At 40.0% G+C, this 560700-nt stretch overlaps 2 protein-coding genes, 5 long non-coding RNA genes and 1 pseudogene across 17 annotated transcripts; 3 read left to right on the forward strand and 5 right to left on the reverse strand.

The window, feature by feature from the left end:
- Positions 1-25010: 25010 nt before the first annotated feature.
- Positions 25011-101366, reverse strand: LOC129052183 (uncharacterized). Of its 2 annotated transcripts, none has more exons than XR_008517073.2 (4): positions 100880-101366; positions 98263-99386; positions 84707-84883; positions 25011-26412 (listed from the first exon to the last, which is right to left on the reverse strand). It is a non-coding gene; the product is annotated as an uncharacterized LOC129052183 (long non-coding RNA). The 2 variants fall into 2 exon arrangements; XR_008517072.2 differs by lacking the exon at positions 25011-26412 and adding an exon at positions 84026-84268.
- On the forward strand, positions 100045-347626 carry SPTLC3 (serine palmitoyltransferase long chain base subunit 3). Of its 10 annotated transcripts, none has more exons than XM_054542014.2 (19): positions 100045-100508; positions 101480-101601; positions 102208-103137; positions 113327-113384; positions 115853-115969; positions 171974-172137; positions 172873-172988; positions 173117-173298; positions 212780-212965; positions 237109-237263; positions 239185-239333; positions 257059-257183; positions 259468-259561; positions 282170-282275; positions 289585-289804; positions 298687-298813; positions 332547-332682; positions 338593-338722; positions 343342-347626. In XM_054542014.2, the coding sequence occupies exons 8-19, from the start codon at positions 173182-173184 to the stop codon at positions 343453-343455; spliced, it is 1659 nt and encodes a 552-aa protein (XP_054397989.1). In that variant the 5' UTR covers positions 100045-100508; positions 101480-101601; positions 102208-103137; positions 113327-113384; positions 115853-115969; positions 171974-172137; positions 172873-172988; positions 173117-173181; the 3' UTR covers positions 343456-347626. The 10 variants fall into 10 exon arrangements, 9 of the variants coding, with proteins under 9 accessions (XP_054397989.1, XP_054397991.1, XP_054397993.1 ...); XM_054542016.2 differs by having other exon boundaries at positions 100068-100508; positions 101480-101624; XM_054542015.2 differs by having other exon boundaries at positions 100069-100508; positions 102208-102364.
- Positions 132843-134551, reverse strand: LOC129052181 (uncharacterized). Its single transcript, XR_008517070.2, has 2 exons — positions 134194-134551; positions 132843-133402 (listed from the first exon to the last, which is right to left on the reverse strand). It is a non-coding gene; the product is annotated as an uncharacterized LOC129052181 (long non-coding RNA).
- On the reverse strand, positions 238428-239148 carry LOC103888745 (centrosomal AT-AC splicing factor-like; annotated as a pseudogene).
- Positions 300444-330161, reverse strand: LOC129052182 (uncharacterized). The gene is made up of 5 exons (XR_008517071.2): positions 329761-330161; positions 307925-308026; positions 303321-303482; positions 302306-302540; positions 300444-301827 (listed from the first exon to the last, which is right to left on the reverse strand). It is a non-coding gene; the product is annotated as an uncharacterized LOC129052182 (long non-coding RNA).
- A 58429-nt stretch (positions 347627-406055) lies between the features above and the next one.
- ISM1 (isthmin 1) lies at positions 406056-486633 on the forward strand. The gene is made up of 6 exons (XM_024239197.3): positions 406056-406694; positions 456218-456457; positions 465585-465849; positions 474515-474658; positions 478361-478450; positions 484934-486633. Exons 1-6 carry the CDS (start codon positions 406557-406559, stop codon positions 485449-485451), a joined length of 1395 nt encoding a protein of 464 aa, XP_024094965.1. The 5' UTR covers positions 406056-406556; the 3' UTR covers positions 485452-486633.
- LOC112130376 (uncharacterized) lies at positions 423104-425372 on the reverse strand. The gene is made up of 3 exons (XR_002912652.3): positions 425138-425372; positions 424669-424789; positions 423104-423793 (listed from the first exon to the last, which is right to left on the reverse strand). It is a non-coding gene; the product is annotated as an uncharacterized LOC112130376 (long non-coding RNA).
- A 25103-nt stretch (positions 486634-511736) lies between the features above and the next one.
- Positions 511737-517667, forward strand: LOC129052184 (uncharacterized). Its single transcript, XR_008517074.2, has 4 exons — positions 511737-512103; positions 513936-514046; positions 516248-516384; positions 517198-517667. It is a non-coding gene; the product is annotated as an uncharacterized LOC129052184 (long non-coding RNA).
- The last annotated feature ends 43033 nt before the right edge of the window (positions 517668-560700 follow it).

The raw sequence follows: 560700 nt of genomic DNA on the forward strand, positions 1-560700 counted from the left end.
TTATAAAAGCAAGTCCCCACTTTCCTTCTGGTACAGAAAGAAAGAGTATTTCAAGATTAAGGGTTCTCGCTCTCTCTCTCTCATATTTTTAAAAGTAATGTATGAGACAGGAATACAGTCCTTCCTTGGCAGGGACAGCTAGTGACAGCCATGTGTTTCATCAGGGCAGAGAACTCCCCAGTTCCCCAGGCATGTTCTTCACATTGTTCCTAACTGTTGTTCATTTTTGTGCTGTATCTTCCAGTTTACAATCTGCCAGACTCCATGGCAAAATCTGCCTTCACTCCTGCCAAAAATGATCATTTTCTCCTTCCTTGCTTCCCAATTGACTTTCCTATTCATTCCTGATGTCACTTGAAAACTTAGCCGCCCTCCCTCATCTATGAGTCTTAAGTTCAACCTCCTACTGCTATGATTTTTTTTCAGCATCTGGGTTGCTTAACTTACTGCTGCCATGGGGGATACAGATGTGCAGCAGATGCCAGGCTAAGTGGAAAGAGTGTGTCAAATGGAAAATGTATTCAGGTTGCCATATGGACGGTAGAATGTTGGTTTTTTTCCAGACCTCTGGCTCTGGAACTTTGCAGAAAGTTAAGATTTTTTGAACATCTTATTGAAGCATAACATACAAGCAGAAAAAAAATATGCATATATCACAAATGTGATATATATCATATATGATATATATCATAGCTTGATGAATTTTCAGTCTAAGCACATGTGTGTAACCACTATCCAAACCAAGTAAAAAAACATGACTAGAGCTCTATTTACCCACCACTGTCATTCCCCCAAGGATAAGCACTATTCTGACTTCTTAACAAAATACTTTCCTTCATCAGTATATTTCCTTCATCAGAATATTTGATATTCCCTGGCTCCAGGACTCCAGGGAATATCAAACTCCACACACACCCAAGTCCTGCAGTCAGCTTTGCAGAACACACCTATACAAAAGTTGACCTTCTGTACACATGGGGTTGGCATCCCAGGAATAGCATATTTTTATCTGCATTTATTTGAAAAAAAAATCTATTGTATAAGTCGACCCATGCAGTTCAAATCTGTGTTGTTCAAGGATAAACTGTAAATTTGTTTTTGAATTTTGTATGAATAAATTCTCCATGATATATTCTGTTCTGTCTGGCTTGTTTCACTGAATATTATGTTTGTAAGATATAGTCATACTGCTGCATGTCATAATTGTTCATGTTTTCTCATTGCTGCATGTAGTTCTATTGTATAAATATGCCACTATCCATTTCATCGTTAAAAAACATTTGGAATATCTCCAGAGTGAGGCTTTTAAGAAAAGCTGTGCTATGAAGATTCTTGTGCATGTCTTATATTGCATACATGTGTTCTCTTGGGTACATACCTAGAAGTAGAATTGCTGGATTATAGGGTATCCATATACTAAACTTTAGTAAACTACCAGTTTCCAAAATGGTTAGGCCATTTTATTCTCCCACCATCATAGGATGAGAGTTTCAGATGCTCTGTGTCTTCGTCAACACCTGGTATTGTCTATGGTGTTTTGATTTTGCTTTATCTTCTTATTTGTTTTTTGGCATTCTAGTGGATGTGTAATTGTACCTCGTTATGGTTTTATATGGCATTTTCCAAATGATGAATGAAGTTGAGCACATTTTACACATATTTATTGGCCATTTGTTTATCCCTTTCTAAAAGTGCCTATTAAAGTGTTTCATATATTTTTAAACTTTTTAATACTGTATTTTAAAAGTTTTTTATTAATTAAAAGACTTAAGTTTTTATGTAAGACTAGAATTGGAGAGTTGGTCACACTTTAATGGACTTTTCTATCACTTGTCCTGATTTTATAATAACTATAAATGTCTCCAGTTATCCCTAATGGCATCTCAAATTGTCAGAAATTTCTCCAAGCAATTTAATTTTATTCAAATGTGCACTCTATAGCACTTTTAGAAACCATGGATGGATATTCAGAAACCTAGTTTTTGTTATTTTATTTTACTGAATAGCTCTGTGACCACAGGCAAAGATTTCATTCTTCTTTAGTCTTAGTATCCTCATCTGAAAAATGAAAAGGCTGAATTTGAGATCGTCCATTTCTAATATTCTATAACATACTAATAAGTACGTTACTTGGAAGGGCGAGGAACAGGGTAAAAGAGATACTATGAAACTTAAAGAATTCCCATAAGCTTGGTAACCCTTGCTCTTGAATGAAAAATCTGTAAAACATTCTAAACCTCAATTTCAAAATTTCTTCCATCTTCTTTCATGTCTTAAATTTCACCCAAATTGTGTTTTCCATGCTAGGAGAAATATTGTATCAAAGCTCTAGTTACCCTTCTCATCTTCAAAATTTTTTTCTTTACTGCAAAGAGTAACTGGATCAGCATTGCCACTCCCCTCAAAATAAAGCAGCTCATTATGGTTTGGTTTTGTTTTGGGGTGTGTGTGTGTGTGTGTGTGTGTGTGTGTGTGTGTGTGTGCCTGAAATGGAGGGAAAGAAAAAAAAAAACACTTACCTTCCATGATCTAACCATAGAACCCTGGACTAGCCTACTGCATGTATCCTACTTTCTATATACTTTTGCTTCCTTAAACAGATCCTTCTAAGCACTCAAAAGTAAAATGGGTGTCACCAACCTGAAATCCACATTTTCTCTCTCCCCTTCCTCAATAGTGGCTTAACTTCAGCTGCCTGATGGTGAACTGTTGTGTCCCCACCTTAACTGCAAGATTTTACAAAATAGTATTTAAACAGTCTTTACAACTTCAGTGAAATGAAAGATTTCATATAACAAGACACAAAATGCCACAAGCGTAGGGGAAATGATTAATAAATCAGACAATGTTTAAAAGAAGAAGCATGTTCATCAAAAGACACCATCAGAGAAAGAAAAGGCAAAGCATAGAGGGGAAAGGATATTTGATACATGGATAACCAACAAAGGACTTGTGGCTAGATTATTGTTTTCTAAAACCTTACAAATCAGTGAGAAAAGATAGACAACCCAATAGAGAATAAGCAGTACCTGTGAACAAACACTTTAAAAAGAAGATAAATAAACATAAACAGACACCATCCTCGGTAGTAATCAGGGAAATGCATATTAATACCTCCGTGAGATGCTAGATATGGACACCAGACTCATCATTACTTAAACATACAAAAATATTGAATGTTGGAGAGGGTATGGAACAATGTAAATTCTTATACTTGCTAGTGGGAGTGTAAATTGGGACATCTACATTTTTACAGGCAGTAAGACAGAGTCTAAGAGAATTAAAGATACATACAATCTGTGTGTGACTCAGTAATTGTACTACTAACGCATAGCCTACAGAATTGCATACATATGTGCATCAAGATACATGTACTAATTTATAAGTGCATCATTCACAAGAGCAAAAAGCAAGAAACAATCTAAATATCAATCAATGGTATGAGGTTTAGATAAATTATTATATATTCATCCAGTAGAATACTGTAAGTAATGAAAATGAATGACTACAGCTATACAGAACGAGATGAATGAACCTTCAAAACACCAGTCAATAAAGGAAACCAAATGCAAAACAATACATACCATTTGATTCAATCAACATAAAGTTCAACAAAAGGCAAAACTTTCGGGCATAGTGTCTCATGCCTGTAATTCCAGCACTTTGGAAGGCCGAGGCAGGCAGATAACCTTAGGTCAGGAGTTCAGTCTGAGACCAGCCTGGCCAACATGGTAAAACCTCATCTCTACTAAAAATACAAAAATTAGCCAGGCGTAGTGGCAAGTTCCTGCAATCCCAGCTACTCGAGACGCTAAGGCAAGAGAATCTCTTGTAGCCCGGCATAGTGGCAGGTGCCTGTAATCCCAGCTACTCGAGAGGCTGAGGCAGGAGAATCTCTTGAATTCGGGAGGCAGAGGTAGCAGTGAGCTGAGATTGCACCACTGTACTCCAGCCTGGGCAACAGAGCAAGACTCTGTCAAAAAAAAAAACAAAGGCAAAATTAAACTATATTATTTGTGGATTATTAAAAATATAAAGAAAGCATATAAATGATTGCTTTAACCCTAGAATAGAGGTTATCTCTAGGGGAAGGAAGAAAAGAGATGTGTACTCACAGTTTCTGGTTTGCTGATAGCATTCTGATTCTTGATGTGGTGGTAGTTCACAGACGTAACCTTCATAACAAATTCTTACACAATATAATGATGTTTTAGGAACTTTTTGATATATGTTTATCTCACAATATAAAAATAAAATAATGTGTGTCAGTACCTGGCACATAGTAAATGCTCAATACATAATCAATTATTATCATAAATATATAATAATTGTATTTTTAAAGTACTTTGCATTTTACAAAGTGTTTTTCATGAGAAACAGGCATTGTTATTATTCCTGTTTCACAGATGAAAAACTAAGCCTTATTTCTGCCACAACCCAGCTAACCAGGAAGGAACACAGCTGGAAGCACAGCTCTGGTCTGCTGCTTTCAAATCCCATCTCTCTTCTAGGCTCTCCTACCTGCCATGTTATTTAACCAAGGAAAATGAGTCAACAGCCTGATAGCCAAAATCTCATTCATAACAGTGTTTGTTTAGCTGTGTGACTTGAGTCAAATGTCCGTGTGTGTGTGTGTGTGTGTGTAAGCCTTGGTTTTCCCTTGGGTCAAAGGTGTATGCAGGCTTCCTATTTGCTACAGAACCCAAGGTGACAGAAACAAACACATGTTGTCAGGTATAAAATGCTAAACATACTCAGTGAGTGCTGCTTTGATGTGCTTTTATCTATACTTTGAGCCTGAGCTTATTTTAATACTCAATGTAAAACCAACATTGATGTTAACAGTTTCTCACTCTTCCTCCCAATGCTCCCACCTATCCACCACCAAAAGAAATAAATAATAAGGAGCCTGGTCTAATTGATGAGTTGAACATCAGGACCAATTATAACCAGCCTGCACAGGACCAACACAGCCAAGTGTAACTGTAAACAATAGAAAGCATACATCTTTTCCTCACTAAAAGTTGATAAAAAGCATTTTCCCATTACATCCGTTGGAGGGACTGTGCACAAACTGGGAAATTAAGCTTATTTTCAGGCTGTTTTAACCGAAAACAATCTCTAGGCCTATCTCACATGTCTTCTGACAGGAGGGCATCCACTGGGAAGATTACGTCTGTTATCAAGGCGAGCAATGAACTTTCCATTTACATTAGACTTTTATAATCTGATGAAAGAAAGATACATTTATCTAGTCTTTTAAAAAGGAAAAGGAAACCCTACAAATCTGTCCATTATACCTGCCGAGAATCTAAAGTGAGGTCAAGACAAAAGCAGATTACTTTTGATAGTGTTAATAAGAGTTTATTGCAAGGCCTGTGAGCCAGATCTCCCTCTGTGGATTTCTGAATGGCTTTAGGAGCTGGGCTATTCTGAGAGTAATGAGAAAGAGACTTATCTCACACTAGAGGAAATTCAAAGATCCCCATGGCTTCAGAAGCCTTATTGATGCACTTTAGCAAAACTGAAAGCTAGGGTGGTTACTATCACAAATTCATGTACAATATTAGGGATATAAAAAACCCTAAGAGGCATAGGCATGCAGTTCCCAATATGGTATATTAATAACAGCACCCCATAAAACCCTAATGGGACTGTGGCTGTTTCTATGACTAAATTTCATTTTGAGGCAGTATTAGCAGTAGTAGTATTAGTAAGTTAGGGTTATTGGTTTTCAGTATCAGACACTGACTCTAATTTAGATAATACGGAATATATTGGAAAACTATTGAGGGCTCAAAGAATTAGTGAGTGGTTGGGTTTTGGAAGAAGTGGAAGCCAAGAGAGTGACAGAGAACAGGATGCAGGCAGCAAAGCAACAGTCTCCTTGTCTATTGCAATAAGAAAACCCTAGACAGGTAGGGTACCATCTTTATTATGTATGACCTATAGTCACTGTGTTCTTGGGTGACTGGATCAAGGTGTGAAGTTCTAGGAAAGATCATCTGATTGGCTAAGCTCAGATCATAGGTAACCTCCCTTCCCACAAAATAAACTTATATAGGGGACAAAAACAGATGGAATATGACCCATTTCAGCTTCAGCAGTGGGCATGGAGTACCTGAAAATTTCTCTGCCACCAAGGCTACACAAGACGTCTCACTGAAAGTTCACTAAAACCTTGATTTTGTGTCTGACTCAAATCCTCAGATAAAAATATCTTGAAAAAGACCTTGATTGCTGTTCCTGGAAGAGACACACTAACTGTCCCTATGTCTGTCCCTCAGTTCCCAGTCTCACATTCTTCACTAAATATAAACATACTTTATTTTTACTCTTAGATAATGAATGCTTTGAGGGCACAGCATGCATCTTCATAAGAAGCCCAGAAGATGCTTGGCTTGTGAATGTTTTCTCTGAATTGCTGGTGAGTGGAAACAGTGGGTCCCCACTGGACTTTTGCCAGGCACTGCTTCAGAAGGCTTCCCCAGACTGATGAAAGGATGCACATGGATGGCCCAGGGCCCAGCCCGTGGTTGGGATCATGGGTTGTTTAGTGTTAAAATCCAGTTTTTATGCACTGGAGCATGAAGGAAAGATGGATCATTTAACCCCCTCAACCCCTCTTCGTCCCCTCAGCTCGTGACTCCATCCACCACCATCAAGATTGAGAGCACTACATAATGATGGGAGTGCCTGAAGCCACATCTAAGGGTTTGCATTAGGCTTCATCCTCTTTGTACTCCTGTCCCATTATCATCATCATCATCATCATCATCATGAAATGGTTTTCTTCTTCTTAAAGACATGCAGCAAGCTCTCAATTAATGTCCACTATGAACAACATTCTATGCCAGATACTAGGCTAAGCATTTTAACATGAATTATCCAATTTAATCCTCACAATGACTACATTAGGCAAGAACTCCTACCATTTGTGACTGGTTTGACAGATGAGCCCAGCTTTTTCTTGTTTTTCACTATCTGCTTTTTTGGAGAGGTATGGCAGAGTGAGATTAGAAAGTGCAAATTCAGGAGCCAGTCAGCTTGAGTTCAAATCTCACTCCCAGTGCTTACTCTCTCTGTGACCTTGGATCAGATACTTAACTTCTCTGTGCTTCAGTTTGTTCTTCTATAAATGGAGATAGTAATAGTTCACACTTTATAACAGTATGTGTTAAATGAGCAAAAGCACTCAGAAAATGCCCAGTGTATTACAAGTATTCAATAAATGTTTAGAGTGGCGATGTCAACCTTCCTCACATCTACTTAATGCCACACCTCATGCCCCAGTCTCCCCTACCCTGAAAAGACTCCGATGGCCTGTAACTGCAACACAGTTCTGGCCAGTAGAGACCAAAATGGGTTTGTGAAGTAGCCCATCTCATCAGGAAGGCCCGTATTCACTTTCATCTTCACAAAAAGCACAAGGAAATCACTTAGGATGTTTCAGATGTCCTCTCCCTCATATTACAGTATTTTTGTTCATTCTCCCTCGTCAGCACCTGTCTAGAGAATGGCTATTTTTGATTACAGATTTGATGGCTTAAGCTTGCTTTATTTACTTTTTATTATACATTTGACTGCTTAGGATTTTTTGTTCTTAATTTCAGACATTTATATCTCATTTTCTTTATGAGAAAATCTAGGAATTATAGGTTTAATGCCATGGTAAGTAATATTAAAATAAATGGCAAGGCATGAATTGGTAAATTAAAACATCTAATAATTGGATTGGAGAAATATAAAAACTCTGGATTTAGTGAACCAGCACCAGTCTAATTTAAATGTCTAATTAAAAGTTATTTGGAGGCACAGCACACACAAACTGCATTGCTGTCTTCAATGACTGGGAATGAAGCTTGGTAACCAGAAGAAAAATTGGAATTGCAGGAGGAAATGGGAACGGAGTATAATACTTAATCAGAGTACTCCATTTTGATCAAGGCATGTCTGACTCTACATTCCATTACCACTTCATTAAAAAATATGCTGTCCCTGGTGCTCAAACTGGTGTTACTTGTTTAACAGCAGAGCAACCAAGCTTCAAGCCAGAAAAGGAAGTAGCAATGCCCCAGATGGAGGCAGGAGCTTTTGTTAGCTAAAGCACTATTTATCCAAAGTTGCTGGAGAGCTATGGAAGAAGAAAAAGAAGAAGCTTTGTGATTAGGCAAGTCTAGATTAGAAGTGATTTTGCAAGAACAAGCCTGCCAGTCTGCAAACTGATTCATACAGAGGGCTATTCATAGCAGAGGGCTATTTAACACATTGTCAAATATGACATTCTAGAAATATAGCATGATCATTTGTACAAATAGCTAATGAACAGTGACACATTTAGATTGCCTACATAGAGGTGGCAGAGTACATGCAGCTAGGCAAAAAGAACTCCATCATCATATAGCAAAAACAGAAAATGTCCAAAATAAAACCCTAAAATTAGATTTGTCTCTAGAGACTTACCAATTCTGGCACTACCAATTTGTCACTGCTATCTTTATCTCTCTGTTTTATTGTCTATAATATGGGATAACAACTGTGTCTACTTTTTGGCCTTGTGTGAAAATTAAATTGATATCAAGTAGGTTAAGATGTATAATGCAATTAGGACAGTAACCAAGAAAGAACTAAGTCCTTAATAAACATATATCGCTATAAGTATTGGTAATATATCAATGACAGGTATTTTTCCCAACTAACAGCATGTGAACTATAAGCATTTGTATAAATATTACCAAAGCAAAACCTAAATGCTAAGCTGAACTTTTATTTACAGTGTTAGTTACATGATGCTTTTCTTTCTGTAGAATGGACAATAGAGTTTCTTCCTCTAAAGATGTTTCCCATTTTTAAGAGGTCAAAAGTTGGCTCCATTTTTTCAAAAACCTCTTACTTTTTTTTTCCTTCCACTCTTAATGTCCTCAATTTAGTTCATTCATTCATTTATTCCTTTATTTTAAAAATCTCCTATATCGAGCCCCCTTAATAAACTAGGCACTGTGGTAGACTAGGTTTCTAAAAGAAGCCAATCAAGGAACTTGAAGGTTCTCTATCATTAATAACAAAAGCTACCGTAAACACACAACCTATAGTACATTTGTACATTAGCAAACACCCACCCAATCCCCACATACACACATTAAACAGGTTTTCATTATTATCCCATGTTACAGGTGAGGAAATTGAGGCTTAAAAGGGGAGGATCTGCCTTAGGCACTCTGCCATAAGGGCTGGGCAATGACTAATCTGTACTCACCCCTCACTGTTGAGGAGCCCACGTTTACCAAGGGGCTGACCTATTCCCACCTCCCCTTTATCAGGACTATGTAAAGAAAACAATTCGGGACAATTTAGGGGCTAATATCTCCTAGTGAAATACAAAGTTCCATCTTCTCCCCACTTCCTGCAGACACTGTCAATAGAGCATGAACTAAGAAAAATCTCTGCAGTCAAAATGCAGTGAGCACAGCAGATGAATTACCTCTTATCTTTAGTTCTGCTTCCCTTCCTAGTGAATAAATGAGTAAATCAATGTATCCCTAGGTCATACGCACCTCCTTTTACTCCAAGCAAGTGTTTGTGTTTTGTTTTGTTAAAAAAAACAAAAAAAACAAAAAAAACAAAAAAAACTAAGCCACCTAAAGCCTTTTTCACAATTTACCATCTAACAAAACACAGCAGTGGTAATTAAAACAATCTGGGGCTAGGGAAAGATGGAAGGGAAATCTGTCACCACTGAGACTATCAAGGAGAAAAAAAGAGTCCTGGGGAGCGAAGCAGAAACATTGACAATTTGTTAGATCTAACCCCAGAGTGACGCACAGTGAAAGGATGAGGCAGAGATTGTTGCTACAGGAAATGTCAGCTTTATGTGAGAAGCCCGTGGAAGAACACTGAATAGGTACTCATAGTTTTCATCTTCTGCCAAGTCCAGGAAAGGACTGGGTTTTCTTTGTACAAATGGGAATTAACTCTCTGTCTTTATTTTCATGGACTAGGTTTGGAAAGGAATAACCATTCTAGTATACTCACCCTGTGTCACCTTAAAGTCAAGTGTTAAAGAGAAAGTCAACCCATATCCTAACTTTAAATTATTTTAAGTTTTGGTTTAACTTAATTTTAAGAATGCTGTCTTTCAAGTTCACAGTTAGTTTCCTTATTCTTGTTCTGAGATAGTTCACCAAACTCCCCACCCCACTGGCTGAATTTACTCAGACCTCTCTCCAGGGTGAAATTATTCAGTAGCTTTCAGCCTCCAACCTGTACCTGCTAGAGTAAAACCAGCAAGAACAACCCTGAAAAACTTCTGACCCCCACTCTTGTTCTTCTGAATCTATTTTATAGGAAAAGTTTTCCTACTGGAGGTTTTGAGTACTCTACATCTTACATAGTTGCTGTCTTAAGGGGAAACTATTTGCCAGAAATTTGTGAATTCTCACACAGTAAGAAAAATAATCATTGGATTTGGAACAATTTTGCTAACCTCATTTCTCTTACTATGTTTGTTGGTTAAAGGACATTGATTGGATAATATAATAACAATAGCAACATCAACAATGATAATCACAAACTCACGTGTGATCATGTTCTTTATGGTAAATGTTATCATTATTTTAGTCTTCAAAGCAACTCTATAAAGTAAGGGTAATTGTTATCCCTACTCTACAAACAGGAAAACACTCACATTAGTTAGAAATGATTGATCTACATCAATGTTAAAAAAAAAAAAAAAAAAAACAAAGCTTTGTTATTGCTGCCTCCCAAAAATGTGAATCATTTAATTTACCATAACAAAATATAAGAATAACATGATATGTAGGTTTCTTCATATCAACCAGAGATTTCTCAGGGGTTTTACATTATTTAGAAATTTTTGGTTTTTAGCTAGTGTGTCAGATAAGAGTGGAACAATAAATTACAATTTTCTATATTATGTTTGTCTAGATTCATTTTGAATTGCCTTTAAAAAACAATTCTAGTCCCCCCAAAACTTATCAACAACAACATTAATATGTAGAAGTTGAAGAACAGAAAATATTAAGGGATGGAGATGGAAGAATATACATTCAAGAAGTAAAAGAAGTAATCCCTCAGGGAGTGAGGGGAGTGAGATTACATAAGCTTTTTTCCCTAAACTGTTCCCAAATTGTTTGTTATAAAGAGAAAAACTACAGAAAAATGCAGGGGTGTGTTATCTTCTCGAAGGAATTATATCTGCTTCTGAGATGAGGAGTTTATACCTATAAGGACTAGAATCTGGAGTAAGAAGCACCTCTTCGATCCCTGCTTCCTCTCCTTCACGTTCTCACTGGTAATTTGGAAGCAATCCTTTGTTACCATTGGCATTACCCAAACTTTAGCTATTCATTCCAGCACCAAGGTGAGAGACGCATCCAAAGAACACCAGGCAGTGCTGGGCAGAACAACATTGAAACGTTTATTGCAGAGAGAGGGGGCCCAGCCAGAGAGAGTGAGAATAATCCAAGGAGGAAGAGACAAATCATGAAACAGAGAGAAAACAATAAAAACCAGGCACATAATGAGGCAAGAGCAAAAGGCTGGGGACACAACTGTGGAATAAGAGCAGTTCAGGAGCAAATTTTGCAATTATGAGAGTCCAGTCACCAACTGGGCTTGGGTGTCCTTGAACATATCATAGTCTTTGACCAAAGGAGCAAGAAATTCTAACATCTTTACCATCACCCTCATTTCTCAAAGGGGATTAACCTGACCTCTCCGTTGATCGTTATTTCAGGAAACCAGGCTCTAAGCGGTAAATCTCTGAAAACATTTTGTGCTCATAGAAAGAATGAAAAGGAAGTGTTTGTAAGTAGTAAGAGTTGTAGTAATAATGGAAACAATTGCAACAGTAATGATGATAGTAATAATAGTTGTAATAATTATAAAAATTACATTTAATGAGAGCTTACTATGTGCTTTCGCTGTGTTGCATGCTTATTTTAGATAATTCACTTCATTTTCACAACTCTGCTTCACTCATTTTGCAGAAGAAGAAAGTAAGGCTCAGAGGTAAGTTATTTGTTGAAAGACATAGAATTAGCAGGGGCTGGAGCCAAGATTGGAATCAAAGTCTGTCTGAATATGGAGCTTAAGTTAACTTATATATCCAGAAAGATGGATTAGACATACTGTTCTGTATTTCTTCTCTACGTAAACTAAAAATCCTGGATGTGACATATAAAACAAACAAAGGAGAACTCTGAAAGGTGAATAAAATAAGGCAGATAAACTAGGGGACTTAGAATCCCTGGAACAATGCGGTGGTGTGTTCTCTGGACTTGGATCTGAAAAAGGAAGCAAACTGAAACTGTTAATGGACATAGAAAACAAGCAAACACAGCATTTTTCACTAGCCAAAGGATCAGGAAGGGGAATCTTAGAAAGAAAGAAAATTCCTAGACAATAATTATACTATTATAGCCAAAGAACCAAGAACAAACTGTAAACCCACTCATGGCAGTAAGTATATTAAATGTAAATTGTCCAAATATACCAATTAAAAGACAAGGATGGGAAGAGTGGATTCAAAATGTAACTCAACTATATACTGTCTACAAAAAAAAAAAAACACAGTTCAAATATAACAATATAGGTAGGTTAAAAGTAAAATAATGAGAAAGATATATTATATAAATATTAATTAAAAGAATACAAGAATGTCTATATTAATATCAGATAACATTATGTAATAGAAGAGTCAACCTGCCAAGAAGACATAGGAATCTTAATGTGTATGCATCAAGCAAAAGAATTGCAAAATATGTGAAGCATAAACTGATAGAACTGAAAGGAAACATAGATGTCCCATGATTATAGTTGGAGACTTCAACATCCCTCTCTCAACAATTGATATTTCTGTTCTAGAGAGAAAATCAGCAAGGATGTAGAAAACCTCAACACCACCATTAAACAGCAGGATCTAATTGACATTTATAGAACAACTCACTCAACATAGATAAAATTCTGGACCATAAAACACAGTTGAGCACATTTGAAAGAAATAAAATCACACAGAATAGATTCTTATACCTTAAGGAATCAAATACACATTGATAACAAAAAGATAAGAATATCTTCAAATATCTGGAAACTAAACAACACACTTCTAAATAATTCAAGAATTGGAGAGAAACTCTCAAAGGAAATTTAAAAATACATTGAACTAAATAAAGAAATGGAACATATCAAAATCTATGGGCTATTTCTAAGGCAGTTCTGAGAGAGAAATTTATAGCACTAAATGTATATATTCAAAAAGATGAAAAAGTCTCAAACTAATAACCTGAGCCACATTAATACACTAGAAAAAGATAACAAAATAAATCCAACATAAGCAGAAGAAAGTAGTTAATAAAGATTAGAGCAGAAAACAATGGAATTGAATTGAAAACAGAGAAACAATACAGGAAGGTGAACGAAACAAAGAGCAGGTTATTTGAAAAGATCAATAAAATTGCCAAACTTCTATCAGGACTATATCAGGGTTCTCCAGAGAGACAGAACAAGTAGGATATATGGAGGAGGATTTGTTAAGGGGAAGTGGCTCATATGATCACAGAGGCAGAGAAGTTTTCCAATAGGCTGACTGTAAGCTGGAGAACCAGAAAAGCTGGTTGCATGGCTCAGTCCAAGTCCGAAACCTCAGAACCAAAGAAGCTGATAGTGCAACCTCCAGTCAGGCCCAAGAGCCCCTGAGAGGTCACTGGTAAAAGTCTCAGAGTCAAAACCTGAAGACGTAGAGTCTGATGTCCAAAGGCAGAAGTAGGAAAAGCCTTCTCTCTGGAAAGGAGAGAGAAGGCAGAGGGAGCAAATCCGCATTCTCTGCCTGTCTGTTCCAAATGGGCCCTCAGCTAATTGGATGGTGCCTGACCATGTTGAGGGTGAGTTTGTTTCTCTCAATCCACTGACCCAAAGATCAATGTCTACCAAAAACACTTGTACAGACACATGAAAAATAGTGCCTCATCAGCCATGTAGGCATCCCTCAGTCCAGTCAAATTGACACCTGAAATTAACCATCACAAAAACTGAAAAGAAAAAGAGAAGACACAAGTATATCAGAAATAACACAGGGAATATGAATACAACCCAATTCTTTGAAAAAAAAACTATTACAAATAACTAAATATAAACTGATAATTTGGATAGCCCTGTAACTGTTAAGTTAGCTAAATTCATAATTTTTAAAACTTTCAAAAAATAAATTTCCAGGCTCAGAAAGATATTTTCACTTTAACAATTCTACCAAATCATTAATGAACAAATAGCATCAATTTTACATAATCTCTTCCAGAAAAAGATTTTAAGTGAGTTTAACAAGGCCACAGAACAAAAGATAAATAGACAAAAATCTATTGTACTTCTGTACACTACCAATAAGCACATGGACACTGACATATGTAATACCATTTCAATTTCTCAAAAATGAAACATATAAGTATAAATCTAGCAACACATGTAAGGAACTCATTTTCTGTAAACTCTAAAATACTGGTTAAATACAACAAATAACTATAAAATGGTGATGCATACAATGTATTGGGTGAGTCAACACAGTAAAGATGCCAGTTCTCTCCAAACTGGTGTACATCTTTAACACAATTACTATTAAAATCCAAGCAAAAATTTTGTAGATATAGACAAGATAATTCTAATATCCACATGGAAATGTAAAATAACTAGAAATAGCTTAAACAATTTTTAAAAAGAAGAATATAGTGCAAGGAGTCAGTTTTCCTAATTTCAGGACGTATACACACACCCACACTAATCAACACTGTGTAGTATTGGTAAAGGGATAGACACATATGCCAATGGAACAGAACAGAGAACCCGAAAATAGAACCACACAAGCATGTTCAATTGATTTTTTGACGAAGATACAAAAGTTATTCAATTACTCAATGGAGGAAAGACAGCCTTTTAAACAAATGGTGATGGAGTAAATGGACACACATAGGCAAGAAAAAGTAAACAAGTATGCCCCTTAAAAACCCACACAAGACAAGGATGCCATCTCTCACAACTCATGGTCAGCATAGTATTGGAATTTCAGCCATGGCAATCAGGCAAGAGTGAGAAATAAAGGGTATCCAAATAGGAAGAGATGAAGTCAAACTATCCTTGTTTGCAGATGACATGATCCTATATCTAGAAGATCCCATTGTCTTAGCCCAAAACATTCTTAAGCTGATAAACAACTTCAGCACCTAAGTATCATGATATAAAATTAGTGGACAAAAATCACTAACATTTCTATACACCAACAACAGGCCAACCAATAGCCAAATCATGAGTAAACTCCTATTCACAATTGCCACAAAAAGAGTAAAATACCTAGGAATATAACTGAAAAGGGAGGTGAAAGATCTCTACAAGGAGAAGTACAAACCGCTGCTCAAATAAATCAGAGATGAAACAAACAAATGGAAAAACATTTCATGCTCATGGATAGGAAGACTCATTATCATTAAAATGTCCATATGGCCCAAAGCAATTTATAGATTCAACACTATTCCCATTAAACAACCATTTACATTATTCTCAGAACTACAGAAAACTATTTTAAAAGGTATGTGGAGCCAAAAAAAGGCCTGGATAGGCAAGGCAATCCCAAACAAAAAGAAGAAAGCTGAAGGCATCATTCTACCCCACTTTAAACTATACTGCAAGGCTACAGTAACCAAAACAGCATGGTACTTCTGCAAGAACAGACACATAGATCAATGGAACAGAATAGAGGACCAGAAATAAGACAGTACATCTACAACCATCTCATCTTTGAGAAACCTGACAAAAACAAACAATAGGGAAATTATTCTCTCTTCAATAAATGGTGTTAGGAATAAATGGCTAGCCATATGCAGAAAATTGAAAGTGAACCCTTTCCTTATACCACATACCAAAATTAAATCATGATGGATTAAAGACTTAAATGTAAAACCCCAAATTATAAAATCCTTGGAAGACAACCTAGGCAATACCATTCAGGACGTAGGTATGAGCAAAGATTTCATGGCAAAGACACCCAAGGTAATTGGAATAAAAAACAAAAATTGACAAGTGGGATCTAATTAAACTAAAGACTCTCTGCACAGTAAAAGAAACTATCAACAGAGTAAACAGACAACCTCCAGGATAGAAGGAAAATTTTCCAAACAATGTATCTGGAAAAGGTCTAATATCCAGCATCTATAAGGAATGTAAACAAAGTTACAAGGAAAAAAAAAACATTAAAATGTGGGCAGGACATGAAGAGACACTTCTCAAAAGAAGACATACATGTTGCCAACAAGCATGAAGAAAAGCTCAGCATCACTGATCATTAGAGAAATGCAAGTCAAAACCACAATGAGATACCATCTCATACCAGTCAGAATGTCTATTATTAAAAAGTCAAAAAATAACAGATGCTAGCAATGTTGTAAAGAAAAAGGAATGCTTATACACTGTTGGTGGAAGTGTAAATTAGTTCAACCACTGTCAAAGACAGTATGGTGATTCCTCAATGACCTGAAGACAGAAATACCATTTGACCTAGCAGTCCCATTACTGGGCATATACTCAAAGTAATATAAACCATTCTATTATAAAGACACATGCATACATATGTTCATTGTAGCACTGTTCACAACAACAAAGACATGGAATCAACCTAAATGCCCAAAAATTATAGACTGGATAAAGAAAATATGGTACATGGACACCATGGAATACAATGCAGCCATAAAAAGAATGAGATTATGTCCTTTGCAGCCACATAGATGGAGCTGGAAGCCATTATCCTTAGCAAACTAATGCAGAACAGAAAACCCAATCTCACATGTTCTTATTAAGTGGGAGCTAAATATTGGACACACAGAGGGGTAACAACACACACGGGGGCCTCTGAGAAGGTGGAGGGTGGAAGGAGAGAGAAGATCAGGAAAAATAACTAATGGGCACTATGCTTAATACTTGGGTGATTAAATAATCTGCATAACAAAACCCATGACACGTTTCCCTATGTAGCAAACTTGCACACGTACCCCTGAATTTAAAATAAAAGTTTAAAAACAAAAAATAAATTAAAAATTTATGAAACAAAAAAAGAACAAATAAAAAAATAAAACCTGGCACATGTTTCACACTATGTACAAAAAGTAACTCAAAATATGTCATGAGTTTAAATGCAAAACATAAAAAGGTAAAACTTTAGAAAAAAATAAAATAAAATATTTCCAATCTAGAACTAGGCAAAAAGTTCTTACAATTAACATCACAAGCATAATCAATAAAAGGAAAACTTGACAAATCAGACTTTATCAAAATTAAAAACTGCTGATCTGTAAAAGACTGTAAGATAAAAAGAGAAGCTATAGATTATTAGAAGAAAATATTTTCAATTCACATATCTGGCAAATAACTTTTATCTAAAATGTATACAGAATGCATAAAACTCAGCAGACAAAAAGTTAGATAATTAGGACAAGACATAAAGAGATATTTTACTGAGGAAGATTTGTAGATGGTAAATAAGCACATATAAAGATGGTCAATATATTAGCCATTGGGGAAATACAAACTAAAGCCTCAATAAGATATTACCATACACTATCAGAATGATTTTTTGTTCTTTTTTTGTTTAAGTGACAATGAGAGGTGAAGCCGGCTGGGCTTCTGGGTCGGGTGGGGACTTGGACAACTTTTGTGTCTAGCCAAAGGATTGTAAATGCACCAATCAGCACTCTGTGTCTAGCTAAAGGATTGTAAACACACCAATCAGCACTCTGTAAAAACACACCAATCAGCACTCTGTGTCTAGCTAAAGGTTTGTAAACGCACCAATCAGCACTCTGTAAAAACGGACCAATCAGCACCCTGTAAAACGGACCAATCGGCTATCTGTAAAATGGACCAATCAGCTCTCTTTAAAATGGACCAATCAGCAGGATGTGGGTGGGGCCAAATAAGGGAATAAAAGCTGGCCAGGCGACTGGCTGGAGTGCTCTTCCACACTGTGGAAGGTTTGTTGTTTTCCTCTTTGCAGTAAATCTTGTTGCTGCTCACTCTTTGGGTCTGCTCCGCCTTTATGAGCTGTAACACTGACGGGGAAGGTCTGCAGCTTCACTCCTGAAGTCAGCGAGACCACGGACCCACCAGAAGGGAGAAACTCCGACACGTCTGAATATCAGAAGGAACAAACTCCGGACACACCATCTTTAAGAATTGTAACACTCACTGCAAGGGTCCGCAGCTTCATTCTTGAAGTCAGCGAGATCAAGAACCCACCAACTCCAGACACACCACCACCACATGCTGACGAAGATATGAGGAAACTGGATCACTCATACATTGTTTATGAGTATGTAAAATAGTACAACCACACTGGAAAACAGTTGTTGATGTCTTTAAAAACCAGATATGCAATTACCATATAACCGTGCAATTCTTCTCCTGGACATTTATTGCACAGAAATGAAAATGTGTTTACACAAAAACCTCAAAGTGGATGTTGATAGGAGCTTTATTCATAACAGACAAAACATGGAAACAGCTCAGATGTCCTCCAATGGGTCAATGGTGAAACAAACTGTGCTACATGTGCATAATTATTGTTACTCTCTAATAAAAGGGAGAAGGCTACTGATGCACACAGCAACCTGAATGAAGCTCCAGAGAGTTACACTGAGTAAAAAAAAGCCAATCCCAAAAGTTGCATATGGTGTGATTCTATTTACTTGACATACCTGAAGTTACATAATTCTAGAGACGGAAAACAGAATAACCATTGCCCAGAGTTAACGGAGTGGTGATACAGGAGAGAAGTGGGTGTGTCTATGTAAGGGCACACAGGAGGGAGCCTTTAGTGATGGAAATACCCTATATCTAAACTGTATCAATGTCAATATCTTGTAATTTTTTACAAGATGTTGTAAAATTCAATTTCATTGTAAGATACATATGCTTCCACACTAATCTCAGAGTAAAAGGTTTAATTAATTAATTAATTAATTTTTTTGAGACGGAGTCTCAGTCTGTTGCCCAGGCTGAAGTGCAGTGGCAGAATCCCGGCTCACTGCAAGCTCTGCCTCCCAGGTTCACGCCATTCTCCTGCCTCAGCCTCCAGAGTAGCTGGGGCTACAGGTGCCCCCCACCACACCCGGCTAATTTTTTATATTTTTAGTAGAGATGGGGTTTCACCTTGTTAGCCAAGATGGTCTTGATCTCCTGACCTCGTGATCTGCCTGCCTCAGCCTCTCAAAGTGCTGGGATTACAGGCGTGAGCCACCGCACCTGGCCAAAAGTTTAATTTTTTTAAGTCAAACACAGGCTTGTTGGTCACAGCTAGTCTTAGAAATGTACATGCTCAGTTCCACCACACGCTGTAGGGGGAAGATGTGCCTCTGTAGGCTTACTTGGCATAGGAAACAGATGTTCCACCATCTGTACAGAGATCATCCTTCAGGCTGCCTACACTCTAGTATTTCTTCCAGACCCAGAAGGTTTTGACTCACGACTGTATTTTGATCTTTCACTCACCCTAAATGTACATACAAATTCTAAGTCATATATACATACATACAAATGCTAAATCATCGTAATTCCTATTTTCCACTCAAATAAAGTTTTAAATCAGGAGTATGACACTGCCAAACACTGAGTGACTATAGCAGCGCATATGCCACAACAGCCACAACAGATGGCTTAGATGTCATGGTTTCTATCCCCAAGTTCTTCCGCCTAGTAAACCTATTAGTAAGCATGTTACAAAGAAGTATTATGGAATCGGGAGAAAAAGAAAGCAGGTTTTGTTGGCTAATGAGATCTCAGAGAATGAAAAAATAGCATTCCACAAGGGTACATATGAGGTCCAATATTACAGCATCTAGATCCAAGGATTAAGAATCCTTTGTGGACGTTTTGTTGCTTTGTTTTTGTTTTGGTTTGTTTGGTTTGGTTTGGTTTGATTTGGTTTTGTTTGAAGGCCACAAACGCTTTTGAGAATCCAGTGAAAGTTCTGGACCCATTTCCACCCTCCAAAAAAAATACACACATACACATTTTTCAGTTGATTGAAGCTATATAATCACTGCTGGAACCATTTTCTCTGACCTGTTTTAGAGAAATGCTCATTCAAGATATGATAATGTTCAAATGTCCAGATAACAAATATCAAACACATCTCTAAAATCCTTGAGCTGGTGGTAGCCAGATTTGTTCCCAGGATCTTTGGAGACTGTTATCAATTATAAACATCTCCACGTTATTGCATTGTTTTCTTCCCATATTCAAAGTGCTGATTTTCCTTACCCGTTCAGGTCCACTGAACACGCAGACTTAGTAAATGATGTCTTGTCAATGCCATGCATTAATCGGCTATTGCCATGCATTAATCGGCTATTGCCACAATAATGCTGTATAATCAACCATCTCAAAACTGGGTGTCTTACAACAACTAGCATTTCCCAAGTCTGCAGGTCTGTATCTGGGGTGGCTTTGGCTGGGCTCAGCAGGCAGTTCTGCTTTAAGCTAAACATCAGGTAGACTTATCATGGCTTGGGTTTGGGCATGATCCAAGTGTCTCTTGTATCCTTGGGCCAAAGGCTGCTTAGAGAAGGTTCTAATAGTAAATGTCAGACTAGTGAAAGACAAACCAAGCCACGCAGACCCAGTTAAAGTTTCCACTTGCATCACATCTGTTAACGTTGCATTGGCCAAAGCCAAGTCATATGACTGAACCCAGCATCAATGAAGTGGCCAAAAATGCCCACAGTGGAATAGGAGAGTGGATGTTTGCTGAGCACTAATATAATACTTCACAAATCACAAACAACTTTCTAGTATTACCCAAGGCTCTCATGATGCCAGGTGCTCTAGTGAAATTTCACCATACTCAAATGACTAAAACAAGAGATCAAAAAATATAATTACAGATGAGAACATTTTGTATGACTCAACTATGTTTTAGAGCAGGGCTTCTTAACCTTGGCACTATTAACGTTTAGGATACTTCTTTGTTTCTGGGAGTAAGGTGGTGGAGGGGGTGGCTGTGTGGTCCATTGAAGAATAGTTAGCCACATTCCTGGCATCTACCTACTAGATGCCAATAGTTCTCTCAAGTGATACTAACCAAAAATGTCTTCAGGCATTGCCAAATGATCCCTGGGGGTCAAAATTGTCAGTGTTTGAGAACCACAATTTAAGAAAAATAGTCAACATCCGAGATACAATAAACATTGTCAACTGCCAAATAGAAAACATCAGTAATAAAATATATATTCTTGGTATCAGTACAAATAAGTTTGCATTCAAATAAAATTGACCAGGTATTTTTATGTGGTAGGCATTGGCAAATCCTTCTTAAATCCTTATTAACTACTCTGCCAGGTGGGTAGCATTATTTCATGGTATCAATATTGAAAACAAGCTATAGTTAAATGAATTGTTCAAAGCCACAAAGATAAAAAGAGTAAAACTCGGATTTGAAATTTGATGTCTTCAACTTAAAATCCGCTTTGAGTAATAACACATGCTCTTATAGCATTTATAAAGGCTCCTGTTTATTATAATCATTTCCACTCTGTTTATTGGGTGTCCCTTTTCTATAAAGATGTGTGAGAACCAAAGAGTTCATAGAAAATAAGCCAATGTTTTATGTAATAAATAATTTAACATTTTATGTAATATTATGTAATATAATAATTAATTATAAAAAGTTCATAGAAAATAAGCCAAAGTTTTATGTAATATTTTAATTGAGTGTTCTTTATTACTGACATCACAAACACTAAATGATAAATTATTTATAAGGTCTTCAACCACTAAGAATAGTAGTTACATCATATGTACATTATAAAGAGTATTTGTTTTCTTATCAACTAAACCCGCGATCATCATCATCATTAAAAGCATAATTTTAAAGTGGAAATAGTACCAATTTACCTTTTTTAGCTGATTTATAGAAGGCATCTCAAAATCAAAACTTCTACTCATGTGATTCTCATTGTTTGGAATATAACCTCTGGGGAGCTGTAGAACTATCTTCGATGTCTAAATTTTTGGCACAACTCACTTTGAATTTATACAACTCACTTCAAATCCGTAAGTGGATTATCGGATAATCCTTCACAATATACTCTCGGTCAGACAACATCTCACTGCTCCAACAACCCCTGCCTTAGTTGAGGCTACACTCTTCTTTCTCCTAGACAATTACAGTAGACCTAACTAATCTCCTTCCACCTTTGCTTGCTACAGACTATTCCCCGTGCAGCAGCCAGAGTGAGCTTTTGTAAATATAAATCAGGAAATGTTCATCACACTCCTACTTAGAGCATTCCAATGGGTTCCCACCACATTTAGAATAAAACTCAAATTCCTTTCCAAAGTTTGAAAGACCTAATAAGCTGGTCAACAGTAACGTTTCTGCACTCATTCAGAGCTTTTTTCCCCTTCATTCAGTGTTCTGCAGCCACTCTGACCCTGCTATTCCTCAGGTACAAGCAGACTCCCAACTCAGGCCATCTATTCTTGCCATTTCACTGGCCATTCATCTAGTATGCTCTTTCCACGATCTGTTTTTAGGTTCTGCTCAAGGTTCTTACCTTACCTTGTTTTCTCTGCAAAGCCTTTCCTGACCTTTGTGAAGAAGCATCTCCCAACTCTACCCACCCCCTCACTTTGTTCTTTTATAGCACCTCTTACTAACTGGCATCATATTGCACATGTTTTCTGCTCTTTTATTTATTAACTGTCTTTCCTATTAGAAGGTAAGCCTTATATAGGCAGGAACTATGTTTTGTTCATTATTCTATCTCCAGGACCTAGCAGCATACCTGGTATGTCGTAGGTCTTCGATAAGTATTTGGTGAGTAAATGATGAATGAAAGCTAAATATTAGCTGGAGACTCACAGTATTTTGAAATTGAGGTAAGGTTTTCTTAAGTGTCTCTGCCACCCTACCACTACCATCCCCTACACACCTATAGATTCCAGAACCCTTCCCAAGTCTTCTGAGATTCTCTAAAGCTCTATGTTTTCAAGGCATCTCTAGTTCTGACTGCCTGATTTCTTAGTTTGTGAATCATCTTGTCATCCTCTCCATGCCGTCTTTGCCTCACACAGAAAAATAACCTTCTCATATAAGGCAACTTGTGTTTTTGGTAAACTTTACCAAAGACTTATAGACAATCTAAGGTAGGTTTATACTGAGACATTGTAAAGAAAACCTTTAGAATAAACAGGAAACATCTTCTTCTTATGAAGACTTTAGCTTCCACCCTATAGAAGACATCACTCCTGGGTTCTCCTAAGCCCACAGCAAACTCCTGGTTCCCGCTTTACCCCACCCCCCACACCCATCCTCTCCAGAGTTAAAACAAATTTCTCTCTTCACCTCACACAGAGCAATTCAGTCTTCTCTTTTATTGCCTTTGATCTTTCTGTCATCATGCTTCAGGGTCTCTCTCTTCCCATTCCAAGAAGCTCTTCAAGACATTTTTTCAAACAAGTTTCTTCTCTATAAAAGAATGTCTGATGTCAACTGTCAAAATGATAGACCTATTGCTTCTGTGACTATCAGAGGCTCTAATATTCCACATGGCCACCAAATATTGCCATCTGAATAAATATAATATCTCACCGTTCTTCATTCTTCTTTTTCACATGTGTATATATATACAAACACCCACACATACACACACATGCACATATATATGTTATTGTGATTCATAAAAGAAAAATAATCAGAAAGCATCACTCAACTCACATGAACTCACAGTAAGTGTTGGTCATGGAGTATTTTGTCAATTAATCAGTTCTAAAAGATCAATTTTAATCAGGCAGATATCTATAAGACTTCCTGATGTTAAAAGCAGTTTTCTCATCTTTGAAAAGACTAATAACTTACTGCCTGTACAGTATCTATTTTCTCAAATAGAACCTGAAAATTAAGAATGGAAAGGGACAAAGATAGCCATCCTTGTAGATTCTTTTTATGCTTGTCCAATATTTTCACCTCTGAAATCCCTACGGGGATGAAGAAAATATAGGGACTGTTTGTTTACCTAAATGACATGGGCATATTGTTAATGAATAAAGTTATATGCAGATCAATATTTAGTGTTTCATCTAAAAATAAGAATATGTTTATATTATCATTTGCTTGTGAGACATAAGGTCTTGCTTACCTTGCCTACTGCCTGGTAGTACAGGGATACCTAAAACTACAGGAGTCGCAGTTATGGTGGTGGTGGGAGGGCTAATGCCTAACATTACCTTGCACCTAAATTGCTCCAGCATGATTGTCACCCAGGCCATCCTGCATTCTTTGCTCTATTCTAAATAGTTGAGGGCCTCTCACTGTTTGCTGTTGCATCCGCCATACTATGTTGGATCTTTGGGAAGAGTTGACAGTCATTCCCACATCTTCTAAAGCACTGTTTCCAGTATCTCCCATATTCTGAAATATTCTATTGAGACATATCACTCATTACTTGCCAGTAAATTCAATTGTCTAATAAGCATCTTAGATCCCAAGGCCAAGCATGTCATGCCAATGAAATCTCCCCTCCTTCTAGTATGACACAGTATCCCTAATAAGTAAAAGAGGGTAAGACCAATTCTGAATACCTGAATTCAATAGTCTTAACCTCTGGTTTGTAGCTTCAGACACTGACTACGGCCAACTCCACTCACTGCTTAGGTTCACCAATGAGGAAAAGGGCCACTGACTGATTGATCTTTATGACTATACACGACACTTTTCAGGCTGGGAAATGTAGTTCCCCTGAGCTGTTATCCCCCTATGGATCAACAGCCTATCCTTTTCTACCTGAGTTGAACAAAATCTGAGCCCAGGGTTCAGGTGGTCAACTAGTCATTTCAAATTTTCCTGCAACGTCTTCTAGGACCCTATGCATCCATCTGGCCCAAGTGTGAAAGAATAATCCTCCTGGTATATGCTTGCCAATTAAGGACCTTCAGAAAGAAGACACTAAAACAGGAGTGGAAGCTTCAGGGATTTATTGAGGTAAAAACTGTGAAATATAAAAGGGTGAGAGAGAGCCTTTGGACTATTATGCAGGCCTGATGCCATGAATGGAGAAGGGAAAGAAAGAAGGATAACACAGAAAGAGGCTACAACTGTGATGCAGCTCTGAGAAAGTCTTAGCCACCCCAGTGGGGAGTTCCAATGCAAAGAATGGCTGTAGGGGAGTCTCTCAATAAGTAGTAAAGCCCAGACCCTAGTCCCTCCATGGCATGTAGACAATGACTGGAGGCAGCTTGGGAACAGTGTGCTCTCAGCTCAGATGCTGCAGCAGATCTTGAAGGCGCTACAGTAGGCTGTCAGCTATTTTCCTTCCTTTCAGCAGTTTTTTCTTGTAGAGATATCTGAGCAATGTACATTCATGGTTGTCCCAGTAGGCAACATAGCACTCTATAATCTTGGTTGTGGCCTAATTCTGAGGCGAGGGATAATCGTGCTGATGACATAATATAGGGTCTGTCAGACACCAAGGCCAAGTAGCCAACAAGATTCCCCATGCCTTAAAGATCCAGCAAATTAACCTAAATTCTAGGTTCATCTTAAACAACATAATTTAATTATCTTTTGGCCAGGTAGGGAGCATCTTAGCCTGGACCAATGCACCACCTGCATCTGCATCAGCACCAGTGGGGAGGTGGAACATTCAGTGCCCCATACATGGGAGCAAGAAGGATTGTCTAGAGCTCTCAGCAACCTGGAACCCGTCCTCTGGGCTGGTGTTGGGCTTTCTGAGCCTCTTTGTTGGGAGAGGGCCTCAGGTGTTACTCATGGCTCCCATTTTCTTATTTACATCATAACCATAGTCCAGTATCTCCTATAGCAATACTAGAGACTAGCCTCATGATCTTACAGATTAAAATGATATGGGTTCCTGACTGAGAGGGTAATTATGCAAAGCATCTGTCCCTGTGATAAGGGGTGAGCTGAGATATAATGTTTAATTCTATTGATTCCCTGTGGGCTGGCCCCTCAGAAAAGGTAATAACCTCTGTAGGGCTCCATGAAAATTGTCCGCTTAAGGCAATTAATCCTGGAAAGGACTGAGGTAGAACACTTGGTCTTGATGTAGAGCAATTAACTATTGTCACATAGCTTCAGCCACAAGATTTGGACCCTAGCCCTCTGATGGTGTCAGTGGAAGGGATCCATGCACCCCACCACCCACTGGCTGGAGACCTAATCCCGAAATCTGACAACTGACCTGTCAGAATCCTTGTCTGCTGTCCCACAGAATAATGGGGGATCCCACAGGCACTAACCTGTTATGTCTCTATGAGTTTCTCTCCCAATAAGTGTTTTTCCAGATCGCCTGTTGTGTTTTCTATCAGGTCATTCACCCTTGGTTGCTATGCAGCTTCCCCCTACACATAAATAAACCAGCGTATGGCACATGAGAAATCCACAAAAGTGGTAGACCATTGTGGAAAAGGAGTAGTGGGTTGATCTGAACAGAGGTAAAAAAAAGATTTCTCAATGTGTATATTTGATGTTTGAACGATAAGGATATGCCATCTATTTTTTAAAAATATATATAATTAAAAGGAGAAAAGGTTAAATCAATAACTGCTGCTAAACAATTATTAAAGTAAATAATTTAAATAAATGTCATACCGTTTTCTGCTCCAAATTTCTTAGCATGGATTTGAAAAGGACATTAACAACCACAAAAATAAAACATACCATGTGCAACAAGACAACCATCCCAACAGTGAAAGAGCATCGCAATGGCGAAGGAGTGGTGCGTATGTTTTCTTAAATAACACATTAGGATGCAATTTTCACTGAACCTGAAAAAGTTTTTAAACTCAGAGAGAAAAATTAACTAAAAGAAAGAAAAAGTTCTACTGCTTGAGAGTGCCAGAAACCTAAACATCACACACATGGTTCCCCCTGTTGGAGGTTAGGAAGCTGCAATTCACATTCTTCCTCCTAGCACTTTACAGCCTAATTGGAGAGACAGGCAACTAACAGAGTAAGTAAAATGCAGCGGGATATACATGAAAAACAATTCCTGATAGATTGTTGATATATGTGTGAAAGGGAAAACAAAAAAATCTCTAGAAAAATGTGTCCAAAACTATCTTGTCTACTTCCAGCTAGAGAAAGTTTTCTTAAACAAAGCGAAAGAGTAATGACCATAGAGGGAACAGCTAATCAATTGGATAACGTTAAAAATAAGAACTTCTGTTCACCAAAAGACACAATTAAAAGAGTAAGAAAGTAAGCTACACAGTGGGAAACTATATTTTCATTACATGTACCTGACAAATCACTCCTACAAATTAATAAGAATAAAAAAGATGCTCCAATAGAAAAATGAGCAAAAGACTTCAACTGGTATTTACAAAACAGGACAACTATATGACCAATAAACATTTGCAAAGCACAAAAAGGAAATGATAACCACAGTGAGACACCACTATACAACCACCAGAATGACTCACTACTGGCAATGCCCATTGTTGACAATAATGGGAAACAATTATAATCTACGTACACTGTCAGAGAGAGCAAATTAGTAAGATCATTTCGGAAATTTGGGGTAATATATACTTGAAGCCAGATGTGTGCCTACTGCACATTTCCCAAATATGTACCCAAGAGAAATGAGTGTATATTTTCACCAAAAGGCGGGAATAAAAATGTTCAGAGCACTATTATTTGCAAAAACCAAAATCCAGAAACAACACAAATGTCTAAGCACAGGAGAATGAATGAACACATAGTACTTTACTCATACAATGGAATACTATGCAATAATGAAAATAAAAGAGCTACAGCTACACGCAACATAGACAAAATTCACAGACATACTATTGAGTAAGAGAAATCAGAAATCAAAGTATTTACAGTGCCCAATTCCATTTGTACGAAATTCTAAAGCAGACAAATGTAACTATAATATTAAAAGTCAAGATTGATGATTATCTTTGGGAAAGAGGAATTGTATGGATTGGAAGAAAGCCTTAAGAGGTCTTCCGAGGCCTGGTTATGTTCAGCTTCTTGGCCTGAGTGGTGATCCTACGGGTAGCTTCACTTCAGGATAAGTAAGCCATGCACTATGAGTTATGCACTTTTCTGCATGAATGCTACATTTAAATGAGAGAGTTTGAAAGCAAATAAAGTGTAATGAGTGCTTCGATAGATTTTACTGAGGACACACGTGGGAGGAAAACCTGACACTGATTTAGATGATTGGGGAAAAGTTCCTGGACAGCTACACTGAATCCTGGAAAACAGATAGGAGTGAGCTTTGTCGATTGCAGTAAAGAGTACTCCAAGAAAAAAAGAAAAAAAAGCTGGAGGTGAGAGAGACTGTAGTGCCTTCCAGGTACTGTAGCTATTTCCAGGTACTGCAGCCCTGAAACACAGGGCTTTGGCATTATGAGACAGGAGTAAGAAGAGAAGAGATGGGAGGGCTAAGGGAGTTGAGATTATAAAGGGCCTCCTAAGCCTTGTTAGGAAGTTTGGGTTTGCTCTTTGAGCAATCAAGAGTTGGTGTTGAATAGGGTGAAATATGATTAGATTTGCATGTAAAGTCATCAGTGTAGCTATAATAGAGTATTGAGGATAGAGATGAGAGCTTCTGGAAAAAAATCTAAGCTAAAGGAAATAAAATCAGAGAGATAGAAAGGAGTGGAGGCTAATAAGGGCATATTTTACAGTAGGTTTTGGTATATGATTGACTATGTGGCATATTCCATGTTTTAGCCTGAGGTAGATGGATAGGTCTAGAACAATTTCCATATTTTAGCCTGTGCCATCTTCTGAGAGGAGAACACAGAGGGACAAACGTTTTGGGTGAAAATATGGGGTTAATGGACTAGCTATAACTGGTACTTCTGCATGTTAACACCGCAGTGAGATTCTAAACACCCCAAACAGACCCTTATTCTTTATTGCACTTTTCTAAATCTCTTAGCAGTTTTTATAAGTCATTTCATTTCAGTCCCTCAATAGGCTCTAACATGGTCAGCCAGGCATTATTGTTCCACAGACAATGCCTTCAGCTTGCAGACTTGTGCAGCCATTTAGAGTTGGCAAGCCATGAGGCAGGACATGGAAGGGTGAAGTTGAAGCTCTACTATTATTCCTTCAGGGCCACATTGAGGAACCCCAGGGAAAGCCACTCTTCAACACCATACTTCTCACTCTGTGGTTCTTGCCTGCATCAACATAAAGGTCAACCAAAGCAATGCATTTTATCATGTTCAAAATATATAAAGAAAAAAAAAACTCAAGAAGGCTTTATTATTGTTGCATCTGAGAAGCATCTGTAACTTATAGAAAACCCCAAAAGAACCACCAGTCAACTTCCTGGACTAACCCAGCTCTTGCTCGCTCTCCTCTCTAGTTGTCTAAGCTAATCTGAGATGATCCTTGGCCCTAGCTTGCGGAGCTGTGCTAATTTTCGTGGCTACTGAGACCCAGTTCATTGATTTTCCATGAGGGTAGCTGTGTTCAGACAGGTAGGTGGTGTGGCTATTTGTCTAACAGCATTAAAACAAACTGATTGACAGCTTCATCTCTTTGCCATGGATACCCACATGCCAAGTATTGTCAAACACTGGGGACACTTTGGCATCTCATGCTTGATGTCTCCCATTAACCCACAGATACAGATTAAGGTGATGAATTTCATGTCAACTCATTTTATTTATCACCTCTAAGATGGGCTGTTAAAGAACCACAGTGGTCAAATTGCTCATATATCTGCCACGAGCCAAATAGTCACGAAAACTCCGCAAAGACCTGACATTTGAACATTTTCTTTCCAGAGAAGAAATAGCTGAACAATGCCATGTCTCTGAGTTTAATACAAAATCAAATTTAAAACTAAACATTTTTCTACTAATAAACAGAAAATAATATATTAAGTGGGAAACGTTAATATCATCGGACTATTTGTTTACTGGGTGATGGTGTGGAATGAGAGAAGAGGTATAATTATGAGTCATTTTGTCTAAAAGAAAATTCAAAAGGAATAAGATTCGAAGACTTAAATGGAAAATTAAAATGTCTAAGTGCAGACATCAAAGCCTTAGGAAGCTTACTATCTATGAACACGTCCTCCAAAACAAATAATTCAAGGCTTGCTGCCAAAATCCATGCTATTTCTACATTTCCACTCGTTGTTTGAATAGACATATGGTACATGGGTGAACCTAAGGGAATTAATTTTGTATCATCTGTCACCCATAAACTTATAGTAGAAACAAAATTAGAAGGCTGGAAATGGTTTCATCTGAGACTCGGCAATTGATAACTGGATCATTGCACAGTGGATCATGGCAGAAGACTTGAGGCAGGACATGGAAAGAGACTGTCACCAAGAAGCCATTGATCAGAAGGTGGATGTACCCAAGGGAGAGGCATTAGATTCCAAAGAGTCATTTAACTCCCCACTTTCATTTGAAGATGTCCAAGCACAGAATGTACCTCTACATCACTGTCTAGCTGGAAATGGTCCTGCTTATTATCTAGCCTCATCCCTTCATTTTACAGATGAAGCATCTAAGGACTGAGACACTGAGAAATGGAGTCAAGGTCATATAGCCATTCAGGGGGCTGTGCTATGGATAGAATTCAGGGCACCTTGAGTTTGTGTTTGCCAATCTTTCTAGTACCTGTGCCTTATGCATTACAGTCACTGACCCCATAAATCTTTATTGAACATCATGTGTGATTAAGGTGCTGTGCTAGATGCCATGAGAATGATTTAACACTGCCTGTCCTCATTTGGATCAAATAAATTAACTGGTCTTTACCAACCAGTGTGTGGTCCACTGGGAATTTAACATCACTGAGACTTATTCATTCATGGCATTCCTCTCCAAAGATGACACTTCTCTAAATGCACAAACACGTTTGGGTGAGTTTCCCTTCCATGACACAGATCTGTACCTTCTAGGATACAAAGTGGGCAAAGTTTATCTGCACTGGCACCTCCTATTTGATAAAAACACAACAGGCCAGCTCTCTTTTCATTTGGGGAAACAGAGCTGCTTCCTAGCAGGCTTCATGAGGTCATGATGTTCTAGAGTGTTTATTGCCAAAGAAATTTTTCTAACCTCAATACTCATGCTTGGCCATATTTATGTAGCAGCATCCCAACCCTTGGGCCATACTGCTTCCGCCTACCTATAAAGAGGACATGAAGGAATGTGTGAAACAAACACTGGGTCAAGGGTAAAACTTGAAAGAGCACAGTAAGCCTGATCACCCTGACATATCACAGCTATTAAATCCTTCTATTACACTATTAAATATTTAGGGAATCTTGTCATTACATTGTTAAATATGCTTCTATTTTTTTAAGCACTGCCCTCTCCTTTTAAATGCAAATACCTCTGAAAGGATTAATATACCAAACTTTTAATTTAGATTGTTAGAATTTGCTTCTCCTCAACAGGAGGGAGCAGTGAATTAAGGACCAAGGACACCCATGGCAGGGATGGAGTAATCACTGTGATAACCTCAGACGTGTCTAATTCTGTAAAACTAGGATTTGGATCTCAAGGAACAGCAATTCTGTTCTGAGAAACTGGTTCTGTGCAGCCTTCTCTGGGGGTGGTAATAACCATAATCATCATAATCATTAAAGCAACTGATATTTATTGGGGGCTTATTATGTTCCAGACACTTAGCTGACAGCATGATACTATTGAGGCCACAGACAGGTTCCTTTGAGAATCTTAAATCTTCACTTATGACCCCTGCCAGCCTGCCAAATGATTATGAGCAGATCTTAGTATACACCTCTTTCTTTTACTTGTAGACCAGGAGTACTCATTTTCTCCTTTGTGGGATTACCAAGATAAAATATATTCATTGTAAATATTGGTTACTCATTTAGCTGGTATGAGGTTATGCCTGGACAAGAAATACCATTTTCCTTGACTATCACAATTCAAGCATGGATCTTAGAGCCAAACTGCTCAGGTTAGAATCCTGGCTGTGTGTCCTCAGCTTCCCCATCTGTAAATTGGGGTGTAAAATGCCACTGCATAAGGTTTTCATGACAATTAAATGAATTAACATATGTAAAGTGGCTGGCACACAGTATCTGCAGCCTAAGGGCTAGCTCTTATTATTACATTATCATTATGCCAAAATATTGACTATGTAGAGTCTTGGCGTAATGAAGGATGCAGAGCTGTGGACAGAGAGGATGTCTTTGCTCTCAGGCTTCAGTAAAGATCTTCCCCTTAGTCAATGAGACTTTTCAAGCCAAATGGCCTCAATTGTCTATCAACCACACGGTGGATCCAGGAACCCCCCTGCAAGGCTGTCCAGGACCTCTCCAAAATGTACAACACAGCCACTTTCTCTTCAAGGCTTTGCCAGTTTTCAGAAGCATTTCTGGGAGGGCAACTACAGACCCTCCTCACTATTTTTCCCTGCTCTCATTCATGAACAAAGGAAAATGCTTTTCTAGTCTAAAGATGGAAGAAAGATCTGGTCATCTGTATTTTTCTTAACTGCAAGTGTTTAATTTTTCCTAGGAGTCTAGGGTTTAGGACACAAAAGCCTGGGAGATCTGCAGGCTATTTCTGGTTTCCAGGCCCTGACTTAGGCATCCCTCCTCTGAAGCAACTGCCACCCGTATGACGGGGGGAAATTCAGTGAAAAAAGAAAAAAAGAAAGGTGAATATCTCCATACATTATTCTACCCTACTTAAACAAGAGGCTGTTTCTTAAATATGTAATTGCGAATATCAGCATCTCAGTAGAAGGTCAGGTTCCCACTGCTTGTTCAGTCCTGAGAGCCCCTGAACACTGCCCTCTTGCCACTGCTGTCTTTTATTCTGTGTCCAGCATTGGACCCTGAAGTCTGTCCAGAATAGGAAATCAGAGTCCGGTGTGTTGCAGGTGCTGAGGGGACACGTGCATCCGTTTCCATCCCTGGTAAGTGCCTGGTAAGTTTCTGCAGACCTGGGAATCCCACTTCTCAAATTGGCCCCCGACTGCTCAGCCACATTATCAATCCCTCCTGCTACCACCAGCAAACGAGGACGGGGAATGATTCCAGCTATGAACTGGACTCCTGGCAGGTTTGAATTCTAGGAAGGTCTGGTTGCTGCTGACTCCAACTTTGGTAGAAGTCAAGAGACCATTCCTTGCTTCAGCCAAGAAACAGAGTTCAAGTAAACCTGAAGCCCCACCCTTTATTCCCTGTTGAGACACTCCCTCTATCTGATGTGTGTGTGTGTGTGTGTGCGTGTGTGTGTGTGTGTGTGTGTGTGTTACAGGTCTGAGTCTGATGTTGAAGGTTGAAATCCACAGAACATCTGGCTGCTGGGGAGGGAGGACGGCTAGAAGGTGAGGAAGGACAAGAACAAACTGGAAACTCACAAACGTGAGCTGGAGACCACAGAAATGGACTGAAACCAACCTCAGTTCTCGTTTCTTCTGACCTTGGTCAGCTTCCTAAGACAAAGGAAGGACAGGGAATGGATCTGAAGGGACAAAGGGAAATCACTGGGCTTCTTAAATCGGTTAATTCTTTTTAGGAATCATCAGATATAAATGACTGAAGGGTACATAGTGGCCGGAGCAGCAAAGCTGCAGAAATATCTGAAGCTGTCACCGCAGCAAAGAGCAGGAGGTAAGGATACAGTCCAGTCTGACATAACCACCCCCATCCTCAGCAGTATTGCAAGATACCTTACAATGCAGAAAAAGGCTAGGGCCATATCTAAATTTTAGGTAGAAATTGATGATGGATGTTTCCCGCAAGCTGACATAAACATTATTACTCTTTTGCTCTAACGCTTTGGAAGCCACAGGGAGATTGCAGCATAAAACAAGTTTTAGGCTCTTGAGTCATCTGCCAATCTCCTGGCAGATATCTTTACATCTCAGAGCTGCCCCAAAGCAGTAGCATTATTTTTATGTATGCACATATAAAGAGACATAAAAATAACACCAACATAAAAATAGTGCCGTGGCCCCTCAGCCATGTGGCTCATCTTTGGGGTTATTCTAACCATGCTGTTCATCCGCATTGACTCACGCTTCAGAGAGACTATCTGGAAAAGGAGTGGGCAGAGCAGACTGAGATCCTTAGACTTTACAGAGTGGCTGTGACCCACCCAGAAAGTAAGCCATTTCCCTCAAATAAATTGAGTGCTGTAAAAGAGAAAGAAAATAACCCTTCCAGACCCATGAAGGCAAGTGGGGATTATAGCAGAGAATAAAACAAAACAGAAAAGCACATCAAGGGCTAATGTGCGTGCGCGTGTGTATATGTGTGAGTGTGTGTGTGTATATATACACACACACACTCACACATATACACACGTATATATATACACACATACACACACGCATATATATACACACATACACACACGCACACACACGCATACATAGAGAGACAGTGAGAGAGAGAGGAAAGAAAAAGATACAATATGATAAACGCTAAGAAAAAAGAGGAAGTACAGTAGTGCTGGGGTATAGGGACCACTAATTCAGCCTTGGAGAAATATATGTATATATATGTATATATATTCATGAATATATATATATATGTTCCTGAAATATAATAGGCTGAAACATATATATAAGCCTGCAACATAACGGGCTTTCAATAAATATTTGCTGAATTTTTCATTTTTGTTGTTATATACACTAAGTATAAAATAGAGTGCTAAACTGAAAATTCTCAGGCGTCAAACCCTCAGAGTGGGAAAAGCCTGTTGCCTGCAGTCCCTGAGCAAGAATCCAGGTAGAGTTGGCCTGGTAAGTTTTGCCTAGCACTTTCCTAGAGACAGCTGATGGAAATAAATGGTGACCTTTCCCAGACAACGTTGCCATATGAGATGACTATATGGTGACCTTTCCCCAACAACATAGCCATATAAGATGACTAGAAACGTGCTAGGCCCCTGCCACAGATCAGGGTCCATCCAATCCAGAGCTATGTCCTGCTATGATGACAGTGCATTGTTCCTGGAAGAATATGAAAGCCTCTGCCACATTGATTTCACCCTGTGACAGTGATCACTCTGAGCTGCAGGTGCTCAATGTTTGGTTGGAACAACATGTCACTTTTCGTATTTCTCTTTCTGTCTCCTGTGCAAACCTTTTTTTCTTTATGGAAATCAGGCCTGGACTGAGAATAAAGGAAGACTGACTTTTCATTCTACATCTATCCTTTTTTTTAAGTTGTTTTAAAACTTTTTCCTGTGAGTTGTATAATATTTTCAACTAAAAAATGAGTTTAAAAGACCAAAAATCTACATGTTGCTTTCCACCAGTCTTCCTACCAATATTATTAGCAAGCGCTAGACCCAAGCACGAGTTGTAGCTGGCTGGGAAGATTTGCTTTGATTCCACCCTCTGACTCAATCCCATTTTTGCTACAAAGTAGGGCAACGAGATATAGCAGCAGGACTGTCCTCCTTTGCTCCATTTATTCCAGTGCTGCATGACTGTGAGTTTCTTTAACTGCAGAAGGCCTAGTACACAGGACACAGCTCTCTGTGGCCCCTCTGTGGTGTTATTCTCTGACCCCCTGTCCGAGGTTGGGTAAGAGGAATGGATACGAAAGGCTAAACATATTTGGCCTGTGCTTTCAACACCTGTGTAGTAATCCTCTTACCCAATATATTGAGTAGACAGAAGCAAAATGATAGTCAATTATAATATGACAGCCTATTCTTTTATCAGATCCAGAATTCTCACAGCTTTCTATTTCAACTGACATTTGTTCGTCTTTAAATAAAGACCTTGTGCAAGCTTTATGAATATTTTTAATTAATAGATGCCTTCATCAAACACAAGAATAATTAACTATTAAACTCACCAGAGAGCCCCCTAAAATTAGACTGATTATCTGGACCATAATTTGCTTTTTCAACACTGCAGGGCACCCCCAGGGCTCCAAATGCTTCAGTAACTCCCCCACATGCATTTGCTCAGGGCGTCTGAATCCTGCTCTGCTCCCTCCCATCTAGAAGTGCACCTTCCTTTCTCCTTGCTTGTGGCTTGTCTGCTTATTTGACCTCTCTCTCTCTCCAAAAATTGTAATGAACACAGCTCTCTTCTCTACTTTGGTGCTCAGCTGCAACCTCTGCATGGAGAGCAATTATGGAGTAGAAGGAAGCAGGATGGATCATTTGGAGTTGGTCACAAGAAGCCAGAAGAGAAAGTGGAGAAACAAAAAGTGAAGGAAAGTGAAGGCAAACGTTCTCTCCAGCTGGCAAAAATATTTTAGGAAAATTAGCCCTGATTTAGACTGTGTGAAGGCAGGTCTTGCCTTTCATTACAAAAATCAAGGCCATCTTCTGAGAGTCAAATCAATTGAAGTTGGTTCTTCTTGAAATAAAGACCTTATGCAGGCTCATTTTTATATAAATATTTTTAATTAATAGATGCCTGCATCAAACACAAGAAGAATTAAGCATTAACACTCACCAGAGACTCTGAAATTAGATTGATTATCTGCATCTTAATTTGCTTTTTCGACATTACTAATTTATTTTTAATAGGTCTGTAATTTAGCTTTATCTATTTCTTATTCTGCTTGGCAGACTCAAGTGCCTGCAGCTCACCAGTCAGCCTCTATAACCTTTAGGTACTGCTGTCAGCACAGTATATTAATTTTTAAATTATCCAGCCAGTGTGAGGAAGAACATCAATTAATTTCCATATGGGAATCAAGCTAACATCTCTTTCCCCTCCCCAGTAATGGTGAAATTTAAATGAAGGAGAGGGCCAACTGCAAGGGTAATCTAGATAAAGATAGGAAATTCTCACTCTTATATTATAGAATCTGCTGCCCTTGAAATGCCTTCCATTTGAATCAGTGCCTTAAAATCATTATTGTAGTGAAAATAAATGTTCCTTTGTTGGTACCTGTTATCCATAGAGTAACTCATGGAACAGCAGGGAATGGAGGGCAGGGACTTTAATATTGTGTTCATGGAAATATCCCAGGCACCTAGAACGATGTCTAGATGCAGTAGGCATCCAATAAATACTTGTTACAATACATTTACAAAAACACTGGATTGTGTATCTAGCAAACACTGCTGATGCTCTCTGAAGCAGAAACAAACTTGGTTCATAACATGTAAAATGGAGACAGTAGACATGGGATGGTTTTCAGCAACAAGCAAGGACAAGCAAAATCAGACAAAAGAGAATCACCTAAATTGCCATGACAAATGAATGAAAAGCAGAGAATGTTTACTTCTTTGCAAGGGATCATTTAGAGCCATCATTTGTTTACAAGGACATGATAGATAGGTAGGTAGATAGATAGATAGATGGATAACACATTGAATGAGGTGAGCAGAGATTTGATATGACTTATTTGGAGAGAGTAATTGTGAGAGTCTATGGTAGGCAAACCACATATAAGCAATTGGCTTAATTCTGACCCTGAAATTTAGACAGGGCATTGATAAACAGGTGGCCTCCAGAGGGGCGGATGAAAATGGGAGGGTATATGGAGAAAGGCTGCAGTATCTGGCAATGTTTAGTGTAAAGGAAAGATCTAAAGGGCCAATGGCATCTGTATTGAACAAGAGCGAAGAACTGGATCAATGAAAACCGATATTTAGTCCAGCATAAAAATATTTAAAACAAATGAAAGTGACCCAAGGCTGCCATTCCAGCATAGACTCTCAATGCTTCTCATCTGCACTGCTGGATTAGCCTCTTTCTTGGCCTTCCTACCTTCTGACTCCCTGATCCCAATCCATCCCAGTCCATCCCTGCCACTACTGTCAGCCTGGTATTTCTAAAGCACGACATCCAGTGCATCCCATCCAAGCTCAAAATCTCTTCAGTGGCTTCCAACTTCTTGTGTTGAACCAGATTCAAATTTCTGAGTCAGGCTTTGAAGGATAGCTGCAGTAGGGCCTCAATTTACCTTTCCAGGGATCCTCCACATACCACACATGCACATCTTTCCCCCAGCTAAGCCAAAGGAACTCACTTTTCTTCAAACCAACATTATGACCCCTGCAAACATCAGCCCTGTGTTTCATGTGTAATCTCTCTGTGTGTCTTGCTCCCTGAGCATCTCAGGTTGTCAAAAATCTCTCCACTTTTTAAAGGACCTTTTCCATTTGTTTCCATTTCTGATGAGATGAACACTTTATTAGTCAAAAAAAATTTACCAGAATTTCTCTCTGAAAGGAAGCTCCCTTTGTTTTTGGAAAACCCCTCAGAAACCTCATGGGGTCAGAAGCAAGAGCAGAAAAGCAGAATCCCAAATCAAAAAGTGGAATGATTGAGTGTCTGTGCGTGGAAAAAAAGGTAAACAACAGAGTTATTTATGCAGGGTAAATTAGAACTGTAAGATTTGCATGCTGAAATCACAGCTGCTATGTGGCCCTTAGATTGGAGTATGAATAGAGAGGGCAGTTGCATTAATCCAGATGAATATCATGAAGGCACAGCCATGCGCATGCTAGTAGAGAGGGTGAGAAATGGTCAGGTTGAAGGCATTTATTAGACAGATCCATCAGGTTCACTGATGATCATATGCGGGGAGGGGATGAATTATGGCTAAACACCTCAAACTCTGTCTTGAGAAATGGGGTGGTTGGTTGTTAGAGCCAAAACTGAGATCAGCAACAATGGGCTTGGGGGAGGTGGAAATCAAACATTCCATTTTGGATGGTTGTCTCAGATGTCTGTGAAACATCTACATGGAAACATGAAATAGGCAATTGGATAAGTAAGATAAAAGTCTAAAGGAAAGATCTAGTTTAGATAAACACAATTAGGAGCTATTATTATAAGACTGTATGTAAAATTATAAAAATGGATTAGATGACATAGGGAAGGGAAGAAGAGAAAGAAAAAAGATTCTAGCTCAGTTCTTAGTCTTTAGAAATCCTAGAATTGGGGTTGAGTGAAAGCAAAGGAATCTTTAATGGGGACACAGGAAATGTCGCCCAAAAGGAAGTAGGCATTCAGGAGGCGTAACGTCCACAGACAGGAAAATGGGAGACTCTCCCAGGAGAAGTGAGTGCTAACCATCTCAAGTATTACCAAGAAACCAAATAGCATGTGAACATAAAGTCAGACTTACCTCAATAAAGCTTCTAATTTACTTAAATATTTTTGAAAGCACGAGGAGATTGAATGCTGAATTTCGAGGGCAGGACTTAGCCTTTGATAGGAGTATGAACTCTTCTTCCAAAATGATAAGAGAGACAAGAAGATGGATACACTTAGAGATCCATAAGTCTCCACAGAGCATGATGTCCCTGCAAGCAGCAGCTCTCTGAGATAGGAAGCAGTTAGTGATCTCATCGCCACATGAGTGCAACACCTGCAGTCCCCTTGACTCTGAACTCCAGCAACAGTACATTGGCATGCCCTTCATGGCAGCAATTTTTGAATTTCTCTACAAGAATGTGCATTCCTTGAGGGAATAAACAGCGCTTCTCTGCATTTTGTGCAGCACCTAACATTGTATTTAGCTTGGAAGTCTTTAATTTGTGCTTTCCACCTGAGATCCTGATTTTTTTTGAAACATTGCTGAAAAGTTCCTAGCATTATCAATATGTTATAAAAGATAGAAGAACCTGACCCAGAAATTAGTAAAATCACAAATGAGTTAGTCTATAAATATATTACTTTTCTAATTTAATTAGTAAAATCACAAATGAGTTAGTCTATAAATATGTTACTTTTCTAATTTAAGGTGAAAATCCTCACACAAGCTAAAGAAAAATTAAAGGGATTAGTTACACAAGGGATGGGGCTATTTGATAGTGGAGTAGGGATTGGTTAAGAGAAAAGCTGAAAGCTGATCTCAGTCTTTCCTCTGAACTGAAGATTATAAGAGGAGCATGCCAGAAACCAAAGCCATAGTGTTTGCAGAAAATGTACTTTAAAATAATTTACTCCAGGGCTTGAAATGGAAATGCTCATTTGCAATACAAGGATCTGGAGTTCCAGGAGTGGTTTGTGTCAGATGATGTTGCATTTATATCTCATGCAGAGTAACTTACTATGGCCTTTCATTCAGAGCATATTACCCAGTTTACAGTGTTAAGAGTGGCAAAGTAATCTTGGGATTTATAGGAGAGTCTTATCCAAAATAAATGAGGCCAGAGGTAAGAGGAAGACTTAGCAAGAAGGCTAGAAAGAACTAAAAAAAGGGAGAGATCAAGCAAGCAAGTCTAAGCTATTTTAACAAAGTCTTGAATAATGTAGAAGGATGTGGCAGTCAGACCAAGTAGGACGGGGCACCAAAGACATTTGAGAAGTGACCAAGAGGTTACTTCAGTTTCTGACCACAAATCTCACACTTTGTGTTTTCCCTGCAAGGTAACTTGCAATTCCTTAACTCATCACTTAAAAAAAAAAAAAAGGTCATCTGAGCCCTCACTTTCTCCATCCAGAAAAGTCTCTTTTGCCATGGTTCCCTCAGTTCTTAACAATGGAGGTTTCAGATAATGCTTTCGGTTTTCCAGTGCGCTAGGGACCACTAATGCCTGCTCTGCCAGATGAGTTTGCAGGCTCTGTGGAACACGGGAGCCATCTAAATTATCCCTCTTGGAAGAGGTCACAGAATTCACAGAAAATACTTGGAATATTAGAATCCAGAAACTTCCTTCCAGAATACACAAAGCCCTAGTCCAACTCACTCATTTTTCAAAGGAGAAAAATTGAGATATTATGTGAGTTGCACAGCTAGCTATGTGCAAAACCAAGACAAGAATGAGTAATCCAGCATATGCCATGGATCCATTTCTCACCCTGAGCCTCAACTTCTCCATTGGTAAGTAGAGATAATGATGATCATTTTGCTGGGTGGTAGGGAACAAAATAATTGATGTATGTAAAATACCTACCACAGTGATTGGCTTGATTGACACGTAGCAGAAGTTCAAACAACTGGTCTCTTCTCTTTCTCCCTTTCTTGTACCCACAACACAATGCATTACTTAATGCTATGAGAAACAACAGATTAAAGAAAACACAAACCTTTTGCCAGTTTCAAGAACACCTAGAGAAGGAAATTTTCAGGGTCCACTACATCTCAAATCAGTATGTTTCTGTATTTTCTATCCACAGTTAGACTGTTAAATAGCTTAGAAGTGCTTTATGTTGCTTCTTAAATATGCTTCACCTTTCCTAGCATCTTCTCTCACAGCTGTGATACCCTAGGAGGCTCAGGAGGCATGGGATAAGAGCTTGTGTCTCTCAGGCTTTCAGCAACACCCTCAGTGTGACCTATTCTCTCTACAGCAAGAGAGGAAAGGTTGTTCCTCTTCAGATGACAACTGAATTTGCTTCTCTCTGCAGCTCCTCAGGATATAGAAGAATGAATGTTCAGTGGCAATCAGCAGCCCATATAGACCCACTAGAAACTTAGATATTTCTATATGGTCAATTGAAATAGCAGTAAAGTGAGATATGTTTTCTATCTATACATTTTGGCAGAAAAAAATGAAGAAAAGAGAAGTGGATGGGCAAGAACTAGGAAAATGGGGATCCTGAAATACACACAAGGTACAGAAAATCAATTTTGTCTCTCTCCACCTAATCAGTCCTTTCACATCTTGAATAGATAGTTCCCAAAATGTTAACTGTCACGTTAGCTTCCCTCTAAATCCTGGCTACTACCATCCTATCTTTTTTAATCCTGAAAAATATAAAAGAATTAATATTCCAGAGAAAAAATATTAATAATTGCTTATATAGTTTAATTCTGGTTAAGCTTGTTTTCTATGAGGAATCACAAAAGTTCCACTGCAAGGATCCAAGCACACACATAAAAAACCTCTAAGAGACAAAAGTTAAAATCTCTCATTTCAGCTGAGTTGTAATTCAAAAAAAAAAAAAGAAGAAGGAGAAGAAGAAAAGAAGGTTTTACAAAGATTATTTAAGTTTCACGGAAGGCATTTTGGCATCAGGTATGTCTGGTTTTCATCTAACTTGAAAAAGCCTTCGATTTCAAAAATGAAACTATGCAAATGATTAGTTAGTCATTTTGTGTAAATGCTTTAGGTTTTAGATGTTACTGTGGAAAATAAAGTAAAATAAAACAGCTTTAGTACAGCCCCAGTAAGCTTAGTCCATGGACAGCACATTAAATCCTGAATTAAACACTCCACCAAACTCTTCCTAATGAGCCATCCAAGTCTCTGATGTATATAATATACCTTTTTAAAAATGCATGAATACATATTCCACCCAGAGTTTTGGATGGCTCCTTTGGGTTATTTAAGTTTCAAAGGAGTCCATCAGTATCCCAGGTATAACGTTCTGTGAATGCCTTAAAAATGAAAATTCAGAAATTAGAAGCTCAAAATACCTTGAAGGGGAGCAATGTATTAGGAAAAAAAAATCAGGCCATTCAAAGGCAAGGTTGATGAGGCATCTGCCTCCCAGAATTTCCTATCTTTGTCAGTTTGGGTCACAACCCTTAAAACAGCTGTAACTGTGTTCCTTCCAATCTAATTATACAACCCTTGGATTGCTTTGTTTATAATTAGAATCCAATAACCTCCCCTGACTCTTGTCTGTGCTGCTGTTACATGGCTACTCTTGGATGCTAGCATGCAATTGTAGAGACTGAGCAAGGAGGGATAGGCTGCTCAAAGCACTAGGATGGAGTCCCCACAGGCTATTCTTCAAAGAATGTGAAGGTTGGTGCATCCCAGCCTAAGGAAGTTGGTGAGTCCAGAAAGGAAATACTTGTGGGTAGAGAAGAGCGAACAAATCACAAAAGGGGCTTACAGACAAGAAGCAGATGTCATCTTTCTTCCAGGGAGGCACAAGAAATAAACAGTGGATGACTTAGCAAGCAAGATGACTCAGGAGGGAGGAGAGGGCATGTGGGAGAAGGAAGGAACAAGTAGGGGTAGATCAGCATTAGCTAGGCAACTTCATTGTGCCTATGAATTCATTTAGCCTCATTGCAACTCTGACAGATAGATGGGATTAGTTTTATTCTACAGAGGAGGTAACTGCATTTCAGAGAGATTTGGAAATCTCCATGAAATCACACAGCTAACAAGGGATAGAGCCAGAACTCACCCCCAGGACAAGATGACTCCAAAGCCTGTAGGCTGTGCTTCTGCTGTCTAGTGAAGGATATATACTGAAACTGATTCCAGGGACTGTGGAAATGGGAAGGGGTGTCTGGAGGAACCTAGAAGTACTATCCCAAAATCTGTCCAACACAATCTGACTGCCCACCTGCAGTGTGTTTCCTCAAGTGTAAAAATATAAATCCCACTTCCTAGGGTTGTGGTAAGGATTTAAAAGTTAGCATATGCAATGCACATGGCACATATACCTGGCACATTGAAAGTATCCAATGAGTGGGAGCTGTTTGTTTTTATGTTGCTTGCCTAATGATTCATTTTACCACATCCGCTTGTAGAGAGATTTATGTTATGGTTCCATAGCTGTCTGTACATACGAGCAAGTATTTGATAGTGTTTCAAGATTCTATAAATCCTACTCAGAATTTTTTCCAGTAGTAGGGAAATAAGTGATGATGAGCTAAGTGTGACTTGAACAGATCAAGCTGGGGAGAACATTGTGGATCATGACCTAAGTTTAACAAAGTAAGACCTGGAAAGCTAGTTAATTCCAAAGGTTGAAGTCTAACATAGAAACACATTTGTCATTGCTGTGTAATTTAGATCTTTAAATAACGATAAAAAGTAAATCTCAACTTTCATACAAGAACAAAGGAAGGAATAGCTCATTGAATCTGATGATGCCCCCATTTAGTACAAGTGGACTTGGTGGCTTGGAAGAGTCAGCTGACCTGTCCCATATGTCAGAACCAAGTCTAGACTTCCCACATCTAGTATCTGGATGCATTGTTCATTCAACTATGCCAGAGTCCTAGCACTGTTGATGGTCATGCTAAAACACATCTAGACCTGACACATTCTCCTTGTAGTCAATGATGCAGTAAGATGATGCAGATTTTTCATGGCATCAGTCAGTGGACCAGATGGTCAGTCAAAAACGACATGCCCAGCCTCCAGAATCATCATTTCCAAAATTACGTGGATACAGATTGGCAAAGAAGCTAAACACTTATCATATCCTCTTAGAACTCGTGCTCCCACAAGTACAGAAGAAAAGTTAAGAGGTGACTTCCTGCCACAGCATAATTCCTGGGTGGAGAGATGATGGGAGGAGTGGGGAGAGTGGTCACACATCTTTTGTCAATTGCAAGCCTGATCCCTGCTAGGATGCAAACCCCTACAGAATGAACCTCTGTGAACTCCACTCATTCCCCCTTTTACTTCCCCTCAATTTTTCTCCACTCTTTTTCAAGACTCTTCCCCTCTCTCTAAAGAAGATGTTTTATTTGCAACAACATGGATGGAACTAGAGATCACTATGGTAAGTGAAATAAGCCAGGCACAGAAAGACAAAACATCCCATTGTCTCATTTATTTGTGAAATCTAAAAATCAAAACAATTATATTCATGGAGATAGAGAGTAAAAGAATGGTTACTAGAGGCTGGGAAGTGTAGTGGGGGTATGGGGTAAAGGTGGGGATGGTTAATGAGTATTAAAAACAGAAAGAAGTAAGACCTATTATTTGATAGCACAACAGTGTGACTACAGTCAGTAATAACTTAATTATACATTTTAAAATAACTAAAAGAGTACAATTAGATTGTAATGTGAAGTATAAATGCTTGAGGGGATGGATACCCCATTCTCCATGGTGTGATTATTACACATTGCATGCCTGTATCAAAACATCTCATGTACCCCCAAAATATATACACCTACTATGTACCCACAAAAATTAAAAATTAAAAAAAAGATTTTAGGTTAAGGTTTAAAGATAAGAAGGAAAGTAAAAAGGAAGTCTTCTATGTTTATTTGTTTTTTCAAATCCTAAGCCTGGACAAAGGCTAGGTACCATTTCTTCAAGTTACACTCACTATCTCAGATAGTCCCAGCAATAAGGGGTGGGCTTTTCATGCATCTCAGAGGTATGCAGTTATCCAACCACTGTGTGCTGGCACTGCAATGGGTATAATGGGTAACAAGAGAAGGCCAAGACATAGTCACAGCCAGGTTGGGAGAAAAGGAAAAGTAGCTCTGAAGGTTTTTCTTGTAAAGCTGATCTGATCTAATTATAAAATTCTGACACAAAGAAGCCCAGGCTACAAGTGCTATACTAAAAAAAAAATAGTGGGGAAGGGGTTAGGGGTTCTTTCCTTTAAATGCATTCCCTAATGTCAATGGAATTAGTTGAAATTCCTAATAACTGCAGATATCAACCTCTTTCCCCAGAGACTGTGCTTTTCATTTGGGCTTATGTCTCTGTTGGCCCTGCCTTGCCCTTCTAGGCTGTAAGGTGCTTTATGAAGCTCTTGGTACTAGCCTAACCAGAATGGTTCCCTGGGTTCTGAGAAGTCCTGCCCCAAGTGTCCCCCTGATGCTTGAAATCCTATTAGGGAGGATGGAGAAATGTTACACACAAATGTCCTCATGAGTGGCAGTCCAGTTACTTCAATCCATACAGTCCAAATGACAGAGAGAAAAGATACCTGCCAGATGCAGAGTTTTAAGGAAATCACAGAAAGTCAGTATGTGGGAGAAAGATACAAAAGGAGAGGGCAGAGCCATTCAGAGAAACGTCATCTCGTGGCTAAGGTGACCCTTGACTTTCCTCAGGATGCTGACTATTTCTCCCACCTGCTTTGCCTATCCAGATTTTGTTCTGGGTGAAACTGACTTACCCATTTCCTCCAATTGGATCATCTCAGCCACAATCCCAGCACCAGCCTCCACTACGAGAGTGGGAATGGGTAGGTCTTTAGAAAAAAGTGAACTCAGGCTGAGTTGTTTGTCAGTCTTCTTGGCTTTGTTGTTTGTGTGGTCTCAGCTTTAATTTGGATTGAGTTTTCTTTCTCTTTCTCTTTTGGGCATAAGGCTTTCTGCCCAAAATGAAGTGTTTGGAAGCACATCCCAGCCTGTTCTGAATTATAAAAGATTGAGTTAATTAACCTTCCCCCAGTTGATTACTTTCAACCTTTTTGTTGGCACATTGGGAAAATGTATTAGCAGTTACTAATTAAAGGTATTGAATATACCTTTATACTTCTTCAGATTCTTGGACTCCTGAGCTAAGTTGATTAAGAAGAAAGGGGAAAAGTTTATGTTGGATTTATCTTTGAAAATAGCTAGAAGAGACTACAAATAAACCAAGAAAAGGGAAGTTGTGACCTTATTTTTAACCTCTTTGTCCCTGTAGTTTTGGGACTATTTTTAAGAATAGTAGCTAATGATTTTTAAGTGCTTATCACACACAAGAACCATAATAAAAGCTTGCATGTAACATCTCATTTAAATTTCTCTATTCTCTGAGATAGATATGAATTCCAGTCCCATATTACAGATGAGTAAATTAGTTTAGAAGTCAAGCAAATTGCCCAAGATCACAAAGTTAGTACATGCCAGAGGCATAATGTAATGTTGCTGGTTTGTCTCCAAAGACAACGCATTTAATCTCAACAGTGTTGACATAAATGATGATGTAATCATAGTTTTTGGAGTTGGAAACCTAAATGCCTGGTTGTAATTTCAAAGTTCATCATATTTTCTTATAATTCCTTTCTGCATTGGTTATTTAGTGTTGCATAACAAATTATCCCAAACATTTATTATCCCACACAGCTGCAGCGCTCAGGAATCCAGGAGCAGCTCAGCTGGGTGGGTCTGGTTCAGGGTCCCCATGAGGTTGAAGTCAAGCTGGTAGCCAGGGCTGCAGGCATCTTTAGGCTCCACTGTAGCTGGAGTATCTGCTTCCAGGCTCACTCATGCAGTTGTTGACAGGTGTCAGCTCTTCACTGACTTTTGGCCAGAGACTCAAATTCTTCACCATGTGGGCCTCACCATAGGCAGCCTGAATGTCCTCATGACATGATAGCTGCATTCTCCCAGATCAAGTGACCCAAGAGGTATAAAGGTCATGATGGAAGCTGAAGTTCTTTACAGCTTAATCTCAGCAAGAGTTAAGCCATCCATTGTCATATTCCATGGGCCACACAGATCAATCCTGGTACAATGTGGGAGGAGGAGGAGACTAAAGAAGGGTGTGAGTACCAGAGGTACCAGAGGTGGGACTCAGTGGGGACCATCTTGGAGGCTGGCTCCCGTGCTTGCTTTACTACACTGCTCTGTCAGCATAGAATGCTTTTATTAATCTTGTCCATCTGCCTTACTATGATTACTTGTTTACAGATTGTCTTAGCTTGGGACCTTCCAAAAAGGAGATATGAAGCACGCACTCAGGGAATTTATTTTGAAAAGTGATTTCAGGTAACAGGAGTAGAGGACTGGGAAAAATAAAATATGAGAGGAGGGAAAGTCATCCAAGAGGTAATTATTGAGCTGGGCAACTGGGCTTCATCAACTGGGGATGGAGTCCTCTGGGAGTCTGTGTAAAGCATGCCTAGAATTATCCACCTAAAAACAGAAGAGTATGTATTTGTCCAAAAGATCCTGTCCCCCAGTGATCAAGGGTGGGCTCAGGGAGTAGTGACAATGAGGCAGACAGCAAGAGATGTGGCGTGTTGCAAGTGTACTTGGGATGTGTTTGAATGTAGCATGTGTCCACAGCAATGACCAGAGCAAAAAGTTGGGATGGGACAATGTACATGTCTAATACATATGCATTAATCCCAATTAAGGCTAGAGACAAGGCCTCATTTATTTTTGTACCTTAGTGCATAAACTGGAACCTAGTAGCTGGCAAATCTCTGCCATCCCATGTAATCAGTCTGGAGGCCCTTAATTTATTCAACACATATGTACTGTGCACATGCTATGAGATAGACGCCATGCAATGCACTGATAGTCCTGTTGGAGCAATTTACAAAAATATTTAATAACCAGTATTACACAGATCATAAAATGCACACCAGCCCTTCCCAGGCAGTAGGGTTACCCTGGAATATGCTTTCTTAATACAAATCTGGAAACAGTTGAATAATGAGCCATAAACTTCATTCTTACTGTGTGTCAAAGAGATAGTTCTGTTTGGATTTGGGGATGGAGTATGAAGAAAGGAGATGTTTTAGGGTGACTTCAAGAGAGTGGAGTGAGAATGATCATTGAATAAAGAAGGAAAAGACATTTCCATGGTGGGAGGAAGGATGGGGAGAAAATGCACATGAAAGCACAGATCAACCATGTAAAAATGAATGGACCTCCCTTTATGTAGCTGAGAGTCAAGCAGGGAAACAAATATTAAATTAAAAAGTGTCAGAATCACCAAGTATCAATGTAAAGAAGTGCAAGGTATTAAAAAAAACATATAAAAGTAGGGTATTGGGGGCCATATTAAAAATGTAAACTTCAGCCTAAGGAGTCATAGAAAGAAAAGCTTTATTCTTTGCTACAGTCTGGATGCTGAGCTTCTGGAAGAGCTGCTCAGAAATATTTATTGATCAAATAAATAAATAGAACCTAAACTGCTCACCTTAAAAAGAGGAAACTGGCCAGGCGCCGTGTCTCACGCCTGTAATCCCAGCACTTTGAGAGGCTGAGGCAGGCGCATCACCTGAGGTCAGGAGTTCAAGACCAGCCTGGCCAACATGGTGAAACCTTGTCTCTACTAAAATACAAAAATTAGCCGGGCATGATGGCAGGTGCCTATAATCCCAGCTACTCAGGAAGCTGAGACGGGAGAATCGCTTGAACCTGGGAGATGGTGGTTGTGGTGAGCCGAGATCACATCACTCCAGCCGGGGCGGCTGAGTGAGACTCTGTCTCAAAAAACAAACAAACAAAAAAAAGAGGAAACTACATCTTGGACTTTCGTTCTGATTCAGGAAGTTGCCAGACACTGTCACTGCCACCCACCCTAGCCAAAAAAGCAAAAAGAGTAAGCTCTAAATCATTTTACAACCCATTAGAGAGCTGACGACACTGAGAAACCTAAATGAAATAAAATCTAGAAATTAACAAACACTTCCAAGAAGAGAAGACACTCAAGATTGCTGTGTCCCCAGCAGAGTGGTAGGAAGAAAAGGACTTCTCTATAGACAGAAACCTGAACTACAAGAAACGCTAAAAGACATGTTACCGGCTGAAGGAAAGTATTAGACAGAAACTCAGATTAATAGTAATGAACGAGGAGTACCAAAAAGGGTAAACATAAAATACTTTTAAATTATCTGTATTATATTATAGTAAATTTATTTAAAAGACTATTGACCAAAACAAAAAATTTAATAAAAATATACTGTAGGGTTTATAGCACATAATGGTAAAATAAATGACAACAAGTGCATAAAGGCTAGAAGAGAAGCAAATTTAGTGGTACTCTTACAAATCATTACAGGCATGGGAAGGCATATAACTGTGACAATTAAAATTTTTTTTTATTACACAGAACAACTATTTATAAATTATGTAAATATGTGTAGCTAAGAAAAATAAGAAGACTAGATAAAATGGAATAGTGGGGGGAAAAAAACTTCATTTATCCAAAAGATGACAGGAAATGAGAAGCAAAGCAAAAAACAAAAAAGGTAAGAGAATAAAAATGAATATCAAGGAAATAGACATAAACTCAACAACAATAATAATTACATTAAATTTAAGTGGGAAGAAAAGACCATTGAAAGGCAGAGACTGACAAAACAAAAAGCAAGATCCAACTATTTAATATTTGTTGTCTTAGAGAATCCTCTAAATATAAAGACACAAACAGATTGAAAATATAAGGTCAGAAAAGGATCTAACAAGTAAACTGAAAGCAAAGGAAAGCTGGCTATAATATCAGATAAAGTAAATTTTAAAGCAGAAAGTATCACAAGAGATAAGAAGGGACATTTCACAATGATGAAAGAAGAAATTCATCTAGAAGACATAATCCTAAATTATGCATCAAATAACAGGTCTTCAAAATACATTAGTTTATTAAGCAAAAACTAACACAACTGAAGGAAGAAATAGTCAAATCTACAATCCTAATCAGAGATCTAGGCGAAAAGATTTACAAGGCATATATGTGATAAAGGACTTATATAAAAAACATATCAAAATCTCTTACAACTCAATAAGAAAACAGAAAAAAAATCCAATTTAAGATATGCACAAAAGACTTAAATAGACACATCATAAAGGAAGATACAACAATGCCCAATAAACACATGAAAAGATTCTCACCACCATTACTCATCAGGGAAATGAAAATTAAAAACACAGTGAGATGTCACTCTACACCTCCTGGAAGAGCTAAAATCCAGAAGACAAGGATGTGAAGGAACTGAAACTCTAATAAATTGTTGATTGGAGGTAATATATCATAACCAGTTTGGAAAACAATTTGCCTTATAACCCAATAATACCATTTTCAGGTATTTACCAAGGAGGAAAGAAAACATCTGCTGAAAACAAAGCAGCTTTATTCACAGTAGCCAGAATCTGGAAACAACCCAAATGTTTATCACCAGGTAAACATGTAAACAAATTGTGGATGTTCATGCAATGGAATGCTAGTCAGCAATAAAAAGAACAAACTACTGAGACACACAACATGAATGAATCTCAAAAAACATCACATTGATCAAAAGAATACAAATGCAAAGAGATTGCACTGTGTGATTCCATTTATAGGAAACTCAAGAATGGGCAAACTAAGCTAGTGATAGAAATTAAAAAACAGTTGCCTCTAGAGTGGGGGAGGTAGAATTGCTAGAAAGGGGAATGAGGGGATTTGCTGGAGTGATAGAAAATGGTCAATAGCTTGTTGGGGATGGTGGTCATGAATGTGGAACATTGTCAAAATTCATCAAACAGTAAGAATAGTAAAATTTCTTCATTTTACTTTATGGTATGCAAATCATACCTCAGACCAAAAATAGAAAAATTCAAACAAAATTAAGGAGCTTGAAAGTCTTTAAGTTAATCAAATATTGCTTCAATAATGTTGATATGGTTTGGCTGTGTCCCCACCTAAATCTCAACTTGAATTGTGTCTCCCAGAATTCCCACATGTTGTGGGAGGCAGCCAGGGGGAGGTAATTGAATCATGGGGGCCGGTCTTTCCCATGCTATTCTCTTGATAGTGAATAAATCTCATGAGATCTAATGGGTTTATCAGGGGTTTCCACTTTTCCATCTCTCTCATTTTCTCTTGCCGCTACCATGTAAAAAGTGCCTTTCACCTCCTGCCATGATTCTGAGGCCTCCCCAGCCATATGGAACTGTAAGTCCAATTAAACCTCTTTTTCTTCCCAGTCTCAGGTATGTCTTTATCAGCAACATGAAAATGAACTAATACAAATGTCAAGTACCAAACAACCCCAAAACTCAGTGGTTTACAACAGCAAACATTTCCTTCCTGCTCACAAGTGGGCAGGTTGACCAGTAGTACTTGGGGACTCATCTTATCTGGAGGTTACAGCAGCCACCCAGGGCAAGTTCTTCTCATGGCACTGGCAAAAGCAGAAGAGAAATAAGCAGTGACAGCCCTTAGAGCCTCAGCTTGTAACTAGCAACCTGTCATATCCACCTTCCATTGGCCAAAGCAAGCCAACTGACCAAGGCCAAAGCCAATAGACCAGAAAAGATACCTTACCCCCAGTGAACAATGGCAAGAGTGGACAGGGAGGAAAAACTCAGGACATACAATACAATCTCATTAATCCAAATTAGTGTGAGAGGTGAAACAGAAACCAGGTCTCTGGACAACAAGCCCAGTGCCTCTGCATCAGGCCACGCTGTCTCCACATTGTCTGGAAGCCAACAAGCTGGACTCCAGCTGTGTTCCAGGGGAAAGCTCCAGCACATCTTCCCACTCCCTGACAGAGAAGGGTGATGAGCCCAGAATACCACAGTGCTCTATACAGATATAAGATAGAAAGCCTCACTTTGGTTTTCCTAATGTTTGTTCCCCACACAGTCTAGAGGCTGACTCTGGGGAGCAACGGAGCTCACCCCTTGCATTGGGAGAAGAAACATTTGTTAATGGAAAGAAATGCAATACAGCCATCTAATGGATCCCAGATATCATAGGCCTGCCTACTGCTTCCCTGGGAACATTTGAAGTAAATCACAACACAAAGGGACATTGTGTTTTCACCTGGGTAGTTTCAATTTGAGCATAGATAGGCACCCTCAAGGGTGGGGAGCAGCAGGTGCATGAGTTCTGTCACTGGATGTGGTTAATGGCTTGCAGCAGGTGCTTTTCACCTTTTGGGGGATAAATATTGAGCCCACCCCCAGCTTAAACAGCCAAGGAGATTAGATGTAATTCTGTTCCAAGAAATGGGTAGTAACTAAGGCCAATTTTTGCCCACCTACAGAGGGAAAGACTGTGATGGTCATTTCTGCTGTACGTACTTATATAAATCAACCAGAAATTCCAGCCTCTCTGTTCCTTTTGCTCATGTCAAACCATTTTCTCCTTGTGAACACAATGTAAGCATAGCAAAGGCCTCCAGGGTCAAAGTCCCTTCCCAAAAAATTATGGTCTGACCCTGGCAAGTGACCTGAGCTTCCTCAAGTTCTCCTGACTTGAGACACTTGTCCACATTCCAGTCAACTGAAGAAGTAATGTGATCTCATTCACTCTTCCAACAATCAACAATTGCTCACCTGCCAGGTGTCAGGAACTCTGCTGAGCTCTGGGGACAAAGATGTAAATGAGAAAACCATGGTCCCTTCCTTCCCAGAGCTTGTACACAAGGAGACAAGACCGACAGAGACTAAACAGCTCCGGTGTGGTAGGAGTTAAGAAGCTGAACTGCACAGGTGTCTTCTGAGCCTCCTGAGCCACCTTAAGGACTCACATTATCCCTAAGGCAGAGGGGAGTCATTTAAGAAGCAGCAGTGTGCGGCCACCGGCTAAGGCTGCAGTATTTTTTCCAAGAACCGCTGTGTATCAAAATGACGCTGCAGCTTTCACAGCCCTCAGGGAGCTTCATCTCGCTCTGCAGGGTTTCAAGCTGGAGAGCCTTCAGATGCACTTAAATTTTTACAAATGCAGTAAGTGGTGAAGTTGAGGGTGGATGCATTCTCTCTGGCCACACCCCACAGAGATTGGAAACAGCCTTTAGAGGTCTCAGGAGCATCTGACTGAGGGGGGCAGTGGTCCCGGAGACCACAGACAGGCCCCTCTTACACTCTCACACCTCTCAAAGACTGAGAAGAAAAAAAACACCCTCACATTGTGATGCAGTGTCTTCCTTGCCAGGCCAGGTGTTTCTTGAAAAATCACCAGAGGGATTCTTGGTTAACACACAGGCTCTACACTCAGCCCGCTGTGTGGCATTGGGAAAATGACTTAAATCTTCATCTCCTTTTCTGTTTTCCATTAAATGAGTAAAGCAAACTTGAAAGTCTACAGCCTCTCTGACATTCATGAACTATCATGGGAACTCTGGTAATACAAAATAAAATAAAATAAAAATGAACTTTGCTTGGAAAATGTAGCTGGAAAAATATCTTATAGTTTCAATCAGTTATTCCACAGAAGCCTTTTCTATATAATAGCTTAGGACCAGGACCACACAAAAATAGTCAGCAACAGTGGTATGTTTTTTTGGGGGGTGGAGGGAGGTAGGAGAGTTAGGGTTTGTCCCTTGCCTAGAATGTTATATTTAGAAGAAACTATTATTAGCCAAAATTTGGTAGTTGGAATTATATTTGTAAACCAACACACACAATTCAGGCATGTTTCATTTAGCTCCCTAAGTATGAACAGGATTGCCCGGGTCAGGTATGGAAAGTGATTTATGGTAATGTGTGCAGAGAACGAGGAGGCAGGTGGTATTGGAGCCTCAGAGGGGCTTAGGAGCTTGACACCAAACCAGTGGAATTGATTAAGGGAGATTTCATTTCCTCTGACTGTGTGGGAACTCTATCAGAGAGGGCATTTGGGGAAATGATTCTTATAATTTGTTCCCAGAGTAACCTGGAGTAACAGTTTTGCCTTGCAGCTGAAACAGCCCTTCAGGGAAAGGCCCATCATGCCAAGACAGTGTCAGAATTTTCCTCCAAGCCGGCTCTGCTCATTCCTCAGGCTGGGAGCGAGGTCTACACCAAAGTGTGGGATGGGTCAGGGGCTCGGGCTCCTTGGCCCCCATTTCCCACCCTCAGCACTCTGCATATCAGCAACATGGGAAAAGCACCAGAGGTGATTAATTACATCTGCCAAGAGTTGATCCAGAATAAAGGACCATATCCTTACTTCTATTTAAAGGCTCCAGGCCAGCCTCGCCTCTGGGTTTATGCACAGGGTTTTACTCTGATGTCAGAGGACCTGAATGTCAGTACACACACGTGTGCATGCACGCATACATACTCTCCATTAGCATCTGAATTCTCCTCTTCTCTTTCTTCTTCTACCAAATATTAGTCAGCTTCTGTTACATTCTGGACACTTGATCTGGTAGTCAAGGTATCAGTTTGGAGATGGTGTTTGAAATGGGTGTAAACAAGCTCTCAGTGGGAAGTGACCTGGATAAGGAGAAGAGGGTGTGAGCATTTGAAGTTCTCTCAGTTGAGGGGGGAATCAATGGGAACCTTGTGGAATCATTAGCGGAAATCCCAAAGGCGCTCAGGACTGGGTCACTAATCATTTCATATCTGGGATCAAAGATTCAGAGTCTTTATCTTTCTTCATCTGCCTTTGTTTTTAAACCAAGTAGAGAGAATGGGGGGACAACTTACTCTATGACAAAAGGAGAAAATGTTTTTCTGTAAAAGAAATGTGTTATTTCTTGAATGGTCAGCAAGATTATACACAGTGGCCTCCTCCTGTCCAGGGGAAAAGCCAACCAGCCTCAGGCCTTACCATGTGTAGAAGGCGGAACAGCAGTCCTTCAAAGATGACCACATCCTAATCCCTAGAACCTGTGACTATGTCGCTTTACACAGGTAGAGACTTTGAAGATGTGATAAAGTCAAGCATCTTGAGAACAGAAGATTCCTCTGGGTTATCTGGGTGGACTCAATATCATCACAAGAGTATTCATAAGGAGGCAAGAGGGGTAAGAGTCAGAAGAGGAGAAGGCTGTGTCACAATGGAAGAAGAGGTGCACAGAGCCAGACGGAGGAGATGCTAAGAGGCCATGAGCCAAGGAATCTAGGTGACTTCTGGAAGCTGGAAAAGGCAAGGCAACAGATTCTCCCTTAGAGCCTCTAGGTGGAATTCAGCCCTTCAGCATTTTGATTTTAGACTTCTGACCTCCAGACTGTAAATGAAATTTTTGTCTTAAGCCACTGTATTTGTGATAATTAGAACATTAATAGGAAAATGATAGAAACTGATAAGAAACTAAGACACTATGTTACTATAAGACCATTCGGCTTCCAGCTACCAGCCTCTGCTTTGCTTTCTGAGACCACCTGTGCCTGTGGCATCCCAGAAGTGCTTGGAGAGTGACTGTCACCACCTCCTCCCAAGGGCTATCAAACAATGACTGATGGGAGCTGGCGAATACAAATCCCAGCTCCTTTGCCCTTGGGTGGAATAACTTTGCAGTGTGGGTTCTACACAAGCTCTCTAAGTTCACCAGCGGGATTAAGTTCCAGGTGCCCCGTGGCAGCGGGGTTGGTTAGCCTGGTTACCAGCTGCCTTCCCTTCCCTGTCTCAGTTTCCCAGTGCCCTCCAGGTGCCTCCTGGGATCATCTTCCAAATATACTACTTGTACTTGAATCCTTGTCTCATGGTCTGCTTCTCAGGGAACTCTAAGTTGGAATATGACCAGAGCCCTACTCTCCTTAGCTGGAATCACTCACTTGAGTCAAGTGACTCAAGCAAGAACCGCTAGACAGGCACAGCATGGAACATAAAACCCAGATAGATAGACAAGTGGCCTTAAACCAAAGAGTGTTCAGTCCTGTGGCAGCCTCCTGTCCAAGCTGCTCCCATCTGGTTTCTCTCAGTCTCCACCTGCCTTACGTTCTGTGAGCTTCCCAATGAACCACTTTCTCTTAAGTTACCCAAAGTTAATTCCTGTAACCAACTTTGCAATCAAAAAACCTTATCAGACAGAGAATTATGGAAGGAGTGAAGGGAGAAGATACACTTTTGGAAAAACAGAATGGAAACTGTGCCCCAAAAGTAGAAGACACATAATCAGACTTAATACCAAGGAGACTTGGATAAACATCGGCTTTCAGTGTTTCTCAAATGGAAGACTCCAAGGCATCAATTCTTCCCTTTCTCTGCCAGTGTCAGCCCCTCCCTCAGGAAGGACAATATCTAGGTGAGGCCACATGATTTTTCTATGAGGATTGACTGAACATGGGATTTTGGTCATTTAAACCTTGGGTGAATTATTTAATGAGCAGAAATGCAGGTGCCCAGGAGACCTTCTCTTTCTATTATGCAATGAGTGGAGGTGATGGGAACCCCTTTTTCTGTTGTTTTGGGTAGACCCATGATAGACTGAGCTCATGATATGTAGGGCTTGATCCTTGGTATCAGAAAAAAATAATGGGGGAGAGAAGCACAGCTGTTAAGATCAAGAAACCTGTACAAGACTCATTCCTTAGTTTATGGACAACAATGAAATATGTTGAAATAATGCAAATGACACTTAGATTCTAGAGACCTGATTTCTAGTTCGGCTAGTAACTGTAACCTTTGGCAAGCAACTTCACCTCTCTGTAGTCTCCATTTTCTTCAACTGTCAAGTGATTGGACAATGTGATTACTCCATGGCCTTATGACTATAGAAGAACATCATTTTGGGGTGATCCAGTGCCAGCAAACCTATCATGGCCAACTGTTATGGTCACAAAATTAAGTAAGCATATTTCCTCCAATGGCCTGCATGGTTGCTTCTTCATCATACCCAGCCTCCAGTAACCTGGGAATTTAAAACTAGGAATCTAATTATTTTCTTTCAACATGAAATAGAGGTTGAAGAAATGGAGGTAGGTACAGCTCTAAGCTTAATTTCAATTCCGAATAACATAGACCAGTGTTGTAGGTGAATGTATCAGCTTTGAAAGAGAAAAAAAGCTTAAAAAATCTTATTCTTCATTAGGTATAAAATGAAAATGTCTGTATTCCCTCCAGAATGCAAGGGCATTTGGCTTCTAAAGCTGCTTTAAAAGAAATATGTTCATTTTGGAGACACATAAGCTAACTACTTTCCATAAAATTGCTACTTCTTAGGACTCTAGCTAAAACCTGTAATCTGCTGAACCAATTCAGTTAGCAAACATTTTGAGCACTTGCTATACCCCAGACACAGTCAAGTAGTGGAATACAAAGCTATATAATATTTAAAGTTCTTTCCTTATCTTGGGAATATACGTTCTAAGATCTCCAATGGATGCCAGAAACCGTGAATAATATTGCACCCTATAGATCATATAATTTTTTCCTACACATACATACTTTTAATAAAGTTTAATTTATAAATTAGGCAGAGCAAGAGATTAACAACAATAACTAATAATAAAATAAAACAATTGTAACAATATACTGTAATAAAAGTTATGTGAATGTGGTCTCCAGGATCTCTTTCAAAATATCTTATTATACTATACTGCACATAAATAAAATCATAGAAAATAAAACCATGAAGAAGGAGGTACTAGTGTAATCTCTTTTATCTGAAAACTCACATCTATTTATTTAGTCCACAACTACATTCTGGGAACTTATTATGTCCTAGAAACAAATAAAACAGAATGAAAAAGGCACAGTCTCTGCCTTCAGGTGGCTCCCATGCCAGTGGCCAAAAGGTTTAAGAATAATGGGATATTCTTATATTTTAGAGAGACAGATGTATATGCACAAGATTCTGGTCTAAATTCCTGCATAATTTTACTTTTATTTTCATTTACATTTCACCAAAATGAAGAACATTGATATCAATTTCTCCTTCCCAAATGACAGTACTTCTTGTGTTCAAATTCCATTTAAGTCCCGGCAAGGTTCAAAAAATTATTTTGTGATCTATGTAATTTTAGATTTGATGGAGCAATACTTGTATGTGATTTGTTAACTCCTCATCTCCCATTTACTAGCTGTGCAACATCTAGCAAGTTACCTCACTTCTCTGTGCTTCCTTTTTACACCTATTTCACATTGAGGTAAGGAGTTGTTACAATAACTAAGTGAGTTAATTTATGCAAAGCACTTAAAACAGAGCCTGCTGGATACATCCCAAGTTTACAACAAAGGTTAAATATTATTTTTGAATGTTTGAATCCCAGACATTCAACCAAAATGGGCAGTAAACTAATTTCTAAGGACTACATGTCTATTGACTATGAAACTTTCTGTATTAATTATCCATTGCTACGTAACAAGCCACCCCAAAACTTTGTGGCTTAAAACAATAATCATTGATTACTTCATGATTTCTGTGAGACAGAAATTTAGGAGCAGCTCAGCTGGGCAGTTCTGCCTTAAGGTCTCTCACGACATTGCAGTCAGGTGGTGACTGAGACTGGGGTCATCTCAAACAGGTGTGGGCTGGAGCAACTCGCCCTGTCTCCATGCAGTCCCAACACAAGGCCTGACAAGCATGGGAGTTGCAGGTAGCCAGACTTCTTACACAGTGGTTCAGAGCTCCCAAGTCTCATGGACAGATAAAGAGAGAGAGAAAGAGAAAGTAAAAGCTATATCACTTTTGAGAATCAAGCCTCAGAAGTCACATAGCATCACTTCCACCATAATCTGTTGTGGTAACAAGCCCTCACCCGATCCCTACCCAGATTCAAGAGAAGGGAATGTCATTCCACCTTTCAGTGGGAGGAGTGGTTGTCACATTATAGGAAGAGCATGTAAGATGGGAGAGAGATGATAGGTAGATAGGTAATAGATCAATAGAGAGAGAGAGAGAGAGATGGATGATAGAACTTTATTAGCTTTATTGACGTATAATTGACAAATAAAAAATATACACTTAAAATATACAACTTGATGTTTTGAAAAGTGGATGCATTGCAAAATGATAACCACATCATATCTATCACCTCATATAGTTAACATTTTCTTTTCTTTTTCTCCTTTTTGTGGTGAAAACACTTAAGACTTACAGTCTTTGCAAATTTCAAGTATACAATACAGTATTGCTATCGTCACCATGCTGTACATTTGATCTTCGGAACATATTCATCTAGAATAACTGAAATGCTGTACCCTTTGACCAGCATCATCCTGTTTACCTCTCCCTCCCAGCCCCTGGCAACCATTAGTCTATTCTCTACTTCTATAAATTTGACTTTTTGAGATTCCACATATAAATGAGGTCATGTGGTATTTGTCTTTCTGGGCCTGGCTTACTTTACCTGGTATAACGTCCTCCAGTTTCACCCATGTTTTTGCAAATAGCACAATTTCCTTCTTCATAAGGCTGAATAATATTTCATAGTGTATGTATACATACACAACATTTTCTTTATAAATTCATCTATCAATAGACACTTAGGCTGATTCCTTTGCTTGGCTATTGTGAATAATCCTGCAATGATATGGGAATGTAGATGTTGCTTTGACATACTGATTTCCTTTCCTATGGATGTATACCCAGAAGTGGGATTGCTGGACCTTATGGCAGTTTGTCTTTAATTTTTTAAGAAATCTCCACATTGTTTTCCATAATGGCTATAGCAGTTGACATTCCCACCAAGAGTGTACAAGGGTTGCCTTTTCTGCACATCTTCACCAACACCTGTTATCTTATAGCTTTTTGATAATAGTCATCCTAACAGGTATGAAGTGGCAAATCATTGTGTTTCTGATTTGCATTTTCCTGATGATTTGTGATGTTGAGCACTTTTTTTATATTGTTGTTGACCATTAGTACAGCTTCTTTCGAGAAATGTCTTCTCAGGTTTTGGTCCTTTTTTTTTGAAATGGTGTCTTGCTCTGTCACCCAGGCTGGAGTGCAGTGGCATGATCTTGGCTCACTATAACCTCCGCCTCCTGGGTTCAAGCAATTCTCCTACCTCAGCCTCCTGCGTAGCTGGGATTACAGATTCCTGCCACCATGCCCAGCTAATTTTTGTATTTTAGTAGAGACGGGTTTTCACCATGTTGGCCAGGCTGCTCTCGAACTCCAGACTTCAGGTGATCCACCTGCCTCAACCTCCCAAAGTGCAGGGATTACAGGAGTGAGCCACCACGCCTAGCCTCTTGGTCCATTTTTTTAAATTAGGTTTTCTTTTTTTTTAGACAGACATCAACTCCGATGATGAAAAATTAACAGGAGATCTATGAAACTCAGCACCAAGCTGTCCTCCACAACCTACCAAAGCCGGGGGTTGGAAGAAGGGACAAATGTCAGCTGCAACAGGTGTCCTGGTGAAGCCCCTGATACCTGGGCATGGGGCACCTTCATCTGCGCTGCCCTGAGGAACTGTGAGCTGTTGGAGATGCCAGCAAGCTTGGCCGTGTGCTATGGTGAACATGAATGTGTACCGGACCCTTAGCAAGGCAGGCATGGCCCTGATTTCACAGTACTAGGGAATCAGTCTGTGACAATGGTCACTGTTTCCTTCTGGGTGAGTCTTAATACATCTAATGGCCAAAATGCAGGTGCCAGGAGCAAGAGAGCTTTGTTTTGTTTGTTGATGTATACCCTGATGGGCCTAGATAAGTTACTGGCCCATAATGTGCCCTCAATAAATATTTGTTGAATGAATGAATACTTCAAAGTCCCAATATAAACCATTGGTCCTTACAAGGGGCTTTCCTCTTCTCCTCCCTATGTGTGAAGAAAGAAGGATCTACTTTCACAGCTTGCAATAATGATAAGGGTCATTTAAAGACTTCTTTAAAAATAACTCATTTGAAAAAAAAAAAAAATCAAGACTCAATTGGCAGCTTGTCCCTCAGAGCAGAGCAATCAAGTTAGGGCTGCCCTCTGTGGCTGCAGAGGGACTCCCTTCAATCCAGAGCCACCAGAGCAATGGAAAACAAACAGGATAATTGAATGCCTGGCCCAGGCTTCATTGCAGTGTTTGGTCTCTGCCGAGCCACCAAGGAGAACTCTGAAGGCCAATTTGCAGGTTGATGCTTGGTGTCAGGTGTGGGGCTTTTCTGCCAGGAATGAAACTCAGCAATAATTTGGGGCCTGACTCAGGACCTGATTCTGATCCTATCTTGCTTCTCTGCCTCCTAAGAAGTCTGCCCTGTGCAGGGGACCTGAGGAGAATCCTGCTAATGAGCCCAGTGCCATTTTGGGGGCTTTGTGTTCTTTATTGCAAGGTCACCAAGTGGTACTCTATATTCCAGAGCCCAGCCACAGCACCATGAAAAACAGCCAGAGAAGAAGGCCATTGGTTCTTGCAGGGCGAACCGCAAGACCACCAAGCATCCAAATATGGAAGAGGAATAAAATGAATCCTGCCGTTGGTGGCACATATAGCCAGGCCTGATGTTGTCAGGTTAAAGTCAGGCCATGTGCCATATAATGTCAACCAAACATTTCCAGCACCAGGTGCAGCACCTTCAGCACCTGGTTGACCTCATATTCATATCCAGGTGCACGAACACACATCTACAGACAGACAGGGGAACACTATGCTCACTCAAAGCTGAGATGTTTGTGTCAGCCCTGAGCAAGTGAGCTGAGGGTAGCTATAATCAGACCACTGGGACTTATCTCAGGAGTTTTCAAGGCAACGCCTTGACCTTTTTTAAAAATTTTTTTTCTTTTTTTTTTTTTAAATAGAGACAAGTTCTCTCTATGTTACCAATGCTGGTCTCAAACTCTTGGGCTCAAATGCTCCTCCTGCCTTGGCCTCCCAAAGTCCTGAGATTACAAGTGTGGGTCAACACACCTGGCCTGCCTTTACCTTTTTAAAAAAAGCAGAAGACATTTTGCTACATGCAAATAAATAAATAAAAGCAGAGTAAGAACTGGGAAACCAGCCCGATGTCCTAAGCCATGTGAAAATTCTATTTTCACACAGTGAATTCAAGTCTTTCAGAGAAGTAGAACATTACAGAAAGATCTCTACAACTCATATGATACCTCCTCAGCTTTAATAAAGTACCTAAGGAATGTACTACATGGTGCTGATTTCTTCTTAGTTTATTGCAAAAACTCCACATCCAAATTATTTGAGGAGAATGAACTTTTTTAGTGTTTGTCTTAAGGGACAAGATCACTTGAGGGAAATCTGAAATGTCAGATTTGTTCAAGCAATATATACTTGAGGCTGGGCGCAGTGGCTCACGCCCGTAATCCCAACATTTTGGAGGGGTCAAAGGGGTAAGATCCCTTGAACCCAGTCATTCAAGCCCAGCCTGGGCAACAACATAGTAAGACCCTGACTCTACAAAATAATACAAAAATTAGCTGGGTGTGGTAGTGCGCACCTGTAGTCCCAGCTACTTGGGAGGCTGAGGTGAGAGGATCACTTGAGTCCAGAAGGAAGAAGTTGAGCCTAGATCATGCCACTGCACTCCAGCCTGGGTGACAGAGTGAGACCCTGTCTCAGAAAAAAAAGATATATATATATTTGATTTGGGCACATTATTGAATTTAGGGATGAATATAGATATTTTGGATGCTAAGAATTCATACCTTAGAGGAAAAAAAGAAAGAAACTAACTGAAACCCAATGGTGAAAGGGCAGCCTACCCTGCCCCCTCCACCTTTCAATGACTAGGAACAAATCTCTTTCTCTCTCTTTAACAAAAAAAAAAAAAAAAAAAAAACTTATGGAGTCAGGAGTACAAGGGCAATTTTATTACATGGATACCTTGCATAGTGGTAAAGTCTGAGATTTTAGTGTACCCATTACCCAAATAATGTACATTGTATTGTGCTCAACAGGTAATTTCTCATCCCTCACCTCTCTCCCTCCCACCCTCCCACTTTTTCAAGTCTCCAGTGTCTATCATTCCACTCTCTACATCCATATGTATATGTTATTTAGCTCCCACTTATAAGTTAGAACATGTGATATTTGATTTTCTGTTTCTGAGTTATTTCAGAAAAATACGGCCTCCAGTTTCATCTATGTTGCTGGAAAAGACATGATTTCATCCTTTTTTATGGCCACATAGTATGTCATGGTGTATAGGTACCAAATTCTCTTTATCTAATCATCCATTGATGGACATTTGATTCCATGATTTTTGCTATTGTAAACAGTGCTGTGATAATCATATGAGTGCAGGTGTCTTTATATAAAGCTTTCTTTTCCTTTGGGTCGATGCCCAGTATTGAGATTGCTGGATCCAATGGCAAGTCTATTTTTAGCTCTTTGCAAATCTCTTTCTCTTAATGCTTTCATACCTCAGTGGCTTCCAAACTCTGTGAATAGTGGAATACTTTTTTCAAACGAAAGTTTACATAGAGCCCCAAATACAAAGAAGTTCAAGGAGAGTGGCCGTGGGAAGCAGATGAGGACTTACGAGGCTGCATGTATCCCAGCTCCTTTCTGCTGTCACCCCCAAAACCCCTCACACATATCCTGGATACTCCATGGAACATAGTTTTAGTGTCTCTGCACAAATACACAAAAGTAATCTCGGTGGAGGGAAAAAACATTTTTTAAGTTAGTTTTACACTTTTTTTTTCAAACTTATTTTTAAAAAATAGCAATATGCCTTTCCTAAATTTAGTGTCCATTAGGAAAGAAACAGTCTAAATTTTAAGTGTATATGTGAATTTCACAGGGAGTCAGACTTAATATTCTTAAAACCAACATCTCTGGGGAAAGCATAAGCCATGGTAAGAGGTATATTTGAGGATCCATAGGTAGCTCATGATAGATAGTGATAATCATTCTTTCTATTTTGGACACCACGTTGTGTTGACCTTTATCCAGGAGGTAAATGGGTGGATGGAAAAATCTATAGAGTCATTTAAGTTTGAAAGAGGAAAGAAACTTCAAGTTGCAGCTTCCCTATTTGGTATTAGTAGACAGGATAGGTAATTTTTTGAGTGTCAACTTGACTGAGTCATGGGATACCCAGATAACAGGTTAAGAATTATTTTCCATTGTGTCTGCGAAGTTATTTCCAGAAGAGATTGGCATTCAAATTGGTGGGCTGAGTAAAGCAGACTGCCCTCTCCAGTGTGGGTAGGCTTTTTCTATTCCATTAAGGGCCTGAATGGAACAAAAAGGCAGGGGAAGATTGAACTCACTCTCTCTCAGCCTGATTGCTTGAGATAGAACTTGGTCTTTCCCTGCCCTTAACTCTCTGGTTCCCGGGCCTTCGGAATGGAACTGGAACCTACATCATTGGCTCTCTGGTTCTCGGATCTATAAATGACCACCAGCTTTCCTGAGCCTCCAGCTATCAGACAGCAGATGTGAAACTTTCCAACTCCATAATTGCATAAGTCAATATCATATATATATATATATATATATATATATATAGTCATATGCTACTTAATGACGTTTTGGTCAATGACAAGCCACATTTACAACAGTGGTCCCATAAGATTATAATGGAACTGAAAAATTTCTATCACCTAATAACGTCAGAGCCATTCTAACATCATAGCATAACGCATTACTCATTTGTGATGATACTGATGTAAACAAATGTACTGTGCTGCCAGTCATACAAAAATCTAGCACATGCAATTATTTACACTACATAATACTTGATTGTGATGATAAATGACTGTTATTAGTTTAGGTATTTATTAAACTATACTTGTGCTGTTATTTTAGAGTGTACGCCTTCCATTTATTTTTTAAAAAGGTAACTATAAAACAGCCTCAGGCATGTCCTTCAGAAGATATTCCAGAAGAAGGCATTGTCATCATAAGAAATGACAACTCCGTGAGTAGTATTGCCCCTGAAGACCTTCCAGCAGGACAAAATGAGGAGGTAAAAGACAGTGATATTGGTGATTCTGATCCTGTGTAGGCCTAGGCTAATGTACAGATGTGTGCCATAGGTTTTAACAAAGAGTTTAATAAATAAATAATTAATCAGTTAAAGCTCACTTTGGGAGGCCGAGATGGGTGGATCACTTGAGGTCAGGAGTTCAAGACCAGCCTCGTCAACATGGTGAAAGTCTGTCTCTACTAAAAATACAAAATTAGCTGGGCGTGTTTGTGCATGCCTGTAGTCCCAGTTACTCGGAAGGCTGGCTGAGGCATGAGAATCATTTGAACCCAGGAGGCAGAAGTTACAGTGAGCCGAGATTGCACCACTGCACTCCAGCCTGGGTGACAGAGCAAGACTCTGTCTCAGAAAAAATAAATAAATAAGTAAATAAATAAATAAAGTTTATTGAATAAGGATATAAAGAAGATATTTGTGTATAGTTATACGATATCTTTGTGTTTTAAGCTAATGTTATTATAAAATATTCAAAAAGTTTAAAAAAAAGTTTGAAAAGTAAAAAGTTACAGTAAGTTAAAGTTAATTTATTATTGAATAAAAGTTTAATATATTTAATGTGTCCTAAAGTTTATAGCACATAGTAATGTCTTAGGACTTCTCATACACTCACCACTTATTCACTGACTCATCCGGAGCAACTTATAGTCCTGCGAGCTCCATTCGTGGTAAGTGCCCTACACAGGTGACCATTTTTTTTTTTTTTTTTTTTTTTTAGACAGAGTTTAACTCTTGTTGCCCAGGCTGGAGTGCAACGGCACAATCTTGGCTCACCACAACCTCTACCTCCCAGGTTCAAGCGATTCTCCTGCCTCAGCCTCCCTAGTAGCTGAAATTACAGGCATGCACCACCACGCCTGGTTAATTTTGTATTTTTAGTAGAGACGGGGTTTCTCCATGTTGGTCAGGCTGGTCTCGAACTCCTGATCTCAGGTGGCTGCCTGCCTCGGCCTTCCAAAGCGCTGGGATTATAGGCGTGAGCCACCGCGCCTGGCCAGGTGCATCATTTTTCATCTTTTGTAGTATATCTTTTTATCTTTTCCCGAACTCTCTCGACGATTAGATATGTTTAGATACGCACACACTTAGCATTGTGTTACAATTGCCTACAGTATTCAGTATAGTAACATGACATACAGGTTTGTATCCTAGGAGCAATAGACTATGCCATATAGCCTAAGTGTGTAGTAGGCTGCACCATGTAGGTTTGTGTAAGGGCACTCTATGGTGTTCACACAACAACAAAACTGCCTAATAATGCCTTTATCAGAATGTATCAACATCATTAAATGACACATGACTGTATAGACATCGTATTTGTTCTGTTTCCCTATAGAACCCTAATACAGTAGATAAGACGAAGAAGGTCAGGAAAATTGGGGGATGAGTCAAAGTACAGGAACTAGTTAGAGATACTAGAGGAGACTGATCAAATCAGACCCACAAAGTTATCAGTTAAGACCCCTTCTGACTACAAGCCCCCAAATGTGGAGATGGAGTCTTATGCATTCTTAAATCCCCAGGAATCAGTGCAGGGCGGCTGCATTTCTTGAAAGATCAGTATTCCTAACTTGATTCATGTAGAACTCACATAGGATTAACTCTGACACAGTGCAGCTGTTGTGTTTTGTTTTCTCTCTCAAAGGGGTGCACAGTGTGGCAATCACTTTGTTCATATTTTTGAATTTCTTGTAAGTAAAATGAATTCAGGGCACTTCATTAACTTTCTTAGCAGAGGAAGTCAATATGGTTACCTGTAAGTAATTAGTCAACCTGGAGAACAGTTCACGGCTGATTGACCAGCAAGTGAAAGATTTAACATAATGGGCAAAAAGAGTACTAGGGCTGCAGTCCTGGGGGCCTGGGCTCAGATTTCACCTCTGTCACTCACTCTGTCTCTCAGTACAGATCCTAACCACATACCTCCACTGCTCTGAGCTTAAGTTTCCTCACCTACAAAATTCAAGGCTGGGAGAATAATATTTATGTCATGAGCTTATAAGGGTTTTTTGAGAAATAAATTTAAAGTATATATAAAACTGGCCCGGCGCAGTGGCTCATGCGTGTAATCCCAGCACTCTGGGAGGCCGAGGCACGCAGATCACAAGGTCAGGAGTTCGAGACCAGCCTGGCAAACATGATGAAACCCCGTCTCCACCAAAAAATTTAAAAAATTAGCTGGGTAGGGAGGCGCGTGCCTGTAATCCCAGCTACCCGCGAGGCTGAGACAGGAGAATCGGTTGAACCTGGGAGGCAGAGGTTGCAGTGAGCCGAGATCATGCCATTGCACTCCAGCCTGGGCGACAGGGTGAGACTCCATCTCAAAAAAATAAAATAAAATAAAATAAAATAAACAAACAACAACAAAAAATATATATATATGTAAAACTTTCTTACATAGAGCCTAGAACATACTAGGAGCTCAACAAATTATACCTATCATAACTAATTAAAAATAAAGAGTATTTTTCCCTCATTAACCAGTAGTGGGAATAAATGATAACGAAGAGTAAAGAAGAGATAAGACCAAGAAAGACCAAGTAAAATGAAGCAGCAAGCTAAGATCCTTTAAAGGAGAGCCCTCCTTGTCAAAAAGATGCCTCCCACATGACTCCATGGCTGTAGCGGGCATGTGCCATATATGTGACTACCCAGCTTGTTTGAAGTGGCCTTTCTATTTTTTGGATAATTTCTCCTCTTTCAAGTCTGCCGCCCTTAGGTAGGAGCTATAATCATTTATTTGCTTGTAATTATGGCATGGACATGTGACCTCAACCCCATTCCATCACATATTCCCAACTTGGACTTGGAAGAGAAAGCAGTTGCCATGGGGAACCCATTCTCTGCTGAGGGTGAATAATTGTGGCAGAGAGAATGCCTGCTTCAGAGAAAACAGTAGCTGAGACAGCACTCCACAGAGAGTAAAACCTGTAGGGTTGGTGCCTGATGGTGGCAGCACTTTGGACTCTCTTAGGGCAGCCATTGGTGTCATTTGACCATCATTCCAGACTGCATAGGCTCCATGCCTAATTCCCTTACATTCTATAATGCTATAAGCTATTTGGTATCTTGGAATAAGTGTATTTTATTATTTAACTGGTAGAGTGGATTCTGCTATTTGAAACCAAGAATGCCGCCAACTACTTTCACTCAAGACCACCATTACATCGCAGCCCAGAAAGGAGTGCTAACTAAATATTTGGCCAGTAGATGAGAGTTCATAAAAATGAATTACCGAAAACAAAGAAAGAGTTTAATAGGTTCAGAAAACTGGGACTTAAAGGTTATGATGCATTATAAAAATTTTCCATTTTGGAAAATGGTTAATGCAAAAATTTAGAAGTCATGAAAGACTTTGTGGTTAATGCGAAAATTTAGGAGAAGTCATGAAAGACTTTGTGCTTTCCGTTTTACATGCATTCTGTCTTCAAATCAACTTCAGTTATATAGAACTGGATGACTCAAGTACCACCAACTTGTTGTTTTTAGTCACAACACATGCACCAGGTGCTATTGTCATAGGCAGGAGGGCACTAGCAACCATCTGTAGTCTATACTCTAACCCAGAAGATAAAGATGTAAACAGTGTGGGGGTGGGAAAGAATTTTCTCATTGCCTATAAGCATATCAGAATGAAATAATTAATTTATTTCTGCCCATTAATCATTGTGGTTTAAAAATAACCAGTCATTAATGTCTTCATTATTTTTATTCAACAAATATTTATTTATTCTAGGACTACCAAATACCTGATACTATGCTAGAAATAATTAGAAATAATTAGAAATAATTAACAGTTAATAATATATCACCTGCTATTGGTTTGATTAAATTCAACTCAGAGTGTTCTCTCTGAAATTGCTTAACGGAAATCCAACTTGGGTGTTACTAAAGTCTTCTAGCTCCTTAAGGCTTTGGTAAGATTGACTCAAATCTCTGTGCATGTTCTGGAAAGTTACAAATCCTCACCCAACCAAAAAAATTGTAAATTCTGTTTCCCTCTGGCTTCTACCTTTAACCTTGTGTGAATTATACACTTTCCATTATATACTTTGGGACTTTTTTTTTTAGCCAAAAGTGAAACTCATAGTTTTCCCCTGACTGCCACCTCCACTACCAAAGAATCTCATTTACATAAGACCTTTATATGTATAGCGATTTGGGGAGAGAGGGATGTTTATATTACAGCAATGCAAATAACTTTGAAATGAATATTTGCCATCTGAGCTTCAAAATCCTTCTATTCTCTTGCAATAAGGCTCAGCCAGCCCATCACCTCTATTTCTCTTTCCCTTCTTTTTGTCCCTGTGTCCTCTAATTCTCATATATATTTTATATAGCAAAATAGCTAAGAAATCAGGCCTTGGAACCAGGCCTCTGGGGTATGGATTCCAGCTCTATCCATTACAATTCATGTGCCCTTGGGCAAGGTACTTTAGACCTGCGGGCCACATTTTCCGTGTCTGTGAAATAGGAATCACCCTAGTTCACAAGTGATTTGTAAAGTGAGTTAACATATATAATGTTTTTTAAAGTGAGTTAATACACATATGTAGCCCCTAGCACATATGAGTGCATGCAAGCATTAGGACTTTCATTATTGTTAATATGGAGGGTTCAATTATCTTCTTTATTGGTGCTATCACATGGACTAACCCATCTCACATTCCGGCCTGAAAAATGTTTGTAACTAATTTTTCTTCCCTAAGAGGAGTTTTCTTTCCATTTGCTAAGGTACTATCTGTTATTGGCCTGTGTGTAAGGGCTCAATTAGTAGTCCACCCAAGTACTTGGTTTTGAAGGCAGATGGCCTGAGTTGAAGCCTGGTACCACTCCCTATGACCTCCGCCTTGCCCCTTAAGCAACTTATCATTCCTGATGCTTCAGTTTCTTCATCTATAAAAAGGGGAATGATAATATCACCTATTCCAAAGCATTGTTTTGAAGATTAAATAAGTTAATACTTTGAGAAAGTAAAAATTAGCTTGAACTGAGAAAGTAAAAATGTCTGGCCATTCGTCAGGCTTGGATAACAGACAAAAGATAAAAACAGCTGCAAAGTTAACAGCTAATGATATTTCTTGCAAGGACACACTGCTGTTGTAAAGTGTCATAAAACCCTCTTCGTTGGGTGTGACCTCTGCTTTCTTATTTACTGAGAAACTTTGTTCTTCAAAGTCATAGACTATCAGAAATATGATGTTGAAATCACATCAGTATGCATGAAACATCTCACTCTTGGATTGCTTGGTTGCTTGGTTTGGGCTTCAGTTTTTTTAAACACACATTTATTATCCCACTGTTTCTGTAGGTCAGAAGTCTGTGTGGGCTCACTTGGCTCTTCTGCTAAGGGTCTCATAATGTTAAAATCAGAGTATTGGCCAGGCTGCATTCTTTTCTGGAGGCTCTGGGGAAGAATGTTTCCAAGATCATTCAGGTTGTTGCCCAAATTCAGTTCCTTGCAGTTGTAGGACTAGGGTCCCATTTCCTTGCTGGCTGTGAGCCTACTGGTCTCTGCTCTTGGAGATTTCCCATAAAAACATCCCCCTCTTACCTGGAAGATTTCAGCGACTTTAACATTAAAAAAAAAAAAAAAAGCAGCCCAGAGTTAACAACTCATGTGCAGACCTTCAAACAAGAGGTTTCTGGTTACAATATTTTACATCTACCTTAACTTTGGTATTTCAAAGTAATTAACAGGACCTTAACAGGACCAACCCTGGGTCTACTTTGTGTCCAGACATAATGTTGATCCATTAAATATGGCACTGCTTTGCTTTGAGCCCATCAGAATACTACTTCAGTTAAATCTTGCCTAAAACTCCACCTTTCTCCAAAATCCTATAATAACTTCATTGTTTCCTTTATTTGATAAGATACCCCACACTTCCTCTGATGTGTGCTCTCCCTCATTGCAATGAATCAGCAACCCAACTTAGTGGGACTAGGAGCTTGTCCCTGGTGGTCTTAGACTGATTGAGCTGGAAGAACTTAAATTGCTTTGAACAGAGGCTGCCAAGTGGTAATACTCAATTTAATCTTCTCTATAACAACAAATACAATGATAATAACTATTACTAGTAGTATAAACGCTGTGGGTAAATACAAATAAAAGGACAATGATGCTGTGCCAAGGATGGAAGCTGCAGATAAGGCAGTTGGAGAAAACAAACAAACCACCATGTACTGTGTCTACAGAAATCCCTCAAACAGCAAAGATTTTCCCAAGGCAAATTTCCACTTCAGAAACCTCACTCGGTGTCATGTGACAATACCCTCGGTGCTGGTGGAAGAGGTTCGGTCCTTTGAAATGCTTTTTCAGCATGCAACATGGTTTTATGTTAACACTTCTGGACTATGAGTTGGAAAAACGAAGCCACAGTAAGACTTTAAAATGGATTTAAAATCAGCCCCAAGATTAGGTAGAAAGACAAATTAATCTTAGAACTGTCTCTCACCCTTTCTTACTGAAAATGTGATTTTAAAAATATTTTTAGTAACAATTATTGATAATCTTAGCATAATGTAAAAGGCCCTGGGCTTTGGGGGATATTTTAAAAACATGCCAGAAGTTGCTCAGAGCATCCTCCCTCCCCATCTTTCTGGCCCATTTAGGTCGTATCTCTCTCATTTGGACAGTTAATCTTCAGTGTTTTCCAAACACTCAGTTTACAATGATTGGGTCAATGTCTCACAATGTTTGGCATCTTAATAGACTCTTAATAAATATCTGTTTGAATAAATGAGTGGAATCTGATATGTGCTTCAAACAGAATGCTACCCCCTAGAAATGTAAGTATGAGAGAAAATGCTGACCTGGAAATTATAAAAGGCAACCAGACAGCAGTGTAAAAGTCGTTCAGACATAAGTGGACAAGACCTGCCCTAGGGCCACAGAACAACAAAATGTTTCTTATTGTTTGTCTGGTTTTTGTTTTGTTTTGTTTTTGCTGTTGTTGTTGTTTGTTAACTCAGTGCAGACAGAGCAATTCAGCTCACTTTAATTGGCTAAGTTGATCACTCTGTTAGTTTTCAGGTCAACTATCCTGCCTTCCTTAACTTTATGGGTATCTACTAGTAAATGCTTGATGGATGAATTTCCATAGTGTGTTCGGTTTGCTTTCAACCAAGCTCTATTCAGACTTATATGTATGTACACTTCTAATATTCAATTTTTAATCTTCTTAAGCTAACAAATAACTATTATTCACAGCAAATACTTAAGCAAATGTCTGATTCACCAGTATGCTATTTAGTCTTTGCTGTTGATGTTTGATCATTTATTTAAGGGGGAAACATTTAGGATATAACAAAATACACAAAGAACAGTACAGTGAACACCCAACTTACGTAATAAAACAACAATCCTATTGAAAATCTCCATCTCTGATTACAGACCCATCTATCCCGAGAGGTATCAATAATATTTAATTTGGGGATTATTGTTTCCATATATTTTTCAAAAACATTTGTAATTATCCATTTAAAAGTATATACAGTTTGTTTGCTTATTTTAGTCTAAGTATAACTGGTATAATAATTTATTTCCTCCCCCAAAAAATGTTTAATCAATAATATCACTTTGAGGTTTATCCCTCATGATATGTGTAACTCCTATACAGTATTCTATTATATGACATTATCTGAATATACCAACAGTTTATTCCCTCTTAAATGAGTAAGTTGTTTTCTTTTTCTTTTTTTTTTTTTTTTTTTTTTGCTATTGTAAACAGTAATGTTATGAGAATTCTTATACAGGCCTTCTAGGGGCTATGTGCAAGTTTTCTATGGTACACAGTTAAAAAGGATAATAAAGATACTATTACAGTTACTACAACAACTACTACTAGTGATAACAAAGCTAACTTTTATTAGCCTATTTGTTTTAAAGTTATTAACTCTTTTAATCATAAGATTTCTATGAAGTAGATACAATTATTAACTCCAATTTACCAATAAGGAAAACATTTTGGGGAATTATTAGTTGTAGAATGAACATTTTCTTTTTTTTTTTTTTTTCTTTTTTGAAACAGAGTTTTGCTCTTGTTGCCCAGGCTGAAGTGCAATGGTGCTATCTTGGCTCACTGCAACGTCCACCTCCTGGGTTCAAACAATTCTCCTGTCTCAGCCTCCCGAGTAGCTGGGATTGAATGAACATTTTCTATCTTATAGAAATATTACCAAATTGTTTTCCTGGCTTCTTACAAAAATGTATATTTCCATCAGGAATATATACAAGTTCCTGTTGCTCTACATTCTCACAAAAAACTTAGTATTGGCAGACTTAAAATTTGTCTTCAAATGTGTACATAGAGATAGATGTAAAGAGATACAGTCTCTGACTGTTTGAAACATAGATCAAGAAAGACTAAGGAGGTAGATTCAGATTGACATAGGAACAAATCAAAAGAAGGCAAGCCTATGGGAGGAAACTGGAATATTTCACCCCCAGATATACTTTTTTAGCATATTTCAAGATGGATACTCAGAGGGGCTGCAAAACACAGGAATATCTTGAAATGCTGTCTTTTTGGGGCAGAGTTTTACATCTGGAAAGGGAATCTGCACTAATGAAGTGAACAGCAGATACAAACAGGTTTTCTCTGAGGCCCTCCTTGTCTCCTTGTCCCAACCTAGGAACAATTAGCTCACAGAAAAAAGAGACTAAAAGTCTGAAATGTTTAAGGGTCTGCCAGAGAAACTTCTACCACAGGCTCCCATCTATTCTTTCTGAGGGCAGCTCTGAGATTTGTCATCTCCATAGCAAAGCAGCCATGGCTTCCTCCCTTACTCTCATCCCACCTCCCTCCCAAGAAACAACAAGTCTCTACTCTTTCTGTAAGCTTCCAATGTAACCTCCAAACTCAGCCATCTGGCTCTTCTTTGAATCTCATACTTTGTGTCTGGCCCCTGTGTCAATATGCACTTTAATATATTTGTGTTCCACTTTTTCCTATTAATCTGTCTATTGTTAATCTGTCAGTTTGTTTTGTAGATGCAATTTATCAAGCCTGAAGAAGGAGAAGGAAAAAAATTTCTCCTCACCCCTACATTATTTCAAGAATTAGGAAAGGTGGGCAAAGTAGTTAGGAGTTGAAAACTCAACAAAAACACCTTATCTGAAGCTTGACACCTAATTGATAGTCTTAAACATGCCTGTCCAAGCAATAGAGTCATACACATGCTAATTCTTCATTTTCCCCGCACTCATTCAGCTGTCAAAGACTACAGGGGGATATCTGAATTAAAGATCAGAGAATAGAAAATTCCTTTATCTCTAACTCTCAATTCTTCCCTACTTTTAACATTATGACTTTTCAATAGATGCTGTGTCCCTAAGCACCTCTACTCTCTCCTTTCTGTTATGAATAATTCAAATAGTACAGAGCAAATCAATAACACTCTTTTAAACCTAAAGTTATCACTTTTCACCAGCATTCATTCATTTTCTTTTGTTTCCTCTAGGAGAAAGAAACGTTTGTTATGTATGCTTGATCGATGGGCAAACATTCCCAAACTATGAACACAAAGAGATTAAAGGCCTTAGTACAAATCAGACAACTACACCCCCCGCAAAAAAAGTATATAACTTACTAGGCCATTAGAAGCACTCATTTTCACTAGTTCATTAGCATTAACCCTCTAAGACCAAAGGAACCTTAAGGTAGCACTAACTGGAAAATCTCCAGAGTGTGGGAAGTAGGCTTCTCACTGTAGCTACTATAGATTCCTTCTCATCAAACGGCCTTCTGTATTCAGCATATTGTAGAAATGTGGGTACTTTTGCAGGAAAGGTATGAAAACATGCTGGACCTGATCAAAGGGTAAGACTTGTTTTACTAAAAAATAAATTCAGGCCATGAAATGTTAAGATAGGCTCTAACAACCAAATAAACTATGTTCTACTCATGCATCCTATGTTTTTCTGGCAAACTCCTTTACACACTGAAAGACTTGAAGATACTCTCACCTATGTAAAACACTACACCTTAATTCTCAAGGAGAGAATTTTAGGGCTCTGGAAATTCTGGGTTCCTATTAGAGTTGATTTAAAAATTGTTACTGTCTATGAACCACCTCCTCTGATCTTACAACCCCAGAAAAAAGCATTGCAGGAGCAACAACAACAGCAACAGAATTTCCCTTCTTTCATTTCTCAGTCCCATTCCATTTTGTTATCACCTGAATTCCTAAAATACCAACCAGGATCACCAGTGGAAAATACTGAGAATATTCAGCATCTCTTTCTGGCACTCCAATTTCAAAGACAAGCCCTCGTTCGGTGTCACTGTTACTGATAAAACCACTTCAGCTCAGGGATGGAAGAATGCCTTGTTACTTCCTCTTCCTGAAGCAAAGTAAACACGTTTCATGGTAGATCCTTGGTTATTGAAAAGGTTTGCAAGCTACTTAATGATCACAAACCAGCTCTTATTCTTTCATAAGGTGGGCAGAATTTTCCACTGTAATTTTCAAACAAAAAAACAAATACTAGTAATTTTAAAAGAAATTTCTCCCCATTTGATTCTTGATCAAACCATGATGTAATTATTCTCCATTAGAAAATTGATTCTTAAGCCTTTTAAATTACCCCATGACTTACTCACAGCTATAACTTGTGATTCCAAGAATACTACCAAAGCCTGGCAGAGACACAACAAAAAAAGAGAATTTTAGACCAATATCCTTGATGAACATTGATGCAAAAATCCTCATTAAAATACTGGCAAGCTGAATCCAGCAACACATCAAAAAGCTTATCCACCATGATCAAGTGGGCTTCATCCCTGGGATGCAAGGCTGGTTCAATATACGAAAATCAATAAACATAATCCAGCATATAAACAGAACCAAAGACAAAAACCACATGATTACCTCAATAGATGCAGAAAAGGCCTTTGACAAAATTCAACAACACTTCATGCTAAAAACTCTCAATAAATTAGGTATTGATGGGACATATCTCAAAATACTCAACAACTTCTAAAGAATATTCCAATTAGTGGTAGTTGAATTCTTTCTCAGAAGACAATGTCTTTTAAAATACTTTAGTGTGAGATTAAGATATCAGGAGGTATGTTGTTTTGCAAATGTGTTTATCCGGAGACAGATGTCTAGAGGAGCCATCTAGAGCTTGTCTCGGTTTTTGTTTTTGTTTTGTTTTGTTTTGTTTTGTTTTGTTTTGATTTGAGATGGAGTCTCACTCTTGTCACCCAGGCTGGAGTGCAATGGCACGATCTCGACTCACTCAACCTCCACCTCCCGGGTTCAAACTATTCTCCTGCCTCAGCCTCCTAAGTAGCTGAGATTACAGGCATGCACCACCATGCTGGGCTAATTTTTGTACTTTTTTAGTAGAGACAGAGTTTCACAATGTTGGTCAGACTGGTCTCAAACTCCTGACCTCAAGTGATCCACCCGCCTTAGCCTCCCAAAGTGCTGGGATTACAGGCGTGAGCCACTGTGCGTGACCTTGTCTTGTTTTTAAAGTGTTTGTGAGGGGTGGGAGATGTCCAGAGAAAGACCAAGGTTTGGGGGGTGGGAAGGAATGCAGAGTGACAAAAGGAAGGGAGAGAAAGCAAGGAGGAGAAAGAACAATGGAAAGAACAGAAAAAAAGTAGACTGCATTTCATCACAGCTCCCCCTGATTAATAGATATGATAAGAAACTGATAATTCGCCGTAAGGAAGCATACAGTTTTCATTTCTTTAGGACATTTGAGATCTATTTCTTTGGAACTACACTAAACTCCAGAATATCGGTATAAATACATCAGTATCAGAAAAAGCTGCTGCACCCAAAAATGCTAACTAAATAATGATTTAATTTTAGAAAAAGAACTAACTATGCACACACACACACACACACACACACACACACATCTACCAAAATAAACCAAGACCGCTCTTGATCCTCAACTCTCTTCTGTGTGGTCCATTGGCTGTAGGATATGGTCGTTGTAAGAACAAGCTACTGGATTTCAGGTACAACTGTTAAATGAGATAATACATCCACAATTATCAGGAGCTGACAATGGGAAATTGATATTATTGGCCATTGGTGGATTACTCCAGAAACAGACCTGAGATAAGAATTTAAAAGGGGTATTTAGCTTATTGGGGTAATAAAGGAAACACCAGGAAGAGGAGTGGGGAAGAAGAACAGGGAGAACATCATCAATAAAGAATGCCTTGTCAAACTGGCTGTCACAGAGCCTGCCTGGGGAAAGTCTGGGGACAAGTACAAAACACACTCCTCAGAATTAGATTATCTAAGGGTGGATGGAGCTAGGGAATGCATACACTAAGTTCTATAAGTCATTGGTTGAGGGCTGCTTGGAGGAGGGGAGGAGGTGCATTATATCCCAGTCATCTCCAATTGGCAAAAGAGGCTTCAATGGCTACAGAAAGCCTCAGGCAAAGCAATTCAGATACTGGCAGGGGAACGTGGGCCCTGGGCCCCATGAACTGTGGCTGCAAGGGCAAAGGGGTACAGGAGCATGACACCATCTGCTGACTACTCATGCAGGAACTCAACACTGCTGAGTATAAGGAAAGAATTACCCCACATTCCACAGAGCACCTGACTGAAACATTGTGTGGGTCATCTCTTTCAAAGGCAGGCTATTAAGCCCCAGAAGTTGGAGGACAATTTAATTTGATGTGACCAACTCAGCTTGCTTTCCACTCTCTAGCAAGATGCCCAAAGAGAACATGATGAAGTTCCACTCAAGTTACAGAGTTTGGACGTGCTTTGTCTTTTCATTTCTCAAGATGGATCTAAAGTCATGAAGATGTGTCCTTTGTTCTATAATCCTCATCTCACAGAATCCTCACATCACACTATGTGAGCCAACATCCAATTATAGGATACAGAATTTGGCTGGCCTTTCCCACTGGTTCCTGGGAGGAAATCTCTAAACCCTTGGAATTTCTTGAGTAATAGGTATGTCTGCGTTATTCATGAGGGGTGTATTGGACCACACTGAGTTTGCACTAAAGAGGTGATTCACGGAGGACCCTCAATATCGTTTCAGGATGGGGTATCATGCTGCAAAAAACAACCACATTATTAGAAGGCTGGGGTTTTGAGCCACATAATATCAGTCCAATTTCTTGAGAGAGAATTGGAGCTGAAGATTGAGTGCAACTATGTAGGCAATGATTCAATCAAATATGCCTACATAATGAGACCCTAATAAAAGAAATCTGGACACCCAAGGCTCAAGTGAGCTTCCCTGATTGGTAATTATACATTGATGTGTTAGCGGAGGACAATGAGTCCTGAGGACTTGTAAGTTTCCCACTTGGGACCCTACCAGACATCACTCTGTGCATCTCTTCGTTTGACTATTACTCATTTGTTTCCTTTATAATAAAACTATGATAGTAAGCATAGTGATGTTCTGAGTTCTTAGTTCTAGCAAATTATCAGAAATGGCCAAGGAACTCCCAAGCTTGCAGCTGATGTCTGAAGTGAATTTTGTCTTCTATAGAACTTTGTTCTTCATTTGAAAATTTGACCTAACTTCAGATAGTTACAGTTAGAATTACACTGCATAGCCCAAAATGTTATGCAATTCTTTTAAGATCTTTTGAGTGCTAAAGGGAGCAGAAGTTAACACAGGTCTTCCTTGTTCTAATTACAAGTGCTTTTCACTTCACCTGGCTGAATTTTGGGCTATTTCAGGAAAGGTTCAGGCTAGGTTCAGGGAAAACTCTAGTAAAAGCTGGCTTAAGATGTCCAAGAATATTATGAAGTATGTAGTGTTTCCAAAAAAAAAACAAAATTTGTTTCAATAAATAATTATCTATAAAGACAGCATGCAGATACAATTATGCCTGAAACTGTTCTTAAACTCCTGTAGCCTAAAAGTTAATCTAGAGAACTTTGCTGATATTTCTCTAAAATTAAATATTGAGCCAGCTTGAGTTTTTCCTTATAGCATCACTACCATTATGCTTTGACATTTTCACAGATTCACTGATTTTTGTTTCACTTTCTTTAGCAAAAGAGCATTAAGTACATCCTCTTGCTCACATTAATCTCAAATGTGCAGAAAAATAATATGTTTTTATTTATCTATAATTGAATTCATGCTCATGTGGTCACTTGGCAGCCCTCCAGGACAGAACCCACACTCCATCACAGTGACACCCTCTGGAAGGATCCTCCACTATTTTCCCAACGATTTCTCCTTTCCCTCTCTGAGAAAGGGAGTTAGGTGGGGTGGAAACACTTACGTTTCAGCATGCCATGCCCGAACTCAAGCTCTCTCTCCTTCTGCCTAACAATGCAGTACCATGAAAACTGCTTATATGGGACCACCCCAGATTGGGGTAGGGCATTCTTGGAAGCAGCTGCTTGTCTTGAGACAGGAGACTACCAGGACTCATTTTGTCTCCCAGTCCAAATTGGAAACCTGCCAAAACTGAAACTGCAAGTGGCAGGAAAGCAACCTTTCACTACCGCCAAGACACTACCCTAGTGCCGTGCCATGACAGTTTACAAATGCCATGGCAATGCCCAGAAGTTGCCTCCCATTTCTATGGCAACACCCAGAAGTTACTCCCCATTTTTTAGTGATTTCTGAATAACCTGTCCCTTGCAATTTGCATGTCATTTGTAATTTGTAATTTGCATGTCATTAAAAGTGGGTATAAATACCACTGCCGGCATCCCATGCGGCTAATCTCTGTGCACTGCCTATGCGCTAACCCTGAAATCACAGAGCTGTAATACAGCTGCTTCAATATAGCTCCTTTCTTCCACCACCAGCTCTCTGTTGAATTCTTTTGTGAGTGAAGCCTGCTCTACATCAGTTTTAGAGCAACAATTAGATACTTCTGTCTACTTCCCTCTGTTCTTGCCTAACACCAAGTTGACGATGGCCGTATGCAGAGACAGAGGCTTGCAGAGTCCATCCAGTGTAATGTGGAAGCATGCTGCATACCCAGCTGGATGAGCTTAGGAAAACCTGGCCCCGCCACAAGATCCAACCTCATCTCAGAACAGATCTCAGGCACCTGACCTATTACTCTCTCCATTTCCTTTCCTTCTTTTAACCTTGATATTATGGGCCTAGAAACATGAGTCTTCAAACTTTCCTTTATTCCATATCATATCCTTCTACTCCAGGACATTAACTCTCCTACCTAAGCTTCTTCTTCCTTCACTTGTTTTATCTGTCTCCCATCCTAGTGGCCATAAACAAAAAGAGTATCCTCACTACCTTGGAAAAATATTGATAAGAGTCCTCCAAAGTTAGGAAATACATTCTGGCCGAATAAAACCTGATTTTCAAGAGTCTGGCCTTATGGGAGGGATAAGAGAGACATTATATTTCATGCCAAGAGCTGAATATTACTTTTTTCTCCTTAAATATCTTCTGTAATAATCCTAATCCTAATTTCATCACTCCGTTTTTCTCCTCTGAAACCAAAGAAATAAAAAATAAAACTGCTTTAGAAAGAAAAGGGAAAAGCCACATACACAGAAACATACAACTGAAAAGCATATCCACATAGTTTAAAATATCAATCACACAAGAGAAAAAAATGCATTAATGTAAAATATAAAATGAGTGATTTCAGCCAACAAACCTGCATGTACATAGTACCACACCTGGTAACTAATGAAGTCTAATTCATCAACTCTAGAAGCACTGGGTTAAGGAACTCTGAAAACAAAAGAGAGATAATAATGTCTCGCATTTATGTAGTTATACATAGTTTATAATCTGTAGTCTTTTGTAGTTTATGAGATGCTTTTGAACACTTGCCTTATTTTAACTTCACACGAGCCCTGTGGGATATGTTTTACCATCTTCATTTGGAGGCCTAGAGCAGTTCAATTACTTGTGACCCACATAGAGCTATAATGTGAGAACAAAAAAAACAGTGTATTCTAAACATGTCTTGCTTGTGGTTCTAAAGGTAGAAATGAAATTGGTATTTGGGGCAAACTCTTGTTTTTCCAAAGAGATATTTTTGTCACGTTGTTTCAGTTGTTCAGGTGATAACAAGCACAAGCCCACTCTGTGTGCCCTAGAAACACTCAACAGGGGAAGTAAGCTACATGCCAACTGTGCATGCCTGAAAGAAGTGCCCTACTTAGGAAAACATAAAAGGCCACCATCTTCCCAACTTCTCAGTAGAGTGCTCCCCTTGAAACTATTGTGATGTGCATTGACACTGTGTTTTCTAGACAGGGATCAGAGGCAGGGGTTATAGATTTCCCACTCTGAAGGCCATTAAAAGCTTCAACTCTCAGAGTGGGAAGCAGAGAGTTTCCGAGAGAAGAAACAAGTTCTAGGAAATTCTAGGAAAAGGGTATCCTGGTATTTTACCTTAAGTTTCCCTTTTCTGCATTGAAATCCCCTTGTGTTATCAGGAGTCAGTGAGGTCTGTTGTGTTCAAAAGCTACGTGTTATTTGTTCTTGGGAAATCATCTTTTGTTCAATGCTTTGGGAAAACAGACCAGAGATGATAATTATGAAGTAGAGAAGGGATCACAGACTTCAGGAAGAGATAGAGGGAGGGGACTGAGCTTCAGCCTGGAGCAGGAGATACTGAAGGCACAAGTGGACCCATGGAACCTTCCAGTATTCCTCAGGGTTCCCAGAAACCTGCTATCACCCATATGGGGCTCAGACTTGGGGCCCCTAGACAGTAAAGAAAAGGGGGCAATATTTTTGGATCTGCATCTCCAACAAATCTCATGTCAAATTGTAATCTCCAGTTTTGGAGGTGGGGCCTAATAGGACGTGATTGGATGATGGAGGCAGGGTTCTCATGAATGAGTTAGCACCATCCCCTTGATGCTTTTCTTATGAAAGTGAGTGAGTTACCATGAGATCTGGTTGTTTAAAAGCATGTAGTACCTCTCCCCTTCTCTCTCTTGGCCCTGCTTCTGCCATGTAAAATATCTGCTCCCACTTTGCCTTCCACCACGAGTAAAAGCTCCCTGAGGCTTCCTCAGAAGCAGATGCCACTATGCTTCCTGTATAGTCTGCAGAACTGTGAGCCAGTTAAGCCTCTTTTCTTTATAAATTACCCAGTCTCAGGTATTTCTTTATAACAATGCAAGAACTTACTAATACAGAAAATTGGTACCAAGGAGTAGAGCATTGCTCTAAAGATACCTGAAAGTGTGGAAGCAGCTTTGGAACTGGGTAACCAGCAGAGGTTGGAAGAGTGTGGAGAGCTCAGAAGAAAACAGGAAGATGAGAGAAAGTTTGGAACTTCCTAGAGACTTGTAAAGTTGTTGTGACTACAATGCTAATAGTGATATGAACAATAGAGTCCAGGTTGAGGAGGTCTCAGATGGAGATGAGGAACTTATTGGGAACTGGAGCAAGTCACTTTTGTTATGCATTAGCAAAGAGGTTGGCTACATTGTGCCCCTGCCCTGGGGATCTGTGGAATTTTGAATTGAGAATGAGGATTTAGAATATCTGGTGGAAGAAATTTCTAAGCAGCAAAGTGTTCAAGGTTTGGCCTGGCTGCTTCTAACAACCTATCTCATATGCATGAGCAAAGAAATGACCTAAAACCAGAACTTATATGTTAAAGGCAAGTAAAGACTAAGTTCGGAAAATCTGTGGCCTGGACATGTGGTAGAAAAGAAAAGCCCATTTTTCAGGTGACAAATTCAAGTGGGCTGAATAAATTTGCATAAGAAAAAAGGAGCCACACAGAGTCCCCACGGAGCACTTCCTAGTGGAGCTATGAGAAGAGGGCCACCATCCTCCAGACCCTGGAATGGTAGATCCAGCAGCAGCTTGCACCATGCATCTGGAAAAGGAACAGGCACTCAATGCCAACCCATGAGAGCAGCCACAGGGGCTGAACCCTGCAAAGCCGCAGGGGCGGAACTGCCCAAAGCCTTGAGACCCCTCCCCTTGCACCAGTGTGCCCTGGATGTGAGACATGGAGTTAAGGGAGATTATTTTGGAGCTTTAAGATTTAATGACTGCTCTGCTGGGTTTCAGATGTATGGGGCCTGTAGCCCTTTTCTTTTGGCTGATTTTTCCCTTTGGGAACAGGAGTATACCAATGCCTATACCTTCATTGTATCTTGGAAGTAACTAATTTGTTTTTTATTTTACAGGCTCATAGGCAGAAGTGACTTGCCTTGTCTCAGATGAGACTTTGGACTTTGAAGTTTTGATTTAATGCTGGAATGAGTTAAGACTTTGGGGGACTGTTGAGAAGGGATGATTGTATTTTGCAATGTGAGAAGGACATAAGATTTGGATGGGGCAGGAGGTAGGATTCAATGGTTTGGATCTGTGTCCCCACCAAATCTCATGTCAAATTGTAAACCCTGATGTTGGAGGTGGGGCCTGAGGGAGGCAATTGGAACATGGGGTCAGAGTTCTCATGAATACATTGACATTATCCCCTCAGTGCTGTTCTCATGAGAGTGGGTGAGTTTTCATGAGATCTGGTTGTTTAAAAGTCTATGGCACCTCCCCCTCTCTCTCGGTCCTGCTCCTTCCATGTAAGACAATTCCTCCCGCTTGGCCTTTAACCATGAGTAAAAGCTCCCTGAGGCCTCCTAGAATAAGCTGCTGTGCTTCCGGTACAGTCTGTGGAACTGTGAGCCAATTAAACCTCTTTTCTTCATAAATTATCCAGTCTTGGGTATTTCTGTATAGCAATGCAAGAACTGACTCATACAAGGGGGCTCCTTTAATCAGAGAACCTGGGTTATAACTACAAATAGCAAAAAGGATTCCAGTGTCTGAGTCTGTGTCTCTATCTACCCTTCTTACCTGTGTGCCAAAGAGGCAGGAGGGTGATTCTGAAAATAAAAAGCTCACCGCCAATATTCTATTTTAGTACAAGAAAAGAGATTAATACTATGGATGCAGAGAAAGCAAGAGCTTGGAATCTAGAAACTACTTAGATCCCACCATGCTCTTACCAGCTATGCAATCTCAGATGGGCCACTCAATCCCGCTGACAGTCAATTCTCTCATCTGTGAAATGAGTGTACCAATGCTACTTTATAGGCAGCTTTGTCAGGATTAAATGAGATAATTTAGAAAAAGTACTTAGCAGGGTGACTGGTTGCCTGGCCCTTAATAAGTATTTCATGAGTTTAATTCTGTGCCAAAGATAAAGTATTGTTCACCAGCTAACTGGCCATTGTTCAAATTTTTTTAAGCAAAAAGAAAACTTCAAGCTTATTAGAATTAAAATGCTCTGACCCCTTGTATTTTGGAATTATAAAAGATATTGCTTCTCAAAATAATGGTGGTGAAAGGGGTGGGGGGAACTCTCTGTTTTCTTAGGGCCATCTTCCAGTTCTTATCAGGTGGCATTTGCGTTAGTCTGGTGGTAAATCCGTCCAGGATGCTGAATAAACAACTGCTTGCCTTTTGTTGGATCTTCAATTACATCAGATATGTGACCTGATGTCTGGAAGCCCTGGGCTGCCAAGGACAGAACAGTCTCTGTGAGGTGATTTAAAGGAGGTCTTTGTTCACTGGCCCCCAAATGTCTCTGTCCCATTATTTCTTGCAGTCTGACATGCTCCCTTTAAACCCCAAAGGCTTTCTGTGTTCAAGAGCTCCTTATCTACTGTTATGCAAATGTATCTGGGAAAAAAATAATAATTCTTCATCAGCTAATATTTCAAGGAGAACCATAGCAACAAATGCAAACAATTTCTTGGAAGCTCAGATGTAGGAGAGGTATGTGTAAGATAAGGAAGAAGGGGTTGGGGGAAGAGTGAGTTATCTCTAAAAGGGAGGTAGATGAGAGGGATGGGTTTTAGAAGTAGATAAGCCAGTTTCAGTTTCCCAGGGAGCTAACCTCTAGAGCCATGATTTCTGTTTCCTCATTCGTAAAGCAGGAAAGACAAAACTTACCTTACTAGGGTGGTTTTAAAGATTAAATGAGACAACATGCAGACTGCTTGTTCCTATGCATTCAAAGGAAGTGGTGACCATTAACTCCACCTCCAGGCTGTAGGTTCTGAGGGACTAGGATGCAAGATCCCATCTGCCATTTGCGCACTGTGATCCTGGCCATCACTTGGCTTCCACCTGTGTAAAATGGGAAAAAGGTGCTTTCCTAGTCATTAAAAATGTAATATATGAGGCACAGCTTATTAATTTCTAGGTAGAAAACTATACAATTACTCAAGTCAATTGCATCTCATTGCTATTTTAAAGAAAAGGATAATCAGTTGATATTGGGTGAACAGTTTTAATTTCAAGCAGGATTAGTCAAGATAACAATGTATTTTAGCCAGAAATAAATTTGTCTGTAGTCATTAGAGTTAAAATATTCTTTCTAATAGCTATACAGTGCTGAAAAAGACTGCTGAAGAAATTTGACAAGTAATAAAAAAGAGAATGAAGAAAAAGTGAGAGTGGATTTAAAAGGCTGCTGTTCCCAGTTTTCAGACTGCAGGCTGCCCCCTGCTGAGCTGCCCAGCTGCTCAGTTCATTTCTTAGTGAAGTGCCTTTTTTGGGCTCAGCCACAAGATGTCAGCCTAAGCTTAGCCATTTGTGCATTTTTCTGCACTCCAACCCATTTCTTCCCTTCCATTTCATTTCCTCTTTCGTCTCTGAGCAAATGAATAATCTTTTGGATTGTGGGCACTAGATAAATAACAGTGGAGTAACTTGAGCATTCAAAGGGCCTCTGCTGATAGCAGCTTCCACAAAGTCTGAGGAAGAGCCCCCTTTCCTTCCCATTGCAGTCCCCAAGCCTGGGAGGCCATTGTCCTCTCTCAGGTCAAGTGTATCTATGTGTTGGCGCTTCCTACACAGGGACAAAAAATCCAGGATCTGTTACCCCTAGGAGAGAATGCTGTTAACCTGTCTCCCACGAAGGTGGATAAAGGCGATTTCAGGTTGGTTCAGCAGCCCTGGGAACATTCAAGGGTGAGTACTGCTTTCTCAGCTGCAACCTGTCTTCCCCAATGCATCGGCATTTGAGGACAAGATACCCCACCTGGGTACGAGATGCCTGTAGTACCTCTAAGAATCACGTTCTCACCACATTGGTGAAGGCAAAAAATGGGCAGATTTTCTTTCCCCATGGATTTTTGTAAAGGTGAAAATTTTCCAGACACCCCGCTACACACACCAGCAAATGTACACTTACAACTGACTGGTCAGAAATCAGTCACCTGGCTGTCCCTGAAACCGTCAGCAGTAAGAGGAGTAGGGATGCCATAACTGGTTTAGACTAGTGAGATCCATCTCCTGGGCCTAGGGACGGTCCACCTTCCTTAAGCACATAGCTCTTGCCAGAGATCAATACTCCTGGAGCTGAATTCCAGGGCCTGCAGTGATGACCCAGAATTCAGGACACAGACCTGTCTCCCAGGGGCTCAGTGAACACAGTCACGACTGCCCAGGGAGATTTGCAGTGGGCTAGAGTTTTGCTAAAGAGAGGCCAGGCAACCACCAACTAAACTACCTGCCCTTTACTGGAGGAAGAGGAGGAGGAGGAAAAAGGAATAAATGCTGCTGTGACTGACAGAGCAGGAGCACCGTCATCTCGGACAAACACCGCCACTTTAAGCTGCAGCTCCCCTTCTAGCCTCATGCATTTCAAGGAAATCACTTTTCTTCTAACTATAAGCAGCCAGAAAGAGCAGACAGTAAAACACAGATAAGACAGCTCGGGCACAGAGGAAAGTAGGGGGAAAGTCGCTTGGGTAACTGCCAAAGTTCACCCTCATACAATGGGCCCCAGTAAAACAGTGGGCCTTAATAAGCAGGTGCACTTTCCCTTCAGGTGCACTAAGATATGGAAGCTAAAAGCAGACTCGGGGGCTATGCCTACAGCTACAGAATTATATGAGAACAGACACACAACTCTCCCTCCCAGATAATCACAAAAAAGAGACACAGAAGAAGTCCAAGCCTCTGATAAACTCTCCTACCCTGAATCCTTAAAAACTCTTAGTCTGTAAGAGACTGTGGCTCTGACCTAGCTCGGCCAGCCGCCCCTCTCAGGTTTATTTAAAATAAACTTGTCCCTGTTGACTGTAAAGCCACCCTTCAAGTTTCTCTCCTCTTTCTTTAATTCTTGCAGTGACTATATTGCCTCTGGCATCAAGAGGACTGGGGTCAGTGCAGTAGCTCTGGGGTCTGGGACCTGCTCTGCTCAGACTGTCTGAGAACCCGAGAGCATGGTGCCTCTGCTCTCTGGGTCTGTTTCCTTCACAGAAATGCAGCCTGTTCCAGGATGTACAGCATCAGAATCAGCCTGGGCTATAGGCCTCCTATGGAAACAGGCAGGCTCAGGCCCATGCTTATCTGTCTCTCACTGTGCCATTGAGCCACCAGAGTCATGCAAGCCAGTAATTTCCAACCAAAGGGACTTCTGTGCCCACTTTCTAGAACCTCTCCTTGAGCTGACCTATGGGGACAAAATACACACATGAAAGCAGGACCTCCTGAGGAAGGGAGCCTGGGAGGAACACGAACAATGAGACCATTCCTGTTCATCCTTATAGAATGGGAGACAAGTTGATTTATCATTCATTAGACAGAACTGTGTAATAAAGGTATTTATGTGTGCAAGGCTGTGGTATGCAACAACTCTGGGGGAAGGAGGAAGAGAAAGAAATGAGATGTGGCTTTGGGTTGTGTGTGCGATGCTTTTTCTCAGAGAAATCAATTTTTTGCAGAAAGAAGCATGCTGTCTTTTGGGATGTCGCTGCCCCACGAACAGTCACTACACCCTTGATGCATCCCCTGCGGGGGACTCAGGGCCTCAGGAACACTAAACACCACAGGGGAGCAGGCTTCATCCTGACACACACTGGGAATCAACCCAGCTGTCATTTCCATGGGTGTGGAAGAAAACTAATGACTCAAGGCTTGAATCATAAGTGGTCCAGCTTCCACTGGCAGAGGTAGATAAGTGGGTGAGAAACTCAGATACATTCACAGCAACTGCAGCCTCTGACCGGAATGGGTCGAACCTGCAAGCCACCCTTGGCTTCAGCTTGCTTTTAGTTCACAACTTTGTGCAAAAGAGAAATTAGTAGCAATGTGAAATGTCACAATTTGAAGGAGTCTCTGCCAGGGCTGGACAGTTCAACTTCCTTTTCAACTCACTGCCCCAACATTGTCCTGCTACTTTCAAAGAGGGAAATTCAAGCATAAAGGCTTCGTGAGCCAGGCTGAGAGCTCTGGACGTGGAAGGGGAGGGAAGGGCCAGGTTCTCACTGGGACACATACTGTGGTGTGTAAAAGCATGGACCCTGGACCTGAATAGCCCAAGCCAATGCACTGCATCATTTTTCCTATTTCTGGGACCTCTGGCAAGCTCCCTGGACACTTCTGTAGCTCAGTCTTACCCTTAGTAAATAAGACTAACAGTAGCACCTGCCCTTGAGTTTTTACAAGGTTAAAATCACAAAAGATTCAGAAGAAGGCATGGTATAGTGAGGGCTCAGTAAATGTTTGTTTTATTATTTTTTTATTATGATTTACCAGTTATTCTAATTTTGAGCAAGAGGGTTTCTCTGAGCTCTAATTAGGAGTCTCACCCTACCTCAAAGCAATGCAGGACAGAAGAGCCCCCAAACTGGGGCTTAGCCTCGTTCTTGGCTTCACCCAGGAAAGAATGTAAGGGTAAGCTGGTGGTGTTAGACAGCAACTTTATTGAAGCAGTAGCCTATAACAACAGAGGCACTGCTCCTTGAAGAGGAGGGTTAACCCATAGAACAGTGTGCCCACAGTGGCGTCTTACAGCAACACCACCAGAAACAGACCTGTGGCTAAACAAGTTGTTTCTCACTCATTGAAATAAGGGAAAACACTGTGGAGAACTGTGGTGTCTCTCAGTAAGAGCATGTTAAAAAAGACAGTATAGGATGTGGGACTTAAGTTAGATTCCTGTCTTCATCAGCTCTGGCTGCTATATAACAAAGTACTATAGCCTGGGTGGCTTATAAAAAACGGCAATTTATTTCTCACAGTTCTGAAGTCTGGGAAGTCTAAGATCACAATGCCACCACGGTTGGGGTCCAGGGAGGATCCTTTTTTGAGTTGCAGAATGCCAATTTCTTGCTGTTTCCTCACATGGCAGAAAGAGGGTGAGAGAGTTCTCTGGAGTCCCTATTATAAAAACACTGATCCTATTTGTGAGAGTTCTACCTTCACTCCTCAAACACCTCCCTAGGCCCCAGCTCCTACTGCAGTCACCTTGGGGGTTAGAATTTCAACATATGAATTTGGGGAAATGTAAACATTCAGTGTTTACCAGGGCTTTAGGGGATGTTTTACGGAATCGGACTTTTACTCTGAAGTGGAGGCCATCAGGAAGTGGTGTTAACACTATGATTGAATATCTTTAAAAATGTAATCTACAATTTGGGAGGAAGTAAGGTTAAAGCTGTGATTGGTGAATAAGCCACTGTTACACATATTAGCTGGGAATGAGGAGTGTTTGGTCGTTTGTGTAATTTAGATAAGGTTCACGTTTCTGTCTGCATTCAGACATGACTGGAGTGGTCTTCTTTTTGTCTTGATTCACCAACATCACAGAGTGGCCTTTTCTGATGCTGGTACTCAGTGAAATTGTTATACTCAGTCAGAGAATATTATGACCTAGCTGTGAGTCCCTGTTCTACTCCTAGCAACACCAAGGACTAAGAGTGCTAGACCAGTTCTCAAATATGAAGGGTTGCATCTCTCTTTCTACCCTCTTTTGGCCAAAGCAAACTAGTCAGGCATCAGGATGTAGATCATTGATCCCTACCATTGCTGAGACATTGCTAATCTAATGTTTATCCACAGCTCACTGCCTGCTGGCAAATTAGGGTTTTAATTCACCATCTTGTAGTAGTCCGGACATCTCTTTTCTTCTAAAGCATTTCAAAGTCATGAACTAGCCTAAAAATCATACCTGCCATAATACCTTTATCTTTGGGCAGCTGACATATCTGAGTGAGGGCAATTAAGTTAGCCCACTGGAATTATTTAATTTCTGAGAGAAGCTTATATTTCAAGGCCAAATTTAAGTTTCTGATCACATAAACGGCTTTATAATTTTTAGCTTTTCTTTTTCAGTATGAACCACATAAAATCAAAATAAAATCACATTTATCTTGGCTAGAAGGTTTGCATGATTGTGAATAGTTCCCAAAAGGCTGGAAATTATTGGGTCCTCTTTCATCAGATAAAAAATAAATCAATCAACAAAATAAAATACAAATTAAAATAAAAAAGATGATGCCTGGGTTCACAGTGAAGCAGCAATGGATGCAGACCTTTGAAGGGTAAGGCAGTAATATTTCATAGATGTCACATGACTGTCAATAAAAGAATCTATGTAGGATGAGAAACTGTTAAGTGTAGTAGAGATCCTAGAACTAAGTCAATGGAAGTTTTCATACATTTTGCTGTTGCTGTTATAGATCTTAAACAAGGTCGATGTAGCTTGGCTACTAGAGCAAACAAAAGACTAATATAAGCAGTAGGTCCCTAATGATTCCCACATAATTGGGTCAACACTTACTGAGATTTTTTATAAACAAAAAGTAAAAAGGGATTTGTGAATCTAGAATCTTGGAGAAAATTCTTTTAATAGTTATTGTTTCTGTGTTTATGCTTAAAAAGGAACATACTTCTTTTAACTTGAAAAGTATACGATTACTAAAAGCTAATTCTAGTAATACTTTTTACTAATATAAAATTAACATCAGCTCTCTTCTGGATTTGACAGGTTTGGAAAATTTTTCGTATGTTTTTAAATCCCAAAGTTGAAGGACTCTCGTAACGGTTTTGAAGTATTTAAAATCTGAAGAGTTTCAACAAACCTAATTATTCCTATTTTCCTTTATTTTATAGGGTGAAAGAGCAAAATTATTCTGAATTTTGGAAGGGTAAAAAAAATCATTATAAAAGACAAGATACAAAGTCAAATAATTTCAGGCAACATTATAAATATTTCGTAAGTAACTATTCTAATTAAGAATCAATTAAGAAAAGTAAACATGAAGTTTCTTGAAAACTGATTTAAGTGCATACAAAAGGCACCAAAATTTAACAGAATAATTAAATCACAAAAAGAAACTTCTACAATCTAAGCATAAAATAGGCCAGTCATGTTACATAAAAATGACACTCATTTTTTTCTGCTTTATGTCGTTTTTGTAATAACTTGGAGTAAAAAACATGTATTCAGGCATGCAGAGACAAGTATAAAAATAAGTAATGTTAAAACTTTTACCTATAGCTTTAAAAAACAACTAACTTACCAGTATATTAAATAATACATGCATATCATATTAACTTTGTCCCATGAATAAGCTATTAAAAATTTCTTAAGCATAAAATTATATATTCATATTCATATTCATATTTCTCTATCATACTTTGTGTAATTAAATATTTATATTAATTATCCTTATATTAAATTAAACAAATATCTATTATAAAATATAATATATAATACTTCATATTATAAATATATAAAACATAATTATATTATAAATATATAAAATATATAATTTATGTTATCAATATGAAATATGTGAATTACATTTAAAATATATAATATAATATTTATATTACTTATCATCTTTAATCAAAATAACCAACTTCCTTTTGCAGACACACAAAAAATTAGAGAATAAAAAAGGAATTGTTTTATTATTTTTTCTCTAAGAACATATATTATTTTAACAATTCAAAGGGAGAAAAACTTTTTGCTTCTTTCTTTTCACAGTTAATAATTAAATAAGACTTGCCTACTATAAAATTTGCCCACTGTAAGTGTACAATTCAAATTGACTAAATTTATAGTTGCACAAGCACCACTACAATCCTACCTTAGTACATTTTCATACCCCCCAAAAAAGGTCCTTCACATCCATTTGCAGTCAATCCTGTCTTCCATCCCCAGCTTTAGTTAGGCACAATCATCTGCTTTGTCTCTATAAACTTGCCTTTTCTAGACATTGCATATAAATGGAATTACACAATACATAGGCTATTTTCATCTGGATTCTTTTACTTAGCACAGTGTTTTTAAGGTTCATTCATGTTCTAGTACATATATTAGTTGTGTGCTTTTAATTATGGAACAGTGTTCCATGGTATGGATATACCACATTTATTTAACCATTGGCCAATCGATGGGCATTTCAATTGTTTTCAGTTAGACCTATTAGGAATAACACTGCTAGAAACATTCACAGACATGTCTTTGTATCAACATGAGTTCATTTTTCTCAAGTAGATTCCAAGAAGTGGAATTTCTGGGTTGCATGGTAAATTTAACTTTTTAAGAAACTGCCAAACTTGCTTCCAGTGGAGGTGCACCATTTTAAACTCATACCAGCAATGTGTGGGGATTCCAGTTTCTCTTCATCCTCACCAACACTCGCTACTGTCTTACTATAGACATTGTAGTGGGTATTTAGTAGTATATCATTGCAGTTTTTTTCTATTATATCTGGACCTATGATCCACTTCAGTTAATTTTTTGTGCAGTATAAGACAAGAGTCTTACAGTTTTCATTGCTCTATATACCTGAGCTTGTGGCAATACTAAGATGTCTTAATTACTGGAGCTACATGGCAAATTTTGATAACAAGTATGTAAGTCCTCCAACTTCATTCTTCTTTTCAAATATTCTTTTGAATATTTTAAGGTCTTTACATTTCCATATAAATTTTAGGATCAACTTGTTCATTCTGACAAAAATACCTCCTAAGATAATTACAAGGATTGGTTTGAATTTGTAGATTAATTTGGGGAGAATTGTGATCTTGACAAGAATTAGTCTCTAATCAATGAATATGAAATGTCTTTACACTTATGTATACCTTTTAAATTTCTCTCAGCAATGTTTTATAAATTTCAATGTATAGGTTTTGCAAATGTTTTGCTATGTTTATAACTTTTATTCTTTTTCATGCTATTATAAATGAAATTTTTATTTCATGTTTGATTTATTTATTGCCAGTATATAGAAACATAATTTTGGAGTTTGATTTACTATCCTACAAAGTTGTTAAGCTAATCTATAACTTATAACATTTTCTACAGGATCTTGACATCTGTGAATAAAAACAGTCTTATTTCTTCCTTGGCAAACTGGATGCTTGTATTTTCCTATTTATAATTTATGTTTGCTTTATTTCACTCAGTAAAAAACTCTACTATAATTTTGAATAGAAATGGCAAAAGTGGGTATCTTGGCCTTGTTCACAAACGTAGGGGAAAAGTATCCAGTTCTGTACCATTATGTGTAATGTTATCTGTGAATTTTATATAGGTATTCTTTATTAGAATGATGAAGACTTGCCTTTTTTTACTAGTTTGTTGAAGTTTTATCATTTATGGGTTAGTTTTTTTTCAAATGCTTTTCCTCCATTTATAAAGATAATCATGTGGTTTGTGTTCCTTATTCTAATATGGCATATTGTTTTGATTTTTGAATGTTAAACATACTTTGTAATCCTGAACCAAATCCTATTTGGTGATTGTGTATAATCCTTTTTGTATGTTGTTGCATTCTGTTTGCTAATATTTTCTTAAGGATATTTGAGTTTTTGTCCATGAGATATACTTATCCTTAGTTTTATCTTTGGTATGTCTTTGCATTTGTATCAAGGTTGACACTAGCCTCCTAGAACGAGTTAAAAATTATTCCTTATTCTCCTATTTGTAAAAGAACTTGTGAAGAGTTTATATTACTACTTTAATTATTTGATAGAATTCACCAGAGAAGTTGTGTCCAGACTTTTATCTGTTGGAAAATTTTGACTGCTGCCTCTACTTCCTTGTTTTTTTATACATTTATTCAGATTTTCCAGTTATTCTACAGTCAGCTTTGCTAACTTGTGTCTCTGAAGGAATTTGCCAATTTTATCAAAGTTGCCTATTTTTTGGCATAAAGTCATACATAATATTTTCTTATATTCCTTTCTAATCCTTGTAATGTTTATAGTGTTAGTAGTGATGGCCCCTCTATCATTCTTGATTTTACAAATTTGTGTTTTGTTTTGGTTTGGATTTTTTGGTCAGTTTAGTAAAGCTTTGTCAATTTTGTTGATCTTTTCAAAGAACCAGTTCTGGTTTTGTTAATTTTCTTTATTTTTTGTTCCAAATCCATTAATTTCCGCTCTAATCTATTAATTCCTTGCTTATGCTTGCTTTTGGCTTTAGTTTGCTGTTTGCTTCTAAAATCTTAAGGAGAAAACCTAGGTTATTAATGTAAGACCTTGATTCTTTCCTGACACAGGCATTTAAAACTATTTCTCTAATCTCTTCTTTCACTGCATCACATAAATTTTGATATGAGGTTTTTATTTTTATTGAATTTGAAATATTTTCTTATCCTCTGTTGATTTCTTCTTGAACCGATTAGTTATTTAGAAATGTGTTGATAATTTCAAAATGTTTGTAAATATCCTGGAATTGTTTCTGTTGTTGGATTCTAATTTAATTTTGTAGTTGAAGTACATTGTATGATTTAGATCATTTAAAATTTAGTGTGAATATTTTATGGCTTAGTATGTGGTGTATCTAGGAGATACATGTTACATACGCACATGTACACTTGAAAAAAATTGTACTGTGCAGTCATTGAGTGGACTGTTCCATATATCTTCGTAAAGTCAACTGGGTTTTTAGTGATGTTCAAGTCTTCTATATCTTTGCTAATTTTCAGTCTGGATATTCTAGCAATTATTGAAAATCGGGTATTGAATTCTCCAGCTATAGTTAATATTCTAATGGCACATTTTATTTTAATTCTATCACTGTTTGTCTCATGAATTACCTGACTCTATTATTAGAGATACATACACATTTATAATTGTTTTATCATCTTGATATGTTAAGCTTTCATCATTGAGATGTCCCTGTTCATATCTAATAATATTTTTTATCTTAAAATCTATTTTGATATCTGTAGCCATTGTACCTCTCTTATGGTTACTATTTGCATGATATTTATTTTGTCTTCAATCTGTTTATGTCTTTAAGAAGTGTCTCTTGTAGAAACCATGTAGCCTGAGCATGCTTTTATATACAATTTTGTAGTCTTTGATTTATGACTGGGGTGTTCAGTTTATATTCGTGTGATATGATTGCATGTATGTCTGTCATTTTACTATTTGTTTCCTACATTCCTCCTGTGGTTCTTATTTTTGGTATTTACTGACTGGCTTCTTTGTTGTTAAATATTTCTTAAATAATTTTTAAATTCTGTGTTAATTTTCTTTTTACTATTTTTGTGTTATTTTTTAATGGCTGCTGTAGAGGTTAAAATACAACTGTCATTACAGTCTACTGAAGATTAATGCTATATTAATTAGAGTAAAATATAAACATTTTATTCTAATATATTTCCTCCCTCCTTTGTGCTATTATTGTCATTGAAATACATTATAATTGCAATAATACAATGTATCATTTTTGAGACATTAAGAGAAGGAATTAGAAACATACCTTTTTTTAATCTATCGATACACATCCACATATTAACCATTTTTGATACTCTTCATTTCTTCCTTTGGTTATGGGTTATCATTTAACATAATTTGCCTTCAGCCTGAAAGAATTCCTTTTGTATTTCTTATAAGGCAAGTATGGTTTCAATCAATTCTCTCAGTCTTTCTCTAACAATGTCTAAATTTTGCCTTCATTTTTGAATATTAGTTTTGCTGGGTATACAGTCATTGTTGGGCAAAGTTTCATTTCTTTCAGAACTTAAAATATGCCATTCCATTGCCTTTTGGCCATCATAGTTTCTGATGAGAACTTAGCCATTAAGGTATAGTTTCTCCCCTGTGCATGATGAGGTTTGTTGTATGTTTTCTCCCCTTACTGCTTTAAATATGTTTTTTCTTTATTTTCAGCTTGCAACAGTGTGTCTACAAAACATCTAGATATAAACTGTTTGTATTTATCCTCTTCTTATTTGTTGAAATTCTTGAATATACAGGTTGATTTTGATCAAAATTTGAAAGTTTCTCGTCATTATTCAAATAGTTTTTCTCCTTTATCTCTTCTTTTCTCTCCCACTTCACATATATAGGTTCACTCAATGTTATCCCACAGATTTCTAAAGTTCATTTTTTAAATCAAGCCTATGTAAATTTGTTCCCAAATAAATTTCTTCTAATAGATAAACAACACACAATATCTTAAACAAGCAGAAGAACCACAGAGGCTGGTATTAGGATAGAAAACAAATTGACTCGGGAACAATACAAAGCTGATCAGACAAACAAAAGTACCAGAGAACTTCGTATATAGAAAAATAAACCAAACACAGATGTGCTTCAATAAAATATTAGACCTCAGTTGTACATTAAATTACCACTCAGTCAAAGAAAATTTGGTATCTCAATAGGTAAAATACATATAGAATTTTAGCTTATGTGAGGTTTTTTTGGAGAGACTTCAGGAAGCAGAGCTTTGCTTTGTATTGGATACTATTAGGAAGTGGGGACACCCCATGACTGGTTATCTTGATAAATCTTATACAAAAAAGTAATAGGAGAGTGACCTTAAAGCTATGATTGTTAAACAAATGTCAGTTACTCATATTATGACCAGGAAAGGAAAATGTTGGACCATTTTTGTCATTTGAGCAATTTTTATGTTTTTGTCTGCATTCAGAAAATATTACAGATTGGTCTTATTTTCTCTTGATCCATTATGGTCAGAGAGTGGCCTTGTGTAATGCTCATATCTTTTTTATGTTCAACAGGAGAACTTTACTACCTAGCTGGAGTATTGGGCCAGATCCTGGCAATACCACACCTAACAGTTAACAGTCCAGTTCTCAGATGCCAGGGGCTACTTTCCTCTATTTCAATGTGATGAATCCAGGAATGCAACTCTTAAGGATATGGGCTAGCAGGGCTGCGAGGTGGGCTGGAAGGCTCTCAGGTTCCCACAGGCAAGAGAGGGTCTCAATGGACTGTGTAGGGGTGGGCATCCTGCAGTTGGTGGGATCATACTGGACATTTGTAAGGAAAACCCAGTGTCAGGGGCACCAATGTGAAAAGCATCTCTCTTCAATCTAGAAGAATCCACTGCTTAAGGTGACAGCTGTAGCCAAAAGAGGGCACAGCTCTGAGACCATTAATTTACTGAGCATTTTGATGATTCACTGGTATTACATGGAGTCTCTTCCTCAGGTATAAGCTCAAACCTTACATTTCCGGAAGAGAAAGAAATCACAAGTTGGGTCATTGTGGAGAGACAGTAGGAAATTCCTCCATTTCAATGTAAGGACCAAAGAGGACTCCCAGCTGGAATAACCTCTTTGTGAAACTGTTTGGTGAATGTTTCTGGAGATGGCCATCAAAGCTGAGCTGATGGTTTACTTTCTAAGGACCTTACTCAGGTGGCCACTTTCATTCTCTCTGCATAAATTATTTCTGCTCCCCCCCGCCCCAGGCAACAATAAGAACTGCATCGGCTTTCTTATTAAGAATATGAAAAAATGCTCACCATCACTGGCCATCAGAGAAATGCAAATCAAAACCACAATGAGATACCATCTCACACCAGTTAGAATGGCAATCATTAAAAAGTCAGGAAACAACAGGTGCTGGAGAGGATGTGGAGAAATAGGAACACTTTTACACTGTTGGTGGGACTGTAAACTAGTTCAACCAATGTGGAAGTCAGTGTGGCGATTCCTCAGGGATCCAGAACTAGAAATACCATTTGACCCAGCCATCCCATTACTGGGTATATACCCAAAGGATTATAAATCATGCTGCTATAAAGACACATGCACACGTATGTTTATTGCGGCACTATTCACAATAGCAAAGACTTGGAAACAACACAAATGTCCAATAATGATAGACTGGATTAAGAAAATGTGGCACATATACACCATGGAATACTATGCAGCCATAAAAAATGATGAGTTCATGTCCTTTGTAGGGACATGGATGAAATTGGAAATCATCATTCTCAGTAAACTATCACAAGGACAAAAAAACCAAACACCGCATGTTCTCACTCATAGGTGGGAATTTAACAATGAGAACACATGGACACAGGAAGGAGAACATCGCACTCTGGGGACTGTTGTGGGGTGAGGGGAGGGGGGAGGGATAGCATTAGGAGATATACCTAATGCTAAATGACGAGTTAATGGGTGCAGCACACCAGCATGGCACATGTATACATATGTAACTAACCTTCACATTGTGCACATGTACCCTAAAACTTAAAGTATAATAATAAAATTAAATTTAAAAAAAAAGAGTACTAACAGGAATTTCTAATGTGGAATTTATAACACCACTCAGTTTTGTGTAATTTCCCTTCTAATTATTGATTTCTTTCTTTGTACTTTTTGTGTTTTCTGAAACTTTGATTATTTCATTTTTCTTTTTTTCTGTATTTTTTTAAGTGCCATGCAAGATTTAAATAAAATATAATCTGATAGTTTGTTTAAAATTACCTAGATTTCTCTTGGGATGTTGTTTATATTCTTCTTAGTCTGCTTTTGAGACACTTCATATTCTCTCTTTATAAAGAGCAGATATGTGAGGAATATAATAACAGTAATCATGTGCCCAGAATTTTTTCACTGTAAGACATGTCTGTGATGCTTCAAGGCCTTCTGTTGAAACAATGTCCCAGAGAGTTCATAATGACTAACAGAAATTCTTGCTTTGAAGAATTTCAGATGAAAAAAAATAAAGAAAAAAAAACCCCACTGAAACTCTCTTTGCTCATTTGATAAAAGAACTGGTTGATACCAAAATTAGCTGGGCGTGGTGGTGGGCACCTGTAGTCCCAGCTGCTCAGGAGGCTGAGGCAGGAGAATGGCGTGAACCCAGGAGGTGGAGCTTGCAGTGAGCAGAGATCGCACCACTGCACTCCAGCCTGGGCAGCACAGTGAGACTCCATCTCAAAAAAAAAAAAGAAAAAAGAAAAAAAAAAAACTGGTTGATACCTGTTAGAACCAAGATGGCTGACTTTAACAAGCTTGCTGACATTGCAGCCTGAATTTTCACTGCTTCTTTCACTCTCACTCCTCCCAAATTTGCACATATGACTCATGAGTAGCATGAAGAGACAACTGCACATGCCTGAGGACTTTTCTGACTCTGCTTACCTTCTACAATCACCTGCTAATCCCAGTATCTACCCCATGAATCTTTCTAAATACTGCCTTGGAACCAACACAGGGACATAGATGAGATTGACTCCTCTCTCATCTCATCTAGGGGTTGAATCTCAATGCAAAGCTTTTATTTTCTCAAAAACCCATTGTCATATTATTGGCTTCCAGCACATAGAGCAGTGAGCCCCTATAGGTTGATACCACTGTTTTCCTCCTATGGGCGATGTCATTTGTCTTCATTGGGCTCTACTATCTTCAGAGGTTCATCTTTTGTGGAATTGCTTTCTGATTTTTCAAAGTTCCATGGCATCAATTTCTTCTAGTGGTTAAGAGTGGCCAGCAAGTCACCTTCTCATGAAGCCTGTTTGTACACCCTCCTGTGGACCAGAGCAAACTCTGCCAAGACACCAGTCATGTTTTTGAGGCTTCTCTCCCAAGCAGACTCTGCAACCTCTCTGAAAGAATGTGCAAACTACAGCATGTTAGTGGCAGCCTCACATACTGATCCTAGAGCACCTATATCTTCCTCAGTGTCAACTTCAAAACAACCTTTCTGTGAAGCTTTGTTAGCTCTAATAGGATGCATGTCTCATCGACAAAGTGATTCAGAAAATGCAAGCAGTCGTCTTCATCACAGTCCTATGGACTTCCAGGCTGAGGTGACATGCAGGGCAGGATTGACAGGTAGGCCAAAGTTCTGGGTAGAGAAGGTGGCACCAGGCAAAAGGTTTGGAAATTGAGTGGAGGGCCTAGGACCATTGCAGCCAGGAACTGAGAAAACTGGGGTTGGGACTCGGGGAGAGGGAAGCTGTAGACCATAGACTGTAGTCTGAGCCTGAGACTCAGGGAAGGATGCGGTTGAGAGCATGGAGAGGGTGTCCTTGGGAGAGGACCTAGGAAACAAGCCTCCATGAAAGGGCCCTGGAGCAGGAGCTGGAGCCTAATTGACATACCATCACCCCATCCCTTCATGCCCAGCCTCTCTCTGCTGGGATCTCTCCCTGGCAACCGGCCTTTTATCAATCCCTTCTACCTGGCTGGCAAATCCTGAGCTTCACTCCAGGTGGTCACAATCTGACCCTTGTGACCTCATGCTTCCCCACCCCCATTTGTGATTCCATCACGGGAAGTTCTTCTCCAGTGGCCCCTGATCCAGGGAGACCCACCCTGCAACAGCCCTTGTCTCCCTCCACCCTTGCTTCCTTCTCGCCCATCTTACCACTATCTGCCCAGGGGAGCCAGATTTCCCAAATTTTGAAGAGAAAATAATCGAGGCTCATTTCCAGGACAGAGGGGCGAGCTGGGTCTAAAGAGCCAAGCAGAAAGGCTTCCCAAAATCACTAGGTTGGGAGCAGTCAGAGATGTGTGGCTGCCCCAGCTGTTCTGACTCTGCCCCAGCTTTTGGCTCCACCCCCTTAAATCACCTTCAGAGGTTCCCATGGTGACAGTAAACAAGTCTCCACTGCCTTGCCCATGTGCTGTGTTCACCCCACTCCTGATCTTGTTGGCTGCTCAGGGGCTGACAGCCCAGATGCGCAGCTGTGATGAGCAGAAACAGGGAGGAATGGAGCCCCCAGGTGAGTGGAGTGGCTTGGATTTAGGGAAGAGCAGCCTGGGGATGTGGATATGGATGGAAGAGGCTCTGAGATTTGGGATCTGAACTTGGGGATCAAGGCAGCAGTTCTTCCTTTATAGGAACTTCCTATTAAAACACTTTTTAAAAAAAATTTAAATAAAAATAGGAAAGGGCCTTATAGGAAAGGCCACAGTAGCTCAAAAATTATCAGTATAAGTGAAGGTTTCTGTGTCTGTTTACTTTTCCCATTTTAATAAAATAAAATATCTGACTCACTAGAGAAAATACATAAAATGTGTACTCGAAGCAGAAAGAGAATTAAAGAATCCCAGCATAGCCATCACTCATCTTAAGAAACACAACAGTATTTACCTTAGCCTCCTTCTGTGGGCCACCATCCCCTGCACCAAACAACCACGTCCTCAGTAGCCACTCTCCTGAATTATATGTTCATTAGTCAACTGCCTTTCTTTGTAGCTTGACTTAAACTTTCTGTGCTATTAAACTATATATTGAACAGTTTTGCATGTTGGTAAGTTTTAAATACAGCTTGACACTCTATTATCCTGTGGATCTTGATTTTGTGGTGCCATATCTTGCTCCTGCTGACCCACTTCCTGAATGTCTGTCATTCTCACCTGTGTCTCTCCCTTTCTACTCTTCTTCTAGCCATTGTCATCACTTCCTCAAGCTGTCTAAATTCTGCCCAGCAGTCTGTGAAAATGTTGTGTTGATGACATATGTAAGGACTCTAACTCCCCTCAAACAATCTGCTCACCTCAAAGGTTCACTCCTGTTGTAATAAATGACACATAAGGACACAATTCAACCGGTACCCACCTTGGATACCACTACTTATGTAAACATCAAACGGACACCCTCTTCCCACACACTAATGTATCTTGTATATTTGAAATAAAAGTTAGAGATATACATACAGAGATTTAAAATCTAAAACTGTCCCTTCCCCAGTAAGTCATGTATCCATTAAAAGGATATCTGGAAACCTCCAAAAGGAAGCCAAGCATAGACTACTTGGAAGAACTTGAAGGAGCGAGAGCTGACCCCATCTTTGTACACTGGCAGCACAAGGAGTAAGTGTTACCCTCCCTCATAAGTAAGTGCTACGCTTCCTTATAATTTGCTAGTGCTTAAGATTTTCAGTCCGAAAACTTCTCCAGCTTGGTGATCTCTGTCTACCTGGTAGCTCCATCTAGAGGGTCAAGTAAAAAAAATGAAACCCAATTGTTGGCATTTTTCAAGAGTCATGCAAGTAGTGAGTGGGGTCTTTCGTCTGTCTTTATGCCTTTGTAATTTACTCTTTACATTTACTATTACACTTACCATGATCTGTTGTTTATTCATGTTATTTAAGCCAATGCTTCTAAAGCTAACTGCTTTAGGATCATTTTTGAAATTTCCATTCCTTTTCAAATAAATATTTTTGTAAAAGAATTTTTTTTAAAAAAATTCCTGGAAAAATAAAATGCAAAAGTTACATACATTAGAAGTCAAAAAATGTTTATTAATAAATTTAGCAAGTGTAAAACTATGTTTAAATACATATAATCAGAACAGCTATATAGGAAAAGAAAAGAATTTCAGAAACTGTACTTGGTGTTTGTTGATAGTGTGCACACGGGGGATAAGTGTGGAAAAGAGCAACTCAAGATGTGTTTTTTCCTCTGTTCTCTCAACAGCAACAATCAACACAGAAGACTTCTGTGACCAAATGTGTGCACGTTTCTCTCCATACACCAAGCAAGCAATCTATTCTGCAGCAGACACCAACTGGATGTCCTCCAATTCAATTCAATTCTGACACTGTCTACCTGGAAATGGCCTCAGCAACCACAGGTTGAGAGCTCAGTCCCACAAGAACACCCCCTCCTTCCAACCAGTTGAAACTCCACACCTCCAGAACTTCTCACTGACTGGCTTCGAGTTGGGGTTCCACAGTCCTCTGTTTGAGTTTGATTAATTTGCTAAAGCAGTTCACAGAACACAAGGAAACACTTACTTATGTTGATCAATTTATCACAAAGGATGTTTTAAAGGATCCAAGTGGGGGCCAGGCACAGTGGCTCATGCCTGTAATCCCAGCACCTTGGGAGGCCGAGGCAGGCGGATCACGAGGTCAGGAGATCAAGACCATCCTGGCTAACACGGTGAAACCGTCTCTACTAAAAAAACAAAACAAAACAAAAATTAGCTGGGCATGGTGATGGGCACCTGTAGTCCCAGCTACTTGGGAGGCTGAGGCAGGAGAATGGCGTGAACTCAGGAGGCAGAGCTTGCAGTGAGTGGAGATTGCGCCACTGCACTCCAGCCTGGGCAACAGAGCAAGACTCTGTCCCAAAAAAAAAAAATAAATACATAAAATAAAAAATAAAACATAAAATAAATAAATAAATAAATAAAGGATCCAGATGAAAAGCCAGATGAAGAGATATATAGTGTGAGGCCTGGAAGAGCACAGGAGCTTCTGTCCCTGTGGAGTTGGGGTGTGTCATCCTCCTGGCACATGACAGGTTCTTCTTCAGCTTCCTGTCAGCCTCCACATGTTCAGCTCTCCAGAAGCTCTATACATCCTGTCCTCTCAGGCCTTTTATGAAGACTCCATTGGATAGGTAGGATAACAAACATGTAGAAGTGTTATTAGACCAAAGGGTATGATCTATAATATCTATTATAATGCCAATAGACTGAGTGGGGAAACCCGGCAAGGCCTGTCTATTCAGATTCTTGTTAGCACCTCTGTGCAGCATTCCTTCCTCCAGGGTATGGCAGGACCCTTCTCAAATGAGGATCTTATGGCCCACAATCAGAAAGGCAGGGGAAGATTAGAGGAGGGCAGGGGAAGGTCAGAGAGAGAGATTATATTTTCTGAGGTCTGCTCCTGAGACTTAAAGCATTCCAACATTATAACAGAAGACTATGGGAGTTATGCCAACAACCATGGATGAAAACATGTTTTATATATAATATATTATTATATATAATTATATATAATATATAATTATATATAATTATATATATAATTATATATTATTATATATATTATATATATAATAATATATAATTATATATATAATTATATAATATATATAATTAATAATATATATAATTATATATTATATATTATTATATATAACTATATATTATATATATTTTATATATACTCACAAGAGGTTAATTCAGAAAATTGCTACTGTGGTTGCTACTTTTTGTCCTTTAATAACCAATTTAAAGTAAAATTTTGAATGAAATGGCAATTGATTTTTGAGAAATGTCAGCAATCGCAATGATAATATTTTAGCCATTATCCCAAAGGAAACAAGTGATGTTTTCAAAATGTACTTCAATCCTTCAGTAATAATCAGATAAATAAATTTCCTGTAAAATTATAATTAAAAGCAAATGATATTTTTAATGTTTATGGATAAATAATATTTGTACATATTTATGAGATTCATGTGATATTTTGTTACATGCATGCAATATATAATGGTCAAGACAGGGTATTTAGGGCAACTGCTACCTCGAGTATGTGTCATGTTCTGTGTTTATCATTTGAAATCTTCTTGCTATTTTAAAGACATAATACATTGTTGTTAACTATAATCACTCTACTATGATATTGAACAGTATAATTTATTCCTTTATCTAACTGTATGTTTGTACCCATTAACTAACCTCTGTCCATCTCCCGCACCCTTGCCATACACACTCTTTTCATCTTCTTGTATCTGTTATTCTCTTCTCTACCTCCAGGAGATTAACATTTTTAGCTCCCACATATATGTGATGACTTGTAATATTTGTCTTTCTGTGCCTGGCTTTTTTCACTTATCTTAATGACCTCCAGTTCCATTCATGCTGCTGCAAATGACATGATTTCCTTATTTTTATTCCTGGATATTATTCCATTGTGTGTATACACTGCATTTTTATCCATTGGTTTATTGATGAACACTTAGGTTGATTCCATATCTTTACTATTGTTAGTAGTGCTACAATAAACATGAGAGTGCAGATATCTTTTTGAAGTATTGATTTTATTTTCTTTAGATAAATACCCAGTAGTGGAATTTTTGAATCATATGGTAGTTCTATTTTTTGATTTTACTAATTTATATTCCCACCGGCAGTGTGTAAAAGTTCCCTTTTCTCCACATCTTCACCAGCATCTGTTATTTTTTGTCTTTTTAATAATAGTCATTCTAACTTAGGTAAGAGGATATCTAAATTATCTTTCAATGAAAGGAATGAGGGATACATTAATATTAGGCATCTATCTTCTTTTGACAGAAAAACATCAAAATGTTGTACAAATTTATAAGGATTTGATGATAAATTTTGGCAGATGTCCAATATCAAGACCACCAACCACTTCATTAATAATTGTTATTAAGTCATGGAACTTATCTGCAGAAACTGTATTCTTCCAAGCTTCTAACTGAGGATTTTGCCCTTCAACCTTATCTGCTGTGAAAAGACATGTTGACTTTTTTTGCAAAGCAATATTAAGCTAATTGAAATATCCAAAATACTAGACAAACGAGAAAGACTGGTTGTCCAATTCCATCTTAAAGTCAATATCAAATTGGTTGCTTACCTTGGAAACACTGAGATTGTTCTATAGTTCAATAGTTCTCCACCAAACTTTTCCCCTCAATAACGATGTACTTCCACATACATTAACAGTTGCTTTTAGTCAGCTTTCACATTATTGCCTATAAAAAAATTAAAGTTATTACCCTTATGGAATGATTACATTTTACAATTTCTCTAAGCATAATGTTTAGTTCAACAAGATTTTTTGCTTTTATATATATAACAAAAATTTCTCAATGAAGCAAACATTACATTGATTTATAATCTATCGCAAGCTCCTTAATCTGACTAATTATTTCAGAACATGCCCCTACTGTGCTCAACAATTACATAGTTCCTGTCATTTGTGACTCATCATGTGAATTTGACCTGTTCTGTAACTCTTTCAATAAAGCAAGTCCACTTGCTTTGGCACAGTCAAACTACACTAAAAGTGTTGAAACACTTACTCTCAACAACTGTCTTACTCCTCTCCCAGGACAGTAGTTGAATATTCACCATGCAGCAATGGTCCACAGACCACCACTTGAATTCCACTGAATAGGCATTGTTTTCTCCCCATCAACTGACAGGGGATTCCTAAAAGTGATGTTTAGCTTATTTTCTGTTTGCAAAGTCATACTATGGCACACTACGTTTAGATTCATGCAACAAATTTTTATTAGAACTAGAAATATTTAATAGAATTAAACAATGAGGCCATGTCATTAGATACATGTTAAGTAGTGATCTTCCATGTCCAAAAAGTCTTTTCACACAGTTGTCTTTCTTTGGGTTCCAATCAAGATAAAAGCTTGTGTGTGTGTGTTGTGTGTGTGTGTATGGTGTGTGTGTGTATGTCTGCTTTGTTTGTTTGGAGACAGAGTCTCACACTGTTGCCTGGGCTGGAGTGCAGTGGTACGATCTCGGCTTACTGCAACCTCTGCCTCCCAGGTTCAAGTGATTCTTGCTGCCTCAGGCTCCCAAGTAGCTGGGATTACAGGAGCCTGTAATCCACCACGCCTGGCTAATTTTTTTTTTTTTTTTGTATTTTTAGTAGAGATGGGGTTTCATTATGTTGGCCAGGATGGTCTCGAACTGCTGACCTCATGATTCGCCCACCTCGGCCTACCAAAGTGCTGGGATTACAGGTGTGAGACACTGCGCCCGACCGTGTGTCTGTTTTAAAATATTATTTTGAGCATGTCTTTTCTTGGTGGGGAAACCCAGCAGCAGACGGCTGAGTTCATTAAAGACTCCAATCAAAACATGATATACTCATTGATCCCTCAAAGTTTACTCCCTTTGTTATTTATTTATTACAATTTCTCACATTTTGTTTCTTGCCTTTTTAGTTTAGCTCTTCCTCTAGACCACTCCAAGAGCATAGGCCTTGCTGGCATATACTACTGTCTTTTTTATTAAAAAATATAGAGAGAGATCCTGTTAGATTAGTGTTCAGCAACTACTGCAGGCATGCCATATCTGGCCCTCTACATTTTATGAAAATAACTTACTGGAACACTGCTGTGCCTACTCATTTGTGTACTGTCTACGAAAGCTTTCATGCTACAACTTCCAAGTCCAGTAGTTGACGCAGGAACCATATGACCTGCAAAACCAAGTATATTTACTATCTGACCCTTTACAGAAAGTCATGGACCCCAGAACTGGATGATCCATGACAACTTCCATATTCTAGTTTTTCAAAATCCTTTTCTACTGCCATTCTTGCTAAGGGGAATTTCAGCTGATAGTGGCAAACTAACAAGTAAATGTTTACCATGACCGCAGAGAGCTTCCTAAGGCAAACTTCCACCCCAGAAGCCTCATTTGTGGTTATGGGACATGACCATAGTGCTGGCAGACCCCAGTCACTCAATAGATACAACATTCATTTATTCAAGATTTTCTTTAAAAAATACATTACACTAAAGGAACATGATTTAAAAAAAAAAAAAGAACACTAGAGACTAATATCCCTGAGGAACATAGATGCAAAAATCCTTAACAAAATACTAGCTAACCCAAACAACAACATATCAAAAAGGTAATCTACCATGATTAACTGGGTTTCATACCAGGGATGCAGTGATGGTTCAACATACACAAGCCAATAAATGAGATATACCACATAAACAGAATTAAAAACAAAAATCACATTATTATCTCAATAGACACAGATGTATTTGACAAAATACAGCATCCCTTTATGATTAAAACCCTCAGCAAAATCAGCATAGAAGGGGAATACCTTAATGGAATAAAAGGCATGTAAAACAAACCCTCAACCAACATAATACTGAATGGGGAAAAGTTGAAAGCATTCCCCCTGAGAACTGGAGCAAGACAAGGAGGTCCATTCTCACCACTTCTATTCAGCATAGTACTGGAAGTTCTAGCTGGAGCAATCAGACAAGAGAAGGAAATAAAGGACATCTAAATGGGTAAAAAGGAAGTCAAATTCTCACTGTTTGCTGATTATATGATCATATACCTAGAAAACCCTAAAGGCTCCCCCCAAACTTCCTGGAACTGATGAATGAATTTAGCAAAGTTTCAGGATACAAAATTAATGTACACAAATCCATAGCTCTGCTATACACCATCAGCAACCAAGCTGAGAACCTAATCAAGAACTAAACCTCTTTTACAATAGCTGTAAAAAAATAAATCAATCAATAAAACCTTTAGGAAAATACCCAACCAAGGAGGTGAAAGTATCCACAGAAAAAACTACAAAACACTGCTGAAAGAAATCATAGATGACACAAACAAGTGGAAAAACATCCCATGCTTATGAATGGGCAGAATCAATATTGAGAAAATGACCATACTGGCAATGCAATCTACAAACTCAGTGCAATTCCCATCAAAATACCACCATCATTCTTCACCGAACTAGAAAAAACTATCCTAAATTTTATATGGAAGCAATAAAGAGCTCGCATAGCCAAAGCGAGATTAAGTAAAAAGAACAAATCTGGAGGCATCACATTACCTGATATCAAACTATACTATAAGGCCATAGTCACCAACATACCATGGTACTGATATAAAACTAGGCACATAGACCAATGGAACAGAATAGAGAACCCAGAAGTAAACCCAAATACTTACAGCCAACTGATCTTTAACAAGGTAAACAAAGACATAAAGTGGAGAAAGGACACCCTATTCAACGAATGATGCTGGTATAATTGGCAAGCCACATGTAGGAGAAAGAAACTGGATCATCAGCTCTTGCCTTATACAAAAATCAACCCAAGATGGATCAAGGAGTTAAATCTAAGACCTGAAACTATAATAATTCTAGCAGACGATATCAAAAAAACTCTTCTAGACATTGGCTTAGGCAAGGATTTCATGACCAAGAACCAAAAAGCAAATGCAATATAAACAAAAATAAATAGCTAGGACTTAATTAAACTAAAGAGCTTTTGCACAGCAAAAGGTACAGTCAGCAGAGTGAACAGAAAACTGACAGAGTAGGAAAAAATATTCACAATCAATACATCTGACAAAGGACTAATATCCAGAAACTAAAATTGAACTCAAACAAATTGGCAAGAAAAAAACAAACAATCCCATCAAAAAGTGGGCTAAGGATATGAATAGATAATTCTCAAAAGAAGATATTCAAATGGTCAACAAACATATGAAAAAAATGCTCATCACCACTAATGATCACGGAAATGCAAATCAAACCTACAATGTGACACCACTTCACTCCTGCAAGAATGGCCACAATCAAAAAACAGTAGATGCTGGCATGGATGAAATGAAAAGGGAACACTTCTATACTGCTGGTGCGAATAAAAACTAGTACAATCACTATGGAAAACAGTACGGAGATTTCTTAAGCAACTAAAATCATAACTACCATTTGATCCGGCTATCCCACTACCAGGTATCTACCCAGAAGAAAAGAAGTCATTATATGAAAAATATACTTGCACACACATGTTTGTAGCAGCACAATTCGCAATTGCAAAATTGTGGAACCAACCCAAATGCCCATCAATCAATGAGTAGATAAAGAAACTGTGGTGTATTTATATATGTATATGATGAAATACTACTCAGCCATAAAAACAAATGAATTAATAGCATTTTCAGCAACCTGGAAGAGATTGGAGACTATTATTCTAAGTGAAGTAACTCAGGAATGGAAAACCAAACATCAGATATCCTCACTCATAAGTGGGAGCTAAGCTATGAGGATGCAAAGGCAGAAAAATAATGCAATGGAGTTTGTGAACTCGGGAGAAAATGATGGGAAGGGGATGAAAGATAAAAGACCACAAACTAGGTTCCATGTATACTGCTCAGGAGATGGGTGCATTAAAACCTCACAAATCACCATTAAAGAACTTGCTCATGTAATCCAATACCACCTGTTCCCCAACAACCTGTGGAAATAAAAAAAATTAGTTAAAAATACACCTATTATCGTCATTTCATTTAGTTGAATACAGTTTATTCATATAACTTTGTATTTTAAGCAAGTTATGCAATCAGTGGTAACTTTTTAATAAGTTTATTTATAAACTTGCTTGTTTATAAGTTTATAAGTCTAATATAGGAAATTTATAAAATTGAAGCCATGAGAAATTTTATCCTCTTACTGAACAAACAAAAATACTTCCTGACATTATGTGTATATTGTAAACTGATTTTTTAAAACCAGTTATATCAAAAACTTTTCTCATGTTGAACCCAAAGCCATTACTTCTTAGCTCATAACTCTAGTAACAGAAGCTTACTATGTAAATATGCTTTTAAATGTCCACTAAAAGAAACATGACTTAATTACTTTTTTTTAAGACAGGGTCTCACTCTGTCACTCAGGCTGGAGAATACCTTTCTGCTTCTTTCTTTTCATATTTAACAACTTAATTAGATATGATTCGCATACCATAAAATATACCCTCTGTAAGTATACAATTCAAATTGTTTGGGTAAATTTATAGTTGTGCAAGCACCACCACAATCCCATTTTGGTACATTTTCATAACCCCCCAATAGGTCCTTCACATCCATTTGCAGTCAATCCTGTCTTCCATCCCCAGCCTTAGTTAGACACACTGATCTGCTTTGTCTCTGTAAACCTGCCTTTTCTAGACATTGCATATAAATGCAATTATACAATACATAGGCTATTTTCCTCTAGCTTATTTCATTTAGCACCGTATTTTTGAGGTTCATCCATATTTTAGTACATATGTTAGTAGTGTGCTTTTAATTATGGAACAGTATTCCATGGTATGGATATACCACATTTATTTCACCATTGATGGGTACTTGGATTGCTTCCAGTTAGACCTATTATGAATATCAATTCTAGAAACATTCACAGATGACTTTGTATCGACATGTTTTCATTTTTCTTAAACAGATTCCTGGGTTGCATGGCAAGTTTAACTTTTTAAGAAACTGCCAAACTTATTTCCAGTGCAGCTGCACCATTTAATACTAGCAGCAGCAATGTGTGAGGATTCCAGTTTCTCTGCATCTTCACCAACACTTGCTTCTGTCTGTCTTACTATAGCTGTTTTAGTGGGTATGTAGTAGTATATCACTGGGGTTTCAATCTGAATTGTCTAATGGCTCATAATATTATGATAATGTACACCATTCATAGGCCCATAAGCCATTCTTATATCTTCCTTGGTGAAATATCTACCAAAGACTTTTGAACATTTTTGAATTGGTTTCTTATTGTTGAGTTTTAAGTGTTCTTTATATATTCTGGATTCAGGTCTATTATCCAATATATGATTTGGAAATGCTTTCTTCTTGTCTGTGGATTGTGTTTTTGTTTTCTTGAAAAGAGTTTTTCTTCTTTCTCTTTTCTCTTCTCCCTCACTATGCATATATAGTTTCTATCAGCATTGTCATACAGATTTCTAAAGTTCTGTTCACTTTTTAAAAATCAGAACTATGCAAATTTGTGCCCAAAGAAATCTCTTCTAATAGAAAAGCAACACACAAGACCCTAAACAAGCAGAAGGACCACAGAAGCTAGTGTTAGGACAGAAAATAAATTCACTGAGGGGAAAAAAACAAATTGATCAGACAAACAAAAGTACCAGAGGACCTCATAATTGGGAAAATAAACCAAACACAGATATGCTTCAATAAAATATTGGAGCTTAGTTGTACATTAACTTAGCAACCAGCCAAGGACAATTCGACACCTTAATATGTAAATACACAAGAAATCACAAATGTACACAATCTTACTGAGTCAAGGCTTCCAGCCCAAGACAGTAAAGGTTTCATCTGAATCCTGGTGAACCTACATTTCTGTCAATACCTTACAGGCAAAGACACTAAAGAAAACAATTGTAGCTGAACAAATTGAGCTTAGTGATTTATTAAGATAAAGGAGAACAGACACCATAGAGAATTATGGGCAATATTAATAAGCAAGTATTAGAAAAGACTTATAGGATTTTGGCTTATGTAAAGTTTTTCAGAGATAATTCATAAAGCAAAGTTTTGCTTTGTATTGGATGCTGTTAGGAAGTGGGGACAATTCCATGATTGGTTATCTTGATAAATCTTAAACAAAAAAAGGAATGGGATGGTGAGGCTAAAGCTGTGATTGTTAAACAAATGTCAGTTACTCATATTCTGACCAGGAGAGGAAAATGTTTGGCCATTTTTTGCAGTTTTAGCAGTTTGTATGGTTTGTCTGCATTCAGACGTTATTACAGATTGGTCTTGGTTTTGGTTTTTGTTTTTCATCCACTATAGCCACAGAGGTGCCTTGTCTAGTGCTCTTGTCTTTTTATGTTGAACAGGAGAACTTTACCACCTAGCTCTCAGTACTGGGCCAGATCCACCACACCTAACAGTAACAGCCCAGTTCTCAGATGCCAGGGACTAGTGTCCTCTTTTTCAATGTGATAATCCAGGAATGCCACTTTTAAGGATGTGGGCTAGCAGAACTCTGAGGTGGGATGGAAGGCTCTCAGCTTCCCACAAGTGAGGAGAGAGGGTCTCAATGGACTATGTGGAGGTGGGCATCCTGCAGTTGGTGAGATCACATTGAACATTTGTAAGGAAAACCCAATGTCAGGGCGCCAATGTGAAAAACATCACTCCTCACTCTGGAAGAATCCAGACTGCTTAAGGTGATAGCTGTGGCCAAAAGAGGGCACAGCTCTGAGGTCATTAATTTACCGAGCATTTTGATGATTCACTGGTACTACATTGTAGTCTCTTCCTCAGGTATAAGCCCAAATCTTCCATTTCCAGAAGAGAAAAACATCACAAGTTGGGACATTGTTGAGCGATGACAGGAAACTTTCTCAATTTCAGTGTGAGGGCCAAAGGGGCCCCCAGCTTGAATAACCTCTTTATGGAAGTGTTTGGTGAAGGTTTTTGGAGATGGCCATCAAAGCTGAACTGATGGCTTGTATTCTAAGGACCTTCCTCAGGTGGCCACTTTCATTCTCTCTGCATGAATTCTTTCTGCAGCCCAAGCGACAATGAAAACTGCATAGGCTTTCTTATTAAGAGCGCTAATATGGAATTTCTAATGTGGAATTTGTAAAACCACTGAGTTTTGTGCAATTTCCCTTCTAATTATTAATTTCTTTCTTTTACTTTTTATTTGTCCTGATACTTTAATTATTTCAAGTTTCTTCCTTTTTTTCAATAGTCATTTTTAAGTACCATTCAGGATTTTATTAAAATATTAGTAATCTGATATTCGTTTAAAATTACTTAGATTTCTCTTGAGATGTTATTTATATTCTTCTTAGTCTGCTTAGTAAACACTTCATATCCTCTCTTTAAAGAAAGCAGATATGTCAGAAATATGATAGCAGTAATTACGTGCCCAGAACTTTTTTTTTTTTTTAAGACCTTGCCCTGTCACCCAGGCTGGCATGCAATGGCGCAATCTCAACTCACTTCAACCTCTGCCTCCTGGGTTCAAGTAATTCTTCTGCCTCAGCCACCCGAGTAGCTGGGATTACAGGTACACACCACCATGTCCAGCTAATTTTTTGTATCTTTAGCAGAGGCAGGTTTCACCATGTTGGCCAGGCTGGTCTCGAATGCCTGACCTCATGATCCACCCACCTTGGCCTCCCAAAGTTGTGCCCAGAACTCTTTCACTGTAAGATATGTCTGTGATGCTTCTGGGCCTGCTTTTGAAACCAGTCCCAAAGAGTTCATAATGACTAACAGAAAATCTTGATTTTGCAGAATGGCAGATGAAAAAAAACCAAGTCACTGAAACACTGAAACTCCCTCTGCTTTTGAGGTAAAAGAACTGCCTAACATTGGTTGGGACCAAGATGGCCTACTAGAACAAGCTTGCTGAAACTGCAGCCTGAATTTCCACTGTTTGTTTCCTACTAACTTCTCCCAAATTTGCACATATGACTCATAAGGTAGCATGAAGAGATAACTGCACATGCCTGAGGACTTTTCAGATGATGCTTACCTTCCACCAATCACCTGCTAACCCCAGTATCCACCCAATAAAACTTTTCTAAAACTGCCTTGGAGCCAACACAGGAGACAGATATGCTTGACTCCTGTCTTCTTGGTTGTTGAATTTCAATATAAGGCTTTTATTTTCTCAAAACCCATTGTCCTAGTATTGACTTTTAGTGCATCAGGCAGTGAGCCCCTTTTGCTCCCTAACACTGTTTCCTTCCTACGAGCAATGTCATTTACCTACATTGGGCTCTGCTGTCTTCAAAGGTTCTCCATTTGTACATTCACTTTCTGATTTTTCAAAGTTCCATGGCATCAGTTTCTTCTAATGGTTAAGAGTGCCCAGCAAGACACCTTGTCATGAAGATGTTTTGTACACCATCCTGGGCGCCAGGGTAAATTCTGCCAAGACACCAGCCATGTTTTTCAGGCTTCTCTCTGCAAGCCTCAAAGAATGTGCAAACTACAGCATGTTTTTGGTAGCCTCACATACTGATCCTAGAGCAGTTATGTCCTTCTCACTCCTCATTTTGAAGAAGGTTATCTTCAAAATGACCTTGCTGTGAAGCTCTGTTAGCTCTGATAGGACATATTTCTCATTGACATAGTGATTCAGAAAACGCAAGCAGCATATCCATGACTGTCATCTGGACTTCCAGACCGATGGGACACATAGGGGAGGATTGACAGGTAGGCTAAAAAGGCTGGGTAGAGAAGCTGGTGCCAGGAGAAATTTTTGGAAATTGAGTGGAGGATCTAAAACCCTTGCAGCCAGGAACTAAGAAAACTGGGGTTGGGACATGGGGAGAGGGAAGCTGTAGACTATAGACTGTAGTCAGAGCCTGAGACTCAGGGCAGGATTCAGGTGAGAGTGGAGAGGCTTTCCTTGGGAGAGGACCATGGGAAATAAGTCTCCATGAAAGGGCCTTGGAGCAGGAGCCAGAACCCAATCACCACCCCTTCACCAATCGCCAACCCTTCACCCCATCCCTTCATGCCCAGCCCCTCTCTGCCGGGCTCACTCCCTGGTAACCTGACTTTTATCAACCTCCTCTGCCTGGCTGGCCAATCCCCAGCTCCACTCCATGTGAGTCACAATCTGACCATTGTGACCTAATGCTCCCCCACCCCACTTGTGATTCCATCACCGGAAGTTCTTCTCAAGTGGCCTCTGATCTAGAGAGACACACCAAGCAACAGCCCTTGACTCCCTCCACCCTTGCTTCCCTCTCAACCATCTCACCTCCATCTTTCCAGTGGAGCCAGATGTCCCACCTTCTTGGGAGAAATTGAGGCTCATTTCCAGGACAGAGGGGCAAGCTGGGTCTGAGGAACCAAGCAGAAAAACTTCCCAAAATCACTGGGTGGGGAGGTGTCAGAGACTTACTGCTGCCCCAGCTGTTCTGACTCTACCCCCAGCTTTTGGCCCCACCCTTTTAAAGCACCTTCAGAGGTTCCCATGGTGACAGTAAACAAGTCTCCACTGTCCTGGCCATCTCTGCTGTGTTCACCCTGCTCCTGATCTTTCTGGCTGCTCAGGGACTGACCGCCAAGATGTGAGGCTGTGAAGAGCAGGAACAGGGAGGCCTGGAGCCCCCAGGTGAGTGGAGTGGCTTGGCTTTAGGGAAGAGCAGCCTAGGTATGTGGATATGGATGTAAGAGGCTCTGAATTTGGGATCTGAACTTGGGGATCAAGGCAGCAGTTCTTTCTTTATAGGAACTTCCTATTAAAAAACATTTTTTTTTATTTTTTTAATAAAAATAGGAAAGAGCCTTATAGGAAAGGGCTCATTACTGTAGCCCAGGCTCTCAAAAATGATCAGTATAACTTAAGGTTTCTATGCCTGGTTACTTTTCCTATTTTAGTATAATAAAATAAAATATCTGACTCACTAGAGGAAATGCATAAAATGTGTACTCGAAGTAGAAAGATAATTAATTAAAGAATCCCAGCATAGCCATCATTTTTCTTAAGAAATAGAGCAGTATTTACCTTAGCCTTCTTCTGTGGGCCCCCACCCCCTGTATGAAAAAACCACCTCCTCGGTAACCATTATGCTGAATTTTATGTTTATTTATCAATTGCTATTCTTTGTAGCTTGACTTCAACTTTCTGTACTCTTAAACAATATATTGAATAGTTTTGCATGTCCTTAAATTGTAAATACGACTTTACAGTATATTATTCTCTGGGTCTTTTTCTGCGGTGCCGTATCTTGCTCCCGCTGATGCACCTCCTGAACGTCTGTCATTCTCACCTATGTCTCTCCCTTTCTACCCTTCTTCTAGCCATTGTCATCACTTCCCTGATCTGCCTAAATTCTGCCCAGCAGTCCGTGAAAATGATTTACTGATGACATATGTAAGGACTCTAACTCCCCTCAAGCAATCTGCTCATCTCAAAGGGTAAAACATTGGCTCACTCCTAATGTAATAAATGACACATAAGGTCACAATTCAATGGTACTCTCCTTGGATACTGCTTCTTATGTGAACATCAAACTTACACTTGCTTCCTACACATTAACATATCTTGTATATTTGGAGTAAAAATTAGAGAAGTACATACAGGGATTTAAAATATAAAACTTTTTTTTTAATTACCATTTCAATCTCGTTGCTTGTTATTTCTCTGTTCAGGGTATCTAATTCTTCCTGTTGTAAGATAGGAGGGTTATATCATTCCAAGGAGTTATCCACCTCCTCTAGGTTTTCTAGTTAATGCACATGAAAGTGTTCATTGTAGCCTTGAATGATCTTTTGTATTTCTGTGGTGTTGTAATATCTCCCATTTCATTTCTGATTGAGTTTATTTGGATTTTCTGTCTTCTTGGTTAATTTTGCTAATGTTCAATCAATTTTATTTATCTATTTTATTGATTAAGCTGGTTTCAAGAACCAGCTTAATATTTATCTATTTTATTTATTAAGCTGGTTTCAAGAACAAGCTTTTTGTTTCATTTATCTTTTGTATTTTTTTTTGTTGTTATTTCAATTTCATTTAGTTCCGCACTGATCTTGTTTATTTCCTTTCTTTTGCTGGGTTTGGGTTTGGTTTGTTCTTGTTTCTCCAGTTCTTTGAGGTGTGAACTTAGGTTGTCTGTTTATGCTCTTTCAGATTTTCTGATGTTGGCATTTAGAGCTATGAACTTTCCTCTTAGCACTGCCTTTGCTGTATCCCAGAGGTTTTGATAGGTTGTGTCACTATTTGCATTCAGTTTGAAGAATTTTTTAATTCCCATCTTGATTTCATACTTGACCCAATGATCATTTAGGCGCAGGTTATTTAATTTCCATGTATTTGCATGGTTTTGAAGGTTCCTTTTGGAGTGGATTTCCAGTTTTATTCCACTGTGGTCTGATAGAGTACTTTATATAATTTCAATTCCTTTAAATTTATTGAGGCTCATTTTGTGGCCTATCATATGGTCTATCTTAGAGAAAGTTCCATGTGCTGATGAATACAATGTATATTCTGTGGTTGTTGGGTAGAATTTTCTGTAAATATCTGTTAAGTCCATTTGTTCTAGGGTATAGTTTAAATCCATTGTTTCTTTGTTAACTTTCTGTCTTGATGACCTGTCTAGTGTCGTCAGTGGAGTACTGAAGTCCCCCACTATTATTGTTTTGCTGTCTATTTCATTTGTTAGATCTAGTAGTAATTGTTTTATAAATTTGGGAGCTCCAGTGTTAGGTGCATATATATTTAGGATTGTGATATTTTCCTGTTGAACAGGCCTTTTATCATTATGTAATGTCCCCCTTTGTCTTTCTTAACTGCTTTTGCTTTAAAGTTTCTTTTGTCTGATATAAGAATAGCTACTCTTGCTCGCTTTTGGTCTCCATCTGCATGGAATCTCTTTTTCCACCCCTTTACCTTAAGTTAATGTGAGTCCTTAAGTGTTAGGTGAGTCTCTTGAAGGCAGCAAATAGCTGATGAATTCTTATCCATTCTGCAATTCTGTATCTTTTAAGTGGAGCATTTAGGCCATCTAAATTAAATATTAGTATTGAAATGTCAGATACTATTCCATTCATAGTGCTATTTGTTGTACATATATGCAATTCTCATCAAAATACCACCATCATTCTTCACAGAACTACAAAATAAATTCTAAAATTTATATGGAAGCAAAAAAGAGCCCGCATAACCAAAGCAAGATTAAGCAATCTGGAGGCATCACATTACCTGATTTCAAACCATACTATAAGGCCATAGTCACCAAAATATCATGGTACTGATATAAAGCTAGGCACATAGACCAATGGAAGAGAATAGAGAACCCAGAAATAAACCCAAATACTTACAGCCAACTGATCTTTGACAAAGCAAACAAAGGAATAAAGTGGGGGAAAGGACACCCTATTCAACAAACGGTGCTGGGATAATTGGCAAGCCACATGTAGGAGAATGAAACTGGATCATCATCTCTTACCTTACACAAAAATCAACTCAAGATGGATCAAGGACTTAAATCTAAGATGTGAAACTATAAAAATTCCAGCAGATGACATCAGAAAAACTCTTCTAGATATTGGCTTAGGCAAGGATTTCATGACCAAGAACCAAAAAGCAAACGCAATATAAACAAAGATAAGCAACTGGGACTTGATTAAACTAAAGAGCTTTTGCATAGCAAAAGGAACAATCAGCAGAGTAAACAGAAAACTGACAGAGTGGGAGAAAATCTTCTCAATCAATACATCAGACAAAGGACTAATATCCAGAACCTAAAATGAACTCAAACAAATTAGCAAGAAATAAACAAACAATCCCATCAAAAAGTGGGATAAGAACATGAATTGTCAATTCTCAAAAGAAGACATACAAATGGCCAACAAACATAAAAAATGTTCAACATCACTAATGATCAGGGAAATGCAAATCAAAACCACAAAGTGATACTACTTCACTCCTCCAAGAATGACCATCATCAAAAAATTTAAAAAAAAAAAGATGTTGGCATGGATGCGATGAAAAGGGAACACTTCTACACTGCTTGTGGGAATGTAAACTAGTACAACCACTATGAAAAACAGTATGGAGATTCCTTAAGGAACTAAAATTAGAACTACTATTTGATATAGCTATCCCACTACTGAGTATCTACCCAGAAGAAAAGAAGCCATTATACAAAAAAGATACTTGCTCATGCATGTTTATAACAGCACAATTCACAACTGTAAAAATGTGGGACCAACCCAAATGCCCATCAATCAATGAGTGAATAAAGAAACTGTGGTGTATAGATATGTGTGTATATATATATGTGTGTGTATATATATATATATATATGCTACGGTTTCTGTGGCACATACACACACACAATGGAATACTACTCAGCCATAAAAAGAAATGAATTAATGGTATTTGAAGCAAACTGAAAGAGATTGGAGACTATTATTCTCAGTGAAGTAAGTCAGGAATGGAAAACCAAATATCGCTTTTTCTCACTTATAAGTGGGAGCTAAGCTATGAGGATACAAAGGCATAAGAATGACACAATGGACTTTAGGAACTCAAGGGAAAAAGGTGGGAAGGGGGTGAGGGATAAAAGACTAGTAATTGGGTGCATTGTACACTGCTCTCATGTGATAGGTACACCAAAATCTCAGAAATCACCAATAAAAAACTTACCCATGTAACCAAACATCACCTGTGCCCCAATAACCTACAGAAAAAAAAAATTAAAAAATAATAAATAAAACTGTCTGCTCTTCAGTAAGTTGTGTTTCCATTAAAAGAATATCTAGAAACCACCTAAGGGAAGCAAGCATAGGCCACTTGGAAGAAGTTTCAAGAAGGAGAGCTGACCCCAGCTTTGTACACTGGCAGCACAAGGAGCCCTCAGTAAGTGTTACCCTTCCTTATCATGTGCTAAATGTTTAAGGCTTTCAGTCAGACAGCTTCAAGATTGGTGACCTCTGTCAACCTCATGGCTTTGTATAGAGGGTCAAATGAGAAAAGCAACAACCAGTTGGTGCATTTTTCAAGAGTCATGCAAGTAGTGTTGTCTTTCCTCTCTCTTTAGGCTTTGATGATTCAGTCTTTACATTTACTGTAACACTTATCATGATCTGTTGTTTATTCAAGTTATTTAGGCTGATGCTTCTAAAGCCAACAGTATTAAGGACCACTTTTAAAATTTCCAGTCCTTTTCAAGTAAATATTTTTGTAAAAGAAAAATTTTTAAAAATTACTGGAAAGAGAAAATGCAAAAATTATACATATTAGAAGTCAAAAGTGTTTACTGATAAATTCAGAAAATGTAAAACTAAATTTAAATACATATATCAGAACAGATATATAGAAGGAAAATAATTTCAGAAACTGTACTTGGTGTTTGCTGAATGTGTGCATTGGGGAGTGAGTGTGGAAAAGTGCAACTCAAGCTGTGTTTTTCCTTTCTTCTCTCGACAACAATAATCAACACAGAAGACTTCTGCCACCAAATATGTGCGGGTTTCTCTCCATACCCCAAGCTAGTAATTGATTCTGCAGTGGAAACCACCTGGGTGTCCTCCAATTTAATTTAGTTCTGATACTATCTACCTGGGGATAGCCTCAGAAACCACAGGTTGAGGGCTCAGTCCCACAAGAACACCCCCTTCTTCTAACCAGTTGAAACCCCACACCTCCAGAACTTCTCACTGACTGGCTTCAAGTTGTGGTTCCCACAAACCCCTGTTTGAGTTTGACTAATTTGCTAGAGCAGTTCACAGAACACAAGGAAATACTTACGTTAATCAATGTATAACAAAGGATGTTTTAAAGGATCCAAATGGGCCGGGCGAGGTGGCTCACGCCTGTAATCCCAGCACTTTGAGAGGCCGAGGCGGGCGGATCACGAGGTCAAGAGTTCGAGACCATCCTGGCTAATACGGTGAAACCCCGTCTCTACTAAACATACAAAAAAAAATTAGCCGGGCGTGGTGGTAGGCGCCTGTAGTCCCAGCTACTCAGGAGGCTGAGGCAGTAGAACCGCGTGAACGCGGGAGGCGGAGCTTGCAGTGAGCCGAGATCGTGCCACTGCACTCCAGCCTAGGCGACAGAGCAAGACTCCGTCTCAAAAAACAAAAGGATCCAAATGAAAAATCAGATGAAGAGATATATACTGTGAGGCCTGGAAGAGCACAGGAGTTCCTGTCCCCATGAAGTTGGGGTGCGCCACCCTCCTGACACATGGACAAGTTCTCCTTCACCTGCCTGTCAGCCTCCACATGTTCAGCTCTCCAGAAGCTCTACACACCCTGTCCTTTTAGGTATTTTATGAGGACTCCATTGGATAGGCATGATTGACTTATGTGTAGAAATGTGATTGGATCAAAGGGTATGATCTATAATATCTATTATAATGCTGATAGACTGAGTGGGGAAACCCAGCAAGGCCTGTCTATTCAGATTCTTTTTGGCATCTCCGTGCAGCATTCCTTCCTCCAGGGTGTAGCAAGACCCTTTTTTTTTTTTTTTTTTTTTTTTTTTGAGACGGAGTCTTGCTCTGTCACCCAGGCTGGAGTGCAATGGCACGATCTCAGCTCACTGCAACCTCTACCTCCTGGGTTCACGCCATTCTCCTGCCTCAGCCTCCCGAGTAGCTGGGACTACAGGTGCCCGCCACCACGCCCGGCTAATTTCTTTTTGTATTTTTCAGTAGAGAAGGATCCTTTCTTAAAGGAGGATCTTATGGCCCATAATCAGAGAGGTGGGGGAAGATTGGAGAGGACAGGGAAGGTCAGAAAGAAAGACTATGTTTTCTGAGGCCTGCTCCTGAAACTTAAAACACTCCAACATTACAACAGAAGACTATGAAAGTTATGAGCCAACAACCATGGATAAAAAAGTATGTATATGTATATGTATATATATGTATATCTCACAAGTGGTTAATAGAGAAAATTGCTACTGTTATTGTCACTTTTGTCCTTCAATAACTATATTTGAAGTAAAATTTTGACTGAAATAATAATTGAGTTTTTGAGCCATTTCAGCAATCTCATGACAATAATTTTTTTTAGCCTTAATCCAAAATGAAACAAGTGATGTGTTTTCAAAATGTATCTTCAATCCTTCAGCAAGAATCAGTTACATAATTTTCCTGTACAATTACAATTAAAAATAAATACTTTTAAAACTGTAATTGGTAATTAATATTTAACGTATTTATGGAACAAGTGTGATATTTTATTACATGCATAGAATATGTAATGGTCCAGTCAGGGTCTTTAGGGTAACCATTACCTCAAGTATTTGCGATATTCCATGTTTATCATTTCAAGTCTTCATGTGATTTTTGAAATATGCAATACATTGTTAGCTATAATCACTCTACTCTGCTGTTGAACATTAGAACCTATTCCTTTTATCTAACTGTATGTTTGTGCTCATTAACTAACCTCTGTTCATCTCCCCGCACCCTTGCCACACACACTCTTCTCAGCCTCTGATATCAATCAATCTATTCGCTACTTCCATGAGATTAATTTTTTTAGCTTCCACGTATATGCAATGACATGCAACATTTGTCTTTCTGTGCCTGGCCTATTTCACTTAACATAATGACCTCCAGTTGCATTCATGCTGCTGCAAATGACATGATTTATCTTTTTTATGGCTGAATTATATCCCTTTGTGTATAGACATTACATTTTCTTTATCCATTGGTTTATTGATGAACACTTAGGTTGATTCCATATCTTTGCTATTGTGAATAATGCTGCAATAAACATGGGGGTGCAGATATCTTATTGAAATATTGATTTTATTTCCTTTAGATAAGTACCAAGTAGTGCAATTTCTGCATAATATGGGTAGTTCTACTTTTAGTTTTTACTAATTTATATTCCCAAAAATAGTGTATACAAGTTTTCTTTTCTCTACATCCTCAACAGCATCTGATATTTTCTGTCTTTTTAATAATAGTCATTCTAACTGAGGTTAAGATTATATCTAAATTATCTTTCAATGAAAGGAATGAGATCTAGATACATGAATATTAGTCATGGACCTTCTTTTGACAGAAAAACATCAAAGTGTTGTATAAATTTGTAAGGCTTTTGATGATAAATTTTGGCAGATGTGCAATATCAAGACCACCAACTACTTTATTAATATTTGTCATTAAGTCGTGGAACTTTTCTGCAGAAACAGTATTATTCCAAGCTTCTAACTTGGGATTTTGTTCTTCAACCTCATCAGCCATGGAAAAACATGTTGAATTTTTTCTTTGCAAAGCAATATTAAGACAATTGAAACAACTAAAAATATTAGACAAATGAGAAAGACTGGTTGTCCTATTCCATATTAGGTCAGTATCAAATTGGTTGCTTAACTTGGAAACAGAGTTCATTCCATAGTTCAAATATTCTCCACCAAACCTTTCCCCTCAATGACAATGTACCTACACACACATTAACAGTTGTTTTTAACCAGCTTCCACATTATTGCCTACAAAAAATTTTGAATTAAAATTATTACCATTTATGGGATGCATATGTTTTACTATTTCTGTAATCACAATGTTTAGTTCAACTAGATTTTTTGCTTTTATACAAATAACAAGAATTTCTCAATGAAGAAAACATTACATTAATTTATAACCTATCAAAAGCTTCTAAGTCTGGCTAATTATTCTAGAACATGGCCCTACTGTGCTCAAAAATTACATAGCTCCTTCCATTTGTAACTCACCACATAAATTTGACAACATTTCTCCTGCTCTGTATCCCATTCAATAAAGCAACTCTGTTTGCTGTGACACAGTCAAATTGCACTAAAAGTTTTGAAACACTTGATCTCAACCATTGTATTAATCATATCCCAGGCCAGTAGGTAAATATTCATCATGTATTAGTGGTCCACAGACCACATCAGAGTTCATGCTGGTCCTAGGACAAGAGTCAAGCACACCCTGCTTTCACCAGCTGCTGGTAGCTGTCACTCAGGTAATGCACAGCTGAGCAGAACCCAGTTCTCTCTCTTGCCTAGGTCCCCATCAATACATTAGCTCCGAATGATGCTGTGAATCTCTCTCAATGCAAGGTCATAATCCCAACCCAGATGATTCCAAGATGGTGCTTCTTTCCCCACCGTGATAACCTTTCTGCAACATCCTTGACCATTCTCACCATTATTTCTATTTCCCCTCTTTAAGAACATGTGGGTATATCTGGATCCCATTCATGTCATATGCAAACTGAGGACACCTTGAGGACATTCAGTGTCAAGCCCTCTCTTCTTATGCCTTTATCACTGTGACATTTTCTACTTCCAGGGTCCCGAATGGGAAATAGGTCTTGAAAGGGGTATCAGACACACATCTGACCATGCGTCTCACCATTACATCAGTCTTTGGCCACTGTAGGAGCACCATTGCCCATCGCCATATTAAAAGTGGTCACATGCAGAGTCTTCCTTCCTTAAGAGTCCACACATACAAAAAAGATACTTGCTCACGCATGTTTATAGCAGCACAATTGCAATTTCAAAAATGTGGAACCAACCCAGATGCCCATCAATCAACAAGCAGATAAAGATACTGTTTTATATATATATATATAATGGAATATATATATAATGGAATATATATATATAATGGAATATATATATAATGGAATATATATATATAATGGAATATATATATATAATGGAATATATATATAATGGAATATATATATAATGGAATATATATATATAATGGAATATATATATAATGGAATATATATATAATGGAATATATATATAATGGAATATATATATATAATGGAATATATATATATAATGGAATATATATATATATAATGGAATATATATATATATAATGGAATATATATATATATAATGGAATATATATATATATATAATGGAATATATATATATATATATATAATGGAATACTACTAAGCCATAAAAAGGAATGCATTAATGGCATTCACAGCAAACTGGATGAGATTGGAGACCATTATTCTAAGTGAAGTAACTCAGAAATGGAAAACCAAACATCAGTTATGAGCTCCCACTCATAAATGGGAGTTAAGCTATGAGGATGCAAAGGCATAAGAATGATACAGTGGACTTTGGGGACACGAGGGGAAAGGATGGGACAGGGATGAGGGATAGGAGACTGCAGATTGGAAGACGCATGCACCAAAATCTCACAGATAACCACTAAAGAACTTACTTGTGTAACCAAATACCACCTCTTCCCCAAAAACCTGTGGAAATAAAAAATTTTAAAAAGACATCCATTATTGTCATTTCATTCAATTGAATACCGTTTATACATATAATTTTGTATTTTAAGCAAGTTAGGGAATCAATGGTAACTTATTTATGTTTAGTTGTAAACTTGTTTATAAGTATATAAATCCAATATTGGAAACTTATATTTACTATCTGACCCTTCACAGAAAGTCATGGACCCCTGCACTGGATGGTCCATTACAACTTCCATATTCTAGTTTTTCAAAATCCTTTTCTGCTGCCATTCTTACTAAGGGAAATTTGAGTGGATGGCAGGGAAAAAAAAAAAACAAGTGAATTTTTACCGTGACTGCAGAGATTTTCCTAAGGCAACTTTCCATTCCAGAAACTCTACTTGTGGTCATGGAAAAGGGCCTTTGCTCTGGGAGACCCCAGTCACTCATTGGAAATCCTCCTTCAACAAGCTCCACTTTAGCTCCCCTGGATTTTACAGGCTCAAACAATTAAATCATAGTGTCTCCGACAGTAAGCCAGCTTTTAAAATCAGTCCCGTAACTAATGCTGAGTGGAAAAAGAAGCTGAGCTCAGTAAGTAGTATTTCTCACTCTTTGTTATGAACCATGTGTCCTTTCATTTTTTAATATTAATTATGTATGGCAATTGTTTTCTATATTATAGATTATTGTGAAAGACTCCAGGCTTTTAAGAGAAACATTTGAACATATAGCTGCCAAAAGCACTTTGAGATTAAAGTAGGGCTGGTGGAGATAGAGGTCCCTAAGCTCTCATTAAATGACAGCCTTTCAGAGCATTATCATTCTTCATCTTATGTCTTGGTCTAAGCAGCAGAGTCTCATTACGGGGAAGTTTATAATAGATTAAATTTACAACAGTTACATCAGTGCCTAATATGGTGCTAGGCATATAGTAGACACTCATTAAATGTCTGTTGGATGAATGAGTGGTCTGTGATGGGTGCTTTCCATTGAATCTCAGCCCTCTGGAAACTTTAAATGTAAGAAAAAATACTGCCGTGGGCATTTGGTAATGAGCATCTGGACAGCAGCATGAAAAAGTCCAGACATAAATAAGCAACAAGTTACCACACTTAAAGACCTGCACAGGGGCCACGGAGTGTGGGTCTGGAGGGCTGCAGGGGTTCACAACAAATAATGACTAGCTTCATTAGAGTCTTATTTATGCTCAGTTGGTGACATTAGCTTCAGGTAAACTATCTTGTCTTCTTTAACCCTGTGAGCAGCCCTACTAAGTACTTGCTATGTGAATTTTCTCATGGCTTTTGGTTTTCGCTTATCTTCAATTCCCTAACAAGGATTTAAATAGAATCAAGACATCATTTATAAAACTTCTTGTATGGCAGTCAAAGGGACTTTCCAAGTTAACAAATAACTATTTTTTTCCAAAAAATGCATAAGTAAAAGCTGATTCATGAATTTGCTATTTATCCTTCATTCTTGATATTTGTTGCTTTCTTTTGTTGTGCAATATCTAATATTTACTGAAAGACATGAATGATACAATGAAACATATTTACGTGTTATGCATCTTGAGAAATAAAACATTTTCGATCCATTCGAAGTCCCATGTGGTCTTACCTTTGATTATATAGCTCTTTCTCCCAGCTAGAGATAACAACTACCTTGACTTTGGAGATTATAATTCCTATGTGTCTCTTTATACTTTTCTTTACATATATTCATCCCTTAAAATATATAGTATTGTTTACAAACTTATGATCTTTATGTAACTGGTATAATTTGGATATTCTTTTGCAAATTATTTCATTAATATTACATTTTTGAAGTTTAGCCTTACTGATACATGTGGCTGTTGTATAGTATTTCATTGTATGAATATAACATGATATTTTCATCCATTTCACTTTTGATTAATGTTTAGGTTTTTGCACATTTTTATTCCTATTACAAACAACATTTTTATGAACATTCATATACGAGTCTCTTTGTGGACATTGCAAGAGTTTCTCTAAAGTTGGAAATTAATAATAACAACATTTATACTACTACTACTGATGAAATCTGCAACTTATTAAAAGCTAAAAATGTTACTTCTAAGTATTTTACATATATCAAATCACTTTATCCTTACATCAATGCTATAAGAGAGATAAAATTATTGTCACCGTTTTACAGATATAGAAAACATAAGTGGGCAATTGCTGGATGATATGCAAATTTTCAATTTTACCAAATATAGCAAATAATTCTTCAATGGTTTCAAACAGTTTCCACTCTCATTATTGGTATATAAATATTAATACGTATTCTTGTAGCACTTGATCATGTCAGGTTTTCAAAATTGGGTTTGAAAACAGTTATAAAGATAAATAACATATATTCATGTATTATTTGTGTAAATGCTCAGAAAAGAGAGAAAGACAGAGATATCAAAATAAATTCTTTCTTAGGCATGGTGGAAAAGGAAGGAGCTCACAAAGTCTGGGAGATGAGAACACAGTAAAATGCCCTTAAGAGAGTCCAAAACATTATTAATCACCTGGCACATGCCTGTTCAAGGAGTGAAGGCATACAACTACAAAGTCTTTGTTTTCTCAATGCTTAAGGGGCTACTGAACACACTAACAGGGAAAGTCTGAATGAAAAATCTGAGGATAGAAAATCCCATCACCTCATTCAATGCTTTCCCAGCTTGCACATTATAATTTCTCAGTGAGTGATGTACGTGCTCTGAATACTTTCACGTTTTCCTTTTAGTTGTGGGTCATAAAGGAGCAGTTTTTATCTCCCTTAGTTGGGAAATAGCACAGAGAAAGCTCAGTGCTTTTTTAAAACCTAAAATGTTCACTTTTCTCCAGCATTTATTAATTTTCTTGCATGTCCCATAAAAGGAAAGAATGTTTATTATGCATGCCTGATTGAGGGAGAGATATACTGAAATTACGAAGACAGGAGATTAAGGATCTTTACAACCGTGGTCACATCAAATGAAAATAAAACTTTCCAGCCCATGGAGGCTGTAGGAAATGCCATTTTCCACTAAACAATATTAACACTTGAAGCACATAGGGAACTTAAAGTCCCACCAAATGAAAATTCCAACAGTGCGGGAAGTGGGCTTTATAACACAGGGACAGCTGATTCCCTCCTCATCAAAGAGACCCTCTGTGTTCAGCAGATTTCTGAAACTCTGGCATTTTTGTAAGGGAGTTACGCAAACATGCTTGACTAAGTAAAAGGGTAAGACCGGTTTTGCAAAGAAATAAAAAATCAGGCCATAAAATTTTAAGATATGCTCACAGCAACAAAACTATATTTTAGTCACACACCCTGTTTTTATGAGAAATGCCTTTCCCTACTGAAAACTTAGAGGTACTATCACCTCTATAAACTACTATCCCCTAATCCTCAAAGGGAGAATTTAAGAACTCTGAAAGTTCTGATCCTCTATTGAATTTTATGGAAGAAGCTTTACAAGGCCATGAACCACTCCTTCTGATTCTCTAATTCTGGAGAAAACATCAACAGCAGCAACAAAAGATTCCTTCTTTTGTTTCTCAGTCCCACTGAGTTTGAAAAGGTCTCTGAGTTCTTCAAACATCAATCTGGATTACTTAGTGGACAAAATTTAAAAGATAAATAAATAACTCTTCCTGGCATTTCAGTTATAAAGAGACAGGTTTGGTGTCACTGTTATTGGTTAAGTCCCCTCATCTCAGGGAGGGAATGTATTCTCTTCCTCTTTCCTAAAACAAATAAAACATATTTCATGGTGGATGCTTGGTTATGGAGGGATCAGTTTCCAAGTGATTTAGTGATTATAAGCCAGTCCTTATTCCCCCATGAAACTACTCGGAAGTTGAAGTTTGCCATGATATTCAAATGAAAGAGAAGAAAAAAAAAAGAGTAGCTCATTTAGAAAATGCATTTCCCTTTGTCTATGTCTTAATTAAGCCAGTGTGCCTATTCTCCGTTAGGAGATCTGTGTCTGAGCTCTCCTAAATTACCTGAGATCTTAGACTGTAACATGGGACTCGAAAAGAGACTGTTCCGTTAAAGACTATGCCAACTAACAGAACTTTAGCTCATGATGTATTCAGAAGTCAATGTCTGAAGTCATTATATATTTTAGTTCCAAAAAAATGATTTTGAGAGTCTTACTTTATTCAAGAGTGTGTTTATCCTGTGATAAGTTTCTGGAAGCATCATTTGATACTTGTCTTCTTTTTACATGGAGAGGGAGATTGGGGTCTAGAGATAGATAAAAGAATAGGGAAGGAATGTGAAGTGCTAAAAACAAGGGAGAGAAAAAAACAGAGAGAGAATCAATGAGAAAAACAACAATTGAACGGGTCTTAAAATGTCTTATTCCTCCCTAATAAATTAGCATATATAGGAAATCTCAATTTTTTTAAGGAGCATGAAGGGTAGGGCATGAAGGGTGGATGGCTTAGCTTAGTCCATTTTCTGCTGTTGTAAAAGAGTATCAGACTGTGTAATTTACAAAGAACAGAAGCTTATTTGGCTCATGGTTCTGGAGGCTGGGAAATCCAACATCTAGGGGCTACATAGTGAGGGCCTTCTCACAGCATGGCAGAAGGCAACACATGGTAAGGGACAGAGAGAGAAAAGGGAGACCAAACTGAGATAACTAACCCACTCCTGCAATAGTAAGCATTAACCCATTCATAGGGGCAAAGTTTTCATGATCTAATCACCTCCTAATGGTCCCACCTGTTAATTGCATCACAATATCAGTTAAATTTCAACATGAGTTTTGGAGGGGACATTCAAACCATAGCAGTGGGAAGGAAGGTTTCTGAACCTAAGGAAGCCCACAAGTGAGGCAACAAATCCAAATTCAAGAGTCAAAAATTAAAGCTAATATTGCTGGTTGTTGTCTTAGTTTGGGATCCCCCAGAGGCAGACCCTGATGCAGGGATTTGAGGACAATTAGCGTATCTCTGAGGCAAAGGAAACACAAGTAGGACAGTGAGGAAGTGAGACACAGAAGGGAAATCAACCATAATGATAATAAAATCCAGCCAGCACTGCAGTGACTGGGACTCAGTCCCATCAGAGAATTCTGGGAGTTAGTGCAGAACAGATGCCTCAAAAGTCTTCCCTCTCTGGGGGTAAGAGAGCTGGGATACTCATTGACTGCTGCTTCTAGGGGTATTCATTTTGACACTTTCAGCACTGTCCATGAGCAGGCTCAGCCAGGCTTACTCACCAGAGAAAGCCCCCAGGCACAGTGATAAGGGCATTGGCAGTTGGAATCTATGAGTATATACTGAAGTGAGGGGAGGGAGGGTGGATGGGCACCAGCAGTGTCAGCTACAGTTGTGCAGAGCTAAATATAAAGAAAGGGTTCTCCAACTCCCACTTTGTATCATAACCCACAAAGCAGCTGACTTCCATGTTGCACAAGCTATTTTATAGATACATCACGTCATGTGACAGATTATGAAGCACAATTAATCAGGGGCCAATTGAATTTTAATACTGCCTCCTTTAACGACCTAGCAGGGCACAAAAGCTCTAGAAATACAAAGCTGCAGAGGATGGACGTGTTCTGGCTTTCATTTCTCAAGACAGATTTGCAATGATCAAGAGGCGTCCTGTGAATGCAGTTTACAAAGGACTTAGGCACACAGCATCTCCTTTGTTCTCACCACAAGGCTGCAGGGTGTGCATATGTGAGGATTATTTCACTGGTGAAGAAGCATCCTGAGAGGTTACATAGTTCAACTAATGTCACACCAAGAGGTATGGACTTGACCCACTTTCTTCTTTCTCTTTTCTTCTTCCCACCATACCTTGCTGCATTATAAGACTACTGCCAGTTCAGGGAAGATTTTAGCTAAAGTTAATTTAAGGCCTCCAAGAATATTTGAAACTACGTGCTATATCTAAAAATATATAAAAATGATAAAATATAAAACTTGTGTTTCACTTTCTCACACATTGATAGTTATAATATACAGATACAATAATGACTAAATCTCTAATTTCTGTCATCTGAAGTTGATTCTAGAGCACTTACTACTTGGAGAGTATTAAATATAAAACGAGACTGAACTCTTCCTTATGGCATCATTGCCACTGCATTTGGAGAGTCTTCTAGGTTCACAGATTTTTGACCCACTTTCTTTAGCAAAAGCTCAGGAAGTAAAGTCACACATTTACTCACATTGCACTCAAATGTGTGGAGAAAAGACAGCATCTTTATTTCTCTAAAATGGACTTTTGGCTTCTCATAAGTGCCATCTGCTGGGTTGTATGTGTATGTCCTTGTGAATGTACAAGTAGGTTCAGAGGCATTAGAATTCTCAAACCTTTTGGTTGAAGCCTAACATATTTAAAGGACTGTGCAAATGTCTTAAATATATATCTCCATGATTTTTCACAAAATAAAGACAGGGAGTCAGCACTCAGAGCAAGAAATAGAACATCATCAGCATGGCAAAACCACCACCCTGCTGCCATCTCTCAGTTACTATATCTTAGAGTGGTAGTAATGGACATAATCCAGTCTAGTAACCTAGGTCTGATTTAATATCTTAATCATGCATAAACTATTCATTATGTAAAACACCCAATCTGTCAGACTGTGCCACTCTCTCCCTTCTCTGCCCTCAGCAGGAGAGCATCTGGGCATTTGGACATGGAGGGTGTGGGGCACAAGCATCTCATGGTCACGGAATGGGGGAGGAGCATCTCAGATCTGCATCAGAGTTCATGCTGGTCCTAGGACAAGAGTCAAGCACACCCTGCTTTCACCAGCTGCTGGTAGCTGTCACTCAGGTAATGCACAGCTGAACAGAACCCAGCTCTTTCTCTTGACTGGGCCCCCATCAATACATTAGCTCCGAATGATGCTGTGAATCTCTCTCAGTACAAGTTCCTAATCCTAACCCAGATGATTCCAAGATGGTGCTTCTTTCCCCACCATGATAACCTTTCTGCAACATCCTTGACCATTCTCACCATTATTTCTATTTCCTCTCTTTAAGAATATGTGGGTATATCTGGATCCCATTCATGTCATATGTGAACTAAGGACAGCTTGAGGACATTCAGTGTCAAGTCCTCTCTTCTTATGCCTTTATCACTGTGACATTTTCTACTCCCAGGGTCCCGAATGGGAAATAGGTCTTGAAAGGGGTATCAGACACATGTCTGACCATGCGTCTCACCATTACATCAGTCTTTGGCCACTGTAGGAGCACCATTGCCCATCGCCATATTAAAAGTGGCCACCTGCAGAGTCTTCCTTCCTTAGAGTCCATGCAGAAGCCCAAGGAAACAGGCTGCAGCCCCAGTAATCTGGGGCTACTCTATACCTCTCTGGATGAAATTAACCTGCCACATTCCTGGGGGTAAGAACTTCAAGAACTGACATGTCCACTCCCTCCAACATCTGCCTTCCTTCCTCTTCTGACTTTGATATGTAAGGTGATGATCTTCAGGCTTGGCTCTCATCTGTATTGTATTATAGCCTATCCTATCCCACTGGGCTTTTCTTTCTTCCACTGCATATCCAACCACTCCTCTCTTAGTGGTCCTAGACAGGAGGGGTCTTCTTTGCTGTAGAAGAAAGCCTGTGATCTGAGCCTGTAGGTGCAACTCTTAGTCTGCTCAATGGGGCCTACAGGTACCTTAGAAAATCTTTTCTTTCATAACAGAGGCTGACTCTCAAGATTCTTATTAAAGAACAATTTTGCAAGTCACGTTTTTCTCTTTGGATTTCTGCTATAGCAATTCTAATGTCTCTTCATCCTCCCATCCCCTACCCTCCACTTCACCAATCTTCCCAAGGCAATGGATGCTTCAGGCTGACTATGGAGAAGGCCATATACTTAGAAACAGAAAAGAGAAAAATGTGTGAATATGTCTCAAAATATTAATCCCAACATACACAAATAAAGTAGTAAGTTGCATGAAGAGTAATTTTAGCATTTCCCCCAATATTCCTGCATTTATGCAGAACCACGCATTGTAACTAAATAACTCTAATTTACTAGCTTCAGAAACATTGAGTTAAGAAGATTTTTTTTAAAAAGTCAGCAGACATTCATGTTTATATAATCCTTTACTGTTTAAAGATGTTTTCACATAAATTATCTCATTTGATCCTCACAAAATGAAGTAAGTTTTGCTGTCTTCATTCGGAGGCTGACAAAGGCTAAGCTATTTGCCACCAGCGCATAGTGATATAGTGAGATCAAAAAAGAATCTTTCATTTTGAACATACCTTTCAATGTAAGTCTGAAGGTAAAAACTGAAACTAGGAGTTTGAGCTAGACTCGCAGCTTTGAGAAGAACCTTCTTTGTGAACCACTTTCATCATGAGATGTAAATCAAATAGGAGCCCATTATCCTTTGGGAAACTCTGAACTTTGTCAAAAGTCTCTAGATTCAAATGCATCAGAATGTTCTTAAAATGTGCACGGCATGGTTGTGGATGGTGCATCCTTGCAGAGGTTAATAAAAGGTGCAAAGTGATGTTTTCCTTCCTCTGGCAATAACCAAGGCAAGACTTGGGGGTCTTTCACTCTGGAGAACATTAAAAACTTGGACGGTTTTCGGGACACAAGTGTGAAACCCAGCAGGTCTTCAGTGTTCTAGGAGCTGTGCCTATAGAGAAATCAGAGATAAATGGCAGCTGAGGAATTCTTTTAACAAGGAGAAGCTGGGATTGTATCAACACAAACCTTCTTGGAAGGCCATGGGGGTTTTGCAAAGCTTCAGGGAAGAATGAGCAGTTCTTACCCTGGGGCAAAGGGTGAGAAGTAGGTACAAAGGAACGCAGGGGAGTTTATCAGAATAGGTTGTTTACTCATATCTCCAGAAACCTGGCCTTTAATCATCCACACGCAATTACCCACAAGTGTATTGACTCAAGGCCTTTGTCATTAAATCTATACTGAATAAATGCCTGCAGTGCCAGCTGGTCAGGGCCACAGCTGCTGACTCTTTACAGTACCCTCTTTGGAGTCTGTAGGCAGCCCTGGTCCCCTAGCCCACTCTTTCACTGGATACTTGTGTCTGAGTGCATTTGTTCATCTGTCATTCAGCCAGGGTCTGTGGGTCAGACCTGGCAAATAATTATGGTGTGAAGAAGGGGTCAGAAGGCCCAGCAGCAGTGGCTCACACCTGTAGTCCCAGCATTTTGGGAGGCCAAAGTGGGCAGATCACTTGAGGCCACAAGTTCAAGACCAGCCTGGCCAACATAGTGAAACCCTGTCTCTACTAAAAATACAAAAATTAGCTGGTGAGGTGGTGCATGCCTGTAACCCCAGCTACTCAGGAGGCTGAGGTAGGAGAATTGCTTGAACCTGGGAGGCAGAGTGAGCCAAGATCGTACCACTGCACTCCAGCCTGGGTGATGGGAATCTATCTCAAAAAAAAAAGGAGGGGTCACAGACCTGAAGAAGGAGATAGATGGTGCCTCAGTCTGGAGCATGATGTGTTGAGGGCACAGATGGGCACATGGAACATTCCAGCACTCCTCAGTGTTCTCAGAATACCTGCTGACATCACAGAGGGGTCAGCTTGTAGACCACTGGACAACAAAGGAAAGGTGACCTCTCATGCTGGAAATGGATTGGAAGCAGAATAAGTCATTTTTTCAGTAATTGTCTAGGCCATGTGTATCAGCCAAAAATAAATTTAAATCTGTAGTTAAATATCTTTCTCACAGATATCCTTTAAAATACATTAAAGGATAGCATCATATTCTCCAAAATAATAAGTGGGTTTTTATGTCCTTTTTTCCTGTTCGCAGGCCACCTCTCTTTGCCAGTCTTGACAAATAATTTCTTAGTGAAGCACCTATTTCAGGCTGAGCCACAAGATGTCAGCCTAAGCTTAGTCATTTTGAATTTTCCTGGCCCTTGAAACAACTACATTTTTTCACTGTTATGACCAAGATAAAGTCTGAGAAGCTCACGACCCCTCAGGATTAGGTACAGAGACCACAGCAGTTGCTTGCCGTGGGAGCTCTTCATGCCTGTTCTCAGCCATCTTCAGTGGAGATTTCACAAGATAACCCAAAACTGGCTCCTTTCTGTGACACCACCCAGGGAACTGCATTCCAAGTGTAGGTGTACATGGATCTCCACCGTTGGTCCTTGCTCTCTCTCCTGTCCCGTCCTTTCTCCCCCTCCTCAGTTATGCTCTGGGGCAGGTGAGTAATCCTGCGTGCCTTCGGAGATGTCCATTTGGGAATGAGATCCTACCTTTCCTTTTCCCAGGCACCCCCAGCCTTATGAGGGATTCCCATCCCTCCTCGTGGCCAACCCAGGGCAGGGACTGGACCCAATGGTTTGCAGCCCTTTTTAGAAGGTTGGCATTTAACTCACTTTGTCCTTAGGTTTGGTTCATTATCATCAAGATGGAGCAATGGTGAATGTCCTCCTCAACATCTTTTACATTTTACACTGACAACAGTTATTAGAAAGAACAAAGTTGGACTTGTGGATCAGTGTGCAGTACTAGAGAAGAGAGGAAAACTCTAACCTATTTTGAGTACTTACTTTTTTTCATCTAATTGTCACAAGACAGTGAAGTTGCTATCACCTTCACTTGATAAATGAGGAAAATTTGAGCTCAGAAAGTATTCAGTACTTTCTGTTCAGGGTCTTAGAGTTCAGGGTCTTAGAGTTAGTGAGTGAGACAGAAACACAAGTCTGTCTGATTCTAGAGTCCTCTTTTTTTCTTTCATTCTTTCCTTTTGAAAAAATTCCCTTTACTACTCCTGCATTTGATACAAAGTGGTATCTGGTAAGTGGGCCTGAAAACTTTCTAAATAACTAGTTTTAAATAATCTCTGTGGAAATCTATACAAACAAAAAACTTCCTTGAAAGAGTATAAACTCCCTCTTCCAGTAGGCTACGACAGACTCTCAAATCATCCGTTTCAATCATTTAGAGCTGCCACGTGCCTTTGGTCTCCTGGTTAAAACTACATAGTCGGAATTAGAAATAGAGGTAGCTATTAGTAGCAACAAAGACAGTGAATGTCCAGGACAGAACTGAGCTGCATTTCTAGGTTTGAATGGAACCAGTAATAAAAGTCCAAAATAAATGATCACCTCCACCATTCACTCTTTTATGATGGGTGTAATGTATTATTTTTTCTTTTTAAAAAAAATTATTTTAGGTTCAGGGGTACATGTGCATGTCTGTTATATAGGTAAACTTGTGTCATGGTGGTTTATTGTACAGGTTATTTCTTAACCCAGGTACTAAACCTAGTACCCAAAAGTTATATTTTTCTGCTCCTCTCCCTCCTCCAACCCTTCACCTTCAGGTAGGCCCCAGTGTCTGTTGTTCCCCTCTTTGTATCCATGTGTTCTCATCATTTAGCTCCCTCTTTTACATGAGAACATGCAGAATCTGGTTTTCTATTCCTATTAGTTTGCTAAGGATAATGGCCTCCAGCTCCATCTATGTTCCTGTGAAAGACATGGTCTCATTCTTTTTATGGCTGCATCATATACATACCACATTTTCTTTATCCAGTCTACCATTGAAGGGTATTTAGGTTGATTCCATATCTTGGCTATTGTGAATACTGCTGCAGTGAAATATGCACGCCTGTGTCTTTATAATAGAACAATTTATATTCCTTTGGGTATATACCCAATAATGAGATTGCCTGGCTGAATAGTAGCTCTGGTTTTAGCTCTTTGAGGAATTGCCACACTGCTTTCCACAATGGTTGTACCAATTTACACTTCCACCAACAGTGTATAAGCATTCCCTTTTCTCTGCAACCTCCTCAGCATCTGTTATTTTTTGACTTTTTAATAATAGCCATTTTGCCTAGTGTGAGATGGTATCTCATTGTGGTTTCTTTACTTCAATAGGTTTTTGGGGGACAAGTGGTGTTTGGTTACATAAATAAGTTTCTTCAGTGGTGATTTCTGAGATTTTGGTGCATCCATCATCCAAGCAGTGTACACTGTATCCAATGTGTAGTCTTTTATCCCTCACCCCCTCCCACCCTGTCCCCCAAGTCCCCAAAGTCTGTTGTATCATTCTTATGTGTTTGCATCCTCATAGCTTATCTTCCACTTATGATTGAGAATATCTGATGTTTGGTTTTCCATTCCTGAGTTACTGCACTTAAAATAATGGTTTCCAGTTTCATCCAGGTTGCTGTGAATGCCATTATATTGTTCATTTTTATGTTTGAGTAGTATTCCGTGGTATATAGATAGGTATAGATATAGATATATCACAATTTCTTTATCCAATCATTGATTGATGGGCATTTGGGCTGGTTTTACATTTTTGCAATTGGGAATTGTGCTGCTATAAACATGCATGAGCAAATATCTTTTTCATATAATGACTTATTTTCCTTTGTGTAGATACCCCGTAGTGGGATTGCTGGTTCAAATGGTAATTCTACTCTGTAGTTCTTTAAGGAATATTAACACTGTTTTCCATAGTGTTTGTACTAGTTTACATTCCCACCAGCAGTGTAAAAGTGTTCCTTTTTCACCACATTCACTCTAACATCTATTATTTTTTTATTTTTTTATTATGGCCATTCTTGCAGGAATAAGGTGATATCACATTGTGGTTTTGATTTGCATTTCCCTGATCATTAGTGATATTGAGCATTTTTCATATGTTTGTTGGGCATTTGCGTATCTTCTTCTGAGAATTATCTATTCATGTCCTTAGCCCACTTTTTGATGGGATTGTTTGTTTTATTCTTGCTTATTTGTTTGAGTTCCTTGTAGATTCTGGATATTAGTCCTTTGTGGGATGTATAGATTGGGAAGATTTTCTCGCATTCTGTTGGTTGTCTGTTTACTCTGCTGATTGTTTCTTTTGTTGTGCAGAAGTTTTTTAGTTCAATTAAGTCCAACTATTTATGTTTGTTTTTGTTGCATTTGCTTTGGAGTTCTTGGTCATGGAGTCTTTGAATAAGCCAATATCCAGAAGGGTGTTTCCAATGTTATCTTCTAGAATTTTTATGGTTTAAGGTCTCAGATTTAAGTCTTTCATCCATCTTGAGTTAATTTTTATATACCGTGAGAGATGAGGATCGAGTTTCATTCTTCTACATGTGGCTTGTCAAGTATCTCAGTACCGTTTGTTGACTAGGGTGTCCTTTCCCTACTTCATGTTTATATTTTCTTTGTCAAAGATGAATTGGTTGTAAGTATTTGCCTTTATTTCTGGGTTATCTATTATGTTTCATTGGTCTATGTGCCTATTATACCAGTACCATGCTGTTTTGGTGACTATGGTCTTATAGTATAGTTTGAAGTCAGGTAATGTGATGACTCCAGATTTGTTCTTTTTGCTTAGTCTTGCTTTGGCTATGCAGGCTCCTTTTTGGTGACATGTGAATTTTAGAATTTTTTTTCTAGTTCTGTGAAGAATGATATGGTATTTTGATGGGAATTGCTTGAATTTGTAGATTGCTACTGGCAGTATGGTCATTTTCACAATATTGATTCTATTCATCCATGACCATGGGATATATTTCCATTTGTTTGTGTTATCTATAATTTCTTTCAAAAGTATGTTGTAGTTTTCCTTGTAGAGGTCTTTCACCTCCTTGGTTAGGTATATTCCTAAGTATTTTTTTTTTCTGCAGCTGTTGTAAAAGGGGTTGAGTTCTTCATTTGATTCTCAGCTTGGTCGCTGTCAGTGTATAGAAGAGCTACTGATTTATGTACATTAATTTTGTATCATGAAGCCCGCTGAATTAATTTATCAGTTCTAGGAGCTTTTGGAAGGAGCCTTTAGGGTTTTCCAGGTGTACGATCATATCATCAGCAAACAGTGACAGTTTGATTTCCTCTTTACTGGTTGGATGCCCTTTCTTTCTTTCTCTTGTCTGATTGCTTTTGCTAGGACTTCCAGTAATATGTTGAATTGAAGCGGTGAGAGTGGGCATCCTTGTCTTGTTCGAGTTCTCAGGGGGAATGTTTTCAACTTTTCCCCATTCAGTATTATGTTGGCTGTGAGTCTGTCATAGATGGCTTTTATTACATTAAGGTATTCCCCTTCTATGCCAATTTTGCTGAGGGTTTTAGTCATAGAGCAGTGCTGGATTTTGTCAAATGCTTTTGCTGTGTCTATTGAGATGATCTTGTGATTTTAGTTTTTAATTCTGTTTATGTGGTATATCACATTTATTGGCTGTGTGGCTGTGTATGTTGAACCATCCCTGCATCCCGGGTATGAAACCCACTTGATCATGGTGGATTATCTTTTTTGATATGCTGTTGGATTCGGTTAGCTAGTATTTTGTTAAGGATTCTTGCATCTGTATTCAACAGGTATATTATTCTGTAGTTTTCTTTTTTTGTTATGTTCTTTTAATATAATGTATTTTTTGAAGGAAAACATGAATAAACCAATGTTGTATCTACTGAAGTCATTATTGGTGCTCTCTCTCACTTGCAACCTGCCTTCACCTAAGGTCATATGAAGCTTGTAGGGTTCCCTCCTCAGTTTCCTCCTTCTAGGGTTCCCTATCAGATTCAGATTCACCACTTTCTTTGCACCAAACTTATTTTAATGTTCCCTACAATGTTGAAATAAAATTCATAGATCACATGACCTATCTAGACACAAAATCTTTAAAACCATCAATATATTAAACTATAATACAAATAAAACATAAGACAAATGTCTAATAAAAATAAATATATATAAATTTGCAAATAATCAAGTATGATTAAATTTGAAGATATGATGAAATGATATGAGGGTTGTATCTGTATATATAATGCCACAGCTACAAAGGCAGATGAGTCCAGGTGTGTAGTAGTGGTGACTCAATTACCATAAGTATTGCTGCCTTAATGTTATTTTCTAAAATGGTAAAATAATCTGGATAATATTCCAAACAAAACAAAGTAGAATTTCCCATGATTCACATAATGATTTATTTCTGAAAAATTTAAAGTATATGAAAATTATGCAAAAAAATGCTTTTTTTCATTTGTTATACAGAATTAGATTCCAAACTAGAAAGATTATAAGCAAGCTTTTTATCCTCATGAATGTCTGGGGCCACTGAAAATCTGTGGGGCACTGATCTGTGCATTGGAGGTGTTTAGCATCTTCAGTGCACAGACAGAGCTAAATGGCTCAATGCCAGTAGCACACCCTTCCTAATTAATCAAAATTGCCTTCAAAAGTTTCAAAACTTTATGGGAGGCCATACTCTGCTTCCTGAAAACTTAAATTTTGAGCACACTTGAAAAGGCCCTTCTAGTCAACATTGGTCACAAGTGAGATGCTCCTGGACCAAAGCCATCCTTCTTCCTGGAGCCTGACACCGCTGAGATTTCAGGCCTTAGTTAGGGGCTGGGAGACTTTACCGAGGTTGATAACCAACCCCAACCTAGCCTTCTTAGATGGACCTCATGACCATACCCCATGAAGCACTGGCTGCTTCCCAGAATGTAGCCACCCAGAGGATGTAGGCCCCTTTCCAGTAAAGAAAAAGTTTACCCTTCTCTCTTCCTTAAAGGCATCTTCCCTTCCCCATTATACTCACTCCAGCCACGGACATCACAATCTCTTCAAATTAAGCCAGCAGCTCTCAGAACATGTTCCAAGAAGTTTTGAGGTCCCTGAGACCCTCTCAGAGAGTCTGAGAGATCAAAAATATTGATATTATAGTGTTAGGCATCATTTGCCTTTTTTATTCTTTCAGGATTGTACAGTGGAGTTTTCCAGAGACTACATAATGTGATACCAGGATAGAATGAATGAACACAGAGCAGACCTGAGAATCCAGCTGTCTTCTTTAAGCTATTAAAGAGATTCATAAAACAAACACAAAGCCACTGAGAGATAAAAACCAGTGTGAATATAGCTCCTTGGGATCCTCAGTCACTTTCAACAGTGGCAAGGGGTGCTGAGACCAAAAAGTTTGAGAACCGCTGGTTTAGACTTCCTCAAAAGACAAAAAAGTATTTACTTTCAACAGCTACTGTTTCCACAGACCCACTAGCCCCTGAAGCTGGGAAACTAAGATTCAGAGCTGATTCCTTTCCTACAGTGATGCGAAGAGAGGGGCTGGCAGAGAGAGGGAAAAAAACAAACAAACCAAAAATGGAAACAACAGAGCTCAGACTTTCACCTCAGTAGATGTCCTCGGCTCACATACTTATCAGGCAATGAACATGACAGGCTGGGAGGAGGGTAGGGTGTGTATTTCATTTCCCACACCCAGATAACAGCCATTTAAAAATAAGTGGCCACCACTGGTAATAAACAGCACTCACCATTCCCACTTACAACTCACTCAGCTTATTCATTTCTTCAGTTAAGAGCTATTGAGGGCCTGCTATGAGCAGGGAAGAAATGGGGTGTTATCCTCACCTTCTAACTAGCTTACAGCTAGGAAGGGACCTAAAGGCATAGAGAAAATGAACTCTAATAAAAGTTGAAGGTGAAACGGCCTAACACAAAGGCAAAAATTCAGTTCTATAGGGATTCCGAAGCTTGATTTTTCTGTTTGGAGCAGAGAGCATCATAGCAAGTTACAATTTGAGCCGAGACTCTGGAGAAATAGGCTGCAGAGATTAGAGATAGTAGGGAAGGACTTGATGGTGAAGAATAGCATGAAAAAAGCAGAGAGGCAAGAACTGGGGAGCAGGTTAGGAAATAGCCAGCTATAGCTAGTTTGGCTGGAATGCAGGGTGTGTGGAATTTACATTTTGGAGATTGGGAAATAAAATTAGAGATGTAAGTAAGGATCAGATCACAGAGAAGCTTCACTGTCAGGCTAAGGTTGTGACTAGGAAACCATAAGAAGACTTTGAGCTATTACCTTAACAAGAGCTGTGCCTTAGAACAGTGAGCCCTGGTGTACAGTGTAGGATCAATTAAAGTACGAGAAACTGAAAAAGTATAAAATAAAAGACAGGAAGAAGAACCAGGAAATTACATTTATCATGGGATGCATTATAACAGCAAACATTGGCAAGGGTATAGAACAACTATGACTTTTGTACACCGCTGCTTGGAGTATAAAGTTGAAGAGTCACTTTTCAGCATTTTGGCAATTTCCTGCAATGTTTAACTTGACCTTATGACCCAGCATTTTCACTCCTAGGTGTTTACCCAAAACACAAAAAAACCTAAGTCCACAGAGAAACTTGTACAAATAATATGTCCAGCAACTGTGTTCAAAATATCTAAAAACTGGAAATAACCCAAATGTCCATCAACAAATATTAAATAAATTATAGAATATTCATATAATAGAATATTTAACAATAAAAAGAATGAACTATGATACACCACGACATGGTTGAGTATCAAAAATGTGTTAAGTAAATAAAGAGTATGTGCTCTGTGATTTCACTTACCATGTTTGAAATCTAAATTCAGAGAAAGCTAATCTTTTATAGAAATTATAGAAATCAAATAGTGGCTTCCTGGGGAGAGATGAGAAGGGAAGGGTGGGGACTGGACTGGAAGGAGCATGAGGGAACTCCCTGGAGCAATACAAATGCTTTGCATATTATTTGGGGTAGTAGTACATATATTATACAATTGTCTAAAACTCACAATCTGAACATGTGATACCTGTGCATCTTATTTTGTAATAGTTCTGTCTTAGTTAAAAAAAATTCTAGGTCACTGAAAATGTAGCAGTCACTCACCCTTCCTGAAAATAAAACTTACAAATAAAAACACTTATTTCTATTATCTGTGGAATCAATCAAAATTAATACAATGGCTGAAATAGTGGTTGGAAAAAAGCTTATTAGTGAGCAATAAAAAAAAACTATAGGTGAAAATAAATGTACTTAGATTTTTAAGTCAATTTACTAATTTCTGTAAAAGACAATTAATGTGATAACATTAATATTTAAATTGTGGCCAAAAATTCTGAAAACAGTGGTGAATTTAAAGAAAAGGACATTATTTTAGTCTTGCTGCAGACAAAGCCAATATTACTCTCAAATACCATATTTTTACATTTAAAGTATTTATTGTAGACTCTAGTGAATGTCTTTTTGATTAAGCTCATGGTTCATAAAATTGGCTTTGAAAATAAAACTGATGTGGTTGCACTTATTTCTCACACTGCGAAGTAATATAATGCTCACTGAAACATGTCTTTCTATCTATTGAGTAGATAAAACTCAGGTTTAAAAAAAGGTAGCATATAGCCTTATGCAATTAGCTTAGGAAGCAAAATTAAATTACAATTCATCATCTCTCACTCAGGTAAGCTTTATGTATATACTTAAGATTACCTGTTTGGAAGTCAGCATTGTATGTTATGTTTAAAAACAAGATAAAGATCTGTGGAGTTTATCATTCTAGTCACTTGCTTGGGAAGAAAACATGATTTAAAAGTAGTTGGAGTCCAAGAGGGAAAATATATCCTTGCACCGTGTATAACTCATGTACCTCTCTCTAGAGGGAAAGCTAAGCTGCTACCTGGAGGGTGTTTTCCAGCGATAAGCAAATATGCAGTGATAAGATCTGTGTAGAAATGGGATATTGTGTAGAAAGTTGATTGAGTGGAGAGTGTCATGCAGTGTAATCTCCTGAAATACACTATACTTATTTGGATCTTTCCAGGTTCCCACTTTGGCCACTTAATTCTCTGAACCTCTACTACATGAAGAGACTAGAACTTGATTAGAAATAAATGGAATGACTCTTAATGAGCAAGTGGATGAATAAATTGTGGTAAATCCCTACAAGGGACTATTAGAAAGCGAATGAGTAGAGTTAATTAACTCCATATTGACATTGTGCACTGTTTATGATATATTAAGTAAGAAAAAAAGCAAGATTCAGTATAACGTTCATTATAACAATATATTTTGGCAAAAACAAACCACAAGGACAAAAATTCCAATACAGATCTAAAAACAGTCCAACAAACAAATGTCATACTAGAAGAACTAATAATATTGTTTGGATTTAAGAGGAAAAACGTGACAGATCTCTTTATAATGCACACAGCAACTGCTATAAGGAAACAGCTCAGGAATGCATAGACTATGAAAGAAAAACCAGGAAAGATGAGTTAGCATGGATGGATGGATGGATGGATGGATGCATGGATGGATGGATGGAAACACGAATGGATGGATGGATGGAAGGATGGATACATGAATGAATGAATGGATGAATGGGTGGATGGATGGATGGATGGATGGATGGATGGATGGATGGATGGATGGATGGATAGGCGTAAATGAGGAAAAAATAAAGGGAAGAAGGAAAATTATTTTTCTGCAATAATCCAAAGGCACTGTTCCTTTATTTTCCCAGTATCTTATGCTTTTAATAATAACTCTATTGCTGAAATAACTTTTTTTCCTCTTTATCCTTAGTGTTCTCATATTTCATAATCAGGATCTAGATATGGGTCTTTTCTATTTAAAAAAATTGTTTTCTTTCAGCTCTGAAAAATATTTTTATATTGCTTCTTAGGTAATTTAGAACCTTCAACTCCCCGTGTTCTTTCTTTCTGGCATAACTACTTGCTCACTGTTGTACCTCCTTGATATATCCTTTATGTCTCTTATTATTTCTTTACAACTTTCTGTCTTCTTTTCTTGTTGTTCTACATTTCAAGAATGTCTTCACTTTTTGTCTCTTTTACTTAAAATGATTCTTTCATACACTTGGTTCCATTTTATAGCATCCTGTTCTTGCCTTATGGATACAATAGCTCTGTAAATTGGGATTTCTAAGTTCTCTTCTGTGCCCTGAATTCTCTCTCTCTTTCTCTCTCTCTCTCTCTCTCACACACACACACACAGAGAGAGAAAGAGAGAGAGAGAGATTATAATATCCTAAAACAGGAGACTAGGAGTTGGAACTGTAGTTAGAAAACAAGAGATGTCCATAGATTTCTGGAAGATAGGTAACATATTATTAGGTTGGTGCAAAAGTAATTGCAGTTTCTGCATTACTTTATTACAAAAATCACAGTTACTTTTGCACCAACCTAATAAAAAGTGGTGATGACCAAGGAATAGGTGAGGAAAAAGGAAGAAAATTTCCATCTTAGAATGGATGCTGAGGAATGCGTGTGGCAGAAGAAGCCTACTGACATGGTGAAAATGGGTTGCAGTTCTATTTCCTACATGACTCTAGGTAATTCAGAACTTTCACTATTGTTTATGAGTTCAAATATACAAGGGTATGTAATACATACAGTTTAAAGAATTGGGTGTGTTTCCATCACCCAGTTTTAAAATTACCCATATTTTAGAACCTTCCTTGTATGTCTCTTTCAGATCACATCCCTCTCTCATTCCTGATGTTGATTTGTGTGTGAATCATTTTTCTCTTTCAGTTTTTAAAGGTTTTCCTATCTATGTATCTGTAAATACATATATCAGATATGATTTTTATATAATTTTATATGATATACATTATGTATGCATATAACTTAGTTTTGCTTGGTTTTGAACTTATATAAATAGAATTATGCTATAAGTATTCTTCTAAGACGTTCTTCTGCATTCAACATTGTGTTTTTGAGGTTCATGCATGTTGAGGCATTTAGCTGTTATGTATTTATTCATTTTTCACTGCTGAATTTTATTTCATTGTGTGACTATATTACTAGTTATTGATTCAGTTTACTTTAATCAAAATTAGGTGGTTCTCAACTTGGGGTTAATCTGAATCATGATGTTATGAACATTATTATACACATATTCTATTACATGAGTACTGTACACAATTGTCTCTTGAAATAGATTCTTGCATTACAGAAATGCATAGGTTCTGTACCATACTAGATGCTAAACTGGTTTCCAAAGTTCTTGTACTGTTTATTACATCCCAACCAACAGTGGATGGAAGTTTTAGTTCCCCTACATCTTAATCATTTTCAAACATTTAAAATCTTACCAAAATGGTAGTATACAATGGTGATCGATTTTGGTTTTAATTTTAATTCTTATTACTACAAATACATTTTAGGATTATTTTATATATTTTGAGCCATCTGTATTTTTTTTGGCTGTGAAAATTTTTGTTTATGCCACCTGACTATTTCTTCCCAAGATTTCAAGTTTTGTCTTAAACCACTTATAAAAGAGGCTATCAGTTTGCTCATGATCTTTGATACTCACAAACAGTTATATTTGTTATTTATGAAATTTCTATATGGTCCTCCACATTTCTCAGTTCCCTTAGAGTTACACAGAATCACATGGCTAATTTATGAGGAAAGGCCTGTGATGGGTCACTTCTAAGCCAAAGAATTTACAAGCTGGCACATGACCCTCTCATTCTTGCCATCTGTGCCACAGTGACAAAACAAGCCACAGGGTTCTCAAAAGTACAACTACAAGGCCAGGAAGGCTCTGTTTGCCTGGATCCCTGAGTGATTCTCAGGAGCAGAGCACATACCCACATCCACTCACTCCACACAACTCACACTGGATTTGTACTCTGAGAAATGTGAGGGGTAATTTGTTACTACTGCATAATCTAGTCTAACACTGACTATACTTGCTCTTTTATGAATCAAATTTCCAGGCAGGCAGAAATTTGTTTTGAGCTCTGTATTATATCTCACAGGACCATTTGTCTATTCCAGCATGAACAGCATGCTATCTCAATTAGTATAATAATAATATTTTTCAATTTCAGTAGAAAAAAGTCTCTATAACTTGTTCTGTCTTCAGGGGTGTTTTGTCTATTTTTACCTTTTTATTCTTTTAGATAATTTTAGAATCATCTTTTCAAGCTTCATGCCTAAAAAACCCTACTTAGATTTTGCTTGCAATTGCATTAAATATACAGATCAATTTGGTGAGAATTTACATCTTTGCTATACTGAATCCTTCATTTAGATATGTTGTATATTCTGTACTTTAGATTTTTAAAAAATGTTTTTCAATATATTTTATTTTCCCATAAAGCATTTATACAACTTTTAGTATATCAATCCCAAGTAATTTATATTTTTATGTTTCTTTTTCTAAATGGCATATGTTAAAATTGCTTCATACAATTAATCACTATGGGTTTATGAATATTCAATTAATTTTATATTTTAATTTGTATCCAGCTACCTTATTAATTCTATTATTATTTCTAATATTTAACTAAACTTTCTTTTAGGTGTATAATATAGACAATTGTATCATCTATGAATAATGAAAATTTTATTTTAGCCTTTCAGATATTCATCTTACCTGCTGATCCTCCCAAGATCTCTAGTATCATCATGAAAAGAAATTACTATAGCAGGCATTTTTTCTTGCTATTAATCTTACAAGAAATGCTTTCAATCTACCACCATTAAGTAGGCTATACATTTTGGTAGAGACCCTTTATCAGGTTAAGAAGGTTCCCTTCCTTTGCTAGTTTGCTGAGAGGTTGTTTTGTGTTTTGTTTTCATTAATGAATGGTAAATTTCGTCAGATGATTTTTCTGCATCTATTGAGATGATCAGATATTTTTCTCCTTTAATTTGCTAATGAAATAAATCACATTGATAAGTTATCTAATATCAGACTGAGATAAGCAAACCTGGCAATGATAAATATTATAATTTTTATATTTTCCTGGATTTGGTTCATTAATATCTAGTTGAAGGTTTTCCTATCTGTGCTAGTAAGTAAAATTACCCTGTAATATTCATGTTTTTGTCAGAATTTGGTATCAAAGTTACTTCGTCTCATCCATCAGTAGGATAGCGTTTCTGTTTTTAATATACTCTGGTATAGATTGTATAATACCTGAACTATTTTTCCTGAGAATGTCTAGTAGACCTCACTGAAAATTTGGGGTTAGTGCTTCCACTGAAAATTTGGGGCTAGTGCTTTCTGTGTGGGAAGATTTTTAGCTTCAAATGTAAATCTTTCGAAGTTTCTAGCTATATCCAGGTTTTCCTTTGACAGTGGGTCCAGTTTGGATTACTTGCATTTTCTTGGAAATTACCAATTTCAGCTAAGTTTTCAAATTAATTGGCATATATTATTCTATATTCTATATCAGGCCATTTTTCTTCTATCTGCTGGTTTTCATCAGTGATATCACCTTTCCTTGTGCATTGTGAATTTTTGAACTGTGAGCTACTAATTTTTATTTGAAATTTAATCTCTGGGAATTTTTTAATGTGAGTTTGAATTCGAGGTTTACAAAAGGATATACATTTTCATCTGCCAGGTGCCTAAGGGTATTACCAAATTGCTACCACTTACATTAGAAGATCTAAGTGACATTTTCCAGACTGCACAGGCAGTGTAAAAATGAACTAAAACCCACTTCAGAGCTGGTTTATGATTACATATTTCTAGAAGAGACTTCTTCCCTCCATTCAGCACTGAGGTTAAAAACCACAAGCTTTATTGATGTTCCTTTCTGCACAGAGAGACTTTCTTTCCTAGTTCACCTTACCTCCAGGGGCATAGCCCTTAAGGATCCAAGCATTGTGCAATCTCCTAAGAGACTTTCACTTTGAGTGGGCCCTAAAATTTACCTCCCATACCCTGTATCCAGAGAGCTAATCAAAAGCTCAAGTTCCCCCACGCTTCTTAGAATCCCTTAAGGAAGCTCCAGCTGCAGTGTTTACCTGAATTATAGGATTCTGCTTTCTCTTCTATGTGGAGGCTGCAGCTTGCAGATCCTTTTTTTCCTAATGCCAACTCAATGAAGTACTTATATAATTTTTTTAAAAAAAAATTCCATCCAACATTTTCATTGCTTCAGTTAGAAGAGTTATTTAGTGTATCTAATCTAATCTGGTAAATTGCCCAACCCACTTCTTTCATCCTTATTGAATAAATCAGTGCTGCCAAACAGAACTTTCTGTGATGATAACTGACCAATTCAGAAGCCACCAGCCACATGTGGTAATTGAGCAATTCTTTTATATGACTTTTTCCTTGGCTATGGCATTCTGAATTGTGTAACCAAGCATCTCCTCTCCTCTTTTATATGGAATTCTAAGTTTTACCTCATAGGAACATTATGTGTCAGCACCATCAATGGGTGAATGAAGGTCTATTTCTGCACAGTTATAGAATATAGCCACTAGCCACAAGTGGCTATTTAAATAAATTAAAATTAAGTGAAAATAAAAGTGCACTTTTAAAATCACGAGTCACATTTCAATTGCTCATTTTCTTTTTTGTAAGAGAAGAATTTCTGGATGTGTGGCATCTACCTGGACACATCACAACAAAGGATTTAGCATAGGTTGTGGGATTGCATAAGCCAAAATCAGAAACAGAGCATAGGAAATGGCAGGAGGCATTCCCCAAATGGCTTCATTAGAATAAATCTTATCTCTGTGGCCCTGGCCTTACCTACCAGCCCTAATGGGCCTGCTCTGACTCATACTGGCTTCCTTTCATGCCCAGACCCTTTCATGCCCAGACCTACAAACACTTATACCTGAGCTCTCATCATGGAGTCTCTCCTTGTTATCTCTGGCATCTAATCTCTCCTTGGAACCTCAGGGAATCAACCATTCAGCAGTAGGCCCATTCATAGAGGGTCTCCTCCCAAAGCTGCTGCAACTGAACACACAAAATGTCTATTTCCTTGAGGAACATGGATGAGTGTTTAAACTGCATCTCTTTGTAGAGTTACATTCTGCATAGGATAGGCACAGTTGTATGAAAACAGCCCTGGACTTAGGGTCAGGAGAAACCAGTTCTAACTCCAGCTCTGCCATTAGCCAGTTGCTTATCCAAGTCACATGGCTGTCCTGGGTACAGTTTCTCCAACTGCAAAAGAAGAGTGTTCAAGTCCATCAAAATAGAAATCCCTTTCCTGGAGTCTAAATGGGAAGAATGAGTTACTCAAAATTCACATATATAAACAGGTAGGAGATTGGACAGGTTAAGATTTTCTGTTTCTATGCTGTTGGGTCCTTATAACAGGTAAATCTCATTAGAAGGAAAAGCAACCTCAACTGGTAACTGAGGACTTGATGATGAAAGTGGTATAAATGGGGACTTTGGGGACACAGTCTGGGGTCCATATTACACGATTATTCGTGGTGCACCATAGGACCTTCCTCATTGGCATGGAGAGAAAGGCAGCATTAACCTGGTAGGCCTGGTGGGGATTCCATGGGCCCAGGGTTCCTTCTCTTTTTGTTCCATCCAGAGCTTTTCAACCTGGCCATGAGGGGTGGTAGTTTTGAGACCCCCAGTGTCACTATAGGATGTTTCTTCCATAGGAATCATTATTACTCCTATTTCTCTTAGTTCCTCTGCACTCCGTCCTGAATGACCAGTTTTCTAGTTTAGGGAAAATTAAACACTTATTGTTTCCAAGAGTATTTCTGGGTCATTTCCTGGGATTTTTGTCCTCTCTTTAAGGATAGTATTTTATTTCCCATTAACAGGCATGTCACTTCTATAAATGGAAACTCCTTCCACTTATTGACTGTCTGAAAAATTGGAAACCATAGGATAAACTTATTTTTAAATAACATATCAGTTGTATTTTCAAACAGTAGGCACTAAATTTAAAATTGTGTATTTGTTAGTTGGAAAAAAGTACAATAAACACACCATAGGGTACCCAAAAGTCTAGAAACATAGGTGAAATCATATACATACTATACATTACACAGATGGGGAAATCGAGTTTCGGAGTGGCTAAAAGCTCAGGGTTGGTAGGTAACAGATCAGATCCAGAATTCAAGCCCATATTGGTTTGCCTCCAAAGCTATGTAGCTTGTCCCACATTAGGTGTAAATATCTCAAATCAGAAACAGCCCCCTAACATGTGTATATAAGTTTTCTCATTGGGAGCTTATAAATAACAGTCCAACATACCAACCTATCACCTTGAGAGTGACTGAAGGAAATTGAGATGCTTTCTTTAAATATATTTTACTGTATATATTTGAGGCTTACAAGATGACGTTATGGGATACATATAGATAATATGGTTACTTATTGAAGCAGACTAACATATCTATCATCTCATAGTTATTTTTGTATGTGTGACAAGAGCAGCTAAAATCTACTTATTTAACAAAAATGCCTAATACAATACAATTTTATTAAGTTTAGTTCTCAGGTAGTATATGAGATCTCTAATTTTCTTGTCCTACATAGATGCTTTCAATGCACAATGGGAGAATTAAACTAAGCTTTGGCTACTTCAAGATGTAAAAACAAATTATCTTTTCATTATCTTCTTTTTTTTTTTTTTTTTTTTTCCTGAGATGGAGTCTGGCTCTGTTACCCAGGCTGGAGTGCAATGGTGCAGTCTCAGCTTACTGCAACCTCCACCTCCCAGGTTCAAGCAATTCTCCTGGCTCAGCCTCCGGAGTAGCTGGGATCACAGGTGCTCACCACCACTCCCGGCTAATTTTTGCTTTTTTTTTTTTTTTAGTAGAGACAGGGTTTCACCATGTTGGCCAAGCTGGTCTTGAACTCCTGACCTCAGGTGATCCACCCGCCTCAGCCTCACAAAGTGCTGGAATTACAGGCATGAGCCACCATGCCTAGCCTCTTTTCATTGTCTTTTCTAAAGAATTTTCTGAAAACATTATCTTTTCTAAAGAATTTTCTGAAAACATTTGTTTACCTTTCAAAAGGAAACATTTTCATCCTAAAGCCAATTCTATGTACCATGAACTTGTCTTCATTCTATGACCTTACATGTATGTGTAATGTCCTCTATCAGAGGAAGAAATCGAATCACAGGGTGCAGTCACGTCTAACTCGTTTATCCAATGCGTGGCACAGTCCCCTTAGCAGCTATGATGACATAGCCTTAAGGAATCATCAAATGTTTGGGCTGAGCAAGACCTTATCATAGGCTATTCCAACCTCCCCACTTCACAGATTAGTAGATTGAGGCCCATTTATTCATTTGGCCGTTGCTTACTGTGTGCCTTCAATGGGTGAGACAAAGATGAATTACCTCAAGACATCAAATGACACCCCATGCCAGATTTGGAATAATCATATCAATAGTTGAGACAATGGTGATGAGAATGCTTAGGATTTAAATATAACAGCACACATTTGACATGATTGTATTGATGGCAAGAGGTTTCGTGAATACAAACTCAGTGAGTACAAGGGAAGGAAGCCTGGGGAGTGTCTTTAAACACGAAGATCTGAGGACTTCAGAGAAATATTTCAAAGCTTATATAGCAATGCCGCTTAAGTTGGAGAAACATGACTTGATGGAATAGTTGAGCACTTAACAAAGTATTATCAAGATAAAGGCAAGCTGTGGGGCGGCCTGGTGCCCAAAAGGTACAAGGTGGAGCACATGAGGCTCTCCAGCCTTCAGACATCAAAAAGACACTTCTGCCCTGGGTAGAACCAGTTTCTCCGGACTCATATCTTTCTCTCCTCCATTCTGCTCTGCAAGTGAAATCTAAGGCCACTCTTACCTAAACAGATACCGAATTACAAATGAAATCAGTTGTCCTTGGCAAATCAAGGAGGTTAAGGGGAAAAATAAACTCTGTTCTACATCACCTCCCTGACAAGGCAGCAAGCCCGCAGATAAGAGCAATGGAGAACTGACGAGTGTAATGAAAACTCCCAAGTTTGTTCTAGAAATGACTGGAGGAGACACCACAGGCCCCCATGCTCCCAAGACATCACCAATTCTTCTAAGGGATGCTTGGCCTCTGGGCACGTCTGATTACCCTTCAAGCATAATGTGGTTATAAAGAGCCTAAGATGCTGTTGTATATGCCTCTCGAGTCTCCCCCCATCACCTCTAGAGGTGGACACTTACCAGATAACTCTCCCTTTGGCGTATTTATGGCCTCAAGGAGGCTGGCTTTAAAACTGAAATGTTTCTGACACCTGAGCATCTAGTCCATGGAGATGGGTCCTCTTTGTGTCTAAACTGTATTTGTTCTAAGGACTCAAGTGTATCCACACAGGTTTGGAGGGCATGTGAGGTGGGACCACTAAGACAGATTTAATGGAGATCTGGAAGTCTAAGCCACAACGTTGATTCAAGGATACTGGAGCAGTGTCACACTTAGGGGAGTAACTTCCTTGAAGTAGCCCCTGAGTATGTTTGAGATCAAAGGGTGGATAGAGACTCTCATAGAAGAGCAAATGAAAAGGTAAAATTGCATTATTACACTCTCCAGGACACTTGGAGAGAACAATTAGCCAACAGCATTGGGGTCAGTAGAACCAGGAATTGGCACTCTCAGCACAAATGTCAGCAGCCTCTATATTACAGATCAGCTGATTTCGTGAGGACGTTGGCAGGCTCCAGGCCCAAGGCAGTAGTGGCCATGCCCTAGGATAGTTAGGGATTGATTAGCACAAGGACTCAAAGCAGAGTGACGCCTTTTTCCCTTCTTCACTGGGAAAGAAATGTGCAGTGTGTGTCCTCTTGTGTCCCCTTCGCTAAGACAAGAGGATTTATTTGCAAAATGTATGTAAGAAAGCTGCAGAGACATTCCAAAAAGATTCAGAAGGAATTTGAGAGAGGTTGTCCTTCTTGCAGAGCATTTGGTGCTGGTGCAACCTCTAAAATCCAGGTTAAGCTAAAAACCAAAAGGCCGGGCGCGGTGGCTTATGCCTGTAATCCCAGCACTTTGGGAGGCTGAGGCAGGTGGATCACAAGATCAGGAGATGGAGAACATCTTGGCTAACACAGTGAAACCTCGTCTCTACTTAAAAAAAAAAATACAAAAACTTAGCGGGGTGTGATGGGATGTGCCTGTAGTCCCAGCTACTCAGGAGGCTGAGGCAGGAGAATCGCTTGAACCCGGGAGGCAGAGGTTGCAATGAGCCGAGATCGTGCCACAGCACTCCAGCCTGGGTGACAGAGTCAGACTCTGTCTCAAAAAAAAAAAAAAAAAACCCTGTTTCTTTTTTTTTTATTATTGAATACAATGTCCTTGTGGAATTCAACTACTTGGTGTATTATAAAATATGGTTTCCACCTTTCTAGCTTTCTTGTGGGTCCTCCGGCATCTTCTTTGTGTACTGCCATGAGCATTTCCTCACAAAATAGCACCAGTCAAGATAAGAACAATAACTTCTTTGAATGGAGCAATGTTAGTGGATTCCGAAAATAACATACAGCAATTTCTACTGCACTGAGCCAATTGCCAGGAAGAGGTTCTAGGAGATATAATTTATTCTATCTGCGGCTGTCAAAACACATCTGCTGCCCTTTACACATTTTACTTAAAAGATCACCTCCACGAATACTGCATTCATTACATACTGATGAGGGTTGGCCTTTATGTGACTATAAATATATGTATGTTTGGGTGAATATATGCCACATTTGTATTCTTGTTTATTTTGTTCTACAGCGAGTGTATTTATTCAGGCAGTTTCCAACACAAACAACTGATATACATATGTATAAGACACAGGGGAGTTTAGGTGTAGAATGCCACACCTTCTTGCTCCAATTCAGGACACCGATGGAGTTACCAAAGTAGGGAGGCTCTAAGCCTTACCTAGAGAGAATTAACAACTGATTAGTGTTCATTAGTATCATTCTCACCCATATGCTGTTGAGTAGGAGAGATTGCCTCTTATACTTTCAGATAAAACTGTGTGTGCTGCTTTTGTTCACTGGATGAGATCCTGGGCAAGTAGCTTCACCTCTCTGGGCTCAGTTTTCTGATTCATAAAATAAGAATAAAAATATCTGCTTTTTTCTCCCTCATAGGATGATTGTAATATATCATTACATAAAGTGGAAAATTACAATGCAAAAATATTTCTTTTTTATTACAATTACCCTTTTTTAACAAAAAAGTATCAATTGAAAACTAAATGGAACCCTTAAGAAGAGTCCCTCTCAAAAACTAAATTATTGTAATGCTGAATTCCAAAGTAATTTATTAACAGTCTTTAGGATCAAAGCTGTCTCAATAGCTACAGGCAGTCTATGTGGGATATTTTGTGTCTTCAGGAAGAGGAGCTTTGCTTTTGGGAATCTATCCCATGTTAGTAATAGAAGCAGGGCTGTTGGAGGTACAGTGTTCCCTGAGACCCAAGGCAGAGACCCTCTTTTTCTGTAATCTGGGCTCTTCATAATTCAGGGTGATACACACCATAATTTATTGTTCTATGGTTTGGAGGATAAAGAAGTGAAAATCACATGTCAGAGCTTTCTCATCTGAAGAGTAAACACTGAAAAGGAAGTGCAAGTGGAAAAAAAAATTAATTAACTCATACATTTAATTTGTTTAGAGTGCAGATTTCATGTTCTATGTTTTTTACTAGAATTTAAAATGAAGTTAACCAAGTTTGTTCCCACAGGCACTGGTTTCGCCAGCACATCAAAGATGCCCCTTGGCCCCTTAGCTGATTGCAAGAGGTCTTTCATCACATGAGCTTTTGGCAAGAGAAAAATAAAAATTTTAGGACCTTTACCTGTTATAGATCCCAGGGGCCAGACATCTATCTTCTATTCCTCTAAGTGTTTCCTCTGTTCTCTTTGTGGCTCTGGGAACCAAGAACTCTTGTCTGTCACCATGAAGCAAGTGGTTGCTGGGGATGAGGCTGATGGGAGCCCCACCCCTTCCATGAAGCAAATTGAGCCCGTGTGAACAGGGTTAAGGATGGGGAATGCCAGCAGTCACATCTGGGTGCTAGTTTCTGCCCCACCCCATCCGAAGTAAACAGAGGAAGGGGTGGCAGCATTTTACTAACTGAAAGTGAGGCTCAAGTATTTGTAAATGTCAGAAATCTAAAGATTAACACTTAGGAAAATGTTATACTTACCAAAAAAAACTAAGGATGCTATACAATTCTACTTTTTAAAAAATCAAGCAAAAATAGTTCTCATATGCACCAAAAATAAGCATTGAATAAAATATTCTTCATTGGTTTTATGTTATTTTACTAGTGTTTGGATTGTTCATGAAACCACACAGGTGGAATCATATGTAGACTCTTACATGCATGCCATTTCGTATTAGATGAAATAGTCACATTAGTAACAATTCTATACTTAGAAATTTATGTCACATAATTTTTTTGTCCAATACCCAAGTATAAGTGCTTTGGAAACATCAATGACTTTTAAAAAGTTTTGTTTTTTTTGTTGTTGTTGTTTGTTTGTTTGTTTGTTTTTGAGACGGGGTTTCACTCTTGTTGCCCAAGCTGAAGTGCAATGGCACGATCTCAGCTCACTGCAACCTGTCCCTCCCTGGTTCAAGTGATTCTTCTGTCTCAGCCTCCCAAGTAGCTGGGATTACAGGCACCCGCCACCATGCCCAGCTAATTTTTTGTATTTTTAGTGGAACACAGGGTTTCGCCATGTTAGCCAAGCTGGTCTCGAACTCCTGACCTCAGGTGATCCATCTGTCTCAGCCTTCCAAAGTGCTGGGATTACAGGCGTGAGCCACCATGCACAGCCAAAAGTTTCAACTTTTTAAGATTAAATTTCTCTTCAGAAATTACACAATAACATGTATTCAGGCTCACTGGTACAAAGATATATTAAGAAAAAGTTAATATGTAGATCCTTATTTCCAAGGTAGTCAGACATATTTCTCCATGACTCCACAAATGTGTATCATGTTTTGTAATATTTTTACAAAATGAGTTTGTATTATTTATGTTACTCTTCAACCTTCTCATCTCACTTTAGCAATCATTCATGGGTATTCCTCCAAGTCAGTCTTGAAGATCTAATTATTCCTTATTATACCTGCAAAATGTTTCACTCTATGGATGTACCACAATTTGGCCAATCCTTGCACAGCTGATGGACATTCAGTCTGTGTCCAGGTATATTGTTTTGTTTTGTTTGTAACTGTTTATTTTTATACTACAAACAGTTTTATGACACCTTGCTAAATTTGATACACATATCTTTGAGTCCTGCCACTGTTACTAACATGGGATCGATTTCCAAAAGCAAAATGGTTGGGTAAAAGGGCACATGCGTTCTTAGTTTACCAATTATTGATTGTTTGTTTTCTAAGTGCTGTAGCAATTTATACACTCACCATCTTCTCTTTATGACAGAAACACTCAAATTATTCTAGCTATTTGGAAACCTACAACAGATTATAGTTAAAATATTCTATATTTTAAATAGAAAAGCTTGTACATGCTATTGCAAAGACTTTTTTAAAACTAAAAGTCAACCGACAGCTATCCAAATGACAAAAATGTTAAAGTACAGCAACATTCAAAATTGAGCTTGAGTCATTGCTTATTTTTCCCATCAGATTTTAATTACACTAACAATTTTGTAATAGAACAGATGTAGAAAGGAACCAGCATCCTTTTCTAAATATTTTCCTGATCTTGCTCATATGCATTTGAGTCTTACAGATATGGTTCTAGCATATTACAATTTTTCACTTTTAATTTTTACTAAACATTAATAAGGTAAGTACTTTTCCATTAAAAAGCTGCTTAATGTTTTATGATTTGGATCTATAAACTACTTAATAATTCACCTATTTTTGAATGCCTAGGTTACCTCCTGGTTTAGTAATTAGAGGTAACTGTGGAGTGAAAATATTCATGAATGCAAAATAATTCTTTTTGAAATATTTTCTTTGGATACATTTCCAAAAACAGAATAGTATAAACATGTTAACAGGTGTTGAGACATATTACCAAATTATTTTCCAAATGTGTTGCACCTACTTAGCTAGGCACAAGCAAAGAATTTGGTTTATGAATGGCATTTAAACACCTTTAAACATTCAGAAATCATTATTTTTCATGAGTTTTTTGACACTTTAAAACAATTTTATGCTTCTAGAAACCAGTGGCTATTTTGGGGGAGATAGTGACTAGAAGAGGGAGCAAGTGGGTTTCTAAGGCCCCTGTCATTTTCTGTTTTTGACTGAGGAACTGATTCCTGGGTGTGTTTAGTTCATGAAAACTAGAAGAGCAGGAAACTGAGGATTTGAGCACTTTCTCTATGTATGTTATACTTCCCTGAATGTTCAAGAAATGCACTGCAGGAATTTCTTAGAAATGTCAGTCACATTACTGAAAGACACAGGAACAACCTGGAACATTTTGCCAAGCATCTCTTTGGTCAGAATTAGATTTCTATTTATGCTCATATGTTCATATAAACCATCAAGTATGTTCAAAAGCACCATCTATGTGGATGTTAGAAAATTAACTGCAGTCCAAAGTGATGCAACATCCTTTGTTTTCTAAACTTCAGCAGCAATCTGATTAAGGCATCATTAGGAAAGCAAGATCTATCAACTTGTAGCTTACTGTTTCTCAGAATAAACTCAACTAGAGACAAGGCCTAGAGAGGTTAAATGACTGGTCTAAGATCCACAGCTAACTGGTGGCAGAACTAGAACTAGAACCGGGTCTCAAGGTCACCATCGCCGGACTTTCTTCAATATAACAGATCGCCTTCTCTCCTGTCTGAGACAAGCATCAAAAAATAGACACTAATTAAAGTCTTTCAGTGGCTTCCTATCAGGCTTGGTTTAAGTTCTCCAATTTAGACCTTCCCCAATTTAGTGTTCTCTGTCCTATGTTTTTGTTATTTCCCAACACACACTGTCATCCTTGGGAGAACTAGATACTTTTAGGTTTTGTACCTTTTGCCTTTTTTACTTAAAAGATCCGCCAGTGCTCAGTCTTTGTACATATTACCTCATTTAAAATATCCACACAATAGTCCTATAAAGTAGGTTTTACAGATGAGAACTTTTCTAAGAGCACATAGCTACCACATTTCATCCAGTTCTTTTTAATTTCAAAACCCATGTTCTGAACCACTCTTGCCTGCTGCCTCTGTTCTTCTGTCTATTGCAGCTGTGAGTCTTGACAGTTACACGCAAACTTGTAGACAGTGTCTCCCTCATTTGCTCTTTCTTACAGCCCAGCCCTTTGAGCTAAACATTTTTACTTTCCCCATTTACAGTTGAACAAATGGCGGCTCAGAAAGGTGAAGTGACTTGCTCAAGGTCACACCACGCTTATAGTCTGTACTGTATAATTCCCTGATTCTATATGATATTTCAGTTAATTATCTAAGTATTTACTGAAGACTTACTTGAAGAGCATTAAACTGGATACTCTGGGAATTAAAAAGATTGTTCATGAATTGCTTCCTGTATGTTCATGAATTACTTCCTGTGTGCTCATGAACTGCTTCCTCGTGTGTCTCCTCCACCTAGTGTATGAAACCCTAAACAGAACAGAGCTCATCCCGTATTGCTCATCAGACTCCCACAATGCTTAGTCCAACCTGGGACCCAGAATTAGTAAGTACACATTACTAGACAAATTACCTCCAGAACTTTTTTTGGCTGCCAAGATAATCAGATGCCAATCACCCACCAGACATTCTTATCGTGTAGTTGATTCCAAGGTCATTCATCCCTTGGGTACCATTACTTCCTTTCTTTAAAAAAAAAATACTTTAGAAAAAAGTTTTCATTTAAGCCAGGCTTAGGCAACAAATATGAATTTCAACCTCCAAAAACATGTATAAAAGCACTGTCTGATTTGCCATCCAAAATTCTTTCCTAAGATGATAGTAAACGTACAAGTTCCAGAAAAAAAATACAATGAAATTTAAGGATTAACAATTCAAAAATGCTTTGAAGTCACACTTAAGAATAAAGTTCAATAATACCAAAAGCACAAATGGCAAAAGAAAAATAGATAGGACTTCATCACAAATAAAAACTTTTGTGCTTCAAAGGACACCACCAAGAAAGTAAAACCACAGCCTACAGAATGTGAAATAAATATTTGCAAATCATATATCTCATAAGGGACCTGTATATAAAATCTAGAATGTGTTCTAGTACCTAGAACTCCTACAACTTAATAATAAAAAGACAAATTACCAAAGTTAAAAATGGGCAAAAGATCTAAATAAACATGTCTCCAAATAAGATATGCAAATGACTAATAAGCACATGAAAAGATTCTCAACAGCATTAGCCACCAGGGAAATGCAAACCAAAATCATAATGAGATACCACTTAACACCCATTAGAATGGCTTTAATCAAAAAAGACAGATAATAAATTTTAATGAAGATGTGGAGAAAATGGAACTCTCATACTTTGCAGGTGGGAATACGAAACAGTGCAGCCACTTTGGAGAACAGTCTGGCATTTCCTAAAAATGTCAAACATAAAGTTACCGCATGACCAAAAATGCTATTTCTAGTTGTATACCCAAGAAAATAAAAACATATTTTCACACGAAAACCTGTCGGTATTCCTACTAGCCAAAGGCAGAAACAATCCAGATATTCATCAGTTGATAAATGGATAGACAAAATGTGGTATATTTATACAATGCAGTATTATTTGGCCATAAAAAGGAGTAATGTACAAATACATGCTACAGTGTGGATAAACCTTAAACACATTATGTTAAATGAAATATGCCATTTGCAAAAATACCACATATTCCCTGATTCCATTAAGGTGAAATATCCAGGATAGGCAAAACTATAGAAACAAAGTAGATTAGTGGTTGCTTAGGTAAGGGGAGGTTTGTGTGAGAGGTGGAGAGCAAATGGGGAGTGACTAGTATACTAAAGAGTATAGGAGTCTTTTTAGGGGGTGATAAAAATTTTAAAACTTCATGGAGGCGATGGTTGCACAACTCTGTATATACCAAAACCATCAAATTGTATACTTTAAATGAGTGAATTGTATGGTACGTGAATTATATATCAATAATCCTTTCATTAAAAAGTACAAATAATACAGTTTGAGAAACTTCATAAATATTACAAGAAAATATTTGATGACATATCTTTACATTCAAAACAAGCTAAAGTATAATCAATGCATATCTTACTTGTGATTCACTTCTGTGAGTTTTTCTGTATGTCACATACATGTGATTTCTTCATGATCATCATCACACGAATTGGCAAAAACTAGAAACCAATCACTTGGAAATGAAAGGAGAGAAAGTTGTCAGGTTGCCAGAACTGGAAAAACAGGTTGAATACAGATTTGATATGTTACCAGCTAAAGTTATGTGCATTACTTCACTAATTGGAAGAAAACAATTTTCCATTTGGAAAAGAAGGTGATACGATTCAGTGTATCACCAATATCTTCTGGAAATTTAACACGTAATGGCTGTTGGGCAACTGATAGCCTATTCAAAAGTCAAAACCCAGTTAATATACAACCCTCCTTTTCCCACCACTATGCTGAGTAGAGTGAATTCGTCACTGTGTGTGTGTTGAGAAAAGGGAAACTTACTATGATACCAGTAGTAACAATTTTAAGATTTTATAAAATGAATGTTATCAAGCAATGAGAATAAACAAATTACAATTACACATAAAAATATGGAAAATCTCACAATCATAATATTAAGCAAAAGAAGCCAGATATCATGCATGATTTCATTAATATAAACTCAAAAGGAGGCCAAGCTTACCTATGCTATTAGAAGTCAGGATAGTGGGTATCCTTAGGAAAGCTGGGAGTGGAGAGGGCATCTGGGAACTTCTAGGGCACTAAGAACATTCTGTTTCTTCTTTCAAATGGGGTCTATATTTTCATTTTGTGCCATGTCTGCAAATTATGTAGTTCATCCTGCCCTTACTCTACTCATTTAACACATTGACTGTGTCTGGAATTTAAGAAAACTGTGTTTATAGCAGCTGTGCAAAGTGTCATGAATCACATGTTCAGGGCAGGAAAAAATAGTCAATGTAGTCAAGCCAGTCTGAAGAAAGAAAGAATTCTTATGCACGTACTGAGAAGAAGTGCCCCAGTGCTAGTATCATTCATCTTTGAATCACAGCTTCCTCACCATTCAGAGAGTGGAGAAAAAGGAAAATAAGATGAACTGACCATCTTTTAACCTGAATACCAAGCAGATATAAAACATTATCATCTATGCTTTTCTCTTTCCACTAAGGTGAGGCATAATACATTTGATCACCAATTACTAATTAATCATGATATTTTATCCGTTAATTTTCAAAAAAAAATCCTGGCTGAATCTTTCAATCTTGTGAATATTTTTTATTTTACATGTGCCTACCTTGCCACCAGCATTAGATTGTTGACTGTTAGGCCTCTTAAATACCATACATTCCTTCAAGCAATTGACGTCCATGTCCAATATCTTATAGCCTCTATGGTGGAGGGAGAAAAATGCTGCTTTGAATTTTTGTTGTTGTTTTGATTTTGTTACATTTTTGTGTGTTTTTTGTTTTGTTTTGTTTTGCTTTGCTATTTGCTTTAAATTAAAATCTCCAAAGTTGGCTAGATGCAGTGGCTCAAGCCTGTAATCCCAGCACTTTGTGGGGGCCAAGGCAGGTGGATTGCTTGAGTCTGGGAGTTTGAGATTAGCCTGGGCAACATGGTGAAACCCCTATGTCTACAAACAATACAAATCCAGGTGTGGTGGCATGTGCCTGTGGTCCCAGCTACTCAGGAGGCTGAGGTAAGAGGATCACTTAAGCCTAGGCAGTCGAGGCTGCAGTGAGCCAAGATCATACCACCACACTTCAACCTGGGCAAAAGAGCAAGATCCTGTCCCTAAAAATACCCTCCAAAGTTAACAGTTTGCCTTTTCTTCAAAAGGCTTAAAAAGAGGAGCATAAGGTCTTGTGATACTTTTACTTTTACTTTTAAGACTGTACAGTCCTCAGCAATTTTGGCCTTAAAATGATCCAGAGTAACACATGAGAGGCACAGGGGCTTTCAAGTAAGCTCAATGTTTATTGGAAACCCCAGCTCTACTACCAAATATTTTTTTATCTGTCTTGGAGCTACAACAAAACCATTCTCTAAGCCTCAAGTTTTAATGGGTAAAATGGAAATTTTATTACCTGTTATTGTGAAGATTACTGTGAAGGCTAAATGAAATGTGGAAAAACCCTGAGAAAGTTTCTTGGAATATAAGTCAAAGAGGGGAAGAGAATGGCAGTTTATACAAAGAAATGGCTTATATTGTAAATCACTAAAGTATAATTTTCAAAAAGTAAAAACCTTGACTTTTATGTAAATATAAAATGAACACATTGAAGGTTTTATTCAACTTAATTAATAAACAGCAATATATAAATACTGGATCAAACGAAAATGTGAGAAACAGAAAAATATATATACATGTAGATATATTTATAAAGAGAGACAGGAATGCAGAAATGAACTTTCTAATAGATGCAAAACTAAATATTGTTCTCTAGGGAAATTATTATAACGATGCTTGGGGTTATCTTATCCAAGGAAGATTTTATTCAACTTAATAAACAGCAATATATAAATACTGGATCAAATGAAAATGTGAGAAACAGAAAAATATAGATAGATGTAGATATATTTATAAAGAGAGACAGGAATGCAGAAATGAACTTTCTAATAAATACAAAACTAAATATTGTTTTCTAGGGAAATTATTCTAATGATATTTAGGGTTATCTTATCCAATTGACATAAATCAAATTGTATCTCTACTGGTGAAAAATCATTTGCATTGCTTTCTACAAGAATAATTAGTGTTGCTGTCAGTTTTCTACACATTAACTTCTATCCCTACAGAATTGTAAAACAGTCAACAGAAAGTCAATAAAGAGGTGCAGACTCCTGTAGTATTTGATGATCCTCCAAGAGTTCACTATACTATGTTTTGCCCTCTACTAAAAGGGCACTTGGTAACTTATCTTGCCCATTTCCAAGGCCGGAGCTTTTTTTTTTTTCTTACAAAATGACCTACTGTGTAACACATATGTGTATATGTAGCTGAATGGAGACAATTTGAAATGCAAAGCTCACACATATCCATTTCAAGTGCTATAATAGGACAATACATTTCCTTGCTTTTTTGTGTGTATGCATTTTGTAAAGAAGGATGGATATGTAGGTAGGTGAATTATTGTTGTAGAATATTATTCTTTTCTTTCTTTCTTTTTTTTTTTTTTTTTTTTTGAGACAGAGTCTTGCTCTGTCACCCAGGCTGGAGTGCAGTGGCACGATCTCACCTCACTGCAAGCTCTGCCTCTAGGGTTTACACCATTCTCCTGCCTCAGACTCCCCAGTAGCTGGGACTACAGGCGCCCGCCACCACACCTGGCTAATTTTTTGTATTTTTAGTAGAGACGGGTTTTCACCATGTTAGCCAGGATGGTCTCGATCTCCTGACCTCATGATCCGCCCACCTCAGCCTCCCAAAGTGCTGGGATTACAGGCGTGAGCCACCACGCCTGACCAGAATATTATTCTAATATACTAACTGATGATCAGTCTCTCCTTCACCCCTCATCCTAGCTGTTGAGCTGCTTTATTCTCATTGTACCAGGAGGGGAGAGTTGCAGAGTAAAATGCAGATGCATTTAAAAAAAAAAAAAAAAAAAAAAAAGCTCTTTTGGAGTTTTGAAGTCTTTGGGGTAACACAGAGACACCCATGAGTGACAGCAGCAGGTTTCTGGAGAAAGGGATGTTCTTGAGGGACCAAAAGAGAGATGCTTCCAGGTTGTGAGAAGAGTAATCGGTAAAGAAGTAATGAGCAGAGGCACACGTGGGTGGCAGGGAGGGGCTTGCTCTGCTTCCCACGCAGTTACCCTGAAAGGAGGAAGGTCCCTGGAGAGAGAAAACTGCTGCAGAGGGAGTCTAGGTGGATGGAGCCATAGACAGACTTGCAGGGATCCCTGATCCCTGGTTCCTAGCCTGACGGAAGGAACAGAGCTGAATTGTTCCCTTGCCTTCCCACATGATGCAGGGAAAGCAGAGAGAAAGCCACTAGAGCTTCAGGGTGCAGGAGGAAGAGGAAATGTGAGATGATGCTTAGGAGCATATGTCAATGACCAAAGACATTGTCATGCTTCAAACCTGCTGTTCCCAGAGCAACCTGATTTCATAAATGCTCCTTATAACTGGGCCAATGGACTGAGATTATCTCAACCACCTGGTGGAAAGTGAAAAGCAGGTGGGGTCCTCAAAATTAAAATTAAGTTCTAAGAAAAAGTTATATTTTTTCAACAGCTATGTTGTGACCTGATTTATAGATGCTATATCTATGATTGCTGTGCTTGGAGAGACTCAGCCCCCCAGAAGGCCCAGTGCTTTGCCACCTCTTAGGATCCACACTACTGTACCTCTTTTACTGTCAGTATCAGAAGGGGTCAGCCACAAGCCCTTGGAAGCTTAGAAAATTTGTCCTTCCTAAGACCCCAGAATTGTCTCAGAATTTAACTCTTGAGGCAGGCCACCCTGGAACGGGTTCACTCTTCATGTGTCTATAACCAGGTGAACTTTTTTAACCAGATCGTGTCCAACAGGGGTATAAAAAGATCCAATCGCATTTAGGAGTCCAGATAAATTTCCTAGTAAATCAGGGGACAGGCTACATAAATGTCTCCCACAGAGTCTATGCATTTAAGATGTCTAGGAATAGATGTTAAGCAACAGGACTAAAAGCACTGGATGAATATTTTTCAAGAGCCTCTAATTCTTACCTACCTTGCTGCCTCACTATGGCTGCTACTATATTCCTATGAATGTAAGAAAAGTTACCCTAGGTCAAGGTATAAACCTTCTGTTGCTAAGACAGCTGATGGTCATCAAAACCCACATTCCCCTCTTCCTTCTGGACACAGGGTAGGCGACATTTCCCAGCCTTCCTTGAAGTAAGTCTAGTCACATAACCGAGATACAGCCAGTGGGACTGGGAGAAAGCAGTGTGTGTTGCTTCCAGGCCCAGCCTATAACCTTCCCATAGGCACTGTTCCATGCTCTTTGTCCTTTGCCAAGAAAAGAGTGGTGATCACAGTAGCTTTGGTAGCATGATCTGAGGATAGCAGCACTTTAGACATCAGACTTTGAGTGATATGGTCCCTGCCAATGTCCAGGCCTCTTTTTGGTTTCTTGGGTATAAGTGTGAAGACTGTGAGAGAGATTGAGGGCCACAGTCCTGGCTGTTGACCCCTCTTATGGGAGACTTTCTATCAGCCAGACTTGTAGCATGTGGTCACTGAAACTTTCTTCTTAGGTCCAAGAATGTCATTATGTTGTCAGTAACAATATTCCTGGACAAAGAAGGAAGAGAGATGCTAAAGTTTTGTATCATATGCTTTCTGAAGTTCTCTCCTATAATCCTTATGTTAGCCCTCAGAGGTTGTGATCCTCTTTTATAATGGAAATAAACAAGATTCAGATTAATGTGCCTGATCTTAGCAGAGCCAATTATCCATGACACCCAGCCTCCATGAGTGACTGACATATTACTGAAATGAAATTTGAGGGTGTTTCATTTGATGGAGAACATCCAGCTCACCATCTTTTTATAAGCCAGCTGTTTTTTCCGTCTTCCTTACTTGCAGACAAATTAAAACTGCATGATACATTTCCTGTAGTGAAGCTAAGCCTGAAGTATCCGGACCTGCGTGCACAGGGGCATGGAAAAGAATGTGTTTTAACCATGCCATAAATACCTTATCATACATGACTTTTACAGAAATGTGACAAGAGCAACAAGAAGAAAGAAAGAGGCAACTTTGAAATCTCAATGCTCTTGGATTCATTCTTATCACATACTGGTGGCCTGGCACCCACAGAAAGACCTTGGGGCAGAACAGGCAGACTCTCTGAGGCTGGGTCACTATGCAACGTTTCTAACACTCAAAAGCCACTGCTTCGCCTTTTTCCTTTTCCACACCATTGCCCCTCAGGTCAGTAGGTACATGCCCTCTGCGGTAGGTAATATACTAACAACACAAACCAGCAGTCCACAGATCCTGATTACTCACCCATGCCTGTCACTGGAAGAAGGGTGTGGGAGCACAAGGTAAATACAATTTTCCCTCTTTAGCCACAAAGGATTTAATTCCCCCAAGCCCTCTTGATAGGAAAATTCACAATTATACGACTTGGAACACTAAAGTTCAAACAAGTTTAGATTTGACAAAATTCACTGAATTGTACCTTCGGATTTGTGCATTTCCTCATATGTAAATTCTACCTTAAAAACAACAACAACAAACAACAACAACAAAAAAGCACATGACTACACTCTCACCAGGCTGGTTACAATTTTAAAAAGACTGACTATACCAAGTGTCAGTGAGGATGTGGATCAACTGGGATGTTCATTAGTGGTTGGTGCATAAACTTGTGCAAACACTTGGAAAGCCATGGATCCATGTATTAGTCTGTTCTCACACTGCTACAAAGATATTGCCTGAGACTGGGTAATTTATAAACAAAAGAGGGTTAATTGAATCACAGCTCCACATGGCGGGAGAGGCTTCAGAGAACTTACAATCATGGCAGAAGGTGAAGGGGAAGCAAGACACATCTTACATGGTGGCAGGAAAGAGAGAGAGGGCAGGGGATACTGCCACTTTTAAAACCGTCAGATCTCATGAGAACTCCCTCACTATCAGAAGAACAGCATAGGGAAACTGCCCCCATGACCCAATCTCCTCCCCCCAAGTCCCTCTCTCGACACATGGGGACTACAATTTGAGACCAGATTTGGGTGGGGTCACAGAGCCAAACCATATCAATTGGTATCTTCCAAAGTTGAACAGCTACACACGTTATGTTCCAATGATTCCACTTCTAGGTATGTACCCAAGAGAAATGTATGTCTATGGCTACCAAAGTCTATACTAGAACATTCACAGTAGCAATTGTTTTAATAGCTAAAAACTAGAAACAACCCAAATGTCCACAATAGAATGATTAAATAAATTATAGTATGCTCCTAAAATGGAATACTATGTAACAGTGAGAATGAACAAGTTATTGCTAAGCACTACAAAGTGGAAAACTCTCTCAAACCTAATAATTGAGTGCAAGAAGCCAGACACAAAAGAATATGAACTGAATGACTCTTTTATATAAAACAATGAGGCAGAACTGATCTATGGTGATAGAGCTTAAAGTAGTGGTTTCTTTGTGTGATTAAGGAGTGAAGAGTAGGGCAGGGCCTGAAGAGGGCTTCTGGATGCGAGAAATGTCCTATTTCTTCAGCTGGGTACAGTTCCCATGTGTGCTCACTTTATGAAAATTCATTGAGCTGTGCAATTAGTCTGTGTATCCTTGTCTATGTAAATTAGCCTGCAATTTTTAAAACTGCTAAAAAAAGATTTCAGCTGCTCAACTTGAAAATTAACCTATGAGAGTCTTTAAAAATACACATTTTCTACATTTCTTGGAAGAAAACAACCAGAAGAAAACTCTTAGAGCAATAAACTAAATAATGAGATCCTCTGACTAGCTGCAAATTTTTAATTAGTAGTAACAGATACTGTAGTAGGCAGAGTAATGATCCTCCAAAGATGTCCACACCCTATCTCTGCATCCTGTGAACATGTTACCTTACATAGCAAAAGAGACTTTGCAAGATACTGGTCAAATAATGAAAAATTTCTGTTAGAGGGGAGGAACAACTTCAAGACATCTATTATACAACATGATGAGTATAATTCATAACAATATATTGTATACTTGAAAATTGCTAAAAGGGTGAATTTTAAGTGTTTTCACCACACAAAAAAATAATTATGGAGAGGTAATGCATATGTTAATTAGCGTGATTTGGCCATTCCACAATGTATACATGTATCAAAACCCATCATGCTGCACAACATTAATGTATACAATTTCAGGTTGTTAACTTAAATTAATTACTTTTAAAAGGGACTTTATAGATGTAATTGAAGTTATTCCAAGATTATCCTGGATTTCAGGATGGTCACAATCTATCATATGATTTCTTAAAATCAGAGAACATTTCCTGGCCATAGTCCCATACATATACAGAGATGTATGATGGAAGAAAGGTCACAGAGATTCAGCATTGCTGGCTTTGAAGATGGAGGAAGGGGGCATTAATAAAGGAATGTGGACACCTCTAGCATCTGGAAAAGCCAAGAAAAGAGGTTCTCCCCTACAGCCTTCAAAGAGAAATCAACACTGCTGACACCTTGATTTTAGCCTAGTGAGACCCATGTCAGACTCCTGATCTGCAGAACTCTAATATGATACATTTGTGTTGTTTCAGCAACTAAGTCTGTGATAATTTCTTACAGTAGCAACAGAAAATGAATAAGAATGCTAAGCATTTAATTTCCATTTATCATCCCATGCTAGCTAGAAACATAAAAGGGTTCTTTGTATCAAAGTATTAACTAAAGAGTAAGCTAGTTTTAATTTTTCTACAGATAAAGCACATTTTAAAAGACTTTCTAGAGCCTGTTTCTCATTCAAAATATGTGATGTTTTTATGATATTACAACTCAAAGTTAATGACTTTTCTTCCCCAACTAAATTGTAGACACCCTCTTCTTACATAAATCCCGCAAATCTTTCCTATGGGAGACACAAGAGTGCAGATTTTCTGTCCGTCTCTAGAATTTATGAGGTTTTACCCAAATGAATGTATTACGTTTTTCTATATGATAGCTCTCTCAATCTTCAGAACAGTCTAATATTGATCATTCAAAAGATCCAATTTGATCTCTGATCGATAAGACCTGATGGGCTAATATGGACTTGGTTGCCCTAATTTGGGTTCCCACAAACAGAGTCTGAGACAAGGATTTAGGTGCAAGTAGTTTATTGGGGGGGTATTTTCAGGAAGCATGGATAAGTAAAACCAGGAAGGGAGGAAAACTTAATAATGGGTGTTTTTATAAGAGGGTTACTACTGAGGGCAACAGAGCCACAGTCCCATTGGGATCTCCCCAGAGGCTGTGAACATGCCTCAGAATTGTCCCATAAAGAAGAAAATAACATGGGGTGTTTATGCACCAACTTCTGTCCCTTGTTGGCTGAGGGTTGCTCTCAAGGATGTGAATTTCCCAGCACACCTGGCCCACACTGCAGAAGCAGAGAATACCCCATGGTAAGAGAACCTGCTTGGGCATAGAAACACAGAAAACAGCTGACACCGTGTATCAGGGACCTCCAAGCTAAGTCAAAAGGATATCAATGAGGGACTGACTGTGTCAGTATGATCTATTTCAGGGCAAAGATATGTGATGCTAAATATGTGTTATGCATGGATTTTCCAATCACAACAGTGTGCAAAACCAAAAAGTGTGAAAACTAAAATTAACTTGATCTTGATTAAGAGTTATAATTTCCACCTGATATCAGATAAATTGACATGATCACTTTCTGGGTTTTCTCAGGTAATTTTCGTGACTTATTGGTCAGTTCAAATTTAATATTAACTTACATGCGGCTGGCCTTCTTGGGTCATCACGTTTACAACCTATTCATGGGAAAATCTATGGAAATAAATTGTCTCTACGATGAGAATTCTTCCAGATTGAACTCTTTGGGAAATTTAAGTACTTCCATGTAGACTTATTAGTAGATATTGACATGTCATTAGTCATTTGTAAAAAAATTTATTATATCACAAATTTTAAACATCAAAAAGGCAAATAAAGCATTTTTATTCATTATTTGGCCAATCCAATGAAATCTCCCAAGTAATAACAGATTCTGTCATTTCTTTTCTTGGTGGTTGATGGTTCTCAAGTCAACAGCTGAAGAAGAGGTGTCATGGTGTAAGGAAAACGGCACTCACTTAGACCCAGACGTTCTTGAGTTCATGACCCACTTCTACCACATATTATTCTGTGGCTTTGGAAAAGTCACTTAACCTGTTGAAAATTCAGTTTTGCATGAGCATCACTCTCCATTACATGGGTAAAAATTGAGTCACTGAGAATGAACAGATTTCTGTACACTGAACAATTCTGACAGTTCATTCTGCTCATATCCTCCCATTTTTGCCAACTCTCTATCCCCAAGTTGTTCCAAGAGTGTTTTCACAACACGTTGCCAAGCCTCTGTCCTTCCCTCTCTTGCCTATCCTCATACTGTTATCTCCCTTTTTGGCTGCTTCATTAAGAGAGGAGCTGAGAATCTGGCATCTGGGCAAAACCATTACTTTGGAGAACACCACAAGGCCATTGATAATTTTATCTTTGCCTTTAATGTACTATTGGGAAGATTTATTTCTACCTTTAATAGTAAGATATCCTAAGTAGAAGGCATGTGGGTACTGTTGAGTCTTAGTTCTATGAAAGTGGAGACTGTGTATGTTTTATTCCTTGTGATATCCAAGGACTCAGCAAATACATAGTACTTATTCAAACATTTTCTGAGGTTACTAGTTGATCCAAAATGTATTTATTTGTTCAGAGATGCAATATCTTTCTCAATATTTAGTCTGTGTTTTAGGATTGATCCAAACCTTAAACCTAAACCTACCACTCACTTCAACAGAACTCCTCGCTTATTTTAACTGGAGATGGTATGAAGCAATGAGTCACCACTGACTATACATACCAGCAGTGCCTGATGCCAAATGGTTGGTGTGTTAATATAATTTTGTGCACACAACAATGCACACATTCCAATAGGGTAAGTAAAATAGAAAAGTTTCAAGAGTGAGAGCACGTAGTAGATATTTCTCAGAAATCTATGTGTGATTACCTAACCTTAGCAATTGCAGTTAGGGGAAGGAAAAGGATAAAGCAGAATTCAGCTGTGTTTTAAGATTTATTTTATATATGCCTTTTGTCCCTTGTAAAAAGAAAATTTGAAAAAGAAGAAAAAGAAGAGGAGGGTGGGGGAGGAAAGGGAAAAGGACAAATGTGAAAAGAGGAAAGAGATGGAGAAGAAGAAAAGAAGAAAGAAAAGAGACATCTAATGTTAGAAAAGTTTTATTTCAAAATCTTTATTAAAAAATGCTTTGCACAGGGCAATAGAGCTCAGGGAAAATAACGCCCTCTCTTCAACTTGTCTTTCTAAGTAACATGAGGCAGTTGGGCCAACAATAGTGCTCCCCTCTACCTCTTCATCTCTCCATTTCCTAAATCTTAGAAGAAAATAAACCTACAAAAGTTTAGCCCCCAAATCCCAGTGAAACAGCCATGGAAGGGACAGACCAGTGAAAATCTACTTCTACTTTGATGATAAAGGTTGAGAGAAATGAGATAAAATTTTTGAACTTGAGACACAAACTGGGCTGAACACACTTGATATTAACTCCATCTCTTCCCTTGGCCTCAGGCCTTATCTTATTCCTCCAGCATTCCTTGGGATGGTAAAGGCAGGTACCCTCATATGCAAGTCATGGTTAGGAGAAGCATTAGCATGTCCACCTCCAAAAGCTACATTATTCTGGAGTAGAAATGAACCCTGTCCAAGGGAGCTGAGGTACAGGACATGAGGCTCCGGAAACAGAGGCCATTTCTGTCTTTTTGTTTGTGTATGTGTGTTTGATTGTTTGTTTTTGTCTACTGCACCAGTAAATTGGTCTCTTTTCTTAGAGTCTGATGCTAAAGAAGTCTTGACTCAGGAAAACCACAAGGGTGGACTTGGGAAGACTCAACAGGTTGTAATGACTCTCCAACAAATCATGTCACCATGCCATTTGATGATGATAGGAAGAAACAAAGCTTTGAAGATTCATGCATTGACAGAATAAGAGTTAGTGAGTAAACCAGATATATTTCAGGACTGGGACCCTGCAGTCTTCAACCACCTCACACCTGCATCGGTAACAAACCCAAGCTACAGCATAATTTTCGTTCTACCTCAGCAGATATTTTATAGATGGAAAAACTGAGGCATAAAGTGGGTAAATACCTCCCCCAAGGTCACGAGATAAAGATAACACAGTCACCAAATATTCTGTCTCCTCAACACCTGTCTTACTGGAATTCTTGATGGATTGGTACCCCCTTATTTTAGTACTGATTTTAACATAGGTGGGTTTTGAATATTGGGTTTTTTAAAATCTTTTCAAATCATTTGTAAATTATGGAAATGCATACATCACATGAAACTTACCATTTTAATCATTTTTAAGTGTACAGTTTAGTTTAAGTACATTCACATTGTTGTGCAGTGATCCATCACTATACATTTTTCATCTGCTCCAACTCAAACTCTGTACCCATTAAACAATAACTTCCCTTTGCCTCATCCCTCCAGCCCCTGGCAACCACCTCTGAATGTTATTTTATAGCAAAAAGAAATATTAACTTTTGAGCTTGGTTTACAACCAAAAACCACAATTACATGCAGGAGAGAGGGGGTGGGAAAAAGAGGTTAACTCAGAACTCAGTTACTTAGAAGACTCTGTGAGCATGTTGTGTGTGTGTTTCTTTAAAAGACTCTCCACCTCCCAGCCCGCCTCCTCACACTTTGCCACTGGGTTGTTCAGTCCCCAGGTTCCCTCAGTCCCCAGAAGGAGCCAGCATGGACAATCTCCTTTATAGTTTTGGAAGCAGGTTTGTTGCCATGGAGTTCACATTTTGACTGGAGTTGAGAAGTATAAAGGTAACCATTTGTTTTAGTTTCAACGATCTGGCAAAAAGATAGGCTGTTGCTCTTCTTCTGGAAAAGCCTGATTGGTAAGATTCCTTTAAGGGCTCAGCCCCAAAGAGCTTTATCCCATCCCCTCACAGACTAAAGTACAGCCTGCAGAGACCTCTGAAGGAAAACCTATCCCGGGCTCTGTCACTTCACACCCATGGCTAACCCTGGAGGTGGTGCCGTTTGCAATGGGAAACTTCACAATCACAAGAAACAGAGCAATGGCTCGCAAAGCGGAAACTGCACAAAGAATGGAATAGTGAAAGAAGCCCAGGTAAGAGGCACTCTCCCCTACTCTTCTCTGAATTACCTAAACATTTCAATATTTCTCTGTGAAGATATCTGGGGCTGTCCTAACTTAGAGTTCCTCTTATGAAGTGTTTTTACATGTTTTGACTGTTGATTCTGTTAATAGAAAGTGCTTGGCTACCAAAAAATTTAGGTGTGGATTAAGGAGAAAATGTCTTCTGTATGCAAAAGAGGATACACACAGACTCACACAGCTTTAGGCTCCCTAAAATACAAATGTACCTACTAGACTTTTGTCTCAAGCATTTTACAGGGAGGGAAGAATTATGAAGGTTCCAACTCTTTGCATATATTTTAGTCCAAGAGACCTGCTACAACCGTCATGCTTCAGAAGAAAAAGAGGAAGTGAAAGTACATTTTGCTGACATTATGTGGTGGAGATGGCATTCTTCCCAGGTCCATGAGAAATGCATCTCTGTTTGAAAGGCGAGTTATTATTGGTGTTTAGTAGAGCATTGTTTTAGCTCACTACTTGATTTGAGGCCACAGTATTTCTTTGAAATGTGATGTCACAGACATTCTTTTCCAAAACACTTCAGAAAGCAGGGCTCATTGTGACACACTGCACTCAGAAAACAAAACAGCATCTTTAAAACAAACTTGTATTTTCCAACTTGACACTTTTTTTTTTTTACTCTTATTGCACCGGGATGTTTGCAGAGTGTACTAGGCAGGAGGAACTCGAGGAAAGTAGTCAGCTTGTTTTAAGAGAGAGCCTGGGTCTGTGGGGTCCTTATGTAAGGCAGTTCCCCACTCCCCACAGGACACTCCATGTCACTCTGCTCTGAGCAGCAGGAGTTAGCTCATCTGCCTGAGGAGCAAGCCCAAGTAGTCAAACAGGTAGCCTCCTGTTTGGAAACAGAAGTGGCACAGGGAGCCCCATGCAATCTTCCATCATTTGATCATCCAGAGAGCAAGTATCCACCCACAGGAAAGGCAGATTTTTCTAAGATCACCGGACGGGTGGGTCTGGCTGGGGCCAGTCCTCCACTCAGTGAATTACATTCGTGTGTGCAATCGGAAGAGGCTAAAGGAGCTCTGGAGCCTGAGTTGTGTGTAAACAGGCTGTGGTCCCCAAAAGCATTCCCCTCTTAACAAAAGGCACTGTCCAACCCTGGGAGGTGTCTATCAGAAACCTCAGAACTGGCCTGTCCCACCTGAAGATCTGAAACCTGGAGCAATGTGAAGAGAAGGTGCTCAACTCCTATCAGTTGCATGAAGGAAATTGCAGTAATATCCACCACTTATGCATCACTAAATATCAATTCAGGCCACTACTCAAGATGATCCTTGCCTCTGGAATGCCTGTAACTCACAGGCTATTCACCTACTTACCCTTGTGATTATTCTGACCATGAGGGATCTCATCTGGGAAGAGATTCCTTCTTAACTTTTCTCCCTTTTATTTATTTTATCTTGGTTTCATAATCACATTCGAGGTATGAGATTAGAAACTTAGACAGTTACAACCACTCCTAAGTAAGGATAAAACCCAGGATTCTAAAGGTTCATTATGAAGTGCAGCTGCAAGACTGTAAATATCCTTGGACACTGAGGCTTCCCTAAGAATAGTCAAAAACATCAGGGCTGCTGTTGCCTTCCTGAAGGGCCATCCGGAGCCTCTTGTCTCAGACATATTTAGGTGTCACTAAGCTACAATTGGCTTTCATTGAGAGCCTCAAAATTATGGCTTAAAAAATATTTTTCAGAAAAACAAAATACCCGGCTGAGATCATAGTGTAATAGGGCAAACGTGGCTTATTGTCCGCTCCATGATGGGAACGAAGTTGTCTTTACTCTCATTTTCCTTTGCCACTAGTTTTGATCCTTGAGGCCCTTTAACAAACTAGGCCTAGACCAAAAGCCTTGCCTGTGGATAGAAGCAGTCTGTAAAGGCTTACAGAATCCTAGGCTGCTGGTCTCCCAAACACATTCTGCCTGGCCTAAGGTCTTCTGCTGCAGCATCTAAGATCCTACCAGCCCTTCCAACAATCCTCCCACCCTTTCTCTTCCCACCTATTTGCAACCACACAGCAACACGGTTATCTCTTTTATACATCGGGGACCCTACAAGATTCTGTTGACAAAGTGTTCCCTGGCATAACAAACAATATGAAAATTACTGTTAGGCAGTGCTCTGGAGTCCTCCTTCCCCCTGGTCCAGCGTAGGCTGCCATCCCTGCTCCAGCATGCAGCAGGCTTGCTGCCCCAGTCTCAAGGCTGGCAAGGACCAGAGCCTTTCCATTCTTAGAAACCTTCTAGAGTCCCTTTCTGGAGCTTTTATGGAGCCTGACTATTTTTCCTGTTTTTTTTTTTTTTTCTTTAAACCTTATATGTCCTGAGAATGCAAAAAAACTGGTTTTCATCACTGATTAAGTCCATTTATTTGTTTATTCCCAATATGGCCTCCTACCTTTTACTCCTAAGAGGACACTATTGTACTAGAGGATTTGTTCTCCCTCCTTATGAGCATATCCACACTACAGACAGATGGGTGCTTAATGTCTTAATCTATAAACTTGATATTTCTTATAATTTTTATTGAATTAAAATTTTTCCTAATGAATAGGAATTTCCTATTCCTTACTTAATTCTATATAATTACTTTACAACTATTATCCACATAATTGCTTTTTAATTCCCAGCAATTATTTTTGACCTGGCCATAAATTTTTATTTGGAAAACCAAAACCTAGGAAGGTAGACCTTCTGTCTCCATTGCATTTTCCTGGAAGTAGTTTCTTAAGAGGATAGGGTCTGTATTTTCTTCTCTTAAACTAAACCTGCAGGATGAAAAAAAATCATAAAGTTTTCCTAATCTTCCCTTTCCTGGAAAACAAAAACGTTTGGGGATTAGAGTTACTCTAATTCAAGGTTTATTGAGTTCTTGACCTGAATGTTGTAACATTACCAGATATAGGTAATGAGCCCTAACAGGAGGTTGCTTTTTTTTTTCACCAATATTTATTAAGCATCTGTTATTCTTAGGACCTATAAAGATGAATAAGAAGTTCATAATTTATCTGTTAGGGGAAAGCTTATATCAGCATTAAAATAATCACATCAAAGTTAAATGCTAGTGCAAGGACAAGAGCTGCCATAAAGCAGACATAACTTGAGGACAGATGAGTGGTATGGATACTAGTACTAGAAGTTGCAGAAGATCAAAAATAATAATAAATATCAATGTTCTGTTACGTATCAGGAAGGGCTAAGCACTTCAGGCAGGCATCTCCTGTACCTTCAAAACAGCCCCATGAAGTGGTAGTATACTGTCCATTATACAGATGGGGAAAGATAAATCACTAAGGAACTTCTGAAGAATCACAATCAGCATGGCCAGGATTTGAACCCAAATCCATGTTGCTCTAAAGGCAGTTTCTTTTTCAGTACGTTCTAGGAAATCACAGGTTGGGGTGGTCAGTGACAGCTTCTGAGAGCAGGGAAGACTCAGATTGAACCTTGAGACATTATAATTGCAGAAAAAATAGGGAGCTTATTCCTGAGGGCCAAATGAGGAAAAGACAGGAAAGGAACTCCGGAGATGAATGTAGGAGTTGCTAGTAAAGGGCATAAGAAAGGTCATGAAGCATTCCAGGAAGCTGTGAGGCACAACAGGTCATATGACTTTTGAGAGACTTTTCTCAATTCAGTGAGCCTTCATCGCAGACAGCGAGAAGCAGTGCTGTGGCTGAGGTGGTGCTCAGCAGATGCTGGAAGAAGAGAAAGGATTAAGCCACATTATTATGGAAATCATTTCCAGTTTTAGAACCATTTAAGCTGAACTTCTATTCTCCCCACCTTTCTATATCTTCTTGAAGCCTGCAATATCCTGGTAGAGCTACTCTTCTGCTGTAGTATAAACTTCTTCTAGAGAATAAGAGCAATGACTGATTGATAGTTTAATTGCAAACATTGGTAGCTGCCTGACAGCCGTGGTAAGTACCTGGGTCTGTGGGGCTCACCTAGGCTACCCCCAATTGAAATAGAGGTCAATATTCTCGCCAATTACTAGGAGAATTCATAAACTAAAAGTTTTGGAAATCCCTTTCAACTGCTCTGAATCTTCATCTTAGTCTTGTCTTTGGTGTTCACTTTCTAATGCCTTTGTTTCTTGGCTCCTATTTCCTTAAAACAGTCCCCAATGTGGCAAGGCTTCTCCATGAACTCCTTAAGGAATCCGCATTTTTTCATGAGCTCATCATTTATAAAGCATTCTTGTGTGTCAGGTGCTGCAGTCATTAAGATGAAAATATTCTCCCTCCATTTATAAATAGCTCACAGTATAAATGAGAAAGACAAGCAATTATAGTATTTAATGGTAAGTACTATAGTAAATGTTACAGTTATCTATTCCTATGTAACAGCCAGTCCAAAACCCAATGGCTTGAAACAACGACTATTGGATTGTTCATGATTCAGGCAGGGGCTGCTAGGGATTGCCCTTCCCTGCTCTACGTGGTGTTTGTTGCAGATCAACTTGCCTGAGCATCCAAGATGACCCCATTCACATGTCCCAGACCTTGGTACCAGCTGTTGTCCAAAGCACCTTGTGTCTACTTCACCAAGACACCCTCTGCATGTGGTCTCATTATTCTGCAGAGTAGCCCAGACTTTTTTACAGGATGACTGGCTTCTAAGAGAGTAAAAATAGAAACTACAAGACCTCTTTTATGTCCTAGGGACATTTCTGCTACATTCTGTAGACAAAACCAGTCATAGTCCAGCTGAGATGCAAGGGGAGGAGAAACAGATGCTGCTTTTTTCATGAGAGAAGCTACAAAGTCACACTGAAAAAGGTTGTAAGGGATTGGAGAGATTATTGTGACCATCTTTGGAAATAGTCCACCACAATAGAAATATATGGACCTATGGACCTTGCATGGGAACACAGAAGAATGTGTGTCTGACCTAGGCTGGGAAGACAACTTGCTTCAGAGAGGCATTTGACCCAAGTCTTGAAAGCAGAGTAGCCAGTTGTACAGGCATAGAAAGGCGTTCCAGCAGAGGGAAAGGCTGTTAGAAGGATATAAAATATCAGAGCATTATGCCTTTGGCCAATGAAAGATGAGTTCATGGTAGGGGGTTCAGGATGCTTAATGGAGAGAACCAGGTGGGAAAAGATTGTAAAATGCCTTTGTCTTAGTTTACATTCCCCAAGAAACAGACCCAGAGATAAAGATTTGAGTGCAAGAAATTTATTAGGGAGGTGAACCCAGGAAGCACAGAGGAAAAATAGTGAAGTGAGGCACAGAAGGGAAGGAAGCCAACACACTCATGAACAAGTTACCATTGTTGGCAACTGGGACTGAGACTTGTCAGGGACATCTGGGAGATGGTGTACAACACATCTCAAAGCTGTCTAAATTTAAAAAAAGGGATAAATGTCAACCAATTCCAGTCCATAATCAGCTGAGGGATGCTCAGCACTTGTAGACTTTCCACACATGGACTGAGCACACTCCTATGGCAGAGAAAGCCCTCAAGCTGAGCTACAGGTGCTTGCAGTAGGAAATCACCAGAGTAGAAGAAGGTCTGGATGCACCAAGAGTGTCTTTTATAACCATTTATATGTGCAAGTGACGGAGGTTTGAGAAGGGAATTAGCATGATCAGATACGGTTTCTCCCAAAATGTGTAAGCTTTATTTATGGTGACTCTTAGAGCATGGTTTATGAATTAGCCCTGATCTAATGGGCTAATCATCATACAAGACAGGATTATGCTGTTAAGCAACATAAACAGAGCTTACCCACTGTGTTTGGCAAAGGAGAAAAGGGATATATCAAGGGTAAATATTATTGCCATAATTTGTTCCCTTTGCACTCAAGCAAGATGAAAAACCAGAAACCATGAACAGCTTAGCAAATTTTAACTATATAAAAAAATCTAAAACTTAATATGGCAAGAAGCATCATAAAGGGTAATGCATAAAAATCAATTGGAAAGCATAACTGAAGTAAAAACTCCTTTACAATTTTAGCACCAGAAACATGAAGGACCTGGAAATAGATTTAAATAAAATGAAAATCAATTGGAAGGGAGTATGAAAATGCTACTGAGGGACCTGAAAGGAAACTGAAAATAAATGGAAAGGCATACAACACATGTAGAGGAAGACTCAGGATGAAAAATGCATTAATTCTACCTAAGTTAACCTATCAGTTTCTGTGTGAGTCCAGTAGATAAATAATAATAATAATAATGAGGGTGACTAGATAAATAATAATAATAATGAGGGTGACTAGCACTACCAACTAGTAAATCATGTTGTGCACCAAAAGAATTAGAATGGTTTTCTATTAGTACACGAACAGATAGATAAATATTATAGGTAATTGTTAACCTATCAAAGTATAAGAAAATATCAATTTTAAAATAATATTTACATGGGAAAAGTCTTTATAACTATGATATAATACCCAGGAGCCACAAAATAGGAGGTCAACAATCTGACTACATAAAAATCAAATATTTATTTATGCATGGCAAAAACAAAACAAAAATAACACCGTGAAATAACCAAAAGGCAAATTACAGACCAGGAAAATGTTTACAATTTATATCATAAAATGCAATTTTCTGATTATACAAATAACTTTTAGAAATGAATACAAAAAGAGGCCAAACACCAGAGGGAAAAGAATGGACAAAAGCTATGATGAGGGAAATACAATTTGAAATACAAAAGGTAAGGAAAGGAAGAGAAAGAAGGGAAAAGAAGTCAGGAAAGGGAAGGAAAGGAATATGCTAGAATCAGTTTCCATGAGAAAAGAAAGAAAAGTCCATTTTCTCAGTTTGTGTGCATTAAGTGCAAAGTCAAGTTGAAACTTAGTTTGAATAATCTAGTTATTTTGATCAGTTTAATAATAATAATGGTAAAGCTAATAAATCAATTGTTGATGGGTGCTACATGCCAGGTCCTTCTATGTAATCTGCCTCATTGAATTCTTCTAGCAGTAACGCAAAGTGGATATTATTAGCGACATTCATATAGATGAGGAAACTGACGCTCTGAAAACATAAATAACTTCCCCCAAGGTCACACAGCTAGAACAAAACTGGGACATAAACTCTAGACTATCTACCTTATCCTAACTTCTTACTTCAACAACTGTCCAAGACCCCATGATATTGTCTACTTTCTATGATAATAGGCTTAGAGACCTTTATTTAACAACTGAACATAATACCAGTTGTCTAAGGTATCAATAATATACTTTTAAAAAGAAAGGTGCTTATGCTTTCACTGTGACTACAGATATTGAAAGACATCAAGCTCCAATAGCTAATGCATGTTGGCCTATAGTTAAATCTTTGGGAAGTAATCAAGAACATAATAATTATAATAATCTTTAACGTGTCTTGAGTTCTTCAAAGTGCCAGGCATTCCCAGTGCTTTATGTTCATCATCTCACAACATTCCTATGAGGTATTATTTTTGGACCCATTTTATAGGTGAGGAAACAGAAAGCTTTAGTAACTCAACCAAGGTCACCAACTTATAAGTATCAAAACCAGGTATAGAAACCAAGTTTGTCCAATCCTAGAACCTAAGTTCTTATCCTTTAGTCCACACTTCCCCTGTAAACACAAAATATGTTAGGCGTGGGATTCATACCCATTTCCAGAGAGAAGGGGCCAACAGACACAGCCTTAAAGGGCAGAGTCAATGTAAGTTAAAAGAATGGTGAGTTGTTTTGTTTTCCTGATTTTTCATTCTTAATAAAAATTTTAGCTTATCACAAATGACACCAAACTGTCACATATCTGCGCTTTCAATAGGCAATGTTATTCACTCACAGACATACCACATTAGTGAACCTGTCACCCCCATACCTCACTTTGAACAACTCTAAGCTAAAGAAAATTGACCTCATGTGACTCTGAGTCATGTGGACTCACACTTAGCCCCAGTCGGAGCTCGAGAGATAGTCTGGCTTTCAGGAGCTTTTTTCAAGAGTACATGGCCTCCCTGAATAGAAACTTCACTTAGTACAATATTTTCTGGCAATACTGATATCTTAGACATGATGCAATAGATCAAGCTTGTCGACATGTGGCCTGCAGGCTGCATTTGGCCCAGGACATCTTTGAATGTAGACCAACACAGATTCATAAACTTTCTTAAAACATTATGAGATCTTTTTTGTGATTTTTTTTAGCTCACCAGCTATCATTAGTGTTAGTGTATTTTATGTGTGGCTCAAGACAATTCTTCTTCCAGTGTGGCCCTGGAAAGCCAAAAGATTGAACACTCCTGCAGTAGATGAAAGATAGTTACAAATTATTTGGAGTATTTCCCATTGAGAGGTAGAATCTAATTCTAATCCACTTGAACCTGGGCTAGACCTAATGACTTACTTGACCAAAAATGTGATGGAAGGGACAATCTGGGACTCCTGAGAGTCAGTGACAAGAAGACTTGTGGCTTGAACCCAGTCCTTGTAGAGCGCCCATTCTTGGAATCCAGCCACCATGCTTTAAGGAAGCCCAAGCAGCCCAAGAAGAAGTTCAAGGAGAGAAACCAAGTATCCTTGCTCTGTTTCTAGCTGAGATGCAGTACCAACTTCTAAACTGTGTGAGTGATGTATCTTGGAAGTGAATCCTTCAGCCCCAGGGTGTGTTTGCTCCAATTGATACTGCATGGATCATAGACCAGCTGTCCCTGTTGGGCTCTGCCCAAATTAAAAATTCTTGAGCAAATACATAATTGCTGTTTTAAGTTTGCTGGTGGCTTATTAAGCAGCAATAAAAACTGAATACATGGATATTATATTTCCTTAAAATGACTAGAAAATCATTGTGCAATCTCAGAACCATTTTCAATGCTTGCATTTATATTTACATTTCAAGAGTTTGCTTTGACCATGAATTTGCTATTAATCATTGGCAAAGACACATTTTCATAAGTTATAAATTTCTGTTTTGTTTGGCATAAGGACTGTATGCTTAAGCCCTTAACCAGAGATGAGTGTCCAGCTGTAAAAGCCAAACGCAATGAACCTAAATGTCACCAATGCAAAAGCACACCCATTTGAAAATTGCCAAATCTGAAGTGTAATTATTAACCCTTAGGAGGTCTGTAATTTATTACATTGTCTATGAAGAAAGAGTTGACTCAATAAAGTATGTGTTTTCAGGTGTTTCATTGGCTTAATAAACATATTTAAGTATTTTTAATATCTGCCAATTACAAATTAATTTTATCTATTGGTTAAAGCTTCCTGGAAAAATTTTCTCTCACTGTTGAGGTAAATTGATATTAACCTAATTAATTGCAAGAAGTCAACTATGCTGATTTTGAAATGTACTTAATGTTTTTAGTAAGTATGCCTACCTTTGTCTCAGTTGGCCTGTACTAATGTAGTTTTACTGGAATTCTAAGGTATAACAATCCATAAATTTATGACAGAAAGATCTACTGCCACCATATTAGAAATCTTTTCCAGGTGATTTGGAGTTCAAACTAACTATTTTGAGGGAAAAACACTACAAGCATAGCTCAGAGAAATACTCAAAATTATCCTCCACAATCTACTTCATCTATCTGTCACAGTGCCATCTGAATCCTGCTCTCCTTAAGAGTTTTGACACATTGAAGATCATCTGAGCACAGCGGAGTTTGAGATTGCAAAGCCTAGAGGAGCTAGCAGGGCCTTGTGTAGGACAGTAGGAGATGGTAAGAATGGGTTTAACTGAACAAAGCCTGGTGTTTCCATGAGACAGAACAGGCTCCATCTTGATAGTTTTTCCAACTTTTAAAAGAAGTTGGAAATCCAAATTGAGGAAAGGAGGTCTCATGATTTCTAAGTGTTGACATCTAATTTTTAAAAATTCAAATCCTGTGGATTTAAAGAAAACACTGCTAACAAACACCAATTTGTAACCTCTAAACTGTAGGCAAACAGAGTGTGGGAAATAGGCTAAGAAGTCCTAAGTAGAGTGCTATTTTCTCATTTGTTTAGGAAAAATGGCTCAGAGAATTTGGCTCACCTCGATTTAATTTACTTTATATTTCAAAAAGTGATAGATGAGTCTTCCATCTTCACTTTCCTGAGTTGATATATTAACAATTACCCTAGACTCTGCAGGTTTGAGGAACTCTTATGACCAGCTACATACACTAGATTTCCTTGACTAACCCAAATCTAAAATATTAAGTCCCAAAGTGTTCATCAAAGTGTTAGAGACTTGGTGATATTTATCGACCAAACCACATCTCTCAGATTTCACAGGCAGTGGTACACAAACCTTCGTTAGGTGATGTATTCATGAAGTCTAGTCACCAAGATTGTTCTCCAAATCTGGTCTAACTGGACCTTCAAAGGTTGCCCAAGCAAAAGGCTATGTGCAAGTCTTAATTTTTCTCTTACCTATGGGTTATACACAGCTCTTATTTGTCTGTCTTGTGGTTGTGAGTCTTTTGGAGTTCAAGGATTCCTTTGAGAAGCTGTTATATACTTTCTAATGAAAATTAATATGTCCATAACCATAAAATTTTTTACATAGAGAATGTATGTATTCCCTGACTTCCTCAGATCCCCAGATTATAAACTTTGGCTCTGAAATTTTGTATAAAACTAGGCTATTTCTGCACTTATAATCTAACTAGAAAAAAACAGCAAATCAACTGTTCCAGAGAAGACAGGGTAAAGGATTCACAAATTAATCCACCAAAAAAGAGAAAATCACACATAACACAAAGTGATTCAGGCAGCAAGCCCCATGTGTGTTAGACATTTATTTAAAAATTGGTTTAGAGGGTGGTTGTGGTGGCTCATGCCTATAGTTCTAAAGCTTTGGGAGGACAAGGAAGGAGGGTCAGTTGAGACTAGGAGTTTGAAACCAGTCTGGGAAACATGGCAAGACCCCATTTCTTAAAAAAAAAAAAAAAAAGAAAAGAAAGAAAAGAAAATTAATTAGCTGGACGTGGTGGCATGCATCTGTAGCCTTAGCTATCCCAGGAGGTTGAAGTGGGAGGACCATTTGAGCCCAGTAATTCAAGATTACAGTGAGCTGTGATTGCCCCACTGCACTCCAGCCTAGGCAACAGAGTGAGACCCTTTCTCTATATTTTGTCGTTTATATTAGAAGTTTGCATTTTATTACATGATATATTAATATTTATTTTGCTGTAAAACTATTTTTATATACTCTTTTAAAACTTTGAAGAAAATGGAACTCCGCAGAAAGATGTTTATGTGGTAGCTTTTCACACTCCCGCACCCCTTAGGATGTCCCAGGAAAATGTGAACTCCTTAAGAAGGAATGATAGTAGAAAGACCACTAGCTTTGATATCAGATATAACTGGGTTTGAATCTTGGTTCTGCCACTTACTAATTGGGCCATATTAGGAAGGTAACTTTATGTCTCTGATCCATTCTTTATGAGGCTATGGTAAAGAATAAATGAGATAGCATATGTAAGACTCCCAGTAACTATCAGGCATAGAGTAGATACTCAATAAATGATTATTATCTATTAACATTAGCCTGCAGTCACCTCTTTCTTCTCTACTGCTATTATAAGACTAATCAGTACGATGTCCAGCATATAGTAGATGTTCAATAAATGACAGCCATAAACCCTTGAAATCCTTCATCCCATGATGACTTCTCAATCTTCATTTTACTTGACCTGTCTGCAGCATTAGTGAAAAATAATCACTCTCTCTTTCTTAAAGCACATTCTTCTCTTGACTTCCAGGGTATTACACTCTTGATTTTCCTCTTTATCACTAGCTTTTCCTATGCATTTTCTATTTTTGGTTCCTCCTCCTCTCTTTGACCTTTAAACAATGGAATGACCCAAGGCTTAGTCTATGCCCCTCTATTCTTTTCTAACTGCATATCTCTCATGAAGATCAATCTTGTTTCATCATGTTAAATACAGTAAGACATTCTTCTTCAAAGGGTTAACTTGTTTAAGTTTGCTTGTCCTTTTTTCCCTGCTTTCAAGGCCAGACTCCCTTACTCTCTGTGCTCCCTTGCCCTGGGAAACAACCTTCCTCTCAGTCTTATCTATAGAGCCTACATTCCACATGTGCTACTCACTCTGTAAATCACCTCCCTCCACCACAACAGCCCCCCCCCACCAATCCCCTCCCACCATCCCCACCCCCACCAAAACTGTTTTCTTGCCAGTGTAACTGCATCCCTGCACGTCTCAAGTTAGCCAACTGGGTTCAGTGTAGATTGTGTGGTCCAACTCTAGCCAATGGAGACTGCACACAGCAGTAGGAGCCCAGTGTGTTAGGGATAAATCTGCTGCTTTCCTTGGTTTGATGTGCTCTCATGGTGATCAAACTAACAAGCAGCACCCTTCTGCAGAAGTAAACTTTGCCTTGCTGAGAAATCAACTATCAGAGTGTCATTTCCTTTGCAACTTCAAGCTTTATTTCTAACACATCATGATAGATAGATTAAATAGATGATAGATAGATATAGATAAGTAGATAGATGTATAAAATAGGCATTTCCAACTGACTACTTGATATATAGAGATATGTAAATGTATACGCATAAATAGGCATTTCTGACTGCCTACTTGATCTTTTCACTTGGATAATCAAAAGTCATCTCAAACTTAATATATACCAAACTGCGCTCCTGATGTTTCCTCCTCCCGCTCTCCAAAACTATTTCCCTTACAGTCTTTCCCGTCTCAATAAATGGCAACTCTTTCTTGTGGCTCAAGCCATAAACCTTGGTGCCATTCGTGACTTTTCTCCTTCATTCTATTCTGCATTCTATCTCTCAGTAAAACATGAGCCTACCTTCACAGCACATCTAGAATCTGACCACTTCTCACCTTTCCCTCAGCAACTCCCTGGTCTTAGCCCCCATTAACTCTCACCTAAAATATTGCAGGAGCTCCATCTCTTTTATCTGTGTTCCACTGTCTATTGCTGCATAAGAATGCAGCCTAACATACAGTGGCATAAAACAATGATTTTATTATGCTTGTGGATTCTGCTGGTCAGGAATTCAGAAAAGGCACAGTGAGGACAGCTCTCCCCTGCTCCATGGTGTCTAGGGCCTCAGCTAGGATGACTCAACTGGCTGGGCTGGAGAAGCTGGGCCAGGAGGGTCCACTTTCCAGACTGCCTCCTCGGTGTCACACCTGGCACCTGGGCTGGGAAGACTGAAGGGTGAGACAAGCCAGGACTGTGAACTGGATCAATGCAGCCATAAACAAGCCCACCAGGTTCAAGGGGAGGAGACTAGCCTGTCTCTTAATGGGAAGAGTAGCAAAGAATTCATGAGCTTGTTTTAAAAACCACCATGTCCTGTTTCCACCCTCCCTTCCCCTCTGCCACAATCCACTAGACTTTCTCTATACGGCAGCCAGTGCTGCTGAAATAAAATCCAGAGATGTCATTCTTCTGCCCAAATCCTTCTCATGGCTCCCATTTCACTCACAGCAAAAAACAAAATACTTACCACGACCATAAGGCCCCACAGCCTGGCCAGATCATCTGTGACTCATCTCCTGCTACTTTCCCTGAGCTCGCTCTGTCCCCAGCTGCACAGCCTCTTCACTGTTCCTGGAGCCAGCCATCCATGGCATCCTCCCACCTGCAACATTTGCATTTGCACTCCTCATCCCCCGTCCTGGAACACCCTTTCCCCAGACATCCACAGGGCTCACCCTTCTCCCACTTGAAGTCTTCACTCACATAGCACCTTCTCTGTGGGACTCAGGCTCACATGCTTTCTAAAATTGCAACCCCCCACCCCCGACTTCCTGGCCCCTTTCCTGCTTAGTTGTTCTCTTTAGCATTTAAAAACATCTGCACACGTGCGTGCACACACACACACACAGAGTCACACATATACTTAACACATAAACACACATGCATGCACACATTAATTTATTTCCTATCTGTTGCCTGCCTCCACATTTAGACTGTGAGGTCCACCTGGGCAGGAATTCCTATCTTGTTCACTGCTAAATCTCTAATACCTAGACCAGAGCCTATATGTAATAGGAGCTCAATAATATTTATGGAATGAATAAAGACTATCCATTTTTACAAGTCTGTTCTTTGCAAGAACTCCCATTTAACATGCCTAGATCTCTAAAAGACTAAGAAAGCTCTGCTCATATGATCCACAGACTTCTTTGTAAACTTCAAAGTATATAACTTCTTATTAATTAATTCACAGGTTTCCTAAGCTTTGTTGGACAGCATGGCTACTATTTACCACCACCTTTTTAAAAATCACAAAGTCACTAGATTACTTTGGTGACCAGGTAGCAACATGCTTCTGTATTGCTATCCAGATATGATATACTCCAAGCTTGGAGGTAGGGAGCATGCTTTAAGCAGTGGAACTTTTTGAAGAAAATGAAAATAGAAATGAAATATTATTAATTCATCTTGATCTTTCCTGCTGCATCTTAGCAGGAGATGAAATATGCCTGGATTAGAGGGAAAATGACTAATCTCCCAAGGTGTGTTGGGCTGTCATCAGCTTCTAATAAAATTCTGCATTCTCAGAGTTGAGTGTCCAAGAAAGTAAATGCGATCTGTTTTCCTATGAATGACCCATATATGAGATGACTTTTAAAACTTTTATTTAACAAACTTTTACATTGCATCACATGCTAAGAACTTTACAAATACTAACTCAGTTGACCCTCACAACAACCATGTAAGTTTGATACTGTTACTATCGTCATTTTTTAGATGACTAAACTGAGTCATGCAAAAGTTAACTAAATTTGCCTGAGATAAAACATATAGTTAGCAGTGCAATCTAGTCACAGGACCTGTCTTTTTATCACTAGATGAAATACCCTTTCCTCCACCATTTTATTGTAAACATTTGTATAGAAAACCTTATATAATTCTAAATAAATATTCATATATCTACTACCTAGATTCTACAGTTAGCATTTTGCTATATGTTTACTATGTATCTACCTATCTATCTATCCATCCATATGTTTTATGCATCTCAAACAAAGTTGTAGAATAAATACACCTCACTTCTAAACCCTTCAGCATGCATACCATTAACTTCAATATTTTTCTATAGTTTTTTTTCTTTTGAGGTAAAATTTACATACAATGGAATGCACAAATCTGAAGTATATCATTCAATGAGTTTTGACCTGCATTGGCTTTTGATTACTTTTTTGGAGAAAGTTTCCTAATGTAGTTTTGACTGTGGAAAGATGAACTAAAACTGCTCACTTAAAATTAAAGAGTTTAATCTCTGGAGAAGAGAACTGGCTAATGTGTAAATCATCATCTAATGAAGTAAAGGAAGAGCTCACCAGAAGGCTGTCTTCTAGAGAAATTCCCCTGCTACACACTCATAATTCCACAGCGATCAGGAGCTATTTTCCTTTTTGTCTTTAGTATAATCTCTCTAGCAGGAAAGGAACTTAGTTCAGTAATCTTTACAATTCCACTCCATCCCCTGTCTTCTTGAACACATGAAGAAAGCAAAGACCAGGAATTATAATAGTTTGATGATCCTTAAAATAATGTCTGCTATTGCAAATTTCTTTAGTATCAATTTCAAAATTGATATTGTGAAATTTTATTTGTCTCATGTCACAAGCAAAGGCACTCTTTTCCTATGGCCCAAAATAAGAGCCATATGTAGAAAACTTCCTTTTCTGCATGTCACAGATCACCATGTCAGAGAAAATAATTATAGAGGTAATAACTGCTACCATACATGAGGACATTACTATACGTTCACCCTTTTTTAAATATTGTCAATCCTTACAATAGACTTTCAAATTTCACATATAAGGAACCAATATTTGAAGAAATCAGATGATCACCCACACAACTGGCAGGTAGTGGAAGCAGGATCTTCTGACTCCTAATATCACGTAACCTCACCCTGCAGCCTTATCACCCTAGTAACCTGAATCATTACGTAAAACTTGGAAGCAGGGCTTCATTTTCACACTTCCTGAGCTTGAATTCCAGCTTCATGGTGGTGTGACCTTGCATAAGCAGTTTAATCTCTCTGCACCTCAGTTTCCTCACCTGGTAAATGAGGTTAATAGTAATGCATACCCTATTGGATGGTGGTGAGAAATTAATAAGATAATGCATGCAAAGCCTTAGAACAGTGCAGGCACCAGAGGAAATTCTCTACAAATGTGCACTATTACTAATACTGACCCTTGCAAGAATCTGCCTTTTGTCCCTCTCTGCCCCTTCTTTGGTGAAACAGTGCCAGAATATGACAAGAGGTTGCATATTGGTTGGCCTGCAGAAACCTGTTTTTAAAACTTTTATTTTAGGTCCAGGGGTACATGCGCAGGCCTGTTATATAGGTAAACTTGTGTCACAGGAGTTTGTTGTACTTATTATTTCATCATCCAAGTACTAAGTCCAGCACCCATTAGTTATTTTTCCAGATCTTCTCCCTCCTCCCACCCTCCACCCTCCATTAGGTCCCAGTGTGTGTTGTTCCTCTCTACCTGTCCGTGTGTTCTAGGCATTTAGCTTCCACTTCTGAGAACATATGGTATTTGGTTTTCTCTTCCTGAATTAGTTTGCTAAGGATGATGGCCTCCACCTCCATCCCTGCTCCTGCAAAGGACATACTCTCGTTCTTTTTTATGGCTTCATAGTGTTCCATGGTGTATATGTAACACATTTTCTTTATCCAATTTGTCACTGATAAGGATTTAGGTTGATTCCATGTCTTTGCTGTTGTGAATAGTGCTAAAATGAACATATGTGTGCATGTTTCTTTATGGTAGAACAATTTATATTCCTTTGGGCATGTACCTGGTAATGGAATTGCTGGGTTGAGTGGTAGTTCTGTTTTTAGCTCTTTGAGGAATCACTGCACTGTCATCCACAATGGTTGAACTAATTTACACTCCCACCAACAGTGTGTAAGTGTTCCCGTTTTTTGGAACCTTGCCAGCATCTGTTATTTCTCGACTTTTTGGTAATAGCCGTTCTGACTGGTGTGAGATGGTATGTCATTGTGGTTTTGATTTGCATTTCTCTAATCAGTGATATTGAGGTTTTTTCGTATGCTTTTTGGCCACATGTATGTCTTCTTTTGAGAAGTGTCTGTTCATGTCCTTGGCCTGCAGAAACCTTTAACACACAGTGACAGAAATATACTTGAATAAAACATCAATACATCTTCAAATAAAAACAAACTGAATAGTAGAGTATAATAATATTAAGAAATTAAGGTGAGGTGTGAACAAAGTGCAGTGTTGAAACTCAGATGACCATAGCAGACCCTGCTGGTAGCATGTCCACTTCCGCTCTTGGCGGTTACCATTTCCATGTGCACAGCCTCATCTCCAACGGCCAATTCCCATGCCCTTTTTCTGAGAACTTTCTGAAAAACTGTTACATGTCAGACACTGTTCTAGGAACTGGAGCCTGTTCTTCCCTAGTGGGCACCAGGCCAAAAGCACCGGAGAATCAACACCCCCTAAAAGCAGTGCTCAACCTTTGACTGATTGGAGCTGGATGATAAATACCCCAGCAGCCTCACCCTTCAAGAAAGATAATTCTTAGGTGTGTTCTACACTGTCTCCTGCAGACCCCAGTGGAAGTGAGCTCCAGCTGCCCACACTGGTAACTGCCTTAAGAGCACACCATTCATTGGTTTCCTTCCCTTTTCTGGCTTATCTCTCCTCCTCTAACAGTGCTTCCTGGGATAACCTTCCAAATAAACAGGTTGTATTTGAATCTTTTATAGAGGTTTGCTTCTGGAGAACCCAAAATTAAGACAGTGATTTTTATAAAACACAGCCAATTTTTACCCCTTTAACCTTCAGCATCAACTACAATGATCCTTACGTCTGTACATCCCTTTCATATCTAGGATCTCATTGTACCCTCAGTCATCCAGGAAGTGATCCAATGCTGTGAAGTAGGTAGAACAAATGCTACTGACCTGTTTTAGGATGAGAACATGGGGCTCAGAAAAGTGAGATCAAAACCACATGGATAATAGAGACAGAGCTGGATAATATTATAATGCCAGACATGCCGACTCTACATTCAGGAATGCCTTCCAGGGCTGGGTGCAGCAGACACCTGTCAAGCCCTTATTCAGTGCATACACCTCCTTTCAACTTCCCCTCATAAGAACAGGAAGGAAGGAAAAAAATCAGAGCCTCTGTTCTTCAGTAATTTATTTCAGCACACACACACACACTCAAAAGTGTCAACTTAGTTATTAGACTGCTCATAGGAACAGCTTTGGGAATCAGTCTTACTAAAATTTTAAAAATCCATGCAATTCTAAAAGCCTCAAAGAATAATACTGATTTCTACCTAAGACTTTTATAGCTAGGCAGCAAAGTGATTTTACATGGCATATCAGATAGCAAAATTTTCTACAAATCTCCCTTAAACAATTATTTACTTTTGTCATCACATCTTTATGTTTTATATGATGTATATTTCTTAGAATTACCTTCTTTTGAGTCTTTGACCAGCCTCAGCTCTATTCTTACAAACGTGACATTATGAATGGTAACTTCTAGACCCAGCAAGGGCACACGAGTCAATTCATGCCTTGGTTCCTTTGTTGAGTTTGCCCAAGGCAGAGGCACTGATGACATGGTTGGAACTCTTGGGTTCTTGCAACATGACATGCTTTTCAACCACCTACTCTGATAATTAGTCCTAAGGAAACTTGGCTCCAGAACTTCTTACATATTATAATAATAATGGCAGAACGGATATCAGATCTCAGAGAACCATGTTATGTGATTTTTTTTAAGATCTTAGTAATACATTTCTCAACAGGACCAGAAGTTTCTGTTCACAAAGTGTGAAAGCTCAGGGGGCTGATGTCTGGTGATTCAGTCCAGTGGAATCAGACTTCAGAATTTCGTAGACCTGTAAGTTTTTTTTAAGTGAATTACATTGTACCAAAGTTTTTATTCTGCCATGATTCAAAAGATCTAATAATCCCTTATCTACTATCACTATTGTCATAAATTCACCCTAAAAGATATTATGGACATGATGTCTGATTAAGAGACAGTCCCTAGGAAGATGTCCATATACGTATATACTTGTAAGCATAATATACTTATATGTTACACATATATATATCATTTTTAAATTTTACCATGCATCAGTGAAAATTTTAGTACATGTCTTTAAAGTGTTATAGACTAGTATCTAGGAATTATTAGACTAACCAACAAGTAGATACAAGATAAGAATGGACTATTCTTCTCTACTGGTTTTGCATTTTGTCAAAACCAGGATCAAAGCCAACAATAGTAACTAGCTTCCACTTCCTTTAAAGCTGAATTATTTATGCTTTGTTCTCTCACAAGAGTGTTATATTCAGACCCGGAACACAGCCTCGGGACACTCATATCCTTTACTGCTGATGAAGCTATTTGGCTATTATTTTAAAATAGGAAGCAACAGAGACTCAAACAGGTATAGTCACTTGCCCAAGATCTCAATACGGCCAATCCAGGGCAAGACATGCCTGTGCCCTTTGCCTCTAACACTGTACTCCCTTACACATCACAAAACCAGAAACAAACTCCGTAGGAGCCCTTGACATTAACACTATTTGTCCACCCATGCAAATGATGTGGGGCAGCTGGAGATATCCCACAACTGAAGTACATCTCAGGTTAGTTTGTTAGCTTATGACAGGAGGCGCTAGCCTTTTCTTTAAGAATCCATCCTTTCCCATTGGTTCATTCTTAGCAAGACAACTGAATCACGTCCCTACAGACTGAGTATAGTACTCAGAAATAAAAGTACTCCACATGGTGACCTGAGAAAATGATTCAATGGTTGAATTAAACAAGTCACAGACATCAGTTTGCTTTTGTTAAGTATAATGTCAATCTTAATATTCCAGTCAGATGACTCATGCTTTTCACCTATTCATTTCTTTCAGCTCAGGAGCTATGATGGCTAAAACATGCCTGGTTATACAAAGCTGGTTGATTCAGGAGTACTGGTAGTCAAGACTAGCCTTGCTCTGGGAGAGGTTATTTTTTCCTATATTATATAGCACTTGATGAAAACAATCAGATAATTATAATTATGATCATGGATATTATTAGACTTTTTGGAAGCAAATTAATAAATTGTTGTGGTGTCATTTTCTTAGCGCATTTCTTGTTTGGACACAATATACTTATTTTTCATGGAAGCAAAAGGCTTTCATGAAAAGTAAAATAACGTGCTGCTTTCAGTGCAAACAAAAGATTTCAGCCAGGGAATCTGTATATTTCAACTAAGTGTAATCTGTAAGGATACATTCTGTCTTCAAAGGAAACCAAAAGATGAACCAGGTTATATGGGGTAATAGGCTATGTGCAGCCACACACCAATTCCTAATAAACACACAGAGAAGGGAACAGCCACTGAATCCTTGGCAAGTTTCTCTCTTTCTAGGTCAGAGAGCTTTCTGCTTCTACATGTGGCTGAATAGCAGTCCCTGTTTGGTCTAGCATCAGGGGACAGGAAATTTTGGGTAGGACCTAGGTATAGTAGCTCAGCAAGGAGGTGCAAGAAGAAATTGGTTTATTTTGATTCAAAAAGAAAAACTGTGGTTTGTAATCCAAGTTCAGTCCACTGAGCTCAGCCAAATGACTGTCAGAACCACATTGCATGTGCCTCCAGGAGCCCCACCCTCATAATAACTCATCCATGAGTCACTGGCTGCCCCTACTGTGAAGAAATGCCACAGGGCACACCACACTGTGATGTCAAAACACATCTCTGTTGTTGGTTCATTCCTGTGCAATTTAGGAGACTAGCCTTTTGAATTTTGGTCAGAGACTCGAAATTCCAGAACCAACTAAGTAAGCTGGACTCATCAGATTTTCTTCCACCATGAATATAAAAGAGATTTTAAAATGACTAACCACAAATCACTGTGAACCACTGAATATGGGGGCTCCCTGGTGATCTATTTACCACATCATCTTCCAATGGCCCTTTCAAGAACCATGCCTGATCAGGCTACCATTTGTTTAAACTCATCAGTAGCTTCCTGTGTTAAGATCAAAGCTGCAATCCTTAACACAATTTACCAGCCCTGCATCACCTCCTCAGCCTATTCATTCTTACATTTGTTCCTTCATTCATTAAATATTTATTGGACCCTTGTTACATGTCAAACACTGTTCTAGGAACTGGGGTACTACTAGCAATGGACAAAGTGGATGGAGGTCCTCCTCCTGGAACTGACATTCAGCCATGCCTGCCCCTCACTATCCATGAGCTACCCCTACCGCACACCCTCCTTACCATTCCTCAAGCACTTCCTTCTGCCTGGAAGACTTTTTATTCCTGGTAAACTCCTACTGATTCTTCAGATTTTATTTAAAACTTCATTTTCTTTGGGGAGGACCTTCTCTTTTTCTGAACTAGGTCAGATCCCATCCTATAACCACTCCACAGCACTCTTAATTACTTATAATTTTCCTTTTTCTAAGTATTGTTCATCTGTATTTCCTTCCAGACCAAGGGTTGGCAGCCTTTGATAGATAGTAAATATTTTCAGCTCTGTAAGCCATTCAGTCTCTGTTACAACTACTCAACTCTGCCACTGTAGCAGAAATGCAGCCATAGGCAATACATGAACAAATGGATATAGCTGTGTTTCAATAAAACTTTATTACAAAATTAGGCTGTGGGCCATAATTTGCCAACTTCTGAACAATAGAACTTCCTATGATGATGGAAATGCTCTATAAATGTCCTGTCCAGTAAGGTAGCCACCAACTACATGAGAATATTGAGCACTTGAAATGTGGCTAGTGCAATTGAAGATCTCAATCTCCAAACTTAATTTAATTTTAACTATTGAAATTTAAATATAACTAACGACATATGGCTAGCAACGATTGTATTGAACAGCATAGATCTAAACTGTGAGAGCAGGGCCTCTGTTCCTCTTGCTCATACCATTTCACCTGAACCTAGCATACTAGCTGGCACAGAGTTGGTGCTCAGTATGTAATTTTGGAATGAATGAATGAACAGATGTATAAATATGAAGTAAATTATCAAACTCCTTGTCTCCTTTTCACCACTACTATGGCACTTGGTTAGACTTCTTGCTCTCTAGTCTTAAAAGCTTCTATTTTTGTTCTATTTTGCACATGGTTTCTCTCCGCTAGCCCATGACCTCCATGAGGGTGGGTGCTGTAAGACACTACCCAAGTGATCTTTCCCATGCTCGACACAGGTACATGCACATGGAAGTCAAGCTTTGCACAGTGTTTGCAGCTACTAGTATTCACCTGAGAAGGAAAAAGACTAAGTCCCATAGCTACTCTATTTCTGAATTATGTTCCAGTTTGTCATGTCTTAAAGATCTAACTTTCATGTTTCTTTCGGGCTTTAACCCTGGTATGTGGATTTGAGAGGATCAACTTAGTCCTGTCTTTTCCCGCTTTATAACCTTAGGCAAGTTGCTTAATGTCCTTGTGTCTCTCTTATTACGTGAAGATGATTCTAATTCCATTACAGTGATCCACCACCTACTTCTTTGGAATAGCATGTAAGTAAATAAGAGCATGTCCATAAAAGCTTTTGAGCACCTTAGAGATAAACATTGTTCCCACATGGCATATTATAATTGGTCAAGAAGGTGGTAGTTATTCTCAGAGATATTAAACCAATAGTGAATTGTTTTCTCTGATTTATCAGAATAACTTAATAAAAGCTCTGTGTTCCTCAAGTGAGCCAGCCAGTTATAAACAAGATCAGAATAATGCAGCCATTGCAGGATGGTGAAGGATAGCCACTTAGCTCTAAAGCTGAAGTAAGTCCAATTGACTTAGAGCCTCCACCCTAGCTGTCATTCCAAGTGGGGTCCAGTTTACAAATATTTCTGCCCTGCATTTCTTCTGCAGTTCTGATAAGGGAACATCCCAATGAAAGCACACCTTTCTTTCACAACTACCTGAAAGACAAAGTCTGGCTTACCCTGCTATCAAAGGCGTTCCATTATTCAATTCCAGTGGACTCTATACAGCTTATCACCAAGTATATACCATTCAAGGCCCAGCCAGAGGCCCATGCAAGGCCGTGTTCCCTCATTTCCACCCACCAATGGGTGCCCACACTGGTCCTCCTATCCTGGAAGGTCTTTACCGCCTCTCTTAACTTTCCCAGTCTTGGCTCTCCCTCATTCACTCATTTATTCAGCAGATATTCACTCAACACTCTGCTGGGGACTCAATTTAGACCCTTCCATGCAATCCTGCCTTTTGTGGGAATCCTTCATCCTTTACTCACCAATCCGGCTGCATGTTGCTGAAGCCTTGGCCCTCCTCAGATCATCACTGTTTTGTTGGCTGACTTCTCAGGTGGTGAATGGGAAACTCAAGATGATGGGAAATTAAATTAACCTCTTATGAACTGACCTGATTAATCAATAGAATGAAATGGCTGGAGTAGCTAATATAGGAAAACTTGACCCCTCAAAGTTTCCATATTTGTAACTTATCACTCTCTTTGACTTCTAGGGTCAGTGAAGCCTAACACTTACAAAGGCATGCTCAATGAATCAAGAACTAAGACTTGGGTCTTCTACAGTTAATTTTATACTTAAACTTCCTCAGACCTTGATTTGAATTTTGATCAGACCAGGTGTTTCCTAATACAGACATTTCCTTGAGGAGGTAACTTGGTTCTCAGACTTCTACCAAACCCTTCTAAGCAAAGGTTAGAAAGGAAGGAATTTAACAATATTCTTATAGTATGTATGTATTAAGGTAATACTAGGTGTCATAATACATAAGCCACCAAATCCCAATGGCATAACCCAACAGAAATTTATTTCTATTAATAATAAATTTAATTGGTAGTGATAAGAAGTAGAATTGGGAGGCGGTAAGGACTCTGTTCCCCACATTTCTTCAGAAAACCAGGCTAACAAAGTTCTGGAATCTTTAATGTGTAGCTTCCAAGGTCATCTTGGCCATCAACATTCAGATGGCAACAGGGAAGCGAGGCTTTTATGAGCTAGGCAAAGAAGTAACACACTTTTCTTCTACTCACTTCACATTGCTCAGAACCCAGTCATATGGCCACATTTGTCTTCAAGGGATGTCAGAAATGTAGCCTAGCTGTGAGGAGGAGAGGTAAATGGGTTTGGTGAACAGCCGGTCTTTGTCACACCAGACAATAGTGTTGAAATATTTAAAAGATAATAAGAGATAATGGAAGCTATTATTTTTGCAAGTGATCTTTTATTTTCTGTTCTTTCATTAATGAACAGAAAATATTTATTAAGTGACTTGCCTATTAAAAAATCTTTAAAATATTATTGTTATACAAGGTGGTGAGTGTAATGATGGTGTTATGCAGTGAGAACATCCAGCCTGGAGCTTTTTAGGAAGTGAAGCCAGAGCTGTGTGTTAAGGCAGGCAGAGTGTCTGTATGTGTCTGTATGTGAGGTGGAGGTGAGGGAGAGGTGAAAGGGGAGAACAGTTGGGAAGAAAGAGAAGAAACTGAAGAAATTACTGAAAAGTGATGGTATGAAGAAAGGCTAGGAAGGAATAAAAAGCAGAGTGTGAAGTGAAAGCCATTTGATACTGCATAGGCAATAAATGGAAGGTGGAACATCAGAGATCAGGCAGATTATTGTCTTCTGTACCAAATAACTAAGCTCTATACTGAAAACCAACAATTCCCAAGGAGAGTTTTTGTCATGACATAGGTAGATTCATATGAAAGGTAAAAAAAAATGTATTTGATATATGTGCTGAGTTTCCCAAGTTAAATGTTTTTTCACTTCAGTATTGCTCACAGCACTTAACAAGTTGATTCAATCAGCAAATATTTATCCCACATCATGTGTGAGGCCATGTGCAGACACTGGGGACACAGTGAGGAAAAAGAAAGATATTGCCACTGATTGCTACATCCTAGCTTTTGACATGAAAATCCCCAGCACAGGGCAAACGTACATACTATTTTTTTCAAAACTCCTTTTGTTGATGGCCATCTCTAGGGAGCAGATAAGAGTTAGACCTCCTGATGGTGTCCCATAATTCTTGTGGTCTTTCTTTATTATTTTTAATTATCTTTTCTCCTCTAACTGGAAAATTTATTTTCCAGAAATTATATTTGCAGACAGTGGCTGAAAACATCTATATCTGGGGAAAGATGCCAACACACAGATATAGGAAGTACAGAGACCTTCAATGAAATTTAACCCAATGAGAAACTTTACCATCACCCATAAAATTAAACTACCCCAAATCAAGAACTAAATAGTGTATCATTTGTGTCAGTTCTACATGCAAATACATACTTTTTGTTATTCACCAAAAAAATGCTGTTATAAATGATGGTTGGATGTTAGAGCTAGAGAAAGAGTTGTCTAGCACCTGTAGAGTTGAGGAGTCAAAATCAAATAAAGAGACCACCCAGGGGTGATTGCAGTGGTCCAGGAGAAAGGTGATGGGTATCTATCCTGATGTTCTCAATTCTATCTTGGGGATCTTTCTCTCTATTCACTGCTACTGTGCCTATCCTTCCACTCCTCAACTGTCGAGCCTTTGATCAATTCTTCCCTCATTCATGAAACTTCCCCTGCCTTTTCCAGCCAGTGTTAGCTTCATGTTCCTTCCAGTTCTCACAGCTGTTCCCTGAACATCTCTCTATGTACCATTTGTCAGCTTTCAGTGTTTCTGTGGACATTTCCTGTGTTCTGGCAGAACAATTGGTAAAATGGACACTCAATGAGGCTTGATTTAGTGTTGAACTGGTAAGAAAATAATGACAATAACAAAATATTTCAAATCGATTTGGTGCTGGAGTTTTGACGCTGTCAAAAAAGTAAATTTTACTGTAAGTTGTCTTACATATTAGTAGATTTCAGTGGCCTGAACAATTTGGGTTGACTGAGCAACTAGATTTCTTCTACTCCAGCTATCCTACTTGGTTCTGCTAAATAGGAGCTTTCTTGAAGCTTGGATTTTATCATGTGAAACATTATTTTATTACACAGTCTCCTAATAAACTGCCAACAGGTCAATGATTAATTATACCAGGTGCCTTCCGAAACAAAAATAAAATTATCAGGAAGGTGCTATGTCCATATAAATTTATCAGCCAATAAACTGTCAACTGGTCAATGATTAATTGCACCTGGTGCCTTCCAAAACAAAAATTATCAGGAAGGTGCTGTGTGCAAATAGGTTTATCATACATGACTGTATACATGTAGAATCAAGTGACACACTCTAAAAGAAGCAACTCTCCTATTTGTAAACAAATGATCTGGGCTGAGACTTGAGTTTTATAAAGCATTTCTGAACATTTGTTTTTATAAAATACATGTCATAAAGCTATTGTTAAAATACTCATTTCTTAAAATCTCCAGACAATTTAGAGAAATTAATTCACCCTAATTAAGTAAGGCAAATTAAGTTGTATTATATGCCCTTCCAAGTAAGGTAGAACTGTACTCTCATCATTCTTGTATCATTCCATTTTCATGATCTTTGGTGCTATATCACTTGTATAACTTCAGTCATATCTAATTGACATTCCAAAGTACTTGGAAGAGAAATAAATGGCAGCTTTGAAATCAATCAGACATTCAAATGTTTTAGACTAAAAGCAGAGTTTTCTACTGAGGAAAGAACTGAATTTTAGCAACCATTAGGCGATGATTTAAAAAAAAATACATGCTAGAAGTGCATAACCTACACAGTTGACCCTTGAATAACACAAGTTTGAACTGTTAGGATCTACTTATACACTGATTTTTTTTTCAATAGAAGTTACACTGAGTGTGCCTCTCCTTCCTCCCTTTCCACCTCATCCTCCTCTTTCATCTCTGCCACCCCTGAGATAGCAAGACCAACCTCTTCTCTTCCTCCTCCTCCTCCTCCTCCTCAGCCTACTTAGTGTGAAGTCAGTGAGGATTAAGAACTTTATGATGGTCCACTTCCACTTAATGAATAGAAAATACATGTCCTCTCCCTTATGATTTTCTTAATAACATATTTTTCTCTAGCTTACTTTATAAGGATATAGTATATAATATATATAACATACAAAATATGCGATAATCTGCTATTCATCAGTAAGGCTTCCCATCAACAGCAGGCTATTAGCAGTTAAGTTTTTGAAAAGTTAAAAGTTACACATGGATTTTTGACTGCACAGAAGGTCAGCACCCTTAACCCCCATCTTGTTCAAGGGTCAATGGTACTACCAATCAGATTAGGGCATTCATTAACCAATCAGAGTTGATTTGGGACATAAACAACTGAGATGAGTATATCAGTGTGTACTAGATAGCCATCAGTCCTGCCCCCTCCACTGAGACCCATCCGTTAGTCTCATATTTAGTTTACAATTTTTGTTACTCTGATGGGAACTGACTGATGGATCATTTCCACTGCAAGTAATGGAAGCCTCAAATGTGGGTAGATTAAAATGAGGCTTTCGTTATTCTCTCATAGCAAGTCTAGTATTGGGTAGTCCTTGGCTTTGTTGATTCGGTAACTCAACAATGTAATCGAAAATGAGTATTTTCCGTCTCTTCATTCTGCCATCTTTTGTGCATAAAAAAATGCCTTCCCCTTATGGCCACAGGAAGGTTGCTGTAATTCCAGAAATCCCAATCAGACACAACAATGTCTGGAGAAAAACAGAGACATTTTCCTTTTTTTCCCCAACTATTTTTATTCTTACATAAAGCCTTTCTCAGAAGTCACCCAATGGACCTTCCCTCACTTCCCATTGGCCAAGACTGGTCTTCATGCCCATGTCTAAACCAGTCACTGGCAAGACTACTATGGCTGTCTTGGACTAATTATGCTTTACCCCCCTGAGGCTAGAGAAAGGTCACCTTCAACTGAACATCAAGGCTATTCTTGCAACAAATAAAGAATATGACCATAAGGTAGACAATCAACAGTCTGCATCACATAACAAACCCCACCAGATGATCTGTTTGAAAGGAGAATTTGTGGTCTTGTGAAGCCACACTTGCACTCAAGTCTTAGTGTTATGCTCATGAAACCCAAATTGAGCCCCATTTTTATGTTTCATTTCTTCTGTAATAATGACAGTTGGACCACAAGGCTTATTCAGAGTCTGAGGGAGAAGTGCTCCTATATAACTATGAATGAAGTCTGAATCTCTTACAATCTTTGAAGGCTCATCTCCTACAACAGAACTTTCCTTCAGGTTATCAAGAATAAAATGAGTCTTAGAGATGCAGAAATATTTTGGATGGGTGGATTAATCAGGATAAATAATGCTAACTGCTGCAACAGAAAAGCCGTAAGTCTCACTAGCTTAACAATGAGTTTTATTTGTCAAACATGTAAAGTTCATTGAAGATCCGGAACCACTTTCACCTTGTAGCTTTTCCGTCTGGATCTGGTGGTTTGCAAGATTCAACGGTAGAGGAAGAGAAAGATGGATGAGGCATACCAGCTCATGACTGCCTCAGCCCAGAAGTGACACATGCCATTTCCACTCAGAGTCCACCAGCCAGAATGAGTCACATGGCCTACGATAATTGCAAGAAAGGCTAGGAAATACAGAGAAAATTATGAATATATATATATATATGAATATATATATATTTATTATTAAGTGTGTTCTGTCTGCCGCATGGTGTGTAAAAATCATTTTCACCATTGATATATTATTGGTCTGTAGTTTTCTTTTTCTGTGATGTCTTTGTTTAATTTTGGTCACCAAGGTAAGATAAGGCTCATATAATGCATTCAGAAGTGTTTTTTCCTTCTGAATATTTTAGAAGAATTTGTAAAGAATAGACATTAATTCTTTAAATGTTTTTTCACCAGCAAAAACATCTGGGATTGGGCTTTTTCTGTGGGAAGTTTCAAATTATTAATTCAATGTCTTCATTTTTATGGGTCTATTCAGATTTTCTACTTCTTATTGAGTTGGTTTTTTGTATTTTGTGTCTTTCTTAGAGTGTCCATTTCATCTTAATTCTAATATGTTGACATATAATTATTCATTACATTCCCTTATAATCAGTGTTATTTCTGTAAGGACAGCAGCAATGTCCCTCTTTCTTGATTTTAGCAATGTGGCTGTTTTCTCTTTTTGCTTGATCCATCCAAGCAAAGCTTTGTTAATTTTGTTGATTTATTTGAAGAGCCAACTTATTTCTGTTATCTATTTCATTAATTTCCACTCTAATTTTTGTGATTGTTTTCTGTTTGCTTTAGCTTTAGTTTGTTTTACTTTTTCCATCGTCTTAAATATGGTGATAAGTTATTGATTTAGATCTTTCTTTTTAAAATAGAGGCATTAGAGCTGTAAATGTCCTGTTCAGCACTGCTTTAGCTATATCTAATAAGTTTAGGTATACATGTCTTCATTTTTATTTATCTCAAAGTGTCTTCTAATTTCACTTGATTTCTTCTTTGACTCATTTACTACTTAGGAAAATGTTGTTTAATTTCCACATATTTGTAAATTTTCACATTTTTTCTGTTATTGATTTCTAATTCCATTGTGGTTGGAGAGAACATACTTTGCATAATTTCAAGCTTTTTACATTTATTGAGGCTTATTTTATGACTAGCTGCAGAATGTTCCATATGCGCTTTAGAAAAATGTGTGTTTTGCTGTTTTGGGGAGACGTGTTCTATAGATATCTCTTAAGTCTGGTTGGTTTATACTATTGTTCAAGTCTTCTGTTTTCTTGTTGGTCTTCTGCCTGCTTATTTTATTCATTATTGAAAGTAACATATTAAAGACTCTAATATTATTATGAAATTTTCTACTCTCTTTATTTCTATCAGTTTTTACTTTGCACTTTTTGAGATTTTGATGGTAGATGCATATATGTTTATTATTGTTACATCTTCCTAATGAATTAATCATTTTATTATTATAAAGTATCCATCTCTCCAGCAACAGTTTTGTTTTAAAATCTATTTTGTCTGATACTACTATAGCAATTTCAGCTTTCTTACGGGTGCTGTTTTCATAATATATCTTTTTCCATTCTTTTACTTTTAACTTGTATGCATCTCTGAATTGAAAGTGTATCTACTCTAGACATTTTAGAGTTAGATTTGATTTTGTTTTCATCCAGTTTGACAATCTGTACTTGATTGGATCATTTCATGCATTCACATCTTCTGTTATAATTGAGATAGTTTCATTTATGTATTTTTGCTTTTTGCCTTCTGTATATCTCATGTCCTTTTTGTGTATCCATTCTTAGTTTAGTGCTTTATTCTGTGTTTTAAGTGAATATTTTCTAGTATGATATTTTCATTATTTTAATAATTTTTCACTTTTTTTGAGTTTTCTTAGTTGCTCTAGGGCTTACCATACATATGTTAATGTACCAAAATCAACTGCAAATTTATACAAACTTAAATCCAGTGATATATAGAAATGTTACTTCTATATAGCCTACCTTCCCTTTTATGCTATTACTGTTATAATATGACATCTATATATTTATAAAATCAACAGTACAATCTTATAAATGTTAGGTTGTAAAATTTTATGTCTTTTTTAAGAAGCTGGAAAAGAAAGGATGCCAAATATGTAAGTGTATGCATGTACGTGTGTGTGTGTGTCTGTGTGTGTGTGTATACATATTGAGAAAGAAAGAGTTTGTTACATCATCTTTCTTATCTTCTTATTTAACATTTCTGGTTTTATTCATTAGTTGCTGTGGGCTCTAATTGCCATGTTGTATAATTTCCTTAATTCAATACAGTTTTGCTCACATCCAATTTCTTTGTGCTGTTATTGCATAACATATGTCTATATATGTAAGTTAAACAATGAATTTATACATATTGTTTTATACAATTTCTTTTAAAATTATTTAATAGTAGTAAAGGGAAGGGAAGAAACGTGTATTTATACTTTTTTTTTTTTTTGACGGAGTCTTGCTGTGTCTCCAGGCTGGAGTGCAGTGGCGCAATCTCGGCTCACTGCAACTTCTGCCTCCCGGGTTCAAGCAATTCCCCTGCCTCAGCCTCCCAAGTAGCTGGGACCATAGGCGCAAGCCACCACACCTGGCTAATATTTTCATATTTTAGTAGAGACAGGGTTTCACCATGTTGGCCAAGATGGTCTTGATCTCCTGACCTCGTGATCCACCTGCCCCGGCCTCCCAAAGTGTTAGGATTACAGGCATGAGCTACTTTAATAATTTCATAATCACCTTTGCCTGTGCCCCCTTTTTTTTTGGTTGGATTTGAATTATTGTCTGAAGTCACTTGCTTTCAGTCTGAAGACCTTCCTTTAGTACTTCTTGAAAGGTGGGTCTGCTATTAACAGATTCTTTCAGTTTTTGTTTATCCTGAAATGTCTTTATTTTTGCCTTCATTTTTGAAGGCTAGTTTTGCCAACATCAGATTATTGGTTGACTTCTTAAAATATTTCTGCATTTTGAATATGTCATCCCACTGCCTTTTGGCTTCCATTTTTTCTACTCCGAAGAAAGCTGTTCACCTTATTGGGGTTGATTTTTATGTGATCAATTGTTTGGCTCTTGCTGCTTTTAAGATTTTGTCTTTGTCTCTTAACATTTTTACTATAATATGTCTGATAACAGATCTCTTTGCCTTTATTCAATTGGATATCATTAAGCTTCCATAGGTATGATTAATGTTTTTCATCAAATTTAGGGAGTTTTCAGCTAATATTTATTGAAATGTTTGTTCTGTTCCTTTTTCTCTCCTCTCTTTCTAACACTCATATTGTGCGTATGTTGGTGAACTCAACGGTATCCCACATGTTTCAGAGGCCTTGTTCATTTGTCTTCATTTTTTTCCTCTGGTTTTTTTGTTTGTTTGTATTTTGTATGTATAAATTCTCCTTCGCTATCTTAAAGTTTTCTAATTTTTTGGTCTTCCAGTTTAAATCTGCTATTGAGCCCCTCTAGTAAGTTTTTGTTTCTGTTATTACACTTTTCGATTTCAGAATTCCCACTTGGTTCTTTTTATTGTAATTTCTATTCTTTATAAATATTTTCTATTTGATAAGACATTGTCATCATACCTTCTTTTACTCCTTTAACATGGTTTCCTTTAGTTCTTTATGTATATTTGTAATAGCCACGTGGCTGTATTTACTAAGTCCAACATCTTGGTCCTTCTCATAAGCAATATCTGTTGTTCTTATGTAGATCACATTTTTCTGTTTCTTTACATGACTCATATTTTTGGCTTAAAATTGAAAATTTTAAATAAATTGTAGCAACTCTGAATACTAATCACTGCCCCCCTACCCCCACCAGAGGATTGTCTTTGTTGTGTTTGCTTATTTTTTTAGTGACTTAGATAATCTATTTTCATAAAGTGTATTTACCTCACGGTGTAAAACCTCTAAGGTTGCCCCTTAGAGAGTGCAGACTTCAGCATGTCATTGAAGTGACAGTGGTTTTAGAAAGCTTCTATATGACTGTGCCTTCCCAAATCACTCTGTAAAGGTATCTTCCTCTGTTGGTATCACTCTCAACTGTGAGTCTCCACTCCACTACTTGCTGCCTGATTGCTCTATTGGTTTTGACAGTGCCCCGGGGCATAAATTGCTTCACAATCTGATCCGATTAAATTCATGATCCTTGGTATGTTTAGCCTTTGAGGTTTATTCTGATCTTAAGAGGGCTCTTCATAGCTATCAATTTCCCTGGTTCTCTCTGGCTAAACTACCTACATGAAGATTAGCTTGTTGCTTTTACCGAGCTACCAGTCTCTTCTAAAGTGCTTGCCACCAGAATCTCCACTGTTTTCCAGAGCACCCTTTAATCTTGAACTTCCCTACTCTTTGTACCAAATAAAATAAGTTATCTTGGGGAATGCTCTGGAGCTCTCTCTCCCACTGGGCAAAGCCAATGAATCACTGCTTCAGAGCTAGGGAAAGGATAGTAGCTCTAGGCGGGGAAATACCTTCTGGTTTTCTTGGCTTTCCTCTTCCACCATGGAACCTCTATCCTGCTAGTGTGCTGGAGTAAGGGTAATTGGGGCCCCAGTATTCTCAGCATGCCATGTCTGATACAGAGTCTCTACCCTACGAGTGGGTGTTCATTAGAGGAAGCAAACCCTCAGTCTCTCAGCCACACTTGCACAGAATTTAGCCTCTGCAAAACAAAACTGAGAGTGACAAGAAATGGTGGTAGCTTGCCCCTCTCAAAGAAATACCATAACCCTTGCCTGAAGCAGAGGAGAGGAAGCCTTAACTTCTTGGCCACCTGCTCAAAGTAGAATGTTTCTACTTGATGAACTGGGAGATAAAGGGAGAGAGTAGGTCATGGCTCAATGCCACAAACTCTCAGTGTTCTTTTTTGATATTTAGTGTATTTCCTTCAATAAATATTTCTTCACTTGCTATATGCCATTAAGACAATGTCCAAATACTTAAAAAGTTATATTTTTATAATTTTTACCAGTTATACTTTATGTCTACTGTGAAGATGATCTCTGAAGCTCTTTATGCCACCAGCAGGGAAATTGTCTACCTTCCATAGATTTTTAACCAGGCTTCTATGTTTGAACATCATATAATGTTTAAAGTAAGTCTCTTATTCTATAACACTCACAGTGGTTCTGTTTCCCTACTCAAAACCTAACTGCTACAATGTAGGCAGAGACTTAGTCTTAAACATCAGTATCCTTGGAAGTTTGTGTTCTCCCTCAGAGAAGGATCTATGCCAATCTTGATCGTGATGTGGAAAACCCCAAATACATTCCATTTCAGAAAGGAACATGGCCCCCTCGTTAGCTCCAGTGCTCTAGATTTCCTTTGCCATTTCATCCTCCCTGAGCCAATCTTATCCCCAACCTTCCCGCCCTTGTAGAGCAACTAAGGCCTGAAACCCTCCTCTTCCTCCTCATTCTCACCCTGACTTTTCTTTTCAAGGACTAACCTAGCAGTGTAATGGAATGTGTCATGTTGCATGGGCTGCCTCACTCTGAAAACAAAAGTCTGTTTGTGAATGGATGGTGAATTGGCAACATTAAGTTGGTTTTAGATTTGCTCATCCTTTTGTATCATACCCTAAAGAGCTAGAGCACAAGAAGTGACTGCATCACACATTTTTCAAAGTGCTACGGAGATAGTGTGCGTCCTTGTGGCCAGGACAGTCACATGTGCTCTTCATCCTGTATCCCTCAAGGGGTGGTGTTCCAGGAATTATACTGTCTCTTACCTTTTTCTACAATTATGCTTAATCTATTAAATATTTTTCTAAGCTCCTATATACATTCAGTCTTTATTGCAAAATAAGCAACTCCCCTCACTATTAGTAACCAAAGTCACCACCTTCTCTCTGTCCTCTTCCCTACCACTATACTTCTTTAATAAGTCGTCTCAGCTCCCTGTCCCATTGCCTTCACATTCTCTCTCTCTCTCCTTAAGTCCCTGCTGTCTGATAAAATTGCAGGGATAACAGTTTGATAAAATTACTTACTCAAGTTTTCTTGTGAGAGTCCCCATATACAACGGTCTTGTTGAACTTCAGTATCTCAACTTTGTGTCACTCTTCAGTCTCTCACCTCTTCCTCCCTCTCCCACTTGCTGTCTCCTTAGAGGACCCTCATTCTCCCTCTTCTCTCTAGGTATTGATACATTATATTCTTTTTTCTTGTTTCTTTTTTTTTTTTTTTTTTTTTTTTTTTGAGATGGAGTCTTGCTCTGTCACCCGGACTGGAGTGCAGTGATGCAATCTTGGCTCACTGCAACCTCTGCCTCCCAGGTTCAAGCAATTCCCCCTACCTCAGCCTCCTGAGTAGCTGGGATTACAGGCGCCTGCCACCACGCCCGGCTAATTTTTGTATTTTTTAGTAGAGACAGAGTTTCACCATGTTGGCCAGGCTGGTCTTGAACTCCTGACCCTAGGTGATCCACCTGCCTCGGCCTCCCAAAGTGCTGGGATTACAGGCGTGAGCCACCGCGCCCAGCTGATACATTATATTCTTGATCAATATATCCTAGGTCAATGTATATCCTTGATCTCATATCTTTCTTCGTGAGACTCTCAGTCCCTTTTGCTAGAGTCTGGACAAATCCGGCAAGGAAGCCATATATACCCTTGGTCAATATATATGACCAACAGAAAATATTGTCTTTCTCTTTTTTCTCAAATATGTCTCTAAAAGCAGCATTATCCATTCTAATAGTTTTCATCTATCATCTCTATTCAGAATATTTAACAAAAATCATAACATTTAATGAGTTTTTGTATTGTAGCAGGTAACCTGCATATACAATCTCACTTAATTTTCAAAAATGACCTTTAATGGCCCCACTTAGCACTGGAGACATTTGAGACCTCAAAAAATTAAGTGACTTTCACAAGGTCACACAGGCAGCAAAGGAAGGTCTGACCCCTGAGCAAATCATCTTCATTGTTATGCTTGACCACCCAGCAACACCAGACTCCAGTTCAACCTCCTCAAGAATCACTCCTGATCACCCAGTGTGATGTGGTCCCTTCATTCGCATCACCCTATGACATTCACATTTTGCTCTATATTATGGTCATTTGTGTCCCCACCACACACACACACACACACACACACACACACACACACACCCTACTGCACTATCAATTCCGGGGAAAACATACGGCATTTATTGATTTCATATCTCCTCTAATGTTAGCCTAGGACAGCCAGTAAAAGGGCTACCTATTGAACAGAAGAGTAATTGTCTGTGAAGGGCTCCCTGCATACTCCAGCACCCAGTTTATTTCCAGATATGACAGAAGCACAGGAAGTAAACAAACCCCAGGATGTCACAGCATCCCAAATGACTAGATACTGTAGGCAATGTGGCTCAGGATCTGTTTATTTTTAAGGCTGCGAAAGAAAAGGTAGAACAAGTCAAAGTGTATTACAAATAACAATGCTTATCTGCAGTAATAACAAGTGCTTAATAAATGCAAACTTATTAAGCAAGATTTTATGCTTCATTTACTTTGATAGGATGAAATTTTATATTTCAAAATAACTATCCAACAACAGATTGAGGAATTCCTCCTGGGAGGTGTGACTGACTTCAATTATAAGTAAAAGAATATAGTAAGTGAGTCACTAGCTATCTCTTAAGGAGACCGATACATTTCCAGATAGCTTTTTTCTCTGTGAAAGTATCTCATTTTTCCTCTGCCAAATAAAATTAATTAAGTGACATTAAATTAAAAATGTATCTACTTATATGAGAGGAAAATAGATACTGCTTTGGGCTGATGGACATTGTTGAAATTTTCTCCTTTGTGTTATTACTTTCTTCCAGAAAAAGTCACAGGGGCAAGTAAATTGTTACATATAGGCCCAGTCTGTGCAACAAACTGAGGGTTTTATTTGCATCTAGGTAGACCATCTGTGATGTACAGTGCAGGGTTGCCTCAGAGCCAATTCAAGCAGAAACCGCCTATGGATTTCAAGAGAAAAGCACCACTTGATTTGGTTACATGTGAAGCTCAGAAATGAAGATAGGGCCAGGAAAGGAAGAAGAGAAAACCTGCTGATTGCCATGGGTTGGACTTGAATGTCCTCACATTTTCTGTCTTCATATACACCCACATAACTTAGCCATTCTCTAAGTCAGTCAAAGGGGTTAATTTGTAAGCAGGTTAAATTAAGGTTCTGAGGTCACCCACATTGGGTTCTCTTTATTCACCCTTTTTCTTCTGTGGTACCCGAAAAAGCACTGTATCCACAAATTCTGTCCCAAGCCTACTGCTCTTCCCTCTTTATGATTTATACCTTATCGCATTCACCTTCAACCATGACTTAAACTGTGGCCCGTAGTAATTGACTCAGTCAGGGTCTTTCTTTTCTCCTACATTCCTCAGTGCTCTGGGAATTTATGCAGGCAATCACCACCCCCAAATTAGCATGTTCTGTACAGACTCATGTCTTCTCTCCAAAAAGCAGCCCTCCTTCCAAGTCCTTCTTTCTTCTTATCAACAATACTATACGGCTCCTCACAGATAGTTTTCTTTTTCCTCTTCCTTGACTTCATATCTAATCAGTAAAAGTTCCAACATGTCTTCCTTCATGAGACTCTGAGTCCCCTTTGCTAGAGTCTGGACAAATCCAGCAACGAAGCCAATTTTGTGTCCCTGTGATGCAGAAGGATGTGGGGGGTGGATCTTAACTGGGCCAGGAAGTCACCTGGAATTGTGGAGATCGATGTAGTCTAAACGTCAAGTGCAGAACAGAGCCAACGAAGGGAGCCAAAGGTTTGTACTAAAATAGCATAGCAAGATCAGCCATCCATCAGACCTACATGACTAGGGTAAGGGCATAGTAAGAGGGAGGAGTAGGAATGGGGTCTGTCTTGTTCATCTTTGAATCCCCAGTGCTGAACATGTTGCTTGCTCAGGGAAGGCATGCAACAAATGCCCTATATACAAGCCAAGAGTATAACCTGTCATTTACCTTTTACTCAAGACTGCATATTAACCAATGCTCTTTCATTTTCATTAGCTTATACCATCAAGTAGTGTTTGGGATGACACACTAGACAGGAATATCCACCTATGTTAGTTTGGGGTACCTATAGAGGTAACATGAAATAATAAATAAATAAGGAGGCAAGCCATTTTAATAATATTTTGTGGTGTTTTGACTTAAGAATTCAAATGTTAGATATCACTATAAAAAGGCTTTTAAAATTTCTTTAAGAATAATAATGTAGAGATTTAAAATATTCATCTACCAGACTGATTTGCTTTTCATCTATTTTTGTGGCTTGGGATAAAACTTCCAGTGACTAAATCACAGAGATTCCAAAAATTCTGCTTCTCATATAATGTAGAGGGAATGAAGATAATATGCTCTAGAAAACTGTGTTGATTACAATGACAAAGACTAGGAGAATCGCCAAAACAGTATTTCAAATGTACATGATTTAATATCATAAATCATTCTAAATACATCTAAATACATATATATGTATAAGCTAAATTAGTACATTAAATATTAGTAGAGATCTGACAATTTTTGTAAATCACTAAAAGTTATGTATTCCAAGTATTCAAAACATTTTTTGTGTGTCATCTCATTAAGAAATGGGAAATCTGCAGATTGATTTATATTTATTGAATGAAATAATAAATGAATGAATAAATATTTATTAAGGACTAAAACAATTAAATATTAATATTAGAAATATGTATTTACTAATCAATTGACCAGATGTTGTTTGAGCTACTCTGTGCAAATCAATTAAACAGTCATCAGAATGGTTTGGTGCTAAAACTCTACTTTCTACTGAAAAGTGAAATAAAACAGAAAATTTTTAAAACTTTTTACTATGAAAAATTTCAGACACACAGTAGAGTAGAAAAAAATAATATAATGAACACCTAGATACTCTCCATCCAGATTCAAGAGTTAACGTTTCTCAAAGTTGCTTTATGTTTTTATGCAATTTTGACAAACCACTTTAAAGAGAACTACAGCTATTATAATGCTTTGCCCCTTAATACTTCAGCATGCCTCTACAAAGATTAAAACATTATGTGATGTAACTAAAAATATCGCTATCTCTCCTAATATAATTAATAATTCTTTAATAAGAATTTAATAAGAATAACAGACTTTAACTGACAAAGATCAAAAAAGACAAAGAAGGACATTACATAATGGTAAAGGGATCAGTGCAACAAGAAGAGCTAACTATCCTAAATATATATGCACCCAATACAGAAGCACCCAGATTAAAGCATAAAGCAAGTTCTTTGAGACCTACAAATATATATGGTCCACATTTGGATTTCCACAGTTGCTCAAAATTTGTCTTTCACCTGGTTTTTCACACAAAAATTAAAGAAAGAAAACAGAATTTGATGAAGGAACACACACTGGATTTACTTGTTTCCCATAAGTCCTCTCTTCCACCCTTCTTTTCTTTTATCAGACTTTTTTTAAAGACCAGGACAGTTGTCCTATAGAAAATTCTACGTTCTGGATTATCTGATTGTTTTCACATAAGGTCGTTTACCATGTTCCTTTAGTCTAGTATTTCTTGTAAAATGGAAGTTAAACATAAGAGCTTGACTAAGTTCAGGTTAAATATTTCATAGGTTTGCTGTGTATTAAATATTACACATAACAAGAGTGTAGAGTGGCTGCTTATTCCAACACTTGTGATATAATTTGATCACCTGGTTAAGGTAACGACCCCAAGTTTGTGATTAGGAAGTAAGCTATGGGGGTCATACTTTAGCAACTTGCAAACACTCTGTTCCTCATTGACTCTTCACCCAATGGTTTGAGTTTCTGTTGAGAACTTTTGCTTGAATCAATTATGTTACTATGGCTTGTAAAATAAAGTTGGCATTTTTTATTACCCTCTTCAACGATCAGTTTCTAATTTATTTACAATCTTAAATATGGCCTTTGGAATTCAAAGGGTTGAAAGTTCACAATTTTAAGTATCATAGTATATATGTAACAGGAGAATGCTAACCTTGGATTTTCTTTTGTGTTTTCAGCAAAATGGGAAGCCACATTTTTATGATAAGCTCATTGTTGAATCATTTGAGGAAGCACCCCTTCATGTTATGGTTTTCACTTACATGGGATATGGAATTGGAACCCTGTTTGGCTATCTCAGAGACTTTTTAAGAAACTGGGGAATAGAAAAATGCAACGCAGCTGTGGAACGAAAAGAACAAAAAGTACGTATGCGCACCTCCCTGGATCTTTGTCAATGCCTACTCCTCTCTAAAGTGTTCTCGGAAGTGGTGATGCAGGTGCAGATCCTAGAAAGCATGAGGTGCTCAGGAACTACTCAGGGCAAATTTCATTCATCTCCACCTCCTAAACTCCATTCCCCATGAGTTTATGGACCTGTTTTTACAAACATCTCATGGGCAACTACTATTTGCCACACACCGAACTAAGGCTTTTCCCATACCTTGTAATATTTAATTTTTGTAACAACCCCATGAGATAGATATTAAACTATAATTTTGAAGATAAAAACATCAAAATATAAAAGCGAGTGCTCCTGGGTGGGACTGTACTTTGGTCTTCTAGTTGTAAGTTGCGTATTATTTATGCTCTATCCTGAAAAGGAAAGTGCATTTGAGTGAACTGGGACATTTTTATTCCATCTAAATCTGATTTCTCACCTTTGACACTATTAATATTTTGAACCAATTCTTTGGGCATTGTAAGAATTTTAACAGCATCTGAAAAATATAGCATTAAACTACAAAGCTAAGGACCCTCATGGAGTCCACTGCACCCTCCACTACCTCTACTGGAACAGGCACTGGTATCCACTGCTGAGAGACCCATAGATGGTTCACATCACAGGACTCTGTGGAGACAATCCCCAGTACCAGCCTGGAGCCAGGTAGACTCGGTGGGTGGCTAGACCCAGAAGTGAGACAACAATCACTGCAGTTCAGCTCACAGGAAGCCACATCCATAGGAAAAGGGGGAGAGTAATTCATCAAGGGAACACCCTGAGGGACAAAAGAATCTGAACAACAGTCTTCAGCCCTAGACTTTCCCAAATGAGAAGGAACCAGAAAACCAACCTTGATAATATGACAAAACAAGGCTCTTCAACACCCCCCGAAATATAATACTAGTTCACCAGCAATGGATCCAAACAAAGAAGAAATCCCTGATTTACCTGAAAAAGAATTCAGGAGGTTATTAAGCTAATCAGGGAGAGGCCAGAGAAAGGCAAAGCCCAATGCAAGAAAATCCAAAAAAATGTTACAAGAAGTGAAGGGAGAAATATTCAAGGAAATAAATGGCTTAAAGTAAAAACAATAAAAAATTCAAGAAACTTTGGACACACTTTTAGGAATGCAAAATGCTCTGGAAAGTCTCAACAATAGAATTGAACTAGTAGAAGAAAGAAATTCAGAGCTTAAAGACAAGGTCTTCAAATTAACCCAATTCAACAAAGACAGAGAAAAAAGAATAAGAAAATATGAACAAAGCCTCCAAGAAGTCTGGGATTATGTTAGACAACCAAACCTAAGAATAATCAATGTTCCTGAGGAAGAAGAGAATTCTAAAAGCTTGGAAAACATATTTGGGGGAATAATCGAGGAAAACTTCCCTGGCCTTGCTAGAGAGCTAGACATGCAAATACAAGAAGCACAAAGATCACCCAGGGAATTCATCACCAAAAGATCTTCACCTAGGCACATTGTCATCAGGTTATCCAAAGGAAACCATTTTAAGAGCTGTAAGACAGAAGCACCAGGTAATTTATAAAGGAAAATCTATCACATTAACAGCAAAACCCTGCAAGCTAAGAAAGAATTGGGGCCCTATCTTCAGCCTCCTCGAACAAAACAATTATCAGCCAAGAATTTTGTATACAGCGAAACTAAGCATCATATATGAAGGAAAGATACAGTCATCTTCAGACAAACAAATGCTGAGATAATTCACATCAAGCCACCACTACAAGAACTGATAAAAGGAGCTCTAAATATTGAAACAAATCCTGGAAAACAGAGCTTCTTTAAAGCATAAATCACATGGGACCTATTAAAAAACACACACACAAGTTAAAAAGCAAAAACAAAAAAGAAAAAAACCCAAAGTACACAGACAACAATGAGCATGACGAATGTAATGATACCTCACATTTCAATACTAACATTGAATGTAAATGGCCTAAATGATCCACTTAAAAGATACAGAACCAGAATGGGTAAGAACTCACCAACCAACTATCTGCTGCCTTCAGGAGACTCACTTAACACATAAGGACTCACATAAACTTAAAGTAAAGGGGTGGAAAAAGGACATGTGTCATGCAAATAGACACCAAAAGAGAGCAGGGGTAGCTATTCTAATATCAGACAACTGTAAAGCAATAGTGGTTAAAAGAAACAAAGAGGGACATTATGTAATGGTAAAAGGCCTTGTCCAACAGGAAAATATCACAGTCCTAAATATATATGCACCTAACACTGGAGATCCTAAATTTATAAAGGAATTACTAACAGACCTAAGAAATGAGGTAGACAGCAACACAATAATAGTGAGGGACTTCAGTACTCCACTGACAGCACTAGACAGGTCATCAAGACAGAAAGTCAACAAAGAAACAATGGATTTAAACTATACCTTGGAACAAATGGACTTAACAGATATATACAGAACATTTCATCCAACAACCGCAGAATATACATTCTATTCAACAGCACATGGAACTTTCTCCAAGATAGACCATAAAACCAGACTCAATAAATTTAGGAAAATTGAAATAATATCAAGCACTCTCTCAGGCCACAGTGGAATAAAACTGGAAATCAACTCCAAAAGGAACCTTGAAAACCATGGAAATTAAATAACCTGCTCCTGAATGAGCACTGGGTCAAAAATGAAATCAACATGGAAATTAAAAAATTCTTCGAAGTGAATGACAATAATGACATAACTTATCAAAACCTAAGGCAGTGCTAAGAGAAAGTTCATAGCCCTAAACTCCTACATCAAAATGTCTGAAAGAGCACAAATAGACACTCTAAGGCCACACCTCAAGGAACTAGAGAAACTTGAACAAACCAAACACAAACCCAGCAGAAGAAAGGAAATAACCAGTGTGGCTGGCAAGATGGCCAAATAGGAACAGCTCTGGTCTGCAGCTCCCAGCAAGATCAATGCAGAAGGCATTTGATTTCTGCATTTCCAACCGAGGTATGGGGCTCATCTCACTGGGACTGGTTAGACGGTTGGTGCAGCCCAGAAGGCAAGCCAAAGTAGGGTGCGGCATTGCCTCATTTGGGAAGCGCAAGGGATTGGGGAACTCCCTCCCCTAGCCAAGGGAAGCTGTGAGGGACTGTGCCACAAGGAACAGTGCATTCTGATCCAGATACTACACTTTTCCCACAGTCTTCGCAACCTGCAGACCAGGAGATTCCCTCAGGTGCCTATACCACCAGGGTCCTGGGTTTCAAGCACAAAATTGGGCAGCTGTTTAGGCAGACACCAAGCTAGCTGCAGTTTGTTTGTTTGTTTGTTTTGTTTTGTTTTCACACCCCAGTGGCACCTGGAACACCAGCGAGACAGAACCATTCACTGCCCTGGAAAGGGGGTTGAAGCCAGGAAACCAAGTGGTCTAATTCAGCGGATCCCACCCCCACGGAGCCCAGCAAGCTAAGATCCACTGGCTTGAAATTCTTGCTGCCAGCACAGCACTCTGAAGTCAACCTGGGACACTCGAGCTCAGTAACAGGAGGGGCATCCACCATTACTGAGGCTTGAGTAGGCTGTTTTCCCCTCACAGTGTAAACAAAGCCGTGGGGAAGTTCAAATTGGGTGGAGTCCACCACAGCTCCTCAAAGCCGCTGTAGCCGGGCTGCCACTCTAGATTCCTCCTCTCTGGGCCTGGCATCTCCAGAAAGAAAGGCAGCAGCCCCAGTCAGGGGTTTATAGATGAAACTCCCATCTCCCTGGGACAGAGCACCTGGGGGAAGGGGCAGCTGTGGGTGCAGCTTCAGCAGACTTAAACGTTCCTGCCTGCTGGCTCTGAAGAGAGCAGCATATCTCCCAGCACAGCGCTCGAGCTCTGCTAAAGGACAGACTGGCTCCTCAAGTGGATCCCTGACCCCCGTGCCTCCTGACTGGGAGACATCACCCAGCAGGGGTTGACAGACACCTCATACAGGAGAGCTCCGGCTGGCATCTGGTGGGTGGCCCTCTGGGATGAAGCTTCCAGAGGAAGGAACAGGCAGAATATTTGCTGTTCTGCAGCCTCCGCTGGTGATACCCAGGCAAACAGGGTCTGGAGTGGACTTCCAGCAAACTCCAGCAGACCTTCAGCAGAGGGGCCTGACTGTTAGAAGGAAAACTAACAAAACAGAAAGGAATAGCATCAACATCAACAAAAAGGACGTCCACACAAAAACCCCATTCGAAGGTCACCAACATAGAAGACTAAAGGTCGATAAATCCATGAAGATGAGGAAAAACCAGCACAAAAAAAGGCTGAAAATCAGAATGTCTCTTCTGCTCCAAAGGATCACAACTCTTCGCCAGCAAGGGAACAAAACTGGATGGCGAATGAGATTGACAAATTGACAGAAGTAGGCTTCAGAAGGTGGGAAATAACAAACTCCTCCAAGCTAAAGAAGCATGTTCTAACCCAATGCAAGGAAGCTAAGAACCTTGAAAAAAGGTTAGAGGAATTGCTAACTAGAATAACCAGTTTAGAGAAGAACATAAATGACCTGATGGAGCTGAAAAACACAGCACAAAAACTTCGTGAAGCATACACAAGTATCAATAGCCAAATTGATCAAGCAGAAGAAAGGATATCAGAGATTGAAGATCAACTTAATGAAATAAAGCATGAAAACAAGATTAGGGAAAAAAGAATAAAAAGGAACGAACAAAGCCTCCAAGAAATATGGGACTATGTGAAAAGACCAAACCTACATTTGATTGAGGTACCTGAAAGTGACAAGGAGAATGGAACCAAGTTGGAAAACACTCTTTAGGATATTATCCAGGAGAAAAATGTTTAACCTGATTTGGTATTTAATGAAAACTTCTGGGTAAAAGAAAGTTAAATTGGGATCTAGACGCTGATGAGTAAATTGTAAGGCAAAGGGTGAATCAAGAGGGAAAAGGAATCTCTAAGAAGAGAGAATATGGTGCAAGATGGTCCAGAGGTTAGAGAAAGCATTGTGCATTCAAGGAACCACGGAATTCCAATGACCGAGTGTTGTGAATGAAAGTGGGAGTATGTGGGGAGAAAGACTGCTGAGAAGCAAGCAGGGGCCAGACTATAATGGGTTTTTTTAATAAGCCATGGACATGTATTATAAGAACAATGGGAAAGTATTGAAGGACTTCAGGCAAAGGAATGCATATTTGTAGACAGAAAGATAATTCTCTCTACCCTATGAGAAATGGGTTGTAGGAAGACAACAGAGAGATCAAAAAAGAAATTAAGAGGCTGATGCAGATACACAGGTTTAGAAAAATCTAGGTGAGATGGTTGGCCTAGGACCAAGGTAGTGACAATAGGGGTGGTGACAAGAGAAAAGGCCAGGAGATGTTTAAGAGGTAGAGTTAGAGATGGTTGATTTGACCTAGGAAAATAGGGAGAAGGACAAATCAAAGACCACATCCAGGTTTATGACAGATAGCAGAAGGTGGTGTCATTCACTGAGATGGGTAATAGAGAAGCAAGATCCAGTTGGAGGGAGAAAGTGGTCAACTCATTTTTTGACAAGTTGAGTTTGAAGAACTGGCAGCTAAACTTAAAGGTCTGGACTTCTGGAAAAAGTCTCAGTGGGATACTGTAACATCTTCAGTTTATCTTCAGCATGTCAACAGGAATCAAAGCCAAGGAAGTAGACAAGATCTTCCAGGGTAAGTTCATGGAGAAAAAAGAGAAAGGATGAAAAGAAAGTGAAGAACTTCAGAAAATTTAATAGATTTCAGAGACAGAGTCCCAATTCAAGATGAAAAGCAAAGGGACAAGAAAAAAAGTTAACAGTAGTTTAGAAAAGAGATTATTTGTGCTTGAACGAGGAAAGAGGCAGATGGAAGGAAAAGGAAATTAATTACAGAGAATATTTAGGAGGTATCAATAAGTCTTGGTGGCTAAGTGTACAGAAGATAAGATAGAAGGAGGAAAATGGGGGAATCTCAAGTTCTAGTCTGGGCAGATACGTGGATAGCAACATTACATCCATTACAATGAAATGGTTCTGTTGGCAAAATGATGGCCACAGACAGCTTTGAGGACATAAAGGTTCTTGAGTTATAAAGGATAAAGACACAGTTAAATCAAGCAGGAGACAACTCAGCATGCTTCCAGAGACGCAGGTTTCTCTGGTCCTAGTAGAGCTGATAATGTAACTGGGAAAATGGGATTTGAAGGGGAATTCTCCTTGGGCATTCTCACAGTGATCTCCATGACCCTACCCCCACCAGCTGCACTGTTCTAGAGGCTCTTATCACCAATCTGCCTGCTCCCCAGGTACAAGTAACTAATGCATAATAAATCAGCACATTTCAGAGCACAGGGACAAAGGCTGAATCAAATGTAAATTTCTCAGCTGTGGCATTTCTTGGAAGGCTTAGGCTTCAGATCTATAATCTATTTTCTAACCTTTCAATGTATTTGCTCTATTAAACCAGCAGGTCTAATCTTCTTGTTTATCTAAAGCAATTTCTTACATTTTATCAGGAAAAAAAAAATACCCATGAAAAGTTGTTTCCTAGAAAGCCTACTCTGAGATGGGGGCCTGAATGCAGGAAGGTTATTGGGGTGTGCTCCTGGGATCAGCACCTGTGAGGCAGAGAAGGAAATGGCATGGTTCAGGAGGAAGGGGAGTTGGAGAGGAAAGAGGGGATGGAGTGAATTGAGATGATGCAGACCCAGCAAAGGCCTCAACGAATCCCCACAAGGAGTTCTGGAGATGAGACGGCCTTTCAAGAGTCATCTGAGCTGAGGGAAGGGGGCTAGATCTTTTGACGCCTGCATTGATAGAAGCTGCCACCAGGGATCTTGGTGGAGGAAGATCCCTTCAGACCCAGGCAATCCTCATGGAGTTGTAAGCCTCCAATGCTCCTAGCAACTAGGGGAATGGATGCATCAGTTCTGAATGATGGGCTATGGACATCAAATGGCAGCCTGCACTTCAACACTTGCCCCTGTTGCTACAAGAACTGCTCGAACCGCCCCACAGGAGAAATGCATTGCACTAAATAAATTAATAATTTACCTTTCTTTACAAAATAAATGGTTTCCATCCTATCTGATCTCTGTGAGGTCCAGAGCAATAGTCAATAGACTCATGTAGATAAATGTGCCTTTCACATGGCATACCTTTTATTATTTGTTCAATTTGAGTCCCGTTAGAGACTTACAGCATTTCAGAGTGACAGGTTCTAATTAACTGCAGTCGCTATCTTTCTGATGGGACTTGATCTCCCCATCTATAGACTGACCCTTTAACTTTTTTTTTTTTTTGAGACGGAGTCTCACTCTGTCACCCAAGCAGAGTAATGCAATCTCGGCTCACTGCAAACCTCCACCACCTGGGCTGAAGTGATCCTCCCACCTCAGCTTCCCGAATGGCTGAGACCACAGGCATGTGCCACCATGCATGGATAATTTTTTATGTTTTTGGTAAAGACAGGGTTTTGCCATGTTACCTAGGCTGGTCTCAAACTCCTGACTTCAAGTGATCCATCCACTTTGGCCTCCCAAAGTGCCACCACACCCAACCCATCCTTAATCTTTTTTTTTTTTTTTTTTTTTTTAAGACGAGTCTCACTCTGTCAAACAGGATGGAGTGCAGTGGTGCAATCTCGGCTCACTGCAACCTCCACCTCCCAGGTTCAAGTGATTCTCCTGCCTCAGCCTCTCGAGTAGCTGGGACTACAGGCGTGCAACACCATGCCTGGCTAATTTTTGTATTTTTAGTACAGAAAGGGTTTCACTATGTTGGCCAGGCTGGTCTTGAACTCCTGACCTCATGATCTGCCCGCCTCAGCCTCCCAAAGTGCTGGGATTACAGGCATGAGCCACTGCACCTGGCCCCCTTTAATCTTTTAATACCATCCCCAGTCCTTTACATCTGATAGTATTCTTGCTTTCTGTAAATAAGCTGTCTGATGCACATTTTGAATTCTCTTGCTCAAAACATGAAACATCCTATTTCCAGTGACACTTCATTCTTTTCAGCAGAAATGAGCATTATTCTATTCTAAAAGCTGGTCCCTGGGAGTGCAGAATACACTGCCCCACATGACAAGCCAGCCATGGGCAAAATGACACCAGAAAAGAGAGTACGTTCATGAAGTGATGATGGAAAATAACAATTATGATTTTTTAAAAGATCATAAGTGAATGTTCTTATATCCACCTTTACTCATTTACTCTTCTTTCCTTTTCTTAATCAAATATAAGAATTTATTAATCCAATTTCACTATTTTCTTTTTCTCTATGATGACTTGTCTCATACAGCCTTCCATTCAAATTAACGTGTTGTCCAAACTTATCTCTATTTAATTTCTCCTTCTTTTTATTTCTAGCTCAAATATTCTGAAATTGGTTCCCAAACATAAAGGCTCTGATCATCCTCTTTATCTGAATCACTTGAGTATTAACTGAGAAGAATAGAAAAATCAAAACCTCCTTCCAAGAGAGCACTAAAAAGCTCAAGTTATACTCCACTAACAATCAGTAGATCTTAACAAAAAGGACAAGATGCAAAGTTAATATTTTGCTTAAATGTGACTCTTTAGTTTTGGGCCAAGAATATCTCTTTGTTTTAATAAAAGACAACTTTAGAGTTGAACCACAAATTCTCAAAAGTCCCTAGATAATTTATTTTTGCAACGATGTAACAGTCCAACTTCGCAAAATCCAGAAGAGAATGTCAGCAAATATAATCAATTAATGTCGAGCATCATCAGAGATTAGAAAATACTTCAAGTGCAGCCAGTTCTACAGGTCCGCATTTTTCAAGTCGCTATGGTCCCAATATCAAACGAGTTCTGCAAAATCCGATATAACATGGCACCAATTGTAATTCTGTGTTCATATGAAATCCAGGTAGTTCCTAGCACCCACACAAGTAAACCACAGACATTTCTGGCCCATCTTCAGAGATTTTTACTCCCACCGAAAACAAAGTGGGTTCAGCAAGCTGTAGCTGTAGAAAATTTTAGGACAAATATCTAAATGTTTGCATAAATTATAAATTGTTATTTTGCATCCACATTTTGCATCCTGATACATTAACAGTATTAGCCCAGAGAAACTTTCTTCTGAAGGATGAGGTCCATTAAGGTCACTGGGTATGAGATACAGTCTTGTCCAAAACAGACAGCCCAGGCACTGGTCTTCCTGTTTGGACCTGCGTAGATCCAAACCCAAAGTTTCATTGGGGTATCTCTGGGAACGTAATATATTAATAAGTATGCAGCTTATGGGATAGAAATATTAGACCAGTGGTTTGCAGACTTGGCTACCCATTGGAATCACTGAGAACCTTTAAAAGATACAAATACCTAGGCTTTTCTCACAGATATCCTGATTTAATTGCTTTGTGATGCAGCCTTGGCAGTGGAGATGGGGCAGAGGGGAGGGCTGGTCAAACAAGCTTCCCAAGTGATTCTCATCCGCGTACAAAATTGCAAATCAGTGTTTTAGGGCAATGCTTCTCAAACTTCATCATGCACACAGATTATCTGGGGATCATGTTAAAATGCAGATTCTGCTTCAATAGTTTTGGGTGGGGCCAAGATTCCATAGCTATAAACAAGCTCCCAGGTGAAGCCAATGCTGCTAGTCTGAGACCACATGTTGATCCTTCTGTAACCAAATCCAGATTCATTCTGCTCATCAAACGACACCCAATAAGTTGAGAGACATAGAGTTGGAGCAAGGAAGGTGACCTTATTTCGAAGACCCAGCAAATCAAGAAGATGGTAAACTAATGTCCCAAAGAACCAACCGTCAATGCAAATTTCAGTCTCTATGTTAAGGGCAGAGGGAAGACAAATGGGCTCTGTTCAAGAGGTGACCAAAGACCATGGACATCTGGGCACCAGCAAGGGTCTGTGGAGGTTTGGAGCTTTTTGGACTTGACCAGGTCACAATGCTCCTATAAATCTTTAACAAAACATAGTTGTTTACATATCTTCCCTTTAATCCCAGAGCTAATTTCAAAACACTACATGATTGCTGTTTTTATGTTTTATTTCAGTACTCTAAAATTATCCTAGCCTATGTGCAGGAATGGGTAAAGTCTGCTTAAACAAAAATGGAATTTGCTGTGTTAGTTCTTTCGCTGTTTCACTGTTACATCGCTAGTATCGCCTGAGAGCTTACTAGAACTCTCAGACCCAGCCCAGCATCTTTAGTTCATCATGATCCTCAGGTGATACAGATATACATTAAAGTTTAAGAAGCACTGCTATTCTAAAGGTTCTCAATTTGAAATTCAGCTACCACCTGCCTTCAGGTGCAGGCAGCACCATCCCTTGAAACCTCCAAGTGTCTATCCCCTTTCACATGGACAGCTATCCTACTATCCCTTACAGGAAAGATGGTCTCAGCCTATCTGTACTTTATTATGGTAGACTTTGGCAATTAACGGTTACAGATCAACAGCTGATAATACCAAATCAATGCTTTACAAGCTTGGCTGCACGTTGTAGCTGTTCTGCCCCACACATTCATCATTACTAGCTTTCTGTCTCCAGTACTGCCTCCAATGTCTCTTTTACCACCCCCACAAACTCCACCCTTGGAGCCCACAGTCCCTTGATTTTAAGATCTTTTCATTCTCCTGTTATATCTCAGGTTCTCTTTCCCTTTCTTCTATCCATCTTAAATTCCATGGGCTTTGAAACGACCTCATCTTGATACCCACCCCCATGCTGACTGGTCGCCCTTCAAATTCAGCACCACTAGCCTCAAGATAGCCCTTGGTGCTGCCTGCCAATCACACTGTTACTTGGGGCCTCTAGTCACTGACTGTTCTAAATGGCAACTTTGTACTTTCCCCTTTCCCCTCAAACATGCAACATTTCTTGTACCTCCTGACTTTCAGCTAATAATCTTGCTTCTATCAACTACAGAAAAAAAATAAGCTTTTAAAGAATTAAAATTACTTTTATTTAGCAGTCTTCCTGAGGACTGTAGACTGAAGCCTAGAGCCTCAGAGTAGCCCTTTAGACAAGTCCTATCAGACTGCTCCAATGCAGCATTTCAGTTCACAGTTTATATACAAGTAGTAAAGATTCAGTATACACAAAATCACATCTAAGTTTGGGTGCAAGAGTACATCTGATTATAGTTTACAGAAGCATAACCACTAACCCCATCAGACATTATCTTATGTGTAGGAGAAGGCAAGAGCTAAAGTTATTTATTTATTTATTTATTTATTTATTTATCTGGGGGATTGTCCCACTTTATTTATTTTTTAATTTTTTTTTATTTGTATGAATTTAAGGGGTAAGAATGCAGTTTTGTTACATAGATATATTGTGTAGTGGTAAAGTATGGGCTTTTTGTATTATCACCTGAATAATGTGCATTGTACCCATTAAGTAATTTCTCATTCCCCTACCTCCTCCCACACTCCCACCCTTCCAACTCTCCAGTGTCTCTTATTTTACTCTCTACATCCATGTGTGTGCATTATTTAGCTCCCACTTAGAAGTGAGAACATGTAGTATTTGACTTTCTGTGTCTGAGTTGTTTCACTTAAGATAACAGCCTACAATTGCATCCCTGTTGCTGCAAAAGACATGATTTCATTCTTTTTTGTGGCTGAATAGTATTCCATTGTGTGTGTGTGTGTTTATGCACACACCACATTTGCTTTATCCAATCATCTGTTGATGGACTGTTAGGTTGATTTCACATCTTTGCTGTTTTCAACGGTGCTACAATAAATACACATCTTTCTGATATAATAATTCCTTTTCCTTTGAGTAAATACCCAGTAGTGGGATTGCTGGATCAAATGGTAATTCTATTTTTAGTTCTTTGAGAAATCTCCATACTGTTTTCCATAGAAGTTGTACTAATTTAATTCCCACCAACAGTGTATAAGCATCCTTTTTTCTCCGCAATCTTGCCAACATCTGTTATTGTTTTGGCTTTTTAATAATAGACATTCTGAAGTAATTTATCTTTTGAGGAATACAGTGACTCAGGGAAGAGACATGGGCGGCCATATGCTCTACCTTGTTTTGTCTTCGAAGCACCTTTCTAGAAAGCTGCATATCATCACAGAGTCAGGGGCCTTGTGAAATTATGCAGGCAAGCAGAAATGAGGAAAAAACAGCTTCTAACATTTGTTACTTTGTCTCACACTTCCTATTTCATTGAGAAAATAGAAAAAGGTCAGCACATCCACTCGCCCCCTCCACCACCTACCTGCTAGGTGCTCATATACTTGGCCTTCCACCTGCCACCATGGGGTGACATCCAAAACTGTGGGTTGAGTTTCCCCTCCAAACCTGTTCTTTTCACAATCTCCAGGTAAGTAAATGGCAGCTCCACCAGTCCAGGTGCTCTGGAAAAAACCTCTGAGTCATCTTTGACTCAGCTCTTTCCTTTGTACCCAAAGTCAAATCTGTAGGCCAATACTGTCAGTTCTATGTTCCAAATACACTGTATTTGTTATCAGAATACTTCTTACCATCCCTGCTGCTACAAGCTTTGTCCAAACCACCATGTCCTCTTACCTGAGATGTACCCTGCTTCCACCCTTGAACCCAACAGTCTCTTCTCCACTAACAAGCAATGTGATGTTTAAAATCCTAAGTCAGGTCACAGCACATGTCTGGCCAGAACCCTTTAACATCTTCCCATCTCCTTCCAAGCAGGCTGCAGAAGGCAGCCTCTCTTACGTCTCTAAATTCATCCCTTCTCCTCCTCTTCACTCCCAAGCACTGCTTCGGACACTAGGACCTCCTTGCTCTTCTTCAGGCACTACCCACACGTGCCTGCCTCAGGTAATTTCCACTTACCTAGCCCTCTGCCTGGAATGGCCCTCCCTAGGGTATCCGCATATCTCACTCTTTGACTCAGCTATCACCAAGAAACCAATAGCTTTAAATGCAGCCAGAATCACTGGCCAGCACAATCCCCCATCTCCCCCACCAGGCTTGGATCTAAATATCTTCTGGCTAAAAAGCAAGAAGGGGCGAAAGTTGTCCACAATTTTATCTGGCAGAGCATGTGCCATAGGCTAAGAAGGCAACCCCAAAATACCAAAGGCCGAGAAATATTTTGCTAAATAAGATCACTGGTAAAATCAGATCATAGTCTCCCACAGTGAATACTCAAGACAGACCAACATCTTTTTGTAGATATATATGTACAAGATATATATTTTATTTGTATAATACAGAAACATATATATTTACACACACACATATTACTTGCACAAAGCCAATATGTGAATGAGCAGGTTAAGACAAGCCCGAATGAAAAGCCACTTCTTAAACTAATGTTTTCTTCTTTTTCCTTTTTATTATGGAATTAGTGCACAAAAGCAAGCATTGTTTTAACTTTGTGCGTGCATTTTTTCTGTCTCTTCTGTGCACTTAACTACACTTACGTTCGTGTGTACTTACTCCGTCCTTTATGGGATCACATCATACATCTTGTGTGACTTGTTTTTTTCCCTGTCTTTGAAGATATTTATATGCCAATACAGAACTGCTTCATTCCTTTTAATAGCTGCATGATATTCCATAACATTCCACGATACTCCATATATGGATATACCATAATATACTTATTCCCAGTTTTATTTTAATAAATAATTTGTCCATGATCAGTATATGCATTTATTCTAGGATAATTCCTAGAAGTGGCTTTCTGAGTCCAAGGCATGCACATTTTAACTTCTGAGACGTACTGCCAATTTGCCTTTCAGAAATGCTTGCCTAGATTGACTCCAGTGAACAGTATCTAACAATGCTTGCTTCCTTGCCAGCACTTGGTAGGTTGATGATTATCAACATTTAAAAATTGTTTTGCTAATCTGATGTGTGAACATTATTTATTTTTGTCTTAATTTGCATTTTCCTGATTAATAGTATGACTGCACTTCTTTAAATATACTTTTTAGTTATTTACACTTAACTCTTCTTAGACTGGCAGTTCCTATCCTTTGCTCATAATTTTTTTATTATTATTATTATTATTACTATTATTATTATACTTTAGGCTCTATAGTACATGCGCGCAACGTGCAGGTAAGTTACATATGTATACATGTGCCATGCTGGTGCGCTGCACCCACCAACTCGTCATCTAGCATTAGGTATATCTCCCAATGCTATCCCTCCCCCGTCCCCCCACCTCACAACAGTCCCCGAAGTGTGATGTTCCCCTTCCTGTGTCCATGTGTTCTCATTGTTCAATTCCCACCTATGAGTGAGAACATGCGGTGTTTGGTTTTTTGTTCTTGCGATAGTTTACTGAGAATGATGATTTCCAATTTCATCCATGTCCCTACAAAGGACGTGAACTCATCATTTTTTATGGCTGCATAGTATTCCATGGTGTATATGTGCCATAATTTTATTAAACTTTTTGAAAATTGATTTAGAGGAACTCTTCCTATGTGTTCTTATATCAATAATTTTTCCATTAAATGTATTTTAAATATTTCTCCAATTCCGTTTCTTGGCTCTTAGCTTTATTTGCATTATATTTAGCCGCACATAAATGTTTTAAGTCATACATAGGAAACATTTATGTTTTCATTGTTGTTATTAGTTTTGATGTTAGTTTTCTTTTTTTCTCTTTGGGAAGGGGTGTTAGTCGTGTTTATAAAATGTTCCTATAGTTTCATTCAGAACTTTTGTGATTTGGGGTGTCTATTTTAAACATTTGGTCCATAAATCTATTCATCCATCTAGTTTATTTCTATGTGCTGTGTGAGGTAAAGGACTATTTTTTAATTTTTTTTTTTTTTTTTTTTTTTTTGAGACAGGCTGGAGTGCAGGCTGGAGTCTCCCAGGCTGGAGTGCAGTGGCGTGGTGTCAGCTCACTGCAAACCTTCTCCCCCTGGGTTCAAGTGATTCTGGTGCCTCAGCCACCAGAGTAGCTGGGATTACAGGTGCCCGCCACCACACCCACTTAATTTTTGTATGTTTAGTAGAGACGGAGTTTTCTCCATGTTGACCAGGCTGGTTTTGAACTCCTGGCCTCAAGTGATCCACCCACCTCGGCCTCCCAAAATGCTGGGATTACAGGCATGAGCCACCGCACTTGATAAATTTTTTTAAAAGATATTTCTGATAATTTCCCCAATATCATTAATTAAATAGTTCTTTTCTTTTCTTTTTCTTTTTCTTCTTTTTTTTGATGTAGTCTTGCTCTTTCGCCCAGGCTGGAGTGCAGTGGTGCGATTTTGGCTCACTGCAACCTCTGCCTTCTGGGTTCAAGTGATTCTCCTGCCTCAGCCTTCCGAGTAGCTGGGATTACAGGCATGAGCCACCGCACCTGGCCAATTTTTTTTAAATGATATTTCTAATAATTTCCCCAATATCATTAATTAAATCATTCTTTTTTTTTCTTTTTCCTTTTCTTTTTTTTTTTTTTTTAGACAGAGTCTTGCTCTGTCACCCAGGCTGGAGTACAGTTGCGCGATCTTGTCTCCTAGGTTGGAACGATTCTCCTGCCTCAACCCCGAGTAGCTGAAATTACAGGCATGCGCGCCACCGCGCCCAGCTAATTTTTGTATTTTAGTACAGACGAGATTTCACCGTCTTGGCCAGGCTAGTCTCAACCTCCTGACGTCAAGCGATCTGCCTGTCTCAGCCTCTCCAAGTGCTGGGATTACAGGCCAGGCGTGAGCCACAGAGCACTGCTAAATAGTTCATTTTTAACTCAGTTATATGAAATGTTGACCTGTTTTCCTATTATTTGGGTAACTCTACAAGTTTTTAGATAATTCTTTAAGATTTGCTTTCTGTGTATACTTTAGAATTAGCTTGTGAGGTATAGAATTTGGAAAAAACTGGCCATTTTCATTAAATCTATAGGTTATCTTTGGAAAATTTGATGTCTTCATAGCAGTCTTCCTGTTCAGAAATCTGTCTCTCCATTTCTTTACATATTTCTTATGTTCTTTAGTAACAATTTATAATTTTCTTTATAAAAGTCTTACCATTTTCTCTTACCGGACACAATTTTTTAATCATGACATAATTTGAATATTATCTTTTTCCCATACCATTTTCCAGTTAGCTATTGATAACACATAGCAAAGCAATTGTTATTTTTATATTCTAACCTCAAATGCTACCACCTTAATAAATTCACTCCTTCACAGTGTCTCAGATAGTTGCATTGGAATTTCTTGGAATTTTTCATGGGTGACATGAAAAACTGTACATATATTATCTTTGGGGTTTGTTATTACAATAAACTTATTAATTGTCATATTTAACTCCTCTAAACTTACTTTTTTCTCTACTGAACTTTTTTAAATAAATGTATGTTAATGCCTTTCACAGTGATTGTAAATTTGTTAAGGTTTTTTTTTTTTTTCCTAAAGTATTTCTGTGTAACTATCAGATACATAAAAGTCCTTGGCTCTGATAGTTCTTGGTGGATTTTTCCTTTTATTATGCTTTTTACCTTATATTCTAGTTTACCTTCTATTATTATTTATGTACCTTTTTTTCTTCAATAGCCATCTCTTTCTTTTATCTTCAGCATTTCCAGAAAATGTATGTCTCTTATAAGCAACAAATAGATTGAAATACAAAAAAAGTTGTATTTTAATAATGTATTCTATTAACACTTATTTAAACCATATGAAATTGCTGTTTTGATAGGTTAAAAATAGTCAAACATTGGCAATTCCATATGGTTAAACCTATTATAATACTGATTCCTGCCATATTTATGTTTTACATTCATGTCTTCTTTTGTTTTTATTTTTTATTTTAAACACTTTTCCTTTTATTCTTAGTACAGTTGTTTTTCTTTTAACATATATGCATTTTTTACTTCTCCTTTTTAAAAAACTTCAAGCTTTTTAAGAATTCTAAATATTTATAGTATACAATATGATGCTTTGATATACATATACATTGTGAAATAATTATAACTATCAAGCTAATAACATATCCATCATTTCACATAGTTACTTTTTTCTTCCTTTTTTTGGTGAGAACATTTAAGATCCACTTTCTTATTAAAGTATACAGTATATTATTAACTATAGTCACCATGCTGTACATTAGATCTCCAGAACTTATTCATACTACATAATTGAAACGTTGTACCCTTTGACCAGTATCCCCCTATTTTCACCATGCCCCCAGGCCTGGCAACCACCATTCTACTCTCTCCTCCTATGATTTCAATGTTTTTAGATTTCACACGTAAGTGAGATCATATGGTATTTGTCTATCTTATTGCCCTTAGTATAAAGTCCTCCAGGTGCATCCACGTTGTTGCAAATGTCCTTCTCTTTTAAGCCTGAAGAGTATTCCATTGTGTATATATACCATATTTCTTTATCCATTCATCTATGATGGATACTTGGGTTGTTTACATATCTTGTCTATTGTGAGTAATGCTGCAATAAACACCGGAGTGCAAATATCTCTTGGAGATAGTGATGTCATTTACTTTGGATATACACCGAGAAGTGAGATTGCTAGATCATATGGTAGTTCCATTTTTAAATTTTTTTGGAACGTCCATATTGTTTTTCATAACAGCTTCATCAATTTACCTTCCCACCATCAGTGAACAAGAGTTCTCTTTTCTCCACATCCTTGCCAACACTTGTTATCTGTTGTCTTTTTAATAATATCCATTCTCACAGATAAGAGGTGATTTCTCATTGTGGTTTTCATTTGCATTTCCCTGATGATTTGTGACGCTGACCTATTTTTAATATACCTGTTGGTCATTTGTATGTCTTTTTTGAGAAATATCTGTTTGGGTCTCTTGACCATTTTTTAATCAAGTTTTTGTTTGTTTCTTTGTTTGTTTTGCTACCGAATTGTTTGGATTCCTTATGTATTCTGGGTAATAACACCTTATAAGATATATGGTTTGCAAATATTTTCTCCCATTCTGTAGGTTGCCTCTTCCCTCTGTTTATTATTTCCTTTGTTGTGCAGAAGCTCTGTAGTTTGATGCAGTTCAATTTTTTGTTTTTTTTTTTTTTTTGGTTTTGTTTTTGTTGCCTGTGTTTTGAGATCATAGCAAAAAATTCACTGCCCAGATCAATGTCAAGATTTTTCCCTAAGTTTCTTTCTAATAGTGTTACAGTTTCAGGTCTTACATTTAAGTATTTAATCCATTTTGAGTGCATTTTTGTATATAGTATGAGAAAAGAATCCAATTTCATTATTCTGCATATGTATATCCAATTTTTCTAACATTATGTATTGAAAAGACTCTCCTTTCCCCATTGTGTGTTTTTGGCTCCTTTGTTGAAGATCTACAACTGCAAATGCATGAATTTATTCCTGGGCTCTCTATTCTGTTCCATTGGCCTATGTGTCTGTTTCTATGCCGGTACCATGCTGTTTTGATTACTGTATCTTTGTAGTATATTTCAAAATCAGGTAGTGCATTCTCAATTATTACAGAAAATGCCTGTGGGTGTTAACCTTATGACTCCTTGCATATACTGAAAAATGTGTGTATTTGTTTTTATTTGGTTGCTGACTTGGAAGAGCACAGAATTTTAAGTTCAAGTTTTAAACAATCTGATTATTTTCTTCTATGAAGTGTGAAACTTTATTTGCTTTAATAAGTACCTGATGAACTCTTTATATCTTAAAATTCAAATCTTTCCTCATCTCTAGAAATTTCTCCCTTCTCTTCCTTCTTACACTTTGCCTTCTTTCCCTCCTCCTTCTCTTCCTTTCCTCCTTAATCTCCTTCTTTCAATTTTGCCATGTCTATTAGAGAGATGTTTGTTCTTCTGAATCTGCCCTATATATATATCTCTTGACTTTTCCTTTATATTTTCTTTTCTTTGTCCTTTTCACTGTCTTATGAAAAAAATCATCAGTATAATATTCTAGCTTATTAATTTGCCTTTTTGTCATGGTCATTATTTTTTGAACTGTTTATCCTTTAAATGGGTGCATTGTTCTGTTATGTTTCTATAAAAATGTCACTTCTACATATATATATATATATATATATATACTCATGTTCACCTATCTTGAGTGACTATAGAAGTGGAACAGGGTGAGTTTCCAGGGCCAGTAGATTGTCTTCTTGTTATGTGGGCTCTGCATTTCTCTACATTGGGGCTTTGCTTTTCCCTCTTCTTCCTGTTGCCCACCACAAAGCTTTGTCCTGTGGCCAATATTATCACTTCTTATTTATTAGCCCAATAGAAAGAGGATGAAGGGATCTACCCTCACCTTGAATGTCAGCTTGTTATGGCTCTTCACTCTCAACTTGAAGCTGCCTTTATTAGCTTACATCCATGCCAGTCTTCTCTGCAAATATTTGGACCCATGGTTTCCTGTGGTTTAATTTCCCCAGTGATCAGATCTTACTTATGTCTGTCTTTGTGATTCTTCTGCATTTCTGATTCTTTGATGACACTCTTGATGGTCTTTCTAGGCATTTACAACTTTATTTTGTTTCCTAAATATCTTTTTTTTATGGTTTTTCCATGGAACTTTTAGAAGAGTGGTAGGATTCATATAAGTACTGAGTCTGCCATCTTTATTCAATATCTCTATCTAATTCTTTAAGAATAAAATTTAAATTTAGCCATCTTTAAGATAGGTTCTGATACTTCGAAGAACTACTGTAAATACTGTTACCCTTATCAACAAAAAGGAAAATATAAGCATATTTTGTTATTATCCCAAGTTCTGCCTTAGAAACATCTGGCTCTCAAAAGGACTATTATGTAAAATACAGTATTCGGTGAGAACTGAAGTGTCAATGTAGATGCAAATGAATAACTTTGTGTTTGATAAAGATTCTTTCTCACTCTACGAGAGATATGCTTCCAAATTTGGTAATAGTTTTAACAATGAGCTATGGATATGCTCTATCCACTTTCATATAAGCATCAAGCCTTGTAGCAGGGTTTATTGGAAAGAGCATGGTTTGGGAACTGGAAATATTCATAATTCCCATTTTGTCCAATCTAGTTTTCTGACTTTCCATCAACTTATCCATAAAAGTTTGATAGAAATATCTATAACACTTGGAAAATTATAAATTATCATAGAAATATAAAGATTGAAAAATAAAGATTATGATATTGCAGAAGAAACAATGCTATTTTTGTGGGTCTTTTTAGGTTTAACTCACTTCTTTCAACACTCCATTCTCCAAAATGATTGTGTCCTTATGGCCTGGTATTTTCTATCATATCTAGCCATTTGTATCAGAAAGCAAAATAAAGATGGTAAGCCAAATGACGAATTAAGTCTATAGATAAATAAAGATATATCCTATTGCAATGCTTTTGTTTTTGAAATATCAAGTCCAGCTTCATTTTCTGGTTCAGTTAAAATGCTGTGGGAAGCTTCTCTGGGACTAGAGGACATTGACCTTTGGAAGGCGTTGGCTGCTCCTGAAGAAAGCTCCTGGCTGTTTAAAGGAATGGGGTGGAGTGGAAATACACTCAGACAGGAAACCTCGCAGGTGGGGAGAAGAAGAGGGCCATGCCCAAAAGCAAGTCAGTTCATTCACTGATCAGATCTTTAATTCTAAGTAGGTCTCCAAACTCAATTGGCCCTCTCAGAAACATGTAGGTTACTGATCTTGTGTATCAGATCTGGGTTAATGTTTATGTCATGCACAAAGAAATAACTCTGAGTACTTTGAAAAAAAAAAAAAAAACTAGCCCTTCCTTTTTGCAGGGGAGTTGCAAGTACTTAATTTACACAATTTCTATTTAGCATGAAGATTATTCCCTAGAAGGAAGTCTTTTCTGACCCCACAGAATATATTAGAATCCCTGTATCTTGCCCTCAAAGTATTTATCTCAGTGAAGAGCCAGCTGTCCATTTCTACATAGGTACAAATTCTGAATCCCTGAGTCAGGAGGCAGAGAGGTTAGACAGGATGAAGTATTTTCTGACCTTCTCTTAGGTGGCCATGACAATGCATCTTCATGTGGCATGGGCTGGGAAGCCATGGGCTGTTTTTTCAAGCCAACGCCAAGTTCCCTGTGACTAAAGGACACTCCTACTATATATAGTCTGGCAACCAGCTGTCCCTAATTTCCATATCATGGGCCAGGGTTTTTGTCACCACTGGTGTTTTGGAGGGAAGCTAGGTATGACCAAATTCACTCTGAAGTCACTGTCTAGGGGAGTGGGTGAGGTCCGAGGCTGACCAGAGTTCAAGTCACGCACCTTTCTGGGCCTGATTCTCCTCATGGGCTGAGTGGGTGTTTGAGCTCTAAAACAGCAGTCCCTGATCTTTTTGGCACCAGGGACTGCTTTTGAGGAAGACAATTTTTCCACCAAAAGCCAGGTGAGGTGAAGGGGTATAGTTTCAGGATGAAACTGTTCCACCTCAGATCATTAGGCATTAGATTCTCATAAGGATCACAAAGCCTAGACCCCTCACATGCGCAGTTTACAATAGGGTTTGCACTCCTATGAGAATCTCATGCCACTGCTGATCTGACAGGAAGTGGAGCTCAGAGCTCAGGTGGTAATGCTTGCTCACCCGCTGCTCACCTCCTGCTGTGTGGCCTGGTTCCTAACAGGCCACAGACTGGTACCTGTCTGCAGCCCAGGGCTTGGGGACCCCTGCTCTGTGATTGTTGTGGCCCCTCTAGCCCTGGTGCCCTGTGAATCTTGTGGTTCCAAATCTGAAATTAATTTTAATTTTATAGACAGAATACTTTGGTTTTTGTCTCCTTCTCTCCAAAACCAACTGCTACTTTATTTTGGGTAAGATTCCTCATAAAACCTAAAATTATAATTCTCTTCAGAGTCCAGAAATATTACTTACACACCTACTTCTCTCTTTTCTCATGATAGGATAAGTTTATAGATTATTGTTTCAAATAAGACTTTTAAAATTATAAATAGAGAAACACAACATTTGGGGATATAGAATAATTCACAAAGCAGTAAACAGTCTGAAAAAAAATGTATTGAATCGAAGAAGAAATAGTTTGAGAATGAGTTTTCTAGAATTATATAATCTTGTGGCCTCAAAAATATGTCCCTTTCCCTGTGAGAAAGACATATAAAGAGTATAATTGACTATCAGAAACTTGGAGCTTTAAATCATAACAAAACCTACATCACAGCTACTTAAAGAAAATGCATTCAAGGTGAGACTTTTAAATGTAGAATTGCCCAACCATCCTTCAAATTCAGACAGTATATGCTTATGAACATTCTTTCCTATGAAAAAAAGTATACTATTTCCCCAAGAAATGATGCTGTTGTCACCAAGGACCAAAGGATAAAGTGACAGAATGGTCTGTGGCTTGGGTGTAGCCATCTGCCATCAAAACCTGCATATTCTCCATATTATCTTCTGCAATGAACCAGTGCAGAGAATGAGTGGGCAAAGCGGTAGCATACGGTCATCCACAAAGGCACTCCCCATGGTCTCCTCGTTCCTTGAGGAAATCAGCTTCATTTAATAAGGGAAAGGAGAGCCAAGTGCTCCAAGAGCATAGGCGGGAGAATGAGAAGGCTCACTCCCAATTATTCAGTGACCCCTCATTACCTGCAGGATAAAGGATGAGCTCCTCCTGCAAATGCTTCGGGTGCTCAAGGTTCCCACTGTCTGTGCCCAGCTGACATTGCAGCCTCACCCACACTGTAGGGAGTCATTAGGGGACGGGGTCGGAGAGGTAACCAGAAGCTATATGAGTCAGGATGTTGAATCAGGAGTGAGGTGGGAGCCATTATAAGTTCTGAGCAAAGAGTGACAGCGTATGCGTTATATTTTATTCTTATTAATTCTTCCCAAATGCACTCCACAATCCCAGCATACAAACCCACTCCCCTGAGAACTCCCCAAGCATCCCTGCCCCATAACAATCTCATTCTGCCTTGGTGCCCATCTCCAAGGACTCTCCTACATAAAGCTTCCCTGATTCCTCCAACAAGGTAGGACTCTCGCTCCTACTGTAATCCCACGAATGTCCAAAGTGCTTGGCTTAGACCACAGTTACCATTATTGCATTTTCTGCCTTGGATTAACTTTCTTCCCGTTTGCTCTAAGAACACTCACAGGAGAATCTTGAGGCTGCAGCATTCATCCTAAGAAAACCTTGCCATGAACTATTAATATCTCACTTGTATTATTTTCGCATTGCTCCAATATATCAACTTTGAAAACAAAAGACATCACTCTATTTATAGCATTCTGGTTTTAGTAATGGTATTTCCACTTACATAATATAGTAACTCTCTAGCTCATGGAAAATGTCAAATCCTAGAAAACGTAGCATTCCTAAGTGTGATGTTAGCATCATTCTTTAACAGTTGTTAGCCAAAAATTCATTTGATGAATCTGATTTTTCCTAAATAGATTATTCTGATGCAGATGATTTTGATGTTAGTTCTATTTAGAACTAACTCCAAGAACAGTTTTTATGTTTTATTTTCACATTGAAAATCAGTCAGATTTGCTTCAGCCTCAAAGAGCATGTTTATGTAAAATCAAATGAGCGCCGGCAATGAGCTATACTTTTTTTTCTAAACGGGAAGAGGGAACTATTAAGAGTCAAATGATGACATTAGACATGTGTTGCTTTAAGCCTCAGCTAGATTGCAGATCCCTTTAGTCATGGATTACACTTTATATAGCAACTCAGTGTTCTTACCTCAGCTGTGAGAGAGGCCCGCTGCCTCCACGAACTCCTCTGATTAGTTTCCATGGGCCATGTAACAGCCAGCCACTCCTGAGTAGCAGTTCTGCCAGCAGGTCCAACAGTTCAAGTTCATCCCCACTTCTAAAAACACAGTGAGTGATATATTCATGTTCAAAAAAGTTGAAAACACATGATCATCTCAACCATTTTTTTCCAACGAAACTGCTTTGGACATAAGACACCTGTGTTACCCTTAGAGAAACTGCAGGGAGGTGTTGTCTCCACTTGCTTTCGGGCTTGTATTGCACTGACATCTTTGTTACCCCTATTCATCACATGTTTTCATTCCCCCACTAAAAGGCATATTCTTTAGCTTTACAGATTTACTTCCCTCAGCTACTGACCTTTGCTCAAAATATATCTGTAGATGTGTTATTTCCACAGCTCTTCCAGGTCTTCTTCACTGCTTCAATTGTAAGTGAAATCCAGAAAGCAAAGAACCAGAGATAACGTTCTACCTCTGTTCTAACAGGATTTTGTGCCACTGTATCAAGACTTTGAAAATTTTTATACACGAAACCTTTACATGCGAATCAGAGACAACTGGAACCGGCCCATCTGCAGTGCCCCAGGGCCTCTGTTCGATGTGATGGAGAGGGTGTCGGATGACTATAACTGGACGTTTAGGTGAGAGAGCCACTTGGAAGGGCTTGGTGAAAAGAAAAACCTTTCAAGGAAATCCTAGCGTGGCCACTAGATAACAAATCGAAAAAAAACAAGGCATGGAAGCCATTGGTTTTATATCATTTATGCCTAATGCCAGGGGAGGAAGGCACAGTTAAGTAATTAAGCAGCTGCCAGAGTGGTTTTTTGTACTGTAATTAACCTAAGACCTGTATCAGAAGGTGCAGGACACACCAAGCCAGCCAGGAAGACCCCTTTCAACTTTACTGACAAATTCTACTCTCTTACTTATAGCTGAATGAGACAGTGATGACCATGGTTCTTGTTCCGTTAGAAGGCTCTTGCTGGAATTTAAACCAGATCATGAGTGTCAGAAATAAGTGCCCAAGGAAAATCAGGGCTAAGTAACAATCCATGGGTCAAGATATCTTTCTCCAATGCTCTGCCCAACTTCATCATGGGTGTACCTTTCTCTTAGGGAAAACCATTTTTTGGTAACAACTTTGTTGATGCATAATAGATGTACATTATTTTGGAGTACATGTAATAATTTAATACATTCATATAAATTGTAAAGATCAAATCAGTGTACTTGGGGCATCCATCATCTTAAATATTTGTCTTTTTTTATGCCAGAATCATTTAAATTATTTTCTTCTAGCTATTTTGAAATGGACCATACATTATTTTATAAACCACAGTCACCCTACTGATCTGAGTTTTATTTCTTCTATCAAACCATATCTTTGTACCTGTTAGCCAATTTCTCTTTATCTCCCCCTCCTCCCTACCTTTTCTAGCCTCTGGTAACAACCAATCTACTCTCACTTCATGAGATCTGCCTTTTTAGCTCCCACGTTATAGGTAAAAAAAAAAAAATGTGATATTTGACTTCTGTGCCTTGCTTATTTCACTTAATATAAAGGCCTCTAGTTCCATCCAAATTGCTTCAAATGACAAGGTTTTCTTTATTTTTCTTTCTTTATGCTGACAACAGTGCAAGTTAATAAGAAAGAAAATATATGATTTGGGCCAGACCTAAGCCCTCTCCAGCACTAGGATAATTTTTTTTTTTACATTTGAGAAAATAAAACTTTATTAAATCAAATGAATGGGCATGTCTGTTTCCTAAGAAAGACAATGATAATGAACTTGGTGGAAGGAATAAGTGGGTAGGAGTTTGTTGACTTTACTTTTAGCCTCACGGTAGTTGGTAGAGCATCAGGGAATGAGTAGCATTTTTTTTAATGTGACTGCTTATCTGCTTGTTCATTGCTGCAGCTTCAGTTCTGAGCTGATGCCTGAACTGCCAGCAGTATCCATTATTCCAGACACGGTCCAAAGAGGGCAGCCAGCCTGCACTGGTCCTTTAGCTGTGATCAAAATTGGCCCCAACTCAGTTTGGGGAAAGTTCCTTCAACTTCTCTTTTTCCTTTTCTTTAATAAATTATTTTTAGGACCGTCCTGTTTGTTGGTTCCCAGAGATGCATTCTTTATCTTGGATCATCCAGGGAGGTGTGGCACCTGAGTGGATGTTCCCAGCTCCTGGTATATCCTGATGGCCAATGAATATCAGAGATTGTCCTGTCTCCATCCAGTCAAGCTCTGGAGCTGTGGCAGGTCCGAGTTGGAGGGCTGCTGTGAGCTGGAAGCTACTTGGCTGTTCATCCTTTTCCAGCTTCCAGGGACTAAAGTGCCTGGCACTGGCTAAGGGGGTCTGGATCCTCCGAGGGAAACCAACCTCTAAGACAGACTGAACCACCTCCTGCCAGCTCTCTTCCACCTCACGGATCTGAGTTGCCATCTCCTTGGTCACCTCATCCTCTTTTTCTTCATAGGAACCCAAGTCTTCCACCAGGGATTTTTTGAATCGTGCATAATCCTGGGGAGAGGATTATGTGCTCATTTACATGTTTCCCCACAGGTTTACTGGAAGAGTCATCAAAGATGTCATCAACATGGGCTCCTATAACTTCCTTGGTCTTGCAGCCAAGTACGATGAGTCTATGAGGACAATAAAGGATGTTTTAGAGGTGTATGGCACAGGTGTGGCCAGCACCAGGCATGAAATGGGTATGTACATTCACTGTTTTGAAATTTTTTGCTGTTAGGTCTCAGATTCCTTCTGTCTGTCTCTCAAATATAGATCATATTTGGACTGTGTCCCTTAAAAAGGTGTTATAAAATGCAGAAAGAAAAAAGGAGATATTTTGGGAAATTTCAAGCATTAGGCTGTTGCCAGGCAGTTTATTAATTGCATGTTTCAATTCTCCAGAATAGACAAAAATGGATCTTTCCTGCCCATATTATCTAAAATAGCAACACTGTGCCTCCTCTAGCGGGTCCTTTTCTGCCCTTTCTTCCACTTTTCTTAATGATGTTCATCACTGGTTAAAATGATCTTGCATTTGTATTTGTTTATGGCCTGTCTCTGCTCCGAAAACATAAGCTTTGTGAGAAGAGGGATTGGACTTGTGGAATGTTGCACTGAACAAATGAATGAATGGACCAGGTGAAGCAGACGAGCAGCCTGCCTCTTTATTTTCCTTTTAGCGAAAATGTTTTTCTCTTACTCAAAGGAGTAACATCTGTGAGAAGGAAACCCACTCATCTTCAATTCAGGAAGAAAGAATAATGCAAGCTTGTTCTTATAGAGTGCTTTTCAATTCTTGGCATGAGGATAGAGAGACGGAGAGTGTTCATTTATTAAAAAAAAAAAACACACACACACACCTGTGTAGGCAACCCAGGTGGTGTTAGTCTCATCTTCTGGGGTAAGAATCTGAGATCATGGCACCTAAGTGATGTACTCAAGGAAGTTAAATAACCAACCTAATTCCCAGTCTACCTCAGCTTTTTTTACTACAGCCCTTCTCCCTCCCAGTGACACAGGCAAGGTTCACCAGGTCAGTTAGGTCTGTCTAAGAATTGGAGGCAAATGTGATTAAAAAGGGATTTACTATCATATTAATGAATTATGAACCACATGTCCCTCTTAGGTCACCAGTTAGTAGAGAGTTTTAGAAACTATTTAATTATTAAGACTTGTGCAACAAATAATTCATATTGAACAAAGTAGGTACCTTTTTAATCCTGACATTCATTGGCTAAAGCTCTAGAGTTAATAGTGGGTGCACAGATTTCTTAAGAAAAACATCTTCCTTATCTTCATTTTCAGGCATAAGGGCTGGAGATGTTAACAGGGTGGAGATGAAAATGGGAGGCTTTACTCCACTTAGAAGGACTGGGTCACCTGTGATGCCCCATTTGGAGATGGGGCAGAGACTGGAGGAGTACCCCCAGCCATAAGGAGCACAGGGTCAGTAACCATTTGAGATATTTCCTCTGGTGCTGGTGACACCCAATACCAGGGTTGTTAATGACCAGGCAGAAGACACATTCCTGATAACAACCCCCCAACTCAGTGAGACAGTACGCTTCCTACACAGGCGATAGAGGCTGAAGGAAAGCTGCTTGATACAGGCAGTGGTTCACTTACAAGGGAAGCCAGATATGGAACATGGGTCCCCGACTCCATAGGTTTAGCAAACCCTAAGAAACTAGGCAGAAATGAAGGTCCCATTTGGGACTTTCACTCAACCCCAGTTCTTTCTCCACCTACTCACCCTTCTGAATCGCCCAGTTTTTAATATTTCTCCATTTCGTTTAGCTCTCCATGTCAAGTTCTAAGAAAAGGACTTTTACATTTTTCGAGTAAATAGTGAAAGACTCAAAGAGAAGCCACCATCCCTAATTTTAGGCAAATAGAATGACTGAAACATGAATATAAGCAGCCAGTCAGGAAATGAATAAATAAAGAGAGGATATTTAAAGTATTCTGCAACATTAACAATAATCTTAACATGGCATGCAAGAATTAGCAGTAGCGTGATTCTGAAAGCCATTTATTCTAATGAACACAGGTAACTTCTGGAAAACATATCCTAAGAGAATATTTAACAGTACAAATGGGTTAACAATGAAAATTGGAAAGCTAGAAGTTCAACAATTTTTAGTAACCAAAATAGCTTCTTGAGAACCTACAAGTTTATGAACATTTGATCACTAAAAAATAACTCCTCAGAGCTTCTAAAAATAGTTTTCAATGTTCCAGGGGAAAAAGGAAAATAAAATCCGTGTAACAGAAGAAGAAAGATAGAAAAGGAAATAACAAGGAATCACTTAAAACATAGATGACAGATATTATTTTGACAAAAAAAAATGTACCTAGAACAGATTTGTCTATTAAAAGAAAAAGACTGAGATTTGGCCAAAAACCTAAGCTCAACTATGTGCTGTAGTTTAAAAATATACGATATTAAGTTAAAATTATTTCAAAGAGTGAAAAATAGAAAGATAGGTCCCACCAGGTACCTAGTGCCCACCTCCCTGCTGCAACCACCAAAGGGGCTCAAAAGGGAGGTCATGTCAGTAGAAGGAGCAGCAAAGGAGGAGCCCAGGAGGCAGGTTCCTGGAGGAAGATTGTTTGCAAAACCTGCACCTGTAAATGTTAAAACTGAGCCCAAAAATACAGCTGGAAATGATGTATTTCCAGACACATCTGTACAGAAGTGCAAATGCTATTTTTAAGATGTGAAATGATGTACTACTGCTTATTTTAGAGTACAACTAAAAAATAGTGGAATACAAAATTAAGGGAGACTTTGACTCCTTTATGGGTCAATTTACATTCCACATAAATGAAGCAACAAAAAACAAAAAAAGATATGGTAATAGGAGACTATAAGGTGTCTCCCACAGTTGACAACCATCGAGCCAGCATAACCTTGATCTCCAAATCTGACAAACATGCATTTAATAAAGGGAAAACTATAAATTATTACTTTATATATTTTATATATAAAATATTAATAATATTATTACTTCTAAAGTAATAAAGAAGCCAAAAATAAATAAATAAATGATATAGAAGACATTAACAATGTAATCGTTAATGATTGTTAATTTAATAGTTATCTATTGAATGCTAAACCTTAAAACATATTACCACTACACTTCACCTTTTTAAATCCTCATTGAATTTTCATAAAAATCTACTATATATTATGCCACAAAGAAAACCACATGAAATTCTAAAAAGTAGAACCTACATAAGTCACATTCTTGAATCCTGTGAATAAAGCTAAAAATTAATAAGAAACTAACAAGTGTGAGATTATGGGAAGCAGCTAGTTGTGTACATAGAGGAAAATGTAAGTCTTACTTTACTAAGCAGGAAAGATGAAAGCTAGTAAACTGGGCAACCAACATAGCAAGGGATAAAAGAGAAGCAAAAGTATTGAATTATTAAAGTTAAAAACAGAAACTTAGGAATTTGAAATAGTAATTTCTATTGAGCCGAACTATCTGTACTTTTTTTTTAAACAGTTAGAGTTTCATTCTGTTACCCAAGCTGGAATGCAGTGGTATAATCACAGCTCACTGTAACCTCAAACTGTTGGCCTCTAGTGATCCTCCTGCCTCAGCCCCCAAAATGCTGGGATTATAAGAAGGAGCCACCACCCCAAGCCCAACATTTTTAATAAATCACTGGAGGTGATTCTGATAAGCAGCCACAGTTGACAATGATTGAGCTAGCGTAACCTTGATCTCCAAACCTAACAAACATGCATTTAATAAACGGAAAAGAATACATTACTATTACTTTATATATTTTATATATCAAATATAAATAATATTATTACTTATAAAAGTATTATATGTTTTTGTAATATATAATATATATTTTATAAATATGTAAAAAGAAAATATAAATATAAATATTTTATAAGTAATAATATTATACATATTATATATAAAAATTGGCATTAAGACTAACAGTACATTCAAATAACAGAATAACATAATCAAGTAATTCTATTCAGGGATCAAAATAATAGTTCAATAAGGAGATAATTTAAAATATTGAAATAGCTAAGAAGTAAACTGATTATCTTCATAGATGCTGCTAAGCATTTATAAAGTTCATTATCCATTTCTCTAAAATTTTAAATAGAATATAAACAAGAAATTCCTGAATAGAATAAAAAATATCGATCTCAAAGAGACTGTACTATGATTCTTGGTTAAATACTAGAAGTATTTATTTTAAAGTCAAGAAAAAGATGAAGATGCCTGTTTTACTATCATTTTTAATAAGCTTTGCAAGTACTAAACAATATAATTAATTATTCATTCTCTAAGTTAATGAATATTTGTTGAAAGATTATTGTGCAACAGAATAAGAAGTATATACATTACAAAGGAAGAGGTAAAATAGCCATTATTTGTAGATAAGTTTATTGTTCACCTTCCGGGTTTCAAGCTGTGACCTATGGAGGGTAAGTGAGACTTGTGGAGGGGCTGTTCTTGGGGCTACCAGAGAGAGAGGGAATTGAGCAAGTAGGACAGTCAGCCCATCCCTCCACTCAAAACAGAGTTTTGGTCCATTTTCCTCCACTTTACATATTTAAGTAATCAAAAATTTATTAGACATAAAAAGATTCAATAAAGAACAATTTTTTAATTCATACAGTAAAGTTAATAATCAACTATAAACAGTAAGAGATATATTAGGGAAATAATATTACTACTAAATATAACCAAAAATAGCAAACACCTAGGGAATAAACTTATTTTGAAAATGTTTGGAACCTATTGAAAGAAAACTACAAAACTTTTATAAAAGACTTAACAGAAGACATTTATTAAAAAAGACGGAGATACCATATCCTTGAAGGGGAAAATTCAGTATTGTAATTATATTAATTCTTCCCCAAACAAATATGTAAATTGAACACAAGCTCAATAGGCAGGGTAGAGGTGGGTGGGTAGAAACTAAAAGCTTGGAAACAGATGCAACATTGCACTCTCATTTGTATATGATAAGAAGAGTATTTCAGATCAGGTGAGAGAAGGATCAATGATTTCATGATTAGTGTTATAACTGGTTGGTGATACAAGGGAAGAAGTTATATTCCCACCTCACATATTACATGTAGGTAAATTACACCTAGATAAATTGCAAATACATTTGAGATTGACATGGAAAAAACAAAAACCACCACCACCACCACCAAAAACGCTTTCAAAATAAATGAGTGAATGAATAAATGAATTGATGAAAAATGTCAAATGAGTAAAATAAAACTACCGAGACAATTCAAATATGAAATGCACTTGTGTGTGTTCCCAGAGAGGACCCTGTTAGGAATGTCAGACTGTAGTTTCCTTGATGTGCGCAATGCTTCTTTTCTAGTTTGTCGCTTATGACCAAACCCTGCTCAGTTCTACAACCTGTGTTGGCCTCCCATCTTTTCCAGGTGAATTCACCTCATCCTGGCAGAATGCCCTCTGTGTGGGAGGGGTCTTGCAAGCTGACTCAGTGCCACAGGGGCCACCCTGGTCGTGGAAAATGGGCAGGCACTCTTCCCTGTTGGAGGTGAGGCAGCCTGCTCCCAACCCAACCACCTGCCACAGCTGTTTGCCCTTCAGGCTTCTCAAGCCTGATTCTGACAGTAGTCTATTTTGTCCTAATACCCCAGGGAACCAGAGAAAACACCCGCAGAAACCTGAAGGGAAAAGATTCAGCAAAGTGAAACATTTAAACTTCTGTACATAGAAAACAAGGTTAACAAAGGTAAAAGTCAAAGAACACAACTGGAAAAGTTATTCCCAATATATATGACAACATGTTAATATTCTTAACACTTAAAGACGCTCACGAACCAACAAAAAAAAGAATATCCCAATTTAAGAAGTAGGATACGTTTTTGATAAGGTTCAAAACAGGCAAAACTTGGCCAGGTGCAGTGGCTCTCGCCTGTAATCCCGACACTTTGGGAGGCCTAGGCAGGCAGATCACGAGGTCAAGAGATCAAGACCATCCTGGCCAACATGGTGAAACCCCATCTCTACTAAAAATACAAAAATTAGCTGGATGTGGTGGCATGCGCCTATACTCCCAGCTACTTGGAAGGCTGAGGCAGGAAAATCGCTTGAACCCAGGAGTCAGAGGTTGCAGTGAGCCGAGATTACGCCACTGTACTCCAGCATCACGACCTAATGAAAATCCGTCTCCAAAAAAAAAAACAAAAAAAAACAGGCAAAACTGCACAGCCAGGATAGTGTGACATTTCTCAACCCTTTTGTCATTATCACATCACCCCAAAGAATGATTAAGACATTGAGATATCCTTTTTCCCTAATTGACAAAAGTTAAAAAAAAAAAAATACCCCGTAGTTTCAAAGGAGTGAAGAAAAGAGCACTCTCATATACCATTGACAGAGTAAATTAAAGAGCAACTTGAAAAGGTATCAAACGCAGCCATTTAACTTTGTAACTCTATTTTGAGCAATTTTGTCTTTAAAAAATGAATAAGTATTTAAACTTGAATAAAGTATTTAAATAAGTATGTTCAAGAATAATCATTGCAGTGAGACTAATAATGATAAAGTTAGGGAAACAAGTATGTTTCTAACATTCAGAAATTGATTAAATGTATTTTGTGGATCTGTTTAGCATAATATTATTTAGTCATTTGAAATTATAATGAAGTTCTTTAGCACCATGGTCAAGAACAAAAGCTCTGGGATTAAGTTGCTTGAACTCAAATCCTAGTTCCTCCTGTCAACCTAAAGAAAGAAACTGAAGCAAAATTAATATAGAGAGTTTATCTGGGCCGAAGTTGAGGACAGCTTCCCAGGACACACTTCCAAGTTCCTTGGGAAGTGCTCCCTCCCGCCTTTGCCACAAGCAAGTTTTTAAAGGCAAAGAGGAACAAGGAGTGGGCTGATGCAAACTTACCTGATGGCAATTGTCACTGATATACAGAAATAACATTGGTTAATAATTGGCTATACATTGCTGAACTATAGGTTATGAACTATAGGATGTCCAGCATATTGTTCTTAATCATTAGAGAATTTGTAAAGCCCTCCTCCCAACCATTTATCTTCCTAACAAATTATCTGCTATCATTTAATTTAAATTATCAAGGCTCTTCCTGTGTTTCTTTCTCAAAGATTTGTAGCTAGGTCGAAAATGTAGTTTTGTTAACCTGAGCTTTTGAAGAAGGGACCAGCCTGAATATGCAATATGCCTAAAGTATATTTTAAATAAATATATTCTTATGGCCTTTTAAGTTGCCTTAAGAACGAGCAGTTTCTAAAAAATTGCTACCAAGTAGAGATCTTAACTTTCTTTTAAAAAGAAATTTTAATTAACATATTTTTATGTAAATCAACGTAACAAACACATTTTCAAGCAGTGGATTTGATTAAATTAGCAATGAACATCCCCACTCCAATTAGTTAATAGACACCGCAAAACATTTCTTCATGAATAGTGCCAATTCCTCTCAAACAAAATTATTATAGATTCCAATTAATTAGATTTTATTGCATTTCTCTCAAGCCTCTTAATTTTCTTTTAAGAGTATGTTTCAGGAGAATGTGACTCTCAGAGGAATTGTTTGAGAGGAGAAAAATGAAAGCGTATCTTGGTTTCTTAAAGCCTTTTGGCAATTTCCTGAGACCTAGTAGAGTTCTGACAACGTAATTGCCCTTCTCCTGACCGTGATAGGAATTATAGCACAGCTCAATTTCAACTAGCAGGCATATTTTTGCAAGTGTAGAATTTAGTCCTATAGGTTTAACAAAGCCAAGCACAATTCAACAAGATATGACAGTAATTTTATATAAGTATAATACTTGCCAGCAAAGTGATATCTGGGATGATCAAACAATGTTGAAACTCATAGAATTTCAGAATTTGTAGATCTACCACCTTCCATCTTCCCACATAAATACCATAAGATGAGACACGTGAAGCCCCAGAGATTTTTAATGACTCTCCAATCAATGTTTCCACAGTCTGTAGGTTGAGAAGACTAGACATCAGTTCTCTTGAGTCCCACTGGAGAGCCATTTTGTACTGCCCCATACTGCTCATAGCAAAAACTGGAAACCATCAAGATCAGAGGTCACTAAACCAATACAGCTGCCCCCTGTTTTTGTACAGTATTAAATAATTGGAATAATAAAAATAAGAATAAGACTTTGTGACACGTGAATATTATACGAAGTTCAAATTTCAGTGTCCATAAAGATTTGTTGGATCACAGCCACACCCATTATTTTGTGTATTGTCTATGACTGCTTTCACTTTACAATAGCAGAGTTGAATAGTTGCAACAACAACCATATGGCCTGCAAAGCCCAAACCATTTATTCTCTAGATCTCTATCAAAAGTTTGCTGATCTAGACAAGTACTTGACATCACAATGATTTGGAGAAAATAAATCCTCTAGATTTATAGCAGTGAGCCACATTTCCAAATCTCAGTTCACATCAGCCAAACACCAAGCTCCTTCCTTTAGACTAAAAAACTCTTATTAGAGCCAAATACTTTAAGAATACAAACTTCATTGACATCGGCATCTGTGTATATAAAGAATACAAACTTCACTGACATCGGCACCTGTGTATATCTTTTAAGGCCAGTGATATCAACTTGAAGAAGACCAAGGACATCATCAATATCTGCCCCTAATGTCTCATATCCAGGTGATTATCTTTGGGAAGAGGAGCATTGAGGGCGGCAAAAGAACCATGTGACAGAAATGTAATACCAATCCATTTATTCTGTACTCTTCCTGATAATGCAAAAGAGTTAGATCTGGTAGTACAATGGAAGTCATATCTGATCATCTTGACACCTGTGTTTCTTCTCATAGACAGGACATAAACTAAATATGTGACCTGACTTTTCACCTAGTGTTAAGTAGCCCAGGGTTGAAAAGATTTAAGTTGCAGGGTCCAGGAGTTTATCCAGACTTTCCCTATTTTTCATCTACCTATTTTATGTTTCTATTATCATCCTTCAGGGTAAAGATGTGTATATTCCTCTGAACTATTCACCAGCCTGGAGCCCCTATATAATTTGAGTTTATTTTAGTGAGCCAAGAAGGAGCAGAATAAACTCTTCTAATGAAGAGCTAGAACTAAAAGACCACATAGGGGCCTATGTATTAATCTTCATCAAAGGTACAATATAGAGCCTCTCATCTTATCATATACTACTTCCACACTTAATTCTCTGCCATTTAGTCAAAGTAAAATACAGAAGGAGTAATGAAATCATGGAACTGAGGTTCAGCAGTAATGAAACAACAGAACTGAGGTTCAGCAAGGTCCCTAGAGTTTAGTCTAACTTACTTTTATGAAAGCTCATGCCAAAGTCCAGAAAGTCTCAATAACTTTCCCAAGGTCACATAGTTAATGAATGGAAAGGCCACGTGTATCACAAACTCAAGAGTCCAAGAATTATTCAAGTTCCTTTTTTTATTACCAAGTTAATGTTGGCCCCAATTCCCAATCTGGATTTCTATTTTTAGTCCATATTGAGGCTCCCATTCTTCAAGACGGAGCAAAGCTTTTAGATTATCATGCAGCTCCCAGCATCAGGGCTGTCTCCTGGTCCTTGGTCCCACAACCACACTGGTCAACACTGTTGGCCCACTGTTTAAATACAAGCCCTGTGGTCCAGCAACCTAGTGTCTCTGTCCTATGCTGGAGGCTGAGGAGTCTATGTTGAGGATAGAGACTCCAGTATCTAGCGTTCAAGCCACGTTCATGCAACTTGCAACTGTCCCCAGGCAGCTACCATCAAGAGATACGAATGGATCCGTTGACCCCAGTCTTGATCAAATCCTCTTTACCCTCTCTGCTTCACATACCTTGATTCCTCTCCTTTGAGTACTCCTAATGCTATCCCTTCAATTTGTGTAAGCTTCTATAAAGACTGGAAGGAAATAATTCCTGCTTTGGACCCTGTATCATGAACCTCTCTACAAACAAAAGACTAAACCAAACCTGGTTACTTACTAAACATGGAAGGAGGGGAATAAAAAGTTTTTAAGGAGAACATACATACATTAATATTCCAATGAATTGTCCTATGATGTTTATAACAACAAAACTTTATATATTTAAGAACATACAGATGCTTAGCACCCCTTGGGCTAACAGCTGCCAAAATTTCCTGCTTTGGAAAAAGCCGTGGAATTGTGATGAAGTGTTTCATCTCTGGAGTCAGACATGCTAATTTGAATCTTGGCTCTAAACTTACTAACTGCATGACCCTGGAACCTCCAAGGGGTCTTGAGGATAAACTAAACTCTCAAGGTTTTTTTTTTCCTCATCTATAAAATGAAGATAATAATAGTACCAACCTCAAAAACTTGGATGACAATTGAGATAAGGCTTAAAATATTTCAGTATATTAGGTTGGCACATTGTTAAGCAGATGGTCTGCATTTATCAGTTCTGTCTCCTTTAAGTAGCATCATGTTCGTACCTGTTTCCTCACTAGTAAAATAAGGATACAGTTGCTTACTTCATAGAATGTGTGTAGGTGTGAGGATTAGAGAGGATATAGAGTATGAGGATTAAATTAAGCAATCATGGTAATTGGTGAACACTCATTACACATTATTTATAAAAATAAATAAAACTTTACAAAAAGAAAATTGAGACCAGGGGATGAGAGAGAAGTTATTATTCTGTCTACTTAGAAAATCTTCTCTCATCAGAATTGTTTGATGTGAAAGATCATCATAATTATATATCTGTACCCCACTTAAGGTTTTTATTTACATCTGATCTAATATTTGCTAATGTTTCAACCTGCCAAAAAGCAGGTTGATTTGTGGTTTGTTTAAAATGAAGGCCTGAGTAAGTGGGCAGTTGAAAGTTATTTCCACCATTTTTCCAGACTTCACCATGATGGAGGGTCTTTAACCCAGCAGCAGTGGCGTATGCTCAGGGTAACTGTATGACCTAGAACCATTTCAGATACTACATCTGGCTTCTTCCACACTATCTCGGAATACTGGCCAGAAAAACAAAGTCACTCAAGAAGCAATATTGCTCCATAACCTCCATTAGACTGGACGGAAGTGGATCAAAGAGGTCAGCAGAGTACCCCAAATGCTTTTGAAGCATGAACTCCAAGATGGAATTCTTTAAGCAGAATGTGAATGCTGACTTTAATGCAAGAATTACCGGTTCAAGCAAAGTGGCACAGATGTGAACTCATAGTTCTGACTCACAGTGTGAATGGCAAGATGGGACAGCTGGCAGGTCCCCATAATAAACCGCCTGCTCTTAGGCCAGGTCTAAGGAACAGTTTATGAACAGGACGTTCTGGACCAAAAGTGGCTACAGTTACAATTTGGAAAATAGTCTTCACGTGGGCTACAAAAGAAGAATTGGTAGTTGTGAAACAGGCTTGCTAATAACACCCACACTCTTTGTTATTAACCAATGTCAATATGTAGGCCAGTAATCTCTGACTAAAAAGTACGAACCAGTCAGTATCAATAAAAATTCAGTAGACATGCATACAGTCCGTAGATAGAATATTGGTACTTTATCTTGAATCTAATTTTTGATTTGACTGATGGCAGCAAATGTGGCACTTAGCACATGAAAATACCACTTAGAGAGCTGACAAGAGGATACTTCCAGTTTGTGTTTATTACTGTATTCATAAGGCAGGTTTTGAGTATAACACTGGATAAATGGACCACCAGGACAAAAATAAGATTCATTTTATGCATAACATAGCAATTTGGAGATCCACTGTCAATAGCCAATCTATGGTTGTTATTGACTTTCAGAGACTAAAATGTCACAGAGAAACAGAAAAAAAAATCGTGGATTTATTTATACCTTCAGCTAGCATTATAACTATGCTTTCTTAGGAGTTAAAAAATGCCAACATTTATATACCAAAGACAAAATGTTGTATACCAAATGTTGTATACCAAAATGTTAAATACCAAAGACAAAATGTTGTACTTGATTTCCAGAATTACCTAAGTACTTGGACCACGAACTGCAAGTTGACAACTTTACTCAATCAGGGTATGGCCTGAATTAATGTTTGTAGAAAGCAAAGCTGCTAGTGACTACTTTATTTCCCCAAGCTCTTCCTACATTTTTATTTTTTGAATATGAAGGGCAGGAAGAGAAAAGCAGCCCTTGATTAAAAGGAAGATTTTTCATTATTCCTTTAAAAACCCACCTCACCCTAGACCAGTCCAATCTGACTTTCAAAGGCATGGCTTCCTGAAGTAGAAGTGGTGAAAGATCCTCAGCCATCCTGGGAATCTTTCAGGTTTGTTAATAAAATCTGAGCTATGAACACTAAACAGAGAAATTCCATGGTAATGGAGTTTGGGGATTATTGTTGTCTATATAAATGAAGGTAAGCCCCTGGATGCAAAACTGCTCTTAACTTGTAACTCAGCTGTGAGACATCTGGTCATAGAAATTGGTCTTGCATATAGTAGCTAAAAATCACTTTGCTAACCATGTGCCCACTGGAAATCCTGAAAAAGGACTGTGTCTGGGGACCTCAGACCTCAGATGGACACCTGCATTTCCTTTTTCCTCTCTTTTCCCTTGTATTCTTTTTCTTTTTTTCTTTCTTTTCTTTTCTTTTTTTTTTTTCTAATGAGATCTTGCTTTGTCACCCAGGCTGGCATGCAGTGGTGTGATCATAGCTCATTTCAGCCTCAACCTCCTAAGCTCAATCCTCTCACCTCAGCCTCCCAAATAGCTGGGACTATAGGTGTGTACCACCATGCCCAGCTACTTTACTTTTTATTTATTTTTTAGAGATGGGGTTCTCACTGTATTGGCCAGGCTGGTCTCAGACTCCTGACTTCAAGTAATCCTCCTGCCTCGGCCTCCCAAAGTGCTGGGATTATAGGCATGAGCCACTGTGCCTAGCCTCCTCCCTGTCTTTAAGCCAGGTCTAATGGAAAGGATCTTGTAGGGAGCAATTTCTCAGAATGGTCTTAGACATACCCACTTCTCATGAGTTGGCTGGCTGTTTTATTGCGTGACAACACATCCCATATCATCCTAACAACTTTTAGTGATGCAGTTGTTGTAGATACACTCCTGAGATAGCAGGTTTTGGAAAGATTAAGGGTGGAGAAAGACACACGGAGATGCATCATGAACTGTTCATGCACTTCTGGGTGACTGGGCCAGTTGTCACCTGACCCTCTGGGCAGGAAAGGGGAAATATATCAAGTTGGCAAAGTGTGGGCACCCTGTGTCTTTACTAGAAGACTTCTCTAGGAATCAGTGTCTTCAAGCTGGTATTCACTGGCTAGTCACCTTGTTGCCTAGGCATTGAATGGTCTTTTGGTCTTCTTCCCTGTGCCATCTCCTACTCTAAGCTCAGCCCTGTCTTCATTATTCATCAAAAGACCCCATATAACTCTACAAGTACCTACTATGTGTCAGCACTGTGCTAGACACTGTGGTTGCCAAGACAAACATCTATGACACCATCATAGAATGTCTGACACTATGGCCATCTATGATACTATTGTCAGTATCTATGGAAGTCATGGGATCTCACACACAGTATCTGAACCCCAAGGACTCTTTCTGTACTAGAGAAGATTGCCCTGGGAACATTCTCAGTTCAACTTCATAAGTGCTATAATCGTCATATGATAAATGTCATTCAATCTCGGAAGAGAAAAATGCCCAGTTTTCCCTGGGGAAGCTGAGAAAGGCATCAGAGGAAAGATGAAGGGCAAAAAATGGTTTTATGTGGAGGAAATAGTACGTGCAACATCGGGAAGGCCTAAAATGGCATTTTTCTCAATCCCTCTGCAAACTTTCAGGAAAGGTAGCCAGAGTCCACACAGCTGGTAATGGAAGAGCTAAAGCCAGAACCTAGTCTCCTCATGCCCAGGCTGTTGGCCTGTTCACTATCTGTTCTTGGAACCATTCCCATTGGGAAGAAGCCTCTTTTTTTTTTTAATTTTAATGATACTTAGTTTATTTTTACTTTTTTTTATTTTATTATTATTATACTTTAAGTTTTAGGGTACACGTGCACAATGTGCAGGTTAGTTACATTATGTATACATGTGCCATGCTGGTGTGCCACACCCATTAACTCATCATTTAGCATTAGGTATATCTCCTAAAGCTATCCCTCCCCCCTCCCCTCACCCCACAACAGTCCCCAGAGTGTGATGTTCCCCTTCCTGTGTCCATGTGTTCTCATTGTTCAATTCACACCTATGAGTGAGAATATGCGGTGTTTGGTTTTTTGTTCTTGTGATAGTTTACTGAGAATGATGATTTCCAATTTCATCCATGTCCCTACAAAGGACATGAACTCATCATTTTTTATGGCCGCATAGTATTCCATGGTGTATATGTGCCACATTTTCTTAATCCAGTCTATCATTGTTGGACATTTGGGTTGGTTCCAAGTCTTTGCTATTGTGAATAGTGCCGCAATAAACATAAGTGTGCATGTGTCTTTATAGCAGCATGATTTATAGTCCTTTGGGTATATACCTAGTAATGGGATGGCTGGGTCAAATGGTATTTCTAGTTCTAGATCCCTGAGGAATCACCACACTGACTTCCACAAGGGTTGAACTAGTTTACAGTCCCACCAACAGTGTAAAAGTGTTCCTATTTCTCCACACCCTCTCCAGCACCTGTTGTTTCCTGACTTTTTAATGATTGACATTCTAACTGGTGTGAGATGGTATCTCATTGTGGTTTTGATTTGCATTTCTCTGATGGCCAGTGATGGTGAGCATTTTTTCATGTGTTTTTTGGCTGCATAAATGTCTTCTTTTGAGAAGTGTCTGTTCATGTCCTTTGCCCACTTTTTGATGGGGTTGTTTGTTTTTTTCTTGTAAATTTGTTTGAGATCATTGTAGATTCTGGATATTAGCCCATATCATTTGCCAGATACGCGTTTACCTAAAAGAGGCTTCTTCCCTCTTTTAGGTAAACGCGTATCTGGCAAATGATATGCCCATGTTTTATTCCCAAATATCAGTTTCTCTTTCTGTTCCATAATATATCTTTGATAATACAAAGTTTGAAATTACAATGTAAACTTTTAACATTGCACCAAATCTTGAGTCAGATTGACTACTAGAACACTTGTTTTTTGTTGTTGTTGTTTGTTTTTGTTTTTGTTTTTGTTTTTGTTTTTTGAGACGGAGTCTTGCTCTGTCGCCCAGGCTGCAGTGCAGTGGCACGATCTCAACTCACTGCAAGCTCCGCCTCCCATGTTCACATCATTCTCCTGCCTCAGCCTCCCGAGTAGCTGGGACTACAGCTGCCCGCCACCACTCCCGGCTAATTTTTTGTATTTTTAGTTTCACCGTGTTAGCCAGGATGGTCTTGATCTCCTGACCTCGTGATCTGCCCTCCTTGGCCTCCCAAAGTGCTGGGATTACAGGCTTGAGCCACCGTGCCTGGCCTTTGTTTTTGTTTTAAGATGAAGTCTCGCTCTGTCGCCCAGGGTGGAGTGCAGTGGCACGATCTCAGCTCACCACAACCTCTGCCTCCCGAGTTCAAGCGATTCTCCTGCCTCAGCCTCCCAAGTAGCTGGGATTATAGGCACCCGCCACTGCACCCGGCTAATTTTTTTTTTTTTTTGTATTTTTTGTAGAGATGGGGTTTCACCATGTTGGCCAGGCTGGTCTTGAACTCCTGACCTTAGGTAATCCGCCCGCCTCAGTTTCCCAAGGTGCTGGGATTACAGGCATGGGCCACCGTGCCCGGCCTAGAACACTTGTTTTACTATGCCTTCTAATAACTTTGGGGATAAACAAATTCTAGTTTGAAAAGCAAGGCCCCTCAGTGTGACCTCTCATGAAGGGCAAAAATCACCAAGTGCCTCTTCAACATGAAATGCAATATAAATCTTAGAACTGACCATTCAATACCTTCTTACCATTTTAGCACAGTAAGAAAATTAATTTACCGATTTAAGTAAATTCTTATATCATACTCTGTATAGTAAACTATGTTGATCCTTAGGCAGAAGAAAGTATGTTTATAGCGGTCCTAAACATGCTAACAATGCTTCCATAACTTAAATCTGAGCAACAGCTCCTACGTTCTATGTGTGCAAATTACAGCATCTCTCCACTTGTACATTTATCTGTTATGTTATATCATTTAGAAAGCACTGCTCAATAAAAACATGAGGCAAGACGCATGTGTAATTTTAAATTTTCTAATAGCCATATTTAATAAGTAATAAAACAGGTAAAATCAATTTAATTATACATTTTCTTTAACACAGTATATGCAGACTATTGCCATTTAAATGTGTAATCACTATAAAAAAATATTGGGCCAGGTGCAGTGGCTCACGCCTGTAATCCCAGCACTTTGGGAGGCCAAGGCGGGTGGATTGACTGAGCTCAGGAGTTCAAGACCAGCCTGCGCAACACGGTGAAACCTCGTCTCTACTGAAATACAAAAAATTAGCCGGGGATGGGGGCATGCACCCATAGTCCCAGCTACTCAGGAGGCTGAGGCAGGAGAATTGATTGAACCTGGAAGTCCGAGGTGGCAGTGAATCAAGATCACACCACTGCACTCCAGCCTGGATGACAGAGCGAGACTCTATCTCAAAAAAAAAAAAAAAAAAAATCAATGTGCTATTTTACTTTTTGTCATTGTACTATGGCTTCAGAAAATGGTACATATTTTACACATACAGCACATCTTCATAAAGACATTAAATTTCCAATAATTAATATGAAATGTAATGCTATCAAAAAATAAATTTGCAATTGGTGAAATGCAGTTTACTGTGCTTTAGCTTCACATTTTAAGTTACTTAAAATAAAATAAAATTTGAAATTCAGTTTCTCAATTGCACTAACCACACGTAGCTGGTGGCTACCATATTGGACTCTGCAGACCTAGGAGTTCAAGTGACAGCAAACAGAAAATACAGGGAGCATCAACATTTGCTGTAGCAAAGCATGAGGGGATTATGTTTAAGAAGGGATCAAAGGGCAAGCATGTAAGAGATTGTAAAGAGGTAAAAACTAAACTTTGGAGTTAAACTAGATTATCTCTGTTGCTTTTTATTGGTAACCTCTTAAGCCTCAGTTTTCTTATCTGTGAAGTAAAAATACCTGCACTATTGGGCTTCTAAGATTAAATGAGAGAACCTAAATAGTGAGCTTAACACAGTATCTAGTACATTGCAAAGGTTCAATAAATTATAACTAGTTTTATTGGTATCTATGGAAATCATGGGATCTGTTTTGCATTTAGGTGTGGGGAAACTCTGATGGGGTTATAATTTAATTAATTACTTGTGAGATGTAGAGTAAAAAGAGAGAAGAATTGTGGGGTTTTTTGTAAATTATATTTCATTTATGGCATGGTGAAAAGTGCACCAGTCATAAGTATACAGCTCAATGAATCTCCACAAAGCAAACATACCTATGTAACAAATGCAGAAATAGAACATTCAGAGAATCTAAAAACCGTCCTCATGCTCCTAACAAAAGTAACTACTATCCCGACTTCTAACACTGTACATTTGTTTTGTCTGGTTGCATATTTTATGTAAATGAAATCATACAGCCTGTACTTTTTTAGATGTCTGACTTTTTTCACTCAAGAACAGATTTGTGAGATTTATCCACAATGTTGTGTGGAGCAGTAGTTCATTCTTTCTCATTGCTGTATTGAATTCCACTATATAAATACCCCACATTTTTCCATTCTACAATATTGTATTTTTCCATTCTACAATAGTTGAACATTTGGGCTGTTTCTAGATTAGGGCAATGGCAAATCTTCCTGCTACAAGCACTCTTGTATAGGTCTTTTGGTGATGTGTATGTACTGGAATTTGAGTTTTCAATCTTGGCCTTGTGGAAAAGAGAAGGCTCACTCCTCATGTAATTTTATGTTCAGGCACCTTGGATAAGCACAAGGAGTTGGAGGACCTTGTGGCTAAGTTCCTGAATGTGGAAGCAGCTATGGTCTTTGGGATGGGATTCGCAACTAACTCAATGAATATCCCGGCATTAGTTGGAAAGGTGAGAATAGTTAACATAATTGTCTTCTACTGTATTACTCCTAAGAACTGTAACTCTGAGTAGGTCCTTGTTAGAAGCATGGCTGAGATGGGCACAGTGGTTCACGCCTGTAATCCTAGCACTTTGGGAGTTCAAGGTGGGCAGATCACGAGGTCAAGGGATCTAGACCATCCTGGCCAACATGGTGAAATCCCATCTCTACTAAAAATAAAAAAGTTACCTGGGCGTGGTGGCACGCACCTGTAGTCCCAGCTACTTGGGAGGCTGAGGCAAGAGAATTGCTTGAACCCAGGAAGTGGAGGTTGCAACGAGCCGAGATCAGGCCACTGCACTCTAGCCTGGTGACAGAGTGTGACTCTGTCTCAAAAAAAAAAAAAAAAAAAAAAAAAAAAAAAGAAGTATGGCTGAGAAGATTCTTTTCTTAGGAGAAACACTGATTGGATATTGGTATTTTTGAATAAGTATGCCAGCTTAGTCCAGCAAATCTTATCAAGATATTGCTGATTATATAATTGCGGCCCTAGACATGGGTCAGAATTCATCTTCAATGACAGTTTAACAAAGCAATCATAATTTTGGGCTCCTGAGTTCCCATCTGCAACTTCTCAGAGCTAATATTTATTAAGCATTTATTTGAACAAAATATTTGTCCTACATTACTCATTTATTTTTTCATTCAATAAACCAATTATTGAGAATCTACTATGTCCTCATATAAGGGAAGATAGAAGACATACAAAGATGAGCAAGACCTATATATTTTAAATTTATGTAGTTTAGAGTCTAATGGGGGAAACAATATACTGAATAAAATAGGACAAATACCATAGAAAAGGCATGCCCATATACGAGGAAGGACAAAGAGCTGCCCAAAACCCTTCCTGAGAAGGTCTGCAATGTCTGTGCAAAAATGGTGAGAGGAGAACAGAATTTTAACAGATAAATAAGTTGAATTATTTAGGACATGAATAGGGAACAGCATGTGTAAAATACATACGTTTGGAGGAACTAGAATACAGAATGGTGGTCAAAGAAAAGACCAGAGATGAAAGCAGGTGCCAAATGGCAATGAGCCATATAATGACAATCATGCCAGTGTTTGAAATTGTTCCTCAGAAAAAAATGGGAAGTTGGCTGGTTCATTGCAAGTAAGCAAGTACATTAATCAAATTTATGCCTTTGAAAATGTGTCTCATCACAACTACATGCAATGTATGGTCTTAGACTAGATTTCGCATCAAACAATATCAAACGAATGATAATGTCTATAAAAAGCTTTAAGACATCATTAGAAAAGTTGGGGAAATTTAAATTTGAACTGTCTATCAAATGATAGTATTGTCAAAGCATTGAAGTTCTTGGATGTGATCATTGAATCGTGATTTTTATAGGAGAATGTCCTGTTCTTAGGAAAGGTGAGGTAGAGGATTATAAATAACTCCTAAATGTTCCACCAGAAAAATTACAAATATGCATATATCTAGGGTACAATTATATGGGAATTTTTGTGGCTTTTGCCTCAAAAAAACTCAAAACATGCTGTGTGTGAAACTACAGAAATATAATGGAGTATTCAAAGATTCTGGAAGACCACAAAAGACAAAGGTCCACCATAATTTGCCTGCATTTTTGGTATGCTTAAGAAGTTTTACAATTTAGAAATGTTTACTTTAAAAAGAAGAATAATTTTACAAAGAGTAATTTACAAGCAGTAAGTTAGACTGACTTTATCCACATACCTCAGACTGAACTGCCATCCATACTTCTCCGAATTCAAAGTTTTTGACTGTAAAACTGAAGTTTTTGCATACATGGGATGTTAATACAGTGGAAAATAAGCATCAGAAGTAAGAGCTTGAATTGTCCTGCACGAAAGACCCTTGCCTTTCAGGAGGAATAACTAAAACTGTTCCAAATAATCTCTCATGGAAGTGCCCCTACAAGTTCATAACCCACCCAAAAATCTACCAATCTTCCTGTCAGAGATCAACACTTTAGGCTCTAACTGGTGCTTAAAAAAGATCTTGGATGAACTTCTCTACTGAAAACTATATGCAAATGTTGCAGTGAACATGTAATCTCTTAAAACAATTCCCATCTCCATCAGCTAACTGCTATACATGATTTTGTCCATATAGACACCAGGTTAAACTCTTGGCCTTTTAAAATTAAAGTGAGTTTTAGAAATTGTGTTATAGGTTTTAGAGTGTCTTCCTGCCCCACAAGTTGTTTTTCCTTGGTTTTATTTATTGGCTTGTGTGTTGTGTGCTTGTTTTCTGCACAGGGATGCCTCATTTTAAGTGATGAGTTAAACCACACATCGCTTGTGCTTGGGGCCCGACTCTCAGGTGCAACCATAAGAATCTTCAAACACAACAGTGAGTATCAATGTATTTACTCAACAAGTACTGGCTTGCTCCTAGAAGAAAGTAAAGATTATTGATGAGGCCTTGTTCTGTTCTTCAAGCTGACAATGTAGCCTCATGAAACACAATTATGTTTATATTCACTCCTGGCTTGTTAACCTCTGGTGACCTGGAACAAATGGTTGAAATGCATTAAACATCCAAATTGTTAAGTGTAACCCAAACACATTAATGTCACTGTTAGTGGTTTTGCAATGTGGCCTCTAAATACATGATTGATCTCTTAGGACTGCCATTTAATTATCAGAAGTGTTATTACTCTTCCCTTTCTGTAGCTCTGCCTTGGGAAAGTTTGAAGACTTAAGTTTTGTGTTAAGGTCAGGTAAAAAATGAGCCTGTTCCTTAGAAGAATGCCTCCTTTCACTTTGCCCACCCACAGATGCTCACATCCCCACCCAACAAAACCAACTATTCGACTTCATTGAAATGTCCTTTCAGGCTCTGGTTTGTGTGGTTGGGTGGTGAGGAGCAGGCAGAAGGCTATTTCTTCCTTTAGGGTCTTGATGAGGCAGCATGGAAATTATCAGGAAACACTTTGAAGGAGGTGGATGGTGGTGGACACCTGAGTTCTCTCGTCTGGCTCTGCTCCTGACTTACTGTGTCACTTTGTATAAATCCTTTCATCTTTCTTGCATTCATTTTCCTCACTGTAAAACGAGGTGTCGAACTCTGTGATAGGTAAGGATCCTCCTAGTTGAAAGGTTGTGATTCTAATTTGTTATTGTCATTGGAAAATTCCCTTCTTTCTGTGCATATGTACATGCATGCACACACATGCACTCACACACATGCACACACGTGTACACACACAAATTTGTTTTCTCTTTCTTCCTTACCACCTTTCTCTCCTGCCTTCCCTTCCCCTTCATTTTTCCCGTTCCTCTTTCCTAGCTCTCCCCTCCATCCTCCAAGGAGGTAACAAAGTTTGAAGTGACAAGAAGAAGGCTGACAGAGAACTGAGGAAGAATTGTTTCAATTCTGTTCTGCCCACCTCCCAGCAGTCTTAAACCAAAGAACAATTGTCCCATGGGGGAGGAAAGAAAATGCATGGGAGTACTCTCAAGTGAACCCCCTTGTCTAACTTGTAGAGTTGTTCAAATGAAAAATCTATGGCTCTCACTGAGTGGGGTGAGGTCTGGCTATGCCTTACTGAGCCGCTTTCAGTAGCTATGTGAAGATGAACACTTAGAGTGAAGTTCAGGACCAGACCTTCCAGAAGAGCCAAACTGTGGCCCCCTCAGACTTATAGGGTGGCTATAACATCTAGCTTAATGTCATTCAAAATACACTGACCTCATTTGTCCATTTTGCATCAAACACTCAATTTCGGCTTTAGACTTGGATAAGCCAAGTTAAATTCTTTCAGTTCTGCCTGAAATATCATGGATTGTCACATCTAGACTCAAATCATTTTGGCAGTGTTGGGAATTCATGTTTGGAGTAGACGTCTTTCAGGGCTCCAAGTAAGTTTATTAAGAGACTACAAGGAATGCCTTTGGTATTAGCACAAGTGTGTTGTGCCCTTTGATTCTTCAGCATGACAGATGATTGCTGATCAAAGGCTCTGTCTACTTGGCAAAGGATGAAGGGGATAGCTAGGCAGTCATTCAACTGTAGTTCCATCTATGTATGTGGTTAAACATGATAATCTCACTTCCAGAGAGAGACGTAGTCTGGTTGTTATCTCTTTGGAACAAATCAACATGATCATCACCAATGTAAACCCTTTGTTTCTTCACTCCATTCTACTGTATCAGTGCTCGTAATGCTAGCTGCACAATAGTGGCATCTAGGGAACATCCATAAAAGATCACTGACTGTGCCCACCTCAGATCAACTCAGTCCAAATATCTGTCATGTAGATAGATAGATAGTTAAGCATACATACATATATAAATGACCAACTGGGAGACTAAACGTAAGCTTCATTAATCATTGACCAAGCATTCCCTATTCTCCAGCTTAAGGCTTTTAGGGTAGAAATCCTCCAAGATGACCATCACTGGGTTGAGGCCAAGACATCTGCATTTTCTTCCGAGTTCCCCAGATGATTACAATGTATACTGAGAGATATAAGACATAGAATCTTATTTTTTGAACCTCCTTTAATCCTTTAAGCTGTCCCCAGATTTTGCCAGTGTGCCCTGGGATATATCACCAGACACCTGCCATATTAATTATCCTCACTCTTGCTCTCTCTACTCTTTTACAATCTTGATCGAAAGTTGGCAGAGAATGTGTTCCAAGCCAAAATTTGTTAAGCATTTATTGAGTATCTATTCTGATTCAGGCACTATGTTAGGCCTTTGAAGGACTATAAAAGTGATAAGTAATATCTCAGCTATCTGAGGACTTGGAATCTAGTAGGAAAGGTAGATATGCATGCAAGTTACTGTATAAAGTGAAAAAGACCATGATGACATCAAGCAGTGGTTACGAGCATAGGCTTTGGCTACAGTGCTTTCTCACACCCACTAAAATAGCTAAAATTTAAAAGGTGACAACACCAAATGTTAGCAAGGATATGGAGCCACCGCTAGAATGCTCACCCATTGCCTGTGGAGTATAAAATGGCACAACTTCTTTGGAAAGTTATTTGGCAAAGTTTTATAAAGCTAAACATACTCCTTTACTATGACCCAGAAATTCTATACCTAGATATTTACCCAAGAGGAATGAAAGTGTGTGTCCATTAAAAGTCTTGTACAAGAATGTTCTTAGCATCTTTATTCATAATAGCCAAAATCTGGAAATAATCCGAATGTCTACCAACAGGATAGTAGAAAAAACTATTATTTATTTATACAATAGAACACTACTCCACAAAAAAAAAAAAAAAAAAAAGCAACAAGCTACTGCTACACATAACATGGCTGACTCTCAAGAAAAATTATTTTAATTATTTTGAGTGAAATAAACCAGACACAAACGTGTATACATACTGCGTGAGTTCATTTGTAGTCAATTCAAAAATAGACAAAACTAATCTATGATGATAGAAATTATAACAATGCTTGTCTCTGGTTTGGAGGGAGGGAATTGGTGAGAAGAGGCATAAAAGAACTTTCTGGGGCAATCTTTTGATGGGGTGATGGTTACATTCTTATTTAAATTCATCGAATTGTACACTTAATATTTGTATGTTTCCCTGTAAGTAAATTTAAGCTAACAATATTATTACAATCATACAACATATATAAAATTAAAACCATTGCTCCAATATTTTAAAACAAAGTACAGGCTTTGACCCATGCATTTGTGTCCTCATCCTATAGCTTATTAGACTGTGAAACTGTGGTCCTAGACACACTACTTTACCTTCTGGATCTCAATTTTCCTATTCCAAAAATGAGGATAATTATGATACAAAAATAATACTATGGTTGGAAAAGGCATATAAGTGCTTAGCACGATGCCTGGCAATGGGAACTACTGAATTATTTGTATCTGCTATGTTATTACTATTACTACCCTTGTCATTGTCATCAGTGTCACTAAGGGACAGTAGAAAACATTATGGAAAAATGAAGAGTCTATTTCTCCTTGGGAATTGCATAAAATGGATGGCGTTTGCAGTAGATGCTGAAGGATTAAGATAATTCTAATCAGGGAAGAAGAAAAGATTATTTCAGGCAGAAACTAATCTGGAGCATGCAGAGAGCAGCAGGACTCTCAGCATGACCTGAACGATCATGCTAAGAATGTATGTACTTCAAAAAGCAACAAAAGGCGCCTGGGAGTTCTGCTTCCTACCATGCTGTTCCCTGGCTAAACTGGTTTTTCTCAAAACATTTAGTTGCCTTCTCATATGTCTAGTAGAGATGGAAACAGAGATACAAGCTTTAAGTTAAAGCTTTGAACAGCACTGGATGAAAAAAATAATAATTCTGAAGATCATCTGTCTCTAAAGCAGTGTTCTCTTAGAATTTCTCTATTCTCTGTTTTTGTTTTGTTTTGTTTTGTTGTTGTTTTTCCATTTGCTATTACCTGGAAGTCATCAGTGAGGGGCAGATGGACCCTGTGTGTCTCCAGATATGATACCCTAAAAAGCCTTTGACATCATTTATATGGGATGCAGGTTAGAGCACTGAATCCTATCACTAGACAACCCCAAATTAGGAATGTTCTATTTTTACAAAGGGAATTGTATTCTCTAAACATGTCAATACCATAAGAGACAGTGAAAGGCTGAGGAAATGGCCCAGATTAAAGGATAAGAAAGAACAGTATCAGCCAAGTGCAATGGCAGGTCCTAGACTAGATTCCAAAAGAGACAGGAAAATGCATAAAGGAAATTACCAGGCCAATTTGAAAAATTGGAAGATGCATGGTAAATTAGATAATATTAGATAAGAAGTGTATCAACATTAAAAATACTGAAGTGGATCGTTTCACCATAGTCCAGGGGTAGACAACTTATGACCTGTGAACTAAGAACACTTTTACATATTTAAAGCGTCGTATAAAGAACAAAGAAGACTACGCAACAGAGACTGTATGTGGTCCACAAAGCCTAAAGTAAAACTATCTGGCTTTTTATAGAAAAGATTTGCTGAATCCTGCTGTAATTGTATAAGAATACCCTATTCTTAAAGGGGAGAATACCCTATTCTTAAAGAAGACACATTGAATTATTTAGGGGTAAAGAACATGATATATGCAACTTTGTCTTAATGCAGGGAAAAAATTGTGTGTGTGTGTGTGTGTGTGTGTGTGTACACACACATTTAAACACAGGTGGACAGACATAGCTATAAATATGCATAGACGAGATGATTAAGTAAATGGGATAAAGTGTTAATAGGTGAATCTAGGTTAAAGTAAGTGGGTGTTCTTTGCAGTACTCTTATTCTTGGAATTTTTCTGTTACGTTTCAAATTATTTCCAATAAAATTTTCCCTTAAATTCTTAACTTTTTGCTGAAATTACAATTTAAGGGTTAAATTTTATCTCCCAATTTTACAAAGCTCTCAAAACATTCAGTAACTTATTCTTCATGCCCTCCCTTTGTACTCATGAAAAATAGATAATAGTTACTATCTCTATCCTAACAATGAATGTTAGCTGTTGTTATTTAGACTAGCAACTAACATTTATTAAGAAAGTCCTCTGTGCCAGATACTGAGGTAATGGCCTTCTCTAATTTATTTAGCCCTGTGAAGAATTCCATGAGGTAGGAACTGCTTTACAAATGAGAAGATTCAGGCTTAGAGTTATTAAGCAACTTGTCCAAGATCATACAACTGATTAATAGTGAAACCTGGAGCTGTCTGGGTAAATACTGCCCTTCTCCACTAATTGAGAATTGGGTGCAGCTAGGGTCAGAGTCTGTCCTCTAACCCATGGGAGTCTATTATGCCTGAGCTGCTGTTGCTCTTCTGCTCTCTTTGGTAGGAAAAATAATGCTCACCCTCCAGAGATGTCCATGCCCTCATCCCCAGAACCTACAAACATTATGTTGCCTGGCAAAGGGAGTTCAGGTTGCAGATGGAATTCAGGCCGCAAAACAGCTAACTGTACAGAGACTATCCACGTAGGTCTAGTGCAATCATAGGGTTGTTAAATGTGGAAAAGAGCGGCAAAAGAGTGAGCATCAGGGCAATGCAATGTGAGAAAGACTTAAAGAGCCCTTGCTGGCTTTGAAGATGAAAGACCACAAGCTAAGGAATGCAGGAAGCATTTCCCTAGAAGCCGGAAAAATCAAGGACATGGATTCGCCCTTAGAGCTTCCAGACAGAAATACAGCCCCGCCAATATCTTGATTTTCACCCAGTCGAACCCATTTCAGACTTCTGACCTCTAGAACTGTAAGATAAGTTTGTGTTGTCTTAAAGTCACTAAGTGTATTCTAACTTCTTATAGCAGCAATAGGAAACCGCTAGGCTTTCATTCACAGGTGCACAAAACCCTTGTTCCCACACACCCACATGTTTAACAAAACTTTGAAACATGAGCATATTCTGCTGCTGTTGTATTTACATCACAAAAACAGCCCCCTTGAGAGCAGAGTTATTTCCAGGGTCCTCTGAATGACTTCTTTCTTGAGAGGTGAGGGAAGCAAGAAGTATAAGGAGAGGGAAAGAACCGAGTAGAGTTATAATATGTACAGCATCAGATGCTGCTGGCTCTGTTTCTTGCTCTGCTATTCCCAAGATAATACTAACTGCTGTAGTATGCAGTGATGTCTTAATCCTTCATATGCATCCACACAGATTGGACTGATAATACAGGGATTGTTTAGGATCTGTAGAAACTCTGTGTGCATGACACATACAACCAGTCCAGATAGAAGCTAATAACTTGTGAGACAGGTTTTAAGAACAGCCACCTGCACCAGAGCATTCTTAAACACTGGGATTGTGGACTTTCATGCAACTCTAAACTTGTTCTGCTCTCATGGACTGTCCTCTGCTTCATGTCCTCTCCTTACACCTTAACAATACTCTTCTGCCCATTGGAGAGGAGGAGGTTCTATTTTTTAGTAGTACCAGTGGAAGTGGACATCCTTTGTTATTTAAGCCAACTATAAATGAATCAGAATTCTGGGCCCTTGGAGTTTTGAATTCTCTGTAGGAAAAAATACCTAAGATATACTTAAACCTACTCAGACCATCATAATTAACTTTTAAGCCTGTGTAAATAGGCTTGACCATTAACTCCAAAGCTATTCATTATTCTTCTCTCTCCATTTCCCACAAAGCCAGAATGAATACCTGAGAAGACTAAATAGAAGGAAAGTTCTGCAAGGCAGCAAAATCAGAACACCCAAAGTCTATTTCCTAAAAAAACAGGAAAAGACTCAGAAGTGCATTTTTAGTGATGTTAAATTCAAAACTGGGTACTAGAGCCAGGCCTGGTAGCTCATATCCGTAAGCCCAACTACTCGGTTAGCTAAGATGGAAGGATCACTTAAGGCCAGGAGTTCAAGACCAGCCTGGGCAACATAACAAGACCTCATTTCTTAAACAATAACAACAACAAAAAAAAGACACCTGAGTACCGGAATCTTTTATCACCATAGATTAGTTCTTCTATAATAGTAAATGTGGATAATAGCTGAGTCATAACTACTCTATCATTTATTCAGCTTTCACTGGTATTAGGTTCTTAGCTAATTGGTTCATTTAATTTTAACAGCAACCCAGATACACAGTTCTTTTCATTATCCTCATTTTGTTAAAGAGAAAACTAATCCTCAAAGTGATTACATGACCTGCCTAAGGTCAGACAAATGATAAATCACAGGAGTCAAAATGCAGACCCAAGGCCGCTGCTTTTGTCTTGATTTGCTTCCCCCAGCAGCAGACCCTGAAACATGGATGTAATCACAAGTCACTTATTCAGAAAGTGATGCCAGGAAGCACCAGTAGGTGAGCAGGGCACGCGAAGGCAGCCAACATGGTGCATTGTCAAGCAAGTGACCAGAGTGGACAACAGGACCTCAATTCTACTAGGAAACTCTGGGTGCCAGGATAGATAACTCACTGTTATCCCTACCTGTGGGCTGAGGGAGCTGAAGTATTTATCCACAAATTCCCACTTGTGACTGATTGAAGGCTGTTCCCTACTCAGGCTATGTTCCCACAGCCAGAAAAAGAGCTCTTAGACAAAGAATGGCCTGCATTTGCATTAAGAAGCTGGGCTGAGAGGGTATAGGCAGGATGTGCACAGCACTTGTTAACACTCTTAACCACTAGCTGAGTCCAGCTACTTGCTGCCAGGCCATATGTAGGACTCAGAAAACTATGGTCCCTTGTGTAAAACTCAGTCCAGTGTGATGGCTAATGGAGCCCTATCCTGTTAGTAGCCTTAATTTCAATTCAGAATGCTGAAGTTTGGCCTCTGCATTCTTGCTGGCTAAGTATTAAAAATATCTCTTTGCATTTTCTACTGTGGGCAGCTTCAGGGACATAGCCAACCCTCGGGCTGCCCTTGTGCTATTCAGCCATTCTCCAGCCATTTCACGGCCTCAGCTACAGAGTAAGCTGCAACCAGGAACCAACACATTTGTTCTCCATGGTGATTCTGGTGCATTTTGAGGAAATGAGCAAATGACGAAGTTATTTTTCCCCAATATTTCTCAGGCTTTCATATGCACATGAGGTACGTGGGGGTCTTGTTAAAATGCAGACTCTGATTGAGCAGGTCTGGGTGGGGGCCTGAGATCCTGCATTCTGACAAGCTCCTGGGTGCTGCTGCTGCTGCTGCTACTGCTGCTGCTGCTGCTGCTGCTGCCATGCAGAACCACACTTAGAGCAGCGAGACAGCAGGCAACCTCGGTCCTCAAGTGAGTCACAAAGACTTTCTTAACCTAGCCTCGGAGAAAAGCTGTTTCTTCAGCTTAGAGAGTCGTCATGAGGTCAGAGGTCCAGGCAGGCCAGGAATTTGGAGTGGTTTAAAAAAAAAGTGGAAAGGAAGAACCAAAATTCTACCTACTAAAGACCAAGAGGAGGAAGAAAAAGAAGGCCAGTGTTTGCCAGAAAACTCTGAGCACTACCTAGTCTGCAGAACAAGGGCTAGTGAGGTTGTTTAAGTAAAAAGTTAAACCCATAAACATGGCTTAGACTACTTTGCAAGCCATGGTCTTTTATATTTCAGTGTCCAACTTGGATTTCTAAACTAGATTGCTTAATAAAGCCAGCAATTGCCTCCCTATCTTTTAATGATAATCAATTGTATTGAGCCTTCGTTGTAATGAGCCATTTACATTCACCAACTCATTTTAGCCTCATAACTACAAAATGAGGCATCTGGTACTCTTATCTCCTTTTTGACAGTTGAAGAAGAAACACCTACAAAGTGGTGAAGTGACTTAGATACACAGAGCTAGTAAGAGTCAAAGCTGGTAAACGTACGAAGTCTGACTCCAGAGTCTCCGTTTTTAAGCATGACACGCTACCTCCTTTCCTGGCCTTTTCTACCCTTTTTTTGCCGCTGGATGGTAGATTAATGAATGTAATACTTGGTAGCCTTCATCTCCCATACACCTTTCCCAGGGCCAAGGCAGTTTTGGTTAGGTAGATGCTGCCAGCACCCACCTGACTGAGAATCCTAACCACTGGGCTCCTAAACTGTTCTCTGAATCATGTCTCACCTTCGTGCATTGAGCCCCCTCATTTAGGGATCCCATCTCAGTACTTTGTCTCATTCCACAATCTCCTTCCTGAGGATCAGAATCCTACGCATTGCATCAAGCCCAGAGCCCAAGCGTATTGGACACCCTGACCCTGGTTTCTAGGTTCTGCCTGTCCTTCATCTCATGCCTACAGAGTCAAAAGTTGCTGCAATTACCCCATCCCCCTGCAGGGTAAACAGGCCCTGTCCCTAGCGCCTGCCTCACCCATAAGCCCAACCCAGGTCATCTGCTCTCAGCTGTCTTTTACACTCTTCCAAGAAGATCCCCTTGCTTCTTTGAACTGCCTAAGGCCATGCAACATCTATCCACATGTTTAAAGAGCCATCCAGAAAACTGAGCTGAAGTCCTTGCACAATCTGCTTTATAAAACTTAAACGCACCAAATTTTCAGTCAAAATGGCCTCTGTGATCTCATGGAGAACAGACCCCATAAATGTCACTTCCAAAAAATAATTATTTTGCTTGACAAAATTGGTCATTGTGATTTTGTTTCCGCCAAAAGGCTAAACAAGGGGGACAGTCCTCCCCACCACCATCTGAAAAGTAAGAATAATTTCTTTGTCATCATTCATAGCTATTTAAATACCTGCTACTTATTATTTCATATTTGGGCTGAATCTTGAAGGATGAAACTGCATGTCCAAAGGAATAAGAGGAGTGGATATAGAGATGGGGGGTAAGGGACTAGGAACAGTAAAAAGTAACATTCATTCATCATCCATCCATCTTTTCATTTACAAAATATGAGCGCCGCTGATAGGGAGACACAAAAATATTTTTGCTGAGCAACCCAGAGAGTAGGAAACCAAAGGGTGTCTCTAAATGCAGCTGAAAGTAGTTTTTGTGGGGCCTTGGATGACAAAGAATAAACCACCAACCACACCAGGAGCATATGGAAAGTGGAGGCTGAGTTTCAGCCCCAATCTTGCGTTCCTGGATCCAGAGGAGAGGGAGCAGGGGCACTGAGAAATGGGCAGAGAGTGAAGATCTCACATTAGATCTAGGCCTTTGGAAAACCCACAGCTGCACAAGAGAAGAGAAAGGAGGAAGCCCTGATGTATGCAACAGTGTTGCCATTTGACAGTGAAATAAGAGGAAAGCTAAATGTCTGGGTTTTTTCTTCAGGAAGACACACTATGAACTATGCCCTACCTTCTTGGAAGATTCTGGGTCCCTTGCTGCCTTGTGCTTTCTTTTCACAAAGCTGCATCTTCAGCTTTTCCAGATCCAGGAGGCTTGCTATTTATTAGGGTTTTGAATGTAAGAACAGGCACAGGCTCAAGCTGGCTAAGAGCATTTGTCACCTAAGCCTGATTGTAGTTTTGGACACATAGTTGGATTATTCCAAGTATTTAGTAATTCAGTAATCCAGTTAACTATGCTGGTGAAAGGCTAGGACTGTTTTGCACTAGGCACCAGAACATGGTCTCCACATTTTCATTTCTTATAGCTAGATATTTATAACCATCTGATAGGGTTTGGCTGTGTCCGCACCCAAATCTCATCTTGAATTGTAGCTCCCATAATTCCCATGTGTTGTGGAAGGGACCTAGAGGGAGATAATTGAATTATGGGGCCGGTTTCCCCTATACTGTTCTCGTGGTAGTGAATAAGTCTCACGACATCTGACGGTGTTATAAGGGGTTTCCCCTTTCGCTTGGTTCCGACTCTCTCGTCTGCCATCAGGTAAGATGTGTCTTTCCCCTTCCGCCATGACTGTGAGGCTTCCCCAGCCACGTGGAGCTGTGAGTCCATTAAACCTCATTTTCTTTATAAATTACCCAGTCTCAGGTATGTCTTTATCAGTAGCATGAAAATGGACTAACACACCACCAAACCAGTTCAATCCTTTTAGTCCTCTACAAACCAAAAGAAACCTCCTTAGTGAGTCAAATTTTGTGCTGAATAACACCAAGGCATTATTAATGCTCAAATAATGGTCATTTTAAGTCCGTGGTGTGTCATTATGACTCGACAACCACACTGTACCATAGCACCGTGTGTGTGTGCCTAGATGGTGTCAAATTTATACTTTTATTTTAATTTCCGTATCTCAGAATTTTCTTATTAAATCAACAAGAACAGGTTTGTTTGGAGGGCTTTTGTTTGGGGAACTTTTTTTAACAAAACTTCTGGCATTGTTTTTTTCACCTGCAAAAAACGAAAACCTAATAGTCCTTCCCTACTTCTCAGAGGTGTCATGGGGATTAACATAATGCAAGTGTAAGTGCCTTAATAAGCATCATTATTTAAAAAAATCCCTTGCAGATGTGAGCATGCAGCTTGCTGAAACAGTAGAATCCCATAAGGCCTACAGAACATAAATCACAATCCCTTAAATCTGCGGGTTTATAACCCATGCACTGTGGCCTTGTAGAACGACAGAGAACAAGAGATGAACATACCAGGGGCTAAGGTGGGGCCAGAATCCAGGCCAAGCGCAGTCTTCCCTTTTCCTGTGTAGCTTCTGTGATTCTAAGAGGTCGGAGAGTTCATCCCTTGCAGGAGAAAAAAAATGGCTAATTGATTTTCCTTCTGCTCAAGAATCCTGGTGTGTTGACCCTGGGGGGCTGTGAACTCCACCAAAAGCCACTCCCATGGCAATCTCCATTCAAGTCAAACACAACGAAGTCCCTGACTTGGAAAACACTGGTATTCCTCTTGCTTCCCTCTGCAAAATGTATAAAACACAGCACAGCCACCGAAAGGCTTGTTTTCATGTCTTGCGTGTTATTTTTAAAAATAGAGAAAAGCTTCTCTTTAGGACTCGTGGCGTTCATTTTAAAATTCTGGATTAATCCATTGTGTGTATGTGACCTTTTTGGTGCAAAAACAACACAGTGGCCTCTGAATTTACATATTTTTTTCCAAATCTTAGAATGTTCATTTTAAAATGACTACTAATTTAGTTCACTTGGGTTTAGTTTTTATTCCAGTGGCGTCGGAGCCACATTTACCATCTATCATTTCTGCACAAAAACTTATAAATTCCAAGTCCCAAAGGGAAAACATTCTTAACAGGAATGCTTTTATTCACCATCTCTTTATTCCATTCAGAGGATTTGGTTATAGATGATGAATAATATTATAAAAGATTATAGACATAATAAATAAAAGATTATAGGAAAGGAAGACTGGTTCTCCAAGTCGCAAGGTTTTCTTCAGTATTTTAGGAACTCTGCCTAAAGCAAAAGTGAAAAGAAGATACCCAAATAGGTGAAAGTTTATTAACTGAAAATTTCAAAACAAGAAAGCCGCTTTTTGTTTCCTTGGCTGCCATCTAGTGGTTAATAATGTATACTAAAACACGCTCTTGGGAACGTTCAAAAAATATCTGTCTCCTCGTGTTTAAAACAAAACAAAAGATACCATCAATTTTTGAAAATATATTGCAGGTAGGAGATATTTATCTTTTCTAATAATTCTTATTTCTATCCGCAAGTGGCATTTCCTTGCCTGTCTCCTAGTCTACATTCTTTCTCCAGGAAAAGAACATTGATGCAATCATTAGATAATGATTGAGCCTAGTGCTGTGTACTAACACTAGGGCGAGAAGGATGAGGACGAGGTCCCTGACTTCACGGAAGAGAGACATGAAAGCAAAAAACGAACATCGTGATGAGTGCTTTAAAAAGAATAGACAAGGGGGGAGGAGCCAAGATGGCCGAATAGGAACAGCTCCGGTCTACAGCTCCCAGCGCGAGCGACGCAGAAGACGGGTGATTTCTGCATTTCCATCTGAGGTACCGTGTTCATCTCACTAGGGAGTGCCAGACAGTGGGCGCAGGTCAGTGGGTGAGTGCACCGTGCGCCAGCCGAAGCAGGGGCGAGGCATTGCCTCACTCGGGAAGCGCAAGGGGTCAGGGAGTTCCCCTTCCAGGGGTGACAGACGGCACCTGGAAAATCGGGCCACCCCCACCCGAATACTGTGCTTTTCCGACGGGCTTAGGAAACGGTGCCCCAGGAGAGTATAGCCCGCACCTGGCTCAGAGGGTCCTACGCCCACGGAGTCTCGCTGATTGCTAGAACAGCAGTCTGAGATCAAACAGCAAGTCGGCAGCAAGGCTGGGGGAGGGGCGCCCGCCATTGCCCAGGCTCGCTTAGGTAAACAAAGCAGCCTGGAAGCTTGAACTGGGTGGAGCCCACCACAGCTCAAGGAGGCCTGCCTGCCTCTGTAGGCTCCACCTCTGGGGGCAGGGCACAGACAAACAAAAAGACAGCAGTAACCTCTGCAGACTTAAATGTCCCTGTCTGACAGCTGTGAGGAGAGCAGTGGTTCTCCCAGCATGCAGCTGGAGATCTGAGAACGGGCTGACTGCCTCCTCAAGTGGGTCCCTGACCCCTGACCCCCGAGCAGCCTAACTGGGAGGCACCCCCCAGCAGGGGCAGACTGACACCTCACACGGCCGGCCAGGTACTCCAACAGACCTGCAGCTGAGGGTTCTGTCTGTTAGAAGGAAAACTAACAGAAAGGACAGCCACACCAAAAACCCATCTGTGCATCACCATCATCAAAGACCAAAAGTAGATAAAACCACAAAGATGGGGAAAAAACAGAGCAGAAAAACTGGAAACTCTAAAAACCAGAGTACCTCTCCTCCTCCAAAGGAACGCAGTTCCTCACCAGCAACGGAACAAAGCTGGACGGAGAATGACTTTGACGAGCTGAGAGAAGAAGGCTTCAGACGATCAAATTACTCCGAGCTACGGGAGGATATTCAAACCAAAGGCAAAGAAGTTGAAAACTTTGAAAAAAATTTAGAAGAATGTATAACTAGAATAACCAATACAGAGAAGTGCTTAAAGGAGCTGATGGAGCTGAAAACCAAGGCTCGAGAACTACGTGAAGAATGCAGAAGCCTCAGGAGCCGATGCGATCAAATGGAAGAAAGGGTATCAGCCCTGGAAGATGAAATGAATGAAATGAAGCGAGAAGGGAAGTTTAGAGAAAAAAGAATAAAAAGAAACGAGCAAAGCCTCCAAGAAATGTGGGACTATGTGAAAAGACCAAATCTACGTCTGATTGGTGTACCTGAAAGTGACGGGGAGAATGGAAACAAGTTGGAAAACACTCTGCAGGATATTATCCAGGAGAACTTCCCCAATCTAGCAAGGCAGGCCAACATTCAGATTCAGGAAATACAGAGAACGCCACAAAGATACTCCTCGAGAAGAGCAACTCCAAGACACATAATTGTCAGATTCACCAAAGTTGAAATGAAGGAAAAAATGTTAAGGGCAGCCAGAGAGAAAGGTCGGGTTACCATCAAAGGGAAGCCCATCAGACTAACAGCGGATCTCTCGGCAGAAACCCTACAAGCCAGAAGAGAGTGGGGGCCAATATTCAACATTCTTAAAGAAAAGAATTTTCAACCCAGAATTTCATATCCTGCCAAACTAAGCTTCATAAGTGAAGGAGAAATAAAATACTTTACAGACAAGCAAATGCTGAGAGATTTTGTCACCACCAGGCCTGCCCTAAAAGAGCTCCTGAAGGAAGCGCTAAACATGGAAAGGCACAACCGGTACCAGCCACTGCAAAATCATACCGAAATGTAAAGAACATCGAGACTAGGAAGAGACTGCATCAACTAACGAGCAAAATATCCAGCTAACATCATAATGACAGGATCAAATTCACACATAACAATATTAACTTTAAATGTAAATGGACTAAATGCTCCAATTAAAAGACACAGACTGGCAAACTGGATAAAGACTCAAGACCCATCAGTGTGCTGTATTCAGGAAACCCATCTCACGTGCAGAGACACACATAGGCTCAAAATAAAAGGATGGAGGAAGATCTACCAAGCAAATGGAAAACAAAAAAAGGCAGGGGTTGCAATCCTAGTCTCTGATAAAACAGACTTTAAACCAACAAAGATCAAAAGAGACAAAGAAGGCCATTACATAATGGTAAAGGGATTAATTCAACAAGAAGAGCTAACTATCCTAAATATATATGCACCCAATACAGGAGCACCCAGATTCATAAAGCAAGTCCTGAGTGACCTACAAAGAGACTTAGACTCCCACACATTAATAATGGGAGACTTTAACACCCCACTATCAACATTAGACAGATCAACGAGACAGAAAGTCAACAAGGATACCCAGGAATTGAACTCAGCTCTGCACCAAGCGGACCTAATAGACATCTACAGAACTCTCCACCCCAAATCAACAGAATATACATTTTTTTCAGCACCACACCACACCTATTCCAAAATTGACCATATACTTGGAAGTAAAGCTCTCCTCAATAAATGTAAAAGAACAGAAATTGTAACAAACTGTCTCTCAGATCACAGTGCAATCAAGCTAGAACTCAGGATTAAGAATCTCACTCAAAACCGCTCAACTACGTGGAAACTGAACAACCTGCTCCTGAATGACTACTGGGTACATAACGAAATGAAGGCAGAAATAAAGATGTTCTTTGAAACCAACGAGAACCAAGACACAACATACCAGAATCTCTGGGATGCATTCAAAGCAGTGTGTAGAGGGAAATTTATAGCACTAAATGCCCACAAGAGAAAGCAGGAAAGATCCAAAATTGACACCCTAACATCACAATTAAAAGAACTAGAAAAGCAAGAGCAAACACATTCAAAAGCTAGCAGAAGGCAAGAAATAACTAAAATCAGAGCAGAACTGAAGGAAATAGAGACACAAAAAACCCTTCAAAAAATAAATGAATCCAGGAGCTGGTTTTTTGAAAGGATCAACAAAATTGATAGACCGCTAGCAAGATTAATAAAGAAAAAAAGAGAGAAGAATCAAATAGATGCAATAAAAAATGATAAAGGGGATATCACCACCGATCCCACAGAAATACAAACTACCATCAGAGAATATTACAAACACCTCTATGCAAATAAACTAGAAAATCTAGAAGAAATGGATAAATTCCTCGACACATACATCCTCCCAAGACTAAACCAGGAAGAAGTTGAATCTCTGAATAGACCAATAACAGGAGCTGAAATTGTGGCAAGAATCAATAGCTTACCAACCAAAAAAAGTCCAGGTCCAGATGGATTCACAGCCGAATTCTACCAGAGGTACAAGGAGGAGCTGGTACCATTCCTTCTGAAACTATTCCAATCAATAGAAAAAGAGGGAATCCTCCCTAACTCATTTTATGAGGCCAGCATCATCCTGATACCAAAGCCTGGCAGAGACACAACAAAAAAAGAGAATTTTAGACCAATATCCTTGATGAACATTGATGCAAAAATCCTCAATAAAATACTGGCAAACAGAATCCAGCAGCACATCAAAAAGCTTATCCACCATGATCAAGTGGGCTTCATCCCTGGGATGCAAGGCTGGTTCAATATACGCAAATCAATAAATGTAATCCAGCATATAAACAGAACCAAAGACAAAAACCACATGATTATCTCAATAGATGCAGAAAAGGCCTTTGACAAAATTCAACAACCCTTCATGCTAAAAACTCTCAATAAATTAGGAATTGATGGGACGTATCTCAAAATAATAAGAGCTATTTATGACAAACCCACAGCCAATATCATACTGAATGGGCAAAAACTGGAAGCATTCCCTTTGAAAACTGGCACAAGACAGGGATGCCCTCTCTCACCACTTCTATTCAACATAGTGTTGGAAGTTCTGGCCAGGGCAATTAGGCAGGAGAAGGAAATCAAGGGTATTCAATTAGGAAAAGAGGAAGTCAAATTGTCCCTGTTTGCAGATGACATGATAGTATATCTAGAAAACCCCATTGTCTCAGCCCAAAATCTCCTTAAGCTGATAAGCAACTTCAGCAAAGTCTCAGGATACAAAATCAATGTGCAAAAATCACAAGCATTCTTATACATCAATAACAGACAAACAGAGAGCCAAATCATGAGTGAACTCCCATTCACAATTGCTTCAAAGAGAATAAAATACCTAGGAATCCAACTTACAAGGGATGTGAAAGACCTCTTCAAGGAGAACTACAAACCACTGCTCAAGGAAATAAAAGAGGATACAAACAAATGGAAGAACATTCCATGCTCATGGGTAGGAAGAATCAATATCATGAAAATGGCCATCCTTCCCAAGGTAATTTACAGATTCAATGCCATCCCCATCAAGCTACCAATGACTTTCTTCACAGAATTGGAAAAAACTACTTTAAAGTTCATATGGAACCAAAAAAGAGCCCGCATCGCCAAGTCAATCCTAAGCCAAAAGAACAAAGCTGGAGGCATCACACTACCTGACTTCAAACTATACTACAAGGCTACAGTAACCAAAACAGCATGGTACTGGTACCAAAACAGAGATATAGATCAATGGAACAGAACAGAGCCGTCAGAAATAGTGCCACATATCTACAAGTATCTGATCTTTGACAAACCTGACAAAAACAAGAAATGGGGAAAGGATTCCCTATTTAATAAATGGTGCTGGGAAAACTGGCTAGCCATATATAGAAAGCTGAAACTGGATCCCTTCCTTACACCTTATACAAAAATCAATTCAAGATGGATTAAAGACTTAAATGTTAGACCTAAAACCATAAAAACCCTAGAAGAAAACCTAGGCATTACCATTCAGGACATAGGCATGGGCAAGGACTTCATGTCTAAAACACCAAAAGCAATGGCAACAAAAGCCAAAATTGACAAATGGGATCTAATTAAACTCAAGAGCTTCTGCACAGCAAAAGAAACTACCATCAGAGTGAACAGGCAACCTACAAAATGGGAGAAAATTTTCGCAACCTACTCATCTGACAAAGGGCTAATATCCAGAATCTACAATGAACTCAAACAAATTTACAAGAAAAAAACAAACAACCCCATCAAAAAGTGGGCGAAGGACATGAACAGACACTTCTCAAAAGAAGACATTTATGCAGCCAAAAAACACATGAAAAAATGCTCACCGTCACTGGCCATCAGAGAAATGCAAATCAAAACCACAATGAGATACCATCTCACACCAGTTAGAATGGCAATCATTAAAAAGTCAGGAAACAACAGGTGCTGGAGAGGATGTGGAGAAATAGGAACACTTTTACACTGTTGGTGGGACTGTAAACTAGTTCAACCCTTGTGGAAGTCAGTGTGGCGATTCCTCAGGGATCTAGAACTAGAAATTCCATTCGACCCAGCCATCCCATTACTGGGTATATACCCAAAGGACTATAAATCATGCTGCTATAAAGACACATGCACACGTATGTTTATTGCTGCATTATTCACAATAGCAAAGACTTGGAACCAACCCAAATGTCCAACAATGATAGACTGGATTAAGAAAATGTGGCACATATACACCATGGAATACTATGCAGCCATAAAAAATGATGAGTTCACGTCCTTTGTAGGGACATGGATGAAATTGGAAATCATCATTCTCAGTAAACTATCGCAAGAACAAAAAACCAAACACCGCATATTCTCACTCATAGGTGGGAATTGAACAATGAGAACACATGGACACAGGAAGGGGAACATCACACTCTGGGGACTGTTGTGGGGTGGGGGGAGGGGGGAGGGATAGCACTGGGAGATATACCTAATGCTAGATGACGAGTTGGTGGGTGCAGCGCACCAGCATGGCACATGTATACATATGTAACTTACCTGCACATTGCGCACATGTACCATAAAACCTAAAGTATAATAATAATAATAATAATAATAAAAGAAAAAAAAAAAAATAAAAAAAATAAAAAGAATAGACAAGTCAGGAGGGACACCAAGGAGGAAGCCCTTAACTCTGTTCCGTATTATTGACGAGAAGAGTTTGGGTTAAGACTTCAGTGATGAGTGAGCATTCTCCAGACAGACAAGAGGAAAAAAAGCATGGAGGAGAATCAGGAGGCTGTGTGTTGGGGGATGTTGACAAACTATGTCAGAAAGACAGGCAGAGGCTATATCAGGAAGGGCCATTCGAGATTGTATTAGGCAACTATTACTGGAACAAACCTCAGTTGCCAATAATAATCAGCAAGTATTTCTCACTGGAGACTGCAGGTGAGCTGGGGTAACTGCCCTACGTGCCATTAATCCTCTCCCAGGGTCAACCTGAGACCAGGGGGCTAGCCTGGGCGTTTTCTTTGTCTGTCACTAGCAGAAGCACAAGAGAAAGAGTAGAAATGCATAAGACCTCTTCAGATCTAGGTTTGGAACTAGCAAACTGTCTCTACTCTGTATTCTGTTAGCCAAAGCAAGTTACTTGGCTGAACCCAAGCCAAGGGGCAGGGAAACGTTCTCCACCGGTGAGAGGAAAGGACTGCAAAGTCACAGAAGAAGGAACTCAAATGAGGTGGAAAATGGGCCAGTAATGTAGTCTGCAGCAAGTTCCATCTTGGAAATGGGTTTGAGGTTCCCATATTTGTCTAAAAAATGGTTAGAAAAACATTATATCGATCAAAGTAGAGGTCTGGCTTTGCGTTATGGGTTCCAGACCCCAGGGATACTGAGCATACAAACATCTGGGCCCTGACCCACACCAACTGATTCAAAATCTCTGAGTAGAAATTTCGAGAATCTGCATTTTAACTGGTTACCTGGATGATTATTTCTATTCATCCTGAAGGTTGAGAACCACTGGAAGATTAATGAGAAAATAGAAAAAAAAAGTCAAGGAAAAACATAAAAGGAAAATGTGTTAAAAGAGGAAATAGTGCTCACGAAGAATACTAGAAATAGTGGGAAAAGAAATAAGAAAAACTAATGAAAAATGGTGTCCAGATGGCGAGGGAAGAAGCTTAAAAGACAAGTGTGTATTGAATTGTGTCAAATGCTGCCCACAGGTCCAGTAGAACAAGAACTGAAGAAAGCCCTGTAAATTTGTCAATTAGGTAATATTATGTGAAAAGAACACAATAGTGATGCCAGGATATCATGAGGCCTGTTTTGCAGATAAAAAGAGAAAGAAAGAAAGAAAAGGAAAGTGGCATGAAATAAAACAAAGATCCACCATTTTTCCAATTCTTCTTTCACGGGTCCTTACGATCTTGGTGAAATTGATTAATTCCACATTCAAACTGACAAAGCACCTAAAAAGTTAGTTTCTGGCTAATGACTAAAGAAATGAAAGGAAAATGACCTTTTTTTTCTTTTTTTATATCTGTTGGTTCTGATAACATGCCAGATATTATTGGTAGCATACTGACAGCATACTATATCTAATACCTAAGGCTTTATATATTTGAATAAAGAATTATTCCCTTAATTCTTCATTATTTCATTACATATTTCCTTTATTTTTCCATTATTTATATGATGTTTTCTTAAGGAGGTTAAAGGAAGTCAAATAGTGTATTAACACTACTGTTTGGATTTCCAAGAGATCTTGCTAGTATGCAGCATCTTATTCGTGTCACACACTTTTTCTGAATTTCAGGACCCGATATCCAGTCTCTAGCGGGTGGATGCTGAGGACAGCTTGGAAGGTGCCATGCTAACAGGGGCCTCTTAGAGATGAGGTTCTGATATTGCACTATCAAATTCTTACTTGTCCTATCCCACTCCAATTCATAGGAAGTCACCTTTATTTAAATGTGGTTTGCTTAAATGTACTTGATAATTAAAAAGAAACACACACACACACAAATATATTCACAACTCTATTTCAAAGAACTATCTTGTGGCCTCATTGAGTGTGGCAAAGTTGCAGTATGGAAAAGTTAATGCAGCCACTAATGCATTCACGCAGCTTTGAGGGAAGCCCTAAAACAGATCCAAGCACAGACTGGAGACTCAAAGACAAAGTTGAAGGGTTCTCCATTGAGACCAAGAACTGCAGCTAATTTGAGCCTAGACTAGTGAGTGATAAGCCAATGCACATCCGCTTCTTGAGAGCTTTGTCTATAGTGGTCAAAACCAGTACTGACTATGCAGCTTTAGATTTATCTTTTTTTTTTACTTTGAGACAGAGTCTTTCTCTGTCACCCAGGCTGAAGTGCAGTGGTGTGATCTCAGCTCACTGCAACATCCATCTCCTAGGTTCAAGCAATTCTCCTGTCTCAGCCTCCCAAGTAGCTGGGATTACAGGGGCCTACCACCATACCCACTTAATTTTTTGTATTTTTAGTAGAGACTGGGTTTCACCATGTTGGTCCCGAACTCCTGACCTCAAAGATTTATCTTTGCTAGATGTCACCTTTTGTGAGCGTTTTAAGTGGTGTTTCTAATGCCTGGTGAACATTGCATAACAGTCAAGGCAGCAGTTAAGTAGCATCTCCACCTTTTAAAATTAAGATTGGATGCTGGACCTAAAGTATTTCAGTTTCAGCTTCTCAAAAAAGGGAAAGCTTAGGAAATGCAAAAAATACAAGTAGAAATATAATCAGTCTAAAAAATATGCCCATAAACCTCAGCCATTTTTTTCTTGCTAGGCTTAAAAGTTAAAAACAAAATAATACACACACATGTACATATATAGCAAACAGCTAGGTTGGTAGGCAAGTTCTTCTAAATGACCTCTCAACCCAAGCCCAGTCATCTACCTCTGATAGCAGATAAATGAATTGTCACTATTGATTATATTTGACATTAGAAGTTAACAAGATTATTCTGCCAAACATTCATCCTCCCTTGTTCTACATCACCATTTCATTTGAGAAGAAGGGACGATGGCTTTCACATAAGGCAGCAAAGGGTAGTGTTACAAATGTGAATTACAGTACAGACTACCTGGGTTCAAATCCTGATTCTGTTGCTTATGATAGACCTCAGGCAGTTTACTCAACTCCTCTGTGTCTCAGTTTCCTGAACCACAGAATGGAAATGCTACTAGTACTTCCTCCAGATGGTTCTTATGAGGATTAAATGAGGTATGACAAAAACTGAGCTTAGAAGGGTGCCTGGCACACAGATAGGGCTCAATAACTGTGAGCTATTATTGTGTTCAGAGATCTCCAAATATTTTGAAAAAGAGGCTTAATTGTCCCACTGCTTTAAAGTTTTGAAACTTCTAAGGTTGGGGGATGTCAGAAATCAAGGCTCAAAGTGTAGGAAGTGAGATGCGTGCAAACTCAGCTAAACTCTAACACGCTCATGTCTACACGATTGATGAGTGGTATTAATTATGCCTCTCAGAGTTCATTTCAGCCTGCAACAAAGCTTAGACCTAAGAGATGCATTTAACGTAGAATTTCAATCTCTCTAAGGCAGGCGGGGAGAGCCTTTAAGAGCCTAGGAAACCATGTCCCACTGGTGAGAGTTTACTCTGCCTACTTGTACAAATCCGGCTATTTGTCTTGTCAGAGTTAAGTTCTACTGAAAAATAGACCTCTCTCTCTCTCTCCCTAAGGGTTCTCTGATTCTGAATTTGTTCTCTGGAAGTTTAGGTCTGAGTTGAACTTAAAACATCTGGAAAAAGAAAGTGGAAAAGGAAAAGTAAGCCCTTTCATGACTCAATTTCTTTTTTGGTATTATTTAAAGACACACAAAGCCTAGAGAAGCTCCTGAGAGATGCTGTCATCTATGGCCAGCCTCGAACCCGCAGAGCTTGGAAAAAGATTCTCATCCTGGTGGAGGGTGTCTACAGGTATGTAAATAACAGGACACATTTTACAACTCGGAGGCCTGCAGCAAGCTGACCAGTGCGGAAATGCTGACCTTTCCTAGCTAAACAGAGAAATGACTTAGAATTGGTTATATTACACAGGGACCTGAGACAGAGCCACCAATGGGAGCTGTCAGATGTGGGTCATCTGTCTTTTTGATGACTCTATATATGACGGAGCAGCTTGGAGGCTAGCCCGCTTGTGAAGGCTTCCTCAGAAATATCCTCACAAGGCATTGCTAACTTGAGTTGATTCATTCCACTACCTTTGACTGCCCCAGAGGTTCAAAGGCATTTTGCAGCTGGGTTATTCAAGATCAAAACACTCCTTGCCTTTATGACCGGTAGAAATTGTTGATGGGTGGCCCGGATGCCCCTACCTGGACAGCATGCCCAACTCCCAGATGCTTGCTGAACTTGGTTAGTGATAGCCATCAGAATACAAAAGGTCTGCCTGTTTTCCTCAAGGTAGGAGTAACCTGGAGTGCAATTCTTGTTCCAGAGCTAGCGGGTAGGAGTGGGCTGATGTCTAGTCCATAAGCCAAGGAGACATTATTTCAGAGTGCCCAATCCTGAATCAATTCTCAAACAATCCTGACGTTAGGCAAATTGAGGGAGATATCTCCTATAATGATAGAAAAGTGAAAAATATTAAAAGGAAGGAAGTGAAGGCTGTTCAACTTTAAGACAAGGAGGAGTGTGGCTACAAAGGAGACTTGAGGATAGACATAGGATTTCTTTCAGCCCACTAATCTCATTAGTCCCTGAGTGCACATTTTTTCTGCTACATGAGTGGATAATGAGCAGCAGCAGAAGTGTGCCTTTATTCCTTTTAAGAAAAAAAAAAAAAAGTGAATTCTCCCAACTCTAAAATAATAAGAAGAAGAAGCTTGGCTTCATTTTATTTTTAACTTTTTTAACTCCAGTACTTCTGCCCTCATGGCTAGGGTTCTGGATGTTCCCAGTCCTACTGTGGGAAATGCAAAGTTTGCATTTCCAGTTTCTTCTAGCTCACTTTCTGCATCACCTACCAGTACCTCCTCCAGCCAGCCCAGAGAGTATGTACTGTTGATGAAGTCTTTGGGAGCACTGTAGACATAGTAGTTCTCCAGGGTGAGCTTGTCCTTGCCCCAGCCTAGGCACATTTGGCAATTTTCAGTCATTATAACTGCAGTAGTGTGTGACTGGCATATGGCAGACAGAGGCCAGGGATGCTGCTAAGCATCCTACGATGCACGGGACAGCCCCTACAACACAGAGTTATCTAGCTCAAAATGTCCACAGTGCCAAGGCTGAGAAAACCTGTTCTGGTATAACTGACAACTCGTAGGCCTTAACTTGCAATTTTAAGAAATAATCTCATATTGACTCTGGGCTGTCGTAACCTCAAGCGTGGATCTTTTTCCCTGTGTGATTTGTGCCTGCTGCCAGCCTGGGAGGGGAGCAAATAGCCCTTATCTAAACACCTGTCATTCAGGCCTAGATTCGTGGGAACACAGATCAGCTGAGAGAGAGCAGACTGGGCATGTCCTTTAAGCAGAGTAAACAAAACCCAACTGCAAATAAACAGAACTTGGCTCCAGTAAATGAAAGTTAGGTCTTAACCACTTTGATCATGGCTGAAATTAAGTAGACTACCGGCATTTTACTGGAAAATATTCCCATCAGTTACACAGAGAAACAACTCCAGCAGCAGGGCTTGTTAGTGGCCATGCCAGGCGCCTGCATCCCACCACTTCAGAAGGACAAGGGAGCCAGGTGTGGACTTCCAGCTCCAAGCCAGAGTGGTACCAAACCACAATTTTGGTTGCACTAGCAGTAGTGACTGCTCAGTTACCTATTGCCATGTAACAAACCACCCAAAGCATAATGGTTTACACAGCAATGATTTATTATTTCCCACGCTACCGTGGGTTGTGTGGACCAACTGGGCAGTTCTTCTACTCCACATGGCATTGGTTGGAGGCCACTCATGGAGGTGACCTCATTCAGCTGACAGTTTGTCTGGGGCTGGAACATCCAAAATGACCCCACTTGCACATCTAGCCCTCGGTACTGGCTCTCACCTTGAGTGCCATGCTCTCTTCCACACAGCTTTCTCTATAGATAGTCTCTTCTCATTCTGTAGTCTAGCCAGAACTCCCTTACAACGTGGTGCTGGCTTCCAACAGAGCAAAAGCAAACGCTGCCGGCACTGGGACATTATCACTTCTGCCCTGACCCATTGGCTCAAGCACATCATGAGGCCAGCCCCGATTCAAAAGAAGGTGAAATAGACCCTACCCCCTGATGGAGGACCCGCTTGTATGGAGGACCCGCTTGTATGTATAAGGATGGGAAGCTTTGCAGGCAGCCATCTTTGGAAGCCATCCACCACAGTGGCTCAATCAACCTGGTGATGACACAGAGTGAAGTCCCCACTTCCCGTGAATTTTCCTTCACATGAAGATTCCTTTCATTTCACCCACACAGGAATGTTGACTTTAAATGAGACCAAGACCTAACAGGCCACATTCACAGATAGGTAACAGGGCATCTCTTTGACAAGCCTCAATAGCTCTGGGGGGCTTCAATTTCCTCATCTATAAAATAAAGATAGCCTAGAGTTGAGTTCTACAGCCTTAAACCTCAAAGGAAAAGCCTTTATACAGGTGTTCTAATTTGCAACTATCACCAGATATTTCCCATAAGGCCAGGTGCAGTGGCTCATGCCTGTAATCCTATCACTTTGGGAGACCAAAGCAGGTGGATTACTTGAGGTCAGGAGTTCGAGACCAGCCTAGCCAACAGGGTGAAACCCCACCGCTACCAAAAATACAAAAATTAGCCAGGTGTGGTGGTGCACTCCCATAATCCCAGTTACTGAGGAGGCTAAGGCACAAGAATCACTTGAACCTGGGAGGCAGAGGTTGCAGTGAACCAAGATCATGCTACTGCACTCCAGCCTGGGAGACAGAGAGAGACTCTGTCTCAACAACAACAACAAAAAAATTATTTCCCGTAGGATTTTCCAAAGGAGGGTTAGGAATGTGAAGTCAATAGTTCACAAATGCACTCCTACTTCTCAGAGGTATATTAGGAATGCATATCTTGTTGATACCTACACAAAGCCTCCTTTGAATTTTAACTTCCAGATTTTTTTCTCTTGCTTGTGGTCTGCCACCCTGGGTAAAGTACCCCCACATACATCACCACAGAGCCCACATACATCAATTTTTTCATAACCTCCAAAGAGAGCAATCAGCCAAATCAGAAAGTTTCAGGGAGATATCAAGATAGAAAAGGCTAGATACCCAGTCTGAGAAGTCAGACAACCCCACAAAACTAATAATAATAATGTCACCATTCATAGGTATTATTATTCATATGTAGAATATAGAGGAGTCAGGATTTGGAGGCAGGCCTGGGACCTAGGTTCAAATCCTGACATCACCACCTACATCTGTGTGGCCTCCATAGGGTACTTTGGTAATAATAAGTATTCAATGAGGTCATATAAGCTAGTGTTGGCAGAGGCCCAGCCCATAGAAATCTCACAACCAAGAGTGGCTGTCTTTATTGTCACATTGATTTTCAGTCTAAGAAGTTGCAACTCAGAAAACAATAAGTCATCTATGTTGCAAGGCTGTTTGCTCTTCTTCCATCCAGAAAGCGGATGTTAGAGAAAGAAACTCACACTGACCATGTGTCTACTCCTTGCTAAACATTTCCCATGTGCAACCTTGAGTAAGCCTCCAAGTATTCCTGAAGTTATTGTGAATAGGAAGAAATTGAGGCTCAGAGGCTTAGATAACTTGCCCCAGGACAGATAACTGAGATGAGGCAGAGCTGGGATTAAAACCAGGTGGCCCTGATGGGACAAAGGCTCAATGTAAATAGACGAGTCAGCCCATGTGTCCACATCCAATGAAGTAAACATGGAAAATGCAAGATCACCTATTTGACCTTTACCATTAACCTATCTAGGCCTCAGTTTCTTCATCTGTAATACAGGGGCATTGAAACTTGAAATCCAAAGTTTCATGAATGCATGATTTTGGGTTTAAAACTAAAATAGTATTATTTCAGTGTTCTGATCTGTATGTTTTCATTAAGTATTGTTTTAAAATCACATTTTCTAATTTCATGTCTCTGGGAAGTCTAGATCCCTTATCAACTCATAGTGGTTGAGAATCTCAAAATTATTCAAAAATGTCCTTGAGGTGTGGTGTCCCAAATAACCTGAGACATAAACTAGCATAGCTGGAGCACTAACTTTCAAAATAAAATTAATCAAGGAATAATAGTCAGCTCTTCCAAAACAAATACATATCTAAACATATGTACATATGCTGTAGCCTCAGAATACCATTTACTCTAAGAATGTAAGCTATTCTCCTATGCTCAAAATAATGTAAATTTAAGGATTGAGAACTTCAGTGGTAAACTCTCACCTGTATCTCTATGGTTTAAACAAATAAAGAAAAGAATAAGAAAACATTCATTACTTTATTTTTAATTGATCTTAACTTTCTTTTTCTCTCTTTCCACCTTGCTTTCTTGTTTTGAGTTATACTTTGGGCCCACCAAGGAGATTTTTCCACCATGTGAGTTAGCTAGCCAGTGGTTTAATTCTCCATCTGCCAGTGGCTAATACGGTTTATATGTGGAGGGAAAAGTGGTGAGAGGGAGATTTCAAAAAGGAGGCTTGTCACTTAGCTAATACATTATGTAATAGAAAAGATATAAAGGAATTATTCACTGGCTTGCTGGTTTAAGAATAATTCAAGTCCCTGCACAGAGCTTCAAATTAACTCGTGGAATTATCTTTACCTACAGTTGTGTTTTAGTTGTTTTTCTTCCATTGAAGTCAAAAGAAAAACACAACCTTCCATTCAGGAAGAAAGAATAAAATGCTGTTCTTGTTTTCTGTATCATTTTTGGCACTGTTTTTTGACAGCAATTCATGGGAATAACATAGATAGCCTTTTTATGCATGCTCTAGACTCAATATCCCACTATGGGAAAAGGCTCAATTCAAATTTGATCACATTGTGAAAATGAAAACTTAGTGTGGGTGAATATAACTCTATAAAAGCTGAGCTCTCCCTAGGACTCTATGTGTGCCCTGCATTAACTCCAGAAGTCAGCAGTATTGTAGAGTCATTAATCTTAGAGGAAGAAATATAAACCAGGTGGGCAGGCTCCTAACATCAGCTAGACCAGCCCCATGGAAGGATGGTTAATTAGCTGCCCGCAGTGTCTACAAACACTGTGGGCCATTAACTTTGGCTTCTGTCAAATTCAGTTCCAGAACAAAAAAATGGCTATTTGTGGCATGTCAGGTTTTTTGGCATATTTGTGTTACCAACTTATAACATTTTAAAGAGAAGAAAATTTTAGATTTCTGAGGACCTGCAGCCATTTATTATGTATGACATCCAGCATGACACCCACATGCCTCGCTTCTATAAGATTCAACACAGAACATTGTCAAGGGCTCCCAGTTTCCCAAGTTAGGACTGGTTGCAACTATTTCCTCCTAAGCTCCTCCTCCTGAGGACCGTAACGATTCACTAAATGCCCATCATGGATCAGGTAGTTTACAAGCATGATTTCAAGTGATTTTTATAAAGACCCTGTGAAGAGGGGCCCATCATCCTGTTTGTATTGCATATGAGGAAACTAAAGCAGAGAACATCATGCAAATTGCCCAAGTTCACAGTTAGTAAGCTTAGGCAGCCAGATGGCCAGACTGTCTTCCCCTCGAGGGAAACAATTTTGACAAACAATTAATTTAAGAACATGTTGGAATTAACTCACAAACTTACATAAGAAAAGACAACTCTATTTGGCCTTTATTTCATTAAAATCTGAACTCGGCCATCCAAAACTATCTTGTGGAACACACAAATGCTGCACCCGGTGATCATATCCTCTCTCCAAACCAACACCCGTTGGTCTGGGTAACTGTGCACACAGCCAGCTGGACTGTTTTGACTGAATCGACTTAACACTTAAGCTTATTTTTTAATACATTAAATTTAATCTAATAAATAATTAGGGGAAAAAGGAGAAGTTCAACTCTGTTTGATTCAATGAATTAGCTCTTGAACTAACCTAAACGGTTGTTTGAATTGTTTGACAAGTTCCTTTGTGTGGTGAGTGTGTCTGTGTGTTTTCGTACAACTTGCCTGTCAATGCAGTCAAAACTGTGTGCAACATAGACACAGCTTGCAAAGTGTTCTGAGAACTGATTACCGTCAGATTTTTTTAATCCATTGAGTTCCAGAGGCGCCATGTAATAGAAATTTTAATTTTATCTATTCATAGACTACGTTTTTTTCCCTTTGTGCCAGAGGACGTACCAAAGCTTCCCAGGAGGATCTTTGTTAATTTAGAGCATTTCTGTCTCTGCCCTAGCATGGAAGGTTCTATCGTGCATCTGCCCCAGATCACAGGACTTGAAGTGCTTTTGCAACTTACAATATCATGAAAAATAAAACACTTAGGGCTAAAACAAAAGAGTTCATCTACAGCAGTGGCCCTCTATGTGTGGTCCCCAACCACTGGTGGCAGCATCTCCTGGGAGCTTGGCAAAAATGCACATTCTCAGCCCATCCAATACCGACTGAATCAGAAACTCTGGGGTAGGAGTCTAGCAATCTGTGTTTTAACAAATGCTTCAGAGGATTCTGATGTTCACTCAACTTTCTGTTCCTCTGCCCTGAAGGAACAGAAAGAGGAGACACCTTAGTCTTTGACTTGAAGTGGGTATTGAACAAGAGGTCTTAAAGACTTCCTATTGTACTTTAATTAACACTATGATGTCTTAAATAAAGTTCTGTGTCTTTTTAATTCCCTCTTTTAATCTATGGCAATTCAAGCCCGAATTTAAGTCAAACAGACCTGGCCAAAAAGGCAATGTCAGGCTGATAAAGGGAATGACTATAGGATAATTTAATCAATTCTAGCGGAATATCTAGAATCCAAAATGGTCAGTCTAGTTACACTATTCAGCTTTACAAATAAATTGGATCAATAATGCAGTGAGCTGATGGTTTGCTTGGGAATTAGCTGAAACCGAAAGCACTTAAATCCATTGAAAGTAAATTATTTTATCCAAGTAGCATAGAAATGCCCAAGTGGCCTCACAAGATTGAGAGGGTTGTCTCAGCCAAATAAAACATGCCTTCAGAACAAAGGAATGGCGTGTGTCAGGGAAGACTGTCTAGGATGTATTGATGGGGAAACTGACAGAGCTTCCCAGGAGAGTATTTGTTAGTTATGAGCATTTCTCCTTCTGCCCTAGCATGGAAGGTTCCATCGTGCATCTGCCCCAGATCATAGCTCTAAAGAAGAAATACAAGGCTTACCTCTACATAGATGAAGCTCACAGTATTGGGGCCGTGGGCCCAACCGGCCGGGGTGTCACGGAGTTCTTTGGACTAGACCCTCACGAAGTTGATGTGCTCATGGGCACATTCACCAAAAGCTTTGGAGCTTCAGGAGGTTACATAGCTGGAAGGAAGGTAAGAGAGGGACTGCTTGTGTCTGTTTAAAACCTGAATGCCCTGGGGATGCCATGTGTAGGGCTTCTCTGAATTTCATGAAAGCTTCAGTCCAGTTCACCACACCTCAGCTGATCACTCCAGCCTGGCTACAGTGGGTTCACAGCCAGATAAGGCCCAGAATGTCGAGGAGCTCTCCCTCAAATAGTGAAGAGGAGCATGTGATGAGTGATCACACTATAATGAAATGGCAACACTGGCCGTGTACATAAGATGCAAAGTACCAGGGAGAGGAATAATTAACTCTGTTAAGTAGTATGTAGGACATGGTTTAGAATGAATGTCCATCTGGTAGACCAATAATGGGGGGCCATATTTAACACACAGAGAGAATAATGTATACCAAGCCAGAAGTGATAAGGGATGTTCTGAAAACTATAAGCATTAAAAAACACAAAGAAGGTAATAGCAACAGTAGGTAATGTTAGTTATTAGAGAGGCTGACCTTATGCTACAAGTTGTGGGTTTTGTGGCAGGAATGTACTTTTAAGAAATTTTCTCTGCAAAAAAATTCTTTCCATAATGCTGCATAAACCATAGGTCAAATCCTGCCATTCTCTAGTATCTTATCAATATGCCTTAAAAATTCTGATCTGCTGGGATTAGACTGCTAAGTGAGTGTTGGCCCTGTCATTCTAGTGCCAATATCACCAAGAGGTTTGTGAAAAGAAAACAATAAATATTTGAGAGAAATTTAAAAGGAGGGAAAGGAAAGGGACAAAGAAAATCCAATATTCAAACCCGGGTTTGAGAGATAAAGGAGCCAGTTATCCAACCAATGAGAGGACAGCCTTGTCCAAATTCTGACACCTATCTCAGACAAACCTACACCTGTCCCAAAGAGCCAGTGTGACAGTGATGTTGGCTCAGCCTAGGATGTCACACCAGGCCCGAAACCAGTGCATGCAAGTGGTACCAACAAAAATCCCCACTTTCTTACCTATTGTGATGAACAGGAACAAGGGTTCAGACTTCTGGTAAACCAGTTAGACAAACCAAGAAGTGCAGCAGAAAACAGTCCTCTCGTTGAAAGCTCATGTTTTAAAACAACAGATTTAATTCTGGCCACTGGCTCTGCCATGAAATGCACAGATGCTTAAAATGTTCAGAGTTTTAAGTGGCCTTTACCCTTTAATAAGCACTGCTTTCTTTCGGGCTCAAAACATTGTTTTTCATCCCTTCTTCACTGGCCTGTGGGAATCAGCTGGGTAATGCTAAAACCATCGGGAATGCCCAGGATCTCACAACATTCAGCTAAATCTGGTGAAAGGTTAAATGTTCCCTTCCTAGACTGTCGAAGCAGTAGGATCAGAGGGTCTCAAATTTAGGAGCTCCCTGATCCTGGCTACATTGCTCTGTGAGCTTGTGGTTTTGTGATTACTTTAGCAGCAGTTCTGAACTACAAAATTTTTAATGAAGCATAACTCTACTTCCTGAACCAAAGGCACCTGAATAAACCGAAGCAAGCCAATTCTTGAAATGTTGTCAAATTTGGTGGATGTCACATTTTTCCCCCAGAGTAGCTTCATTTGATACCCACTTTAAACAAAGGCTTGCGACTAGCAGAAGTAAAGACCAGTTCACCATGATTCTCTCTCATGCTCTCCATTCTGATGTCAGCTAGAGCATTTTTAAGATGTAGGCGTTCTTGTCCACACAATTTCTATTCATTTGGCATAGATACTGAGCAATTGTGAAAATTACCATTATTTACATTAATCGGGATGCAGAAAAAGTATGTACATCTGTTCATTTTCTTATCTTTTAAAATGCTCATTTTATGCATATTTGGATACAGAGGGTCGCATTGTTCATTCCCTCTCCTCTCCCTCCTTTTTCCTCCCCACCCCCTCCTTTTTCCTCCTCACCTTTCTCTGTCTTCTCTTCCCTTCACGTTACACTGCAGTGTCTAAATTTACCACTAGATGGCAGCAAGAATTAGAGCGTGTCTGGCAGAGATTCGTTAGCCTACGCTGAGATCTACTGCCCTAAGACAGCAAGATGCAAAACCTTGAAAACATAGGGGCTGTTTCCAAGACCTGGGCGGTGAGCAGGAGGGCACTTGAGAAAATGCATGTATCCCTGATGACTTAAAAATCAGTCAGATACACACCTGTGTGGAATGATTTTGGTCAGACTGTGATAAACCTGGGTAAACTGGTTTCCTTTGGGCTTAATGAGCCCATGATTTAATGGAACTTATGTATCTGTTCCTTTGTACCTTTAATTCTTTTTAATTATGTTAATTTTCATTATGTATAATTTCAAGTCAAACATATATTTTATTCCTATGACCTTTAGATAATTTTGTGAAGAATTTTTACTTTGAGTCTGTTTAAATTATGCTTTAAATTAGGATTGGGCAAATACTAAAGATTTTTGTCTGAAAAAACTACTTCTACCAGTATGTTTAAATAATTAGAGTACAGTTTTCAAACTCTGATAACTGTACTGTAAGACAGATAGATAGGTAGAGAGATAGTTGATAGATGAATAATCTCCCAGATACTTTGCTGTATATCTCAAATTTGGGGACTATTGCAAAATAGCTAGGATTCTAAACCAATGTATACAAAAGCAACAAAATTGAACATAAAAAAAGTTAAAGTACACACATTCAGACTTGCTGTTTTTCTGAAACTGTATATAATTTCAGTTTCACTGTTCTCATAGGGTTCTCAGTAAACCCTGAAATTTGAAAATAGTTAGCTCCAAAAATCTAGAAAAAAAGATAAAAACATCTGGCTCTTAACTCTCTTTTTAAATGATGTTAATATTGGTAGAGAGGGGCTGCATTCCCAATAACAGTGTCTAGGAGGTTCTGGAAATCTTTATGGAATGGGTCAAGGTCAGAGCTTTATATATTAGCAACCAGATGAGACATGTAATGAAACATATTTGGAAACAAGGAGAAAAAAAAATGGTTTAGTATGATGATACTACCAGAGGAAACAGAGGTTTTGTTTTTATCTCAGAGCCTTTTCCTCACAAAGTGTCCTACAAATTCCCCTCTGCTAATTGGAGGTTGCTGCCAGGCTGTGATCCCCACTTTCCACCCCAAGGAAACTGCTAACAGTCTGTCCAGAGCCGGCAGAGTTTTGCTGTTTTGCTCACTTTGAGTTTGGAGCCGCTATAGATGCGCAGTGAACAGCCTAACTTGGAGGAGTTTGTCCTTTCAAGACCTTCCTGATGAAATTCCAGATCACTACTTCTCTCCACCTGTCAGAGCTCCATGCCATGAATGGCTTCTTTGAAGGAAAGACTAAGCTGATGGGACTAGGTTTCTTATTTTTATTCTTTTACATTTGTATTGATCCTGTTGCTGGGAAATGTGGTCAACGCCGAGGACCCCAAACCTTTCCCCAGGCAAGGATCTTGAGTCCACTTGCATGCCTGGTGCTGAACACTGGCTCCCACAGCCTCCACAGGCTGACCAGAGACTTGAAAATGAATGAAGCGATGGTAGCCCTTGTAACTGACAGGTTGCAGGGCTGGAATTCTGGAGAAGGGAACTGGGACAGGGCGGACAAATTTGGGGTGAGCATTAGCCCCAGAAGCCTGCATGCCAGCCAAAGCTGAGTCACTCTAAAAAGTGAGCTCTGCCCTGCACGCTAGGTCCTGGCTGTATTCAACATCCCTTTGAAGTAAGCAGGGGTCAGGGAGTGAGCTCTAAGATGTTTATTCTAAGAGTCTCCTGTCTGATTTCCTCCCAAAAGGCCACCCTTGCCCTTGAACTTCAGGCCTACGTGTAGAGAAAACAATCAGGGTTTTGAACTTCCAAATGGATGTGGAAACCTCGATATGAGGAGACCTCTAACCCACCCTGAAGAAGACACAACCCAGACTCGCCTTGCAAAAGACCAAAGCCACCTCTTAACTCATAGCTCATAGCACCCAATGGGGGAACAAGAGGGGGAATTAGTGGCCAGGAATCAAGGCTCTCCCTGTCGCTCTCCAGAAGTTACTCAAAGAGCCCTATTTTTTGAACCACACAAGCAAATAAACTTCCATCCAGAAACTCAGACCCTGAGAGAAAGCAAACTCAGTCCAAAAAAAATAAAATTTTGGGCAAGATAGTCTTAACATTAAAAGGAACCAATGCTGCACCAATGAGGTATTTATTCAAACTAAGAAGGCTCATGATCTTGGCTTTAAAAAATGTCTCAATCTGTGAATTAGGGTTGGGGACATTGGGAAGAGCCCTTTTCAAGATCAAAGGGAGTTTTGTCTTGTTTCCTTGTCTGATCTTTGTCAGTGATGACCCCCAAGCTAAGAGACAATTGCTATACTTGTCCCTAAGAATGCAGTTGAGTAATACCCTATATGCTTTGAGGCCCCTGGCCATCTTTCCTCCATCTCTAAAACCCCTCTGTTTTCCAATAGACGGTCATTATTTAGCAGGCCACTACTAGGTATCCACCACTATGGATTTTAAAAGAAGTGTAAAGCTCCATCCCTGCTCTCAAGGAAGTTTCAGTCCCTTTTGGAGAAACAAGAGAGATAGACACGAAACATTTGGAGACCAATGTGACTCAATCTGCGATTTAGTACCATATGGATGAGTAGATCAGGAACTCTCCCCACCCGCTCCAAAAAGAGGAACAGTCTCTGGGTTAGGGAAAGCACCGCAGGGTAAGGAGAGTGGAATTGGGGTCTGTGCTCTCCTGGACCCCCTCACACCACACCAAGCTTACTCTTCTGGGGAGAACTCTGGAGTGTGGCCTAAGGGTGGGGCTCTAGAGCCAGCTTCTTTAGGTCCAAATCCTTGTTCTACCACCTTTTGGGAATAATTGTGTAAACTTCTCTGTGATTCAGTTGTTCTGTCTATAAAATGAGAATTAAAACAGTACCTACCTCAAAGAGTTATTGTGAAGTTTAAATGTGTTAATGCATACGAAGTTCTTAAAATGGAACCTCAGGCCACCAGGGAATATCAGCTATGCTGTTAGCTTCTAGCCTTATTATCTCTTCAGGGTTATTCAACCTGTCACAAGCCTGGGTACTCCCTTATTGAAAATGTCTCTCTTTTCCTTTCTTTTCACTCCTACTGCCACCCCTCCCCATAAGGATGGAGGAAGAGCTAGGCTGAAAATCCTTGGTTTGAGGTATGGGTCTACCAATGTGTAGTCACACAACCTTAGAATGTAACCCTGTGCAAAATGAGAGAGTTGAAACAGAGACACTCCAAGAAGCTTTTATATTTTGGTCCCCTCCTCCCGCCCCATGCTCCCAGTTCTAAGAATCTTTCAATTGGCCATTGATTAACAATAATTGGCCAGGCATGGTGGCCCATGCCTGTAATCACAGCACTTTGGGAGGCCAAGGCCGGTGGATTACCAGAGATCAGGAGTTCGAGACCAGCCTGGACAACATGGTGAAACCCCATGTCTACTAAAAATACAAAAATTAGCCAGGAGTGGTGGCACACGCCTGTATTCCCAGCTACTTGGGAGGCTGAAGCAGGAGAATTGCTGGAGCCCAGGAGACGAAGGTTACAGTGAGCCAAGGTCATGCCACTGCACTCCAGCCTGGCTGACAGAGCAAGACTCTGTCTAAAAAAAAAGTCACCAACTGCATCAGGTATTCACTGTTTCACTGTGTACCAGATGCTTTTCTAAGCATCTCATATATGTATTCACCCATTTCATCCTCATAAACTCCAAGGTAGGTATTACTATGATCTCATTTTTCAGAGAAGCCAACTAAGGCACAGAGAGATTTAGTAACTGGCCCATGGTCACACAGCAGTAAGTGGCAAAGCCAGGATTTGAATCTAAGCTATTGGTCACCAGAGGCTGCACTGTAACTCCTGGGTTATATTCCCTCCAAGGGGACAGCTCCTCATCCCCTTGTCTCAGAAGCACTGGCTTCTCCCTCTCTTCCCAACTGACACCTCCATTCTATGCCCATAAGATGCCATCCTTACTCCTAATTTTAGGACAGGCCCATGCCTTTTTGCTCCTCTGCATCTATCCAAATCTCCCCATCCCTCATGGCCAGATCACACCCTTGAAACACCTTGTTCCTGACACAGGTCCACATAAGCCTCCATCATCCAATTCCCAGGACCCACCCACCCTCTCCTTGTTGGCTTCCCCTGCATCCTGTAGGGAGATATTCACTCTCAATAGAGAAAGGCAATCCCTGCTGCTGCCCCCCAGGAGCACGGAACATGGCACTGTGAAGGACAGCCCTGGCTGTGGCTACTCTGGCAAATGACTGCTGCTGTCTCTTTGAGGTGCCTCAGATACTCAAAAGTGAATTTTCCGGATACCCTTGGCTGATAAATTCAGTCAGGCCAGCATCATGCACATACTCTTCGGATATGGGGAAAACCCACCCAGCTTTTTTCATGAGGCTCACCAAATAAAAGAATCGGCAGAAACTTAATTTCATTTATATAAATGGATAATGGACGCCAGGACCTAGCCTTATGGTCCCTTTCTATCCTCCCTCCCCTCCTGGACTCCCACACACGTCTAGGACAGTGAAAGTTATTGGTATATACTTGCTGGAAGGAAAGATGGAAGGGGGGAGGGGGAGAAGAAAAGAGGAAAGAAGGAAGGAAGGAAGGGAGGAAGGGAAGAAGGGAGGGAGGAAGGAAGGAAGGAAGGAAGGAAAGAAGGAAGGAAATACTTTGAAATACAGAGAAGAAACAGATTTAAATAAAGAATTTGAAATGAAAAGAGAGAAAGAGAGAGAGAACTAGAGTAGAAGGGAAGGGGAAGGAAGGAAGCTAGAAGGAAAGGAAGAAACAAAAAAACAAAAGGAATAGTTTGAAGTGAAGGAGAAGATGGAAAAAGGAAGTCATAGAAGAATGACGGGTAAAAGGGGGGATTCCGAATGAAAGACATATTGAAGACAGCAGGAAGAACAGAATAGATCCCCTGGTTCCCCTCATGCACCAGGTAAAGTCATCACATCATTAATTTAACCTTCACCGACCACTGTAAGGCAGGCCACACACTGTGCTGAGGAAGAGAAACTGTGAATGTTGAAAATGCTGAGCAACAATGCCCACACATACCTAAGAGAGATGGAAAAGTGATGGGCAGGGACCAGGCCCAGGCTCGGAAGTGGGAATGAATGTAACTAATGAAGGAGGGTGAGGAGGACATGAACCTACCCCAAAGCAGAGGATCTCGATTCCCAAGAGCTCTTTCCAAATCACCTTCATGAGGAAGGAAGACATAGCGAAGACACCTGCCTAAGTGAGATTCTGAGCTGTGCCATTATTCTAAAGAGAAGGCACCTGATCCTTTAAAGACCCCACTGCTAATGCAGAGGCCTGTCATCAGCCCATTAGCTTTTCTGCAGGACACTTTGAGAGTCCCAGGCCATGAGACACTGTAGGTGGGCTGATGGAGGGTCTCTGCAATCCAACTGAGCACCTGCAGATGCCAGCTCTGAGGCCCTCACCACTGCAGCATTAGATTACTGGAGCTTCTTAGCGCTTTCAGCAAGCTTACTTGGGACCTTATATTTGGCCTCAGGAGTCAGGCATATAGGTGAAAAATGGCTCCTACCACTGAAGACCAGCATTCTGGAGTGGCTCAGCATTCCAAAGAGTGTTACACAAAATACACAAAATTCCAGTAGTTTTCTGTTGCCAAAGGCATAACCAGAGTTTATCTGGTCCTAATATTCTGGTTTAATTTCCCACAAGCCTCTACTCAAACTGTCGTTTGCTGTCCTCCAAACATGCTGCCTCCATTCGTTTTTGCTGTGTAACGAAGCACTCCCAAATTTGGTGTCTAAAAACACCACCATTTATTTAGCTTACAATTCTGTCCATCAACAATGTGGGCTGGGCTCAGCTGAGGAGTTCCTTTGGTCTCATCTGGGCTTACTTCTGTACAACAGTCCATTGTTGAGTCAGTAGGACACTGCTTGGCCTGGGGTAGCTTCAGCTGGAATGGTCCTTCTCTATTCCACATGGCTATCATCCTCCAGCAAGCTAGCTCAGGCTTATTCACATAGCAGCTGGAGAGAGTTCTGAGAGGACAAAAGCACTCAAGGCATTTTGAGGCATAGACCCAGAACCACCACACCATCACCTCTGCCATATACTACTGAACAAAGAAAATCACAAGGCCAGCCCAGATTAATCCGCCTTTTGATGGAAGGAGCTGCAAAGTTGGATTGCAAAGATGCATGGGTACAGACAATGAGAGAATTACAGCTATTTTTTTGTAAACACTCTACTATACATGCCTTCTGCTTTCTTGCTTCTGTTCCTTTGTTCAACTTCTCTCTTCTGCCACCCTCCCTCCACGTTTTCTTTTCCTCCTTAATTATCTTCATTCTTCAAGGTTTAATCATATCTCCTCATTGGAACCTTCTCTATCTACTTTAGCTAGAAGGACCCTCTCTCTTTCCTCTGCATCTTGCAGCCCTGTTGCATGTCCTAGTTTGCATGGACTGTGACTTATTCTACCATGCTTGTTCATGGGCACAATCATATGTAATATTCTCAAGGGCAAGGACCACATCCTGTATTCTTTAGGCACTGAACACAAAGTCAGTGCTCACACATAGTAGGTACTCAACAAACGCTTCAGGAATCATTTTTTCTTCACACATCTGGTTTTGCCTTAAAGTTCAACTCCAAACCTGCAGCATCCTGCTTGGTGTAGATTCTAGGTTTTTGAGGGAGAGACTATGAAGGAAATACAAAAAATAAATAGTTTGATGAAAACCATTGAAAGTTGGACCCCATTCATCTTTTGAGCATGAGATCAAATGTCTTTTGCTATGAGGATGGGGATGGGACTAGATGTAATTCCCACCACCAGTGTTGAGATTTATTTGCCTTCTTTTTGGGTTTCCCCTCTTTATTTAAGGACCTCGTGGATTATTTACGGGTTCACTCGCATAGTGCTGTTTATGCTTCATCCATGAGCCCACCGATAGCAGAGCAAATCATCAGATCACTAAAACTTATCATGGGACTGGATGGGACCACTCAAGGTAAGAGGATCTGCAGAGAGCACAGCTCCTGGACCTCTCTGTCTCCCTTCTGCCTCATTAATCTCCCTGCTTCTCAAATACACACCTTCATCTTATAGAATCCTATTTGTAAATCAAGCCATGTGATAAATGCACAAAAACTGCTGTTAGCACACCACACAAAAACCCTTTGTTAAAGCAAAGAAAACTTTCTAATTTACCTCATTGTGAACAGCAAATTTAGATAATTTTGTGTGATCAATTATGTTGAAATGAAGCAAATATTCTGTGTGTGCGCGTGTGCATGCACATGTTTGCCTGTGCTTGCTTGGGGCTGTCATTTGTGTTTCCCTAAGACCAAAGTAGCCAATTTAATATCCGATTTTTCAATCCTTTTATTTTTTATAGCCAGAGGTTGCGCAGTAGAAGGCCACCACTGGCCATGAGGATATATAGACAAAACACACACAATAACCTTCCAGCCATTTCTTTGCCAGTGGGACCAGAGCTAAACTGTGCTAGTTTGCTCAACCCAAATTAATCCTCTTTTTGAAAAATTGTTTCATAAAAGCCTCTTGGAACTCTCTCTCCATCTTGCAGAGATGGTTTATAGAGATTCTACCGCATTTCACACATCAGAGGGGATACAGTGCTGAATAAGGCAGTTCTTGCTGCCAGGCAAACTGGTGAGCACATTTATGGAAGTAGCAATTTATCCTGGCCACTGGACTGTAGTATCCATGTGCTTCACCCCACCTCCCAGCTGACCTGAAGTCCTACATTGTTTAATGCAAACCTTCAAGCCTACTATTTCAATAGAAGTATGGGGCACTCCATCGGTTTTCAATATTATTAAAGCAGCAGAATATTCACACACAAATTTTACCAGAAGCCTACTGTATAAAACAGATAAGAACAAGGCTGATCTAGTTAAAGTAGTGTCTTCACTTACCCCCATACTGATACCCCCTGGGGCCCTTCTACTGAGCCCTAGTGCTCCCCAAGACACTTCTTTGAAAGACAGGACTTTTTCTTTTTCACTAAAGCAGGGTAAAGGCCTGCAGGAGGATATTTTTTCCTCCGTATGAAATGCAGTGATTGGCTGATCTCTAGGATCCCTTCCAGGCTTGCCTTTTCGGTGTTATGACTCTGCATCTTGTTGATTGGTCTTTGTGAAAAGAAAACGACAGTCCAGTCTAGGAAGCCCTTATGTTATGAGACTGAAGGTAGCTGCCTGGATCTGTTCCTGTGATACTATTCACTCATGTGTGGCCTTAGACAAGTGACTTATCTATTCAACCCTGAGCAAGTTACTCAACTTCTCTGTACTTCAATTCATCCAGTTATGAAGTGAGAAAATAATATTTATTAGCCAAGGTTTTTGTGAGAAGTAGGTAAATTAATCTGTATAAAATATTTAACTTTGTGTCTGGAGACAAGTATTAGTAAGCATTATATAATTGCTTGCTACTGTTATTTGCTGTTGTTTCTGAGGTGATCAACAAGTATTTGAACCATTTCTCAGAGATGCTATAGGAAGCATCCTTATGACAGAAGTGAAGTAGGACTAGATGTCCTCTAAGATCCTGGATTAGTCAGGATAATGGAGGTTTTGCCACCATAAGAAATAAACCCTGTAGATCTCAGTGGCTTAACAGAACCAAGGTATTTCTTGTTTGCATCACATCTAATACCAATCAGTCAACTCTCTACACAGTGCTTGTCCTTGAAGACAGTGATTCAGGCTGCTTTCACCTTAAGGGTTCATCATCTCAACACATGGCCCCCATGGTTACCAAGGTAAAAAGAAAGGGAGGGTCAGCCTAGAGGTGACTCTTTTCACCTTGCTTACAATCTATTGGCTAAAACTAGTCATATGGCCACACCCCTGAAAAGAGTTGGGGATAAATTAAGGGATACAGACATTGGATAAACAGGTACCTTTTATTTTGGAGGGGGAGGAGGTTCTTTTTTGTTTTTTGGGTTTTTTTAAATTTGAGACAGAGTCTTGCTCTGTTGCCCAGGCTGAAAGACAGTGATGTGATCTCGGCTCAATACAACCTCCACCTCCCAGACTCAAGCGATTCTCCTGCCTTAGCCTCCTGAGTAGTCGGGACTACAGGCGTGCACCAACAGGCGTGCACCACCATGCCCAGCTAATTTTTTTTTTTTTTTTTTTTGAGATAGAGTTTTGCTCTTGTCACCCAGGCTGGAGTACAATGTTGCGATCTCAGCTCACTGCAACTTCCGCCTCCTGGGTTCAAGCAATTCTCCTGCCTCAGCCTCCCAAGTAGCTGGGACTACAGGTGTCCCCTACCATGCCTGGCTATTTTTGTATTTTTAGTAGAGATGGGATCTCACCAGGTTGGTCTCAAACTCCCAACCTCAGGTGATCTGCCCGCCTCGGCCTCCCAAAGCGCTGGGATTACAGGCACGAGCCACCATACCTGGCCAATTTTTGTATTTTTAGTCGAGACGTGGTTTCACCACATTGGCCATGCTAGTTGGGAACTCCTGGCCTCAAGTGATCTGCCCACCCCAGCCTCCCAAAGTGCTGGGATTACAGGCATGAGCCACTGTGCCTGTCCTAAACAGGTATCTTTTAACCTTTTAACATTGAAGCGAGATAGAGTGGCATCTTTTCCTCCACAAGCTTTCTGCTGTATGAAAAACTGTTCTGGAACTACCAGCTTCCCACAAAGCTATATTAATTCTCTTCTTAAACTTCAAGTGTTTCTTAATGGAAAATCAATTATTTGAGATTTAAGCAAAAATGCAAGTTAAGTGAATTGTCTCAGAATGACTAGAATTATTCTTTGGTCCTGTTTTAAAGACAAGTGACTAGGAAAAAGTTATTCTAGAAATTAGCTTGTGTCTCAACAAAAATTTTCACTCATTTTCGGGGTCCTTTGGTGTATATGTCATCTGAATCAGTTGCTTTACATGTATGCAGCTTTGCAATCATGTCCTTCCCTCCTCCGGACTGGTTCATCACAGACAGAACTTGCTCTGTTGATCTGATCACAGTGGAAGATCTGCAGAAAGATTACATTAAAGACATGAGCATTTGCTCCTCAGTAATCATCTGCCATCAATTTTTCTTCCCCTGAGGTAGTAGATATTTCCCTTGCTTCTCTCTCTTAGCCTTATACCTAAAGAATTCTTTGGTTATTTTTTTAACCTCACTTTTAAAGCTTCTCACTTTACTCCTCTTGTCATCTTAAGAGAAAAAAAAAAACAGAGAATGCTATGTGTATGGTCTGGTTTTTTTAGAGACAAAATAGGAGAATGAGGGAGAAATATAGGACAGTTTATTTTCAAAGAAACAAACAAAGGAAAGTAGAAGAAAAAGAAAAGTGACAGAATTATCAGCCAAGTTTCAGGTAGTTCTGCCTGACACATCTTTTGAAGCATTCAAAGGCACACAGTGAATGATCACACTGGCCTTATTTGCAACAATGGCTGCTTTAAATCAAATGAGCAGGACAGGTTAGGAATATTGCATTAGCTCACCCCTTTCTGCAGAGATAGACTCACTCTCAGGGTAAAGTTGCCCAGAGCTCAAAGGATGCACTGTTTCATGCAAGAGCTGCCTTACAGGATCTGAGAAAGAGGAGCCGGGCTCTGAGCCTTCATCTTCAGCCCACTCCACTGCAACTGTGATTGGAGCCTTTCAAGGTTTTGTTTCAGGTTGAGTTTGGGGAGCAGTTGGCCAGATCTGTTCCTTGATGAATGTCTTCACTTTAATCTGCAATGCAAAGCCATACGCTTCAAAGAAAGGCAAGCTACAGGAATAAGGTCAGTGTTCCTTTGATGCCAAGGTTCAAAGATGAAATAGCAGTCCCAGTGAAATGACAATGTTTATGCACAAACAGCCACCTTCACTCTACAGCCAGGCTGCTTGTGGAGTTAATGCACACAGGCTGAGGGGCTGCAGGCCGTGCATGCATTCCATATGCACCAAGACCCTTTTAATCTCCTGGCCTGTCACTCTGAGCAGTGCAGTGAGCCCAAAAGTGGAGATTTGATTTCTCCATCCTAATGGATGTTGGGTGGTCTTCCAGCCAAGCCAATGTTGTAAGCCCCTTAAGGGCAAGAAATGTGTCTTGAATTATTTTGGTGTTCCTCTGAGTGTCAAACTCAGTGCTCAGCTTAATAAATATGTCATGACTCAACTTCCATCTTGCCAGCCTGCTCCATTTCAGGCCAATGTTTATGCTAAATAAGATCATGAGGATGTTTATCTCATAGGACTGGGAGCTGGGAATTGGTTCCACACCAGTTGTGGCAGCGGAAGGGATCACTCAGTGATTGAGGTTACTTTTGGAAAGGTCTAGAAAGATCGCAGCTCAGTCGTTTTCTTATCTAGACATAGCACACATAGCCTCAGGAAGGTGAGCTCCAAACCACACCGACTCCCCTAAAGAAAGCATTGTCAAAAATCATCTTATTACTCATGTTTAAATCTTTGATGTACATTTTTCAAGTAATTAATCAACATTTTTTAAACTCCCAATCTTGATCTTACCTTACTACACCTTCTTTCCCCAACTCTGGGTAAAATTCCATTTCTCAGAGAAGATAGAGGTTGTATGATGTGGCTAATTCACAGAGTGTGCTCTGCAGTGGTGCCCGGCCTGACATCTGTTCCATGAATGGCAAGTCATTTTCCCTCCTTTGGCCTTAGTTCCTTCATTGCAAATTAAGGTTGTCAGAAGAATTAAGTGATGTGATACAGATAAAGAACTTAGCATGATGCTTGATACACACTAAACACTCAATAAAGTCATAGTACTTTCAACACATCTGCTTTATTCCCTTAGTTCTGCAAATTTTCCAATAGCTTTACCCACCCTGGAGTTCTCCCTTTTTCCCCAAACTCACATCTTCCTACTCTATTAGCAACTCCCACACACTCTACTTGACATATATTCAGAATCAGGTCACTTCTCACACAGCCAACACTCTCTCCATCACCTCTCACCTGGATTCCTGGAGTAGCCTCCTGAATATTCTCCCCACTTTTGCTTTTGCCTTTTTATGGCTTGTTCTCCAGGCGGAAGCCAAAATTATCTTTTTTAAAAAGGAGAAGAAAAACTAACTCATACCATGTCACTTCCCCACTGAGAACTTTCCATTGTCTTTTCAGCTTACTCAGCAGAGTCCAGACTGTGGTCTTCACAGCTTCTCAGGATGTGGTCCTCCATATATCCTGCCACCCCTCCCCTTGCTCAGCCCACTATAGGCAGCTGGCATCCTTGCTTTTCCTAAAACACAGAGAGCAGCTCCCGCAGAAGGGTCTTCGCACTTGCTGGTCCCTCTAAAACTGCTCTTCTGACCTATCGGCATGGCCCACTCCCTCCCTGCCATCCCCTTTCTGCTGAAAATCTGCCTTATTAGGGAAGTGGCCCTATCCTAAATAGCAAATCCACCTGTCCCTCTAATTCTCCTCACCTTGCTTTAATTTTTTTTTTTTTTTTTTTTTTTTTTTTTTTTTTTTTGAGATGCAGTCTCACTCTGTCGCCGAGGCTGGAGTGCAGTGGTGGCATCTCGGCTCACTGCAACCTCCACCTCTCGGGCTCAAGTGACTCTTGTGCCTCAGCCTCCTGAGTAGCTGGGACTACAGGTGCCCGCCGCCACGCCCAGCTAATTTTTGTATTTTTAGTAGAGATGGGGTTTCACCATGTTGGCGGGGCTGGTCTTGAGCTCCCGACCTCAAGTAGTCCGCCCGCCTCGGCCTCCCAAAGTACTGAGATTACAGGCATGAGGACCCCACCCAGCCGCTTTAATCTTTATAGCGTTTATGAATACCTGACAAATTGTGTATGTATCTGCTTATTATCTGTTTGCCCTCACTAGAAGGTAAACTCCAGGAGAACAAGCACTTTGTCTATTTTATTTATTACACTGAAAACAGTGTCTGGCAAGTACAGGTTTCCAAAAATATTTATTGAAAGAGTTCTTCTCGCTATCCCTCTTATCTCAGCAAATAAACAGTTCTGATCTCTTTTACATCTCTGTGCTTGACTCTTTCCCTTTCCACCTTCTAAAGATACTAGCCTCTTTTCACAAACGTGCACTTGTTGGTTTCTCTCGTCCTAAAAAGACTTCCCTTGCCCCTTCTTTTTCCAACAGCCACCGAGCCTCAACCCATCCATTCCAGCAGATCTCAAAAGAGTGAGCTATTCTGCTGGCTTCCCATCTACCCTTCTCATGCAGTTTCCAGCACCTGCAGCCTGTCCCTGGCCTGTCCTCTGCCTCCTTGCTCCATGGATCCTGCTTCCCCTAAAGCCACTCCTGTAAGCACACTCTCCTGCTTCTCTGCCAGATTAAACTTGATCTCTCTGCATCATTCTCTCTCTTTGAAAACGGCCTTCAAAGACTGTCTTCGTTGTAGAGGTGCTCTTCTCTTCTGGTTTTTCTCTTATTTTTCTATTTGTTCTTCCTCTCTTTTCTGCCAGGCCTCTTTCCCTATCACTATTTGCCCTAATCCCACACTTTGTTCTCTTTATAGTTCCCGCTGCACAAGTACCCTCACCTGTTTCCTTTCCAAAACAGCTTGCGGACCCTCTACCCCCAGAGATTTCTGCATGACATGCTTGCTGCATTCTAACAAGCCCCACGTGCTGCTGCTAGTCCAGGGACCAGCCTTTGAGAATCACTGCTGCATAATGACCCTGTAGTCACTCTTTCCCTCCCATCAGACCCTAATGGCTTGTGGATTTCTTGTAGATAGAAACCATTAAATCTCCATAACAGGTCAGGCATGGTGGCTCACACCTGTAATCCCAGCACTTTGGGAGGCTGTGGTGGGTGGATCACTTGAGGTCAGGAGTTCGAGACCAAGCTGGCCAACAGGGCAAAACCCCGTCTCTACTAAAAATACAAAAATTAGCTGGGCATGGTGGCGCAAACCTATAATCCCAGCTACTCTGGAGACTGAGGCAAGAAAATCGCTTGAGCCCAGGAGGCGGAGGCTGCAGTGAGCCAAGATAAGGGGTAGCACCAGAGCTGAGAGGCCAAATAAGAGACTCTGAGCCAGCAAACGAGATATGGGGTTTATTCAGGGGAACTTACATGCAGGGGTGGTCCAGTGATGGTAGGCTGGACAGGAGAACTGCCACCATTTGTAAAAAGCGTGTAGTTCATGTAGCATTTTCACGTAACATCCTTTCCCTAACAACATCCACCTGGCAACCTTTATTCAACTTTTACTCAGCCTTTATTCAAAGGGCCTCAATCCCCTGTATGACAAGCATCCCACTGGACAAGCTGGGGACTCAGATGTTCCTCATAGGTAAGGAATGAATCTCCAGGTTGGCCACGCTCAAACTGTGAACACACATTCAGGTGTGTCTGCCATACAGGGTCATTCTCAGGAAATGCTTAAGCTATCACTGTCAGGTGTATGTATCATGCACAGGTGCATCTACCATATAACAATCCACACAGTTCCTGACACATCATAGGCCTTCAATACATACTTTCCAGTTGAATTGGAAAGAAATGTGTTAAGTGTCAGTTATGCCATGATGCAGATGCTCACAAAATATCTGTTTAGGGCCATCTTTTCATCAAAAGAATTGTATCTCTGAATACTTAACATCAGCAATCTGAGTAAATAAACTTGCTCATCAAGGACAACTTCTTCCTTATAATTCTTGTCTGCAGGCATGTCTAGTTTTACTCATTATGCCTATCTGCTTATGATAGAGTCACTGATGTTGGGGAAAGTTCCCCTGCATGTCCCCAGTCATCATTTCATGTATCATGATGATGGGAGTGCCAGGCAGGAGGGAGTGACTACAAGGTCATCATACAGCAGTGGTTCTCAAAGAGTGGTCCCTGCATCACCAGCAGCAGTGTCACGTGGGGCTTGTTAGAACTGCAACAGAGCATTTCTGAATCAGCTGTTTTAACCATTCCTCCAGGAGATTCTGGTGCAGGCTCAAATTTGATAACCATGTTTCTACATAACAGAAAAGAAACAGATCTGTGCAGTGGGAGAAGTAAAGTGAACAGAGGATGGAATTCTGGCAGATGCAAACAAAGGTAAAGGACCTAGCAAAAAAAAAGGAGGAAGAAGAGCAGGCAGAAGAATAAGAAAAAGCCCAAAAGAGAAAAGCATGAAATGTGTTTGGATCCACTTGTTTAAATCTGTGTTTAAACCAAAACATCAACACTGCCCACTCAGTTACTACTAGCACCTTGCCTGTCCTTCAGTCCCCATGACCACTTTGGCATCAGGAATAGGAAAGAGAGTTTTGCTTATGAAATGCATGTGCCTCACAACAGTCACTCCCTAAGCCTGTGCTTTCACATAATTTTTTGAAGTATGTAAAGTCATTAAGAGCTCATGGTCACAACATTCATTTTATTGTTTGATTTGATAGTGGACATCTGTCAGAGATACTGCCATTTCTCTAATAACCGCTATCCCTTACGATAAATAGGGTAGCATTTATAAAAATTATTTAAATTGTTTGTCTCTTCAGTAGGTAGGATCAATTTGATGAAAGGAAATCCACAATGGGCAACACTGCTAGGTGTTGATTTATCATAGGATGACTCATGACAAAATATTCCATATTCCTAACTCAGAAAGAATGGCCTCTCCTATAATTATGTGGGATCTACTTAACTTGTGCTATAACAATCACCCTCCATTGCTGATCTTCCTCCCATGATCGTTACAATTTTGATGACATGGTGTTGAAATGAAATTGGCATTTTTTTGAAAAAATATGATCTGCTTAACCTGATGCATCTATTGAATATTAGATATTAAGGTTCTTGTTATATTTTCAATTTCATGTCAGGATGAAACAGCAACTATATATCTTATCAAGCACTTACTTTGCCTACTGGCTACTGTGTAGTTTTTAGGTCTACAGGCCCTCTTATCTGAAGATCTAAATGTTTAAATATTTTAGAATTTTTGTGTAACATTAAGTCTTTCAAAATACAACACTTAACCAGAGATAGGAATAGTTGGAACGATTCTAGCTATATGAACAGGCCAGTACTTAAATTTGGATTACTCCATTGACTAGTACATTTCTAATTTCACCAAAATGGCTATAAGAAAAATCATAATGTCTCTGACTTAATCAATTCTCTCTCAGCTATTACCTCAGTGCCAGGCTGGTGGGATAATCACCAACTTTCTGAATCACAAAACCGTATCACATGGATGAAAATGTGATTCATTTATAATCCAGTGGCCAGTAATATCTGAAAGGAAAACAGTAATGGAAATTTACTTACAAGAGAAAAGGTATATAGAATTTCAATTACTAATGTGTAATATCTGATTTCAGTAGAATACACCTGCATCATTGTTAATAACACCTAAACTTAAATGATAAATTTAGGAAAAATGAAATTCTCTATTTTTCTTCAAAGTCACACATGTCCCTCTCTGCCCTTAAACTGAAGGACTTTCTGGGTGGTAAGGCAGGGGAGGGGACAATGTGTCTGGAAGAAAAGGCAGGAGAAAACTAAAGATAAACTTAAGATGAAATAATGACTTGTGTTCTTCCTGGAAAACAATAGCTATTTAAGATCCTCAGAAATAGAGGAATTTGTCCAGGTGTGGTGGCTCACACCTATAATTCCAGCACTTTGGGAGGCCAAGGCAGGTGGATCACCCAAGCTCAGAAATTCAAGACCAGCCTGGGCAACATGGCAAAACCCTGTCTCTACCAAAACATACAAAAAAATTAGATGGAGGTGGTGGCACACACCTGTGGTCCCAGCTACTCGGGAGGGAGAGGTGGGAGGATCACTTGAGCCTAGGAGGCAGAAGTTGCAGTGAGATGAAATCGAACCACTGCACTCCAGCCTGGGCAACAGAGTGACACCTCATCTAAAAACATATATATATATGTAAAAATTATATACATTTATATATAAATAAAAGTTATATATTATATACTTATATAGTATATAAATAAAAGTTATATATATTTTATATAGGGAGAGAGGAATTTGGCGGGAAGAAATAACAATCCAATATTTTCTCTTTTTAATTTTATGTTTTCTCAATATAGTATTCAGGGATTATTGCTGCAAAAAGGTCATAAACAGTTACTCTGTTACTATTATCCTTCTTGAATTATCTTAGACATTATCAATTAAACAGATACTATCCAGATGACTACTTCAATTCTCTACTTTCCATAGGAAGAAAAAGCTTAACAAGCCTATCACAGAATGGAAATCCAGGTTTTGATGAGCTTTTTTAAGAAAGCCAATAAGAGAAGGATGGGGAAATTGAGTCTGCAAATTAGAACTAAGTCCCCCAATCATTGTGCTGGTACAAGTTGTTCCTCTTCAATCTGGGCTTCCTTTACCCTTTAAAAACTAATTGCTATCAGACCAAGACCTGAGGAGGAAATATTCAATAGAAATGCTCCCTAGCAGAGGGCCTCCTCACAATAAATCTTTCTGAGGTTTTAGTTCTTGGATGAATTGGGAAGTACTCAAAGCTTTCCATCTGTAGAGAAGTTGTTGCCTTGGCTGTAGAATTCTTTATTATTATTATTATGATTATTATACTTTAAGTTTTAGGGTACATGTGTACAATGTGCAGGTTAGTTACATATGTATACATGTGCCATGCTGGTGTGCTGCACCTATTAACTCGTCATTTAGCATTAGGTATATCTCCTAATGCTATCCCTGTCCCCTCCCCCGACCCCACAACAGTCCCCAGAGTGTGATGTTCCCCTTCCTGTGTCCATGTGTTCTCATTGTTCAATTTCCACCTATGAGTGAGAATATGTGGTGTTTGGTTTTTTGTTCTTGCGATAGTTTACTGAGAATGATGATTTCCAATTTCATCCATGTCCCTACAAAGGACATGAACTCATTTTTTATGGCTGCATAGTATTCCATGGTGTATATGTGCCACATTTTGGCTGTAGAATTCTACTTGCACATTACACGCTGCCTTTAGCAGGGTTAGGGAATGAAGGCTTTCAGCTAATGGGATGCTCCTCTTTTCCTTTGGGTTTTGGCCTCTGGGAGAAGGCTCTCCATTCTTGAACTGCAGAAGTGATGGATTTTTTACCCATATTTGGTTAAATCATGGTGTTATAATATATATTATAATATATTTGGCTATATAGTGTTATATTCTATGATGATATTCCCTATTCTAAAATTAAAACTGAGTGTTCTGTTCCTTCATTGTGAAGTCCCTGTTTCTGCTGAGAACATCAGAAAGGCTAAAGATGACAATTTGGTTTCTGTACCGTGGGAAAGAAAGCATATATTCTGTTCGTTGAAGTAGTTCAGATCATGTTTAAAAACACAGATAAGTAAACAGCTGTTGCTGATCAAATTGTTCTTACCCTCACAAACAAAGGAAATCTCTCTACAAAATTAAAGAAAGCAATCCAGGCCTTCCCCGATTTCCCAGAGACTTGCAGACTGGGCAACAGCTAATCCTCTCATATTTCCCTCATATTTGCCCCTTCACCACCCAGACCTTCCTGGCTCCTGACTCCAAACATACGTCCCCCTGAGCTTTCTGCTACTCGAGCTCATCTCCTAGAACAGGTGCAGAGCCAAAACTTGAGACAAAGGAAATGTGGACTCAGAACAGCTTGGGGATTCAGGCTGGAGTGACCCTTCTAGTTCTTGCCACCAACCCAGGGAGACCTTCCCTAAACATCCTTTCTAAAATATTGTCCCCTTTCCTGTGAGTTACTCAGTCCACCCCCACAGTCAGTATCATTTTCTTCATAGCACTTATTACCTCCTTGACTATGAATTTTCTTTCTGGGTTAATATCTGTTTTTGCCAGGAAAATACAAGTGCCATGAGGGCAGAGACACTGTCCCCAAACTGAAGTAGTACATGTTGGCTGAATAAATGACCCATTCAGCATCAGCTTTGGCCATATCTCCTCAACTATTCTGAAGGCAGCTTTTCATCTATCTGGAAGGCTCTCATCCCTCCCCACAATACACTACCCCCATTCATTATCTCCTGAGCCCCTGGCCATCCTTCTAAGCCCTATCTTGATGGCCCCAGTCAGAAAATTATTCTTCCTTCCTTCAGTCCCTTGCAGTTTTTACTTCTATTATGTTAGTCACACACACCCCTAACCCAGCCCTCCAAATAGGTAGTGATTACTTATTTAATTGCACCTTAAGCATCAAATATGTGAGTGAATGGGCACCGAATACTATACTTGGGACTAAGCAGATTTTCTGACAAGCTAGGGATCTAGTCACCATTTATAAACAATTAGAATGTTATTTCTTTAGAGGTTACTTATAGAATTATTTTAGTTCAAATACTGTTGTCATAACTACTTCATGGATGGGTGCATGCATAGGTCAAACTCTATAGCCTCTTTCTCATTCTTTTGATAAATGCATGGTTTTATATAACATACACTAGGGATTTGTCTAGACACCATCAGATATGGAGGTGAGCTGAGCATGCTGGATAATTCAAGGCAATGCTACTTAAATAGCAGAAGCAAAAATGGAGTTTTTCCTTTAATTATCAAGCAGTTGAATCTCTCACTTAAAGTTTCCTATAGGACACACAATCTGAAACTCAAAAGTGTATTTGACTTTTTCATACACAGTAATCAGCAGGCACTGGGCAACAGCTAATCCTCTCTATCCAAGTTGAGTACATTTCTAAAATAGAGGAGGGTAGCGTGATTCTTAAGCATCTAAAATGACATTTTCCATCCTCCCTCCTCCTCCTCCTCCATCTTAATAATGATTTGCACTTAGGATGTTTTTCAATCAAGAAACTATGTTTTTGTGACATTACTTGGTGACTAGTAACAAGAGGTTGAGAAACTAAAACTCCCACAGAAAAATTTGGGTTTCTTTTTACAGACAATGAAAGATAAAGGGGTATTGGGATTTTGAGTCTTTGTAAGTTTTCCATAGTATCCTTCTTTGTGGGGTTGGTATTAGTTAAGGTATGTTACTTGTTGTAACAGACAAATGCCAACAAAACTGTGGCTTAACACAATAGAAATTCATTTTTTCCAAACATAAAGTCCAAAATTGGTGTTTCTGTTGGGCAAGACAGTTCTCTTCCAAGAACCCAGCCTCCTTCCATTTTGTAGCTCCTCCAGCTTCAATACATGGTTTCCAAAGTTGCTGACAAAGGGGTAAGGAGCATGAAGGATTGTGCCTGTGACATTTTTAAGGGCCATGGCTGGAAAGGCACATTGCATTTCTGCCCACATTCCATTGGCTGTAACTCAGTCACATGACTTTGCCTAACCATAAAGGAACCTGGGTAATGGAGTTAACAATGTGCCTAGGAGAGGAAATGAGTTTGGTGAGTAGGAACCAGACTTTGCCACAGTACTTGACCTCCACCCAGGACATTCTTTCCTCAGACTTTCTGATTCTTTCCAAATGCTCTCCTATTTTCTTCATAAATAAACTCTTGACCCGGAATAGAATGAAAGTATCTAAGAACAAAAGAAAAATAAAGTCTAAAGGAATGAAGATGGATCTCTCCTCCTTTTTTAGGGACTCTCGGGGCTACTAGTCTGGCTTTTACCACAACTACTTCTAGTTTCTTTTTCACAGAACTCATTCCTAGCACATGGCAGGTATTGCTATCATTGCTGTGATTCTGTTGCTCAGTTCCCCAAAGCTGTGTACTTTCTGGAAGCAGAAAATAGACCCTGAGGATAATAATTCCTCAGAAGAAATTAAAATGACATAAAATTGGAGTAGCTCTGGAAGTCATGCCAGAGGAGGGGAGAATGTATATTTTGGAAATAGTAGCATACAGATATTAAGGACTTTTTTTCTTTGAAGAGGGGATGTGATGAGACAGAAAATGGCATCATTATCAGAAAATTAAAAATTGCAATTTAAAAACATGAACTGATTAGGCTAATTCTTTGAATTGAATGAGTTTGAGTCCACCCCAGTCACTCACTCAGCTCTCCTTCGGTACTTTTGGGACCATAGATGAAAAGGAAGCTAATAAATTTGAACAGGCATCAAACCTCTGATAGTCAAGCACCCAGCCCTTGACTAACTAAGGTAACCAGACACGAGACTGAATTCTGAGCCCAGGTAGAGAAATAAAACTAGAGACTTCCTATCAGGATTGAGCTAATATTAAAATATGATTCTGATTAACATCACTTGCATTTTATCTACTTTTGAAAGCCCTAAAATCTGTTTGCTTCTGTTATGTCTAGATGGGCAAGTTCACGCCAGATAATTCATTCTACAGCGTATCTACAGGATTAAAAAAACAGTTCTAAAGCTTAAATTTCTATTTTTTATTCAGTTATTAGGAGAAAAAAAGTTGATTAAAATGTCAAGGTCTTTTAAGTAACTTTATTAATTTTTGAATTTCAATCATTTTTATTTACCTTTTGCAGAGAAAAGATAAAGGAAAAAAGAGTGACACTTAAAATATAATGTATGTGCACTGAAAATACAACCATGCCTCTTTGTTAAATCACTTTATGTGAATTATTTCATTTACTCTGATTATTTGTGAAATTTTATCATGAGATTGCCAGGTGAGGTATTGACCCTGCCCCTAACCCAATGTGGACTGGGAGAAAGTGGCACCAGCCCCTTCCAGCTGTGACCTACAACCTTTGCTCTGGTCCCTGCAACAAGGCACACATATTTTTACACTTGAGTTTGATAGGTTCAAAAAAAAACAGGGACTAAGTGGGAAGATTTAGGGCATTGAGGGGGGAAAGAAAGGAGTACACTGGGTGATAGAAATTAGCTCTTAAGAGAGGAATTTTCTCTTTCCTACTGTTTATTTTTGACATGAGATACATTCACAAACTTCTCTCATAAGACATTGATTGTCTTCAGTGCAAACTGTTGGGAGCTGCAAGCTACACTATCCATTCACATCCTCAAACTTATCTTGTGGCTGTTATTGCAGATTTACTCGTCACTCAAATTCTGTCTCCTCTCTAGGGAAGAGGGAATGAAAAGCAAAAAGGAAAAGGACTGTGGTGCAGGTGATAAAACCACGATAATTCACACTTGGTTTAAAAAAAATCTTCTCACATTTCTCAGTGTCTACTTTGGAAGAGAGTTCACTGAATGCAAAACTGGTTTCCTACAACTTTTTTTCTCTCCATCCAACTCAGCCAGGACATGATGTTTGCTCCATTTTTCTAAGGTCCCTCAATGAAAACAAGAGGCATCTACAAAAAATTCCACCCAAAATGCACTGTCCGAGGGCCCCGGCATTGAAGGCCCTTGGCATTGTTGACAGAGGAGCTAGCTTCTGATTTCTAAATACATTTGCCACTTGGTTGCCAGCTGGAGAGATCGAAAGAGGCTGAGGGCATGGAGAGCTGCGTTTTCTAAATGGTTTCAGGCCCCTGGCATTTCAGCAATAGCTAATACAAAACAGATGTTGGTGCTATGCTCCACTGGCTTTCAACTGAGTGCCTGCCTCAGTCCATGATTAATCACCTGTGCTGGGGGGCAAAAAAGTTCTACCTGGTCTTTTTGTGTGTGTGGACCTAAGGTCAGGGTTAGCAATCAAGGTGACAGACATTGCCTCTCTGCCTTGCTGTTGCTGCTTACCTACATGTGTGACAACTTGGGTTTGTCCAATAAATGCAAAATTAGCCAATGAACTGAACTCTAGTTAAGAGGGAAAGTTTGCCTGGTTGTGCAGAAATAGCTAGCAAACTGTTCCAGAACCTTCTGCCCCTTCATTTACTTTATCCAAAGAGTTAGCCAAGGGTAGACTTTTATGAAAGCTCAGTAAATTCTGCAGTTGATTTGAGTCTTTAAAAAATTTCCCTAGAAAGAATGTAAAGAGAATCTGTGTGTCTTTTAGATGGCACTGGGGCAAAAGATAGTGCAGCCACTTCCTTCCAGCCATCCTACAAAGAAGATATCCTTTTACATGAGCCCTACTAGGGCATCCTCTTCACGTTTGCTTCCTCTGTGTGGTTGGACTCTGAGATGGGGGAGTGGTGATGTAATACATATGGAATTCCATGTTGGTTTGGTACAAGTGGGAAAGGAAAGAACATTATTCCATCTGTAGCATCTTCCAGGGTGAAGGGGACCTGGTATTCCACATTGGCCTTTGTTTTTCCTTCCTACAGCTGGGGAGGATTAGGCAGGTGGATTTGTGCCTGAGGAATCCCAGAGTGTGGGTCTGGGCTAGAGAGATTGTATTCGCTTTCTATTTCTACATTACAAATTACCACAAATTTAGTGACCATTGAATATATCAGTTTCCTTGGGTCAGGAGTCTGGGCACAGTGTATTCTCTGCTCAGGTTCTCATAATGCTGAAATCAAGGTGTCAGCTGCTGATCTCTTATCTGGAGCTCAGGCACCTCCTCCAAGCTCACATGGCTGTGACAGAATCCAGTCTTTTGGGGCTGTAGGACTGAGATCCCGTTTCCTCTCTGGCTGTCAGTGGGAACGCTCTCAGCTCCTGGTGGCTGTTTGCATCTCATGAGGGCCCCTCCATCTTCAAAGCCAGCAACAGAGAGTCTCCCTCACATCAAATACCCCGCCTCTCTCTCTCTTTGAATCTCTTTTAAAACTTCAGAGATGTTCACCTGTAGCTAGACCTAATCAGGGCTCTCTTAATTAGGACTTAATTACTGGTGAACATCTCTAAAGTTTTGTGCCCTTTGTAAAATAGGAGGACTTTATGTAGTTAAATTCTCTGTGATCATCTGCTTCAACTTGAGCACTGGAAATGAAAATTATTCTGATAAACGTGTAATTGTTAAAAATAGGAATATATGGAGGACATGTCTTGGGTACCGAAAAGACCAAGAAGGGGACCAGGATGGCCAGGTTGGCTGTAGGTGCCGCAGGTCAGTTACGTTGACCAGAGGGACCCAGTTTTAGAGAGCAAATCCAAGTCAGTGAGTCCAGCCTTTGGTTCAAATTAATAGTTTTCAATATTTGTGAACCATAGAATTTTTCAAATAAATGTGTATGAAAGTATCTATATATATATTCTATAGCACTCAAGTTATGTCAGACACCCTACTAACTGCTTAATATTTAATCCTCATAACAGTGTGAAGTGGGCGTTATTATTATTATCCTTGTCATGATTCCCATTTTACAAATGAAGAATACAGGTCTCAGAAAGAGGAAGTACCTTGCCCAAGATGGTAGAGTTTACTTTGAACCCAGGAAATTGGCTTCATACTGTTTGAGTGCTTGGCTGAGATGTCATTGTCCTGCACACAAGGCAAAAGTCTGGGGGGCTTCCCCATCAATTTTTCCCCATACCCTCCTCTCTGAGGCCTGTTCAGTGCATCCTACCCTAGCAAAGCTCTGGAAACCAAAAGGTTTTAATTCTGCAGGCAGCTGCCTTGGATGGGGCTTCCTGGTGGCCACCTTCATTTGCACGGTTTCTCAGAGCCCTTTCAAGGAACCACATTAACACGATTACTCAGCCTAGTATCTGTCTTTTGCCAATTCCTTTGTCTTCTTGACACAAATTGGAACAGTTGTCGACATAGCTCCTCGCCCATTTCAGACATTTGCTGCCACCTTGGCTTCCTGACTAGTCTTGCTACCTCCAGTTTTTCCTTCATCCTGATCCATGTACTATACACTATGAGTTTTGTCTTCCTAACCCCCTCAGAACATGTCATGTTTACTTACAATGCTTCCAGGGCTCTCTAATAATTACCCATCAAAAAATTGTGACTCTCAAGGTGGCATTTTTAGCTTATGATGATCTAACTCTACTGATCTTTCCCATGACTGGAACCCAAACATTCTAGGCAAGTACTCATCCCTCTCCTCCCCATCCCCAAACTTGTGTCCACAAGATGTTAAGTTACCATCTCTAGGTCTCCTTCAAACTCTCAGAGCACTTCTTTCATTGGGCACTTGATTTTCTATCTTCTGTTATGATTAATTTTTCTAGTTTATAAGACCCTTGAAAATAGTGGACACACTGATATTTTAATCTTCCACTGAACACAACAGCCACTTACAAATAATAGGTACTAAGTAAGCAGATGCTGAATCAATCATCCTCCCAAAAGTCCTGAGAAATAGATGTAGTAGCTATTACTATCATCCCCATTTAACAGATCAGTAAATTGAGGCTTAAAGATGATGAGTGACTTGCTCATCTCTATAGATATAGAGGCAGATAGAACTTAACGCACAAATCTATTGACTGAGGACAAAAATTTCTTGAGGCTGAATTATTCTCTGGTGTCTTCAGTTATCATCAATCATTATTTTTAGAGAATCAACAAACACAATATAATTTGTTACTTTCAGCAGTGGTTCTTAACTGGAGGTACACACCACAGTTACCCAGTGAGTTTTTCTGAAAGGTCGAACCTAGTCCTTCTGGAGCAGAATGTCTGCAGAGGGAGGTCTACTATGTGTGTGTGTGTGTGTGTATATATATATATATATATATATACACATAGATTTTTTTGAGACAGAGTCTCACTCTGTCGCCCAGGCTGGAGTGCAGTGGCGCAATCTTGGCTCACTGCAAGCTCCGCCTCCTGGGTTCATGCCATTCTCCTGCCTCAGCCTCCCGAGTAGCTGGGACTACGGGCACCCGCCACCACGCCCAGCTAATTTTTTTGTATTTCTAGTAGATACGGGGTTTCACCATGTTAGCCAGGATGGTCTTGAGCTCCTGACCTTGTGATCCACCTGCCTCAGCCTCCCAAAGTGCTGGGATTACAGGTGTGAGCCACCGCACCTAGCCTACTATGTGTATTCTTGAAAAAAAAATTCTAGAAGACTCTGATGTGTTTCTCTGGTTAAGAATCACTGATTTTGAGGCAAGAGAAAGAAATAAAGGGCATCCAAATAGGAAGAGAGGAAGTCAAACTATCTCTGCAGACAACATGATTCTATATCTAGAAAACCCCATAGTACTGGCCCCAAAGCCCCTCCAGCTGATAAACGACTTCCGCAAAGTTGCAGGAAACAAAATCAATGTACTAAAATCACTAGCATTTCTATACACCAACAACAGCAAAACTGAGAGCCAAATTAGAAAAGAATCCCATTCACAATTGCCACAAAAAGAATAAAATACCTTGGAATAGAGCTAACCAGGGAGGTGAAAGATCTCTACAATGAATATTACAAAACACTGCTCAAAGAAACCAGAGAAGACACAAACAAATGGAAAAATATTCCATGTTCATGGATAGGAAGAATCAACATCATTAAAATGGCCATACTGCCCAAAGCAATTTACAGATTCAGTTCTATTCCTATCAAACTACCAATGACATTCTTTACAAAACTAGAAAAAAAAAGATTTTAAAATTCATATGGAACCAAAAAAGAGCCCAAATAGCCAAGGCAATCCTAAGCAAAAAGAACAAAGCTGGAGGCATCATGTTACCCAACTTCAAACTATGCTACAAGGCTGCAGTAACCAAAACAGCATGATACTGGTAAGAAAACAGGCACATAGACCAATGGAACAGAATAGAGTGCTCAGAAATAAGACTGCATATCTACAACCATCTGATCTTCAACAAACTTGACAAAAACAAGTAATGGGGAAAGGACTCCCTATTTAATAAATAATCAGCATCGTTTATTAAATAGGGACAAATATAAATAATTCTGCCATAAAGCCACATGCATGCAAATGTTCCTTGCAGCACTATTCACAATAGCAAAGACATGGAATCAACCTAAATCGTTATCAGTGACAGACTGAATAAAGAAAATTTGGTACATATACACCATGGAATAGTATGCAGTCACAAGAAAGAACAAGATCATGTCTTTTGCAGGAACATGGATGGAGCTGGAGGCTATTATCCTTAGCAAACTAACACAGGAACAGAAAACCAAATACCACATGTTCTTACTTACAAGTGGGAGGTAAATGGTAAGAACTTATGAACACAAAGAAGGAAACAACAGACACTGAGGTCTACTTGAGGGAGGAGGGTGGGAGGAGGGAAGGGAGCAGAAGAGAGAACTATTGTACTGGGCTTAATACCTGGTTGATGAGACAATATGTACAACAAACCCCCACGACATGTGTTTACCTATGTAACAAATCTTCACATGTACCCCGAAACCTAAAATTAAAATTAAAAAAAAGAATCACTGATTTACAAGGGTTCCCAGAAGGCCCTCAGCTTCCCATATTACCTCATTTAATGTGTAAAATTACATAATTAACGGCTTGCTAAAATATTACTCTCTATTTAAATGCAAAGTAATATTATACCTTATAATTCACTTTATAAGTATTCAGGAAGCAATAATACTATGCAAATGTCTACATCTGTCTCATGGCACCTATTTTTGGTTATATATTATTTGATATCTGCCTTGTCTCCTGTTAGATCATTTGTTCCAAACAGTGTCAGAAATTTTTCATCTTCTATTGCCACCTCAGCAGCTGGCCTGGCTCCTGTACATAGTGAGTACTTTTCATTTGTGAAGTGTGTAACTCCGTGAATGATGGAATTCACTCCTCATCATGAGTGAGTTTACCAGTTTTTCCAAAGAGCCAACTTTGATAATCTCCTAGGCACTGCCAGTTTCCAGGTCGGCTGGGTAATGCCTTCATGATCTCCAGGCCTCTGTTTCCTCATCTGTGAAGTGGGCCCAAAAACCCAGTTCCTGGCTCACAGTAGGTGCACAAGAAATGTCTATTCTCATCCTTGCTTGGGGATTAAATAGCTAACAGTGTATGTGAGCAGCTGGTGGGAGGTGGAGGCAGGGTGTTTTCCCAGGGCCCTCGAAATCAGGCCATGCAGATGGCCGCCCACCCCTGATGTCCAGCCTGTTCCTGCATGCATTCCACAGGGGCAAGACTGAGCAGCCTGGAGAGCCCTTGGAACATGTGTATGTGACTATAAAACATGCTGTAGCCCTGGAATCCCGACATCAAAAGGGAGAGCTTCAGTGCCTGATAAAAATGTGCATTCCTCTTAGCAAACCACTCCAAATGCTCTTTTCTCCACCCCACTGGGAAACTTGTCAGTGCTAATGTGATTCTTATGATTCTTGCTGCTCTGTAGCCTCTTGATCTTTACCGAGATCTCTCTGCCCCTGAGTGTGTTGGAAACAAAATGTCCTGTCTGGTGTTCAGTGCTTAAAATAACAGACGCTGGCTTCCTGCTGTCCATTGAAACTTTACTCCAAGGTCTCTCCCCATCACCCTCTGCCCCCTCGCCAACCCAGGGGAAAAAGCCCAGGATAAAATGGCAGATAGAGAAGCAGGGAGGGGCAGGGAAAATTAGGCATTCTTAGACCACTGCAGGCATTCTTTAATATCAATTTGATTTCCCTGGGTTAATTTTTCAGAAATATCAACTTCTTAAAATGTGAGAAATGTTTTATGGAATGTGACTTCCCATCTCTAAAGACAAGGACCTCATTTTCCAAGCAATGCTGCCTAGGAGCATGTTTGAGGTCATGCAGTCTGTATTCTGGACAGTGGTCGTATGCTAAATAATTTAAGGAGGGAATGAGCTGGGTATATTTCTGAACATATATTTTCAAGCCTGGGAAATAGTAAAATAAGTCATCCCATGGTATCCGGGCATATTCATGTTTTCTGTTAGAAAATGAGATCGCAAAGTCTGCAGAAAATAGACCATGACAATGGTATTGGCTCACAAACTCACAAACTCGTCAACCCCATCTCTTTGGCTTAGGATTAGGGGGGAAATGCTTTCTCTTTTTTTGCATGCCAATGGTTTAACAGAGAAGAAATTTTCCTTCTTTAAGACAGATCATTCTGGTAGTTTCCACTATCTGTAATTCCTTCTGGGCCTCTGGGAGACTGAGTTGTCCTAAACATATTTTTGGAAATGCCACTGACCATTGTTTTTATTAGGCAACTGCAAAGCTTTGTAGTAAGAGGATTTGTGTTTTATTTGTTTTTCTTCCCCTGACCCAGCTGGTTTTGTTTTAACAGCATTGGAGGGGAGGTTAAAGTATTTGTGGCCTCTGTTAACCTAGCCTATCTCTCAAAGCCACCAAAGCCAGAAATCAGAAGAGATAGAACAGGAACAGACAGGTCATCAGCGAGGATAGGTTCACCCTCGATTTAATCACCCTCATGAGAGGGGTGGGGTCGACAGGGAGGTTGATCTTAAGATGAGTGAAAGCTTCAGAGCATGTAGCTGTCGGGAGAGCAGGTCACCCCCACAAAAAGATATCTCAGGAACCTGAGCACTCAGGAACTGCTGGGAAGTAATCATGCCAAACAAGAGGCTACCACATATGCCCATTTTTATTTGCCACATCCAGTGAAGGAGCATAGCTCAGCCAGGCTGCAATCGGATACCCAGAAAAGGCCATGCATGGCCCTAGGGGTGGACCAGAAATGGCAGCTATTTCTGAGACATCCCAGTCTGCTTGGCTGAACCTTGTTAAAACCAAAACTCATGCCAGGTCCCATCCCCAGAGATCCTGATTTAATGGGTCTGGTGTGCAGCCTGGACATAAGGTTTGCCAAGCTCTCCAGATGACTATGAGGTGGCACTGAGGCTGCAGAAAACTATTTCTCAGCAGAAAATGACAATTCCCCTTTCAAGGACCTACCAAATGTCAGATGCAGTACTAAACACTTTTCCCACATTAATTTCTTGATTTCTCCCAATTTTCCTGTAAGATAAGCTTATCTCTAATTTACAGCTAAAACTGAGATTTTTAGCTTTTTGGGCTGTCCAGGTGGAGTTTGATTCCCATTCCACTTAACTCCAAAGCCTATTCCTTTTCCACTCAACAGCCTCCTCAGAGAATCCAAAATATGACAAAATAAATACTTACGGAAACTCTCCAGAGGGCTACATAAGAGATTATTTCATTCACTTATTTATGTGAGTAGGGACTTTCCCTGACTTCTGTGTAATATGTAGAAGAAAGATCAGAAACTACTTAATTGGAGACTGAGTGTCTTGAAGGGGATGTGGCCGCAGTGCCCAATCTCCAAAGCTTCCCTTTGCCATCCTAGCATGGCTGTCCCTGTACAAAAGGACATGCACCAAATATTGCTTCTACTTTTGCAAATCACTCTTCAAGCAAGAATCTCAAAGCCCAACATAATTAATAAAATGATTTGCATCCTGTTTAGATGAGTAGCGTTTTATATGTACAAATTCCACCTCTGTCCCCAGGCCTTCCAAGAGTAGGAGAATGTTTCCAATTTTAAAGAACGAGCAATAGAGTAATTGAAAGGAGCTGTATCTTGGCAAACGCAAAAGACCTCAAAGGCATTTGTAGTAACCTATATGAGAAAGCGTGGCAACCACAAAATGTGTCATAATGACTTGTCAGCCATGCTTTGCTAAATGGTTTAACGATAGGAAAGATAGGGAAGAATAAAACATTTAGTTCTTAGGAGTCAGATACCTCTGGATATCATCTGTTTGGTCAAGTCTGAAGGATCTGGAAGCAGTGAAATGGTGACATTAGCTGATGATCCAGTTTCTTGGGTTAATCAAGGAAGTAGGGACAGCCGGGGCCAATTAAGTAGCTAGGCAGCCAATGATAGATGAATCTTTATAGGCAAGCGCAAAGATAATGCCATTGGGAAAAGCAATTGAAGTCATTCAGGCACTTCCAGGCCAGGAAATCCTTCTAGTCTTCAAGGGGGAACATGTAGGAATCATCAGGCCCAGCCTGATGAAGTCATCTGTTCATTGTGTAGCTAATGATCCGCAAAAGTGCTGAATGCACACGGGGACAGGCCATATGGAATACATTTTGGTGACTGAGATGTATCTCTGTGCCTTGATTTCAATCACCTTTAAAATAATCCTTACCATAGCCCTCTTTTCCTTTCCTTCTGTCCACAATCTCCCCCTATTCCTTATGTTCTTAACTCTCTAAACACAGTTTCAATGTGTGGGTGATTTTTCCTAAGTAAGGCAAATATTCTCCTTCTTAATTTCTAGTTCTGCACTTCCAATAGGCTCTGTAAACATACAAGTTTCCAAGGGACACATCAGCATGTATTAAAATTCCTTTTTTTTTAGCACGAAGGAGACTGTGTCTAAGCATATATATGTACACAGATGTTTCTACACATCTCTGGATTCCTTACTTGTGTTCACATTGCAAATTTAGAATTGGGGATTTTGAAAGGAATATGAACTAAGAAACCATACTTGGAACTACCTGTTTCTTTCTTTAAAACCAGAGTTCCATCCAGGGACTCCAAAGTAAAGGTTGTCAATGAGTTGTCATGTTGATAAAACCAAGAAACACTATTCTACGTCCGGCTTTGTTTTCTCCCTCTCTGGTTGCTGCTATTTTGTCTCCCTTTCAGATTCATCCTACTCCTACTCCTTCCAATCATTAAATGTGGGATTCTTCAATTCCTGTAGTCTCACCTCATTTTTTCTTTTTTAGACAATCCATTCATCTTTCCAGCCTCATCTTGTCCCAGCCTCAATCACATCTTGCCTTGTTCACAACTTCTGTGTTCTTCTACAAATCACAAGACCATTGCACCTGTTTCCTAAGCCTGGAATACTCTCCTCTAGCTTTTTGCGTGGTTAATACTTGCTTATCCTTTGGATCTTTGTTCATTCATCATTTATTGATTTTTTTCAGATTTGGTCCAGTCTCCCTCTTATGAGCTCTCATAACACCAGATAATATTTCTCTACACTGCGCATCAGAGTTGCAATTCTACATCCATTTGTAACACCAGATAACACCAGATAACATTTCTCTACACTGCACATCAGAGTTGCAATTTTACATCCATTTGTGTGATTATTTTATTAATGTCTGTTTCTCTCACTAGACTATAAGCTCTTCTGTTTTTATATCTTACTATTCCTATTGTTACTGACTCACCTTGCACTGCCCACCTCTCTTCTTTATAGGTTGCCACAGCTTCTACCAACCAATGGCTTACCCTGTCTCACAGATTCTGCTAATAAGCTTTTTTTCTGTGTCTTTCAATTTCTACTCTTACTACCAACTAAAGTTTACTAGCATCCTCTCTAAATTTTTCACATCCACAGTGTAGTAGCAAGAAGATCTGGTTTGTTTAATTTATAATTATTGTCTCTTTTTCTTTTTTTTATTATTATTATTATTATACTTTAGGTTTTATGGTACATGTGCGCAATGTGCAGGTAAGTTACATATGTATACATGTGCCATGCTGGTGCGCTGCACCCACTAACTCGTCATCTAGCATTAGGTATATCTCCCAATGCTATCCCTCCCCCCTCCCCCCACCCCACAACAGTCCCCGAAGTGTGATGTTCCCCTTCCTGTGTCCATGTGTTCTCATTGTTCAATTCCCACCTATGAGTGAGAATATGCGGTGTTTGGTTTTTTGTTCTTGCGATAGTTTACTGAGAATGATGATTTCCAATTTCATCCATGTCCCTACAAAGGACATGAACTCATCATTTTTTATGGCTGCATAGTATTCCATGGTGTATATGTGCCACATTTTCTTAATCCAGTCTATCATTGTTGGACATTTGGGTTGGTTCCAAGTCTTTGCTATTGTGAATAATGCCACAATAAACATATCTGTGCATGTGTCTTTATAGCAGCATGATTTATAGTCCTTTGGGTATATACCCAGTAATGGGATGGCTGGGTCAAATGGAATTTCTAGTTCTAGATCCCTGAGGAATCGCCACACTGACTTCCACAATGGTTGAACTAGTTTACAGTCCCACCAACAGTGTAAAAGTGTTCCAATTTCTCCACATCCTCTCCAGCACCTGTTGTTTCCTGACTTTTTAATGATTGCCATTCTAACTGGTGTGAGATGGTATCTCATTGTTGTTTTGATTTGCATTTCTCTGATGGCCAGTGATGGTGAGCATTTTTTCATGTGTTTTTTGGCTGCATAAATGTCTTCTTTTGAGAAGTGTCTGTTCATGTCCTTCGCCCACTTTTTGATGGGGTTGTTTGTTTTTTTCTTGTAAATTTGTTGGAGTTCATTGTAGACTCTGGATATTAGCCCTTTGTCAGACGAGTAGGTTGCGAAAATTTTCTCCCATTTTGTAGGTTGCCTGTTCACTCTGATGGTAGTTTCCTTTGCTGTGCAGACGCTCTTTAGTTTAATTAGATCCCATTTGTCAATTTTGGCTTTTGTTGCCATTGCTTTTGGTGTTTTAGACATGAAGTCCTTGCCCATGCCTATGTCCTGAATGGTATTGCCTAGGTTTTCTTCTAGGGTTTTTATGGTTTTAGGTCTAACGTTTAAGTCTTTAAGCCATCTTGAATTGATTTTTGTATAAGGTGTAAGGAAGGGATCCAGTTTCAGCTTTCTACATATGGCTAGCCAGTTTTCCCAGCACCATTTATTAAATAGGGAATCCTTTCCCCATTTCTTGTTTTTGTCAGGTTTGTCAAAGATCAGATAGTTGTAGATATGTGGCATTATTTCTGACGGCTCTGTTCTGTTCCATTGATCTATATCTCTGTTTTGGTACCAGTACCATGCTGTTTTGGTTACTGTAGCCTTGTAGTATAGTTTGAAGTCAGGTAGTGTGATGTCTCCAGCTTTGTTCTTTTGGCTTAGGATTGACTTGGCGATGCAGGCTCTTTTTTGGTTCCATATGAACTTTAAAGTAGTTTTTTCCAATTCTGTGAAGAAAGTCATTGGTAGCTTGATGGGGATGGCATTGAATCTGTAAATTACCTTGGGAAGGATGGCCATTTTCACGATATTGATTCTTCCTACCCATGAGCATGGAATGTTCTTCCATTTGTTTGTATCCTCTTTTATTTCCTTGAGCAGTGGTTTGTAGTTCTCCTTGAAGAGGTCCTTCACATCCCTTGTAAGTTGGATTCCTAGGTACTTTATTCTCTTTGAAGCAATTGTGAATGGGAGTTCACTCATGATTTGGCTCTCTGTTTTTCTGTTATTGATGTATAAGAATGCTTGTTATTTTTGTACGTTGATTTTGTATCCTGAGACTTTGCTGAAGTTGCTTATTAGCTTAAGGAGATTTTGGGCTGAGACAATGGGGTTTTCTAAATATACAATCATGTCATCTGCAAACAGGGACAATTTGACTTCCTCTTTTCCTAATTGAATACCCTTTATTTCCTTCTCCTGCCTAATTGCCCTGGCCAGAACTTCCAACACTATGTTGAATAGAAGTGGTGAGAGAGGGCATCCCTGTCTTGTGCCAGTTTTCAAAGGGAATGCTTCCAGTTTTTGCCCATTCAGTATGATATTGGCTGTGGGTTTGTCATAGATAGCTCTTATTGTTTTGAGATACATCCCAACAATACCTAATTTATTGAGAGTTTTTAGCATGAAGGTTTGTTGAATTTTGTCAAAGGCCTTTTCTGCATCTATTGAGATAATCATGTGGTTTTTGTCTTTGGTTCTGTTTACATGTTGGATTACATTTATTGACTTGCATATATTGAACCAGCCTTGCATCCCAGGGATGAAGCCCACTTGATCATGGTGGATAAGCTTTTTGATGTGCTGCTGGATTCTGTTTGCCAGTATTTTATTGAGGATTTTTGCATCAATGTTCATCAAGGATATTGGTCTAAAATTCTCTTTTTTTGTTGTGTCTCTGCCAGGCTTTGGTATCAGGATGATGCTGGCCTCATAAAATGAGTTAGGGAGGATTCCCTCTTTTTCTATTGATTGGAATAGTTTCAGAAGGAATGGTCCAGCTCCTCCTTGTAACTCTGGTAGAATTCGGCTGTGAACCCATCTGGTCCTGGACTCTTTTTGGTTAGTAAGCTATTGATTATTGCCACAATTTCAGCTCCTGTTATTGGTCTATTCAGAGATTCAACTTCTTCCTGGTTTAGTCTTGGGAGGATGTATGTGTTGAGGAATTTATCCATTTCTTCTAGATTTTCTAGTTTATTTGCGTAGAGGTGTTTGTAATATTCTCTGATGGTAGTTTGTATTTCTGTGGGATCGGTGGTGATATCCCCTTTATCATTTTTTATTGCATCTATTTGATTCTTCTCTCTTTTTTTCTTTATTAATCTTGCTAGCGGTCTATCAATTTTGTTGATCCTTTCAAAAAACCAGCTCCTGGATTCATTAATTTTTTGAAGGGTTTTTTGTGTCTCTATTTCCTTCAGTTCTGCTCCGATTTTAGTTATTTCTTGCCTTCTGCTAGCTTTTGAATGTGTTTGCTCTTGCTTTTCTAGTTCTTTTAATTGTGATGTTAGGGTGTCAATTTTGGATCTTTCCTGCTTTCTCTTTTGGGCATTTAGTGCTGTAAATTTCCCTCTACACACTGCTTTGAATGCATCCCAGAGATTCTGGTATGTTGTGTCTTGGTTCTCGTTGGTTTCAAAGAACATCTTTATTTCTGCCTTCATTTTGTTATGTACCCAGTAGTCATTCAGGAGCAGGTTGTTCAGTTTCCACGTAGTTGAGCGGTTTTGAGTGAGATTCTTAATCCTGAGTTCTAGCTTGATTGCACTGTGATCTGAGAGATAGTTTGTTGTAATTTCTGTTCTTTTACATTTATTGAGGAGAGCTTTACTTCCAAGTATGTGGTCAATTTTGGAATAGGTGTGGTGTGGTGCTGAAAAAAATGTATATTCTGTTGATTTGGGGTGGAGAGTTCTGTAGATGTCTATTAGGTCTGCTTGGTGCAGAGCCGAGTTCAATTCCTGGGTATCCTTGTTGACTTTCTGTCTCGTTGATCTGTCTAATGTTGACAGTGGGGTGTTAAAGTCTCCCATTATTAATGTGTGGGAGTCTAAGTCTCTTTGTAGGTCACTCAGGACTTGCTTTATGAATCTGGGTGCTCCTGTATTGGGTGCATATATATTTAGGATAGTTAGCTCTTCTTGTTGAATTAATCCCTTTACCATTATGTAATGGCCTTCTTTGTCTCTTTTGATCTTTGTTGGTTTAAAGTCTGTTTTATCAGAGACTAGGATTGCAACCCCTGCCTTTTTTTGTTTTCCATTTGCTTGGTAGATCTTCCTCCATCCTTTTATTTTGAGCCTATGTGTGTCTCTGCACGTGAGATGGGTTTCCTGAATACAGCACACTGATGGGTCTTGAGTCTTCATCCAATTTGCCAGTCTGTGTCTTTTAAATGGAGCATTTAGTCCATTTACATTTAAAGTTAATATTGTTATGTGTGAATTTGATCCTGTCATTATGATGTTAGCTGGTTATTTTGCTCATTAGTTAATGCAGTCTCTTCCTAGTCTCGATGGTCTTTACATTTTGGCATGATTTTGCAGCAGCTGGTACCGGTTGTGCCTTTCCATGTTTAGCACTTCCTTCAGGAGCTCTTTTAGGGCAGGCCTGGTGGTGACAAAATCTCTCAGCATTTGCTTGTCTGTAAAGTATTTTATTTCTCCTTCACTTATGAAGCTTAGTTTGGCTGGATATGAAATTCTGGGTTGAAAATCCTTTTCTTTAAGAATGTTGAATATTGGCCCCCACTCTCTTCTGGCTTGTAGGGTTTCTGCCGAGAGATCCACTGTTAGTCTGATGGGCTTCCCTTTGAGGGTAACCCGACCTTTCTCTCTGGCTGCCCTTAATATTTTTTCCTTCATTTCAACTTTGGTGAATCTGACAATTATGTGTCTTGGAGTTGCTCTTCTTGAGGAGTATCTTTGTGGCGTTCTCTCTATTTCCTGAATCTGAATGTTGGCCTGCCTTGCTAGACTGGGGAAGTTCTCCTGGATAATATCCTGCAGAGTGTTTTCCAGCTTGTTTCCATTCTCCCCGTCACTTTCAGGTACACCAATCAGACGTAGATTTGGTCTTTTCACATAGTCCCACATTTCTTGGAGGCTTTGCTCGTTTCTTTTTATTCTTTTTTCTCTAAACTTCCCTTCTCGCTTCATTTCATTCATTTCATCTTCCAGGGCTGACACCCTTTCTTCCATTTGATCGCATCGGCTCCTGAGGCTTCTGCATTCTTCACGTAGTTCTCGAGCCTTGGTTTTCAGCTCCATCAGCTCCTTTAAGCACTTCTCTGTATTGGTTATTCTAGTTAGACATTCTTCTAAATTTTTTTCAAAGTTTTCAACTTCTTTGCCTTTGGTTTGAATATCCTCCCGTAGCTCGGATTAATTTGATTGTCTGAAGCCTTCTTCTCTCAGCTCGTCAAAGTCATTCTCCGTCCAGCTTTGTTCCATTGCTGGTGAGGAACTGCGTTCCTTTGGAGGAGGAGAGGTACTCTGCTTTTTAGAGTTTCCAGTTTTTCTGCTCTGTTTTTTCCCCATCTTTGTGGTTTTATCTACTTTTGGTCTTTGACGATGGTGATGTACAGAGGGATTTTTGGTGTGGATGTCCTTTCTGTTTGTTAGTTTTCCTTCTAACAGACAGGACCCTCAGCTGCAGGTCTGTTGGAGTACCCGGCCGGCTGTGTGAGGTGTCAGTCTGCCCCTGTTGGGGGGTGCCTCCCAGTTAGGCTGCTCCGGGGTCAGGGGTCAGGGACCCACTTGAGGAGGCAGTCTGCCCATTCTCAGATCTCCAGCTGCATGCTGGGAGAACCACTGCTGTCCTCAAAGCTGTCAGACAGGGACATTTAAGTCTGCAGAGGTTACTGCTATCTTTTTGTTTGTCTGTGCCCTGCCCCCAGAGGTGGAGCCTACAGAGGCAGGCAGGCCTCCTTGAGCTGTGGTGGGCTCCACCCAGTTCAAGCTTCCAGGCTGCTTTGTTTACCTAAGCGAGCCTGGGCAATGGTGGGCGCCCCTCCCCCAGCCTCGCTGCTGACTTGCTGTTTGATCTCAGACTGCTGTGCTAGCAATCAGGGAGACTCGTGGGCGTAGGACCCTCTGAGCCAGGTGCGGGCTATAATCTCCTGGGGCACCGTTTCCTAAGCCCATTGGAAAAGCACAGTATTCGGGTGGGAGTGGCCCAATTTTCCAGGTGCCGTCTGTCACCCCTGGAAAGGGAACTCCCTGACCCCCTGCGCTTCCCGAGTGAGGCAATGCCTCGCCCCTGCTTCAGCTGGCGCACGGTGCACTCACCCACTGACCTGCGCCCACTGTCTGGCGCTCCCTAGTGAGATGAACACGGTACCTCAGATGGAAATGCAGAAATCACCCGTCTTCTGCGTCGCTCACACTGGGAGCTGTAGACCAGAGCTGTTCCTATTCGGCCGTCTTGGCTCCTCCTCCTCTATTGTCTCTTTTTCAAAGCTCCTACGATAGACCAATGTATGGCTTCGTTGCTAACACCCAAGTGGACTGCCTTTGGATCAAAGGGCATGCTACATTCATTGTCTGTGGTCAGGATAGAGGGGCTGAGATGTCAGCGTCCCTAAGAAAGAACAACAAGCTGGATGCTGTCTCCATCACAACCTGCCTGCTGGGAGCTGGCAGAGTTGGGGAGGGATCATCCTTGAGAACTGGAGTTGGGAAAAAGAAAGTAACAGAAAACAAGCATGGACAATTGGGGCATTTAGCATCCTGCTCCTTGGTTTGTGTTCCACTCAACTAAATCTCCATTTCTCTGCATATACCGTATTGTTAACACAATTAAGGTGTCACAGAAATTAAGTTCATTTAGGCCTGATGAGCAAAGGAAAACTTAAAGGAATATTTGAAGTATTTTGGGAGTGATAGAGCCTAGTGAAAAAATGTTAGATGTCTGGGTAAAGAAAGTGCCCTTTCAGTGCTTGTCTACACCTGGTTCACCCTCACTCCTTGGACACAGCCCTTTAGGACCTCTACCTAAAGTGAAGGGGGCCCTAGACTCCAAACTAACGATATCCTACGCTAGTGATACCTTACCCAACCGCTCACATGAGGCCGTCAAACACTTGCTCAGCCTTCAACTCTCAACTGCCTCTACTAAAAAAAAAGATATAATCATAATCCAAACAGCTGGAAGAAATGAGAGTTTTATTGATCTTCAGAAGAACCAATGACCACCATCCCTTACCTGGGTAAAGCATTATAGTGGAGGGGCTAACAACACAGATTCTGGAATCTAGGATTCTAGAATCCAATTCTGGCTTGGCCACCTACCAGCTATGTAAATTTGTGTAAATTACTTGGCTTCTCCTTGTGTATAACATAGGATTACAGTTCTTACACTAATTTGGTTGTTGTTATGACTAAATCAATAAATGTCAAGAGCTTATAACAGTGGTGACATCACATATGGGTGAGCTATAATTATTGTTGTTGTTATTACTATTGTCCTTTAGAGGCTACCTGATCCAATTAGTAGCCACCACCTGAATTACTCAGGACACATTTGGTTATAGGAGGCAGAAGAGGAAATGTACTGGCTGACACAGCAGGGAAGTCCAAAAAAATGGTCTGGCACAGCTGGACCCAAAGGTTCAGATGATGCCATCAGGACTCTCAGTGTCCTGCGCAGTGGCTTCTATGTAAGTCAATATCATTCTCAAGCAGGCTTCCTCCAGGTGAGGACAAAGATGTAGCTTGATAATTATCCCATGCTTAGACTTCTTCCTCAGTGGATCTAAAAGAAAGACTCAAATAGTCCCTAGTTGTGCTCCATGATCAAACCAATAATCAGGAGGATGAAGTATTCCAACTGATTAAGACTGGCCCTCATACTACCTTGTAGAAAAGAGGAAAGGCAGGGCCAACCCTACTCAAACAGTATGGTTCTCTGGAGGAGGATGCTGAGCACAAGATGCCCCCTGCTCAACCCTTTGAAAACAATCTGGGGCCATTTCTCTGAGAAGGGACCAGATGACAGTGATTGACATGTTTACCGAAATGTTTACCCTATTTCCATCTGAAGAGTTACAAACACCCATGAGTGATGTTCAAAATATTGTATAACCTCTAGAGCAGAATCTCTGACCAGTTCGTCTGAACATCTCACCACTCAGAATGGAGGTCCGCTAAAGACAACCAGTAAGACAAAAGACTGTAGTGGCACATTCCTGCCGAACAGCAATCCTGCATCAAATGCAAACTTTGGGCTGATTTCTAGGGGACTTCAATGTTTAATCCTATTCATTCTTATTGAGAAAACACTATCTAGCTTTGGCTGGCTTACTTACCCACCTGTTTTGAAGCAGGACCCGAGTAGACAGGCATCTTCAGGATGGGACTTTCTGCTCTTTCATCACTTTTTCATCGCACATGAGTGAACTCTGCATTGGGACACACACTTAGGACAGAGGCTATAAGAGCTGAAGCACCAATAACCTTGACATGGACCCGTGTATGTACTTTGCCGGGGCCAATGTTGTCCTTTTTTCTGGCTTGGGAAAGCAGGGGTCCCCCTCTTTCCTCCCTTCTGTTAGTCTACCACCAAATGCCTCAAAAAACAGCCCTGATCTCAGCAGGACTTATCTTTGTCTATGAATATGCCATCCCTGCAAATTCAGATTGGATGAAGGATCCTTTGATTAGAGATTTAAATGAAGGACAATTTAATGAGTCAATTCAGCTTAGCTAAAAAGCATCTACCAATATCTGCTATGAAGTGTGGGGGGTGGGGGAAGTGGTTATGTTCCTTCTTATCACACTCCTTTCTCTTGAGTTGATGTTTTTAAGGTACTTTGCACAGAGTCTACACAAAATAGATACCTCCCCTGCCTCCCACCAGCCCTCTAGCGTATCCTGGCTTCAGTTGCTTGCAGCACCTCGTAGCACCCTCCACCTGCCTTCCTGCCTTCCTGCCTTCCAGGCTCAAGGCAGTACCTGGGCATCAGTGCCCACACCTACTCCCCTGGAGATATCTCCCTTCCCTACTTCCTCCTCCCAGCTAGTGCTGCTGGCCTGCAGAAAGACTTAAAGATGCTTGCCAAGTTGACCTGACCTTTACTTCCCTCTTTCTAGTGGGAATTGATGGATTTCACGCCTGTCTCTTTTCAGGGCTGCAGAGAGTACAGCAACTTGCAAAAAACACAAGATACTTCAGACAAAGACTGCAGGAAATGGGATTCATTATCTATGGCAATAAGAATGCTTCTGTTGTTCCTCTGCTTCTTTATATGCCTGGTAAAGTAGCGTAAGTATCCAAGGCATCTCATAATCACACCTAAACCCCAAGGTGACCTAAGATGGCTTTTTGGCACAGGCGTTAGATTATGCATTTGGAATGGGTGAGTGAGTTCAGAATTCACTCATATGGCTTCTCAGAAGCCACATGCCAGTCTATCAGCTAGACCCTTCCCACAGGTCTTATAGAAAGGGAACCAAAGGTGCTAAGACTGAGCTCTCTCCCTAAATTCAAGTTCTGTGAATTTAGGGAAATCACTTATCTCCCTCAGTTCTGTGAATTTAGGGAAATCACTTATCTCCCTCAGCCTCACCTGTAAATTAAGCACAATCCTGAGCCTCCTTCTGACCCAAGATTGTTCTCAGGGAGAACTTCTGAAGATCATCTCTCCCCATATTACCATAAAAACAATGTGATCAGGCTCTGTGCTTTCTCCCATCAAACTCTGCGACCATCCTCAGAAGAGGACATTCTCATTTCAAGCGTGGGGAAGCTGAGGCTAAGAGCAGTTAAGCAACCTGCCCAAAGTCACACGAGTCAAACAGCAGTAAAACTAAGATGCAAAAACCCAAACTGAGGCTCACATTGAAGCTCATGTTCAGTTTCTCATGCTGTTACTGTGAACCTGTTTGGGGGTTGTTTACTTGATTGCAACTTTGAAACAGCATTAGCAACAACTGCATAAAGAGGAAAACATGACTTTTTGTCAGTTTGGCAGGGACAATTTTATACATGAGCCCTTCTCCAACCTGCTAGAGACTAATGTAATCAGACTAATTACATGTTGTTAAAAAGAAGTTAACTGGCAGGGCACAGTGGCTCATGCCTGTAATCCCAGCACTTTGGGAGGCTGAGGCAGGTGGATCACCTGAGGTCAGGAGTTCGAGACCAGCCTGGCCAACATGATGAAACCCCATCTCTACTAAAAATACAAAAATTAGGTGGGTATGGTGGTGCATGCCGGTAGTCCTAGCTACTATGGAGGCCGAGGCAGGAGGATCACTTGACCCCAGGAGGCAGAGGTTGTGTGAGCAGAGATTGTGCCACTGCACTCCAGCCTAGGTGACTGGGTGACAGAATGAGACCCCGTCCAAAAAAAAAAAAAAGGAAGGTAACTAAAATCCTTTCTCAAGGTAAAATGTTTATTTGTGTCTCTGACCAAGCACATGATAGAAATTCATATTCAGCATACTACGCATCAGATTCTAGTGGTCCTAACTCCCCTCCAGTGTAACCCGTTGCTGGAACTTTCTGTTTGACTCTCTAATAGCCTGACTAGATTGGCAGAGTACTTGAAGTATAGAAAAGTACCAATAAAAGAGGTTTGGGTCTTACTTGTGAAAACTCATGGAGGGCAAGACTGAGTTATAAGTTCCTAAAAGACTGATTCTTCAGAGTATGCTCTTAGGTCATTTTACCACAGCAAAATCACAAGCAGTTAAAACACACAAGAAGGCCAGGCGTGGTTGCTAATGCCTGCAATCCCATCACTTTGGCAGGCCCAGGCAGGCAGATCACGAGGTCAGGAGATCAAGACCATCCTGGCTAACACAGTGAAACCCCGTCTCTACGAAAAATACAAAAAATTAGCCGGGCGTGGTGGTGGGTGCCTGTAGTCCCAGCTACTCGGGAGGCTGAGGCAGGAGAGTGGCGTGAACCTGGGAGGTGGAGCTTGCAGTGAGCCGAGATCGCATCACTGCACTCTAGCCGGGGCAACAGAGCGAGACTCCGTCTCAAAAAAAAAAAAAAAAAAAAAACACATATGAGTTTTTTAGCATGCCACATCATTCTCACCAGTTGGCCCTTTGTTCACAGATCTGGGTCAGGAAAACAGTGCATGAAGTGTCTGAGGACATAATGTGCTACAGAAATGTTATATATCATACTGCTCTGTGATAATGTCAGGGAGGGGTGACAATGGTGATTGAAAGTAGCAGACAATTCAAAGATCTTTAACTATCTGATTTTTGAAGGCACATACAAACACACACACGCACATACAGACACACATACATTTATTTAAAATGATTGGGGAAATGATTTGTGTTGGAAGAAATGTTCCAAACTTAGCTTAGGTTTATCTAATATTTTATCATTAGCTCAAAAGAAGGCACTGAAAATAAACTTGTCCAAGGTATAAAACACATAATTCTGGAGTGTTACAGTGACAGTAGGGAGTGTTCTGGATAGTTTCAACTTTAATAATAAAAGCCAGAAGTAGAATCCCAACAGGCTGGAAAAATGAACCAACCCAATGAGAAGAGTCCATAAGTAGTGAAAACAAATGCATGTAACTTCAAGAATTCGTACAATATGCTATGAACGATATGCTTCATGTAAAAGTTATGCTCTATGGTGTGGTGAAAGGTTTGGAATCAAAAAGAAATTTGATTCTTCCTCTTCCTAGCTGGGGATTCTTGGACAAGTTACGCAGCTTTCTGAAGCTCCAGTTTTCTCATTTATAAAACGGGATATGATAGTATCTATTTCAGAAGGTAACTGTGAAGATTAAACAAGATGATGTCCATATAGCATTTGGCATGTTAACTCTTATATAAGAGCTATTCAGTGTCAGCTGTCATTATTAATAGCATTAATTAATAAAGTCATTAATATAATGTCATTTTCAGTAATGTGTACAAAGCACTTAATATAGTAGTTGGCATGCCATAAGCATTCGATCAGTGGTAGCCATTTCACTACTACTACTTAGCAACAATGATGATCATTATCAGTTTCAACTGAGTGCAAGGTTGAATCACCACGGTTGCATGGCTCTCCAAAATAATTATTACAATTTTTGGTTGCATTACTAAAAATAAAACGTCCAGAAAAAATAGTAGGTAAAGATCCTGCTACACTCTGCTATTGCTATATTAGATGCTGGATAATATGTCAAACCATCTTGTTTCTTTCAACTTAAGATTGTTTTTTAAGAAGAGCTAATATCACAGAGTACTAAATATATGCTAAGTAAGGCTATTAGACCTCAGTGATTACCCACGGAGGGTAGGATGTTTAGCCCTAGTTTATAAATGAAGATGCTAAGACTTAGAAAGGTCTAATTACTTTCTAAAGCCGGGTGTGGTGGCTCATGCCTGTAATCCCAACACTTTAGGAGGCTGAGGCAGATGGATCACCTGAGGTCAGGAGTTTGAAACCAGCCTGGCCAACATGGTGAAACCCTGTTTCTACTAAAAGTACAAAAAAAAATTAGCTGGGCATGGTGGCAGGCATCTGTACTCCCAGCTACTTGGGAGACTGAGGCAGGAGAATCGCTTGAACCCGGGAGGTGGAGGTTGCAGTGAGCCAAGATCACACCACTGCACTCCAGCCTGGGCAACAAGAGTGAAACTCCATGTCAAAAAAAAAAAAAAATTACTCTCTAAGACTCACACAAGGTTGTAGGCAGCAGAGCCCAGAATTCAAAGCCAGTTCCATTTGCTTCATAAACTAGAGCTCTTTTGAACACACAGCACAACCTCTCAAGCTTTAGTCCATAGGAAAAAAAAATGCACATCTCATTAAAGCCACGCAGAGTATAATTATTTTTAATGTCATCATTGGTGATTCAAAAGGCAATAATCACTACAAACAGAAAAAAAAATCTGGGTCAACTAAGGAAAGAGAACAGGTTAGTTACAAAAGGTAATATTATCTATTACAGGTAGGAGTTGCTGGCAAGAGTTTGCCCTGCTGTCTGGCTTTGTTTCCTTCTGTGATATTTCTTTGTTGGAAGTTTATATGTAGAGACATTTTTTGAAATAGGGTGTTAATTGTATAAGCCACCGTGGAAGCACTTCTTTCATTTGGTCATTTAAAAACCTTTGATTTTATTAAAGAATGGTGATCTCTCCACATTTCCTACTATGCAGAATGAAAATATAGTCTGTAGCCAGTTATCCTTTTGAACAAAGCCTTGTTATAACTCTACCACTGGAATCTTCTGTAGAGCTGTGTAATGTGATTTTACCCATAAAACATACACTTAAATAATCAAGAATGTATTGTATTTGGTACTTGGTAAAGAGTTTGCATTTTTTTCCCGTGTTCATGTAATACACTTGGAAGATGGTGTTATACAAGAGGTAGTGATTCTGCATACAATGCAATGCTGTTTATTATCATTATTATTATTTCACACAGTTTAGTTTCTTTTAGCCTATTGCCAATTGCTTTGGGGAGTACAAACACAGAGGCTCATTATATAAAATTTCCAGTGCAATCATATATATTAACTTAAGAACACTAGCTTTAGTAGTCTAAGGTTTAAATTCAAAAGTGCTCCAGGGAGATGCCAGATTAGACTAATGAATCAACAGAGTCATATATTTTGCCCTGCACTCTTTGGCAAAACGTGCTTCCTTTGGTACAAAGAGAAACATGCAGACAGTGAAAGCGGTCTTCTGGGAGTCCCGAAAACTGGCCTGAGATCATGGGTCAGGTGGTTTGTACTCTAGCAATAAAAGCACTTGACTTGTTTCTCAGACAATTATGAGCTCTCATTCTGTGCAGTTCCGTGGGCAGCCTTCCGTAGGGTGATCAAGAAAGAGAAAGAACAGCCTCTGTTTTCAAGCTTTCTCAGCTAGAAAGCTTCATCTCCTTCTAACCTTCCTAGTTGAAATCAAAGGGCTAATCTTGCCTCGCCCAAGCCAGGGAGCCAGAGAGGCTGTGTGTCTTGTAGGTCCTGCAGTCTCCATTGCTTCATCTGATAACCTATGTTCTATCTGAAACAACCAAAATGCAGACTGCTCAACAGCAAAACAAGTGAATGGAAGAGCAGGCTTATTCTCCACGTCTGGTTCAAGAATTCTTCCTGAGCTGTGATTGGAATGTTTCTCTGGTGCTGTCAGCTTCCAGCCTAAAATAATACACCTGCAATCTCTTAATGCTAAGAACAGTTCTGAGGCATTTACCTCACTTCTGGGTAAAGTCACTCAGTAATTAAGTTTTCCTGCAAAGACTAACAGAGCCCAAAGGGGAAAAAGAGTCACTTGGGAGTACGTGCCTTTTTGTCTGACCTTGGCTCTCAGCACAAGGTATTTACAGCCTTTGACGCTTGATATTCTAGAATTATTGCAGAGATAGCTCTGGAAAAGAAAGAGACTAGAAGGATAAAGGGAAGGAATCATAGCTTATGAAGGTTTTACCCTGCATCAGACAGCTTTCTAGTTCTATGACTTACGTCCTGTAGGCTGTAAGGTTCTCTGCTTGAACACTTCTTTCCTGATCTGCCTTCCTCCCCATTCCTCTTAAACTCAGTCGCTGAGTTTATTATCCCTGTGCATCCCTGGTTATGTTCATTCACATATGAAACAATCAGGAGACCTTGCTATTTCTTATCTCTGATTTGATGGAAAATATAATCTTTGGCGCTGCAGTGGGAATATTGGCTTGGGGTTGGATACTACAGACCCTCTGATCTTGGTCTTCAAATTATACTCATTAAGTATAGGCTCATTGAAATTTCCAATGATATTATTGGTATTAAGTTTTTAAAACATATACATTTACAATTAATATAGATTCTTTCTTTATGGAATTGCATTAGAAGAACTGTTTGGTTTTTATACCTAGGGTTACTGCAGATGGATTTTATATCACTGCAGATTTGTTAAACCAGAGTCATAAACATCAGCATTTTCTGCTTGGTGTCAAAGACTCAATATCCACAATTATCTAATGAGTGTGTCAGACCCATAATACCACACACACCATCATGAGTGGCACCAAGTGTCTGACTGCCTGTTTATTTGTCAATTGTATTTGACAGAAGTTTAAAAACCTCAATCATCTTCCACTTATTATCATAAAAAAGAAAAAAGAAAAAATCAATTAACCATATTCCTTTTTTGTAAGGATAATTTTGTCTTTTTCCCAACTAACCACTTTTTTTTTCTTTTTTTGCTTTTCCTTAAGGGCTTTTGCAAGGCATATGTTAGAGAAAAAAATTGGAGTGGTGGTCGTGGGATTTCCAGCCACTCCACTCGCAGAAGCTCGGGCTCGGTTTTGTGTTTCAGCGGCACATACCCGGGAGATGTTAGACACGGTGAGTACACCACAGGCCAACAGGATCTCAGTACTGGTACCTTGGATTCAAAGCAAGTCCTTTTATTGAGACAGCTTAGGGTTCTCTGGGTTTCTCTTGGGTGATTTAGGAAAATAACACTGACAAAAGTCACTGCCAAAAAACAAGAGCACGTCAACAACAGCCAACACTGTGACCACTCCGTAGATAGAAAAGAAAATCAGTTTAGTGAAGATTTCAATCAGTGTTTTGGTTTCCTACAAAAGACTGAGTAGCCAAATGTTGTTCTATTTACTTGATCTTAAATGCAAAAGCTGGTCTAAAATGCTGTTTTAGACTTAATTACATGCATCCTGACATTTTTCATAGCCACTAAATCTGCCATAATAAAATATGACCTAGCTAAGCAACATGTTGGAAAACCAACAAGAACAAATCTACATTACAGCAGCACCTAAGTGAGGCGGAAATGATTTTAAAATTGCCTTTTATTGTCCCTCGATTTCCATTATTATATGAATGAGTAATATCAGGGAACTAAACCATCTACTCAGTTTGGAGTTAATGGGAAGAGTCACATAACATAAATGCAGTTTTGCAAACACTATTGAGAGTCAACTATGTGCAAACCTGGGGCAAAAAGTCTAGGAGAAGATGCTAATAAACAAGCAACACATATAATACCAGACAGAATGAATGAATCTTGAAGAAGAAATATAGAAGACTGTGGGAGCATGAAGGTGGGGTGAATTATTAGAGTGGAGAAGATTCACAGGGGAGGTGGCTTTTGAGCCAGGCCTTTTTAATAAAGGTTATCGAGCTCCATTCAAGACTTCCAATCAGTGGAGTGACACAATCATGTCATTATGAAATAAACGTGACAAATGAACTGGAGAGGAAAGGGGCAAAACGAAAGGACCTAAGATGTAGCTATTTAAACAAAACAAGAGATGACAAGGCTAATGGTAGTGGAAACAAAAGAAACTAATCCATGAACAAATATTACAAATGAATGGAGCTGCCATGACTTGACAAATGATTGGATGCGGTGCATATGTGGGAAGAGAGAATCAAAGACAATTTGAGGTCTTTAGCCCTGATAAATGGAAGGATGGTGAAGCACTTAAATGAGATAAAGTATGCAGTAAGGAACAGCAAATTTTCAGTGGGAGTGGGGGAATAGAATGAGCTCAGTCCTAGACACGTTGAGACTATGTGTCCATGGCCCACCTATAGAAGAAAAATAAGATTCTAGAGCTTAGGAGAGTATGCAAAGCTGGAACTGCTATAGTTTAGGGAACTGAGGGATCTTTACAGCCAACAATAGAAGATGTAATTGTCCAGATATGAGCAAGAGTGAACAGGGCAGACTCCTGGGGAGTGCCTACATTCCAGGGTAGATACAGGAATCACAGGTGGGGACCCAGACTTACATGGAACTAGAGCAGTCAGGAAAGACATATTCAGTGTAGTATTAAACTCCACACAGAGGAGAAAGTTTCAAGCAGGAGGAGGGTCAAAATGCCCCTCAAAACTGCAGGAAGTTTAAATGCAGTGAGGGATGACAAGAAACTATTGGATTAGCAATTAGTAGGAACTTGATGTTCCGTCGAGTAGGCATTTTAAGGGAATGAAGGGAACAGAAATAACAAAAGAATAAAAGAGTAAAGAGGATAATTTGAGTTTGAAATTATACATGTACACATGTGCACACACACACACACACACAGAGAGAGAGAGTTGCCGTGTCCTTCATCTTCACCAGTATAGCCTCAAAACATAAACCAGTGTATTGTACACAGTAGGTACACAGTACAAATTATTGAGTAGCATGTTAACAACTGAGCTAACCAGGTTTTGAGATGAGTGAACTTTGTTTTCTTTACGCCCTTCTATATTTCCCAGATTCTCTAAAATGAGTATGTATTTCCAGAATGTGAATTTTAACAAATTGTTTCTTTTAAATGAAATGAGTTGGTGTTAAGAAAAGACAGGCAAAACTTTCAAGAAGTCTGACTGTAGAAAGAAAAATAGGTTTAGAAAATACTTTTGAAAATGGAGAAAGCTTGAGCATGTTTACACATTAAGGGAAGAAGACAGTGAAGAGGGGACCTTGCACAGAAGGGAGAGAAGAGAGCATGGCCAAGAAGCAAGTTCCCTGAGATGGCAGGAGGGACACACAGTATGGATGAATTTGTAATTTTGTGCTCCAAGCAGCATTGAGGTATTCATGTATGTGATTCTCTTCACAACTTCTTAATTGCTACAAAACACCTGCTTTGAAAGGACACTGAGACATCAATCATCTAGATAAATGCCTCTAAACTATTGAGATCATGCGCCCATCTCAACAGAAAATTTTGAGCAGTTTCTTAAGTACATGTAAGAGAAAGTGGAAAATGACCCTAATGAACAGCCAGTACATTAAGGTAGCAATTGAACCTAAAGGCTCATAGACTAGAAATAATATTAGACAAATGCACTCTGTGACCACATTTGGACAAGACAGAGACAAACCACAATACTTAATGTCTCCCTCTTCTGACTGACATGTGTGACAGTTGCTCATTCACCAATAACAACTCTAGCCTTGCTTTCATTCTCTCGCCTTTCAGATAGAAATTATAAATATATAGCCAGCCAGTGAACTGCTCCCACTTGTTAACAGCGTCCAACCCAGAACTGGTCCCTGCTTCCTTAGAGTCATCTCAGGCACAAGCTCAAATGCAGTGAGAAGCCGCTCCCATCTTCCTGTCACTAAGATGTCCATGGTTCTTCCGCAGTGTCCTCCCTCTCCCATCCCAGCAAGCTAAAGAAACCTAACTTTGATCATGAGTGTGTTCTGGGTGGTCTTGGATCAGCAGACATTAACATAAATTCTTTATAAATGATATATGCAATACCAATATATTATGTACATTATATAAGAGACAAACAAATAAAAGTTTAAAAGGTTGAGATAAAAATGAGTAGAGGTCGGGCACAGTGGCTCATGCCTATAATCTCAGCACTTTGGGAAGTTGATGTGGGCGGATGACCTGAGGTCAGGAGTTCGAGACTGGCCTGGCCAACATGGTGAAACCCCATCTCTACTAAAAATACAAAAATTAGCCAGGCATGGTAGCATGTGCCTGTAATCCCAGCTACTCAAAAGGCTGAGGCAGGAGAATCACTTGAACCCAGGAGGCAGAGGTTGCAGTGAGCCGAGATCGTGCCACTGTACTCCAGCCTGGGCAACAGAGTGAGACTCTGTCTCAAAAAAAAAAAAAAAAAAGAAAGAAATCCTAATGTTTTCCTCCTGCATCCTCCATCAGTTATCTCACAGATGCCCCAAATGTGCAGATCCTTCACTTTGGATACCACTGAACTAGTCCATCCCCCATCTTCAGCAAAGATTGATAGAAACTATCCCAGAGAGGTGTCATTTTAAAGATAACTTTGGTTACTTTTTCTTAGTACTGAGATTTGATGTAGGAAATTTAGAAAAACAGGGAAGAACATTTTAAATACTCATACTCCTACCACCAAGAAATCAATTACTCTTAACATGTTGGAGGAAATCTTAATTAATGTCAGTTTGAAAGATTTCCCAAAGAGGAAAGTCCATAAGATCTATTAGTCACCCATTCTAACATTAACAACCCTCACCTTACCTTTTCAAAGCATTAGACCCTAATATTATCTTCCTCCTCATTTGGCAGGTTAAGAAAACCAGGCTCAGAAAGGTTAAAAAGGCATGACCAATACCATAGGATTAGTGATATACTAGAATTGAAAATGACCTTTTTTTTAATTTTATTATTATTACACTTTAAGTTTTAGGGTACATGTGCACAACGTGCAGGTTTGTTACATATGTATACATGTGCCATGTTGGTGTGCTGCACCCATTAACTCATCATTTAGCATTAGGTATATCTCCTAATGCTATCCCTCCCCCCTCCACCCACCCCACAACAGTCCCTGGTGTGTGATGTTCCCCTTCCTGTGTCCATGTGTTCTCAGAAAACTATCTTTTTTTACTTTCTGGATCTCAGTTGTTTCATGTGTAAAATGGGGGATACGTGTACCCGCCTAAAGTAAGAGAGTTGAAACAGACGAGTTCTCAGTCCCTGTGAGTTAAGTTCTAGTATTTTCTGGGACACAGAGATGAGTATTTAAAAGCAGGAGGCCTGGGGTAGCATGAGAGGACAGAGGATAATGTTCATCAGCTCCCGCAACATTCCACTTTGTTCTTGGCCAGGTGGTTTGCTGTGTCATGAAGATATAACTTCAAATGCATTCTGCAACCTGATCTTTTTCTTCCACAAGATTACATATAAGTCACTACATTTTAAAATAAAACCTTTTAAGGGTAAGCATGGGTCACATGTTTTTATTCTTCTCTTCACACTCTCAAAATAAAATAAACATTCATTGTATGGAGTTAGACCACTAAATAAAATTAATTAGCATCTAACATTCCTCTAGGGTCTTACACCACAACTTAATGGTACGGATCTTGCTTCTTTTCTTTAAAATCAAAGAAGCTAGCAAAATAAGACTGTGTGTCTTTGTGAGGCTTGCTATTAACCTGGGCTCTGCAAAGCAGGGCTACTTAGGTGTTCAATGATAGCTATTGGAAAGCAATCTCATTGCAGGTTTTGGAAGCTCTTGATGAAATGGGTGATCTCCTGCAACTGAAATATTCCCGGCACAAGAAGTCAGCACGTCCTGAGCTCTATGATGAGATGAGCTTTGAACTCGAAGATTAAGTTTCCTGGTCCTGAATGACACATAAAGACTTTGCGAGAAAGACCTCCCTCCTTGCCTCACAAGGAATATAAATGGATTTCTCCCCCTTCCTCAGGACAATTTTGGTTCCCAGACCAGCTTGATTGAACTGAGGGAGACGTTGTTGTTTTCAATGTCTCCAGCTTGGACTGCAGAGACGAAAACATGATTCCAGATTTAAGTCTCTCTTCTTCCAAGTATTCTACTAGAAATACACACACACACACTTCTGAGAATATTTTTAATGGCAATGAGCCTGTGTTTTAGCTGCTACTGTGCAGACCCTTTCAGGGATTCCAACCAAACGCAAATGAGAGAATTTAAAATTTTTATTCAGTAAGTTCACTATGTGTTTACTTATTCCATCTGCAGATGTGAGTGAGTGTGGTGGACAGTAGCCACCTTCCTTGTTCCACTCATAAAAGCATCAGCTAGAACTCATCTGTATCATGGGAAGTTCCAGGCAGGAGGGTAAAGAAATGTTGATTCTACCATTTGTCACATTTGGACGTTTTTCACAGACAAGTATCAAAAGACATAGTTAATGTTTCGAGGGGGAAAGCAGAACTGATCAACTGCGACTAGAGACGTCTTTGAAGGAAATTTTCCTTTTTCTCTTGCTGGTCTCCTACAGTTTTACAGCTGAGCTTTTGAGGTTTGGAAAATTCAAGATGTTTGTTTCATAAGAAAGGGGGCAGAAAGCAAGCACAAGACACTTTTAGGTCTAGACTAAAATGGTAGTTACAACAATTTGAAGCTTGTTGGTGCAGTGCATGGTGAATGCTTACCCTGCACAGCCTCTATTACCTTAAGGAATTAGTTGTCATTTTCCTATTGAATTTTGAGTAGATGGTGAAATTCAGTGTCCTTTAGAATTGACTCCCAAGACTATATTTGAAGAATGCATTGATTCAAGAAGGACATTTAAAAGCAAATTCTAACTTTTTCAAGACCAACACCCTTGTTTAGGCCTATTAAATTGTACTGTCACTTGTTACATGCCCTCTGAATTGGGAGAAAGTGGGCTTGCACACTTTGAGATAACTAACTGTAATTTACCTGTGTTCTCTCTTTCTCGCTCTCTCTTCTTCTCAATATGAACACAAACCTCCATGGAAAAGTAGCCTTTTGTTAATCTGATCTAGTTTGTATGGAAAAAGCCCATGGAGAACCTTATCTTTAACAAGCTCCCAGATGGTGCCCAAATTTGGAAATTCTAGAGAGCAGTGGTGACCTTTTAGCAAAGCTTCTGTAACAGTTCGAATGAGTTGCAGAACATTCCACTCCATCAAATGACACTGTAAACAAATCACTTCAAGAGAGGCTTGGTTTTGTGTGGCACAGATGGACCCACGCTTTCATGCCGTGCACTGAGATAGAAACTCCACCCGCAGCGCCTGCGATGGATGGAGCAATGTGCCCTGATGCTCAAAGCGTATTAAAGGAAAAAAAGTGATCAGCATGGAAAGTTTTTTATGGGGAAATTATAACTCCAAGGGGGCACATTGGTTTAAAAATGGATCACAATGATAGAGTTCTTCATGAATGTTTACAAGTTGTAAGGAATACAGTTAGTGAAAGAGGAAAAGAAGTGGGTTCTGAAAATGCCGTTTCCCGTCCAATGATTTTGATAACAAAATTCCAACTCTTCTCAATGAAACTGATGCAGCATTATTTGTGCAAAGAAAATGTGTCATAAATATGCAAAGAAAGGGAGACATACTGTTCTCATCTCTTGAATATGTGCATTTAAATGAAATTATTGCTAGTTAATTGTCCAAAATGCATAAATGCCTTGAGTTCTATAAAGGAAACATGAGGTCAAAAAGACAGCGAGATATCTAGTCCTTCCACAAGGTATGGAAAGCAATAAACATCTTCCTTCCTTTCTGGATCTGTCTGTGATCTTTACACACACCTTCACATCTACCCTTCAAGTTTTAAGCCCCTACACGAGTGTCTTCATGAGCAGGAATGTCCACTATTATTACTTTCATGGAGGATATTGGGTCTAATTCACTGTGGGAAACTACTTACCCCCACCCAGCATGGAAGGCAGGGAGGAAGTTAGTCTCTTTTCATCAAGATCCAAGAGTGCAGGGACAATTTATTACACTGCAATGTACAAAAGGACCTGTTTTTGTCAGAGAGTCCATGTTGAATATACAGGTATGAGAACAACTGTTGATATACAGGTATAATCCAAGTAGAATGCTTCCACAGTGCATTAGAAGGTGCCCAAGCTCCATAGGGCCAATAATATTAGCGTGTATGTCATATAGAATAAGGGTAATTAGGAGGGTGATTGTGAATAATGAGATTTTTAATTTTTTTAAGAAAAAGCTCTCAAATGCTAGGCTAATAAGTTCATTATTTTAATTCATGATTAAAATTATTTGATTATTGAGTCTTGATAATTATATCAGAGCCAAAAATGTGTCTTTGGTTAGATCTGTTGGAAAAGAGAATTTTCTATAATGTTATGCGCCCTCAGCCCTTCTGTTCACATTTACACACATGCACACACACATACACATATGCATTTTTCCTTTACGGAGTAAGCAATTGTATAAAAGTATAGATGAAAATCTGGTTGGTTGAGAAATAAATGGAAGATGTTCTTGAAAATGACCTTCAGGAAAGCAGAAGATAAAGGTTCCAGATGATATTTGTAAGGAGGCTATCTCTGTATAATAAGGAAATGGCATAGACTTATTCCTAATCTCATTATGAAACGATGGTGTCATGGACGTTTAACCATATTGCCTTTCAGCATGCTTTGATTTTACAGAGACGACAGGCTTTGGAATTTACTAGGAAGCTGGCTAAAATCCAAACCCCTGGGCCCTACACCAGACCTTTACTGAAACATAATAGTTGTAGTGCCCAGGAATCCATGTTTTTAACCAGCCTTCCTGGGTGATTGTAATCTATGCCAAAATTTAAGAACATTATTCAAACTCTAATTTAATAAACCAATTGACTCTAATAGCAGGAACCTTGTTCTGATTCTCTTGTTCATAATTAAGTGTATATATACTGGTAAAATTAATTTATTCCACAGTCAACCTTCTCTTCTCATTGGGACATTTTGTTCCCATTTTCCAAGTAACTTCTCTTTCTACAAAAATGGATCCAATACTGAAGAACAATCTGCCATTCATTTGGGTAAAATTATTCCTTCTTCAGTTTTCTGTATCATTCCCTATAAGATGCCCATTTGCTTTGAATGTGGTATCTTTCTTTTCTTTCTTTCTTTTTTTTTTTTTTTTTTTTGAGACAGAGTTTTGTTCTTCTTGTTGCCCAGGCTATAGTGCAATGGCAAGATCTCGGCTCATTGCAACCTCCGCCTCCCAGATTCAAGCGATTCTCCTGCCTCAGCCTCCTGAGGAGCTGGGTTTATAGGCATGTGCCACCAAGCACGGCTAATTTCCTATTTTTAGTAGGACAAGCTTTCTCCATGTTGGTCAGGCTGGTCTCGAACTCCTGACCTCAGGTGATCCTCCCGCCTCGGCCTCCCAAAGTGCTAGGATTACAGGCATGAGCCACTGTGCCCGGCCTGAATGTAGTATCTTTCTTCTGTTTTCTTTTCCTGCTCTTTAAAAAACAACCTTCAACCTCTGATTATTTATTTATTCCAACAACAGCTCTTCAGTAGGGTAAAAGTCTTAACAGTTCTTCAAACAAACAATATTCTTTTGTATTTTTCTTCAGAGAGCAAATATTATAAATGGCCTACTCTGATTTAAAAACCTAAGTTCTGATGATGATGAAACATTAACTCTTAAATATATATTTTGATTTATAGCAATAATAACAATTGTAATAACAGCAATTAAGAACAGCATCTGGTGAATTTTTGGCAATGTTTCCTGGTCTCAAAACAGTAAGAACAACAATTTGAAGTCTGTTCTTTAGAATGCCCTACTCAGCTGCGTAATGTTTAGAAAATTAAAGAGTCTGTATTTTAAATATTTTTAGGTAATTATTGCAGGACATTGTCTTATGGTGTCATGATGTACGTGGGGTGTGCATGTGTATGTGTGTGTGTGTGCATGTGTCTGTGAGTGTGTGAGAAAGACAGAGAGAAATGTATGTTTCACTGAAACATTTGAAATGACCAATTTCACTTTATTGTGCCTGTAAAATGTTAGTTTTAAAATAAATAAAAATAATATGAAAATAATTGATGGTTTTCTGTTGATTTAGTTTAGGTTACCCTGAAAAAAGACTGAGGTAGAGATTTGTATTTAGGAATTCCACTGGGAAAATTGGTAGGGGTGGCTGGAGCTGGCTTGCACTGTCACAAGAACCAATTGTGCACATTTCTTTCTAATTCCTCATTCAGTGACATCAGATTGGTAGCTTGAAAATGGCCACAATGGGAGTATTTACACCATGGAAATTGGCAGACACTACAAGTCAGGGCTCTAGAGAGCTGGCTGTTAAACATTTACTAGCACACCACTGAGACCACCTACAATGGTACCATACAAACCTAAGAGTAAGGGAACAGGATTGGAAAGAGGAAGAAGTTGAACTATGATGTTATCATAGCAAAGGCCTCAGCCAATTCCATGGAAACTGGGCAACTGAGATGGTCCTTTAGGGTCAAGTCAAACTGACAAGGATGCCAGATGCAAGCTATCAGTAGAGGTGTGGGTCCAGGCATTACCTTGGGCAGGTCTGTTGAGCTGACAACAATGCCTGGGAAGGGACTCAGCTGTGATTTATTATTTTTTAAATGATTTCTAATTGATCCATTTTTTTTAAAGTTTTATATCAGAAAATGTTAAACATACAGTAAAATTGAATAGTATAATGAGCCCACATGTACCTATTACCCAGCTTCAAACATTACCAATTTATGGCCAGTCTTTTCTTCTATTCCCCAACCCATTTCACTCCCTCGCTCACCAGATTACTTTGAAGCACACCCCAGAAATCATATTATCAGTAAACATTTTACTGAGTATCTCTAAAAGGAAGGGGTGTCTTAATTTATTCTTCTTTTCAACCTCATTAAAAGATAAGTCTTCAGGATAACAAAGGCATCAAAAGGAGTCAAATGTTAGCCTTTTCTTTCCCTATTGTATAGCCTGCATGTAAATTCCCTGGATTAAAACTAGAAATTATTTCTAAAGTCAATACGTGGTGTCTTGAAAGGCAATAAAGCAATCATTTTTAGACACTTACCACGTGCCAGACACGATATTAAGAACTGCAACATTATCTTCCAAGTACTCTTGTAGAGATTAATAATGGCTTCATCTTGGAAGGCAAGTATATTCAAGTTATGCGGGGATTAGCAGTGCATACAGAGGACTTCCAAGACTTTGATGGTAGATTGTTTTTTCTTAGAATGTTTATCCTCTTCCTTATCAAATCAATTTTCTTGAAAAGTTATTTTAGCTAAATGTTACATATTAGCAGGAGTAATTCAATCAAGAATAAGGGAACAAGTGAAACCAGTTTCATTTGGAAAAGGTTGATTCCCATGCCAATCTGGGTTTAATGTAGGGACTGGTTATTCTAATTTTCATTGCATCCCGTGGTCCAAATGGGAGGCTGAATTCTGACATTTGCAAGTCAACTGCTCTGAGAAGTTATCACAGATACAAACCAATATAATATCCAACAACAGAAGTTCAGAATAGGAGCAAAAGGAGACTTTGTTTTGCTGTGGCATATAACAGCGCTCCCTTTTATTCAGCCCAGCTGCTAATTTTTATATCAAAAATATTGATTGAAGGGGCTAGTGATTTTGGCCCTCACCCAAGTTTATTCGAGATCTTTCTTAATTAGGTTTGGGTCGGCTGCAGTGCCCATGGCCAGGGATAGGTCTGGCTCCAATCATCACATCGTGCTCTTACTTCATTATGGGCCAAGAACTAAGGCAAGGAAATGGCTGCTGCTTTGTTTCTCCAGCCCAAATGTGTGGGGTTTTTTCCCAGATTTGAAGCATGCATGGACTAAAGGCATAAGGAAGACCAAAGGACATGTAATGGCTTCGCTGTGATGAGATCAATCTACCCTACAACTTAACTATGATCCCCAGCAAGAATAAGGCTCTGTGTGTGAAAAGTGAATAGATAGCAATGTGGGGTCATGGAAAATGCTCCTGGCATCATTTGAATAAAAACTTTTCAACAGGCTGATGCAGCCAATCAGTCTATCAGTTTTTTAAAAGGCCAAAATAATCTCTGCCAACAATACACGATTTCCCCTTAATGTGTCTGTTTTGTAAATAATTGTGGTTGTCATACAACTATTTTTATAGTGTCCATCTCAATTTTATATAATTTACACCAGTCTTTTAAAAAAAACATTATACATGTAAAGCTTCAATTAATCATAGCCACAAATTATAAGCACCTGTAACAAAATAGGTTTTCTTTCATATATAAAAATGTGTTAATATTTTAAAATGTAATTCAGTTCCCCCTAAAATATTTTCAACAAAATATCCATGAAGAGTTTTTAACTCTAAAAAAATTATCAAATAAAGCTTCAAAATATAGATTTTTAAGAGATGTATTAATGAGACAATTCTAAGTGGGACCAATCAAAGTTAAAGATTTCCTATATAGATGAGGCTATAACTGCTATGTACAGTCAATGTTACAGGTACATAATATAGAAAAATTAAAATATTTTATTAAAGTGGGTCCATTTCTAGTAGATGAAAACTAACATTTTCAAAAATTACACTGATTATTTGAGCATCTATTGTTTATAACAGCGAAGTAGAGAGGAAATATGACTGCTATTGACATCAGTCAACATGGCTTTCGATTGTGAATAGAAATAGAAAGCCAGAGATTACCAGTTACTTCATGAAAACCAGCAATACCAAAGTGGGTAGCCAAGGAGAAAAAAATGAGAAAAATCTTACTGACTGAAACAGACAATTCCTGGAAAAGATAACTTTTTAAAAGTTCTAATTATGATCTTTGTAGGTCAACCTGGTTGTATAAAGAAATTACATCCACAAAACAAGAATAGGCTGATATGTAAAGGAACCCAGAGTTTACAAAAATTAAAAATATGTAATATTAAAGTGGTGAAAATCAATAGAAAGCAAAGAGGAAAAAATCTTTGAATCTCAGAATATAAAGCAAAGGCCAGAAAAAAATAGAAAACATGAGAAAAAATGTAAAACGACAAAGAGGATACATACAGGAGGAACAATATCCATCTAATAAAAAGTTGAGAAAGCATTATAATCCCTGAGGCTGAAACAAAACGGAAGATGAAAATGGACTAGCAAGTGCTAAGCGGATGAATATAAAAAGATTTTTATCTAAATACACCTTCATAAAATTTTTACTATCCCAAGGATAAAGGGAAGAACTTAAAATTGTTTTCAGCTAGAAAAAAAATTTCATCTAAAAAGGTAAAAGTAATTGCTTTTACTACTGAATATTATAAACATGGAAAGTTCATACCAATTTTCACATCTGTTAACAGTGTATAAGTTATCCATTTCTCCAATCTGCACCAATACTGAGTATTATTATTTTTATAACATTTGTCAATCTTATAGGATAAAAAGAGGTTCTCTTTCATAAATGATGTCCATTTACAGTGATTTCTTTTCATATATATAGGCTGCTTGTATTTGTCTTTTGCACATTTGTTTGAATCCCCTGCTACTATTTCTATTGTAAATGCCTCATCAGCAATACCAGAAACTAGAAGACAACAAAGCAATGCCTTCAGAATTCACAGGGAAAATACTTTTGAATCTAAAATCCTATGTCCAGAAAAGTCTATCTAATAAAGGGAGAATAAAACGGGGATTTTTTTTAAATGAAAGATTCAGAAAGTTTACTTCAGTACCCTTCCTTTAAAAAATTACTTAATGAATACTTCAATAAACACTTCCAAGTGAAAGAAAGACCTAGTATCCAGGAAAGAGTGAAATTAATATAGTAGTATAATGAAAAGAAATTTTGGAATGATAATTAAGGTAGATTAAATCAAAAAGTGATGGGTAATTTTTTGCTCAAGTCCCATTGGGAGTCCCTGGTTGGCAAGCACTCTCCTCCACACGGTGTTTCAGGGACCCAGGCTATTTCCAGCCTGTGGCTCCACTGACACCTAGGACTTTGCCATTGCTTGTGTGATTATGGCTCCAGGTTTCAGCCTGGGGAAAATAAAAAGTGATCATGGAAGAGGGCTCCCCTTACCCTGTATGATGATTGACTTAACTCTGACTCTTTAGACACATTGAGAGTGCTGGCAAGCCCTATTTCCAAGATCTCAGGGGAGTATTCAGAGATCTATAAAAAGCAGAATTGCTGCAGAGAATGCCCTAATATCTAATATCTTAGTTCCTAGAGATGTAACCCTCCTTTCCCAAAGCTGCTCCAACACCAACTTCATTTACTCACATCAGACAGATGAAATCTTATAAGCTTCATCCGTTCTCCAGCTACAGAACCCAGAGTCATGACCACACAGCCAGTTGGTCAGCAGGTTAGACCAGTTACTTCTTGCCTCATGTCTCATTCTTATCAAGTATGGATGCATTCACCTAGTTCCTCAGGAAAGATATGCTTACTTCTGTTCACAGTGTACAAGGTGGCTGTAAGATGTGAATGCTCTCAGCAAAGGCACCTTTGAAATGGATGGACTAGGCTGGAGGAGGGGGCATTACAGCAGTGGTTGTCTATCTGCTGTCCTGGCCACAAGAACCATGGGCATGCTAAGTCTGGCCCATATGCTCCTCAGGATATGAAAACAGAGGTGATAGGTTTCTCACCTCTGTGATCTTTGCTCTGCCTCTCACATTGTCACACCTCACTTCAAGACCCTCCTGGGTTTCATTAGTGATGGTGAAAGTGAGTCAACTGGGGATTGCTGTAGGTTTGTTTGGAATTGCCTCTTTTAAAATTTCACTTTCACAGGGTAATAGCCTGGAGTCAACTCTTTGGTGAAATGCTGGAAAAGAAAAAATATGGTGCACTTTATGGCTTGTTTATCCATCTGCATCTTCTCTGATGCATGCTCCTGGAGTCTCTGCCTTCCTGGGTTGTGACCTTTCAGAATTTTGTAGCTTGTTCAAAGGTATTCTTCTGTGACAGTTTAAGGACTAGAAGAGAGAGCCACTAAAAATAACAGTGTGCACAACAATTCATTCCTGCCCCATCCCCAGTGCCGTTCTTCATTTCCACATCCAGCCTTCAATGTGTATATATGTGAATGATGTGAAAATGAAATTTACATATGGTAGGTTCTCACCTTGTAGAAGTACAAATTTACAGGTCTGATTTTAGAAAATTATCGTTCATCACATCCCATGGGCATGTCCAGATCTTTTAAATTTATACTTCTGAAGTTCATGATTAAATAGATGTTATATATTAAAGAAGAAAAGTTCAAAATGAAAGAGAGGCAAGTTGAACATACATTTAGTTAACCAAAGATTAAAAAATAATTTGAAAACTGTCTTAAGTTCATTATAATGATCTTGAATTATACTCTTAAGATATTCCAGGCAGGGTGTGGTGGCGCATGCCTGTAATTCCAGCACTTTGGGAGGCTGAGGTGGATAGGTTGCTTGAGCCCAGGAGTTCAAGACCAGCCTAGGCAACATGGTAAAACCCCGTATCTACAAAAAATTTTAAAAATTAGCCAGGCATGGTGGCATGCACCTCTAGTTTCAGTTCCTCAGAAGACTGAGGCAGTAGAATCGCTTAAGCCTGGGAAGTTGAAGGTGCAGTGAGCCGTGATGGAGCCACTGTACTCCAGCCTGGGTGACAGAGTGAAACCTTGTCACAAAAGAAAAAAAAAAAGAGATATTCCATAGAAGATGAACTTCTCTCATTACTTCTCAAATTTTCATCTACAAGATGCATTAAAAATGTATATGTCTCTTTGATATGGTTTGGCTGTGTCCCTACCCAAATATCACCTTAAATTGTAATAATCCCCACATGTCATGGGCAGGGTCAGGTGGAGATAATTGAATCGTGGGGGCAGTACCCCCATACAGTTCTCATGGTAGTGAATAAGTCTCACAAGATCTAATGGTTTTATAAATGGAAATTCTCCTGCATAAGCTGTCTTGCCTGCCGCCATGTAATATGTGACTTTGCTCTTCATTCGCTTTCTGCCATCATTATGAGGCCTCCCCAGTCATGTGGAACTGTGAGTCAATTATACTCTTTCCTTTATAAATTACCCAGTCTCAGGTATGTCTTTATTAGAAGCGTGAGAACAGACTAATACACTCCTAAACTTGCAATTCTACCTCTGAGAATTTACACTAGAGAAATACTTAAGAACTTTAGTTTCTGGAAACACGATGATCTCACCAGAAATCCTTTCATTGCAAAGTGGAAATACTGGATAAAATGTAAGATTCTTTAAATGTAGGACTGAGCCCATAAGAAAGGAAAATCCCCAGGGATAAAATATGAAGAGGAACCTGAAATCATAAGCTGTAATAGCTAAGCTGAAATTCTGGAGGTCTTATGGGTATTTTCTGGTCTTAGTAACAGAGGTTTTTCCCTCTTTGTTCTGGTTTCCTTCCCACATAGAGAAAAAAGATGAAGACTTAGGCAACAAAGATAAAGACTTAGGCCAGTGAGAGGTGGGAAGTTAGACTACAAAAATCCACCCAAAGGCATAGAGCAATGACAAAGAAGCTCTTCTGTCTAGGCTCTAGATGAAAAAAAAATTGAAGTACTCTGAGAAATCATAACCACAGGCCTGACCTCACGAGTTTGGCACTTAGATTTACACTAGAATTTTCATGTGAAGAGATTAACTTAAACATGTTCTGTGCTGGTAATATCCATTGTGTACCTGGCAGAAGCCATTAGAAAATATCTCTGAAAGGTCATATTCTTCCACTGGGTTCCCCACTGAGATTCTACAGAAGATGAGCTTAGATACAAAATTATAAAATGCATGGGGAACAAATTCACTACGAGAAACAGTAGTAGAAGTAGATCCCAGAAACCATAAAAATAGATATCCTCTGATAGACATGAGAAAACATCATGTGTTAATGATTAAAGATATAAAGAATGAACTGAAAATATAGGAAAAGATGAGACTGGTTTGGAAAAGAGAACTTTTATAAATGTCAAAATATAATAATTAATAGTAAAAATCAATAGGTGGGTTAAACAGGAACTTAGACTCACCTTAAGAGAAAATTAGTGAACCATATAAAAGAAAATTATTGAGAATGCAGTCTAAAGAAATAAGGAGATAGGAAATATATAGGAGAGTTTAACTGTACATAAGATCAGGTCATCTGCAAACAGGACAATTTGACTTGCTCCTTTCCCATATTTGGATGCCCTTTATTTCTTTCTCTGGCCTCATTACTGTGGTTAAGACTTCCAGAACTGTGTTGAATAAGAGTGGTGAGAGTGGGCATCCTTGCCTTCTTCCGGTTCCATTCAGTAAGATGTTAGCTGGATTTGTCATATGTGGCCTTTATTATGTTGAGGTTTCCATACCTAATTTATTAAGAGTGTATATCATGAAGGATTGTTGAATTTTATCAAAAGCTTTTTCTGCATCTATCAAGATGATCATATGATTTTGTCCTTCAGTCTATTTATGTGATGTACAATGTTTATTGAATTGCATATGCTGAACCATCCTTGCATTCCTGGGATACATTTCACTTGATCATGGTGTATTATTTTTTTGATATGTTGTTGGATTCGGTTAGCTAGTATTATGTTAAGGATTTTTGCATCTATGTTCAGAGATATTGTCCTGTAGCTTTTTTGTTGTGTCCTTGTCTGATTTTGGTATCAGGGTTTTATAGAAAAACCTGGGCTCTACCAGAAAACTCTTAGAACTGATAAACAAATTCAATAAAATTGCAGGATACAAAATTAATATACAAAAATCAGTAGTGTTTCTGTATATGAACAACAAACTAGCTGAAAAGAAATTAATAAGGTTATCCCATGTACAATCACTACCAAAAACAGTAGAATACCAAGAAATAAATTTAACCAAGGAGGTAAAGGACTTCTATAAGGAAAACTACAAAACAATGATGAGAGAAATTGGGCTGGGCATGACAGCTCATGCCTGTAATCCCAGCACTTTGGGAGGCTGAGGCAGGTGAATCACTTGAGGTCAGGAATTTGAGACCAGGTTGGCCAACATGGTGAAACCCCATCTCTGCTAAAAATAGAAAAAATTAGCCATGCATGGTGGCACACACCTGTAATCCCAGCTACTGGTGAGGCTGAGGCAGAAGAATCACTTGAACCCAGGAGTCAGAGATTGAAGTGAGCTGAGATCATGCCACTGCACTCCAGCCTGGGTGACAGAGTGAGACCCTGTCTCAAAAAAAAAAAAAAAAGGAAAGAAATTGAAGGGGATACAAATAGACATCCCATGCTCATGGATTGGAAGAATTAATATTGTTAAAATGAACATACTACTCAAAGGAATCTACAGAGTCAATGCAATCTCTATCAAAACACTAGACATTTTTCAAAGAAATAGAAAAAAAATTCCAAAATCTGTATGGAACCATAGAAGATCCCAAATAGTGAAAACAATCCTGAGCAAAAAGAACAAAGCTAGAAGTATCACACTACCAGACATCAAAATATACTACAAAGCTGTAGTAACCAAAACATCATGGTGCTGGCATAAAAACAGACACATAGACCAATGAAATAGAAAGGAGAACCCAGATATTAATCCACATATCTACAGCCAACTGATTTTTGATGAAGGTGCCAAGAACACTATTTAGAGAAAGGACTGTCTCTTCAATAAATGGTGCTGGGAAAACTGGGTGTCCATATGCAGAAGAATAAAATTAGACCCCCACCTCTCACTGTATAAAAAAATCAATTCAGAATTAATGAAAGACCTAAATGTAAACCTGAAACAACAAAACTGCTAGAAGAAAACATAGCAGAAATGCTTCAGGACATTGGTCTGGGGAAAGATTTTATGTATAAGTCCTCAAAAGCACAGGCAACAAAAGCAAACATAGGACTGAATCAAACTAAAAAGCTTCCACACAATGAAGAAAACAATCAATAGAGTGAGAGGACAACCTATAGAATGGGAGAATATATTTGCAAACTACTTACCTGACAGAGAATTAATATCCAGAATATACAAGGAACTCAAACATCTCAACAACAACAACAAAAACAATGTAATGTAAAAATGGGCAAATGATCTGAGCAGACATTTCTCAAAAGACATACATACAAAGAGTCAACAAATATATGAAAAAAATGCTCAGCATCACTTACCATCAGGGAAATGCAAATAAAAACCACAGTGAGGTAACATCTCACCCCAGTTAAGATGACTGTTATCAAAAAGACAGAAAATAACAAATGCTGGCAAGGATATAAAGAAAAGGGAACTCTTACAGACTGTTAATGGGAATGTAAACTGGTACAGCCACTATGGACAACAGTGTAAAAGTTCCCCCAAAAACCTCAAATAGAACTAACATAAAAGGAATCCCACTACTAGGTATATATCCAAAGGAAGGTAAATCATTATATCGAAGAGGCATATGCACTCCCATGTTTATTTCAGCACTATTCACAATAGCCAAAATAGGTAATCTACCTAGGTATCCAACAACAGATTAATGAAGAAAATGTGGTATATATACACAATGGAATATTACTCAACCATCAAAAAGAATGAAATCCTGTCATTTGGGGCAACATAGATGGAACTCAAGGACATTATATTAAGTGAAATAAGCCAGGAACAGAAAGTTAAACACCACATGTTCTCACTCATATATGGAAGCTAAAAAAAAAAAAAAAAGCTGATCTTATAGAAGTAAAAAGTAAAACAAAAGATACCAGAGGCTTGTAAAGGTAGGGGAAAGGGAGGAATGGGGAGAGACTTATTGAAGGATACAAAATTACAGCTAGATACAAAATTACAGCTAGACAGGAGAAATAGGTTCTAGTGTTCTATACCACTGTAGGATGACTATAGTTAATAATAATACATCATTTCAAACAGCTAGAAGGAGGATTCTGAATGTCCTCAACACAAAGAAATGATATGTATTTAAGATGATGAATATGCTAGTTACCCTGATTTGATTACTATACATTATATGTATCCAAACATCACTATGTACCCCATGAATATGTACAATTATTTTTGTCAACTAAAAAATAAATTAAAAACAAGGAAACTGTGAAGGAGTTTAAGAATGAATTGAGGATACTACAAAGATTGAGCAACAGGGATCACAACATTGTTTCTGAAATCTAAATGTTGGAAATAATGTAATCACTTACAAATAGAATTTTTGTTTAATTTTAGTATTTTTATAATTTTTATTTAAGACAATTAAGTTTAATTAACTCAAGGTAAATAACTGTAAAAATGTATCTACTGACATTGAGGGTATAAATTTGTAAGCCTAAATATTTAAAACATGTATTTGTATAAATGCATAGGAAAATATGTTTAAAAAAACTATACTAGATTTTCTTTGGATAAGTAGAATTACGTGTGTGTGTGTGTGTGTCTGTGTGTGTGTGTGTGTGTGTATATATAATCTTCCAGAATTAGAAAAAAAACAATTTGTAGAAAAAATACCAACATACTGGGATAACTCAGAACATCACTCTTGGATTAACAATTCATTCTTGTTTAATGCCTTTATTTAAAGTCCCCACTGCTGGGTACTGGACCCTGAAGATAATGGTCAAGACTGCTTAGAGGTTTGTGGCTTTGTATTCCAAGACGAAAGTGTGAGAGGCCTCTTGAGAGTCCTCCTGACCCATGCAGAGTGAACCTGGATCTCAGATATGAAGTGCCCATCACACAGGGTCAACATCTGGATTTTACAGAAACACCTGGCCTTATCCCCCACAGCCGTTTACCCTGGAAAGTCTGCTCCACTCAGAGAGCTGTCCACTCTGGAGAGTCTCCAGATATAGTTTTTAGGACACCCAGCTTCCATGAGGATAATGAGAGAGCTAGACCCCCTGTCATTCTGTAGGATGAATCTGTTGATTTCCCCCAATACCACTGCTCACCAAGCTCCTCCCATACTGGAGACTTTGTAGTCTATGGATACAGTGTTGGCCATTCTGTATTCAGGATAAACAGCCTGCCCTTCTCTGAAGTCATCACTCATCCAGACTATAGGTTGGCCTCCCCATCTCATTCTGAATCCTGATTCTAGGGGTCAACAGTCATTCATGAGGACCTGGACACTCATAAGAGAAAAATCTGGTAATGATTTCAAGAATAAATTCTGCCTTGGACTGTAAATTTCCTGCTTCAGGAATCATGACACTGTATTGCAAAAGCAATTACATATCACAAGATACAAACACTGTCAATATGCTATTAACACCACATTTCCAAACTGGACTAATTTCATACACCCCAGCCTGACAATAATACACCTTTGATTAAATGCCTGTAACCTACCAAGCCCTATTCTAGGTACCTAAGCGACACAGTTGAGGCACAAAAGCCATGTTCTGAGGTGTTCTTTAGCTTCCCCATCATGTCCACCAGCCCTTGCAAAATTAATATTTTCTTAATCTTCTAGGCAAAAATTAAGGGCAAAATACTGCCCAGCTTCTGCTTTCTCTTCCCTTCAGATTGCTGTCTCCTCTAAGTTCTCCCAATATAGAAAGTCTAGAGAAGCCACTGAACATTTGTTAATTTGTTTGCTTCTTACCATCATTTTTGAGTCTGGTATAGCTCTTCAATGTTAAAGATGAGGAAGTAGACTAAGAGGGACAAGTAACATTGGAATACAAAGGCATAAATCACCAGGCCGTGAGAAACTGTTCAGTCTGTCCTATCCCAAGGACTAAGCTCTCCCTACTCTCCTAAACTGCCTCCCTACACAAATACTTAATGAGTAACAAATGTGTCAGGAGATAATAGGGAAGGAAGATAAAAGCCACTTCTGTCCCTACCCATGAGATGCTCATGTTCTGGCAAATGAACCCAATGATCTGGTTAAAAGAACAAGTGTTTATGGAAGGCCAGCTGAGTTCACAGCAAGATTTAATAAAAAGAGTCATGACATCCTTGGGCTTACTTTATTCTCTGCATGCTGGTGTCTTCTTAGAGCAGATGCTCATGTCCTCTCAGCCTACCTTGGCAGTTACCTGTAGGTTAGTGAACAAACACTCTGACAGCTCTCTATCCCAAGCACCTGCATTCCTCTGGTTACAGATTCTCTCTTGACTCAGGAGTCCCTGGTTCACACAGGCAGGAGTGAATGTCTCAGGAACGACTCTCTCCCATGAGCCACGGGAACTGGCAGATAAGCACCTTGGCCTCTTTGCCACCAGGGGTGATAATTTGAAAGTATGTTCTGCACAGCATCTCAGAGTGTCCTTAGCAAGATAGTGCTCCAGCTGCCCACAGGGGCAACAGGCTCATCAATGAACCCTTTTCGGCAGTCTTTCCTTCCCTGGCCCCATTTTCCACTCTCTCATCATGCTTCTGGAATCACCTCCCACGTAAACTGCTGGCACCCAAATCCTTGTCCCTGGGTCTGATTTTAGGTGAGCCCAAGCAAAAAGACAACTCTTTTCTTTTCACTCACAAACATCTAATCTTGAGGTCTATGGTTTTATTGGAGTCACGAGAACTTGCTCAGTAACTATGATAAGGTTACAACCTTCTCTAAAGAACCAAATATTGACCTTTCCACAGGAATGTCTTGACAAAGAAACTACTGACTATATGGAAAGTGTCCAGTGTCTTTTAAACATGACAAAGATGAGGCATATTACCCACTTGCTCTGATGTGGTGGTAAAATGCAAGATCAGAGGTCAAGTAGACCTAGATTAAAACCCCAGCTCCACCTCTTTTTAGATGAGTTGCCTCAGAGGAGTTAATATCTCTGAGACGCAGTTCCTTCATCTGTAAAATCAGATCTTAAATTTTACCTTATAATGACTTAATGTGTTAAGAAATGTAAAATATCAAGCACATTACCAGGCATAGTGTATGTGCTCAATAATGTGAAGTATTATAGAATTCAGAGATTGCCAACACAAAAACCTAAGTATTAAGGATAAAAGACAAGCCAGCTGAGTGCTACATTAGGCTCTAGTGGGAATTGTGGCAAAGAGGTAAATTCAAGCTCTTTCCAAAAGCATTAAAGTTCACATTTAAAGCCCACATCAACCAAACAAAATACCCCATGAGCCAGATCTCACCTGTGGGCTTCCCTCTTTATGACTTCTGTTAGGAAGCCAGACCAAGCCCTGCCTTTTCGCGTGCTGTTTCTTCTTCCTGAAATATTCCGTCTTTCCTTCATTGCCTGTCAAACTCCTATTCATCTTAAAAATCCCCACTTCCATGTAATCAAATATATAGATATGTTTCCACTTTTCTTTACAAGAGTAATTTCACCTTTCTCCAGGCTCCTACCTGGCATGTAGTAATTAATGCATTGCATTTCATTATCTGCTCTCATATATTTTGTTATCATTGTATTTAGTTATCTGCCGTCATGTATTTCATTATCTGCTCTCTGATATAGTGTTAGATGCACAGTTGCAGCTGACCTGATTATTTCCATGAGGGGTAACCAGCCACTGTCCTACATCTTCTGTTCTGACTCTTCTGTCACCCCAATTTCTCTCCTGGAATACCCTCAACCTCCTCATGATCCAGAAGCCTTAGGACCCTCCTCCTGCCCAAGGCTGCTATATATTATGATTGGTGAAATCCAATGCCAATCAATTGTTAAACATGTAAAATTACTTCCTGATTCTCTCCACATCTTCCATGAGCTTCTTAAGGGCAAAGACCTTATTCTCTTCACCTTTTATTCACAGCACTAAGACATAACAGTCCCTAACCCATAGCAGAAATTAATAAATGAATGAGTGAAGGAACAAATAAATAATTCAAACAAGTAGCTAATTATCTTTCTTAGGCATTTAGCACTCAGTGTTTCATATCAGTGATTTACATGACAATAAAGTAGACATCGATTGACAACAGTTCATTTAAGGAATTTGATTCTTCTTTCAAAATATTTCATCTGAGGAACATAGCAAAATAGCTAAAAATCTCCACGATCCCTGTATCCAAGTTCATATAGATTGTAACTTTGCCACTGTTCCTAACAAGATGTGGAGTTTATTTCTCCATCCTTTGAATCTGGGTTGGGCCATGTCCCTTGCTTCGGTCCGTAGGACAATAGCAAACATGATGCAAGCTGAGGCTTAAAAAATGTTTATACAATAGGGTTTGCCCTCTTGCTATTAGCAACCCTGAGACCACCATGTGAAGTCATCCAAGCCAGAAGGCTGGCTAATGAGAAACCACACAAAACAGAAACGGACTGCCTCATCTAAGGCTTCCTAGATCAATCAGCCTGCCAACTGCCTGCCAGACGTGTGGGTGAATCCATCCTAGACCATCCATCCTCAGCTGAGATATTAAGACCAGAAGATCTGCAGCCAACTTACAGAATTGTAAGAAGGAATAAATGCTTGTTGCTTTAAGCTATTAATGTTTGGGGTGATTTGTTAGGTAGCAAAAGCTAACTGATACAAGTATATTTTAATAAGTCTCTAGTAAAAATTTGCATTTACAAAGCAACATAAAAAGTAAATTTCTTGGAAATTAAAGAGAAACACACACGGATTATCTACTAAAAACACTTAATATTAGGAAATTTTACCAAAAAATTTAATAGGTTGAGAGTAAAATATTCTTAGATAGGAAATGAGAATTTTATAAATAATTCTCTCCAAATTATAAACTTAATAAAAACAAAATTATTTTGAAAAATAACAATGAACAATAGCAGATTATCAAGCAATAGCACAAGCAGTTTTCTTTTTTCAGAAAGCAAAATAGGGTTTTGGGGGAGGAGCCAAGATGGCCGAATAGGAACAGCTCCAGTCTACAGCTCCCAGCATGAGCAAGGCAGAAGACGGGTGATTTCTGCATTTCCATCTGAGGTGCCGTGTTCATCTCACTAGGGAGTGCCAGACAGTGGGCGCTGGTCATTGGGTGAGTGCACCGTGCGCCAGCCGAAGCAGGGGCGAGGCATTGCCTCACTCGGGAAGCACAAGGGGTCAGGGAGTTCCCTTTCCAGGGTGACAGACGGCACCAGGAAAATTGGGCCACTCCCCCCCGAATACTGTGCTTTTCTGACGGGCTTAGGAAACGGTGCACCAGGAGATTATAGCCCACACCTGGCTTAGAGGGTCCTACGCCCACGGAGTCTCACTGATTGCTAGCACAGCAGTCTGAGATCAAACAGCAAGTCGGCAGCGAGGCTGGGGGAGGGGCGCCCGCCATTGCCCAGGCTCGCTTAGGTAAACAAAGCAGCCCTGAAGCTCGAACTGGGTGGAGCCCACCACAGCTCAAGGAGGCCTGCCTGCCTCTGTAGGCTCCACCTCTGGGGGCAGGGCACAGACAAACAAAAAGACAGCAGTAACCTCTGCAGACTTAAATGTCCCTGTCTGACAGCTTTGAGGAGAGCAGTGGTTCTCCCAACACGCAGCTGGAGATCTGAGAACGGGCAGACTGCCTCCTCAAGTGGGTCCCTGACCCCTGACCCCCAAGCAGCCTAACTGGGAGGCACCGCCCAGCAGGGGCAGACTGACACTTCACACGGCCGGCCGTGTACTCCAACAGACCTGCAGCTGAGAGTCCTGTCTGTTAGAAGGAAAACTAACAGAAAGGACATCCACACCAAAAACCCATCTGTACATCACCATCATCAAAGACCAAAAGTAGATAAAACCACAGAGATGAGGAAAAAACAGAGCAGAAAAACTGGAAACTCTAAAAAGCAGAGTACCTCTCCTCCTCCAAAGGAACGCAGTTCCTCACCAGCAATGGAACAAAGCTGGATGGAGAATGACTTTGACGAGCTAAGAGAAGAAGACTTCAGACGATCAAATTACTCCAAGCTACGGGAGGATATTCAACCCAAAGGCAAAGAAGCTGAAAACTTTGAAAAAAATTTAGAAGAATGTGTAACTAGAATAACCAATACAGAGAAGTGCTTAAAGGAGCTGATGGAGCTGAAAACCAAGGCTCGAGAACTACGTGAAGAATGCAGAAGCCTCAGGAGCTGATGCGATCAAATGGAAGAAAGGGTATCAGCCCTGGAAGATGAAATGAATGAAATGAAGCGAGAAGGGAAGTTTAGAGAAAAAAGAATAAAAAGAAACGAGCAAAGCCTCCAAGAAATGTGGGACTATGTGAAAAGACCAAATCTACGTCTGATTGGTGTACCTGAAAGTGACGGGGAGAATGGAAACAAGTTGGAAAACACTCTGCAGGATATTATCCAGGAGAACTTCCCCAATCTAGCAAGGCAGGCCAACATTCAGATTCAGGAAATACAGAGAACGCCAGAAGACACTCCTCGAGAAGAGCAACTCCAAGACACATAATTGTCAGATTCACCAAAGTTGAAATGAAGGAAAAAATGTTAAGGGCAGCCAGAGAGAAAGGTCGGGTTACCCTCAAAGGGAAGCCCATCAGACTAACAGCAGATCTCTTGGCAGAAACCCTACAAGCCAGAAGAGAGTGGGGGCCAATATTCAACATTCTTAAAGCAAAGAATTTTTAACCCAGAATTTCATATCCTGCCAAACTAAGCTTCATAAGTGAAGGAGAAATAAAATACTTTACAGACAAGCAAATGCTGAGAGATTTTGTCACCACCAGGCCTGCCCTAAAAGAGCTCCTGAAGAAAGCGCTAAACATGGAAAGGCACAACCGGTACCAGCCACTGCAAAATCATGCCGAAATGTAAAGACCATCAAGACTAGGAAGAGACTGCATCAACTAATGAGCAAAATAACCAGCTAACATCATAATGACAGGATCAAATTCACACATAACAATATTAACTTTAAATGTAAATGGACTAAATGCTCCAATTAAAAGACACAGACTGGCAAATTGGATGAAGACTCAAGACCCATCAGTGTGCTGTATTCAGGAAACCCATCTCACGTGCAGAGACACACATAGGCTCAAAATAAAAGGATGGAGGAAGATCTACCAAGCCAATGGAAAACAAAAAAAGGCAGGGGTTGCAATCCTAGTCTCTGATAAAACAGACTTTAAACCAACAAAGATCAAAAGAGACAAAGAAGGCCATTACATAATGGTAAAGGGATTAATTCAACAAGAAGAGCTAACTATCCTAAATATATATGCACCCAATACAGGAGCACCCAGATTCATAAAGCAAGTCCTGAGTGACCTACAAAGAGACTTAGACTCCCACACATTAATAATGGGAGACTTTAACACCCCACTGTCAACATTAGACAGATCAACGAGACAGAAAGTCAACAAGGATACCCAGGAATTGAACTCAGCTCTGCACCAAGCGGACCTAATAGACATCTATAGAACTCTCCACCCCAAATCAACAGAATATACATTTTTTTCAGCACCACACCACACCTATTCCAAAACTGAGCACATACTTGGAAGTAAAGCTCTGCTCAGTAAATGTAAAAGAACAGAAATTATAACAAACTATCTCTCAGACCACAGTGCAATCAAGCTAGAACTCAGGATTAAGAATCTCACTCAAAACCGCTCAACTACATGGAAACTGAACAACCTGCTCCTGAATGACTACTGGGTACATAACAAAATGAAGGCAGAAATAAAGATGTTCTTTGAAACCAACGAGAACCAAGATACAACATACCAGAATCTCTGGGATGCATTCAAAGCAGTGTGTAGAGGGAAATTTATAGCACTAAATGCCCATAAGAGAAAGCAGGAAAGATCCAAAATTGACACCCTAACATCACAATTAAAAGAAATGGAAAAGCAAGAGCAAACACATTCAAAAGCTAGCAGAAGGCAAGAAATAACTAAAATCAGAGCAGAACTGAAGGAAATAGAGACACAAAAAAACCCTTCAAAAAATTAATGAATCCAGGAGCTGGTTTTTTGAAAGGATCAACAAAATTGATAGACCGCTAGCAAGATTAATAAAGAAAAAAAGAGAGAAGAATCAAATAGATGCAATAAAAAATGATAAAGGGGATATCACCACCGATCCCACAGAAATACAAACTACCATCAGAGAATACTACAAACACCTCTACGCAAATAAACTAGAAAATCTAGAAGAAATGGATAAATTCCTCGACACATACACCCTCCCAAGACTAAACCAGGAAGAAGTTGAATCTCTGAATAGACCAATAACAGGAGCTGAAATTGTGGCAATAATCGATAGCTTACCAACCAAAAAGAGTCCAGGACCAGATGGGTTCACAGCCGAATTCTACCAGAGGTACAAGGAGGAACTGGTACCATTCCTTCTGAAACTATTCCAATCAATAGAAAAAGAGGGAATCCTCCCTAACTCATTTTATGAGGCCAGCATCATCCTGATACCAAAGCCAGGCAGAGACACAACAAAAAAGAGAATTTTAGACCAATATCCTTGATGAACATTGATGCAAAAATCCTCAATAAAATACTGGCAAACAGAATCCAGCAGCACATCAAAAAGCTTATCCACCATGATCAAGTGGGCTTCATCCCTGGGATGCAAGGCTGGTGCAATATATGCAAATCAATAAATGTAATGCAGCATATAAACAGAACCAAAGACAAAAACCACATGATTATCTCAATAGATGCAGAAAAGGCCTTTGACAAAATTCAACAAACATTCATGCTAAAAACTCTCAAGAAATTAGGTATTGATGGGACGTATCTCAAAATAATAAGAGCTCTCTATGACAAACCCACAGCCAATATCATACTGAATGGGCAAAAACTGGAAGCATTCCCTTTGAAAACTGGCACAAGACAGGGATGCCCTCTCTCACCACTTCTATTCAACATAGTGTTGGAAGTTCTGGCCAGGGCAATTAGGCAGGAGAAGGAAATCAAGGGTATTCAATTAGGAAAAGAGGAAGTCAAATTGTCCCTGTTTGCAGATGACATGATTGTATATCTAGAAAACCCCATCATCTCAGCCCAAAATCTCCTTAAGCTGATAAGCAACTTCAGCAAAGTCTCAGGATACAAAATCAATGTACAAAAATCACAAGCATTCTTATACACCAATAACAGACAAACAGAGAGCCAAATCATGAGTGAACTCCCATTCACAATTGCTCCAAAGAGAATAAAATACCTAGGAATCCAACTTACAAGGGATGTGAAGGACCTCTTCAAGGAGAACTACAAACCACTGCTCAAGGAAATAAAAGAGGATACAAACAAATGGAAGAACATTCCATGCTCATGGGTAGGAAGAATCAATATCGTGAAAATGGCCATACTGCCCAAGGTAATTTACAGATTCCATGCCATCCCCATCAAGCTACCAATGACTTTCTTCACAGAATTGGAGAAAACTACTTTAAAGTTCATATGGAACCAAAAAAGAGCCCGCATCACCAAGTCAATCCTAAGCCAAAAGAACAAAGCTGGAGGCATCACACTACCTGACTTCAAACTCTACTACAAGGCTACAGTAACCAAAACAGCATGGTACTGGTACCAAAACAGAGATATAGATCAATGGAACAGAACAGAGCCCTCAGAAATAACGCCACACATCTACAACTATCTGATCTTTGACAAACCTGACAAAAACAAGAAATGGGGAAAGGATTCCCTATTTAATAAATGGTGCTGGGAAAACTGGCTAGCCATATGTAGAAAGCTGAAACTGGATCCCTTCCTTACACCTTATACAAAAATCAATTCAAGATGGATTAAAGACTTAAACGTTAGACTTAAAACCATAAAAAACCCTAGAAGAAAACCTAGGCATTACCATTCAGGATATAGGCATGGGCAAGGACTTCATGTCTAAGACACCAAAAGCAATGGCAAAAAAAGCCAAAATTGACAAATGGGATCTAATTAAACTAAAGAGCTACTGCACAGCAAAAGAAACTACCATCAGAGTGAACAGGCAACCTACAAAATGGGAGAAAATTTTTGCAACCTACTCATCTGACAAAGGGCTAATATCCAGAATCTACAATGTACTCCAACAAATTTACAAGAAAAAAACAAACAACCCCATCAAAAAGTGGGCAAAGGACATGAACAGACACTTCTCAAAAGAAGACATTTATGCAGTCAAAAAACACATGAAAAAATGCTCACCATCACTGGCCATCAGAGAAATGCAAATCAAAACCACAATGAGATACCATCTCACACCAGTTAGAATGGCAATCATTAAAAAGTCAGGAAACAACACGTGCTGGAGAGGATGTGGAGAAATAGGAACACTTTTACACTGTTGGTGGGACGGTAAACTAGTTCAACCATTGTGGAAGTCAGTGTGGCGATTCCTCAGGGATCTAGAACTAGAAATTCCATTTGACCCAGCCATCCCATTACTGGGTATATACCCAAAGGACTATAAATCATGCTGCTATAAAAACACATGCACACGTATGTTTATTGCGGCATTATTCACAATAGCAAAGACTTGGAACCAACCCAAATGTCCAACAATGATAGACTGGATTAAGAAAATGTGGCACATATACACCATGGAATACTATGCAGCCATAAAAAATGATGAGTTCATGTCCTTTGTAGGGACATGGATGAAATTGGAAATCATCATTCTCAGTAAACTATCGCAAGAACAAAAAACCAAACACCGCATATTCTCACTCATAGGTGGGAATTGAACAATGAGAACACATGGACACAGGAAGGGGAACATCACACTTCAGGGACTGTTGCGGGGTGGGGGGAGGGGGGAGGGATAGCATTGGGAGATATACCTAATGCTAGATGATGAGTTAGTGGGTGCAGTGCACCAGCATGGCACATGTATACATATGTAACTAACCTGCACATTGCACACATGTACCATAAAACCTAAGGTATAATAATAAGAAGAATAAGAAGAAGAAAGCAAAATAGTGGGCCAGGTGTGGTGGCTTACGCCTGTAATCCCAGCACTTTGGGAGGCTGAGGCGGGTGGATCATGAGGTCAGGAGATTGAGACCAGCCTGGCTAACATGGTGAAACCCTGTCTCTACTAAAAATACAAAAAATTAGCCAGGCTTGGTGGCCCCTGCTCATAATCCCAGCTACTCGGGAGGCTGAGGCAGGAGAACGGCGTGAACCCAGGAGGTGGAGCTTGCAGTGAGTCAAGATCGCGCCACTGCACTCCAGCCTGGGCGACGGAGTGAGACTCCGTCTCAAAAAAAAAGGGGGAAGAAAAATAGTGTGGTACTGTATAAATTTGTATTCAACATTTATCCAAGAAATATTTATTAAGTATTAACACTAGGTGCCAAGCACTCTTCTAGCTATTGGGATACAGCAATAAATAAGACAGATCAAGTGACAGTAACCTCATAAAGGTTATAAATCAAACAATAGATTATAGAACAAAAGAGAAGAGTACAAATAAGCCCAGGTAGTTATGAAATCTAACATGATGATGAACTATCCAAAACAATGAAGATGTGAAAAGTGATTTAATTGTATTGTAATAGTACATAAGTACTTTAAGAAATTTAATTTTTTAATATTGCTTATCAGTAGTATAATATATTCATTCTTCAATTGTCCATAAGCTATAAATAATACTATTCTAAGCCCTACAGGTTGAATGAATTAAGACATTGCACTTCAGGTTTTTACAAGACCTGATTAAAACCTTTAATCTTTCACAATCACAAGCACACGTAGTAGACTTAATTGTTAGTCTTAATTATTTCTGCCACTGTGGTATTATGATAATCCACATTGTTGTCATGGACTTATGGGCATAGTATTCCTTCCCTTCCTTTGACTTTGGGCTTGGGTATGTGACATGCTTTGGCCAATAGGAGCAGAGCTTTAAATTCCGCTTGTATGATTGGCCATGTCTTCCCACACTTCTGCTTTTTGCCGTGAAAAAAATATATTTAAGAAGTTTTTGGTCTGAAGAGGATAAGAGACATATGGGGTAAACAATCCACAGCTGGAATCAAGCCCAACTAAGCCCAGTCTAGGTCAGCTGAACCTAAGCTGACCCACAGACACATGAGTGAGAAATAAATGCTTACTGTTATAAGCTACTGAGTTATCATACCAACACTAGGAAGATCTATACATTTTAAATAACTGAATGCTTAAAAACTAAAAGAAAATATTAGGGAAGATTTTTTTTCCCTCAGATATGGAAGATAAAAAAAAATGACTTTATTTAAAAATCAATACTATCAGAACCAATAAATAAATGGGCAAAAGACATGAAAAGACAATAATTTCATATAATAAACACATAAAGAAAAATGTTAAATTTGAACAGCAATAAAAAATGCAGAATAACTCCATAATAAAGCACCATTTCCAATGCTCTACTTATTAAAAACATGAATAATATAAGTTGTGTTTTGGGGAAACTAGGCCACTGCTCTTAAGACAGAGTCCAAGCACTTCACAATGATCACTAAGCCCCACTCCAATGTCATCTCCCACCCCTCCCCCAACTCCAGCTCCACTGCCATCTTTCTGAAATGTTCTTAGGTTCCACCTTCCTCAGGTACCTCTCATACATTATTCCTGAAGATATTCCTTCTTCCTCCTTCTCACCCTCACTTCTCAGCTCACCACTGCCTCTTTCTCCTAGCTGACAGCATATAATTTTACTATATCATGTTTACCCTAGGAGATATGGTCACTACATGGAATAATGGCAGAATTGTCCTTATTATTGAAGTTGTTTATTTTCTGTATCCTTAATTTTTGTTGCACCCCTGTACTTGATTCCATGTGACTCCATTGACTTTATGACAATGGAATTCTCTCTAAAATTTCAGTACAGAATCCCACTTTATTGATGACCTGCTAAGGGCCTTACATCACTTTCTCATAGATTATTGTCTCATAAAAGTCACGGCAGCAACATTGCAAAGTAACTATAAATATACTCATTTTTATAGAAAAATAAAGTCTCAAAGAGGAGGTTAAGGACACTTCCAGTCTCAGCTCTGACATGTAATGAGCTTGGAAGTCATCACTCCCATCCTTATAGCAAGAAATGTCTGAACAAACTGAAAATCTATGACTTTTCTTGGGCTCATCAGAAAACTGACATGGCGGGGCAAACTGTGACTCCAAAATCTGGGCATACAGGGGCATCCAGGAAGTCACAGTCAAGATCTACTTACCTGGAGCAAAAGCTGTTGAAGCCTAAAGTAGTAAGAACTCTCAAATAGTAATTTTGGTGAATTTGTGGAGGTTCAGTGTACACTAGCATGATAGTGAGAAACTCCTGGGATCCCCAGTCTTAGAAGGAGGCCAGATTTTCATAAGGCTTACCTCCAGGAATGCCACAAGGTCTCACAATGAAGATCCAAGAAAGATTCCCTCCTGGCTCTGGCTGGGTGTGGAAAAAGTAATCCTTGTTAAATATGTACATAACATTTTCCATAACAAAGACCTACTTTCCAGAGGGAAAAAATGTTGCCAGAGCCTTATTCTTTCTGGGAAAGGAATATTTCTCTTACATTAGTCTCTAGTCTTCTTATTTTACCTAAAGAGGCTTCAGGGGAAGAAAACATAGTCAACAGGGGACATGACTCTAAGGAAATAGACTGGGAATGCTGAAACCAGGGAAGAATGTAGGTGGAAGAGGGAAAAATAGCTACATTACCAGTAAAACACTTGTGAAGGTCACAGCCCAAAGACATAGGCTGAATAGAACACTGAGATTTAATTGAAAGATTACAAAACACTCCCCTTCCCCAATACCTTATACCAAGAGAGCTCCATTATAGTGACAATAAATTACAGCTGACAGAGTCTTTCTAAAGAGGAATCTGCAGGGAAGCCCAAAATCAAGATAAAAACAAGAATACTAGAAGAATTTGAAACTTCTTGCACTTATAGCTAAGCCTTAAACAAAGTCAAATTTCTAGCCAGACTAATAAAAATCCTCACACTAAAGACCTATTTTCACCCAATACAATGTGTTCAACTTTCAACAAAAAGGTACAAGGCATGCCAAAAGAAGAAACAATCTGAAAAATAAACCAATCTTCATAACTAGACTTAGATGTGATACAGATATTTCAAGTATCAGACAGGAAATTAAAATAACTCTGATAAATGTGTTAAAGGCTCGAATGTAAAAAGTAAATAACATGCAAGAAGAGATGGGTAATGTAAGCAGAGAGATAAAACTCTAAGAGAATCAAGTGGAAACTTTAGAAATAAAAAACACTGTAACTGAAATAAAGAATGCCTTTGATGGGGCTCATCAGGAGATTTGATGTGATTGAGAAGAGAATTAGCGAGCTTGGAGATAAGTTAATAGAAACTTCCCAAACTGAAATGCAAACAGAAAAATAAGTGAAAAATGCAGAAAAGAACATAGAAGTACTTACGAAAAATTTCAAAAGATAGAACATATGAGTAATGGAATACCAGAAGGAAAAGAAAAGAAATGAAGCAGAAGAAATATTTTAAGTGGTAATGGCTGAGAACTTACCAAAACTAATTATAGACCCTAAACCATAGATCTAGGAAGCTCAGAGAACACTATAAAGATAAATACAAGCAACAACAACAATTAAAAAAAAAACCTGAGGCCAATCACATTCCAACTGTATAAAAAGACAAGGAAGGCCGGGCACAGTGGCTCACTCCCATAATCCCAACATTTTGGGAGGCTGAGGTGGGTGGATCACAAGGTCAAGAGATCAAGACCATCCTGGCCAATATGATAAAACCCTGTCTCTACTAAAAATACAAAAATTAGCTGGGCGTGGTGGCACACACCTGTAGTCCCAGCTACTCTGAAGGCTGAAGCAGGAGAATCGCTTGAACCTGGGAGGCGGAGGTTGCAGACCACTGCACTCCAGCCTGGCGACAGAGACTCCATCTCAAAAAAAAAAAAAAAAAAAATGACAAGGAAAATCTTGAAAGAACCTAAAGGAAAAAGCACCTTACCTAAAGAAGAACAAGGATAAGGATTACAGTGGACTTGTCATCAGAACCATAAAAGCAAAAAGAGAATGAAATTACTATGATTTGAGTATGTCCTCTCCAAAATTTATATGTTGCCATTGTGAGATACGTGTATATATATATATATATATATAGCTGAGGGCATTAAGAGTAATTAGGCTACTGAGGGATGCTCCCTTGTTAATAGGATTAAGGTCCTTTTAAAAGAGGCTTCCCTCAGGTTCAGCTAGCTTGCCCTATTTCCTTTTGCCACATGAAGATGTAGCAAGAAGCTCATCATATCAAAGGAGGAAAAATTGAAAGCCTTTCCTCTAAGATTCATAAGAAAATAAGGATGCCCACTTTTACCACTTTACTCAACAGAGCACTGGAAGTCCTAGCCAGAGCATTAGTAAGAAAAATTAAAAGCACCCAAATTTGAAAGGAAGAAGTCAAACTGTTCCTGCTTGCTGATGGCATGATCTTATATTTAGAAAAACATAGTCCACTATAAAATTCCTAAACTAATAAATAAATTGAGTAAAGTTGCAGGATACAAAATCAACATACAAAAATCAGTAGCATTTCTATATCCCAATAGCAAACAATCTGAAAAAGAAATCAAGAAAGCAATTCCATTTATAATAGCTACAAAAATATACTATCAATAAATTTAACCAAAAAGGTGAAATATCTCTACAATAAAAACTATAAAACACAGATGGAAGAAATCAAAGAGGACATAAACAAATGGAAAAATATCTCATTTTCATAGATTGAAAGAATATTGTTAAAATAACCATACTATCCAAAGCAATCTACAGATTCAATGTAATCCCCATCAAATAACCACCAGTAACATTCTTCACAGAAATAGAAAGAACAATCCTAATATTCATACAGAACCACAAAAGACCCTGAATACCCAAAGCAAGCCTGAGCAAAAAGAACAAAGCTAACTATGTTAAAGCAAACTAAATATGGCTGAGAAAGACTCCATACTTCTATATTTGAGTCCTCATGGATGAACTGTAACCTAACTTAACAGTCAGACAAAATTGAAAACCTAACTTAATAGTATGCACCTGTAACAATAGCTGAGCATTGGCCAATCCCAGCAACCATACTTCAAGCACTCATAGACTGCTAAATGTTCACTGCATTCAAATAAGGCAAATGCCAGTCTGTAACCAATCTCACTGTTTCTGTACCTCACTTCCGATTCCTGTACATCACTTTAAGTTTTTTGTCTATAAATTTGTTCTGACCACAAGGCACCCCTGGAGTCTCTCTGTAAATCTGCTGGGATTCTGGGGACTGCCAGATTTGCGAATCGTTCATTGCTCAATTAAACTCCTTTAAATTTAATTCGGCTGAAGTTTTTCTTTTATCAACAATAAGAATCCTAAAAGAAAATCTAGAAAATACTCTTCTGAACTTTGATCTAGGCAAAGAATTTATGACTAAGTCCTCAAAAGCAAATGCAACAAAAGCAAAAATTGACAATTGGGACCTAATTAAACTAAAGAGCTTCTGCATAGCAGAAGAAACTGTCAACAGAGTAAACAGACAACCTACAGAATAGGAGAAAATATTTGCAAACTATGCATCTGACAAAGAGCTAATATCCAGCATCTATAAGGAATTTAACCAAATTTACAAGAGAAAAACAACACCACTAAAAAGTGGGCGAAGGACATAAATAGACACTTCTCAAAAGAAGACATCTTGAAGTGGCCAACAAGCATATGAAAAAACGCTCAACATCACTAATAATCAGAGAAATGCAAAACAAAACCACAATGAGATACCATTTCATATCAATCAGAATGGCTATTATTAAATTAAAAAATAACAGATGTTGGCAAGGTTGTAGAGAAAAGGGAATGCTTATACACTGTCAATGGAACTGTAAATTAGTTCAGCCCCTGTGGAAAAGTTTGGACATTTCTCAAAGAACTAAAAATAGAGCTACCATTCAACCCAGCAATCCCATTATTAGATAGGAACCCAAAGGAAAATAAATCATTGTACCAAAAAGATACCTGCACTCACATGTTTATCACAGCACTATTCATAATAGCAAAGACATAAAATTGACATAGGTGCCCATCAATGGCAGAATGGGTAAAGAAAGTGTGTTACATATACAGCATGCAATACTATGCAGTCATAAATAAGAATAAAATTATGTGCTTTGCAAAAACATGGATGCAGCTGGAGGCCATTATTCTACATGAATTAACACAGAAATAGAAAACCAAATACTGCACATTCTCCCTTACAAGTGGGAGCTAAACATTAGGTGCACATGGACATAAAGATAGGAACAATACACAATGGGGACTCCAAAAGAGGGTAGGGAGCAAGGGTTGAAAAACTATGTATTGGGTCCTATGGTTACTATTTGGGTGATGGGTTTAATAGAAATCAGCATCACACTATATGTCTATGTAATAAACCTGCATGTGTATCCATTGCATCTAAAAGAAAAGAACAAAGGTGAAGGCAACAGACCACCTGACTTCAAAATATACTGTAAAGCTATAGTAACCAAAATACCATGGTACTGGCATAAAAACAGACACATAGACGAATGGAACCAAATCAATAACCCATAAATAAAACCATGTATTAACAGCCAACCAATTTCCAACAAAGGTACCAAAAACAAACATTAGGGAAGGGACAGTCTCCTCAGTGAATGGTGCTGGGAAAACTGAATGTTTCATATACACAAGAATGAAATTAGACCACTGTCTTCACCATATACAAAAAGCAACTCAAAATGGATTGAAGACTTAAATGTAAGACCTGAAAATGATAAAACTACTAGAAGAAAACATTGGATAAACACTTTAGGACACTGGTCTGGGGAAAGATGTTTTGGGTAAGAACTCAAAAGCATAGGCAACAAAAGCAAAAATAGACAAATGGAATTATATCAAACTAAAAAACTTCCGCATGGCAAAGGAACCAAGCAACAGAGTGAAGCTACCACCTACAGAATAGGAGAAAATACTTGCAAAATATCTATCCTGCAAGGGATTAATATTCAGAATATATAAGGAACTCAAATAACAGCTAAAAAAGAAAAAACACAAATAATCAAATTTTAAAATGAGAAAATGATCCAAACAGACTTATCTTAAAAAAAGAAAAAATACATACAAATGGCCAAAAGGTGTATGAAAAATGTTTAGTATCACTAATCATCAAGAAAAAGCAAATTAAAACCACAGTGAAATATTATTTTGCCCCTGTTAAATTATGAAAATGACAAAAAAATAACAAACGCTTGCAAGGATATGGAGAAAGGTGAACTCTTATATACTGTTAGCGGGAATATAAGTTAGTACAGCCATTAAAACAAAATAGTATAAAACTTTCCCAGAAAACTAAAAATAGAAATACCATTTGATCCAGCAATACCATTACTGAGTATAGATCCAAAGGAAAGGAAATCAGCTCGCGGACGAGGTATCTGCATTCCCATATTCATTGCAGCACTATTCACAATAGCCAAAATATGAAACAAACTAAGTGTCCATTAACACATGAATGGATGAGGAAAATGTAGTATATATACACAATAGAATAGTGTTCATCTATTAAAAATTATAATTTCTGCATTTTGCAGTAACATACATGAGTGTGGAGGATATCATGTTAAGTGAAATAAATCAGGCACAGAAAGACAAATACTGCATGTTCTCATTCACATGTGGAAGCTAAAAAAGTTGGTTACATAGAAGTAGAGAGTAGAATACTGGTTTCCAGGGGCTGATAAGGACTAGAGGAGAGGAGATAGGCAGAGCTTGGTTAATGGGTACAAAATTACAGTTAGATGAGAGGAATAAGTTCTGGGGTTCTATAGCGCAATTAGGTGACTACAGTTAACAACAATTTATTGTATATTTCAAAACAGCTAGAAGAAAGAAATTTGAATGTTCCAAATACAAAGAAATGATAAATGTTTAGGGTGATGGATATTTGAATTACCTTGATTTGATCACCACAGGTTGCATATGTGTATTGAAATATCACCTGTGCCTCATAAATATGTACAATTATTATGCATCAATTAAAATTTTTAATTATATTTCTAAAAAGAAGCCTAATAAGACCAAATACTGGCACCTTTGTCTTGGATTTCTCAGCCTCCAGAATTGTGAGAAAGAAGTTTCTGTTCTTTGTCAATTACCCAGTCTGTGGTATTCTGTTATAGCAGCATAAAGACAAAAGTAAAATGTTTGAAGTGTTGAAAGAAAAAAATCACCAACCTAGAATTCTGTAACCAAGGAAATTATTTCATAAGTGAAAGAGAAATACTTTCTCAGGCAGACAACAGCTGAGGGAATTCACTGGCAGCAGATCTGCCCTGTAAGAAATGTTAAAAGTTTTCGAGGCAGAAGGAAAATAACATGGATCTGAAATTTGGAGGTACATAAAGAACAGGGCCGGGAATGGCAGTTCACTCCTGTAATCCCAGCAATTTGGGAGGCCAGGGAGGGTGGACAGCTTGAGCCCAGGAGTTCAAGACCAGCTGGGGCAATGTGGTAAGACCCCATGTCAAAAGTGTTTTTAAAAAACATTAGCCCGGTACGGTGGCAGGTGCCTCTGGTCCCAGCTACTCAGGAGTCTGAGGGGGCAGGATCACTTGAGCCCAAGTGATCAAGGCTGCAGTGAGCTCTGATCAATGCACTCTACTTTGGGCAACAGAGCAAGACCCTATCTCAAAACACACAAACACACACACACAGGCACACACAACACACAACGCTGGGAGTGCACTGGTGCAATCACAGCTCACTGCAGCCTGGACCTGCTAGGCTCAAGGGATTCACTCACCTCACCCTCCCACATAGCCAAGACTACAGACATACACCACCACGCTTGACTCATTTGATGACTTTATTTAAAGTTTTGTTTTGTTTTTTTATAGAGAAAGGGTCTCACTATGTTGCCTAGGCTGGTCACAAACTTCTGGGTTCAAGCCATCCTCCCACCTCAGCCTCCCAAACTGCTAGAATTAAAGGTGTGAGCCACTACACAGGGCCTAAATAATAACTTTTCAGAAGTAACAAAAGTAACAATGTATTGGAGTGATTATAGCATATGGTTAAGTAAGATAAATGACAGCAATGTCACAAGGTACAGGAGAGAAAAATTAGAAATATTCTGTTCAATGACACCTGTACTTCATATGAAGTGTTATAATGTATTTAAACACAGACTGAGATTAGCTTTCCAGAAAATGTATATTGTACACTCTAGGGAAACCACTAATAAAATTTTTTCAGTATAATTAATATGCTAAGTGGGGAGATAAAATGGAATCATAGAAAATGCTTAATTAAAACCAAAAAAAGCAAAAGTGCAAGGAGGCAAAGAAGCAAAGAAAAATACACTGAGAAGAAGACAATTACAAACATGACAGCTGTTAATGTGATTATTATATCAATAATCACTTAAATCAGAATAGTCTAAATACACCAATTAAAAAACAAAGATTATCAGTGTGGGTGAAAAAAATCAAAGATGTGGTAAGTGGAAACACCCAGATATGGTCCCCAGATGGTCTCAATATACCATAAAGGCACAATAGAATGACTGGGCATTTCTTTTACAGAAAAAAAGGACTAAGTCACTGACCTGAGTCAAGCTACGTCCATCAAAACATACAAAAACACATAGAGCAAAAATATGAAATAGCTCTAGATATTCAAAGAGTTGTTAAGGTAGTTGCATATATTAGTTAGAAATGCATTCGGTTCCGAGTAAGAAAATACTGTATAAACACTGGTCTAAACAAATAAGGGTTTAGATTTCTCACCTAACAGAAAGGCCAGAGACAGGCATTTTCTTGTATGGGTTCAGCTGCTCAACAGTGTCATCAAGGAGCCAGACTACCGCTTTCTTTTCATTCCATTTCCTTTGGAATTTGTCCTTATATCTGTTGCCTCATTATCCCAAAGTGGCCACCATCGTTTTGGACCTCATGTCCTTATTCAAGACAAGAAAGTAGGAAAGCGGCATGCTAATGGTATATATCCCACCTTAAGAGGAAAGTAAATGCTTTCCCTGCAATTCCCTCAGAAGACATCTGTTTACATCTTATTGGCCAGAACTATATTACATAACCACCTGTAGATCCAAGGTAGGCTAGGAAAATTTGTATTTTGCTTTTTCAATCTATATAATTTATGTAGGTGATAGAGAAAAAGGTAGACCAACTTCCTTCTAGTGGCTACCGTTGCATATCCAAATGAAAACAGAAAAATGTAATTGTCCAGCTATCATTAGTTTTGTTTTTTCTTCTTTTGTTGTCTAAGTTTTTTGATTTCTCAAAAAACAGCAAAAAATGTTTCTATTGAAGATTATCTAGGTAAGCCATAAATTCACTTAAAACTTAATCTACTTTTTCCCTTCTCTGAGCCATAACTGGACTATATGTTTCCATGGATTAGGACATATGGCTCAAGGGAAAAAACATAATTTAGGTGAATACGTTGTGCAAATGACATGCAAAATCCCTCTAGGTTTTGCATACAAGAGGTTTAAGTTATATCATTCTAGGATGACTTAGGGCATTTGGTGTAGAGTACCAAGCCAGGAGTCCAGTAGAACATTCTCAATTGCAAATGGTTGAATATCCAACTCCAGATGGCTTCCTTAAGCAACAAAAGGAGTTTCTCAGTTTGAGCAGAGGTTGATCCAGTGAGTCAATAATGTCACCAAGAAATGTGTGTGTGTGTGTGTGTGTGTGTGTGTGTGTGTGTTTCCATCTGTCTTTTCTGCCATCTATATCAATTTCACCCTAAAGTTGGAGAGTACCTCATGCTCACGTGACAGCTGCCGACAATTACAAAGCTAATCTTTTTCTCATATACATTTAAAATTTGACAAAGAGATAAAGAGATATCTTGTTCTTATCTCAGCCATTTAGTTTGCTACCATGTTTCACCCTGTTCTGACTGAATCCTAATTGATCGATCACATGCTTGCCCTGGAATCAATCACTGTGGCAATAAGAGCACAATGATCTGACTGGCTTCTACCAACTAAGGCTCATCCCTGTAACCAGTGATGGGATGAATTTCATCTAAAATGTAAAATGCATAGCTACATAGAGAGAGGGGGTGGCCTGGGGTGCCTTGACAGCAACCACAATTTCTACTAGATCAAGATTCCTGCATTGCTTCTCTACCATTTGTGAGGACAGGACCCCGTGAAACTTGGATTCTTCTTCTATAACATATGAACGGTAAAACCTACTCAATCCATGCCTTGGCGCCCTTAAAAGGATTAAATATTAGGTTACTACTACTTTTAATGGCAAAAACCACAATTACTTTTGCACCAACTTAACAATATAAATAAAGATACTTTGTAAACTAAAATTTTTGGCAATGAAATTTAAGCTTCTGGATGAATTCCCATTATACACACTGGGCAGCTGCTGCATGACCTACCTAGATTTACTTGGCCTTCCCATTCCTGTTTGCACCATACAACTTCCAGTGGCAGGCATCTACGTCCCTTTGCCCTGAGTGTTTTCTCTAGGCACCGGCCCTCTCTGCCCCTGTGGAAGTCAAGTCACAAGGGCAAGGGAATTAACATCCTTTTCCCTAGCCTTGAATCAGGCTAGCCTGTGAGTGACAGAATCAAGAAATCATTCCTTGCTTCCAAGATGGGATCATTCTGGCATGTTTTTCACAGATCACAGAGTGACACAGCATGATTAAACTCTGGGTGCCCACTACGGTAACTGGCTTGCTATCACATCTTATGTTGTCTTCCTTCCCTCCCAGTCTTAGTCTCACCCCTGCTTACTGGGACCACCTCCCAGATAAAGTTCTTGCACTCATATCCTTGTCTCAGGATCAGCTTCTGGAGGAGCCCAAATGAAGACATAGAACAAACTAGAATCACGTGACTATGAGACTGCTAATTTGACATGAAAAGTATATTCCAGACATTTTATTTTAAAACACACACAATGATTCTTTTTATTTCTGTGTGTTTTCATTTTCTATGCATAGTATAACTTTGTTTCTAGTTAATTTATCATGCTGCCAGGCTAACTGAGGGGTCAAGCATGGCCTGCCTCCAGAAAAGATAAAACACACCCAATGATACCCAAGTGTATTTTTCATAAAGTCCTGCCCTGAGGATATATTATGCTATTAGAATATAGAACCTAAAATTAGTATATCTATCAGTAGAATATACACTAGGCCATGATAAATTTGTGTGTTTGAAAGCAAAAGAAAAGAAACACATTCAAGATGCATTCATTTAGCCATTATTTTTTTTCCTAAGTTTTGTTGTGTACTGAGTTCATTTCTATTGCAATCAAGCTATTAAACTGACCATTTCAAGCTGTTAAACTGACCAAGCTACTAAACTAACCATCAAACTGAACTGGCCGTTTCATCTAGGCCCAAAAGAAATGATGGACTATTATGCGAGTATTTTGAAATAATAATTTAGTTTTAAACCATGTAGTAGTGTTGCATACAAATATTAAAAAGTGAACTGTTAGCTATATTTTTTTTCTTATTTTACAATTAAATTCAAATTTGGTTAATAACAATCCTGCCTCAGGGCCTTTGTACCAGCTGGTCCCTCTGTCTGGAGTGCATATCTCTGCATGGCTGGCTCATTATTTGGGTAGTAGAAAGAACTTCATGTAAAACTGCACTGACCAGCATAGTAGCCACCAGCCAGATAAGGATGCTCAGCACTTCATATGTGCCATCTATGTAAAATATAGGCTGGATTTTGAAGACTTAATATGAAAAAATATATTTTATTAATCATTTTAATATTGATTATAAGTTGAAATGATCTTTTGGATACTTTGAGTTAAAATATGTGTTATTAAAAGTAATTTTACTTATTTCTTTTTACTTTTCTCAATATACTCACAGAAAATTTAAAAATACATACGTGGCCCATGTTTATAGCCCACATCATATCTTCATTATTCAGTGTAGACCTAATATAATCCCCATATCAACTTCATAGCACTGTTTGTCATCAAAGCACTTTGTCACCACTGCAATTGTACAAGTAAATTACCAATTGTTTACTTGTATACTGCAAGTTCCAGGGATCTTGTCAGCCAAGTTTACTCTGGCATATAGTAGATTGAAAACATACTTGATGAAATAAATAGATGAAGGAATAAAGGAATGAGGGACTGTAAGGTCTGTTTTCCTGAGAGCTCCCCTGTCTATAGTGACTCCACCTCATTTGAGTGTCACCAGGTTAATGAGCTAGACTACATCCCCCTAGAGGCAGGGGTGCAACACACAAAAGAAACAGAACTTGTTCACTGGCCATTACTGAATTATGTTTTGTGGTTCTCTTTATGATAGTACCATCAGAAAGGTAAGACTATTTGTTTCATCTGGTAAGAGTGACCAACCCACCTAACACAGACCTAGCTCATGAGAGGATTTGCTGGTTATTAGGAAACTAATGACTCAGTAACTAAGGTGATTGACTGGGACCAAAAAGACTCTAGTTGACCTTCTGCTTAGGCAACAGTCATTATAGCAATCAAGAAACTAGAAGGATTGTGCTGGGCTAGAAGTCACCTCTAATTGCTGGCCTCTGAATCCGATAACTGCCATTAAATGGCTAGCAGTGTTATATAAGTGATATAATTAAGCTTCATAGCTAACAACCCCATTAAGATGAATAGGTAAGTTCACTCTTCACTCACAACAATTACTTTTAGATTTGCCTGTCTGAAGACTCAAAGACTTTGTCCAGACTGAATCAAAACCTACTTACACTTTGCCCTGAATTGACTCTGTCCTGTACAGAAAGCCAGCAGCTAGGGCTTGGGCAACTGTAGTGCTCCATAAGTTATGAGAGAAATTGTCATTTTCTCCCTTCTTATCTTAGATTTTTTTATATTCAAGGAACAGAGAAGGTGTAGAATTTTGAACTCACATCCAGATTGCCTAGAGTTCAAATTCTTCCCTGGCTAATGATTTATAAAAAGGCTTTAAATAATGGTTTAACCTTTATCTGTTTATGTTTCCTGATTTTGGATATCCTCACTGCAAAATACTTTGTTAAAATGAAGAAAAAAGAAGAGTGTCATTCTTATGTATATACTATCATAATTATGCCTTTCCTAAGACAGAAATTACTTATAAGAATACATTTAAAACTTACTGTCTATCTTGAATATAAACAGAAAAACCTCTCTAAAGTTTCCACCAGTCTTTGTCAAAAGCCTGTAAAATTTTAGCCTAATATTTTAATATTACTCTTCATATATAACAAATGTTTTGGAATATCTAGATTTATTTTTTATTGTGATAAGAAATGTGTCTTAGTTCAGGCTATAATCACAAAGTACCATATAAATAAATAATGGGAATTATTTTTCATCTTCTAAATATTGGGAATTTATTTTTCACTGTTCTAGAGACTGGAAGTCTGAGATTGAGGTGCCAATGTGGTCGGGTTCTGATGAGGGCCCAGTTCCTGGCTGCAGATGGCTGACTTCTCGTTGTATCCCAACACGGTAGGGAAAAGAGCAATGGAGTTCTCTGGGGTCCCTTTTATGAGGGCACTAATCTCATCTTGAGGGCTCCATCTTCATGACCTAATTACCTGCAAACTCCCCACCTCCTAATACCATCACATTGAGGGTTAGGATTTCAGCAAAAATTTTGAAGGGACACAAACATTCAGTCCACTGCAAATATTTAACATGAGATCTACCCTCTTAACAAATCTTCAAGTGAACAATACAATATTGTTACTATAGGCAAGGCAATATCTGGATTATTAACTATGTTTTTCAGTTTTTAATTATGTGGACATGATCTGATAAAGGGTAACTTTGTTTTTCTACCTCATGTCTAAATGCCTGTAACTGGCCCCACTGCTCTGTTCATTGTTTTTTCTGGGCTTTTTTTCTTTTCTTTTTCTTTCTTTCTTTCTTTCTTTCCTTCCTTCCTTCCTTCCTTTCTTTTTTTTTTTTTTTTTTTTGAGACAAGATCTTGCTCTGTCACCCAGGCTGCAGTGCAGTGGTGAGATCACAGCTCACTGCAACCTCCAAATCCTGGGCTCAAACAATCCTCCCCTCTCAGCCTCCCAAGTAGCTAGGACCACAGGCATGTGCCGCCATACCTGGCTAAATTTTTTTTTTTTTTTTGGAGATGGGGTCTTGCTCCGTTGCCCAGGCTGGTCTAGAATTTCTGGGTTCAAACAATTCTCCCACCTCGGTCTCCGAAAGTTCTGGGATTATAGGCATGAGCCACCACATTTGGCCCTCTTGTTTTCCTTTTTTTTGTTTTGTTTTGCCATTAATTTTTACCTAATTTCACAAAGCCACATGCTCATTATTCTCCTTATTCTTATTATTTATAACTGGCTTATATTTGAATAATAACATGCATCATTTATTTCATTGCCTGTCTTCCTCCCTTCCTTTCTCCCTCCTTCCTTTCTCCCTCTTTCCGTCCTCCTTCCCTCCCTCCATGCATTCAGAAAATACACTCTGTGCTTCTACAGCCCAACATTGAGCGAAACATGAGACCCGCCTCCAGCCCTCATAAAGCTCCTCTAGTGGAAAAGACATACACAAACCTGTTTATCTTGTTTTAACATTTAATTTGCAAGCCCCTTGAAGGAAAGGACCACTTTTCATCCTGTGGTACAAAGGAGATTCCCAGGAATGCCTGTTAACATGACCAATGCCCTGTATCTTTATTTATATTTATGTTCAAAACTGACTGTGTATTTGCTTCTAGAACTCTTAAGATTTTCAGTGAACAGTTGAATCTTAAACCCTTCTGGGGGGATACAAAGGAAATGAAGAGGGTGAAGCCTGTATTCAAGAAGCGGCCAGGATGGTGCCCAAATCTAGGGATTTACAGGTCAAGTCATGGCTTGCACTTTATTTCAATTATTCTGTAGAGTCACTCCTTCAACCAGCCGTGTTGACTTCACACCTTTTGCACTAGTGCCAAGGCCTGATTCAATAACTTTTCCACTTACATAGCTTTATCTAGCAGTTAACAAACATGGATTTATCCTTGGAAAATCATTTCAAATGAAAGTTTCTCTGTTTAAAATTATTCCAAATAGACGAAGTCACAAGTTTCTCCTAATACACATAAATATAACTTGATTTTCCAAAACAAAAAAATAGAACACTTTAAATTCACAAAGGTACTATGGCTACTGCATTGACTTTCCACATCTGATTCCTTCATCATCTCAGAAATCAAGTTAACAACAATCCGAGACATAACCCACAGTAATTAATAAATAGTGATGTGAAATTGTCAATGCCAAGTGTCAGTTGTACCATCACCTGCATCAAATGAATGGGTCTCCCTTTGAGCACCATCAGGTGTTGAGTGCTCACCATTTGGAGAGAGATCTGTCCCTTTGAATTGCAATTATGCTAGAGCAGAGAACCTGCAAAGGGTGTCATCTCTATTGCAAGTAGCTCAGACTGTGATCCTGGAGGCTGGTCAACCCCAAACCTACATAATAAACCTCAACAGCATTAAAACCATCACTATAAACCTCCAACTCACCTTCTAGTGAAGTTTCTCTCTCTCTGAGGCTGAATACCAGTTCCCAACAAAGGAAACAATGGGAATGTGATATCTGTGGTTGGAAAAAGCACTGCCTTTAAAATATGTTTTATTTTCTCATAAATCCACTTGACTTAATTTATCTAAATCCCATTTGTAATTTAAAAAATGAAATAAAACAAAATAAAATAAGATAAAGAGAAATAAAACAAAATTGAAAACACCAACGGAGTGGCCAAAGAAGAAAACTGACATTGGAGGTAAATTTCCACCTAATCTGGATTGTTACCAAAGGCAGCTTCCTGCCTTCCCAGTGAGGGGGAGGAGTTAAGACCAAGCTTCATTAGCCATAATGATAATTACATGCATTTTCAAAGAGGCTATTATCCGGAGGCTTGAAGTGCTCTATAAACATTAATTAATTTAAGCTCTGGGTAGCCCAGCACCATTATGTCTTTTGTAAAGAAAAGTAAACAGAAGTGCTCGGAAGCTAAGTGGCTTCACTAGGCTCATTTAGCCAGTTGGCAGCATAGTTGTGAACAAAACTGAGTCTGAATGACAGTCTCCAATGCCAGTCACAGGCACAGAGGACTGCAAGGGACAAAGGGAAGGAGGAATACTACTGCAAAGTGGGATTAGTAAGGAAACGGCACAATCCTAAATGGGTTTCAAAGTGGGAGCGATGTGGCCTGATTTGCATGTTTAAAAGACCATTCGCACAACTGTGGGGAGAATGGGATTGGAGAAAGGCAAGAGTAAAATTAAGAAAGTCAGGAGTGTTGAAGGAGCCCTGGAAAAGAGATGATAGAGACCTGGCTGAGAGGGCTAGCCCTGAGGATGAGAAGTGGGTGGATTCCAGATGCGCTTTGGTGGTAGAAAATCAGCAGGGCTTGCTGTTGGATAGGCTGTGGAGGGGAAGGGAGGGGAGAAATTTGAATAACTGAGTGGATGGTGGTACTTAATTTACTGCCATTCTGCATTATGCCTACCATAACTATCGGTATTATCACAAATCTTTAGACGTTGTCAATCAACTAAAAAAGAAAGAAAAATAGCATTTAATTATCATAGGAATTTCTATTTAAATATTTATGTGCAAAAAAAAAAAGGCAATGAGAAGAAGAGATACAACCAGATTTTTACTCTGGGTGATCAGAACTATCACAAATATAGGTTTAGTTTTCCCTGATGTAATGGCCTGTGAAAATTTAAAAACGAAGAAAAATTTGGGATGAAGCAGTAAAAAATTGTGGGCTCTGAGATGGTAAACATTTTTTTTTTTGAGACGGAGTCTCACTCTGTTGCCCAGGCTGGAGTGCAGTGGTGCCATCTCGGCTCACTGCAACCTCCGCCTCCTGGGTTCAAGCGATTCTCTTGCCTCAGCCTGCCTAGTAGCTGGTATTACAGGCATGCGCCACCATGCCCGGCTAATTTTTTATATTTGTAGTAGAGATGGGGTTTCACCACGCTGGCCAGGCTGGTCTCGAACTCCTGACCTCATGATCTGCTTGCCTCGGCCTTCCGCAATGCTGGGATTACAGGCATGAGCCACCGCACCTGGCCGATGGTAAACTTTTTGAAGGTGTCCACCCCCTATACCCACTACCCCTCTCCAGGCCTAGCACAGTCAGTGGGGTGATGGTAAATATTTAGCTACTAGCTTTGCAGGGAGAAAGAATCAAGTTAGGGGTGCCCTGATGGGTAACATTTGCAGATTTCAATGGCATAAATATTCCCTCCATGGCTGAGTTCAAGCTACCAACATAATGTCATTCAATGGAGTTGGATAGCAATGTGCAGAAGCACATGGTTATACAGTGCATCCATCACACAGATGCAGCAAATGTGAGTAAATTCAAGGTCATTGTAAAATGTAAAGAGGAAATAAGTTTTGAGTATTAGTTCTGCTTGTAATATCATGTCTTTAATTGTACATTTATGTAATTTAATTCTGAGTAACGGCCATGATTAAAAGCAGCTCACAACGTTTCTGAAATTTTAACATTCAGCTCTCACAAGTCACTATGTCCATCTCTAGCACACCATTCATGATTCACTGTAAGACATGCTAGATACCAATTGTTAAAAGAAAAACTCTAAACAAATTAATTTAACAGAGTCTAATTGAACAAAGAACAATTCACCATTAGGGCACCCTCCCAAACCAGAATAGGTTGAGAGCAAGGCTGGCTCTGCCGTGTAGTCAAAGAGGATTTATGGACAGAAAGAGGAAAGTGACGTACAGAAAACGGAAGTGAGGTACGGAAACAGCTGGGTTGATTACAGCTGGGCATTTGCCTTATTTGAACAGAGTTCGAACAGTTGGCCACCTGTGAGTGGTTGAAGTATGGCTGCTGTGATTGGCTGAGAATGAGCTATTTGTTATGAGAAGATTATAGTCGGCTTCTACATCCAGTTAAGCTGTAGTTCACTATGTACACAGAAGCCTGCAAGCAGAACTTAACATATGTAAGGAGGCAGTTTTAGGCAAAACTTAATTTAACGCAATGAATGTTTGTGGAATGAGCTTCACTGGACTCCCTAAACTGATGAAAACATCTGTTTTATCATTCAAATTCTATGAGGTTTTTTTTTACCAAAATAATTAATAAGCAGTTACTAAGCATTAACTACATGCACAAAAGCTGAGTGCTAGGGGTTGGGGAAAATAAGTAACATGTATTAAATGTTACTGTGTGCCAGTCACTATTCTAGATCCTTTAATAAGTAAATTAATGCATGCAACAGCTTTATAAGGAGCTAGTATTATTATTCCCATGTTATGAGGGAAATTGCAGCACAGAGAAGATTATAAGCTCAATAATGCCACGACTTGAACTCTCTTCCTAATGTCAGGATAAATAAATTAAAATGAAGTAAAATCTCTGCTTTCAGCAGTCTCATAAAGAGACATGTACCTCGGTATCTATTTCACATGCAAACACTCAATTTAGTTCACAGATCAAACTTTAGGCTCTTGTTCAGATTTTAAACTACTGAAAGATTTTATAGTTTCAACAGTCACAGTGCACTTGAAATTATGGTCTATTTTAATAAAATGTGCCTTTATGGATAAATAAATTAATGGATAAATAAATTAATTAAATGACAATACGGAAAAGCAATTAATTAGTTTGGTTAACATGGTCAATAGCTGCATTTTTAATTAGCGGTGATTTAGCATACATTTTTTATAGCCACTGCCTATTTCTCTTCATGCCACAACTTGCAGAGAATTAAGTTATAAAACTAGTTTATATGCCTATAAAAACCACAAGCTCTGCTAAATGGAAAACAAAGAAGGTAATTTGTACTGTCAAACCATCTTTTTAAACTTAGGAGGAGGGATTAGGGGCTGGGTGATTCCGAGTAAGAAATGCAAAACCTGTAAGGATAAACTCACCCTTTAAAATAATGTCTGACCCAACTCTTTAAATCTGTTTTCAAACTACAATAAACTTGTGTCTCTGAGGGACAAAAGTGTTTGTCCAAATGCTTTCACATTGGTTCACACCAAAACCAGCTTTAAAATCACCTAGCATAAAACGTAGTAATGTCATAAGACTTCTCAGAATCCTATGAATATAATAACTTGAATAATATTACTCAAGCATCTATATGTTTAAAGACAGACTTAATCAGTCTTTTGAGTACTGATTGGTTTTGGATTTCCATACTTTTATTTTAATTTTGAGACGTGTTAGTTCCAAGGCTGAAACAACTTAATTGCTTTTGCAACAGAATTCCCTACCTTTGATGGGAAGCCAATGACAGAGACTCCTCAGAGGGCTGAGTTGTTCTGCCTGTCTGGGCCACTTTTATTCAATTTTTTACATCTAGAGCTCACAATTTTCCTCTGCCATTTCCAGGATCCCTTGTTGGAGTTTTGTGCACCTTTGTAATAGAATTCTTCCCCTGGGCATGGAAATATTACTGAGGCCTCCTTTAATAATTTTAACAAGGTGTTGTGCAAAAAGACATTTATTTCATGTGGGCGATGTGTGGGAAAAATATCTTTTTAATCCTGGATTTATATATTCATATATATATATGTATATATATATATATATTTTTTTTTTTTGAGACGGAGTCTCGCCCTGTTGCCCAGGCTGGAGTGCAGTGGCGCGATCTGGGCTCACTGCAACCTCTGCCTTCTGGGTTCAAGCAACTGTCGTGACTCAGCCTCCCAAGTAGCTGGGATTACAGGTGCATGCCACCAGTGGATTTATATTTTCTTCCCATTTGAATCCACCTTGGATTTGGTATGAAGTAACTGCCAATTTTAAAGGTCTTAAGACAGAATTGGGGCCAAGATATGTTTTGTAAGTAGTGAGAGTATCTTTATCCAGCCAGGGCCACGTGCACCAGCCCCTTCTGACTGGAAGGAGGAACACAACAGACCATGGTTGAAATTGTCTGCAGAAGACTGGTGGCGCTGCACAATGCATGGAAGCACTGAGTCCCCTCAGGCCCAGACTCCCCTCCAAAAGGGACCTCTTGGAGGATACCTAGGACCTTGCGGGGTACCTATGTTGCCTCCTACCAAAAGGGGCTGCCTTGGCTTCTGCATTTTCTGGAAAGGTCTGCTACTGAGCTCTGGAACCATAAATCAGGTCAAATTGCTCCTCTGCTTGGGACCTTTTGCTGTTTTTCCATAATTCTTAGAATAAATCCATGCCTCTCCATAGGGATCTGACCCATGCCCACCTCTCCAAGCACTTCTTCCTCCACTCCCCTCTCACTGTAGCCATACAAGCCCCATTTCTATGCCTTGGAGATGCCAAGCCCTTTCCCACATCCAGGACTGTTTTAAGTGGTGGATCTTTTGCCCAGAAATCTCTTCTAGTATGTCCTTTCTCAAAATCAAGTGTCTGTTCAAATGTCACCTCCCCAGAGATGTCCTCCCTCAGACTCTGTCATGTTCTACTTGAGCTTCTATAAAGGAATACCACAAACTGGGTGGCTTCAACTACTGACATTTATTTCTTACAGTTCTGAAAGCCAAAGAGTTCAAGATCAAGACCCTGGCTGATTTAGTGTCTGATGGGGGCCCACTTCGTGGTTTGCAAACTTGCAAACAGTCATCTCCTTGTTTATCCTCACATGGTGGACAGCAGACAGAGAAGGCAAGTGCTGTCATGCCTCTTCTTATAAGGGCACTAATCCCATTCATAAGGGCTTCACCCTCATGACCTAACTACTTCCCAACCTAACTACTTCCCACCTCCGAACGCCATCACATTGGGGATTAAGGCTTCAATGCATGAATTTGGAAAGACAGTCCATAACACACTCTCTGCCATGTCATCAAGTAGGGGAAGTGAGAGTGAGAGGGAAGGAGCCAGAACTGAGAGTGCTAATGAGCAGGTAAACTCTGCAGGCAACTGGAGCTCATCCCCTCTGAGGACCCTGTGGATCTGCATAGAACAGTCCCCAGAGTTACACCCACATGGGAAGGAAATCAGAGTATTTACCCTCTCCTCCTTTCTGTCATTGTTTGAGGGCTGCTCTCAGGACCTCCATCACCGGGTGCAGGTCAGACAGGGACGCACTCCTGTGGTCAGAGAACACCCTCAGGCAGAGTTACAAGTCATCAGAGCAGGGAGTCCTTGGCATCTATCCGTATTGCCCAGGTGATACGGGACATTGGCAGTGTCTGCAACAAGCTACTTCAGAATCCTGAGGGGGAGCTGGCCCTGTAGTTCTTGGTGGACTGGATGCATGGACAGCATTCCTGGAGGTATTGCCAGCTCCTGCTTTAACTTACTACACACACTTGGTGGCATCTTCCCTCTCTGACGCTCAGTTTCCCTGACTGTATATCAGGGATCTGGATCACAGTAGTGTTTTTTCAAAGTGTGGCATATGGATCACAGGTGGTACAAAAGGTAAGTTCAGGTACTAAGTGTATGGATATATTTTAATTTTAAGGATTATGCTTTTTATTACACAGGGTAACTAACTGCTGACACAAATACCCCCAAGTTCTCAGTGGCTTACCATAACAAACATTGATATCTTAAAAATAATAGATAAATTTTAAAACAACATTAATGTCTTGCTCATGGAGAGTCCAGTGCAGGTTGGTGAGACAGGAGGGAGGAAGGCCTGTGATGCACAAGGTCATTCAAAACCCAAGATTCCTTCCCTCTATTGAGGCTGCCATTTTCTAGAACTCTGGACTCCTTAACTATATTCTTTGCATCCAGACAGTAGACAAGGGGAGAGAAGAAGAAAGGGAAAGAGAGAAAGAATAGTGCAGATTTCAGGAATCAGTTCTAGAAATGAGTGAATCAGTACCACTTCTCAGCCAGAATTCGGCCATATGACCCCAGCGGGGTGGAAAATGTAATTCTTCTGTGTGCCCAGGGTAAGAACAAATGGGGTTGGTGAATGCACACATAGAATTTTCAAATTTGAAATTAGAAAAATATTAGGTTAATAATAATGGAGGGGTTATGTAGATGTGGCAAATTGTGAAGGTAGGAGATGAGTGGTCTCCCAACTGCAAGATTTTATATAGAATTTGTTTATCCAAGCTTTGTGTCAGTAAGTAGGAACCTGCATCATGGAGAGACAATTCAGCTCGTTTTTCTGGAAACTTTAGGAATCAGTTAACTAGTTACACAATAATGCTGCATAACAATCACTCTATAACTTAGTGGCATATCTGCAGAGCAGGTGGGGTTGGTGACCTAAGCTGGGCTCAGCTGGCCTTGGCTTTAGGCTTCAAGTCAGGTCAAGGTCTGCTCCACATGTCTCTCATCTTTCTTAGAACAGTGGCTGCCCCAGGGCAGAAGCACAAGAAATATACAAAGTCTTTTAAGGCCTACCCTAAAAACTGACATACTGTTGCTTTTACCCACGTGCCACTAGCCAAAGTAAGTCACACGGTGTATTAGTCGGGTCCTCCAGTGAAACAGAACCAACAGGACATAGGTATAGATAGATAGACATTGACAGACACAGTCACAGACACAGACATAGATGTGAAACCTATTATAAGGAATTGGCTTATGCAATTATGCAGGCTGGGAAGTCCTGCAATCTGCCATGTGCAAGCCAGAGACCAGGAAAGTTGGTGGTGCAGTTCTGAGAACTGGAGAGCTGATGGTGAACATCCCAGTTAAGGGCAGGAGAAGACTGATATCCCAAGTCAATCAATCAGGCAGAGAGAGCAAATTCTTCGTTCGGTTTTTTGCTCTATTCTGGCCCTCAAGGGATTGGCTGATGCCTCCCTATGTTGGGGAAGAATCTGTTTTACTCAGTCCACCAATTCAAATGCTAATCTCATAGAGAAACACCCTCACAGACACACTCAGAATGAATGTTTAATCTGGGCACCCCATATCTCAGTCACGTTGACACGTAAAATCAACCATCACATATCACTAAGCCTAATATCGATATATTAATTGGGCAGAGAAACACTCCACTAGGGAAAACAATCCAATTTATCACAGGATTCCTGGAAGATATCCAAGGGAGAAGTGAGAAATCTTGAAGGGAAAAAAAAATCAGGGTAAATGAGAATAAAATTTATACCCTATTTACATAATTTTATTCATTACCAAAACTTTAGACTATAGTATCATTTTTCTTTGATCATGCAGTCTCTCACTACAATTAACTGAATGATGTATACTAATATTATAGAGACAAGTTAGACAAAGTATTATGCATCAACTTCCTATGCCATAAGACGACACTAGTAAACAACTTCCTTAAGGTCTCAGGATGAAACTGACTAACATATTAAGTGGGCAAAACACCATCATCTGGTGATGACTTAATGATTTTAGAAAACACACAATAGGGCTGGGCGCGGTGGCTCACGCCTGTAATCCCAGCACTTTGGGAGGCCGAGGCGGGCAGATCACGAGGTCAGGAGATCGAGACCATCCTGGCTAACACGGTGAAACCCCGTCTCTACTAAAAATACAAAAAATTAGCCGGGCGAGGTGGCGGGCGCCTGTACTTCCAGCTACGCGGGAGGCTGAGGCAGGAGAATGGCGTGAACCCCCGGGGGGCGGAGCCTGCAGTGAGCAGAGATCGCGCCACTGCACTTCAGCCTGGGTGACAGAGCGAGACTCCGTCTCAAAAAAAAAAAAAAAAGAAAACACACAATAGGATCCTAATATAAGATAAACAACCCAGTTTTTCTTTTTTCCTTTAGTAGCACCCCTGTTATAGGAAAACTAAGCTGAAATCGAATTAACTAAGTTGAAATTTGTTTAATGCTTTTTAGAATCTAGATGTTGCTTTCCTCACCATGCTTACCAAACTATACTGCAGTCAGTATGGTAGATTACAAAATCAGCCACACTTCCCTACTCTTCCCTTTATCTATACCCTCTGCAATGAACTGTATAAGTCTTCCTATCAGGAGGTGGAATTAGCTCACGCTTTAAGTCTAGGCTAGTTTTGTGACTTGCTTTAGACAATAGAATTCAGCATAAGTGACATCCTACAACATCTGAGTATAGGCTCGCATCTCACAAACTTCCATTCTCTCTTGGACCTTGTCATCATTATGAGAACAAATCCAAGCTAGTCAGCTGGTGAATGAGACACCACATGGAACAGAGCTGTTCTGTCCCAGCTGAGATTATCCTTGATGAACCAGGTCCTGGGCCATAGGCCATCTCACGCAGATGCACAACTGGGATTAGCCCACATTGGCAAAACCACCCAACGAACTCATAGACTTGTGAGAAATAATAAATTGTTGTTTGCTCTTTTAAGACACTAAGTTTTGGGGTTGTTATGCATCGGTAGTTACTGACACACATGGAGTATACTCAGCCCAGTCTTCTACCTCACCAATGATGTTGGGTATGGCCATGGTGCTTTGGCCAATGGCATGTAAAAGGCTGCAATGTGAACGTAAACCTTATATGTGCTTGTGTGGGTGGGCTAGGCCTCTTGGAGTGTCCACTGTCTATGAAGCCCTATGAAGTTGTCGTTCTTTCAGCTTGGGTTCTGAAATGCAAACATGAAGAGAAAACTTGAAATTGACCTGAAACCTGTACTCCATCCTAGACCACCCAAGATCGACCAAACTACAGCTGACCTGCAGATTTGTAAGTGTGAATTAAAATGTTTTTTGTTATAATCCACTGAGATTTTGGTGTTTTTGTTAAGTAGCATTATCATAGTAAAAACCAAGCTAATATATACAGTCTTCACATATAAAGTTAATGTACTGTAGGTTGCATATTTCCTTTCTCCATAAACTAGCAGCATCCTTGAAAACATAATGCAATTGTGTATTGATTATATCATAATTGAATTGTACTGGGAAATTTTACAAATTAAAGAATTCTTTTATGAATTCTTTCTGTAAACCTCAGTTAATGGAGAAAGACCTTCCATTATATTGACTTCTTATTCCAGATTCAATATATTCAGTGCTAGATTAAATTGAAATTTATCTGAAGCCTAAAGAAGAAGGCAAGAGTCCTAGTCATGACACCCCCATGGATTTATTCTCCTTCAACAAATCTAAATATTACTAACATTATCTAAAAAAAATCTGCCATTTATCTAGCTTATGAAAGTTCTATAACAGAAAAGAGATCATAGATGTTTTGAAGATTCATAATAGCATTTTTTAGAATGTATGAGATTATGCTAAGGCACTTATAACAAATATAGTCAAACCCTATATTCAAAGATGTATCACAGACTATTATGCTTATTTCTGTTTATTGAAGTACAGCTTACATAGAGTGCACAAGTCTGAAATGTACAGCTCAATTAAATTTTACATATATGCCCAAGCATCCAGATCAAGATGGAGAACACTTGCAGTACTCTGAAGGTTTCCTTGCACCCCGTCCCTGTCTATACCCTTCCCACAAGCAATATGCCGAACTCTCATCGCCTTAGATTAGTTGTGCCTGTTCTTGAATTTCATATAAATGAAATGATACAGAATGTATTGTTTTGCATCTGGTTATTTTTTTTCCATTAAATATTATGTCTGTGAGAATCACTCACACTGTTACATGTAGCCGCCAACCATTAATTCTTTTCCATTGGTGATTAGTGTTCCCTTGTATAGATATAGTAAAATTTGTTTATTCATTCTAAAATTGATACACGTTTGGATTGTTTCCAGCTGTGAACTATTAGGACTAAGGTTCTATGAATATTTGTACATGTCTTTTTGTTGATATAAGCACTCATTTTGCTGTCTGTATACTTCTTAATGGTATTTTAATGAAGGAAATTTTGTATAATGCAAATGTCCAAAAATAGAGGTTAGGCTAATTATTATATATTCATACAGGAACATATGCTGCAGCCATTAAAAGTGTTCTTTTGGAAGATTTTTTAATGGCCGTATGGTTTCAGTTATATCCCCAAATTATGTACAAATGTCTATATACATATGCAGTCTATGTATATTTGCATGTGCAGATAAATGGGTTGTTGTGTGTTTACATGTGCACGTGTGTGTGTGTGTGTGTGTGAGTGTGTGTAAACAGAAAAGAATTATACCAGAGGTAAACAATCATCATCTTTAGGTAATATAAATATGTATAAATTCAATTTCATTTTAAATAATTCCCTATATTTTCAAGAGGAAAAATATGGTGTTTATAATAACGAACATACTTTAAAAATTATAAGTAACAGAAGTCTTCTAATTATAAGTAAACAGAAAATTCTATTCATCAGTAAAATCTTACATGGAAAACCACATTTTTGCAATGCTTTCTTTTATTTACTATTTTATTTAACCTAAGTAATAGATCAAATCCTGCTCCTTTTACCACAGAGCCAATAAGTCAGGATTGGTATAGTTAGGCCAAGCTGACATTCTCCTATGTGGCCTCTGCCTGGACCGTTTAATAATTCCAGTTTCTCATTAAGATTATTATCTAATTATACAATATCTAAAACAAGGAGAGAAAGAGGAGCAAGGAGAAAGGCAACACCTGAGTGCTTAATTGAGATAACAGAAGTACTGAACGAATCCCAGTAATTAGAGTCATCACAAATGAGGTGCCTAGAAAATATTAAATAGCATGTTCTGTGTATTATGTTGCAGAAATGAACCCTATTATAATGACGTATAGGTTTGTCACATTTTGAAACATAACCTAATTTTTGCTGTTTATTTTCAGTTTACAGTAAACATTTTTATTTTAAATGCAATCTTCTGAGACTATAACTTGTTTTATCTGCATAATCATCATAACCTCAATTAAGTCTCTATTTTCAAATTTAATTTGCCATAAATGGTCATCTGAAAGTCTCAACCAAAATCAAAATCATTTTAGGAGGGAGTCTGAGAACAAGGTAATCCTGCAGCACTAACCATTTCCTTTTAGGATTTCTCTACTCTAGGGATTAGTAAAATAGGCAAAATTGAAATTATACCATTATTCAATTCACTCGGTACTTCTGTTATCTCAGTTAAGCACTCAGATGTTACCATTATCCCTACTCTTCTTTCTCTCTCTGTTTCAGAATAGTTACTTTTCCTAGATATTGTACGATTAGATAATAATCATAATGAGAGAGCCACACAGGAGGACGTTGGCTTGGCCTGACCATACCAATCCTGACTCATTGGCACTATGGTAAGAGACAGGATTTTATATATTGCTCAGGTTAAATAAAATAGTATGTCAAGTAAACAGGCCAAATCCTTCCCACAGTTTCTTTTTGTAAGGTGCATGAGCAAAGAATGGTTTTTACATTTTTATATGGTCACATTTTAAATGGCTATATAAGTACATAAGTAATACCCTTGATTTTTTCTTCTTGTGGCATGAAGTTGAAAATGGTTACTATCCAGTGCTTGATAGGAAAGAAATTGCTGACCGTCACTCTAGTCCCCCTATGAAACTATGATCTTCATTCATACTAATGAAATGGAGTGAGGTTTTTGGCAGAGATAATTCTATGTGGAAACAGCATTGTGCATTCAACATACCCATTTCATTTGCCTCCTAAGCATTATAGGAATTCTTTATTTCCCAACTGTTCTTGCAGTTGGGTGGGGTCGGTGTAACTAAGTTCTGGTCAATGGCAAGTGATCTGGCCCTTAAAGCATCCTGAGCCTCCATGTACTTTTTCTCTCTTCACTTGTCTGCTATATGAATGTTCTACAAAATGTATAGCCACTAATTAGGAGCCTGGGTCCCCTCATCAAAGGAAGACTGCCCTTTGGATACCAAAGTATGAAGAGTATTGCAGCATAAACAAAAAGCAAACTTTTATTATGCTAAGCCATTGGGCTTTGGAGGGATTGTTTGTTATAGCAACCAATGTTACTTTCCCTGACTACTACAAGTATAACCGGTTTTTCAATATTGCCATGCCGACATTACCATCACATGTTGTTTACTCACAGAAACACACACACACACAAAAGTGTGAGAACAGTTTATCTTTCAATCTTTGTGAGTAACCAAAACATCCCTTTAAAGTTTTAATTATTTGGCTTTCATGGCCCCAACAAATAAAATCTTTATTCCAAAACACTACTTTTGTTTGTCACTTATTATGGATAAAAGTTGATGGTTATTTACTAAACTACAATTTCAGAATCAAGTTAGACCCCAGGTAAATAAAGGAAAATCTCAACCTTTATAAAATAACAACCACGCTAACTTTGCATTCCAAAAACGTGTAAACAGCTCTTTCATGCTTATTCCTCTACAAGGCTATTTCTCATTTAACTTTCATCATCCTGTTTAGAGTTTACAAGTGAGAATCTTCAGATTTCAGTTTAGACACATCTGGCTCACAAATGAGGCACTACACCCTGAGTCATTGTGAAATCCTCGCCACAAGCATTGATGATGAGATCTTGTGTTTATTAGTAAAGACGTTAGAACCAGCCAGTCGCAAAGCTATTTTAAGTGGAGACATCTCTGATGTGGCATCTTAGAGGTGTCAATTTGATCTTTCTCTGCTGAGGAATGGCTGGATTAAATTCCACTTCTAAATGCAAATTAATCCGTTTTAGCTTTCTTTCAGATATAATCTGAACTGAAGTTGTTGAAAGATTATTTCAACTATTCTTTGGTTATTAAAAAAAAAGAGTTAAAACTTCTAGCCTTTTGGCTTTTTTCTTTATTTCACTGAGCTCTTTTGACTTCCCTAGGGTATATTTATATTCCTTGTGCTTTTTTAAAAATGCATCATAAAGCTAAGGTATTTATTATTTTTAAATCACTAAAAACAATTTTCATTAACAACAAATTTATTTCTCCTTTGTCTTACACCAAGCCTGACTTGCTCCCCAAAACAAAGTGAACAAAAAAAGAATTTAAGGCTAAGCTTTTAAGAATGGATTGATAATGACTTTTGATTGCAGCAGACAAAATTACTGATTCATAGAGTTCACCCTGAGGACAGCCCTCCTCTAATATGGTCACAGCCCACTGCCCTGAGGGAGTTGGATGATGTTGACAAACAACTTGGAACAAAGTGAAGTAAATTCCCATGAAATTAGATGAACTCATGTTTCCCCTTTCTCCACACATAAGAAAAAGATAGCCAACACACCGACATATTCTCAATCAAGAATTTTTCCCATTTAACCTCACAAAAATGACTCAGGATCTCCGTATCTTGAAACAGATTTACCCACAATTGGGAAAAATCTCATCACGGACTCCCTGATGTGATGCACTGAGAAGAACATAACATTATCCAGGCAATATTCCTAGCCCAAACACATAATCCGAAATTAATCCTAGAGAAACAATCATACAAATACAAATTGAAGGGCATTCTGCAAAATCAGCTGGCCTAGGCTTTCAAAGAATGTTAATGGCACAAAAGACCAAAAGAAAAAGGAGGACTGGGAGATGTGGACTGTTGAAGACTGAAGGTGATAAACAGACATGACAATGACAATTAAATGCAGAGTGATTCTCACCTGAATCCTGGACAGAAAAGAGTCGCTGTAAAGAATATTGTAGGGACAATTTGAACCATTTGAATGTGGTTTATAAGTTAGATCATATTATTGTGTTGATGTTAAACATCCTGAGAATTATGCTGTGATGATGTAGGAGAATCTCCTTACTCTTAAGAAATACCTACTGTAGTATTTGAGGTGAAAGGTTGTATTTAGCAGGTTTCCCTGTGTGATGAACTACCCTATTCACAACAGCAACCATTTATTTCGCCCCTTATTCTATTTAGGCTCAGCTTACCTGGGTGCTTTCTCTGGTTTCAGCTGGGTTCTCTTAAGTTCTCTTATGTGTCTGCAATGAACTGTAGGTCTACTAGGTGTCTCTGCTTCTGAGAATAGGCAGGTGTCAGCTGGGGCAACAGTGGTGACTAGGATCACTCCAGCAGGCTAGTCCTGGATTATCAACATAGCAGTGGAAAAGTTCCAATACAGAGGCACACACAGAGAGAGAGAGAGAGAGAGAGAGAGACAGAAAGACAGAGAGAGAGAGAGAGAGAGATTGAGAGAGAAAGGAGGCATGTAAAGCTTATTGAAACCTAACCACAGAACTGATACAACATCACCTCTGCTGCATTTTGCTAGTGAAAGTAAATCACAAGGATTCCACGGGTACAAAGCCAGCTTGTAAAAAGCCTGGAGACAATGGGGAGAAAACTGTGGTCATTTTAAACAGTCTACCACAAGGAACTACAGATGTTCATTCAATTATACTTGCAACTTTTCTATAGCTTTCCATTTATTTTGAAGCAAAAAGTAATAGAGGATGGCACAAGAAGCCAGACACAAAAGAGTATATACTGTAAAATTCAATTATATTAATTTTCAAAGGCAAATCAAATATATGGTGAGAGAAGTCAGAATATTGGTAACTTTCAGGTAATTTGCTTCTGGGGTACTGGTTACATTCTGTTTCTTGATCTGAGTAGCAAAAATTCCATTTGGATATGCACCCAGAATACATGCTCTTTTCTATATGTACAGCATACTTTAATTTTTGAAAGTTTACTTTGAGAAATAGAAAGTACATTGGTCTTGGAAGTTGGGAAACCTGGGCTCTTGTCCTGATGCTGCCACCCAGTCCCTGTGCAATATTGAGAATGTCTATTTAATTCTCTGGGCCTGTTGCCTCATCTGTAAAGGAAGCAAAATGAACTCTGTGGGCCCTTCCCAACATGCAGACTCCAAGATTTAATTATGACCAAATAGTTTGTTCTTTTTGCCTGGAAATTACATAACCTTGTAATTATGATGCACTTTTCTCCCCCAGTTATAACATGTGCCTGAGATTCTATTTTGCTTTCCAGAATTTGCACGGAAATAATAACAACAAAGCAAATGCAATAAAGGTGTCTCTTTTCAATGCAGATGGGAACTATAAGGGTTGGCTATTTGCAGAAGAGGTCACTGGAGGAGCAGGTCATTATGTTTTAATATCACACAGAAATGCAGTAAAGGAGTCTGGCATGTCAGGGAGAATCATCAGGAATGCTTCCAAGAAGCCGGTCCTATTTCACCACCGCTCCAGCCTTGTTCTGGGGAAGAATAGCCTCCCTCTGGGATAGTTTCTTGACCTCCTCAGAAACTCACGTATTTGGTGGTCTCTTGCATTCTCTGTACAGCTAGGGGCTTTTAGCATGAAGTGAAAAGAGCCACAGGTGAACCCCAGTCTTCATAGGTTTTGTGTGTGTTGGAGCATAGGGAAGTGGAACGTTGCTGGCGGTCCAGGTGTCCCACAAGCCTGGCAGCTGCTGTCAGGGGCGGAGACCCTGGGAGCACCTCTGATTGTGGTGATTTTCTCACTTCTGAGCACTGTGACCCCTTCGTAGTTCAAAGGAGAGGCTCTAATGGAACAACACTTCAGGCTTTCTGTTTGTTTGTGTTTCCTTGAGGGCTTCCAGTTTACCTCTAAGGCTCCTTGGAGCTCCAAATTTCAGCAGTTTTCTTAAAGTTTCATTCATTGAATAGATATTTATGGAGCATTTACTATGTGAATTCAGAAGTGAATGAGGCAAACAAGCACACTGCCCTGATGGACAGAATGCGGAGTCCTGTATAGATCAGACCTAGAGACATAGAATGACTTGCTTTTTCCTCCATGTGAGAGTGATAGTTGAACTTCACAACAGCCTGAGAGTAGACATTCTTAGCCCCAATTTACATATGAGGCAGACGAGGAAACTGAGACTAGGGAGATAAAATAGTAAGTGAAGTTCATCTGACTAATTCCTTCATATACAGCCTCTAAAACAAGGTGGTGAGGTTGTGCCAGTTCCTTAGGACAGCGGCTGACAAACTAAGTCATGTGGTCCAGCTGCCTAGCTGTACACATGAAATTTTATTAAAACACAGCTATACCCATTCCTTCATATATTTTCTATGACTGGTTTCCCACTGCAACACCAGAGTTGATTAATTGCAAAAGGGACCTTATAGCCCACAAAGACAAAAAATATTTGCCATCTTGCCCTCTAAAGAAAAAGTTTGTCATCCCTCCAGCCTCAGAACATTGCCCCCTAGTTAGGGTAATGAAAGTTCCTGGAACAAACCACAAAAGTTTAATGGCTTCACACATTTTTTAAAAAAGTTTATTTCTCAATTACACAATAGCCCAGCCAGGGTGTTCTTGGGCAAACGTAGGGGTCAGGTAGGGACTCTGCTCCAGAGACCCAGACTGATCATTGCTGTAAGGTCACCCTGGGCAAAAACATCCAGCCAGCAGACAGGAGTAAAAAAGAAAAGATCATGAACAGGAAGTTTTCATGGGCTAGATCTAAAAAGGGACACACATTAATCCACCCATATTCTATTGGCCAGAATTCAGTCACATGCATAGGATACTGAGAAATGAAGTGTACTAGAATGCCTGGGAAGAAACAGGTTTTGGTGAACACAGAACAGCCTCCACCACAATCCCTAAATTCTAATCATTCTTACACCCAGAACAAGTCTCTGGTTGTGACTTCTCAAATCTGTTTTAAAGCTCAGATTCAATATGCATGTGTTTAAAAAACATTGCTTAATTGAGCCCTTACCGTTTTGAGATGCATACTGAAATATGTACATATGAAATGACATGTCATGAATTTGCTTAAAATAATCTGAAATGGAGGAAATTTATGAAAATCTTGAGAATACAGGTAAGACAAGATTGGTCATAAGTTTTGTTGAAGCTGGCTTATGAGTAAGGATTTATTATATTATTCTCTTTACTTTTGTATATATTTAAAACTTTCCATAGTAAAAAAAAAATTAAGGATTACATTGAAACTACTCTTTCCTATGTTGCACCAATCTTTAGCAAAATAAAATAAAAACAATAAAATCCTGGTCATAATAGGCCACAAGGTTCTCTGCAATGATATTAACCACAGGTGTTCTGGCTTATTAATTTCTCTTACTTCCTTAAAATATTCCAGTCAAATAAGCCTGCCTGTAAGATAAATGGGACCAATAATGAAAGACAAAATCTATGTGAGAATAGTACAATCAAGAGGCAGAATGGTTATAAAAATTAATGTCAGACACCTATAGTACAAGCACTCCTAGGAAAGGTAATCTATTACTTGGGGTATAAACAAATACCAGATTTGTTACATGCATTTTAAAAACACTAATTGAGAATTACTCTGTGCAAGGCATTGTCTCAAAGATTATACTTGTCAGGATGTATATACTATTATACCAGCTGCTGTGCAAACATCCCTACATCACAGTGTCTGTGAACAAAGTTTTATCTCACTTGCTCAAGGTTCGATGCAGATATTCCTGGTCCAATTGTGCTCTTTTGAGCAGTAACTCAATTTGAGTTCCTTTCACCTCAGATTCCTTTGCCATGTAGAAAGGAAAGAGAGGGCTGGGCACGTTGGCTCATGCCTGTAATCCCAGCACTTTGGGAGGCCAAAGCGGGTGGATCATTTGAGGTCAGGAGTTTGAGACCAGCCTGGCCAATAGGGTGAAAATCTCTCTCTACTAAAAAGTACAAAAACCAGCTGGGCATGGGGGCAGAATTCTGTAATCCCAGCTACTCCGTAAGCTGAGGCAGGAGAATCACTTGAACCTGGGAAGCAGAGGCTGCAGTGAGCTGAGATCACACCACTACACTCCAGCCTGGGCGACAGAGTGACTCTGTCAAAAAAAAAAAAAAAAAAAGAATGAATGAATGAAAAAGAAAAAAAAAAAAGGAAAGAGAGAGTGTGTGCAGATAATCACTCAGGATGTTTTATGGTCAACCTGGAAGGAAAAAAGCTCTTCACAGCCCAAACCTAGATCCAAGTATACCTAGAAAATGTCTCATAGCCATGAACCCAGAAAGAAAACTAGACACTGGGATGGAGGTGGGGAGTGGGGCGATGCTCTGAAATGTTCTACCACAAAGGCGATCCCAATCAAGGTCTAGTGGGAAGACAGACATGCAAACAGACACAAGTGCCCCAAGTGTCATAAAATCAATAATAACGATATGAATAGGGTGCTCTGGATGCTCTGCTGAAGGAGGTAGGATTTTAAACATTTTTATCAGCTATTGGTACAATTTCATAAATGTGCTTGAAACTTAATTGGTTTAGTCTATTAAATTTGTAATTGTTTTTCCACAAAAATTGTAAGCCCGTGTTCCCTAACTCAAAAACAGAGCCCTGCTGGCAAGCCTGGTTTGGCAACTGGAATCAGAGCATGGGTGTTTATCAATATTCGTTATGTGTGCTTACTGGAACATAAACTCACCTGGAATGGGGATCTCTCAGCGTGAAGGGATTTTAATAGGACTCATTCATACATTTGCTCAACATTTTATAAAGACATCTGTCCCCAAAATTCAATTTACAATTTTTACAACATTTTACGAAGACTTTGATCTCCAAATCTCCATTTACAATTTTACAAGAATTTACATTCATTGCAAAGATTTCTTTCCAGAGCTTTTTAAAGGTCATTTCTTTCCTTGGGTCCAAAACTGTTACTTTTAGATGAGAGGAGAAGCAGCTGAGGCTTACATGTGGAGACTGTGTGTGATGAAAGGGCAGGACACAGCGGCCCCTGGATCCTAATTCAGACCAGCCTGCCTCTGGCAATAGGAAAGTCATTTGTTCCTGCGAGCCCGTATCATAATCTGGCACAACTGGAGGTTAGAACAATCCTTAAAACTCTTTGGCTATGGGATTCTAGTTTGCCATCTTAATTTATATATTCTATTTCGGCGCTGATTCTCCAGCCCTTTCCCTTTTAAGTGATCCTAATTAGAAAACACACAGGAGGATCCTTCCAGGATTTAAAAGCTGCTGGGATCCCCTCTTTGATCTCCCATCTGAACTACGGACGGTTATTGTTTCACGTTTCCCCCCACTCCCCCCGACCCGCACTCCAGTGACAATTATTGGCATTTTAGAGCCTAGAGATAGAAATAAGACGTCTGACAGGCCCGGCTGCCTAAAAATCCAAAGCAAGCACCCCTCCAAATATCTCCCCTCCTCCCTCGCACCTCCCCCCACCCAAAAAAAATAATGAAAAGGAAAAAATATAGCAGACTTTATAAACAGCTGCCAATTTATTAATAAGATGTTGGAGTTAGTTAGAATTTTAAAGATGCTTCAGGCATCTTTAAGGAGGCAGCAAGCCCTTCCTCTCCCGGGCACAAATAAGCCCAACCAGCAGACCCTACCTTAACTACCGCTATTTAAATTCTGCAAAGCGGTGACCCGAGGAACCTTCGGAAAGGCGCAAGGGTTTGCCTTAATTTGGGTATACTTGGTTGAGATGCCTTGAGAGAACTCGAAAGCAGTTGCATTAAGAATCTTAAGTCTTTCTAGGACGCGGAGGAGGAAGGTAGGAAATTGGGGAGGGGGAAGAAAGGCATGCCGTCAAGAAAGAGTTGATTATTTAATTTCATTCACCAAGGGAGAGAATTCGGAGGCTCCATCCCGGAGGCGCTGGGGTCCGGGACGCGGGAAGGGCTTGAAAATGTGCGAAGCGGCTGTGTGCGAACGCGTGGACTAGGTCTTGGCTCGCTGAGAGGGAAGGGCTGGGCTGGCGCTGGGCAGGAGGAAGGGAGGCAACGGGTAGGAGGCGGGGAAGCGCAGTATAAAAGGCCCGGCCGGACTGAGCGTCCGCTACTCCGAGTCACTTCGGTAAGGCGGGAGCCCGAGCAAGATCAAGGAGGGAAGTGCTCGGTGCCACAGACCGACACAGTTCGCTCTAGCATCCGACGCTAGGACTCTGCGCCCTCAGCCGGATCCCGGAGCGCTTCCATTCGCCAACCTCCCACTGCAAGGCATGAGCCGCACGCGGGAGTCCGAGGCTGCAGCGCGGTCATGAGGCGGTGGCCCGGGATCGACGGCTGCGCGACGCCAGCCCCCAAATCCCCTCTGGGCGCGGCACCCCCGGGATGAGCCCCCCCCCCCCAGACGCAAGACCACTAGAGCTGAGATTCACTCCGAGTTCCTGAGCGCCTGAGCCGCGGGCACTGCGTCCCTGCAGCTTCCAGCCAACACCTGCGCCCGTGACCAGACGAACGCCCAGCGAGTCGGACTCCCCTCCCTTCCCAGGCCCTACGGGGCGCCGCGGACCCGCGAACAGCCGTGCCCGGCTACCGGGCGGCCCAGCAAGTGTCAAGACCCTTCAGAACGACACTTTGGCACTCCTCCCCTCCCCCGACTGCTTCAGGCAGGGGTCGCAGGCAGATACATGGCTTGTCCGGCGCCCCCTCCGTTTTCCATCACTGCAACTCCAGCTCCACTTTGCCAATAAAGGTTTCTAAAGCAGCCCAGGCACCACCCCACCCACCCACAGCCCCGAGCCTCAGTGTGCACAAGGGCTCTACCCGCGCCCGTCACAGCGACCTCGGCAGCGGGCACTTGGTACAGCCCGGCAGGCGGACGCTGCCGCCGAGGGCGCCCCGGCTACCGCCAAACCGTGACAACCTCGGTGTGCCCGGGGCCCCCATCTGGAACCGGCCCTCCCCGGGACTCTGAGTGCGGGGCGGCGCGGCAGGCGGCCCCGAGGAGCGCGGAGAGTAGTGGAGGTGGCTTGCCGGGTGAGTGGCTCCGGGCGGCGAGGGCGGGGGAACCAAGCGTGGAGGTAACTCCCGGCCGCAGCTGAAGCCCTCCTACTCCTCCTCCTCCTCCTCCTCCTTCTCCTTCTTCTCCTCCTCCTCCTCCCCGCGCTCCTCTGGCGGCCGCTCCCGCTCCAGCTGCGGCGCCGCGGCCACATCTGGGGCGCCCATGTGCGCTCGGCGGCTCGGCTGCGCCCGCCCCGCCGCCGACCCCGCAGCCCCCTGCCAGCAGGGTGGCCTCCGGCCCGGCCCGGGTCCCGGGCTGTCCCGGGACCCACTCTCCGCCGCCGCCGCCGCCAGGCAGCGCCGGGGCTTGCTCCGCAGCCGGCTTGGACACCCCCGGCCTCGCGGTGGCTCCGCCGTGGTGCGGCGGCGGCGGCGGCGGCGGCGGCGGCGCAGGCGGCTCCTGCTCCCCCGGCCCCGCACGCCCCGCCGCGCCCAGCGCCAGCCCCGCGGGCCCGGGAAGCGGAGCCCTGGCGGGAGCCGAGGCGGGAGCCGCGCTGCCGGGCTCCCGGGCTCCTACTCCTCCTCCCCCGGCGTCACCGCCGCCGCCGGCCGCCGCGCCGGGTCCTAAAGCCGCGCGTCTCAAGAGGATGGTGCGCCTGGCGGCCGAGCTGCTGCTGCTGCTGGGGCTGCTGCTGCTCACGCTGCACATCACCGTGCTGCGCGGCTCGGGAGCCGCCGACGGGCCCGACGCGGCCGCGGGCAACGCCAGCCAAGCCCAGCCGCAGGTGAGTGCGCCGCCGGAGAGGGGCGTGCGCGGCTGCGGGGACGGTTTGTGGGGCAGGGGTGCTGAGCTAGTGCCGGGTGGATGCAGGGAGGCGGGTCCCCTGCCCCACCTAAGAGCAACTGTTTTGGCAGTAGTTTTGCCCGGGCCACTTGACTTAGGCAGAGGCGGAGCGGGGGCACATGCCTGGAGGCTGCACCCGGCTTCCAGGTCTGCCGGCTGCGCTCCTTCAGTTCTGTCTGTCACGGGTCAGGTGCGGGGTTGGTGGGGAGGTGGGAAGGAGCGAGGTTTGGGATGAGCAGAGGAAGTGTGGAGAATGTGCTTGCTTGGGGGTGCTACCAGTCTTTCGTTGCCCTTCGGAGGCTGAGTAATGTTACTCAAGGCTGGAGGGACGCAAGGAGACTTTATAGGATGATATCCCTGAAGTCTTTGGGAGAAAGAATTCCGGGAGTCTACCCTTTTAGGAAGCAATGCCAAAGGTCAGGACATAATTTCCCAAGGAGAATAGCCAAGAACCCCCTCCTCACCCTCAGGGTTCCCTTGCTTCCAGTGTTCCTCCGGAGGCCTCGCCTGAGGTCCGCCCCGTGTGCCCCCTTGGTCATGGGGAAGGTGCAGAGTGAAGGCACCGGTAGTGATTTGGGCCAGGGTTACCTGGGGCTTTTAAACTTGTAGCAAAGTCTTTCTCCCAAGGATCTTCCCCGTTGAAGGTCGCTTTAGCAATGGGATTCTGTTTATCCATTTCAGCTTCAGGGTAAGGGGAGGGCGTAGTGGACGGTCAGACATAATGTGAGTTCTGACTTCGGAATAGAATTGCCCAGCTAGGCATTACCTGCCGCTATCTTAGCGCCTTTCCTTGAGTCTAGGGGTGGGACAACTGTAAACTTGGAGCATAGGCAAAAGTAAGCAGGGATTTTCCCAGGAGGCAGAGGGGATTCTCTGGCTCCTAAAATCTGCTCAAACCAGGCGCGGTGGCTCACGCCTGTGATCCCAGCACTTTGGCAGTCAGAAGCGGGTGGATCACCTGAGGCCAGGAGTTGGAGACTATCCTGGCCAACATGGTGAAACCCCGTCTCTACTAAAAATACAAAAATTAGCTGGGCGTGGTGGCGCAAGCCTGTAGTCCCAGCTACTCGGGAGGCTGAGGCAGGAGAATTGCTTGAACCTGGGAGGTTGTAGTGAGCTGAGATCACGCCACTGCACTCCAACCTGGGCGACAGAGCGAGACTCTGTCTCAAAAAACAAACAAAAAATAAATAAATAAAACGAAATAAGCATTATTCATTGTTCCCAAAGGACTTTATATTCATTGTCTTTGATAATTCACTTTTTACATCTTTATACAATTTGTTGCGAAAAACTTTACCGTAAAGAGAAAACTCATAAAACACTTCCATTGTGTTTACTACGTGCCACCGTTTTAAGTACTTTACAGAATTTAACTCACTTAATTTAACCATAATCTTATGAGACATGGTACTGTTAATATAGCCCCTTTACAGATGCAAAAACTGAGGTACAGCGAGGTGAAAAAACCTGTCAAAGTTTAGACATTCCAAACTCTTGATTACACCAAATTTTGTCTCTACCAGGATAGACTAAAGCAAGGTGATTATTGCATGCAATTACAAAACAGTAGAAAAGTACACACCCCAAAGCTTAAAGTTATTTTAACTTTGAGACATTTCTAAAAATGTCCTAACTTTGTGGGATCTCTCATCTTCTCCCGTGGGTAGATAGGTACAGTGACAGACTGAGGGAATTTCTATGCGGAAGTTGAAGATGCCACCCACCATCCTATAGACTGGGGCACCCACCAATCTAACACTGTGGAGATAATTCTTCATATCTTCAAGATTTCTGGAAGTTATATTTTGTACATGATGCTTTCTTTCCTCATGGACTCATGAAAAGCCATAAAAATGATGTTCTGTGGAAAAGTAAATTTGGCAGATTTCTTTATGAGGTGTTTGCTATCATTAGAATAACCCGGGGTTGGCCTTTTCCGCTTGAACACTAAGGTAATGAGAGAAGCAGCTGGTGGAAGTGGCAGTTCTAAAAGGGAAGTGGACTGAATTCTCAAAAGGGGCTTTGGCTGAAGAACTGCCCCACGAGGACAGAACAAATGGGGGATTTAGAAAGAGTTATGCTCCTACAAATATCAAGTCCCAAGTAGCTGCTAATCCACCAGCTTCAGCTTATCTTGTAATAGTGTTCGGTGAGACTGTCCACTCAATGCACACAGTTTTCCAAGCAGAATAATGAGTTTAGCAGTTTAGTTCATAATTTTGCTGTTTTGTAATTTGTTATTATAAAAGTTTTATACTCTTTCTGACCAAAGTTATTTCTTTGGCCCTCTGACTCTCTGAAGGTATTGTAAGTCAAAAGAAGAATGTTCTGCCACATGAGGAGGTCTGCAAAAGACATTTATTAGTCCATCGTTTTCAGGCCCCAGAAAGTGAGTTTGCTAGTAGCAGGTGTATTTGAAGACAAAACTGTGGACACTGTATTCTTTCTTTTTACCAGACATTGTAAACCCAAGTCTTAAACATCATCTAAATTTGTTGGTTGGTTCTGTGCTATCCTGAGCTACTAAAATCCTTCTTCACAATCAGAAAATTAATCCGTATACATCATTTTTATTGTTTTTATCTCTGTGTACAACCTTCTAAAATATAAGGTTGTCTTAGTCAGAAATATGCAATGGTGAGTTTATTTACCTGAATTGTAGTATGTTTGGATTCATTTAAAAAGGGACACATTCTTATTTAAGGACATATCAAGGACACCTAATAAAGTAGTAGTAAGAAAAGCAACAATAATAGCTAAGATTTATTAAGTGCCTTTTATGTGGCAGGCACTGTTCTTAGCACTTTACACCACATACTTTCTTTTTTTTTTTTTTTTTTTTTTTGAGACGGAGTCTCGCTGTGTCGCCCAGGCTGGAGTGCAGTGGCGCGATCTCTGCTCACTGCAACCTCCGCCTCCCGGGTTCATGCCATTCTCCTGCCTCAGCCTCCCGAGTAGCTGGGACTACAGGTGCCTGCCACCACGCCTGGCTAATTTTTTGTGTGTGTGTGTGTGTTTTTAGTAGAGACGGGGTTTCACCATGTTAGTCAGGATGGTCTCAATCTCCTGACTTCGTGATCCTCCCGCCTCGGCCTCCCAAAGTGTTGGGATTACAGGCGTGAGCCACCGCGCCCGGCCCATACTAGCTTTCTTAATCCTCACAAAAATCCCGTGAATTAGGTACTATCATTATCCTTGTTTCAAAAGGAGAAACTGAGGTTAGGTAATTTGCCCAAGGTTGCACAGCTAGAAGCTTCTTAATTTATTTTCATTATTTTATAGTGGGGAGCTATTTGAAGCATATTTCTACTGCAAGTTCTTGATAAAGTCATACACTCAAGAGAGAGAAAGGCTTTTAACAATTTACATTTTCAAATGTATCTTGACAGTCTTACTGTGTTAACTATGACATATATGTATATATAGACATACATTATATATACATACATACACATATATGTATAAATGTTAGCTAACTTTTTTTGTAGTTTCAGCACACTAGGGGTTACATTTTTGACTCTTTGTATGACTGTCTCCCCTAGTATGCCCTAGTGTGCTCGAAACATTGATAGGTACGATGTTACGAGGTGGCAGTAAAATGTTTTGAGTACACTATCCATATTGGGTAACTGGCTGATGAAAATAAAAATGTTAGTCTTTGAATGGTTTTCAGTATTTTTAAAATATCTAGTAAGAAATTAGAAAACTGTCTGCAGTAGCTGCATTAAAATGCATGGAAACATCAACCTTTTTTTGCTTTTGAATCTTATTTCATTAGAATAAGTTTGTCTCATATTAATCAGATACTCAGATTAGTTCTTTCACATATATTTAATTAATGTTAATGAGAAAACATAGATAGATATGGATATAGATATAGATACATAATAAAAGTCTTCTGGAAGACAAAATATAGAGTCCATAGGCAATAATAGTACTAATAAAGATATCTCCTTTGTCTGAAATTCAAATGATTGCCTTTCCATTAAATCTCAGTCAGTTTTAGAATCATGAATTTCTATATATTTTTAGTAGTAAGTCAGAACTCATTAAGGCAGTGAGATTTAAGCAAGTATTATAAAACACCAATTTGATTATTTTTACAATAACATTAAAGCAAATCGAATTCTGGAATGTAGTAAAATGTCTTTGTTCTCTGTTTCCTAACTATCATCTTTATGAGCACTTTCCATCTTTTATCCCTCTGTTGCCTTCAGTAAAACAGCTTAGCTTCTTGTATTCACTGCTTTGGATTTAGGAGTTCATCCAAGCCACTTATAGCAGTAGAAGCAAAAGCATAATTTATCTGTACTTAATACAAGAAAGTCAACAGCCATTTGTGTTTCTTATTTTGTGACTTACCTTCTCATTTTCCAGTCAGGCTGATTACTTTTACTGGAATTTTTTTTTTTTTAATGATTGACAATTGTCTCACTTAGCTATTGCTGCAGAACAACCCACCCTAAAATTTAGTGGCTTAACACAACCACCATTTTATTTCCTCATGAATTTGTATGACAGCACCTTTCTTGGGCTCAGCTGAGTGGTTCTTCTGGTGATTTCACCTGATATTACTCATGTGGCTGTGGCCATCTGTTGGCTTCATGTGGGCTAGGTGGTCCAAAAATACCTTACTCATTTGTCTGATAGTTGGTGCTTGCTGTCACCTAGGTTTGCTCTCCGTATAATCTCTCATCCTTAAGGAGTCTAGCTCATATATCTTTACATGGTGGACTCAGAGCAGCAAGAGAATAAAAGCAGAAATTGCAAGACCTATTGATGAGTTTGCACAACATCATTTCAGCTGTATTCTATTAGCCAAACAAATCACGTGGTTGCTTAGATTCTAGTGGACAAGAAATAGATTCCACTTATTGATGGGAGGAGCAGCAAAGTCACATTAAAGAAGAGCATGTGTACAGGGAGGAATCATAGGCATCTTTTTATCTTTATTCTCCTGATTTTTGATATACATTTTTAGAACCCGTAGGGCAAGGACATAAAGTGTCCTTTTTGGTGACTGTATTTTTATCAAGGTGAAATTCTATATCTCTTTTATTGACTTTTGTCTTGAATACTTTTTTGTGTCATATTAATATTGCAACTTCTGCTCTTTCTTCCTTTTAGAATTTATTTGGGTGTCTTTTCCAACCTTTATTTTCAAACTTTTTTTGACTTTTTAATTTATTTTTTTCAAATTTATTCATTTATTTTGAGATGGAGTCTCACTCTGTCGCCCAGGCTGGAGTGCAATGGCGCTATCTTGGCTCACCGCAAGCTCCACCTCCCAGGTTCACACCATTCTCCTGCCTCAGCCTCCCGAGTAGCTGGGACTACAGGCGCATGCCACCATGCCTAGCTAATTTTTTGTATTTTTAGTGGAGACGGGGTTTCACTGTGTTAGCTAGGATGGTCTCGATCTCCTGACCTCATGATCTGCCCGCCTCGATTTCCCAAAGTGCTGGGATTACAGGTGTGAGCCACTATGCCCGGCCCAACTTTTTTTTTGAGATGGAGTCTTGCTCTGTCACCCAGGCTGGAGTGCAGTGGCGTGATCTTGGCTCACATCAAACTCTGCCTCCCGGGTTCATGCCATTCTCCTGCCTCAGCTTCCTGGGCAGCTGGGACTACAGGTGCCCACCACCACGCCTGGCTAATTTTTTGTATTTTTAGTAGAGACACGGTTTCACCCTGTTAGCCAGGATGGTCTCGATCTCCTGACCTCATGATCCTCCTGCCTCTGCCTCCCAAAGTTCTGGGATTACAGGTGTGAGCCACCGTGCCCGGCCCCAGCTTTTTAATTTAAATATCTTTCTTATTAATAAGCTATAGCTAAATTATCTTTGTTTATGCAATATATCAATGGATTTAACCCATTTATATTTATTGATAAATTAGAAATATTTTTTCATTTTATTTGCTATCCTAAAATTTTTATTTATCTTTATTTTTCCTCCCTTACTCTCACCTTCAATTTATCTATATGACCTTTGGCAAGAGGGTTAGCCTCTCTATGTCTAGATTTTCTCATCTGTAAAATAGATGTATAGTAACTATTTCCCAGCATTATTGTAAGGATTAGAACATTGAATGCATGCTAAATGTGTTATTAGAGCTTGGCATTTAATCATTTGATAAGTATTTATTTATTTAAGATGGAGTCTCGCTCTGTTGCCCAGGCTGGAGTGCAGTGGCACAGTCTCAGCTCACTGCAACCTCCACCTCCCAGGCTCAAGTGATCCTCCCACCTCCACCTCCCAAGTAGCTGGGACTACAGGTGCTCACCACCATGCCCAGCTAAGTTTTGTATTTTTTATAGAGACCAGGTTTCACCATGTTGCCCAGGCAGGTCTCAAACTCCTGGACTCAAGCGATCCACCTGCCTCAGCCTCCCAAAGTGTTCGGATTACAGGCTGAGCCACCACGCCTGGCCATTTGATAAGTATTTAAATATTACTTTTTTTTATTTTTATCAAGTTTTGAAAGTTATCTGTTCTATTTCTATTATGTTTAACATTTTAACAAACATATTTGAACTAACACTTTTCTATCAATGCTGAGAATCAATCAGTATCTATAACCTAAACCCACCACATAAACAAGATTCTGACATGCTAGATGCAAGATTCTCTGTCTTGTCTGTATACTATGTATACTATCTCTAATTTTTTAATATTCTGAAATTTTAGTGCTAGAATTTTTCTTTTAATCTTTCTTTCTTTCTTCTTTCCTTTGTTTTTAGTATGTCTATCTTAGGAATCAATTCTTACCAGTTTTATTATACTCCCAATAATTATTTAGACTTAATTCTAAGATTTACTTGTTTCTTTATCTAGCTGCTGCTGCCTTTATTTTTTTTTTCTTTTTGAGATGGGGTCTAGCTCTGTTGCCCAGGCTGGAGTCCAGGAGTGCAGTGGTGTGATCTCGGCTCACTGCAACCTCCCTCTCCCGGGTTCAAGCAATTCTCGTGCCTCGGCCTCCCAAATAGCTGGGATTACAGGTACCCACCCCCATGCCCGGCTAATTTTTGTATTTTTAGTAGAGACAGAGTTTCACCATGTTGGCCAGGCTGGACTCGAACTCTTCATCTCAGGTGATCTGCCTGTCCTGGCCTCCCAAAATGCTGGGATTACAGGTGTGAGCCACGATGCCTGGCCTGCTGCTGCTTCTTCAATCTCATACTTTCATTTTTTATTTTGCTAGAACACAGTTTCAAAAATTTTTTCAGAGAGAATTTATTAATTATAAACTCTATAAGAACCTATATCTTTAGACATATGTTTATTTGATTCTCAAAATTAAATGCTAATTTGGCAGTTGGCTGTCTTCTATCTTATTTCCCCCCTAAGAATTTTAAGAATAGAATTTAATTTTTTATACCATCTCATATTTCAGATGAGAAGTCTAATACCGTTTCTTTGTAGGTGATTTTTTTAAAAACTTGATGCTTTTGTGATTTTTTTCCTTTATTTGTAATGTTCGGAAATTTTACCAGGTTGTGTTTAGATTCAGGGCTTTAGCTGTTAGTCCTGTTCAGCATATGGTAGACCCTTTCATTCTGAAGTCTAAACTTTGTCTCCAGCTTGAAAAAATTTCTTTAGTTATATCTTTGGTATTTCCAATATCCCTGTACTCTTTTTCTGGAACTCCTGTTAGAGATTGAAACTAACATTGAGATTTCAAGATGTATCTTTCATGTCTCTGAATTTTTCTTCTCATACTTTTATTTCTGTTTTTTAATTTTGTCTTATGTCTCGAGGCATTCTTCTGGCTATTTCAACCCCAGTGTCTTGTTTAGGAATATTTCATAACTGAATGCTCATAGTAAATATCAGATGCAAATGTCAAACTCAACCACTCTGAAACCCAGGACTGAATGAAATAACTCTACCACTTCCTGCCTTCAGCCTTTTCTCCTAACTTCTATAGCCTCTTTTCTCCCCTTCTTTTTCCTTCCCTTTCTTTCCTTTTTCTTCCTTTTTTATCTTCCTTTCCTTGCTTTTTCCTTATCTTTCTTCTCTTCTCCCTCTCTCTCTCTCTGCATTTTTTAAAGTTTTTTTAAAACTATATATAAATTACATACAATAAAATGGATGAATCTTAAGGGTTCAATTTCATTTTTGACAGTTGTATATGCCTATATAGTTACCACCAAAATTAGGATATAGAACATTCCCCATCACCCCAGAAAGTCTTCCAGTGCACAATTGTAGGCAATTTACTCCTTCCAGAGGCAACCAATTTCTGGCTTCCATTACCATAGATTAGTTTTGCCTGTTCCAGATATTCACATAAATGGAAATGTACTTTTTGCATTTTTCTGTTTGCCTGGCTTCTCTCATTAAACTAAGTTTTTGAGATTCATTTATTTTGTGTGTATCAGTAGATTTCTCTCTTTTATTGCTAAATGATAGTCCACTGTGTAACTCTATCACAATTTGCATATCCCCATCAATGGACATTTGATTTGTTTCCATTGCTTTGCATATTATGAGTAAGACCATGTTAGTATTCTTACACAAGCCTTTCTGTGGACCTACATTTTCATTTCTTGTGAGTAAATTTCTAGTAGTAAGGCTGACATAGTCTCTGTTCTTGATATTATTGTGGCAATTCTTCTAGGGAAACTGACTTTTTAGAGATCTCACTTTCCTTTTTCTCAGCTCTGTAGTGCTTCACTTTCAATTGGTTGCCACTTGTTTCATATCTACCAGAAATCCCTCTCTCTCTTCTGTTGGCCCTTCTTTCAGCTTTCCAATTCTGTTGTGGATTGACTCATATTTCTTCTACCACCTCAACAGAATTAATAAATAGAAAAGAGGTAAACGCCACCTTGGTCAGCCACCTTGAGCTGAAGCACTATAATTCTATTTCTTAATTTTATTTTCCTTTATATAAACCAAAATAAAGTTCTATCATTTGTGCTGTTCCTTCATTTATTCACTTTTACTCATAGTTTAAAAGGCATTAATCTTTGAGGTTTGGGGGCATCCTCAGATGTCTATTCATTTCGTCAAGAAGAATCTGTTTTGGTTTTAATGCCTCCAAAGCAAATAATCTCAATAACATTTTCCATATGTCATACAAGTGTTTTTTAACATCTCTTAATATCAGAACATTTTTCCTCTGATATGCCCATTAAATCCTTTATGCTACATGTTAATTTCATGTTCACCATGTTCACTTTGTTCATTTTTTTTTCTTCCCAGTGTTCATGAACAGGTGGCTGCTGTCTTTTCAAGAAACTTCTCCTGTAGAACTTGAAGATTATTATGTAATAGTTCCTTTGTCATCTCCAAATTCCATTATCTCAGTTTCTTTAACTTGTCTTCATTAGTCTTATTGTAAAACATTTTAGTGCTTTCTGTGGTTCTATTATTTCTCTCTCATCTTCTGAGAGCATCTTTCTTTTGCAACCCTTGGCTTAGGGTTTACAAATTTTACCCTTTACAAATTTTATGATTTGTAAGGAAAAGGATGACAATGAAGCCCCTTAGGTCCTCAATGACAGCTAAGAGTGTCCCTCTGTCTCTACTCATCCCCCAAAGACTGGAGATAATTTAGAGATGGGATGGGGGTGTCGGTTTAGTTCCCAGATTATATGTAGTGAGTTCAAACAAACAGCAAGGGGATGTGTTGTAGAAAAAAAAGAAAAAGAAAAGAAAAAAAAACCTCACTTTGCATTTTATTTAAACCTTATACAATTCCTTTTTATAAGAATTATAAGAAACTGTGAACATAAATACATAAAACCTAATTTATTTCCTTCTGTGGCTTATCAGTCAAGAGGTTAGATCAAGTCCAGGGCTGACAAAACCAATATGCTTATTATGCCCAGTGTTTCTCTTGGGACTAAGCACTCACTTGCCCACTGTGGTCCCTGACTTGATTATGTACCCTTCTGGCTCTTTCTCTTCCCTGTCTTCCTCCCTCTTCCCCTACAAGAGATTTCTGGGGTCATCTCTCAAATAAATTACTCGTTCTTTGTCTCAGGGTCTGCTTCTAGGAAAACCCACACTAAGTGAACCACACCCAAATGGTAGTCATGGTGATAATGGATACTCCTCTAGGTAGCAACAATACAGGAAGTCTCCAGAAAGGTAACAGAGCAGAGTTTCCATGAGGCACCTGCTTGTTGTTGTCATTAACAGGGAGGAAGTCTGTTAGCCTCAGAGAGATGTGCTGCAGGCAGCAAAAGAACCAGGCTACCCCACGCCCTCCTGGAGCAGTCAGGAAGAGGGAAATTCCAAAATTACAGAGATGGGCTGCAAAGGTCACGCCTAGGCAAAGCCTACAAATTCCTGGTGTTTAGAGATCTAATGGGTCCTTTTTCTCCTGAGATGCTGATCCCATGGTCCTTTACTATCTTAGGTGGTAGGATGAGTAACAATGGGGAGGCCTCAGAAGCGTGTGGGATTGTCATCTACTCCCTGTGAGGCATCAACTCCCTAAGCACAGACCAGCATGTGTCCCTGGAAAGTTATTTTTGTAAACCGAGTAGAAGTAAAAACAGTAGGTTAACTACCCCTTCTTCCTGTTGGCCTGACTCATGCACATTTTAGTAAACCCAATCATCTTGCACAGAGCACTCTCTATGGCTGACACACATCCATTAGACAGCAACACCCTCATTCTCCATGGAAGAGATAGTACTGCGAGGTTCATGGAATAGAAGAGTTCTGTCTTCAAGTTTGGGTCTCTGAGCTGCCTGATTTGCAGTTTTGAGTACCCCAATCACCAGATATTCAAGAACAGTGACCTGGAAAAGGTCAGGTAGACTTTGAATGCGATAGGCCATTGATGTCTTCTGGACACCACTTATCTATTTTCAAAAATAACAAAGTATGTCCAAAATCTGTATGAAGAATGCAGAGAAGCTGGAAATGGTCATAGCCTGCCCCAGTGTTAACTTCCTCCCACAAGCATCCAGATAGACTATTTTCACCGAGGACAAAGAAACAAATAACAGACATGCCTTGCCTCACAGGTAACCCTGGGAGATGGCAGTGAGGACAGGAGGAGAAGAGTGGCAGTCATTTTGTTATTATTTTTTTAAATACAGCTTTGTCGAAGTGCAATTGACAACTAATAAACTGTACATATTTAAATGAAAAATTTGACAATACTGACACCTGTAAAACCATCACCATAGTCAAGATGATGAATAAATCTACCATCTGAAAAGTTTCCTTGTGCTCCTCTGTGAGCTTCAGCAATCTCTGGGAAACCACTGATCTGCCTTCTCTCACTGTAGATTAGTGTTGGATTTCTTAGACTTTTATATAAGTGGAATACAGAATGCATAGCATTGCATGATATGGCTTCTTTGCTCACCATAATAATTTTGAGATTCATTCATGTTGTTCTGTGCATGCAGAATTTGTCCCTTTTTATTACTAATTAATATTCTATAGTGTGGATATACCACCATATGCTTACCCATTGACCCATTTAGGTTATTTCCTATTTGGCAACTATTAAAGATGCTGTGAACATTTGGGTATAAGCCTTTGTGTGAACATTTGCTTTCATTTCTCTTGGGTGAATACTTTGGGGCAGAATGGTTGGATCATATAGCAGTTGTATGTTTAGCTTATTAAGATATTCTGGAAATCTTTTTGGTGCACTCACACAAAGTGTTTAGGATCTACAACAATCCAGGTACTCCCTTGGAAAACTTCACAGAATTTGAAGGTTGAATCCCAGGATGATGTTTTTCTATAGTTAAAATATAAGTGTGTGAACTACAGTATATTATGAAATACTGAAAGAAGGAGAGAAGATACTGTCTCCTTAGAAAGAATTCTCCTTTCTTTTCAGAATGCCCAAAGTAGTGTCATGGATCTCGATTCTCCAAGTGGTGGTGGTGACATTGATTGTAGTGACCATCCTGGTGGGGGTTGTGAAAAGAAAATTAGATGCTGGACCCAAAAAAAGAAAAAAAAAACAGGCTAGAAAAGTGTCCCAGAAGGAAACTCTACTTCTCCCGTGTCCTGCTGTCCAATATTCCTTGATTCTCTTGCCCCGTTCCTTGTCCCCATGAGTGGAAATTAAGAAAACTAGAAATGGATTTCGTATCTCCTGCCTCGGGCCTCAGTTACATTGTGACATAGAAACCTGGTATGGATTTTGAGCTCAAAATGAATTAGAATTCAGCTCAAAATGAATTGGAAGCCAGGTTTATTGCTGAGAATCTTCAAATTTCAGGGAGTAGAAAGAACAAAAATAAAAATGGAGATCTTGTCGGGCGTGGTGGCTCATGCCTGTAATCCCAGCACTTTGGGAGGCCAAGGCGGGTGGATCACCTGAGGTCAGGAGTTCAAGACCAGCCTGACCAACATGGAGAAACCCCGTCTCTACTGAAAATACAAAATTAGCCAGGCGTAGTGGTGCATTCCTGTAATCCCAGCTACTCGGGAGGCTCAGGCAGGAGAATTGCTTGAACCAGGGAGCTAGAGGTTGCAGTGAGCCAAGATTGCGCTATTGCATTCCTGCCTGGGCAACAAGAGCGAAACTCCATCTCAAAAAAAAAAAAAAAGGAGATCCCATTAGATGTTCCTAATTCTTAGCCCAAGAAATGAGTTGAGGAATTTCTGACCTTCTGGGCACATGGGACGTAGGAAAGTACAGATTGTTAGTGACTCACATAGGATTCTCATTATGAGGGAAAATATTGTCCTTCTCTTACACAAAAGGTAAGCCATCCATTGCCCAAATGTTCACTAGGTGCATTCATGGCCCAGAGATAGACAAGAAGCTCAGAATGGCTTCTCAGCCCTTGCACCCAGAATGCGATCTACAGACCACCAGCATTAGCATCTCCTGAAAGCTTGTTATAAAATAGGAGTCTTAAGCCATGCCCAGAACTACTGAATCAGAATCTGCATTTTAAAAATGTTTATTTATATATATTTGGGGGATACAGGTAGAGGTTTCTTAGGTGCATATATTGTGTAGTAGTGAAGTCTGGGCTTTTAGTGTACTCATCACCTGAGTAGTGAACATTGTACCCAATGAGTAATTTTTCAGCCCTCATCCCCTCCACCTCCCACCTTTTAGAGTCCCCAATGTCTGATTACTCTTTGTATGTCCATGTATGCGCATTGTTTAGCCCCCGCTTATAAGAGAGAACATGTGGTATTCGACTTTCTGTTTCTGAGTTATTTCGCTGAGCATAATGGCCTCTGGTACCAGCCATGTTGCTGGGAGAGACATGACTTCATTCCTTTTTATGTCTGAGTAGTATTCCATGGTATATTTCTTTACCCAGTCTTCCAGTGATGGACACTTAGATTGATTCCATGTCTTTGCTGTTGTGGATAGTGCTGTGATAAACAGATGAGCGCAGGTATCTTTTTGATGTATTGATTTCTTTCCCTTTGGGTATATACTCAGGAGTTGGATTGCTGGATTGAATGGTAGTTCTATTTTTGGTACTTTGAGAAATCTCCATACTGTTTTCTGTAAAGGTTATGCTTATTTACATTCCCATCAACAGTGTATAAGTGTGCCCTTTTAGCCACGTCCTCACCAACAAAAGTTGCTTTTAGACTTTTTAACAATAGCCATTCTGACTTGTGTAAAATGGTATCTCATTGTGGTTTTAATTTTTATTTCTCTGATAATTAGTTATGTAAACCTTTTTTCATATGTTTGTTGTCCTCTTGTATATCTTCTTTTGAAAAATGCCTGTTCATGTCCTTTGTCCACTTTTTAACGAGGTCATTTGGTTTTTTCTCGCTGAGTTGTTTGAGTTCCTTGTGGATTCTGTATGTTAGCCCTTTATCAGATGCAAAAAATATTTGCATCTGATAGTTTGCAAATATGTTTTCCTACAGAATCTGTATTTTGACAAGGTCTCCAGATTAATCATATGCAGGTCATGGTTTGAGAAACACTGGTCTACATGCATGTTTTTCTTGCAAGTTGCAGGTCCCAGAAAGCACTTAATACAGGTCCTGTGTTATCCAGCTATTGCCTAATAAAGCTGTAGGACAACTACTCCAAATCTCAACAGTCTGCAATTATAAGCATGTACTCTCACACTTATGGGTCCGTGGGTCAGCTGAGGTTCAGTAGATCTAGGCAGGGCATGGCTTTAAGCTATGGATTGGGTCTAGGTTTATGCTATGGATCTCCCATTCTTTTGTGACCAGCAGGTTACCTGCCACACATTTCTCTCATGGTGATGGGATTACACCTCAGTCATATCTGTTAACCATTTCATCAGCCAAAACAAGTCACAAGATCCAACAGACTAGCCGAAAAGTGGTCATGGGCTTTGGAGTTGTTTTGATTCCAGTTCTGATCCTCAGTTAAGTCTCTGCCCCTAAGCAAAATCCTTACACTTCTCTACATCTCTGTGTCCCATTCAGTAAAATGGGATAAGAATAGTTAACATCACCAGGGCTGTGTTGAGAAGCTGCTCAGCCTGGCTCTGTGGCCAGAGTCAGGCCAAGAGAAAGGGTGAGTCCCAGAGGGCCCTGCTGCTGAGAAGTTAGAGCTGGAGAAAGCTCTCACATGTCATCCTGTGGGTTGCTCTGGCAGCACATGATTCAGCCCCCACCAAGGGTTGTTTCTGAGTCAAGAAACACACCCATCACTTTCCATCTTTTTTCAGAATGGTTGTCCTTTCACTGCTTACAAATTGTGTGCTACATGGTAGGAATTGTGCCTGCAAATACGTTATTCATCACTCACGGGGCTTGGATGATTTAAGCCTGCAACCACTTTCCGTGATGAAAGGGCACGGTTTCCTACCTTCCTTCCCCAGATGCAACAAGAGAAACAGAACATGCCTGGGAACAGGAGTTCCAAGGCTCTGTGCATATTGTACTTCTTTTTTTTTTTTTTTTTTTTTTTTTTTTTTGAGATGCAGTCTCATTGTGTCACCCAGGCTGGACTACAGTGGCACAATCTTGGCTCACTGCAACCTCCACCTCCTGGGTTCAAGCAAATCTACTGCCTCAGCCTCCTGAGTAGCTGGGATTACAGGCACCCACCACCATGCACGGCTAATTTGTATAGTTTTAGTAGAGACAGGGTTTCACCATGTTGGCCAGGATGGTCTCGATCTCTTAACCTTGTGATCCACCCACCTTGGCCTCCCAAAGTGCTGGGATTACAGGTGTGAGCCAATGTGCCCGTCTTGGCCATACTTCTAACAAGGACCTGCTCAGAGTTACAATTCTTAGGAGTAATACAGTAGAAGACAATTATGTTAACAAATGTCTCACCTTTCCAACTAATGCTGGGATATTCATTGAGTTAGCACGGGAAAGATTGGCACCCATGATTCAATTGCCTCCCCCTGGGTCCTTCCCACAACACATGGGAATTCTGGGAGAAACAATTTGGTTGAGATTTGATTGGGGACACAACCAAGCCATATCATTCCACCCCTGGCCCCTCCAAATTTCATGTCCTAACATTTCAAAACCAATCATGCCTTCCCAACAGTCCCCCAAAGCCTTAATTTATTTCAGAATTAACCCAAAAGTCCACAGTCCAAAGTCTCATCTGAGACAAGGCAAGTCCTTTCTGCCTATAAGCCTGTAAAATCAAAAGCAAGCTAGTTACTTCCTAGATACAATGGGGGTACAGGTATTGGGTAAATACAGTCATTCCAAATGGGAGAAACTGGCCAAAACAGAGGGATTACAGGGCCCAGGCAAGTCTGAAATCTAGCAGGGCAGTTAAATTTTAAAGCTCCAAAATGATCTTCTGTGACTCCAGGTCTCACATCGAGGTGACACTGTTACAAGAGGTGGGTTCCCATGGTCTTGGGCAGCTCTGCCCCCGGGGCTTTGCAGGGTACAGCCTCCCTCCAGCTGCTTTCAGGGGCTGGCATTGAGTGTCTGTGGCTTTTCCAGGCACATGGTGCAAGCTGTTGGTAGATCTACCATTCTGGGATCTGGAGGACAGTGGCCCTCTTCTCACAGCTCCACTAGGCAGTGCCCAAGTAGGGACTCTGTGTGGGGGCTCCGGTCCCACATTTCCCCTCTGCACTGCCCTAGAAGAGGTTCTTCATGAGGACCCTACCCCTGCAGCACACATGAGGTGCCTCCCACGACACATGAGAATTCTGGGAAATACAATTCAATTGAGATTTGAATGGGGACACAGCCAACATATCAACATGCCCTTGGCCCAGCAATTCCACCTGAGTATGTGCCCAACAGAAATCTATTCACTAATGCACTCAAAGACCTAAAAATGAATGTTCATAGCAGCACTGTTTAAAATGGCCCCAACCTGGAAACAACCCCAATGCCATCAACAGAATGGATAATAAGGTAGTTAAGTGTACACAGTGGGAATGAACAAATGACAACTATATGCAACATGCACAGTTTCACAAATGTAATGTTGAGTAAAGGAAACCAGGAACAGTAAAGTACATGCTGGATAATTCTGTTTAGGTAAAGTTCAAAACCAGGAAAAAGGAACCTGTGCTGTTGGAAGAGAGTTACCTTTGTCAAGGAAGTGATGAAAAGGGAGTCCAAGGAGGGCAGCTAAGGTGCTGGTAATGTTTTGCCTCTTGATATAGGCATTGGTTGCCTAGGTGTCTTCAGTTTGTGAAATCTCATTGAGTTATAGAGTTACATATGTGTATATTTCTGTAGGAATATCATATTTCAATTTTAATAAAAGAGTAAAGAATGCAGCAGGCAGGGTACATGGTGTAGAAGAGATGGCTGGTTTTCACTGGGAAAGATTACCCACAGCCCTGGAGTTCACTCTCTGGGCTCCCTGATGTGTGTGCTATCCCACAGATTGTTCTCCAAATTGGAATGAATGCAGGCTAGTTTCAGTATTATGGGGGTGCTCCTCTGCCTCAGGTCCCAGTGCCATTGTTACAACATCAAAGACCAACTGCTGGCTGAGATGCGGTCCATATGAAAAGAGTGACCAGCAAATTTACTGCTTGACTTCATTCCCTTTAAAAGGAACTGGCTCCATGGTCCTCCTTCAAAGCTCAATTGTAGAAATATATCTTCTTTATAGGACATCGTTTACAATAAAGAGGAGCAATAACTTAAAATTTAAAAAAAAAAGAATACTTTGAGAGCACTGTGAGGTGGACATTCCATTTAATAAACATCACTGTGGTTACATTGCCCAGACGTTCCCAGAGGTCCAGCCATGGGCCTGAGAGCCTTCTACTGGACATTGTGACTTTTGGGGACTAATTTGAATTATATTTTTATGCCCTAGCCCTCTCCCTAGGCTCTGAAAGTTCTTAAGAAGGTCATTAATGAGAGGCAATCTACTTCAAACCAGAGGGCCATCTCACTAAAATCAGGCAAAATGGCAAAATTCATAGCCCATTACTCATTAACTTATTTGGAGCTGCGCTTCAGTGGAGTAAACATTTTTTTAAGGGTTGGGGCCAAATTAAACTCCTGGATAAATTATACATAGTTCCCCAATACCCACATGGACATCACTCCACATAATTCCAGTGTGAAAATCTCACAGATTTATTAGCATTTCCAGATACTAGAACTCAACTAGAAAACAGCAAAGTTGTTTTTATGCCTATCAGAAAATGAAGAATGTTATTAACTTTCCAAGAAATAAAAAAGTAAAATTATTTATAACATACAGGATGTTTTTGGCTTCACATGGAGTCTGACCCAGGTGGTGGAGAAAGTCACATCTACAATCAAAATGACCAGCCTCCTGAAAACTGACCAATCCAGAATAATCCTTTCAGGTTCACTCATGATAGCAGTTGATCAGCCCATGGGGGATATGACATTCTAAAGAGTAGCCAAGTCATCCACTTCTGTTTAACCCATTACTCCTGAAAAGGTTCAGCTCTCCATACTTTGCTGGAAAAAGGCTAACAATTCAGTGCATCCTTCCCTGTCTGCTCCCCTCGCTGGTACATTCAGGAAGACACGAACCAGGTGAGACAACTGAGAGCTCCTTACTGAGAGTGTGAAGTGTGATGGTGGCACAACATGCAATTCTGAAGCCATCATGAAATGAGATAAATCTGGGGAATCCACATCAAGTAGAAAAAAACTGGAAACATTTGAAGAGGCATTGGGATCACAAAGAGAGTGAATCTAAACATTGAACAGCAGGTATTAAATAGAAATAATGAAAGGCAGGTTCTTAGGAAAAAATCTATGGCAGACTAGGTATTCAAAGTTCTGTTCCAAGTTCTCCCCAGGAACTCATTGCCCTGAAACTCTGTCTGGTGTGGTTCTCTCATGCCCCACAGTGGTTCTTTCACTTCTTATTCGCCAAGGCCAGGATTAATGCTAAGGTCTGGACTAACCCAATAATGGACATGAATGGCCTTGGCCTTAAGTTTTCAGGGATCCATCTGCAGGGTCCTCCCTGAGATCTGAGAAGGGTTTTACTTACTTCTTTCATCTTAAGGTGAATGCTAGTGGGGGAATTATTGTGGCGTGCCCCGAGAACGTTCTGTGTCTTGGTCCTGACAATCTACATGAAGTACCTTTTGTGCCACCAGGATACGTGGGCACATGACAGGCACTCACATACACAAGGGTCACTGCACGTGGCTGCAGGAATGCCCAGGTTGGACTGAGGCTTCATCTGTGCTCCAACCCGCCTGCACTCCATGGTGAGGCACTCTGTTTAGAAGGCAGGTTGCAGACACTCACCAAATTCTACAATGTTGTTGTTGGCAAGAAAGCCAAGCCCCAATGTCTCATTTCATTGACAAAGAATCTAAAACCTGGAGAAATTAAAAGATTTGGCTAAGACCATACCATTCATTTATCCTACAGCCAGTACCAGAATCCAAAGCAAGTCATCTTTCATGAAGCCACACAACCCCCCATTTCTGAACATCTGTAAAAGTTTTTATAGCCCCGCTTAGCTGAAGAGAATTAGAGTAAACTTACATCTAAAGTGTTGGGATCCTGCTACATGGTGGTTGCTGTTAGGTTGTTACAGGAGCAGAAAAGTAATTAAATGGACATGAATTGTCTCTTTTATTTAATATACAACCAAACTGCAGTCAGGCAAATGAAATAATGTACATATAAGCATTGAGCACTGCCCAGCCACATAGCATTCTACAATTCCATTCATTCATTCAGCACTTTCATATCATGTGGCTGTGATGAGCAGATATTGTGCTAGGCACTGGAGATTCAATAGAGAACAAGCTTATGTTCTAGAAAGAAAACTGACAATAATTGATTCAGAATAAAGAAATTATTATAGATGGTGATAGGTGCTTAAAAGGACATAAACAGGGAGCAAAAGATAGGGAATAACTGGGAGTTCCTACTAAAAGAGGGTGGTCAAGGAAGGACTTGATGGAAAAGTAACACTTGAGTCCTGAGCTGGGGGATAGAGGGACCAGCTCTGCAAAGAACTTGGGAGAGCCAGTCAGGCAGACGGAATCACAAACACCAAAGCCTTGAGGTAGGAAGGACTTTGGCATGACTAAGGGATGGAAAAGAGACTGGAGAACAGTGTGTAAGGAAGAAAGTGGCACATGAACTTGCAGGAAAAAGCAAGGATTTTGCAGGTCATGATAAAGAATACGGCTTTTCTAGGATTGCTGAGGAAGGAGCCATTGAAGAGCTTCTAAATGATGGCTCCATCTGATCAGTGGAGAATGAGAGGGAAGAACATAGATATGTTAGAAAATTTCACAATAATCCAGGTAAGAGGTGATGGGACATGGACCAGGGTAGAGAGGAGTGGATGGATGCAAGACACAGTTCTGAGACAGAGCCAACAGGATATGCTGTTGGATTGCATTTCAGAGTTAAGAAGTGAAGAGTCAAAGACAGCTTCCAGTTTTACAAGGGTAGAGTTCATGTCAGTGGATTTATATGGGACATGTGGAATATGAGATGCCTCTGGGACATGTAAGTGAAGATAATAGCAGGGAGGTTGTCAAGTGGACAGGGAGCTGAGAGTGAGGTGTCATGATGAAAGTGGTAAAAGGAGAACCAACAGGTGTGTCACAGAAGCCAGGGGAGAAGAATGCCTTAAGGAGAGAGGACTTCTATCGAATGCTGCTGTGAGAACAAAAAAGATGAGGCCAGAGAAGTGCCCATTCAACTGGGCAACGCAGCCATGACTGGTGACCTGAATGAGGTCACCAACTGCTCTGCAGTTGCAGAGACATCATGGGAACAGACTCCAGTGTCTATTGGGTAAAGGAACAAATGGAAGGTGAGGAAATGCACACAGAATATACAAATAAGTCTTGCAAAAGTTTTACTATAAAAAGGGGAGATATATGAACATGTGGTCAAAAAAGAGTTTTTGGTTCATGTAAGATCCAGAGGTACCAGGGCATCTGTGATGCTGATGAGAACAACCCAATAGAAAGGGAGAGACTGATGATGCAAAACTGAGAGAGGAGAAATGAGGAGTGAATTCTTCAAGAAGGCAAGAGGCTATGTGTGAGCATTGGCCTTTCACAGAAGCAGGAAAGCTTGTTCTGTGTAGCAATTGAGAAGAGGAAGAAAATGAGCTATGCAGACAGGAGTATAGATAGAGTGATGGTAATAAAAGAGTTACCATCGCATGACTCCTGTTCCATCAGTGAAATATGAAGTGAGGGCAGGAGCACAAGTAGGACGTTTGAGGAGAGAAGATATAAAATGGTCATCTTGGATACTGGAGCAAGTAAGATTGTGAAGGAAGGGCAGCTGGATTTTGGAACAGTGCTTAGTATTCATTTGAGGGTTTGAGGACATGAATCTAAAATAAAGCAAGTTTGTCAAGTTGGATGCTTTTATTGTTCCCATCACCCACCTCCTTGGCTACTAACCTACAGAAGTTGGATCACTGAGTTCAACCAAAATGGAGGTGTTGCCAGTCAAATATATAAGGAGAAGAGAAGGGGGCAAGCAGAGTTGAGGGCCGTTGCAAGGAAATGATTAAAATAAAAGAACATTTGTTGAAGAAGGAAAGTAAAATCAAGGGAAGGCTGAAGGGAGGTGAGAAAATGGCAGTGGCTTGGCGATCTCAATGAGTTTTAAAACTGGAAAAATGAGTTAAAAGAATGGGAAGTGTCTTTATGTAGAAGGTCTACTGACAAAAGGTCTAGGGAAGAGGGTGGTTGAGATGCAGTAGAGGGAAAGGGTATGGGAGGTGAGGAGGTCCAAGAACTGGGGAGGTCATCTAGGTGGATGTTGAAGTCACCAAAAAGGACAAGAGGAGATCAATGGTAAAGAAGACTAAGCCAGAAGCTGGGCGTTTAGATGAACGGAGAATGACCAGAAACTCCACAGAGCAGCTGGAACATCCAGCATCTTGAAAGGAGAAGGATTTGTTTGTTCGGTTTTTGTTTTTATTTTTCAGGAGGAAGGGGAAGAAAAAGTCAGGAGTTAGCCATGGGACCAGGAAGATCCAGGAGAAGGTTGAGGGGATGTTCAGAGAAGTGGAAAATGAGAGATTGATTATCATGGAGGAAAAGCCCGAGAAGGTTCAGTAAAAGGTTTGGGAAGGTGAAGGAGGACAGGCTGAGTCCAATTAATTGTTCAGAGATGTGTAGAATGGAGAGCCTGGTCTCTTGATGGCGCTGGGGAAGCCATGATGGGAATGGTCCTGCGCTTCTCTTGAATGGAGGTGAGACTCTTTGCTCATTGGCATGGTGGCTTCTAGGCTGTTGTTTCTATGCTTATTTAGGTTGGTATAAAAGCATCACATGAGGGGTAGGAATTACTTGAGCCTTGATAGGTGAGGTTGGCAGCCATAGCTTAAGACATCAGGTCCCTTACTGTTCATGTGTGAAGTGGTGGGAGCTGGTAGTTATACATATTTCACCTGATTTTATCTACTTGTTTTTGTCATATACTTAAATAGTCCCTACTATGGGCCAGATACTTTTTTAAGCATTTGATTAATATTGACTTATTTAACCCTCAAAACAACACCTTGAGGTAGGCATTATTATTATCCTCATTTTACACAATAAGTTTAAGTACCTTGCCCAAGTCACACAGATAGCAGAGGTAGAGGCAAGATTTGAACTTTGGCTGTCTGGACACCAGAGTCCATGCTTTTAATCACTGTGACTGCGTGGCTTGGGGAAGAAGTTCCTTGTCTATTACCAAAAAGAACTCTTGCCTTGGAAGTCAGAAGACATAATTTTGAGTCACTAACTGGCTGTGACCATGGGCACAACATTTAACATCTTTCACCCTCAGCTTTCTTAGTGGTCAGTTCCATGCAGTCATTCAGGGACCCAGGATGATGGAGGCCCTGATGTCTTCTTAACAATCCCAGCTCAGAAGTGACACACATCACTTCTGCTCACATAGATCATCCTTTGATGCAGGATGACTTGGAAATGTATTCCCTGATAAGGGTTGCCTCCAGCTTGGCACAAAACACGTATTTTTGGTAGAAAGCTAGCCCTCTCTGCCTCATTACTCAATATGGCTTATGCTTTTAAGATTCCGCAGTGTTCCACACTTAGGGCTGTCCTCTTAGCTGTTTGTCTTATTCCTGCATGACCTCTAGGTCTCTCTTATTATAAAAGTAGTAAAACGACCATCTGAATGCCATTGACTGCCATGCATCCCCTCACTTTTTCAAATATAAGCTATGAATAAAAAAAAATTAGCCCTTCACTAATGCCAAAACCTAGGGAAGAAATTAAGCATGCCCAGAATTTTAAGCTATATCCATCACCGTTAAGCATCTGTTTGCACTATGTCTATCCATTAACTAATCAGCAAAACATAGTTTCAGTAGGAATTGTTACAACCCATTTGATATGGAATGACAAGATTTAGAGGTTCAGAGTATTTCTGCAGTTAGAATAGCAGGCACAGTTTTCCTGAAATAGTTAGATATTTGAAGGGAAGATGGAATCGTTTCTCAATTTTCCAGATAATATGTTTGCTTAGTGGAATGAGGATAGACCTCAATGCTCATGGTATTTGCAGAAGGGAGTGTTTGTCTGTTACCACATCTCCAATGTAGGCATTGGTGATTCATCTGCAGGTCAGAAAGAGAGCCCTGTTAGCCAGTTTAGGAAGGTCACATTTATAGACAAATCCAAACAAGGTACTTTGCTATCCTCTCTTTTGTTCACAGACAGACAAGATAAACCTAGGCGGAGAGAAAACTTGCCTCAATCTTGGATTAAATGCAGAGGTCTGCTTGCACATTCCAAGGTCAAACTAAAAGTCTACAAGAGCAGGAGACTTGATTCAAAACAGTTCGTCTCTGACTGGTTTTCATGTGGGCAGAGGGGACTCTCTCGACACTAAGATGACCACAGCTCACATAGAGGTGTCAGCTGAAATATGGAGGATTACCACTACTGTAGAAGATGTCCTATGCAAAAAAAAACAAGCATAAGCTAATGTAAATATATAGTGGTCACTTATTCAGACATTACATGTCCTAAAGTCCTACAAATTATTTGGTAAGGCAGCTTTGTGATTTGTTTTCACACAGCAAGATGACTAGTGAAAAGAATTTAATGATAAGCAAACACATTACATATAAAAACATATTAAAGATATTTATTTAGCATGAAGTCTTATGCCAGTTCACAGGCATGGTATTACCTTTACTATATACTTCCATAATTTAAACACAGAAAAAGAGATAATGTGGTTTCTCAAAAATCCTTGGCCAGGTTTTGACCCCATTTTCTATTGAGAAGACATGTCCCCCTTTTCATTCCCCTAGAAGCAAACTACCTATGCAAAAGTCAAAAGTGAGTAAAATGTGTAAAAGGGAAAGGTATGTTTCACCTAAATGTCATATTCAGAAACATCTGCCTTGCCTGGTGTATATGGCATTAATTTCCTGCCAGTTTTCTATTGGAAGGCCCCCCTGAGTCTTTTGGAATTGAACATCAGGTCATGTTTCTTTAATCAACCCTAGGAAACAATCAAAGAAAGGAGTGGTGGAGAGGTTTCTTTTTATAAAATGTTCCTAAAGTCAAAAAAGTCTAGAAGAAAGAACATGCACAACTTTGGACCATGAGTCTGGCATTTTAATACCAAAAAGCACTTATTCCCTGCCACCCCGTGTTGGTTAAATATCTTCCTTCTTGTATTAGTTATCTATTGCTGTATAACAAATTACCCCATACTTATGCTACCCCGTAGCTGCTCAAAAGAACACACGTTTATTATTTCAGAACTTCCGTGGGTCAGCAATTCAGACACAGCTTACCTGGATCCCTTGGCCCATGGTCTCTCACAGGCTACAGTAAAGGTAGCCCTCAGTTCCTTGCCATGTGGGCCCCTCCGTGGTGCAGCTCCCAGGATGGCAGCAGAATTTATCAAAGCAGCTAAGTGAATAAAGCCAGAAAAAGAGTATGAGCAAGACAAAATCCACAGTTTTTGTCGCCTAATCTCAGTGATATTCCATCATGTTTGCCATACCCTATTTGTCAGAAGCAAGTCATTTGCTCCATCCCACACTCAAAGGGGATTGCACAAGGCTGTGTATTCCAGGAGACAGGGTCATTGAGGGCCATTTCAGAAGCTGCCTGCCATACTCCCCTCCACATGTACCTGCCCATTCCTGTGTGTCCCAATAGTGATAGTTCCCCTGCACACTCTAGTGTAGTTACATGGGTCCTTACTTTTCCAGATTTCCTTAATTCCTTCATTTTATTTCATTTCTCGTTTCTCTCCTTTCATGTCAATTCAAAATAATACTTAGTTTCATCTTCTAAACTGTTGCTGTCCTCTGCTCAAAAACTTCCAATCATTCCCCTTTCCATGCCTCAAAACAGATACTGAGGAACTCCATATCTGGAACTGACCCACCTTTCCTGCCCCTCAATTTACAGGCTGCATTTTCAGCCAAATTAGACTCTCACTATTCCTTGTACCCACCCACTCCGATGTTCTTTGCCCTCTTTCCAGTTGCAAAAATTCTGGACAGGCCACAAAAGCTTTTCTGTGGGCTGGGCACTGAGGCTCACGCCTGTAATCCCAGCACTTTGGGAGACTGAGGTGGGCAGATCACTTGAAGTCAGGCGTTCCAGACCAGCTGGCCAACATGGTGAAATCCCGTCTCTACTGAAAATACACACAAAAAAATTAGCCGGGCGTGGTGGCACACACCTGTAATCCCAGCTACTCGGGAGGCTGAGGCAGGAGAATCACTTGAACCCACGAGGCGGGGGTTGCAGTGAGCCAAGATCGTGCCACTGCACTTTAGCCTGGGCAACACAGCGAGACTCCGTCTCAAAAAAAAAGCTTTTCTGTGAACTGTCGAGGTAGAAATGGGCTGACTTCTGGACCCTCACAGCATGGTTCATCCACTGAGTGAATATTGCATTCTTCCTGCTCCATGCCTATCTGTGGGTACAAAGCATCCCTACTCTCCACACTGCCTGCCAGGACAGAGGAAGGGCCATGTGACCAGCAATCGTAGCTTACTCCTGTTACACCCATGGCGTGCAGTGTAGCTACTTGCATATGGCAAGTGCCCAAGAAAGTCTGGAAGGTCAGGAAGTGTTGTGCTTTCCAAAATGCCTTCACCACATTTAAGGAGGCAGAGCAGATACTGTTTTTTCATTTTATAGATGAGAAACCTGAGACCCAGAAAGTTTACCTACTTCCCTGAAATGGACGATGGCAGAGCCATGATTAAATTCCCAAGTTCTAAGACCTTGTCCAATCCCCCAATGCCCTGGCCTTATAAGAAGAAAATAACTGATTTGGGATTCTCCATTCATACCTTTTCTTTTTTCTTTTCAATGTAAAACCACCTGACTGAACTTGGTTTTTAATAAAGCAATTTAGAGTCACTTGATAACTCCTGCATTGTAATTAATTTCCTTCTCTCTCTTTTTTTTTTTAAACATTTCCAGGGGAAAGAAGGGAGCAAGACAGAGATTTAAAAAAAAAAAAATAGTGCCAGGCCCAGTGGCTCATGCCTGTAATCCCAGCACTTTGGGAGGCTGAGGCGGGTGGATCACCTGAGATCAGGAGTTAGAGACCAGTCTGGCCAACATGGTGAAACCCCATCTCTACTGAAAATACAAAGCCAGGTGTGGTGGCACATGCTTGTAGTCCCAGCTACTTGGGAGGCTGAGGCAGGAGAATCACTTGAACCCAGGAGGCAGAGGTTACAGTGAGCCGAGATCGCACCATTGCACTCCAGCCTGGACAAAAAAAATGTGAATCTCCATCTCAAAAAAAAATAAGAAGAGATTTAGAGACAGAAAGAGGGCCTGGGTCTGCAATTTCTTGTTCTTCTGTGAAGTAAACTTTTCAACTTAACAAAAACACAGCATCAGGAAATGTTGTGTCTTTAAGTGTCAGCGTGTCCCTCCTGACCCCTGATTCATGTCTGCCCATCTGATGAAGTTATCAGTAGCTTGTAGCCTATACAGGTCAGGAGGGTTCCAATGACCCAGGACACCTTCACCGGATGCCGTGGCTGAAACCACAGCATTTCTGACAGCAAAGTGAGGGGTGTGTGTGTGTGTCTGTGTGTGTGTAGGTAGGTACACAACTTAAAAGAGAGACTTTAGCATGAGGGATAATTATTTCTCAAAACCCACCATCTAGGCCTCTGTAGGCAATATTTTGAATTCAAAATGACTTTCAGCCAAGTCGTGTTTGCACCTGGGAACTGTGAAAAGTATTGAAAGCTTCATAAAGGAGATGAAACCTGACCACGACAGGAAGTGACTTACAGCCCCTGAGGCTCAGATGTATTGACATAAGGTAGTGAAGTAGGAAAGAATTATGGTTTTCAAAAAGAAGTAGGATCTTGGTTTCTCTTTTATCCCAGTATGATGTGTGTGTCCTAGAACAAAATCCTCTAACCACAGTGCAAAAGTGACATTCATGCAACAGGAGTGGTCTAAATCGCTTGCCTTTGTGGGTCTGATACAGAGGAAAGTCAGAATTTCCTCTATGACTTGTTCATCGTGTGTCAGTATTGTGGTTTCCAAGTGCTGTGCAAACCTGATTTTCCAAGTTCCAGGTGGGCTATGTGGGTGATGGCAGCGTCCAAAAGTGCGGAAGAAATGAGCTAGAGCCAGCAAGTTACTTGGAGACTGAGGTTGTGGCTGCCCAATTCATAGTAGTACATTTCTTTGTGTGCACAAATTGTCAGATATTCTTATTCTCTAGCATTTATTCACTTGATTCTTCTTTATGAACATTTCTTGTTGCTCCACTTGAAGCAACAAGGGATCTGATGTCCAGCAGCAGGTGATTATACAAAAAGCTGAGTATGAACTGCATTGCTGGTGTGTGAACTGTCTTGGAAGAACCGTGTCACTGGAAAATTTGATATTCTTTTGAAAAGATGATGGGCCTTACCAGTGAGATGTCTCCACTCCAGAGGAAGCTATTTTTTTAATGCAACACCTTGCCTGACATACTGCTTCAAGATCAATCTCAGGAGAATCTTGAGTTTAGCAAAAGCATTCTGCACCATTTCCCAGCAAGCGATTTCATGATAAATAAGACCATTGAACTTTACCTCTTGAGCCAGGCCTCATGATACTAATTTCTACCAGTGTTCTTCACATGTACCCGGGGTGAAATGTGCTCAGTTTGTTTTCCCCTTTCAGTTCACTTCTTTTCCTCTCCTTCATCTGAAACCCAGTGTTAGAGGGACAGTTTGAAACAACCTGAAGGGATGGCATATGATGACTTTTGAGGCCGTTCCCTTGATCCCCAGATGTTTCCCTGTTCTGCATGACCTGCCATTTGGGGGTGAGCGGGGGAAGCCAGTGGAATAAATATATTTCTATCTGCAAAACCGAGCACTGGCTTTGAATTAACATGAAGGGACAAATGGAAAGCAAGGTGAAAGTATATGATGTAAGAGAGTTGATCAACATGAAAATACTGGTAGAAAGTGCTGTAACTTCTTAAGCTGCTTGTACGGAGAAAAAGCTGTTTATGTTTAGGTAAGATTGGCTAAACATCATGGGCCAAGTTCAGGCCCCACGTACATGTGGTCAGGTCAGGAGCCCTGCAAAGAACCTGTTGCCTTTATCCAAATATTACTCATTGTTGGGTAGAATTTTTTAGGATGATTTTTGAAAAGATAAATAAAATAAGGACACAAAGATCTGGGGGGAAAAAGCCAAATCTCATGGGAATCAGGGTTCCTAATGATCTTCTGTTCTCCCCACCACTGAAAGGTACTGAAAACAGGCAGGAGGGAGATCAGCTGCGAGCCTGCCCATTTCACAGATGGAACAGGGCTGAAGAGCTGGTGCAGCCATTCCGGGCCAGCCTCCCCTGCCTCCCACCCCTAGTTCTGCCAGCAGACCACTGCCGCCAGACGTGAAACACGGGCAGGCCAACTGGAACCCTTCCGTGCCCCAGGTGGACAGACACGACAGGACCACACGGAGTCCATTCTTCTCCAGCAAAGTAGTGATGTGTTCCAGGCAAAAACCCAATCGAGGATGTTTTGGCCCAAAGGAAACATTTACAACCAAATTATACACCTAGGAAAATAAACGAGCTTTCATTTTGGAAGGAAACCCTGCCAGGCTCTTTATTATTTACACCACAGTCATAAAGTTGGTTTTAATCTCTGTAGTGGAATGCTGCTGAATTGGCCAACTGGCAGGCTCTGGTGGTTCGAGTGCGGACCACTTTGCCTTTCGGAACACACAATGGGAAGCAAAGGGAAGTACTTCTCCTGAACCATTTTTCTCAGGCTCCATCATTTTTTGTTTTGTTTTGTTTTGTTCCCTGGCATATTCATTACAACTTTAAAGCAGACTCCTTTCTGCATTCTCTTTTCCTTTTTTCTCATTTGCAAGAATTCCTGGGGCCTTCCAGAAAAAGGCTTAATGTAATGTTTCCTTTCCAAATTGATGAAAATCCAGGAGGAGGCCCAAGAAAGTCTATAATGGATTTCCATTGATCGCTTCCAGGGGAACTGGATATGAAAGTTCACAGTGAACAGAAGAGAAGAGCTATCAAGCATGTTCTCTTTTTCTACCTTAACAAAGAATTCTGGAGATGGAAAACTGCTGGTAGTCTGCTCCCAGCGTTCATGCCATGAAGCGACCACGTTGATAGGGTAGCCAGGAGGCTTAGGATTTCTGGGATGGCCTGGGTTTCAAATATTTTATACCATTATCAGATTATACACTGGGTACTCTGTCCAATTTTAGGTTTGGAATAAAGAGGGCCCCTACTAGCTTTCAAGGATGTGGCTGGGTGCTTTCAGTTAGGAAACTCCTTTGATAAGGCTCAGAGTCGATTCAGCTTGCAGAGAATTTCACACGTACTGAAGACGTGAGAATGAAGTCCTTGGGGGCGTATGGAGTTTTAGCAAACAGAGCAGGAAAGGAGCCAGTAATGGGCAAGGCTTTGGTCCTCATTGATTGGGCAAACCATGGCAACACAGTTAAGCATGCCAAGCAGCTTCCAAAACTTGCTGCACATTGGAATCGCCTGGGGATCTTTTTAAGGTCCTGGTGCCTGGACCCTTCACCAAACTCCCTGTCTGATTTATATATGGTTTGGGATGTGACTGAGGCATCAGGATGTACATTTGGGAACCCCTGCTGTGGATTGTAAGCTCCATGAGGGTAAGATCCATGTCTATCTTGCTCCCTATTGTATTCCAGTCTTTGGAATGGAGTAATTGGCTCTCAGTAATTACATATTGAATGACTAAATGGATACATGCCCTGCAGCTCATCTGCTCACACATCATCAAAATGAATCCCAGCTAATTAGGTGATTTCAGCTTTTAAGTATGTTGGGTGGTTTAGGATGAGTGTGGCTTACAATCTAGGTCTCCTTTGCCCCCATCTATTTTACCCTCTGCTTCTCCCTACTGAAAACATCCTGAGAATTATTTTATCATCTCTTCATATGCCACTTTTAATATTCATGACCTGGCAATTTTATAACTTATGACCATTGATTGCTTTGCATTTTCCATAAGTCAGGAATTTATACCTTAGCTGTTCTGCTCCTCGGATTTCTGCCTCCCTCCCTACAATACTTTAATTATTCAGAGATCAACCCAGTCATTTTTGGCCAGCAAAGCCCTGGGGATTTCTTTCACCCAGTAGTTGAATGGTGAGCACTTGTCCTCTCCTTCTGATGTTGAAGGTTTTCACTTCCCGCTCCCTGCCTCCATTCCATCTCACCCCCCTTCCACAGGCATTGAATTCTGGCAGTGGATAAGTCAGCTTTTATTGTAAAAATGTTTATGGAGACTGTCAGTTCTTAACCTTCAAACTGAACCATGCTGTTTGTATTTTTCCAAGTGATGGAGAGTGTGAAGGACTAATGAAAATGGAGCGTGAAGAGATCAAACATGTGTCGTGGAATCTCTGTTCAAAACCCAGAATGGGAGAAAGTCCACTTTGTGGGGGAAGGCAGAATTCTGGGGATGGGATCCTCTGTGAGTCAGGCTCAGGGCCTGAGATCATGATCTGGCATGAGAGAAAGTGAGGTGCAGGGAGCAAGGGGACCAGCGTGGTATGTGGGAGGTAAAGATCATAAGACTTTCTCTTTGGAGAAGCTAGAGCTAGAAATATATTTCCTTTGGTCAGAGAGCAAGCAAGAGTTGTAACAGACTCTATCTTCTGACCTTCTCGAGCCTTCTTTCAAAAGTCAGGATTTTGAAAGAAGCCATTCATAAGTTTGTATAGCATGCCATGTTGGAGAACTTTTTGCTTACCGTGTGACTTTTCTGTATGCCACTGGGGAGGGTGAGCACTTAGAACTTGGAGCCGAACTCTTAGTAACTGAATACCCAGGACTCTGGTTAAAAATGGGTTTGGCTCTACCTTAAAATTCAATCTGTATATCTGCAGACTTGGGGAGTAAGTGGGAGAGTCCAAGCTGAAGCAAGCAAATGACATGTTCACAGGGAGAGGTATAAATTTGCTGTAGGAAAGCAAAGCTCTGGTTGCTACATGAGCTTTCCAGTTGGGGGCTGTGAGATTTATCTGAAAAGAGCATTTTCTTGGGTTGGATTCTTGGCAGCAGTTGGCCCTGTCTATGGAGCCTTAAGACACAAGAGTGTGAATGGATCCCTCAGGCCTCTTTTCTGGAAGATGTCCCTGGAAGAACAAGGAGCAAGTGCACAAGGGAGATGATGAATGAATGCAGCTCAGGAAGTTATGCTTTTTCCTTGGAGTAGGGACCATTTGGCTTTGATGATGGCTGCTGCGTACATACTGGGAACCAGTAGATTGTCCTTCTTCACCTTCATACATGAATCATTGCTTTAATCAGGAAAACTACAAGTTAGGTGTTGGATGGTCTGAGATTTATCCTTGCTGATGGGTTCATCGTGGGGAGGCTTTTGCAGCATCAGAGAGCTTTTCAGTATAAAGGGACGCCATCTTGGCTGGGCACAGTGGCTCACACCTGTAATCCCAAAACTTTGGGAGGCCAAGGCAGGCGGATCATTTGAGGTCTGGAGTTCAAGACCAGCCTGACCAACATGGTGAAACCCCGTCTCTACTAAAAATACAAAAAAACGTTAGCTGGGTGTGGTGGCGTGCACCTGTAGTCCCAGATACTCAGGAGGCTGAGGCAGGAGAATCGCTTGAACACAGGAGGCAGAGGTTACAGTGGGCCAAGATTGCACCACTTGCACTCCAGCCTGGGCGACAGAGCGAGACTCTGCCTCAAAAAAAAAAGAGGAGCCATCTTAAAACCATGATGATAGTAACTTGACCTTTGGGGCAACTGAAGGAAACTGTTTTTCTCCACTCTCTCTTGTCTCTCACCTTCTGTCTTCCCACTTCTCTAATTTACTGACAGATAATTTCTCCTCTCTCTTAGGCCCACCTGGGGTCCCCAGCCCCCCTCTCAGATCTTGCTTAATCTTCTGCCAGACATCTGAGGTAGAAAAGTTTATCTCATCCATTAGCCAATCTGGAACCAACCTGTCCTTTCCCATGGACATGTGTGGCTTAATTAGAGACAGACACACAGCGAGGGAGAAATCAGTTGGACGCCCGTTGCTGCACCATTTGGGATACTTGCTACCCAAGCAGGCCTGGCAAAGCTAGCATTTATTGGCACAGGGCAAAGCAGGAAGGAACCAAGTCTCACAGTTCATCCTCCACCTTTAGGGTTTTTGATCTTCTCACCCTACGTGTTGATCTCTTATGTCACTTGCTCAGTGTGCAGCTTCCTTCACCCAGGGACCTGGAGGGTGAGGAGCTCTGCCTTCCCTCACAGTGTTATCATAGGGCATCCCTGAGGAGTGGGTGACCACTCAGAGGGTCTCCTCAGGCTGGATAGGATGCCTTGGAGCTCATTCGCTGTTGATCTGATTATGCTTTTCCAAGATAAAAGTGCACTCTTTGAGAGCCCTGTGTTTCCTGGAAAGCATCTCCCATTGCCAAAGTACCATTCAGAATGATAGCTCCTTACCGACTGTCAGCCTCTGTTCCTCACCTTCTCTTGGTGAGAGCAGAGGTTCTCAGGTGTGAGCCTGCAGAGAATCTCCAGGAGGCCTTGCTCAAACACCTGCTGCTGGGCCCCACCCTAGAAGCTCTGATTCCACAGGGGATAGGACCCGAGAATCAGCATTTTAAACACATTTCCAGGTGATTCCAACACTGCTGGCCTGGGACCCCCATTTTGAGAACACATTAATTAAATTAATAACTCAGTGTCATTACCAGTTTTTCTGTGAGCTCAGTTAGGAAACAATGGGCTAGTGCAGATATCTTAAAATTAAAAAAACAAAGCTAAAATTAAAATAACACATACACATCCATATCCGTATATATATAAATATATGTGTATGTTTATACACACACGTAAAAACACACTTATAAATGTGTATTTATGGGCCAGGCACAGTGACTCATGCCTATAATCCCAGCACCTTGGGAGGCCGAGGTTGGCAGATCACTTGAGGTCAGGAGTTAAAGACCAGCCTGGCCACATAGCAAAACCCCATCATCTCTACTAAAAAAAAAAAAAAAAAAAAAAAAGTATATATATGTATATATATACATATATATATACAAACATTAGACATGGTGGTACATGCCTGTAATCCCAGCTACTTGGGAGACTGAGGCAGGAGAATCACTTGAACCCAGGAGGGGGAGGTTGCAGTGAGCCAAGATCACATCACTGCACCCCAGTCTGGGCGACAGAGCAAAACTCCATCTCGAAAATAAATAAATAAATAAATAAATCAAATGTGTATTTATATCTGCAAATATATATTTATATTTATATAACCATATACATATACTTTAAATATGTATATATATAAGTATAAACAGATGTACGTACAAATAGAAAATATTTGAATTCATATTTGACCTTGAAGAAAAGCAAGCAGATTCAGAAAATGTTCAGAATCAGAATTGAATTCAAGAGAGCAAAATACCTGCCCCCCGCATCTCCTGCTGAGCCTTGTTTCTGCACCTGCTTCCTAAACCCCTGCTGCTCTCTATTGCTCTGCCAGGGCTGCTCCTTGGTGCACTTGCTGGGTGCTCAGTGGTGACTTGGTCGCAGGCAGGTGGCAGGAGCTGTTGGTACCTCCAGCACAGTCTCTACATTCTCTTTCTGGGCAAAGGGAGAAGCTGGGCACTACCCATGATATCACTCAGAGGCAGATGACTGTGCCATCCTGTGCCAGGACTTGGGGTCACTACACAAGTAAGGGCCAACACAGGAACGGAGCCAGGGAGAAATTTTCCACCTCTGCCAGAGCTTCTTCTCATCCTCCCACATCCCAGAATCCACACATGGTTCGAGAGATGTAGGAGGAGTCAACTGTGGCCACACTTATTGGGCATTGAAATCCTGTTTGTCATTCCTTCCTTTTCCATCTATTCATTGTCCCTTCCATTCATTCAGAGAGCATTTAGTGAGGTCCTACTCTGTACTGGGCTCTAGTCCAAGTGCTGAGGCACAGAAGTGACAGAACAGACATGGTCCCTGCCTCATGGTTCTGACATCCTGGTAGGGGCCACAACACAGAAGAAAGCCCATAAATAGAATAATTTCAGCTAATAAATACTACAAATTAAATAAGCAGAATGATATAGGGGAGCTTTTAAAGGATGGGAAAGAACACTGGTTATATAAGATGATCAGGGAAGTCCTCTCTCTGGTGGTGACATTTAAGCTGAGACTTGAAGGATAGAAGAGAGAATGATGGCAACCTGGACTAGGACAGTGGCAGAGGAATTTGAAAAAAATGGATACAATGCTCTTTTTGTTGTTAGCAAGTAATAAAGGACTTGAAGATGTTAACATGGCTAATATAATTTACCCCATTGTACAGTTGAGTTTACAGTTCAGTCATTATTTGTGTGTGTGTTTTTAGCCAGAAACTGGACAAAAATGAATAAATGTCCAATAATGTATAGAAAAAGAAAAGAAGTATGTATATGGTAGAGAAGTAACGAGGAGCAAGGAGGGATTAACTCTGCTGAAGATCACGGAAGGTTTACAGAGAAGTCAGTATCTGAATACGGTTTTAAAGGATGCATAGGAGTTTTCTATATGGATAAAGGAAGGAAAGACTTTGCAGGTAGAGTAGACAGAAAGAAGTGTGACACTAGCGCATCTATTAGCACTTGTAAGCCTCTATATGAATTACAACAAGTCATTCCCTCTGGGAAGACAATATCCCTTCCTCCGGTCTCAACTTCAGCCATTACTTGCCCCCTCACCAGACATCTTTGCACCATGCACAAATTGTACAATGTACATGGCATGGTAGACCTAAGTGAAACTGCAAGGGGTCCACTGTGCCCCTGCCTATCAGCTTTGAAATCCTGTTTGTTCATCCAGCCAGCCAACCAGCCATTCATTCATTCAAAGGATATTTAGTAAAGTTCGTGGGTTTTTTGGGTTGAGACTGCAGTTACAAAAAGGGAAAGACAGTTTGTAATTTAGTCCTGGAAAACCGTGAAGATCCACCAGGCAGTGACACCCAAGCAGCCAGTAGGAGAGCATCAGGCTGGGAGTTTGAAACCCTGTGTCCTGTGCCCTGGCTCATGTGCCACCCTCCTCTTCAAAGATCCTCTAGAGGCCCGGCGTGGTGGCTCACACCTGTAATCCCAGCACTTTGGGAGGCTGAGGTGGGCAGATCACCTGAGGTCAGGAGTTTGAGACCAGCCTGGCCAACATGGTGAAACCCCATTTTTACTAAAAACACAAAAATTAGCCAGGCGTGGTGGTGGGTTCCTGTAATCCCAGCTACTCAGGAGGCTGAGACAGGAGAATCACCTGAATCCAGGAGGTGGAGGTTACAGTGAGCCGAGGTTGCACCATCGCACTCCAGCCTGGGCAACAGAGTGAGACTCCATCTCAAAAAAAAAAAAAAAAAAAAAAAAAGGATCCTCTAGATTATGCTTTGTAAAAATAGAGAGTTGGATCCCAAAACCCATTTTGTGCCCTGCCCCCACCAGGCAGGTCCAGCATGACTATTCTCAGGACTAGTTGTATTTTAATAGGGGATCATGGGATCATGGAGATAAAATGGCTTTAAAATCAAATGACTGAAACACTGACCACTCCTTCCATCCTCAAGGTAGACCTTTTTGGAGAGGCTGGCAATTGGTGGTGTTGGTCCTTTCTGTGCATTCTGAGCACTCTCTTTACACTGAGGTTGTTAGAAGAGGCATTCATTCTCCCCAGCAGCTGCAGCCCACGCAGGCTGCCTTTTGTTGTCTCTGCTGGTCCAGCTTTAAAGCCTCCCTGGAGTCAGCCAGAATTCACACACCCCTAGTAAGTATAAGTCAGGTGACTTTGGCAGGATTCCAAACCTCATTTTTCTCATCTGTACAATGGGGGTGATGATAATTATATCCACCCAGTGGGAAACTTTGAGAGCCAGTTGGTAGAAGTGATACATAAAAGTGTTTGAGCAAGGCTAGCACGGAGAAGACATTTGAAAAAGGTGGAGGAGGTGGAGGTGTGGCTGTCACTAGGGAAGACGGGAGCTGGTCCTGAGGGGAAAAACAGTGAAGAGAAAATATAACAGTGTAAGAGTGAGTGCTAGAGAAGGCTAATGAGAGAAAGGAATAATAAAGAGGAGAAAAGAAGTGTTTTTACCACACAGATGCTACCCATTTTACTGGTGAGAAAGCTCAAGCCACAGGGAAATAACGTGCTCAACATGAAGCTCCTCTTTTTTCGAACACTATATTTTCCTGTATGTCTTATTGGTGGGAAAATAAAATAACAGTAACAGAGAAGCTTGGCTTCTTTAAGAGAGTATCGAGCGGGCGCGATGGCTCATGCCTGTAATCCCAGCATTTTGGGAGGCCAAGGTGGGAGGATCACCTGAGGTCAGGAGTTCAAGACCAGCTTAGCCAACATGGTGAAACCCTGTCTCTACTAAAAATACAAAAAAATTAGCCAAGCGTGGTGGTGGATGCCTGTAATCTCAGCTACTTGGGAAGCTGAGGTGGGAGAATCACTTGAACCCGGGAGGTAAAGGTTGCAGGGCCTGGCTCTCTGTGTCTTACTTCCTCAGTTCTCTGCCTCATCTGACCCACTGAATAGCTCTCATGTTTACATAGTGTACTATGTGCCATTTCATTCCTAACTTCTCCCCTCTTGAATCAGTGATAATCCATTGTTTTTATCATCACTATATCTATGGGTTTTGTTGATGAGACCTGATTAACCCTAAAAAGTCATTACACTGCACAAGTAAAGCAGTGTTGGGCTGGACTGTTATCTAGATGTGTATTTTCCTTAAAAAAAAAAATGAGGCCAGGACTTCCCCTACCAAACCAAGTCAGGGAGCAGAGTTGAGAATTAAATCCACAGTATGCTGTGGGCCAGTGTTCTTGAGCCAGTCCTCTGAGAACTGTTATTCTGGAGCCGAGCAGCATTTAGGGGAGGCCAGGGAATTCAAAGTGGCTGCAGACTCTCTTGTTCTAACCAGCTCCAGGGTAGAAATTAGGATAGCACCATATGGTGAAAGGGGCAAGGATTTCATAGCCTACTTACTATCTAGGGGCCTCTCAGCTTCAATTTCCTCATCTGTGGAATAGGGGCACTCGTGTCTACCTCACATGGATGTCATGAGACCAGATTTAATGTATAGTGCCTGGAACGGGTGATATTATAGCTGCTATTTCTCCCAAGCATGTCTGTGTCCCCCAAACATTCCGTTTACCTCTCTCAATCCATGTTCCACCTTTCTCCATCCTATTTATTTCTTGGGCACATGATCTGCATGTATTACATCAACAGGCTCCCTTGCTGTCTGGCTTCTGATTGGGTTTGGCCAATGTTAGGCATGGCAGGAAATGAACGCCCACCTTACTTCCAACCCCACAGCTCTCTCTTTCCCTTTGGTTAACAGTAGCCTCTCCCTGTCCTTGCATCTTCAGGCCTGGAGATGTGAGCTCTTCCTGGCTTTACTGGCCCTGGATACTAGAGCATCCTTGGTGGTTTCTGCGCACTTTGTCCAGATATGTTAAATTGTTCCTTTATTAAGCTCTCCTTAGTTACCCACTTGGAGGGTGCCGTTCATTCCCTGCTCAGACTCAAACTGTTACATCCTAATATTATGATGTTTATATTGAGGAGAATAGTAAACATGTTCTCTGTTGAACATCTCCCCCTTCGTGACCACATCCCAAAAGAAAGCCTCTGAGAACTTGTGATTCTCTTTTCTCAAACCTCAGTTAACTGAGGTTCTCATGGTAGAATTCTCGTTGGTGAGAACAACACTGGGAGGAGCTTTGTTTCTGTAGGATCAGAGTAGGGAATTGTATGGGGGGGAAATGAAATGGTCAAAAGGAGTTTGGGTGCCTTCTGGTGCATGGCCTTCTGTTCTCCCCATAAGGACCCTCACAGGAGGACAAACCCAAGGAAAGTCCTGCTCACAAGCTGTGGTTCTCCATACTGGTTCCGGCTTGTCAGTGCATTAGACCAACATCCGGATAGGGGTCTCTTAAAGAAGGTGAGAGAGCATAACATGGTGATGTTAAAGACCTTATAGATGGCAAGCTGTGGTATCATAATTAGGAATCTGGGCTGGGCACAACAGCTCATGCCTGTAATCCCAACACTTTGGGAGGCCGAGGCGGGTGGATCACCTGAGGTCAGGAGTTCAAGACCAGCCTGGCCAACATGGTGAAACCCCGTCTCTACTAAAAATACAAAAATTAGCCAGGCATGGTGGTATGCGCCTGTAGTCCCAGCTTCTTGGGAGGCTGAGGCAGGAGAATCGCTTGAACCCAGGAGGCAGAGGTTGCAGTGAGCCGAGATCGCACCACTACACTCCAGCCTGGGCAACAGAGTAAGGCTCCATTTCAAAAAAAAAAGGAGTCTGGATAATTTTACTTTCTTACATTGAAAACTTCCACTCCTTCAGAATTTCCCACTTTCTACTTTGCATTTTATATGGATATAAGCATTTCTTAATTTCCCCTCTGTAATCTAAATTTGAAGACAAAAACTGTCCAAATAAAATTTTCATAATATTAAAAATGTGAATCTCATACAAATAAAGAAAAAGCACATGTCGACTACTTAACTAAATGAATGAAAGAACAAGGAAGATGCTAATGCCATGTCAGAGCATTTGAGAAACAGATATTTATAAAGTTAGTGGGGAAAATGATGATGAAGTAAATGTGTAAACATAAATAATACTGATTAATGTCCTGCAGAGCCATAAAACAGTTAGCATTGAGTTATTGTTTCTACTAGACAAAAACATTTCTATATCTACAGAATGAAAATCTGCAAGTTAGCGTGTAACTTTTAGTCTGGGCCCTAATCGATTAAATAATAAGCCAAGCAAAAATACATGCTCCTACAGAATTAAATACTTTGGGGCAGGCCTGTGCCCCAATACGAAGTGATAAACTTGCAGTCATCCTTTTGCTTCATTTCCAAGTTTTGGAAAAGTTGTCTTAACAAGCCATGTGCTATTGGCACTGTCTCACCCTAGCACTGTACCTGGTACATAATAAATATCAATGAAGTGTTTGTTGAATGAATCCATGAATAGAGCTAACAGCCCAGCTTCCTATAGAGAAAGGTTAGCTAAGCTAAGTCAAGAGACCACAACTGCATCAGCTGCCAGTTTTCCTAGCAGGAATCACACCATTTCCCTAGAGAAGAACAGAACAGCAGTCCAAACAGGAACAATCTGTACAGGCAGGTGGCGAAGGGAACAGGTGCCAGTGGCAGGAGCTTTCTCTTCACCTCTGGCCATATGTGGCCTATGACAGCTCTATAATTGTTTTACAGTGTCAGGGGGGTCTTGTTAATAAATGGGCATTACTAGTTTCTAGCAGCACACAGAGCTGTACAGATGCATCATGAAAGCACAAAGGAGAACTGTTAAGTCTCGGCTTCGAGTCTTTGAAAAACTGGCAATGAAGCTATTACCAAAAAAGCACCTGTCAGTGAAGAAAGTTGTTGGCAGGGCTTTGGAATTTTCCAACAGGTTTTACCCAGCTTTGAGCTAACAGGTAGAAGGACAGAGAGAAAGGAGAAGATGTTCTACTCATTGTAGATAAAATCTACATTTCATGCATTTGTGAACCACTGGATTTTTATTTAATCTCCCCACCCTCAATTTGATGTTTTCAGCATTTGGAATAAAGTGGAGTTTTTTTTTTTTTTGAAGTTAGTGTGAAATAATTTCTCCAGAACAAGTGTCTCTTTAGGGTTCCATTCCGAGGAGGTCAGAACTGTGAGAGGCTTTCTGCAACTCTCATTCTACCTCACCATGGTCATTTTACAGAATAAATAACCAAGGTCTTGTATCAGTCAGCTTTTGCTGTGTAACAAACCACACTGGGTTCACTAGCTTAAACCTGCAAGTATTTATTATTTCTCATGACTCTCTGGGTCAGCAGGGTGGCTCTCATAGCCTGAGTAGGCTCAGCCAGGGCTGGATGGTCTAGGACGGTGTCCATCTGAGTGACTGGCCATTGGCAGGCTGGTGAATCTGGTATAAATTATCTCTGCTGCACACGTCTCTCACCATTCAACAGGCTAGCTTGGCCTTCTTCACCAAGTGTTCTCAGCATTCCAAAGAGCGAAAAAAAATAGGCAATCCTAATGCACAAGTGCTTTTCAAGTCTCTGTTAACTGTTGTCCCTTTGGCCGCAGTAAGAAGCTCAAAGATGGCCGGGCACAGTGGCCCATGCCTGTAATCCCAGCACTTTCAGAGGCTGAGTTGGGTGGATCACCTGAGGTCAGGAGTTCAAGACCAGCCTGGCCAACACAGGAAAATCCTGTCTCTACTAAAAATACAAAAAATTAGCCGGGTGTGGTGGTGGCGGGCACCTGTGATCCCAGCTACTCTGGAGGCTGAGGCAGGAGAATCGCTTGAACCCAGAAGGCAGAGGTTGCAGTGAGCCGAGATCGCGCCATTGCCCTCCAGCCTGGGCAACAAGAGTGAAGAGTGAAACTCTGTCTCAAAAAAAAAAAAAAGAAGAAGCTCAAAGAGTATGGAAGCAACTACCCGAGGCGTGGATCTTTAGAGAAAAGAAGAATTTGTGGACATTTTTGCCAACCAGTCTACCGTAAGTGCAAAGGTGCAATAACTTACCAAAGCTCACAAAACAGGAAGAGGCAATGCTGGGACCCAGACCTGGACCTTGAAACTCCTGGCCCCAGTCCTTTCCACAGTACCCTGAACCCTTTTCAGGATTCCAAGGTTAACGTCCAATGACCTTTGAAACCCATTTTAGAAGTACTTGGAGCAGAGAGATTAGCAATAGGTTTCAATGAGGGTTCTTAACTTTAATGTTGAGAAGAATCCATCTCCTTAATTGGGATAATAACTTGGCAAGGGTCCCCAGGCCACCCCTACTCCAGACCTCAGCTTCTGAACTCTGCCATCCATGTTATTTGGCTTAATTTCCAGGTTCTCCCTCTCACCAACAGAACACCAGCCTTGGCCTGGGCCTTGGATCCCCTCATTCCATGCAGGGAGACACAGAATCACTGCAGGAGATGTTCGCCTTCTGGTGTCCTGTTCGACACCCTTTCCCTCTGGTCGTAGGAGGACTTAGATACTTGGGCCTTTTAGGTGCACTAATGATCTGATGCCTCTTCAAATTGGGTCCTGGAAAATGAGTCCTAGACAGTTACCACTCTGTTTTCTTTGCCGGTAATGGAGAAAGCACAACTTGGAAATCACCGATAATCCATACTCATTAAATATTTGCTCGAAGTTTGACTTAAAGGGTTGGCTGAGCTCTAACAGGGCTGAAGAGGAGGGACGGAAGCCCCCTGGTGGCCACTGGTGGCCTGGCCTTTATAGCCCTGAGCTGGTTAGCTGTAGCCTGGAAGACTAATAGAAAGGCTTGCCCTTAACTGGCTGCTGAGGATGGCTGGCCTCACACCGCAAGGGCTTTATCAAAGTGGTTCTGGAAAGTATGATTTCTCCATCTCTGTACATTTGCAGGGATGTTTTAGGTGATGTGTGAAGGGTTTGTTTTTCTTTTTCTTTCTTTTTTTTTTTTTGGCCAAACTCACTTTCCACTCTTGTACTCTGCTTCTTACATGTTTTCTTACACTTGAAAGAATAATTTATCCTTCATTTCAGTTCATTCTTTAGCCTAACAGGACATAAAAGAAATTGGTCCTGGAAAAGCTACCACTCTGTTTTCTTTGCCAGCAATGGAGAAAGCACAACTCGAAAAAATTCACCAATAATCTGCACATTTTCAAGATCAAAGCAGTTTACAGAAGTATTCAAGACACACCAGTGAAGTGTTGATCTCCATTTTGTCAGCAGGCCCCAAGAACCTTCAATGAGGAGAGATACACAGGGATGGGTGGCCCTTCCACCACAAAGCCAGCTCCCTACCCAAATGCAAAGAGTTGCCCATTCTTCATTTCTTCTAAAGCCTGAGATAATAAACGAGGTCACTGCCAAGCCCTAAAGTAAACATCGTTATGATGCATTCTGCCACCATAACTAGGGATTCCTCAGCTATTAGTCAGACCTCGACAGCAGGCTCCATTCCCAAACCAGGACTGAGACCCTCCTGAATTCTTGAGCCATGACGTGCCTGTGTCACTGGCTCTCAGGGCTGTCGTCAGAGTCCCCAGCAAAGATTGAAGCATATGTATGGCCGTTTCCCCTGTGCCAGGAATAGTTCCTAAAGGGGCATTGCATTGTCATGCTTGCTGTAAAATACGGCCATTGACATTTGCTCTGTTCCTGCTGCCTGAAGGGGAATGATTGCCATCACACACAGGCTTCATGAGAGCGGCAGCTGGTCAGCCTTGTCATCTGTGTCTTCACAGTGCAGTTTTTCCCCGGTGCATCCTGGCTGCCTCTTTCCAACACTTCTCAGAGCAAGTCCCAACAAGCCCCCACCACCCCCTGCTTCCACTCCTAGGATCGTGGTCTCCATCCATCTTCCTGAGCACTAAGAACAAGTGTGCCCCTTCTAGAAAGCCGATTTTATGGTCTAAAACTCACTTTATTCATTCTCCTGGTTTTCTCATCTTAGGAGTGCTTGCTCCTCAATCATGTTAAAGATAATCAGTGTGCCATTTTCTTCTTTTATCTCTTCAAACGGCAAAAATTTTGCTCTTCCCTTTGAAATACCACTAGTGGCATTCATGAACTTATTTTTAGATGTGTGGGAGTGTTCCAGACAAAATCGATGCTCAGCACAGATGAAGCCCCAAGTGTGTTTATCGTGGGTGGAAGAAAATGGGAGTGTTTGAATGTGGAAGGCGCACAGCCATGTGCCTGGGTGCAGTATGGCTTCCTTTCATCTGGAAAAAGGAAACAAGCATTGTCGATAATAATATGCAGATGTCCAGCCCCAAATGAGGACATATTGCTAATTAACTATATTGTTAGTTTGTTTTAAGGAGAGAGGCTGTAGTGACATTAATTATAATCTCTGTTGTTTGTTGTTCAAAGTCTATGAGACCAAATGCATTGCTAATAATATCTTCTTTAATATCTTCAGTAGAAGATTCCTAGGGTTTTTTTTTTCTTTAGAATCCCACATAAAAGTCACATTAGGGGTAATGAGGCCTGTAGCCTGAGCCTAATTAAAACAAAATCTAACTAGGCCCTCGTTACCCAATGATAACTTTAGCCATCATTATCATCAACTAGTACTTATTGGTTGCCCCCTGAGCTTGTGAAACTGGGGGAGGGAGGAGGGAGTTTGGAGACTGAAGATAGGGCCTGTTCTTTGCCTTTCAGAAATTTGCCAGCCAGTCTGCCTCCAAGAAGTCTGCCTGATTGTGTTAATCTGGGGAATAGTTACTGGTTTTTGCCTTAAAGAGAAAAAGTACTAAACTTTCCTAGACAGCCACAATTTGTTACTGATTTGTGCCTCTTCTGGAGGTTCTGAAAGTGGTGAAATCAACCCTGTTCTTCAGATTCCAGTCCTTGGTTGGTGTTTGCAGAATAGAGCAGGTGGCTATTTGCAGACTGGGACAATGATGCTTAGCACATTTTTTCCAAAAGAGGATGCATCGCCTATTTCCATAGCTTTATCTTCCTCCTATTGTAGTGCTCATCCTAATTTGCCCTGTGGCTTGGTTGTCCAAAAATCCTCACTCCCTCTCTTTTGTATTCCTCTGCCTGTGTCAAATGACCAGCTGGGGGACTCTGGCCATTCTGACCACTCTGACCCTAGATGTGGCTATGGCCATCCACCTTGGTCACAAACACAGCCACGATGAGCAACGCCAGCTATGCAGTGGCTGGAGGCAGTGATTGGACATTCTTAGTGTTGGACCAGGATGTACTCAGTATAAAGGACACAAGTGATTAAAACGTGTGGATTTGTCATCTGAGAAAAACTGCACCCAGCCTAAAGATGAGAGGTTTTCTCTTCTCGATTCATCTCAGCAGAGTTTTCCCAAGGGTATCCAGGGCCAGCTGATGAGAATGAGGAAGGAGGGATGAGATCCCAGCACCATGTAGCTTCAGCAAACCTGCAAGTGCCCCAGAGGATGCTACCAGAGAAGTGGTAGCCTAGTGGACAAGTCACAGCGCAGTGTGATAGAAGGCTGTCAGACCAAAGGCTGGTGGGCTGAGACTGTGCGTTGGGCCTGATGTGTATAATATTTAACTCCGTTATTTCATATGAAAACAGCAGGTGTCTCTGATTGTTACTCTCACCGCATTTCAGCTCTGAAACCCTTTGGATCTATAAACCACAGCTCTTTCAGACCTGAGAGACTCCTTCACCAAGATTGCAAAGCTCCTGGACCCCTCCCCAGCTCCCTGTTCTCTTAACCTGATGCATCTGCTGCACATTTACAAGCCTTTTTTATTTCAGTTCAAACATTGCTTCCTCTGAAAACCTTTCTTTTTAATACCAATTTGCAAAGGAAGGAGTTTTATAATACCTACCTCAAATGGTAACAGTAGTTTTTCTGGATTTCTCTCCTTCATGAGTATCCTTATGGATTTTGATAGATTCAGTGTACATCAGTAAAGTACAATCTCTTTTTTTTGTCCAAATTCTCTGATCTGTGAGCAATGGGGGCCTGTCAAGCTGGCTCCTGTGTTCTTTCAAGAGTACCCTGTTAATCATTGAAAGCTTCCTTGCTTCTTGTTGCAGGAAAGTATCCCAAATTCATCTGTGCCTTCCCCACCTAAGCTCTGCACTCAATCCATTTGTCCAAGGAACGCTGGTTCCTTTTGGTGAGGGAAAACCTCTTGCAATTGTGATAGTATTTGGTTGGTGCAAAAGTAATGGCGGTTTTTGCCATTTTTCAATGGCATTTTCAATGGCAAAACCTTTATAATTTTCTTGGTCATCACAACTCAAAAATTAAAATCCCAAGAGGGCACATTGCTACTGGTACTGCAGCATTGTCAATGTTAACATTAAGATTAATGATAACAGTAAAAGACATATGGAGGTCACCATTCCAGGACCAGCGTGATAACTCCATAATGCTATCAGGGACCTAAGCCCACCATCTTTCCAGTCAGCCACGCTTAAACTACAGCCTCCATCCTCAGGCCTGCCAGCTGCCTGATTTCACATCAAGCCCTGTTTCCTCATTTCAGGCAGGACAAAGTGGAAGAGAGAAAGGCAAATGGCAAAACTGAATCTGAAAACTCCTTTTCAGCAGTTCTGTCCAGAACCTTCCACTTACTCCTCATGGGGCAGAATTATGTCATATGGTCACACCCAGATGCAGTGGATGCTGGGAAATGTAGTTTTTGCCAGGTCCACAGCCACCTGAAACAAACACCAAGTAAGAAAAAGTGGGGACTAGACATTGGGCAGGCAATTGCAATGTCTGCTACAGTACTGCCATATAAGGCAAAATGCTAGGCTGTAAGAACAGGGTATTTTTATTACTATTCCTGTTTTAGATAAGTTCTAAAATAATAGAAGGAGAGGAGCACCAAGCAGTAGCTAAATAATTTGACCAATGAAGATCACCTGCCTCAGCAATTGAAAAGTTCATGTGCATAAGCCATTTAATAGCTCCATTTCTTCTGTTTTCCTTCTCAGTGGTAGTCACAGCTCTGAAATTAAACTCACAAGAGGAAACATTGCTGCTGGTGCTGCAGCATTGTCAATGTTAACTCATAGATAGTTAACTCAATGTTAACTCATTGTCAATGTTAACTCATAGATTGATGTTCAACTCAAAGACACATTGTGGGTAAAGCAATATTTTCCTAAACTTAGCAGGCCCCCTTGTATCGCTTTAACTGGGGCAGAATGAATTCAATGGCATTTTGGAAAGAATGGTCATGATGCTTTCCTTAAGTTCCCAGACTTTCCTAAGGTATCATTTTCAGAGAAGAATGTTTGCTTGCCTGAATAAAACACAAAATATTTTACTTTTAACCTTGAGATCTACCCCTCTTGAAAATCTTTACTCTGCTGGAATAATTCAAATGGAATACTCAGTGAGTGAACTTGGTGATAACTGGACTGATGTCCTCAACCAGGACCTCCAAGGGGGGCTCTGCAAGGAGGATGTGCAGTAAGTCCCTTTGAGAAGAGATGAAGAAAGGTTTTCTTCTGCATTACTAGGATATTCTGTCTATTGTCTCCTATCCTAGATTTAAAGTCTAGATGACTAAAATAATGGCTACTCTCAAATCTTGTTATTGATTGAATAAAACAGGGTTTCATTCTATATGATCCATCCTTAGCCACACTTCCCCTATCCTAGGATTTCCAATTTCTTAACAGTTTGGGGGCATGCCATTGGAAGGAGGCAAGGTGTCCAGTTAAATATGTTTTGGAAGACGTGCAGGAGTAACTCAGATGTTCAGAGATTGTGCATTTCTTTATTACTTCCCATCTTCCAAATACTTTACAAACACCAAGCCTGTGTCTGGGGGGCAGGGCGGTTCGGAGAGATGGAGAAATGCCACAATTGTGTGCATAACTGAAGCCAAAACATACTTCAGCCCCAGTTGTATGACTATTCCCGGCAGAGGTACTTGTGGCCTGAACTGCCCAGCCAGTGACCCTAATGCGACACTTCCCTTTCCATGTGTAGACACAACCCAACCCAAGTATCTTGACTAATCCTGCGGGGAGGGTACACGGCTCTTATTATCTAATCTGCTTTACATGCAAAGTCCTTGAGTCCTAGAGAGTTTAAGGGGTTTGCTTGGTCTGGGGCTAAGCCAGAAGCACTCTGTGGTGGTGAATTTCCTACCAGGAAAAATTCAAGAGTCACATCCATCAATCAATCAGACTTAGTCCCTGTTTTTTCAGACATCTAGGCAAAATGTTAAAGAGTAGCAACAACACATTTTCTCCTTCTTCTAAAATGTAAGTGTTCATAGTAGGAAGAGTACTCCATTCACAGGGGAAAGGAAAGAGAGCCTCATTTTTAACCTAATTAAACAGTATACCTCCATTGTGGCTATGAAGTTAGGGCTTGGTTTACAAGAAGTACTAAAGCAATTGGGAAGCAAATTCTGGGCCCCTTCCGAGATTTGTAATCCTAAATCCTGCACAAGAAGTTCTCCATGACAATATAACTGTCCTCCCTAATCTTGTTGGAGAAGTTTTAGGGTTGGAGATTAAGGGAAAAAAGCAAGGGAACAAATGCATTCAGCTATCTCCCATTTGGGATGTCATAGAGAAATCTTATGTTGAGAAAAGATAGCATGCTCTCTCTCCTCTCTTCTCTTCACTTCTCTTCTCTTCTCTTCTCTTCACTTCTCTTCTCTTCTCGTCCCTTCTCTTCTCTTCTCTCCTCTCCTCTTCTCTTCACTTTGCTCCTCTTCTCTCCCGCTCCTTCTCTTTCTCTCTTCTATTCTTTCTCTTCTCTTTGCTGCTCTTTTCTCTCTCGCTCCTTCTCCTTCTCTCTTCTCTTCTTTCTCTTCTCTTTGCTGCTCTTTTCTCTCTCGCTCCTTCTCCTTCTCTCTTCTCTTCTTTCTCTTCTCTTCTCTTTTCTCTTCTTCTTCTCCTTCTCCTCCTTCTCCTTCTCTTTCTCCTTCTTCTTCTTTCTCTCTCTCTCTCTCTCTCTCTCTCTCTCTCTCTCTCTCCTAGGTTCAAACAATAATACATTTGGCCTCTGTTGCATTGAGTAATGTCTCAAAATGTCAGGGCAACTCCCTCTACCAGGATGTGCCAGGAGATGAAAACTATGGCAGAGAGGTGGCTGGAAAGGTGAACAAAGACACTGCCCCCGGCCACATCTTCTGAACTGTGGAAAGGCGAGCAAAAACATGCTGCAGAGCAGCCAGCTTTCCCCTGTCACTGCATGTTTTAAAGAGGTGACAGACGAGGTCTCTATCTCCACCCTCCCCTTGGCTTCTTCGAACATTCAGAGGCAGTCTCTGCACCAGTGAGTTTGTTCCTGAGCCCCATTCCTATTTAAACAGATATATAAAAATTCGCAGCTGGGCTTGGTGGAACGTGCCTGTAATCTCAGCTACTTGGGAGGCTGAGGCGGGAGGATTGCTTGAGCCCAGGAGTCTGAGGTTGCAGTGAGCTCAATTGTGCCACTGCACTCCAGCCTGGACAACAGAGCAAGACCCTATCTCTAAAAAATGACACATAAATAAAAGTAAAACTAATAATCCCTTCCCTAAGGTTAGCTCTACAAGAAGATATGTATCTGCTAGTGTGTTTCAGCCTCAGTGCTCTTGACCTTGGGTGCTCAGAGTCATGAGTGTTTTTATACCAGATGTAACCCTTTGGCTGGGTCAGAGCCACTGTGGTGGGGGGCAAAGAGGGCGTGTGGAGACAGTGTGCTGAAATATACACTCCTAAACCCCAAAACATGCCCAAGAATAACAAGAACATTAACCACTGACCCAAAGCCTGGTGAAATTCTATCTCCTTGTCTTTCTCCACCAGTAAACATGAAAATGCTATCCCTGAAGGCTGGAGTAAATCTTCTGTGAGAGGAGAGGCGGAGAAAAAGAAAGGCTGGTTTGGAAAAGGAGTCCAGCAACTTCTCAATCACTAGAGAAATTTCCCCGTAGTGATAAAGAAATGGAGACATTTTTCACAGCTGGGAAAAACAGTGGGCTTGCACTTTTCAGTATAAAACCATTAGATTTCCGAATGCCTTTTCGTGACTTTTTCTTTGGCTATTCCCGTCTCTTCATCCTCATCACCTATGATTCTTCCCTCCTTCTCTCTACAACAGCTTCTCTGGCCATTCTGTTTCTCAAACCAGCCAAGCTCATTCCCATCCTGGACTTGAGTGTTTCCTTTGCTGTTCCTTTTGCTAAAATGTCCTTCCCCCAGATTATTGCAGGGTGCCACCTTCTCTTGTTCAGATCTTGCCTCAAGTGTCACCTTCTCTGAGGGGCTCTCCCTGACCACCTATCTAAGGTTTTCCCTAGCCACTCTCCATCATCTTCTTTCTTTTCTTCTTGGCAGTCACCATTCTCTGATCTGATCTTATTTATCTATGGATTTATTGTTTATTTCCTTCACCTAGTTGTACATTTCAAAATAATAGGTCTTATGTCTATCCTGTTTATTGCTGTATCTCCTGTGCCTAGCATGGTTGACATTTGTCGATTGGATGGATGGGTGTGTGGGTGGAAGGATGGATGGATGGATGGATGGATATGTGAATGGATGTATGGATGGGTTGATGGACAAATGGACAGACAAATGGATGAATGTATATAATCAATAATATGGCCTGAGAACTTTATCCAGCTTGGTCAGATCTTTTGCTCCATAGCCTACACAAAAGAAACCAACTCTGGACACTAGAGCTATAACTAAAGCCAAGGTGGTTAATCAGTTGAAGCTGTGAGAAGAGAAACACAATTTGGTTCCAGCTCTAAATGAACACCTATTCTTCCTCAAAATAGTGTTTTCATTTTTAAAGTACTTTGAAGCTTAATAAATAGCCCATAACTCATTAACCCTCAGAAAATTCCCAAGTAGCAGGCTAGAAGTTTTCTGATGATCTGGCTTTTAAGACATGAAGAAACTAAACCACGGGTTTGCAAAACAAGTTTGGAATGCCCTACTGGCTTAATTTCAGCCACTGGAATTGTCCTTGCTCCTGAATATAATGGACAGTTAAGGGTGACATTTTTTAATCATGTGTCTCCTTAACAGGTGTTTGTTTGCTTGTTTGTTTGTTTTAGAATAACCTCAATGTGGGAAGTGACACCACATCAGAAACCAGCTTCTCTCTCTCCAAAGAAGCACCAGGGGAGCATCTGGACCACCAGGCTGCACACCAACCCTTCCCCAGACCGCGATTCCGACAAGAGACGGGGCACCCTTCATTGCAAAGAGATGGCCCCAGATCCTTTCTCCTTGATCTACCAAACTTTCCAGATCTTTCCAAAGCTGATATCAATGGGCAGAATCCAAATATCCAGGTAATTCTTGGCACCTGGAAGGTGGGAGATAACAAAACAGTCCATCTTTTGTTTTCTGATGATTCCAGTGGAAACTGCTGCCTTACCTCACTTTTCTTCTTAACCCCTTAATGATTCCTGCTTAAGATCATGTTATCTCCATAAGAACAGTGCTGCACTTCATTAAGTGACACCCTTGATTGTGAGATGCACAATTATTTTGTGAACCACTCAAAAGAAGAAAACACTACCAATTAAAGTATGACACACCAAGGATTACAAGATACATACTAATTTAAGCATGTATCTTATACATGCTTATGTATAAAATATAAAAGCAAAACAAAACAAAATAGTCTGAAATATATTTACATAAAATATAAATATATATTTTTATATATAAAATATAATATATAAATATATGTTTTATATATATAATATTATATATATTTTTTATATATAATATTATATATAAAAATATAAAATATATTTATATATAAAATATAATATATAAAAATATAAAATATATTTATATAAAATATAAAAGCAAAACAAAACAAAATAGTCTGAAATATAAAAACAAAACAAAACAAAATTGATGAAATGTGGCAGTTATAGGAAAAGGCCAATCTGACCTGCGAACAGATTGGGCAAATGTTTTCAAATATGAGTTCAAAGCACTCAAGAAAGCTCTTTCTCTTAATGCCCCTCTAAACTTGCCTTGGACACCAGAAATTCCTTCACAAAGAGACAAGCTTCCGTTACTCTAAAGTATACATGACTTATAAAACAATAAGAGGAAGGAAGCTGAGAACAGGAGTTCCTAGGAGAGAGATGACTATCTTCCACTAAGTTGGGATCTGATGAAGCAGCGGGAAATGGGAGGTTAGGGAAAGGGTGACTGGGGTTAAAAATAATAACTCTCATCTACACTGAAATAGCTCAGTATACTTTACAAAGCAAATGTTGATCTGATTTGACCCTCCCAACACCCTCATGAAGGAGACAAAGCCCACGTCATTTTTCTAATACTATCAATAATGCACCAGATACTCAGGAAGTTACTGTTTGGTTTACCCAAAGTCACATGGCAGTAAATAGTAGTTATAGGGCTCAAATCCAGGCTCTCAGACTCCCAACCCACATTCAGAGGCAAACTCCTAATTTTGAATGTTGTTTGTACCTTTCTCTGTTTCCTCCCAAAGATGATCCCCATGATGGTTGAGAGAGGCTCATCCCCCGGGCAACCCAGCCCCTATCCAGCTCTCGTCCTCATATGCCTGCTTCCATACTTTTTTTAAAGATGGCCTCACTCAGTCACCCAGGCTAGAATACAATGGCACGATCATAGCTTACTGCAGCCCCTACCTCCCAGGCTTCAGCGATCCTCCCACCTCAGCCTCCCGAGTAGCTGGAACTTCAAGTGTGGGCCCTCACATCCAGCTCATTTTTTAATTTTTTTGTAGAAACAGGGTTTTGCCATATTGCCCAGGCTAGGCTCAAACTCCTGGACTCAAGCGATCCCCCTGCCTCAGCCTGCCAAAGTGCTGGGATTACAAGTATGAGCCACCACAGCCAGCCCATACTTGTAAGCTTTGCTTCCAATTCTTTCTATTTGTATAGGTGCACCTTTTCTGTACTTTTTCCTCTCTGGACCAAATGCCAATTTGCTTACATAGCAGAAAGTTCCTGAACTTGGACTCAGACCAATTGATCCTTCATTAACTGCCTCTCTCTCCGCAGACTAACACCCTCTGCATGATACGGTTTTAGATCAGGTTTTGTTGACCTGAGTTGTTTTGCTCTTAACACCAGTGTCATGGGAGCACGCAAATCTCACTGAGAACACTTAGAATACCAACCACCGCTGTATATAAAATGCTGCATTAGGTTATAGGAAATTGAAAAATGTAAGGCCTGTTCCCTCCCATAAATTAGACCTGTGTGAAGAGCCCAGCTACCACATAAAACAGTGCTGGAGGGATCATGAAGACGGAGGAGGAAAAGCACTGTGTCCCAAGGGGGTGGATCTCAATAGGTGGGAAGAAGTCAGACAGGCTCTATTGATGGTACAGAGTGACAAATGTTGTGGAGGTCACTCTTCGACAACCCATGCACAGAAATCACTACATGCCCCAGTTAAAATTTCTGCTGAGTCTTGTATTGTTTTAATTGAAAAATTGGAAAAGCAGGCCTTTGGCTCTAATGGCCCCTCTCCAGGGGCTGGCCACGTGGTGTGATAAAGAGCAATGGAGCCCCTTGGAATAGGTGCAGATTGGCAGGGAAGGCACTGACTTCATACCGTTGCTCAACCTTGCTTCCTGTCATGGCTCATCCACATGTTTATAGATGTTCTGGTTCCAGAATCAGGCAGTTCTCATCCCAAGGGTGTTTAGGCCATGCCCAAAACAATCTGAAGCCTGCTGTTGCTAGCACTTTTTCCCAGAGGTGGGAATGTCACTTGGGGCATAATGCTGAGGACTGAGCTATAATATCAGTGTAATTGATTTAAGAATTACTAATGTAAAGTCACAGGAAAATGCCTGGATGTGGGAGAATGGAAGGCTGCCGGGGACTCTTCCTTCATTGGAAAGTTATTGACTGTTTTGTGCTTGAACCCAATTTCAGACAGAACTTCTTGGGATCCCCTTTCTGTCTTCTAGATAAATCCATCAGTCTGAAAATTCCCATTCCCTACCTAGACCTCACTTGGTTCTTTATTTTATTTTATTTTATTTTATTTTATTTTATTTTATTTTATTTTATTTTGACAAGGTCTTTCTTTGTCACCTAGGCTAGGGTGCAGTGATGCAATCATGGTTTGCTGAGGCCTTGAACTCCTGGGCTCAAGTGATCCTCCTACCTCAGCCTCCTGAGTAGCTGGGACTACAGGTGTGAGCCACCATGCCTAGCTAATCTTTTTTATTTTTTGAAGAGACCAGGCCTCACTATGTTGCCCAGGCTGGTCTCGAACTCCTGGCCTCAAATAATTTTCCTGCCTCAGCCTCTCAAAATGCTGGGATTATAGACATGAGTCACTGCAACTGACCTGTCTTTTTAAAATATTACTTAAATATTAGGGAAAAGCTATAGCATAAAGGCTGAACGGCAGTTGGGATTCCCAGAGCTGGGAACCCCAGTTACCCTTTGTACAGCAAAGATCACCATAACTCCCAAGAATAAAGGTTTACCATAGCTCCAGAAGTGAATGTTATTGGCCAAATGGATTAAAAATTAATGCAGCTCCAGCCTAGCTACTGTCAAAGTCAAAAAATCAAAAAGAGTAAGCCAACAATACCTTCTTGCCTACTGCCCAATCAAGTTATTCTATTCCTGCTCTATGCAATCCCTATCTGTTAATTTTCTGTGGGCAATACAGAGGGGTGGAGGGTGGCCAGCATTTTATTGATCTGATGACGTTTTGGCCCTGAAGAAAATAAAATTGTGCGCGTTTCTGGCCTTCTGTTTCTGGAAGACCACAAAAGGTTAGTACTGGTCACTCAGAAAGACGTTCAAAGAAAGAATAAAACAACTGCTACCCCTGGGAGCCCCAGCCTTCTGTCGGCGTGTAATTGTGTGTGTGTGTGTGTGCGTGTGCATGCACACAAACACACCCACACACCACACAGCAGTAGCCGCTGCAGCCCCATGCACCACTGCACTTGTGTAAACCAGTTCCCTGGTGGTCCTTTAAAACATGAGGTGCTTTCTACAAGGAGGTGATGGTTTCCGTGTTGGCAGCCCTCACCCCTTCCTCAGAGCACTGTTCTTTTGTTGAAATCCACTGGTTTGACACAGGGCCGATTCAGCCCAGCAGACAGCCCCGCTGGTCCCTGCCGGCCCCGTCAAAGCATTCCCTCTCCCTGGGTAGCAGAGTGAAGTCAGGTGAGGGGCCCTTCAGCAGGTCAGCTTCCGCTGCCAGGGCTTCTGGCCTCATCTGCCCCTTCCCCTGGCAACCTGCCTTTGCCCCCATCTGGTTCTCCCTAGCTGGAGCCTGGGAGCTGAATGGGAACTTGATACCCACCTTCCCCTCCGCACCTCCCCACCCCTTCAGTCTCTGGAAGTGTTTCCCACGCTCCAGGGCTAAGGAAACAGCCTGCACCTTTCCAAAGTGACATCGCTAAGCCCATGCAAGAGGCCACGTCCCGCCCCCCGCCCCCCCTCCCCCCCCCCACCCGAGCCTCTTGACTTTCAGGATAGGAAATCCTTCTAAAAGCCCCAACACCTGCTTCTGCAGAGCATTTTAACTCCCAGAAGTCAGGCAGCCTCGGTCCCAAGTGAATCAGACAATTCTATTTTAAGACTGGCTTCAAGCTGTGGAAGTGAGGAGGGGAAGAAAATAAGCAAAATAGAAAGAAATGGCCTCAGACTCCTAAACTGAGTCTCCATATGAAATTTAAAACAATATAAGAGGTTGGGTTTTATTGCAAACAAAAATTATTCAGGAAAGAAAGTAAATCCCCCAGAACAAGTTAGACTTTGGTATCCTTGGCTGGGTTTTCAGTCTGCAGCTATAGTCAGATATCAGAGACAAAAATCTCTGAAATAAATGCACTGTTAGGCTTACTACGTCGGTTCATTACTACACTAGCTATTCACAACCAAATATTCTCTTTTCTGGATCAAGTTGAGATTAGTATTCATTTCAACCTATATACTTATTTCTTTTCTCCCATTAAAAGGGACTTAAAAATAGTCATGTAAAGGCCTTTTTTTCCTTGCATAGACATATTAACATGGCCACAGGCCTCGAGTGCCGCAAGATACAATCAGATGAGTTGGCCGGGGTTACAGTTGTACGTGCTTCTACTTTTGATTTTGCCTCCTCCTTTTTCTCTAAAATACTTTTAGAGGAATGGCAGGCCTGGCTGGATAAGAATCAAGAAATTTCTCTGCCCAAGACATGGACCCATGCCCCTATAGAGACAAGCCTGTTCAGCTCAGATTCTCATGGGGTACTGCTGCCAATATATGGAGGCAGATTGACTTGTGTTTGGGATCAGGCAGCACCATTTAGTCAGCCAGACTTGGCCTCTGTAGCCCCATGTAGGTTACTGGACGTCTTTGTGCCTCAGTTTCCTTGTCTACAAAATTGGAATGACAATACTACCTATAGGTAGCTATGTAGTATAATACTATATATAAGTGTGATTATCTGTGAGGATTCAATGAGATCATCCATATGAAGTGCTTAGCACAGGGCCCAATATAGGATAAGCTTCCCAGAACTGATAGATGCTGGCTGGTGATGATATTGGAGATGAAGATGACAAAGAAAATGTACAAAAAAATAATTGGGAATCAGAAGAACTGGTTCAGAGACCAACACTATGCCTTCCTTGCTGTTTACCTCGGGACCTTGAATTCTCCAAGCCAGTTTCTGTGCCTGAAAATTGGGTCTAAGTTGTGTAGAAGGGACAGTAATGCCTGGATTGGCATGCCGCAAGTCTCAAACCAGTAACTACAGTTAGCTGGGGTTGCCACCCTTGTTCTTAGAGCATCAGCAGGTCTGCGAAGAGGGAATTAGATATCTTCCTAGTCCACTTTGTGTTCTTTCCATGGCAGCTGTGGAGGAAGAAGGGGTAGAATGATCTGGATTTAAAACCCCTGTTGGAGACATGTCCTTCGATGCTCTGTGCTCCTGAGGAAATCCTTTTCCTCTCTGGAAAATACCTGCCCACTCCCACCAGTTTCCACAGCTCACAAGGCTTAGAGGACCAACAAGCAAGAAGGCTTTCCTGAGTTTGAAGAGCATGGCCTCTGTATTCTCAGTGGCATTGGTTTATTATCAGCTAGACTGAGAATGGTGTGGGTTTCCCTATGGGAAGTGCACTTCCGAGCAAGAGTCAAGCGTTTGCTTCTAGTCAATGTATTAATTTTCAGGAGAAGGAAAGCTGATCGAGGTGCATTGGAACTTTTCCTCGTTTCCTAAGACAGAATTACCGAAATGGGCACTTCTTTTGGACTCTCTTTCTTGGAGCTGGGGAGATTGTGCCAGAAATTGAACTTGAGGCTTTTGAAAGAGTTCCCTTTCTTTTATCATCATGACTTGAGTGTGGAAAAGTCCAGAAGAAAAAAATATACTAAGACACTTCAATTATGTGTGTTAAGGATGAGAAAGGATGGTAAGATCTAGAGACTTTGTCAGTTTGGAAATCTGTGCTCACTCCACACCTACAGTTCATCACATTGATCATTGTTCAAGACACCTTTATCAACAGATTCTTTGATGCTAAAAAGCATGTAAATAGAATGAGAGCAATAGGAAACATAAAAGGAGCCCTCGCCATTGGAGAAGTCATTGATCACACTCATTAAGTCTTTTTAATTGGATGCCTATGAAACCTCAGGCTCAAGATTAGATTTCTTCTTTTGATATCAGCATGAGGTTTTCATTTTGTTAACTGTAAGGAAGGGTGCGGTGGATCCTAAGATTTGTTTGTTTTGTGTTTTGTTTTTGTTTTAATTCAGTTGAGGCAGTGGCTAGCAATTAAGGGGAAAAATAAACCTCTAAGTGTTGAGATTTAGTCATCAATATAGCTTTTGGAGTAAATTTGTATTTTGCTACTCATTGCCTGGCCAGGCAACAAATCTATTTTGTTTGGATCTGAGCAGCAGTTTGGAGAAAAAAAAAAATCATATTGACGGTAATAGCTTGAAACATGAAATTGTTTTTATTCCCAGCTTGGAAAAATTGCAGGGCACATTTTGTTTAAGCAATCCCTTTGACTCCAGTCTGAATACAAATGGAATACCAAAAGTGTTGGGCACATTCCCTCTTATCTCCTACCCAGAGACTGATTTCATTACCATAATTGCAGGCTTGCCTGGCTCTTGGCAGCCTCTCCCCTCCAAGACCCTTAATAGCCTTGCAGACGATTGTTGCAGCTCAGTTCCATCTGCAGGCAGAGGGAGATGGGGCTGCAGAGAAGAAACGTTATGTCTCCAAAGGCTCAGCATTGCCCTGTCACTGCCCAGCTTGGCTCGGCTCTACCCAGCTGTGTGCTCCTTCTCCACTTGTTTTTCTGAGCTTCTGTGTGGGTCCCTGTTACCATTACTTTCCCACGACCATTCATTCCAGCAAATAGCAATGATACAAGATGTATGATGTATTCCTTTCCTTTTATTTCCCCCCACGCTTTTTTTTTTTTTTTTTTTTTTTTTTTACTTTTGGGATTACTGAAAAGCTCCGCAATTATTTACAAATATGCAAAGGGTGCCTACAAGACTGGAGTAAGGGTTGTGGCATGGGGTAAAGCTAGTAGTGCCCTTCTAGGTGTCCCGTGACAGACGAGAAAGGTGCACTTGGCCTGCTGCAGCCTGAGTAGACTCTGGGGTTGAAAGTCACCCTCTTGACCATGTGTCCAGACTCCACAAAACCACAGCCCGGGCCCATTGGCTGGGCAACATCCTTTGAAGTGAGCAGAATTCAAACCTCCCCATTCCTAACACAAAAGGAAGGGGCTATTTGTCTCAGGGATGGGCACGCCCTGGTGCAATTTGGCAGAGCATCTCAGCAACTCTATCAGATATCAGGTTAGGGCAAAACTGGAAATGCGTCTGCCCAGTACATCTTGGGTTGATTACTTGGAGCGCATGTTTCTGATTCATTTGCACATAACTCACCGAGGGGGTGTTGCAAGAGCTATGTGATGGCCAAAGGAACCCAATGCATCTTTTATCATGTTTTTTAAACAAGTCTCTCTATGTTGATTGTCTCTTGGAACCAAGAAGCTTCATTCTTCCAGCCCCATGACAGACTTCAAAATGAGACTTTCATAAATCTGAGAACAAGTTCTAGCTTTGGCTCCAGGACTATCTGCTCTGACCCTACGGGTTGGTTGAGGAGTGTGAAGGCTAGGATGAACCATGGGGTGAGTCAAAATTGTAGCTGGGAAAGCCTGGTCTTGAGGAGCTTGTACTTACGTCTCTGTACACCCTGAAGCAACCAGCCCCCACCTGCACCTGTGGTCTTGTTTCTTTGGTCTCATGAGGAGACAGTAGCTCTGTCACTTACTTTTTGAGAGACAGTGTGGCAAAGTTAGGGAGAGCATGGGCTCTAGAACCAGACTCCCCATGTCCGCCACTTACTAGCCCTGTGACCTTAGGCAAGTTGTTGATGTCTCTGTGCACCAGTTTTCCCTGGTGGTAAAAGTTATCTGGCAATCATCTCAAAACTTAATAGTTTGAGACAATGACCACGGGATTGCTGTGGGTCAGGAATTTGACTGGGACTCAGCTGGGAAAGCTTGTCTCTGCTCCATGTGGTGTTGGCTAGAGTGACCCAATTGAGGCTGGAAGATCCATGATGGCCCTACTCACATGACTGAGTAGACGTGGGCTGAGGGACCCACGTTCTCCTCCATGCAGCCTCTCTCTTTACATGGTATCTACACATGTAGTGGTCTAAGCTAAGCTTCCTTACATAGTGGTTAGAACATTCCAAGAGAATTCCAAGAGAATTCCAAGAGAATGAAAATGAAAGCTGTAAGGCCTCTGTTAATACCTGTCACCATTCCACTCCTACCCATTCTGCTGGACAGAGTAAATCACATGGCTAATGCAGATCTCCAGGGAGGAGAAATGGGCTCCACCTCTCTCAATGGGAGATGTGGCACACAAAAACATGGATGGGAGGTCTTTACAAGAGTTAAATAATACAGGTGGAACATTTAGGATAGTGCCTGGTACAGAGTTTGTGTTCATAAATGTTATGTTTTATTATAATATGATTATTCTGGTATCACTTCAGGAACAAATATAGTACATGTTTACTTCCTGAGTAAAAGGCTTCTCAATACCACATGGAGGAGAGACAAACTCTCCAGGCTCAGCTCTACTCAAATTCCTAACCCACAGCAATTCAACAGTCATTGTTTCCAGCTATTAAGTTTTTAGTCATCAGTAAATCAGGGACTCTAGTGATGAATTTTCCCCTCCCAACCCGAGGCCATGTTCCATCTAGTCATGGAATTCCTGTGGACCATCCCTGGAGGTTTTCCATTGTGTATCGCCATGCAATCTCAGCTTTCCTTCACAAGGGATGCATCCATCATTTCCCTCTGCCCTCTCAGACTTTCTTCCAAGGGTCACGTAGCTTGGAGGCTGTTGACTCCACATTGACCCCGGCCTGTTCTGAATTCTTCAGGTCACCATAGAGGTGGTCGACGGTCCTGACTCTGAAGCAGATAAAGATCAGCATCCGGAGAATAAGCCCAGCTGGTCAGTCCCATCCCCCGACTGGCGGGCCTGGTGGCAGAGGTCCCTGTCCTTGGCCAGGGCAAACAGCGGGGACCAGGACTACAAGTACGACAGTACCTCAGACGACAGCAACTTCCTCAACCCCCCAAGGGGGTGGGACCGTACAGCCCCAGGCCACCGGACTTTTGAAACCAAAGATCAGCCAGAATATGGTGAGTTTACCACCTAGTAATATAAAATCAGTGGGAAGAATAAATGAGGATGATGCCTTGGACATGGAGCCAAGCAAAACCCTGCTTAGAGCATGTGGCTTTTGGTCTTCTGTGAGGCAAACCTCACAAAGGCTGTGTTCCGCAGAAGCCCAAAGGAGGCACCAGCAGCCACATTTTTCTGGAAAGACTATAATTTTAAATCAAATCATAATCACTATACCAATTATCCTAAGAGATAATTTTTTTGGATCTTTGGGGTTCTTTCTGCCTCCCCCGCCCCTCAAATTTCAGTTTTATTTCTAAAAATGAAGAAATTCTCCAATTAACTTCCTTGTATTTTTTACTGTAAAAATTCATCCTGAAAATCAATGTAGTAAAAGAGATATTTACGGCTGCTTCCTTTGACCAGGCAACTGTGTTATGTTTGATATTGACAGTGGAGTGGTCCTTGGGAATCCACATGAACATGTGTGTCTCAGGTCTTCAAAGTAACCCCTCCCCCAATACATTTCAAAACTCCAAGTTGGGACTTCTGGTTTCCTGTGTTTTGGGAGTAGGATAAGTGAGGTAACACCTTCCAAATTCAGTGAGTTAAAATAATAAAAGTTCAAAAAAAAATAAAATAATAATAATAATAAAAGTTCATTTCTCACTTGAGTTGGGTAGGAGAACTCAGCTCCACTCAGTCATTCAGGGATCCAGCCTCCTCCCATTTTGGAGTTCCACCAACTGTTAGGGCCTGAGAGTTATCCCCTGGATGTTCTGTGTCCAGCTGGTGTCCAGGGAAAGAAAGGGAGCCTGGAGAAGGAACACACACTCATAAGGCCCTCGGCCTGGGGGTAACACACATCAGATCTACTGAAATTCTGTTGGGAAGACCTGGTCACATGGCCCCATCTTGGTGCAAGGGAGGCTGGGAAATGTATTCTATATGTGTCCAAGAAAAAGAGGAACCCAATTTAGCAAGCATCTGGCCTGATTTTGTGGGGAATCAGGCAGTTTGTTATAAGAATATTTAATGTCTTACAAATGCACCCATCATCATGATTTTCTTGTGGCTTCACCATCAGTGGACTTTGGAGTGAGCAGTATATGAAGAGGATGACTTGTCTTGTACCATTTGCATGCTAACCTTTATCCCCATGTTTCAACAGATAGACCAATTGTATATTAGAGAGTCATTTCTTCTCATTAATAGAGAATTCTAAGCAACTTGCAAAAGAGCAAGACAAAAATATTTTTTTGCCACATCATCAGTTGTTCAACCAACATTTATTAAGAGCAAATGTTGTGTCCAGCACTATGCTGGGTACAAAAATGAGCAAGGCATAGTTTGTCCCCAGAACAGATCTCACCAATCTGTGGACCAAGGGAGAAAATTAACCAACAGAGCAAAATAGTGCCATGGTAGAGATGTACATCAAATGCCAGGGGAACTAAAAGAGAACTCTACATCCCTTCCAGCCAGCGGGCTCATGAAACCTTCACCTTTCCCAAAGGAAGTCAAGTTATCTGCTTTCCAAGAGGAAGGACTTGGGATAATAGCCAACATTTAAATAGTACTTACCATGCACTAGTCCCTGTTCACAGCGTTTCACATTATTATTTCATTAAATCAGCTCTCTGAAGCAGATACTGCACTTTACAGATGGGAAAACTAAAGCCTGGAAAACTTAAGCAATTTAACCTGGAGGGCTAAGACCTGAGATTCACCCCAGGCAGTCTGGGTCCAGAATCTGTCCTCTTGACCACTATACAATTCTGCCTTTCTGGGGAAAAAAGTAGCACACCACTTAGGACAGTAGAAGGATCTAGAAATGAATGCTTAGGTTGGAAGATAGGAATGGGAGGAAAAGATCAGTGCCACTGAAAGAGAGAAGCACAGGGGACCACTGGATGCCAGCCTGAGATTGCACAGCGTTTGTGGCTTCACCGGTTTGCCCAGCCCACAAAGAACATTGTTTCTAAGAGTAGAGCTCAGATACCTGGCATCAGAATCATTCAGTTGCATGTTTAAAAATGCCAATCCTGGGCTGCAACCCCTTCCCTATATACCAGTAGTCCTCAAAGTGTGGCCCCCAGAAACAGCACCACTAGCATCACGTGGAAATGCAAATGTTTCAAGCCTGACTCCAGACCTACTGAGTCAGATACTCTGGAGTAGGACCCAGAAATCCGTTTGAACAAGCCCTCCAGGCACTCTGCTGCATTGAGCACCTCTGTTTGAGATGAATGTTTCTCCACCTTGTTTGCTCATTATACTCACCTGGGGAATTTTTTTAAATCCCGATGCCTAGACTTCTCCCCAGACCAGTTGAATTGGGATCTCTGAGTATGGGTTCCAGGCATCGTTGTCTTTTAAAGCTCCAAGGATGACTTCATTGTTCAGCCCAGGTTGAAGGCCACTGCTCTCCATCTCCTGAATGAGAAGGTCTAGAAGTGAGACCTGGAGTCTGTTGTTTGCATCTTAGTTTCTTTCCTTTTTCAATCAAGGTCACCAGATGATTCTCTTGCACACTGAAGTTTGAAGACCACCACTATAAACAACTTTTTCATCTAAAGCCTTTACAGAGTACAGTCTGCTGAATTTATGAGCACTAAGAACACCCCCTCTATTTCCATCTTGAGGCTAGAATTTGCCCTAGGGCAGTTACTGTGGCTACCTCAGCCACCCTCACCCCCAGCCTCCTGGACCTAGAGTACCATTGAGCTCCTCACATCAGGAGCTCGTAGCATGCCTAGGCCATGGAGAAGCTCCATCTTGTATAACTTCATAGTACCTCCTAGTATCTTCCCCATCATTACACTGAACATCGGGATTGCTACCTTATAAATAAAGTCGTGTTCTGTACGGTACCTCTAAAGCAGTGCTTCTCAGACTTTCATGTGCACATGAATAGCCCTGGGGCTTGTTAAAATGCACCTTCGATGCAGGAGGTATAAGAAAAGGGCAGAAGCCTGGGTGAAGCTGAGACTGCTGGCCCTCCGACCACACTTTGAGTAGGCAAACTCTACGCGCATTGTAGGTGCTCAGTAGCATTTGGCAGAATGAATGAATGAGTGATCATTGCTTCCCAGGTTAGCCCACATTCTGGAATTCATCTTTTCCAGAATTCCAGACAGCATCAGATAAACTGAGAATTCCCCTTTTCTTTCTATTTATTTTTATTTATTTAATTTTTTTTTAAGACACGGGGTCTTGCCCTGTTTCCCAGGCTGGAGTGCAGTGGTGCGGTCATAGCTCACTGAAGCCTCCAACTCCTGGGCTCAAGCCTCCAAAAGTGCTGGGATTTTAATCCCACAGACCCACTTTTATTGCAGTCAGCAGGAAACTTCAAGCAATTGCTAAGTATTTATCCCTATATTGGGTGCTGTTGTGGAGGAAACAGAAAGAGAACATATCACCCAGGAAGGAGAGGTTCATGCAATAGCAAAGCAGTGCAAGTCACTGTATCTCAGGGCGTGCGGCCTCGTCTGAGACAGGCTAAAATTGCCACAGGAGCTGGCCTTTGTGGAGGAGGTAGATCTCAGAGTTTTGAAGGTAGAATTTTTAGTAAGAATTTATATATTTGTCCGCAAGGATTATTTCTAAAAATCCTAGGTGAAATACATGTAAGATATAATGGCATCTGTAGAATGAATTACAAAATACACAACAGAAGACAGACCTCACTTGTGATGATGAAAACACAGATGTGATGATGCTGTGAGTCAGCTCAGCTGTGGAAAGTATGTGTTTGAGATGCTGCATTTTAAATCCCTTCTGTGTAGATACTTGGGGTATCCAGGGCAAAGGGAGAGTTCCAAATAAATATTTTTTTGTCTAACAGTAGTATACCATTTCCAGAATTGTTTAGAATAGCCCACATAATGAAATTACGTAGGTACTGCTTATTGTTACTTGGGTTAGGACTCAGTTCTTTGAAATTCTCTAACTGGTCATAACCCTATTTTAATAGATTTCACAGTGATTTTTTTTCAGCGGTTTTTCTTTATAATGTTTAATTATGGCCACGTAAGAGGGTATCTTAAAGCCAGAGCAACTTGGGCCAGAATCAATACTGCTAGAATACCAAGCTATGGAACAGGATACGGTGGGAGCAGACAGATCTTAGATCTAATTCCAGCTCAGCCAAGTTTGAGCTGTGTGACCTTAGGCAAGTACCTTAACCTCTCTGAGCCTCAGTCTCTCTGTCCATAAAAAGAGGATGTTTCCACCTACCTCACAGGGTTATTGTAGGAGTTAAATCAGTAGATCGACAGGGCAGCTGGTTAAAGTAAGCCCTCAGTAATCAGTAGACACTGTCCTCTAGGATTAATGGTGCAGGTTTACTCGTGGCCAAGTCAAGACCCAAGTCACTTCAGTTGCCCCACCACTATGACTGGCCCACAGAACACTAGTGCCCTGAAACTAAGAAAGGACTACTTTAAAACTCCAGCGGCATCCTTGAAACCCAGCTCTCAGCCCACTGCACTCGGGATAGTTTTATTTCCTCCTTGAGTTATTTGATGTCACAGCCAGGGGCTGTCAAAGCACCATATAAATGCTCCCGGGAACTGTTTTTTCCTGCCGTTGTCATTATCTTTGTGATTATAGCTGCTCACATTCATTTTCTGCTCTGAGCAGTGGCCCCTGGTAGGCGGGCAACTGAGAACAGGCTCGTTTTATTATAGCAGAAAGGAGCACTGCCCTCAATGATTTGTCCCTGTCAGAAATTCCCTTTCTGTTCTTCGAAGACATTAAACAAATAGAAATCCCCAAGAGGAGGGTCTTTGCCGGGACAGTGATGTGGGCCCGTGTGCTGTGAAAGCTTCAGGGGAGTGAGCTCACATACATACTTCTTCCTAGGAGGCAGTTTCACTTCATTGCCAGCCTCAATAGAAATAATTAGCCACATGGCGAGTTCTATGCCTAACTTTGGGGGACCCATATGAAAAAAAATGTTTGGAAATAAAATGGCTTTGTGAGCATTTAAAATAAAGATGTGGAGAAAGCCACTTACTGCAATAATAAATCCTTGATGGCTTCAGAGTCTGGCAGCTGTCTAGAGAGCATATTTTAGGGAGGATTTTATGGGGTATTTGTAACAGTTAGCTTTTGCTGCTTAGAAAACCACCCCCAGGCCAGGCATGGTGACGCATGTCTGTAATCCCAGCACTTTGGGAGGCCAAGGCAGGAGGATTACCTGAGGCCAGGTTTTCAAGGCTAGCCTGGGCAACATAGTGAAACTTCATCTCTACAAAATTTTTTTGTAAACCTTGGCCAGGCATGTTAGCACATGCCTGTAGTCCCAGCTACTCAGGAGGCTGAAGCAAGAGGATTGCTTGAGCCCAGGAATTCGGGGCTGCAGTGAGCCATAATGGTGCCACTGCACTCCAGCCTAGGTGACAGAGTGAAACCTCAAAACAGCTATAAAAAAAAAGGAAAAAAAAAAAAGCCACCTGCAAAATTAAAGGAACAAAAGAGTTCTTTCCCTTACGAGTCCGTGGGTTGTCTGGACTCTTCCGGTCTGGTCTGGTCTGGTCTGGTCTGGCTTGGCTGGGGCTGGATGGTTTAGGCTGGCCTCACTCACAATGAGGGGTGCCCAGCTGTGTAGATGCTGTATTGAGATGACTGGGGCCTCTCCACTGGTCCCTCCCCCTCCAGGAGGCTAGCCTAGGCCCTTCATGCTTGGTGGAAGAGTTCCCTGCAGCAAGACAGAATGCATGGGCAATTTGTATACCTCAGCTGGCATCCTATTTGCTATTATCCCATTGGCCAAAGCAAGTCATGTGGCCCATCCTGGAATCAGCCCGAGAGGGGAGTAGCCAAGGGCGTGGATTTGGAAAGAGGAATTATGGGCGTGATTTTTCACATAATCTGACACAATATTAAAGTTTAGTAATTTAGGTCCAAGAAACTATAACAAGAAAGCACCTCATGCAGGGATTCCAACACCAGAGAGTTTAATGCTAAAATAGATAGTTTAATGCTAAAATCTCAAAGTTCATGGGTGATGTCTCTCCAAATTTGCTCTCTACATTGCAATAATGGAGAGGCCAGACTGCATGAGATTTCTGGATAGTGGAAGTCCCTTTGCTTTTGCAAAGCCAAGGACACCACTTGGCATCATTGGGTTATGTTTTATGCTGGTACCCACCCCACAGGTGATGCAAACTCTACCTAAGGGATTTAATAAGATTTCTTCTGACTTACTCATTCCCCCTTTTTATGAGTATAAAAACATTATAATCTTTACTTTTGACTTTTTTTTAGCTGTTATTCCCTTTAACAAAATCTGGCCTCAGTGGTGTGTGCAGGATGTGACTGGGTGAGTGCTCATGTGCGTATGACCCGCTGCACCTGGATGCTTCTCTGACAAGTGTGCAATTGTGTGCTTGTTCCAGGCACCTCTCTGGTGCTCTTGGGGAGGTGACTGAGAGACACCAGACTGCAAAGTTCTCGGTGGGAGCAGTGACTGCTCCTACCTGAGTGGTTTCTCCATCCAGAAGCAACTTGTCTCTCCAGTCCTAATGTGTGATGCCTAATAAGAGATGGTGGAGGTGAAAGAAGCTAATGCCAGGGAAGGCAGCCGACTTTCCTGACACAGAGCATTAGTTTCAAACATCTGCTTAGCTGAGTGGTTGGAAAACCATTTCTTAGGAGAAAAATCAAAGTTCAGAAAAATTCTTTTTTGGGGATCGGGAGGAAAATAGATGGGGCCCCGGGGGGCAGAAAAGATGGGAGCAAACTCTCCACTCAGAGTTAGGGAGGAGGACACAACCATGAAATCCACCCCCCACCACCCCGCTCCTCCAATTCCACTTAGTGGACTGAGGAGGCTCCACAGCCCTGTGTTTGCCTGAGGCACGTTCAGAGTGAATGCCACATAAACAACAGCCTGGAAGGCTGGCATGGGCCCACATTTCAGGTAGAAACATGTGTGGACTACATTCCTGCTGGGCCTATGTAATAACAATCGCCACAACCTGTTATGAACAGAGGGTACTCCCTCCCGGCAAGGGGCATGCCTTTAGCTCCACACTTGGCACCAGCAGAGGCCCCAAGGCCATAGGAAGATCTGGGTAAACCAGGAGAAACTGTCGCAGAGCAGAGGTACTGCGGAAAAAATCATGCTTTAGAGAACGGGCTTGGTGCTAGAGCCCTGCTTTCCTTTCTGTTAACCTAATGACCTTGAACCAGGCATCCTACCACTCCAGGACTTTACTTTTGGTGACAGGAACTCGGTTTGACAGGAGTATTAGTCTCTTCTCATGCTGCTCATAAAGACGTACCCAAGACTGGGTAATTTATAAAGAAAAGAGATTTAATGGACTCACAGTTCCACATGGCTGGGGAGGCCTCACAATCATGGTGGAAGGCAAAGGAAGAGCAAAGGGACATCTCACATGGTGGCAGGCAAGGGAGAGTTTGTGCAGGGGAACTCCCATTTATAAAACCATCAGATCTCATGAGACTTATTCACTGCCATGAAAACAGCATGGGGGAACTGCCCCCATGATTCAGTTATCTCCAGTTGGCTCCGCTCTTGACACATAGGAATTATTACAATTCAAGGTAAGATTAAGATGTGGCTGGGGAGACAGAGCCAAACCATATCAATAGGGTACCAACCTCTCCCACACCTCTCACCTCCAAGCCCCCCTATTTCCTGGTCTACTTTTCCTTTTTGCACACCACTCATCAATTTCTAACATGCCATCTAATTCACTTGTTTTTTGTGTTTATTGATGATTGTTTCTCTTTTCTCACTAAAATATTAGTTCCTCCAGGGCAAGGATCTTTGAAAGCTGTACTTAAGAGTGTATCTCATATACCTAGAATTGTGCCTGACATACAAAATGGGTTCAATAGGTATTCACTGGATGGATGTTGAGTAATGACCTTGAGGGATCATCTCTAGCTTCACCATTAATGTATCGGTAATCTATTGCTACACGTAACAAAGTATGCCAAAGTTGGTGGCTTAAAACAACAACCGTTCATTATTTCTCATGATCCTGTGGCTCAGGAGTTCAGGCAGGGCCACTGGGTAGGTACTCTGCTCCTGATGGCAACTGCTGCATTCAGCTGTCCACTGGGAATGGCTAGAAGCCTTGAGAAGGCTTTGCTCACATGTCTGGTGTCTGTAGTCCATGTGGCTCCTCTCTGTCCATGTGATGTCCCATAATTCACAGGTCTAGCATGAGCATCTTTCACAGTAACTGGATTCCCCAAAGCAAAAGTCAGAAGCTGCCAGGCCTTAAGGTCAAGGCCAGCCCAGATTCTAGAGAAAATAGGTTCTCCTCTCTCTCTCTTTCTCTCTGTATGTCAATGAGAGGCTATACGCACAGAGAGGGAAGGAACTGAGGGTGGTTACCTTTGGAAACTGCCTAGCATATTACCCCATGCTGTGCAAATGTATGCATTCTCAGTAAGCGTTTTCTGGTTACCTTCTAGGGATATACAGACCACCACAGTGCCCAAAACCTCCTTGCTGTCACAAAGCTGATCCCTAAATGAGCCCTGGAACTGTAAACCTTTTAGCTCCGGTTGAAAAGTCCTCTCCAACAATCCCCTCCCACAGCGAGAATGATAGAAGTCAATAATTGACAGGCTGCTTAATGGGGAGATTGGGAGACTCTTTGGCCAAAGTTGATGACCATCTCCCTGGCTGTCTTCCAGATTCCACAGATGGTGAGGGTGACTGGAGTCTCTGGTCTGTCTGCAGCGTCACCTGCGGGAACGGCAATCAGAAACGGACCCGGTCTTGTGGCTACGCGTGCACTGCAACAGAATCGAGGACCTGTGACCGTCCAAACTGCCCAGGTGCGTTTACCTGAGTGTGTAGCTCCAAGTTCAAGGGGAAAGCTTTTTAATTTATTATTAAAAACTTAGTGAAATTGTCTTTTTCAAAGATGCACTACTTTTCTTTTCTTTCTTTTTTTTTTTTTGAGACGGAGTCTCTCCCTGTCGCCCAGGCTGGAGTGCAGTGGCACAATCTCGGCTCACTGCAACCTCCACCTTCTGGGTTCAAGCAATTCTCCTGCCTCAGCCTCCTGAGTAGCTGGGATTACAGGCACACACCACCATGCCCGGCTAATTTTTGTAGTTTTTTAAGTAGAGAAGGGGTTTCACCATGTTGGCCACATTGGTCTCAAATTCCTGACCTTGTGATCCGCCCGCCTCAGCCTCCCAAAGTGCTGGGATTACAGACGTGAGACAAGATGTAACTACTTTTCTAATAAGACTTCTGACCAGAGTGAGTCAGGAGATAATTGATGAGCTGAATGGATTTTCTGAGTCTTATGCACAATTGCAGTGGCCGTGACCTAAAAGACAATGTCACATTGTACTTATTTAATTTAGAGGAGGGACTCTGGTTAGATTGGGTTTTTGATGTGGGATTTGTTGTGCCTTGAAGAGAAACAGAAGGCAGACACTCATGGTCTGATGAGGAAGCCAGGATGAGAGGCTTGACAACCATCTACAGGAAAGACAGCCCCACCAGTAATACCAGACAGTTGCCAAAGGCTCCCAGGAGCGCAACCTGGGGTGTCTTGGTAGTTAACTGTCACTTTATACTGCATTGTCAGTGCTTCAGAAACTAAACTAATTGCACACGTGGTGAGAGGTCATGTTGAGAGTCAACAATAATTGTGATTGACTATAGCAGTGGTTGTCAAACTGTGGCCAGGTCTGGCTCGAGACCTGTTTTTGTGTGTCCCATACATTTTTAAAGTGTTGTGTAGAGAAGAAGAAACAGAAGGAGGAAGAAGAAGAGAAGGAGAAGGGCATGGAGGAAGAGAAGGAGGAGGAGGAGAAAAAGGAGGAGGAGGAGGGGGAGGAGGAGGAAGAGGAGGAGGAAGCTGCAACCAAGACCATATGTGACCCACAAAACCTAAAATATTTACCCTCTGACCCTTTAAAAAAAGCTTAGTTACTCCTGGTGTATAGTCTTACTGTGTATTTCCCATTGCCAGGTAGAATACCAGCCTAAAATAATATCTTAGAGCCTTTCAAGAAACCACACATTCCAAATGGCTTTGGCTGAAAAAAATTTCAGAGACAGAAAATCTGATCCCCACACCCCAGACTTCCTTTTTCTACCTCTAGACACTCTGTTCTCCAACCAGAGACATTGGGAACAAAGGAGAAATGAAAGCACAAAGGCGTTTCTGAGGAGAGGGAGGAAGAATCAGATTGGAATGAATGTGTATGTTAGCAAAAGGGGACACGTAGAAAACGGGGCTGAAATACAAGAAGTGGCAGTTCTGGCTCCATGTCAGCCATGCAGATGGATTTCAAAACAGTGGAGCAACCATTACGGTGTTTTTCCTGACTTTCCCATGCTCATTAGGATGAGCTGAGTTGGAAGCCTGGTGGGTGGAATCTGGATGTGTAGAAATAAGCAATAAATAATAACAATATGAGGAGGAGGAAGAGGGAAACAGGAAGGAAATGAAAAAGAGAAGAAGAATATGAAGTAAAAGAAGATAATGATGAAGGTAAAAAGATGAGGCAAAAGAAAATGAAGATTGCCTGGTGCAGTGGCTGTAATCCCAGCACTTTGGGATTACGAGACGCGCAGATTACCAGGTCAGGAGATCGAGACCATCCTGGCTAACACAGTAAAACCCCGTCTCTACTAAAAATACAAAAAATTAGCCGGGCATGGTGGCGGGCGCCTGTAGTCCCAGCTACTCAGGAGGCTGAGGCAGGACAATGGTGTGAACCCGGGAGGCGGAGCTTGCAGTGGGCCAAGTGAGTCGAGATCGGGCCACTACACTCCAGCCTGGGTGACAGAGCAAGACTCCGTCTAAAAAAAAAAAAAAAAAGAAATAAAGAAAGAAAGTGAAGATAAAGGTGAAGAAGAAAAAATAAAATAGATGATGATGAAGAAGATTTTTTGAGTACTTAAGTATCAAGAAAATGGCTAAAGTTCTTATAGGTATTATTTTGTTTAATTTTCACAATAACTTTATGAAATAGGTATTTATGATTGTGCTCATTTGACAGCTGTAGTAACTGAGGCATAGAGGATTAACTTGCCTAGAGTCACACAGAAAGCAAGTGATCAACCTGGAATTTGAATCCGGACAGTCTGATTACAGAGTTCATGTTCTTAATCATTAAACTCTTTGGTCTTTACCAAGAGAAGGGTATTGGAATCAGCCACACAGGGACACAGATAGCATTTGAAGTCAAGGTTTGGGGGCTTGCCTGTTGTTTTCTCTTCCAGAGCTCATATCCAGACTCAAGGTGGGAGATTTAGGTGCCTTGTCAGGGGAAGGCTCCCCTCTGCCTCCATTTACAAATGTTTCCTTCTTGTTTTCTGTCACCGCGGAGAGCAGTGTGGCCAGGAGCCCTCTTCATACCTTTTCTTCTCGTGTGTCCTCACCCTCCTTGCATCCTTTCTGCCTCTCAGTTCCTGGCTATTGCAGGTTTTCTGGGCTCCCTTGGAACATGAAGGATTTCGTTTTTCAGGATCTCTTTCCTTGTTTGATTCGTTGATTCCCAGCTTTCCTGGAAAGACTCATGGGGCAAAGTCTCCCTGGCCTGGCAGTTATTACACTGTAAAAGATTGTCCTGCAAATAAGTTTGAGGTGCCTCACATAAAATCAGAGAGATCCCCTTAAAGGAAATCAAATCAGGGAAACCAGCAGGGAAGACCAAGGCTCACCAGCAAATGTTACCGCAGTGTCTCACTCCCTCCTCTTCTTATTGCTTTAGCTTGCACCAGATTCCTGATTGTAAAGGAAGCTTGGTTAGGGGTGGTAGTTTGGGTGAGCCAGTAAGTTTGAGCAGAGCTGGGTTCAGTTCCTCAGAGCAAATTATGAGGAGTCCAGCTTTTTCTTTCTCAAGCATCACCAACAATGCTAAGTGTCCTAGAATATGAGATAACTCTTCTTGGCTATGCATTGTAGCATCCTCAGTGAGCTAGACAAAGAATGAGCTAGACAAATATTCAAGGGAAAACTATCACCTAACACTTCCCACTTACTGCTCTAAGTACTTTCTTTACACCAACTCATTTCATTATTTCAACTCTAGGAGGTAGGGCAATTTGTTCTTCCCATTTACAGATGTGAAAACTGAGGCACACAAAAGTTCACTGGCTACCCCAAGGTCACGTGGCTAGTAATGATTTCAACGCACACAGTCAGTCATTAAGAACAAGATATTAACCACTACGTTCTACTGCCTCTGGTTTAGTTTGTCACCCTGATACCACCCTGACATGTGTCCCCCACTGCCCAAAACCCCATCCCTGGGCTCAGTGAGTGAGTTCCTAAGGACTCATTCAGGCACATTTGGATCTGATTTCATGCTGCCAATGTATCTGGGGTTTTAATATAGTTTCTGCACTACGACCTGCTTTTTACTGTTTCCTCTGTTGGCAAGTTTCTGCCCGTGAGTAGTAATGAATACAAAAAAGGCTTTGTTCAGGTGTATTTATTTTTTTATTGTTGGGGGGGAGATAACTTTTTCCATATAATGATGGAAAAATGAGCTTTTGTCTGTGTTTAGGAATTGAAGACACTTTTAGGACAGCTGCCACCGAAGTGAGTCTGCTTGCGGGAAGCGAGGAGTTTAATGCCACCAAACTGTTTGAAGTTGGTAAGGTTTTTTTCTTTTTTAATCCAAATATTGACTTAGTGCCTCGGAGATTCCTTTTGCTTTTGCAATGCCATCGTTGGATCCACGTAAATGTTTCATTTTCCTTTTCTGGGGTCCAGTGCTCCCAGCATGTGTCTTGCTTGCTGAATATACTTCAAGCAAGAGAAAACAGTCCTGAGCCTCCTCCACCGGACCGAGCGCTTCTGTGTTCACTCTGCTCTCTATGCAGCCTTCACAGCCAGAGGCAGATGGGGACCTGCCTCTCCTCTTAGCACAGAATAAGCCCATAGCAGGGGCTCGAGTCACATGGAATCTGTTCTTACTCAGCCTTCGTTGAGCGTCCTCAAGAAAATCAAGAAATGGTGCCCTCAGTTCTCCAGCAGAGGGAGAGAGGGAAAGAGAGAATTTTCTCAAAATATTGCACCTCCATCCCCTGCAAGAATTTTTTATAAACCGGGCCAGGCGCAGTGGCTCATGCCTGTAATCCCAGCACTTTGGGAGGCTGAGGTGGGCAGATCACGAGTTCAGGAGATCAAGACCATCCTGGCTAACACGGTGAAACCCCGTCTCTACTAAAAATACAAAAAAATTAGCTGGGCGTGGTGGCGGGTGCCTGTAGTCCCAGCTACTCGGGAGGCTGAGGCAGGAGAATGGCATGAACCCAGGAGGCGGAGCTTGCAGTGAGCTGAGATCGCACCACTGCACTCGAGCCTGGGCAACAGAGCGAGACTCCGTCTCAAAAAAAAAAAAAAAAAAAGATTTTTCATAAACCTTTGGTACAGTTTGCTACTTGTCCACTAGAAAATGGTAGAGCAAATGCAATAAATGTGAACCAAACAAAATGGAAAGTGAATCTTCAGGTGCAAGATGCAAGCTTACTTTTTAAAAATAGCTTTATGTGCTTCTCTATATACTTAAGGATTGTAGAAGGGTAAAATTCCTTCTGTCCCATATCTTTTAGCCACCCAAAAGTTCTTAATTAGCCTCTTCACATCTGCCCTGCCTCCTCAGCCAAAATTTAGCAGTCCTGAGTCCTTTTTTTTCATAGCCCTGCAATTTGGGAGCTAATTTGGTGAACAAAAATGTTCCTCAAATGCCTATTGGGGTCAGGTAATGGGGTCAGGTAAGCATCTAAGTAGAACAAGTCTAGAATAAAAGGAAAGACAAATAAGAAAGTCTGGAGGAAAATAATGGTTCCAGCACTATGACGAAAAGAAAATGGTCTGGGCACAGTGACTCACACCTGTAATCTCAGCACTTTGGGAGGCCGAGGTGGGTGGATCACCTGAGGCCAGGAGTTCAAGACCAGCCTGGCCAACACGGGGAAACCCCATCTCTACTGGAAATACAAAAATTAGCTGGGCTTGGTGGCAGGCGCCTGTAATCCCAGCTACTCTGGAGGCTGAGGCAGGAGAATCACTTGAACCCAGGAGGCGGAGGTTGCAGTGAGCCAAGATCACGCCATTGCACTCCAGCTTGGGCAACAAGAGCGAAACTCCATCTCAAAAAAAAAAGAAAGAAAAAGAAAAAAAAAGAAAAGAAAATGAAACAGCTACAGTGTCGGGGGCAGTAGAGAATGGTAGGGTCTGCGACAAAATGAAAAGCTTTATCCAAAGGGTCGGCCATGATGTGGTGGCCATGGAACGAATACCCACCCAGCATTGCCAGATGTTCTGGGTTTCTAAGAGAGGCCTGAAATCTTGATTTTGCCAGATTATATCTTAATTTTTTAAATGCTTGATAGGAATTTATTTTAAAAACAAATCCAATCAGAAATGTCCATGAGCCAAATTGGATGCAGTTTGGAAATTCAGTGTCACTAGGGCCTCCACCTCATCCCTCCAATCCCTTCACATACATATGATCAAATTGCATTTAACAGGAACCGTCTGCAAATACAATGCATTTGACTGAAAAATAGAAATGACTTTAAAGGCAAGACTTTGACATAAAGTGATAGAACCTTAAAGGCATTCTTCTGAGACAGAAAGTTTCTCAGGACTCTTCATATCACACCCCACAGGCAGGCAGCATCTAGCTGTTTTGCAGAACACAGCCCAGATGCACAAAGCTACATTGGCATGTGGCTAAGAACAGCAGAGCTGAGTAGACATGGTGTCTCAGTCAGGATCCAGGCAGGAAAGAACATGGCACACTCATGTTAGGTAACTGAGGAGCCTTTGGTGAGGGACTGCTTGCAAAGGTACAAGCAGAGAGGAAGGATTGAACTCTAATTCTCTCAATGACTACTCAGGAGGCCACAGCCAAAGCCTAGCCCAGCTGGCAGCACCTCAACACTGTTGGGTGCACCCTCTAGGTTCCCTCCCACTTAATCCTCTTTGCAACTTTATGAGAGAAGTGCTATTTTTATGCCCAAATTACAGATGAGGAAACTGAAGCACAGCAAGGTAAAATACCTCACTCAAGTCACAGAGCTCCTGAAAGTTGCGTTGCAATTCAATCCCAGGCTGTTTAGCATGCGATCCCACACTTTGCCTTTCGCCAGGCCTTTCTGAATTCATAAGACATCCCAATTTTTCTCTTCCTCGTTCTATTGATAAGTGCCCAAAGCCCTCTTGCCAGCTGCCCCTCACCCTGACCGTGTGATTTCCACCCACAATACCACCAGCCTCCCAGGCTCCTGGGTCAGAGCTGGAGTCACTGCTGATGTCTTCCTCTCTTTACTCCAAAGTCCACCAGCCACCAAGGCCTGGTAGCTGTAACTCTCTGACCTCTTCTGATCCCACCTGCTGTTTCCTCCCAGAGTATCTCACCTGGACCCTCCCCATTATTATCGGCTCTGAATTCATTTTCTTACTACACAGCTCAGTTAATAGCTCACTATCACTCACAAACTTTCTGTGGCTCCCTAGTACCCGCTGAACCAGCCTAAACTGAACAAGACTGCCATGATCTGACACCAACAATCTTATATTCCTATACCTTCTGCTCCCATGAAACTGAACATGTCATGCCCCAGCCCTAGACATCCCCAGCAGATTTTTTCCTGCGTAACCTTAGTTTGCACAATGAATGCTTACCTGGAGAGCCTTCCCTTGTCCTTCCCCCATCAATGCTATTGCAGTCTGTGTCCATTAGACATCTCCGAGACCCAGACACCAAGATGGGATTAGGCATGCAAGAGATTTTTTGAGGAAACGCCCAGGAAAGATAAAAAGGAAGGCAGCACGACGAGGCAGGGAGAGCTTTCAGACCGAGGTGCAGGCCTGACTCCTACAAAAGAAGAAAGGAAGGCAGGCTCAGCCATGCTGACTGGGAATCCCAGCAAAAGTTGCCTGTTGGAGGAGTCCCTTGTCGGGCGGTTCCCCTACCATGCTCAGTCATTGGCCGAGAGCAGCCAGAGGGCGGATGTTAAAATCACAATAGATCCAAAGGTGCAACCTGGAGGCTGCTGGTCAGCAAAGCACCCACAGCGGGTTCCCTTGTAGGAGCTCTGAGCAGGACACTTGCGGCTGTCACATGGCCCTGACACGGCTCAGGAGCAACCTGGTGTCACATGCTCCTTGAAGCAACCCTGACTTCCCCTGCTAGAAATGACCTTGCATTTTTAGACACCCCTGGGGCTTTTTGCCTTTGCCTCCCTTAACTCACCCAACATTCCACCACAGTTGGCTTCCTTAGATATGCCTCATCTTACCCACTGCAGCTCACTGGGGCAGATGACCCACCCACTCACTGGGCTGTTGGTGACCAGCCCACATTCCCTCCACCCACAGCATGTCCCTGCACCTCCAACTGGCAACCCCTCTGTGCCTTTGCCTGAGGTCTTTCTCTGGACCCGAGCCCAGCTGCGCATGAATGCACAGGGCATTCCTAGCTGGAAATCCAGGACCAGTCCCCTGTCAGTGATGAATGGGAGCCAGTGGATAAAAACTCAGATCCCCATCAATAAAAACAAATCCAGACTCAGTAAGGAGAGGCTTTATTCAAAGGATTATTGCAGGGAGGCGGGGGATGTTATCTCCCTATTATTGCAATGGGGTGAACGCTGTGACTATAAGGTCTGCAAGCATCTCAAGGATAGGCAAGGAGGGTTTCCTTTTATAGAGAAGTAAATAAGGGAAAGTGAGATGAAAGGGTGGCATGATCAGACAGTAGACTGGAGAATGCTCTACCCTGAAGCCAGCCTCTTTCCGAAAGGGACCCTTAAGGAGAGGCTGTACTGGTTTAGGCTGAGGGTGGGCCAAAATCCAGGGACCTGGGTGAAGGAGAGAAGCTTAATCAAAGTTTGGTTAAGATGCATTTTGTCAGCCAGGCGCGGTGGCTCACGCCTGTAATCCCAGCACTTTGGGAGTCCAAGGTGGGTGGATCTTGAGGTCAGGAGTTCAAGACCAACCTGGCCAACGTGGTGAAACCCCATCTCTACTAAAAATACAAAAATTAGCCGGGCACGATGGCAGGTGCCAGTATTCCCAGCTACTCGGGAGACTGAGGCAGGAGAATTGCTTGATCCCGGGCAGCAGAGGTTGCAGCGAGCTGAGATCGTGCCACTGCACTCTAGCCTGGGTGACACAGTGAGACTCCATCCACTCATCCCCTCGTCCCCCGCCAAAAAAAAGATGCATTTTGTCCTGATCAATCAGTGAGGACAAGCAGTTTTTGAGGCAAAGAAAGGGAATTTGTGCTTCTGGCCTTGTTACAGGTGAACAAAGCAGACCTCTGTGAGTCTTTTCTAAGTCCTATGGGGAAAGGGGGTTCTTTGCAGTAAGCTGTTTTCCAGAATGCAGAAGGGCTGGGGGACTCCTAACCTTCACTGTTTTCCAGGATCACAGGGCTTGCGTAAAGTTTAACATTGTCTCAGATAGGAAAATGCTGAGGCATGTTCTCTATGCGGTTTCCCAGATCCCAGTGGGATCAACCAGTTCCTTACAGTGGTTACTTGTTAGCTCCACACCCTGTATTAGCTGCTCTCCCTTCTCTGTCTAATTCCCCTGCTCCCCTGCCTCTGTTTCCTGAAATCACTTCCCAAAAAATCATTTTCACTGGAATCTTTTTGTCTCAGGATCTGGGGTAACCCAAACTAAGACATTCACTAAACCTGAGACTCACTAAACCTGAGGTCCTGGACTCAGATGACTGAGGGACCAAGAGATCGCCCGTAAACGAAAGGATCAAGTAGGAGCTGTGCTAAGCTGGGGACCTTTGGCCCTGTCCATGGAGGGGTCACCATTCACCTGTTCACAGGATCAGTTGTTCCCATGGGAGAATGCAGGCCCAGCATAGTTCGATCTTTTGGTTTTTCAAATAAAGCCAGGAATCCACATTTATAATTGGAATAACCTAATTCTTAAATATCGGCAACTGATCAATTATTTTTAATACTGAAAGAACCAAACACAGCCCCTCTGGGGGTAGATTTTGACCCAGGCCTACAGGTCACTGGTCTGTGACCCAAATCTTAAGCTCCCTAAAAGTAAGTGCCCCGGGCTCCTTCCTCTTTGAGGCACCTTGTCATGTGAATTTGCAGACAGCGATAGTTACATGCCTAAGGTTAAGAGGTTGGGGGAACCAGTCTATGTGTGGCAAAATCAAAACCGAGTCCTACAAATCTTCCTTTGGGGCCTTTTCCATCACATCATCACTTATTTCTTTATATTTTTATTTTTTATTTTTATTATTTATTTATTTATTTATTTATTGAGACAGAGTCTTGCTCTGTTGCTCAGGCTGGAGTGCAGTGGTGCAATCTCGGCTCACTGCAACCACTGCCTCCCAGGTTCAAGCGATTCTCCTGCCTCAGCCTCTTGAGTAGCTAGGATTACAGGCACATGCCACAACGCCTGGCTAATATTTTGTAATTTTAGTAGAGACGGGGTTTCACCTTGTTGGCCAGGCTGGTCTTAAACTCCTGACCTCAGTGTTTTAAGATGATCCACCCACCTCAGCCTCCCAAAGTGCTGGGATTACAGGCATGTGCCACCACTCCACTCCTGGCCTCATCACTTATTTAGAGGGGAGATTCAAATAATTCTGAATTCTTAAGTTTGTTAGGAGTGATAATCGGGTCATGGTTATCTAGGAAAATATCCTCTATTTTTTAGATGCTTACTAAAATTTAGGGGTAACATTATATATTTCCACAAAATTTTTTAAAAGATAAAGCAAATATAATAATAGTTAAATCCAGGTGATGAAATATGGGTAGTCATTGTATAAGAATATTCTCTACTTTTCTGTGTGTCTGAAAATTTCATAATATAAAGTGGGGCATTTGGAGGAAGTCTTGTGAATAATGAAGTTCCCAAGTTCAAGGGAAGTGAGAACGGCCATCCACTTCTGATGGTTCCAGGGGGTTGCAGGGGTCTCTGGCTCTAGGAGAGGAGTTGTTGACTTTAGGGAGTTGTTGAGTTTAGTGTCCTCCTGCGGGCCCTCAGGAGCAGCCTGGTGTCACATGCTCCTTGAAGCACCTCCTGTGGGCTGGTTGTACATGCGGTGAGAGGGTTTCTCTTTGGCCTTTTCCAGACACAGACAGCTGTGAGCGCTGGATGAGCTGCAAAAGCGAGTTCTTAAAGAAGTACATGCACAAGGTGATGAATGACCTGCCCAGCTGCCCCTGCTCCTACCCCACTGAGGTGGCCTACAGCACGGCCGACATCTTCGACCGCATCAAGCGCAAGGACTTCCGCTGGAAGGACGCCAGCGGGCCCAAGGAGAAGCTGGAGATCTACAAGCCCACGGCCCGGTACTGCATTCGCTCCATGCTGTCCCTGGAGAGCACCACGCTGGCGGCGCAGCACTGCTGCTACGGCGACAACATGCAGCTCATCACCAGGGGCAAGGGGGCGGGCACGCCCAACCTCATCAGCACCGAGTTCTCCGCGGAGCTCCACTACAAGGTGGACGTCCTGCCCTGGATTATCTGCAAGGGTGACTGGAGCAGGTATAACGAGGCCCGGCCTCCCAACAACGGACAGAAGTGCACAGAGAGCCCCTCGGACGAGGACTACATCAAGCAGTTCCAAGAGGCCAGGGAGTATTAAAGAGACTGGGATGAGGTGGAGGACGCTGCCTCTGGTTCTGGAGCACACACGTGCTGCACTGACGTGCCGACTGGCGCCAAGACCTTCTTAGCCGCGGTCGTGTATATTTGTATATACCACTTGAGTATTTCTCATACATTACGCTAGGGGCGTGTGCCACGCCCAGGGGACTGCCTTGTGAAGCCGCCCTCGCCATCTGCAGAGCTCCTTGAAAGTGCCCCTGGGGAGCGATGTGGGCAGAAGGATGGGGACAACTTGGAAGCCAGAAGAAGAACCTGGAAGCCACAGTGGGTGCGACTCAATTCACACCCGGATCCAGAGCTTCAAAGAGAGGCAAAGGGGGAAAGAGACTGAGGTTGTAAACGTTATAAGCAGTTTTTATATATAACTTATTTAATACAAATGTGACTTAAGCGTAACCTTTTCTCTGGAGTTGTGGTGAAACTAATCACTTCTGTGAGAGATCAGAAAGAAACAGACTTAGGGAAGTGGAAGAGAAAGGGAATTTTGGAATTTATTTCTTTAAAAATAATGCAATGGAAATATATCAAAACATGTAAACGCCCACCTTAAACCAAATGTTATTTGGTCATGAGGCACCTTGCTGGAGTCTCAGATTCCAAAAGTCTCTTCTTCAGACTGGGTAGGGAATATGATATTTTAGGGACAAAGCTGAGGACTGGTTTTAAATAGGCTTTAAAATAAAAGATCAATATTATCATAATGCTATCATTCTGCTAAACGGCCCCAAAACAGTAGAATTTCTGCTCATGTCCTAGCAGGTTCAGAAGACTGCAGCCAAGTTCAGACGTAAAAACAAGAAGTAGCACTTTTCCAAAGGAAAACAACAAAACAAATGGGAAAAAGATAACGGACCTCATTTCACCTATTTTAATACTATTTTAACAATTTTTTCATCTACCAATATATCCCCAATAAATAAATATAAAAGGGGAGAGGGTCAATCTGGGGAATCTTAATTTTTTATGTTTTAAGAAAAGAAAAAAACTGCATTATTTTTGTAAAGTATTTATTGAGTCACGGATTATTGTGCGTCAAGCAATTGTTAATATGACCTGGTCCTATGGGGTAGAACTTAGGAAAAATAAAGTTGGTTCTTATTCAATATTTTACTTTGCAAAATTCTAGTAAAAGAGAGTATATAATAAAATCATAACAAAATGTGTTACCTGCATCTTCATTTATGATACAAATGCCATAAATAGCCCGTGTGAAGCAAGACTTCAAGGCAGGGGAAAGAAAATTTCAACCCAGGTGGGAATAAAAGGCTCATTCATTGATTGACATGATTGTGGGTGGTGTAAGTCATGGCATCCTTGGCACCAAGAATGTCTACCCAATCCCCAGGAGGCTGAGGCCCATCGACACATGCGTGACTTTTTGCCCACCCAGATCTAAGGAAGCCAAGCCAGAGCAAGGGTTTAAGACAGCCCAGATGAGCAGAGCCACTTCCACAGAAAATTCTGCAATTACAGTTATAAGTAGAACTACTCATTATGCAAAGTATTCCTTTTCCCGATGAGAAAACCAAAGCTCAGAAAACATAAAGACATTGGACCCATCTTTCATTTCCTAGCCTAGTATTCTTTCTACTGTAACACATTTTTGAAGTCCTTATATTCCTGGTATCTTTGGTATTCCTAACCCCACCCTTAAGTTATCTTGACACAATTCTATTCTTATGGAAAACTTTTTACCAGTCATTTACACTTTTTTTTTGAGACAGTCTCACTCTGTCCCCCAAGCTGGAGTGCAGTGACGTGATCTGGACTCACCGCAACTTCCGTCTCCTGAGTTCAAGCGATTCCCGTTCCTCAGCCTCCCGAGTAGCTGGGATTACAGGCATGTGCCACCACGCCCGGCTAACTCTTGTATTTTTAGGAGAGATAAGGTTTCACCATGTTGGCCAGGCTGGTCTTGAACTCCTGGCCTCAAGTGATCTGCCTGCCTTGGCCTCCCAAAGCACTGGGATTACAAGCATGAGCCACCATACCTGGCCATTTACACCTTACAATGAATTATTTACACCTTAGAAGGTATTGCCCACTCTAAGAATATTTATATTTAAGATCTGTGTCTAATCATGGAATGAGAAGACTTATTCACATCTGAAGCAATTTTTTGCTGCAGATGAACTGAACTAGTAAGAAGAGAATCAATGGGTCCATGTATCAGGCAAATAGATTTGGTTTATAATAATGAGGAAATTTTTTTGCAAAGAGAATTGGCTGGCAATGGAATGCATTGCCTTTGAGGTGGTGAGTATCCTGTCAGGACAGGTATTCAAGCAGAGGCTGGAGATTAGTCACATGAACAGCTCAACTGGATGATCAGGAGAGACAAAAATGTATAGGACAAAACCCTCTGATGTGTCCTGTTAAGGGTAAGCACAAAGTACTATGAAGAAATAGAGGCAGAAATCAGGGAAGTATCTGTTGGTTCTAACGAAGGAGTGGGATTTTATAAAGCATAAAAGAGCAAGGGGAAGTGGATGTATTTGTAATAAGAAAATAGTATGGAGAAAAGCAAGGAAATAGGTAAGTACTTGGTGTTTTCTGAAAACCAGGAGTTTAAGGCGATGAGCAGAGGAACAAGAGTGGCAAGTTATGGAGCCATATCTAAGGTGTTTTTGTTAAGGATTTAGAGTGAAATCTCAAAGAGAACAGAGAGCTTTCATACTACGGTGAAAATGACTAATGTGAACCATGCTTTCCATGAGTTATTTGCCTTTTAATATCAGACCTTGCTGACCTAATGAACTGAGAGTTGGAAGGTGGGGTGAATTGGAGGGGAGGGCTCCAGGACTCTGCCTACTGAGAACACCCTGGTCTCCCATGCATCATCAGATGGTTCCGAACCTCTGGAAATTTGCTGAACTATAATCCACCTCTATTAGGATGAGCTAATTTTCAGTCCCAATGCTTTAGTGGGCCAATGAGTGATCTTCAGAAATCAAGACCTCACTGCCTAGTTTGTCTAATAAGACTAGGAGACCCTTATCTCATTCAACACAGGGCCCCAGGCTGGTGCCAGGGCAACCCCAGGCAGTTCACTCAGTGGGCAGTAGATCATCTGCTCAAGGGCCAGCTTTGCCTGCAGCAGAGTAAGGAATGAGCAGGGCCACTTCCACAGAAAATTCTGTGGAATTCTAAGGAATGTCTGCAGTCTCATTGCAGTCCTTGTAAATATGACCCCTCAGTAGCTGCTCAAATTTTTCTCTTTGAGTCACTGCTCTTTTGCCTTCCCCTGGAAAGAGAGCCCTAGTAATTCAGTGGGCATCCTGGGTGCCACATCTGAACACAACAGTGGTAAACAGAGATGCCCAAGGCCCTCTAGTGGCTGCACATGGGAAGGGTAAAGGAGAGGCCAGGGCAGCCTATAGCTTTCTCTTCGGACCCAGTTCATGTAACCGCCATGATTATAGTCTCCCAAGCACCTCAGTCTTTATATCTTAGTGGCCAAGAGGGTAGAGTTCTCTGTCTTAACACCGGGGATTAAAGAACAGCTACTATACAAGCCACCATCTTCTGAGCCCACACTTTGTGTCTCTGTGTTAATCATTTTACCACAGGAGACCGGCATTATTACATCCAGTTTATAGATAAGGAAAAGAAGCCCAACACGGTTAGCTAACTTGCCCAAGGTCAGACCACTTGGTAAATGACAGAGCTCCTTGAAGCCAGAGGTGTCTGATCACCAAAGCCCAGGCTCTTAAACCTAATGCCTGTGCTCTCCTCCCCTCCTAACTCATCCCAAGTTCTGCTGGATCCATTCTTTTCTGTGACTCACTGCTTTTGCTTAGATTGTTCAAAGAGGATCTGGCTTTATCTCTATGTATTTTGCTTAGTTATCTCATAGTCCATAAAAGGATTTTGTGGTTTTATAGCTGAGGCCTTGCTCAGGTTGGGTAAGTCACAAAGCTCAACATTTCTAAAAGCCTGATCCATGGATGAGAACAAAGACAGATCTGCTTTTCCCACCACACATAAGCCCTGTGCTAACTGCTGCCTGTTAGGTAGAGCTCAGGGGCAACATAACAGGCACCTAAACTTCCTACATGCCCAGGTTCCAGCACTGCACCTGGCATGCATAGTCAAGCAATGTGCAGAGGGCTTAAGAGTTTGAGGGTTCAGTGGACCTGGACTCCAATCCTAACTCTCTCACTTGCCTGCTGGGAGTTGTCAGACAAGTTAATACATTGGCATTTAGTCGTTTGCCAAATATTTATTGAGCATATACATATGCCAGATACCAGGGATACAGTGGTGTACAAATCAAAGTCCCTCCTCTTGGAGGGGAGATAGTGTATAAGTAAATAAGTGCAGAATCTGAGATTATGGTAAGTGATATAATGTCAAGTTTTTGATCACACATGTATGATGTTACATTACTTAAGGCGATGCTGGTTACTGTAACAAATAATCCTCAGAGTCACAGTGGCTTAACCCAAAAAACTCTAAAGAGTATGTTTCTAGCCAAGTGGCCCACCTCTAAGTGACAACCCAGGGACCCAGACTCCTTCCATCTTGTGGCTCTGCCACCATCAAGGCATGACTCTCTAGGATGCCCTGGGGTCATCTCAATCCCAGTCTGTTCAAAAGGTAGAAAGCAGGGAGAAAACTTGTAAAGTTTTTTGTAGGTTCAGCAGTGAAGTACTGTCCATCACTTCTAATCACTCTCCTCAGCTCTGCTGCATGACACATCCTTCTGCAAGGGAGACTGGGAAATGAAGTCCACATGAGGGGTCCAGGAAGCAGAGATGGGCTGTATGAGCACCCAGTCAGTCTCTGCCAACTACCCATTCCACAAGACAGGAAAGAAAGGCAGCAGAAGAGGCTCTGGGTGGACGCGAAGTGGGTGGTCAAGGGGAGAGATCCTTCTCACTCCCCCACTGTCTTCCACATTGTACTGTAGTGCTAAGCTGGGCCCCATTTTCCTTATCTATAAATTGGGGTAAGTCTACCTGTCCAAACTACCTGTTGTCCAGTGCTTTTGCTGTCCCAAGCATCCCCTCAGCACTTTCCATATCTATTCAAACCAGCCCAACTTTCAAGCAGCAGCTCCCGCACGTCTTTGCCTGATAGCTTTTTCCATCATCGTGGAGCCCACTGGGCTTGCACAGAAGACTGGAAGTGCTGGGAGTCAACAGACTGAGTGCCTGTCAGTCAACTGTTTGGTGATCTTGGGGAAATCAGTAAACCCCTAAGACTCCATTCATTGGTCAATGAATACCCCAACTCCCTCACCCCTCGAGTGGGGCCATTGTGAAGTGTGTTTTATACCAGTCCACAAGCTCCTAGTGGGATTGAGTTCCAGTTGCCTATAGCAGTAACCTACTTGAAAACACACACTTTATTAGCTTCCTTGCCTTCCCCATCTCTTTTCCCCACTTCCCTACTAGTACTCGCTGGAATCTTCTACCAAATAAGCAGCTTGCTCAGCTCCATCTCTCAGAGTGTGCTTCCAGGGGACCCCAAACCAAGACATCACTTCACGCTTAAATACTTATTAAGTGCTATTCAAATATTATTGTTAATATTTGATATTTAATATTTTATAATAACATAGTATTATTTGATAGCACTTATTTCATTGTGCACATCTAAAGATGGTTTTGCTGTAGGTGATAAATCTACCAAAGAAGAAGAGTCAATCTCATTCTGGCCAGAGACAGGAGCTCTACTAGATTTTAATACCGTTGAGTTGTTAAAAAAAAAAAAAAAAAACCCTTAGTTTTTATGATTAGATTCAACAGACAGAAAATTAATCTGCCAAATGCCTCGAACATTTTTCAGTACTTTTCCATAATTTTAGAATTAATTTCCTTGCTGACTACAGACCCGTACTACTCTGAGGACCACACTTGGAGTGGGACTGCTCAAATCAACTGAGCAATAGTGATCAAAACCCCTGTGAGTGTCAATTCCATCCCGACGCACAAAGAGTTATGAATAAGCTTCCCAGGAAGTGTTGTGGGGCGGGGATTAGGGCGGAGCTCTCTGTTTGTCACTCATTTACAATTTCCAATGGAAAAATGTGTGGGTCGTCCCATTATGCCTGCACAATTTCGGACAAATTAAAGGCTTGCCTCAGTAATTACTGGGTAGGTATATACAGAAACATACATCCATGTCTACAGGTACTGCATACTGTAGTGTAAATTAAGGCAGAAAGTTTACAGCCTGTTGTTTTTCTGAGGCTTAGTATTGCTTTACTGTATGAGAATAGAAGGAGAGGGACATATTCCAGGATCAGAAGGTAAGATTTTTTTTCTTTTATTATTATTATTATTATTATTATTACTATTATACTTTAGGTTTTATGGTACATGTGCCCAATGTGCAGGTAAGTTACATATGTATACATGTGCCATGCTGGTGCGCTGCACCCACCAACTCGTCATCTAGCATTAGGTATATCTCCCAGTGCTATCCCTCCCCCCTCCCCCCAACCCACAACAGTCCCCGAAGTGTGATGTTCCCCTTCCTGTGTCCATGTGTTCTCATTGTTCAATTCCCACCTATGAGTGAGAATATGCGGTGTTTGGTTTTTTGTTCTTGCGATAGTTTACTGAGAATGATGATTTCCAATTTCATCCATGTCCCTACAAAGGACATGAACTCATCATTTTTTATGGCTGCATAGTATTCCATGGTGTATATGTGCCACATTTTCTTAATCCAGTCTATCATTGTTGGACATTTGGGTTGGTTCCAAGTCTTTGCTATTGTGAATAATGCGGCAATAAACATACGTGTGCATGTGTCTTTATAGCAGCATGATTTATAGTCCTTCAGGTATATACCCAGTAATGGGATGGCTGGGTCAAATGGAATTTCTAGTTCTAGATCCCTGAGGAATCGCCACACTGACTTCCACAAGGGTTGAACTAGTTTACAGTCCCACCAACAGTGTAAAAGTGTTCCTATTTCTCCACATCCTCTCCAGCACCTGTTGTTTCCTGACTTTTTAATGATTGCCATTCTAACTGGTGTGAGATGGTATCTCATTGTGGTTTTGATTTGCATTTCTCTGATGGCCAGTGATGGTGAGCATTTTTTCATGTATTTTTTGGCTGCATAAATGTCTTCTTTTGAGAAGTGTCTGTTCATGTCCTTCGCCCACTTTTTGATGGGGTTGTTTGTTTTTTTCTTGTAAATTTGTGGGAGTTCATTGTAGATTCTGGATATTAGCCCTTTGTCAGATGAGTAGGTTGCGAAAATTTTCTCCCATTTTGTAGGTTGCCTGTTCACTCTGATGGTAGTTTCCTTTGCTGTGCAGATGCTCTTTAGTTTAATTAGATCCCATTTGTCAATTTTGGCTTTTGTTGCCATTGCTTTTGGTGTTTTAGACATGAAGTCCTTGCCCATCCCTATGTCCTGAATGGTATTGCCTAGGTTTTCTTCTAGGGTTTTTATGGTTTTAGGTCTAACATTTAAGTCTTTAATCCATCTTGAATTGATTTTTGTATAAGGTGTAAGGAAGGGATCCAGTTTCAGCTTTCTACATATGGCTAGCCAGTTTTCCCAGCACCATTTATTAAATAGGGAATCCTTTCCCCATTTCTTGTTTTTCTCAGGTTTGTCAAAGATCAGATGGTTGTAGATATGTGGCATTATTTCTGACGGCTCTGTTCTGTTCCATTGATCTATATCTCTGTTTTGGTACCAGTACCATGCTGTTTTGGTTACTGTAGCCTTGTAGTAGAGTTTGAAATCCGGTAGCGTGATGCCTCCAGCTTTGTTCTTTTGGCTTAGGATTGACTTGGTGATGCGGGCTCTTTTTTGGATCCATCTGAACTTTAAAGTAGTTTTTTCCAGTTCTGTGAAGAAAGTCATTGGTAGCTTGATGGGGATGGCATTGATTCTGTAAATTACCTTGGGAAGGATGGCCATTTTCATGATATTGATTCTTCCTACCCATGAGCATGGAATGTCCTTCCATTTGTTTGTATCCTCTTTTATTTCCTTGAGCAGTGGTTTGTAGTTCTCCTTGAAGAGGTCTTTCACATCCCTTGTAAGTTGGATTCCTAGGTATTTTATTCTCTTTGAAGCAATTGTGAATGGGAGTTCACTCATGATTTGGCTCTCTGTTTGTCTGTTATTGATGTATAAGAATGCTTGTGATTTTTGCACATTGATTTTGTATCCTGAGACTTTGCTGAAGTTGCTTATCAGCTTAAGGAGATTTTGGGCTGAGACAATGGGGTTTTCTAGATATACTATCATGTCATCTGCAAACAGGGACAATTTGACTTCCTCTTTTCCTAATTGAATACCCTTGATTTCCTTCTCCTGCCTAATTGCCCTGGCCAGAAATTCCAACACTATGTTGAATAGAAGTGGCGAGAGAGGGCATCCCTGTCTTGTGCCAGTTTTCAAAGGGAATGCTTCCAGTTTTTGCCCATTCAGTATGATATTGGCTGTGGGTTTGTCATAAATAGCTCTTATTATTTTGAGATACGTCCCATCAATTCCTAATTTATTGAGAGTTTTTAGCATGAAGGGTTGTTGAATTTTGTCAAAGGCCTTTTCTGCATCTATTGAGATAATCATGTGGTTTTTGTCTTTGGTTCTGTTTATATGCTGGATTACATTTATTGATTTGCGTATATTGAACCAGCCTTGCATCCCAGGGATGAAGCCCACTTGATCATGGTGGATAAGCTTTTTGATGTGCTGCTGGATTCTGTTTGCCAGTATTTTATTGAGGATTTTTGCATCAATGTTCATCAAGGATATTGGTCTAAAATTCTCTTTTTTTGTTGTGTCTCTGCCAGGCTTTGGTATCAGGATGATGCTGGCCTCATAAAATGAGTTAGGGAGGATTCCCTCTTTTTCTATTGATTGGAATAGTTTCAGAAGGAATGGTACCAGCTCCTCCTTGTACCTCTGGTAGAATTCGGCTGTGAACCCATCTGGTCCTGGACTTTTAAGGAACGAATTTGTAAGACTAGCAATTCCTTGTTGAATCCCACCAAAAGAACAAAGTTTAAATGCATACCTTTTTTCTTTTTAATCTCTGCATAGAGATTTAAAAAGCCAAGCTAAAAAGACCAGTGCCTTGCCTGTAATGGCAAAAATAACATCATCCTCAACCATTTTAGTGGCAGGGGAACGAGTGGGGCACTGGACTGAGACACAGCTGCAATAGCAAAGCTGGGTAAGAATTTTATGACTTTGCTAATTTTCTATCTGTTCTGGGAGTAATAAATGTGCCCTTATAGATATTCACGATTGCCCTCAAAATGAAGAAAACCTTTTAAATGGCACAGAAAAGCCTTTCATTCTTGAGGCATGTAATTCATGGATGATTTTCAAAATGTCATGTTTGAATTGGGAAAGTAACATTTCTTGAATTAATCAGCCAATTGCTTCAAGAATATGACTCAAAGGATATAAAAATTTCAAGCCTGACTTTTAAAAAAGAAAAAGGAATTTTTTTTCTATGTCGTTTAGTTTATTTTTCACAAAGGTCATAGCTAAATCAGGTTTATTTGCCATGGAAGAGAACAGTCTAAATGAAGTACACTTTTAGTTCTTTAGTAAAAGGGAATGTTAGCAAATTTTAACAAGCACCGCTTTAAATGTTTACACCATTAGACATGCTATTTCACTTTGTCTAGTTATACCCTTCTTTATTTCCCTCTCTACCAGATTTTGGTGGTGTTTTTTGTTTGTTTGTTTGTCTGTTTTCACCGTTGGAGAGCTCAGCAAATGGAGAAGGAGAAAGGACAAAAAAAAAAAAAAAACAAAAAAGCAAAGAAAATAAAACAAAGACTTCCAGGACAAAATTCTTTAAGGGGCCTCTAAAGTCACTTGCTCCCTGTGTTATCAACATAAGTAAAGGGAGGTCTTTACAAAGGGAAGACAAGAGAGACTCATACCACTGACTTGACTTTTCCCAAAGAGTCTTCAAAAATCCTCCCTTAGAGCTGTCAGGGCCCAGCAAAGACCAGGAAGGGATTCCTAAATGTTTGAAGTCTCAGAGCCAAGGGATGGGGACTCTGGTCAAGAAAGAATGAGGTGTTCCGTGCTGGTGGCTATAGAGGATGGAATTTCTTGTCAAGAACATGTCAGGATCCTCACCTGGGGATCCTAGAGAGTGGAGCCCAAGGCCACCTGCTCTGTGTTTCAGGAAAAAGACTACATTTGAGTCCCTCTTGAGGGCTCCCTCCTGCTATTACAGGATATTGGAGGGAGACAGAAAGAACAAAAGCAGTTGATCCAGTGCCAGAAAGATAAAGGCTGCTTCACACTACTCACCAGCAGCAAATGTAGAAAGCTGAAGCTTAACATCAAACTCACTTTCTGTTCCACTCTTCACTATGTCTACACAGCACCATTCCAGTCACCCTCCCCACAGCTCTCCTCCCACCCCCTCGGCCACACATTTGACCCTCTTATAGCCAATTGGCCATCCTTTGGGCCAGTCTTTTTCAAAGGTACTTTTGGAACTTTTTATGGAAGTAAAACTTACATTCAGAAAAGCACACACATAAGTTCATGGCTCAATGAATTTTCACGAAGTGAACACACCCATGTCCATGTCACCAACATCTATACCAACACCAAGAAACAGAATATAAGGCTCATGACGGAGCTCTCTGGGGCTACAGAAATGTTCTATATATTGTGTGGTTTGATTGTCAAAACTCACTGAAGTGTACACTTTTTAAAAACTGAATTTCTTCATATGTAAATTTTACCACAACACAAAATAAATAAGGCAAAAGCAGCACTCCCATGCTCCCTGTCCAGTAAGGGGCACTCACTCCTCACCAAGAATAATCAGTATCACGACTTTTACACCAGATTAGTTTTGTCTGATTTTGACCTTCGGGTAAATGGAATCATACAGCACCTGCTCTGTGAGGTCTGGCATATTTTGCTCAACATTGGATTGTGAAATTCTTCCATATCGCTGCTTGCAGCTAAAGGTCATTCATGTTTATCACATTTCCAGTGTGTGAATATACCACAATTTTATTTAACAGTTCTACCACGGAGGAATATTTGGATTGTTTCTAGATTGGGGCTTTCACAAAGAGTGCTGCTATGGACAGTCCAGGGTGTGCTTTTGGGGGTGCGTATTCACACGTTTCCATGGGGAGTGGAATTAGAAGGTCATAGGGCATGCACAGCTTTAGTTGATACTGCCCAGCAGTTTTCCAAAGTGGTTGTCCTGGTGGACACTCTGTTTAGGAGTGTTTGAAAGTTCCCATTCTTTAGCCAATCTCCATTTCACCCCCTTCACTGTCTTTCCTGACTACTCTACTCTGTGATCTCTTAATTATTTATGTTTAAGTCAATACGTGCATACTGAGCCCTATTCACTGTGCTGTGTGCTGGGGACACAAAAAGGAACAGACAGGAATCCATCATCAATGAATGAATGGCCCAGTGGGGGTGTCTGTAACACAATGTGAATCTGATGTAACTCAGATGCTTGTAATACAATGTAAATGGTTCCATGGGACCGAATGAGGGTGTGATTAATTACGGCAGTAATAACTAGTGAGCCAGAGTTTATACATTATTATTTAGGAAAATAAACCCAATGATTCCAAGTCTTGGCAAGGCGATGAGGAAACAGAAGCTCTTACCATCACCGCTTACGGTGTTATAAATTGAAGAGTACTTTGCCTATATCTAGTTAAGTTGAATCTGCCACATAGCTGGATGCATCAGTTTCACTCCTGAGGGCCTGTTTTTGTATTGACAAAAAGTGGAAACAGTTTAAATTGTCCACCAACAGAGGAACGGACAAATCAACCACGTTAAGTTCATAATAGAGAATACAATCCTGCTGTTAAATGATCTAGACTATTTGTATTGTCAAAAATGTGTCTATACTGTCTGAAAAAGAAAATTGCAGATGGGTGCATGTTAGGTACAGAACATTTGCGTTCCCCCAAAATTTAAATGTTGAAATCCTAACCCCCAAAGTTATGATATTCGGAGGTGCAGCTTATGGGAGGTTATTAGGTCATGAGGGTGGAACCCACATGAAGGAGATTAGCATCCTTACAGAAGGGACCCCGAGAGGGCTCTCTTGCCCTCTTTCCACCACGTAAGCACAAAATGAGAGGTCAGCAGTCTATAAACCAGAAGAGGACTCTCAGCAAAATCTGGCCATGCTAGCATCTTGATCTCAGACTTCCAGCCTCCAGAAATGTGAGAAATACATTTCTGTTGTTTATAGGCCACTCAGTCCATGGTAGTTTGTTGTATCAGCCTGAACTGACTAAGACAGTATATAAAAGTGGTATACAATTTTAATAATTTTAAAACTCACGCCTCTCCCTCTCCCTCTCCCTCTCCCTCTCCCTCTCTCCCTCTCTCCCTCTCCCTGTCTCCCTCTCCCTCTTCTTCGGTCTCCCTTCTTTCTTCGGTCTCCCTCTGTTGCCGAAGCTGGACTGTACTGCCCTGATCTCAGCTCGCTGCAACCTCCCTGCCTCGGGCTCCTGTGATTCTCCCGCCTCGGCCTGCCGAGTGCCTGGGATTGCAGGCGCGCGCCGCCACGCCTGACTGGTTGTTGTATTTTTGGTGGAGACGGGGTTTCGCCCTGTTGACCGGGCTGGTCTCCAGCTCCTGACCTCGAGTGATCTGCCCGCCTCGGCCTCCCGAGGTGCTGGGATTGCAGATGGAGTCTCGCTCACTCAATGCTCAATGTTGCCCAGGCTGGAGTGCAGTGGCGTGATCTCGGCTCGCTGCAACCTCCACCCCCCAGCCGCCTGCCTTGGCCTCCCAAAGTGCTAAGATTTCAGCCTCTGCCTGGTGGCCACCCCGTCTAGGAAGTGAGGAGCGTCTCTGCCTGGCCGCCCATCGTCTGGGATGTGAGGAGCCCCTCTGCCCAGCCGCACCGTCTGGGAAGTGAGGAGCGCCTCTGCCTGGCCGCCATCCTGTATAGGAAGTGAGGAGCGCCTCTCCCCTGCGGCCACCCCATCTGGGAAGTGAGGAGCGCCTCTCCCCGGCAGCCACCCCATCTGGGAGGAAGTGAGGAGCGCCTCTGCCCCGCCGCCATCCCGTATAGGAAATGAGGAGCGCCTCTACCCGGCCGCCCCGTGTGGGAAGTGAGGAGCGCCTCTGCCCGGCCGCCACCCCGTCTGGGAGGAAGTGAGGAGCGCCTCTGCCCGGCAGCCCCGTCTGGGAGGTGAGGAGCGCCTCTGCCTGGCCACCCCATCTGGGAAGTGAGGAGCGCCTCTGCCCGGCCGCCCTGTCTGGGAGGTGTACCCAACAGCTCCGAAGAGACAGCGACCATCGAGAACGGGCCATGATGACGATGGCGGTTTTGTTGAAAAGAAAAGGGGGAAATGTGGGGAAAAGAAAGAGAGATCAGATTGTTACTGTGTCTGTGTAGAAAGAAGTAGACATAGGAGACTCCATTTTGTTCTGTACTAGGAGAAATTCTGCCTCGGGATGCTGTTGATCTATGGCCTTTCCCCCAGCCCCCTGCTCTCTGAAACATGTGCTGTGTCAACTCAGGGTTAAATGGATTAAGGGCGGTGCAAGATGTGCTTTGTTAAACAGATGCTTGAAGGCAGCATGCTCCTTAAGAGTCATCACAACTCCCTAATCTCAAGTACCCAGGGACACAAACACTGCGGAAGGCCAGAAGGCCGCAGGGACCTCTGCCTAGGAAAACCAGAGACCTTTGCTCATGTGTTTATCTGCTGACCTTCTCTCCACTATTATCCTATGACCCTGCCATATCCCCCTCTCCGAGAAACACCCAAGAATGATCAATAAATACTTAAAAAAAATAAAAATAAAAATAAAACTCACAATGCAAGGCCATATTATATCTGGACACCAACATATATAATAAAAATACTAAACCATACATGGGAAGACTAAGCACCAACTTCAAGACAATAGTTACCTGTGAGATGAATGACAGTGAGTGGGTGGAGGAGGGGATACTTTAGAGGTGACATTTTATTTCTTTAAAAAAAAAGCCTAACAGAATAAAGGACAAAACATTTTATGCTCATCTCAAGAGATGAAGAAAGTATTTGACAAAATTGAATATTATTTCATAATAAAAACTCAACGAATTAGGTGTAGAAGAAATGCACCTCAACACAATCAAGATCATATAGCACAAGCCCACAGCTAACATCATACTCGTCAGTGAAAAGTTCATTAAAGCTTTTAACCATCAGTGAAAAGCTTTTCCTCCAAGATCAGGAACAAGACAAGCATGCTCACTCTTACCGCTTATATTCAGCACAGTTCTGGAAATCTTAGCCCGAACAAGTAGGCAAGAAAAAGAAATAAAAGGCATCTAAATCAGAAGACAGGAAGTTAATTTATCTCTGTTTGCAGATGGTATTATCTTATATTCAGAAAATCCTAAAGGCTCCACCAAAAAGCTGATAGAATTAACAAACAAATTCAGTAAAGTCGTAGGTTACAAAATTAACACACAAAAATCAGCAATGTTTCTATAAGCAAAAAACTATCCAAAAAAGAAATCAAGAAAACATTCTCATTTACAACAGCATCAAAAAAACTAAGTATGAATACATTTAACCAAATGGATGAAAGATCTGTACACTGAAAAGTATAAAACATCAATGAAAGAAATTGAATAAAAATAAATACATGAAAAAATACTCTGTGTTTATGGATTGGAAGAATTTATATCATAAAAATGTCCATATTACCCAAAGCAATCTACAAATTCAATGCAATCCCTAACAAAATTCTGATGATATTTTTCATAGAAACAGAAAAAACAATTCTAAAATTCATATGGAACCACAAAAAATACTAAATAGCCAAAGTAATCTTGAGCAAAAGGAACAAAGCTGGAAGTATAACACTATATGTCAAAATATACTACAAGGGTGTAGTAATCAAAACAACATGATACTAACATATAAATCAATGGAGCAGAATAGAGAGCTCCAAAGTAAATCTACAAATTTGTGGTCGACTGATCTTTGACACATTTGCCAAGAACACACAATGGGGAAAGGGTGGTCTCTTCAATAAATGGTGCTGAGAAAACTGGATATCCACCTGCAGAAGAATGAAATTGGACCCTTATCTCACCACACATATAATAGTCAACTCAAAATGGATTAAAGACTTAAATATAAGACCTAAAACTGTAAAACTACTGGAAGGAAACAGGAAAAAAAATGTATTGACATTGGTCTTGGCAGAGATTTGTCTCCTGCCCAAATATGTAGGCAACAAAAGCAAAAATAGGCAAATGGGTTTGCATCAAAGAAAAAGGTTCTGCATAGCTAAGGAAACAATCAGCAGAGTAAAGAGAAAAATTATGGGCTGAGAGAAAATACTTACAAACCATACATCTGATACGGGGTTAATCCGAAATACACAAAAAACTCAAACAACTTAACAGCAAGAAAACAACTTGATTAAAAAGTGGGCAAAGGACCTGAATAGACATTTCTCAAAAGAAGACATATAAAAGGCCAACGGATATATGTAAAGTTGCTCAATGTCACTAATCAGCAGGAAAATGCAAATTAAAACCACAATGGGATATTACCTCATACCTGTAAGGATGATGTTTATCAAAAAATATAAAGAGGCCAGGCACGGTGGCTCACGCCTGTAATCCCAGCACTTTAGGAGGCTGAGGCAAGTGGATCACCTGAGGTCAGGAGTTTGAGACCAGCCTGCCATCATGGTGAAACCCCATCTCTACTGAAAATACAAAAATTAGCTGGGCATGGTGGCGGGTGCCTGTAATCCCAGCTACTCTGGAGGCTGAGGTGGGAGAATAACTTGAACCTGGGAAGCGGAGGTTGCAGTGAGCCGAGATCATGCCATTGCACTCCAGCCTGGGCAACAAGAGTGAAACTCCATCTCAAAAAAATAGATATAGATAGATAGATAGATAGATAATAAAATATTTGTAAGAATGTGGAAAAGAAGAACTCTTGTATACTGCTGGTAGGAATGTAAATTGCTGCAGCCATTATGAGAAACAGCATGGAAGCTCCTCAAAAAATTAAATATAGAACTATCATGTAATCTAGCAATCCCACTCCTGAGTATATATCCAAAGAAAATTAAATCAGTATGTGAAAGAGATATCTGCATCCTCATGTTCATTGCATGATTATACTCAATAGCTGAGATATGAAATCAACGTTAAGTGTTCATATACAGATAAACAAGTAAGGAAAATGTGGTATGTACATATTATGAGATGCTAGTCAGCTTTTAAAAAGGAAAAAATTATTTCATTTGTGAGAACATGGATGAACTTGGAGGACATTATGTTTAGTGATATAAGTCAGGCACAGAAAGACAAATTCTACGTGATCTCACTTATATGTGGAATCTAAAAAAATCAAACTCATACCAGCAGAGAGTAGAATGGTAGTGTCCAGGGGCTTGGGAGGGGTAAAGGGGTGTGGAAAGCGGAAATGTTGGTTAAAGTGTACAAAGTTTCAGTTAGGAGAAACAAGTTCTGGAGATTTATTGTACAGCATGATGACTGTAGTTAATAATCTATTACATACTTGAAAATTGCTGAAAGTCTATTTTAAATATTCTCAAAAAAATAGGAATGTGGTGATTGATATGTTAACTAGCTTAATTTAATTTTCCCACAATGTATACACATATCAAAACATCACATTATACACCATAAATATGACAATTAATCATTTGTCAATTAAGAATTAATTAACTTTTTTAAAAGAACATATATATATCTATCTCAAAGTGTTAATACGAGTTAAATCTGAGGATTGGGTAGTGTACAACTGTTACATTATCTTCTGTATATGTGATGTATTTTAAACCAAGTACCAAAAGTAAGCAAAACTAAAAGGGAAAATGCAATTTTGTGGTGAGTTTAGATGGGATCATACAAGGTCATGGCTCATGTGAGTTCACAGTCGGCACATGTGGCCAGTGTATGTGGCCATGATGGGTTGAATATGGAAATGTTGTGGGTGAGACATCCTTACTCACTCACTCACGGGTAATGAAGCCACTCCTACCGGCCTTGCTAGTTCCTCCAAGAGATGCAGAGAGGCACATCCTGCACACCACCCCGCAACTTCTCCCTTCCTCTCCCTCATGCACAGTCTGAGATAAACAGAGCACTAGACTCAGAACCATGTTCTAAATTCAGCATTTACTGGACAGGAGACCTCAAACAAGTTGCACAGCCCTAATGAGTCACAGCCTGCTGAATCACACTTTCCACTCTCTCCTGCTCTCCTGCCTCTGGGGCCATGACGGTGAACTGAAGGGAGCCAAGGAGACATAATAAGAAAGCAAACTCTGGGGCTCCTGGCTCCCACCTCCGGCTAAAACATCTACTTTGTGCTACTCTGGGAAATCATCACACTTAATCATCTTTAAAATTTTTACAAATGAGGACCCTGAAGCTCAGGGAGTGGGCTTGCCATGATCACAAGAGTAGATCCGTATTTAAACCGGGGTATGTCTGACTCCAAATCCATTTCTTCTTTTCCCCATTTTTTATTCAAATGTGGAAATGTTATCTTTGATTTCTTTTGTTCCCTCTGCTTCATCTTACAAACACCAAAGGAGCATCTGGGTGGGGTGTGGAGGAAGTAAAATTTGAGCCTCATCTGCGCATCTTCCAAATTCTAGCAGGTCCCCCTCGAGCTAAAAGGCATTTTTTCCTGATCTTCACCAGTCAGTTCTTCTTTGGGCCCCATCCCACCACCTTAACCAATGACTCCACATCCAGGTCTGCCCACAGATCCCTTCTACAGCCTCCCCTTGAAAACTAATTGCAGATTATTAGAACTTTGGCTTCCATGTGGAAGAAGCCAGAATTTAACACTCCATCCTAACAATTTCCCCTCACACACACCTGTTAAGTTTAGCCTAAGGCTGCCTCCTTACACATTTTAAGTTCAACCTAAAGGTTTCTCTGTAAATAGTGAAGTGTAACCTAACTGGATGTTTAAGCAGACCGTAGCTTACTCTTGTGTCAATCACAGAATTTTGGCCAATCACAGGCAGCCAACTATTCAAACCCTGTTCAAAGAAGGTAAACATGGAGCCGTAGTCAATCGGGCTGTTGCTGCACCTCACTTCCATTTTCTGTACAACACTTTCCTTTTTCTTCCATCACACAGCAGGGCTGGAGTGTTGCTGGAGTGTCTCTGAGCCTATTCTGGCTCGGGAGTCTGCCTGATTTTGTAAATCATTCTTTGCTCAATTAAACTCTGCTAAATTTAATTTGTCTACATTTCTTCTTTTAACACACCTTACCACATCACTAAAGTCCTATTTTAAACAGTTCCTTTTACCAATATATCATGTCCAGCTATCAAGAAAAAATTATAAGACATAGTAAAAGGCAAAAACTACAGTTTAAAGAAACAGAGCAAGCATCAGAGCCAGACTGAGATATGGCACGGATGCTGGAATTGTCATACCAGGAATTTAAAACAACTAGGATTAGGGTGCTACGGGCTCTAATGAATAAAGTTGGCAACATGCAAAAATAGATGGGCAATGTAAGCAGAGGGATAAAAAATTCTAAGAAAGAAACATAAAATGAGATGCTAAAGATCAAAAACATAACAGAAATGAAGGATGCTTTTGATGGGCCTTTTGGCAGACTGGACTTGACCGAAGAAAGACCCTCTGAACTTTAGGATATCTCAATAGAAACCACCAAAACTGAAAAGCAAAGAGAAAAAAAAGACTGAAAGAAACAAAACAGAACAGTCAAGACTTAGAGACAACTATGAAAATTGTAACATACACATAATGGGAATACAAGAAGGAGAAGAAAGAGCAGAAGAAATATTTGAAATAATAATAACAGAATTTCCCTCAAGTTAATGGCAAACATAAAACTATAAATCCAGGAATTTCAGAGAATAATGAGTGGGATAATGCCAAAAAGAAAAACCCCTACACCTAGGCATATGATTTTTAAACTACAGAAAAACAAAGAAAAAAATGCCAAAAGAAGCCAAAGGGAAAAAACACCTTACCTATAAAGGAGCAAAGATAAGAATTACATCCACCTTCTCCTCAGAAACCACATAAGCAATAAAAGAGTGGAGTGAAATATTTAAAGTATTGAGAGAGAGAAAAAAAAAACACCTAGATCCTGTGCCCTGTGAAATTAGACTTCAAAAGTAAAGGAGAAATAAACGTTTTCTCAGACAAACAAAAATGGATGGAATTTGTTACCAGTAGACGTGCCTTGCAAGAAATGCTATAAGAAATTCTTTAAGAGAAAAGGAAAATGATAAAGGTCAGAAACTCAGATCTTCATAAAAAAGGAGGAGAATCAGAAAAGGAATAGTGAAGGTAAAACAAAGTCTGTTATTTTTCTTCTTCTTGATTGATCTAACAGATAACAGTGTGTTCAAAATAATAACAGCAATAATTTATTCAATTATGCACATATCTATATCTATCTATATGTTTATATATGTATGTATGCTTATGTATAAGTGAAATGAATTCCAGCAATAATACAAGGGATGAGATGGAAGAATTAGAATTATTATAAGGTTCTCACACTATCCATTAAATGGTACAGTGTTATTTGAAAGTGGACTTGGATTAGTTGTAAATGTACATTGCAAAATCTAGAGCAATTGCTAAAAAAAGTTTAAAAGGAAGTATAACTAATATGCTAATAAAGGAGAGAAAATAGAATCACATAAAATGCTGAGTTAAAACCACAAAAGGCAGAAAAAGAGTGGAAGACAAAAACAGAAACAAACAACAAGGACAACAAATAAAAAACAGTAATAAATATGATAGGTATTGATGTAACTATATCAATAATCACTTTGAACATCAATGACCTAAATATACCAATTGAAAAACAGAGGTTATCAGAGTGGATCAGGAAACAAGACTCAACTATATGTTGTCTACAAGGAATCCACTTTAAATATAAGGCCACATAGAAAGGTAAGTGTATGCAGAAAGATGTTATGCTTGCACCAATCAAAGGAAAGTAGCAGTAGCTATCTCAAACAGAGTAGACTTAAGACCAAGGAAAGTTATCAGGGATAAAACGAGTTGTTATGTGATGATAAAAGGATCAAGTCTCCAAGAAGACATAACAATGCTTAATATGTATTCGCCTAATAACAGAACATCAAAATACATGAGAAAGAAACTAATGGACTGCAAAAAGACATAGATGAATCCATTATCATAGTTACAGATTTCAACACCCCAACATCCCTCATAGTTGAACTCAACAACACAATTAATCAACTGGACATAATGGACATCTATAGCCTGCTTCATCCAACAACAGCAGAATACATTTTCTTCTCAAGCTTATATGAAATATTCACCAGGACAGACCACATACTGGACCATAAAATACACCTTAAAAAATATAAAAGAATAGAAATCATACAATGTCCACTCTCAGACCACAATGGAATTGAACTAGAAAACAATAACAGAAAGATAAAAAATCCCGAAAGTTTACAGATTAAACAACATACTTCTAAATAACACATGGGTCAAAGAAAACATCTCAAGACAAACTTTTAAATACTTTGAACTAAATGAAAATGAAAACACAACTTACCAAAATTTGTAGGATGAGGCAAAAGTAGTGCTTAAAAGGAAACTCTGAAAAGGTAAATAGATTCAATAAGCTTCTGCGCGGCCAACTGTGAATAAAAGAGAAAGGGTACAAATTACTAACATCAGAAGTGAAAGAGTGGATATCACTACAGGTATCATGGATATTAAAAGGATAATAGAGGAATACCATGAATAACTCTGTGCCCACAAATTGTTAACCTAAATGAAATGGATCAATTCCTGGAAAAACACAATCTGCCAAAATTCACACAAGAAGGAACAGACAATCTGAAAAGTTCTATATCTATTAAGGAAATTGAATTGATAATTAATAACCTGCCAAAACAGAAAGCACTAGCCCAGGTAGGTTCAATGTTGAATTATACCAAACATTTAAAAAAGAAATTATTTCAATTCTCTACAATATCTTTCAGAAAATAGAAGTAGAGGGAATTATTATTATTATTATTATTATTATTATTATTTAGTATTTATTGATGATTCTTGGGTGTTTCTCGGAGAGGGGGATATGGCAGGGTCATAGGATAATAGTGGAGAGAAGGTCAGGAGATAAACACATGAACAAAGGTCTCTGGTTTTCCTAGGCAGAGGTCCCTGCGGCCTTCTGCAGTGTTTGTGTCCCTGGGTACTTGAGATTAGGGAGTGGTGATGACTCTTAAAGAGCATGCTGCCTTCAAGCATCTGTTTAACAAAGCACATCTTGCACCGCCCTTAATCCATTTAACCCTGAGTTGACACAGCACATGTTTCAGAGAGCACGGGGCTGGGGGAAAGGCCATAGATCAACAGCATCCCAAGGCAGAAGAATTTCTCCTAGTCAGAACAAAATGGAGTCTCCTATGCCCACCTCTTTCTACACAGACACAGCAATAATCTGATCTCTCCTTCCTTTCCCCACACTTCCCCCCCTTCTCTTCAACAAAACCGCCATCGTCCTCATGGCCCGCTCCCGATGGTCGCTGTCTCTTTGGAGCTGTTGGGTACACCTCCCAGACAGGGCGGCCGGGCAGAGGCGCTCCTCACTTCCCAGATGGGGCGGCCGGGCAGAGGCGCTCCTCACTTCCTCCCAGACGGGTGGCAGCCGGGCAGAGGCGCTCCTCACCTCCCAGATGGGGCGGCCGGGTAGAGGCGCTCCTCACTTCCCAGACGGGGCGGCCGGGCAGAGACGCTCCTCACCTCCCAGACGGGGCGGCCGGGCAGAGGCGCTCCTCACTTCCCACACTGGGTGGCCGGGCAGAGGCGCTCCTCACCTCCCAGACGGGGTGGCAGCCAGGCAGAGGCGCTCCTCACCTCCCAGACAGGGCGGCCGGGCAGAGGTGCTCCTCACTTCCCACACTGGGCAGCCGGGCAGAGGCGCTCCTCACCTCCCAGACGGGGTGGCCAGGCAGAGGCGCTCCTCACTTCCCAGACGGTGTGGCGGCTGGGCAGAGGCGCTCCTCAATTCCCAGATGGGGCAGCCAGGCAGAGGCACTCCTCACTTCCTCCCAGACGGGGTGGCGGCCAGGCAGAGGCACTCCTCACTTCCCAGATGGGGCAGCCAGGCAGAGGCGCTCCTCACTTCCTCCCAGACGGTGTGGCGGCCAGGCAGAGGCGCTCCTCACCTCCCAGACGGGGCGGCCGGGCAGAGGTGCTCCTCATCTCCCAGACGGGGCAGCCGGGCAGAGGTGCTCCTCACTTCCTCCCAGACGGGGTGGCGGCCGGGCAGAGGCGCTCCTCACCTCCCAGACGGGGTGGCCGGGCAGAGGCGCTCCTCACTTCCCAGACGTTGGGCGGCCGGGCAGAGACGTTCCTCACTTCCTATACGGGATGGCGGCCGGGCAGAGGCGCTCCTCACTTCCCAGATGGGGCGGCTGGGCAGAGCGGCTCCTCACATCCCAGAAGATGGGCAGCCAGGCAGAGACGCTCCTCACTTCCTAGACGGGGTGGCGGCGGGGCAGAGGCTGTAATCTTAGCAGTTTAAGAGGCCAAGGCAGGAGGCTGGTAGGTGGAGGTTGTAGCGAGCGGAGATCACGCCACTGCCCTCCAGCCTGAGCACCATTGAGCATTGAGTGAGCGAGACTCCGTCTGCAATCCCAGCACCTCGGGAGGCCGAGGCAGGCAGATCACTCGAAGTCAGGAGCTGGAGACCAGCCCGGTCAACACAGCGAAACCCTGTCTCCACCAAAAGCACAAAAACCATTCAGGCGTGGCGGCGCGCACCTGCAATCCCAGGCACCCGGCAGGCCAAGGCAGGAGAGTCACAGGAGCCCGAGGCAGGGAGGTTGCAGCGAGCCGAGATCACGGCAGCACAGTCCAGCTTCGGCAACAGAGGGAGACCGAAAAAAGAAGGAGAGGGAGACCGAAGAAAGGGGAGAGGGAGAGGGAGAGGGAGAGGAGGGAGAGGAGGGAGAGGGAGAGGAGGCAGAGGGAGAGGAGGGAGAGGGAGAGGAGGGAGAGGGAGAGGAGGGAGAGGGAGAGGAGGGAGAGGGAGAGGAGGGAGAGGGAGAGGAGCGAGGGAATTATTATTAACTCATCCTGTGAGAGCAGCATTATCCTATTACCAAAACCAGACAAAGCTATTACAAAAAAAGTACTGACCAATATATCTCATGAATATTAGTGCAAAAATCCTCAACACAACATTAGCAAATCAAATCCAGTAATGGACAAAAAGAATTATGCCCCGTGACCAAGTGGGATTTATCCTAGATATGCAAAGGTGGCTCAACATGTGAAAATCAATTAATGTAACATATCAACTGCTAAAAAAGAAAGATCACATGATCATAGAAACAGATGCAGAAAAATCATCTCACAAAATTCAACACCCATTCATTATAAAAAAAAAAAAAGCTCTCAATAAGCTAGGAATAGATGGGAACTTCCTCAACTTGATAAAGAAAACCTACAAAACACCCCACAGTTAATACTTAGTGGTAAGAAACTCAAAGCTTTCCCACTAAGATTAGGTACAAAGCAAAAACATCCCTTCTCACCATTCCTTTTCAACATCATACTACAAGTCCTATCTAACGCAATAAGACAAGAAAAAGAAATAAAAGGCATATAGATTGAGAAGGAAAAAAAGGAAGAAATAAAACTGTCTTTGTTCATGGATGACATGATTTTCTATATAAAAAATCCAAAACAATCAACAAAAAATCTGGAATTAATAAGCAATTATAGCAGCATTGCAGGATACAAAGTTAATACACAAATGTTCATTGCTGTATACCAACAATGAACAAGTGGAATTTGAAATTCAAAACACAATACCATTTACATTAACACCTCAAAATTGAAATCCTTAGGTATAAACCTAATAAAATACATACAATATCTACACCAAAAACAAAACAAAACAAAACAAAAAACTACAAATCTCTGATGAGAGAAATCAAAGAAGTAAATAAATTGAGAGATATTCCTTCTTAGGGAGGTTCAGTTTTGTCAGGATGTCAGTTCTTCCCAACTTGATCTATAGATTCAAGGCAATCTTAATCAAAATCCCAACAAGTTATTTCATAGATATCAATAAATTGGTTCTAAAGTGTATCAGGAGAGATAAAAGACCCAGAATAGCCAACAAAATATTGAAGGAGAAGAACAAAGGCAAACGACTCATACTACCTGACTCTAAGACATAATATAAAGCTACAGTAATCAAGACAGTGTAGTATTGACAAAAGAATGGGCAAATAGATCAATGGAACAGACTAGAGAGCCAGAGAATAGACCTACACCAATAGAGTCAGTTGATCTTTGACAAAGGATGAAAGACAACACAATGGAGAAAGGCGTTTCTTTAATAAGTGTTATTGGAAAAAGTGAGCATTCACATGCAAAACAAATGAATCTAGTCACAGACTTTATACCCTTCACAAAAATTAACTCAAAATGAATCATAGACCTAAATGTGAAACACAAGATCATCTAAAAGTCCTAGAAGATAACATAGGAGAAAATCTAGATGACCTTGTGTTAGGCAATGACTTTTTAGGTACAATACCAAAGGCACTATCCGTTAAAAAAAAAAGTGTTGGTAAGCTGGACTTCATTAAAATTAAACTTTTTTGTTCTGTGAAAGACACTGTCTGCATGAAAAAACGAGCCAAAGACTGGGAGAAAATATTTTCAAAAGACCTAACAGATAAATATGCAAATATACAGAGAACCCTAAAACTCAACAATAAGAACACAAACAACCTGATTTTTTAAATGTTTCTGAGGACACTTGAAAAAATAAATAAATAAATAAATAAATAAAAATGAGCCAAAGACTCTAACAGACACTTCACCAAAGAAGATATACAGATGGCAAATAAGCATATTAAAAGATATTTCATATCATACATCATCAGGGAAATGCAAATTAACACAACAACAAGATACCATTAGAATGGCCAAAATCCAAAACACTGACATCAGATGCTGGCAAGGATGTGGAGCAACAGGAATTCTTATTCATTGAGAATAGTGAGAATTCAAAATGGCGTGACCACTTTGGAAGACAGTTTGATGTTTTCTTACAAAATTAAACGTACTCTTACCATAGGATCCAACAATTGTGCTGCTTGGTATTTACCCAAAAAACTTGAAAAATTGTGTCCACAAAAAAAAAAAAAAAAAAAACAAACCTGCACACAAGTGTTTATAGCAGCTTTACTCATAATTGACAAAACTTGAAATCAGCCAAGATGTCCTTCAGTAGGTGAAGGGATAAATTATATCTTATTAGCACTGAATAATATTCCATTGTCTGGCTATCCAGTGCTAATAAGCGCTGGCTATCCAGTGCTATTCGGTGCTAATAAGAAATGAGCCGTCAAGCCATGAGAAAATATTTTTTGAAACTCAGTGAAAAAAGTTAAAGAAGCCAATCTAAAGAGGCTACCTACACTATGATTCCAACTACATAGCCTTCTAGAAAAAGCAAAACTATGGAGACAGGAAAAAGATCAATGGTTGCCAGGGGTTGAGGAGAGGAAGGGATAAATAGGCAGAGCACAGAACACTTTCAGGACAGTGAAACTATGCTGTGTGTTACTATAATGGTTAATACAGGTCATTATACATTTGTCCAAACTCATATAACTGTACAATAGCAAGAGTGAACCCTAACGAACTCTGGGTGATAATGATGTGTCAGTGTAGGTTCATCGGTTGTAACAAATGCATGACTCTAGTGGAAGATGTCGATAGTCAGAGAGAGTATGTCTCTATGGGGGCAGGGGATATTTGGGAAATCTCTGTTCCTTCTGTTCAATTTCGTTATGAAACTAAAACTGCTCTTAAAAAAATAGTCTATTTTTTAAGTGACTATTAGGTAGGAAAAAAAAACACTAATTGCAGAAAACCAAACAGGGCAAGGCCAACTAGACTATGAGCAACTGCTGGCTCCTGCTGCATGAACTAGACACATATCTGGTCACATGTGCCTGGCAGCCCAGGTATTTCTACTGCTAATCAGAAACTGGAAGTTACTGAAAACAGAGCTCAGAGACACAGGACCCACTGAGTCACATTGCATCTGAGTTTCACAGAGGTCAAGGGTTGAGGAATGATCCTGACTTAATCCTAAAAGGTAACAGTCACTCAGAAAGTGAGAGGAGAGAGCTAGATAGGATATAGATTAGAGAAAAGAGAGAATGAAAGGAAAAGAAGACAGGCAAAATGGCAGCTCGTAAAAGTATATCCCACATTCTATCTCCTTTATTTGTCAAAACAAACAACAAAAAGGATTGGTTTCCAGAGTTCTAAGGTTGCTATAATGCCTAAAGATACAAGGGTTAAGTTTTGGCTACAGGAAAATGTTTGTATCTATTTGAAGATTAACCCCCTCCCCCCTGCACACACACACTCTAGAGGGTGAGAGAGACCAACGGACATCCAGCCAACCTTCTTGTCCCTGGGCCTGCAGAAGCATCAGGGCGCCTGGTGCGGGGCTGTGGCTGGAGGCTGATTAGAGGAAGGAGGCTCTCTAACCAGCTCAGGTCCTGCAGAGATTGTGAGGGCTCTTCTGGAAAACAGGGACGGGGCAGCACCACCAGCATGACACAGAAGGAAGAAAGCACAGGTAGTTCTGAAAACTCCACCGAAGGGTTGGGGGCTGGAGAGTCTGCACTGTCTGCTTTCAGGAAGTGACCCAACACCCCAAAGTCAGAAACTGGGGTACACCAGGTGAAGCTGTAGAGAAAGGGACACCACGGTCCCCTCCTGTGAGAAGCAACCTATAACTCTGCTGGTTATAAGTAAGCAATAACCCTGCTGAGGGGCTCATGGGCCCTGAAAGAGCACAAGATGTTGTCTTTTTCCCTGGAACTAAGACTTGTATTCATGGAATAGGTGGTAGAGTGTGAGTTGAGCAAAAATACTTCCTAAATTCCCAAATGAGTTCAGACCTCATTAGCAGAGTTCTGTGTGATACATTAGCTTTGTGTTAGAGGAGAGATGTTAACCCTAAAAGCATTGACTTCACACTATGCTTGCAAACCGAAGGACAGAACTTAGAGACAAATGGTACCAAAGGGCTCAAACCTGAAAACAAGACAACCGAACTCTGGTTAATTTAAAGAGAAAAGAAGTACAGGACAGATATTAGGTGGCTTTAGAAAGACCCAAATATATAAAACCACATCAAATATTAAGGGAGGATGCTATGTCAATTAGGATAAGGCTTCACAGCAGGTGAGAGAAAAACAAAGTAACCATGGCTTAAATAAGGTAGAAGCTTATTGCTCTCTCATTAAAAAACAGAAGTTGATAGTCCCAGGTGAGTACAAGATCTGGGTTTCCTCAGTCTCACTGCTCCATATTTCTCTTGAAGTAATTTCCATTTCGTGGTCTAAGATGACTGTACAAGCTCTAGCCATCACATTCTTATTTCAGCTAGCAAAAAAACAGGGAGTGAGAAAGGGCTTCCCAGAAGTTAAAGATACCATTTCTCTTTACATCCCATTGACCAGAACATAGTCATATGGCCACAATTAGTTGCATGAGCTGATGGTGGAAATCACCTTTATTGGCAGAGCACAGTGGCTCATGCCTGTAATCCCAGTACTTTGGGAGGCCAAGGCTGGTGGATCAGTTGGGGTCAGAATTTCGAGACCAGCCTGTCCAACATGGTGAAACCCTGTCTCTACTGAAAACACAAAAATTAGCCAGGCATGGTGGTATGTGCCTATAATCCCAGCTACTCAGGAGGCTGAGGCATGAGAATCGTTTGAACCCAGGAGGAGGTGAAGGTTTCCATGAGCTGAGATCATGCCCCTACACTGCAGCCTGGGTGACAGAATAAGACCCTGTCTCCAAAACAATAAAAAGAGATCGTCTTTATCCAGAATAGTCATGTGCCCCACATTAAAAAAAAAAAAAAAAAAAGGATTTTATGACAGATAAAGAAGATGCTGAAAAGAAAATTAGCAGTTTCATCCTCAGAGGCCTAAACCACATGAATCCTGATGACAATTGTCGAAATTCTTACAGCTAGTGTGGTAGACCAGAAACCCTCTGAAGCCTACTGCCTTTCTAGGTAAGAGGTGATTGTTGCTTGGATCCAAGGGGAGAAACGCTCTAGGACGTTCCAGAATTCTGGCCCCAGAAGCATCTAAAACCCTCATTAGCACTGCAAGGTAAACATAATCCTTCCTCTGTCTGCCTAGGCCTGGTGCCTTGAAGCCTCAGCCTGAGCACAGGGACTTGGTGTGTTTTCTTCACCACTTGATCCTCGGCTTCTAGCCCAGGGCCTGGCACACACAGTGAGCTCTCAAAGACATGCTTGTGAAACTGATGAATGACTGCTACATTCAACTCCCTCCCATATAAATGCATAACTATTTTTCACATGTATGTTAATATTAAAAAGTAGTGTTTAATTCACATCTTTTCTTTTCATGTGTATTTTACTAGGGAATGTCGAAGTGTGTGTAGAGACAGGAGAGGCAGCAGTCAGATTCTTGGGCTAGACTGCTCAGGTTTGACTCCCTAATTGGCTGCATGCTAGCTGTGACCTTAAGCAAGGTACTTACTTAACTTCCCCATGCCTTCGTTTCTTCATTGTAAAATATGATCATAACGGTACTGTTGCTCACAGGGTTGCCATGAAGAATTAATGAGTCAACATTTATATTATGGAAATTGTGCATGTGTATCACTTAAAATAGTGATTGGCACAGAGTGTTGAATAAAACAAAATATTAAAAGTACAAGTACCCTTTTGCAAAGTCACTTTTTAATGTCTTAAAGAGACTCTCCTCCTGAGCAGAGCGAAAAGCTGCAACCTAGCCTAGATGACTTCCAATTTGACAGCTTTTTAGGTCCAAGCATTTCTTAAAAGTGCTGTACTCCCAAGAGTGAGTCAGTTCGTCATCTTCAAAGGCAGTTTGTGCTGCATCTCCTGGGTGTCCAGACCTAGCTTAAAGAGATACGGGTTGTTCTAAGAGAAAAGACACACCCCCACCCTCTTTTCTTGGCTAAGGAACCCAGTGCAGGCACTGACTGTATTTCTCTCTCCAACTCTTCCACCTGCCAACTCGCTTGCTTCATAGCATCTCAGCAGCTGACCATATTGCAAACAGATCAGTTTCCTTTGATGCCCTGGACCAGACGAGGTCCATATGAAGTTCTCAAACAAAGCTTTTGCTTTGTTTCTAAACAACTTAAGAAGATTTCAAAGAGGAAGACGTGCTCTATTTTCTCAGGCTCCCTTTTCCTGCTCGAACAGAAAGAAAAGCCCAAGACCTAGGGAGGGACCCAGTGATACAGACAGACAGACTTTGAGAAGGAGACAGGACAAGGAATAGCTGCAAAGCTTAGATTACTTCCTAAAGGATGGGGGTGGGATATGTGATCTTTATCTAATCAGACAGTCTACTCAGGAAGTCCCTGAGATCAAAGCAAGGGGCTTTTTATTTAGCACTGTGTCAACTTGAAAACAGTCCTGGCAAAGCCACAGATCTGGATAAGCTCACACCTCTCCCCACCCCCGCTGCCCTGACCTGTCTCTCAGCATCTGAACTCTCTTAACATTCCATTTAGAATAAAATCCTGGGTTAAAAAGAGTCCCTGGGATTACTGTAGGAAGAGACAACATTTGACAAAGCAAGGCAGAAAACACCACAGTCCTTCCTGACTTCCCAGAACAATTGGGTGCATACTCTAGGGGAAGACACCACCCAGGCATTGTGTCACAGCATCTCGGAGGAAAAATAGGAACTAAGAGCAATCAGACCACAACATGGAATGAGGAGGGCAAGAGAACAGAGCTACAGTCCCCAAATATTACTTGGCACAAAGAATAAGAGAGTCGGTAGGGTTGGGGTATGTTCTTGTAAAGCAGGAGAAACACATTGAAGAAATGTGTTGAAGAAAAGACAGGGGCTTGAGAAGTCTAGGGAGTGGTCCAAAGGAAGGGAGGTCACTTACTGGAAACACAATGACTCAAGTGGAGCAAGGCAAGAAAGTTGGAATCACACTGCAAAGGTAGAAAGAGCTCATCTTCCTGGATAAAAGACTATTGAACCACGGTTCCCACAACCCAGTGTGTTACCAAAGAGAAAGAACTCAGAACTATTCCCTTCCCAATGTAACTTATATCCTACCAAATCCAGTATCTACCAAAAAACAGACAAATGCTTCACTATGATACTATTCATATGAAACTACGTTTTCTTGGTCATTTACTTTGTTAGGCAATATATAGTATCTCATTTAATCTTTATAACTACCATATGACTATATTTCTCATTTGATAATCTGCATTTATTCCTTTAGACCTGATTTTTCTTATACATACCATGGACTACTCCCAGAGTTAATTACTAAAAGAATTTTCTTAAATGAGAGTGTTTAGCATTTATCTTGGAAAAAAAGCCTTCTTCAACCCCAGAATTTTGAAATGAAGGCTTCTTTATGGAAGAATAAACTAACCAACAGAAAATCCTTGGTTTATTCTTTCATAAATAAATGGGACAAAATATTTTTGGTCTCCTCTGACCAAAAACATTGTTAATAGCCTGAATGATAAGAAATGCATTCTTTCTTGTGAGTCTTTCTGAGTCTCTATTTAGTTAGTTGCTTTTAGGGTGTGTGCTTCTCTAAGAAATGTTATCTGTCTGCCTTCCTATAAGGACAACAACTTGCAGTGGTGTGAAATTATTATAAGTCAAGAAGTATTTGCAGTAATTGCTTGGTGCCCTATAAAAACTCACTGTAACTTTCAGGTACTATCCCTGGGACCTAGCTGTGAAATCAACTTTCATAACCCTCACGAATGCTTGCGTACCTGTTTACAACAAGTGGCTGTTTACAAAGCATGTCCCCATGGGTTGTCTTTGACTTTCACAGCCCCACCTCACAGGTAAGGGAACTGAAGATGACAGCAAGGAATCAATTAGCTTAAAAATTCACAGAGAATTGTAGGGAACAATTGCCTTGCTAGCTGCAAGATATAACTAAATGTGAGGTGTGCTTTTTAAATATGACTTCCAGCTCCAGAACTTGTGCAGCTTAAAAGTGATAGGCAGTACCCAAAGATGCAGAAAAGAGGCTCTTGTCCACATTTTAGGCAGGGGTGTAGAATTTAAATTTACATCCTTACCTCTCACTGAAAACTAACAGGTCTTAGTTGTGATTAGATGAGAGACTTTTGGAAGAAGCTAAGTTTCAGTTGGCTTTAATTATGCCTTAATCATGCTCATCTATTTCAAATATTAAGGAAGCTTGCACTGGAATGGGTAGAAAGGGCCAGAAAATGAAAAACAAAATGATGCCTACAAAGTGTCTTCACATGGCTTTCAATTTTCCAGGCATAATCTCTTCTTGAGGTTGGTGTCAAGCCAGGTGTCAGGAACAGCACCTAGCACCACTACAGAAAGCACCTACTAAACAAATTATTAGATATTATATACATTCGAAGCCGGACGCACCCTTAGAAATAACCTAGTTTAAGTTTCTTATTTTCTGGATGAGAAAATTAAACCCCAGGAAGGCAAAGAGACTTGCTCATGCAGCTGAAGAAAAATACAAGGATCCCTAGCTTTGAAGACCACATTTTAACACCATCTGATCAGAAAATAATTTGTTTCTTTTCTGCTTCTTATCCTGTTAGTGCAGCTATTTCTCTATTGCTGCCTCAAAGAAACAAATCAGAATGTTTCTGTTTATTTTATAGGTGGTGTTCCAACCAGGGAGCTCCTGGATGCAAGGAACAGAGAGCCACTCAACCTAAGTGACCACCAGAGGGTGCCCACAGGACAGCCCAACAAATGGGGTGAGGTGGGGGGATGGCCCTGGAGTGTCTCCCTTCTCACGGGAAACATATGTGGTATCACAACTGAGACTGTTATCTTTTGTTCCCATCAAGAAGTTAGAGGTCTCAGGTCTCTTCTGAAATGTGAGGTTGCACACCTGTATTGGGGAAGAAAATCTGCAACATGTGCCAACCTCGTGCTTAAGATGTATTTGTTTCGAACTCTTGCATGCTTGCTCTTCTGGTATCTGTCTCCATAAATAAAATGGGAAGAAATATGTCACTTTGATTTCCACACAGGCAGAAGAGAGTTGTGATTAGATGTCATGAGAGGGTCCACAGTTTCTGCTACAGGAAAGGTGATAGGGGGATTATAATATTCACCTTTCCCCAACTTGTTTCTTGGAACAGTTACCTAGTTGTCCCCAGAGACTCAATAATGGGTTTAGACAACAACCCTGTGTTCCCTTCGGAAGACGAAACTCCTTTCAGAAGAAAGCCAGATCCAGAATAATCAATTAATTCCACCTATATCAAAACTGTGACATGTGGGTAATATCCATTCATTCCTTCCCTTTGATAAACTAGGTTCATCCATTTGACCCTGATTTTTCTTACATGCCAGTAATTACTCCGAGAACTGACTCTTAACAGAAAAATTTTTCAAGTAGAATATTTGACACACACTTTAAAAGAAAACATTGTTCTTTAATCCCAGCATTTCAAAATGGAGGCTTCCTTATGAATGTAGAACACCAATACACACGTCTACCATCAAAAAAGTGGTACCTACAAAGAGGTAGTCCTATCTTACTACCTCTTTATAGTCACATCTTCCACCCAACCCTCCCAACTCCTGGTAACCACTGATCTGTTTTCCATCACTACAGTTTTTGAAATGTCATGTAACGAGAAACATGCAGTGTGTTACATTTTTGTGAGTGGTTTCTTTCGCTCAGCATAAGGCCTTTGAGATTCATCCAAGTTATCATATGTGTCAGCAGTTTATTCTTTTTTATTGCTGAGTAGCATTCCACGTATGGATGCACCAGAGCTTGTTTATCCACTCGCCTACAAAAGGATATTTAAGTTGTTTGTAAGTTTTGGGAAATTATGAAAATAATTGCTATAAACATTTATGTACAGATTTTTACGTGCACCTAAGATTTCATTTCTCTAGGGTAAATACTTAGGAGTGGGACAGTTGGGTCATGTAGTAAGTATATGTATATATTTGATTTAAGAAACTACCAAATGATTTTTCAGAGTGGCTGTACCATTTCCATCTCCAGCATCAATATGTGAGTGTTCCATACATACACATACTCACATACTCAGTTGCTACACATCCTCACCAACCCTTGGTATGAATTTTTTTTTATTTTAGCATTCTAATAGGTATATAGTGGTATCTTAACATGTTGTTAGTTTGATTTCCTTAGTGTTTCATGATGTTGAGCATTTTTCATGTATTTCTTTGCCTTTCATAAATCCTTTTTGATGGTATGCCCAGTCAGGTCTTTTGTTCATTTTTTAAATTGGGTTGTTTTCACATGATTATCTCAATAGATGAAGAAAAGGCCTTCAATAAAATTCAACACTGCTTCATGTTAAAAACTCTCAATAAACTAGGTATTGCTGAAACATACCTCAAAATAATAAGAGCCATATATGGCAAACCCACAGCCAATATCATACTGAATGGGCAAAAGCTGGAAGCATTTCCCTTGAAAATTGGCACAAGACAAGGATGCCCTCTCTCAGCACTCCTATTTAACACAGTATTGGAAGTTCTGGCCAGGACAATCAGGAAGAGAAAGAAATAAAGCATATTCGAATAGGAAGAGGGGAAGTCAAATTATCTTTGTTTGCAGATGACATGATCCTATATCTAGAAAACCCCATTATCTCAGCCCAAAAGCTTCTTAAGCTGATAAGCAACTTCAGCAAAGTCTCAGGATAGAAAATCAACGTGCAAAAATCACTAGCATTCCTATATACAAACAACAGGCAACCAGAGAGCCAAATCATGAATGAACTCCCATTGACAATTGCTACAAAAAAAATAAAATACCCAGGAATAGAGCTAATAAGGGAAGTGAAGAACCTCTTCAAGGAGAACTACAAATCACTGCTCAAGAAAATCAGAGAAGACACAATGGAGCAACATTTCATGCACATGCATAGGAAGAATCAATACCATGAAAATGGCCATACTGCCCAAAGTAATTTGTAGATTCAATGCTATTTCCATTAAACTACCATCGATATTCTTCACAAATTAGAAAGAAAACTATTCTAAAATTCATATGGAACCAAAAAGAGCCTGAATAGCCAAGACAATCCTAAGCAAAAAGAACAAAGCTGGAGGCATCACACTATTTGACTTCAAACTATACTACAAGGTCACAGTAACCAAAACAGCATGGTACTGGTATAAGAACAGACACATAGACCAGTGGAACAGAATAGAGAGCTCAGAAATAAGACTGCACACCTACAACTATCTGATCTTTGACAAACTTGACAAAAACAAGCAATGGGGAAATGACTCCCTATTTATAAATGGTGCTGGGAGTGCTGGCTAGCCATATGCAGAAAATAGAAATTGGACCCCTTCACTACACCATATACAAAAATTAACTCAAAATGGATTAAAGACTTAAATGTAAAACCCAAAACTATGAAAATCCTAGAAGAAAATCTAGGCAATCCCATTCAGGACATAGGCATGGGTATAGATTTCATGATGAAAACGTCAAAAGCAATCGCAACAGAAGCAAAAATTGACAAACAGGATCTAATTTAACTAAAGAGCTTCTGCACAGCAAAAGAAACTATCATTAGAGTGAACAGACAACCTACAGAATGTGAGAAAATTTTTGCAATCTATTCATCTGACAAAGGTCTAATATTCAGAGTCTACGAGGAACTTAAACAAATTTACAAGAAAAAAACCAAACAACCCCATTAAAAAGTGGGCAAAGGACATGAACAGACACTTCTCAACAGAAGACATACATGTGGCCAACAAACATGAAAAAAGCTCAACATCCCTAATCATTAGAGAAATGCAAATTAAAACCACAACGAGATACCATCTCATGCCCGTCAGAATGGTGACTATTAAAAAGTCAAGAAACAACAGATGCTGGTGAGGTTGCAGAGAAAAAGGAACCCTGTTACATTGTTGGTGGGAGTGTAAATTAGTTCAATCATTGTGGAAGACAGTGTGGTGATTCCTCAAATATGTAGAGGCAGAAATATCTGACCAGCAATCCCATTACTGGCTATATACCCCCCAAAATATAAATCATTTTATTATAAAGACACATGCACACATATGTTCATTGCAGCACTATTCGCAATAGCAAAGACATGGAATCAACCTAAATGCCCATCAATGATAGACCGGATAAAGAAAATGTGGTACATATACACCATGGAATACTATGCCGCTATAAAAAGGAATGAGATCATGTCTTTGCAGGGACATGCACGGAGTGGGAAGCCATTATCTTCAGCAAACTAACACAGGAACAGATAACCAAACACCATGTGTTCTCACTTATAAGTGGGAGCTGAATGATGAGAACACATGGTCACATTGTGGGGAACAACACACACTGGGACCTGTAGGAGGGTGGGGGGAGGGAGAGCATCACGAAGAATAGCTGGGCTTAATACCTGGGTGATGGGATAATCTGTGCAGCAAACCACCATGGCAAACATTTACCTGTGTAACAAATCTGCACATCCTGCACTTGCACCTCTGAACTTAAAATAAAAATTGAATTTAAAAAGTTTAAAAAATTAAATTAAACCTAATTTTAAAAAGTAAAAGAAAATAAAATTGGGTTGTTTTCTTACTGTTGATTTCTTTCTTCAGCATTTGTAGCCTTTGGCATAAGGATCCTGCAGGTTATATTGGATTTGTAACGTAAACATTTCATTTTTTGAAGCTATTGTTAATAATTGTGATAGAATGAATTGTGTCCCCGCCACCTCCCCACCAAAAAAATTTATATGTTGAGATCCTAACTCCCAGTACTTCAGAATGTGACTATATTTGGAGATAGGGTTTTTAAGGAGGTAAGTAAGGTAAAATGAGGTAATTAGAATGGTGTAATGCAATATGACTGGTGTAAGAAGAGATTAGGACACAAACATGCACAGAGAAGACCAGGTGAAGACAAAGGGAGAAGACAGCCATCTACAAATCAAAGAAAAAGCCCTCGGAAAAAGTCAACACTACTAAAACCTTGATCTCACCTTTCTAGCTGCCTGAACTGTGAGAAAATAGATTTCTATTGGTCAAGCCACTCAGTCTGTGGCACTTTGTTACAGCTCCAGCAAATAAACACAGTAATATGCTTTTGTTTTTTTTCATTTCAGTTTCAATTGTTCATTGCTTACAAATACAAACAACTTGTTTTTATGTGTTTACTTTGTATCCTTGCAACCTTGTTAAATTCACTATTAGTCCTAGGAGTTTATTCTTAAAGATTCCTGGGGATTTTCTACATAAACAATCATGTCATCTGCAAATAGAGACAGTTTTTTTTTTTCTTCCAATTGACATGTCTTTTATTTCTTATTTTTGCAATTACAACAGTTAGGACTTCCAGTATAATGGAGAATAAGAGGGATAAGAGTGGACATCCATTTTTCACCATTAAGTATAATTTTAGCTGTGGAGATTTTTGTAAATATCATTCTCAACTTGAGAATGTTCATCTTGTTCCTTGTTCGTTGAGAGCTTCTATCATGAATGGATGTTATGCTTGTCAAATTCCTTTTTTTTAAACGAGTCATAGTCTTGCTCTGTCACCCAGACTGAAGTGCAGTTACACAATCTCAACTCACTGCAACCTCTGCCTCCTAAGTTCAAGCAATTCTCCTGCCTCAGCCTCCTGAGTAGCTGGGATTACAGGTGCCTGCCACCACACATGGCTAATTTTTGCATTTTTAATGGAGATGGAGTTTCATCATGTTGGCCAGGCTGTCTGAACTCCTGACCTCAAGTGATCCACCCACCTCAGCCTCTTAAAGTGCTGGGATTACAGGCGTAAGCCACCACGCCTGGCTGTGTTTGTCAAATTATTTTTCTGTATCTATTGATATAGTCATGTGGTTTTCTTCTTTCAATTGTTAACATGCGGAATTACATTGATTGATTTTTGAATACTGAATCAGTCTTACACCTCCTAGCTAAGCCTCTGTTGATTTTCTACATTGCTATATTTAATTTTCTAATATTAAGTTGTGGACTTTTGCATCTTTATTCATGAGAGATATTAGTCTGTAGTTTTAATTTCTTGTAGTGGCGTTAATTTTGGTATCAGGAAAATACTGGCCTCATAAAAAATTGGAAAGTGTTGGCTCTTCCTTTATCTCCTAGAGGAGATCGTGTAGAACTGTTACTATATCTTCTTTAAATGTTTAGTAGAATATGTCAGTGAAACTACCTGAGCTTGAGATTTCCTTTTGTGGAAGATTTTAAACTATGGATTCAATGTATTTAATAGTTATAGAACTATTCAGGTATCTATTTTATCTTGGGTGAGTTTAGATAGTTTGTGGCTTTTGAGAAATTGCTTTATTTCATCTGGGTTGTAGAATTTATATGCATCGAGGTATTCATAGTATTTCTTTTTTATCTTTCTAACGTTTGCAGAGTCTGTATCTTTTATTCCTGACATTAGTAATGTTTGTCTTCTCTCCCGTTTTTCTTTATCAGTCTTGCTAGAGTTCATAAATTTTACTGATCTTTTCAAAGAACCAGCTTTTGGTTTAATGGATTTGCTGTATTGTTTTTGTTTGTTTGTTTTCAACTTTACCAAGTTTTTATTATATCTGCATGATTTTCTTACTTCTGTCTGCTTTCAGTTTGTTTTGCTCTTTTTTTCTTGTTTAAAGTTGGAGATTAGATTGAGTTGAGCCCTTTCTTATTTTCTAGTATAAGCATTTAATGCTCTAAATTTCCTTCTAAACACTGCTTTATCTGTACCCCACAATTTTGATATGTTTTATTTTCATTTATGTTTGTTTGATATGTTGTATTTTCATTTATGTTTGTTCCCTCTGTTTTCTCAATCCTCTGATTCCACTTTCCTGCCTTTTGGGGAGGTTATTAAACATGTTTTAGTGTTCCAAGACATTTTATCTAAGTCTCAGACAGACATTCCCAACAAACTATAGATGGTGTCCTCCAGATTCAAGACATAGCTCAAACGAACGAGAAAATTCAGGAGTTTCCTGCTTTAAGAAAAGTTATTACATCAAAAATTTTAAGTGCATTTCCAATAGAATAGAGGTGATTCTTTACATCATCAAAATATTTATTAAACAATTCTATACTGAAGCACCACCCAGTTCCCCCTTTCTGATAAAGAAAAGTCTCAGCTTTGCCTTGGAGAAGGAGAATCACCTCTGTTCCATGCATAATTCCTGTGATTTGTGTTATATAAACTTGTACTTCCTTTTTGCTGAAGCTAGTTAGAGGTGTTACTGTGTGTGTTTTGGGGGTGTTTTTGTGGCTTTTTTTTTTTGTCACTTGCACTGAAAGAGTCCTGGTGACTAATACAAATTCCTCTAACAGGAAACTCTACAGTGCTTTTTTAAGTATTTTTTTACTTTACTACCTTCTTTATTTTCCATGACACTGGTCAGCAAATTCCACAAAGACAAGGACTGTGACTGTCTTGCTCACCATGCAATATTCTGTGACCAATACCTATTTTTGAATAAATGACAGGTCTCTGGTTTTCAGCTGGGATTTGTTTGGGTCAGGATGCAAATGGATTAATTGACCCATTTAATATAATGAGGCTGGAGCATGCTTTAATGTACTGGTCTCACTGAAGAAATGACTGTAAGTGGTCGTCTGATCCTCAAGCAATTTCCAATATGACTTCTTTCCTTGGGCCATGGCATGCATTTACTGTGTCCCTGTAGACCACAAAAAGATTTTCCTCCCATGGACAATTTCTGACAATGTTCTTTGTGGTTTTTGGAAATAGAGATTACTTACTTCAAAATTGTGTTAACATGAATTTTGTCTGTTAAGATCCGTACATGTGTGTTGGGCAAACTATGTATGTTGTGGGGCCCAGTGCAAAATGAAAATGCGGAGCCCCTGTCAAAAAGCAGGGGGGAAATGCCATTAAAGGTACTGAAATACAAAGCTGTTTTCTCTCTTCCACAGTCTCCCTCTTGACTTGTCATCATGTTTTTTATTTGCTATTTAATGTTGTTCTAAGTAAAGAAAACTTAAATTACAATTTTCAGTTCTTAGCATGAATTTTATCTTTCATCTTTATTTTGTGCAATGCCAGTTTTAAATTCAAATAAAGAGTTTTTAATGTGTGTGAAGAATCACCAAAATTAAAAAATTTGGATCTAAAGCTCATACGTGCATATGTATTTAATTCTTACCAGACCAATGAAAATGCTGCACAAAACTAACTTGACTGTTTTGGTTTTACTTATTCATATACTCACCTTCTACCAACATTCCCTAACTGGGGATTAGTGATGAATAAAGAAGGACTGAAAGGAAAATAAAATATAGATTATCCTACCTTTCCCATTCTATGTCATTTTCAGCATATGTGGTTGGCTAACATAGGCTATGATAAGGTTTTTTGATCATTCATGATTCATTCAATGCCATTTTCTTCTTTCTGCATTCAAAGCAAATTCTGGTGTGAATGGAAAGTTTGGCCTTTGGGGCTGTCAGGGCTGTCGCTTGATTTATATGTTGTGGGTATAACATGCTTTGAGTCTTCCTGAACTCCTGCGCATTGCCAGAATTCTGTGCTCACGGGCCATCATAACACTATATGCAAATGTGCAGCAAACAAGAGCAGACACACAAATTCACATTTTGTACAGAACTCTTCTGCTTATGTGCATGCTCCATGGCTCCATCAGACTTCACTTACACAACACAACTTAAAATTATTAACAGCAGAATATCCCACCAAGTGTGGGGTCCTTCTGAGCACGGTCCCTGTGCCACTGCCCATGGGTCACAAGCCCATGCAGCCAGCTTGGCATGTACGTGGAGAAAGTACCAATAAAGTGATTTGCACTTTTCATTTGTTTTGTTATTCTACCTACACTTGACTCCCTGGGAAATCTGTGGAATCAAGTGTGACATTTTGAGATCATTAACTACTTGACAGGGGAGGAGAGAGAAATTTAAAGCAAATGTGTCAGAAGTCACACCCGATTAAAGATCAATCCAGAACAAAGATAAAGGCACCTTAGAAATTGCAACATCAGTCAAGAGCAAGATGAGATTTGAGCCCAAATATTTTGAGAACAGGTCAGTTATGTCAAGGAACACAGAGCTGCTCTCTCCAAAGCATATTTAAATAAAAATATTCACGTTTTTTCCACCTGCCACAAATTCTTTACACTGCGTTCTTTTAAAATGATATAGTTGATGTTTCATACCTAAGCTACGATGTTCAAACTTAAACAACCTGGTGCCATAATGGGGTTGTTGTTCATGTGAAAAATGATGCCTCATTGTTCTATCAACAAAAAATACATATTATAATGAGTTAAATGTAATATGCCCTTTACACAATATAAAATGTATTTCTTGTTTTGTTTTTATTACTTTTTTATTTTTGAATCTTTTAAAATGCATCACACACTTACTTTCCTCCTCAACAGTATCCAATTTAACCTTTCTTTGAAGACTAAAGATTGTCAGGTTAAACATCAATTATGATACTTCCAACTGGATTCAACACATATTTACTCAGGGAGCACTCACAGGGAGGCATTATGCCAAGAGAAATGGCAATGCTATTCAGTGTTTATGATCCCAACTGGAGAGGAAAGGCAGAAGCATAATTTCAAAATTCCTGGCAGAACACAGCAAGTTCCATTATATAAATCTAAACAAGTACCATGGGAACACGTAAGGATGGGGGAGGGAGAGTACATCATGGGAATTTGAATGGGTCTTGAAGGATAACCTGTGATGGTAAGAAAGGGTGTGCCAAGCTATGGAATTCACAGGTCTGAAGCAGAAATCTACGGGTGTGAAATAGAGCAGGGTGTTTCACTAGAATCACAGGTCATATATTTGGCAATATATAGAACAGTGAGAGAGAGTGGAACTAATATCTACAAACCACAGGGAGCTGTAGAAGGCTTGGTAAGGGAAGATGGCACCTGAATTACACTTTAATGCAATAATGCATTTTGAAATGTGTAAGACTGTTTGAAACTGTCGTAGTATAGAAACTGTTGTACTATTTAATGTGTTCTTTTAACTGGTTATTCTGTCACCTTTCTCTTTTGGTCTGCCAACTATCTCTTCTTAATGCTATCAGGGTATATGACTCTAGTAGCATCTACATCTAACTTTCTACTAAAATTCTGCTTCTAGTCTACTAAAAGCTTGGATACTAAATAACCAAGATTATTAGTACAATATTTAAGTAAGTACACATAGGCTATGAGAAATAGACTGAAATTTACTATTTTTCTAGACTGCTTACTATTTCACTTAGTGAAAAACAAGGATTTGCCTAAGACTAAAGCACATGGGTCTAGTATCCAAAAGAGATTAAAATTTCTAAAGGAAACTTCTGGTTAAAAATAGAATTGACTGTGACTATTTCTTCTTCCTACTCAAATCTCATTAAAATGAAAGTCAAATAATTTTAAGAAACAAATTCATAGACAAGGTCAAAAAGAATGACAGACCATTTGTCATGAATGTTTTCAACACATTTTTGAAAGGTGAGAAATGGATGGAAGAATGGTAATTACCTTGGCAGAATAAAGCAAAGGGAAAACCAAATGCTTTCAGACAAGCAAGAACAGAGCAGCTTCACTCTGCGGGAGCTCTAAATTGCTCAGTGCTTATAAGCAGTGAGTATTTCAAGAGGAAGGTGAGAGCAAGGCCCACTGTGGAAAAAGACATTTGTTGAAAGTCTACCACAGCACAGCTGAGCCCATCAAGTCTCCTCTCTCATTGTGTGCATCCACACAACTCTTATACCAGCTTCCTGGAAGAAAGTTGAAGGTTTATTCTTTGGAGTAAATGTATTTGGGGAGCATGACCAGAGAAGAGCATAGATGAAGCAAAGATGAAGTAAAAGTCTACTATGGACACCCCCCATTCCCTTCCCTACGCTCCTTCCAGAACTCTCCCCTCACCTATGCACACACACACACACACACAAACACACACCCTGGCAGGAGATTTAGATTTCTCTCCAAATAGTACAAAGAAAAGGCCTATAGATAATGACATTTGGAAGTTCTTCAATGAACCAGTGATTCACTTCCTGATAACCCTATGATGAAGTTTGGAGAAAAGCCCCATCTGTGATTTTAGAGTACCCAATCATAGTGTCTTACTCTTGAATATAAACATATCACCAGCGATCTGCAGAGTCTCCAGTATGAATGAATGAAATCAAAAAGAAAAAAAGAGTAAATGTAGGAATTAATAAAAAACATTAAAAATAGTATTCATTTTCTCAGATAAGAAAAGATATTGCATCATGCTATTGTGAATAATGAACACAGAGGAAAAAAAAGAGCTCTTGAAAATAAAAAAATATAATTACTGAAATATTTTTAAATGTAATAGAAAGTTGACAAGGTTGAAAAAAAGTCCAGAGAGAAGAGGCAAAGAGCAAAAGCAAAAAGAAACTAAGAAAGGAAAACAAATTAGAGGATCAATCCAACCACCACCAAGAGAAGTTGGAGGCAGACAGAACAGGGAGACAAAGAGAGACAGAGGAGAAAATTGTCAAAGAACTCATGCAAGAAAATTTTCCCAGAACTAAAAGAATAAATTTCCAAACCGAAAGGGTTCCCTGAGTGTCTAAGACAATAAAAGACGAAAAATTTACACCAAGGTGCACAACTGAGAAATTTCAGAACACGGTTAAAAAGAAGATCTTAAACGCTTCCAGAAAGAAAAAAAACAGATTACATAGAAAAGAATAAGAATCCAAAAGGCTTTTCAATAACAATAAGATCCCAGGGGGCCCAAAGGAAAATGAGTTTCAACCAGGGCTGCTTCCTGGGTGTGCTACCACTGACGTCACATAGGAGGGGGCCTCACACTTGGTTTTAATGGTGTGGCCGCCATTTTGAAATTCTTAATACTTTTATCTTTGAATTTGTTTTGTAAGCGAAGTCCAATAGCACAGCAGTGCATGCCCTGAGCAGTCTTGGCTCATGCCCCGTCCTGCCCCCTGCCTCCTCTGATCTCCCAGGCATGGGTTCTTGGCTACTTCCTCCCCTAACGCCGCCCAGAGATCACTGCTGCCCTGTGCCCGCTGTGGAAGAATTGAGGTTGGGCCAGCACATCCTACACACTTAGCTGCAAGTCAGGACTCTGATGCCTATGAAGGTCTACACTCACCCCTCAAGTATGCCAGAGCCTGAGGCAGTGTAACATTAACTAGCAAATTAGAAACATCATGAAAGGTTGAGAGAGACCATCCTAGAAAGGAAAAAGCTTTTTTCCTGTTCTTTGTAAAAAAGACTTTAAGTATTTATTTGCACTGGGGCTGTACAAATTATGTACCCAGCCCTGATGTCAATGTTTTCTGCCTAAAAAGTGAGATTTTTTTTTTTTGTATCTCAAAAATCTCAACTACGAGTATCACTGAAGATAAAAAGAGCAGGTATTCCTAACATTGGTTGATGTATAACTACGCCAGAATGGTTCCAGTGTGAACCCTGGGCCTCCCGGTTGGGGTATTCCCAGTTTCAATGAGTCTCTTCTGAGCCACACTCTGTCTACTGGATTTGAACGCTGGCATCAGGCATCCAGCCAGCAACGATTTCTGATGAAATAAAACAGTTTCAGATAGGACTAGATGTTTCCAAGGGAATCCATGAGTAGATTTCCAGGTTCAGTGTTTTTGATGTATGAATAGAGGCACCAGAATTCAGAGGGATTCTGGGGTTTTGTAACCTCAAGTTAAAGCAAAACCATCTCAAGTGGGGTTTGAGACCCTGAAAATGGCTTCCAGGAATGAGGAGGATTTCCTTCTCTGGGGAATTTTAAGAGGAATATTCTGGCTCGCCTGGAAGGACACAGTTTTGACCAGAGGCAACAAGGTGGGGAGACCCAGACAGACTCTCTAAGCCCCTCCCATCTTGTGAGTCTCTGATTTTCATTTTTTTAGACGCCAAGGTCATTGCCAGCTGTGAGAAGAGCCAAGTCTAGACCTTGCTCTTTGAAGTAAGCACTGCTACTTGCTTCACACAGTTCCTCATTCCCAAAGCATTTTATTCTTCCCCGACATCTTCCCCCTCACTGCCACCCCCAAATCTCAGACCTCACTGGATATGGTGACCTGACAACTGCCCTTTACAAGGGGATTTGTATGGTAAATTGCCACGAAGAGGCCCCTGATCCACGCCTTCCTCACCAATTTATGCTGTCGTGGCTTTCAGACAGAAACTGAGGAATTCACATGTGGCAGGCTTGGCGGTTCATTGGACAGGTTCTATTAACTTGGTCACCAGGTGGTAACCATATTATTTCATGCTTCTTGGTAACTTTTGTGCAACACAATTACCTTTGACAGTTCTTGAGTGGGACAGCAATTTTCAGCAAATGTTTTCAGTAACCAGAGGCTAGAAGGAAAGGAAATGTGAGTGCTTCAGTTAAGCTTTGAGTGTGGCTCTGACGGCTCTTCAGCACCTCTGTCATGTTATAAATAGGAATTTGGTGGAAATTTAGTACACATGGAACTTACAAAAGGGAGTTGAGCAAGGCTGATGGCTTCTACTGCATTTAAGAAAGCATTTGTCCTTACGTTACCAGAAAAGGGTCCTGATCCAGACCCCAAAAGAGGGTTCTTGGATCTTGTGCAAAGAAGAATTCGAGGCAAGTATATAAAGTGAGAGCAAGTTTATTAAGAAAGTAAAGGAATAAAAGAATGGCTACTCTGTAGGCAGAGCATCCCCGAGGGCTGCTGGTTGGCTATTTTTAGAGTTATTTCTTGATTATACACGAAACAAGGGTGGATTATTTGTGAGTTTTCTGAGAGACAGGCAATTCCTGGAACTGAGGGTTTCTCCCCTTTTTAGATCACATAGGGTAATTTTCTGACCTGCCATGGCATTTGTAAACTGTCATGGTGCTGGTGGGAGTGTCTTTTAAATGCTAATGCATTGTAATTAGCCTATAATGAGCAGTGAGGAAGAACAGATGCCACTTTCATTGCCATCTTGGTTTTGGTGAGTTTTGGCCAGCTTCTTCACCACATCCTTTTATCAGCAAAGTATTTATGACCTGTACCTTTTGCCAACCTCCTAGCCCATCCTGTGACTTAGAATGCCTGACCTCCTGGGAATGCAGCCCAGTAGGTCTCAGTCTTATTTTACCAGCCCCTGTACAAGATGGACTTGCTCTGGTTCAAACGCCTCTGACATACAGTATAATAAGTCCTACCATGATGAAGTTCTTCTGAGCTCCAAAATACAGTAGGTTGCAAGGATTTTCTTTCAGTAGGGTTTCATGCTAAAGATGTTTTGACATCCTTCACACCAATTCCTCATTGCAAAGAATGTGACATTCACGTCTTGGACTTGCTTGAATTTACAGTGCCTTCAGCATTCCTTGAAGATATCCAAGAAAGATGCAGTCCGCCCTCCAAGTATTGATTTCTAATCTCAGGAAAAATGTAAGCAGTCATTACAGATGAGCTGTTCCAAATCTGGTCTTACAGAGTAAGCAATTCAATTGCTTCTCCATACTCCTCACTATCACCACCATCACCAATACACCTACACAAACACATGTGCACACACAAATGCACACACCCATGCACACACACATATACATGCAATAACCACTTTCTAAGCACAAAACAAAATACCTGCAGTCTCTAATCATACATCATAGGAAAGGAAAAGAGCCATTTGCCCACCAAATCATCATGTATTAAAGGGATTGTTCACACACAATTGGTAAATCTGCAGAGTTTAGGACTGGCAGAGTTGAACATGAGGTCACATGGCCACAACTACATCCTGGAGCATATGCTGTGACTTGAATCCCATTGGCCTGGTACACAGCAAAACTTCCCTTTGACACACCCAAGAGAAGAGTCTGGCCTTTGCCCCCATTTCATGAGCAATGTTTTACAGGCAAGCTTTCTTTTGATCTCCAGTGACTAGACACATGATATCATCAGCTCTAAATCAAGCCACATTTTTACCCTCTGCCTGAAATGGTGAGGACAACGCCAGCTAATCTGTAACATGTTGCAGATAGCAACATCTCCTGGGACCATCATTTTTCACCTTTATTTGCTTAGCAGCCACTTTGTCAATTAAAGCTGGTGATATTTTCCCCAGACTCAGAGAACAGAATTTTGATTATAAACTTTTTCTTCATACCTCATCCTTACCAAAGTTTGACATTTAGCCATTACTGATTTTGAATGAATTTTCTACCTGTCTGGGGGCTTTGTTCTTGCCTTATATGTGATTTTTTTTTTGTAGACACCAATAATCCAAAAAGTGATCTGCATAGGATATGATACAGAATAACTTAAGTAGACATGGCCTTTCTTCCCCCAAATGAAACAAGTGACAGTATGACAACCTTTCATAAGTGTTGAACATTCATCTTCTGCTTGGTTTAGATGATGAGAGGAGGGACGCAAAAGCCAGGAATTATGTATGTAACCAAGTATCCCTGCTCACACTCAATATGAAAACAGTAGGTTGAAGTCTTTTGCTTGATTCCTTTAAAAATATTAATAGCAGTCTGGAGTTCTTTTTTCTCTAATTATGGAAATACAAAGTATGTCTGTTACACAAACATGTCAGGAAGCACAAGCAAGCACAAAGTAGAACAAGAACAAACAACCCATAAATACTCCAATTTTCTCACCTGGCTGTCTCTACTATAGAGTCTGAAAAAGGCCAATACTATCCAGCCTCCTTGCAGCTTAGGTGGGCATATGACACATTTCTAGCTAATGAGACCTCAACAGGGAAAAACAGGAACAAACAACAAAAAAACATCTGGAGAGATTCCAGATTCTCCCATCTTCCTTCCTTGATACAAGCTTCAGCTGCTGTCTTGAGACCATGAGACAGTTAGCCAGCCTAGCATGAGGAAGACAGCCAATATGTTAAGGATGACAGAGTGGGCCTGCAGGCATCATTGCAACACCGAACCAGTGCCAGCAACCTCCTACCTCCAGATGTTTTATCAAGTAAGACAATCACTGCCTACTTATTTCAACCACTACTGATTGGGTTTTCTGTTATATGCAGCATTCTAACTGATACTCTCAACTATCTAACAAAAACTCCATCATACCAGTATACATTATTCAAGTGAGTTTGCTTTTTTTTTTTGCTTAGATTTATCTTTTGGTTTTTTTTATTTTTATGGATATATAATAGATGTGCATATCTGCGAGGAGTAGTTGATATTTTGACACAAGCATACAATGTATAATTATCAAATCAGGGTAATTAGGTTAAACATCACCTTAAATATTTATCATGTTTTAGGGGTTATAAGCCTTCCAATTCCACTCTCTTAGTGATTTTGAAATATACAATAAATTATTGCGAAGTCTTTTGCTTTTGCAGAACGTCAAATATATGTCTTTTTGCTTAATCTGAAACATTACAAATTTACCATTGAAATCAACTTCAGTAATGATTTTACTCTTATAATGATAATAATACATTATATTCTCATGGCACCTTAGCTTTCATTATCTCATTAATTGAATTCTCATTTTGGAAGTAAGAAAAATGTAGCACAGAGAGATTAAGTTGCCCAGGAAGTAGTTGGGGCTTAAATTCAAGTATTGTGACTACAAATACTTTCCTCTTTCAGTAATATTATGTGCTGAGCCTTCTTCAGTGAGTTCTAGCAAATATGCAAACCTACAGCTTGGGGAATGAGTAAACAGGAGCTCTCAGTTCTAAAGTCAGCCTAGCTATCAACCACATTGAGAGCAAAATTCATTTCTCAAGCAGGTCACCCAGACTGAGCATACAGAGTTCTGCTTGAGGTAGGACTTGAATAATCATGTCATTAAATGTCATCGTAGTAGCAGAGAATAAGCATGCTAACTTTTCCTAGTCCTCCAGAAAAAGGATACTTTTGTCTTTCCTTTTCCAATTTCTTTTACCCATTTGGGAGAGTATGCCACAAATGTGGTTTTTAAATATATGAACCGATGCTTTTATCCTAATAGTTAAGAACATGGCCTTTAGAATCACACAGAGCTGAATTCACATCTAGCTTCACCACTTACTAGGCATGATCCTTGGCAAGTTAACTTCTTGGGATTCAGCCCTCTTTTCCATAACCTGAGGGTAACGTAGTCACAATATTTCAAGGAAGTTTTGGGGACTAAATGAGAAAACGTGAGCTTGGAAAAGTGGGGCATATTTTTTATGTTCTCTGTGGTCTCTTCCAATTCTGTAACTCTGTAATAGGATTCAACTAACATTTCTTGTGGACTTGTAATGTGGCCTTATCTTATATGATCCTCAGAGTAACCCTATGGAGTTAAATCATCCCAAACCTTAGCAACTTGAAACAGCAAACTTTTATCATTTTTCAAAATTCTGCAGATGAGTTGGTTGGTTCTTCTCATCTGAACTGGCTTGGCCAGGCTCTCTCATGCATCTGTGATGAAACGGAGGAACAGCTGTTGGCTGGCTGTTCTAGGATGGCCACAATCACACACCTGGTAGTTGGATGGCTATCAGTGCTGCAGGATGACTAGCAGGTGTTCTCCTCCTCCCACAGGCTAGCCTGGGCTGGTGGTTCACTTCGTGGTCACAAGAGAGTGAGAGAAAGTGTGCAACACCCCTTGAAGCCTAAGTTCAGAACTGACACATGTTCATTTCTGCCACATTTGATTAGTCAAAGCAAGTCCCAGGCCAGCCCAGGTATAGCAGGCGAGGAACTAGACTCCACCCCTTGATGAGAGGAGCTGTAAAGTCATGGGCAAGCCTAGGAAGACTCCGTGGCCATTTTAGCAGTCGATTACGCTACTCAGCCAGTTTTCTGGAGCCACACATGTGGGCTGGCCTTCCCAAGTCTTCTCCGCCCAAAAAGCCAGACAGAGTTTGTTTTTCCAGCAGGGCGCATATCGCAGGCCTGGGTGGGTTGTTTGTTTTTGTGTTTGTTTTGACTTTTAGCTATTTCCAGGATGTTTCTTTCATGGAGGAGAACGACTCAGTTCTGTCTGCCGTGTGTATTAAGACGAGCTACAAGAGAGCATTGCTTTCTTGTAATGCAAGAAATGCAATGTAGTCAGAGGCTCTGAAATCTGGTGGGGACAGCGTCAGCAGAGACTGTGACAGCCTCGGGGCACAGGAGGCCACCCTGGTCTTCAGTCTTAGGTGCCTGGAGCTACCCGACAGCCAAAGTTGCACAAGGCACAGGCATGACCTGCCAGGTTGCCCAGCCAGGCCAGGGATGACAGCGCACATTCACCTCACCAGCTAATCAGAGACAATCCCCGCCTGAGGAATGAGCAGAACTCCCAGCCCTCAGATGACGTTGGGCTTGAGTTTTCTCTCCTAGCACATTTGGAGATTTCACAAGAGACACAAAAGGTGGCAAAGGGCCTTGGAGTGCCTCATTCAATGAAATCACACCCTCCCTTCTGGACTGAGTCAAGGAGGGGTCACACACACCCGACAGGGTGCCTCCAGATGGGGGTGTATAGAGGATGGGTACTTATCCAGCTCCGGTCACTTCTCATCCCTTCCAAAAACCCACTGTGGGCCAGGACAAGGAGAAACAAGAGACCATGACTGGCAGAGATATAGGAAGGAATGTCCCAAAAAGAGCAAAAAACTTGCTCTCATGTACTTTGCTGACTGAGCCTCTGGGAATGGAGCCTTCTCCTGAGGAAATACCACAACACGGCTCAGATGCGGAAGGCTCCGAGAAGGGTCCTGGTGAGTGGGGAAAAATGTCCCTTCAGCGGCCTCTCTGACCTCAGGCAGAGCCCCGCTTAGTGGCATTCCTGGGTGAGTGGGCAAAATGAGAAATTCCTCCTACAATTCTCTCTGCCACAGAAGGTATTAAATAAGGTCCGGCAAGAGGCCAGTATCAGGTAAGTCTGGGGGCCAGAAACCTCAGCCAGGCTTACCCAGCACTCAGGAAGAGCAGAGGCTCAGCAGCCCCTGAGGGAGGCACAGCTTGGCTCTTGGAAAATGGCCCTACTGGGCCTCATTCTCCAGGTACTTGGTTTTTGGCTCTAGAGACAATGCTGAGTTCAGTTCTCACCCATGTGAAAGTTTTCAAATCCAAAAGCCAGGGAGATGCCTCACACCTTACCCAGACAGAGGGACAAGGAATAAAACCCACCCACTTCCTTTCTTTGCATTTCTCCCTGCAGGCTGCGGTTCCACTGCTTCCAGGCAGCTGGATGGGGCCGTCCCCCCGCCCCCGCCCCCACTGTGGTTCCTGCTTTCCTCAGTAGGAAAGTGCTTCAGATGTGAAGATGGCCCACCCATGTCCTGTGATGTGGAGCTCCCCCTCGGGACTCAGGGAATTGCGCGTCCACCTCCTTACAGCATCACACCCCTTTCTTTCACCTGCAATTCCCATTTGCCAAGCATTGGCTGCAGGTCTCCCAGCAGACGGTTGCAGCCCGACTATAGAAAGAAAGACATTAGGGACCCCAACAAGTGGAATCTATTCCTGCAGAATCCAGGACTTGGGAGGATTCCCAAGCCTGACTGGGCAGCCCGGTTTCCAAGGTCATCACTAGGGCCCGCAAGCCCCTCTGTGGGTCCTCCCAGCCCACCGGGCTTCTGCGCACTTCCTGTCACTCCCCACTGAGGAATGCTCTCACTGGTAGTACCTCTGCTTGTGGATGTCCTACCTTCTCCCTTTTCTCAATTGCTCCACCCAGACTGATTCCATCGTTGCTTCATTTTTTTAGAGAGCATTCTGTTTTCTAGTATTTAATTGACTTTTTGATTGTGTGACACCAATAGGACTCTCATCCTGGTATGGGGAGAAGCATGACCTCTAGACGGCCAGGAAGTACCCTTGATCTTGACCTCCAAGCTCTAGGGGACAGTCTTAGGGATGACCTCAAGATTACAGAATATCTATATATATACACACACACACACACACACACACACACACACACACACCCTCCTGCCTGGATTGGATTCCCAAGCCCAAGTTTTCCTTCAACACAACATTTAGAATTAGACTTTTCAGATCCTGGTAAAAGCATGCAATTAATTTCAGTAAATGGAGGCAAAGGGGAGGGAGGGTGTCTACATAATGGGACGGAAAGTTGGTAGGGAAGAGGTGGGAGAGAGAATCTTCATCTTCATGGGAAAGAGAGAGCTAAAATCAGAGATTCTCAGGAGTTAACAGAAAGATCTGCCTGTAAAGATATCTGTACCCAGGAGAGGTTTTCTGGAATGCTCTCTTTATTCTCTCAAAGATCTCCTAGCCTCATTTGATAACATCCTATCTCCTGGGAAGAAAATGTGAGATTAGCCCTGGGGTCAATATGAAGCATGAGGCGGAAGTTCCCTGAAGCCAAGTTCTCCGGCTTCCTTTGCCTTCCTCATGTCCACCAAGGGCCTTGTATTCCCAACGTGCCTTTCCCCTTGCCCACAGCACCTCTCCATCTGTGTGGGCCGTGTATTCACTCCACACTGAGCACACTCAGCAGCTGACATGATTCATGGCCACAGCAGGCCCAGAAATTGGTACCAGTGGTCTCCAAGGTTTCTCTGGCTTGAAGCACATCGAAGGCCCTCAGGCTCCCCGGATTCTGCTGAGCTCAGATCCCTGTAAGGAAATCCAGCCTCACACAGGCGAGCATGTCCAGTTAAACTGCTCCCTCCCCCACCTCGCCAGCCTCATCATGCACATTTACACACATTCACTAGGCTGGATGCCTAGAAACATCAACCTGCCTGATTCTACCTCTTAAAACTGGTGTTTATTTTCCTTTAAAAAAAATTGGAAGGACAATGTAACCACATTGTAGGTAATGAAGAAAACAGAGTTAAAAATCATCATTCTCAGTCCATCTACCCTGACCCAATTATTTTTACTTCTGTTTAGTCCTGATTTGTATGCATATTGATTTTTAAAAATAGCAGTCATCAGAAGGGGGGAATTTTGTTGGCTGACTTTTTTCTCCAAGTCAGTTGCATTTTCTGACCTGTAAGGCCTTAGGGTGCTGGAGTTCACCAATGGCTGGCTGGCAGGACCACATCCAAATGCCAGGCCTCTGGAACCAGCTCGCAAGGCAATGGAGAAGGACAAATACTGTGGCGCCTCCATCCCTCCTGAAGCCAATCTAAGCATCCTTGACCTCCATGGGGGACTGGGGGAAAATCGAGTTGTCTCCCTGAGTTGAACACCTTTGGGTGTATCCAATGCCATGGCTCCAGCCCTGTTCCGTGGCATGTCTACACTGGTGGAGGGAGGGAGGTCTAGCACACACCTTTTCCCGGCTGAGTGATGTAAGGCTGGTGCCCTGTAGAACAGAGCCATCAGTGGGGAGGGAGGTCTGGCACACACCGTTTCCCGGCTGAGTGATGCAAGGCTGGTGCCCTGTAGAACAGAGCCATCAGTGGGGAGGGAGGTCTGGCACACACCGTTTCCCGGCTGAGTGATGCAAGGCTGGTGCCCTGTAGAACAGAGCCATCAGTGTCTCTGGAGAATGGCCCCTGGCACTGGAATCACAGTGAGAGGAACACTAGATGCTTGTTCGCTGAGCCAACCCCATCAGTTCCACTGATTCCCCAGACCTACTGGGTTTTCCCAACTCAGCTTGAGGTTGCAGGGGGGCAGCTGAGGATGGTGAGCAGGACCCAGATGATGGACCCCACTGCTGTCCCAGCCTCCTCACATATAGTTTGTCTCTTTGGTGATAACACTCAGCTTCCTCTCAGTAGGTTAAAAAAAAAAAAAAAGAATGAAGAACAGGACTATTTGGCCAATATACTAGCTAAGAGAAACCTTGGCGGCAGCTAGAGGGCTACTGCCCATTTGACAGGGGCCATGCTTCCAAACACAAATATTAACCTTGGCAATCTGACTGTCTTCTGCTTCATGACTTACACAGTGCTTTCTGGGGTCATGTTTAAGTTGGGAAAGAAAGAGGTGAAGGAAAAAAGACACAAAGTCTCCTGGAACAACTGAGCTTTTGATTTCTAGAGAGTATTTAACTGGTACCAGTGTTCAAAATCCACCCTGGTTAAAGGCCACTACTTTTCTGCTTTTCTTGGGCAGAATGGATTGTGTAGATAAATCCGAGTAGCTCCTCCTCCTGGGATCCTGAGGCTGGAGATAACAAAAAACAAAAATGTCAACACCTGGATTTTTGGTAAAGATGGCAAAAGCACTCAAGTGATGACTAATCCCCATGACTTGAGACTGGGAACCTTGGGAATCAGCTTCACAAAGCAGGAAGATGTTTTTCTACACCATAGTCTTCCTCAGTTGAGCCCACAGCCAATGAGCCTGCATCTAACCTCATTAGCGAAGCCAAATCCAGAGGATGGCAGAGATTCCGCCCACAGCACTACGCTAGCAGCAGTGCCTATAGGGTGTATCAGGAGTTCAGTGCATCCAGCGATGGAAGGGGAGAGTCCTCCTGACAACCTCAAGGTTGTCGAGGACAGCAAAACTCAACATTAGTGCTGGAGGCTTTGAAACTGGGGGTCCCAGACCTCAGCAGTCATCAGGGCTTCAGAGAAGCCAGAAAAATATATGGTGCATCTGTTAAGTCATTGTTTAGTGGTTTATGACACGGTTATCTTAGTTCCTCAAGATACATATAATTTGGGGCCCCTTTCCAAGAGGGCATTTCAATACACCATTTGAACCAATGATTCCACTTTTATTAATCTGCCTTTAGGCAATAATCAGGGCTGCCTGTGCAATCTTAACCACTTAGAAGTTCGAGTGTGTTCATAAGAGTGAAACAAGAATTGGCTAAATACATTATGTACCGACAAGAAATATGTAGTCATTTAAAATTATGTCCTAAATAATTTAATGTGAAAAGTGTTGATATGGTAACTGAAAAGGCATTATGAAACAGTATGCATAGCATGATCCTGAAATGACTGCAAAACACTGTGTACAGTACGATGCTGTTTTTGTTTAAAATGCCTATATGTGTTTATACAGTCACAGAAAAGAACCCTGTGAGGGGAGTCCTTCTTTGCTTCCCACATTCCTGCGTCTACTCACAAAACAGGAGCTTTTTCCAACTCTTTGGCTTTTTCAAGTACTAAGGAGGAAGTGCCCACCAGGGAGCAGACCCTCCAATTTAGACAGAATGACCTATTGGTCACATTAACACACGAGTAGATGGGAGTCGTTGTGCCTGAAAACCTAAAACAGGAACTCCTCCTTTCCTGGGCTCTCCAACCCACTCCCTGAAGGCCATAGGTCCTTTTCCTGCCCAAACACGTCTCTTCTTTCTGGTTCTAGAGTCTCAGATTGTCTTGGATAAGTGAAAACACTCATGCTCTCCCTGAGCCCCAGTTGCCTCAATTTGAGCAATTAGCAAAGCTTATTGGCCAGTCACAGTGGCTCACACCTGTAATCCCAGCACTTTGGGAGGCCAAGGCAGGTGGATCACTTGAGGTCAGGAGTTCGAGACCAGCCTGGCCAACAGGGTGAAACCCCGTCTGTACTAAAAATACAAAAAATTAGCTGGGTGTTTTGTGGCACTTGCCTGTAATCCCAGCTACTCGAGGGGCTGAGGCAGGAAAATCGCTTGAGTCCAGGAGGCAGAGGTTGTAGTGAGCCAAGATCTCACCACTGCACTCCAGCCTGGGCAACAGAGTGAGACTTTGTCTCAAAAAAAAAAAAAAAAAAACTGATAATTTTTATTCCATTTGCCTCAATTCCTCACAAGTGCCAGTTAGACTCCTGGAGGGGAAAAGAAATGAGTGGTAGAATTCAGTCAACGATTCAGTCACCTGAATTCAGAATGGCATAAGGCAGTGGTTTCAAGAGATATTTGCCCCCCCAGGAGACATTTGGCAATATCTAGAGCTCCTTTTTATTGTACCAACAGGATTAGGGATTGAGGAGGGTGTTGTTAACAGCATCTAGTGAGAAAAGACCAGAAAGGCTACAAAACACCCTACAATGCATCATCCAACCCAAAATGTTGAGGTAATGACAATGTTGGGAAACCCTAGTTTTAAAGATCTATGCCAAAGTGTTAACAGCAGCTTGTCTTCTATTTTCTATATTTATAATTTTTCTACAATATTTGTATGTTGCTTTACTAAAAAGGAAAATAAAAGCTACTTTTACTTTTAAGATAAAGTGGCTATAGCATGTCAAAAGTTCAGATGTGGCCAAATGTTGGTGACTGTTGATAAAGAAAATAATAAACCTGGTTCTTACCAACAGCCCTTGGCACTCTTTGGAACCCCCTGTGGAATGAAAATAGTGACTAAGAGGAAGACAGATTGGATTTGATAGTGTCTACTCATAGACATGCATTATTAAAAAAGAAACTTAGCAAGGCAACCCGTGCCTAGAGACCTAGCCTAGTGGATTTCACGTTGGCTGACTTTTTTTCTGTTCACTCAAATGGTATGAATTTTTAGCTGCTGACACCACTATATGGGTGGTGTGGGGCATGCCAGGGAGCATCTAGTTCTGTTATTATGGCTGGCCAGTCCTAATTAAAAGACTCCCTTTGTCTTGTCTTCAGGACTTCCAGACATGGAATCGGGGCTTTATTTTTGGCTCTGAGCATCTATGCTGCTTCCTGTTATGTTGCCAGATTCACATGTAAGCTAAGGCAGCCCTAGAGGAATATTTCCCTCCCTTTATTCTTATTCCCTAGTACAGTTCTGGACCCACAGCCAATCAAGTGTATCATAGAAGAGCCAGCAACTCTGACGTGCAAAACGCCTATGTCCTGCCACCCCCAACGTGCTGGTATTTTTGACAGTCCTCAATTAGAGCAGTACGGTTAACTTCAGCCTGTCATTTGTGTGGGTTAAGCTGTTTGAAAAATCCTTGAGGGATCAGCCAGTGGTGGGAGGACGATTTTCCTATAAACAAATGATGGAACCTCGATGTCTGGAAGATACTAGCTGTGGTTTGGTTCCTGGGGCCTTTTGAGGGGACAGAAATGTCAGCTCCCTTCTTCCTTGGCTCTCTGGGCTGTCTCACAGCTGGAACTGATGCTCTCCATTCCAGCACTGGAAGACCCTCAGGAGGCCTCCGGACCACAGAGATATCTGGTTCCAGTTTCATTTTATCATTGCTAGTGCTAAAGGTGTAACATTTATCCCCAAGTGACTATATAAAATAACTTCTTCAAGGGAGTTCCTGGGTATGAAGTTAATATAAACACTTCAGAATAGCTAGAAAAGTTTATTTTGATTTTAGAATAATGTTTCACAAGGACTGAGTCACCAAAACCACTCTTCCCGTAAGTCCATTTCACTGGGAGAATATTTATACAAAAATCCTTAATATTGGGGGTGTGGGAGGGAAAGTGTGCAGATAATCTAAAAGGAGTTTGATTCAGGAAGAAACAAAGAAAAAAAGAAGAGGACCAGCATATCCAGTTTTGTTTTACGTGATCTGAAATTTTATCTGATCTCTCAGTAGATTGTTACCAAAATCCTGATATTAGAAAGAAGTCTCTATCCATTCACATATCACATGATAGCCTATGTAGAAATTTGCAAGAAATCTACAAAAAGGCACCAGAATTAATACATGAGTTTATCAAGGTCATAGGATACAAGATCAGCATTTAAAAATCAATTATATGTCTATACATTAGCAATCAACAACTGGAAATCAAAATTTTAAAAAATAATACAGTTTAAAAAGTACATAGTCTGGACATGGTGGCTCACACCTATAATCCTACTACTTTCAGAGGCAGAGGCAGGAAGATCTCTTGAGCCCAGGAGTTTGAGACCTGACTGGGCAACATAGGGAGACCCTGTCTCTACAAGAAATTTAAACATTAGCCAGGTATGGTGGCATGCACCTATAGTTCCAGCTACTCAGGAGGCAGAGCCCAGGAGGCTGAGGCTGCAGTGAGCCGTAATGGTGCCTCTGCACTTCAGCCTGGCTGACAGAGCAAAGTCCTGTCTCAAAAACAAAAACAAAAACAAAAACAAGATGTAATTATGTATACATTTTAAAATATATGCAGAATCTGTATAATAAAAATTACAAAAGACTAATGAAAGCAAAGAAGATCTAAATAAATGGAGAGACATACTGCATCCATGGACTGGAAGACTCAACAATATTAAGGTGTTAATTTTCCCACAAGATGATTTAAGGATTTAACTAAATTTCAATCGCCATCCCAGTTAACAATCTTTTGTACACATAGTAACACTGACTCTGACTCTAAAATTTACGTGGAAAAGCAAAGAAACTTAAAAGAGGCGAAAAATTTTGAAAAAAATAAACTTGAAGAAATCACATTATACAATTTTAAGACTTACTTTAAAGCAATAATAATGAGAACCATCACAATTTAAAACTTATGCTCTATGAAAAAGAATGAAAGGCAAGCTACAGACTGAGATAAATATTTGCAAATCACATATCTGACAACTTATCATAATAATAAATAAAGAATTCTCAAAAAATTCAATAGTACATAAACAAAAAGACTAACTTTTAGGTTTTTATATATATATATATATATATATATATATATATATATATATATATATACATTTTCAGAGACAGAGTCTCACTCTGTTTGTTACCCAGAATGACTGCAGTGGTGTGATCATAGCTCACTACAGCCTTGAACTGCTAGGCACAGGAGATTCTCCTGCCTTAGCCTCCCAAGTAGCTGAGACTATAGGACTACAGGCACATACCACCACATCCAGCTAATTTATTTTATTTTTTGTAGAGATGAGTTCTCACTATGTTACCCAGGCTGATCTTGAGCTCCCGGGCTCAAGTAATCCTTGCACCTCGGCCTCCAAAAGTGAAAAAAAAAAAAACCCTAATTTTTAAATTTTTAAAACCTAAATTTTAAAAGAGTTGAACAGGCACCTCTCCAAAGAAGATATAAGGATGGCAAATAAACATATGAAAAGAAGCTAAACATCATTACCTATTAAGGAATAGGAAACTAAGTCCACAATAAGATACCACTAGACACACATTAGAATGGCTTAAAAAAATTGACAACACCAAGTTTTGACAAACGTGCAGAGCTAATGAAACTCGCATGCATTGCCAGTGGGGATGCAAAATAGTATAACCAGTCTGGAAAACTACTTGGAACTTTCTTAATTAATTAAACATATACTTACCATATGATCCAAAAACCCCATCCCTGGATATTTATCCTAGAGAAATGAAAGCCTATCCTCACACAGACACCTGGTCATGAATGTTTTATCATCTTTATTAATAAATTTCCAAAACTGGGAAAAACCAACACATCCTTCAGTGAGTGAATTTGGAATACTATTTAGCAATAAAGATGGTCCAAGAAACAAATCAGACAGATGTTAAAGGCATTCGCTGCATAAAAGAAGCCATTCTCATATAGTTACATATTATATGATTCCATTTATAAAACGTTCTTGAAAAGGTAAAACTATAGGAACTGAGAATAGATTAGCGGTTGCTTGGGGTGAGGAGAGAATTTGCCTCTAAAGGAGTAGCATTGTGGAATTTGGGGGGCTGTTGGAACTGTCTGTACTATAATGGTGGTAGTGGTGGTTACTTATATCTATACTTGTAGTGTACTGTTTACACATGAAAATGTCAATTTTACTCTATATAAATTGAAATTTTTTCAAATTTGAAAGTAAGCTTTGTGTCACCATAGAACAGTGCTATTTAATAGAACATTTGATGATGGAAATATTCCATATTTTGTATCCAATTCTGTAGCCACTAGTCTCATATAACTAGTAAGCACTTGAAATCTGGCAAGCATGACAGAAGAAATGAATTTTTCATTTTATTTAATTTTACTGAATTTAACTGTAAGTAGCCACATACAGCTACTAGCTACTGTATTGGGCAGTGCACCCACAGAAGACTGAAATTTCTATATTGTGTTCCAGAGCTTATCCAACTCGTGCTGATGCAGAAAACAGGAATATCTAGAATAATGAGAAATCAAAAATTCATTACATGTATGCTCATTAACAATGCACTAACTTTTAGGCCGGGTGCGGTGGCTCAAGCCTGTAATCTCAGCACTTTGGGAGGCCAAGGCAGGCGGATCACATGAAGTCAGGAGTTCAACACCAGCCTGGACAATATGGCGAAACCCCATCTTTACAAAAAATACAAAAATTAGCCAGGCGTGGTGGAGCACGCCTGTAATCCCAGATACTTGGGAGGCTGCGGCATAAGAATCGCTTAAACCCCAGAGGCAGAGGTAGCAGCGAGCCGAGAACGCACCACTGAACTCCAGCCTGGGTGACAGAGCAAGACTGTCTCAAAAAAAAAAAAAAAAATGCATTAACTTTTAGATTTTATAGCAGATGTTGCTTGCAGGTTAAAGTTTTCTGAAATTTGGGCTCAAGTAAATTTATATTCCTTCAGCATATTACATTCAATGAAGTGATGGGCCTGTGTGCTGGAGCAGTCAGAAGACACACGACTAGCCTGTTGGGTGGCAGTAGAAGCCAGTCTGTGGCCTTTTTAAATTGTCATAAGTAATTCAAAAGCCAACCATGGCATGTTGACTAGCTTGGGTCAACCATAACAAGTAAGGATGCTGTCTCTCAGACATTGCAGAACCATTGAACCAGTGTTTTAAGATAATACACAAGGAAATACAGGATTCTTTACAATCCAGTCATGATCACATCTCACCACTCTCTATATCTACAGAGGAATTTGTAATTTCTCCATCATGCACCTCTGTTGTTTGCTTTAGCTGTCAATTCCACATGGAGTTCCTTTTCTACTCTCTTTTAGTGCGATAAAAGATGCCTTCCCTGGGGTGGGCAAGGTGGTTCACATCTGTAATCCCAGTGCTTTGGGAAGCCAAGATGGGAGGATTGCTTGAGGCCAGGACAGGAGTTGAAGACCAACCTGAGCAACATAGCAAGATGCTGTCTATACAAAAGAAATTAAAATAGTAGCCAGGCATACTGGGCACCTGTAGTCCCAACTACTCAAGAGGCTGAGGCAGGAGGATCTCTTGAGCCCATGAGCTCAAGGCTGCAGTGAGCTATGATGGCACTACTATGCTCCAGCCTAAGTTACATATTAGGTGACAGGGCAAGGTTTTGTCTCAAAAAAAAAAATGCCTTCCCTGTCTCTGCTGTAGTGTTCCCAAACATTTGAGTATCTCCCAGTCATTTGAGTATCTTCCTTATCTTGTGCCTTGTCTCCATCCTTCCTATACTACTACTCACCTTCATATTTTTAATTTGGCTCACCTTCATTTACTTAAGTTTGTCTTAAGCAATACTATCTGTGACATTATGGGTTTCACATGCTAGTTATATTTTTGCTAACACACATTAAGTAAATAAATGTATGTATAAGGAAAGCTATTTAGCCATTCATGCCCTAACATAAACTCACATGCCAGTGTGAGACACATTCATCAGCTTGGTAACAACTTCCATAGTTTGCTGGAGTATCTACACCTCCAGGAAGTGGGTGATTTGCCCCCTACTGCTGCAGCAATAAGGCACAAGTCCTGTTCAGGGGATTGGAAGACTGTTTGTTGGGTAAATCAACTGCCCAGGCTCTGACATTTGAAATTCCTCCCACAGAGCATCTGGCCCACTGCCTGATTCTACTGGGAAGCTCCCTTACATATAAAGCTTTCAATCCTATTTTAAGTACTTTATTATAAATAGTAACAGAGAGCCAAAGACCACCAGACATTTGAGGAATGCCTCCCACATAAAAGACAGAAACTAAAATAAAGAAAGAGGAAAAAAAGGAATATGAAAGACACAGAAATCATGCTGGGTTCAGAAGAAAACTTCAAAAAGTCTCACAAAACTTAAACATCCTTAGATTTAAATGAGAATGTGTTGCATCTATGAGACAAGAACAAAGTACTGTCAAAATAATGAATAAGGTAATAAGAAAAAAACTCATCAGTTTTTAAAAGGATAGCTAATTTTTTTGAAATCAATAGAAAGCTTGGAAAATAAAGTAGATGAAAACTCCCAGAAAGCAGAACAAATAGACAGCAATTTTTTAAAAGAGTGATAAGATGAGAGTCTTGGAGAAATAATCTAAAGATTCAAGATCCAAATAATAGTTATTCCAGAGACGTAGAGAAAAGAAAGAAGGAAATTATCAAATAAATAACTAAAGAAAAATTCCATGTTGAAGAACATGTCTTGAGATCAAAACAGTCCACCAAGTGACCCCCACTCTGAGACTCATTGAAGTAAAGAGAAGATCCTAAACACTACCCCACAGAAAGAGAAATGTCACTTACAAAAGATTGGAAATGAGATTTCCATTGCACTAGTCACAGCAACCTGTGCTAGAAGACAATGAAACAATTGAGTTTTAACCAGAAATCTACAAACAGACAAATTACAAATAATTGTGAGGGGAAGAATAAAGACATTTCCAGACACATTCCTAAACTAAAAAATAATTGCCTCTCATGTGATCTTTCTTAGGAAACCATTAAAGAACATAATCCTACAAAAGGAAAAAGTGCGCCAAGAAAAGTGAAGGATGTGGAAATCCAGAAATGGAGATCATAAGGTGATGGTGAAGAAATATTTCAGGATATCAACTGCACAGCAGTCCTAAAGACTGCATCAAAACAGGATGACGGAGGGGTCTGGCAGGGAGGTCTTTAGAGAAAAAAAAAAAACGGAACAAAAAAATTATATGTTTGAGCTTTTGGAAAAGCTGTCAGTGGGCATTGGCAGATCTAATGGATAAAATTAAGGTGAGACTTAAAAACTGCAGCTGAAAAACAACAACAAAATAAAACATTGTATGAGAAAGAGAGTCATAGTTCCCTACTTGGTTCTAAAGTAAACCATGTTTATCAATCATAATAATATGAAGAGTGACTATTAATTTAGCTCAAAATTGTGATGTTATAATGTTAGGAGAATAGAGGGAAAGGAAAAGGGGAGCAGGCATATGGCGGTATTATGATCTTAACACAGCAGGAAGTTAGCACATAGGGTCTCAAATGGATAAATCCAGAAAGAATATAAGCAAATAATTTTGAGCAGTAAGACTTGAGCATAGGAAGGGGTAAGGCCCTTGCTACTATGGGGCATTTATTTAATGTTTAAGTTATATCCACATATGTTATTTTAAAAAAATCTTCTAAAATTAGAGAGAGAAATTATGGTTCCTGGGATACAGATCAGAGAGCAAAGATTTAGTTGCTGAGAGGACTCATAAATTGCAGCAAAACCATCTTTCTAAAGGATCCTTTCTGCAACACTACCTCCAGATGATAGGACAATATTACACAAGGAAAGACAGGGAAAACCGTGCCCAAGCTCCACCCTCTCCTTTGAGAAATTCTTGGCTCAGCTCGCAATACTAAATCTTTGTTCCATGGTGTTTTAGGACTGCACCCTTTGAAGGTGAGATGTTTATTTTCCATGGCTAGAAACTTTCCTACATCCCTACCCACTATACATATGACTGAGGAATTGCACAAGCCTCAGCGTGCTTTCTCCGACACTGGTATGTCAAGTCCTGGCTGCAAATTATGTGTAATGTGATGGCAATGGTGCCTTTGGAGTGCTCCATGGACTGGCTCTGTCTTTCATTTCAACCAGTTGAATGGCTCACCATATAGCTAGGGATCTGATGGTGGGGGAATGACAACTTAATTTAACTGCACTTAACTGCCACTGTGTAATTCTTTCTGTTCTCCCAAGCCCCTAGTCCTGTATTATCTCAGTCAAGGAGATCCCCCAGTTCCAAAGAGTCCTATGGAGATTTCATAGGACTCCTTATATTGGCCAAAAAATAGCTATGTTGATACCATGTGCAAACTTTCTTGTAACTCAACCACTATTGCTTCCTAAATGGTGACAGCTCATTACAGTCATCTGCTATTACACTAAAATGCTGTTGGGATTTCATCTCACTCTTTATTCCCACTGGATATTTGGCAGGAGAGCTAAGGTTTTGTCTAGTAAAGCAATTTTAATTAAAAAATAGAGAAAGGACAAAAAGAGAGAAGCATCACAATTCCATATCTTGATTTGAGGATGTGCCGTTGAGATGTTAATATCTTACATAACAAGAGGTTTTACGGCTTAAATTCAAGAGTTGGGAATGCAGCAGCTGGTATCCCAGTCAGGTCTACAGTTTTCCCAGATTTCACAATGAACAATAGGAGCAATTGTTGTAAAGCACAGTCTCTTCATTCAGCATGGAAATGTCAGGGAAGTAATCTACCTTTCTATACTCAATTTTAGGGAACTGGGTTTTGGAATTGAGGAGCTGCCTGCAGCCCAGCCTCGTAACTTACCTATCAAAACTAAGCCTAGCTCAACATGACTTTACTGTTTGTTCCAGAAAATTCTTGCCCAGTAAATAACTTGAATGTTGGCCCCAAGAGCTTCCAGAAAATCTATTTTTTCAAACAATGAGCTATCAATCAGCCTCCTTTCTCAGGCCAACAGATTGCTTCATGGAGCAGACCTTCTTGCTTATCAAAGCATGAGATGCTCTAGAACACTTAACTTTTCTGGGTCCTTCAGGCCCAAGCTATTAAATCATGAACTTTGCCCAGATGAAATCCCCACATTGAAAGGCCTGCCTTAAACCACTCAAAACCAGATCTGAAACTCTATCCATATCTGCCCTTGACCTCTTCCTTCTACAATACCACCAAGAGTCTGTCAAGGTGGTGCTGTCCCTCATGGCAGTAAGTAATAAACCCAGCTTGGATTCATCAGTGGAGTACTTCTGTGGTCTTTTTGTAGAGTTGGCAGTTGACAAACACATGCAGATTTTCACCCTTGTTTGTAGAGTCACAACTGTTAGCTTGGCAGTCTTGCTCTGTTAGCCCCTTTTCCAGTTCTTTCAATTATTTACTCTTTCATTCAAATGTTTATTGAATTCTACTGTGAGCCAAGGGATATAAGAAGCTTGGTTCCTCATTCCATGGAGTAGGGAAGGAAGACACAAATCAACAAATCATATAAATATAGATGATACTAAATTGTGCTAAATGCTATAAAGGAAGAGTGTGGGATGGCAGAAAAACATTTCATAGGCTTACAAAGATCTGCAAAGGATTAGACCATTGGGGCTGAGATAGGAAGAATTAGTAATCTCCAGATAAGTCTCTGAAAAGGAAGAAGGAAGACCTATTCCAATCCAAAGGAACAACCTGCCCCCCACCCCCCACCCCAATTAGGCTACGAATTCATTAGCATGCTCTTCAATTCCTTTATCTTCAGGATCAGATAACTATTTTGTTGCTTCTGGCTACTTGTTTTTCACAACAATGAAAAAGAAAGATAAATGTGCTTCAAATAACTGAAGAGAAAAGACAACAAATCCATGTTTTCTCACTGTTAAACTCCCTTTTCTCTGAGATTCTTTAAACCCCGGGTAAGAAGGAGTCATGATAAAAATGGAAGATCAACGGCTCTGCAAAAAAGTCTGGAAACTGCTTATCGTCTTATATAAATGTAAAATACCATATAGCCCAGAATTTTCATTCCTAGGTATTTACCCAAGAGAAATGAAAACATATACCCACACAAAGACTTACACATGAATATCTACAGCCCTGCTATTCTTATTAGCCCCAATATGAAAACAACCCAGTGCTCAACAGTAGAATGGATTAACATTCAATGCAATACTATACAGCAAAGAAAATTAATGATCTACTACTACATGCAACAACATGGATGCATCTCACAAACACAAGAAAAAAGTCAGACTAGAATGAATACATACTACATGATTCTGTTTATATGAAATTCTAGAAAAAGCAAAAACATCAGTGGTTGCCTAGAATTAGAAGTAAAGGGAGATTGACTGCAAAGGGTGTGAAATAGCAAGAAATATATATATATATTTGTCTCTCCCCCTGTTTCTTGCACAGAGCTCCTAAAACCTTTATAACTTCCTGAGAGATAGTGGTAGGGTGCTAAGAGAATCTTTTGTTCTAATATTTGGTCTCTGTACTGGTTCCTGAGACAGGGACCCTAATACTCTTGTAGATTGGGGTGATCTATGGGAATCTTTTGTTCTAATATTTGGTCTTTAACCCCAGATCCTAACATACTGTTCTTTAGATTTTTGTGATCCTGAGTGATGGGAGTAGCTGGCACAGAGCTCCCAAATCTTTCGGAATTTCCTGGGTGATAGATGCATCTTTTGTTCCAATGAGACAACTCTTGTTGGGCTCCTAAATTGGGGGTGGTCACCAGAAAGACCAAATCATGATTACAACCTTGGAACTTTCAGCTCCACCCACACTCTTTGGAGAAGAAAGAGAGGCTGGAAATGGAATTAATAATCAATCATGCATACATGATGAAGTCACCATAAAATTCCCCAAACTATGGGGTTCAGAGAGCTTCCAGTGGGGTCAATTTATTCATATGCTAGGAGTGTGGTGCACCCTAACTCCACAGGGACGGAAGCTCCTGTGCTCAGAAATATTTGCCCTGTATATAGCTGTTCATCTGCAGTTTTTATTATACCCTTTATTAATAAACCAATAAACATAAGTAAAGTGCTTTCCTGAGTTCTGTGACTCTAGCAAATTAATCAAAACAAAAGAAGGAGTCATGAAAACCCCCAATGTTTTCTGGCCAATTGGTCAGAAGTCTAAGTGACAACCTACTACTGTATTTGCAATTTGCAATTAGCATCAGAAGTCAGGGTTGGGGAAGGGTTTGTGGAACTGAGCCTTCAACCTGTGGGATCTGATCTAGCTCTAGGTAATAGTGTGAGAATTGAGTTAAATTACAGGACACCTAGTTAATGTCCAATGCAGTGTTGCTTGTTAGCGGCGGTGCAGGGAGGGGGAACCCACACATATCTGATGTCAGAAGTGTTGCATTGAGTAGTGTGTGTGAGTGGAAAGAAACAGTTTTGTTTCTTCCTCAGAAATGAGCATTAAGGAATTTTTGGGGTGACGGAAACGTCTCCAGCCCATCGGAATCCATGAGAAAACTACTTACGCAATTTATCAAGAATGCCAATTTCTTCCTATGAGGAGATTTATATATAATAACTCACAAAAAAGGTTTAATTCCAGATAAGGTTTGGGATATTTTTTCTTCCAAATATGCATGCACTAAAACAGACGGATTTTTTTAAAAAAAAAAAAACAAAACATTTTAAATGTTATCTGTTGTGATTATTTCTCAGTGACGGGGTTGTAAAGGAATTTTATTTTCTTCCTTGTCTGCAGATTAACATTTTTCTGGTATATGGATGCCCTGCTTTTGTAGTTCTAATAATAAGAAAGAAAAGTTTTTACCTTTATTTAAATAAAGAATTCCCATTTTGCATTATAAAATGTTTGATGATGAGGAATGAAGTAAGAAGTATGAATGTGCCGGTGTGGGAGCCTGTGGAAGAGAGGACCATGTCATCTCAACTGTCCTGAGCTGAGCAGTGAATTGCGGTCAGGAAGGGGAGGTAATTCCTTAGGGAAGGAAGGGTGTAGAGAGCCAGAGATTAATGGCCCCATGGCCATGGGAGGAGTGACAGAGGCTGATTAAGGTCTTGTCAGTTCTCCCCACATATTTTGTCCCCATAGTGATCAAAGACAGACAGATAGTCAAGGTCCACCTGATATACAGCAGCCTGCCCTGTGTGCCTGCCCATAGGCCTAAGACAGCTGGACTGAAGCTAAGTCTACATATCTGACTCCCGAGATGGGTCAACTTGGTATCTCCCCAACTTGGTATCAAACTTGGTCAATAGACACCTGTGTCCATTGAAAGAAAAGAGAACTTGAAGTGACCTGGGGTAACCGTTTGCTGTTCATTAGATTGCTGTACCTACTGCATTTCCCAAGACCAAATTAGAATGCCCCTTTCTAAGTAAGTGTATTCCTCGTGTCTTGGCCCCACAGCAGGTTTCTGTGCATGTGCACTAGAACTTTCTCCTGTTTGCCACTCTGGCTACAGACAGAACTACTTTTTTTTCTGAGCCAAGTTGAAATGGCTGCATGCCTAAATATTATGAGTGAGCAAGTGAAAAGATGGATTTTGACTGATAATTTTCAGAACAAACAGATCAATTTAACTTGAATAAATATAATTGATGATGGAAAATTCAATTGGACCAAAGAATATCTTTGTCTCTTATTTTCATATTACGTTTGGCTATAAAGTCTTCCATTGGCTCTATCTGGCCAACAATCTACACGTGATTTCAAATTCAAGTTTCTTATTTTCGTAACCTTTCATATTCAACTTGGATCTTTTATACTTATCTGTTTGTTCTTTACTCATTTGATAAATATTTGTTGATCACCTGCTCTGTGCCAGGAATTATCCTAGACATTAGGAATTGAGTAATGAATGAGACAGGTTTGGTCTCTAGATTCATGGAGCATATACTCTAATGTAAAAGACGGACAATGAGCACCAAAAAAAAGATTATTACCTTTGAGAGAGTTGTGAGTGCCATAATAAAAAGTAAAACAGGATAACAAAATAGAGAGTAATTAGAATGTACACTGAGTGTATTTTAGCTTGATGTGTCATCAAAGGCCTCTCTGAGGTGGTGATAGTTGAGCATAGGCCTGAATGATTGAAAGAAAAGGAGAGCATCAGGACAGGCAGAGGGAGTGACAGGTGTGAAAACTCCAATGCAGGAACAAACTTGGTGTGTTGAGGGGGCCTAGGAAAGGCCGCGGTGGCGAGGAGACAGTTGACAAAAAAGAGAGGGGAGAGGTGGGTTTGAAGAGGCACAGGGCCCCAGGCCATGGAAGATCTTGTAGGGTATGGTAAGAAGTTTTGCGTTTATTTCACCTGAATGGAAAACCACTGGAAAGTATTAAGTAGGGGAGACGTGATGATTTATGTGTCTTACAAAGTCTGGCTGTGCAGAGGAGAACGGCCTGGGGATAGGAAAGGAACGGAGGCAGGGAGTCTAGTTAGAAGGCAGAAGATGAGACAACACAAGATGGTAGCTTGAATTGAAATGGCAGTGGAGGGGATATTGAGGAAGACAGAGATTCAGGATATGTTTGCAGAGATGAGGAAAAGACGGGATTCAAAGACAACATTTAGATTTTTTTACCTGAGCAACTGGGCAAGCGAGAACAACATCAGCTGAAATGGTGAATTCTGGGGAGAGAACAGGTTGTGGACAGAAGGGAAATAGAAGCCTTGGAATATGTTTTGGACATACTTGGAAATGCTTTATTAGGTGTCACAGTAGAGATGTCAAGTAGGTAATCTGGAGTTTGGATGCAGCTCAAGCTGGATATTTGGGAGGTGTGATATTTGATAAAGCTATAAGATTTGATAAGATCATCTGTGAATAAAAAAGGGCTGAGAACCAAGCCCTGAGACCACCAATGTTCAGAGGTAAGGAAGAGAACAGAAACCATCAAAGGATACTGAGAAGGAGAAACCAGGGAGGGATGAGGAAACCCAGAAGAATGAAGTGTCTAAGAACCCAAGTGAAAAAAGCCTATAATTCTAAACCTTCTACTGCTTCCTACTTATTTCTAATTTCTACCTTTTATCTATAAACAATCCTGTAAGCAGTGTTTGCACTATTTCAGCCCAAAAACATACCACACCCAGACCTACTGAAAAGATATTTATTGTGATTAAGTCTTTGGACCGTAGCCCAACATCTTCCTAGCCACCTATGTGGTTGATTTTACTTTCTTCTGCCCAGGGAAAGGTCAGCCAAACACAAGTCCCTGCATGTGACACAGGTCTTCTTCATTTCACCCAGCATTGACTTCCCTGTACTAAGAAAATGTGCATTTAATAGATACACTCTCTCCGACAAAAGATGGGATCCAGAGAACATTCTTACAGTTGCATACCAAAAAGCATTTCCCCTTTCCTTGTAGAGTCTATGTTTCTCTTGGTACCAAGAGGGTTTTGCCTTATTTGACTACACACACACACACACACACACACACACACTCACACACTAACTCAGGTCAGGAATTAAAAACTTTGAGCAGCTCAGTAATTGGTTTTAGGAGTGGAAGTACCAAATGCTACCACCATTCAGCTCTTGCTAAGCCTTGGGCATTGTAACTAATCATTTAGTAACACTGAAAGACTCCTTTTATGGAGGTTTCCCCATCATCAATGAACTCATTTTATATAAATATTTAGCCAGGCAATAAACCGGACAGCCTATATTACTCAACATCAGCCTCAAAAGACCCTCCTGATTTTATATACACAGCATCTTGGTAGAGTAATAGATTTTACACACATGACATAGTTAGCGGTAAATAACACCAGGGTAGGTCAAACCCTGTTTGGTTCTCTGCTTTTAACTGTCTTGGGCTTTGTGTGTTTCTTTAATCAGTTGGATGATTTAGATAAACAACATGTATTAGTCTTTGTAAGTATAACATGCCTTGAACTTTTTCCAGATATTCATTCCCATTCATCATCATAATAGTTGCTCCCCCTTGGCCATCATTAAGATTAGAAATGTCCTTGAACCATTTAATGATATTCCACAAGACTGGACAGATTTTTCATGCCTTGATGAATTGCGATCACTCAGCTTAGACCAATGAAATTGGATATCCTTTAATGTGCCTGATGACTTTAAGGAATTTAGGGAAAGCAGTGCTGCAGCATCAAAATGGCTTCACAGAATAACCATCCATTTGGGGAAAGATGCACGACTTATGTAAAAATTGATGAATGAGTTAGATCTAATCTAATAGCTAATTGCAATGAGTATTATTTACTTGTTCATATTGCTAAATATGGTTTTATCTACAAGTGACTATTTATTAGAGCACTCATTAGAATCCTTAATGAAGGTATGAACTGATTTTTTTAAAGCCCAAGTTAGAATGCTGAAGGAAGATTCCTCCAAGTAAATTAACTTTTAACTGTTCACACCACAGATGATGGGAAAAAAATGAAAAACTTAAAAACAAGGCTGGGCCAGGATATGTTCCAGCTACCCTGGAGCTAAGAAAAACTAGTTGCTTCTATTTTATGGGGTCCTGCATCTCCAAATGGCCACCGATTGATCCCCAAAGTTCTGCAATACATAAGCAAGCAGACCTGACAATTTGTGCCATAAATATCTTTAATATTTTCACAAATATTTTGATTCCATAGGCTCTGAAACCACTGACATTCCCATGGTGTAGAGCTTCCTATTATATTGGCATATTTAAATCATCTTTAAGTTTCTTCCTAAACCATGGTTTGAGACCACAGGATTAAAAACAGAAACTCTCAGGTGTATAGTAGAGAGCACTGTGCTTGGAGTCAAAAGATCAGCCTTCAAGTCCTGGTGCTATCATAGGCAATTTAATTAAATTACTCACAGAAGCATCAGTTTCTTCCTTTATTCATCAATTATTTATTGAGCATCTATAATTTTCTGCACAGTATTCTTGGGATAGATGAGAGAACAAAAAAAATACAGGGATTACACTCCACTGTTGGCCTTGTTTAATATAACTTCCTTCCTTCCAGAATTGTTGTATAGGTCAAATGAGACATCAAAAATAAAACCACTTTATAAAGAGCTTTGGGGCAATTTATACACTAACTCCTGGTGGCCATGAGTTGAGGGCTGCTCCAAGGAATGTCACTTCTGTCCTGCCACAGGCAGAGCAGTCTTCTGCATTTTGGAGAGAACCCTGAGGTAGGCACAGATGCAGATAGTGGTGGTTGGAAATTAGCTGATCCACACTGGAAACAGTAGGGACCAGGGGATCTGGAACGGAACTGTCAGTGAATGATGCAGACATGAAAAGATAAACCCACTTTTGTCATTACTCTGCTGGTTAGATGGTGCCTGCCTGTCCCCTTCCCCAACCCCTGTATCCTAATACGTACCAGCCACCTGCAGGATGGCTTGCAATACATTAGTAACTCTTCTCATGAATCGGCTGGACCTGAAATACTCTAGACTTGAGTTTCTCAAACTGAAGTTGTGGCTCCTGTGGGTCTATGGATGTAGCCTCCAAAACCATGAATTCAATGGCAATACTACAATTTTTAAAATTTTCATTTTGATGACAAACTAAAATAAATTAATACAGATATACTCAGGGTGACCTTGTAACTAGTCATAATAGGCTATTTCATTTTCTGCATTTGTATTTGAGGCTGTAGTAATGGTGATGCCAAATGAAGATTTCAGGAAAAGAAAAAAGTGGAAAAACTGAGTGATGATCAATAACGTATGTTTAAGGGCTAGGCGCGATGGCTCAAGCCTGTAATCCCAGCACTTTGGGAAGCTGAGGCAGGTGGATTGCTTGAGGTCAGGAGTTCGAGATCAGCCTGGCCAACATGGTGAACCCTCATCTCTACCAAAAATACAAAAATTAGCTGGGCGTGGTGGCACACGCCTATAATTCCAGCTACTCAGGAGGCTGAGGCAGAAGAATCCAGGAGGTGGAGGTTGCAATGAGCCAAGACTGCATCATTGCACTCCAGCCCGTACAACAGAGCAAGACCCTGTCTCAAAAATAAATAAATAATGTATGTTTAAATGTATGTTGAACATTTTAAAATGTTCAACATTTTAAAATGTGGGCTTATCTGTATGTTCATGTTCTGAGCAGAGATGGTGCATGGGGTCACATCTACGTATATATCAAACTTGGTTGGCAATAAATGTAGTAGTCAACTCTCAATAATTTTTCATGAAATGGCTGTGTCACAATTTCCCAGGGTGTTTATTAAGTGGATTGGCTGAGAAGAAATAATGGATAGGTAGTTTAAAACAAATGTATTGTTCAAAAGGAAGTGAAATGCAAATCGTAATGTTGACAACTCAGATGATGGCTATCAAGTTTAAAATCAACAGCATCAAGTCAGCTAATGAAATATTGTCTCCAAATAAATGCTTCTATAATAAAAGCAGTACTTCTGCTTCTGGAAAGATGAAATGCAGGTACTTTTCCCTATTCCCTCCATTAAGTGTAGCTAAAACACTGGGCATTATATATGAAACAAATATGAGTAGAGTTGGAAAGGTGGAGAAAAGAAGGTGGACTAATTAGGGACCCTGGGACCTGAGGAACGGTATGGTGGTGAGTTCTGTTTCTATTTTGCCTCATCTATCCTGTCAATTACTACTCATACTGAGAACCAGGAGGATTGCAACATGAATGACAAAAGACAATCAACAGATGTCAACACAAAGATAAGAGAATTATTTGACAAGGATTTTAAAGCAGCCATTATAAAAATACTTCAACAAGCAAGTTTGAACATGCTTGAAACAAATGGAATATACTAAATCTCAGCAAAACAATATAAGATGCAAAGAAAAAACACATATATAATTTCCAAAGAAAATGGAAATTATAGAGCTAAAAACACAATAACCCAAATTAAATTATATAATAATTTAAGGTAAAACAATAAAAACAAAACATAATGTAATGTAATTTATCATATCATTATTAACATGAACGTTATTGGTTTGGAATCTTATATTCACTTGGAAATCTACTTAGATGTATAATTGTACAAGAGCTATATACATAAAAAGCTTACACCTTTCTATGTTTGTACATTTTGAAGTGGCATTATTTTAAAATAATTTATGTTAATACTAAGGAAACTGAAAATTTTTTTCTTTTATAAGGGTTTCTCATTAAAACAAACATTTTAAAATGACATTTATAATGTATTGTGAGCTAAATTATGTTCCCCCAAAATCTATGTTGATGTCCTAAGCCCTGGGGCCTCAGAATGTGACTTTATTTGAAGATACAGCCTTTACAAAAAAAGTAATTAAGGTAAAATGAGGTCATTAGAGTGGACCCTAATCCATTATGACTGATGTCCGTATAAGAAGAGGAGATTAGGACAGAATTCACCAGTGTAACCATCTAGTACTAGGCTTTCTTCCTGGGAGATTTTTTTGAGTACTACTTTAATATCCGTACTTGTTATAGGTCTATTTAGATTTTCTATTTCTTTTTAAGTCTGTTTTGGTAGTTGGTGTTTTCTCTAAGAATTTGTCAATTTCATCTAAGTTGTCTGATTTGTTAGTACACAGTTATCCATGCCATTTCCTTTATATTCTTTTCATTTCTGTAAGGTCAAGCAGTATCATCCCCTCTTCTGTTTCTGATTTTAGACATTTGAGTCTTCTCTCTTTTTTCTTGGTCGCTCTAGCTAACAGTTTGTCAGCATTATTATCTTTTTGACAAACCAACTTTTGGATTCATTTTCTCTATTGTTTTCCAATTCGTTATTTCATTAATTCCCTCTCTAATCCTTATTATTTCCTCCTTCTACTTTCTTTGAGCTTAGTTTGCTCTTCTTTCTCCATTGTCTTAAGGTAGAATGTTTGGTTGTTGATATGGGATCTTTCTTCTTTTTTAGGCATTTAAACTTTCCTGTAAGCACTGCTTTCACCACATCCCCTAAGTTTTGGTATGTTGTGTCTTTGTTTTCATTCATCTCAAAATATTTTCTTATTTTCCTCTGCTTTTATCTTAGACCTATTGGTTATTTAGTAGTGTGCTGTTAAATTTTCACGTTCGTGAATTTCCCAAATCTTTCTGTTACTAATTTTTAATTTTATTCTATTGTGATCAGAGGACATATATTGTATGATTTCAATCCTTTTAAATTTCTTAAGGCTTGTCGTATAGCCTAACATACAGTCTATTCTGGTGAATATTCCATGTGCACTTGAGAAGAATGTTTATTCTGTTGTTATTGGGTACAGTGTTCTATTGATGTCTATTAGGTCTGCTTTGTGTATACTGTTGTTCAAGTCTTGTATTTCCTTGTTGATCTTATGCCTCATTATTCTATCCAATATTTAAAGTGGAATATTTAAGTCTCTGAATATTACTGTTGAATTGTCTGCTTTTCCCCTCGATCATGTCAGCGATGTATTTTGGGATTCTGCTGTTAGGTGCATATATGTTTATAACATTTATAAATTCCTAATGAATTGATCCTTTCATCATTACATTGTATGCCCTTTTTATCTCTAGTAATATATTTTGTTTTAAAATCTATTTTGTCTGATATTACTTTAGCCATTACAACTTCCATGTGATTACTGTTTGCATGATACATCTTCTTCCATCTCTTTACATTCAACTAATTTATATATTTGAATGTAAAGTATATCTTCTGTAGAGAGCATATAATTGCATCTTGTTTTTCAATCTCGTCTGATACCCTCTCAGCTTTTGACTGGATTGCTTAATCCACCCACATCTGTGATGGTTAATTTTATGTGTCAACTTGGAGGGTGTTTTAATATGAAATTAGCATTTAAATCAGCGAATACTGAGTAAAGCAGATTGCCCTATTCTGTGGGTGCCTCATTCAATGAATTGACAGCCTGAATGAATAAAAAGACTGGCCTCCCTAAGCAAGAGGGAATTCTCCAGCAGATCACCTTCAGACATCATTGGCACTATCGGCTTTCCTGGGTCTCTGTCTGCTGATCTTCAGACTATAACCATATCCTGGGCTCTCCTGAGTCTCAAGTCTGCTGGCTCACACTACAGATTTTTATTTGCTAGGTTTTATATTCACTTGAGCCAAATCTTTACTTTATATATATACGTAAAACTTATTTTATAAAACTATATCATGTTACATATGTATACACACATATAATTTTATATATATACATATATATGTACGTATGCATATGCTACTGCTTCTTTTTTTCTGGAGAACACTAATACAATATCTAATGTTATTATTGATATAGTTAGATTTATATTGCCATTTAATTGTTTTCTATATGTCTCATGTGTCTATTTTGTTCCTCTATTCCTATTTTACTGCTTTATTTTGCATTGTCAGTATCTCTAGTGTAACATTTTAATTTCTTTAATGGTTTTTTGTAACTTATTTAGCTTGTTTTCTCTCAGTGGTTGCTCTAGGGCTTACCATATACATCAGAATTCATCAGAATTTACTTCAGATTTATACTAACTTAATTCCATCAAGAAACAGAAATGTTCCTCCTGTATAGCTCTATTACCCATTCTTCCTTTCTGTGCTATCATTGTCACACATATTACATCTATAGATGCCACAAACCTAACAATACATCATTATAATGATTACTTAATGTAATTTTTGTCTATTAAAGAGAGATAACAAAGAAGAATAAGTATTTATTTGTAGCATTTGTTATATGTATTTTCTTATTTATCATTTCTAGTTCTCTTTATTTGTTCCCATGTGTTCAAGTTATCATCTAGCATCATTTCCTCACTCCAGTACAACTCTGCCTCCACCCATCTCCTTTAAGTGGTT

Source organism: Pongo abelii, chromosome 21, assembly GCF_028885655.2.
Source record: "Pongo abelii isolate AG06213 chromosome 21, NHGRI_mPonAbe1-v2.0_pri, whole genome shotgun sequence".
Lineage (NCBI taxonomy): Eukaryota > Metazoa > Chordata > Mammalia > Primates > Hominidae > Pongo > Pongo abelii.

Coding starts and splice junctions, on each gene's coding strand:
- SPTLC3 (XM_054542014.2), top strand. CDS start 173,182: ATGGCTAACCCTGGAGGTGGTGCCGTTTGCAATGGGAAACTTCACAAT. Junction 173,299..212,779: donor GAATAGTGAAAGAAGCCCAG/GTAAGAGGCACT, acceptor TTGTGTTTTCAG/CAAAATGGGAAGCCACATTT. Junction 237,264..239,184: donor GACTATAACTGGACGTTTAG/GTGAGAGAGCCA, acceptor GTTTCCCCACAG/GTTTACTGGAAGAGTCATCA.
- ISM1 (XM_024239197.3), top strand. CDS start 406,557: ATGGTGCGCCTGGCGGCCGAGCTGCTGCTGCTGCTGGGGCTGCTGCTG. Junction 406,695..456,217: donor CCAGCCAAGCCCAGCCGCAG/GTGAGTGCGCCG, acceptor TGTTTGTTTTAG/AATAACCTCAATGTGGGAAG. Junction 465,850..474,514: donor CAAAGATCAGCCAGAATATG/GTGAGTTTACCA, acceptor GCTGTCTTCCAG/ATTCCACAGATGGTGAGGGT.